The sequence below is a fragment of the Halichoeres trimaculatus genome, unplaced genomic scaffold (assembly GCF_033239565.1).
Source record: "Halichoeres trimaculatus isolate MK-OKI-2021-1 unplaced genomic scaffold, fHalTri1.1 fHalTri1_scaffold_17, whole genome shotgun sequence".
Classification (NCBI taxonomy): domain Eukaryota; kingdom Metazoa; phylum Chordata; class Actinopteri; order Labriformes; family Labridae; genus Halichoeres; species Halichoeres trimaculatus.
This window is the reverse complement of record NW_027437195.1, coordinates 20,825,271-21,330,231: the sequence shown is the minus strand read 5'-3', so window position 1 is coordinate 21,330,231 and position 504,961 is coordinate 20,825,271. Positions and strand designations below refer to the sequence as shown.

General features: G+C 40.0%; 38 protein-coding genes and 3 non-coding genes across 66 annotated transcripts in view; 23 read left to right on the top strand and 18 right to left on the bottom strand.

Annotated features, from left to right (window-relative positions):
- Positions 1–9,854: 9,854 nt before the first annotated feature.
- Positions 9,855–10,754, top strand: LOC141807020 (syntaxin-11-like). Its single transcript, XM_074692777.1, has one exon. It carries the CDS (start codon positions 9,855–9,857, stop codon positions 10,752–10,754), a length of 900 nt encoding a protein of 299 aa, XP_074548878.1.
- Positions 10,755–12,133: 1,379 nt separating this feature from the next.
- stx11a (syntaxin 11a) lies at positions 12,134–15,935 on the top strand. The gene is made up of 2 exons (XM_074692453.1): positions 12,134–12,275; positions 14,453–15,935. Exon 2 carries the CDS (start codon positions 14,458–14,460, stop codon positions 15,337–15,339), a length of 882 nt encoding a protein of 293 aa, XP_074548554.1. The 5' UTR covers positions 12,134–12,275; positions 14,453–14,457; the 3' UTR covers positions 15,340–15,935.
- Positions 15,936–16,961: 1,026 nt separating this feature from the next.
- Positions 16,962–17,044, top strand: trnal-uaa (transfer RNA leucine (anticodon UAA)). Its single transcript has one exon. It is a non-coding gene; the product is annotated as a tRNA-Leu (tRNA).
- A 155-nt stretch (positions 17,045–17,199) lies between these two features.
- fbxo30a (F-box protein 30a) lies at positions 17,200–26,360 on the bottom strand. 4 transcript variants are annotated; one of them, XM_074692563.1, is made up of 4 exons: positions 26,148–26,360; positions 25,765–25,846; positions 21,239–23,317; positions 17,200–21,149 (listed from the first exon to the last, which is right to left on the bottom strand). In XM_074692563.1, the coding sequence occupies exons 3-4, from the start codon at positions 23,249–23,251 to the stop codon at positions 20,946–20,948; spliced, it is 2,217 nt and encodes a 738-aa protein (XP_074548664.1). In that variant the 5' UTR covers positions 23,252–23,317; positions 25,765–25,846; positions 26,148–26,360; the 3' UTR covers positions 17,200–20,945. The 4 variants fall into 4 exon arrangements, with proteins under 4 accessions (XP_074548664.1, XP_074548665.1, XP_074548663.1 ...); XM_074692564.1 differs by lacking the exon at positions 25,765–25,846 and adding an exon at positions 25,530–25,730; XM_074692562.1 differs by lacking the exon at positions 25,765–25,846.
- Positions 26,361–27,771: 1,411 nt separating this feature from the next.
- Positions 27,772–35,332, bottom strand: LOC141807078 (pancreatic secretory granule membrane major glycoprotein GP2). Its single transcript, XM_074692855.1, has 9 exons — positions 35,121–35,332; positions 34,031–34,119; positions 33,786–33,890; positions 31,155–31,315; positions 30,928–31,063; positions 30,445–30,539; positions 28,441–28,609; positions 28,107–28,221; positions 27,772–27,964 (listed from the first exon to the last, which is right to left on the bottom strand). The coding sequence occupies exons 1-9, from the start codon at positions 35,206–35,208 to the stop codon at positions 27,789–27,791; spliced, it is 1,134 nt and encodes a 377-aa protein (XP_074548956.1). The 5' UTR covers positions 35,209–35,332; the 3' UTR covers positions 27,772–27,788.
- A 777-nt stretch (positions 35,333–36,109) lies between these two features.
- Positions 36,110–51,353, bottom strand: shprh (SNF2 histone linker PHD RING helicase). The gene is made up of 30 exons (XM_074692851.1): positions 51,219–51,353; positions 50,305–50,898; positions 49,941–50,070; positions 49,615–49,833; positions 49,386–49,464; positions 48,152–48,302; positions 47,892–47,994; positions 47,535–47,803; positions 46,782–47,429; positions 45,711–45,962; positions 45,546–45,624; positions 45,252–45,415; positions 43,707–43,963; positions 43,337–43,458; positions 42,989–43,077; positions 42,649–42,741; positions 42,416–42,523; positions 41,169–41,311; positions 40,911–41,084; positions 40,758–40,820; positions 40,432–40,657; positions 40,198–40,335; positions 39,626–39,727; positions 39,476–39,547; positions 39,097–39,285; positions 38,842–38,934; positions 38,665–38,751; positions 38,391–38,569; positions 38,048–38,128; positions 36,110–36,743 (listed from the first exon to the last, which is right to left on the bottom strand). The coding sequence occupies exons 2-30, from the start codon at positions 50,887–50,889 to the stop codon at positions 36,647–36,649; spliced, it is 4,992 nt and encodes a 1,663-aa protein (XP_074548952.1). The 5' UTR covers positions 50,890–50,898; positions 51,219–51,353; the 3' UTR covers positions 36,110–36,646.
- Positions 51,354–53,039: 1,686 nt separating this feature from the next.
- grm1b (glutamate receptor, metabotropic 1b) lies at positions 53,040–75,107 on the top strand. Of its 3 annotated transcripts, none has more exons than XM_074692854.1 (10): positions 53,040–53,202; positions 54,093–54,914; positions 56,629–56,878; positions 63,329–63,564; positions 63,832–63,846; positions 68,537–68,783; positions 68,950–69,118; positions 69,249–69,375; positions 71,535–72,462; positions 74,332–74,569. In XM_074692854.1, the coding sequence occupies exons 2-10, from the start codon at positions 54,200–54,202 to the stop codon at positions 74,438–74,440; spliced, it is 2,796 nt and encodes a 931-aa protein (XP_074548955.1). In that variant the 5' UTR covers positions 53,040–53,202; positions 54,093–54,199; the 3' UTR covers positions 74,441–74,569. The 3 variants fall into 3 exon arrangements, with proteins under 3 accessions (XP_074548955.1, XP_074548953.1, XP_074548954.1); XM_074692852.1 differs by having other exon boundaries at positions 53,045–53,202; positions 74,297–75,107; XM_074692853.1 differs by lacking the exon at positions 63,832–63,846 and having other exon boundaries at positions 53,049–53,202; positions 74,297–75,107.
- A 2,813-nt stretch (positions 75,108–77,920) lies between these two features.
- Positions 77,921–80,835, top strand: rab32b (RAB32b, member RAS oncogene family). Its single transcript, XM_074692856.1, has 3 exons — positions 77,921–78,137; positions 79,075–79,352; positions 80,339–80,835. Exons 1-3 carry the CDS (start codon positions 77,924–77,926, stop codon positions 80,498–80,500), a joined length of 654 nt encoding a protein of 217 aa, XP_074548957.1. The 5' UTR covers positions 77,921–77,923; the 3' UTR covers positions 80,501–80,835.
- A 4,974-nt stretch (positions 80,836–85,809) lies between these two features.
- On the top strand, positions 85,810–126,640 carry stxbp5b (syntaxin binding protein 5b (tomosyn)). 2 transcript variants are annotated; one of them, XM_074691628.1, is made up of 28 exons: positions 85,810–86,275; positions 88,244–88,341; positions 93,898–93,979; positions 95,990–96,090; positions 99,022–99,156; positions 105,280–105,343; positions 107,264–107,347; positions 107,940–108,063; positions 108,207–108,285; positions 108,857–109,011; positions 109,094–109,166; positions 110,824–110,971; positions 111,356–111,423; positions 111,525–111,565; positions 112,654–112,874; positions 113,018–113,202; positions 113,451–113,576; positions 113,827–113,978; positions 115,139–115,201; positions 115,294–115,350; positions 115,443–115,490; positions 119,402–119,452; positions 120,580–120,819; positions 121,312–121,669; positions 121,755–121,920; positions 122,228–122,339; positions 122,893–123,113; positions 123,203–126,640. In XM_074691628.1, exons 1-28 carry the CDS (start codon positions 86,132–86,134, stop codon positions 123,242–123,244), a joined length of 3,438 nt encoding a protein of 1,145 aa, XP_074547729.1. In that variant the 5' UTR covers positions 85,810–86,131; the 3' UTR covers positions 123,245–126,640. The 2 variants fall into 2 exon arrangements, with proteins under 2 accessions (XP_074547729.1, XP_074547730.1); XM_074691629.1 differs by lacking the exons at positions 115,294–115,350; positions 115,443–115,490; positions 119,402–119,452.
- A 966-nt stretch (positions 126,641–127,606) lies between these two features.
- sash1b (SAM and SH3 domain containing 1b) lies at positions 127,607–179,932 on the top strand. 4 transcript variants are annotated; one of them, XM_074692442.1, is made up of 17 exons: positions 127,607–128,897; positions 169,192–169,320; positions 169,755–169,805; positions 170,310–170,359; positions 172,322–172,362; positions 172,697–172,783; positions 172,931–173,043; positions 173,333–173,434; positions 174,520–174,652; positions 176,055–176,455; positions 176,577–176,651; positions 176,750–176,890; positions 176,976–177,108; positions 177,407–177,576; positions 177,662–177,868; positions 178,466–178,616; positions 178,775–179,932. In XM_074692442.1, exons 1-17 carry the CDS (start codon positions 128,415–128,417, stop codon positions 178,930–178,932), a joined length of 2,625 nt encoding a protein of 874 aa, XP_074548543.1. In that variant the 5' UTR covers positions 127,607–128,414; the 3' UTR covers positions 178,933–179,932. The 4 variants fall into 4 exon arrangements, with proteins under 4 accessions (XP_074548543.1, XP_074548544.1, XP_074548546.1 ...); XM_074692443.1 differs by having other exon boundaries at positions 127,607–127,942; positions 178,775–179,880; XM_074692445.1 differs by having other exon boundaries at positions 127,635–127,698; positions 178,775–179,880.
- A 1,503-nt stretch (positions 179,933–181,435) lies between these two features.
- ddo (D-aspartate oxidase) lies at positions 181,436–184,548 on the bottom strand. 2 transcript variants are annotated; one of them, XM_074691766.1, is made up of 5 exons: positions 184,260–184,548; positions 183,067–183,251; positions 182,849–182,957; positions 182,571–182,747; positions 181,436–182,454 (listed from the first exon to the last, which is right to left on the bottom strand). In XM_074691766.1, exons 2-5 carry the CDS (start codon positions 183,236–183,238, stop codon positions 181,896–181,898), a joined length of 1,017 nt encoding a protein of 338 aa, XP_074547867.1. In that variant the 5' UTR covers positions 183,239–183,251; positions 184,260–184,548; the 3' UTR covers positions 181,436–181,895. The 2 variants fall into 2 exon arrangements, with proteins under 2 accessions (XP_074547867.1, XP_074547866.1); XM_074691765.1 differs by having other exon boundaries at positions 183,067–183,239; positions 184,260–184,546.
- Positions 184,549–184,598: 50 nt separating this feature from the next.
- Positions 184,599–189,790, top strand: zbtb24 (zinc finger and BTB domain containing 24). Its single transcript, XM_074691764.1, has 7 exons — positions 184,599–184,652; positions 185,798–186,606; positions 186,691–186,858; positions 186,951–187,034; positions 187,115–187,198; positions 187,294–187,375; positions 187,448–189,790. The coding sequence occupies exons 2-7, from the start codon at positions 185,841–185,843 to the stop codon at positions 188,331–188,333; spliced, it is 2,070 nt and encodes a 689-aa protein (XP_074547865.1). The 5' UTR covers positions 184,599–184,652; positions 185,798–185,840; the 3' UTR covers positions 188,334–189,790.
- A 52-nt stretch (positions 189,791–189,842) lies between these two features.
- LOC141806315 (uncharacterized) lies at positions 189,843–210,268 on the bottom strand. Of its 4 annotated transcripts, none has more exons than XM_074691760.1 (46): positions 210,039–210,268; positions 209,148–209,220; positions 208,897–209,007; positions 208,672–208,785; positions 208,183–208,377; positions 207,997–208,090; positions 207,713–207,858; positions 207,443–207,595; positions 206,786–206,887; positions 204,993–205,157; positions 204,796–204,881; positions 204,520–204,649; positions 204,226–204,429; positions 203,829–204,146; positions 203,302–203,502; positions 203,102–203,223; positions 202,781–203,009; positions 202,507–202,709; positions 202,254–202,406; positions 200,800–200,893; positions 200,574–200,711; positions 200,162–200,277; positions 199,952–200,063; positions 199,826–199,875; positions 199,561–199,737; positions 199,371–199,482; positions 199,154–199,286; positions 198,868–199,006; positions 197,873–198,026; positions 197,687–197,782; positions 197,161–197,325; positions 196,848–197,065; positions 195,472–195,610; positions 195,259–195,379; positions 195,070–195,179; positions 194,820–194,969; positions 194,644–194,691; positions 194,360–194,527; positions 193,300–193,458; positions 193,068–193,202; positions 192,599–192,751; positions 192,064–192,273; positions 191,812–191,932; positions 190,835–190,897; positions 190,437–190,585; positions 189,843–190,021 (listed from the first exon to the last, which is right to left on the bottom strand). In XM_074691760.1, exons 1-46 carry the CDS (start codon positions 210,188–210,190, stop codon positions 189,968–189,970), a joined length of 6,435 nt encoding a protein of 2,144 aa, XP_074547861.1. In that variant the 5' UTR covers positions 210,191–210,268; the 3' UTR covers positions 189,843–189,967. The 4 variants fall into 4 exon arrangements, with proteins under 4 accessions (XP_074547861.1, XP_074547863.1, XP_074547862.1 ...); XM_074691761.1 differs by having other exon boundaries at positions 189,844–190,021; positions 193,306–193,458; XM_074691762.1 differs by lacking the exon at positions 190,835–190,897.
- A 480-nt stretch (positions 210,269–210,748) lies between these two features.
- foxo3a (forkhead box O3A) lies at positions 210,749–220,781 on the bottom strand. Its single transcript, XM_074691748.1, has 2 exons — positions 219,395–220,781; positions 210,749–214,097 (listed from the first exon to the last, which is right to left on the bottom strand). The coding sequence occupies exons 1-2, from the start codon at positions 219,956–219,958 to the stop codon at positions 212,784–212,786; spliced, it is 1,878 nt and encodes a 625-aa protein (XP_074547849.1). The 5' UTR covers positions 219,959–220,781; the 3' UTR covers positions 210,749–212,783.
- A 3,553-nt stretch (positions 220,782–224,334) lies between these two features.
- On the bottom strand, positions 224,335–254,349 carry afg1la (AFG1 like ATPase a). 3 transcript variants are annotated; one of them, XM_074692194.1, is made up of 21 exons: positions 254,100–254,349; positions 253,615–253,751; positions 252,673–252,716; positions 252,285–252,366; positions 251,672–251,833; positions 251,407–251,487; positions 251,185–251,227; positions 250,785–250,923; positions 248,266–248,419; positions 230,432–230,637; positions 229,103–229,154; positions 228,910–229,011; positions 228,510–228,640; positions 228,301–228,400; positions 228,150–228,208; positions 227,971–228,053; positions 227,819–227,889; positions 227,634–227,734; positions 226,316–226,456; positions 226,095–226,205; positions 224,335–224,921 (listed from the first exon to the last, which is right to left on the bottom strand). In XM_074692194.1, the coding sequence occupies exons 10-21, from the start codon at positions 230,441–230,443 to the stop codon at positions 224,790–224,792; spliced, it is 1,095 nt and encodes a 364-aa protein (XP_074548295.1). In that variant the 5' UTR covers positions 230,444–230,637; positions 248,266–248,419; positions 250,785–250,923; positions 251,185–251,227; positions 251,407–251,487; positions 251,672–251,833; positions 252,285–252,366; positions 252,673–252,716; positions 253,615–253,751; positions 254,100–254,349; the 3' UTR covers positions 224,335–224,789. The 3 variants fall into 3 exon arrangements, with proteins under 3 accessions (XP_074548295.1, XP_074548296.1, XP_074548297.1); XM_074692195.1 differs by lacking the exon at positions 252,673–252,716; XM_074692196.1 differs by lacking the exons at positions 248,266–248,419; positions 250,785–250,923; positions 251,185–251,227; ... (4 more) ...; positions 253,615–253,751; positions 254,100–254,349 and adding an exon at positions 230,993–231,128.
- On the top strand, positions 233,022–238,520 carry LOC141806592 (sex comb on midleg-like protein 4). Of its 2 annotated transcripts, none has more exons than XM_074692191.1 (8): positions 233,022–233,232; positions 234,080–234,325; positions 234,663–234,792; positions 234,909–235,133; positions 235,273–235,434; positions 235,521–235,736; positions 235,824–235,972; positions 236,063–238,520. In XM_074692191.1, exons 1-8 carry the CDS (start codon positions 233,230–233,232, stop codon positions 236,186–236,188), a joined length of 1,257 nt encoding a protein of 418 aa, XP_074548292.1. In that variant the 5' UTR covers positions 233,022–233,229; the 3' UTR covers positions 236,189–238,520. The 2 variants fall into 2 exon arrangements, with proteins under 2 accessions (XP_074548292.1, XP_074548293.1); XM_074692192.1 differs by having other exon boundaries at positions 233,024–233,232; positions 234,909–235,109.
- On the top strand, positions 240,742–246,511 carry vsnl1b (visinin-like 1b). Its single transcript, XM_074692542.1, has 4 exons — positions 240,742–241,041; positions 242,773–242,939; positions 243,085–243,300; positions 244,607–246,511. Exons 2-4 carry the CDS (start codon positions 242,778–242,780, stop codon positions 244,802–244,804), a joined length of 576 nt encoding a protein of 191 aa, XP_074548643.1. The 5' UTR covers positions 240,742–241,041; positions 242,773–242,777; the 3' UTR covers positions 244,805–246,511.
- A 645-nt stretch (positions 254,350–254,994) lies between the features above and the next one.
- tdrd6b (tudor domain containing 6b) lies at positions 254,995–260,442 on the top strand. The gene is made up of 4 exons (XM_074692465.1): positions 254,995–255,099; positions 256,394–259,995; positions 260,108–260,164; positions 260,326–260,442. The coding sequence occupies exons 2-3, from the start codon at positions 256,419–256,421 to the stop codon at positions 260,122–260,124; spliced, it is 3,594 nt and encodes a 1,197-aa protein (XP_074548566.1). The 5' UTR covers positions 254,995–255,099; positions 256,394–256,418; the 3' UTR covers positions 260,125–260,164; positions 260,326–260,442.
- Positions 260,443–261,187: 745 nt separating this feature from the next.
- ankrd66 (ankyrin repeat domain 66) lies at positions 261,188–263,803 on the top strand. The gene is made up of 3 exons (XM_074692293.1): positions 261,188–261,339; positions 263,194–263,422; positions 263,540–263,803. Exons 1-3 carry the CDS (start codon positions 261,201–261,203, stop codon positions 263,670–263,672), a joined length of 501 nt encoding a protein of 166 aa, XP_074548394.1. The 5' UTR covers positions 261,188–261,200; the 3' UTR covers positions 263,673–263,803.
- adgrf3a (adhesion G protein-coupled receptor F3a) lies at positions 263,802–269,351 on the bottom strand. The gene is made up of 10 exons (XM_074692464.1): positions 269,153–269,351; positions 267,996–268,229; positions 267,763–267,903; positions 266,546–266,651; positions 266,170–266,248; positions 265,730–265,906; positions 264,314–265,639; positions 264,198–264,239; positions 264,066–264,101; positions 263,802–263,977 (listed from the first exon to the last, which is right to left on the bottom strand). The coding sequence occupies exons 1-10, from the start codon at positions 269,349–269,351 to the stop codon at positions 263,927–263,929; spliced, it is 2,391 nt and encodes a 796-aa protein (XP_074548565.1). The 3' UTR covers positions 263,802–263,926.
- A 2,932-nt stretch (positions 269,352–272,283) lies between these two features.
- LOC141806662 (sodium-dependent multivitamin transporter-like) lies at positions 272,284–282,331 on the bottom strand. Of its 3 annotated transcripts, none has more exons than XM_074692291.1 (17): positions 282,303–282,331; positions 282,084–282,146; positions 279,526–279,985; positions 279,356–279,421; positions 278,137–278,188; positions 277,986–278,053; positions 277,616–277,770; positions 277,325–277,465; positions 277,039–277,168; positions 276,669–276,757; positions 276,265–276,377; positions 276,111–276,181; positions 275,948–276,034; positions 275,149–275,315; positions 274,959–275,065; positions 274,317–274,438; positions 272,284–273,313 (listed from the first exon to the last, which is right to left on the bottom strand). In XM_074692291.1, the coding sequence occupies exons 3-17, from the start codon at positions 279,871–279,873 to the stop codon at positions 273,167–273,169; spliced, it is 1,863 nt and encodes a 620-aa protein (XP_074548392.1). In that variant the 5' UTR covers positions 279,874–279,985; positions 282,084–282,146; positions 282,303–282,331; the 3' UTR covers positions 272,284–273,166. The 3 variants fall into 3 exon arrangements, with proteins under 3 accessions (XP_074548392.1, XP_074548390.1, XP_074548391.1); XM_074692289.1 differs by having other exon boundaries at positions 282,291–282,328; XM_074692290.1 differs by having other exon boundaries at positions 282,250–282,313.
- A 15-nt stretch (positions 282,332–282,346) lies between these two features.
- On the top strand, positions 282,347–284,719 carry cenpo (centromere protein O). Its single transcript, XM_074692292.1, has 6 exons — positions 282,347–282,510; positions 282,695–282,846; positions 283,425–283,593; positions 283,693–283,964; positions 284,062–284,221; positions 284,519–284,719. The coding sequence occupies exons 1-6, from the start codon at positions 282,489–282,491 to the stop codon at positions 284,629–284,631; spliced, it is 888 nt and encodes a 295-aa protein (XP_074548393.1). The 5' UTR covers positions 282,347–282,488; the 3' UTR covers positions 284,632–284,719.
- A 1,443-nt stretch (positions 284,720–286,162) lies between these two features.
- tp53i3 (tumor protein p53 inducible protein 3) lies at positions 286,163–289,538 on the top strand. Of its 2 annotated transcripts, none has more exons than XM_074692393.1 (7): positions 286,163–286,290; positions 287,706–287,786; positions 287,913–288,074; positions 288,181–288,448; positions 288,590–288,802; positions 288,952–289,148; positions 289,263–289,538. In XM_074692393.1, exons 2-7 carry the CDS (start codon positions 287,733–287,735, stop codon positions 289,461–289,463), a joined length of 1,095 nt encoding a protein of 364 aa, XP_074548494.1. In that variant the 5' UTR covers positions 286,163–286,290; positions 287,706–287,732; the 3' UTR covers positions 289,464–289,538. The 2 variants fall into 2 exon arrangements, with proteins under 2 accessions (XP_074548494.1, XP_074548493.1); XM_074692392.1 differs by having other exon boundaries at positions 287,706–287,787; positions 287,902–288,074.
- A 339-nt stretch (positions 289,539–289,877) lies between these two features.
- Positions 289,878–296,746, top strand: LOC141806595 (dnaJ homolog subfamily C member 5-like). Of its 3 annotated transcripts, none has more exons than XM_074692198.1 (6): positions 289,878–289,968; positions 290,420–290,549; positions 291,967–292,180; positions 292,305–292,458; positions 293,872–293,949; positions 295,816–296,746. In XM_074692198.1, the coding sequence occupies exons 2-6, from the start codon at positions 290,437–290,439 to the stop codon at positions 295,872–295,874; spliced, it is 618 nt and encodes a 205-aa protein (XP_074548299.1). In that variant the 5' UTR covers positions 289,878–289,968; positions 290,420–290,436; the 3' UTR covers positions 295,875–296,746. The 3 variants fall into 3 exon arrangements, with proteins under 3 accessions (XP_074548299.1, XP_074548298.1, XP_074548300.1); XM_074692197.1 differs by having other exon boundaries at positions 289,878–290,079; XM_074692199.1 differs by lacking the exon at positions 293,872–293,949 and having other exon boundaries at positions 289,878–290,079; positions 295,816–296,745.
- Positions 296,747–297,996: 1,250 nt separating this feature from the next.
- On the top strand, positions 297,997–303,305 carry LOC141806593 (proton-coupled zinc antiporter SLC30A2-like). Its single transcript, XM_074692193.1, has 8 exons — positions 297,997–298,091; positions 298,169–298,374; positions 299,956–300,102; positions 301,199–301,352; positions 301,442–301,646; positions 301,745–301,850; positions 301,940–302,074; positions 302,291–303,305. The coding sequence occupies exons 1-8, from the start codon at positions 298,027–298,029 to the stop codon at positions 302,386–302,388; spliced, it is 1,116 nt and encodes a 371-aa protein (XP_074548294.1). The 5' UTR covers positions 297,997–298,026; the 3' UTR covers positions 302,389–303,305.
- A 25-nt stretch (positions 303,306–303,330) lies between these two features.
- coq8ab (coenzyme Q8A, genome duplicate b) lies at positions 303,331–316,099 on the bottom strand. Its single transcript, XM_074692189.1, has 15 exons — positions 315,838–316,099; positions 315,354–315,508; positions 313,634–313,936; positions 313,440–313,506; positions 311,964–312,035; positions 310,146–310,271; positions 307,426–307,511; positions 307,201–307,341; positions 307,038–307,119; positions 306,828–306,921; positions 305,783–305,924; positions 305,474–305,581; positions 305,297–305,362; positions 305,048–305,134; positions 303,331–304,284 (listed from the first exon to the last, which is right to left on the bottom strand). The coding sequence occupies exons 2-15, from the start codon at positions 315,486–315,488 to the stop codon at positions 303,991–303,993; spliced, it is 1,803 nt and encodes a 600-aa protein (XP_074548290.1). The 5' UTR covers positions 315,489–315,508; positions 315,838–316,099; the 3' UTR covers positions 303,331–303,990.
- A 530-nt stretch (positions 316,100–316,629) lies between these two features.
- On the bottom strand, positions 316,630–319,781 carry LOC141806654 (putative deoxyribonuclease TATDN3). Of its 2 annotated transcripts, none has more exons than XM_074692278.1 (10): positions 319,670–319,781; positions 319,546–319,578; positions 319,397–319,470; positions 319,238–319,322; positions 318,213–318,275; positions 317,998–318,107; positions 317,741–317,796; positions 317,551–317,663; positions 317,243–317,323; positions 316,630–316,948 (listed from the first exon to the last, which is right to left on the bottom strand). In XM_074692278.1, exons 1-10 carry the CDS (start codon positions 319,778–319,780, stop codon positions 316,805–316,807), a joined length of 870 nt encoding a protein of 289 aa, XP_074548379.1. In that variant the 5' UTR covers position 319,781; the 3' UTR covers positions 316,630–316,804. The 2 variants fall into 2 exon arrangements, with proteins under 2 accessions (XP_074548379.1, XP_074548380.1); XM_074692279.1 differs by having other exon boundaries at positions 317,243–317,320.
- On the bottom strand, positions 318,583–318,655 carry trnat-ugu (transfer RNA threonine (anticodon UGU)). The gene has a single exon. It is a non-coding gene; the product is annotated as a tRNA-Thr (tRNA).
- A 793-nt stretch (positions 319,782–320,574) lies between the features above and the next one.
- trnak-uuu (transfer RNA lysine (anticodon UUU)) lies at positions 320,575–320,647 on the bottom strand. The gene has a single exon. It is a non-coding gene; the product is annotated as a tRNA-Lys (tRNA).
- A 201-nt stretch (positions 320,648–320,848) lies between these two features.
- atg9a (ATG9 autophagy related 9 homolog A (S. cerevisiae)) lies at positions 320,849–329,259 on the bottom strand. Its single transcript, XM_074692718.1, has 20 exons — positions 329,104–329,259; positions 328,743–328,795; positions 327,826–327,977; positions 327,697–327,740; positions 327,528–327,592; positions 327,279–327,428; positions 327,048–327,189; positions 326,824–326,964; positions 326,579–326,699; positions 326,312–326,487; positions 326,103–326,225; positions 325,824–326,011; positions 324,824–324,977; positions 324,193–324,372; positions 323,901–324,113; positions 323,575–323,807; positions 323,280–323,397; positions 322,927–323,197; positions 322,429–322,574; positions 320,849–322,332 (listed from the first exon to the last, which is right to left on the bottom strand). Exons 3-20 carry the CDS (start codon positions 327,926–327,928, stop codon positions 322,324–322,326), a joined length of 2,577 nt encoding a protein of 858 aa, XP_074548819.1. The 5' UTR covers positions 327,929–327,977; positions 328,743–328,795; positions 329,104–329,259; the 3' UTR covers positions 320,849–322,323.
- An 8,928-nt stretch (positions 329,260–338,187) lies between these two features.
- On the top strand, positions 338,188–394,644 carry myo10l1 (myosin X, like 1). Its single transcript, XM_074691577.1, has 43 exons — positions 338,188–338,519; positions 352,104–352,202; positions 366,214–366,372; positions 368,812–368,999; positions 369,836–369,970; positions 371,689–371,813; positions 371,911–371,924; positions 372,042–372,126; positions 372,248–372,354; positions 373,780–373,909; positions 373,994–374,112; positions 374,256–374,402; positions 374,483–374,583; positions 375,807–375,873; positions 376,212–376,304; positions 376,394–376,462; positions 376,548–376,630; positions 376,810–376,912; positions 378,368–378,448; positions 378,568–378,692; positions 378,794–378,911; positions 379,040–379,146; positions 379,254–379,539; positions 379,626–380,486; positions 380,652–380,775; positions 380,886–381,024; positions 381,681–381,785; positions 382,445–382,540; positions 382,625–382,718; positions 382,811–382,866; positions 383,577–383,719; positions 384,626–384,820; positions 384,953–385,110; positions 385,193–385,313; positions 386,782–386,930; positions 387,183–387,331; positions 387,426–387,633; positions 387,763–387,899; positions 387,987–388,110; positions 388,297–388,650; positions 389,430–389,606; positions 389,706–389,897; positions 390,749–394,644. The coding sequence occupies exons 1-43, from the start codon at positions 338,499–338,501 to the stop codon at positions 390,851–390,853; spliced, it is 6,249 nt and encodes a 2,082-aa protein (XP_074547678.1). The 5' UTR covers positions 338,188–338,498; the 3' UTR covers positions 390,854–394,644.
- A 1,316-nt stretch (positions 394,645–395,960) lies between these two features.
- LOC141806614 (pituitary tumor-transforming gene 1 protein-interacting protein-like) lies at positions 395,961–402,454 on the top strand. The gene is made up of 7 exons (XM_074692222.1): positions 395,961–396,209; positions 397,074–397,126; positions 397,455–397,563; positions 398,876–398,978; positions 399,723–399,788; positions 400,724–400,770; positions 402,154–402,454. Exons 1-7 carry the CDS (start codon positions 396,125–396,127, stop codon positions 402,189–402,191), a joined length of 501 nt encoding a protein of 166 aa, XP_074548323.1. The 5' UTR covers positions 395,961–396,124; the 3' UTR covers positions 402,192–402,454.
- Positions 402,455–404,293: 1,839 nt separating this feature from the next.
- LOC141806539 (small ubiquitin-related modifier 3-like) lies at positions 404,294–408,118 on the top strand. The gene is made up of 4 exons (XM_074692121.1): positions 404,294–404,446; positions 405,279–405,407; positions 405,561–405,632; positions 405,765–408,118. Exons 1-4 carry the CDS (start codon positions 404,426–404,428, stop codon positions 405,825–405,827), a joined length of 285 nt encoding a protein of 94 aa, XP_074548222.1. The 5' UTR covers positions 404,294–404,425; the 3' UTR covers positions 405,828–408,118.
- A 2,603-nt stretch (positions 408,119–410,721) lies between these two features.
- LOC141806540 (thrombospondin-type laminin G domain and EAR repeat-containing protein-like) lies at positions 410,722–418,528 on the top strand. The gene is made up of 13 exons (XM_074692122.1): positions 410,722–410,864; positions 412,662–412,885; positions 412,995–413,329; positions 413,701–413,791; positions 413,893–414,049; positions 414,132–414,263; positions 414,355–414,425; positions 416,047–416,208; positions 416,285–416,492; positions 416,610–416,842; positions 417,744–417,922; positions 418,027–418,128; positions 418,371–418,528. The coding sequence occupies exons 1-13, from the start codon at positions 410,783–410,785 to the stop codon at positions 418,522–418,524; spliced, it is 2,130 nt and encodes a 709-aa protein (XP_074548223.1). The 5' UTR covers positions 410,722–410,782; the 3' UTR covers positions 418,525–418,528.
- Positions 418,529–419,533: 1,005 nt separating this feature from the next.
- Positions 419,534–433,497, top strand: usp40 (ubiquitin specific peptidase 40). 2 transcript variants are annotated; one of them, XM_074692071.1, is made up of 31 exons: positions 419,534–420,242; positions 420,367–420,434; positions 420,514–420,627; positions 421,257–421,421; positions 421,525–421,671; positions 421,758–421,901; positions 422,007–422,135; positions 422,222–422,338; positions 422,422–422,529; positions 422,635–422,832; positions 422,954–423,092; positions 423,259–423,340; positions 423,486–423,657; positions 423,749–423,833; positions 423,919–423,989; positions 426,419–426,828; positions 426,902–427,058; positions 427,144–427,195; positions 427,332–427,385; positions 427,597–427,685; positions 427,845–427,931; positions 428,036–428,072; positions 428,220–428,284; positions 428,612–428,686; positions 430,027–430,224; positions 430,339–430,457; positions 430,592–430,657; positions 430,747–430,957; positions 431,045–431,140; positions 431,229–431,323; positions 432,204–433,497. In XM_074692071.1, exons 1-31 carry the CDS (start codon positions 420,047–420,049, stop codon positions 432,310–432,312), a joined length of 3,855 nt encoding a protein of 1,284 aa, XP_074548172.1. In that variant the 5' UTR covers positions 419,534–420,046; the 3' UTR covers positions 432,313–433,497. The 2 variants fall into 2 exon arrangements, with proteins under 2 accessions (XP_074548172.1, XP_074548173.1); XM_074692072.1 differs by having other exon boundaries at positions 422,957–423,092; positions 432,204–433,496.
- A 1,917-nt stretch (positions 433,498–435,414) lies between these two features.
- Positions 435,415–436,544, top strand: fabp7a (fatty acid binding protein 7, brain, a). The gene is made up of 4 exons (XM_074691828.1): positions 435,415–435,574; positions 435,685–435,857; positions 435,945–436,046; positions 436,302–436,544. The coding sequence occupies exons 1-4, from the start codon at positions 435,502–435,504 to the stop codon at positions 436,350–436,352; spliced, it is 399 nt and encodes a 132-aa protein (XP_074547929.1). The 5' UTR covers positions 435,415–435,501; the 3' UTR covers positions 436,353–436,544.
- Positions 436,545–437,752: 1,208 nt separating this feature from the next.
- On the bottom strand, positions 437,753–463,634 carry LOC141806787 (uncharacterized). The gene is made up of 54 exons (XM_074692463.1): positions 463,625–463,634; positions 461,622–461,813; positions 461,444–461,527; positions 461,241–461,345; positions 460,935–461,090; positions 460,585–460,728; positions 459,241–459,384; positions 458,818–458,961; positions 458,578–458,697; positions 458,289–458,417; positions 458,137–458,181; positions 458,001–458,048; positions 457,887–457,913; positions 455,503–455,628; positions 454,103–455,416; positions 453,494–453,547; positions 449,980–453,312; positions 449,626–449,721; positions 449,421–449,516; positions 449,217–449,270; positions 448,887–448,952; positions 448,501–448,542; positions 448,369–448,416; positions 448,203–448,271; positions 448,064–448,111; positions 447,938–447,982; positions 447,814–447,855; positions 447,661–447,729; positions 447,500–447,544; positions 447,310–447,357; positions 446,083–446,130; positions 445,836–445,904; positions 445,681–445,725; positions 445,478–445,525; positions 445,322–445,351; positions 444,895–444,942; positions 444,039–444,107; positions 443,849–443,893; positions 443,711–443,758; positions 443,586–443,615; positions 442,871–442,918; positions 442,738–442,767; positions 442,389–442,421; positions 442,183–442,251; positions 442,050–442,097; positions 441,897–441,947; positions 441,493–441,528; positions 441,326–441,358; positions 441,185–441,232; positions 441,033–441,089; positions 440,635–440,676; positions 440,494–440,538; positions 439,956–439,991; positions 437,753–439,832 (listed from the first exon to the last, which is right to left on the bottom strand). The coding sequence occupies exons 1-54, from the start codon at positions 463,632–463,634 to the stop codon at positions 439,747–439,749; spliced, it is 8,085 nt and encodes a 2,694-aa protein (XP_074548564.1). The 3' UTR covers positions 437,753–439,746.
- A 2,093-nt stretch (positions 463,635–465,727) lies between these two features.
- LOC141806786 (E3 ubiquitin ligase TRAF3IP2-like) lies at positions 465,728–468,286 on the bottom strand. Its single transcript, XM_074692462.1, has 8 exons — positions 468,194–468,286; positions 467,825–467,969; positions 467,520–467,716; positions 466,938–467,026; positions 466,472–466,540; positions 466,201–466,305; positions 466,052–466,126; positions 465,728–465,895 (listed from the first exon to the last, which is right to left on the bottom strand). Exons 1-8 carry the CDS (start codon positions 468,204–468,206, stop codon positions 465,728–465,730), a joined length of 861 nt encoding a protein of 286 aa, XP_074548563.1. The 5' UTR covers positions 468,207–468,286.
- Positions 468,287–469,575: 1,289 nt separating this feature from the next.
- On the bottom strand, positions 469,576–495,057 carry fyna (FYN proto-oncogene, Src family tyrosine kinase a). Of its 3 annotated transcripts, XM_074691298.1 has the most exons (13): positions 494,917–495,020; positions 494,044–494,265; positions 482,879–483,138; positions 479,511–479,607; positions 477,709–477,807; positions 477,392–477,495; positions 476,877–477,026; positions 476,580–476,744; positions 475,819–475,998; positions 475,399–475,475; positions 474,856–475,009; positions 472,794–472,925; positions 469,576–471,120 (listed from the first exon to the last, which is right to left on the bottom strand). In XM_074691298.1, the coding sequence occupies exons 3-13, from the start codon at positions 483,126–483,128 to the stop codon at positions 470,912–470,914; spliced, it is 1,617 nt and encodes a 538-aa protein (XP_074547399.1). In that variant the 5' UTR covers positions 483,129–483,138; positions 494,044–494,265; positions 494,917–495,020; the 3' UTR covers positions 469,576–470,911. The 3 variants fall into 3 exon arrangements, with proteins under 3 accessions (XP_074547399.1, XP_074547400.1, XP_074547398.1); XM_074691299.1 differs by lacking the exon at positions 494,044–494,265 and having other exon boundaries at positions 494,917–495,057; XM_074691297.1 differs by lacking the exons at positions 494,044–494,265; positions 494,917–495,020 and adding an exon at positions 491,418–491,594.
- A 62-nt stretch (positions 495,058–495,119) lies between these two features.
- Positions 495,120–497,999, top strand: marcksb (myristoylated alanine-rich protein kinase C substrate b). The gene is made up of 2 exons (XM_074691300.1): positions 495,120–495,458; positions 496,483–497,999. The coding sequence occupies exons 1-2, from the start codon at positions 495,363–495,365 to the stop codon at positions 497,065–497,067; spliced, it is 681 nt and encodes a 226-aa protein (XP_074547401.1). The 5' UTR covers positions 495,120–495,362; the 3' UTR covers positions 497,068–497,999.
- A 4,195-nt stretch (positions 498,000–502,194) lies between these two features.
- col10a1a (collagen, type X, alpha 1a) overlaps positions 502,195–504,961 on the bottom strand; it is a 4,921-nt gene continuing 2,154 nt past the window's right edge. The window contains exon 3 of the mRNA XM_074692167.1: positions 502,195–504,615. Coding sequence (XP_074548268.1) covers positions 502,775–504,615 — 1,841 coding nt within the window. The 3' untranslated portion in view covers positions 502,195–502,774. The remainder of the gene's footprint in view (positions 504,616–504,961) is intronic.

The following is a 504,961-nucleotide window of genomic DNA, read 5'->3' as shown; positions in this document are numbered from 1 at the left end:
ACTTTTAGAAAATTGGCATTAAACTGATTAACCACACTTCACATCTGTTTTTATCAAAATTAACCACAGCAACCTAATTGTTAAGACATGTGGTTTTGTTTCACAACTCAAAATCTGTCCAAAAACTAGATTTTGCAGATTTCTGAGCAGCAATTTTATAAAGATCTTTTTCTGGGCACAGTGACCTTTTCTCGTGAGACTTACTGTCAGCACTCAGTTTCTACTGGCATAGACAACATGCAATGCTCATCTGTTTGATCAAACATCTCAAACTTTCCCCCTGATCATGTTAAACAACATATGAATGACTGGATATGTGGAAGCACTGTAAGAGTTCAAAATACTTATTCACATAAGAAAAGGTTTAATTACAGAGAGCAGAACGTGTGTCACATTTTACCTCTGCTTTGTTAGCAAGCACTGTTTGGAAACTGGTAAAACAGATGAAAGAATTCATGTCTGTGTGCCATCAATAAATAATTTATTACCAATTTCAGGCTTGTTAATAAAAAATACTCTATCAATAAGCGCTACCAGTCATAAACATATTGTGAAGAAATTAGCTGCTCTCTTTTTATTGTGTCGTATAATATCTGCTTTTTTTTTTCTTTTTCCTTTTTTTTTTCAGAACAAATCTTTGGGTGGTTTGTGGTTATTTTTAAGGTTATTTAAGGACCCACGTTCTAATCAGCTTGATTTGATTTCACCCAGTATCAGAGAGCATGCTCTATGCATCAGGAGATATCATGTTTCCAATAATTCAGCTGAAATGATCACTAAATACTGCAGTAATTTCTGATTCTGGCTATCTATCCGTAATCTTACTAAGATTTGGAACAACCAGACAGTATAACAGAGTAATTTCAGTAAAACTATTTAATTACTGTTTGAAAGTCCAAAAGTTAACAAAGATTTAAACATCAAGACACTCCTTAGGAAATGAAAATCAACTGACTGGTCCACTTTAACTGCAGGAAAACAAACTTAATGTAATCAAAGATTAAACCAAGACATGTGGGCAGAATTTTAAACACAGGCAGGAGGACACACTCACAGGTTGTCTTTGCTCCAAGAAATCCAACAGGAGGAAGGTAAAGTTCCTGGAAAAGCCTGACCTTTAAAAAAAACTGGACTGAAAGCAACCAGTCGAGGAATAAACTTAAAGGCTTATTCCAAACTTTATTTACTTAATGAACATCTTTCAGGGAGCACACTACTGTTTTTGTTGAACTGATGTTTATTTCAGGAGTCATGTGTTGGTTCAGCAGTTCTCCTTATTTGACTGATACCAGTGCTGAATATGAATAATTGACCCTTTTAATATTTATTGCTGAATTTAAATGTGAAAATTGAGGCTGGTTTAGGAAAATTGTTTTTTTTTTATTATTACTGCTTGAAAGGGATTGAATTCAGACACAATTGATGATGACCATTTAATGGAACTCTTTAAAAGTTTACATGTAAATAATAATGAGATGACTGTTTGATCTTTTGTACCCTGAAAGTAGATAAAACCCAACGGCCTGAAATATTAGCCTAACAAGCTAAGGGCAGCTAGCTTAGCTTTGCCCATGAGTAACCGAAAAAATCAAGAGGCAACATTTGGTTTGAAAAATGATGTCTATGCGGAAGTGCTGAAAGTTGCTCTTCATCAAGGATCCACTTGAGGCTGACTGCAGAAAGACCACAAGTCACGTACACACTCAGTCAAAAAACAAGACTTTTACGGCATTAAAAAAACATATTTACAGTCTGATCCAAAAGAAACAGCTAGGGTATGAAACATTAATTTCACTATCGGCACACAGTACAGGGGGTGAATTTTTTTCTAACTTAGCGGCTTAGAAGTTATGAGGATTGTTTGATTGTCCAATCAGAGACACTGCTCAGCTCAGGTGACTGACAGGTGCCATGTAGAATAGAATAGAATAGAATAGAATAGAATAGAATAGAATAGAATAGAATAGAACTTTGTCATTGTGACAAGCACAACGAAATTGAAGTCACAGCAGCAATCAAGTAAACAAAAGTAAGAAAGTGTATAGAAAGTCCAAAAAGGTCCATAAGACAACAGATGCTGACAGCTTGTCCATCAATGTCCAGTCAGCCAGCCTCCACCTCCACAGGGTCCAGGACTGAGCTTCTTCAGCAGTCTGTTCAGTCTCTGTCTCCTGGATCCTGTCTGCTCACAGCAGGTGAAGCTCTTCAAATGTGGCGTTGGTGTCTGATGTTAGCTCCGTTAGCCATGTCTGTGAATAGCATGATGCTACTCTGCCCTCTGGTATTCCCTCTGTTGCTAGGTTAGCACAGCTAGCTCGTCAATCGTATTGGAGATAGATCTAATGTTCCCAATCGATGGATGGAAGGACAGGTCCATGTCGCCACTTCTTAGCTCACACCTGAGAACCAGTACGTTGTCCTCACCTCCTTCTCCTCACCTTGTGCGGAAACATCAGGCCTTACACCAGTTAGCATTGACATGCTACAGATTGCTAACAGCTGAATCACATGTAAACAATGCAGCCATGGTTACATGTAGGATCTCCAGACAAACACAAGACAAAAAGTAGTAAAAATATCACTGAAGCCTCAAACAAGTTTGGTGTCCATGACCAACAAATGAGCCATACAAAGTAATGATCCACTCCAAATACAAAGATGCCGAAAAAGAGACGAAAACATTACAAGAAACAGACAAAGAAGAGAGAGCTGCTGCAAAAGACAGCCATAACCAACAGGGCGGCGCCAAGCAACTAAGAGGAAAGCTCAAGTCTGCGTTATATCCAATATGGCAACGTCTGCGGATTGCTTTTATTTCAAACTATCAGGAACAGACAGGTGACTTCGCAGAGATTATGTCCATGTTTTATACAGTTTATGAAAAAAGAACCTACCAATCTATCAAAAGCCCCCCATTGTTCCTGAAGCCAGCCTCGAAAGGCCACTTGGGGAACTGCAGTTTTAAACACTTCCGCATCAGCTTCATTTCTCAAGACCAGAAGTTTAGTAGTTACATTGTTGTTTACAAATCAAGGTGAATAAATGACTTTGGTTTACATGTTGAACGATTACTTGGATGTGAAGTGAAAACACCTGTGAAGCTCTTAATTCTAGTAAAAACTGAGAAGTGGGATAATTTTTCAACAGCTATTTCCAATAAATCCAGTCTTTAAGACATGAAAAACATTGTTAGAAAAGTCTGTACAAACAGGGCGCAATATACCATAATAAAAGAACCGATTCTTTGGTATGGCCTTTTAATAGGAATGGAGCATTTGCACTGACGTCTCGATTTGTTTTGTTTTTTTTTGTGTTCCTTTTTTTAGCCTTTTATCTGTTAATGTGACTGGACTGTCCTATCCTCTGTAAATTATGACTGATAAAGAAAAACATAACTTAAAAAAAAGAGGTTTCCCTTTAAAAAAGCATTTAGCAGATGTCGAGTAAAGAGAGCCCCCTGCTTTCTGGTTCCACATAATCTAAAGCTAAACACAAGTTGACCTTTAACACATGTATGTCTAATGTGTCATTTGAGTTGAACAAAGTGAAACCTTGGGAAATCTTAGGACAGAGAAGCCTCTCCAAACTCATGACAAACATTCATGTTAATTTGATCAGATGATCTGAGACACTGCTGCTGTTTTGTGAACCTAAGTCTGAAGGAAAGGAGTTAGGATAATTGGAGTCACAACTTTGTGTAACAGGAAACAGCTGATGTTTTCTCCACTGATTACAGGCCCTGAACTCCTGAGGCCTTATGTAATACACACTGCTTTAACATGCAGGGGTCCGCATCAGACTGCATGTAAGTGTAAGGGGATTATTCTTTCAGGTATGGTTTATCTAAAGGTGCAGGTTTAAAACTAAGAGTTGGTGAGAAGAGTCTTTATTTTTTCACTCTGGACTTGGACTAAAATGTAAAATACAAATGAGAGTTTTGAAATTAGTCACACACCAGTGGAACAAATTTGATTTGACACACCATGTTTTACAGATGATGAGCTGAAAATCAGAGGTGTTTTTTGTGGAAACATTTAATTATATTGTTTTTCAAAAGAAAACCCATGAGATACATCAGACAAGTGATGTTTTATTCTAAGAAGCTTATTGATTTCTTTTCTAGTTAGTATAGAAATATCCAAAGTATCAACCAGTCTGACATTATGGAAGCATCGTCCTCCTTTGACCCACTTCAGTGTAACAATCATGTAAAAAAAAAAAAGCAGGTTAAACTCTTATTTCGCTTTAAGGTGAATTCTGACATAGTGGAGGATTTTGGAGGCAAACTGGGTTACCATAAAGTTTCCAAGCGCACAATAAAAAACCTTTGTCTTTAGGCATTAAGAGATTTCAAATCCAAGATTAATAAACATTCCTGGCACCCTCACAATAAAATGTTTTCCAGCGTTCTTGTGCTCCAGTCTGGTGGTTTTGACCCCTTAAACAAAGCCAAGTTAGATTTCACCTGATCACATGCTCAGTTCAGGTCAACAGGCAGTTCCACTGACCACACTCACGCACCTCATTTCATGATGAAAAACAGGCTGCGCAAATCACTCTCAGCTGACTGAATATAAAAATAACTACATATGAAGATGAATTTTCAAAATGCAACAGTTTTCAGGGTTGGTTGTGGAAATGGAGAGCTCTGGGAGAAAACCAGAGTTTTAAACAGAAAAACTTTCCAAACTTATTTTCAAACACATTTATTGATGTGAGAGAAAAGTCATTTCCAAAAGAACATAAAAAGGTATGAATTTAGGAGACCTGACATGAAACTAATAAGCGGCCTTTTAAGTTTAACCCCTTTTATTCAATCAATTTAAAAAGAACTGCGAGCACAACTGAAAGATTGTTCCTCAGTCAACCTCCTGAGAGGACTCCTAACTTTGTTACGCAGCCTTTGGTAAAATAAGATAATACACAAAGAATGTTTGTGGGTTTTTTTAACAGAAGATGGTCTGCCTTTGAAAAACGCATAATACAGACACTTCTGTCAACTGCTGACCTCTGCTGGAGAAAATGCATTTCCAACTAATTCATGTATTCTGATTTAAAGAAGATATTTCAGTCATCAGATCAGAGACACGAGACCGAGCAAATCCTTTGATGTTATGATTTAAGAGAGAAGATCAAAGAGAGGAGTTCAGTCAGTGAGTCAGAGCGGGAGGTCAAAAAGCTCCAAAGAGCATCTGACAGTTAAACAATGTTTGGTAGAAAATAGTATTAGGGACCACTTAACAGACAAAGAGAAGATTTTTAAGGCAAAGTCATGAATCTACAAGGATGATGTTTCAAATCATGAGGGAAAAGCCATGATTTAGACAGATTTTATGAAGGGAAATGGGGAATAGAAAAAAAGGCACAAACAACATTTTTTTTAACCTCCCAAGAGGGCAGTTTGGTGTGCTCTGCCAACCAGGGGCACTTTCCTACAAGAGCACTTAGCGCACATTTTTTAACATTTACCCCCATGCTCACCACTGTTCTCGACTATGTGTCATTTAAAAAGAAAAAGCCAGAAGAATGCACTAAAATGAGGATCATGTGACTTGCAAAGCCATCCACTATCTATCCGTTAAGCTAGCTAGTTAGCTAGTTAGTCAGCTAGCTTTCCAACCATTTGCCCATCTTCTAGAAAGTCATATAATGTGCAGTCAACCTCTGGGGCACCTGTGAAAGATAGTTCTTGTTTTGTGTTTGTTAAGTTGTTTGTTTGCTCTTGGATGATTTTATTTTCATAGATTTACAACACTAGGGCCTCAGTTATTTCATCCTTAACCCGTTTTGCCCCACCAGCAACAATAGTTGCTGAAGTGTATCGCCGTCATTTTCTACTCACAATAAAAAATTGTAACATTACTAATGCAACTTTTTCCACTTATATGCTAGTAGATAACTTAGACAAAGATTTTGTTTAATAAACCGCTTGGTTTAGTTTACAAGTGGTTCCTGTCACATGACATCATCTGCTTCCTGCTCCTTCCTGTGGAAGACTTGGCGAATGCAAATCATTCTGGGAAGAGCCAATTTGCATAAATTTATTGTGATTTTCCCTCCAAACATATTGATTATTATTTAATCATTCAAGTCTCTAGAGTAACCCTTCACCAAAAAATTGTACCTGGGATAAATATTTTGGTAACACTTTACTTAAGAGGTCTGCAAATTTCATAGCACTTAGGTAATAATTAGACAAAGTTTTTTCTTATTTCTCTGAAATTACCCCCAAAATTTATTGAGAATTTGGTAAAATTAGCACATAACTTCTGTCCAGATTGTGTTTTGCAGTGTGCCTGTACTCGCAGTGTCTACCACAATCAGGTAAGGCTAATTTAAAACCCCACTCTTGGTGAATATCACATCTGAAGCCTTCAGTTGTGTCATGTAAAGCATTATAGGCCTAATCATAAAGGGTTATCATTTTACATGTGATCTCACTATGCATATCAACAAACTGGCTATTAAAGAACTTGGTGAAATTAAATAACAAATTTCTAACTTTCAACTGCTTATAAGGAAATTGAATTATTCACTTAACATTTCAAAGTTAAATATCAGAGGAAACAATGAACATAACTTTTGTATTAAAGAATGAAGCAGCTATTTATCACCTGCTTCTCTGGAAATAGCAGAAACGGGATACTTCTAAAAAACGTTTTGTGGTGGGTTGTGATTTAAATTCAAATAAAGTATTTGCTAATCGTCACCTTCTTACCTTGCCAATGACCTCCCCCAAATACACACACACCACCTTATTTGAAAATGTATTATGACTATATTATTTTTTTCATAACTTAATTAGTATTATAATTATGATTATCTCTATATAATTATAAGGTGACCTAGTGACAAGCTGTGTGGCAACAATTGTTGTCAGTCATGAAAATCCTATTTTCCTCAAAACAAAGTACAAAATGGACAAAATAGATACATAACATGATTCAGAGGGGCTCAACCAATAATAAATTATATGCCTTGCAACTCTGAAAATTTGGGAACAAACAGGTCAATGTGGCCTTAATCCTCCATCATCTAAAAGAAAACTTTGAATAGAAAAACATTTCATGCTATAAAGCAAAAGTTTTGCGCCCTCTAGTGGTAGAGTTGTTGATTATGTGAAAGTTTGTTGAAGTTTATGTTTTAAGTTTCAAGTTGTTTACAGCATTATTTATGAATTTGCACTTTTGCAAGTAAATATCCAAGTGTCCAAGTCAATCTCGAGATCAGTTCAGGTTATTTCAGGACTTGAATGAAAACAGAAACGAACAAATAAAACAGTTTGTGTATCTTTTGGGAAATTTTCACATCTCAAGCTGTTTTTTTAATTTGCATTTACAGCTCAGTGACACATTTATGTAGTCTAAAAATCCCCTTTGTGAAATGAAATGTGACTCAAACTCATGGAGGCTGCTGGAAACTACTTCTCACACCAACAAACCATGGCTCACTGTGGAAATGATTACTGCAGAGCTTCCTACGCATCAACTGAACCATCCGTTTTCCTGCCTCAAAGATACCTCAGCTGCTTTTTCTGGCCCCATGACTGATAACCACCTGACAGTTGGTGGTTTTGCTTCATGACAGGGACAGGACGAGCCAAAGCGCAGGTCATGAGAGATTGTGTCTGTAACACTGGCAGAGCAGACTTGCCTCTTGTTATGATGATGTGTTATGATTTGTTATCTCATTTGAAAGTCCCGCCCCTTCAGATAAGATAAGATTTCTGAAATACTTCCTCTTTAGTTTTTACAGACTTTGGCGTCACTGTCAGGTGCTGCTGTGATGTTATCCCACATTTTTTCTTGTTGTAGGTCACAGCTGCTTTTTCCACATCCTTTCATTGGCTTATGTGTTGTAAGACACGAATACAACATAAGGTTTTAACATAAATAAGACAAACCTGAGTATCAGCTGCTTTGAAACACACAGAAATATGTACACAGATATGCGACGTGCCATCTTCATGAAGTATCTTCTGGTTTCACCGCTCTGTTCATGACCTCATGCGTCCATGTGACGCAGCAGGAATGTAGAAAGTTTTGTTTTTGAAAAGCTTTCCTCTTAAACAGATGTAAAAGGATGATGGTTTGCATTTTTAAAACACATACACTCTTGACAGTCGACACAATGCCTCTCTGAGTGAACTACCAATCTTGTAAGTTTATTCTAGACAAGAAGACACTGCAAACCTTTTTTTAAAGGAGGTTCTCTACTTTTCCGGTAAGTCATATTGTTTCTCTCACAATGAGTCCAAAAATATTCCTAGATAACTAAATTTGCCTATAGACACCAGAAATACTGATAAGTGAATAATTCTGAAACTAAAGCCTTTAACAGGCACTTAACTCAATGTATAAATCTGCACTTAAACTTTTGTTTGAAAAACAAAAAACTCATATACCCATTGTCTCTTTAAACAAACTTTAACCAGTTTCCATTAAGTTTCCATTAAGTTACATAAATTCAAATTTTCTCTGTTTTCTTTGGACTACATTGTGAGAATGTACAGACTTTGATTCTGTACTTTTCAAGCTGAAAACTTGTTTGGTAAATCGTGAGTGAAGATTAAATGTTTGAGCATTCATCTCAGATTACCTGATACTGAACAGGTAGAAACAAAAAGTATCAATGACAAAAGTTTTACAGCTGTAAATACATCTATATATGCCTCACTGAGGTCTGCTCGCCATACTTTTAGTCTTTTTTTATTTAACCTGAGATTAAAGTTCTTCACTAGACTTGTTTGTCCCTCATGCTTTTTCAGATTTCCTTTTATTCTTTTTCTTTTCTGAGTTTCTTTGTATCATCGAGTGGAAGATGATGTCTAGATTTAGGCAGCCGATTTGTTATGGTGCTTAAAATCCTCTGTCATGGAAGCCAAGGAAGTTGTATTCACCGTTGCTTATTGAAACTGAAAATACACCTCTTAAAAGGAAGTGCTGTACCTAATCATTCTTGGGGGTTTTGCCTCCCGCTAACAGTTGTTTTCCATCAGAGAGAGCTGTGTGGACTGACAACTTCACGAGAAATATTTGTCTGTACTTCAGATTTCCTGAGGCAGCTGACTGTCTTCTTCTCTTCTGCTCTTTCTTATCTGATCTAAAAAAAAAAGTGGCTGCTTCCAGAGTTTATTTCTTGGCCTTTTTATTCCTATTGAGAGACTGGGGCAGTAGATAGAGGAGACTGGCACACCCTCATTGGACATATCTATAAGTTAGGTTGTTGTGGTTTTTTAGAGTTGTTAGGGCTTAATCCAGAAAGGGAAGGACAGTGAATTGTGGCTTTGAAGGCTTTGGGTTGGATTCAAACAATGGAGCATGTGACCTAACCACGAGACGATAATGGTGCCTAAAGTAATGAGGTTTTGAAAAATGATAGTAATTACTCTAAGCTTTAAATATGTTTGATTATTATTGTTGTTTGTAAAAGACAGCCTAAAGACAGAAGAAGTGACTACCTGGTGGACAATGTTGAGTAATACAGAATTCATTCAGGAGGTGATGGAGACCAAAATCAGAGATGAAAGAAGATTCGTAAACTCACACTCTGATTTTGCTGGATATTTCTACAAAAAAAACTGTTTGTTAACTGTGTTCAGGTTAAAGATGTAATAAACAGGTGTTTGAAAGGTGAAGTGCATTGTGGGGAATGTAGGATATGATGCTTCTAGAGATCACCGGTGATGCTTTCAATTAGTTGTGTTGTGTTTACAGAACGTTTTCCTTGCTCTTCATAGGATTGATTGTATACTTTGATTCCTAGAAATTACTCATGGATATAGTGAAAATTCTCCCTTACCAAACTCAAAATTTTCCCTTGTGGTCTCATTCTATTTTTTTTTTCTTTCAGACATGAAGGACAGGCTGCAGAATCTTCATCAGGTGCAGCCTGACACAGAGGGTTTCACCACAGTAGAGCTGGACAGCTTTTCAGAGCGTAGTGTGGAAGAAGCTGCAACAGCATCAGCATCAGCCTCAGCATCATCATCATCATCACATCAGGACCAGGATCTGGACGGTGTCCTGCAGGAGGCAAACCAGATTCGTCTGGAAATCCAGCAGATCCAGAATGACATCAGTGAGCTGAGAGACGTGAACTACCAGACCTTAAACCAGACCTCATACACAAACACCACGAAGAGGGACTCCAATGCAATCGGGGCGGATATCAAACGCAGAGGTGAAGCTGTGCTGAGGCGACTTCACATGATGAATGACCTCAGAGAGGAATTGGAGGAACAGCGCAGCACCTCTGACCCCACAGCACGCATCGCTCGGACACAATACCAGTGTCTCAGCAACGCTCTGCGAGAGGTGATGTTCAGCTACAACGACACAGAGATGAACCACAGGGAGGCCTGCAAACGGCAGATCCAGAGGCAGATGGATGTGGTGGGCAGGGTGGTCAGTGAGAGGGAGCTGGATGAGATGATGGAGAGCGGGGAGCTGAATGTGTTCAGCGTCCAGGTGGAGGGGAAAACAGCTCACTCTGCTTTCCTGCAGATCGAGAGCAGACACAAAGAGCTGCAGGAGCTGGAGAAGAGGATCCAGGGGATTCAGGAGCTGTTTCTGGATGTGGCTGTGCTGGTGGAGGAGCAAGGGGCTGGTATTGAGAACATCCAGAAAAATGTTCAGAACACTGAGGTGATTGTTCAGGACGCTGTGGGTCGACTGGACAGAGCCAACCAATCTGATAAAAACAATCCACTGAAGAAGCTTTTCTGTGGCTGCTTTCCATGTTATTACAAGTAACTAAAGCTCTATTGATACATATTTATCATACCTTAAATTAAGAAAAAACAAACAGATTGGACTCTGATAGTGATCTGTTGACATGGGACTGCATTCTTGGTGTGAGTTACTATCTAAAAAAACTATTACCTTTACACTGACACACAAATTGTTCATGGTTTTGGTGCCCCCTATAGGGATAGTGGTGTATCTAATGATTTTACCAATCCTGTCTTGTACATATTTAAGCAGTATTTACCTAAAAAAAATAATCCTCTTTTTTATTCTTTTAAATGTACCTCTCACCGTGGACCTTTTTTGCATGAAAAATGTAAACAGTCCTGGTGCTGTTTTTGATGCTGTCCCTTTGGCAGTGTTACACAGGTAACAAAATAACTACAAACAAATAATGTATCTTTATTGTCTTTTTCCCATCATAGGCCAAATGTACGACTGTGAAAACACTTAATAAGTATTTTTACCTGCTTCTAAATTATTCATTAGTGCTAAAGTTGATTAGTTGCCTCAGGTACTACCCAAGATCGTAAACCATGATTGATTTTTTTTGCATGGTCAGAGTCAGAACTTGTGTCATAATTTAACATTTGTGCTGAAAGTAGCTTTTTGTTTGTTTTTGTTACTTTTGTAAGCCAAAAAATATGCACAAGAATATAAAAAATGTATGATTCTTAAAGCAGAAAGTAAAGACAGATGGGATAACTGCTATCAACTTCTGTGCATATGTGCAAACATATCCTACTTCCCTTGCTAATAGTGTTTTATTTTATAGAAAAGCATTGGTTTAATAAATGTTTGACAAGTACATTAAAGGATTAGTTTAATTCTTATTATTTTGGCATTTCTAGCATTATTTAATAATTAGGAATTTAATGTGTGAAAATAACTGCAGTGAATCTACAACTGCATCTTTCCGAATTGTGATGGAAATAAAATGTGATATCAGTGAGCTTTACTAGGAGTCCAAGTAATGTATACTACAAAATAAAGGTTTTAAACCCCTGATCTAACTTTGATCACAGTCTAAATTGAGGGAAATACTTACAGGTCTATCTCCAGTACAATGGACCTTTTGTGTGATCAGTTTTGTCGACTGTTTTGTCAAGTCAATATTGAACTTGGAAATGTTTTCTTAATGTCAGGACGGTAAAATACATGAGTGTGTTGTTTTAGTCTGGATCCCTTAGATAGATGGCGTATGAATGCTTCCCAATGTGAAATCTGAAAAGAAGTCTACATTAAATCGATAAGCTTTGATATTCAGTAAACCAACATGAGATGTGGGCTGAAGTCTGTGAAGTGTGAGTGGGGAAGAAGGCGTTATCTTCCGCATTAGTACCTGCTTTAGGCTGCATCTCTGTGTCAGTGTGATACAGAGCGAGACTGTGAGATATCCTGTGAGATGACTCCTGTACATGTTGAAATTTGGTGATACAAAAAGAGGAAATGAATGTACCCGGGGTCGCTACTTCTCCTTCTTCTCTTTCTTTCACACAGTAATACACCGGGGGAGGACACATTAAGGTACGTTACTCGTTTATTTTTCTATCCAAAGCGTTGAGATTAAACTAACCGACGAAGTGATTAATTAAATCATGTTTGTACAACACTATCGACTGGTCTACAGCGCCTTAGTGTGGTGAAGTTTTAATTTCCTCTTTTCTTTGCGTCTTTGGAAAGTTATGATTAAAGTTAAAGTTGTTGGGTTTTCTCAGTTATCACACACATAACACCAAATCTCACCAGTTAAGAGTAGAAAGTAGTCTAACTGAATCTGGAGAGGACTCTGAGTGAAGAAAACCGTAAGCGCTTCTCTTCAGGGGATGTAGTAACCATCTTCCCCACGATGAGGCTTTCATTAAGCAAACTGTAATCAAAATACGACACCTGAACAGGGCAACCAAGTTGGGCTAACTATGTGCTATCGATCATATTTGTCACAAGTATTTTTAAGCTATGTAAAACAAAAATCAGTGCCACAGTATGAGAAATACCAAATCCACCAGAACGCTACTTTCGAAATGTGGAAATTAAACCAGCCGAAGTCATGTACCTTTATGTATTCTCTAAAAATGTAAAGTTGACGCTTTTTGTTCATTTTTTGGCAGATGAACTGAAACATATTCTGCCATATGTGCCATAAAGATGTTTTTTTTAAATGCCAAGCCCATCACCGTTTTCTTCGGTTGAGGAGGTGTAACATAATTTAGCAGTTAGCACAAAAAGGAGCTAGTGAAATTTCCTGTTGGTTAAAAATAGTGAAGAGACGTTTACTTCTCACTTGAATAAAAAATAAATAAATAAAATTAACTTTACGACCCCTCCAACTTGCCTTTGAAAGGTAAACTTAAGTGGAGAAAGTGTTATGGGTAAAACGTTTTTATATAGACAGGTAGCAGTTAGCATGAAACAGGCTGTGCATTAGCTAATTCAACTTTGGAAGCTGAATGAAACTAAGTGCAGCCATTCAGAGACAGAAGTCCTTTAAAAGTTCTGCAAAGTAATTGAGAGAGTCTTTAAAAATCATTTATTAAATTATTCATTTATTGATTTATTTATTGAAGTTTTAGGTGAAGTTTTAGGTGAAGTTCTATGTTTTCTTGTTGTACAAACTGCACCTTACATTTTGTAAAATGATAACTTGCTATTAATACTATGGCTGCAGCTATCGAATATTTTAGTATTCGAGTATTCTACTGAAAATCCCATCGATTAATCGAGTAATCGGATAAAATATATTTTTGTTTAGTTAAAGAGCAGGTATTTTTCAAATGGAATTTTTTCTCTTTAAGAAATAGAATTTTCTGATACAGCATGTCAATAAGAGCACTTGCTTTGGTCGCTCCAAAATTTGTAAACACACTTTGACACATTTTTTGTGCCTTGTACATCTCATCAAATGTTGCAGACCCAAATGGCACCCGTTTCGTAGAATGACCCATTAGTCTCCAAACTCCAGAAAAGAAGCTAGATTTGTTGCTAGTTGCTATTTTGTATAAGAGGTAGCTTGAGGGGTCTGAAAACTCTCTTAATATGGCCTCAGCAATATTTGAAATACCACTCTTTGATCTTTTTAAAATCAAACGATTCCTCAAGGCGGAGAAACTTACTTGAGTATTTTTTTGTAATGGAGTACCTCGAATCATTCGAGGCATCGTTTCAGCTCTAATTAATACTTTTTAAACTCATAAAGTAAATAATGTGTCCCTTTTCATTCTAAAGGAGACACCAACTTAACATGGCTATCTGCCCCATGTCTCAAATTTTTCTTTGCACTACACTAAATTAAGCTAAGCTACGCTAAATTAGTTGTACTTGTACTGAATTAGGTACTTCTATATTTATAGGTACCGACCAAATTCTCTCAAAAGTACTGGGTACCGATTCACGTAAAACCAAAAGGTACCATGTTTAGGTACCTAAATGGATCCTTGTGACTGTGAGGGAGTGGGAGAGTAGGGGATTTTCCATGGTGGACACAAACACATCATTACAAGGTTATGTCTTAAAGAATAAGTATGCTAAGTTGAATTTTTAAAAATATTTTATTATAAAACAAATTGATATTTTTAACCACATAAACACAAAAAAGGTACCAAAAATTGGTACCGTTGACTACTGGTATCGTTTCAAATGTGAAAGGTACCCATCCCTACTTGTGCCCAAAAGAGGTGTGTTCATTCCCCTGCCCTTTCTTTCAGGTGAAATGAGGGACCGACTGGGGGAGCTGCTGTCCTCGAAGCCTGCAGCAGAGATCTGTCTTGAAGAGAACCACAACCACACCACAGATGACAATGAGGAGCATCTTGAGCAACAAGCCATCGTGTTTGAAGGCGAGGATGAGATGGACAGAACCTTCAAAGAGGCCCAGGCACTCAGGAAGGAGATGCAGCTGCTCAAATTGGACGTGAAGCGTCTTGGGAAGCAGAACACCAGGTTCCTCACATCAGTCAGGAGGATCAGCAGCATCAAACGGGACTCCAATGCACTGGGACGAGACATCAAGGCCAGGGGGGAGGGAATTTACAACCGGCTCAAGAAGATAGAGCAGCGGAGTAAAGACCTAGAGGAGCAGCATGGGCCTACATCAGCTGTGGCCCGCATGGTGCGTTCACAGTATGTCTCCTTAACAGCTGCCTTCCACAACGCCATGTCTGAGTACAATGACGCTGAGATGCTCCAGAGGGAAAACTGCAAGACTCGCATCCAGAGGCAGGCAGAGATCATGGGTAAAGAAGTGAGCAGGGAGCAGATTGATGAGATGATAGAGACGGGAAAGTGGAACGTCTTCTCGGATAACCTGCTCCTGGAGGGAAGGACTGCCAAATCGGCATTGAATGAGATCGAGAACCGGCACAAGGAGCTGCTTGAGCTGGAGGGCCGCATCAGGGACATTCATGAGCTCTTCTCCCAGATGGCCCTGCTGGTGGAGGAGCAGGGCTGCATGCTGGACAACATAGAGGCGAATGTTTGTGCGACTCAGGACTATGTTGCCAAGGCCTCAGATCAGATCAAGAGGGCTGTGAAATACAAGAAAAGCAATCCATGCAAGAAACTGTTCTGTTGCTGCTTCCCCTGCTGTAGATAAGATAGCATGAGGGTTATTCTTATGTCAGTGACATGTGATTTAAACATGCCTTCAATGTCTCTGCTTTCAGCTTGTACAAGCCAGATTATTTCTGACTAATACTCATTTTAGAGAGAAAGCTGCTGACTTCAGATACTGCAGCAGATTTTTATTTTCAGATTTGCAGCATTCAGTTGTGCTTGGTGATCTTTTCATTATTTGATTACAAAATCAACCTTAGCATTGTATTTATTCTATAAAAGAAGTTACATAAATACAAATTAGATAACATGACAAAATACAGACATGTGTTTGATAGTTCATTATCAACCACTAATAGGAGACAGTATTGGCTTTAACACAACAGTCAGACTTAAAGTTTTGTTTTTATTTAGCTCAAGTGTATTATCAATTGAAAGTTTAAGCACAGGCTTAAATATAACCCTCCAGCAAGAGTATATTCTCATAGCTGGTCTTTGCTTCAAACCAAAAGTCCAGATGCAAATATGATAGAGAGATAGGGGTGTTACACTTCCTGATGCATAACTGTAAATACATCTTGGTTGAAATGAAAAGCACACAGTGTCAGAGTGTTTCCCTTAAACTTTGTAGTGCCATTTAACCTATTTAAGATATGTAAATAAACTAAGAGTAAACGTCTGTGTCTTTTTAGAAACTTAAACTGTAAAAAGATGAAGTTGTTCACCTGTTGCCTAACAACAGTTGCCTAACACCACCTCCAGTTGTGGTTAGCAGGGGAAGCAAGATAGATTTGAGAGGATTGTGCAACTACAAAGTCAGCCAGCTCCGTGCAAAGTTATCACCAGCCACAGGCCCAGGCTTAATGTTTCTTAAGGTTTGTTGCTTCACGCCACAGATGACTCTACTATTGGGTCAACTTACGGAGGTGAAATGGCACCTTGAATCAGCTATTGATGGCACAAAGCTAAAGTAATTACATTTTCATTCAGGTGGGGGTTCTCCAAACATCTGGGAATAACAAACAGAACATTTATCTTCTATCTATTCATATATGTTCACTCAGACTGACAACAAAAGAAACAAGGCATCAGATGATGTCAGAGGACTTTTTGTTTGCACAGCAGGCCTATCTCTTTGTCCTTTCAGAGTAATTATACTGAAATATAAAAGACCTTTATTTCCTGTGCAAAACAATCCATGGCCTACTCGGGGGAATTACCAGTTTCTACTTGTGATAATTGCAAGCTATGAAGTTGACATCACTTCTCTTACTGTACATGAGAAACACCTGTGGGCGTTTGCAGAGCGCCTGCATCTCCTTTATGTTGAAATGAGTTTCAGCACTGTAATGATTGCACCTCCCTCTCAAGTCTGTGTGGTTTTTGGTGGGCAGCTTACTGGCAGGATGACTTTGCAATATGGCGTCGGAAAGTTTACTCAGGCAAATCATCAGAGTGCTCTCAAACAGGTTATTGACTCCCAGGCTGACGTATACACTTTCACACAACAGGTTTTTTTGTCCCATTGTAATCAGTGATTGGTGTTAACATTACAAAGTGACCCCTGGTACTTTGGGCCCTGGAGCCAACTCTTTGTTAATCAATAGCTGATCAAACTTGTCTTATCTTGGAGTCACATGAGCAGGTGAGTTTTGCGTGCTCACCAGGATGGCCGAGTGGTTAAGGCGTTGGACTTAAGATCCAATGGACAATAGTCCTCGTGGGTTCGAACCCCACTCCTGGTAAACATAGAAAGTTTTAGTATAAAGGTAACAATATATCCCTGTTGCCATGTGTACGTAGAACAAGGTGGAAATGTCCACTATGATGGGTAGTTCTGCTGAGTTTGTGCCAACATATATGAATTCACAATGAGCCTATAAAAACACTCAAGTGATTCTTAGTGACAACATAAATTTTAGCAATTTTACGACTCCATAAAAGTTCAGAGTGTTTGCTGATGACACTAAGGTGATCCTCTTAGCCTAACAAACACAAACAAGCAGCACAGGCAATCGTGTCCATTGGATTTATGGGTAAATATATGCTACATAAATAGGAAATAAAATTGCATTAGGCAGCCTCTGATGTGGAAAACTCACAAATAGTTTGATTGCAAATACTTTGGAGGCAAGATTGGCAAATGCCACGCCCCCCTTTTTAATCAGTATAAGACGGAAATGTTTTGATAATTATTATTTTTTTTAATCCTGGAAAAATGTTTTCAGTCTCAACGAGATCAACAATGACCTTTTATTTCATACAATGAAATACATAACTCAAATCTTCTCTTTTGTTATGAGCTCATTATAACATGTAACTAGTGTAGCTTGATAAAAACATAGGCTTTCTACATCTTCACCCAATGTACCTTAAACTGTAAACACACTGTTTCAACACTAGTCCAATTATTAATTAAACTGATTCATCCCAGTGACAGATTGCACAAAAACTTCTTCTTAAGAATAGGGAGGGATGAAATTGTGTGACTGCAGTGCCATCTAGTGGTTGGTTGACATTTAACTCCTCCATGTGTGAACCCTTCATGCCTGTAATTCAAGAGGAGTCTTTCAAAACCTAGTGTTTGTTTATTACAGAAATAAAGTCACATTTTTTTTTCAATTTAAGCTACTTGCTTATTTTAAGGTTGATGACTTCACACTGCAAACAGGCATTGTAAGTTTGTTAACAGCACTGACTGGCAGACTGAAGAACACTTCGGTTTTTGGCTCAAATTGCGTACATCTGTACTGACTATTATTTGTGCATAAGTTTGTTTACGCGGAAAGTACGGAAAAACGTGGTGCACTTTGATTTTTAAGGTGACACACTCAAAACAGTCAAAAAGTTGTGTGTGGATGCTGGATGTCTCTCACCCTATTGGCTGAGATTTGTGCCAATAGGAAATCACTTCACCTAAAAATTCACCTATCTATATTCCTCTTTGATTAAAAAACATAAAGTTAAATTTCAAGTTCCACAATTCAGTTTCACTTTTGGGGCGAGGACAGATCAAATGATGGATAATAGTCGCAATATATGAAAAGCAGGAGAACACCTGCGAACATTTGTGAAAACAATTGTCGTTTCCAAGAAGTCTGAAACAGTAGTGTTTGAAGTGAAACAACACTGAAAGCATTTGCACACTGCTCATGTGAGTATTTAGTGTGACTAATGAATTTCATGTAAGTGTACTTACGTAAGTATCCAATTTGAGCCAGCATTTGTGTGTCCAAATGTTGTCCTGTAACTGCATTAAAAGGTCAAAACTAAAACAAAAATGACACCAGTATTTACAAATAGAGCCTCTTTATTAAAATGCTTCAAAAGTCAAACAGATGAAGCCAAATTAATTTTGTGAAAATACACTTGAGCAGGTGTGAAACACTTAAAATGCTGATGAAAATCCAATTGTCAATAGAGACTGCGTTATTAAAAAACGGTGTGCTGCAGATATACTCAGTCCATTACGCCTGAATAACAAGTGTGTGTGCTCACATCTCACAGCTGAATTCAAATACATTTATATAAGAGTAAATATGAAAATGCACAGTGCCTGAGGAATACATCTGACAAACCTGCAAAAGGACTGACTGATACTCATCAAAATCACATGCAAAACAAGAGACAGCTCATTCCTGATGCTTGATCAAAGGAAAAACCCTCAGTATCACAATTTATAATTTTACAGTAACATGCTCTCTTGTGCAAATCAATATTTCAGACAAATCCAAACAAAACAGAGGCTGATTCTTTTTCTTTCCAAATAAAAGTACCAGTAAAAAAATAAGAAAAAAAAAACAGACTGGGGACTTTTTCAAAGTAAAAACACAGCTTGGTTTCAACATTGCTTGGGATTTACATCAAACTTTAAAAGTATAAAAACATTGAAAATCAGAATTTGTCAGAGGGACATCATTTCTTCTTAGATGCTGTTATCTTTCTGACATTTTAGATCAATTTCCTTTAAACAACGCAAAACATATGAAGCTCTATTTTCCAAACAAGGGATCAAAACATGTCACAATCATGACATTATTTCGTAATCCAAAACCTCACTCCACGGAACAATCGAACAGCATTTCAGCTGAAAGCGTGTTTTTCTTTACCCTGATGCTTGACGAAGGTGAAAACCTGTTATTAGTTAGTCCAGCACTGCAACACACACTGTTACATCATTATAATACTCGACGGTACAGCAGCCACGTCTAAGACCCCACAATTATCAAGGAGCAGACAAGTTGTGTTTTTGTCAGCGTTTCAAACTACACACACGTACATCTACTGCGAGACACAGATTCATGCTACAACCCTGAGATGCCAACACAGTTTGAACACAGTAGATGTGTACTACCAACACCACACATCATGGATAAATAATGAATTCAAACATTACTTATGTTCATTTTTGGAGGGAAAGTTCGCCTGTTATGCATTTTCTGTGCACCTGGCCTGCAGGGTTTCATGAGGTCTGAGGGAGAGAAACTAGACAACTGGTTCCTCCTTGATTCTGATATCAAGACGGTAACATTGATAGTTGTATGGTAAATGTGTAATATCTGTGCAATAAAATGACAGATCATTTTATTCTTTCAAACGTATTTACTACTAACCGTTTAAAGAGGAGGATTCTGCTGGTAGCAGCTCTAGTCAAGCTGACATTAGCAAATCAACTGTTAAGGAAACCAAACTTTCTGTGCACAAACCGCAATCGGAGATACTTGAGAACATTCATTAAATTCCTTGCTACATTTTGTCTAAAACAGCCTACAAACTGCTGGTTATTTGTAAAAGTAGCTGGTAGATCAGACAAACCACAGTTTGAAATATTTGCCCCTTGGCTGGTGATTAGTGTTACTCGCCTGTCACTTGACAGACACTATTGTGTGATTTTTTCCCAAACCACAAAACACTTTACATCTGAACACCAAACATAATGATGGTGACGCGCTATCGCTGGTGAACACAAATCATCACCCACAGTGAATACAGTTTGACCATCATGATAAATGGCATACATTGTGCACAGCTACCATGGATGTTTGGTCAGTCTTAAAATGTAGCATCAAAGCAGAGCACGTGTGGTCACTCGTGGTATCAGGACGAGATAAAACCCAAGATACCAGTAAACTGTTCCAGTCTGAAGCAGTACAGAAATCTCACTGTGATGCTCTGAACAACCTCATGACTAGAAAATCAAGTGTTTCATAAGTTAAGGCTCCACTCTTACCTCCTCGTTTGCACAGTACTGTCTTTTTGATATAAAAATAAAAAAATTCTACATCAAAACATCTGATTATTTACACAAAGTCAGAGTAGAATGGTACAACATCAGTACGGTATCACCAAGTCCATCAGAGTGGAAGATACAAGGCTAGTTATCCAGATCAGTCCTGATCTGTGACCAAAGCAAATCAGTCTCCTTTGGAGAATAGATTGTCCAACTACAGGCTGTTTTTCAAAGGAGTGCAGAATATTTTAAAGGTGAGAGAAAGTATAATCAATGGTGGAACCTTGTCAGGAGTTCTCGGTCTCTTAGAGGATGGCAGAGACTAAAGTCTGTAAACACTGGAGAGGAAAATACACATATATGAGTTCTAGTGGTCTTACAGCTGTCCACAGGATGATCTGGACTTCGAATGTCTCTTATGCTACTGGTTTGAGGACTGAGCGTAAACACCTTCCCTCTTTTGTGAGCTCCCTGGTGAAACACATGCACGGCAGCGGGATCGCTTCTTCCCGACGGGCAATCGTGTTGAACTTGCACTTCTTTAGGTGGTCGGCCATGCTAGCAATGTTGGCAAACTTCCATTCATTTACTGTACCGAACGCTGTGCTGAACCGCCACACCTGAAAGAGAACAAATGTATTACTTTCTCACAGATTTCAAAGTAATAACTGTAATGTGCATTAAATTTTTTTATAAAAAAACAACCAACCTTGTCTGTAATCTGCCAGGATGTAGACCCATCAGCTCGCCGTTTCTTATCCCAAAGCAGGACGACCATGCCGCGCATCTGAAGCAGGCTAGCACACACATCCCTCATGGTGCGGGACACTCTTGACAATTGGCACAAGCTAAAGCTGTCCAGGAAGCTTGCTACATGTTGCAGGACCTCAAATGGAAGACTGCTGAATTGGTCACACTGAGACCTGAAGTGGCGGGCGTTTCTTTGGTGGCTGTCCCCGGTTTTTAAGGGCAAACCGGGCTGAACCCCGAAGGAGCCAAGGTGCCTGTCGTGGATGATCCTGAAGCCCTGCACTGACGGGCAGAATCGTCTTTGGGAGTAGGTGCAGCCGTAGTAGGCCAAAGGGCAGCGTTGCTCCATCCAGCCGTTCAGTCCAGCATGGATATCCCCGTGAACATTTTTGAAATGTGACGAGAACTCGTCACGCCGGAACAGCTGCCCACACACAAACGTGAACATGGAGCGCTGCTTGGTTTGGTATCTTGCCACACATTCGAGCACCAGGTCCAGCCTGAGGGTGTGGAAGGGGCTTGGGTTGGAAAGCTGTGGGCTGGCGTGATCGCATGCTGAAGCCGAGGCGATATCTCCCACCATGGTGTTGGTTGCGAGAATGGCTGAAGGGAAGGAGAACGTCTGTGTACCAAAATCAATGTGGTAACCGTCAACAAACCTGCTGTCTGAGATTCCTCTGCCTCCTGGAGAGTCCCCAAGGCAAAAGAGCAGAGCTGCAGTGATGAGATCAATGCCGTGGAGGCCCATGGGGTCATCTGCTACTTCCAGGTCAGATGTGTCAACCGCCTTGTCCTCCATCTTTGCTCGAAACAGGTAAGGGTCTGACAGCAGAGCCCGGCGTCCATTGAAAGTAAACATGCTTATTCCTCTGAGCACTTCTACATTCTGTAGTTTACGCTCCAAACATCTGTACCTGAGTTCAGAAGGTAAGTGTTGCAAGAAGTTGTTTCTCACGTGATCAGACAGCAGGAATGGCATCGGAGGTGAAAGCGGTGCTTGATGAGGCACAGGAGGTTCCAGTGCTATGACAGGCATGTAATCCTGAGGCATCTCTGGCCAGGCGAGGTTGGAATCATTTATCGGCTCCTCGATACTCTCTTCTTTCTCTTCAAAAAACAACTCCACAATATCATTTTCTTCGACCCATCCAATTCCGTCTTCTTCTCTATTTGTCCCCACTGCACAATCCACTCCGCCAACTGCTCCGAGCTCACACTCTGAATCAGAGTCGCTCTCCTGCATATCCACATTCTTGCCACCTTCTGCAACAAAAATATTATGACTATCACCATTTTCCCCATTGTGGAGGGCTCCATTCTTATCAGTCTTTTCCCCATTTAAGTTCCCAACTATCACACCAATATCCTTTGAATTAGTGAGGATGTCCAACGCTGCTGCTAAACTTCTGCTTGTCTCAACTGAGGCTCTATACAACTCATTATACGGCTCATCTTCCATTTCCACAGTCCCGTTTCCTAACACTGTCTCTGGAAGGCTTGATGCTGTTGTCATCTTGTCGTTTTCATCTGCTACTTTATCACCATTCTTTGACACTGTAGTTGTAACTTTGAGAGACTCTAGCAGCATCCTCTGATCCTGCAGGGCCAACGCCATGTCAAGCTGCTCCACTTCATCAAAGTCTTTGCTCAAGTTTTCATAGGACTTGCGGTCAGAATAGCTCACAGGCCAACGGTTCCACTCCATAGTGCAACACACTATACTGGCAGGGCAAGTCTCGAGGTGTTGTGCCATCTTGATCCTTGTGATGGTGAAAGGGCAGCCAAACCCGCTGTTAAGGCATGGCAGGCGTTCATATGGACACAGCAGACGATGTTCTTCTAGTTTACAAGAGTGGAAAACTGCACCGCAGACGAGGGGACACCCGATGAGGTCACAGCAGACCCCCGCCTCTGTTCTTGCCATGCATCTTCTGTTGATGCATTTAAGGCAATGGGAGTGCAGATTCTCCATCTTTCTACAAAATTCCTTTCTCCCCACGTTTGGTTCTGTTAGGGAACTTGAGTGAAGAGTTCAACCCTGAAAGGACAAAACAGTAGAAATACACTTATTTCACAATATGTGGGAAACCAAATAAATGTAATAAAAACAACAATATTTCTAGAGGGAAGCACGTGGAGCTGTCAGCTGATACAGAGCATGCTGGTGTAACATAATACCAGCAAACCCCGGTCTATGGCTCTAGAGCTGCATGCAGCTTTTTAATGAGTAATTGCAGCTCTTTTAAAGTGATACTCTGGGATGGAACAAGTTGGGTCCTATCACAAGGTTTAGGGCAGAAATTACCCCTACAGCAGTGTTTTTGTGCAGCAGAATCCCAGAGCGCTCGCACCAAAGACCCCCTCCCTGCTCCTCTGCCGGTTTCCTCTGCACTCAGACGGGGCCATTTTTTACTTGACCAAAAACAGAAATAAACGGACTCCCACTGAAAAAATCTGATATCGGTCTGCATTCACGCTTTATTTAGAGAATTTTCAGCGCGTTACTTTCACACAAAAACACCGCTAAACAAGGCTCTAGTTCTCATCGTGTCTCTTCGTCCTGGCAGACTACCTGCATTTGTTTATATCTGGCACTCGCGACGCGCAGGGACTGATACACTAAGCGGCGAGTGCCTCATAGCCAGCTGTGGCTCTGCAGCGGAGGTAGCGCCGTTTTATGACACGATGAGAACTAGAGCCTTATTTAGTGGTGTTTTTGTGTGAAAGTAACGCGCTGAAAATTCTCTGAATGAAGCATGAATGCAGACTGATATCAGATTTTTTAGGTGGGAGTCCGTTTATTTGTGTTTTTGGTCAAGTAAAATATGACCCCGTCTGAGTGAAGAGGAAACCGGCTGACGAGCAGGGAGGGGGTGTTTGGTGCGAGCGCCCTGGGCTTCTGCTGCACAAAAACACTGCTGTAGGGGTAATTTCTGCCCTAAACCTTGTGATAGGACCCAACTTGTTCCATCCCTGAGTATCACTTTAAGTCCTACCTGACGAAAGGCGAATCCCCAAAAAATATGTCAAAAATGGGAAACATTGTCAGCAGAACTGATACACGGCAAGTTGCATAAAATTATTACACCTCAGCTTACTGAAATAATATCAACCAACCACGCCCAGGTCTTATGCTTGGTCAGCCGAGCTAGAGACAAACACAAACTAACCGCGGTGACTGAGATAGCATTGCATTAACAGGCGAAATACACCAGATGCGTCTCCAGTCCAGGTCCACTCCATCATGGCACCAAATCAGATTGGTTTCTATTCAGGTCAATGTGTCACATGGCTGAAACATGCTTTGTTGCAGTCTGGCTACACCCCTGCTCTGGCAGGTTGCAGCATATACGGCAAAGCTTCCTTAATTTGCTGGATGCCGGAGCAGTGATGTACCAATTTACGAAAATTAGATTGAGCAGAACAGGAAGTCATGCACAGAAACTACCTAAAAAACACCCAGTGACTTAAAAAAAATAAAACAAACAATTATTAGGCATCAAACAGACAGCAGCCAGGCCAGAAGTTACAGGAGTCTTTACAGCCCAACATAAACAAAGAGAGGATCATCAATGGAGTGGAAGGTGTGGGAGCTCTTCGATCTGTATCTATCTGAGGGTCCTGCAAGGTGTCAGACTAAACACACAGCCAGTGTGAGGTGAAGGATTACAGAGCATGCAGTTAACACCCAATGGAGCAGAGATGTACCTGAGGCACATTTGGTCTATCAGCTGTTCAGGGAAATGTCCCTTTCTGCATTTTGATAACGCCAATTCACAGTTTAAAAGGTATAATTTACAGCACCATAAAAAAAGAAACATCCAAGGCTGAGTACTGCACAGAGAAATGTCTTCCACACTAATACAAGTTAAAGAGCAACAGAGGCATCAGACTTTCACTATCGCTTTGATAATATATGTGCATGAAGATAATAAATGGTGGTTATTGCACAATACAGTATGATTTTCATTCTGTATAAAGTATTATACCGAATTGTTTCAGAACTTAATGTTTTTTTGGATATAGGCTTCTGCAAAAAAATCTTTCTCAATGTGGCTCATGAATAGCGCAAGGCTGAGTGCCACTACACTGAGCACCAGACCTTTAAATCATTCTGTTACTTGGTCTTACACATGTTTTCTCTCCGTGCATGCTTACTAAATCCAAAGCTGTTCAGTTACATTTCACAACCCCACTCTGAGGTTACATGGTGGCTCTTTAAAGACTCCGGGGCACACTTGAACCCTCACCTTTGGGCTCAGAAATGCTCCTCATGCACGGTGATTGCCGACAGGTCGGAGGGAAATATCCATCATCCTATGCAAGTTGTTTGCACACCAGGCGCAGGAGACGCACGAGGTGAGTACGTTACCCCTGAGCTGAATTATTAGCCTTAGGCTTAATTGGTAGTGTTGCCACTCTGCAGGGATTTGCTGGATAATGAACACTTGCTAAAACGACAATAGACAATTATTAAAGACTCACAACAATGCTGCAAGTCCAGACCACAAAGCCGCACAGGAGACCCATTGTTCAAGTCTTTGCAGCAACGGTCAGCAACAGCTAGCTAAGTGACGCAAGCAAAGGTGGCAGGTTAGCAAACAGCTAAAAACACAAACAACACAGCTGCAGCCGGTGTTTATTGTTAAAGACAATTATAATCACAGTGCATATAACGCAGCTATAGAATCCCAGAGTTACTTTAAAATGACTGTGATGTGAAAATTAGACAGCACAGAGGGTAACCGTATCAAGTCAAAAACTTTGTTAAGCGCATCAACAACATGGCCAAGCAATTAGCATTAGCAAGCTACACTTTGTTAGCCAACTGTTAGCGCGCTAGCGGGTACCTTCAAGAAACTGCTTACCCGAGTAACGGGGTTCTCCTCCTGCTGTGTTTTTATCAGAATGTCTTCTCCTGTATCAGCTCCGTTGAGATCATACGCACAGTTACAGTGACATACGCATTTCACAGTATATGTCTGAATCTTCTCCTGATACGTACTGGCTTTAGCTGGTTTCTCAGTCCTTCTCCACACCGAGACGGTCGGCGTTTGTGTTGATCCTGTAGCGGCACGCCGCAGTACTACGTCATCGCGTAAGTGTTCGAGTCATATTTAGGTTTATGGACGCAGACCTATTAGACAGCACTGAAATAGACAGAGTGGGAAATACCCGGAGGGCAGTTTTACATGTAATCACAATCACCCACGAAATGACTGTGCTCTTGGTTTAAATTTTAATAGACACAGACCCATTCACGCACTCAAAATGACTTACGGACCTGTTCATGGTTAAATAATAATAATAATAATAATAATAATAATAATAATAATAATAATAATAATAATAATAATAATTATTATTATTATTATTATTATAATTATAATTATAATAATAATTATTATTATTATTATTATTTCTATTTTCGTTGTTATACACTTTATTTATTTATGTTTTTTTAATCCCATTGTTTCACTTCTCTTAACCCTTCTATTTTTTAATTGATGGGATGTCACCATCTCTCCCTTTACTCTTATTTCTTTCTTTCCTTTTTGTGCTTTTGTCTTCGTGTCTTTACAATACTACAGTCATGCCATTTCCACTTGTCTCCTTCTGTTGAATATTTTTTGTCTTCCCCCTGATTCTCTGCCATTTTATTAACGGTCAAGGCACCTTGGAAAAAAAAAATTTTCAATGTGCTACATTATTATGATGTATTGATATATTAATTATGTATAAATGTACTCAATGCAAATCCTGAGTATGCTTCAAAAGACTACAATAAAATCTTAGAATTAAATTTTAAATTTACTGGGGGCCAGTCAAGGGAAGCTAAAATAGGAGTTACATGGTAATCTTTTTGGTGAAGTGAGGAGTTGTGCTGCTGCATTTTGGACCAGCTGTATTTCCTATTAACTATGTTGGTTAAAAACAGTAATGACTATTCAAAGACTACGTTAAACTTATAACCAGAAGTTCATGACCTGTTTTGGGGATTAACATCTCAAGAAGAAATTAATGAGTTTAAGGTTGAGGTCTACATAACAGCACAAGATTGAAATGAGGAAGCCAAAACAGTACTATCAGGCTAAATTCTCCTAAAGATTAAAATCATGCGCTCAATCAAGCACCTAAATTTCCTCAGTCTTTCACAACAAAAGCTTACAGTATTTAACCATAAGCAGAAAACAGGGTTTTAAGAGCCGGGAGAGTGCAAATTGGAAGTACTTCTGTATTTCTTTGATGCAAATACATTAAAAAAGTGCCTTCAATCTGTTGCTCAAGTAAACAAATATTTCAGTGGTGAAAAAGACTGAGAAAACACCCAAAGGAGACCTTTATTTCTGATTTCTGAAAACAAAAGGAATTGTTTTATGAAGAAAAAAATAGGCACCACTTTCAATGTTATATTAAACCACACTTGTACATGTGTGTTTCTATTTGTACATATATGTTGGTGTGTCCCTTATTTGTCCACAAAAGGTCCCTTAATCTCTGTTTCAAGCTCAGGAGGCAACCTCTGAGATGTGATGAATGTTAGAAAGAGTGAGCTGTGCTTCCTGTGCCGGGTAAAAACGTCTGGATCGAAGCCACAGTCTCCCAAAAACTCCTGTGATCAACAGCAAAACGAGCAGCAGCGCTCCCAGCACAAAGGTCTCCACAGGTGGTACTCCGCCTGAAGCTAGAGGGAAAGTGACAGACAGAAAGTCACTTTACACACGAATCACAAACAATTTAAAAGAGCCCCCAAGCATTAATGAAGATAGAGCTCAAGCCCTAAGAACACTGTGAGCTACAGGTGTTTGGTAAAAGTGAAAACATACTCAGATTGGGCTTTTCCTTATCATTTAGTACTCGTCTGATTGGTCCATAAGAGACTGTGTGTGAAAGGGGGACATCTCTCCGTGTTCTCATTTGTCCATCATCACTGGAACAGTTCTGCATGACAAATAAAGATGACACATGAATTAATGATCCAATGAATTTTGATGTTAAGCCCCCCTCGTTCAAAATCAGATCAAGCCTGCAAAGCTGAAAAGTAATTTTAGGCTCTATCAGTCTATGTTAAGAATGCAAGATGCACATAAACCAGGCTACTTGTCTGAACTGGCCTCTGACTACAAGTATGAGGAATGGGTGTTGCATGAGTTCACTCACAGGCTGGCACAGCCCAGCAGTGTTGTGGCAGATCTGGACGTTGCAGTGAAGGAAGACGTTGGTGTACGAGCTGCCAACAAACTTGAACATTTGTATCCTGAACATGGCCTCTGGACCCTGACCATTCTTTAACACACTTAGGGTCTGTTCATTTGACAACACCGGGCAGCTACAGGAGAAAGACAAAGAAGTTAGAAAAGTCTGAAGGCAAAGAAATAAAACCCTTGAAGGAAATAACGTTCTTAAAATAGAGACAAGGAACACATTTCAGCATGTGATGAATTGCAGAGCTAAATAAACAACGTAAACACTTAAGGTAATATGACTCAGCGAGAGACAGATTTGTGAGTGTTTTCTTTCCCCCACTGGCACTGTGAAACCATGGCACATTTCACTGCTCGGCTGTTGCTAACAGTACCAAATACTGCCTGGTTGTCAAGGACATGCACAGCTGTTGAACTGACAAACGCACATGGCCCCACAGACAGGAGTCACATGACCAGGCTGTGAGAGTTGTTGTCTTGCCAGCTCTTTCAGCAACAAACTCTCTTATTTCAGATTTCAACAGCTCTTGTAAGAGGACTTGGAGCTGTTTGTAACAAGTGTGGTGAAATAACAAGGCCAATTTCCATAACAAGGTTTCGAAATGCGATCTATAAAAATCTTAACCTACTTATTTTTTATACGCTAGATGTCAAGAGGACAGAAATGCCTGTCTAAACCTTCACAATAAATGTCTTTTTAAATCAATATTACATAATAAACCTATTTAGTTTATACCTGAGATTAACCATTCATTGCTATAACATAGAGCTTAATTTGGAGGTGTTAAAACTCTCCTGTTTTTATTTACATCTTCAACAACAGAGGATGTATTTATTTCCTTAATGCTCTTAAACTGTCAATTTGAAGGGTTGTTTAGTTCAGGGGAGCCGAACATGATGCAAAATAAAAACATACAAGGGAGGAAAGTTGAGACAATGTAGTGAGTCTGTAACTGGAAAAGAACCCCAAAATCATCAATAAATAAATAGATAAGTAAAAAAAAATAAATACAAAAATAAATAAAAACAATTCTAATAATACATTAAAAAGTAAACCAAAGTAATAGACAAAAAAAGTGTAATAAATTGGTGAAGCCAATTTGGATATTTTTCCATGGGGCCCAGAATCTGTGTTGGCATTTTGTTGTACTGAATATGTATAAGCTCTTGCAATAAAGCTTTTACATTATTTGATTTTTTTTTCTATTTTTAAATTTTAGGAATTTTTTCAATTTCTTTTCTTTTTTTCTTTTTTTTTTTTACTTTTTTTTTTCAAATTTAGAAAAAGGGGGGATTTTGCAAATTTTTGAAGTTTTTATTCAAATCATTATTTTTAACTTGTTTTGCAATTTTTAGATTTTTTTTTTGCATTTTTTTAATCAAGCAAAATTTTGAAATTGCATAATATAGGTTCAGCAAATTTTTGGAAATTTCAAAAAAATTTGCAAGTTTTTTTGCACATTTTTGAATTTCATTAAAAAAATCTAAATCTTGTTTTGATAATTATTCCCCAAAATTTTACTTTGTCTATAATTTTATACACTTTTTTTGTCTTTATTGTGAAGATGAAGTATATTTCGCGGCTCTCGAATGACTTTCATCTACGTCAGCTGAGGCAAAACAGCTCCTTTGAAAGTAAAGGTTGAAGACCCCTGAGCTATCACTACGACTCTACTTTCACAGTGAAGTCCACTATGGTTTACAATGATATCCTGTGGGTTGGACGTGTGTGACAATGTTTACCTGGGCCATAAATATTCTGACTTGAACCAGCAATAACTATGAGCTATTAAAACTACTGATTGCAAATGCTAAAGCGTTAGCCTGCTTATGGCTAAATTTTCCAAACTATTTAAACAATGATACCTGCTAACTTGTTGAACTACATTTTAAGTAAGAACTATTTAGTGTAAAGGTGTTAAAATTTATTTAATATTTCCTTTTTTATTTGAAGACAAACCTGTCTCTGATGAAGGTGTACTGGATATTGCTGTATGGATCACTGGTCGGAGTAGCCCAGCATCGCTCCATGCGCAGCATCAGGTCAGCCGGTATCTGTGAGACAAACAGGGTTGGGTAACAGTCTAGTATTTTTTTCACACAAGGTTAATCCACACTGGGTCACAAAATGATGATTCATAGTTGGTAAACAACAGCTGGACCAAGAGGGTTACAACAACATGGAGGAGTCGAGGAGCTGCACTCAAATTACCGTCTGGTCATGGGAGGAGAGTTAGATTTTCAGCATTGCTTAGAAGAAAGCCTGACACAACATATTGCCACACTACATGCTAATCCAAAAACAGCTGGCAATTGCTAGAACACTCTTTTTGAAGTGTTGCCAAAGCTCAGTTTACACAATCACGTGCAGGAGTAAATAGAGCCCATTCTCAGTGTAAGAAAAACATAAACAAAGTGACGTCATCCTGTCCAGGTGATTTACCATGAAAACTTTTACAAAGATGTCATCATCCAGTGTCAGTGACGGCACAGTGGTCCATTTATCCTCAAAAGCTTCATCTTTGTACAGCAGCATGGAGACTGAAAAGTTCCCATCCTCTGTGTTCAGAGTGATGGTTCTGTAGACAGAAGAAGAGGAGTCATGTAAAAAAAAAAAAAGAAGACAATTTAAATGTAAAAATTCAGAGTAAAAATGAAATAACCAATTACCTGACATCAACTCTTATCATGTTTTCACCGTTGGGTTGCTGGACGAGGTAGTTGATGGGGTAGCGGCACACAAATGTGATGTTGATGTAGTTTCTTGTGATGATTTCTGTGTCGTTGTTGTGTATTGTGTTTATAAACATAATGTGGGTGTCATCTGAGGCCTAAGGAGAGCACAGAGAGGGTGAATATAAAAGATCCAAGATGGGAACATTTACAGAAGAACATCAACAGATTTATAAAGTATAAGAAGTATAAGAACAAGTTAATGTTTCGTTTCATTTGCTCAATAAAGCCTTAGCCAGCTCAATGGTTCTCACAACCTACTGACCCTGAATGTTATTATCTTCCCTTTGGCCATCTGAGAATCCTCATCATAGCTATAAACTGCAATCTCTTTAAACAACTTTAACTTCACTCTTTATAAGGATCACTATTAGCTTCTACAATGTGGTTGCTAATCCTTCTGGGGTCCCCTTAGAAAAACAAAATTTTAATAAAATCCACAAGGTGGTAGGAAAAAAATGCAATTAAATACAAATATAAACACAAAAAGTGAACATATGTACATAAAATGAAGTATCTCTCCAAACTTAAACGTTAATGGAAACAAAAATGTAACCAGCCAAAACACAAGGTACAAAACAACTCAGCGTTTTCAAGCAGTCACATACATGAGAGATTTATTGTATTAGTATTTGTTTTGACTCAGATAGTTCTATATTAAAATCTACTATAATGTAAACTCTCAACTAACTGGTGTTGAAAATTTAATTTTAACCCAAGAATGTTGCTCAGTATATCAGTGAATCTCTAAAATATCAAAACAGGTGATGAATCACAACATCCTCAACTCTTACCACAGATTCGACTTGAAAAACCACTGCTCTGTGACGCAAATGTATTTGCAATGACATGAAATAGCATATACTCATATTAACTAACAAGTATTTTCATCACTTAATACCCTCCCTTTACTTTTGCAGTTCATCAGATCTGTTTTAAAATCTAGAAACCTTAAAGACCATGAAAGGTTGAGACACAGTTAAGAAAACATATTTAAGTGTCTACATTTCCATCCACCAGTTTAAAACACCAAAACAGTAAATTCCAAACAAAGAAAAGCAGCAGGATACCCAAGTAATAGTAATTTATTTCTAATTTATTGGTCTATGTAACTATGGAAAAATGCACCATGGGAAACCCTTTCAAATGTGTGAATGTTTTCATACTAAAAAAAATCAGTGGGTAAGATCAATGAAGCATTTTTCACATAAAATAATCCAGTTAAAAAGTCACGAGTCCTCATGTAACCCAGCTGTGGCTTCTACAGTTAACGTCCTTCGACATATTGTTCAATATTCAGCCGTCTGGAGCTGACGTAGGGGAAACCATAAAAGGTGGATGCGTGAAAAGGTTGCGTTCCGAGGTTTGTCTGAACTCCTGCTGAGAGCAGACGGGGAGAGGACTTTAACTCCAACACTTGAGACATCTTTTACTGCCTCTTGGTAAACACTCCCCGGCTGCCCCTCACTACAAGCAGGCAGCCCTGTCAGGTCTGGTAAGGGGTGCAGGAGGTCTTTATTATCCCATATCTGAACAACTTACACCTGCACTTAACCTGTGGTACATTAAGGTACCTCCAATTTTGGTAATATTTTTCCTTAAATGTGATGTTTCACAAAAAAAAAACCCTGACCTTTAGACCATTCAGTTCAGTCTCTTTTTCTCTGATGGCAGGTTTAAGGTCAAGGTGAAAACAAAGATCGCAGGCTTTGGCATTCTCCTCCTTTAGCAACAGACGTCTTATCCAGTGCAGACCTACTTTCCTCAGCCACTGTGCTTGTAAAATTGCTGAGGTGGAGCACAGGGAGATTTCCTCCCTACTGAAAGCAGTGTTAACCTTTTAATGATCTTTACGAGAAAAACCTGCACCATTCCAAGAAAGCAATTAAATGACACTTGTGGGCTTAAGGAGGGATTTAAACTTCACCAAAGTTTGAATTCCCAAGAGAGGCTGGATTGAAAAAATCAGGGTGCTAACCAGTAAGTGATTTATGGCCTTCCTATTCACTAAACTTCAACAAATAATCATCATTTCAATGTAAATCCTGATAATTTAGAACTACAATAGCATTCAGGATCTCTTTGCTGCTTTGAATAAAGATCCTGCTCTGTTTAAGGGAAGGAACAACGCAGCCCTTCTTTCTTGACATACACGCAACCCCCTCCTCTTTTCTTTTCTCTTCGCCCCTTTCTGTCCGCGCCCAGAGTTTGTGCCTTTCTCTGTCCATCTTATTATACTTGCTATGAGCTGATTCAATGGTGTCGATGTGCACACAGAGCCTCACAGTCTGCATTTGCGTCACAGGGGGAAAAGTTTCCCAAAGAAGCTTTTAAAGTTATTTTATGTAAAGAGAAAGTAGCTCTCACACAGGGGTCCTGATTGGGGATCCAGTTCCCACAACAACCACAGACATCGTAAAATAAGTAATTTATTTTGATAGGGACGTTAAGTGCTACTCTGCTTTTGTTGAAGTTGTTCTAAATGTCTCAGTTCACGCGCAACATTTGATTCATGCCCCAAATTAAAAGTAATCACAGAGAAACAGTAGAGCCATGAGAAGTTTTTACCATTATTGTTCCACAATCAGAGAGATTTGTCTTTATGCTGAAAACATAGTCGTCCCCAACCTCCACGCCACGGCAATCTGGATCATTTAGATGCAAATCCCAAACCTAAACATTAAGAACAAACACATACAATATAAAAAAAAACTATAGTGGGAGGACAGCACAAACATTAGGTTAAGATATCAGTGCTGAGAAATGTCAACCTCTAAGAATAAGCTTTTGGGTTTTTGTAAGTGCTCACTAACTTGAACTGGAGGCTCTTTGTTGAGGAAAAACGCGCTGGGGATGACGACCTCCATGTGGTCATTGGTACAGATGACAGTTTCATTGAGCTCTAATGGAAAGAAGAGGAAAACAGATTCAGCTCAACACAGACGGTTCCTGTTTGAAAAAGGATGAAGAGAAAAAATTACTTGTTTTTATTTTTGCTGTTGTTGTTCAAGGACTCATGTGTTAAATTGCAATACTCAGCCTTGAAGAAATCAGGGTGCTGTAATATAAGATTCTGAAGTAATAAGTGCTTGTTCCTTTGACACTTCTACTCTACTAAATTGAAAATTGAAATATCAGATGCAACTTTTCACTTCTCTATGTAACAGGTACTACTACTATTTTTTTTACCACTGTTTTATTATAGAATTTTTAATCTTATTCTTATTCTACTAATTCAATTGGAATTATTTATTTCATTCTCATGTTATTCTCTTGTAGTAGCATCCTTTATCTTGTTTGAGTCTTATCATTTTATCTATTTATAATACTGGCAAATATAAAAGATGCCATATAAATAGAGATCAGTTGGACTATAAAACCTGTACAAAATAGGGGTTAATAATTCAATAAACACATTTATTTCAAAACGATACTTTTTAATTATTCAGCTTCATTTAATAAGTATATAAAGCTGTAAGTGAAAGCTTTGCATGGACCAGCTTTAATATTTTGTTTTTCTTTTTTTTCCTGATAATTCCTTTGATCATAACTGTAGAATATTTGATTTTAAGACTGCTTTAATTCTTCATTTAATCCAACTTAAATTTAGTAAGAAATTAAATATCTGACAAACTATCTGCATTGTGGTGCTATCTAAAGGTAATTCAAATAAATCTTGTTTTTTCCCCAAAACTCTTAATACCAAACTGATCTACCTTAATTCCTCTTAAAGCATGAACTTGACTCCTTTTACATTTCAAAGCCTTTCAAGGCAATCAAGCCAAATCTGTGATTGCCAGTATGATAAATTACTTACTAAAGACTTCTTGAGGGGAAAAAAAAGTTTGTTTGACCCTTGACCCTCAATTCCCAGTTTCAATATGTGATGTGTTATGAGCTCACCCTCCTCCTCTGGCTCCAGGTACACCGTGGAGGTGACCATCCTCGTAGTGAACAGTAACCAGGTAAAAACCAAACTGGCAGGTCCCATCTTCAAAGTCTCTCCCTCTAGTTTCCCAAATCTCAGCCTCTCCGCCGTCTTCAGGCCTTTACCCTGAAACTCTGTGAATCTTCTGGGTGCTCAGTGCTGTCACCACAAGACGTAGTACCCCTCTCTTGCTCCGACCCTTGAAACAGAGCTGTAATGAACTAGGAGCCTCCCTCTGGCCTTAAAACACCAGCTTGAATGATGTCCCCACCAACAATGAGATTCCGCACATGAATAGAGGGAACTGAGGGGAGTCCAAGGTAACACGTATGTTACCGCCTACTGCGCCCATGTCCTCTTAGTAAACATCTTACAACTGTTTCTTACTACAGGGAGTGGCAAGAAGGCCGGTAACCACGTAAAGAGGGACAGCAACGTGAGGATGGAGCTCTTTGTCGTCTACGGCCTTTGTCTGGACATTTTAAAATCTTTACTGGTGCGGGAATCCCGGTCAGTCAGGCAAAAAGAAAGTCATTACAAGTCAAGGGCAATTTAGTTATGTTGCTGAAAGCCTGTGAGTGCATGTGTGTGGTGGAAGTGACCATAAAATACTCAAACACAAGAAAAGAAAAGTTTAAAAACTTCGGAGACAAACTCCAACATGAAGACCATACACTGTTACAAAACACACTCCAACAAAATTTGGTGTTTTTTAAGTACAAAGACCAAATAAATGGTGCTATGCGGCAGAAAACAATCCACATTTTCTGACCTTTATGAGTTTAATTTACGAGATAAGTTTCTTAGACACTAAATCTCATGCTTCTTTGTGTTGCAAATAGGACAGGCGCAAGTGCTTGGACAAATTGTTTGGCATTGTTTTGGGAGACAAATAGCTTAAAGAAGATTGTCTGGCAGGAGAAAATCTCCTATTTCTGCTCCTGTAAAATGCTCAATGGCTTCCTTCCTGCTTCTGTTTTTACTAGTTAGACATAAAAAACACAAGACACAAAGCTGGACATAACAGGTCCACAACCTGCAATCAACAGACTTTTATTTCCTGAAGGTAGTGAGAGCACCTTGACTACTGTTGTGGTTTTAGCTGTGATCTGCGTTCCTCTGTTTGTAGTTGCATTAACTTACACTGAAGTTGTGTATAAATGTATATAATTATTATCATTAGATTAAGACAGGCAACGATAATGTACAATCTAGTCAAACATGATTATCAAACATACGTGAAGAGCAGAAGTTACTGAGTCTGTTACATCTATGACAAGTGAGCCAAATACACAAATACTCCAAAGAGATCAGACATCCGAAACGAATTACAGTTAAAATACACATTTTAGTCCGCCCAACTGCTAAAATGGCTTTTTGGAAAAGTCTTTTAGAATGTTGATATAAAAAAGTTAAAAGTGCAAAATCAGAGTAAAGAGTAAACCCTCTGCCTGTGAATCTTCATTAGAGAAACCTCCCGCGTGTATCCAGGTGTTTGGTTTCACTCCAGATGTTCTGTGTCTTCTGTAAACAGATCAGCCAGATCGGCTACCGTCAGCACGGCGGCCTCCGAGTGCTTCATGGCTGTGCTGGTGTGACTAGAATCAAAAAGCAGAATAATTTCAGTCACTTTTTGAACTAAAGTTTAGAGTTTAAAGCTACTGATGATCCCAGGAAGATTTGGGGAAATATACAGTTTCTTGAAAAGTTCTGAGAATAACTGCAAACTTTCTGAACTTTCTTGGGATTTTCAGAAATGTTTCTTCATATATTTTGGAATCATTCCTGAAAATCTGGAGGAATATCTTGGAAAATCATGCCCCTTGAAAAATTATGATTTTTTTTCTGTAAGCTTTCAAGAATTTTTGTCAAAACAACTATCACCAAATAAAATAAGGACTCGAACTCAAACGTGAAAATTGTGGCACGGAGTCTCCGCACACTGTTGTAAATTACTTTTATCGAGGTGTGTGTTTGTTTTGGAATTAAATGGAGATCCGATCGAAACAAATTTTCTTTGTTCAAGGCAACCTTTACAGGATACAACACACTGAGGTAAGGGACTTAGTGCAGTAATGTAGCACTAGGGTTTGAAGCATGATATCAAGCAAACGTGGCAGCTGGCTATATTTTAGCGACATGGTGCTCCGACATATCTGTATGCTAACATAACGATAAGTAAACACTGTCAGTTTGTATGTAGTTTAGTAGCCATTTATTTTTAGTGCAGCAGACAGCCTAGTGCTCTAAGACATGTCTGTAATGTGTAATGTCAGTCAATCCTGGTTAGCTATGTCTTGTCAGTCATCTACCAACCAGAGCTAACGTAACCTCACTCTTCATTTTATTGATAGACTCTCAAGTTTGAACAGATCACTGCAGAATAACTGCTGCATGTGGGTTGGAATGAACATTATCACAAACAGTTTAGCCCCTGTGTTATATACAACCCGAGTTAAGGCAAATTAGCCTTTAGCTTGGGCTGTATCACCCTCCCATTTAGCTTTCTTCTGCTTTTCTGTCCTTTTTCTGTCCGACAGTTAGGCTCCTGTCTCCACCATCGCTACAAAATTAATCACAGAAACTGTTTTCAGCAGAGAAAAAATAGTTCTCTGTGTTTTATCTCTTCTCACTACAAAACTTCGTCAGCTGGCGTGGTGTTGTCATAGAAACCTAGATGTGCTGAAAATTAATCCGGTCCTGGTCAACCCAAACTAGAAGCTTAGAAGTAGCAATTTAAAATAACCTGTAACCAGAAATATTGGGTGCTGATAATCTCATTTTAAAGTGTGGATTATGATTAGGCATATATCTAGAAGGGAGACTTTTTCAAGATCACTCTAAAACTCGTCACAGCCCCTTTAAGGCGCTAAAAGACAATTTCTTATTTCCTGTATCTCACCTTTTCTCTGCTGTCTTAAGCATTGCCTGCATTCTCTCTTCAATCGTGGATTTAATAAAGAACCTGTGAACAAATGTTGGCCTGAAAAACAAAAAGAACAATGGAAACAACAAGAGATCAGCAAAATATGAGACATAACTTCCATAGGTATAGTTATAAAGGTAATACAGGTATAGGTATGGATAAAGCTATAAACAGGACACAGTAAATGCAAAAGCCATTGCTGGAGATGGACACAGTTTTGTGGCTTATTACTTCTTTTGATTAAAACACAAACAATTCTCTATAATCCTGTCTTGGTCTAAAAACACTGTCCTCTAATAGACTCGATTTCGTTTCTTACTTGGTCTGGCCAATCCGGTGCACTCGGCCAATGGCCTGGAGCTCATGAGCAGGATTGAGGATGGGCTCGACCAGCAACACGTGAGTGGCTTCGATGATGTTCAGACCGTTGGAGCCGGTGTGAAGAGGGAGGAGGAGGATGTTTATCTTTTCTTCATATTTGAAGGAGCACAGATTCTCCTACAGAGGCAAATATGTCACCAGAGTTAAGTGAGAGAAGGTCAGTGAAAAATACCACAATAAACAACTGTGACATTTAGATTTCGAATCCAAACCTGAAATTTGTGAATCCCATTGATCTGAGAGAACTCCATGTTGTTGTCAAACAAAGCTTTCGCAATGATGTCAAGGACACTCAGCCACTGTACAGAGGAGAAAGGAAATGGGTGAGTCAGACCCAAACTGGGTAACATCAAAATAAATCTCACAGAGGAGGGAGAGTTTGCAGTTACCGTGGAGAAGACAAGACACTTGGCCCCGGGGTCGGTCACTTGAATCTTCTTCAGTGTTCTGACTACTGCCTCCACTTTGGTAGAATGACTCCCCTGATAAACACAGGAGGAGCAAAATGAGGCTCTAATGTTGGTCAATAAGAAAGAAACAATATGCAAACATTGACAGCTTTGAGGCCTAATGAAATCCAGATCCAAGAAATTCTGTCGACTTATTTGAGCCTGCTTCACATGAGGATGGTACAGCTGACTCACCTTGACTGGTATATCTTGGTCCTGACTGGATGACTGTGTGGTGAACACGTAGGAGATCTCTGTATGTGAGGTTGTCTGCCTACAGATAGCACATTTGATAGCACGCCGTCTCGATCCTACGCTGTACTGCTCCACGATGATGGCGATGCACTCGTTACAGAAGCAGTGGCCGCAAGTCAGCACTGCCCACTGAACAGACAGACAGAGTGAGATATGAAAAAATTATGTTAAAAGTAGATGTTACTAAAAGTGGAGACAATGGATTCCCATCAGATTAAAATGTAGGTCTGGATGGACATCAGGTGTATTGGATTGATGTGATAACTGTCTTCTGCAACTATCTGACACACGCTTTTAATGTAAGGTAAACATTGCTCACCTCCTGCCCCAGAGGCCGCGCACAGATTGGACAAGGTTCTGGGTTCAGCCCTCCTGTAGATTTGTCCTGGGACTGGAATAGTTATGAGTTATTGTGAGGGACAAATCAATAAAATGATGCACCCAGTCTTCACTTTGCAACATAACTGACCTTTTCTAAGTTTGTGAGATACAAATACTGGCCAAGCTTCTTTTGGAGTTGAGACTTAGCCACTGCCTGGTCATTGAGGAGCTTCACTCTATTCTGCTCCACCTGCAAGCAAAACAAGGAGCAGGTCAGAGGTCAGGAATGCAATAAAAATAGTTAAAGCAGAATATTAAAGCCCTGGAAACTGGTGGAGTTTTCAGTCCACTTTTAACATGGTATTTATTATGCAACAAAACCTGCAAAACTTGACTTGACTCCAAAGTGATTTATCAGCTCAGTTCTCCTATTTTAGTCTGCTCATTGACAAACCAACCTACCAGGCAGCTCATGAGACATTCATCAGTAAAAAGAAAATAGAGTAATTTCTTAAGCAAATAAGCAGGTTTCTCTGATTTTATATGAATCAATACACTATTTTTCAACTTTAAAAGAGAGATCACTTTTGTTGGGGCTTTATTTTCCATCTATATGTCAATCAAGTTCTTTTGGAGCAAGTTTTCCTTATTGGATAAGTGGTATCACACGATATTGATTGAACTAACTTGGAGTGTTTGGTGATCTTGTCTTTGACTCACCTCATGTGGCTCGATGATATGCAACAGTTTAGGCTTCGGCTCATCAGGCAGACGCACACGGAGCCTCTCTGTAGCCATACCCAACTCATCGATAGCCGACACGTGATTCCTCAGCACCATCCAGTACTCATGCAGCACCTTAACAGGTGCAACAAACGCTCTAAGTTCAGTAAAACTGTCATTTATCTTTGTAAAAACGTCTTGATCTCTGTGGTTTTGAGTGTGTGCACAAACCTTGTACTCTTTCTTCCAGTTCTCAAACAGCTCCATGAAAGTGTTGCCCTCCTCCACCAGCTCTGGGTCCATGCGTTTAACTTTGGCAAAAGACAGGATGGCCTTGAGTGTGCGCTCAGTCTCGCTGGCCGCCCACAATCCTCTGCTGGTGGTGGGGAGACGATCGTCCACCAGACCCTCCTCATCTTCAATCATTTCTTCAAAGATGGCCGTCTGACCCTTCACCCTGTCAGGGAAATATCCTCTTTAATAAGCTGTTAACTTTATATTATCAAACCTGTTGAACTCTGCTTCACTGACAGATGTAACAATGTTGATCTACTCACGTGTGAGAAAACAACTTGGACTCATAGTCCGTGAAAAGCTCATCAGCCTTGCAGAAAACACAGCTGGAAAAGGACAAAAGAGGATTTATATTTACAAAATAAAGAAGTGTCTTTTGTAATATCTCAGGTAAAACCTGCCGGTGTATTTCTCACTTGTTAAGTGGCAGTCTCATTGGCCTGAGGTGACAGATTGTGGCCTCATCAATCACTTTCTGGGAAGCCGGGCCTTCCAGGCTCTTCACTGCATCCCGTACGGTCTTCTGGGACTTCATCAGATCCTGCATTTGTGATGTGAGCAGGAACTGCAGACCACAGGCATCCCGAAACCTGTATTATGCAGTTTTTGTTTCTGTAATCAGTTCTCTGCATAAATGAACTTCTATCCTATTTGTTAGTGAAGGAAAAGATTACTTGTCTGCCATGGAGAGCTTGTGAGCTTGTTGTTTGTAGCTGGATGTCAGCTCGTTCTTGACGCGAGATACCAGGTCGTCCCCGGTGGAGCTTCTGATTGTCTTCTGGATAGCATCGAGCCACCACGGAGAACTCAGATTAACCTGGAAAAGAATGTGTAGCATGTTGGAGTCTTTTTCAATTTATCAGTTTTTAAATCTGAGTTATGAATAAAAAAATAACTGTTTAAAACTTTGAAGGAGAACCATTAAAGCTGTATAAATCTTCTTATACTGTTGATAAATAACTAAGAAGGTTTTCTTAATGTACCTATAGCCTCTGAGATCTGTTGGTATGATAGTATGGCAACAGAAAAAGTATTACACAAGAGAGAAAATAGTGAATGGGGTAACTTTAGTTCTCATTTAATGTAGCTAGCAAACCTGGTAGCCTAAAATTCTGTCCATACAGGAGGTACTTTTGAATATTTTTGTCCTTATGACGATGCAAAAAACGGTTGAAAGTGCATACGCATGCCTGGCCAGTAGGTGGCAATAATGTGAATTTACATCGTTATGTTAAATAACCAAAATACTATCGACCTCAAACCTTTACGTGTGTTATATGGTTATATTTAGTGTAATGATTGAGACAAGCAAGGAAGAGACAACGAGCGGACGTTAACAAACTGGATACGTCCGCTCGTCAGGCCTCTTTGTAGCTAGCTCGGACGTTAACAAACCTGTTTCCTGCTATCATCGCACATGCGCAGATCACACAGAACAGATATCGCTAGGAAGTTCCGACACTGTTTTCAAAAGTGTTTTGCTCTCAAATAACAAAACAGTTTCCCAAAGGCCAAATATGGCAGATATACAGTCTATATGCGATATCCAAGGGACAAGACCGTGTTCGCGATAGTCTCTTTGCAAACAGCCAAATTGTAGCCGCTAGTCAGTCATGTCAGAGGTGCCCCATATTGGAAAACTCAAACCATGTCGGTATAGTAAGATAGTAGGAGACGTGAAATGAATAATGAATAATAACTCAAACCACAATTCAGTTTAGGAAAAATAAAATAACACAATGGCATTTATGTTATTATACAGTACTTAATTATTGCAATTATCCACTACTTTACAGTATGTATTTATAGCTTTTAGGTGAAAACTGTTATGCCCTAACTTCAATCTTGACTTCAGTCTATGACTCTAACAAGGATAAACAGTGTATCATAAAATAAATATCAGACATTGTAAACTTCTTACTTTACGTTTCAGCTCCTTAATGTTCTGCAGCACCGGCTGCAGTGCCTGATGGGCGTCTGCTACCTCAGAGTCATATTTGGTCATGTAGTGCTGGCGCAGCTGCTCTGCCTGCAGAGACATCAAGCACCAGAAATGAAACTCGAACAAACAGACCTGATACAGCAAATACACAAGTTTACTCTGCTGATGCACTGAGAGCCCAAAATCTGACTGTGGAAACTTAAATGACTTACCTCCTCACTAAGTCGGTCGTCTCGTAGCGTGGGAGGTATCCCAGAATGCTTTGCACTTAGCAGTTCCATCAAATTGTGAGTTGCATGGAGCCTCTGTTAACCACAAATGTGATAAAGTAAGATTATCTACATGTTAAAATGACTTTCAGAATAAAAACTGTCTGATACATGAGAAAGGTTGAAATTTAATGTTTTAACTCTCAGACACATTGAGACTTGTTTTTGCTTTAATCCCATCTGTTACTCTGTAACATGTCACTTGTTCGATACCTGAAATGAAACCTTTGAGATGTAAATTGCTTCCACATGGCGAGTCCATGAATAGCATGAAGCTGTATACCTGTAAGGAATCTGTTTTCAGTCTGCCTTTGTGCTCCTCTGATGAACGGAGCACTTCTCTGTACATCTCTGCCGCCTCCACAAACTCATCTGCAGGTGATGAGGGACAAAGTGGTCATCAGAGACACTCAGCACACACAGCTATCACAGAGACATCAATGAGGCATGCTATAGAAACCACCACAGCTCATTCATCCACCTTATACATATAGATGCAGCAAAAAGCATGATGGTTTTGAACCATGTTTGGAAACACAAAGCAGAGATCTCAGCTTGTGTCTTGTTTGAACTGATTCCCATGGGAAACTGGAAGCAGAGAGAGCACAAGCACAGAGGTAAGGATTTATACCTCTGATGATGTGAATTCCTGCCAGACCGTTGAGTGCGCACACCAATTGTCTGTGAGCTTCTTCACACTCCACTCGACATTTCTTCTGCAGGGACTTCAGAAGCTCCTCCATAGTCATGGTGCTGGGGAGACACGGCATGAACAAACCTACTCAACAAATGCTAATTACATGCAATGTGTCAACTTTAAATAAACACAAATACCCACCATAGAATTAACAACAAGCTATTTGCAGTCTATTACTGCTCCTAACGCTGTGATACTCTCTTCAGTCTCACAAGATTTTTAATTAACTCATGCAGTTGTCTTCATATACAGACACCTCTTCTGTTACAAGTGCTGTGCAAACACAAAGACGAGTGTCATTTACCTTTTCTGCAGAGGCAGGAACTCCCCCCTCACAGCCTGGGGATGGCAGCACGCCTGGCGGAGCCTCAGCAGCGGGTAGAGGATGGTGTTGACGGTGCGGCGGTCGAGACTGCCAAGCTTCAGGCTCCAGTCGGAGATCTTCCTGAGTTTGACCAGAGCGTCCTGAGAGCAGACCTCGTGCTGACGGTGGTAGAAGTGACCCTCAACAGGGGAGAAGTGCAGCCAGTGCACCTCATCTGTCTGCGGGGGAATCTGGATCTGGGAAAAAAGAAAACGGCACCCTGATTGCACATTCTGTAGAGTCACATGGCGTTATGTCATTTCCTTCAAAACACGCCACAAAAATGAAAGATGTTTTTTGTTTTGTTTTTTTTTTAGCAAAATTAAAACATGTTTTGCAGCTAGACAAAGTTACATTCATTTCTAAGAAAAAAGAGATACAGCAAGACAAGTATAACATGCTGTTGTCTGATTATTATTATAAAATGAGGTATTCATAAACTTTTGAAAGAAAATTAAAAGAAAAAAAGCTGTTGTATCAAAAATAAGTACGACAGGGATAGTAACCAAATTATAGCCTTGTTATTTACATTTATATGCATTTCCATACCCTTTCTTGCATGAAGTGAAAAATACATGTACAAACATGTACAAACCCTCAATCTTAATCAGGAAAACTGGTTAACAGTAAAAGAGTGCAAATAAGTTTGAATCAAATATATTTTTGTGTAGACATACATCCAAGTTTGCAGTTTTAGATCATCTCATCAAGTGTACAGAAAACTGTTTATTTAAAGTATAGTCTTAGTGGGAAGAAATAAATTAATTTAAAAATGTAGAAAAAAATAAAAAAATTAATAAAGCGGTTTAATTAAAGTTTAGTCTTAGTGGGAAAAAATAAATGAATCAAAACATGTAGAATAAAATAGTAAAATTAATACAACGGTTTTTAATTAAAGTTTACTCTTAGAGGGAAAAAATAAATTAATTGAAAAATATAGAATAAAATAATAAAATTAATAAAACGGTTTAATTAAAGTTCAGTCTGAGTGGGAAAAAATAAAAAAATAAAAAAATAATTAAAATAAAATAAATAAAATAACCGCAACAAAAAACCTCATTGAACCATAGACCATAACCAAATTAGAGGGTTTTAAAACAGAAATGAAAACCAGGAGGGTTGGGTGTCAAAGCCTAGCTGTTAGCATGTGTTCCTAGACCAGATAAACTTAAACCGGCAACAATAAACTATGTACAAATGAGTAGCTCAAAAATTAAACAACAAAACAAAAACTATTAAACTCTCAAGGGGAAGAGGAGTATTATGTCCACATCTTGAGGTTGGGTGTGGTATAGTTTAATGAAGATTTCTGTTGTTTTTCCATCATGTAAATATTGCGAATTACATCAATCCAGTTTTCTGCTGTGGGGGCATGTGTTGACAACCATTTTTGAGTGAGTGCTTTTTTGCTTGATATCAGCAGAATATTTATTATGTATCTTTTGGAAAAGCCCTCGATGTTAGAAGTGAAGGATGTTTGGTTACCTGATCAATGACATCTTTCTTAGCTGACCTCCACAGGATCTGAGCGATCACATTATACAGAGGCTCTGTGTTTCCACGGCGGTAAGGACGATATAGCAGCTGGTCCCACCAGTGTTTCACCCAGTATGGGTCAAGTCCCAGGAAAAGCACAAGGCCGTACAGATCTGCACAGGACACATTATGCCATCATTGCAAGGAGATTCAATGACATTCACATCAGTGAGAGTCATAAACAGTCATGGGCTTGTTTTTCAAAGCTTTCTTTGGGATCAGGGATATAAACTACTGTGTTACCTTCTAAGCCTCTCTGCACAGGAGTACCACTGACACACCAACGGTTCACAGATGTGAGACGCAGAGCCATCTCTGCTGCCTGAAATCAAATCACAAAAAGATGTACATGGACAACCTGAAACAGCCCTGTGGGATACACTTTCAAAGATGTTTCCGTTTCCTCACCTTGGCAGTGGGACACTCAACCATCTGGGCCTCGTCCAGACAGATTCTCCACCACTCCACAGCCACCAGAGGACTGGGTATGGCCATGTAGCGCTTCTGGTTGCGAAATCGGCGCCCGTCCTTGCTGTTACTGTGAGGAATGTCCACATAGTTGAGCTCTGAACGCAGCACGTCATAGGTGGTGATGACCACATCCTGCTCAGCCAGCATGTGGGGCTGGATGAAACCGTGCTTCTTTACGCCCTGATAAACCTGGGATGGAGAAAAGGAAACAAGCAGTATGGGCATTTTAGACACGCTAGACAAAGAGAGGAACAGCAACTATAAGATGGTAGATGACACATGATTGAAATAATAAGCTGTTCATAGCTGTTGCAACTACACAGAAAGTTATTTCAAACACAGTTAAGTAAAAATACTGGATGTTCAATCCAAACTTGTGTAGATTTGTTAAACTTCTACATGTTCATATGTTTATTGTAGAAATCTCTGAATCTGTTCATAAACTGCTCAAAATGGCCCACTTTAAAAATAGTGCGAGGTCTTCAAGATTTGAAGACCACAAGATTTGCTGAAATGATGAGGACATCGCATGAGGATCTCCTGACTGGTTCATGTCACATTGAAGGGGTAGGGCCTCAAACACCAAGATCTGCACATAGCCCCTTACAGGCCTCTGGAGTGCCAGCCAATCAGAGAGAAGGGGGTTTGTGGAGTGGGAAGCCTTAAAGAGACAGCAGCTAAAACACACAAAGGCTAAAGAAGCTGTTTTTAAAACATAATTGGGATTTTTTTGGAGCTGTAAGTCACATAAACAGTATAGTCTCACAAAAACTACAATACCCCCTCTTTAAAATATGTAAACATTTCTTGTAATTGTTTATTCTTTGGTCTTTATCTGCATTTGTAGCTGTGCATACTTTTGTTTTAAACCAGCTGCTGCATAAAAACACTAACACTCAGAAACCCTGAGATAAAAAAGCATCCTACTTTCCATGGTAGTTATTTGTAAAAGTTTTGCTCCTGTGGGTAAAAAACACAGAACAAAAGGCTCTTTCAATTGCTGCTCACCAGCACTCGCAGCGAGGAGGACCTGATGTGTCTGTTGATCTCCTCCACCCACTGATGACAGATGGAGCTCGGGGAGATGATGAGGGTGGCCCCGGTGGAGACGGGCTTCATGGCGACGAGGCAGTGAGGGCAGTAGAAAGGTGTGGTTTTCAGACTTTCTTCTTTGTAGTTGACACACTCTGCGTGCTGCCACAGCTGGCAGTTCAAACACTGAACGCGGGCCTTGTAGTCAATAATACCCAGCTCACCACAGATGCACTCAAAGCGATAGTCTGGAGTGTTGAAGGGGAAAAGAGACGCTCTGGTCGGGGTTTCACAGGCTTCCTCCAGCAGAGGAGTATCTCTGCTTTCTTCAGGTACATCACCCAGTCTAGGTACGTCCTGTGTCTCTGTCTCACTTTTATCCTGAGGCGTCTGAGAGGCTATAGTGGACGTTTCCAACATGACATCCGCCTGATCTATTTTCTCACTCCGACTTTCATCCCATTCCTTCTTTGTTTCTGTTTCCCCTGATGCCAGACACTCAGATGCAGGGGAGAACGGATCTGTTTGATCCTCTGTGAGGGAGTTTTGCAGCGCTGCTTCTGCCTTTTCTTTTGCTCGTCTCTGAAATGTTTTCCTGGGTGAGCCTTCTGTGGTTTTGGAACTCTAACAACAAAGAAATCAGAAAAACGTCAACCAAAACAACCCAGCAGCAAAGCAAAAGCAGCATTCATATCTTTAACATATATACATATATATATATATATATACTTGGAGCTCTTTATTCTTGGATACTGCAGACGTCTTCTTTGTCTCTTTGTACTTCTTCCCCAGTTTGAAGGACCCCGCCAATCCTCGGCCCTTCACCCTGTCAACAAGACCTTCGTCTATCAGCTTCATCAGCGTCTTCCTGATGTGGTTGCGGTTTTTCAAGAGGTCGTAACCGTATGTGGCGCGGATGTAGGTGAAGATGGCATTGACAGAGGCTCCTTTGCCTGATCTCATCTCCTTGATGGCAGTGAGGAGCATCACACGCACAGCTGCGCAAACAAGACGTCACAAAATTAAAATCAGTCTGCAGACTTAAAAGACAAGCTGTAATTTCAGGGAGGATTGTGAGTCACGTACTTGGGTAGGAGATTTTTATTTTGGGCTGAGGATCAGACTTGCGCCGATTTATTTGCGTCTCTTCACAGGGAGGAGGAGGTACAAAGTAATTGACAGATTTACCCTGAAAGAACACAAGAAAGAAAATTCATCATATAAGAACAGAACTGGCAGGGAACAGGGAACAAGGCAAAACAAAAACAGAGGGAAGGTTAGGAGGGACAGACAGACAAAGGGAGGTTCTGTTTTTGTGAAGGTGTCTTTATTGGTTTGATGCTTACCACAGGTAAGGTGAGGGCCTCCTGCTCCACGTTCTGACGGGTATGAAACAAGATGAGAGCAAGAACCTCTACCGTCTTTCCCAGCCCCATTTCATCAGCCAAAATCCCACCCGGCCACTCCACACCCGCCAGCGGGAATTCTCGGATTAAGCTGCAAAAAAGTGTCATTAAAGAAAAGCATTAATAACTAGAAAAGCACAGAGCTCAGACCTCCAGCAAGCATATTGTGATTCTCATACAACACTTAAGTGCTACTTTTATGTTATACTCCCTTTCAGCAGACTGTCTGCTACAATTTGGTGTTAGTTGCAGGTTTGTACGATAATGCGTTACCTGACAGTGTTGAAAATTATGATGACCCAGTACATATTTCATATTCCAGATCTTAGTATCCAGAATATTACCAGGATCTGGATCGTACTTTTACATCTGTCAGAAATTATGGTGACATTGTCTTGTATTGTTTTGCAAAGGAATTCGACCATTTATGGTGGAGTTATGTACACATATGGTGAAAACGGCCCTATCTCACAATGATAAAGAATCCTCTAAAAAAAATCCTGGATCCAGACAGTGATTCAGATCACCTCCAAAATTTAATCACTTCTTCCTTATCGCATTTTGAACATTTCCTGAAAATTTCATCAAGATCTGTTTGTTACTTTCTGAATTATGTTGTTCACAGACAAACAGACTAACTCCCAAAGACATAACCTGCTTGGCGGAGGTAACAAATGTCACTAAAAATCTCTCTTTATAGAGTTCAGTTAAAATTAGACAACTCAACCTGCACAATAAACACAGATGGGGCTATAGTCTTCTCTCAACCTGTCCAATCAAATGAAAAGCAAAAAGCTCAAATGAGAAAATCAAAAAAACAGCATGAGCTTAAGACTAAAAACTTCTGTCCTACCTCTACCAGTATCTACTAAAAATAGTTAACATCCTGAAGTTTAGAGGGAACAGCTTCTGATATCTTAAGTTAAGGACTTTCATCTGCTCCATCTTCTCAGTCTGTTTGTTGATTTTTCACACTAAGATTTTAAAATTATGCAAAAAAGGAGGCTACACAGTATTGCATCATGTTGCTTCTGTTTTGGGTAGCTGTAAAATTACATACAACATCAGTTTGGGAATGGTTTATAGAAAAACACTAAACATCAACTGGTATTTTTTTCTTTTAATCTAAAACGTTGGACTCTTCACATTAGAAAAGGAGAAAATGAGATCTCACCAGCCAGTGAAAGGGTTGTAGAACAACTTCTTTCCACACAGAGTGATCAGATCCCGCCAGAGGAAATGCATTGTTTGTTCTGCAAAGAAAAGATAAATATTGCAAAATTTAATAACAATAACTTCAAACTCCAACTTTTGCTAATGTGACAGTACTTTTGATTCCAAAAGAAAATGTGCTGTACTGAACATTTAAACTTGACTTGGAGTATGCCTCCTCCTCTTGTTACCTTTAGGTGTAGAGTTCCTGAACTTCTCTCTCTGCAGCATCCAGTTGACGGCCTGGCTCTGATAGCGTCTGAGAACAGGAATAAGAGCTTTGTGCTGGACATCGTAGGTCACCTCGCTGCTTTCCCTCTGGTGCAGGTGTCTGACATAGTCGTAGAGCTCCTCCACATTTTGCCTCTCCAGATCAGTGTCACACTCCTCCTCGTCATTCTCTACAACTTCTGAACGGAAAACACAGCACAGAATAGTAGCTTCATCTTGTTCTTGCTGTCATTCAGTGGCAACACTGTCATGGTAGCTGGGAACTTGCCAAGTACCAGAAACTTACCAGGAATGATAAAATCATAGAAATATTCCATTAACTTCTGCATGAGCTGATTTGCTTTCTTCATTCGAGCATTTCCCTCACTGAGGAACTCTGGCTTCCCGAGCCCAGTCTCTAGCAGGTAAATCCCAATCTGTAACAAGCAAACAGACACAACTTGTGAACAATGTACACCATATGTGTATTTCAGAAAAAGGATGGAAATTTGACTAAAACTAAAAACTAACTAAGCTAAAACTGCAGGTTAACTATCAGTAATAATTGAGTTATACACTTCAAACATGGTACAAAAAAATATGCAACCTCACTTTTTTAAACTTAGCATCTTTCACATCTGTTTACTAATGAAAAAAAAAAACCTTCCTACCTTGACAAACCCCTCCTTCCTCTGGTGGCAGAGCTGCACCACCCTCCTCTTCTGCATCCAGTCGAGGTCCTCGAGAGGGATCACACTGAGGCTGCACTCTGCTGTACATGTGTCCTCATCAGGTCTCCACTGCAGTCCTGAGCCCTCATCACTGCTGCTGTAACTCAAACACAGCTGATCACCCATCCTGTGCAGAATGAACGCTCTCTGCTCATAGTCAGGGGGGGTCCAAGCAGGGTTGATGCTGAACTCCCCAATGAGAGCTTTCCAAATGTGGCCAAACGACGATGCTGGTTCTACAGTGAGGGACAGGGAGACTGAGGTGGAGGTGCTGTCTGAAGAAGGACCTGGTAGTTCATCTGTAACCCTCACAGAGCTGGTGGGGGCAGCCTCAGGGACGTCTTCTGTGGCAAAGGTACAGGAGCTGCTGGGGGTCGGTTCAGCAGGAATAACAGAGCAGCCTGGTGTCTGGTCTTCTTCTGGCATCACTTCATTCTTACGGTCGTCCAGCATGTTCCAGTTCAACCTCTTTTTGTCACCTTCGTCGATCCTCACAGGAGGAGCTCGCTTTCTTCTGCTACTCATGGTTAGAGTCTAGACGGGAAGAAGCGAAAGAGCTCATTTATGTCCTAACACAGTATCTGTGGTAGATCAGAAGTAACAATATAAAGCCTAATTTCTGTTAAAACTAGATTAGACCATAAAACTAAAAAAGAATAACACAGTTGTATCTTTATGTGAGTTAAACATACTGAGAACAGAGCATCACATCTTATGAGATAAGAGACAGAACTACAATGTTATGAACACTGTTGCACAATGAAAACACTTCCAGGCTTTGCGTGCAGCTACGTAACACATCCTTTCCCAACAAGACACAAGCATATTAGAAACCAAGCATATTGTGCACATACCGATCTGTTTATTATCGCTGCATCAGAAGTCGTTTTATACCCCAGCAGGAACAGATAGTTAGGCTAATAAAGCACCAAACACGCTTCATTTACCGACTCTTATGTTGATGATCGCCATCTTTAAATACCGGAAGTGACGTCAAATGGGAGGGTGTCTGAAAACGGCTGAAAAGAGTTTTTAAAGCTATATGAGTAGTATAAAATTAAATAAACGTTTTTTTGTTGCACTTGCTTATGTGAAAAAATAAAGCTTATACATTTTTTTAACTGTTGTATTACCACAATTGGTTCTGAGGCACGGTGTTCATTAAAGACAGACGGAAATGTTCTCTATTAGTAAACCTGTAATAGAAACGTTGTGAATATCACCACATTCTACCACAGCTTTTAAGATATGAGCAGTTTTGTTTTCTTTGCCTAATTTTTAAGATAATTTCTCACCAACTTAGATATTAATTGATATATTACAGCGTTTTTTTTCAATATACTAGATTATCAATACGTCTCAAACAACTAGAAGAAAAATGTATTTATTTGCAACAAATGTATTGAAATGCTCAAGTCAAAAGCAAAATTAAAAAAAAAAATGTAGGGGAAAAAAAACTGAGAAAGCTACTGAAAAAAAGCTACCAAAAAGGGGTGATGTTGGTGTTCTTAAAGCAGGCTCAAGAGCTGTCTTTTGTCTTCATCCTGCACCACACCCCTCAGGGGGCACCCAGCAGCAGCCTGCAGAGATACCACAAGGTACATTTCTATAGTGCATCCTGCACCTCACCTCTCATGAGGTACACAGGAGTGGCCGCAGAGCTTGCTCAAGGGCCATCTTATGTGTGCACCAAGCAGAAAGAGGCAAGAATTACAATTTGAACCCGAATTTATTTGTACAAAGATCTATGAACATTTTGAACCCCAAATTAAGTCCATAAGTGGAAGTATGCGGCCAGAATCTCAAACTTGAAGCAGCTTTTGGCAGAAGTGCACAAAAAAGATGAATATATGGAAAAAATACTAGGGTTAGAAGTGGGGAAAAAAAATACAAGCACACATCCTATGAGTATGTTTAACAAGATAAAAGTTGAATGGTGAAATCAGACAAAAATTTGAAGGCTGTGAAAAGTAAAAAAAAAAATGTTGAAAAAATAAAAATAAGAAGAATGGAGTAGAAGAGCAATATGCTGAGATGCTGAGTCAACGTTAAAGTAAAAACTGACATTAAAAGGGAGAACATATAAAGACTGCTAAATGATAGTTTTTAAGTTCTGACTTTGTTACTTAAATTAAGGCTCAAATCAAACTTTGAATATTGAATTTTTATTATTATTTATTTATTTATTTTTAAATATTTTCGGTTATTTTTTTTAAGGCGAACATAATAAATTTTGGGGGTCATTTGGTGTTGATATTGTTGGAGGAAAAACTGGATTTATTAGTTATGATGCATACGCAGTGTCTATTACTGGCCACAAGATGGCGCCACAGAGCTCATTCCTTCACAGGCTGCAGCGGCGATTTTCAAGTGCATCACATCTGTCACAGGTACGACGAAGCAGAACCGTTTCCATGAAGTTTGACCAGTTCCCCTGTAGTTTACATGAGGGAAACTAACAGACTTCAACTTGTCACAGATACGCTGAAGTAATGTTCGCTTTTTCAGGTCACCATCTCTGCTCAGTTGTCTGCATTAAGCCCCATTTTCACATGTCTGTTCCCCGTAAACGACGTCTTTAATCAATAGTTTATTGCATGAAGCGTGCTCCTGACGTGAGGGACTTGTGTCTTCAAAATCAGGGACACTGCAGTGATTGTGACCCGCTTTTGGGATGCAGTGAGGAAGAGGAGAAGAAGGGGGCACCTCATGATCATTGCAGAGAGAGACAGAGAGAGAGAGAGAGTCAGTCCCACAGTGTTTCCTCGGCTGAAGACAGTCCAGTCTAGTCTGGTTGCTTCAGAGGAGACTCGACATGTCCCGAACTGCGTGCTGCAGGTAGGTGAGGCAAAACCAGTTATTAGACTTTGCAGACACAGACTCCAGTATTAACATGGGAACGTTTTCCCAACCTGCTCGAATGTTCCGTCTGCCCTGTTAATTAATTAAGCTTCACCCTTTAATTGATCTGCATGCGCATGTAGGTGACGATGTTGGATCTGTCCTGTGAATGACACCGGTGACTGTAGTGCTTTAGAGACAGCTGCTATGGAAAAGATGGAAGAGGATTTAACCTGGGCACGTCCCATTTATGTGATGCCTTCAGGGGTAAAAGTTGAAGAAACAGTCGCAGGTTGAAATAGATCAGCAGCCTGATAGGAATAAATCACCTGAGAGAAGAAGCAGAGGCAGCTGTCCATGGTGCTGAAACTAAAAGATTTTAGTTAAAAAAACAACAACAAATATTCTCTTGGATTTACATATTTGGGGAATTCTGGAAGACTTTTACCATTTTCCCCACATTCCTTTGCATAATTCCTAAAAGAAGATGAGAGTATTTACGTGTCTTTGATTCTAGCCGAACAAGTGATATGGTTTTTATATAAAAACCTACAACTATTCATTTTAAATGTCTGATTTGACTGAAACATTCTGTTAATGTCAGTGATCTGTAACAGAAAAGTTACATCACTAATTTCTAAAATTAAACATAATACCTTACCTCCCATCACACCATTAGAATAGAGCTGAAAGGTATTCTGTTTTTGTAATCAGAAAGTAAAAAGAAAAAACACATCAAATCCTCAGGTGAATAAAGTAAGAGCCACAAAAAAATTGATATTCGTGCTTAAAAGTGTTGGAAATTGTTATTTTTCTTGTGTCAAAGACTTCAGCTCAAGTTCCATGTGTAAAAAAGCAAAATCTAATGCCCCGTGTTCCTCTCTCAGGGTGACAGCACTGAACAAGAAGCAGCCGAGTTAGTTACCCAAAGTGGATTGATGGACCTCTGTTATAGCCAAGAAGACATGATTCTACATTCAGCATCTGTGGCACAATGTCCAATATGATCACCCTGACTGCCGTCAGCATCTTGTACCTGCCTGTTTTGCTGTTTGAGGCATTTGTTTTGTCTAAAGGCAAATATGAGAGGTCAGTGGTGCCCAGTTCTGCATCCCGCCTGGTGGCCAGGATGGACGGGGATATCATAATAGGAGCGCTCTTCTCTGTCCACCACCAACCATCAGCTGAGAAGGTAGCAGAGAGGAAATGTGGAGAAGTCCGAGAGCAGTATGGCATCCAGCGAGTGGAGGCCATGTTCCACACCTTAGACCGGATTAATTCAGACCCAAACCTGTTACCCAACATTACTCTGGGTTGTGAGATCAGGGACTCCTGCTGGCACTCGTCTGTGGCTCTGGAGCAGAGCATCGAGTTCATACGAGACTCTCTCATCTCCATACGGGACGACAGGGACGGAGCAAGGTGGTGCATTGAGGGAGTCCCTTCCAGTCAGCCGCCACCAACAAAGAAGCCCATCGCAGGGGTCATCGGACCTGGCTCCAGCTCAGTTGCGATCCAAGTTCAAAACCTTCTGCAGCTGTTTAACATCCCGCAGATCGCCTACTCCGCCACCAGCATTGACCTCAGTGATAAGACGCTGTTTAAGTACTTCCTTCGGGTGGTGCCGTCGGACACTCTTCAGGCTCGGGCTCTGCTTGACATCGTCAAACGGTACAACTGGACATACGTGTCTGCAGTGCACACAGAGGGTAAGACACATTTACTGACAGTTTGGAAAATTAAAGGTATGATTGGACAGCTTTTGACAATTAGCATCTGTATAAAGAGAGGTAGCGCCCTCTGGTGGCACTAGTTGTTTCAATGAAAGCCAGCAAGTCCAAGAGGTGGAGGTCTTGAATGAGTTGACAGTGTAAACTCATAGACTGTGTAAAACATGGACGTAGTCTCCCCGACGTCACCAGCCCTTGCCACTACCATATTGGTAGTGTCAAGGGCTAATGTCCTCTGAACTGCCGAGTTAGAAAAAAAAAATTCACACCCTCACAGTGTGTGTCGATAGTAAAGTTAACGATTCAGACAGGAGACAATTTTTGAACCAGGCTGTAAATCGGTTAATTCCTGCTTTGAAAACAGCTTTTTTTGGCTTGGTGTGTATGTGACTTCCAGTACTTCCGGAGCCAGCCTCAAGTGGACACTCGAGAAACAGCATATTTTAGCACGTCCACATTGTCTCATATTCTTAGACTGGGGGTTGCTGCTTGTGTAAACTGTATAAAACATGGACGTAGTCTTTGTGACATCTCTCATTGGTTCTGGATAGACGTTTTGAAGCTCACTCATCAAATTGAAAATACAGCATTAATCTAACTTTTGAGTCAGCCACACCCCTAATAATGAAACTCTTAGTCTGGATTAAATCAAAAGGTTTGGATTATAGAAGTACACACCCGTCTCAGTGAATAAAGATGAACTGATGAGCCACAGACTGTAAATGCAAACAGCTGCTCTTGTTTGTGAGGTTTCTCTCCATGATATTTCAGTAAAAAGAGGACAAAGCAAAAGAGGAAACACTGTTTACTGTGATCACCTGGAAGGTCTTATTTTAAAAAGGTTGTAACTATCTGTTTCATTTTTTTTCTTTTCGTTTTGCTCTGTTGTATCTTTGTTTTTGTTTCTGTTTTTTGTTTTGTTTTGTTTTTTTGTGGTTGTTGTTTTATCATTTTTGATTTTTCCTTTGTATATCTTTACTTTTCTTTTTTGTCTTATTTCTTGTCTTAGTTTTCTGTTTCTTTTTTTATATTTGTGTTTTCTTTGTATTTTCTTTTTTTCTTTTTTCCCTTTTTTTGTTTAGTCTTATTTTTGCAGATTTTCCCTTTCTTAATTTTTTTTCTTTTCATTTTGCGCTTAAATTTGTTTTTCCTGATGTTCCTTTAAATTCTGTGTTCTTTAAGAGTATTTAAAGAATAACATTTTGATTGGCTGTTTCTGCCAGAAAAATTATGACAACTCAGAAACACATTTATTTAGCACGTCAAAGCGTATTGTTTATAATAAAGCTCAAAATAAACAAGTTCTGAGCATATTGTTTTCACATCTCGGTTTTCAGACTGAACTGTGAATCTTTTAATTAGTTTTTTGATTGTCACTGATGTTGTAACAACCAAATGCTCTGTTTGTCCTCAGAAACAGCAGCTGAGGTCACTCTAACCCCGTTTGCTCTGCTTGTTCTGCTCCTGATTCTAAAAAAAGAAATCTGGAGACATTAAGGCCCTCTTAAATGCTAAAGGGAGAGCGCTGTGTTCTCACCAAACCCTCAGTGAAATCATTTTAGTGAGATAGAAGTTTAATGAATCTCAAGCGCCGACTACAGAGTGAGGCTGGAGTCAATCCAAACTCATTGATTCTCTCCTTTCCTCTTGTGAATGACCCTCCCTCAACAGCTGCTCGCCTTTCTTTCCTCAGGTAACTACGGAGAGAGCGGGATGGAGGTGTTCAAAGAGCTGGCCTCACAGGACGGCCTGTGTATCGCCCACTCTGACAAGATCTACAGCAACGCAGGCGAGAAGCACTTTGACAGGCTGCTGAGAAAACTGCGCGAGCGTCTGCCTAAAGCTCGAGTCGTTGTGTGTTTCTGTGAGGGGATGACGGTACGAGGGCTGCTCATGGCCATGAGGCGGCTCGGAGTAGCTGAAGAGTTTCTGCTAATTGGCAGGTTTGTAACAGATCGTTTTTCCCTGGAGAGCTTTTGTTTGGTCTGTCAGAGCTTTTTCTCTCTTTGTAGGATGAAAAGCAGAGAAGTTTCCCAACAACAGTAAAAAGAAGAATCTCTTCTTTTATTATTCACTGCTGCTTTTTACAAGACACCAATCTCTGTCACCCATAAGAAATCAGACCCTCTAGAATCAAAACAAGAACAAACAAACTTTTTTTCTAAAAGAGTTGACTCATTTTCAAACTAATTCCTCATGAATAGCCGCAGTTTTGTAAATCATGTCAGGTACCCTTCTCTTAAATTCTTCTGGCATAGATCTTTTTGCTTTTTATTTTGGCCTCAGAGTCAGACTTAAGGAGTTTACTCTTTCATAATTAAGACAACCAACCAGTGCCTTCCATAGGCAGATGATATAAAACATGCAAAATCAGTTGAAATGCTGAGAAGGATCTACTGGGGGGAGGAAACCAACAGCCAAGAAGTCAGCAAAGCTAGGGCAATAAAAATTTGTCTTTTTCTTTCAAAACAAACAAAATTCATCGACAATTCTTAAAAATGGAAAACCCCTACTTTAAAAACATTTTGGCTTTGATGGTGATTCCTTCATGGTAACTCCTTCCTTACCAATGAGACTTGATTGATCACCGACTCAGACAGTTTTGACACATAAATCAATTATCATCATTTTGCCAAATATCATATACACCGGTCACTTCATTAGGTACACCTTGCTAGTACTGGGCTGGACCCCCTTTGCCTTCAGAACTGCCTTAATCCTTCGTGGCATAGATTCATCAAGGTACTGGAAACATTCCTCAGAGAGTTTGGTCCATATTTGGTCCATGATAGCATCACACAGTTGCTGCAGATTTGTCGGCTGAACATCCATGATGAGAATCTCCCGTTCCACCACATCCCAAAGGTGCTCTATTGGATTGAGATCTGGGGACTGTGGAGGCCATTTGAGTACAGGGAACTCATTGTCATGTTGAAGAAACCAGTCTGAGATGATTCCAGCTTTATGACATGGAGCGTTATCCTGCTGGAAGTAGCCATCAGAAGATGGGTACACTGTGCTCATAAAGGGATGGACATGGTCAGCAACAATACTCAGGTAGGCTGTGGACTTTAAACCATGTTCAGTTGGTACTAAGGGGCCCAAAGTGAGCCAAGAAAATATCCCCCACACCATTACACCAGCAGCAGCAGCCTGAACCGTTGATACAAGGCAGGATGGATCCGTGCTTTCATGTTGTTGACGCCAAATTCTGACACTACCATCCGAATGTGGAGCAGAAATCCAGACTCATCAGACCATTCAACGTTTTTCCAATTTTCTATTGTCCAGTTTTGGTGTTGCTGTGTGAATTGTAGCCTCAGTTTCCTGTTCTTAGCTGACAGGAGGGTCACCCGGTGTGGTCTTCTGCTGCTGTAGCCCATCTGCCTCAAGGTTGGACGTGTTGTGTGTTCAGAGATGCTCTTCTGCAGACCTTGGTTGAAACGAGTGGTTATTTCAGTTACTGTTGTCTTTCTATCAGCTCCAACCAGTCTGGGCTCTAGTTGTGTGTGAAAATTCCAGTAGATCAGCAGTTTCTGAAATACTCAGACCAGCCCATCTGGCACCAACAATCATGCCACTTTCAAAGTCACTTAAATCACCTTTCTTCCCCATTCTGATGCTCGGTTTGAACTGCAGCAGATCGTCTTGACCATGTCTACATGTCTAAATGCAGTGAGTTGCTGCCATGTGATTGGCTGATTAGAAATTTGCGTCAACGAGCAGCTTGACAGGTGTGCCTAACCAAGTGGCCGGTGAGTGTTCTCCTCCAAAATCCTCCAAATCCAAGCTGATGAGGTTGTGCCTCTTGTAAGCACACGCTTCATGGTGATGTTGGTGGGATATGTGTGTGACTTAACTGATTCACATTGGAGTAGTATGGGACGTACTAGTCAGCTGGGGAACAGTGCTTGGGGGGGATTATGCATGAATGCTGCACAGTATGGATGGCCGGTGTGACCGCACTCTAACTTTCACTTTTTGTGTTTCTCCATCTCCTTTTAGCCAACAGCTTTAACTAAATTAGAAACTATTGACAAAACAAACTTTATGACTGTATCTGGAATTGGAAATCTCTAATGAAATGTTATTACAAGCTTTGACATCAGACTTTTGAGGCAGATAGAACGCACCATCTGACCTATGCTGCAGGTAGTCACCAGGGGGAGCTCTAAATCTTGTGGCTTCACTTCAGGGAGCAGCTGTGCCATCCATCTTCTAATCTACTGGATACAATATGAAGAAAAACGTGGATGAAATGAAAACGAGAATCATAAATTGTACAGAAATTCTATAAAGAAATTTGTGGTATAATACGGCGTAACATTTCTCTACAACCAGGATATGTGCTTCGTGTAAAAAGTTCATATGGAACCAAAATTTTTTTTCCTTGTGAGAGGAAAAGAAGCTCTGAAAGCCGAAGCGGCTTTGAGTCAGGCTCAGTAATGAATAATGCATCCTCGCAGCGAGCTCTCCCTCTCTCACTGTCAGATCACAGGCAGGACGAGCTAATATGGGACAGCACCTCCAGCATAAGCTGAGGAGCGTGGAGTAGCTCAACATCAAAGCTCGTATCAGCACTTAGACTCTCCAGTCTCAGCTCACCTCGAGTCCTGTTAGCTCCACCTGGAACCAGGCTACGATAAAAGCTGGCTATGGTTCATTTACACCGAGCGGTTGATTAATGTGAGGCTGCTTTATTCACAAAGGATGATGAGAAGGAGTCAGAGCCTTTTTTTCTTTTCACATGATGAAAAGCATGTATGAAAAAAGCCTAAACTTCTGCTCACCCCTTCAGCTTCAGTTTGCTCTGATGCTGAAGTCTCCACGAAAGATAAAGAGGGCAAGTTTGGAAGAGTGTGTGTTTTCTTTCTGGGTCAAGGAGAACACTGGAACAGGAAATTGTTTTAGAGTAATGCAGTAAGTGAACACATTCAGCACTGAGTAACACCCAGGGTACTGGAGGATGTAGAAAAAAGGCCATTCTCATATTTTTTTGTGCTCTAGATCTCTCCAGCATCTTTAGCGGTGTTTTTTTTTTTTAACAGTACATCTCTTCCCTTAGTTGAGTGCTTCCTGGTTTTGTGGTGTCAGAGTCATCTCCCGTGCAGTGTGTGTGTGTGTGTGTGTGTGTGTGTGTGTGTGTGTGTGTGTGTGTGTGTGTGTGTGTGTGTGTTGTCGTCAGAGCTGTAGGTTTCTGGCGCTCACAGTGTTGGACTGAGCAGAGTGTGATGCTGAGAAGCAGATGGCCAGGTACTGTTGATACTGTCACACTGGACATTCATTGTCAGCTCATTCTTGGAAGTGCCAGCCAAGCCAAACATGCTATTATTGGCTCCCGTTTCACCAAATGTGGGCTTTTTGAGGGCCAGTTGGTGATATTTTTGTACTGCAGATAAGAAGTAATTTAGTATCTAGTCCTGTGTATCTAAAAAATTGACTGAGATCTGGCTGCCTCTGACTCAAAGATTCATTTTTTGCCCCAGTTTTTGGTTTGTTTCTGTAGGGCTGAAAGCTTGTGAAGAAGCATGTGAACCACACCAACATGACACTAAAACAACTGTTTTCAAAAATCTGAGAAGTCTTTAATGTTAAACCAAAAAACAAGAAGAAAACTCTGCATTGTTCATCCAGAGAAGATGTACTTGGTCGTAAAAAAGATATAAACTGATACTGATGTTTCTAAATGTTATAAAAGTGTAAGTCAGAGCACCAGCAAAAAGGGTTGGCTATGTCTTTATAGTCATTTTCAATGCTGCTGCTATTAGAAAGGTGTCACGATTCTATACATCAAGTTGTTTGACCAGCCCTTGTTATATTTTCCACAGCAAAGATTGTATGTTATCTTCAAAACAAATCAAACATTACAAGGAAACAGCCCTAGAAATGTACAGGATAAGATTAGCAAAAAGATTAGTAACTAAACTTCCTCCCAGGAGTTTCCAGAAACAACACTGAGACTCTAAATGTATCCTCATAGCTCTATATAGCTTCAATTCCTGGCGGTGTGACCACAGACAGTAGGAACATGAGGCCAGTGTTGACTGCAATCTCTCCAATGATCACCAGGGGGAGACTGCTCAGGTTAAAAAAAAGAAAAAGTCAGTGAGAAACTGCCAATACATCTTTAAAAAAAAACCTTTGCTTCCTGGCTATTTTTGGATGTTCTATTAACAAAGTCAAAACTACCAAATGAAGCAACAACAACAACAAAATAAATCATAATTAGAGAAAATCAAATGTGGCTAAGCTAATGCTAACGGTAGCACGGTAAGTCTTCTGAGATATAAAACCAACAGAAAGGTCTTCCATGCTGAATTTTTCATGCACCATCATTCATTGTAGATATGATACAAAATTGAAAAAAATGCAACAAAAGATACTATCAGCATGGATTCTCCATAAATCCTAAGAAAAGCCAATAATAGTGTAAAGTGGGGGTGTTTTGCTTCCCTTTATTGTAAACATGAGTATAATCTAACAATGCCTGGTGTCCCTGCTAAATGTGAGCATGTTTTCAAACATCATATGTTGTTGCAATCCCTGAATCTGAAATTGTTGGTAAACTGTTGAAGACTATCAATTCTAAAAAAAAAAAAACTCGGAATCTTCACGAGATCCTCTCATGACTTCATGAAATTATGTGGTCATGGCATAAGGATCACCCACCTGGCTCAGCTCAATTGGATTGTTGAAGGGATGGGCCTTCAACATCAAAGTCTGTCCATAGCTCTGCCCCTGACAGGCCTCAAGAGAGCTGGCCAATCAGAGGGAAGGGGTTTGCGGACCGAAAGCCTTAAAGAGACAGCGACTGAAACAAAGGATTTCATACAAAGGCTGGAATATGGGTTTTTTTAAAAAGCACTGTAAGAAAAAAAGGTTTTGTTTTCTTTTAGCCATAAATAATGTAAAGCTACTATGGATATACCAGAGAAACAGTATAATCCCTAAAAAAAGGACAACACCCCCTCTTTAAGAATGTGGAATAATGCTGCCGCAGGAAACCTCCTGGACACAACCCTGGCTATAACTACAACTTCTTTTTTTTATCATTTTGATGCTGAGATGAAAAGTCAAGGCCAAAACCATTATTTTGAGATTCTATGTCACATAAGTCTTTGTTTAGATTCTCTGGTATAAGCTAAACACACTTAAAGACCGGCGCTGACATCATCTGTTGGTAGCTTAATTTAGAACAATGCAGATGCTTTCTTGGCACAAAAAAAAAATGTTTTAAAAACTTTACATTTTGTCTTATGTAATGTTATACCATGTTGTTCCATAATAAGGCTATGCTTGTTTTTCTCATCCATGTTTTACTCATACAGCATCACATACTTTACAATATATGCATCACAGGATTGAGCCCACACTGCTTAATGCTGCAGCGCTGCATTTTCAACACCACTGAACCCTTTTATTGAGTATGACTCACATGTGAGATGTCAAACAAAATAGTTTCTTAGGCTTCTTTGTGAGACACAGAAAGTGGTATAGTTCAGCATTTAAACTATAAGTACAATCAATAACTGAAGAAACAGAATCACACATACAGAGCCTGTGAGGAGGCTGGGAGATGTACTGTAACAGAACTAATCTGTGAAGTCTCACCACACTTGTGATTGTGTCTGTGGGGACTATTTTTTTCTTATTTCGGCAAGTACAGTGTGTATCCACACTCCTCAGTGGGAAGACCAAAAGGGAAACAAAGTCAGGGCAACAAAGGGAGACAATTTCAGCAGGATTCAGTCTGACACTGGTCTGGGAAGTGGCAGGAAGCTTGAAATGTGATAGACTTGGACAGAACTGTAAAAGAACAAATCTTCTTCAGCAACATTCAGACAATAATCAGAAAATCCTTGAGCAAGAATGTCGTTTTCTTGACTATGAATAGCAATTTCTAGTTGAGTTTTAAATGCTGAGGTTTAAAAAATGAGGACACATCAGCCTGTTCCAGCTGCTGTTAATTGACACATTTTTCATCTATCAGAGCTCTTTTAACAAAGCAAGGTAAAGACATCGCTGTTAAAGCAAGCAGCTGAGCAAAAACACAACATAATGATGCATTAAGAGCATATAGTTAACATACCATCATTGACCCAAGCTGTGCCACTCCAACTGCCAAAGAAATTTATTCTCAAGCTGGATTATAGCTTAGAAAATGAAGCTGTGATTTAAGTGACACTTTGTTCTGACAGCTCAGAGAAATGCTGGGTAAAACTTACGTAAAACCTTCATTTCACCTATCTCTGTTTCTTGAAAAGTCTAAAAATATGCTTACTCATAGAGCAGACACAACTCATACAGATTTAAAAACACGTCTGAGGATTATAGAGGAGAGAGTTTTCATAAAACTGAACCTGGATCTTCTTATTCCTTCTCCCTGTGTGTAGTGATGGCTGGGCAGACCGGGTGGAGGTGGTGGAGGGGTACGAGCAGGAGGCAGTGGGCGGCATCACGGTGAAGCTGCAGTCCGATGAGGTCTCCTCTTTTGACGACTACTTCCTGAAACTACGACTCAGCACCAACACCCGCAACCCCTGGTTCCCCGAGTTCTGGCAGTACCGCTTCCAGTGCCGCCTTCCCGGACACCCACTAGAGAACATGAATTATGCACGAAATTGCTCAGGTAGCTAAACTATCCGTCAAACAGTTGTGATGTAATGTTTCATGCATTTCTTTCTTTTTTTAAGTTTACAGTGTCATGCTGGGGTGCACAGCAGTGTATTTGAAGCGTTGTACTGTTGTCAATGCCCAGAGGACGGAGCCAAAAGGCCCCATAAACTGGAATATGTCCTTTAAATATGAAACAGACGACCAGAGGGAAGACTTCTTTTTCAGTCCGTGGAATAACCATTTGTCATATTGTTTATTTTTATGACATTCGGCTTTACAGAGGATGATGATCTAGGTAAATGACATCCTTTTCTTTTGTAAAGGAACAAACTGAATGCGTTGGCTTAGATTCTTGGTTCCTTGAAACAGTGCTCAATAAGCATGTTTCCCAAACATACCTTTAAGTTCTGCTTACACTGATCCCATTGAAAAAATAACTGTACACCAACAGATTATATATTTACGTTTTCAACCAACTTTCCTGACTTTGATCATATTCTGTGTTTAAAATCATAGACAAATGATTGAATTAATCTTATAATAAACGTAAATATAAAATAATGCATGCAGCAAAAGACATTTTCATACTTTTGAGTTTAACCCTCAGAAAGGTCTTTAATTGATTTTGTTTTACCCTCCCAATTCACCTCACTTCCTGAAGATTTCTAAGAAATATTAAATAACCCACTTTGCATGTAGCCCCTTTCTTTAGTTTCTAAAATTGTTTTATTTGCAAGTTTTCACATCACTCAAAAAATAGAGCTTCCCCTCTTATTTTATGCACATGACTCAAGCTTTTATTCATGTTTACAAAGCTTGTATTTTAATAATAGCTCTTTAAATTTTTATTTTGCCTCCTATTGTAACTGGAGATAGAGTTATGTTTGCTGTTCTGTCACTTCTGTTGTTTTTATATTATTATTCATATTCACTTTTTGGTGTAGAACTCCAAGATGGTGAGTGAATCCCTCTGAATGAAAACATAGTCTCCTCACTTAACAGTGTAATATACATAGAGATTAACTGATATTAAAATTTGATCCCGAAATTATTGAAAAGCTGTTTTTTCTTACCTAAATGTGCTTTAATATCAGTTAACCTCTACTATATAAAGCTATTGGGATGTTTTTAGTTGTTTTTTGTTTTGTTTTTTTCTTCACTATCTTGAGAGCCCAACATTTGTCTTACTGCTCTCACTTTGTGTCTTCCACCCTTTCTGACAATAAGACAGTCGTACAAAACAACCCAATAACACTGAGTATGTTGGTAACTGGCTGGTCCAGCTTAAAGTGCATGTAGCCACAGTTAGAGGGAAGCCTTACCGCAGCTCTGCAGATTAACATGGCGGCCATAATTCTCTGATATCTCACTTAAATAAAGGGCGGGAAGCTCATATGCTGTTCTAACAGCATGCGCTGCTGTTTCTAAGGTTGTAAGTCATCTATTCCCATGTTTCTTGGGACTATAAATTTCTCATAGAGAAAGTGAGTGACCATATTTGACAATAAAGCAACATCTTTTAGCCAAATTAGCTTAAATTAGTGCGGCTAATGCTAATAATCATTTACCTCCTAGCTACAAATGTTAGGGGGCTAGGAGGGGTGAGGATACTGATATTGCTCAAGGTAGAAGTTTACACCTTCCTCAGTTTTTATTCTTTTAGTACCAAAATGTGATATCAGCTCTCTTAGCTAACTGGGATATTAGCCAGAACGTGGCTGAATGCTAATGTTGCCTGAAAGTAGCAAAGTGGTTAAATGCTAATGATCTGTTTTAGCCTCAATTAGCTGGTGAACTGATAATAATATGTCAAATATAAATCCAAAATTTACAACCAAAGATGTGGTGTGACATTACTACAGCAGTTGAGCTTCCCAGCCCAAGCATGATGCAATATGAAAAGTAGCCGATGTCTCAATATTAAAAAACGTATATTTCTGTAGACAGCTAGCTAGCCGTCCTATCCCCAAAGGGAAAGTTGCTCCTCCTGCCTGCATGCTGTCATCCTGACATCATTTCATCGAGTCTAAACCTCACACAGCCCATTGAGCGAGGCCAGCATCAAAGCCAAGAAGCTGTTAAACTAGGTCATCACCAGCAGTTCCCATCGGACGTTTGCCCAGCTGCTACTTGACGGAAATCAGTGTTGTTTGAATAGACACTCGGTTTTCCAGCAGTCTTTTTTAACGCTTGATCTCACACAATTACGGGGACAACACAAGCCAGGGATGGTGGTTCTTGTACAGCCTGTCAGCCTCACATAAAATGAAGAGTTTAGTGTAGTCAGGTGCTGATGATGAATCATGCGGCACACAGAGTTAACACCCTTAAATTCTACACCTTTCAATTCTTACATTAATAAAAAAAACTGTTACAAAAAGTTCTCTTTTGACCAATTAACCACTTACTTTTAAGTCAAACAAAAAACAGAATTAGAATTTTAAAATATATTGGATTGAACACACTTGCATTGGAAAATATTTTGCTCTAAACAAAAATATTTGAACACTTTGCAGCAGAGTTTATATGTGTGATCAACCTAATGTAATTTGTCTCTATGCATCATCAATACTCTGCAAATAATAATTAGTAACACCGAAGAGTTTTGTGCTACACATTTTCTGCGGAAGGTGACACCACTGTCTCCATAATAATGATTTTGCAAGTGTTTATCTTAATAATGGCAGCTCAGTCCCTATAAATTAATTCAAAGTCAAATTCTAGTGTCACAGCAACAGAGATTGAGTCTACAGAAGTACCACTGAAAAATATAATACTTTAATGGGTGAAATCCGGTTATAGTTTGGCAAGCTGTATCACTCCCCATCAGGCAGTACATTATCAGCTGCTCTGTCACTCTACACTTGCTTTCCATAAAATATGAAACAGTCTCTTTGGCACCAATTCAAGGAAGACAGAAGGGTGAAGCAATGAGTTCATCACTTTTTTAAAGCCCCAGTAGCACACACTGACCACTTTTCATGTACTTAGAATAAATGTGTGAGTGGATTGAGTATCCTCACCAACACTGTCATTTCCACCAGTCCAAGTTCTTTTGGAAAAAAAAATATATATTGGGGTTTTGTTATAATTTCTCAAATGTGATATCATCAATGGTAAGTCATCTCTATCGACTTTATCAACCTCTTTTCATAACTGCTTCTTTCCAGAGTTGAATTCTTCCCACCTCCTCCAAAAACAGTAGCCTGAAATGAAAGTGTGCTGTGTGCAATGGCTGTCACCTGTGTACTAATCAAAGGATAGCAAACACACAGTGTGGTGCCAGCAGAGAGTGAAGCTTGAAGGAAACTAAAGGCATTTTTCACCAAGTGTATTTTTGCTGCAATGTTTCAAGTAATTAAAAAAAAGCATTTCTTAATGTTTCTCCTTTGGGATAAAGATGTCAACAGGGAGCGCAAGCCTAAAACCAAGCTAAAGCCAACGTGTGCTGTGGCTAACATGAGTTGAGGATAGTTTAAGTAAAGGATAACCTGACTTTAGGCTAACCCGAGTTGAGGCTAACTTGACTTAAGGCTAACCTTGGTTGAGGCTAACCTGAGTTGAGGCTAACTTGAGTTAAGGCCAACCTGAGTAGAGGATAACCTGAGTTAAGGCTAAATTGAATTGAGGCTAACTTGAGTGAAGGCTAATCTGAGTTGGGGCTAACTTGAGTTAAGACTAACTTGAGAAGAAGATAACCTGAATTTAGACTAACTTGAGCTGAGGCTAACTTGAGTAAAGACTTACTTGAGTTGAGGCTAACTTAAGTTGAGGCTAACCTGAGTTGAGGCAAACCTGAGTTTAGACTTACTTGAGTTGAAGCCAACCTGAATTGAGGCTAACCTGAGTAGAGGATAACCTGAGTTAAGGCTAACTTGAATTGAGGCTAACCTAAATTGAGGCTAACCTGAGTTGAGGCTAACCCAAATTGAGGCTAACTTGAGTAAAGACTAGCTGGAGAAGAGGATATCCTGAGTTAAGACTTACCTGAGTTGAGGCTAACTTGAATTAAGACTAACCTGAGTTGAGGCTAACTTGAGTCAAGGCTAATTTTAGTTGAGGCTAACTTGAACTGAGGCTAACTTGAACTGAGGCTTACCTGAGTTGAGGCCAACTTGAATTTAGGCTGTTAAGGGTAATGGTAGCTCTGGTGTTGCTTGTCTTTTGACTTGTGCTTTGGGACAATTTTTCATTCAAGTAGCACACAAATGTTAGATTTTACTTTCTGTAGCCTATTGATGTCAAATGGTGTCTGGTTTTAAAATAAGTATTTAAAAAGGAAAGAGCTTCCAACACACATATCTGGTTCACTTATTTTACACTCACGGAATGAAAGCATGGCCTTTGAAATGACATTAAGCTGACATCTTACCTCAACATAGAGCAACTAAAAACTGCTTAGTCTGCTTCTTGCTTGCATTACACTGAACTGATAGGGTGTGTCTGAACGTCGCACGCCGTTTGTGTTCAAATCTGAGTCATTTCTCTGTCATTCACTCATCGTGTCTGTCTGTAATGAAACAAAACAAAGACAATATATTTAAATGTATCAGAGAAGTTTGTTCATTTTTCTCTTGCTTGAGGACACAGTTTCACTGATATTGCCTTTTTAGACCGACTCTAATTGACTCATAAATGGAGAAACAGATAGTCTTGCCATGGTAACAAGCTCTCTTTGAAGCCATTTTCTGAGGCTCCCTGTTCTTCTAAAGTCGTCTCCCACTGAGGCAAAGAGGCATGTAGCTGGCGGCCTGTTTTCAGAGAACAATTACAAGAATGTTTCAGCGAGCACCCTATCATTCCTTTGTAATATGTTAAATCATGCTAGATACACCTGTAAGGGACGACTGAAATGTAAACAACTTTTTTATGCATTAATAAGCTACTGCTTGCAGCAATAAAACACCCCCTGTGAGGCTTCTCTTCTTGGAAACAACAAAAACGTCCTGAAGGTGAATCCCAACAGTTTTCTCATGTGTGGGCAGGTTATGAAAGTCTTGAAGACAACTACGTTCAGGACAGTAAGATGGGCTTCGTCATCAATGCGATCTACGCCATGGCCCACGGGCTGCATGACATGCACACTCACCTCTGCCCGGGACACGTTGGTCTCTGTGACAACATGAAACCTGTGGACGGAAGCCACCTGCTGGACTTCCTTCTTAAGACGACCTTCACGGGGGTTTCAGGGGAGGACATTTGGTTTGATGAGAACGGGGACTCACCAGGGAGGTAAAAATTCAGTTCCCTTGCATTTCTGAAAATTCTAAGCAACTCAAAGACGTTACTCATATTTGTACAACTTTCTTAATCTGGATCATCTTTAAATCTTTTTGACGCTCGATTCAAAACTGTAAACTGATGTTTTTCTCTGTTTGCTGTATCTCTGCACTATTAGGTATGAGATAATGAACTTTCAGCGTGTGGAGCCTGGTGTTTACGACTACATCAACATCGGCTCCTGGCATGAAGGCATCCTCAGTCTAGATGATGAAATGATGCAGATGAACCGCAGTGACATGGTCCGCTCAGTCTGCAGTGAGCCCTGCTCTATAGGAGAGATCAAGGTGAGGAGGGAGAACTTCATATATTCTAAGATGATGCTTATTGCCCTTAAACCTCCATGTTTTAACTTTAAGGTCCTGTTTTGGATGACTGAATTGGATGACATTTCTCTTTCCATGTTTTCATGGTCAGGTGATAAGAAAGGGAGAAGTGAGCTGCTGCTGGATCTGCACTGCCTGTAAGGACAATGAGTTTGTCCAGGATGAGTTCACATGCAAGGCCTGTGAGCTGGGCTGGTGGCCAGACAAAGAACTGGAAGGTAACACATGCTTAGGCTTTAGCTATATTTGTACTTAAAACACTGATCAAGAGACGAGACCTAAGCCAATGAAGCTTTTCAAGGGGTCATGTATTTATGAGTATTGGCTATATCCAATTCTATATTCAATTAGTGACATGACACCTTGGCCCGGTACAGAGAACAGACAAAACATTGTCAAAAAAATAAAAAATGTCTTACCAACAAAACCATGGTCGAGATAACAGCTACACTAAAGTGAAGCCAAAACTTAAAGGGGCACTAGCTTTGACTTGTAAAAGTATTTTCAATGATCCAATCATTAGACATTACACCAAATCATGTCAATATTAGGGTGAGGTCATACTGGCCATTTGTAGCAAGCTGTACTCAGGCCCGATTGGCCCCCCATTCCTCTGTTGGCTGGTATAGTCTGCGGTCACACCAGGGGCGGTGTCATGGGTGGGCCCAACGGTCCCAGGCCCACCTCAAACTTTTCTTTGAAAAAAACTGTTTTCTTTATTTGTTTTTCTAAAAAGCAGTTTTAAAGAAGAATGTTATAAAATTTTGTCACTTTATGCTAAGTTTGTTATTGTTAGATGCCCTGTCTTTATAAGATGAGCCAAGTTTGGCAATCTTCTAACCTGTTGGTAGAAAAAGTTATGACTCATTCAGCCTCCTGTTATACCGCTAGGACTAGAGAATGATTTCGGGAAAGTCTGTAAATTTTTGTCTTTTATCTAACTGTGGTTAATGTTGCTGCTCTTACAGCCTATAATACACGGAAAGTTGAGGTGACACAGCCCATTGGTGCGTTAGTTGACTGCTCTTTGGCTGAGAGCCATTGAGAGCCATTGCTGTCTGGTGCACTAAAATTTTTTGAAATATTAAAGGATCAAAAGCAACCAAATCTGCTTTAAAACATACATAGTAACAGTATTATATCTATATAGTTATAGTTATTTACTAACTTTTGTGATTTATAGCCCACCCAAAATCAAAATCCTGGCTCCGTCCCTGGGTCACACTACTCCAATAAGAACCAGACTAGACTTTCTTTACTTTTTGGCTAATCTTAAGTTGTTTTGGTCTGACACTGCCTTCTAACACTCCTCAATTGTTTCAAATGACTGTCAAGAGGAGCAGTAGGAGTGTTTGTACGAAGTGTATTTATGAAGTGTATCACGCTGAAGCACACCTTTCCAAAGTGGAATCAAGGAAGTGAATCATGCCCGAGCACAGTATGGAGCAGTCACACTGGCCAAATTAAGCAGACTTCAGGGTTGAAGCGTGCTTGGGCATGGTACAAATGGCCAGTGGACCAGTACTCCCACTTTAAGTTACTTAAGTGCCCATAGGCTGCGATCCTGTTGCAAACAAGTGTTTTCAAAGATAAACTTTCAACAATCTGTTGAAAGTTAAGTTCTTCAGAGCCTTTCTGCTCCTCATCCCCTCAAACTCTTCTCTGCACAGTTTGTGCCGCTAAGATTTTTCGCAGCACTATTTCATAAAACCTGTTCTGTCCTATTTTCATCGCTTTCCCATGACACCTGAGAGCCATTCATCATCCTCACCGTTTTATCCGACAGCAGCCCTACTTTGCTTACCACTCTTCTGGCCCACTTTCAAAGGCCTGTTCAAAGACAAGACACTGTCTTAACAGGATCATCCTGACTTTCTACATGCTGTTTCACTTTTTTTTTTACCTTAAGCTGCATGAAGAGAGGAGAAAGTGAAGCCCGGGAATGACGTAAAAAAATTATTCTGGTGCAATTTTCTAACCCCAGCCGTCCTTCTGTTGCACAATGAATAAATAAAGCAGGTTAGATTAGATATTTAAAGTGTGGTCACAACATGAGGCAGGAAGGAGATCTAATTTAGATCCATGAAAAATGGAGTGATTTACTTTGTCCTGCTGCATTGCCCCCCTCTGCTGCTGGCCACAACCCAGCCTGGTCAGGGCTCAGAAAAAGGGGGTTATTTATAGATGAGCTAGAAACCTACTTTGAGACTTACTGTATTTTCTTTGACTTACAGGATTAATTTGGATGTTTGAAAGTTCCTCTTTTCAAAATGTACTTTAATTTACCGAACAGCTGCTGAAATGATAGAAAATGTATGAGCTGCTTTTTGTGTATGTGGCTGTGTTTTAATCCTGGTGTGTTTTTCACTCTTTTCAGGATGTGAACCAATACCACTGCGCTACCTGGAGTGGAGCAACCCAGAGTCCATCATCCAGGTGGTCTTCTCCTGCCTGGGTATCCTGGTCACCTCATTTGTCACATTTGTCTTTGTCTTGTACCGTGACACGCCCGTGGTGAAGTCCTCCAGCCGAGAGCTCTGCTACATCATCCTGGCTGGGATCTTCCTGGGCTATCTGTGCCCCTTCACCCTCATTGCCCGTCCAACAGTGGCCTCCTGCTACCTCCAGAGGCTGCTGGTTGGACTCTCGGCTGCCATGTGCTACTCTGCCCTGGTCACCAAAACCAACCGCATCGCCCGTATCCTCGCAGGCAGCAAGAAGAAGATTTGCACCAGAAAACCAAGGTTCATGAGTGCTTGGGCGCAGGTGGTCATTGCCTTCATCCTGATCAGTGTCCAGCTCACGTTGGAAATTACCCTCATCATCATGGAGCCTCCCGAGCCAATCAAATCCTACCCCAGCATCAGGGAAGTCTTCCTCATCTGCAACACAAGCAATGTAGGTGTTGTGGCTCCTCTGGGTTACAACGGGTTGCTTATCATGAGCTGCACGTACTACGCCTTCAAGACGCGCAATGTCCCTGCAAATTTCAACGAAGCCAAATACATCGCCTTCACCATGTACACCACCTGTATCATCTGGCTGGCGTTTGTGCCAATCTATTTCGGTAGCAACTATAAGATCATCACCACATCCTTCTCTGTTAGCCTCAGTGTGACTGTCGCTTTGGGCTGTATGTTCACACCAAAGATGTACATCATCATTTGTAAACCGGAGCGGAACGTTCGCAGCGCCTTCACCACATCCGATGCCGTGCGCATGCACGTCGGTGACGGCAAGATCGCCTGCAGGAGCAACAGCCTGCTCAACATGTTCAAGAGGAAGAAGAACACTGGAAACGGCAGGTATGTTCTTTAATTGAGTCTGTGAGTCCTGCTCCTGAGGCACCTCAGGGATGCTGGTTTTACTGTCATTCCATCTCAAAGGGAACCTGATGTCTTACTGTATTCACTTCCAAAGAGCCACTTGTTGTAAAGTGTGACGGATATAGGTCAGGGCTCAATTCACACAGCCGTTCTGACTTTTGAACCTATGGTACAATTAAAACAAGCATCTCTGTGTGCTGAGGGACGGCTAGTGGAAGATCAGATAGAGGATGCAGGGTTTCTGCAGAGTTTACAAGATGGGTTTTAGAGTTTTTGAAACAGCTTTGATACCATTGATACAACCTTTTCTAATGAATGATAATTACGTGATGGATTCTTTCTCTAGTTAATGTGACGGTGCTTGCAATAGGTTTGCAGGTACCTGTAAGCTTTGCTCCTTTGCATTTTTGCCAACATTTTAGTACGAAAATGACAATCTTGGCAGGCAAAAAGCAAAATCTAAAGGTCCTATATAATGTTTTTAAACTATTTGCCACTTTGCCTTGTAGTTGTTTAAGCAAAATTTTGATTTCAATTGCACAAAACATAGGGAGTGGGAAGGGATGGTATGATCAGTGTTGGGGAAGTTACTTTTAAAAAGTAGTGTTTGTTACACGTTACTTCTCGAAAAAGTAGTCTCTTACTTTACTTAGTTACCCTCTATGGAAAGAAACTTTTTACCGTACTTTTACGTTACTTTTGGTGCTTAACTTTGGGCAGAACCCCATCTCATTTCCTAAATGTGTATAGGCCTACATAAAGTTCTACTAAGGAAGACACAACAGGTAATTCTCTTGTGCTATTTATTTTGAAAAATGCCACAGAGCACTTGACAAGAAAAATAATAATGCCATGATGACTGACTGCTCTCTGCATGCTATGCAGAATACCATCCTCAGTGTGAAATGAGAGCCCGTGGCTATTGCACATTTTCATATCTGAGGCAGTGTTGCTGTCAAACTGGTCCCTGGGAAAAGTAATGTTGTTCCCGATTGAGGCCACATTTCGTTACCATATTTTCAGTAGTAACACGTTACACTACTTTTTACCACAAAAAAGTAGTTACGTTACTGTAAAGTGTTACTGTAATGCGTTACTTTGTGACTCTTTACACCCAACACTGGATATGATATAGACGTTCTTCACAGAATGGTGGCCTAAGTATCCCAAAGAAGGGAGGACACACGCTGGTGTAGAGGTGGAAAATCACCATTCCCCCAAAAATTGGCAAGCGCTCGAGAAGAACCAGAGCCAGTGCACTACACATATGATCAAGAATATGGCCTAACCTCTGAAGTGTTGCACAGGTGGTTACAACAGCACTTTAAGTGGGATGTTAAAATTTTAGTGTTAATTTCTCTTTTCTTTCCTTCTCTAACTTCATGTCATCTGCCTGTTTGCCATGGTTTGCCAGTGCAGAGCAGAGCAAATAGTGAACCTCTGTTTCCTTTGGTCCTCTGGTAAACACACTGGTGTTTTGCAGCCAACAACAGAGCAGTTGGTGTGTCTGACCCTGGCCTCTGAAATTCTGGCTCTGACCTGTTTAGTTGGAGGATAATGAGGCAATGGAGACCATATAATTCATTGTATGGGACCTTTAAATTGAAACCCTTGACACATCTTCTTAAGCCTTTTTCTCTCAGTTAAACTAACTTTGATTTACATTTCAGAGACCTGCAGATACCCTAATTATGCACAACATGATAAATATATTCTTGAATATATTTTCTTTCCTAAATGAACCACAGATGCTGTCTTGTCTCTACTTTGCTGGGTTTCTGTGCAGTAACAGTCGTCTTTATTTTGTTCATAGTTCTAATGGAAAGTCTGTGTCATGGTCTGAACCAGGTGCAAGACATCCTCCAAAAGGGGATCACATGTGGCACAGATTGTCAGTACATGTGAAGAGACAGGAAGCAGGTTCCAATCAGATGGCTGTCATCAAACCCTTAACTAATACTTACCAAAACAGAGGCCTGGAGTTCTCAGACCTCAGCACTAAGACTTTGTATAATGTGGCGGAGGAGGACGAGGGTGACCCAGTCAGGTACAATCCCCCTGTCACTCCCCCCATGGTGGCCCATGGGCAGATTCCTGCCTGTGGGTCGATAAAGGACACAGAGGTGGGGATGGAGCTGTACACACCTGATCACCTGCAGGAGAAGAGCTTGGCTTGTAAATTCAACAGTGACATCCCTCAGCTTAATGATATGGTTAGCATGCCTGAGGCTGTCAGCGGCGGCATGCCCATGTACCATCAGGCCCATCTCATCCAGCACGAACCCATCCTGCCTGTGCACCTCGACCCATTTGATGAGGAGCCCGCCTCTCCTCCAGAGGAGGACGAGGAGGAGATAGAGAACGAGCAGTTTGGCCTTCTCCACGGCTACATGTACAACAACTCCCAGATTCATGAGGAGGAGGAGGACTTGGTGGAAGTAAAACTCGCCATGGAGGACTCCTTGGCCCTGATGCCTCCCTCTCCTTTTCGAGATTGTGCTGCTCCTCCTGTAAGCCCTTTTCCCAACTCACCTGTGTCTGAGTCAATTCTGTGCAGCCCTCCAAATGTGACATATGCTTCAGTCATCCTCAGAGACTTGAAGCAAAGCTCCTCAACTCTGTGAAGGTGCTTATTTACATTACCTGTTGTAATATATTTTCAAGTTCATGATGAATTGTGTTGTACATGTTGGATTAGAAGGAACCATGCGGATTGACAAGTCATTTTTCACTCTGTATCTGATAGCTTTTACATGATAAAGACAAACAATGTGGTTTAAAACTTCTTTAGATGTTGTCTACAGTAGAGAAGGAACTGAGTGTTACAAACATATGCTAACAGAAGCTTTTAAGATAAAATAGAATGTGTCCTTTCAGACAAACAACTAAGATTGTTTCTGTATGTACATTTATTCATATGAATAGATTTAGTAAAAGAATAGGCAACTTATCAAGAAGATGAGTGAACAATTTTAAACATTAAGGGTTAGTATAATTTGTATGTGATGTAAATTGTTCAGATTTGTCTACAGTATATTACACATTGTGTGTTTTGTGCTTTATAAAGAATAATGCAAGAGCAAAGTGAAAACATGATACTGTTTGTTAGAGTTTAAAGGAAAGTTTGATACTCTGATAACATTAATGTGATCGAATATGAAGAGAAATCAAAAGTGTCACAATCACAATCCTAAATATGACATGTTTTTCTTTCATTGAGTTATATAGATCCCTTTACTGTTTGTAAACAGTTACAGCTGTGCGCACATTTTGGCAACAGAAGTACAGTGGAGTACATTAGTTTGTCGAGCTGCGTGAGGGGGTTAACTACCAAGAAGTCTGGGCTTTTTCTTTTCTTTTGATTGTTTGACACAGACCGCTGAGTGTGAGACCTGGGTCATGTTAAATAAGCCTAAAAAATACATCCAGATAGAAAACTGCACCCCAAGCAAGTTTGTTATAACTGTCCCTAAACACATTAGCAATGAGCTAGCTTGGCTTACAGCTAATGGCTAAAACGTTACCATAAACAATCTGAAAGAAAGATAGCTGCATAGACACAGAATCAACATGATATACGCTTGATAAGTTAAATTAAAAGGCAAGGGATGTCATCAGAAAAATAATTTTGAGCAATAAGAATAAATTTATTACTTCAAAATATTTTTCCCTCACAAATTTAGCTGTGTCTGCTTCAGGGTACTACTTTTTCACATGTGGACTAAGGACTAAACTGTGCATGTTCAGAGTGAATCCAGTGATTCTTAACTTGATCCTGAATGGAGCATTTGCAAGTGTTACAACTGTCCCTAGTCTCCCCTAACTAGTTGTTTGATAATTACCATACTTTTACTCTGAACACAAAATCTGTTTCTGTTAATTGTAGTTAAACTTCCTCTTATCATTTACTTTCCATATTGAATCCCAAGTTACAAATTTCTTCATAACCTGGGCTCCAAACCAACCTTTGTATTAACTCTGAAAAGTAAAAAAAATGGATTTAGAGTATCCGCAATTAATATTACTGATTTGCTGGCAAATCTGGTCAACTGAGGTTTAATAAAGAAATCATATTTAGTGACTTGCAGCCACAAAAGTTGCTATTGTTTTAGTTTAAAGTATGACCCTGGAAGTTTGCCTAAAGTCACTGGTTAGCACGGTCACTTTTTGCTCCATAACACCAGTTACACTGAAATGGTCGTCATCCCACCAGAACTGGATAGAAGTTGCATCAGTTCTGAAAAATGACCATGAAACAACCACAAATTTTGTGCTGCCTATAGTTTGAATTTAGAGTTCAAAGAAAAGCTACTTCTGTTGTCAAAATGTGCACACATCTTTATGATGAACTAGCTTGTAAGGGGGTCTTATGTCAAGATATAAAGAGTAAAATAGGGAGATTTGATATTGGTACATTTTGAGACTTTTCAGAGAGCAGCTGTTATACCAGTATTCAGTCTATATGCTAAGCTATGCTAACTACCTTTTAGCATAACCATGTAGGGTCATGAGAGGAGTGTTGTGTTTTTATTTTCACTTATATATTTATTTATCTTCTACCAATGTGGTAAATTATCATTCTCTAACCTTTGGGAGCAGAGTTTAATTGTCATCTTTTTAGGTGATAAAAAAAATCCTGTTGGGAATAAACTGAATTAATCATCTGTGAATTTTTGATCGATACAGTACTGCCAGGCAAAGCACTGACTGTATCACGAATGTAGCAGCAGACAAGTGCCACATTTTCATCATTGTTTTGTATGTTTATCTAATTTCTATGGTCTTGAAATGCAAGTTCAATTAGTTTCAAGTTTGTATCTTTTATATATAAATATCCAATTTCATATTTGTATAGTTTGACGTATAAGATAAATGGCATACATATGTTTTGTGAATGTATAAACTCTGTGTCATATTTTGATATTAAGATATCTGTATGCATTACAGTGTTAACTTATTTGCTGTGTATGCTTCTATTATGTGAATCAGTTTCTTAATATTAAGACTTTTAGAGCCTATGGAAACCTTATAATGTGAAGTGCTAATGTCGCTGTCTTAAGTACTACTTGAATAAGGTATTTGCAGCCTGAGATATACACAGTATTGATTCATTCTGCCATTTCAACAGAAATCTGCTGTAGAACATTTAAAAAACACTTGTTTGATTGGAGTAAAGTAGGTTTTATATGCTCTTGTCTCTTGTTTTTCCTGCTAGCTCTCCTGCTTCAGCTTTGTCTGCTCCAACAACTGTTTGAAATCAAAGGTCAAAGATTTATGGCTTTGCTTTGAAGGAAAAGGGAACAAGTACGGAAAGAGATCTGTTAATGTAGTTACAGTTTTTTAAAGCCTTTGCAACATGTGCATGTACTTTCATTTTGACTGGACATGAAGACAACCTAGGAACTTGTTGCTTGGGACAAAGATTAAACCTAAGCCTAACATGGCAGGGAGCACTGTGGTGTTATTCTCAGACAGGCTCTTCAAAGTTTTAGTCATTGGGGATTTAGGTGTCGGAAAGAGCAGTATTATCTTGCGTTATGTCAATAAGCGCTTTGATGGAGGATACAAATCATCTATTGGGGTGGACTTTGCTCTGAAAACAATTGAATGGGATCCCAGTACAGTGGTGAGACTGCAGCTCTGGGATATTGCAGGTTAGTAAAAAGACTATGTTTCTGTTGCAGTTAAATAATACAGACAGGGAGATGACCCTGAGACGAAACTATAGTGATGATGCATGTAACACAAAATTACATAAAACAAAAGCAACATTAGCTTAAATTATTATGGCATTAGTTTCATGTACTACCTGAGTTTTTTTTTTCCTATATGCTTAATTTACAAATAATCTCAAAGGTTTTGCCAGTATTCTCATTTTTTTTACTTTATTAGGTAATTTTAGAAGTCGTTCTGAGTCTTAGTGTGATTTGACAATTTATTTTTTTATTATTTTTATTATTATATTTCCCTTAGCTATTGTATAGTTATATAGTGAGTCACAGGATTACTTAAGCATATCCATTACTGTGGTAGTTAACAAATGTAGTGTAGGGTTGCAGTGTAGATGACTTTCCTTATCCTATTTTTAACAAGGCTAATAATTTAGCCAGCTAGCAAGAGGGTTAACATATGTTTATGAGTCATGCTACAAACTTCAGAAGAAAAAACTGACACAAATAAAACTCTTCACAGGTAAAATCTTTTCTTCTTATCTGTTGTTAAATATCTGTACAATGATGTACGTTTTTTAATTACAACTCAGAGGCTAAACTCAAGTTCAGTGGAGAATCAAAAAGCGGGAAATTATGAACTAGCTTATCAGGTTAGCTTAAAACGTATTAGCTGTACTATCTGTATTTTGTTTATTTTTATGATCCCAAATCCAGTTTTCAATTAATTAATTAATTAATTCAGCCTGATAATATGCTCTGTCGTTTAACTACAATAAATAGTATGTGTAGTGTTTTGTGTATGTTTGAGCTACTACAAACATTTCTATAAAAAGTATTATTGGTTCCATCTTAAAAATAATGATTTTTTTTTCGCTTTGATTTAAGTTACGGCATTGTTGACTTATTTTTCTTCTCTCAGGCCAGGAAAGGTTTAAGAAGATGTCCAGAGTCTACTACAAAGGTGCAATGGGAGCCCTGGTGGTCTTTGACATCACAGACAGCTCCACTTTGGAGGCAGCCGCTGAGTGGAAAAAGGACCTTGATAGCAAACTGTGTCTGGACAGTGGAACCCCAATCCCTGCCGTCCTGCTGGCCAACAAATGTGACATGACAGGGAGAGATATGGACGGGGTGTCTTCTTTAGATGACTTCTGTGCAGAAAACAGCTTCGTGGGCTGGTTTGAGACTTCAGCAAAGGTGTGTGTTACACTTCTATCTTCATAAGAGTGAAGAAGCGGTCTACAGCAGCTAAATTCTTCTTTTGTCAAATTCACTACTCCTGGCAGTGTTATTGTCCTCGACTGTCATTTGACAAGTGACTTATAACGTCTTATTGTTTTCACGTGCAAAGATATTACTTTATAACATTCACTGAGTAAGTTACTGAGTTACTTTTCCTTGTTTATGACTCCCACTCTTTACTACTGTTGTACCATGTTTACACAGATAAGCCTTGGTGGACAGACGGCTGATGATTGAGATTCTGTCAGAAATCACTTCTTTCTCATCCGCAGGGCAAAATTGGTGTTGATGTACAAAGACCCACTTTGTCCAGAGGTGGCGCCAGAATCAATACAGACCAAAAGTTCCTTACAGCATTTTTAAGAGAAGCTGAGCAACTTTACCTTTAAATATCAGCTTCCTAAGCCACTGATAATGAACCCTGTTATTATCTTAGAATTCTTTATGATCTTTTTAGCCCTAGTAGGTTACTGGAATACGTTTAATTGTTCTGTTTGTCAGGAAAAATCAGTCCAGGAGATGGATAGTTTCAGTTGATAGAGACAGATTCAGATTTTTTGGTCCAAATTATCAGCAGAACTGACACATGATCTTTAAAGCATGTGTAAATAATTTAATGACACTATGTTTGACCTAAACAGGTCATTTTAACTGACCAACTTTCTTGTTAAATTATCATGAGCTGCTGTTTTACATTATTCAATCCCAGGTCTTCCTCAGTAAAGTCACCAGTTGGTAGGTGTAGCCCAGTATACGATTGCATATACCGGGCTTTAATTGTGAATTATAACACTGCAGCCGTACAACCTGCTCATAAAACATGTTCAAATATTAACAAGCAGGAAAAATCTCACAGCCAAGCTTGAACACAGCGCTAAAGATGTAGCTCAACTGATGCATACAGAATGTACTAAATCATATACCCCCTTTACCGTTTATAGGAAAACATAAATATTGATGAGGCAGGTGCCTTCCTTGTCAAACAAATGATGCTCTGCGATGCTGGACTAGCCAATGAAAAGGACAACAGGGACGGGATCAAAGTGAGTCAACCTACAGGGGAGAGTCCGAGCCAGACGTGCTGCTGGAGACCACATTTCTGAGAGAATGAGACAACATCAGAAAAACAACAGCAGATAAACAACAGCAGATACACAACAGCAGATAAACGCCTCAATGTTTTCATATTCCTGCCCCGCCTTATTACCCAACAGTGTGTGGACTGTGTGGGCTGCCTCATAAACACCTCTGCCGAGAAGATTGGGCTCTCTGATAATCCACTGACACTGTCAGGCTAATAAAGAGATCAGCATGACACACATCCTGCCGTGAAGTCTCTGATGCTCCCCCTGACACTTAGACTTGCTTGTGATTGACCTACTATAATGAGACCAGAACTGTGAAACCCTCAGCCTGTCTCCAAAAACTGAAACAAAACAAGAAGAGAAATTTTGTGCTCAAAGGCTTCTGTGCATAATCTGTGTTTAATCTGTGATTACTCTCCATTAAATGACAACACAACTAACCCCAGCTCTGAGTGTAACTGGTCTGTTACGCAACCCATGCATAAAATAATGTCTGTTAATCACTTCACAGAGAGAGGAGCTAAGACTCACGCACGAGCACCGCCGCCCGCCTTGATATGGCCAACAGCAGAAAAGCTATTAGCATGACCTGATTTTGGTGGAGGGAGGAAATATGTGGGAATACACTGCACTGCTACAGACACACACAGCCCAAAGAGGACAGAGTTACTCAGCGTGTTAAATCAGCGGGAGCAGATCAGAAAGGCTGTTTCCTTTTAGTAGTAGATCTTCAGATCTGAAGAGCTGATCCCATTAATTTTTGGAGTCCTGATTGTGAAATGAAGCGACATCTTCATGATAGTATTTAGCTTGATTTCTGTAAATTGGTAAAGTTTCAAACACAAATTCAATTTGATTTATATTTTTTTACAAAAAAGGAAACAAAGGGAAAAAAGTAATACATTAAGAACTTCACAGAAGGGAGGAAAGATGGAATACTGTGCATTCCACTCAAAGAACTAAATATTATATGCAATAAGTCATATCTGGCTGTATGGCCCCTTTCTGGGAGCTCCCTGGTCCTGTATGTGTGTACAAGGAATGCAAATGTCTGAGGTGGGGAGCATGGTTATTATGGTAAAACAAAAATTAGAAAAGCACTCAGAGAGCGCAGACCTCCACCAAGCATATTGTGATTGTCACCAACACTTTAGTCCTACTTTAATGTTATACTCCCTTTCAGCAGACTGTCTGATACAATTTGGTTTAAGTTGCAGGTTTGTACAATAATTTGTTACCTGACAGTGTTGAAAAATATGGTGACCTTGTCTTGTATTGTGTTGCAAAGCAATCCGACCATTTATCATGGAGTTATATACACATATGGTGAAAACAGCCCTATCTCACAATGATGAAGGATCCTTTTAAAAAGTTCTGGATCCAGACGGTGATCAAGATCACCTCCAAAATTTAATCACTTCTTTCTTATCCCATTTTGAACATTTCCTGAAAATTTCATCAAGATCTGTTGGTTGCTTTTTGAGTTATGATGTTCACAGACAGACAAACTTTCCCAAAAACATAACCTCCTTGGCAGAGATAAATAATGAAATGACCAAACCAGACCTGAAACTGAAACTCTTCTAAAACTTAATATAAAACCAAGCATTACAGAAAAACTCAACTAAAACAGAAAACATGTTTTAAAAGCTAATTTAAATTAAACTGAAATTGAAAACAAAATGTCAAAACGAAATACAATATCACAAATTCATTATTATCTTGGTGGGGAGAGCACACCTTGTAACTCTTTTGAGGCAGGAAGAGCAGCAGCAAAGACCCCTCAGGGATAAATTTCCCATTTTTAAATGCAGATACTGTGCTCACTAAATCAGTTTGAATCTGGTCAGCAAGATTATTGTTTGTCTTATATGGAGCATCTCTGGCCCCACATAAGACATTTCCGGATGGTGTCAACACACTGATCAGTATTTTTCTAGTCAAAAAGAAAAAAGGAATTGTTTTAGGCTGTATTACTCATGGATCATTCATCACACAGTAATTTACGTGCTTGTATTGTCTTGTTTGGATGAAGTGAAACCTTGTTCCTTCAAACTCACTGACATGTTGTGATTGAAACTGGTTATTTCTGCACACCTATCCGTCCTCTGCTGTCCTGTAGTTTTACTTCTCAGTGTCCTTGCTGTGCATCTGGGGAACTGCTCTACATCCTGCTGCCTGATCCCTACACACAGAAGCTTTGTCCAAATGAGGGCCCATTCGTTTACATTTGCTCCTCATTTAAAGTTGGTCCAGTCCACATGTCACACCTCATACAGCTTTTTAACAGACGCATTCATACACTTTGCTGATCAAGTCAGTTGCAAAATGAAAGTCAGGAAGATAGTTTACCTCCACTGTGCCTGAGGGAAAGAGAAGAAAGAAGTAAAACACAACTTCTAATTATGGATTTATGTCCCAGATACTGGAGACCTAAATTCAGGAGTCAAACAGGGAAGCATGGCCCCGATACTTTTCACATCAGACACAAAAGCTCAGCCTTTTAACTTGTTGTTTCGGAATATGACTGTCTGAATGGAAGCACCACTCTCCAACAGATCCCATCACTTGTGCATTATTGATATTGCCCTATTTTATCTGCCCTCCAGTGTGCATTTTCACTGGCAGCTTCCTTCATATATTCATGATAGCATGAAAATTTCACTGTCCTCAAACTTGTGAATCGGTTGAAGAGGAGCCAAGCAGTAAATGTATCTCTGCTTTTCTTGTTGTCACACTCTTACAGTGTCTCCAGTGACCCATTTACGGTGGCAGATGTTAATAAAGTATTAACTGTGTGCTGAAAGCTGACAGAGATACCAGGCCAGTGATTCAGTCTACGTGATCCCTCAAAGATTTGCCATGCAGAGCAAGAAAATGGCAGACACTGGGTGTTTGAAAAACATGCCACAGGCTGAATGGACCTGACTGTTAAATACAGGTCATATCCTGCATTATCAAGGCAACCAATCCGGAGCAAGGGATCCATTTGTTTCTGTCCATGGTGCTGAATTTTGGCTGACAGAATAGTTCAGAACAAAACGCTGCCAGATTTCAGGAGGGGAGAGTGTTAGCAGAGTATGCCATCTAGTGTGCAAGACATGCATGTGCAAAATAAGGCAGTTTTAACTGCAACTGTGTGGGATGATATGACGCAGATGGGATTTTATGACTTCATCTAGTAAAGGGAAGGTTGAATGGGTAAAAAGTGAACTCAGTCAGAAAATTAATACTGTAACTATTTATGGAAGGGTAATCTTGTGGGGTCTGCTTTTTATTTATTTTCTTTCTTCTTTTTTTTTTTTAAATTATTATCATTTTTGACAATGTATTGAGACACAGGTTAATAATGCATAACAGTCAAAATGGCTTGTTCCTAATTTCATTATAAATCTGAGCTGTAACACACCACAAAGCAGTTTCCCTTTATGTTTCTGTCAGCTGCATTGTTTAAGTGGAACTTATCGTTCCTGAAAGTCTTATTTATTTAAATTTGCACCAAGTAAGTACAGAAATGTATGCTAATAGAAAAAAATATAAGAATCCAAAACGACAGTCAACTAAGCTCATCTTACAAGGTTTTTCTGCTTTTCATCTAACCAGAATTTCTAGTTACTGAATTCTCTGTGGAGGTCAAATAACCTCGTTCTTCCTCCTTAGGGAACAGGAAGGAGGAAATACGGCCTATTTTCTGTGAACACACAATGGCTGAGATCTTGAAATAAGAACTAAACCATATACCCAAGAACAAGCCTATTAGATTACTGTGGGAAAGATCTTCACAAGAGAAGATGATGCATTGAAAGCCATAAAAGCATAGTTTCATTTTGTTCCCAGCAACACAATGAGTGTGTGTTCCTGACTGCTCATGTATTTTGGATTGAAGTCAATAAAAATTCAGGTTTTGGTAGCTGCCACGAAAGGAACTTTCTCTCCCAGCCTTAATGACAGGCTGCTTTTCAGCCACCAGGGGGCCTCCAACACATGTGAACTCTGGGCTCAACAGTTTATCTTAAACATCATGTTAGTATTTTTGCATAGAGTGCATCTGAGTATTTTAGGGAATGCTCTTTGGTATATTAAAGCTATAAAAAAAACTGTAAAATGCTCTGGTAATCAAGTATGTTTTTCACTGTGCACTTTTCAAAAGTTTGCCATAACAACTTGAAGAAAATTTAAAATCCGTTTTTATTTTTATTTTCATTTAGTTATTCTTTTTTTTGCCTTGATATTTTCTGCATCTGAGTGCATTCTAAAAATGAAAAAAAGTAACTGAATGCCTTTTATAATAATAATAATAATAATAATAATAATAATTATTATTATTATTATTATTATTATTATTATTATTATCATTATTATTATTATTATTATTATTATTAACCACTGAGATGAAAACGTTTTGTTGCCAATACTCCTGTCAAGGGCATGAAATCCAATAGGCCACACTAGTCACCATAACACCAGTGTTGTGCCAAGAACCGCATACTTGCTGGGAATTTCTTGCACCTCGTGAGAACGCGCATGTTAACAGTTTAGAACTAAAATAAAATTACAAACTGGTGAAGGATATTTGTAGATTATATTAAAATCCGGGATATCAAAAAATGAATACATAATGAATGAAATATATATGTATAAAAAACTGAGCTATCTGTGTTGCCAATAATAATAATAATGATGATGATGATTATGATGATGATGATGATAATAATAATAATAACAATAATAATAATAATAACAATAATAATAATTATAATAATAATAATAATAATAATAATAATTATTATTATTATTATTATTATTATTATTATTGTTATCATTATTATTATTACAATTATAATAATAATTATTATCATTAAAATACCTTCTTTTTATAGCACGTTTCAGTACAGTTAACGAATTGCTTAACAAAAAGGTAAAAATTAAAAGAAGCTGCAATAAAAAAAATTAAACAATAAAATAAATCTTAAAGTACACATAAAAACAAACTGGTAAAATCAAAGTTAAAATTTATTCCAACGCCTGTCTGTATAAATAATAATTATACAAAAGAAAAAAAAAAGATCTTCAGTAGTGAAATAAAATATAAACTTAGGCCAATAAAATGTTTTTTCTAAGGTCAGTTTATCATAACTGACACAAAGCGATACATGCACTTTAGATAAGAAATGTATCTTTTTCAAACGTAGACCGCTATTCTTCAATCAGTGCGCGTTGCCGTGAGGTTCATGCAATCAAGGCATGCGTTTCTTGTCACAACACCGGCACAGTATCCGGTGAGCGCAGTGCGCAGACTCAATCTCCGCTGCAGTTCACTGCGTTTCCGTAGCCAGTTTGCTACCCGCTGAGCCCTGGCCGGGGAAGCAGCTCACGGAAACGACTGATCCCAATCGAATAACGTTAAAGCTGGCCACGTAAATGGCGGATTAACGCAGATATCGGCAAGGACTCGCTAAATCAATGTTCGACACTCGGGTGCTTTTGGAGAGTGCGCTGGCAACACCCTCCGTAACATGTGAGATGTATACAGAAAGATATTAACTGTGCGTTATTACGGCTAACTAGCTAGCAGCTACCCCCCTCTATCCAATTTATGGTAGCTGGCTTGATCTGTTTTTTCAACCGAAGCGTCTGTACTGGAGGAAAATGAAGAAGTTTAACATTAGGAAGGTGCTGGACGGTTTGACAGCAGCTTCCTCCTCCTCCTCCGCAAGTGCCCAGCCGGGTACTCCCAGGGAAAACGATGTCGTCCAGGAGATTCTCCAGTCGGAGCATTTTCAGCTCTGCAAGGTGGGTATCCGTCAGTAGCAGCTAATATTAACGGACTGTTTCTGCACACTGACAGTCAGATGACAGCGGCGTGACCAAACACTGGCGTTGTTTTCATCCATTTCAGCACTGCTCACTGGCATGGAAACTAAACGAATACATCACAGAGCATGGAGCAGGATTAGAAATAGTACAAGTTATATCTGTGGGGACATCAACAGGGAATGATTTTTAATTACTGCCTGCTGAGCTTGGCTGTGTCCCATGGTTGTGTCCGGTCTGCCAGAGCACCGTGGCTGTTTGCATTGCACTGAATCGTTGCCTCAAGTCACTGTTTTAAACCGTACTGCAAGTTAGCTCACTGACTTCCAGGGTCAAAACGCCTCAATACACCTCAATAAAACATGTCGAATATGGTGAATAAGATATCCAAACGCCCCCTGGTTAAGAAGAGATTTTTCCACTAGAGGATTCAGACAAAATCCACAAACCGTTTTATGTTTTAAAATGCATCCAGTTCACCTCAAACTTATATGAGTTCACACACAAATTACAAATATGTTTTATTAAGTGTTGATTTTTTTCCTGTGCACTGTGGGAGAATTCTGGACAGATATGACCAGGGCTTAAAGACACATTTCTTTTTTTAGATATAAGTAATTACTAATGTTACAAAGTTTGCAATCCTTATTTTGAAAAGGGAGAAAATTTGTGACTACATAGATGACGCAACTCCTAGAAAATAATGGTAAAATGTACATGTTCCCCAAATCTATTGTTAATTCAACCAATTCTGGTGCAGATCGCAGTCTGCCGAGCTGTAATGATCGTCTGTATGAGCGTCATACATGCCTGGAGAAAAATTACTGTAGCAACATTATTTCCAAATCATTGTAAGATTTTTTGGACCTAAATGCTCAAAAAAGAAGACGCTGACTTCAGCACAGTTTGGAAAACTGATACTAGTGATGAGTCATGATTTTATAAAGAATCGACTAGTTCATGTGACCACATTTCCACCTGAGACCTAAAACTAAGGTCCAATGCAAACTTTGCAAAGCCAAACTATCACAACACAAGTTCCCAGCAACTCTGCAAAGAAAAGAAAGTGAGGCTTTTGAATGTCTGTGGTGAGATACTGGAGATACTGGAGATGTATTAGTCAAACTTGTTGTTATTGTTGACGAGGAAGAACAGGGATTTCAGTATATGAAATCTGTGATGGGCAGACGTGTAAAATAAAGTATTTTAAATGCCACCATCTCAGGAGGGATTCTAATGGTGTCAGACTCTTGCAGTCTGAGTATGTGACCATTGTTTTTAATAAGACTTCTAAGTGGCCTCATTGTTCAGCACACATGATTCCCCCCAGTATATTTTTTTAGTCATGCATATTAGATTAATAATCCAGCCCGTAAGGTCTGCCTGCCTGGAGATTTTTTCCGCCTGTGTGAAATGTTTGAACATCACACAGAGCCGGCCCACCAGCTCCTGCTGCCCCAGCAGGGAGCAGAGCAGAGCAGGTCAGGTCCCCAGGTTACAGGGCTGAGGCTCTACCTGTTACATAATGCTGCTGTGAGCTACACACAGCTCACACATGGCTGGGTAGGGTTTCCAACCTGAAACAATTGAGATGGATGATGATAATGTTTTGGTGGCGGCGATCGGGAGGAGGTGGGTGGGGATCTGGGCTTTGAAGTGCACTCTAATGTGAGCTTATGGATGGATATGAAATGAATTGATTGTAGATGTTTTAAAGGATTCAGCCAGCACACGTAAGATGGATTTCACCCAAGTCCCCAGTTGCTCTCATGTTTATGCTTCATCTCATTATTTTTGATAATAAGACAAATTTTCCACCTTAATGGATTACATTTCTGGGAGCTTATGAAAATGTTTTTTTTTCCTCTGGTAAAGCCGGCGTGACTGTGTAGCAGATGATTGATTATCTGACTGGAGCACTAATATAAATTCTGCTCTTTCCTGCAGACTGTGCGTCATGGCTTCCCATATCAACCATCCTCCATGGCTTTTGACCCCGTGCAGAAAATCTTGGCCATCGGGACTCAGACTGGAGCTTTGAGGCTGTATCCTTTTTACTCTCTGCAAGGCTAAAGGAGGAAGAGCGTTATACCAGCTAAGTAGAGCTTGGATCATTCCAGTGATTTTACAACATCCTGCTTTCCCTCATGCACACAAACACACACAAACGACACCCGCTCCCTGACATCCTTTTTGAAAATGTGATGTCATCAAGGCATCTGTCAGTGTCCACAAAGTCTGGTGCAAGACAGTAAACCGCCGTTTCCTCCTGTCATCTCCATACGATAAATCTGAATACCCAAACCTCACAGCAGGAGCAGCGGGGGCAGCGCAGGGCTCGGAGGTAGACGCTATCTGGGGTGTGTGTCTGTGCAGCCAGCAGCTTCCTTCTCCTGGAGCAACCAGGCTCATTAGCGCTTTCTCTGCAGTAGCATGAACAGCTCCTCCGCCATATGCCGAGGAGCCAACCTCATCAACTGCACTGCCCAGTCCGTGCCAGGATGCCACTTCATATGTGCTGTAAACACCACCGGACCTGCACAACACACACACAATCAAGCTGCTACGGTGCTGCGAGGCCCCTCGGGCAGCTGGGAGTCGGTTATGTTTGTATACGAGGATGAGAATTTGTTTTTACAGCTAACCAAGCTACTTCCATGAGTCACAGCAACAGCCTTCACATTCCAGGCTATTTAACACTGCATGTGATAGTGTCGTCATGTCCAGGTTATTCTGTTTACAGCATGTCCTCCCGGTTAGCCTGTTAGCGTGTAAACACAGGGTTTCCCCGTTTTGTGATGATATCCTGCACGGGAGGCTCGTCGTCTTTATTTAGCAGCTCATTACAAGTGGCTCTGTCCTCGTCTTTATCTACTCTTTAGATTAAGAGAGCATTGTGTTTACGAGACGACACCCAGATAGCACACACACACAAACACACACACTCTGCTCCCATGTTGTCCTAATGTGCGAGGTGGAGCTGATGGGATTACTGTCATTCAGGCAATAGGTCCATTTATCAAAAGACAGGCTGCATCGATCCACCTCATTGCCCCCGGAGTTTGGAAACGTTGCCACAGCTCAGTAGACATAAGCTCAATGAGGTGTCTACAAGCAATAAATGTCTGCTTTTACAAGATCTGTCTCTACTACAGTGTTTTAATCAGTGTAACTGTAGATACCAACCCCCTCTCCTCTCCCCTGTCTCCTTCTGATACAACCGCCCTTAAGATTTGGCCTTTTTTTGTGTTGTTGGAGCAAAACGACACAGCAATTAAAAATAATTTGACCCTCAAAGAATTGGAGGCCAGTAGTGACAGTTGAAGTTCAGAACTTTTTAAAAAGGAAAAGTTGCAGCTGACTGATCATGCTCAAGTTTGTTTTGATGAGCTCCCGTCACAGACGTTCTGTCAAACTGAGGAGCTAACTAGCCTGTAGCTTCCTTCTCTTTCAAACAAGGGTTCAAGAGAAGACGGCAGAGCATAGTTGCAAGTTTTCTTTTCTTTTTCCCATCTCAGCGAGAATGATAAAGATGATTTCCTGTCACGATGGTTATCAGCTGGCTTCACAAGAAAACCTGCTGATGTTGAAACCCTGTGGTGAACCAAGCTGGTTTAAGGAGGAAGTGTTGATGTTTCACTGAGGATGATTCAGTGTTTACGTGATGTCTTTGTTCAGGTTGAGAGCATAACGTTGAGTTTGTATTTCAATTTTAAGAATCGTTTTTGGGTTTGTCTGGAACATGTGGGAAGATGAGAGATGGGAGGGTTTCCTCTGAAAAGAAGCAGAGAGGTATCCTGAATGTTGGGCTGAGTCTGGTGCTGCTGTTGATTTATGATTAATCTGCTAATCACTTAAATTAAGTGTTTGATCTGAAGGAGAATAAGTTTCTATATTACTTGTTTCTTGCCAGCGACCAAAACTCTGGATATACGTCCATATATTGGTCCATAATGACATGATAGCATCACGCAGCTGCAGCAGATTTGTTGTCTGAACATCCATGATGTAAATCTCCAGTTCATCCCAAAGGTGCTCTATTGGATTGAGATCTGGGGACTGCGGAGGACATTTGAGTACAGTGAACTCATTGTCATGTTGAAGAAACCAGTTTTAGTTGGTTTGAACTTTGTGACATGAAGCATTATCCTGCTGGAAGTCTCATCAGAAGATGGGTAAACTGTGCTCATAAAGGGATGGACACAGTCAGCAGCAATAAGTCAAGTAGGCTGTGTGTTAAGACTCATATGACCTGGTGACATATTTACAATCTTCGTGGTCCAGTTTTGGTGAGCCTGTGTGAATGTGTAGCCTCAGTTTCCTGTTCTTAGCTGACAGGAGAGTTAGACGATGTGGTCTTCTGCTGCCGTCTGCTTCCAAGTTAGTCAGAAGAAATGGTCATTTACATACATGAACGAGTTATTGTTGCTTTTCCAACCAGTCCAACCATCCTCCTCTGACCTCTGGCATCAATGAGGCACTTTGGTCCAGAAAACTGGATATTTTCTCTTGGGACCATTCTCTGTAGACACTGGTGGGAAAATCCCAGTAGATCAGCAGTTTCTGAGACACCCTGGCACCAAAGACCAAACCATGTTCAGTCTCGCCTGAATCAACTTTCTTTCCTCCTCTGATGCTCGGTTTAAATTCATCTGATGGTTTTGACCATGTCTATATGCTGAAATTCACTGAGTTTCTGGGATGGGATGTTGTTAGTGTTAACAAGTAATAGTTTGGTAGTCATCCGTTGTCATAGTCTTTGATTACTGGTTGGCAGGGCTGGAAGGAGAAGAATATTCGCTTGATTAGCATGGGAGCTTTCAGTCTTAAAAAGTCAAATTCATGAATCTTTTGAGTGGGAACTAGTTCGCTTTTCTTACATATGACTAGGGCGAACCAGGTGTCCTACTTTGAGCGGGACTGCACAGCATTTTAATCACTTTTCCCATGTCCCATAAATCGAGATGATGTTCCACATTTGATTGGCTCTTGAGATCCAAAGTGCAGCAGTCTCCTTTCTGAAGCATGATTTTCATCCAGTAGCTGAAAGAGGGCTATTACCATTAAATTTGTCCGTCCTCAATTAAAATCAACGTACATGTGGCGTCAGGTGTTCATTGACCTGTCAACTGCGTCCTTCTTACCTCTGCCCAATGACACGATAAAGAAAGGTAAAAGCATTAGACACCAAATTGCAGATTTTGATGGAAAAACATGAAGTTTGTCAGAGAAAAATGAGCTGGCAACATGTTTATTTAAGGTCGAAACCAGTACAGGGCGATTTACAGCGAGTGTTTTGGTACCTTGATCCTGTACTTCACTGCGCATGGAGGTGCGTGTGATGTAAAACCTACAAGAAACATTTCGCACAGAAAGTTAAGACGTTGTCACTCATGCCTTTTTGTTTAATTGCGCACAGAGTTGACCTTTAGGAGCTGAGAACATAAACTGAACATAAAAAAAGCAGACTCTAAATGTATACAATCACAATATTTAACAAGCTCTGAGAAACTTCAGGTTTATTTTTCAAATTTTTACAAGTCGACTTTTTGATAGATTTTATAAGTATCACTTCCTGTGACGAATGCATTTCCTTGTCTTTTGAAACAAGAAAAACAAAATACAAATGTAAATACTGTGTACAACCAAATCAAGTTCATGTTATCCATATAGTTACAAGCTTGGTCCCATCAGAAATATTAATGTGTCAGGGTTAGATGGATATTATTTAAAAATTTAGCCATTGTAATAACATGTCTCATATTGTCCCATATTGTCCCACACAAACACACTCCATGTCCCTCATGTGGCTTGTAAGCACCTGGTCACCCTTCATATGACAGGTGAAGAGAGACAGGAAACACAGGAAACACAGGGCGTAGAGAGCAGGGTGAAATCTGCAGTAAAGGGACAAGGCTGGGAGTCAAGGATTAGGACCTTGCTTCACTTTTTGAACTGCTGAGCCATACCTCTTCCCCTGAAACCATTATTTTCAACTCCAGAATCACATGACTGAAAGCTTAAGACAGAAACTGTTCCCTGAACTTTGTCTCCTCGGGAGAGAAAGAGAGAGTGAGTCGTGTTTTTGCACCCAAAGTAACAGCTGACTTGTGTGACTTGGCTTCCTGAGCTGCAGACAAAACAAGCAAAGTAATAAACAGTGTGTCCTGTTAATGGAACAGAATTCGAGCCTCAAACATTGGTTCCATTTTGCTTTTCGTCGGCGGTAAAGTAGCGGCTGAATGCCCTACTTATGATGAAATCTTGTTTTGTGGTTTGTCATTGTAATTTCCTGCTAGCGTTGAAAGTAGCGCGGCTCAGCAGCACTATTAACCTACATTGCATCAGAACACAGACTCCAGACACCTGTATACACACACACACACTGATGACACACAGAAAAATACACAGGCAGTAGCAGCACGTTGTATGGACAGTTATTAGCCTGTAATAAGGAATATGAGTACACCACATTGTTACTCATTAACATGTTCTGCTCTTTAAACTGCTGCTCTGCGCTTCTGTATTCACAACCAGCGGCTAAGAAACAGACTTAATGACTCTTCCTCCTCTATTCTGGACCTGTGCAGACATGATTAATAATTCTGACAAATGTTTTACAGAACTTGTAGAGCCAGGAGCTAAAACTGGACATTAAAGGTCAGGAGTTCAGTTTCTAACAGCTCTCCACTGGCGCCGACTGCAAGTCTGAGAGTCTGCCTTAGCCTCCATCCTCCCCCTGTGCAGAAACGATGCCCACTGTTGAGTCCTGAAACTCCTCCGCAAACCCCACCTTAGTTTGTTTAAGGCGCCGAGGGATTGTTTGATCACAGCTGGGTTGATCCTGTTCAGATGCTTTCTGCTGTGTCAGCACAAGACGCAGTCAGACAGTGAAAGCAGCTGAAGCTTTTTTCATCAGCTCCTGAAAACAATGAAAAGCAGATCACCTTCTCTGGTTTCTCCACAGTTTGATCTCACACTGCTTCTTTCGTCCTCAGTTGGTGTGCTTGATTGGTGCTCGGGTGCTCCATCTGTGGAAGTGATTAAAGGCTGTTTGAAGGAGCTTTCCCCTCATTATGCTCCTCGTATATGTGCTGTCTGTGGAGGTTTTTCACGGGATTCACTTCAGGCCTGGTGCCACTGTGGAGCTCTGTGGTGTTCTTTGGCTCCCCTTTTTGATCACACGAAGGTCAAAACTGAGTCCCCGTGTTGAGATTTTGCTGAATGAATGTTTTCTTAAATACACAGATTTAGCAGACGGGGGATTCTCTGACCTGAACTTACACTGGGATATACAGAACGAGAGGAAAGTGGAGTTAATCATGCTGCCGTCATACTTGCTGACGCATGTGAATAAATAAGTCAGACAGAGCCCACTGATTTTATTTATAACCCACTACTTCGACTTGCTTTACGCCTCTGCCAGATTCTGTTTAAGAATGCAAACAGAAAACGCCAACCGATGTTCATGTGCAGCAACAAAGAGCTCGAGTAGCTTCGATAAACAGCATAATCTACACACTGTGACATGTTTTCTCCCAGGATTCTGCAGGAACTTTAAGTTTTATGTATGCACTCTTCCTTGACTGAGCAACTTTCAGCTTCGGCCGTGCAGGTGTGGAGTGCTACTGCCAGCACGAGAGCGGCGCCGCTGTCATCCAGCTTCAGTTCCTGATCAACGAGGTTTGTGTTCATATGGGTTCCCCTGTTTTCTGGTTTGGGTTTCTGCCTCCTTCACCTTCTTTTCTTCACCCTTTCACTATAAGTCTGTCATCAGTCTCCTGCATCTGCCTGCCCTGTTGTTACCCTTAAACACACTAAAACTAAAAAGTGAAGCAAGGATCCCTCAAGATGGTACAAATGACAGCAAATTAGCTCCTTGTCTCAGTTTTGAATCACCTTTTTCTGATTTGGACTCTTGTGTAGGTGGTTTCTTCAGCAAATCTGCATCAGCAGAGCTGCCAATCCTGAAATTACACTCTATTTTAATCATTAAATAACTAATTAACAACAAACTTCTCAGAAAAATAAATCAGCACGATATGAGTGAACCATGTTTGTGGAAAATTTCCTTCACATTTTTTGTTTTAAAAGTTACATCCATATCCCATCTGTTGACATAGAGGGGGTAAGGTTAGTATTTTAAAGAGGGGGAAGTCCAGGTGTTCTGGCCTCACTTTTGGGAAGCTTTAATGTTAACCGTCTTTTTTATGTTGCCTACTGTTGTTTTTATCGAAACAACTTGACACAATCTAGCTTTGTGCTGATGAGGATTAAAGAAAGAGGCAGGACTTCAGGCTCTTTGTAGACAGTAACAGGGCACCCACCCGTCAGTCAAGTCAACCCTTTAAGTTTAACAACTTTAGAAATCTGTTTTTTTTCTTTTTATAAATCAGTGTGTTCATGGTTTCCAGTGTTTCTGCAACAAGCCTGAAGACCTCTTGAAGAACTACAGTTTTAAACAATGAAGTATAAGCTTCATATCTTTAGATCCACGGTTGCCACTTGGTAGCAACAGACAAAGTAGCGGGGTCAAGGTGGTCCTTAAAGGCCGATTTATGCTTAACGGTATCTGTGCAGCTTCGTGCAGTTGAATGATGTCATTTTCACACCTACGTCCCTTTGCCTGGTCCCTTTCACGGGGTAAATTTCCGCGCTGCGCACACTCAAAAACTTCTAACCTGCGGGATGGAGATGCGCGGACAAGATAGCGGGATCTCTCCTAGTGGTTGAAGTGTGGAAATACAGGCATCTGTATGACTCTTCACACAGAGATCACCATGATAACAGAGTGGTAAATAATTCATGGTGTAAAAGTGTGGCCACTCTTGCAGAGAAAAGAAAATGTGTTTTTTTTTTTTTGTTTACATCACATATCTGCAGGACAGATATGTGATGTAAACAAAGAAAAACTTCTTCGACCCTCTTGTTTAGTACTCTGGACTCTAAACATACATTTGTGATACACTGCCCCCTGCAGTTTAGGAATGGACACCAACAGACACTGCGCAGGGTTTAAAAGCATAAAAGCCTCATGAGTTTTGTAGAGCGGATCTTATGCGTCTCATTTCTGTGCTTCACATTCATGCAGAAACCATAACACAGCCTTAACCCTCTTTGCAACGTGGTGCATTGTGCTGACATAGTAATCAACTCAGCTGCACCCATAATTATGACTCCTAGTCTAAATATCTTCAAGTGGATGAGTTGTAAAAACAAACTCACCTGTGTAAAATTTGTTTACATAAAGAAATTTGCTGCTCAGACCATAGACTGTATACAGAATGGAGAGTGTGGCTCCGCCTTTGACCATTACCCATACTGCAGTCAGTCACCAGGGGGAGCAGTTTTTGTGGCAACCTCACTTTGAACCGAGCAAGATGATGCCCATTTTTTTCACAATCTATGTTCAGGATAAAGCAACTTCTTGTCTAAAGGAATTTCTTGGCTTTTGGATCCAGCCTCTAGTGGCCACACAAGGAACTGCAGTTTTTTGCATCCAGGCACTGACTCCATTCCTCAGTGTCAAAGGTTGCCAGTGCAGTTTCCACACACACTGCTACTGATTCTCTGTTTGTTCTCTCTGTGACACACTTCTGTGTCGCCTCTATTGTTGCGTCCTCATGAGAAAACCATATAAACAATTTTATTCAGAGTCATGTATTTCTCCTGTGTTTCTGATCCCGGCCACAGGGGGCGCTGGTGAGTGCCTTAGCTGATGACAGCATCCACCTGTGGAACCTGAGGCAAAAAATCCCCGCAATCCTGCATTCTCTCAAGTTCAACAGGGAGAGGTATGGTCACATTTCTGCTTTTTCTGCTTCTCTTTTCACAGTGATGCTGCAGATTTCTCTCACGCTGTTTGAAGTAAAGAAATGTGGAAGGAGCTCTCACAGCCGGACACATGCTTATCAGTTTAAAAACAGCAGGCTTGTTGACAGTATAATGCGTTAGTGTTCTGTTACGGTGCTGTCAAAACTTCAGGCTGCTCTGGAGCCAGATTCAACACTGAGAGAGAATTCAACCCTTTTTCCTTCGAAATTCAGACGAGAGATGTAATCTGTAAAACAGGTAGAACAGGCAGCTAAAAAAGACTTCTAAAATGAAATCCAAAACTGGAAAGTTCTAATTTCTAGTCATTTCTGTATGTGAGCTCCAAAGTGGATGAATGCCTGAGTATTTGAAGTGAAAAATAAAAAAAAAAATAGTTTGAGAACTTGTCACTAAAATAGTCAGAAAGCTGCTGTTTGTCTTTTTACACCCAGCCTGAGCCTCTTCTATGAGGGATCATCAACCGCTGTCTATTTTTGCTGAGGGTCCATTGACAAAATGATGATTAAAGTCACTACAAAGACCTCATTTAAAGCTGGATATTTATAGCTTAACGCAGTGGTTCCCAAAGTGGGGGCTGGGACTCCCTGATGTGTTACCAAACCCTAAGAAGGGGTTGCAAAATTCCTTCCAAAATGAGGACCCCCTGTTTCGTAAAAAAGGGGAATTAAATTGAGTATAAAACCATGCAAACAGAGACACGTAAACCAGGATAGCAACAGTATCAGTTTTCTTCCGATCAGCTAAATTAAGTGACTTTTTGGTCTGTTCTTTTTTGAGTGGTTGCAATCTGTTGCAATATTTACACAGCAGGGGTTGCTGGGTACTGGCCTTGCCTCTTTGAGGTCTGAAAAGTAGGGGTGCACTGATCACAATTTTCTGGCCCATCAGGGATCTTTAAAAAGCCTGACCTGCTGATACCGGTTTGGGCTGATACCGATTTTAATTTTTATTTTTTATAACTGAAAGCATATACCTTAAATTTTCCAATCTTATTCTATTGCAAATCATTGAACTATACCCGTAAAACAATAAAATCTTGACCAAAAACACAAATAAACAGACTCCCACCGAAAAAATCTGATATCGGTCTGCATTCACGTCAAGTAAAATATGGCCCCGTTTGAGTGCAGAGGAAACCAGCAGAGGAGCAGGGAGGGGGTGTTTGGTGCGTGCTTCGTGGGCTTCTGCTGCACAAAATCACTGCTGTAGGGGTAATTTCTGCCCTAAACCTTGTGATAGGACCCAACTTGTTCCATCCCGGAGTATCACTTTAAGGTTTTGACTTAAACAACCAATAAAGTGTCCTGAGTTTTAGGTCTCAGAGCAATAAGCAACAATGGCTGTGAGACCTTTCTGAAAGTATATAAGATCAGTTTCATATGTAAGGATGGGCTGATCACCGATCCTCTAGAATTAAGGAAATCGGCACTGATCAATGGGCAAGTGGATCAATCGGTGTGTGTTGACTGAAAAGTTAGGGAACCCGGGCTTAGACAGCCGCTAATCAGGGAGTGGGGCATCTGCTGTTATGATGTCATTGTAATTTGAAGAGAGTCGTCAATCAAAACCTGGGTGTAATTTAAATTGCATTCATAAAATATATGTAAGACTGGGCAGAAAAGAAGTGCGACTACAGGAAAATGTGCTCACTAGTGAGCAACCTCTGACCTGTGCAAATGCACATTTTGGTGGCTGGGGACATTAGTGACGCAGGTGGAGAGGGCTGACTGTGATTTTTATGCCTTTTGCACTTTCAATTCTACCAACATCAATACATTAAGGGGCCTATGTCATTGTACTAACATATTTTTTTTGCACATGGGAAGGAGAAAACTGGACAAGCTAATGTACTGGATGTTAAACTCCAAAGTGACATCAAAATGCATGAAACACTCTGAAAAGCTTATATCTAAATCTATGTTAATGTCTTTGTTTATGGAAAAACTAACTCTTTAAAATCAGAATCAAAAATACTTTATTGAGGGGAAATTACATTTCAGTTTCATCCCTTCCAAGAGACATAGAAAGACCGAGACAGTGACATGGGGAGCACAGGAATGGGAGAACTGTGGATTAGACTTAATATGTGTCACATTCCCACGATAAGTCCTGAAAAAAGTCTTATTTCAAGATATTAGAAGAAAAAAAAATCACAACTGAATAATCAAGCCTCTTGGAGCAAGAATGTCTTAATACAAGACACTCAAAAAGGAAAATTTTCTTGTTGCACTAGGTTTTAATTTCACTCTTCGGGCGTCTTACAAATAAGATGTTCTTCTGGACTTGTGGGGTGAATGTGGCTTAAATTAAGCCTTTAAAGACAATATTTACTAAAAATAAGACATGAAAACTTGCTTATTTCAAGAATAGATTGTTTTAACAAAGTTTAATCAGTGTTGTAAATGCATATTGATTCCCAATATTGGTTAATGTTCCCATGATAAACTAATAGCTGCTGTTAGACCAGCCCTGAATCACTACTACCAGTCAACTCTTACTCATAGATGCTCTGTTTCTTTAAATTTTGAGTCTGAATTTCCTCAGAAAATTCCTCAGGAGATTTGTGCCCAGACAAAGAGTCAAACAGAGTAATCAGTAAAGATCAGTCATGTTCTTTAACTTCATAAATGTGCCGTACGGCTGAATGAGCCCCACTAGTTGAGAGAAGACAGCAGTGTTTACTGTGCTATTCCTCCCTGCTGCTCTATATATAGTCAGGCTTCATTAGTGTGACACAGAGCAAGGCCTTTGTAATTAAATCTTAGTCACTCGCTACTCCTTCCAGTTGGAGCCGCATGATTAAGGGCTGGGGTGACTCTTTGATGGGACTGAGTCATGATGAGATAATGAAAAGCCAGGTTGTGATGGATCCTCTTGATCTCCCTTTGCAGAATCACGTACTGCCACCTGCCCTTCCAGAGCAAATGGCTTTACATCGGCACGGAAAGAGGAAACATCCACATCGTCAACGTGGAGTCCTTCACTCTCTCAGGCTACGTCATCATGTGGAACAAAGCCATCGAACTGTGAGTGTGTGCGCTTCCCAACTGTCTGTTTCTTTCTTTCCTCCTCGCTCCTTTGCTCACTGACTATTTGCATATCTTTTTTCGTGCACTTGTGCGAGTTGACACTGAACCAGGAAACTCTGAAACACACAGGAATGTGTTTGCAGATACAGTGTGTGTCCTGCGAGCTGAGAATACTGGAGCTCTTGATCAGTGTGAGGGCGGCACGGAGGTGGTGATTGTGTCTTGCCAGAACTTGCTGCTGAGACTTCTGGAGGTGTTTGCTGCCTGATTTAACAGAACATCTGTGATAGGAAATGCCCACTTGATAACCCCGGGTGGCTACCTCTGTGTCACCCACTCCCCCGTGTAAACACCCACTGCAGGGATCACAAGAAGCTCTACATCACATCCTGTGCTCTGGAAGATTTCCTGCCAGAGTCAGGTTTACCTTGGCAGTGGGTATGGAACGTTTATGAAAAAAAAAAGCGAAAGGTTCGAGGCGCGTGTGCTCCGTTCCTGTGTGTTTGGAGTCTGACGTTAAAGCGTGTTTTGATTGCCTGAAAGGGCAGCATGTGCTGTCATGAGCCTCTTCCTTAGCCAAAGCACAGACAGACAGTCCTCACCTGCAGCAGATAAAATCACGCAAGTGTGTCTCATTATGGTCACTTCTGCCAGTCCCCAGCCCAGGTAAAAGAGGAGGGTTGATAGACTTACCGAACACTTTATTGGCTACACTTTGCTAGTCCTAGGTTGGACCCCCTTTTGCCTTCAGAACTGCCTTAATCCTTCTAACATAGATTCAACAAGGTACTGGAAACATTCCTCAGAGAGTTTGCTCCATACTGACATGATAGCATCACACAGATTTGTCGGCTGAACATCCATGATGAGAATCTCCCGTTCCACCACATCCCAAAGGTGCTTCTATTGGATTGAGATCTGGGGACTGTGGAGGACATTTGAGTACAGGGAACTCATTGTCAAAAAACCAGTCTGAGATGATTCCGGTTTTATGACATGGAGCGTTATCTTGCTGGAAGTCTCCATCAGAAGATGGGTACACTGCTCATAAAGGGATGGACATGGTCAGCAACAATACTCAGGTAGGCTGTGGACTTTAAACCATGCTCAGTTGGTACTAAGGGGCCCAAAGTGAGCCAAGAAAATATCCCCCACACCATTACACCAGCAGCAGCCTGAACCGTTGATACAAGGCAGGATGGATCCATGCTTTCATGTTGTTGACGCCAAATTCTGACCCTACCATCCGAATGTGGAGCAGAAATCCAGACTCATCAGACCAGGCAACGTTTTTCCAATCTTCTATTGTCCAGTTTTGGTGAGCCTGTGCGAATTGTAGCCTCAGTTTCCTGTTCTTAGCTGACAGGAGGGTCACCCGGTGTGGTTTTCTGCTGCCGTGGCCCATCTGCCTCAAGGTTGGTCGTGTTGTGTGTTCAGAGATGCTCTTCTGCAGACCTCGGTTGTAACCAGTGGTTACTTGAGTTACAGTTCCCTTTTCTATCAGCTCCAAACAGTCTGTCTCCTCTGACCTCTGTCATCAACAAGACATTTTGTCTCACAGAACTGCTGCTCATTGGATATTTTCTCTTTTTGGGACCATTCTCTGTAAACCCTAGAGATGGTTGTGGGTTAAAATCCCAGTAGATCAGTAGTTTCTGAAATACTCAGACCAACAACCATGCCACGTTCAAAGTCTCTTAGATCTCCTTTCTTCTCCATTCTGATGCTCGGTTTGAACTGCAGCAGATCATCTTGACCTTGTCTGCATGCCTAAATGCATTGAGTTGCTACCATGTGATTGACTGATTAGAAATTTGTGTTAACAAGCAGTTTGACAGGTGTATCTAAGAAAGTGACAGGTGAGTGTAGACAGACATAAAAATATATTTCTCTCTCCTACAGAGTCCATGACAATTACATGCAAATGTATAATTGTGCAACTTAGACAGTAGCGTCATTTAGTGGCTTTTAGTAACTTCTGGGACAGCCAATAGTGACTTTCCTTACTGAAGAGTTGGCGTGTTGAAACTAGCAAAGTTTCACTCAGCCCTGGGAAACAGCCTCATTCTTTCAGGTTTTTCATGACCATTCACAAGATAATTGATTAAAAGTAATCAGGTTCCACACCCAGATAAAATAAGATGTCAGTGTGAAAATTCTGTCACCCCGCACACTGACTGATTACCTCTAACTGTGTTGGTCATAGTAGCGATGCATGGCCTGGAAATGGGAAGTGTGACCATCACTGTTTGGTCAAACTTCAGCCTGTAGAGTCTTTCTTTGTGTGTACCAAGAGAAATCATTTCAGGAAGACTGGCAGCTCAAATTGGAGGCAGAGTATAAAAAGGTGTGTGTGTGTTTGTGTGTGTGTGTGTGTGTGTGTGAGAGAGAGAGAGAGAGAGAGAGAGAGAGAGAGGCTGCTGGTGAATCTGATAAATCGCTGTTTTAGATCTGGGAGTTGAAAGTGTCAGAACACCAAAGTATGCAATCAGCTTGGATAAATGTCTCAGAAACAGACAGCAGAGACGGGAAATGATTTTTGGCTGTCTGGCTGTGCAGATGATTAAAGAAAAAGAGCTCTTGGCTTGGGGGTGAAATTTAAAAACAAAATATTCAGCCATTTCTTTGTGGAGGAGTTTGGAGATGTTTGATAGAGGAGTCTTCCAGCTCCCATTGGCTCCAGTGATGCACAATAATATCTGTGAGTTATTGGTGAAATTAAATATCCGCATCATTCCTGGGAGAAGAATTCTGATCCGAACGGCTGATAAAATGCTGCATTAATGACGTTTACATAACACAAGCTGCTGGAGTTTGACTTTTCAATTTTGCACAGTGAGGGCCTCATCCACAAACAGAGTGCGCCTGCAAGTTATCATTTGTAAATGTGTTGAAAAAAGACATCATCTGATTCGCAAAGGTTCAAATGCTCCGCAAACTGCGCCACAGAGCAAACTTTAATCTGTGTGCTTGTGTTGTTTGCACACCTTCAAATGAGCCATTACGCAAAACAGTCACAGCTCTAAGCAAATAAACCTCACTGCAAATAACACCAAATTCAGTCACAGCTAAGCAGAATCAGAGTCAAATATTTGACACTTTCTGAGAGCTGGTGGTGACTGTGCCGCAGAGTACAGGAGCGATGTTAGCTCCAGTATTTTAATGATTGAAACAATTCACCCAAAATTCGATGACCTAAAAACGTCATTCTACATTTCAACCACAATTTTTATCTCTTCGTAGAGTTGGATTTTAGCTTGTAACGGAAGCAGATGATGCTTGAGGTTATTGAAGGAACCAGGTACGGGTGGGTACTTTTCACATTTAAACAACACAGTACTGGTGGTGCCCAGTACCTGGCAATTGCTATCAGTAATCAACAGTACCAAGACAACGAACGGCTCTTGATGAACTTTTCAGGAAATGTTCAAAATGTGATAAGGAAGAAGTGATTAAATTTTGGAGGTGATCCAGATCACTGTCTGGATCCAGTATTTTTTAAAGGATTCTTTATCATTGTGAGATAGGGCTGTTTTCACCATATGTGTATATAACTCCACCATAAATGGTTGGATTGCTTTGCAAAACAATACAAGACAAGGTCACCATAATTTCTGACAGATGTAAAAGCACGATCCAGATCCTGGCAATACTCTGGATACTAAGATCTGGAATTGGAAATATGAACTAGGTCATCATCATTTTCAACTCTGTCAGGTAACAAATTATCATACAAACCTGCAACTAACACCAAATTGTAGCAAACAGTCTGCTGAAAGGGAGTATAACATTAAAGTAGGACCGAGTGTTGCATGACAATCACAATATGCTTGGTGGAGGTCTGTGCTCTCTGTGGGTTTTTTCTAGTTTAATAATAAAATCTCAAGGTTTTTCCCTTTAGCATAGCTATATCTAGCTTCCATAGCATGGAAAATTGCCTACTCTTCCACTCCCTCACGGTCACAAGGATGCAGTTGGGAATTAAAACATGTTACCTCTTGATTAAGAATGTTTGATACCACTTTTTTTCACACTGATACCAGTACAAGTTCTCTCTCTTGAGTACTCACCAATACCACTAGTATTGATACCACTAGTACTTGTGATCCGTAAAATTTCAATTAACAGTGACAGATCTTTTTTTGACAAGGAGATGGACAGGGCAGACCCAGATGCATGACTTCCAAAAAAGCTCTTTATTATAGAGTGAAAAGTAACCAACAAAATTCACAGCACAGCTGACAAACATGAAAAAAATAGAAAACACAAAATTACAGCTAGGCTGGCAAAACTAGAAAACAGAATAAAAATCTCAGCAAAGCTGGAAGCAGAAAAGTAAAAAAAATCAACTCTGGAGACTAAGATAACAAAGTACTTGGGAATGATAATTCTACAACAAGGTGACAAGACGATCTGGCACAGAACAGGGGGAAGACACAGACTTATACATGAGGTAAAGGTACATGACACAGGTGGAAACAGTGAGGAACAGGGATGACAGTTACAACAGTGGGAAACCACCACGGCTGGACGTGATGTGACGTGATCTGAAACAAGAGGAGAGAGGTGAATGAAAAAATCAAAACTTGATAAGACAAAGACAGACATGATGATTTTGAACAAAGACGGCACAGTCACTCTGTCATTAAGTCCAAAATAAAACAGAAACAACTCTTTCTTTGTTATCAATTTGTTTTTAGCAAACTAACAAAAGTACAAAATAAAACTCAGTCCAAAACATTGTGGGACTGCCCGACAGCTGGAGTCAGGAGACTGAGGATTTCAGAGTTTCCTCTCCACTGCTGAGCATGTCTTCATTCTTCATTCATATCTGTTGATTCTTTGCCTTACTTAGCTCAGTATGTTTGTTGTTCTAGTCGATCTAAATAAGATCTGGTTTGTTTCATCTTGAAAGTCACTGTTTTGTTGGTGGATTCCAAGCACAACTTCCTGTCCCGCTCAATCTGCTTTTTATAAAATTGATGCATCACAGCTCTGGCATCCAGCAAATTTAGCATTTATAGCTAGCTAGCTAACGTTCCAGAAGTCTTCAAATAAACCCAGAGGGCTTTCTTTGCCTGCATTTACTGAAGTTTTTGCAAAACTGAAAAACTTGTGATAAACAAAAGACATATCGAGCAAGAAAACGAAGAAACGTCAGAGATTGAAAAACGGAGCGTATAGTGGTGAGAGTGCTCACTCCATCACTACTTCTGAAAACCAAACAAAAATGCAGAGCACTCACTCTGATGTTTCTAAAAACTAACTTAGAAAAGCTTGTTTACTTTTTAAAAAAAATCCATTTTTAACTAGCTTATTTAACTTATCAACTTGCTAATTTATTCAAGTTTTATGCTCAACTTTGAAGACAGCAGAGTTATCATCTGCAGTCTGAAATAAATAAATTGAAAGATATGAAATCAGATTTTGATTTTAGTATGCAGAATGTTTGTTGGGGTGTTTTTTGGATGTCTGTCTGGACAGCAGAAGACCTTGTGAAAATGTTTTTTAAAAACCTGATTAGCATAACACTTCCAGCTCTGAGCCTAGAAATCACACTGTTAGGATACATACACTCTCGTCCCACATTAAAATCAGTCGTGTATACGAACGGCGTATCATGTGGTGATTACCGGTGCCTGGAGTTTCTATCTCTCATCCGTCCCTGCCTTTTTACTCACTGCTACATCTGCGACTGTATCGACTCATCAGCAGCAATGAGATCATTAGCCGATGGAGCCAGACCACACTCAGAGGCAGCAACACTTTCTTTAGGCCAGACCTTCACTTCCTCTGTGGCCCTTGCTCTGTTGCCACGGTGATGCTGTCTCCACATGCTATAATCTCTCACAGACCCTCAAGTGACCCTGCTCTCCTTCTCTCTCTGTCTCTATTTGTCTCTCTCATATGTCATCCTTCTCTCTGCTGCACTGATGCACATTTTCATCTTATATTCCTGCTTCTTCCCTCAAACTGTGGCTTTGTGTTTTGTCTTTCCTCTCTGATTATCTCCCCTGCTAACCTCCCTATCTTTTCCTCCTTTAGAAAAAACAACATAAGCAAATAAATCAGATGAGTTTAACTCTTAAATATATATTAACTCTTCTTCTTCTTGCACAGATCCACCAAGACACACCCTGGGCCTGTGGTGCACATCAGCGATAACCCCATGGATGAAGGAAAGGTAACTCACAGTTTAAGATTTCCATATTAAGAATCTTAGTCCATTCTTTTCTTGTCTGATAGCCAACCTATCTTTCATCCCCTCTGCCCACACAGACACAACAACGTCAATAAGTCCTGTTCAGACACAGAGAAACGGTTGCACACCATTTCCTACAAATTACAACGTCAATAGCAAACATCACGTTTTTTTTCTGTGTGTGTGTGTGTGTGTGTGTGTTATGAGAAGAGGCTTCGTTTCACGCTAATCGGTTACAGAAACAGCCCACAGTGTCACGAAGAATAAATGAAGATGGACCAGGTTGCACTGCACACTTTAACTGCCTAAGTGAAGGATGCAGTGGTGACCGTGTCCACACTCAATTAGTGTTCATAAAATATTCAGCTGATTTAACAAATTCAGTCGCCCAGGCATCCCGCAACAGGTTCATGCTGCTTTTTGAAGTTTTTTTTCTTTCTCAACTTTGTTCAAAATCATAGACTCATAAATGCTCATGACTTGCAGAGTCATCATGGATTTTAACCTTAGATTCAAAGTGCATGAAAAGTAGCCAGCTCAAGCAGTAAACTCTCTTTAGGTGCAAGTCATCTGTTCAGACCCCTACAGGGACTCTTTTTTTCAAAATCATAACGAGCGACAAACATAGAAACTTTTTCTGGAGTTTGGAAACTCGGACATGAAAGCTCAAATTGATTTTTCTCTTCTCAGTGAGCAGCGGGTGCTGCTGTCCTCCCTGCTCCAAACCACAGGTGGCGCCAGAGCAGGCGACTGATTCGTACATGCACTTGTCTCTTTTGGGTCACTTTAGCTGATCCCAAGCCCTGATAAAGGAGGAGGGTTGTTATTTTGACGTAAAAAAACGAATTGACAGAAGACAGTTTAGTTTGCTTGGGTTCTGATCATATTTACAGTGATTTTTTTTGCCATTTTTTTGTCAGTCCCATGACATTATTCCTCTGCCCATGACAATTATATGCAAATAGCCAATTATGCTCATAAAGTGAGGGTGTCATTCAGCAACTCCAGCAACTTCTAGGACAGCCAAAAGCTACTTTTCTTACTGAGGAGTTGGCAACACTGCCTCAAACATCCTTTGTTAACAGACACTTAAGCCCTGTTTCCACCAAGCAGTTCAGTTCGGTTTGTCTCGTCTCGTCTCGTCTCGTCTCGGGACGCATTTTACAGCGTTTCCACTGACTAATCCCGTGGTAGACTCCCAAATAACCGAGACGAGCTGGCCCACTTTTTGGCACCCTTCCGTAGAGGTGCCAGACCTGATCAGATCCCGAAAGGTGGAGCTACAACACTGCAGACTGTTGATTGGTTGCAGGAATCATCACTTACCGTGCAACGGCAGCTGCATTTCTCCTAGCGGAGAGGATGAAATGCCGGATGTCTTCCATCATTGCTCATTGTTTACTGTGTCACATTTTTATTCTTTGTTGGATTTATTAGCGGGGTACACTGTGTTGCGCTGCTGTAGCGTCACGCTGTTATGTTACTGATGCAGCTGTCAGCATCCAGCTTACACGCTGCCTACCATGAGGGGGCACGGTTGGCAGTGGAAACGCAAACAGGACCAGGCTTAACCGAGGCAGCCTGTACCAAACTGTACTGATATGAACCAGACTACTTTGTGGAAACAGGGCTTTAGTTGATTAAGACCTAAAACTGAACACAGCAAAAACTTAAGTCTTAGCAAATATCAATGTCTTGTTAGACTTGACAAAAATACTATGGTAACACAAACATACTCTAGGCAAAAACACAAAATACTACAAAGTCACTGCTAGCTATTCCCAGAGTCTTTGAGCCCTCCTCCGTTAATGCAGTTGTGTTAAGTCCAGTCTGAGTTATACGCACAGAAAGTGTTTTCACAGCAGTCATCTGAGCTCTGCTCTGCTCCTCTTGTTATTGCAGCTTCTGATTGGATTTGAGTGCGGGGTTGTGGTGTTGTGGGATTTGAAGTGCAAAAAAGCTGACTACCGCTACAATTATGATGAGGTAAGGCAATATTTCCTTTCTGCTCCGTCGTTGTGAGGTTTACTTTGTTCACTGTTTTTCTCACTTTTTTTTCCAAGCAACATGTGGCCAGAGAGGGCCTTTTACTCTGTGTCACTTTCAACACAATGGAGACTTGGAAATGTCTCCTCATGGGACCTGAAACTGTCACTTATTAAACCTTTTTACTTTGTGTCAGGAGCTACTACAGTGGAAGGCAGCAAATGTGTTAATCCACATAAAAAAGTAGATCCTAACAGACACACTTTTACATCTTCATCACTTTTTTTAATTTTTTAAGAACTAGTTCACCTGCTTTTTAAAGTGGAAGCATGTTAAAGATATCCTACTAAGCCCTGTGTTTTCAGTAGCAACAAAGAGCCTGAGAGCCACAGAGGCTGAAGGAACCAGCTGGGTCTAGAGGTCGACTCGTATTCCGGTTTGGCTCTCGTTGGTGGCATTTGTTGACAAAATAACAGATCTTTCAAGCCCAGAGAGCTTCCGCGGATCAGATTTGTTGTTGCACAGCTGTGAAATGTGCGTGCTTGTGCTTTCTTCACCACGCTCTAATGATGTGCTGCCGCGGGTCTTTCAGGCGATCCACTCGGTCGCCTGGCACCACGAGGGGAAACAGTTTGTCTGCAGTCACTCTGATGGCACGCTGACCACATGGAATGTACGAGCTCCAGCCAAGGCTGTGCAGATCATCACACCACATGGTAGACGCTTTTTATTGTTTACAGACATACACACATACACGTAGAAGCTAAGTGTGTCTTTAAAAAGCATGTATCATAGCTCAAAGCGTGTATATCTTGTGCTCCTTGGAATAACATCCATTCACTGCTGTCTTACCTCCTAGGAAAGCAACCTAAAGATGGAAAAAAGCCAGAGCCATGCAAGCCTATCCTGAAGGTGGAGTACAAAACAACAAGGGCGGGGTAAGTGATGGAAGAAAGTCCCCACCCATCCTGTGTCTGGCCTGACTCTGGTTTGAATCCATATCCTGTTCTCCAAGTGCCCCTTCCTGTTATTCTGCCACAACAACAAAAAATAAAAACAGGCTGATCCTGTAACTCTTGAGGAGGCTCTTCTGCCATGTCTCATTACTTCTCTCATTCGCTGCTCGTTTCGTTGCCATAATTACCTTTAATTGTTTTCGATTATGACAAATGGTTTGTGGTTGCATGTTAATTATGTTTTGATTAGCATCAACATAATTATCTTGATTTGAGGAGCTAGATTGTTGCTTCAATGTCACAGAGTAGAAGGAGAAAAGTTAACTGTTTCACTGAAGGTGATCTAATTATTTCCTTACAGTTATTCCTCAGGTATTACAGGATTAATATAGTCAGCTCCTCCTCCTTTGATGCTCTTAAAATGGGGCAAAGTGTCCTCAGAGGATTACAAATTTTGGTGTCCCTCTTCAACCATTCACTACTGATTGGACTTTTGAATTTATTGAATAAGCAATTAAACAGTGTGTTTTTTGTGTGTGTTTCCTGTTCTCAGGGATCCATTCATGGTCCTATCAGGAGGCCTGTCTTATGATACAGTGGGGAGGAGAGCCTGTCTGACTGTGATGCATGGAAAGAGCACTGCCGTCCTGGAGATGGACTACCCCATTGTGGATTTCCTAACGCTGTGTGAAACTCCGTATCCAAACGGTGAGCTGCCACACTCAGACGATTTGTCCCTGAGTTGACATCTTGGTTAACTTTGAACTGCTGTGTGTCTTTCTCTTGTCAGACTTCCAGGAGCCTTACGCCGTGGTCGTCCTCCTTGAGAAGGATTTGGTTGTAATAGACCTCGGGCAGATTGGGTATTTATATCGCTTTTCTTCTTCTAGCTCAGTGAAAATGTTTCTGTTTTCATCATAGAAAAAGTTCCAGAGGTAGCATAGGGTCCCCTGGAAACCACCATTAAATCCTGAACTGTGATTGGCTGTTCACTTTATCACAGGCGGAACTTGCGCTAAATCAACCAATCAGGCTCTTCGTAGCTTTCTTTGCATTTTAAAGTCACACGCTTTTTCTGTTGATGCTTTAAATGAACAAACATCATGTTTTGTCTCCAAATTAAACTCAGCAGGATACACAGTGCTCAACACATTTATTACACCACCTGTCATAAAACTGAGAAAGCCATTCAGCATCATAAAGTGCTTTGATTCACAGTCTTTTTTCTATGTGAGTTTTCTTCACTTTGAAACAGGAGAGAGGAATGTAAAACTGAATTCCATTTTTTTGATTCCCAATTTGAGCCAGCACACTGTAATTTTCTGAGGAGTCATAACTAAATCAAGAATAACATGAAACCACTAAAACACTGTTTTTCCTTTTCACAAATGAAAGAAAACTTGAAAGAGGTGAGATGTGGATCAGAGGCAACAGCTTGGCCATCTTTCTCCTGTCAGCCTCCACCTTAAGAGCTAAGTTAGGCTTTAAGTCAAGACAAAGGAAATGTTTGAGTGTTATTTTCAGTCAGAATCAGCTTATTAGACTTGACATGAGCTACATTCAACTGACAAGTCTGTCAAGTTTTTTTTTCAAGATATTAAAAAACAAAATGCCGCCTGAATTTCCTTTAAGAGTTAAAAAAAAATCTTCCAATGAGGTAACAAAAATATTTTTTAAGTTTGCTGTACAAAGTCTATTTCAAGAAAATCAACAAGCAAATCTTTAAGATATTTGATTAAAACCCTTCAGACTTTTGCAAGATGACGATTCACTTCCACATTTCTAGTTAAGTAAATGCAAAGTTTACAGAAAACACAAGAGCTGTAGCATTGTTTCACAAACTCTTGTTCTCAAAGGCCCTCTTAAAAATAAAAAAAAGAAGAAACTGTAATGAAATACAAGAGGGGATTGTTCTGCAGCCAAGCAAGCATTATGTTCCTTTTATTTTAATCTTATTGTCCATTACTTCACCTCCAGTGTATTGCAACTCTGTTTACCTTTTTACTCTAACCATACAGAAAAAAAACTTAAGTTTCAAATCCCAGGCTTCTTTCAAAAAGAAAAAACAGTTTTGTTGCTGTTGCTTCCTGCAGTGCTTGTGAGTGTGTACCACAACTTCATCCGGTCAATCTAACACCTAGAGGGCAAACCCACAGTATGTGGTTAAAGAAGATACAGTCCTTTCCTAAATTAAGAAACAGCTTCCTACACAGTTTGTCCAGCTGACTGTTGATGTTTAGAAACTTTATCTGTCAGTTTATGGAGAGCTGAGGTTTAAGGTCATCTTATATCTGGTTATGAAAGTGGAGTGGTTAAAGTCCAGCTGACTGCTGTTTATTGATAGAATGTGGTGATAACAAATTCATACTTATTTTAAAGGACATTAAAACAGGTCGGCTGGTCAGTCCAGTGTGCAGAAGTAATGATTATTAGTCAGGGTGTTGTCGTGGATAGACGTGTGGAGATAACATGTAGACACTGTTGTTTCAGAGTCTAACATATGGCACGTTGTCTTGGCAGGTATCCAATATTTGAGAATCCATATCCTCTGACTATCCATGAGTCACCAGTGACCTGCTGTGAGTACTTCGCTGACTGCCCTGCTGAACTTATCCCTGCACTTTACTCTGTCGGCAGCCGGCAAAAGAGACAAGGCTACAGCAAGAGGGTAAATCAATCCTGAGTGTTGTCTGGGTTTGAAATCAACTGGGACTCCAACAGAATTTCTTTTTGTAGACACCATGTATGGTACTGCAGTGAAAACATAGCTTAAAGCACCTGTTTCTGTTGAATTTTGCCGAACCCTTTGGACTATGCCAATCTTCCTCTGCATATTTTAAACAAAAAGATCTCATTCTGCTTCCTCTTTCAGTATGATGTAGCACTTACTGTGAATCTTTGCTGTTCAAAATGTAAACAAAGGTCTTTTTTTTTTGTCAGAATCGTACCCTCCTCACACTAAATACAGGCACTAAAGTAACATTATAGAAACTTATAATCATCTCAAGATTCTCAAAGATCATAAACTAAACGGGTTTTTTCCTTATCACAGGAATGGCCCATCAGTGGAGGAAACTGGGGCCAAGGCACTCAGAGCTATCCAGAGATCATAATCACTGGGTAAGTGACTTCTTCTTAACAAGTAATCAGTTTGCCATTGGAGTCGTATTCCATTCAATTAACATGTGACCTAACTCTTTGATTTCTGCTCCAACAAATAGACACGCTGATGGGTCAATCAAATTTTGGGATGCTTCTGCATGTGAGTATTATTGTTTATTTTAATCTGATTTATTTTAAGGAGCTTTGGGTCATTTTTTTGGCTCAGGTTTGTTGTCACATATAGCACATTTTACTTCAAAATGTGTGTAAAAACGGTTTATAACACTTGAAACAAATGTTTTTTTAATGAAATATTTGGTGCAGTGCAGCACAGATTTAGTTTCTCTTTCATTTGAATTTGTCCAAATAATCTTATCTTGAATTGACAGATTCATGCAGCAGAGAATAAAAATAATAGATCATGCAACAGTTAGAGGACAAGGTACATCTATTGCATTTATTAGAGTCATAACATCAGGTTCATACAGATTTTTAGTACTGCTTGATTTGCAGTCATAAATGCACCATCTCTCAAACTAAGGATAAGAAAGAATCTCGCACAAAATAAGAATCAATATTAAAATCTTTCAGTCAAGCAGGAAGTGCCAAACTGTAGTTTTTGAAGAGTCCACTAGAAACTGTCTGAAAGACCAAGAGCCATGAACATACCAGGTCAAAAAATGCAGATTTTTACAGCAAAAACAAACATGTTTACAGTCTAATAAAAAAAAACAGAATTGGTCCATACAGCTTATTTCTCTATTGAAACACACAGTATAGGGGTTAACATTTTTTGTACGACTTGACATTTTCAAAGCTACTGAAATTGCGAGTTTTGCCCATATAAGGACATGGTTGACTGACCTCTTTGCTTCATCTGAAACTGGGTTGAGTTCAGTAGTTTCAAAATGTTTAACAATAGGCTTCAAAACTCTCTGTTAGAAACAGATGGGTGATGTCACAAAGGCTACATCCATGGATTATACTGTCAATGGGTTTAATGTTTCCCTTAAATATTGATGCTACACACAATTGATTCTTAAAACACATGAAGTTGAGACAGCTATAAAGAGCTTTTATTAATTCCTTTTGCCATGTGAAGCTTTCAAGTACCTTTCTATGTTTTTTAAATATTCATATACACAACGGTGTCATCTGCGTAGAGCAGCATTGCTTCCCTAGCACTGTTTTGAAGAAATTGTTCATCCTAAAATCACATCAACATACTTGTTTTTGTTCCCCTTGAAGTAATGCTTCAAGTGCTGTACAAGCTAAAGACTGCCAAGGTGTTCGAGAGGGCTCGCAGTAAGGAGGAGAAGCCCAGCACAGATATCGTAGAGGAGGACCCGTTTGCGATCCAGACCCTGTCCTGGTGCCCTGAGAGCAGGATGCTGTGTGTGGCTGGGGTGTCTGCCCACGTTATTTTGTATAGATTCAGCAAACAAGAGATCACTACTGAAGTCGTAGAGGTGGGTACACACAGTCTAAAGCTGGACTCATAGGTAAACATAAATCAGCAGTGGTTAAATCTTAGTGCTGGGTGTTTTAGGTGATACATTTTCAGGGTATTTTGAGATGTGACAGTCCTCTGATATGAGCCTGTTTTGTTCAGCTCCTGGAAGTCCGGATGCAGGGTGAGTTCAGTGACGGCGATTCTCCCGACCCAGGAGGGGACCAGACTCCCACCCTGCCCACCCCAGCCGCTTCCACAAGCCCTCAGGAGGGAGAGCTCCCAGCTCAGCCTTCGACTGGCAGCAACTCTTCTGATGGACCACGGGACAATATACCATGCCTGCAGTATGGACTTTAATATTTCTTGTTTTCTATTTATTATTTTTTTTTTTTGAAGTCCACTTTTGCAAGTGATAGTCGTCCTTTCACTTCTTGAATCTTTAAAAAGATGTGTATGTTTGACAGTACAGGGTTGAGTGAGGGAATAAGAGTTATGATAATGATGATATTGTCAGTTTAGCTTACCACAAGGTGATGATTTTTCTCGCGTGATGTGCACCCTACTGTCTCACCCTGCTGTGTGTTTGATGCAGGGTGCGGAGCTCCCCGCTGAAGCAGTCTCCGGGCTACCAGGTGGAGCTGGTGATCCAGCTGGTGTGGGTTAGCGGGGAGCCGCCGCAGCCAATCACAAGCCTGGCTATCAACTCCTCCTACGGCCTGTAAGTCCACTGAACCAGCACGCTTGATATTTTGACATGAGCTCACATTGCTTTGTGCCAACTCTTGTCTTAATAATGGTAGTTCACCCTGTCCTGTAGCTATCATTGCACATCCAGAAGTTTTAATTGCATCCTGTCTCACACAAAACTGTAAATAAAGCCTGCCTGGATCATAGCTAGGAGCCAGAGCAGAAATAGCATCCTAATCTCCTGACCCTTTCAGTGTGTTATTTCTCCTTGTGTGTTCCAGTGTGGTGTTTGGAAACAGTAATGGTTTGGCTGTGGTGGACTACCTCCAGAAAACTCTTCTCCTCAACATGGGCACATCAGATCTGTACAGCCCGTCTGACCCCTATCAGAGGCAGCCTCGCTCCCCACGCAAACAACGGCAGCCCTCTGGAGGTGAGCCAGCGCTGGTTTCTTCCTTGCTTAAACGACATACCCTCAAGATTTGCTGCTTATATTTTAAGATGTAAACACTTCTCTGATGCCAACTGTCGGAGGTTAGTTCGGGATGCGGGGCTGACACTTGGCAGCGGCTTTGACTTTCGCACCATGAGCACCGCCCCCTGCAGTAGCTCTTGTCTCTCAACAGGGGGCATCACTGACAGATTCTCCATCTGTTCAGTTGGACAGACCAGATGATCTTTGCAGTCAGAGTGAATGCAGTATCAGTGCATGAATGTTTACTTTTCATCCTTTAATGCTACATAAACAACACATAGCTGTGATTTATTTGTTTGTTTGAGCTGTTTCTGTCTTTTACTATGTTTTTGTCTCTGCCTAATCATCCTGTTTGTACTCATTCTTTTCAGTCTCAGGGGTCTGCTGCTAGATTTAAGTCTCTTTATTTTGGTTCTCTGTCATGACAAGCAGAATTTAATTAATGCACACTTCAAAAATTCATTCTGGTGACTGTTTTCTTTTAATTAGAAATCCTGCAGCAAGCCCCCGGGACTTGAATCTGTCTTTTTCTTTTGCACTTCTGATCATTTTCCTGTCTCACTGTTTTTACTGTCGGCCTCTCTCTGTGGTAAAGACGTTCCACCTGTGACTTCTTGCATGTCCAGACTTTCTAACTTGTATTCTGACTCTGTGAAAAAGCTACGCTCATCTCACATCAGTAAGTCATGTTGTACCAGACTTTCTTCTCTCTGCAGTATCATGTCTCTTCTCTTGTTTTCTCATAAAGATACACTCCCTGATTTTGTTATAGCTGCCCCCCAAAATCCCCCAAATCCTCAGTATTGGCGTCTTTAAAACAACAGTGAGCTTAAGTGCACAGAAACAGGCGGTGTCTCTCTGATCCGAGCCACATATTTTACTAGATAAACAACTCTGGCACCTTGAGCCAACAGGCTTGTTCTAGATTTGTGGAGTGAAGTCAAGTGTGGCTTATTTATTACTCTGTGCAGGTAGCTGCCCCTGCCTTTGTTTAAATTAGTGAGCCCCTTTATTATTTGTGCTAAATGTTCTGTAGGAAGCAACTCATACTAGTAGAGATAAGACCAAGAGTAGGAGTAACTTCTGCTGTTTTAATATAACGTGTGCTCCTCCTGCAGCACTCTGTGATACCAACGATGGCACCAACCCTTCAGAGGACCGCTGCAAATCACCCACTTCAGGTAAGCTTCCCTGACCCGTTCCATCAAATAAAAGGTTGTTCTTGTCGTTTTGAAATACCTTTTTTCCCCAAATGATCCCATTTTTCACATAGGCTCTACCTCACCTTGCAATTCAGATGATGACCGAAAGACGAATTTCATAGAAAAGGGTACTGTATGTTAAATGTTGCATGCGTCCACTAATGTAGCTTTTAAAATCGACTGCAATTGTCTGATTTGTTCCTTTGAACCTTGTTTCCAGTGAAGGTCAAAAGCAGACGCTTTTCCAAGACGGTTGCCAATGACTTTGGTAGTGTATCATTCACATGTCTTTTCTCCACTGACTGTGTGTTAGAAGTGGACATGGCTGCTGTAGCATCACCACTGAGGTCGTGCAGCCTTTATATTTTAGCATTTCAGCTGTTTTCATGATTTAAATGAAGAATGGTGCTAATCTCTAAGCTAACACTAGCACTAGTTGAGTTAGAGAAGTGGATTCACTCAAACTGTGATCCTAAGTGGAAAGCTATTTCTGGTTTGTGGAGAAGGCTTTAAACAGATCAGTTGACTTCTCACTAAGTGCAAAATTTGCTGAGTGATTTCATAAAAACAAAGCACTTGTGCTCTAATGAAAAGGAGAAGTGCTAAATGGAGAAACCCATCCTGCAACATCCTCATCCCAGTGTTAACGCTTAAGTTGTATAACAAATGCTTGGCCCCTTTGTCCCCCAACTCCAAAGCATGGAGATGGCGACAGCCAGTGCATCACTCACACAGGCACCTGTCTTTGAATATATAACATCAAGTAAGGCCCACAACACCTCAGGGAGACTTATCAGTTTTTGCTCCAGCATCCCTGAACCAACCCTTTCCATAACAACACACTTCAATAAAAAAGGAAAGAGAGAATGTATGGAGAGAAATGTAAACAAGGAGACAGTGGAGCTGGGGTGGGGAGTCTTTTGGGCAAGAATTCAACCCTTCTGGTTTAGACTGTATGCTCTACCTCTCTTTAATTCCACACTTAGAAAAGATAATAGAAATAAAAAAAAGAGTAAGAGAAGAACTGGAAAGGCAGAACCAGAGCCAAAAATCCCTTTTTTTTCCAAATTCAAATTCTTCATTTTAGTCTTTGTTTATAAACTGGATTGGAAAAAAGTTACCACTTTTCTCCAGCAGAAGATGAAATCTTTCTCACTGACTCACGTGATGTGCATTTTATGGGAAAATATGGCTCTTGATATAGTCTATAGATGTCATCATCATTTAACTTTTTCACATGGCCTGGTGTAAAAAAGGCAAACTGAAAACCACAAAAATTGTAAATAGTGAAGAATCGCAATTTAATTTAAGTTGGCACCCCAAAAACCGTGATAGAATCAAATCTCAAGAATAGCATATCATCCCAGCCCTAGAGCTCACCTCAACTGGGTTAGGCTGTACACTCTGTCTATCTTTAGTCATCTACTGAAATTGGAAGTGTAAAGAGGAAAAGTTTAGTAAGCGTCAATTGCTAGCTGTCAAAAAAGGACGAGGAAAGCAGAGAAGGAACGAGAAGCCTGTATTGACTGTTGACTGTAGACTATTAAAAAAAAAATTTGAAGTCATACTACTCAGTTCGAAGAGAGGTCGCCACAAAAACTGCTCCCCCTGTTGGCTGGCTGCAGTGTAGGTCAAAAAATCTGGCTCTCCAGTCATTCCAGATGGGCTGTGGTCAAACTTTAAAAAAATAATACACCTTGTAGAAATGTTTCTCACGTCTGATTGTTGTGGTGATTTGAAGATATTTTTGGCTGCCTTGTATTCAAGTTCTCTTTTTTCTGAAGAGTTTTGTTTCTATTAGTTATAAGAGGTTAAAAACAAGGTTCTATGTTATGTTTAACGATTATCAACAGCTGCCGTTGTTGCGTTTTTTTTCGGGGACTGTAAAATCTGTCAGGAGGTAGAGTTAAGAAGTGATTAGACTTTCAAAAGAAAAAAAAGTATTTTTGTCACCCGGCTCCACTCACAGTCTCTGCTGCACAGACTCTGGCTGCCAAACTGCTGCCAATGGCTGCGCCTGTGACGGGGGTATTATGGCTTCAAAACCGTACAATGATAAATGGCGAAGCAATGCTGTCCACTCTATGTACAGTCTATGGTTCTGGAAGGGAAAGAGAAGAGAGCAAAGCAGGAAAAAAAAAGAGATAGATTTGTAGTGAGATGTTCCAAACATGGAAATGCAGATTCAGTGTAATAAGCACTTTTTGGCCAGAGCGCCCCTCCTAGGCTGTGTGCTCTAACTTCTAGAGATGCACGATATTGGATTTTTGCCGATATCCGATATGCCGATATATCGAAACCCGTTTTGGCCGATACCGATAATCACAAGTTTGTTTGTTTTTTTCACTGTAAAGAAAGCTGAGTCTATCCTGTACTGGAATTTATATGTTACTCTAATTGTGATGGTCTTATTTGTTTAAGAAACACACATAAAACAAGACAAAAAACATTTTATTTTACCATAAATAAGAAATTTATTATTTTTTCAAACTCAAGACATTTAGTATTGAAACACAGAAAAATAATTTCTTTAGATCACATGAACTTTAAATGTACAGTGCATTTTTAAACATAACCAAGTTACATTTGATTATTTTAGAGCTACTGTAACAACCTGGTGACAGACACAGAGCTCTGCAGTGAAAATAAATGAAGTGCTAAATTTTATTTAAGGAGCTTATTTTTCAGATTGAAAATAATAATAATCCTAACTGAATAGCACCTTATCGGCTGTGACTATCGTCAGAAATTTTCATATCTGCCGATACCGATAAACGTGTTTTTAAGCTTTTATCAGCCGATACCGATATTGTGCCGATAATATCGTGCATCCCTTCTAACTTCATATCATAAAGGAAGAGAGGAAGCAGACAAAACAGAGGTAGAGTCAACTAAAAGATTAAGGGTTACGTGTGTACCCTACCTCCCCCTGCTCATCCATTTCCATGAAGATGGAGATACTCTCTTTCACTTGAATATGAAAAGAGAGTGTAAGACACTTTTGTGGTTGCCGTGATATCAACTCTTCAATCATGAAGTAGCCACACCCTAAAGCATCTCCAAATGTTAGCATACCTTACGAAGTCTACATGAAGTCAAGTCAGATCACTTTGTTCTTCAAAATCTACATCACATGTTGTAAAACGAGCCTCTCCTGTGCACGCAGCACTCCTGCGTGGTCTTCTACCTCAGGCTACGTCCACTCCTCATACACAGTCTGTGATCCTCTCTAATCACTGGTTCTTTCTCTCTGAATGACAGCGGTGTAACCACACTGTGCCTTAATCCTGCGTCAGTCTGTGCATCTTGTGCCAATGAAAGAAAGACGTGCTTTAATGAAGTGTTTTACTAATCATGGTCTGGGGTTTACAATGCCAATTTGGGAAATGAATCAAGATTCTTTAACAAATGCATGACAGGAAATCTTTCTTACTCTAGGCATCACATTTTCTATGCATTTATTTATTTAAGCCTAAGTTGTTTACACAACTCTAGACTGAAAACAATTATACAAATCTGAAAAAATTGTATCAAAAAAGCATAGAAAATCTGCACCATGCCTTCCTTTCTTCAGTACTAATGTCTAACCATGTCTCTTGAATGTTTCGATAAATGATTCCTCTGTTTGTGTTTTGATTCCAGGATTCTCAGCTCAGTGTTTTTAACTGTTTGGCTATCCGCTGATTTCTCCTCCTCCTCCTACTCTCCGTGCATAACTATGTTCTCTGAATCGCAATTACTTTACTTCTTGTCCGCCTCTTGCTTTGTTTGATATTACAGGCCTTCTGCCGTCTGTGATGCCTCTCAGCCTCATTTGTATTCTCAGGGTTTTCTCTCAGGGTGGTTGTAGACTGCAACAGACAACTTTTGGGGGTTTATTCCAAAAATTGGCAACACTCCTGGCAGCAGGCACCAACCAAAATCAATTAAGATGTTTTTGAAATAGAATATTGCTCTCACAGCAGTACAGAGTAGCCCCCAGTAAGACAGAAAACACTGCATTAGGTCCTCAACAGTTGTCCTGAAGTGTGTATCACCACCCTTAATACTGAATGTTGTCTGATAACTCTTAACACAGTGAAACTAATCTCATATGTAGCTTAGAAACAATCGTAATTTCTAGAATCTTAAAGCCATCATTCTCATCTTATAAAGTAGGAATGTTTGTTTCTGTTACAGCCAAGATGTCGCGGAAAATTAGCTCGTCTGGCGAGCAAAGGCCAGACCAGGGTAAGCCAAATCCACCAGCTTCTAACAGCCCTCATCTTTTCCTACAGGTCTTTTTAAAATTCTGTTTTCTGAAACTGCTGCTGCTCACAGCTGTTCAGTAAGACTCAGAGAGTGCTGCTAAATGTTTAGTCCCAGGCTGCTACACACATATGAGACTGCTCCTGTTTTGGGATGTTTTCTTCTCTGAGTTCAGACAAATATTCTGTTTGAGCAGAAGAGAGGTCCCAGCGGTGGCGCTCGCTCACGTGTAAGAAGACCATTTGTAGGGTGAACCAGGTCAAAAAGGAGACGGTGATGAGAGAGAAGGCGGGCGTCAGTAGAACTTTGTCAGTTCCCAGCCCCTGTGAGTGGACCAGCCACGGTCTGATTTGGTCTGACGTGGAATAACTTGGTACTAACCCCCACTGCTGCTGGGGCTTTTATTCTGAAAGGGCTGATGTACGACACTAATCTTCTCACAGTGATTGTTTGATTCTTTTTGAGGAAGCTCGACTGTCTCGACTGTACAAAGTGTGAAAAAATCTGGCTTTTCTTGTTTACAGTTTTTCCCCCTGTGAAGCACGCTCATGACGGGCGGCGTGTTTGAGCTTCCCTCTGTGTCTGTGTTTCTGTTGGGATCCATCATTAGCTTGTTTTAAAGAGGGTAAAAGCTTGTGCTTCAGCTGCCTTCAGCTCAGTAATGAGCCATGAATAATTCTTGCTCTTTAAATACCAGTTCTTCCTTAGGAGTCCCTGTAGTACTACATGCATTTCTTCAGCACTTTTTCACATTGAGAATGTTGTTGATGTTGGATTTAATTGCAAAAAAGACACAGAAGAAACCATTGTCGGAAAATAACTTTCTGGGCTGTAAATTGTGCCAAGCATCTCAATGTCAAAAAGCTTTTGTGGTGAACAGTGGTTGTCAGCTGCAAAAGAAAAAGTTGGACAATAATCAGTGTGATGTAGAAGAACAGAGCTTCGACATATTAACCTTTTTAAGGCCTCATGGATTTCATGCTATTAACTTCTCTTATTCCCCTGTTTGTGCAGCCATTCCTCCTTTGACTTCAGTTTAATTAAAACATCATTTCCTCATTCTTCTATTTTTTGATTTTTGTTTTTTTTTGCTCCCTCTTGCCATCCAGATGCCAAGGACAACTCATTCACCCGCTCGCGCAGTTCTAGTGTAACCAGCATAGATAGAGAATCTCGAGAGGCCATCTCCGCCTTTCACTTCTGTGAGAGTTTCCCCAGGAAGAACGACAGCCTGGTCAGCCCCTGTCTGCTGGTGGGAACGACACAGGGCTCGGTGATGATGGTGGCCCTCAGCCTGCCACCCGGGGGGGACCAGAGGCTGCAGCAGCCTGTCGGCATCTCGTCCTGTGGTAAGAAAACTCTGCTCTGCTTGGTTTGATTCAGCAGACTGGAAACAAATTAAGTGCATTTTTGGTTCAAATGATGTGTAAAGTTATGTTGAAACAGCATTTTGAGTTTGAGTTTGGCCAAAAAAATGGGTTATAAAAAGTCTTTTTTTTTTTTCTTAATTCTTCAAAGTAAATCTTTTGGAGTTTTTGTATCATTTCATTGCACCGAGAGTCCCTCAACCCATCTTTTAAGCTTTGTAAACAAGCAAATCTTTTTAACAGGGATAACAAAGGTAACTAGGTCAGAAAGAAACAGTGAACTTTGCTTTAATTGGGGTTTGGGTCTCTTATTTGTTAAAAGTTATTACAGTTGCTCCAAATGTAGATACTCAGCTGCCCTCTCTCTTTGAAGTAAAAAATGTTTCACCTCATAAAAAAAACAGCCTGGCTTTTCTAGCTCAAAGGATTTCTTCTCTCTTCTTCAAACAAACACATTTTTTAACACTTATTTAGGCACCATAGCCAGCCTGAAAGGAGGCATCCTCACCATGGCCCTGTTGGACGCCGCTGGAGCTCTGCTGCCCCCTTCCTACGAGCCGTGGTATGACACCAACGCATCAGATGAGGACAAGGAGAAGAGCCGAAGACGCAGGCCAGCCTCCCCTCCCTCGTCTCAGGAGGGTCAGGATTCGCAGTTTGCAGTTCTGTGCTCGGAGAAACAAGCCAAAGTGCTGGCGATGCCTTCGCAGACCCGCATCTACAAACACAACATCACAGAGACCTCCTTCGTGCTGAGGGCAGATGTGGTTCAGATGGCTGGAGCATACTGCATCGCTTGTTTCTGTGCTAATGGACACATCATGACTCTAAGGTATCAGTTCTGATATCTCCTCTCAAAGGAAACATCATGTTATAGATAAATTCTGAAACTAGTTATTTTCCATGTTTCATGACAGTTTGCCGAGCTTAAGGCCTCTGCTGGACGTGAATTACCTGCCGCTGACGGATATGAGGATAGCCAGAACGTTCGGCTTCTCTAACCTGGGTCAGGCCCTGTATCTCACTTCCCCCACCGAGATCCAGAGGATCACCTACAGCCAGGAGACCTGTGATAACCTGCAGGTCAGACGCCACTAATAAGAGAATGAGATTTGCATCAAACACACTTAGACGGTTCATTGAGATTAAAACTAAATCCAATAACTCTGATTGTTCTGAAGAAATCTTTTGTCCGGCTTCTCAGATATAATATCAAAATATTTAGACATACAAAAAGACATGCTACTCATGTTATTAATTGCAGTAGTATCTGTTAAGATATACCATAGTATGTAAATTAAAAATAACACATCTTTTTCAGGTCAGTTTAATGCATCAAAATAAACAAGACAACTGAACTGACTTACTGTTTTCTTTGTGTCTTCCTCAGGAGATGCTCAGTGAGTTATTTACTCCTGTGGAGACACCAGAGGCTCCTAACAGAGGTTTTTTCAAAGGACTCTTTGGGGGCGGAGCTCAGTCTCTGGACAGGGAGGACTTATGTGAGTACAGACTGGCTTATTTTGTATTTTGACTCTTTTTTTTTGTTTTTGGTTTTATATTAGCTTATTTTGCAAATGTGATATTATCATCAGAGAGAAGAGAGATGGCAACAGCCACAATCTTGACTTTTTTTTCACTTAAAGTTATACATTTCAGCCTTGATCATGTCAGATACCACCACAACTGAGTGATTTTTCTTCTGAGAACTTTCAGATGTTTAAACCACACTGACACTGAGACACTTCTGAATATCTGATCACATCTACACTATGTATTTAGTGTTATATGGAAGAAATAGTGTATTATTATTACCAAAAACAAGCATGTTGACATGAATTAACTTTTTTAGCAGTTTTGCTTGTTTATGTGTCAGATTATAGCACAGTAGTACACACCATTTCAAAAACCTTCAACAGAAGAGAGAAAGAGAAAGTATTTGGGATTGCATTATAAGGAAGTTTTTTTCTAGATCTGAAAGCCTGAAATGTGGTTTTTAAAATGTGTGCAGCTACCCCGTAATATGTTAATTGAGTTCCTTTTTATTTTTGGTAGTCGGTGAAACTGCTTCTGGGAAGGCCTCCCGCAGCCTGGCACAGCACATCCCTGGCCCTGGCAGCATGGAGGGCATGAAGGGTGCAGCGTCTGGGGTCGTAGGGGACCTCGCCCGTGCCCGGATAGCTCTGGACGAGAGAGGTCAGAAGCTGGGAGAGCTAGAGGAAAGAACAGCAGCCATGATGGCCAGCGCAGAGTCCTTCTCCAAACATGCCCATGATGTACGCACCAGAGTATTCACTGAGCGCATCAGCTGTGATTTCACATCCACTTCTTTTGTTTCTGACTCGACCTCTTTTTCTTCTTTCAGATGATGCTGAAGTACAAAGATAAGAAGTGGTACCAGCTCTGATGGCAGTGTGTGTGTGGAGCATCGGACTCAGTAATCACGCACACCAGTGTCTCTGAGGAGCTGCAGGTCCCAATTCTTCTCTTCTCTATTTCTCTCCATGGGGTGGGGGGTTCTGCTTTACAGAGTCATGCTTCTGTTCTCAGCACAATATCATACACTCTGGCATCACCTCGGTCACCTGAGGAGCACCGCAGAGTATACACCGGCCGAACCAACAGAATGAGAACGGAAAGAAATGGGAGAAGAGAAGCCCTTCAGAATCTCTCTATTCTATTTCACCTGAGAGCGATGGCGTTCGATTAACATCAGTCTGAAAACAGGAGAGAGGGGACCTCTCATATCCATCCATCATGCACTCAAGTATATCTTACATATATATCCACACATCCTGCTGTTTTGTTCTGAAAGAGAAAAGACAATTCTGCAAATCCTGTACTTGTGGTGGCCTGATTGCGATTGCTCTCTTTTCCTTTCTCTGCCCTTTACGGTGTCTGCCAAACACAGTGGACTAAAACGAGGAGAAAAAGTCTGATGATGCGTCGTCCTTCCAATCGAATCAAGTCAACATAGATGTAAATATCTATAGGAGTGATTGAATCAATGAAGGACTTGTGTGTTTATTTTTCCAGTCTAAATTATTTTTTAAGTTTGAGCTTTGTGTTTTTCTTTAGTGTCTTTTTTTGTATCAGTTTGTCCAGAAAGGAGCTGCCTTTCAAGCACTTAGATCAGTAGAGAGTAGACAGAGCAATGATGAATCTAATGCCTCTCACCGAATAAGGGCTGGTAGTCTACTAGTTCATCTGCAACCATTCCTCTTGCAGCATTCGCCAACCAAGTTGTTTTAGGTGAAAGAGGAACAAATGGTAAAGCTTTCTGAGAGTCCCTTTGACTTTATTTTAGAAAAAAATAATTTATTGGAGCAGCGTGATTTATATAAGTCCTAGAATTTGTACTGTGGGCATTACATGTATTTGTTTGTCTTTTAGACGCACGAATATGAGCTCAAAATGTTTACCCCTGATGAAGAGTTTACATTAATCTATCATAGAAATGACGAGTTGAGACACTGGAAAAAAAACCATGCTGGTCTTCAAGTTTCTAATGGGGCTGTAGCGAAGTATACGAAGGACGGTGTGTTGAAGGGCAAGACAAAGATTGTCCTCAATATGTTTAGCATAAATGTATATTTTGGTTACAATTTTGAGTTTTTTGTGATAAAGATTCTATCTAAACATGATTATCAAATTTCTTTTCTGCTGAGGTTGGTTTTTTGTCTCGTTTCTCAATGTGTAGGGAAAAAAGCATGTGTCTCTTACAGCACAACGGTAAAGGTATGCTGTCTTTGTATTCGTAGCTGCCAGTAGAAATGACCAAGCAGCCCTGAGTGTTTCACACACTGTGCCATTGGTCATCTCTCTCTGAACCATTCACTTTAAAACTGTTTCTCTTCTGCCTTTGCCTCATGACGCATATATGCTAACCTCTACCTATGTGTATGTCTGTGTGTTTGTGAACATACATATATTCTGGAATATGTGTATGGGCGCTAATATTTATAATACTACATAGATACAGTGTATTACAATAGGTCTTTTGAGGTTTTTGTTTTTGCTTGACAGTGTTTTTCAATGTGATTAACTAGAGTTATATTGTAATTATTAGATTTCTTTTTCATGAGGTGCAAGGATATGCTGCTATTTGTGTCAGTGTAGGAGCATTATCTGTCGGTCTTTAATTTTGAAAAAGAGAGACAAGACTTTGTCGGTCCAGATTGCTGCCAAATGTTGTAAATAACACGACAGCTGGACACAAATCTGACAGTGCAGGTTCAGGCATCGTGACATACTGTTCGCTCGTGGCCATGTTCTTTTCCGACACCAAAGAGTTACTTGATTTCACAGAGTTGTCTTGATTTTGTCTTTTCCTTTCGTTTCCCAAACAGTTTGGAATTCGTTTGGAATTTTTCCCTCTTTGTTTAATAAGTCTGCTGTGTGTGAGAGGGAGAAAGTGGATTGGATTGAGCTCCTTTTTTTATGAGAACACCACTCTCATCACCCAAACTGCTGTGTTCGGAGGACAGGCAAGGTGACCCTGAAGAGTTTCATTCCAAAATGAGATATCCACCAAAGAAAACCATGTCAAAGTGACTCCAGGAAAATGGTTACAGGCATGAACAAAATGTTGAATCATGTTTTAGCCACTAAATTAGATTTAGAGTGTCAAATCATATATCAGTCCTACCACAAATGTTTCATCCAAGAGGCATGTGCTGCATTTTGGAATAAAACCCTTCACATTGAGCTGACTAATTTTATCTGTCTGCTGAAAACTACTGAGATAAACCTATTTGAAAGAGTAGTGATGTGGGTTTTGCACTATTTTATGTATTTAGATATATTTTGTTAGTTTGATTTTAATGTTTTATTTTTTTGTCCCATGTTCTTCTTTTTGAAAGGACCAAAATATGACAGAACCTATGCTTATCTGTGTCATTCGCCAATTATGCTGATTGCTTCACTCTCAGATTTGTTTTCATCGTCAGGTTAATGATTCTATGATATATTTATATATTTGAAAACAAATATATATATAATTTTGATTTCAATAATCTATTAAAGATACCTTTAATGTACTTTTGGGATAGAATCACTGTCCAAACAATGGTTGTGCATACTGATCCATCATCCAAACATGACAATAAACATTTTCTGGTTCTATATTGAACATGCTCATCTCAGATTCAAGCTTTGCTACTGCAGGAGGCTCTTCTCCTCTGGGTGGGCCGCTGAGTCTTTCTACAAAGTGTGGCCTCGACTTTAAAGTGCTTCAGTTTGCAACATATATGTCCTAAATGGTCCCTTATTGCACATTGAAGGATGCATGATATTAAGTGTTTACAAACTTGAAACAACCATGTATTATCCCTCTTAGAGATTGTCTGTTCTGGCATTTGTATTTAACACCATGTTGAACAAAAACTGAAGTTCTTTGTCACACATCCGGAAGTGTGTCCCACTTTTGTTTGATCATGCCAATTGTACAAGTGTGAGAGAATCTATTTATTTTATTGGTGCATCTGTTTCTATTACTGTTTGCTTCATGGAAAACTTCTTGCTTTCCCTGCGCTGTAGAAATGCATAGAAAGCAAAGTTTGTCTCAGAGCAGAGTGAAGGAGAGCTGGAGGGTTTCTCAGTCGCCATACTTCCATCCATCCGTCCGTCTGTCTTCTGGGATGAATATCTGTGGAGTTGCAGTATTTTCTCATAGTAGGCAATTTTTGTACAGTTTTATTAAAATAAATTTCACATGGATGTCTGACTTAATCTGCTGCCACAAACAATTTAGACTGTAGATACAGTATATATATATTATTGTGCAATGGAAAATAAATGTAAAACCAATCATTACTTCTTTGTCCTGTTCTCTCTGTCTCATGGTTTCTTGCTTCCTGATTTTGAGTACAAACTCTAGCTAAAATCAACACTAAGCTAAAGAGAGCAAAACTCTTTCACTTCAAACAGGAACGCCCTGGTTTAGTTTGGAACCCTCACCAATGTGAGCCTTGCCAAGTTTACTTGCATTTTAGGAGACAAAGTTGATACGAGGGGTGAATAAAAGCTATTTATTTGTCTGTATCTGTGTGTGTGTGCACAAGTGTTTCCATGCTTGCTTACAAAAGCCTGAGCCAACAAACTATCCCCAAATTTATTTTTCTCTCCTGCCCCTACCCCTCCAAACCACCACCTACTTTTTCCAAAACATGACGAATTTTAGTATTGCTGAACTATCTTCATGTATTTTATTTTCTCTGTTTAATTCATTACCATCTGTTTGTCAACACATATTTTCCATAGACATAAAAATCAATTAGAATGGTGAGTAGGTATGTCAATAAACAAAAAAGATATTATTCATTTTCTTGTGGTTCTGACTATAACTTTTGCATCACCATTTTTTAATGTTATAGGTGTAGGCCAGTCAGGCAAGAGTGCCCAATCCTATGGACCTATGGGAATCCCTTTAAGGTTATGAAGATCTAGTGTTGTGCTATGTGCACTGTTAATGTTTTTTTTTTATTATTTATTTTTTTATTGTATTTTATTTTATTTTTTTTTTCAGGCAGAGTCTCTACATGTTTTTATTCAGTTGAGGACGTTTGAACCACGAGCAAGGTTGTGGGGAATTAACCACTACATTTTAAATAAATTTACTTATCCAACTTCGTTAGACGAACAGAACTGCATTTTATTATGCGTTTTTATGTCATTCTAGCTTGTTTAACCAGTAATTCCTACATTTCCCAGAAGCCCCCTGCAGATGGCGCCAGTGTCCCGCGAAGTCCCGTCATCCATGGGGGTAGAAACTACCACAGCAGTTTGAGCAGCAGCATCCTCACTCAGACTAAACCGGTGGAAGAGACGGAGTGGCAGCAAAGTTAAATAAGGAGACACAAAGTAAGCTATGAGAAGTGTACTCTGAACATTTATGGGTATAATTTTTTATATTTTTGATAATACCCTCGAAGCGTTCAGTGTGGTCGTTACGTAACGTTTTGCCTGAAGCGTCAACGGTTTATTTTTTGTTCCGCGTGAATGTTTGATGGACCTGCGCGTGCTGCTGTATAACCGTTGGGATGAATGAAACAAAGACGACGGCTGTCTCCTGGAGGGACGCCAACTCTTCACTTCTTTGACAGAGGTAATTAAAAGATGTAAAAAAAGGCTTTTCTCAATCGCCAACTTTGAGGCTCCGTCGGCAGACATGAAACTGTGCCTGGTTGGTGGTTAAACTGACTGTTAATGAGCGACTTATGGTTAAAGTAGTTCACTTCTTAACTGGTCGGAAAACAACCGGAATTGTGCAGGTGACAGAATTGAGCCTGGCTTTTTCATTCCGTCTTCACCATTTTTTGCCGTTTTGCTCAAGCGAACTGAAGCAGGACACTATTTTGTTTCTGCTTGTGACCGAGTGAGTTGTCTCAGTAATGCAGCTCTCTTTTTACCTGCGTGTTTACACTGTGTTAAAAACCCATAGATGACTCTAGATAGGAGAATTACATTTGAGACTGTGTGTAAAGTGGACCTGTGCTGGATTGCCTGTGCACACACCACAGCAACAGTGAATATGACAATGTGCACTTAAGTTAGCCTCCTCTGCAACCTGTCTTAAGATGAGCCAAGGGCCAAACCTTGTCCTTGAGTGGCTTTCTAAGCTTCACCTGGCCCAGTATGTGGAGTCTTTCATTGACAATGGCTATGATGATTTGGAAGTGTGTAAACAGATAGGGGAGCCAGATCTGGATGCCATTGGTGTCCACATTGAGTACCACAGACACAGGTTGCTGGCAGCAGTGGAGAAACTCAAGGAAGAGGACAGAAGGAAAGCACCAAGCTACTATTTCACATTGGAGCCACTTGGAACTTCTACTTGCAACCACTGTCCAAACCCAACCAGAGAAGATGACTTCAGGACTTTGGGGTCACACTCACACATGCCAGGAAAACACCAGGCCTCCTGTCCTGGAAACCACAACCTGAGGTTTACAGACTGTAATGATTTTGTGACGTATCCCAAACTGAAGCTGAAAGTGCTGATTAGGGATAAATTAGCAAAGGATGGAATCAACCTGGGAGAGGCTCCTTACACCCATAAGGTAGGCCAGTTATTTCTTTTTTCATATGCTCTCACTCTTGAAATACTGTCTCGAGGAATTTGATACGCCTTCTTTGTTTGGTTTGTGATGAAGAGTGTGCCTAATTTATTTGATGCTGCTGAAGTTCACAGTGTATTCTTTAATGCTTCAAGGTTGGCTTTAGCTTCTCTTGCTAAAGACGACTTAAGTGTTGGGTTGTTGAATTTCATACAAATGCTCTTGTAACAACAGACATGCTACAAATAGTAAGTGAAAGACCCATATTCAACTCTGGGCTCTGCTTTTGGTGAGAGAAGTGGCACAAGTCAAAGTGTCAAAAACATAAATTGTTACTAGTGAAAAACAAAAATATGGTTGCATGAAAAATGTATACTATTTTGAATTTGAAGCAAGCAACAAGTTTTGAAATACTCTGAAGAGGGAGCGCAAAACCCTGAAAAAGTTGTGTGACAAGTAAAGAAATGCCCAGAGAAGAGAGAGAAGTGCTTTAGAAAATCTTAAACAAGTTATCAGTATAATAAGGTCTAAAAATGCTGGCTGAAATTAGTGCCACTAGAAACTGGATTTGAATCATTATATTAAATTTGAAAAGCATGGTCTGACATGAAATTTAATTTTTTGAATTGAATGTATTTACTTTGAAATTTCATTTACCCCACTAAAAATATAAACTCTTTACACAAAGTATATATACAAAGTCCAATTTCAGTTAAGCATGGAATGACCATTAAATCAATTAGGACAATGACATTCTTTTTGGAAATCATGGATGTGGCATACTCTGATCTGAGGAAGGATCTGTGAAGGCATATGCCACTCTCCAGTGCCTTTTTCAGAGGTGTTGCAGCTGACTGGCAATCTCACCAAAATAAAACCATCACGCAGCAGAAGGCTAAGCACGGGAGTATACCTGGGACTCACTATCCCACACAAACACACACCTCTAATGCCTGTTACTGACTTTATTTCTAAAGATGCGCAATTCAGTAGATGCTTCATACAATTTACAAGGTAAAGCACAGAAACAGCAAAACTAATATGGTGTAAAATGGCGTGATGTAACGTAGCAGTCAACAAAAAGTGTCGCTCCCGACTCACCCTCCCTCATTGACCAAACCAAAAGGCTACAGGTGAGTGGTATTACTTAAAACCACAGAGACACACCCACTGTGACATACCCACCACTCAAGTGCCAGCAGAATGCACACATCTCCATCGCATCAGTACAGCACTTTCCAACACATCACAAATAAACACACACATTTATGGCTCCTACAGGACGAGACCTTGCATATTTTTGAAAAGAAAAAAAAAGACTAACTGTTGTTCCAGTTTGTAACCCACTGAAAGCATTTGCCATCTCATGAACAAAACTACAACCAAAGGAGACACTGTTGTGGAAATTTTCCTGTTTCTGGTGAAGAATGAAATAGAGACTTCTGACGGCCAGCAAGGTTTTATTTTCCTTTGCAAAGAAAAAGGTCAGTCAACATGCGAGCGGTCAAAGTGAAGAAAGACCTCAAACATAATTAGGGCCAAACATTTATGCTAGAGAGAAACGCCCCAAAAGGTACTGTTCATGCCCCTCTGTCTGCTACAGGAATCCACATTGAGACAGAGGCATAGAAGTTGGGCAGAGGGTGTGATGACAAAAGGGTCTGGAAGCTTATTGAAGAATCAGGAGATGGGGTGTCTCAAGGAAGCAGGATATGGGGCATCTCAAGCAGTGAAAACAAAGAAAAAACACAGAATAAAACATAGAATAACATTACTATTACAACACTGAAGTGTTAAGTCGCTGAAGTCCTATATCAGGCAAGAATGGGACATTTTTCTTTCAAAACCACAGAGGCTGACCTCCTTAGTCCCACAATGTTTAAAGTGGTAAGAGAAGAATTGATTCATCACCATAGTAAAAAAAAAATCCAAGTCATTGCTGTTTTTAATCTGTTGACATCTAATTCAAAACGAGTCTATTTTTCCATAAAACTATTAACTTGAATATTCAATATTTTGTCTTGGCACTATTTCGATTGAAAACAGGTTTGAAATTATTCAAACTATGTTTCTATCATTACACACTGTGTCCAAACTATTCGGAGATTGGGGTTGTAGTTTTTGTCAATCATTTTTAAGTTTTGTTTGCCTTTCCTATAGTTTCTAGCCTAAAAACACTTGAAAGTAGCACCTCGTCAATAAATTACCAGAATACAGTTCAACATGAACAAGAAAATGCAATCATTTTTTGCATTTGACTGGGTACAATGCTTTCCATCCAAGCTGTTTCTCTTGTATGTTGCTGTGCCATCTTTCTGTACTACAGATCATTCACAGCTACAGACCAGGCTATTAAAGCTACACTGGCACACACTTAAAGCGTATGATGTGCATTTTTAAATTGTTTTTGTAGATCAGTAGCTCTTTCATTCCCAGGAATGTTAAAAGAACTTCACAGAAGAACGGATATTTTGGCATTATGTCATTCGGGGGAATTTGGATTCTGCAAATGTTTGTCTAGACTAAGGTCAAAGTAACAATCATTTTAAGATTGTTTACTCTGTTACAGATAAGTCTGTCTATAGTAACTCTGACACTTCACCAATAACATATAAACACAGCACAAGGGTTAGGAATCCTGTAACCTCTATGTGCAGATCAGTGGGACAACAGATCCGTCTGCCATGATGACAGATGTTTTCATAATGGATCAGATATTTACCGACAGCACGCCATTTGCTTTCTGAGACCATCTCTGTTCTGACAGCCGTCTGGTCTATGGTGACTGCAGAGACCCTCAGCCATAATGTAATTGTGGAGGATAGTTATCCTGCTAATGCTAAATCCATCCAGTCTTCCATACACTCAGTGAATCGTCTGAGGCCAGCTGGGAGGCGCATTGGCACGCCTTCAACAGTCTGTCACTGTCAGAGGAGAGCGTGATTGATGGATACTGGTTTTGATTGAATCACAGAAAACTGATGTCGACCATTAGACGGAACAGGGTACGCTGGTGATGTGTTTGGTGAGAGCTGCATCATCACAGACTGTCAGAACGAATCACTGCGAAGAAGCTTTATTGGACATGTCCCCAGAATATCTTTACACTTTCAGACTGGAGGCAGATTTCCAGAGTTCCCGCTCCCAGTGGTGGCACTTAGCCAGGAGAGAACTTAACTTAACTTGAGTGCATTTGTACACGCCTTCCTTTTTTACGGCCTTATAATAAAAACTGAACAATGTTTGTTTTTTTCTGATTTATTCTAACAAGGACAGTGTAATTGTAAACATTAATTTTACCCCTTTGTTATTCCACTGGCTTTAAAGAGTTGTATTTTTACAGCAGCACTGTGTGTTCCTGGGGTGTTTGCTGTTCATACACTGGTCATGAAAGATTCAAAGGCTATAAACTACTAAGTGCAAAGGCTCTTTGTGGTTCAAATCCAGCCTTATTTTTATAGGTAACCGCCAACTCTTACATAGTCTGTTTCATGCAGGAGAGTTTCTGTAATCACCAGCTGGAGTAAATAGTCCTGTAAGACTTTTAAGTTCATTCGCAGGACAAAAACTGCGACGTGAGTGAACCAGATTTCAGTGTGGTGAATAGGAAATCTGTTTTATTTATGCTGTACTAGTTACAAAGTGTAACTCATCTCCCCTGACAAATCATTTATCTTTAATTTTGCTTTTACAGCTCAACACTGTGATAACATTTGGCAAAGGCATGGTATGCTATCCTGTTCCATTTCAGTACAAAAAAAGCTAATCTTTTTTTGGCTAATTAAAGACTTCAGGCCTGACATTATGAGGACAGGCGCTCCATTTATTCTGTGAATGTAGAGCTTGTTGGCAAGTAGCTCATTAGTGAGAGGTTGATTTGAAACATTCAGGTGAAAAAACAATTTGGAGCAATTTGACCTTTTCAGTTAATCAAACAGTGCGGTCATGTCTCACCATAGATCAGCATCAGGTAAGTTCAGCAGCTCTGTCTGCTATTTTTCACCTCTTCTTTGAGGCACGTCTGCCAGCCGGCTCTGTTCTGTCTTCTCATCAGGTCCAACAGTTGTTAGGATCTGCTCTGCCTCTGGTTTGATAGTGCAATCAATTCCCAATGAGCAATGTGCTCCACTGACTCTTCTGCATGCATGACCAGTTCACTCAGGCCCAGCAATGTTTGAAAGGGAGGGAAAAAATGTAATGCGATGAAGGCTGGTTGAGCTGTAAGTGACCTAAACGCTGGCATATCATCAACACCAATGTGAATTAGGGGTTTCTACAAATATCGGTTGTTATGCAAGAGCATCATGGGGAAAAATATCCCACTTAGAAAGATTTTCAGGAATGTAACACAGACTAACACAAGGATAACCTGAGATCTTAATGTAAATTTTGGCAGATATAAAATGCTTTCACGCTCAGATTGGCAACATTGACTGACTGCTCAAACTTATTCCATGCCTCAGCATGATGCTTCACCTGTTTGCAGCTTTTAAAGGGTTAGCGCACACATAAATAATGTAATGCTGTAAACATACCAGATGTGCATGTTGTTTATGTACTGTGTGCTAACTCCATAAGGGCTCACTGACTCTAGAGCCAGATGATTTGAAGCTTCTCGTGCTGTCTGACGTATAGGTCAGAGTGGATAGATGAAACATGAATCAAACTTAAATAATATATTTTTAGACATTTTTTCTGTTATTAGAAAAAGTTATTTTCTTACTGATCTATGTCGAAAGTGTTAATTTTTGTAAAGTGTAGTTTTAATTTGCTCTCAAGAGAGAATTCAAAGCTTTTATTACCAAGGCTAGAGGGAACGTCCTGATGAGCAATTTCTGCCTCTGATACCAATCAGTTTTTTTTTTTTTTAAATATCCAAGTCCCATTCCTATATTTGGTTTTCAGAGATGAACTTTGATAGAGGCAAGAAAGGGAATCTACAGACTTTTTTTGTTGAATAGTAATGAATAGAAAAAATATATAAAGCCATATATAATGTCTTGAGCTTCTGAATTCTCCTTTTTTACATGACTTTACATGTTCTCTGTGTCAACAACATTTTATTGAGTGTATAAGTCAACAAATATGATGTGACACTCTTGGTATTTAATGCTGTGCATCTAGAAATGCTTTAACATGCTGATACTGTTGCCATCCTTGCATGATATTGTGTTTGTTTATATGCGTTTTAGTGTCCTGCTTGCTAAAGTGAAGCCAAGCTTTCAATCTCTTCCATCTCTATGCCATTTACTTGGAAACTCTGCTGCTGACTGACAAACTGGATTGACGCATTGCACGGCACATAACATCGAAGTAAGGGCCGGCAGTTTTGGTGCAACGTAAAGAATCAACAGGGGAATGGTCATGCACAAAGGCTAATGATGTCAATGGATCAAACCATTTCTTATTGATTCCTAAAAAGAACCAGTTAAATAAACCCATCCCTACTGGATTATGACTTTAACTGATCTGAATCATCCAAAACTGGAAAGTGAAGGAATCAATCCAGTATGTGAAGGAAATCTGTGTAGGAAATTTTTTAAGTTTGGTGGTTAACTCCTTTATATTAAGAATAAAAAGCTGTCCTGACGTGCATCAAATGATCGGCTTTGTCATCCAACAACAAAGCGTTCATCATGTTGATCACGTCCAGACCCCGATGGGAAGGATTCCCTTTAAAGCTGTCTTAACAAAAGGCTTCCATTCCCTAGAAGGCCTCATCACAGTGCCCGCTCTGAAAAAAAAAACATCCTCAGAATGGAGAACAAATGTTAGCTGCTCAGAAGATTCCCCTGTGTTGCTCTGCCAGAGGATCGGAGAACAAGAAAAAGCAGCAGGCCTCTTTTGTCAGAGGAAAAGCCAGTCTGAATGGAACCTGGCAAAATACGAGCTCTGCAGCAGCTGACAGCTGTCCCTGCTTTTGTCGCAATAAATAAGGGACTGAATGGAACTGTTTTCATTGGACTAAGTTGGGTTTGAAACACCAGTGATGGTTTTACCAAGAGGACTGGTGCTACATTCTATGAAGAGTGACCTGTAAATAAGAGAAGTGGTTTGTTTCACTGTTTCTTGCATCAGTTGTTTTTTCTTCTATTCACAGTCTACTTTTCAAATTCACTATAATAATTCCAATTTAGTTTCCAAATCTCAGCCAATTGAGGATAGTTGTCTCACAGTCACGAGGTCCTGAGTTTGAGGATGGTTGGAAATTTTCCATCCTGGGTCTGCCTCTTTTCCCTGTCTCCCATCAGTCTCTCAGTCAGTCTACATGCGTGACAGTCCATAATCCAATCCGTGTAATCTATAGATCCGCATTTGCTCCTGTTGCATTGTAATTTATGCTCTACAATCATCCTCCTTACCGTGCCATCGACCCTTGGGTGGTCCAACTTATGGCCTTCATTCATGTTCTGTCAGTATAGATTAAGTCACTGGGCCATTACAGGAATATTGCTGGATTATTGCACTGATGGTGCTGAGCACTCAAAAGCTTAACATGCCATTAACATGCTTCTCCCTCATAGTTTAGATTCCATACATTTGTGTCCGGCTTGTTTTCTCGCACAGTAGTCGGTTTCTCTCCTTCACTTTCAGGGCGGAACAAGAACGGCTGTGATTGTACCAGTACATTTTCAGCCACTCCACATCACGTCACGTGCTGAGTGGTATCAGAGCTGCATATGTTGTTCACACAGGGAATACTGGCCTATGTATAATGTAAACCTCTGTGTTAAGCAGGGCATAATCTCTGACCTATATTTGTGAATTTAAGATTAGACTTGTCCGGGGTCAGCGGACTTGAGGTTGGAGAACAGTGGAGCTTATCGGTCTTTGTATATCCCTCTACCCAGTTAATTTTCTCTCCAGACAGCTCTGCTGCTTTCATGTCGCGTTCACAGAGAAATTATTCAGTAGAGCATCTGGAAAGGCTGGAAACACCAAGACAAGCACATCATGCATGTAGCAAAGCATTTCCAACACGTTTATTCTGCACTGAATTTCAAAACAAAAGAAGGGAGGGTCCTGCTTCTGGAAAAGAAAAATAGTTTGCTTCTCAAACACTCCTTAGTCGTCCTTTGAGTTGCTTCAGCTATTGTGTAACAATGCAAAGTAGGTCTTTGAAACTAATGGGTGCTCTCTGAATTTAAATCACTGTGCACTGGAGAAAACCTCCTTCGCTTTGTAGCAGACACACGCGAGAGACAGCTGAATGGAGAGAGGAAGTTTTTAAGTCTCTATTTATCCAGCACGGAATGAAAGACTTACATTGACTCAGACTGTTCCTGATTTTAGATAATGATACATTGAAGGACACGCAACTGTACTCAGGTGTGGTCTGCTAACTCAATTTACCATGGTTACAAACAGGTTTTTTTTCTCTGTGGAAAATTTATTTCTGTAGCATAGCAGTGAAATGTTTATTCACATGACTTTCAGTTACCTTACTTTCATATGCATTCATGTCCAGTATTAGATAAATCACTTAATGTAACGAATGAGTAGCTATTCATTGGACCCAGTTAAATTGATTTTTTTAATGTATGCATGTTCATGACCATTCTCCACTCGCTCTGTCTCTGTCTCCGGGGTATTGCATCACCAGCAGGCTCCTGGACATCCATGAGCCATATTACATTGACCTTGATCACGTTCCATTACAAGGGTCAAACTCTGCTATGTGCTGGGCTATTTTTACTACTATGGGCAAAATGGGGCCATTTCAGCAGTATTTTCACTCAGTCAAGCAGAGGAGCCTCTGTAAGAGAGGGGCCATTCATCTAATGCACTTGAAAATTTTCTTGTCATCTATTATGCATTAGGTTCTGTATTTTTCATGATCGGATGCAATGTTTTGCTACATTGTAAAGGTTTGATGTAATTTAGATCTCTATAAGACCCGAGGGCCCTACTTACTTTACATAGCTTTTTTACTTTGTTCTTATCATTTTTCATCTTTCAAAATGAAAATTTCAACAGTGTTCTTAAGAAATATTTAGTATTTTGATGAATAAACATAAAGATAACGCTAAGCACAAATGTTAATGGCAAGAAATTGTAATTGAATTTTTTATTCACATCCATTAATGAAAAGTAAGTATTAAAACAAACACTTTCTTTTTTTAAGTGCAAAAACACACAAAAAATGAGACAGTAGTCAAATAAGACAAGACATTAATCCCCAACATTCTCCCCAACACCCCCCAACCCACCTGCAACTTCTAATATACGTTAAGAAAAATAACTTTAAAATTTTCTGTTCTATGTAGTATCTGGTAGAGTTACACGATCCCAAAAGTACATTAATATTTGATCCCAGAGGCTTTGAATTTGTTCTTTCTTTCCTCAGATGAGGAGTACAGCCACAGACCATAAAGGAGATTTCATGGGCACCACAAATTTTAATTCAACGAAGCCTCTACACTTTCAGCTCTTGTTGCTGCGTCAAAAAAAGCAAGTTTTACACTTAAATTACATAATCCAAATTTAATCCTCTGTCTAAAATTTGTGCAGGGGTTTTTCAAGAAAACGTTGACACTTTTTAAAGTTCCATTCCGATTTTACTTGTACATTATAGACATTCAGGTCATGGTGAAAGTCAGACAGTACAGTGCAAGCTCATGTACTGTTTTTAGGTGTGAGATTACTTTCTGCCAGGTTTATGAAATCACACATTGTAGATGAGGATTAAATAAGCCAAGCCAAACGGTTAAGACAACCTCTAGCTAACTGCAGTCAACCATGGCTTGTATGTCTGGGTCACTAACACATCATCGCGTGGCAATCAAAGAGACTTTCCTTTTTTCACAGCCATCATTAGTGATTACATGAGCTATTAGTGCTGTACGTCTTCTGAAATCAGGTCATATATGGATTGTAGCCTATAACTTGTGTGCATGCTCAGACTCTGTTGCTACATTAGTGCTAATCCCACTTGGTGCATATTAAATAATGTGACTCATTGTGATTCAGTAGAATTAGTCATGTTTATTGCAAGTGCACAGCTGCCTTCTGAGCAGGTTTTCAGCTATTGAATTTTGGACCTACTCCCTTTTTTGCCCCAGATTTTTCTCGGTGCATCCAGTTTGTGGGGCATTGCATTGATTTTGTCACATAATTAAGCCCCACAAAGTCAAACCCCAATTTAAAAAAAATCAAATTAGGCGTCGTTACGATGTAAGGCAGCTGCCCCTTTTGCCAGTTTCATTCACAAATCTGTTTGCACTTTCCATGACTTTGTACACAATGTATAGATGAAGATCAGAGATACATGCCACTGTCTTCTTATAGTCAGGCCTCTTCCAATCTCAACACACAGACACTAGGAGTTTCCTGTAGCTCATTCAAAATGTAAAAGGATTAAAGAAAACAAGACAGTCTGCACACAGACGTGACAAATCTCTGCTGATGTTTTGCATCCAGTTTCAGAATTTGGTTCAAGCTTTTTTTCCTGCTCAACTCAGCACTTATCTCAACATGAAAAAATATATTCAGAACAGTGCTTTAAAAGGGATGTTTCTGTGTTTAATTGGTGTTGTATGAGTCACATGTCACTAGTAAGTTATACTAGCAACAGTAAATTTTTGTCAGCTGGTCCTCTCCAGTGAGAAACTGACTTGAGGATCACAAGTGTGATGCATTCACTTAAGCTCTGTAAATAAACAACCCACCCACTCCGTCACAATAACCAGTTATTGCTTAGTCTTCATCAACACCGTTTTTGGCATCCACTTTCTTCACAAGGCTAAAATATTGCAGTGGCCCCCTAGGGGCTTGCTGTTACACAGGTAATACTACTTTTTAATACTGATAAATTGAAGAATAACATTTAAAAAAAATGAAAATTATCAAATAATATGTTGGTTAGTGTACAATATTGTTTTATTTATATCATGAGGGCATCTGGCCCTAACTGTGTCTGCAGTTTAGTTAGCTATTGTATCTTCGTATGGATTCAATGTGAGCAACCAGACAATAAATTTGAACTAGACAAGTTGCATTTCCTTGCAGCAAATGCGTTGAAATGCTGAAGTTGAATACAGGAAGTAGTGGTACAAAGCTGAAAATGTGCATCATGTTTGGAAAATATGCTAAGTAGTAAGTAGGCAATGAAAACTTTATTTAAAACATGAAATAATAAAGCAAAAAATGTAAAGATGGAGCAAATAGGTGAAAATGGAGTAAAGAAGCAGGTAAGGAGGAGGGAATCAGGAGTTAAGGAAAGAAGGAGCAAGTAAGGAGGAGGGGTTAAAGGATTGAGGAAGCAGGGGAAAAGCAAGTAGGAGGGAAGGGGAAAAAAGGAGTAAAAATCACAGAAGATGAAGTGAAAATGGGGGAATGGGCCAGGAAAGATAGAGGAAAGAAGGAGTGACAATAGAGTAATGAATCAGGAAAGAAGGAGGGAAGATTCAGGGAAGGAGTGAAATGAACTAAATATATCTGTAAAAAGCATTGAACAAACATTGAAAAGAAAGGGAAGAAGAAGGGGAGGGAGAAAAAAGAAGAGGGGTAAGGGAAGGAGAAGAAGGAAGAGATGAGGAAATAAAGTGTACAGACAGCCAGAAACGTATAGTACCTTATGACAGTTAAAAAGGAAACTGTGAAATCTCAAAAAATGTAGAGGAAAGCAAAATCTGTGATTAGTATGTGAATAGTATGAAGTCTTGTGACCATTTTAATGTGTGATGGAGTCTGTAAGACAAAGTATGCAGAAGGTAGAAGCTGCTAAAGTTGAATGGGTTTGGGTGAATGAGCAGATTTTTCCAGTTTCTGTTTACATTTGAAAATTGTTTTAAGTAAAGTTTAATCATTTGCAAGAACAGGGGGTAGAGATTTAATGACTTTAAGCACCCTTCAGCTGAAGGTAAAATGAGGAAAATAAAATTGAAGTAGAAGATGTGGTTGAAGGAGCTGTGGATTCATAAAGGGGGATAGAAAATAGATGGAGGACTTTAGAAATGGTATTGCCCGACAGTGTGAACATGTGTGTCCTGTGTGTGCGTGTTAGACTTTATTTGCATGTCATGTGACAGCCAGCTGAGATCAGCTGGTACCATTACCATAGTGATCATAACTTAAATCAGAACAGAGTAACTGCTGTTAGAATCCTGCTCCAACAGCTGAAGGCTTTGGGAGAAAAAGGAGAAGCAGAAAAAAAGTGAAAACTGTTGATATAGAAGTTAAATAGAAGAAGAAGTAGATGCAGTTTGAGTTGTATTAGTTGTGAAAGAAATTGAATAGTGGAGCAAGTAGTGTTAAAGAAGAAGTTTTGTTATACTAAGTAACTGAATTAGCTAGTGATGTGAATGACAGAAATCACACATATGTGTGTCTTTGTTTCTGAATGTTTTGATTAGTTTGGATAAACAGCTGTGTGACATGAAGAGTTTCCATGGCCAAAGCCAAAAAGTTTCCCATTCATCTTAAAGAGGGAAATTTAGTCAGAAAAGCTGAATAAATCAAAAAGTTTAAGCGTTAGAGATGAGAGGAGTCATTGCACCCATGTCCTGAAGAAGCTGAATAATTCAAGATTTGAACTGTGAAAATCGGACTAAATTTGAAGGAGAAGCTTTAAAGGAGAAAGATAAGAAGAAGAAAGTAGAATAAGAAAATGTTGAAATGCTGAGTTAGCATTTTAACAACATTAGAATAAAACAACATCAAACATAATATCTTGTGACTAGCTGTCTCTATTCTTTTCACCATGTTCTTGCTTTTCTGTGTTACAGTCTCCACTGTATCCCCCGTACAGTTGTAGTGAAATCCACACAGATGAAAAAAAACAATAATTTTAGTTGCAACCCTTTCATTTCCATTCATTTTTGTAAACAGTGTGTCTCATGGAGGCCTTTATGAATCAAACACGAGTTCAAACTGGACTTTATCCTGAATTTTAGAGTGGGATCACCCGCTGAAAACTGACGTCCTGACAATTCTCACAAACAAGAAAAGAATGAGAGTCAGTGTTGTTATCAGTTCACCAAAACCTGAGTCACAGTTCAGTCTGGAGTCAGTTGGTGCTTCATATGCTGTGTATGCAGACATGCAGCCAGTGCATCGTCTTATTAATGGCCTAAGTGGGATTTTATTGGCTGTTTGAAACCAACATAGTGCTCTACTTTAATACCCATATGTGGTTAATTCCACTGGTCCAGCATACTTTTTAGAGTCCTGCTCCCACATCCTGCTTCCTTAAAAGGTTTCAACAGGACTTTTCTTTGCTGCAAGAATTTAGAACCGTATTCGATGACTCCAAAAAACATATAACTACTGACTGGTAATTTGGAATGACAGATGAATGGGCATAATTTATACCACGCTTAGTAAAATGTTCGTCTGGTTTATGTGCTCAGACAATGGGCCACAAAGACTTTTCAAGTGTTTTCAATGTGTAGGCTGGTTTTGTGACTACGGTTGAATTGTTTGCAGCCCCTACTGTACATGCCCAGTGAAAAGGTCAGAAACACATCCGTGGTGTGACTTCATAGATTTCAGTCAATCTCATGCTTCCGATCCCACCATGTGACGTGTTGGTCCATTAGTTATATGGCACAGGGAGGCCAAGGGGATTAGCCTTATGCCACTGTTACAGCTGGTGCAATGTGCCATGACATGACAGTCATCCATCCATGTCAGGAAGACACTGTTGGCATTTTTTTTTCTGTGTGCTTACAATTGCCTTAGTGCTCCAAGTGTTAGATGGCTCCATACATGGTGGTTGTAGTCTACCCACTGAGAACACTCAGAGAATGTAATATGCCCTCACATTTTGCCCTTTCTTTGAATAAATCCCACTGTGAAGAGGAGGGTGAAACAACAGTCACACATCAGCTCTGGTTTGCCTGTTAGCCCAGTGACCGTTAGTCCCATGTAGAAGCTTCCCGACAGAGTGTGCTGCTCCCTCTGTCCACTGGTAGTCTGCAGTAGAAGAGGTCACTGCTTGGACTCCATCCAGCTGTGTGGTTTTGGTTGGATCAGAGCAACGTCCGCCCATTCGAGTGAGCTTTTATGCTGTAGAACCAGCATTGTACCTGACCTTTCCTTGGGGCTGTGGGCTCTTTTCTAGAGAAACAGCCAAGGTCACACTGACTCCTGTAGTGCAGTGAATACTGCATCTTCATACTATGACCCACATTCCTCTTTCTCTCCACATCAGCTAAGCTCCTCCTCCTTTTAAATTACATATGCCAAGTCAACTGACACTATTGCATTAAACCACAACAAACTGTTAGCTGAGCTGCTGTCCTGGTGATCAGTTTACATGAAGCATGGTCTTTTTTTATTCACTGTAATGTGTAATAAAGAGATTTTAATACTTAAATTCATCTGTTTGTTATGCATTTTTTATGTGCTTGATATCCTCTTGTTACAATGCATAATTTATTCACTCCATGAGAAAAAAACACACAATTCTATAGTTATATGGAGCAGCTGGCTCATTTGTTTGTTTCAGCCAGTAGCCTCTTTTTTCAGCTCAGTGGATTATTATGAGCTTATCTGAAGTGTTACTTATTTGGAGAGTAAACAGAAAATGTTATCCGTTGGGTAATTGTACCAAGAGAGAGCCAACAACCCACCCCGTAACTGAGTCAGTAGAATCAGCGGTACCAATTTTTGGTACTTTTGTGTGTTTATGTGGTAAAAAATATCAACTTTTTTAATGTTAAAATTGAAATTCTTTTCATTTTGACATATGTATTCTTCAATATATAACCTTGTAATGCTGTCTTCGTGTCCAGTATGAAAAATCACCTTCTCTTCCACTTACTCACAGTCACAAGGATACATTTTTGAATTTACATGAATCGGTACCCGGTACTTTTGACAGAATTCGGTCGGTACCTATAAAAGTACCGAATTCGGTACCCATCCCGAGTTCAGAGTGATTCGTTCACAGAATCGTTCAATATTTACATAACTTTGATAAGAACTTAGCGGACCATATTTGGAAATTAAGATGCCAACACACTTTTTACTTTAATTTGCATAATATCACATAAAGTGCAGCATTGAAGATTAAAGTGAAAATGATAATTGGATATTTGACATTTAATTTCAATTATGACTCAAATATTGCGCCTATATCCTTGAAAATGAAAATGTATTTCCTGTATTGTATTTTCATTTTCATGTTTGCATTTTCATTTGAAGTTTGTCCTTACTATGCTTCCATAATGTTCAGAATGCTATGATAATGGAATGTCTTAACAGTAGTCGAACTACAGGTAAAGTAGCAATGACTGTTATTGAAACTCATGTTTGTATCCACAACTTTTCAATGTTCTTAAAGTAATGTAAAAAATGTACCATATACTGGTTAACTAATAGAGATTTTTTTCAGAGAACATGAAAATCATAGCCTGACTCTAAGTTAACATCTGATCCACGGCTTCCAGGGTCGTCAGATCATGCAACCATTACCCAGATGACCAAATTGTTTGGGCTGGGATTTGTGCCACAGGAAATTGATTTTGAATTCATATTGAGACTGAATTTAGTGTTTTGAGCCTGATTTCATTTGCTTCAAATGGTATTTAACTTGCTTGAAAATTTAACTTTCATAGATGCAAAACTTGGTTTTACAGAATTCAGGTCCAGTTTTACAATTCAATTTCAGCTCAGCATGGCATGACCATTACATCATTTCGTCAATTATCAAGTTTGCCACAGACTTAAAATTATTCAATTTTAACTTCATATAAAGAGAGAGAAAAAGCAAATTCAAGTTTCAAGCAAACCAGATTATTTGGTCCTTGGTTTTCAGAGAATATAGAAATGGTGCTTTCTTACCTTGTTCTGCTCAGGTTCAAGGTGTTCCAATTTTTTTAATTTGGAATTCCCTCCCTTAAAGAAGGTAGAATTTTTAAGTAAGTTCAAAACATCAAAGCAAATACACTCATTTTCAAATACTTAGATATAATTTGGGATCTTCTCACAAAGCTTCTCAAATTCAGTATAAAAATTTAAATTCAGTCTCTAGTGGCACAAATCTCAGCCTATTAAATTTGACTGGAATATGAATAAATGAATCTCGACAACAATTCAAACTCATGGCAGATATAGCAGAAACTGCATGCTTCTCTGATTCATTTTAGATGAATTTGAGTGTGTATTTTAAACAGTGGCAGCTGTGTTTGGGAGCACCTGTCAGGGTCACATTAAGTTTACTGAGAAGTCAAATTGAGGTTATTGCTCGGGGGGGCGTTACAGAAAAGAGCTGCACTGTACTGTGCAAAATGAATTCATGCACGGCTCGTGTGCTATGTTGCACCTCTGCTGGCCCTCATGAAAAATGCATCAATTTTTCTGTGTCACAAATTTTTAAAAAGGGTAAACACTTGGATTCACTTGAGTTTAATAGACTCAAGTCACGCAATAAAGGAAAAAGCAGCACATTTCTCTTAATTCAGTCCCTCATACCAGCACTCAGCAGCCTGGTGTTGGGTTTAGTGTTGAGTTGTTGAAAGAAACATTGTTGAATCATAATTGTTGTTGTTTTGTGGAAGATAACTTGACAAAATGTTAAAAACTCACATTTGTTTTTAATACCAAAATAATTAGCATGTTTCTTTTTAGTATTTTGGTTGAAAAGTCCACCAGCTTGTTTGTTACCCTAAGACAAAACCTCAAACTGTCTACATCCTGCTCTTTACCAAGTTTTTTTTTCCAAGCTGCATATCTCTTACATCTTATCTGAATTCATGTGGCAACTCTTTGAATAATGGATATCACTGTTTTTCCTGCCTCAGTGACAGTGCAGATGCCCATTCCTCTTAAAAAGCTTCTGAGTAGCAGGCCGAGCCTCATGGGAAAGTAGAGTGGAGGAGTACAGTGAGTGGAGTTCTTCCTGTAATAGTTTTGTCCGACTGTCTATCCCTGGTGTGAACACTGGTGGGCAAAGAGAAAGTGATAGTTCTGTAAAAGTAAGGTAGGAGTACATTTTGAGATGGTATTGTGTTGTAAAATGCAGGAATTGGGGCAAAAATAATTCTAACCCTGGTACAGTTTCACCTTGATGGTTAAGGTCAGTTTTTCTCAATGTTTCCTTGAGAACCATCAAAGTTCTTGGTGGTAACGTTTCTTTGTGTAGTCGTGGCAGTGCTGTAGGGTTTTGCAGTGCTCCTCTTTTTTTTTTTTGCTTACATTCTAATGTCTCACTGTTTACAGTAGAGTCTTTGTTGGGGAGGAGGATTAGTGAAATGGTTGTTTCTCTTTGTATGCTTAGTCTCTAATCCAACAGTGGGGTGTTTCACTGTGTTGGGGGTTACCGAATGTCAGTGGAATAGGAAGATTAAAGACTGATGGTTAAAAAGGTCAACAAAACAATGAACATAAAAACAGGGTTCAGTTGACTTCATGAGAAAATATGGTGAATTGGATTAAAGTGCAATCCCAATTAACTTTTGTTTATTGTGTAAACACACAAATCTGTCTCCAGTTCATATAAGGTCTCCTAAATCTGAGAGAGGGTTGATCCTTTACTAGTTTTTTGTCTGTGCATGAGGAAGTGCAATCTGACTCATTTCAGGACTGTTAAGTCCCGTCTCCACCAAGCAGTCCGGTTTAGATCAGTATGGTTTGGTATGGGTTGGCTCGGTTAAGCTTGGTCCTGTTTGTGTTTCCTCAGCCAACCATGCCCCCTCTTGGTAGGTGGAGTGTAAGCTGGATGCCGACAGCTGCATCGGAAATGTAATAGCATAATGCCATAGCAGCGTGAAGCAGTATACCCCGCTAATATATAAAAAAACGTGACACAATGAACAAAGAGCAATGATGGAAGACAGCTAGAATTTCGTCCTCTTTGTGATCGGCATGTGGATCTTTGATACAAAGTGCAATCAATCTTTGTTTAAGAGAAGACTGTGTGCCGCCAGGAGAAATGTGGCTGATGTTGCACATTGAGTGACGATTCTTTCGACCAATCAACTGTCTGCAGTGTTGTAGCTCCACCTTCCAAGATCGGATCAGTTTAGTCTGGCACCCTTAAGGAAGGGTGCCAAAATGTGGGTTATTTGGGGATCTGTCCCGGGATTACTCAGTGGAAATGCTATAAAATGCGTGCTGTGCCAAGACAAACCAAACTGAAATGCTTGGTGGAAACGGCTTTAGATTACATCAGCTGTAGTCCAGCTAGGTGAATACAAAACACTTGGTTACTTCAGACATCTCTGATGGAAAGAGAGGGAGTAAAACAAAACGCTGTTCTTTGATTAGCAGTATTAAAACCCATTTGCCTGGAAAGATATCTTTTAAAAGTTCTCTACAGACGTAACAGAAGTCATGTTAGTAATGAAGGCGAATCCCATACGTAGAACTGCTCCCAGCCCTGGCTGTCTTTAGTCCTTTAGCTTCTTGCAACTTCATGTTGGCTGTTGTTGAGCCACAAGTGCTGTGAGTGGTATTGTCTTATAGAAGTTACTCCCTGGGTAAGACACTAAAACCCAGCTACTAATTAACTATCAGTGTCAACACAGGATCTATTCAAAACGCACAAGAATACACATTAGCTTTGGCATCCCATGTTTATTAACACTTTACCTCTTAAGGCACACAGTTATCTTTGTATTTAAATGACAGTATTTCATTGTTAAAGTTTGGTGACCTGGGTTACGCCTGAACACGTAGTAAATTTCCTGGGTACCACAGCATGTTGATAATGAAATACAGGGTGTTTTTTTGTTTGTTTGTTTTGGGATGAATTTGAATCTGTTTTAAGTTACATGTAGATTTGAATCTGATCCTACAGGAGACCAGGCTCTGGATGAAAATATCTCTGCTTATCATGTGATTTCAAGTTTGTAACTACTGCAGTGTATGAGCAGAGGCTGAATTAATGGGCCAATTTCTATCAATTACTACTTGATTGAAGAACTCCCTCTGGCTCAGTTATATTGATCCTACTCAGTCTGTCTAATTGAAATTTAGCTTTCTGGTTAAAGTCAGTGGAAGTCTTTGTTTCAATAGGCCTCTTCAAGGCGGGACAGAAATGAAATTAATCTTATGTTAACCTAAAGTGCATTGTTATATATGGTACAGTCCTGTAGCACATCCTAAAGTGCTGCAAATTCTGCATTTGAGCACTCACATACATTAAAATTGAATCATGGGTCTATTTTGGTCAGAAACACTCTACTTTAAGGCACTGCAGTGATTCTCTTTTGTGGTTCAATCTGATAGTGAGTCCATTAGGAAAGGTGTGTGTGGACATACAGTATGTCACTGAGAACAGGGGATTGTGGGACTGCGCTGTGATTGAAGCAACTGACCTTGATGTGATCTGATAATGTCACACAGAACCAGGGGAAGGGGCATTGCAGCAGTATTTTACCCTCTTTGCATTTTCATGAAACAGTGTGCTGAGATCAGCCGTATTCACTTTCAATCTCTCAGAATATAGGATCTTTACTGTGAATTTATGAGGCTATCCTCAGTACGATAAAACGCATACAGCTTTGTGATGTCTAAAGCACTGGAGAAAAAATGTTGCTGAATTTTTGAATGTGCAGGTTGAAAAGGATAATCATAGACCTCACTGTGAACAGTTTTCACAGAAAAAAAACACCTGCCTCTGAGATTAGTGGAAACTGGCATGATAACAAACCAATAATATAAAGCATTTTAAATCCATCCCTACCTCTGCCTAACCTCTTCTTTATGCAAAGGTGCAGAGGGATTTTTAAAAGCTCTGTCAGAAGTCATTTGGGATTATACAGCTATTTGGGTCACTGTTACTTTTTGTAGTCTGTACACATATCATACCAAAATAGAACAACAGCTTTCTCCCACTGGCACTTTCTGTTGAGCTGTGGAGTCTGGGTAATCATCAGCTCAATGACAACCTGTAAATGGAGTGCCTGAGTCCTGTTTTGTGCCTCATGTTGTCTGTTCTTGAAGACTGACAGAATGCCTGTGAGCTAATTGACTCAAGTCTAACCCTGACCTGTCGGGATGCCCACTCTGTTACAGGCACCCACAGCCACCCTCTAACACATGACAGCCGTGGTAGACACCGAAGCCCTCAATTCACCTTTGCACTAACAGGTTCAGATGTCGGCATGTCTGCTGGCGTTTACTTGACTTTTCACTGGAAAGAAAAACAATCCCACATGGCACAATGAGGCCACCAAACTAACACACTAACAACTCTGACCCCAAACTCTGGTGGGTTGTAGTCCGGGTGATTCACCGGTGAAAGTGGAGTGCCTCCAGTCCAACATCTGATGTTTCTAAAAGTGATTCTTTTGGAAACGGGGAAATCTGACTCGTGAAGGTCTTGATCCCAAGCCTTTATGCATCTCAAGTATAATCCAAGTGGACAGTTTACATCTTGCAGAGACTTTTCTAAATGTCACATGGTTATTATGTCACTGTTGAAAACTGTGCCAAGCTTTTATTGACATTTAAATATAGAATACTTAAGAAAAGGTTGCGTGCAGAAGACGGTTTAAAGGTGAAAATATTCGACTCTTCATGTTTTTGAAATGTCAGTTTGATCAAGTAAGGTATTTATTTAGCTAGCAAGGATTAATAACAGAAAGTCTCATCAAAATAGAAAAAAATAGCAATCTGGAACAGAAAATTTGCAGTTGAAACTAAAGCCAAATGATGAAGTTGGATAGTTTTAGGATTTGTTTTAATCCCTTTGATGCAGCAGATGGATCGGGGTAAAGCAAAGGTCAGAGTGGGGGTGTGCCCTTTAGGAAAGTGTTAACAGTGCTGGAGTATTTTTCTTTAGTACAACCCTATGACACCCCCTTTGATTTTCCAAACAGCTATTCAAAAAAGTCAGTTTTTCAAGCATTTAAAGGGATAGTTCAGATTTTTTTGAAGTGGGGTTGTATGAGCGCTATGTTACCACTAAGGACATTAGATACAGTAGAAAGGTGTCTCCTCTCCCTCAGTAAGACACAAACTATAATCGATGGTGACGAGAAAAAAGGCGCTGACGGGGAGAGACCATACCAAATTCAAAGGCTATTTTCTCTGCCTACAAGAACTAAAATCAAAAAGTAATACCTCAGTTTAAGAGTACGCTACATAAAATATTTTTTAAGTGCATTAAGTTTTCGGAAATATAAACATTTATCTGGACCTAACTAACTGGTCACGTATCCTTCCGCCCCTTGTAGTGCACTCCGTCCCCCCTCCTCCATTCAGCTGTAGGGAATGTAAACAAGCTATGCTTCGGGCACCGGTTGTAGCATCGTGTAAGTTTGATCAAGTATCGTAATTCTTTTGTTTGTACTCTAAGGATTGTGAGGCAGTGTGGGAAATTCAAAATGAGTGACTGTGACAGCGAGGATGAAGTTACATTCACTTTGGAACCAAAAGGATACCTGTATGAACCGGAGCACACAGAGCTGCTACAGATGGCGACTGAAAGGAATACAGAGGAAACATCTCCTTCACATCCTCTCCACCTCTTCACATCTCCTTCTAACATTTGTTAGAGTCTGTTTTCTTTTGAAATGAACATATTGTCTTTTTAAATGCATGACTGACTTGCTTGACAGGTGGGCGCCCTGTAGCTGTCTGCAAAGAAGCTAAAGGCCCGTCGCCTCTTTGCTTCTTTCAAAAAGCTTTGTTGAGTTTAGCATGGCACAGCTTTTCCATTTCCAAAGGAATATCTGACACCATATAATTTTCAGCCAACAAGTGGTCAACAAACTTGTCTTCCTATTCTTTTTAATTGTAGGTGTTCATTGCATTTTTTGATGACATGGCTGTCTATTTGAGGGGGAATTTAATCTGAAGTGAAACAAGTCACCCACAGTCAAGCTGATGAGAGCTCCAGTGGCCAAAAAGGGGTCATATCTTGTCGTACTTTGTATCATTTAGCCTAATGTTAAAAATTATCATCACACTTGATTAATCAGTTTAACATGCAGCTCTTTAATTATGTTGCATGGCATAAATTTGTGTGATTCCTGGAAGACGCCTTGTTTGCACACAACAAGCCAGTGTCTGCCTGCAGGGGAGATGGATCTATTTGTGGCTCATCCTGTGTGTCTTGTTTCATGCTTGAATGTTTAAATGTCCAAACATATTAATGATAATACTCATTTCCTTGACAGTGGATCTGTATCATGCAGCTTTATTAAAACTCTGACGGCTTGAACTTTCAAATATTAGCTGTCAGGGTTGTCCTTGCTGGAACAGGAAAGTAAACAAGTTAGAGGTCAGAGTCACTGACATTTAGCTTTCTGCTTTTTAGACTTCCCAGCTGAGGCTTCCTTCCAGAAAAATTGATTCGGAGTGTCACACATTCTACATGGGTGACAGATTTTATGGATGAAGGAAGCATCTTTTTGAGTATTTGCTGGTAGGGGTCAGGGGTTCATACAGTGTTTTTTAGAGATGCTGTTTTTATTGACCATGCTGGAAGGCAAACTTGAAGGCTCAGGCTTAACAAGAAATATAATTTGATCTGATCAAAGTTTAGGTTGTGCACTGAAATGTGTGCAGCTTTACTATGTTGAAATGCTTGTTCAGCTTATTGTTTGTTTACATCTTTTTTTTAGTTTGCTTGTCTTCTTTAAAAATTTCCCCAATTTTTCAAATTCGAAACTATTCATCTTCTTTAGGAGATGACTGCGGTGACTTTGCAGATTTGTAACCCTTAAATGCTTTGATTTAATACACTTTTTTTTTTTTTAAAACTTTTTTTCCCCTATTGAAATGAATGGAAGACTTAAGCATTTCTTTTTATTGTTCAAGCAACATGAAGTTTTGGTATTTTACACAAAAAGTTGGGTCTGAGAGTGAGGGACCTGCTGATGAGACAAAAGAAATTTCACAAAGAAACTGGCATAAAGTCCACAAACTGCTCTGCACATACATAACAAAAGTATTAAGACATTCCCTGGCCTTTCAGCTTCTAAGAAAAGAACATATATAACCAAAAGATTGTACCCTTTGGCCAGTAAATGGCAAAAGGTAAGACAAGATCTCTTTTTACTTGCATTTATTGTAATGTTTTCTCTGATCAGGAATCTTTTCATTCTTGACCACTTTTTTTTATCCCCTGCCCTGGTCGTATTTTAATACATGACATAAAAACATGATGCTCACAGTGTGATCCCTTTTTCTGATAGTTTTCTTTTTTTTGATTCTGACCCTTGGTTTTACCTTAAATCCAATTGTTCACCAACTGTCACAGTCACAAGTTAAACAGCTGCAGCACTTAAGCAGCCTATAAGCAGGTTACCATGGAAACCTATCATTTCACACAGCAAAGTAATCAAAACATTCAAAAGCAAAGACACATGAGTGTTTGTTTATCTGCTATCCTATCCTATCTGCCTTATCTGACTCACACAACTACCACTTAACTTCTTGTTATTATTTGACAACTCTTTAATTTCAGTTTTGTTTCACTAGTTTCCTCCCTCAGATTCAGCATTTCTGCACATTTGCTGCAAGGAAATGCAGTTTCTCCAGTTATGGATTGCCTTCCTTACCTTTAGTGTCACTGTCAAGGTTATGTCCATTTCTGTCAGCTGCACTCATTACTCTCACAGTTTCATCTGAAGCCTTTTAGAAAGTATCAGTAATTGCCTTCATGGTGGCCAATAAAGCCTGTGTGAGAAACGTGACTGTATTCATCTATTAGCTCATTAGCTCTTCCAAATGACATATTTATGGCTTTTCCTGTATGAGCTTTACACTAGATTGCATACCATGAGGGTTTTATTACCCAGTAAAACCAGTTTCTGTTCTTTTATCCACTTCTTTGTTCTTTGATGAAGAGATTCTTAGATATAATAGTTTATAGTATCTAAATCAGGACTACAGTTAGCTAATTTCTTGTGCAAATAGTTTTGAATCTAGATTTTCAGTCATGTCGTAGTTGAGTCGTGATATGTCATCACTCATCTGTTTGGAAGAGATACTGGTAAGTATGGGGCTGTAAGACACAACAGCATCACATACTGCAGCTTCCAAAACAAAAATAACCTTACAGTTTAGGTTTTAAACCAAACCCTGCACTTTGTGATCATTTAGAGAGAGAAGAAACTGTGCTCACTTTCATCAAACTACAATTAAAGACATGACATTGCTGTGTTCAGTGTTTTCAGTATCCTATGTCTTGTTTCGGATGTCTATTTTCCATTTAATCCTTTACTATGCTTTAAAACACTGGAGCGGCAATAATGTTGATATCCTAGCTGTGTTCCAAAAATGTTTCAGTTTTGTGATCATCAGACCGGATCCGTGTTCTTTTCCCAAAGGACCAGTGTCTGGACCATTGCCACTAATGAAACTGTTCCAGTGGCTGTCCTCAATTTTCATACAGCTCTCTGGCTGTGATTAGGTTGGACTTTCTTTGTTTATCAACATACAACTAACCACTAAAGGGACTTTTAGCCCTAATATGACAACAACAATACCATCCCCTGAAACCCTTTATTTCAAACCACTTGTGTCATCATGCAGAGCGTAAGCCGCTCAGTGCTATGAGACACAACACGACTTGTGCTCATTGATGGATTAGCTCACATCAAAAGGCTTGAAAATGGCAGCTTGGCCTTTTAATTCAAATCGCTCCGCACGGAGGACAGTGACTCAGTATCAGGGGTCCCTCTTAGATGGTCACTGTCAGTTCATCTGATTTAATCGGTTACACACTTTGTAAGCATGACGCTCACATCTCAGCAGCCACAAATAGTACTCACAATCATAAGCTCATTAATGGAGGAACTGATGGTCAGTGGACAGCATTTATTTAAGTCTTGTCAACAAATTCGACGTCATGGCCAGTTTTATTCTCATGGTCGACAGATTTAGATTAGGTGAAAAGGCATGGTTCATCTAGATGGTTTGAAGCAGCAGAGTGCATTAGTATGTGCACACGTGGATGAAACTGCTGGTACCCTTTGGTTAAAGAGCAAAAACCCAAAACGGTTGCCAAAAGAACTCGAAACTGTGCTACAGTAGAATTTTTTTTTTTTTTTTCAGAAAATGAATTAATGACAATCAGACAGGGCTGCACAGTGGCGCAACAGTTAGTGCTGTAGCCTCAGCAAGAAGGTCACCGGTTCGGTTACCAGCTTGGCTGGTGGGCCTTTCTGTGTGGAGTTTGCAAGTTCTCCCCGTGCATGCGTGGGTTCTGTTTGGGTCCTCCAACTTCCTCCCACAGTCCAAAAACATGCTCTTCAGGTTAATTGGTCACTCTAAATTGTCTCTAGGTGTGAGTGTGTGCGTGAAAGGTTGTCTGTCTCTGAGTCAGCCCTGTGATTGACTGGTGACCAGTCCAGGGTGTTACCCCCCTCTCGCCCAATGACAGTTGAGATGGGCTCCAGCCACCCGCGACCCGGCACAGGATAAGGGGTTCAGAAAATGAATGAATCAGACACTACTTTTGAGCTTTGGTTCAACAGAATTATTTAAAAAAATGAATACAACTGGTGTAAACAAAATGATGGTATCCCTCAACTTAATATTTTGTAACACAACCTTTTGAAGCAATCAAGTGATTTTCTCTTGATAATGTCCATGTGTCAACAGCTGTTTTAAGACTGCCTTCTTCAGACATGTTCCAACTCCATCCATATTAAATGGTATTTGGATCAGGGCTCATAGAAGGCTACCTTGGAACTGTTTTGTTTTTAGCCATTCCTGGGTTGCTGGGTGGCACTGGGTGGCAAATTTCACCCCAGGATGGCTTGCCAGTCTTGAGATTTCATTGTACCTTGTACAGATTCACAACACTAAGGACTAGGGCTGAACGATTTTGGAAAATAATCCAATTGAGATTTTTTAGACCAATACTGCAATTGCGATTTAGCATACGATTTTTTTTAAATGAATTAGTTTATTTATTTTATTTATTTATTTATTTATTTATTTATTTATTTATTTATTTATTTATTTTATTTTTTTTTTATTTTATTTTTTTTGGGGGGGGATCTTATAACTAACCAACAAAAGATACTGTTAGCATTCAAACAAGTCTTTTTTTGCATCTCTTGATTGAAGGAAATAATACTGACCTCCAGTTGTCAGTAAGAGTAACAAACCATACAGAAAAAAGTGGCCAAAGGGTATGGCTCTACGATCTACTGGATAGATCTTTGTAGCCCACAGGGGATTTTTTTGCCAGAAAAAAACAGCATTTCGACTTTTGCTGGTTTTAAGGGAGAACAAGTACAAGTTACTATATTCCCTCCAGGTCTGTGTACATGATACTTTTTTTTTTTTCTAATTGCAGCCTTTGCGATTTGAAAATTGTATTCTATTACATTGCGATGTCGGTTTAAAATCGATTAATCGTTCAGCCCTACTAAGTAGCACATGCACCAAAGCAGACCCAGGGCATAACCAAACTTCCTTCCTTTTTCTTAGAAGATACTCTGTTCTTTTCTTCAAATGCTTAATTTTCCCATCTGTGAACATAGAGCTGATGTGACTTACCAGAAAGATCCAGTTTCATCTTTTCTATCCAAGTAACATCCCTCCCAGAGGGAGTATAGCTTTTCAGTATGCATTGTGGCAAATGTCATGTAATTATATTAATTATAGGACACACTTGAGTTTAATACGTCCCAATGGTCAAACTCATTATCTTATCTAGGGGTACCATCACTTTTGTCCAGGCCAATACCATTTGTTTTTTTTATAATTCTGTCAAACCAGTATGTAATAGCAATGTTTGATTTTCATTTGTTACTTCTCAGAAAATTTGTATTTATTATTACTTCAGTCAGTTTCAAGTTTTTTCAGTGACCATTGTGGGTTTTTTATTCTTTTGCTGAAGGGTGCTTTCATTTTTTCCCCATGCAAATGTGTGAATCCTGTCAGTGCTCTCATATTGTTAAGAAACCCAACAGTACATTTAGAAAGAAGTTGAATGTGTTACGTGTCTTTCCAACGACCTCCGTTCTGAAAGAAAGCTCTTGCTACAAACATTCATCACTGACTTGTGTTGAGATCTGATCTCAAACATCTCATCCAAACTGGCACAGTGGTGTTTCATTTCGAGAAGTTTTTGAAGCTCAATCTGTTGTGGTGAAACTGCTCGTCCTTATTTGTTAAAATCTCAAATTGAAAAGCTGTATCAGTCCAAGTTCGAGCTTGTGTTTATTTTTGGCTTGTTTTTCTTATTAATGCGAGATGAATAATTAGCCAGCCTCTGCACTCAGCCTCGGCTGCTTCCCTAGAATTAAACAGCTGCTGTGGTGTTGAACAGAAACACTCACGAGAGGAAAATATGAAGATGATAAACTGTCAGTCACAGTTAGATACCGACACACAACCATCACAGTGGTGTTCTTTGTCGCGTTCCCCCAAAGTACAAAGTTCAGACAAACAAACTTTCCAACTTCTGTTTTGCACCGACTGTCTAGTGTCAGTACAAAGGGAGCGTTCAAAAGAGGATGTAAGTGTTGGGATGATAACCGTGATAGGGAAGCCACAAAAAAGTGCACCTTGTGCAGTTGTGTGAGGAATGACAGGAAGTTGTTTGACAGTTATTGTATCTGCTCGGCCTGCAGGATGAACAAAACAAATAAAGATGTCCCTAGTGAACCCTGGTGTGGGTAAAGTTGCAGGTGACCTCCTTTTCAACAAATAAACTCATGATATAAAAACATGTAATGTTTCTTACTTTTGAATTTGATCAACTTATTCAATATCATAAATATAGTGATGAAACAATTAATTTGGTTTACTTTACACATTTTTTAATCATGTTGATTCACGAACATGCTGATTTGCTGAGACATGACCTGACTTCTTTGTTACATGTTAAAGAACATATTTCTAAGAACAGAACAGTGCATTCATTGCACAGCTGAGTGAACATCTGACTGAAGCTCCAGGCTCATTTAGATCTCCCCACACTCATCACGTTTCAAATGCAGCTGAGACTAAGAGACGCCCAAAGCTACATTTGCATTTCAACAGAGGTGCTCGCAAACTGATGGTCAAATTGTATACAAAAATGTTTTTTCAGTCAATTTTCCTGTTTTTGATCTTTGAAAATACTTTGAGGTTATAACATGTTTAAAATTGTTGGTTTTATTTTTTGGTTTGGTTACATTATGGAACTGACTTTTTGTCTTTGTCTGTTCCTGGTATCACTTCTATAATCACTCATTCTTTTTAGCTACCTATGAATTTTTGTAGTTTCAAACTATTGCAGTTTGTCATGGACTCTAAAAGTTTTAATTTTTGGATGTGCAGTCATAATTTAGAGCCTCTAAGAATGGTATTCATGACACAATATGCCAGTATCAGGCCTCTTTTCATGCTTCATCAAGCAAAAGCAGGCATCAGGCTGTTGTCAGGAGTGGAAGACAGAATGGATGATGGTGCTAAGAAATGATAAGGAAACGCTTAAGGGAAAGAGATAAAGAAAAACAAAGATGAGAAGTCGTCATAGATTAGACAAAGATTAGGGTTATGATGAGGGGGATTGGGAGAGAAAGGCTGTGGTGAGTGTAAATTTAAAAGGAGCAGAAAAGGCTGGACTGAGGGGTCAAGATTTCAATTAAGAAAACCAAACACAGGCCAGTGAAGCTTGAAATCTGACAGAGAGGATGAGGGTCAGATTTGAATGTGTCTTGACCACAGCTTGTCTGAAAAGAGAATTAAAAAATCAGCATAATTTAAATGCAACTGAAGGTCTAATTCAATTTAAGAAAACCACAGTTTTTAATTGTATTAGTCATTTTAATCTTTAACTTTACTGTCTCCATGATATTGATGTGAAATCTTAAAATGAAGCACTTTCATTAGTTTGTATATGAGTCATGCTGGGGGGTGGTGCTCATTTATTATCACAATTAGATTAAATTGCACTTGGAGCCACAGTACACATTATATAAACTGTACAGCCCACTGCAGGGAGAAGCTTTATAATGCATGAATTTAATCACTGAATTTTTTATTCCTGAGTGCTTCTGCTCAACTTAATACGGTTTATGCATTTTGCATTATTGAAGTTTGTATGATATTTTTACAACATGGCCGTTCGAGTCCCTCTAAATGGGACCTGGGAAAATCCTTGTTCAGCTCACTCCATCAGAGCGCACATTCAGAGTATCTCACAAAAAAATAAAAACTGAAAAAAAGAAAAAACCTGAAAAAAAGCTCTGTGTGGTCAGACTTGAGTGCTGAAAAAATCAGTAAAGATCAACAAAAATGAATGCAGTTATGTTTTCATTTGATGTCAAAAGTTAACAAAAAAGGATTGGATGAAAGCTTGACGAAGATTAGTTTGCCATCCACGTAATAATCGACAAGATTGACACACAACACATCGATTGAGGAAGGTATCTGATGGTGTTCAAGCCCAGATGTCAGCCTCCACAGAGGGCCAAATATTGACATAGAAATCAATTCCAAGAAGTGATTCTTGGGGGGTCTGCTCTATCAGCATTTTGTGTCTTGAGTAATGGATGATCTTTTTGAAGTTTTAAAAATTCTGTTAAGAAAAAAATTTGAGGAGTCTAAAAAGCAGATCAAGAATCTCAGCCGTCAGATAAGATGTCAGATAAGATGTCAGTAAAAGGGAAACCTCTCCAGGATTCCAGCTTCATTATAGATCCTCATGCAATTCTTATGATATCAGCATATGCTCGGCTAACTGCTGTTAGCATCCATTAATGGATGTAGTGGCTGTTACATGGAAGCCCTTGGAACGGCAGGGGAGGAGGACATCTGCACATCTGAAAGCGAGGGGCAGGAAACAAATCCAGTCGGACAGGAGATGTTGTCATCAGGTCTGTTGGGGTGTGTGTGGTTGTCAGAAGAGGCGTGTGTGATCAGTAAGCACAATCTGAACATTTGAAGTACATCATCCAAGTGTTACTCTGCAGTTCTGTGAAACACAGATCTCCCAGAGGGGAGAGGGATACACGCGCTGACTCGATAACAGGGTGAAGTGGTGTCAGAAACATGGTGGGAGATCCTTAAAGGTTTTTTTGTGCTGTGATTCCTGAATATCTATCAGTAGCCACGGTTACATGAGGAGTTTTTCGTCTTTCTGAATGGAATCTTTCCGAATGACTTTTGCAATAAGAGGTTATGCATATTAACAAACATGAATTGTGCTGCATTTATAGTGAATGGCCCTTTGGAGGCCATGTTTTTATGTGTTTATAACTAATGTTTGAAATTATGTTCATTTCTTTCAAAGTTTGGATCAAAAACAAACTTTCCGCAGCAGTACAGTGCTGACGGCTCGCGGCCATTTTTAAAGTTGAGGAACGTCTCTAGTTGCACCTTACGTCATATCTGAGCATGCGCCGAAAGAATGTACCCTGACAGCTTTCCGTTTGAGTGGATACATGATACCTCAATCGGTTTGGGGAAAGGAATATTCCACCCCTGTGAAACAGATTAAATGTCAATTCAGGTTGGCACTTTTCTTTCGGAATGAGGTGTATACAAAGGTTAAATTCTTTCCGTTTGAGCAAATAAACCAAATGCAAGCAGAATATTTGGGTCCATGTATACGTGGCTAATGTCTGCAGAATAAAAGCAATCGGCACAACCATTTTCAATCCACCCTCTTCGTGTTTTCCCATGCTATCTTATAAAAGAGACATCTCCACAGGGTACTTTCTTCCCTGATTGCACCACTCCACTTGTTTTCACACCATGTGCAATGACCTCATTCTGGGGCCCAGTGATCTTACATTGCATGATTGACAGCTGCCCTCGACTCCTGCGTTGCGTCTCACAGGATCAGTGGACGCTGCGGTCATGTGAGGGCTGAGCTGCTGCTCTGATGGTATAGCTTGAGACGGTGTGAGCAGGCAGTCGTGTCTTATAGGATCACGACACACACACACAAGTGTAATTACCCCTGAAAGTGGGGTGAGGGGCAGATGAAATGATTTCAGCACCTCTGAATTAAACATGGTCCAGGGGATCCTCACAATCCACAGGCTGCTTCCCTCCCATGGCTGAACCATTCATGGAGTCTTTGACAACTGAAGAATACACACGGTCTGTTTAGGTGTGAGTTTTATTGAATTTAAAAGAGAGGTCTTTATTTGTTTTCAGTGTCGCTGAATTAAACATGCTCCATGGAATAGGAACAATCTACAGGCTGCCCCCTGTGCAAAAACACTCTGCCATCCAGAGGGGATTTAACACACACACACGCACACACACACACACACACACACACACACACACACACATGCACACAATTACCATGCATGTAATTTAACTGAAATTTAAAGGGGATGATGCTCTATTTGATCTGGGCTCTGCTGAATTAAACATGCTCCAAGGATCAGGGACAATTCAGAGGCTACACAGGGTGCTTTTGCAATAAGAGGTTATGCATATTAACAAACATGAATTGTGCTGCATTTATAGTGAATGGCCCTTTGGAGGCCATGTTTTTATGTGTTTATAACTAATGTTTGAAATCCCAGCTCACATTTTCATTCAGTTCCACAGACTAAAGGTTTGTTTTTGTGCCTCCTGTTTGCCCTCTGAATCTTTTTGGAGTTTTGTTACTGCATCCTTTTTTAAATCCCAACTTATGGCTGGTGTCATGAATTTTTATATCTACTTCTGCACATGAGAAAACAACTCATTCTTTTTTCAACTCTTCATGAAAACAGCCTTGGTCCCGTTTTTCCAATACTGTTTCACAGTCAGTGTTGTTTATCTTCTTCAATGTCTTCTTTCTTTTAAAAGCCTGAGAAAGCTCCTCGGCAGTGGAGCTGGTCTTTGCATTTATCAGCAGGGAGATATTTGCTCACTGAGTGACACAAAGGAATGTGGGGGTAGAGCTGTGTGCAGCAGGGTTATTAAAGTTAACAATAACTAACAAAATAAGGAAAAAGTGGGGGGTGGGGGGAATTTTAGTTAAAAAATAAAAATAAAAAATGTTCCCCTGAAAAATACCCATTTTCCATCAAACAAACCAGGTGCATGTTCCGTGCTAGTGCTAATGCTAGCACTTCATTTTGTTCTAACCACGTTCTTCACAAGAACCTCTGGTTTTCCATTGGCAAGGAACATTAATTCACCATAAAACCTCAGCAGGTCACTGCATCTGTAGCAGTTTATTCAAGAATGCTCGCACCACACAGAAACAAAAAAGCAACAATGGTGGAGCTCATTGTTTGTGCACTCTGCTGCTTCAATTTTACCTCTATTTCTAGTCGGATTTTCTAGTTTTGAATAAGAAACTCCAACAAAACAATAGACAACTCAATTGGCAGCTTGTTACCCCATCTCCGGCTCCTGGTGTAGTTGTGCTTCACCTTGACCCAGCAAAGAGTAGGGGCTTGCTAAGCCAGTTACCAGTTTTCAGCATCTATAGCCGGAGTTTAATGAGGAAGGTTGTTCATCTGTCCTCAGTGAATGCATTTTTGACTAGAAAAGCACTCAGAGAGCGCAGACCTATGCCAAGCATATTGAGAATGTCACGCAACACTTTAGTGCTACTTTAATGTTATACTCCCTGATATGAAAATGATGATGACCCAGTACATAGTTCATATTACAGATCTTAGCATCCAGAATATTGGCAGGATCTGGATCATACTTTTACATCAGTCAGAAATTATGGTGACCTAGTCTTGTATTGTTTTGCGAAGCAATCTAAACATTTATCATGGAGTTATATACACATATGGTGAAAACAGCCCTATCTCACAATGATGAATGATGAAAAATCCTCTAAAAAATAATCCTAGATGAACGTTTCCTGAAAATTTCATCAAGATCCATTCATTAGTTTTTGAGTTATGTTGTTCAGACAAATGGACAAACTCTCCCAAAAACATAACCTCCTTGGTGGAGATAAAAATGGTGTAATATTTGGAGTTTTTATTACAAAATGCTTTTGCTGACTCTTTTGAATCTTGCCTCTGACAACTATCCCATATTACAAAAAGGACTAGAAGTAATACCAAAACTGATAAAACTAAGATTTTTCAAAAAATAAAAACTAAATTAAACCAGAAACTTACTTTAAAAGCTATTTAAAGCCATACTGAAACTGAAAGCAAAAAGCCAGAACAAAATAGAAAATAAAAATAAAAACTGAAGAAATATTCAAAACTAGAATAACCTTCGTGTGCAGCTGACCTTGCCGAACAGTTCAAACATGCCCAGGTATTTCATATGCAGCGTGTGTCTCTGTGACTGACAGCATGCGCGTCACGGTGCGACCCTTCTCATCAGACCCTCGTTTGGGACTTGTCAAAACCCACTTACCACTCAGACATGAATGGTTAAGAGCTTCCACTGATCCTCTTGTTCTCCTCGGGGGAGCTCCAGGGCTGTCGATCTGGACTTGGCCCATGGGTGCTCTGCAACAGAAGCAATTCCTCCTCTGTTACACTTACGCTCACACACCCGATCACACACTTCTTTCTTAGGTCTATTAAATGTCACTCAGCGACTTGAAAAAGATTTTGTTAATCCCACCTATCCTTGCATTTTTGTTTATTTTTTTCTTGCCATTTTTGCACCAGGTGGTCACATGGAAACATTTCAAAACTCAATGCAGATTCAAAAATTCATCACAGTAAAGCTAAAGAGAAAACAGCTTCTTCCTTTTTTTTAGAAAATAAAATTTTGTAACAGATAAATGAGTTTTATCTTTAAAACCAGTCAACAAATACTTATAATATATAATAATACTGTATTTTTCTGATGATTACATTGCTTTCTATGCTTTGCCAAAGTGACCTTAAAATGCCCATCCAGAGCTTGTCTGTATGATCTGTATCTTCCGTGGCTGAACAAAGATTGGCACCATGACAGGTTAGTCTTAGAAGTGCAGTACAGAATTTTTGTGATTGATGGTGAGCCCAATCTCCCTCATCATATGCACCAGTCTTTCCACCTTCTTCCACTCCGCTGAGCTCAGAGTGATCTCCCCAGGGATCAAGGATCAGCCGAGTGCTCACGCGCTCCACGTTGGCACAGACAGAAATCAGGTGCCTTGATGCTGATAGAAAAGGAGCTGGCTGACAGGGCGGAGTGGCGTCTGTCTCCATCTCCGTCTCCTCTTGTGCTCCGATGTGATGGGCAGAGCGCCGCTGTGTAGCCAGGCGGAAAACTGCCCTTTCTGGCATGAGCTCTTTCAGCCCTTTGGCACCATAAGCAGCGCACAACACTTCACCGTCCATCTGCAGCTTGGTTTAATCTGCTGCCTCCTGCTGCAGATCTGACACTGCTATTGTTACCTCCTGCTGCTGCCGCTTCTCACTGCTCTGGAGTCAGGAGTCAGTTACTAAAGATGGAGATTAGAGGGAAGCGGGTCTTGATTGGACAAAGATGCTGAGGGTTATTTTTCCCTATTTAATCTCACAGACTACAAGCAAATAAGGTCACCACCCTGATACTCAATGCCTGGAGGATATACGAAGATGTCTTTGGTGATTTGTAGAAAGATATGAGTGAGCAGAGGAGGAAATCATGTCTCTGCTCCTGCTGGATTGGCCTTACAATTCTATTTCAAGGCTCAGTTACAAATTAACCCCAATATTTATTAGCTTATTTACACTTACATTGCATTTCATTAAAGTGATTAAGTTTCAGCTTTCAGCCAAATGAAAAAAAAACTAGCGTTTAAAATCAGTACACTTTGGATAGATAATGAGGAACTACTGCGATTACACTTTAAGGTGTTTTATTTTTTTCCATCTGTATTCATCACCCTGAGCTCTCTAGAGATGACACATCCACTTACTGAATGAAAGGAAGACATCGATTCAAGAGCGACTGTTTGCTGCCACCTGCTGGTGCACAAACTGTAAGTGATGGATTGGCTTTAAAGGCAACCAGGTGTCATAATGTTCATCTATTTGTCACAGTTATGGGATGCAGCACCCACAGTTTCCGTACTAACAAAGTCTATGCAATACATTTATCAGTTAAATCTTATTCCTGAATCAGTTTCTAAAAAGATTTGAAAATCTGGTCAGTTTTAAGACTATTGCACACCAGCTCCAGATTGTGTTTGCTCCATGTCTGTGGCCATATAGACTGAGAACACATAGCAGTAACGCGCAAGAAGGTGTTAAGACAAAGTCTGAAATGAGTCAGTGTGCACAGGACTTCCTTTTTTTCCTGTTAGTGTTTGCTGTCCTCGTCCTGTGGAGAATCAAATCTTGCTGAATGCTGCGTAAACAAATCAAAGATGTTCACCTGGTGGTGTCAACATATTCCTTTTCACTCAGTCTGTCCTGCTGCGAGAAAGACCTGTGGATTACTTAATGACAAACTTGTATTCATTTGTATTCCAAATTAATGATGTCCCTTAAAGCTCCTATAGGGATTTTATTTTTAGGTTAAGAAACTGCCTGAAATAAATTTAGTTGTCTCTTGAAGTCGATAATAGCAAGCAGCACCATCAGCGGCAGGACAAAATCAATGATGTTAATGTCTAAAGTATTGCAGGGTAGGTGTCAGTCAGGATAATTCACAGCATCCTCCATCTTCAGCTGAAATACTTTTAATATTTGATGAATTTTTCTAATAAAAGAAATTCGGAAACAAAATAATGCACATGTACAGGATTCAGTCATGGAAAAAAAAAGTTATATCTTTGTCCATGGGGGGCATTAACAACAAAGAAAAAAAAATCCTTAGAGGAGCTTTAAATCTTTTTTCAAGTTCCTTTTTATACTGAATAAGCCAGTTTTTAAATAGTCAACAGCAGGGAAATTTTGAGGTGGCCGACCATTTTCTATTAGTTGATTGTTAATGGCAGTAATGTGAGATAAATGTGCTGAAATGCCCCTAGAAAAGTACTTAAGAAGCTTTAAGTGGAAAAAAAAATGTAAAAAAAACAAAAAACAAGATCAGACATGCTTGTGAAATTTAAGGGTATTCTTAATTTTTTGTGATGAAACATGACTGTCAGTTACCTTCAGGAAAAGTGTACAGACAAATGGCAACGTGGTTCTTAATCAATTTATATCCCTAATTATTGATGTCCTTTAAAACTCATGTGAGGATTTTTTTTTTCAGGGTGAAAAAATGCCTGAAATTTATTTAGTTGTCTCTTTTAATCCTGTAAAAGTAAGCCGTGCCATCAGCTGCAAGACATCAACTTCCAAATTGATAATATTAGTGGTCAAATCCATTGATCCGGAGTAGTTGTCTGTTGTGATGAGTCACAGCATCCTTTATGGACAGCAGAAAGGTTCTACGTGTTTGATCAATTTGACTGTTAGAAGAAATTTGGATGAGTTTAAATGAATGAGTCAATGAAGGAAAAAAATAGGTACCACTTTGTCCACAGGGGGCACCATAATCAATACAAACCAAACAACCCTAAGAGGAGCTTTAAATTTTGTCATCAATTCCTTTGAGCTGAATGAATCTCTTTGTCTACAGTCAATGACAGGGAGATTTCAAAGGTGCCCATGATTGTTTTACTATGACTTGCTTTTGGATGGCGGTAATGTCAGGAAGCTGTGCCAAAATGACCCCAGAAAGGTATCCAAGATGAAGCAAATTTGAAAAAATCAAAAGGTACCATGTTAAGGTACCTAAATGCATCCTTGTGACTGTGAGGGAGTGGAAGAGTATGTGATTTCCATGCTGGACATGAACATAGCATTACAAGGGTATGTACTGAAGAATAAATATGTTAAATTGATAAGAATTTCCATTCCATTATTAATCAAATCGATATTTTTTACCACATTAACACACAAAAGTACCGAAAATTGGCACAGTTGAGTACTGATATCGACGGCGAGGTTGGTACGGTATTGTTTCAAATGTAAAAGGTACCCATCCCTACTTGTGAAACTCAAGGACACGCTTGATGTTTTGCGATAAAACATGATTGTCAGTTGCCTCCAAGAAAAGTCCACAGGGTATCTTTACGCCTCTCTAAACACGATTGACTCAATGTGCAATGACAATAAACAGTCATTAAAGTTTGACAGCCCTCTGAGAGGAATCTCCGTATCAGCAGAGGGAGACACATCTGACTGGTATTTAACATTTCTTCTCCAGCCTGACACATCACTCCTGCTCACTGCAGACATAAACACGCAGGCTCACTCTCGCACACTAAGAACTGCTGGTTTATTTGAACATGTGAGTCAGACGGTCCCCGTGGGCCGCAGCTGGAGAGAGTAGAGCGCCCCACCCAGCAGCGCCAGCGTCACATGTGGTTGCAACCTCCCCCCTCTCTCTTGATTTATGCGTGCCGGACACCCCTCCCCTTCACTTCAGGATGTATTGTCCTCCTCTCACTGAGCTGAGTAAAAGTTTCAGAACTAGAGCAGAGTGGAGGGGCTGAGGAGACGCTAGTGCTGGGTAGCTACTGCTTGCAGCCAGATGCTTGTTTGTGGTGAGTGTATTTTTATGTTTGTACCGGAATGCGCTCTTATGGTTAGGCTGGTAGTTCCCCTTTGGCTCAGAGGGAAAACTTTAAGTCATATAGCTTTGTTTTTATGGAAACTTTTAAGGCGTGCATGTGTTTTATTCAGCTAATGAAGGTCATCTCATTCATTTAATAGAAAAACTCTGACATGTCTGTGCTTGTCCTGGTGATCTTTTGAAGCACTGATGACACAAAAGTCTCTTTTAAAATCATTTGAATGACATTTTTAACATCCTTTGAAAATTAAAAATCTTGTAGAGAAGTTTATTCAAAGTGATATAGTTGTATTAATGAGGCTGTAGACAGGGTTTCTTATGAATTTAGAGTCAGTTTTAAAACATGAGAAGTATATTTTTTCAAAAAGGAAAAAAAAACATGGTACATTTGTTTTCAGCTTATTTTGTTTAACCTCAAGACTTATTTATCCAGCTCAGTCAGATGAGGTATGCTCCTGACAAAAATTAACTCCAGTTGTTCTCATGACATCTTTCAGAGTATATCATAAAAACTTATTGTTTTATTTGAATCCTCTAGCACTGACTTATCACTTCACCACCTCTGCTGAAGTGATACTTTTCACTGATACTTTGTGACCCAGGTCTGGTTTCTGAAAGAGGTGAGACAGGACAGAGGGACTGTAAAAACACTCATTAGACACTCAGGGCCCCGGGGGCACGTGGATCTTTTGTCTGCCTGTGAGATGCTGTGATCCTGAGAAATGCGACACCACACTCTCCTTTTCAAGCCTCAGTGGTTGATGTCTCATGCGGCAATTTTGGCTTTTGAGAGCATTAATTTGAAGACTGAAGAAAACTTAAGGGACAGCGGAGTGCTTTCTTGTTTTCAGAGTGTTTCAGGCTGGTGATTGGTACTCCATCATCAGTTTGTTTTCTTTGCTTAAGCTGTGTACATTCATCTTTCAGTACTGAGATGTACACATGCACCGTGTCTAATAAGCACTCAGGGCAAAGCAATATCATGTGGCTGTGTCACAATAGACTGTTTATGTGGATCAGCAGCAAGCGCGTCCACAGCCAGGCACAGTGCGGGGCTTCTCAGCCGGCCTCAGCCTCATTTCTTAACTGTATGAAAAGCAGCCAGATTTTCAGGCCTTTCCACCCCAGGGCATGTCATTCACTAAATGAATGGACCTCTTTTCTGGACAGTTGAGCCAGTCAGAGTCGATCATGCCACAAGACAAGTGAGCCCACAGTATTACTTTTCACTGTGGAGGGCTGTTTTCAGAGGGGACATTTGCATACTTACAGGAAACAGTATGAGGGAAGTTAAATAATAATAAAGTGTGAAACAGCTTCTGGACACACAGCATGAATCTGTACATCATCATAATTTCTGTATTATGTATAGATCTATAAAGGTGTTGAATCTGTTTACAAGGTCTAGATCAGGGGTGCCCGAATTCTTTTCAGTGAAGGGCCAATACTCATACAAGTAATTGTGAAAATTAAAACACTTTTCTTTGCTGTATTTCACAGCATAAAGTTACTGAGCATCTATATGGCACAAATACCAGAAATACCACAAATACCTATTTCTTTAAAGACATGTAGCGCAATATAACCTGAACAATATGGGACACAACACGCTCCTGTGAAACAAAATAGTGCATTTTCCATCCTTTTAAAATAATAGTAATGAAACACCTGCTTTAGAATTGTTTCCCTATTAATGACTACTATCTACATTAATTTACATTAATCTAAAACATATAAGAAATAAAATTTCAAACATGGGCAGCAGGCCGAAAAAAATCGCTCTTGGGCCAACTTAGGCCCGCGGACCCCAAATTGGACAGCCCCGGTCTTGATTTAGAATATATGAAAAGTTCTGTTTTTGCCTTGCAGCTCAGTGTAGTCTGAGTCGTATCAACCAATCACATTTCAACAGACATAGGAAGCATGAAAAACAGGCAGTGTGAAGAGCAAAAGCAGGCAGGACTCACCACCATCATGGGTTAGTGTGACAATAAAATGTCTTTCTCAACCAGCTAGTGTGTCCACGTCAGTGAAGCTAACATGGCCTGCCTGACACTGTTTTTATCAATGCCAATCAGTGTTTATTGGTAGAATGCACCGGAAATGATCAATCCAATCCTGAAAGTCGTCTACGTCTCCTCACAAAGACATACTTGACAAAGTTGATGTAACAGACAACCTATGTGGCTTTATTGTTTTATTTTGGCAAACTGAAGACCCAGTGATTTTCAGTATAATCAGAGAAGATTTGTTTCAGATTGTGAAAGGAATTCTGTTTTGTTGACTTTATACCTGACCAACACTAACTAAGAGGTTTATACGGGTCATAAACAATGCATCAATGTTGCAACTGATGATTGCTGACAAGTCCAGAAACTGAAACAGTATCAACTCATAACTGGGCTTAACAGTCAACTATCTACATACATGCTGGATAATGCTCACGTACATGTGATGATGTTGCTTTTGTGGCCTCTGGTGCATAGTGGTCACTCAGTGCAGTGGACAGCTGTTTAAAAGTCATTTTCTGACCAACAGACACACTTGTCGATCTCTTCTGTCATACACTGTCAATTTTTCTGATTCAAAACATTCCATGGGGTAACAAAGTACCTATATTATTCTGTTATTTTTAAACATTTTAATTTAAATGAGCAGTAAATTACAACTAACCATGTAACTACTGAAGTGGAAATCATGCAACACCATGTTTATTTCCAACACAAAATTAAAATGTTTGAAAATATGTCAAAAAGAAATTGCAAACTAAAGAAAGAAGAAAATATTTATAGAATTACCAAAAAAAAACACAATTCAAATCATTTTTTTTCATTAAGCACGTATGTTTTCAGTATTGAATGCTTAGGCACATGAAGTGCACCAGAGTGGACATGTCTGTAACTTCCTGAAAAATCAAATCTTTAAAAAAAAAAACATTTAAGCATTTTTGACGCCCTAGACAACATTGAGTGGAAAAAATCTTGTCACAGGCTTTCATAGTTTATACAAAGAAGGGTTAGAGATGATTAAACATACAACTAACCCAGACCTGTATATGTATATATAATTTACATATCAGAAAATCATTAAATATTCAACTCGTGTTTTGGTTTTTGTGGCTTGACACATTTGGTTAGGTTAAACTGTGAGTGTGAGTGACTGTGAGCTGATGGTCTTGTTTTCTTATTCTGCAGCTTCTGGCAGATCGCATCCAAAATATCACCTCACCTGTTTATGAAGTAATTTGTTGGAAAAAAAAAGATACAGAGTAAAATGGTGCTGTCTGAGGTGGACAGAAGAACAGAGTGGTTCAGACTGCGGTGATGTCAGTATTGTCAGAATTTTGAGTATCTGGTGAAATTTCCTCTGTATGAACTCATGTGGTATGTCCCCCTCGAAGGTCTCGCCCTCAAATGATCTGTCTGTTTCAGCACCTTCTTCCCCCGTGCAGGCACATAATTCAGAGGAGTACAATTGTAGGAAGCTCAAAGGGCTTACTTCTAGAAGAATCTGCAGTTTTTCAGGGAAAAGCTCATCTGCGTGATTACAACTTCTTGTGATTTACGGTAGACTGAACCCTGGCCTCTTGAATCGACTCTCGATGCCTGTAAGAGAGCGCAGTGAGAGTGGTAGCTGCGTCATGTGGGGCTTCCTCTTCCCTGGGGTCAGGTCTGAGGAGGTCTAAGGAGGTGAGAGGGGTCATCGAGCAGGAAGACAACAAACTGGCAAAGACAGAGGCAATATCACAGCTGGAAGTCTGATACTTTGACCCTCCCCACACTTTATCTCAGAGTTTCCTGTCTGTTTGTTTTGCCGGTGACCGTACTAAACCTTGAGACAATGCCTTCAGTTGTGACAGTGTTCAGAGTTTACAGTGTTTGCTGCTGTTTGGCTTCTTGCTCAAACACTCCTGGGTGTCGTTTTCCTCTTCTGGTCTCCGGTGATATCTCTCTGAATGTCTCTTTATCTCTTTTAGGATGGCTCTGTGGGGAACCTTGATGACCTGGTGCAGGAGTACTCACAGTATTACGGCACCTCCCTCAGCGACGTGTGCGAAAGGATGGAGGAGCTCCGGAAGCGCAAAGTAGTACAAGATGCAGAGATGGTAAAAAAGAAACACTTTTGTTTTGATCACTCATCAAAAAATAATCTTATCTTGGTTCTTAGATTCAAATATATTGCTGCTGTCATTTCTTTTGTTAACCCCACTGTTAGATATAACTTTGGTTTGAATCTTTTCCTCTCATGCTCAGCAAAGAATGAACACTTTAACCTATAATCCTTTTTTGGATACTTCACACTTTTACATTTTAAATGCTTTCTTTTCTACAATTTCCTAACTGTTTCTGAAACTAAAAGAAGTTCAAACACCTGTGGAAAACCAGTACAGCAACAACCAAACCAATGGCACATAACTGCAGACCAGTGTTAGTCCATATTGTGGGCTGGCAGATTCAGTAAACTGAATATTATTTCTATTTCTGTCCTCTGGTGACACTATAATTTACTCCTCCACTTCCCCCTGCCTGTGCGTTTCAGGGAAAGGTTGACTCAGTGGCCACATCACTCCAGCTCCGCTCTCAGATCCAGGTGAGTGTCCAGCTCCCAGTGTGTCAGACCCCAAGAGGAGGCCACTTCCTCCTGCGTGCGTCAGCAGGGAGGCTGATAAGAGGCTGAGAAACTGCCTGGTCATGATCAACAAAACCAGAGTAGAGGATTTAAAAAGTGGCTTTTAGAGGACTCTGATGCTGAGTTGTGGATATAAGACTTCCTTAAAATGCTTGGAAACACAGCCTTAAATAGAACTGGTTATTTGTGTGTTTTCCTCTTCCAAAGGATGCCAAAATTTGTTTGAAAAAGGAGAGCAAGTTACACGTGACATTGCCAAAACTTAATCTTATTACTGTACATGAAATTTTTCATAATTCCTTAGGTAAAAGGGCAACCTTATCATTTCAAAGTATGTTTCAAAAATCATGTAAAAAAATTGAAAAAAATGATTGCACAATTTGTTATAATTTCAAAAAAAGGTAGAAAATAATTGCCTTTGACACTCGTTGGATCTAAATTCCCTCTTCTGTTCATCCTCTAAAGGAATCCCTTGGACTCAGCAGCACCACTTCAACTCCAGAGACAGAGAGAAGGTAAAAAATAATGAAAAGTAAAGTGTGACTTAAACACTTTGGTAAACATGACAGTAATTAGAGTCCTGTCATCATCAGTTTGAGCGATAATGATTGTAAGGAAAAGCAGCAGTAAACACTAAACCATTTTTTAGAACGTAACAGAGAGCAGTTGTATTGTGTCCCTACACGCTACATTGATTTATTTTAATCCGCTGACCTGCTCCTCTTCTGTCCGTGTCACCTGGTCGACATCTGCCTCTCCTCTTCTTCCTGATGCCCTCTAATCTCATTTATGAAGCCTTTCTGTGTCACCTCCAAACTTCCTTCCTCCCACCATTGTTTTCTCTGTCTTTGAGGGATTTCAGAGATTAGTCATGTGTTGTCATTGGAAAGCTGAATCTGATGAAGGAACGGGGGTATGACTAATAATAATAAAGCAGCACATTGGTTTGATTAAGCTCATTAAAGAGTCAGGTCAGTAACATCCACAGCTCGGACGGAAACATATCAGACACATAATTTTTTTTTATGGCTTGTGGATTCAGACGGGGTTCTAACACTGCCCTCTAGAGGAGCGAGTGCAAAGCCTGTGCTGATGTTTTTACACTGGTGGTTTTTAACATTATTCCAATAGAAAGCTGAGTTCAGTAGTTTTTCCAGCGTCTCTGTGAATTTCCACAATAAAATCAAGATATATCAGTGCTTTAAATTTTATTGATTATACCAGTTTCACACTGTTAACCCCTGAGAGATCTTCAAATAGTAGATATATGATTTTTTGTCAGAATAATGTGAATGTTGGTCACCTGCATATTTTTCCTGCAGAATTTGAAAGAGTTCAATGATGTCAATGTCTTTGCTGTAGATTTAAATAGAATTTTATTATTAGAAAAACAATATTTATGACGTAGCTGTAGCTCTCAAATAAAAAATCAAAGCAATGGGATTTTGGGGGGGAGCAAACCAAACCTACTTAGAATTATATGGCAATATTGTGAATTATTTCAACAAATGATTTTGAGAAAAATGTTACAACGCCTCTGATAAAAATATGAGATGTCAGTTTTTCTTTTTTACTTTTATTCAAGCTTTCTTAAGCCAGGTCAGTTACTTTGAGTTCAGGGATCTCTTTTTCAAGGAAAACCTGGCCAAGTTTGGCAGCAACACAAAGTTTCAAAAACAAAACAATTCGAATCACACAGAATAAAAAAAAAACAATTCATTAAAACAACAAAAACAATTGCCTACCGGAAGCCTGGATTCAGAGTAAGTTAGGCTAACCAAAGTTTTGCAAGTCAGAGTTTCGATTGTTTTAGGCAAAAGGTGCAGAGTACCTAAAAGCCCTCTTTCCCAGTTGACCTCCAAGTTAAGGAACAAAAAGTACTTTTTAAGTACATTTATTCTGAGTTTTCTAATACACAGTATCTGAATGTGACTTATTCTGACTCAACAGCAACAAGTGTCAACAGACATATGAAGAGTGACAGACAGGGAGTGAGACAGACAGCTGTAACTCATAAACAGACCAGAGACGTGCAGAGTGAGACAGACAGACAGACAGACAGAGAGAGATAGAGGGTGAACGTGTGCAGAGAATGCAGAGGCCACGTTAGTGCTGCTGCGGCTGCAAAACCCTGACTGGACATGAAAAAAGGCTTCATTGTTCCTGCGATGGCCGGAGAGCACTGACCTCTGATCGTCAGCCAACAGCAGCCAGTCTTTTTCATCACTTTTTGACGACTTTGATTTCCCCTCACTGCCATGCCAGCGTCCTGAGAGACAGTACGCTTTTGTGATTTGTTACATTTTTTCATTTTTGATCTGACGCAAGTCGAAGGAATAAAGACATGATCTGGGAGATGGTGGGATAGGAGGGAAAAATGAAGAAAATAACTTGGGAGAACAGGTACTGAGCTGTTCTGAGCTTTGGTTTTACATCGAAACTGTTTAAATGGAGCTAATGGTTTGTTCAATTTTTAGATTTCCTGTGCACAAGTCCAGCTCTGATGATGGATCAGGAGGTAAATGTTTTTATGGATTTCCTTTGAATTTGTTTTAAACACAAAACCTAGAACTAAAATCAGAGTGATGTGAATTTTGCAGTTTTCTAATTCGTTCATTAGTTGTATTATTTGTTAGTTATTGTATGTGTCTATACTTCTATGCTTAGATGCACATAATTGTCTTTTTTTAATTGTTAGATGATTTGGTTTTGAATTGTAAGAACAGGATGATTTGAGGACAAAATTAATTAACAAACATTAACTTTCTCTAATGTTAGGAAATTTAAAATTGCTGCTGTTTTGGATACATTTTGATTTGCTTTGAGTTAAATGAGAGGGCTGTGTTTTACAGGAAAATGGGACGGGAAAAGAAAGAGCAAGTCATTTTGGAACAGTTTTCGGAAGTCACCGAAAGGGGTGACACGTCAGATTTCCAAAGGTAATTAAATTTTAAAGGCATAAAAGAAAAAAAAACAATTGAATATCATTAAAAATACGAATCAACAATTAAAATTTGCTTATTCATTTTACTTTACATTCAGTTTTAGTCCTGAATTGCTAAAAGTTTTCCTTTCTTCCTTCACAGGTGATGATGTTGGATTTGTGGCCAGTGAAATCACCATGAGTGATGAAGAGCGCATTCAGCTGATGATGATGGTGAAGGAGAACATGATCTCCATAGAGGAAGCTCTTGCACGGGTATAATTACGCATCCTGATATACTTTATAGACTCATGGGAAAGTCACAGCTGCTGGGTTTTTCTACAGAGTGAAAATGTTGCTACTAATCAGATGTTACTTTTAGATTTCTTCAAATTTCAATTTAACACTTGGGTGAATTTGAACAAATTAAGCATGATAGAAATGATCTCTTACTTTTTAATTTAGCATAGTTTTTACTTCTTATTCTAAGTAAAAGAATAACAGCTGTCAGACTCGTGTATTCAAGCTCTGCGTTGTGTACTATTAGCATCCTCTTCTGTTGCAGTTGAAGGAGTTTGAAGTACAAAACAAACACACGTGCAGGTCTGATCCCACAGAGTGGACCGATTCTTCCAGCCCCAACACAAATGAATCATTCACCTGCAACGTAAGTCTCTCATCCCCCTGTCTAAATGCATCTTGGCTGCATTTAACTCTGATTGAAAACATCACACAGTGTTTGGAGCATGAAGGTCTGAGAACCGTCAGTGCCAAGGCTGCTGATCTGTTGACAGCCCCTCTCTGTCTCTCCCTCTGCCCCTGTCCCAGCCATGAACCAGGGCCCCTCTAAAGCCCTGTAGCTCAGAGCCTTCTCCCAACTGCAGGGCACAGGGTGGACTCCTATTCATCGCAGTCAAAGCGCTAACCCCCTATTGTGCTGCAGTGAGCGGGTGGATTCAGCACTGGGCTGTGTTATGCAGGCCACAGCTCTTTTCTGCATGGGTGGGGTGATTAGGGGGCTCAGGTTCAGGGCACATTTTTCAGATTCGTCTGGATGGCCTGACCGTTTCTCTTTGCTGCGTGTGTGTTCTCTTGTCACTTTCTCTTTCTGTGTGTGGTAGACTGTCTACCTCTCCTGCTTTTATTTTTGTCCATCACAGACTGTTTACCGACACAATAGTTCTGTTGTACATCCAAAACTGCGAACAAGCTTTGTCTCTTGACGTGTATTCTGGGATGTTTTGGTCTGAAGATCAAACCTCAGTTTCTGACCCTGAGAATTGACAAATACCGCGACCTTACTGAGCAGCTGTCTTCTCACGTCATGGTCGAGGTGATTTCCAAGAAGCTGACTTTTGTCCCCCCACATATAGAGACTCTGATACACTTGATAGTGAAGCTGAGAGCATGACAGAGAGAGATGTTTGCATCAGCCTCAGAGTCAACAGTGGTTTCCTACCACATGTATAATTAACCTTCATGAAGTTTCTACAGCAGGTGTTACAGAAGCATCTGCAGCTTAAACACAAGTTTTAAGGAGGTGAAGACTTATATAACAACATACTTTATCTTTGACAGTGTGACCCCCTTTACTTCAGTCAACAACAACAACAGGAATGTTTCAAGTGTTTCTTCCCTCTCATATCCAAAACATTCTTATGTATAACTCTGAACTATCTACTATAAACACAACTGTTGTGTGTGGTGGGAAAAAAGTGTTTCAATAAGACTGCTTTCTGCTCTTTCCATCAGCCCTGTGAGCTGTCTGACAACGAGCAGGAGGAATCAGTGACGTTCAAGAGACTCCACAAACTGGTCAACTCGACCCGGAAGGTGAAGAAGAAGCTGATCAGGATTGACGAGACCAAGAGGCCGGGAGCTGACGGTACTAAAAACACAATCAGGGTCAAACTCATAAACCGCAAACTAGCTGTGGCAGCTGTTTTATGGTCTTTGTAGAAACTCCCCAGTTGTCCAACTAGTCATTTTCTGGTTTTGATGAGTTTTCAAAGAGGAGTTTTTTTATTTTAGAAAAAAATGTCATATTAGACTAAATTTGAGCCACATTCATCCAACAAGACCAGAAAATGGGGTAAAAAAATCTGCTTTGTCAGTTTCTTAAAATAATAATAATGTCTTACTTCAAGAAACTGAACTGAACTTAACATTTTTCTTTACCTAATTGCAGATTTTTTTACTCCCTACAAACAATTCAGGCATTATTTTTGTCTTTCAATAGTCTGAAAATGAGACATTTTTTTCCAAGTTGTCAGGTGAATGTAGCTCATTTCAAATCCAAATAGAAAAGCACTCAAAGAGCGCAGACCTCCACCAAGCAAATTGTGATTGTCATGCAACACTTTAGTCCTACTTTAATGTTATACTCCCTTTCAGCAGACTGTCTGTTACAATTTGGTGTTAGTTTCAGGTTTGTAGGATAATTTGTTACCTGACAGAGCTGAAAATTATGATGACCCAGTACATATTTCATATTCCAGATCTTAGTATCCAGAATATTGCCAGGATCTGGATTGTACTTTTACATCTGTCAGAAATTATGGTGACCTTGTCTTGTATCGTTTTGCAAAGCAATCCGACCATTTAACGGGCGTTATATACACAAATGGTGAAAACGGCCCTATCTCACAATGATAAAGAATCCTTTAAAAAAATCCTGGATCCAGACAGTGATCCGGATCACCTCCAAATTTTTATTATTTCTTCCTTATCCCATTTTGAACATTTCCTGAAAATTTCATCAACATCCGTATTTTAGTTTTTGAGTTATGTTGTTTATAGACAGAAAAACAAACTCTCCTTGGCGGTGGTAATTAACATTTTTTACACTTGCTTCAATTTCAGTTTTTGCAGTGCTTCCAGTAAGATGACACAACCTCTCTAAAAAAAGTCAGCCCATGCTGCGTGTGACGCAAAGTCTAGACAAAGTACTTGTAATTGCGTTGGGTCTAATTACACTTTGCAGTTGCACCAGAATAACAGTATTTAAACTGTGTTTATTCTTTGTTTTTTAAATTGTTGCTGCGTCTTTAAGAATGTGTTTCTTTAAGGAAAGCCTGACATATCTTTTATGTTTGCTCACCAAAATGTGAAATAATCCTGAAGTGGCAGCAAAAACCACTGAAAAAGGAAACTACTGGAAACTGCTACAGACCAAAAACCTAAGAACAGTGCGGTGTTTTAATAGAAACCTGAGGATCTACTGCACTTTTCCACTTTCTCCTTTAGTCTCACTAAATTGCATTCTCCTCTGTCTTTCCACCCTGCAGAGACTGTAAACACAGACAGTTTTCTCTGCGGAGATGCCGCCGCCTCCCTGTACTCAGGTGTGCAGAAGAGGCCGGCTGTTTGCCCCGTGGACTCCCTGGCCTCGGCTCTGCAGGAGCAGCTCGCCTATGACAGAGACTCGGACAGCCTGACCACCTCCCCCTCCTCCAGCAGCCTGGACACCTGCAGCAGCCAGAAGATCTTCCAGGCCTTCAGAGGGTCCGGCGGGAGCCCCGTTCATCAGGAGACAAATGTAGCAGGAGAGATGAGGGAGGCTGGGGAGGGCAGCGCATCCTCCTTTTCTGAAACAGACGCTTGTAATGATGAGGATCCCAAAATCGCTCGCTCAGTTACAGATGGAGAGCTGATTCACCGGATGCTCAATCCAATCAGTCACCACGGAGTGAGTACAGAGGAGATGATGTTAAGACATCTGTATTTGATGAAGATCAGTTTAATCCATACCAAGCTTCACCTTCATCTCTGTTTTTATTTATTAATACCTCTTTTTTATTTTTTTACAGAGAGCTTGCAGCTTTGGAGGATTTGACCTGACCAGCCGCTCAGCGCATGCCGTTAGCCCTGATCATGAAAACACTGTACGCATCTCTTTCCAAAGTTACAACACGCCAGATTCAGACTGGATTCACAATCAGGTGAACTGTTTGTCTAAAAATTCTTCTTTCTCTCTAAACAGAATAAAGATGGAGACTTGGGGAGGGATCCTGTTAAGTCTCCTGCGACGTCTCGTATTTCCCTCGGTAAAAAGGTCAAATCTGTGAGAGAAACTATGAGAAAACACATCTCTAAGAGATATCACACCTCACTCTCTGAGCAGGTATTCATCACTTTCACTCTTGTATACTGTCTGTTAAGGTGATGTAAAACCGCAGGTGGTAACATCTAAGTTCTGTGTGTTTTAGTCGAGCCCAGACCGCATGTCCAGCAGCCCCCTGTCCCCCCAGACAGACTCTGACTCTTTGGAGAAACCCAAACTGAAGCTTGGAGGATCCGTGGAGAGCCTGAGGAGTTCCCTCAGCGGACAGAGTTCCATGAGTAAGTCTGCGTGTTGACATGAGAACAATCTGGGTCTTCCTGTAAATAAATCTCAGTGTTTGTTTTACTTTGCCTCAGAGCACCAGATGTGTGGGGTTTTATCAGGAAAGTGTTTCAAGGTCATTAAATAATCTTTGTGCTAGTCTAAACTCTCTGGTTTGATTGTGTTTGTCTGTCTTAGAGTTTGTGTAATGTTTGGCACTTCAACTCTGCACGGCTCTGAGAATTTGGAAAATATTTTCGTCAGGTCTTTGACTCTGACTGAAGTTTCTCTTTCTTCTCTTGGTGGTTTGTGTAGGTGGGCAGACTGTTGGCACCACTGACTCTTCAAACAGCAACAGAGAGAGCGTGAAGTCAGAGGACGGGGAGGAGGACGAGCTGCCTTACCGAGGGCCATTCTGCGGACGAGCTCTGGTTCATACTGACTTCACACCCAGTCCGTATGACACTGATTCCCTCAAACTGAAGGTAAAAACATCCTTATCATCAGCTCGGCACACACAAAGGCATGAAACCCTGATTAAAGAAACTAAAGCTCCACTTTCCTCTGTAGAGTGGAGACGTCATAGATATTATCAGTAAGCCTCCGATGGGGACATGGATGGGGATGCTCAACGGGAAGGTTGGCACCTTTAAGTTTATTTACGTGGATGTCCTGAATGAAGAGGAGGTGAAGCCCAAGAAAACACGGAGGAGGAGGAAGGCCCGGCAACCCAAACCTACATCTGTGGAAGAGCTGCTGGATCGCATCAACCTAAAGGTAAAAATCAAATCAGAGATGTGGCAGAAGAAGCATATTGTGATTGTCACCAACACTTTAGTCCGACTGTCGGTTGCAATTTGCTGTTAGTTGCAGGTTTGTACGATAATTTGTTACCTGACAGTGTTGAAAAATATGATGACCCAGTACATATTTCATATTCCTGATCTTAGTGTCCAGAATATTGCCAGGATCTGGATCGTATTACATCTTTCAGAAATTATCATGACCTTGTCTTGTATTGTTTTGCAAAGCAATCTGACCAGTTATGGTGGAGTTACATACATATATGGTGAAAACAGCCCTATCTCACAATGATAAAGAATCCTTTTAAAAAGTCCTGGGTCCAGACGGTGATCCAGATCACCTCCAAAATTTAACCAGTTCTTCCTTTTCCCATTTTGAACATTTCCTGAAATTTTCATTATGATCTATATGCTACTTTTTGAGTCAATGTTGTTTACAGACAGACGGACAAACTCTCCTAAAACTAACCTCCTTGGCATAGGTTAATTTGAGGAAGTGCTTTAAAAAAGTTTTGACATCACGATAGACTTATTCATATCTGTTTGTGCATCAATCCTCTTCTCTCCACAGGATCATCTTCCCACTTTCCTTTTCAACGGTTACGAGGATCTGGACACATTCAAGCTGCTGGAGGAGGAGGATCTGGATGAGCTGAACATCAGAGACCCTCAACACAGAGCAGTGCTGCTGACCGCTGTGGAGCTGCTGCAGGAGTATGACGGTGGGTCAGGTGATCATCCTTCCTGAGTACAACACATCAGCACTGCTGTGTTTGCAAATGTAAAAATGTATTCACAGGGCTGAAATAATGCAGGTCCACAGCTTTGGATGTGACAGATGTAACATTCTGCCCTCTGTTGGTTAAATTTTGCATTGCAGGAAGCAGTGACCCTGAGCGTGGCAGCCAGTCTGGAGGCTCCCAGGAGAAGCTGCTCCTGGAGCGTCGCGGCCTCGTGGGAGACTCCCCACGCGACTCGGGCTGCTACGAGAGTAACGAAAACCTGGAGAACGGTAATGACAGCCTGAGTCGCCTGTGAACTCTCTGCTCTCCCTCTGGTCTTCAGCGTGTCTCAGCGCTCAAGCATTCCAAGCCTGCAAAAGCAGTTTTTTATCACTTCATCTTCTGGAAAGACTCTTATCTCTACACTTACTTCTGATGCTCTTCTTTTTTTTTTTTTATCTTGAAGCTTCACTCGCTTCTGCCTCTGCATCCTGGAAATCAAGCAGTGAGTTTTTGTCTCTTTGCTGCTTTTTGGGAATAGAAACTTCTTTCCTTTCATCACGAGGGTCAAACTCTCTGTACAGTACTCAGAAAACACATGGACTAGAGAGTTCTCTTACATCATGTGAAACTGAGCACTGGCCTCTTTAAACAAACTTCATGTGGAGCAGTTTGCCGGTCTTCTCACACACAGACTTGCAGCTGCGCGCTGTGTGGTGGTTTTTGCGTTTGCTAAAAATGTGGCTGTGGGACTGACAGTCAGAATAAAAACTTTCTCAGTCTTCGCAGTACACATTTACCTTGAATGCTTGCTTTATTCATAGCTATACCCGCTTCTTGTGTGAAGGTTTCCGTCTTAAACTTGTCGACGGTTCTTGTGAATTTTGGATACATCATGTGGTTTTAGCTCTATAGGCCAAACCTGTACAGATTTTGCTGTTTGTGTGTATATTTTTTTAGTCCAGTAAAATATCATGTTGCACAATATTTTATTATGTGCCTGAAAACTGCAGAATGCAGAGAATTAAAATATTTACTTCGACTCTAATTGTTAAAAAAGGCATTTTGTATTAATGTGAATGCACTAAATGAAGACTAAAGCGGCCTTCAAAGGTTTAACACACTTCCAGAGTTAAACTCTCCCTCGCAGATCTGAGGCAGCGTCTGAAGTCTGAGCATTTTCTGAAGTGTGCTTCTGTCACGGTTGAGCGTGAGGAATAAACTGCGCCATGCTTTACCTGACTCCACTGCTTCCTTCTTTTCCTTCCTGTGTCTTCAGCGCACATTGCTGCTTTGAACCACACGTCGTTCTGCTGTGAAAGTCAAATGCATCACCTGCACACGCTTGTTTATTTCAGGAAGAGACAAAAAGACGTCATCCATGAGCAGGTCATCCTCTGGTTATGAGTCAAGCAACCTCCAAACCCCAAGGAAACCCGCCCTCCCTCATCCTTTAACCTCTACCTGCTCCAGAAAGACGTCACTTCAAAGTAAAACATGCCTCTCCTTTAACTCGCCACCACTCAGACCTCCGGAGAAGAGCGTGAATCCTCCAATCCCACTGAAAGGTCAGCGCCACTGTAGAGCTGCTGGCAAGAGCCAGAGCTGCTCCGATCTGAGACGAATCTCCACACCAGGCCTTCTGAGGAGATACTTGTCTCTTACCATCCACCCCAGACTCTGGAATCTGCCCTCCTGCACCAACAAGGCTACACAGCCCACAACACGCCCTCACAAACAGAGTGAGGTCATGTCTTTCCCCCAATCAGCAACTGCTGAGTCCAGTATCTTCAGCACAGATCCTGTTGGAGTTTCAGCATCAAAACAATCTGAGACGCCGAGCACACACCCAGCTGAAAGGTCTGACCATGCTTTCCCGCCAAAGCCACACACACCCCTCCCATCACAGGCCGTCAGCGTGTACGACTGCATGAACCACATCTCTTCAGAAGACAAGAGGAGCTTCTCAATCTCTGCCAGTTCAGCAGCACGCAGACTAAAAACACAGAGGAATAAGAGGACGTCCTTAAGCTCAGTGAAACCGGCCGTCCAGGTGGAGGAGAGACTCGAACTGCAGAGTGTTGAACTCAAAACTGAAACCACTTCCTGAAGAAGCGGAAAACAACAAACTATCACTTTTTGATTTTAGATGTAGCTCTTGGGTAACAAATATTTTTTTGTTTGTATTTTTCTTGAATAATATATTTTTTATGCAATCATGAGTTTTATGGTGTACAGCATAAAAAGCTCATTTGAGATAAGAAGCTAAATATTTCTTTCTCTGCGACAACTGCAAACATGCAGCCCATTTGTATGGTGAAACAGATTTTCATGTACATTATCTTCTTCAAAAATTAAAAAAAAAGTGGAGTTAAACAATAAAATCAAACTTCAAAAAGTCAAGAAAGCAGGAATAAAACTCGAATTTCAATATTATTCTTAAAGAAATCTGCTGTTGCACTGTTTCTGAGAATGCTAAAGCTGCAACACTTTGGTGGCTGCCTTCTTCTTTCCAGGGTCGGATTCAGGATCAAATGCGCATCGTACCTGCACTGGTTCTTGGTTGATTTTGTTTTGGGGTTTTGTTTTGACGTTATTCTAAATTTATGATTTTTATGACATCTTAACTCAAAACCTTGCTTGAAAGACAGCAGATATGTTGTTACCCGAATTCACAGGGCCCAAACCTTCACAAGAACAGACAAACAGTTAAAAAAGCACTGGAAATTCTTACTGCAGTGATGCTGTGCCACCGAATACTTAAAGAAGTTCTCAGAAGTTCAATTTGCACATTTGAAAAACTATTTTTATTTTCAGTGTTCACTAAGATAATTCATTTAGCAACAGAACAAAAGCAGTAATTCCCCTAACATGTTAGCTTTATTTCAAAACAGCTTGAAACTGTTACATTTGTTCAGTATTTCCTGCATTTCAATAAAATAATAAAGTGTCTTTATGTTGTGCTTTTTATGCATGGCTGTTGATCACTGTTTTACCCTCACATAAAGCAAAACCTGCATCTTAGAATTAACTGAAATTGGCACCTAGAGTTAGAAATTAAGACATAAAATATTCTCTCAGAAGTATTTGTGTCTTATACTAGTGCTTCTACCCACAAACCTGTTCATTATATAAACAATCCAGTGTACAAAGTGCAAATTCATTAAGTCTTCTAAGATTTTAGCTGACGCTCAGGGTCCATTAGTGGTTTCAATCTTCAGGGTGATTTATAGAAGCTGTTATAGTTAAAGCGTGAACAGATTTAGTGATATCTGTGGTTCACAGTTTCGCCTGTAGCTGCATTTCCCTGACGCACTGCCTGACCAGCCCTAGTGCGTCCTGAGCCGTCCCCCATGCGAGTGTAACCCCCCACCCTCCATGACCGTAGTTGTGGACCACAGGCACCTTTTTCCCCAGCAGCTGCACCACCTCCCTCTCCACCCGTGGGTTCTTCCTGCCTGGTCTCAGCCCCACCCATGTGCTGAGGACTTTAGCTTTGCTGAGCGATGGCTCCAGCTTACTGCAGCGCTCCAGGATGCCTTTCGTGTCTCCTTGGTCTGCGATTAATCTCCAGTCGTCCTGCTGCCTGGTGCCGCCAATGGTGGCAGAGTGTATGCCGGGGTAGATGTAGGTCTTTCCATCCGCATCCCTGATGAAGTGCTTCAGCCAGGGGGCGTCCACCTTCAGGACCTGGCCTCGGACTGGGTACACGTGGCTGTCATGCACCAGAGCTTTGGAGCCCAGACCAGAACAGTTTACGATGAGGTCATAGCTGGGGCTCAGCTCATGAAGACTGTTAACCTTCCTCTTTTCCACCTGACCACCAGCTTTTCTTAATCTGTGTGAAATCATCACGTTTTGTGTTAACAATCCCACCTTGTCCAACATAAGTTCATAAAAGCATACAACACAAGCTTTTGGTATTGTAATGAAAGTTTAAAGTGGAGTTCTCACCTGTTCTCGAGCCATGGCAGGTAGCAGGAACATTCACACTTCACCGTAGTGAATGCCTGTCCAAACTTGTGATCTGGAAACCTTTTCATTTCCTCATCCGTCATGAATCGAAAACCAAACATACATTCTGAAAAATGGGGCTTTTTATCAGCTGGAACTTCCTTAAAAATCTGCCATCTGGAGGAAAAAATACAAAAAAATATCACTCTATGCAGAGATCTTTTACAACAGTGACTGAGTATTTCTCTCTTTATATTGCCCTGTATAAAAGTTCATACCCAGAGCTCAGCATAACTCCAGCCTCTGGTGCATGCTCAGATTGAGCAATGGCCAACAGGTGATCAAAGCTGTCCTTGAACCAGCGTCGTTGTCTTTCCAAGGGGATATCTGACAGAAAATGAGCCCAATCTAACGTTCAACATGCAAAACTAACTTGACTTAAAACTGATGCATTAGAAAGATTTCCAGCTTCTTGTACAGAACAGTTCTTGCATACCTGGAAACGTCCCAGGATACAGGATCCCAGCAGCTCCATCACTGGTGGTGTCTGGACTGAACTTGTCAGCTACAAGAGTGACAGAGCTGAAAGGAAGACCCTCAGCGATGCTGACAGCTGTGGAGAAGCCAACCACTCCTGCTCCCACCACCGCAACCCGGACTCTTTTCATCCTGAGGATCAGACTGGAGGTCAGCGAGTCAGAGAGATGTGTCAAATGCTGCCTGAATGCTGCAGGACAACCTTTGATAAGACTGGCTCTTCAGCTTTAATCCACTCACAACCATTAACCCTGACTGCACAGTCCAAGGATCAATAACACAGAGCAGAACTTCAGAGTAACCGCCTGCCATTGTAACCATGGGTTATATAACAGACATCATAAACTCTGTCAATGTTGTAAACAGTGCTTTTATTCTCTAACTCAAACTATTTCTATTTCTTGCTCACTCCTGACTGAAATATAGAATCAGATGGAGAGCATGAGTACACTCACTATACGCCTAAGTGATATTACAGTTATAATCAGCAAGCTGTAGTGGTGTTACACTTAGCATAACTCAGAAGATTGGCAATTCCTTTAATCAGCTAATAATAAATAAATAAATAATGTAGTCACTAAGATGGGGTTCATGCAACTTTCAGTATGAACAGTCCAAAAGGGTTCATTTGGTTTGACACTGTTAAGAAAATAGTCTGACAGTTAATGAAACTTGACCAGTGTATTTCCTTAATTATTTTACCAGGCAGACAACAGGGGGCGTGGTCGTCCTGTCATGACAGGTGGGATCGAACCTCCAGTACACGGACAAGTCACAACGTCACGTGACTCTTCCTATTAGGCCAGCATCAAGTTTTTAGTCAAATATGTTGAGGTATTAAAAAATCACTGGGAAAGTAAAAATACTCTCTAACTAAAGTAACCACAAGGATACTGCAGAGTGACGACATGAGTCAGTTAAAAACACTGCACAGTATAACCAAGGTGACCATTGTTAGTGTTGTGTTATTGTTATGACGTTAATCTGTCATGTCACGCATGTGCAGGTAGTTTGATAAATCTTGTTTAAGGTGCAGACAGCACAGTAGAAGGTTAAACATTTTCAAAGTGAAGCATTACCCGTCAAATTTGCACTGAAACAAGCCAGCTGACAAGTGTTCAAGTAAACAAACATGAAGTCTCCTGAACCTACCTGTCATATGAATCGACCCACTTCTGCTAGTCAGTGTTTGTCTTGTTATGTCATAACAAATGCCAGTGCCAGTCTTATTTATAGTCCGACAAAACGGTTATTAATGACCGCTGAATGCGGTTGGCTTGTGCAATGTAAAAGCTTCACCTTAAAAGCTGCCAACGAACAGGTTAAGAGCAAGATAAAAATGTGTTTTAATGTTAGTAACTCGGCTTCACGTAACCGTGGGAAACAGTTGAGCAACAAAACACGTGGGTGTATGCAGCTGCTTTGCAGTGACTACTCGTCTCATTCCCAGCGCATGTAGATCTGACAAATCCTGATCTCGTGAGGAGCAAAGCTCTCGCGAGAACTCTTTGGACATTCACGTCCCCCGTCCAACGGCAACAGAAGGTAAGGTCCTTAAAGCTCACTATTTTGAATTACGACGCGGTTTTCTGTGCGAGTTCAAACTCAGCGGCGTTTTGAAGAACAGAGAAATGAATTTAATTTTTCTTTTATCACATTACTTTAGTCCCAGGCTTACAACATGGTCCTGTTAGCCGTGGCCTGCTACAGGCTAGCAGCGTATGCATTGTTTGAGACGGTGCAAGTTAGCGTGTGTGCTAACCGTTAATGTGAACACATCACAACACAGGCTTCACCTGCACGAGACCGGGCTGTATCAGCAACTTTAGATACATCTCAGACCAAATAAAGTCAAGAAAGATAGAGGTTTTACAAGTTATTTCCATGTGGTTATCGGCGTGTGAAAATATTTGTCTTCCCGCAAGCGATAGCATCTTGTTTAACAAATAAATCTAATGTAGTTTTTCTAAATTGGACCCTTAACTTCTACTACATTTGTCTTTAGAAAGTTAGAGCAATTGATCAAGCTCTGTTTTTCATAGAAATAAAAATATCTCGAGTTAGAATACAGATTTCTTCCTTTCTTTCTTTTTTATAATAAATGGAAAGTTGAAAGGAAGTTCAAACATGGACACTACAGTTAAATAACAGTTTATCTTTAATAAACAGTCTTCAATGTATAAAAACAAAACATTAAAAAGCTTAGTGGAAAAATGAAATAAAATAGCTGAAAACGATTATTATAGAATTTTTGAAATCTTAATTTTGACGACCTGTTCTTTCTCTTCCTCTTTTTTAGTTTTATTTTTATTTTTTTTGTATTTGAAACCTTTATCATACCAGGAATATTCCCCGTGAGATGCAAATTCTCTATTCCTGGGGTGTCCTGGCCCAGACAACAGCATAAAATATTTTGAACAGATAGCAAGACAATATCATATATGATAAAAAGTTAAATATAAGCATGAGATTATCAGATGATCCTTGTTTGAAAATGATCCAAATTTTAGAAATTATCCAGGTTAAAATGACCTTGTAGCTCAGACCGGGATAAGGAGGAGGACCAAAATTAGATATTAAAGTCATAAACAACAAATAACCTTAGCTCTTGCCTGAGATTTTGTCTATTTTTCAGTAATACGTCTGAGTTAGAAGAACAGTAAGTAATGTTTTCTTTTTTATTTTTTCAGATTTGCCTTCTTTCTCATCAGACAGGATCGTCTTGGTAGGATAATGTCTCAGGAAACGACATCCAGGACTCTATCTGTCATGAGCCTTCAGTCATACTCTCATCAGCAGAGCATTCTGAGCAAATTCAGCAAGCTGAGGGAAAAAGACCTCCTGTGTGACATCACGCTAGTTGTAGAGGATAGGCCCTTCAAGGCTCACAAAGCCCTGCTGGCAGCGAGCAGCGACTTCTTCTCCCTCATGTTCACGACAGAAGAGCAGAGCTCAGGTCAGTCTACCTACAGGATGGAAGGTATGGCAGCTGAGATGTTCGCTGCAGTTCTGGATTTCATCTACAGCGCTGAGGTGTCTGTGGAGGAGGCTGCTGCAGAGCAGCTTCTGGCCACAGCTCGTCTTATGAAAGTCAGCGATCTCGTCATTGGACTCGATGATCTGTTACGCAAAGGACACAAATCTGAGGGGCCAGATCTGTTGAAACGCAAAAGAGGACGACCAAAGAAAACAGATCCTGTGGGGAGAAGAGAAGCACAGGTGGACACAGAGGAGGTGCAGGGTGGAGACACGGACTCTCAGGGGAAAGATGATGCAGATTATGACCCAGCGAGGCACAAGGGTCGGCAGAGCAAACGCAAGATCAAGCCACCTGTCAAATTTGAGAGTTACAAGGTGGGAGGTGACACGCAAGAGCACAAAGAGCCGGGGAAGAGAGGAAGGAAGAGGAAATACCCAAACGTTGAGGCTCCATGTGAGGAGTGTGGCAAAGTGTTCAAAAACCCACTCTTCTTACAGATCCACCAAAGGACTCACACAGGTAATCTGACGGGGGTGGGACTGAATACTTATTCTAAAGAAATCATTTCCATTCACTTCCCTTTGCTTCCATCTTCATTCCCAGGAGAGAAACCATTTCGATGCTCCGTTTGTGGGAAGTGTTTTACACAGAAGTTCACTCTGGTGGTTCACCAGCGCATGCACACCGGAGAGAAACCGTTTGTTTGCACCATCTGCTCCAAGGCTCTTTCAACCAAAAACTCTCTGCAAGAACACATGAACCTCCACAAAAGTAAAGTTTGATTTATTAGCATGGATTAAATAATAAAGACACCATGTTTTAATGTCTGCTGGGCTCATTAGTCTCTATCCTTTCCTCCTCAGGGGAGAAATCTTTTAGCTGTGAGAAATGTGGGAAGACCTTCACTCAGAAAAGGCAGCTGAGAAGTCATGACAAAGTTCATACAGGTGAGAGCTTTAAACTTTCAGAGCAGCTTCAATCCTGTTTTTATTTCACTGAATAATGTTTGTTTATTACTCCATCTCAGGGAAATCCATGCCTGAGTGTGACCTGTGTCATCATAGGTTTTTGGACACGGCTCAGCTAAAGAAGCACCTGAGAATCCACACAGGTAGAGAAGACGTCGAGGAGGCTACTAGACTCATTTTAATGTGTAATGTCACTAAAGCTCTGACGGCACTAACAGTGTAACTAATTCTGCTACAGGTGAGAAACCGTTCACTTGTGAGATTTGTGGGAAGTGTTTCACAACCAAGAGCACGCTGCAGACTCACATCAGGATACACAGGTGAGTTAACCCAGGAAACCTCCTCATTCAGCTGTTTAAAGTCTCAGGACTAATGTTGTTTTCTTCCCACAGAGGTGAGAAACCGTATCACTGCAACATCTGCAACAAATCCTTCTCCGACCCCAGCGCCAGACGCCGACATGTCGCCTCCCACTCGGGGAAGAAACCCTTCACCTGCTCCTTCTGCAGCCTCTCATTCACCCGCCTTGACAATCTGAAAACACACACCAAAACTCACAACAAGGAGCAGGCTGCAGTGACAGAGGCCCCGTCAGACGTGGCTTCAGTATCAGAGGCTGCAGCTCCACAGGAGGAGGTGAGGAACATCCTGCAGCTGCAGCCGTATCAGCTTCCCCCCTCCTCAGAGCAGGAAATCCAGCTGGTGGTGACAGCAGACGTGGATAACATCAACTTTGTGCCAGATCAGAATCAGGAGATAAGCATCATCACTACAGAGGGGGAGACGGCAGACTCGGCCCACTCCAGACTCACCCTCCTCACCCAGTCAACAGGAAACATCCAGAATGTTGCTCTGGTCACACAGGGCAGCGTGGTGGACCAGAACCCTCAGATCCAGACGATCAGCATGCTGGACGGTCAGGTGACACACCAGCCGGAGCAGATGCACGTCATCACGCTGAGTAAAGAAGCCATGGAGCACCTGCAGGCCCATCACGGCCCCCCGCAGCCCCTCCAGATCACACAGAGGCCGGTCCGGCAGCTGCAGGTGATGCAGCAGCCTGAGTCTTTGTCATCATCATCATCATCATCACTGCAGGGGCAGGCGGGGAGGGAACAACACAACCAGGCCATTCACATCAGCAGCCAGAGCAGCCAGCCCATCTCCATCAGTCAGACCAGCCAGCAGATCTCCAACCACCACATCCAGGGACAGACCTTCCAGATCCAGGCTGGGACCGTGAGCTACCTGTACACCACGGGGCTGCAGGAGAGCTGAGAGGGTCAGTGGGAAATCACAAACAATGAACAACGTTTCAAACCAGTGTTTGGTTTCATGTCACTCCTTTGTCAAACCACTCCACCCACAAACTACTGATATTCTCTAGATCACTTCATGACATCCAGGCCCTGATTTTTTTATACTCATGTTCCTCACAACACTTACCTCAAAACTTGAAATACCCATTCAGGACCAGGGGCAGCTTGGTAGTACATAAGTGAGGAGAAGGAGGAAGAGACTTTTTCACGCTCGTTTTACCAAAAACTTTGACAGCAACTTGAAAAATGTGCAAGTTTTTTTCCTCATTTATTCACTGCAGAGGTGTACTGTTAAACTGTGTCCACACATTTACACATTTATAACCCCATAAAACATGAATATAGTCACTTTGAATACTTTTAGTTTCATTTTGTTTTACAAAGTTAGAAAAGCCCAAAGCTGCCCACAGAAGCACAAACAAAATTCTCAGTTTCTGAAATTAATACGTCAGATCAGGATCAGTGTAAGCTGATCCTAAACTCACGTATTCGTTTTAGTAATTTAAAAATTAAATAAACGAAACACCGCCTACATGTTCTCAACTCACCTTGACTTGGTTTTGTCTCGGTGACGTGGTTGAGTCTGTATTTTTTTTTTTGTGTAACACTTCAAATTTTTAAAGACTCTCTGTCCTCAAAGCTAGCCAAATACTTCTGAACTTGCTTTCCTCTTATTTATGTCATTTTATCACTTTGACAGATGTGTGAGGCTGCAGCCAATTACAAGGCTTTGTTTTTGCCCTCAGTCTAAATTAAGATAAATATTTCAATACTTTTAAAGTTAGCGTGGACAAAATAAATCAAACACCTGTTAAGGGATGCATCGATCCGATCCTGGTATCGGTCATCAGCGATCTGATCCAGCCCCTCAAAGCTGGATCAGGTATCAGTGGAAAAGAATCAGTCCAAACTTGACACTGAGGCTAAACTATGATTAAGTCTACAGGGTATAAAATTTTACAATCAAATAGTCATTTCTGTAAATTCTGAAGCATTTTTTAACTAATCTGCTGTTAAACATTTAAACACTTATAGTTTGAATAAATATTAACTTCAGGAATTCCATATTTACTTATTTTTGTCTTATACTCAAAACATTACCAGCCTTATCCCACAGTAGAGCATGCAAGTTATTATTTAACACTGGTATCAGATCAGGATCAGAATGGGTTGATACCCAAAGCCCAGGTATCAGGATCAGTATCAAGACCAGAAAAGCTGGATCAGTGCATCCCTACACCGGTTAACTAAACTTAAGACTTGGTGGAGGAATAAGACAGTTTATCAATTATAATTCTCCATTCACAATCAGTGATCATGTGTGCAGAATAATGACTGTCATGGATGAATTTCCCAGATGTACTTGACGATAAAATGCCTTTTTGAATTAAAAAATGAGCCACACAAACACTAGAGTTAATATTTTAATGTCAACATGATTTTATCACAAACACTGTAAATCACTGGTTTCAGATTCAACCTTCATCCACATTCAGCTGTGAGCAAAGACAACACAGAGCGCTCTGCATGTCAAACAGCAGCTGACTTGTTAAACACGTCTGCGCTGCTTTGTAAAAGTCCCCGGGGTGAATTTCACAGGTCTGGTAGAGTCGTCTCAGCAGTCAGGACACGCAGGCGAGCTGGATCCTGAAGAACAGCAGAGAATGAGGAATGAGGGGAATGATGATTGTGTTATTGTTAGAGAGCAGGAGTTCAGTTCAAACACCTAAGGAAAGAGGTGTGATTCACTCTCATTTTGGATGGATAACCTGTCCACAGCCTGTGTAAACAAAATATTTTCACATAACCTTGTTTTGATATAAAAGCCCCAAAATAATCTTAAACATTCTTAGAACGTTCTCTCTTCACTGACAGATTTAATGTTTTCTTTTCATAGTGCTGTTTGTATTATCCCTCTGAGGAGGCGAGTCTATAAAAGCGACAACAGGCCAGTAAAACTGGCAGACCTCCATCAAAGAGCAAACAAACATTAGTCAGCACTTTTCAGAGTTTAAACTTGAGCTGAACTTTCAAACTACTCTTCTGTGCCTCTGTAACTCACCGCTTTCCGTCTGCCTATCCGTGCGTTTGAATGGCTCCCGGCTGTTTCTGCTCGCTGCTGTCGTCGCTCCGCAGCCAAGTCCTGAAGCGTGCCGTCGTTTGTGAGGCTGCCAAGCTGCGGGGCCGACTGCTGCGCGGCTCTGCGTGAGCCTGAGTCAGAAATAGAAAAATAGAAAGGAGATGGAGTTTTACCTCTCATCATGGTGAGGTGAAAGTATGACCTATAATAGAATTTAACGTGCAATCACAAAAAGTTATGAGGTTCTGGAGATCGTGATGGGTTTAATTTAACTTCTGAGCCGCATGAGCAGATCGGAGTAAAAGACAGGAGTTTGATTTGTGAGCAGATTATGACTCCAGCACTGTAAGATGGAGGTGAGACTGTGGTGGGTTCAGTACCTGCTGAGGGACTCCTCGCATTCAATCTGCGGACTGACAGCGTGTAATAAGCCCTGCTCTGCCCTGTGATGGAGCCAGGAGTGACACGTCAAGACAAATCAGACCAAGCAACACCTCAGAAACTGAGTTATCTGGAGAAACTGAGTCAATACAGTCAGGTTCCAACACACTGTGTAAGAAGTTTAAAGGGATACCTTTTACCTTACTTTTTTAAAGTGGGGTAAAATGTTTTTTTTTTTTTAAAAGTAGGGTATAAAGTGTTCCTTTAATTTTTTTTCGGATAGAGAAGGAAACGGGGTGAAAGTGGGAAGTGACTCAAAGCCTGCTCAAGGCCTTAAGATATGAGTGTTTTTTTTAAAGTGGGGTATGTGGTACATTTTTAAAGTGGGGTATAAGGTGCTCTTTTTTAAAGTTGCTTGTTGGGCTTTTTATACCTTTAATTGGAGAAGATAGGACAGTGGATAATGTACAAAACAGGGCGATAGTGGGGAATGACACATGGGAAACAGACCACAGACTGGATTCGAACACGGGCGAACTTCATTGGGCAACCTGTGGTGCTTTTTTTAAAGTGGGGTATCAGCTACGTGTTTATAATAGATGTATTACCCACAGGTATCCCTTCAGCTATGCTCTTTTGTTGCAAAACTGGCATTAGCAAAATCAAAAACTCAAAATAATTAGAGATGACGCGGACACAACACCACATGTGTTGTGTTCCCAAATAGTGTTAAAACAAAATTCCTGATGATAACATCTACCGACATCTGTGACTGCATCTTCTTTATTAATAACGGTTTGATAGAGTTGATTCTGTTCTGCAGCTGTGCCCAAGCTCAGCCTAGCTTTCCTGCTAACTTTGTCCACATTTTCTTGAAAAGAGGCGAGCTAACTGGGATCTCCATGGGGTACACAGTTTATAACGACAGGTGCCTCATACAACACTTGAAAAAACTGAACTATCCCTTTAGGTGTACCTGTGGTAAAGATGCTCCTGGAGAGACCTGCCTCCATGTCGTTCACCTGGTCTTGTAGTTTGATCACCTGCTGGAAGGCTTCTTGTTTGAAGCTGCGCTCCTGTTGTAGCTGCCCCCTCACCTGCACCAAAAAATTCAAACCTCATTTTTGCCGTGCTCAGTTTTCAGCCACAGATTCACACTTGTGTGAAAACTGTGGATATTTTCTGCATCATGTGATGCTCATGACTCAGATGGAGATCACAGACACACCTGTCGGATCTCTTTGGCGCTGCGCTGTCGGTGTATCAGGTTCATCCTGCTGCCTCGGTCCAGCTGCTCGCTGAGCTCTCTGAGCCGTCTCTCTCTGTCCTCCACGTCCACTCTCATTTGTTCCAGACTCTGCACGCGATAGCTGTCCAGCTCCTGCCGGCTCCGGGCCTCCTGAGCAGACTGATGGCGTGCGACACGCAGCTCCTCTGTCTGAGTGTCAGCAGGGATTTAGAGACAAACTCAACCTCAGTTTCTCAACCTCTCAGGGTTTGACATTAAGTGAGTTTTTTCCAAATGTCAACTATCAACACCAAACATGTTTTACATGAATCAAAGTTAGGGGGCCTAAGTTGTTTAAAAGTTTGTTACTAAAACATTTATCCCAAAAAAGCCTCCATAACATAAAAACTAACAAACACATCTCAACAGCTGTTCAGTTGGTATTATTCAGTTCAACAGTTTTCTCAAATTTACAGACTAAGATGGATAAATGGATTGTGAATACTCATGTCGATGCAGCAGAAACATCTCGTACCTTCCTGTCCAGCAGCATCCTGTTGCGATTGCTTTCCACCTGACTTTGGGTTAACTCTGTCCTCACTGCCTCCAGCTCCTCCTGCAGCAAAATCACCTCCTCCTCAGCTCTCATCTTCACTCTGAGGGCTTCAGAACGACAGCTGATTTCCCTCTGTGAAATGAAGAAGACTCACTTAGACTTAAACAGGACTTTAGGGAAACAGGAACAGTGCTGTTAAGCTAAAGCTGAAGAGCAGGAAAAGACAAATTTGGAAAAATTATGGATACATTTTTCAGGTTGGTGTAAAAAATATTCACAGCACAGCATTGCTCAGCACAAATAAGTTGAATGAATGAAGAAATCATTTAAAATCAGTTGTTTCAGACCAAGTCTCAATCTACAAGTGAAATAAAACATGTTTAGACAGAATGTGGTGTTTTAAATATTAGATCAGGATTGAATTGATTCTGCATGTTCTGAAGCTGACCTGCTGAGCTTGAAGCAGCTGTCGGTGAAGTTTCTCCTGCTCCACCAGCTGCCTCCAGCGCTGGAGAGTTTTCAGTCTACAGAGCAGAGCGCTCAGACGCCGGTTCTCCTGCTGCAGCTCATGGACTTCCTCTTTCTGACAGCACAGGTGAGACACACAAACAGGTTAGAGTGAGCTCCGAGAGGAAGGGTCAACATTATAAAACTGAAGCAGATGGTGAGTTTATATGAACCTGAACCTGTAACTTTGTGGTTATGAGCCCATCGTCATCTTTGGTGCAGCTGTATTTTTTCTTGAGCTTCATCATTCTTTCCACGCCCTCTCCTCGTATCCTGTTCACCATCTCACTCACGTCCTGCTCCATCTGCAGACGCTGCTCGTCAAGTCTGCCCTGTGATCAACAGAGTTCACAAGATACAAAAACAAAGAAGTGGAGGGTTGATGACGTTTCTGTTTGAACAGTTTTTATAAACAGCAAAGAGAAAAGAAAAGTCACACTTGTTACATACCCTGGCTTTAACATGATTATCATGGTTGTTGGTAGGCGCCGCATCTGCATGTGGCTGCATGCATCTTTGAATTTGGAGTGGATCATTACATTGTATGGATCATCTGTTGGTCATGGACACCAAACTGTTTTTTTTTCAGTGATATTTTTACTATTTTTGCTCCTGTGTTTGTCTGGAGATCCTGTATGTAACCATGGCTGCATTGTTTACATGTGAAATCAGCTGTTAGCAGCCTGTAGCATGTCAGTGCTAACTGGTGCAAGGCCTGATGTCTTCCCGGACGACGTGCTGGTTCCCAGGTGTGAGCTAAGAAGTGACGACATGGACCTGTCCTTCCATCCATCGTTATTTGTAACGTAAGATCTATCTCCAAGAAGATGGACGAGCTAGCTGTGCTAACCGAGAAACAGAGGGAATACCAGAAGGCAGAGTAGCATCATGCTATTCAAAGACATGGCTAACAGAGCTAACATCAGACACCAACGCCACATTGGAAGAGCTTCACCTGCTGTGAGCAGACAGGATCCAGGAGACTGAACAGACTGCTGAAGAAGCTCAGTCCTGGACCCTGTGGAGGTGGAGGCTGGCTGAACTGGAGAATGATGGACAAGCAGTCAGCATCTATTTTCTTATGGACCTTTTTGCACTTTCTATACACTTTCTTACTTTTGTTTTCTTGACTGCTGCAGTGACTCCATCTGAATTTCCCCTCGAGGATAATTAAAGTATTTTTTTTCTATTCTATTCTTTTCTATTCTATTCTATCAAAATCAAATTCCTCACCTTTAGCTGGATGCAAGTGGAGCAGAGATGTCGGATCAAAGGCTCATATTGTTCTCTAAATTTCAGACCCAGTCTCCTCTCTTGACTTCTCTCCTTCTCCTCCAGGTGAGCCACCTGAGCCTGCAGCGCTGAGATCTCCAACATCATGCCACGGCACACGGCAGACACCTGCAGTAGAAAACTAGTTTCTTAAGCACCAAGTAGCTTCAGATTGACCCACACAGAGAGAAAGAACATAAAATCCAGATTTATGACTCGTTTTCTCAAGTAGCTGCAGTGGTTACCTCTTTGTGTGAGCTCCAGGTCTGAGAGTCTCTTAACTGCTTTAAATCCTGAAGTTAAGGAAAATTTACACACTCTGGTTAAAAACTGCCCAGCCAATACTTCTAAAATTATGGCATGAGCTTCCAAAACCACTTTTTCTCATTCATTCAAGCATATTTAGTTGTGGCTGAGGTACCTGCTCCCTGTGATGCAGCAGGTGAGTCTCCTGCTGGAGGATCTGCTCATAAAACTGCGAGTGAAGCAGGAAGCTGCGGCGCTCTCGCTCTATCACAGAGCAGCTGAGCTGAGCCAGACTCTGCTGGAGGAGATCCTTTGAGACACACAGCTGAAAGAAAGGATCATCGTGCAGTAAATGCTACAATTAACACTGAAATATCCAGAAAGTGCAGATTTTTGGTGTCAGATGTTATATTTTAGTTCCTCACCTTTCCCTCTGTCTCCTCAGCTCCCTCCATCAGCTGCTGAACAAACACTTCCACAATCTGTGGGCGCTCAGAGGACACACTGTACTTCATTGTGGATTTTTTCCACAGCTCTAAACACAGACAGTAAAGTTAGGATTTGTGCCTGTAGTTGGTATTAATTCGCCATTTTCAGGTTGATTTTTCATGAACCTGTGGGGAGGCTTGTGCTGTGTCGAGTCCTCTCTGAAAGCACCAGCGCCGTCTCTCTGCTGATCCTCCTCTGCACCGCTCGGATCATGTCGCACTCTGTGCTCTCCAGAAGTTTGTGAAGCTGCAAGATAAAGAGAACATGTTCGTAATGATAAGAAGGTTTTTTACAAAAACATTTAAGGATATCTGAGTTGGTTTCTGGGTGGACTATACCTGCCAGGTTTTCACGTCCACTTCTGAGGCTCCAGGAGGAGGCAGGAGGGCCTGACTCCCTGAAACTAACACCTCATAGTCCCTCTCTTTGCCCATGTGTCGAGCCAGAGCTCTCATACTGGGGTAAAAGATTTCAGCTCTGTGGATAAAAGACAGATTTAATGAGTTCGTATCATAAAGCTTCTGGGGCTTTCTATATCACGCAGGCTTAACTTTATCTTCTTTCCATGTTATCTTTATTTCAAGAGGAGATAGTTCTCTGAAAATACAAAAACTTTTCAAAGAACTTTAAACTCATTTAACCAGGCATGAACAGCTTTAATTTTTCTGAAATAAAAGTTAAAAAAAGGAAACAAGAAATAGTTAATTGGTTGTTGATCAGATTTTGGTACAAGTGTTTTTTTTAAATAAATAAATTAATAAATGAATGAATAAAAGACACCAAAAAAAAAGAAAAATGGGAAAAAATATGATTGCACCTTTATAATCATAACTTCACTACAATCTATTTATAAGTCATCCAACGGCAAATCTAACCTTTGCACTTTAGAATCAGACACCAACGCTTGATGCAAGCTGGTCTTTTTACTGTTACTCTTGAATGATTTAGGCAAGAAAAAAATTCAAACAGTACCTGAAATAAGAGAAGATAGGCTTTATGGGTACAATGTCTGATTCTTTTAAGGCCAGAATAACAAAAAAAAAGTCATGGTGGGCTGTTTGACATTTGGGTGGTTGAATGTTGTACGTTCCATGATTCGCTGACAAATCATCCATTAACAAGGTACAAGTCACGTTTTTTTCCCCAGTTATCCGAAATGAAAATTGAAAGTTATGATGACCCTGTACATATTTCATATTCCGGATCTTAGTATCCAGAATATAACCAGGATCTGGATCGTACTTTCACATCTGTCAGAAATGATGGTGATCTTGTCTTGTATCGTTTTGCAAAGAACTCCAACCATTTATCATGGAGTTATATACACATATGGTGAAAACGGCCCTATCTCACAATGATAAAGAATCCTTAAAAAACATCCTGGATCCAGACGGTGATCCAGATCACCTCCAAAATGTAATCACTTCTTCCTTATCCTATTTTGAACATTTCCTGAAAATTTCATCAAGACCAGTTTGTTACTTTTTGAGTTAAGTTGTTCACAGACAAAGACATAGATTCATATTTTAATCAACTTACCAATACACCAACCAATTTTTGGTATTCTAATTTTACTCCAGTGTTAAACATTTTATCATTTTAAACATTTTTATCCATTTTAAATTCTTTAAGGAAATAAAAACCTGTTGTGAATAAAGATGGTGGATAGATTAAACTCATTTAACTCAGCAAAGCTGTCTAATTGACCTTGTACCTGTAAAGTTTAACAAACTCTTGATAAAGGCTGGGCTCCGTGAACACCTGAACACCCAGACGAGTCCGAGCCCAGCTCTCTTTGAACACTTGAAGCTGCTTCATCAGCAGGAGGAAACCTCTCAGCACGGACTGAACTCTGATTGGATCCCGGGGAAGATGAGCAGAGTTTGACACAGGCATCTCCTCTTCATCAGCCTCTATGCTGGGCTCATCCCCCTGAAACAAAAACAAAATGCATCAAAGATTTAATTCTACTTTCTTTGTCCTTGTTTTACCAAATATTGGAACAAAACCTTCATAAAAAGTCTTACATCATCAGGCTTTTCTTTGTGCACAAGGTCATCCTTGTTGCCAGGAAGACTAACAGGCCCCGCCTCTTGTCCGCTGTTCAGGACGTCCTCTATGAGCAGAGACACTCCCAGGGTTGCTGCGTTGGCCTGGAGTCTGCTGCGATCACTCAGACCGCTCAGACACAGCTACAGATTCACAAAGATCCTCTGTGTTATCTCTTCAGAATCATGTTCGTTCATTTATGCTTACATTTAATATGAATACTCAGTTAACCTGCTGCCATTGAGGTCAGATTTATGTGGTTTAAAGAGGGGGTATTCTGCCTTGTCTTACTTTAAACAATGTTGGATGTTCTTACTAAACGTGCAGATTTTAAGCTACATATCTATGTGTAGTAGAAATCACAGAAACTGACTGTAAAATGCTCCTGTCCATTGTAGAAATAACATGAGATTGCAAACAACCCTTGAAAAAAGAAGCACAATACCCCCTCTTTAAGGAAATTCAGTCCATAGCAGTAATCCGTAAAAGTAGTTATTGTGGAACCTGCATGCATAATTCGATGGGAGCAATGTCCCAAACGTGAAGAGGAAACAATTCATGACAGGCCAAGAAACTTCTCCACGGATACATCCTCTGAGCCTGCAGGGGAAGAAAGAATCCTGACATGAAATATGAAGTATTTATTTTCAAAAACCAAAGATTTGTTCACTTACATCATTTCAACCCCACCTGACAGCCTCGGGTCTGCAGAGGTCGGGGAACACTCAGTGTGAGACTCATCAGGTTGGAGCGGAGGCTGTCACTCAGCAGAGGGAGAGCGTTCATCATGTTGTCGTTGACACTTTGATAAGAGTTAACATCACCGGAGGAGAGAAACACCTCCCTGTACACAAAGGAAACAACACCAATCTTTACATATAAGTCACAATTAATAAATTAATGTAACTGTTGCTAGGCACCACCCCATTGTGGCTGCCTGTTGCAGCAGCTCTGTGATTTTTTCATCTCTTTTTCATCATTTTGCAAAGCACCAAACTGGTGGCTTTGTGGCTTCAGTGATATTTTTACTACTTTTGCTCCTGTGTTTGTTTGGAGATCCTACATGTAACCATGGCTGCATTGTTTTTATGTGCAATCAGCTGTTAGTAACCTGTAGCATGTCAATGCTAACTGGTGCAAGGCCTGATGTCTTCCCACAAGGTGAGGAGAAGGAGCTGAGGATGACGTGCTGGTTCTCAGGTGTGAGCTAAGAAGTGACAACATGGACCTGTCCTTCCATCCATCTTTATTGGGATCGTAAGATCTATCTCCAATAAGATGGACAAGCTAGCTGTGCTAACCCAGAAACAGAGGGAATACCAGAAGGCAGAGTAGCATCATGGCTAACAGAGCTAACACTGGACACCAGAACTTCACCTGCTGTGAGCAGACAGGATCCAGGAGACAGAGACTGAACAGACTGCTGAAGAAGCTCAGTCCTGGATCCCGTGGAGGTGGAGGCTGGCTGAACTGGAGAATGATGGACAAGCTGTCAGCATCTATTTTCCTATGGACCTTTTTGCACTTTCTATACACTTTCTTACTTTCGTTTTCTTGATTGCTGCTTTGACCCCTCCTAAATTTCCCCTCGGGGATAAATAAAGAATTTTCTATTCTATTCTATCAAGGTCGACCTCGACTCCTTAACATCCTTCCATTGAAATGACGTCTTCTTAAACACTGACCTGATGAGATGTCGCACAGCTGTATCAAACTGCAGCAGGAGGACACTCCTGCGTAGCTGCAGCAGACTGCAGACAGACTCTGGGTTGCTGGGATCAGACAAACAGTCGATCTGATGCTGGATCTCCTGCAGCTCTGCTCCTGAACACCACACAGTGGCCGACACACATAATAAAAACGTCAGGAAACTCTCATGACTCTTTCAATGTGTCTCTGAGTAATTTTTCAAAACTGTTTCTTGAGATAAACTTTTCTAAATAAGAAATTAAACCTTTAAATTTCCCTCACCAATGCCCTCACTTCCTCCCCAGCCAGCTGTGTCGTCTGTGTTTCCCAGCCTGGAGAAACAAACCAGGTAATGAACCACATCATGAAGAGCTGAAGCTATCTGCAGCGTGTGACGAAGCGCTGAGGCACAGGCCTGTTCGAAGCACATCATGAGGAGAAAGTTAGAAAAATGTGCAAGAGAAATGTTTCATGTGCTGCATGTGTTTGGAGCTCTTACTGAAGCAGGTTGTGTTTTGTACATGTGCAGGATTTCGGAGAAGTGAGGGATGAGCCACACGTTGAGGACAGTTTCTCCGTCTGCAGATAGAAGCTGCTGCTGCTGAGAGGTTCTGTTTGGGAGAAGGGGAACGTTCACTTGTTGCTATTTTTAGCATTTCACTACAAAATGAAGCTGAAGCTGGTGGTACCTGAGGTCAGAATTGACGTCACTTCCTGAATCCTGACTGGTTTTGTGGTTGTGTGCTGGGCCCATCGTGAAGTAGGACTTTTGGATGGAGGGGATTTCATCTAACAGTGAGGTCAAACTAAGGTAATACTGGACGATCTGTGCTCTCACACAGTGCTGTGATATCTGTGAGCTGAATCTGAAAAAAGAGGCAGAATTTACCTCCAATCTGCTCTTCTTTCTTTTGTCTCAGAGAAAAGAAATCCTGATGTTTTTAACTGACTTACTTCCTGAGAAAGTTGATTATGAGCCTCCGTTTGATCTTTGCTGCTTCCTCCTGCAAAGAGAGTGAAATTAATTTTACTTCATGGACAAACGATCACATTCATCATCCCCCTCTGTGCGCAACTCACTGGAGTTTTTATAAGACCCCCCACGGCCTGTTTCTTCTCCATAAATGAATTCAGCATCTCGTCACGCAGACCCACTTTTTCCAGCTGGATGGACACAAAAGCCTCCCTCAGCCTGCAGAAACAAACACGATTCTGTTTATTGAAGCGCAGAAATCACCCTGCTGTTTATCGTCGTCAGTGTAATCCTCTCTTCGTGTGGGGTAAAATCACCTCTCTCTGGATGTGACGGGAGTCCCTGTGGTGTCTTTGGAGGGGGGAGACTTTTTGGTGTTGGTTCCAGTTTCAGAGTCAACCTTTAGTTTTCTACCAGATAAAGCTGCTTCAACCTGAAAATCAAGAGGGTGAGGTAAAGAGGTGGACTTTTGTCGTCTTTCCAGACAGCCACAGGGTGCCGACCTGTCTGTTAAGTCAGCGATGCCCTGATACGGGTATAACTCGCATGTTAAATCATTTAAAAAACACAAGTTTAAAGAAATTCATCCTGTACCATGTGTGCCAATAGAAAGATCAGCTGTTTTGAACCAGGCTGTAAATATTTTTATGAAAGATGTAAAAACTGCCTTCTGATTTCTGGTGGTTTCTGGTGTTTCTGCCTCAAAATCAGTCACAAAGAGACACAAACCTCAGATGAAGATGCTGTGATCCCAGTTGCCCAGTGACACACACACACCAGCTTCACAGCGCTCATCAGAGCGTTTTTCTGTGTGACCTGGCAGGCTAGAGTCACCTGGAGGTTTTCTAAACTCTGTCTGTTCATAAGCTGGAAAACATAAAGGAGTCGGTTATATACAATTATCTGAATGATGATTCACAATTTCAGGTGTTAATTTGTTTGATTTTTTGCGTACATGTGTAACTGACTCCTTGGAGCTGAAGCTGAACTTGCCAATCTGGCTTTCGTCCAGTTCCTGGATGGTCAGAGGCAGGTGGGACGGGATGAACCTGCAGCAGAGAGAGCACTTTCAAAAACCTGAATTCTTTAAGCAGCACCGATCCAACTTTTCTGGTTCTGATACCTGGGCTTTGGTATCAACCGATACCAATGTGATACCATTGTAAGATAATAACCTGCATGCCCTACTTTGGGATAAGATCGATAATGTTTTGGGTAAAGGGCAAAAAATTAGTATATGGAATTACTGAAGTTAATATTTATTTAAACAATGAATAATTTAAATGTTTACCATCTTGTTTACCAAAAAATTCTTATGAATTTACACAAGTTCTTTTCAAATGTAAACTTTTACACCTTGTTGACTGGTGATGCCGCATAAAGCAAAGCAAGTGCATCAGAGGCAACATTTCAAATCCAGGTGCAGAGAGCGGTTTGCCTGGATTGGCACAATGGATCTCTTCCCCACAGATACCGATTGAGCCTTGAGGGGCACCGGTACACTGATAACACCTAGTGGTATCAGTGGATCGCTGCCTTTAAGCCTTAGCCTCTCTTTTGAGTCTCTGCAAGAAAAGTGACATTACCAAATTAAAAAGAGTACAGGAGGTCCTCGACTTCCGTGGTTCTCGACTTGCGTCGTTTTGACTTTACAATGCCAAAAATGTATGTATGTATGTAAGAAAATAAAGAAGGGTTCGAAGTTAGGCCGTTCTGTTCATATGCTCCTTTTTTGATGTGGAGTGCGTATGAATACACAGCTACACAGTGGGGTCATCAGCATCGTCCACTTTGTCTCCAGTCACGTCATAGTGTAGGTTGTCTGTGTTTATGCTGTGTAATTTTCTTGGAATCCTCACCTTTTCACATCATTCCTCATGAATATGAAGTATAATGCATGCATGTATTTGGATAGTTCTTTAGAGATTTAGGGTAAAAATCTGACATACCTGGAATTTTCAGGTTACAACACTTCCTAGGAACAGAACTTGTTTGTAACTCGAGGACCACCTGTATATCTCTGCATCCATAAGGTTCTAACTGAATTGTTCTGGTGTCATAATAAAGAAAATGCTTGAGAAATTTGCTCAGAGGTGTCAGTATTGGTATAAATATCACTGGCTCAGAGTAAAAACTCAAGTATCACTCAAAAAAAACAGAAAGTTTGATTGAAATATGACTTTGTAGCTGAGCTTCTCCTGTTTCATCTCATGTTGACGTGATGAGTGCTTCATTTTATGTCTTTTGTTGCAGAGTGACCTCAAAGTCCCCCAATGAGGGGACCTAAGAGTTTAAAGAGTTAAGAAGAAGTTTTTAAAGCACTTGGTGATCATCAGAAATAATACAGCTTGTGACTCCTGTGTTGTCCAAAAATCATATAAAAACAGTTCATGTAAAGAGGTTTTAAACCTGTCAACACAGCTGTCGTCCTCCAGTACGGCTGTGATAAAAACAGGACTCTGCTCTGTTTTGTATTTCTGGTCAGCAACTTCAAACTGTACCGGCCTCAGGTAAAGGTGGAAATCATCAAAGCCGAGCTCTGAGGCCACGTTTCTGTACAACCTGAGAAGAAATGAAACATTTTATTACAGTCTGACAGGAAGAAGGGCAGAGCTGGTCTACTGCTCTGGTTTATTTTAACCCTAATGAGTGTTATCTTAACTGTGCCAGATGAGCCGTCTCTGAAGCCGACTCCAGCAGACGATGACGGATGGTGACGAGCTCCAACAGCCTGGAAAAAGTGTCCACGGCATACACCTGTTTCTCTCGCCCCTGCATCATCTCCCTCTCCTCTGCAGATCTCACCAAAGACAGCCCAAAGTTCTGCACCAGAATGGGGCTCTCAAAAAACACACCTGAGAACAACTGACAGAGAAAAAAAGAGTTAAACTTCAGCGTAAATCATTCAACTTCACCCACAAGGGAGAAAAACTCACATCCTTCTGTATCCGAGTGCTGTACGAGTCTCCAGGAGGAGGCAGGTGACTCCAGCTCTGCAGGGCCCGCTGCAGAAGCTTCTGTTTGAGGCAGAGTTTGTCTGAGCTGCTGGTGGCTTGGTGCAGTTGACAGAGCTCAGAGTGAGCCTTAGATAAGACATCATAGATGGCAGAGACTAGGCAGAGCGAGGGATGGACCTCCAGGAGGAACACATTCATCACTGCAGGGCTGCAAACACAATATGGTCAGAAAAATGTAAAGAGTCCAGGCTAATAAAGAAGCTTTGGAAGACAATAAAAAAAACAGTGGTAAGAAAAAACCTGCTGGCGCTGAGAGAGACGAGCTGTTTGGGAGTGAAGTTTGGAGGAAGGCCGAAATCATACGTGGAGCCTTTGTGGTCGTCTCTCCAGATGTGTTGGAGGTACTGACGCTGTTTGTCAATCTAATAAGACGGACAAATCAATCTTTAACATTTAAACACATTGAGCAACACGAGAGTGCAATTTTAGCCGACTTTCACCTGATTGTCCAGGATGTTTCTGATCAGCTGCTGGTGGATCCGCAGGCAGTCTATCTCAGCTCTGTAGACCTCAACAAAGTAGATCTGATTCAGGTCTAGGTGAGGTCGACTGTGCATGACGTCAGTGATCACTCGTGCCAATGCAAACCTCTCCTCAGTCCCTGTCGTGTGCTGGTAGGCTTCGAAATAACAGTTCAAGAGCTGGAGAAACATAAGCTCACATTTAGACATCAGGCTGTGCGTTTACATGCAGTCAGTAACCCTTTCATATTCGGAATACCAGCAATAACACGGCTGCACAAAGGCCATGTTAACACCTGTTTCTATGGATACAGCAAGACGAAGTGGAGATGATGCACATTGCGTCATGATGTTGCCTGTGTGTCGCCATTTTGATCGGGATACCATGTAAACAGGTTATTCCGAACATTCCAGAAACCGGAATATTGACCTTAACCTGGATATTGACTGCATGTAAACGTAGCCAGGGTATCAAATAAAAACCTTTTTCAGGTGACAGTCTATACCTGCACTTTGCTCTCCAAAAACTCTGCCTCACACGTCCACAAGTCAAGAAGCACAGCGACACGATCGATGTCAGTCCCGGCCCAGGCGTGGACATCGCCTCTCTCTGCGTTTCCCACTTTCTGCTCCCGGTCTCTGTGGATGAAGTGTGAACCGACGAGGAGGAGCTCATTCTCCAGCTCCTGCAGGTCTTTCAGAGCCACATCGTACACAACATAGAGCCCTCTCTGATCTTGAGTGTGGATGATCTTCTCCTCCACGCTGTAAAAGTCATGAAGATTCTCCACCTCAGCAAACTCCATGAACTCTGAACAACGAACCTGGAACATGCAGAAATCGTTTGTTAAAATCCCGCCAAAAAGAGACACAAATGGAAAAAGATTATTTCTGTTGACTCACCCTGTGGTCAACAGGAGTGTTGTGGATGTACTGGTGAGAGCCGAGACCTCCTGCCTCCCCTCCTCCCCCTCTGACTGCGTTCATCCAGCCTGTTTCCTCCGCTGTGCAGCACAGTTCTCCCTCCTCCATCTGCAGGCCTGCCAGGTCAAAGGTCAAAGTCCTCTCCACAGAGCGAAGGTAGTTGAGCAACCCGAGGGAGACACGCTGTGGACAGATAGAAAAACTTTGACTCTATTCATCTTATTTATTAAACATTTACGTTCTTGTGCTGCTACATGTTCACGTGCTGATCACCTGAAGCTGTCGGAGTTTGAGATGTCGCAGGTAAACCAGGGACAGGTGAGCTCCACTGGTTGTGATTGGATCTGAGGCTCCCGAAGAATCCTCCAGACCCAGGATCTGCAGGTTGTCCTCTAAAGAGTAGCTGTGTTTACAAAGGACAAAATGATGAAACAAAAATATAAAATACTTCACAGACCAGAAAGTATTGTTTGAATCTTGTAATGTGTTTTCTCTTGACTGACAAAACTTAAAATGAGAATACTGTGATGCACCTGGAATCACACACACCTTTTATTTGATGCTTTTCGACTTTTCAGACTCTTGTGATCCTGACCTCCTCTGCCAGCAGATCTGCTTGACCAATCATCAGTTTCCTAACAACACAAACGTCACTTTTGATCAAATGTTTTCCAGAACAGGAAGCACTGGAGGAAGCTTTTTTTTTCTTTTCAGCCTCTCTGAGCAGAAAACTGGATGATACATGCCTGAGTGAGAGCGGCAGCGCTGTAAACACTGGTCCAGATCTCAGAGATCATGTGTCTCTTTGTGTTACCGCGGAGTGAGGGTGATGAGGTCGGTGCAGGTTGTGTATCGCCAACATTAGCAGTGCGTTCTTTTAAAGCTGCAGCCACATGGAGAATGTCGGGAACCTTGAGAGATAATGGACACAGATTACTTAGTGGCTTGTGACCCCCAAAACTGCAGTATCAGATAACAATGACCCCCTGTTGTTTACACTAATGGGCCACTAATCTAAAAACAGACAAAAAGGAACAAAATAACCCGAAGATGGTTAATTAAGCTAAATAACAAAAGATTAGACCAACTATGTGCACAATTCTAAATGTATCTACTGCCACAGATATCAGCATCATCCTGGTTGGGTCGCCTTGAGGATCTTGTGGCAACAAACAAAACAGATGAAACATTTTGAGTTGTATGATGTTTTATAAACTTTAATCCCTGTTTGTTTTAACCTTTTTAATATTGGACGAAATATGCATTTTTTAATATTTCTTTGATTTTAAAAGACCTTTTCAACCCCCTTTCCCTGTTTCATGCCTCCCACTTTGGGAACCACTGGTTGAAACCTTGGAATACCAGGATCTTTTATGGACATGCATGAGCAAGACATACTGTATATAGTGTGTTTCTTCTTTCCTTCTCTTTTTCAGAATTTTTCAAAAAGCAATGTAACAATTGATCTATAAGATGCTTTGAGGAGGATCTGTTTTAATTGCACTTTCTCGCCATGTTGTGGCGCGGGGTCTCCGCACACCGTTTTGGAACTAAAGGAAGATCTGATCCAACAAATTTCCTTTGTTCAAAACAACTTTTTACTGGATACAACATGCCAAGGTAAGGTATTTATTAGTACAGTTACATAGCGATATAGTTCGAAATGTGACATCAAGCAAACATTGTAGCAGCTGCCATATATTGTGCTCTGAAGTATCTGTAGGCTAATGTGACAACAAGTAAACACTGTCAGTTTGTAAGTAGTTTAGTAGCTGTTTATATTTAGTGCAGCTGGCAGCCCGGTGCTCTAAGACATGTCCGTAATGTGTAACGTTAGTAAATCCTGGTTAGCTATGTCCTGCCAGTTATCTACCAAGCAGAGCTAACGTAACCTCACTCTACATTTTATTGATAGATTCTCAAGTTTGAACAGACCACTGCAGAATAACTGCTGACTGTGGGTTGGAGTGAACATTAGCACAAACAGATTAACCCCTGTGTTATGGCTTAGCTTTCTTCTGCTCTTCTGTCCTTTTTCTGTTTGTCAGTTAGGCTCCTCTGTCCACCATCACTACAAAATTAATCACAGAAATTCAGTCAGCCAGCATTGTGTTGTCATAGAGACCTAGACGTGCCGTAAATTAATCCGGTCCTGGTCGGCCTGACCTGGAAGCTAAGACGCAGCAATTCAAAATAACCTGTAACCAGCAATAATGGTGCTGATAATCTCATTTTAAAGTGTGGATTATGATCAGGCATGTATCTAGAAGGGAGACGTTTTCTAGATCACTTTCATACTCCTCATCCTTTAACACAAACTATAAAAAGTGAAAAAGAACTTAGTTAGACACACTGAAAACACCTGATTCAAAAGTGGACCCTCATGACAGAATCCTTAAAAAACAGCAGACTCATGAATTGACTAATCAAAAAAAAACTAATAAACAGCAGTTAAAAGTATGTTTCAAAAATTAAATCGGTGTGCTCATGTTCTTATATCTTATTCAAAAACTTGATGACATTATTCTAACACTGTTACCTGCAGAAACCTGCTTTGCGTCTTCAGCAGCTCATCCACTGATTTCTTCTCCTTCAGCTTCATGATGAGCTTCTGCTGCCAAGGATCATGTTTGGGCTTCACCTGCAAAACAGACAAAGTCAATATCTGCTTTCCCACTGCCTTTTCAAGCAAAATGTAACGAGAAAAGATGGGAAAAGAAAATATTTGCAGGAAAAAGTGGTGCTAAATATCTTCAAAAATGCAAAGTATGAGTCACACAAAGGGCATCACTGGTATCTTACACAATACAACGCAAAAGGTAAAAGACATTTAAAGCACATACAAGTTGAATACAAGTAAAGTGTGTCTTAATAAGATGAAGGCAATATTGTGCAAAAGTAGACATCAAAGTGAGTTGTCATACTTTTAAAAAATGTAATAAATCCTTAAAATTTCACTAAAACACCAAACACAAAGAGAGACAAATCCAGTGTTTCAAGGACAAAAAAAGGTTACTGACAACTGATCAAGATGCTTCATGAACACAATGAAAAGGTGATTAATTGGCAGTTATTTCTGGAAGTTTCTGGAAGACCATGACGTCCTTCAAGCCTGAGGAAAAGCTTGGAACCATCTGTCAACCCAGAAAAAAAGTATTTAGAAAGACTGTTTGTTACTCAGTTGCTGCAGTCTCACCTGTATGAAGGGGATCCAGTTGGCCTCTTTCCTCACAGCCTGGCTGCCACTCTTCCTCCCCCACTGGCTCTCTTTGACCTCTGAACAATCATACTGAGGAAATGCTTTCATCTCCTCCTGTTGTCTGAAAATCTCTCTGAACTCTCTCCAGACCTGCTCAGGGAAAGAAAAAGATTCAGGGGAATTGATGCCGTTTAGATGCAAAAACTCAGACACTGCAGGGTTTCTGCTCCTGTGGTGCATTTAGGGTCAGTTCGACAACAACATTACCATGCAGAATAACTCCATCTCATCTGCAGTGGTCCTGAGCTTTTTAGTGTCGTAGGCCAGGTGGAAGTAATCCATCAAACACTGCAGCTCAGGTAGGAACTCCTCCAGGTGGGCAGTGTGTCGAGGAACGGCCAACCTTGAGATACCTGTGGATGAATGTATTCATGAAAAGCTGTTGCTGTCGCCTTATTGACTTAAAAAATAAGATTTTCCAGTTTTTGCCTGTGGTTTTCAACATTAAATTCACTGCCCTTGTCAGCAAATGTTCGTGTTATGACTCTCACTTTCAAAATATTGAGTTTCATGTGGAGATTCCTCTTGAGCTGTTTGTCCCTGTTCCTCATTTCTTCTTTCACATGCAGGTATGTAGTGCAGCACCTGAGGAGGCAGTTTTTTATTTACTTAGATGTTCACTTTAAATAAAAAGAGGCAGATAGAATTAGTGTCACTAAAAAGTTTTTCTTTTTAACCCTGAGAAAGTTGTGAGCAGTTTGAACAGAGTGGAGGTGGCAGATGAGCCATCGCAGGTAAATGAGCACATCATCCTGCGTGAGCAGTTCGGCAGTATTTCCATGGCCGGTCAGGATCTTCTCTCTACTGGTTGCCAGTCTGCGAGCTCTCTGAACTGCATCCTCATACTCATTTGTCAGATGCATCATCTGATCCTAAGGGAGGATGAGATGATGATGATGAAACCGGATGAAGATAATGTAACTACACAGTGTTGAGGAGGTGGCTGTAAAACTATTGAATTAATTGCATTATCACTGTTTCAGAAGCATTCTTGTATCCTAACTCACCAATCTTAGGGTGTATTTTCTCATTGCCTTAATCATATTTTCTCATTAACACCCTGTAGTTGTAGAAAATGAACTGTAAAGAGGATTTGACACCGGTAGAAAACTTCCTGTCATAATGAGTCCTCTGATGTTTTGCCAGATTGTGGCTCAGGATGTCACCTTGTAATGAGGATAAAGCTTCTCAATGACGCTGGTGTGGCGGCAGAATCTCCTCCATCTCAGCATGAGCAGATATTTGATCTGAGCCAAGTGATATGATCTGTCCGCGTAGAACTGTGAAGGAAGATACAAAAGAATAAAATAAGACAAATTGGACTCTTTCTTATTTCTTTCTGCTGGATTAAGATCCTTATAAAGAAAGGTTGTTTTCTTCACTGTTCTCACCTGGTGCAGTAATAGAGGCAGACTCTCAGGAGTGTACTCCAGGCTCAGGCAACTCTCCAGCTCTCTCTGCATTAGGTCGGCTGCGGACTGAACAGGTAAAGCTTCAGCCACCTGCAGCAAGAAAGAGTGGAGCTCAGGAAATGCTCATGACTTACAGTTGCCATTATGTTATCCAATGACTGTTTCTAAGGACTCAGAAACTGACTTTCTGTTAAATGTTTTTTAAGTTTTCTCATATTTTTAAGTCTCACCTGAAGCCCTTTCCTCAGCGTTTGTTCCCTCTCAGCACGAAAGAAAGAAATGTCCTTCGGAGGAAGAACAGAACTGAAACAAAACCAAGAATTTATTGTACATAATTAACTTATGCGTACACGTTAACAGTGTCTAATTTTACAAGTACGAAGGAACGACATTAACATTGAAATTTAGAACTTTTTTCTGTTAGGTATGACTACTGGAGCTAAAACGGCTAACGTTAGCTTATTCAAGCTACCGTTGGCAAGTAATAAAAAAGTCAAACTGATTTAAAAAGTCGTCCCTACACTTTTATTAAAGCTGCAGCATCTCGACTTTCTGTGCCTGTAACATTTTATATATAAGTTTTTTTAATTGGTTTTTGACACAGCTGTGTGTCAAAGCTAGTGTCAAGCTAAACGCTAACGACAGTGCTAACTTAATAAAGTATGGATATTATCATCGATATCACTGCCATTTTGTTAAGTTCTACATATTTTGGGTTTTTTTTTCTTTTTTTTTTCATTTTTAGTATTATGAAACCCCTTTTTTAATATGCTGTTGTAAATATTCATATCCACCAACATATTTAGCATGTTAGCATGCGAATAAGAACACCAAGTACAGCATTTGCAGATAAATTTAGCATAACATTTACATGTAAAATGAATTTGACCAAATGATATATAATTTGAGGAAATTAAAGAGGGTTTCCGTTTTTTTTAATAAATATATTTTAAAAACCCATATATTGTATTTGACACAGGCTCTGGTCAAAGGTTAACATAAGGACTATTTACAGGGAGAATGGGCATCTTAACTTCCGCCTCCGTTAATCCAATAAGTTATACCGAGATTCAGAAAGGACGGTCTTCCTAGTACCGAATGGGAAAAAAAAATAGTCACACCTGTAACATCTGGAGTGTGCTCCTCTGGGATATCCATTCTCTTCGATTTCTGTGTTGAGTGCTGAGATTTGATGAGACAGCTCTGCCTCCATCTGCTGCACTTTGACAGAGGAGGAAACTCTGTAGACATCCAACATGGCTGATATTCTCATGCGAGTTCAACATGTGTAGTAGTATTAAATCTAAACTTATGTTAAAAAATGTACTTTAAGATCTAACTAAATCTATTCCTGAGCTTACTGGCTTGTTGTACTGTAGCCATGGAGACAAGCAGCCTTCCTCCCCTACTTCTGCCCTTCTTCTAGATAAACAGTATCCACATTTCTCCTGTAGAGGGCTCTAAAGCTACACTGCAGTCTTTCTTTTGTAACAATAATGATGTCAGTGCTGTTGTGCTTTTAAAATACAGACCATTCCAACATTAAATATGTGCAGCAAACATTACAGAATATAGATTAAGGAGTATGCAAAGTGCATGTGTTATTGTCAGCTCCCACCTCAACAGTCATGTATGTAAAAACATGGACTCCATGCAAGTCGGTGCATTCCTCTTGGATACAGTGTGTGATTGGTTCTTGGCTCCAAGTGTGATTATCCAATAGGAAATCAGCTCCACAATGACTGCAGAGTCAGGTCTGCAGCTGTGTGCAATTCCTCTAGAGACAGAAATAAAACAAAGGTAAAATCAAAGAATCTCCAGATTTTCAGTGGTTCTTTAAGCTTTATTTACATGCACCGTCTCTGATACAACCAAGATAGGAATAGGAATTACAACTGGCAATGACAACTTTAAGTCTTTTTTATGTTTTGTAGGAGCAATAGGAATAAATGGAGTTGGAATATTGGCAGTGAACATTAATCAAAATTAATATGGGGGAAAGAAGTATCATGTCAGTATTTGATTTGTTTTTAGATTAAATCATCAACATAAAGGTTTAAGCAAAGATATTTGGAAGCACAGCTGTGCAGAATAATTTTGTTGAATAAGAATTCAGCAAAATAGTATCCAGATTCAAAAACAAAAAGTTTTCTTTAAATATATATTTTCATGTGTCCTCCTCTTAAACTGAATGGTATTTCAGCATTCATTCAGCACCATTTTTCAGTGTTGACCAAATCAATAACAAATGGGAAGGTCAAAATGTTTAACAGGCCATTACAACAGAAGTGCTTTTAAAAAGCTCTACCACAGGTCATATGGAAAAAAAACACAACATACTTACATGTGGAAAAGGAAATAAATACATTTTCAATTTAAAAATAAGACAAATTCAGTGAAAAATTATCCAGCTGAAAAAAAATGTAAACTTAAAAATAATTCATCCTGCTGTTCCTACAAAAACTGTGCTGATGTTTTTTTCTTTTTGCCCTTATAGCACTTGTTTCTTATATCTATACACTGTATATCCTCTTTTCCACCTTAAATGTGGAAATAGTTTGGCAATATTTAAAATACTGTTTTTTTCTGTCTTAAATGGCAAAAAATGGCTCTAAGATACTACACGACCTCTTCTCACAGGGTTGGAAACACATAATATTTTTTCCAGCACCTGCTATAGTGCTGATAACAAAGGGGAGGCTACTCATGCTGCTCCATCTGCAGCCACTCCCTGCTATCTTCATATTCATAGCACCAAGAACTCCTTCAAATTAACAAACACCAAAATATTGTAGTAGAGTGCTGTAGAGTCTCTGTGGGTGGTTATGTTAATCCAAATAGTCTTAAGTGTTTGCTAAATGGTGTCAACTACAGCTAAATGATGTAGCTTCCTGCTAAACATGGTTTTTAAACTCTGTATATCGAGCCATATTTCCAATATTGCAGCAAGTGGGAGAGAAAGAGGAGGAGGAGGAGGAGGAGGAGGAGGAGGAGGAGGGGGTAGGACGATGGTGAAAAGGGATCCGCAGCAAAAACACCATATTATCAAGACTTCAGTAATGCACCTCTTCAGAGGGAATATTCACAGTAATGTCACTAAAATCACAGGGTAAAATTTGCTAAATGAAAATAAAATGTTACATACAAAATAAAAAACACACATTGCAGATCAGTTCACATCTTGATAACATATTAACCTCTACAGATTGATATTTGGTGTGTGACTCTGTGCATCATGGGGGAAGAAAAAAAAGCTTTTCATCAACGCTTCTTTTTCAAAATCTTTTTAGTCCATTTAGGCTACGTCTCTCAAAGAAACTTTAAAAGAAATAAAATGCATGTCAAGTATCCTCCACTGGATCGTAAAATGTAACATTCTCTGCAGCTTTTTCTGTAAACAGGCTGTCAGCCACAGCAGGCTGACAGCTGGTTTGGCAAAAATGTTGATTTAGGTATGAAAGGGTGTGAAAAGGAGAGAAAGCAGGGTGAAAACATTATTCTTCAGTTTTTATGTATCACTTGGTGATACAGTGTGAGTGAATCCCTGAGACTAACACGAGTTGATGCTTTTTATATAGTTTAAACAAAATGTCCTGTATTTCCATTCCAGTCAATACTGTTGTTCACACCGCCCAGGCATCAACTGCTTTAAAGACTTTGTACTCCTCTGTGAAGACACTTGACTGTGTCTCAGACACTTAAATACAGTACCAAACTTAATGCCTCACATAAGAAATAAAAAAAGACTACATGGATACACTTTTACATACTTTCCCTCTAGTTGCACAATGCAGAACAATGAACCTAAATTTACACTTTCCCCCTTTTCATTTTTTTTTCTGTTACCCCAGCTCTGACAGAGCTTCTCAGCTTGGGACCCAGGTATGAGGGGAGGTCTGTTTTGAGCTGGAGAAGCTCCCTGAATTCCTGTTGCCCTTCTGGGCGGAGCTGAGGCGGGAGTCAAAGCTGAGGTCCAGGCAATCTGCATCCATCAATTCATTGCGAATGATGGAGTCCATGTCACACTCCAGGCTGCCATTGAACACGTCCAGGTCCAGATCAGCAGGGAAGCGGTCCTGGCCAGACAAACCAGAGCCGAGCTGCATAGTGGCGTTCTTGCTGGGAGACTTCAGGTGTGGTTGCTTAGTGCCGGGGTGTCCGGCGTCGTTGTCAGAGGTTGACAAGCCAGCTTGCCAACCAGGCACTGATGAGCTTTGGCCCTGACCAGCACCAGTGTGGTTCATCAACATGTGGTCTTTGCGGAGCAGCATGGCATTTCTGCGGGAATTCTGCAGGGCGATGGCGGTGCTGGCCTGTGACATCAGCGGGTCGGACTGGGTGAGCATGACGTTGCTGTGGTCATGGGAGTCTAGGCTGAGCAGATCCTGCAGGGTCTGGTGGTCACTGAAGTGTGAGATGCAGGAGAAGGTGGTCTGCTTGTTTTCCTGGATGGTCTGCATTGGTGACTGGCGCAGGCTAGTGATGGACGGCGGGCTAAAAAGAGGGTTGGGCCCGTAGCTGCCCGAGGGGCTACCCAGACTGCTTCCTGAGCAGCTGAAGGTAAACACTGAGCTCCCCTGACCATTGGCTCCGTTGTCTTCCTCTCCAGGAGGAGGCTGCTGGGACGCTGTCAGGCTGATATTGTCTAAAAGGTCATCCATCAGGTTGTCAGAGAGCCCATCGTTGAGGTTCATGGTACCTGCCAGGTCAGAGAGGCCTGTGGGACCTGTGGACGGGGACATGCTGCTGGGACTGGAGTACAGCATCGGGGAGAGGGGCGAGTCATCATCAGGCACCTCATCCAGTTCCAGGTTGGCCAGGATTGGAGACAGACGACCGCTGAGTGTGCTGGCGTTGGAATTGGTCCGGGAGCGGAAGTCTGTCCAGGCATCGAGCTCATCACTGCTGCGGGAGGTGGGACTTCCTGTCCATTTGGAGAGGCTGGACGAGCTCTCTGAGCTGCCATCTTGAGCTGCCTGCAGTGAGGCTTTCTTCTTGGTGGCACGTCCACGTGCTCCTTTGATGTACTTGCTGTTATCCATCGATACAGCTCGTCGTCTTGGGGCTTTGCCTCCTTTCCCACCCTCTGGGTTGACCATCCACCAGGAGCTTTTCCCTGTTCCTTCATTCTGAACTTTCACAAAGCGACTGTGGAGGGACAGATTGTGTCGAATAGAATTCTGCAACAAAACAAAAGAAAACAATCAACAAGATGATAAATGAAATACTTCTTTATTTTTTAGGAGGTTTCTGAATACTATTGATCAAAGTACAATGATAGTTTCCCTTTGTTTAACTGTCAGCTTCTGAATTGTGTCATATCAAGAGTCTGTGTGTTGGATGTGAGCTGTTTTAACTTGCTGCTAAGCTCAACAGCTACTTAATCTTAATTACGATGCATTGTTGCTTTTTTGGTAAAATATCTGAAAATTCCTGTAAAAGAAACAAAAATTACTCTTTGTTTAACTCCAAACTGTGTGTTCATTTCCTCAGTCAGTAAAGCCAGGCCGAGCAGAAAGGGGTCAGAGGAAGGCATTATTTTACTAAGGCAAAACAGGCTAGTAACTACTGCACTAAATTATGACTTCAAATAAGGATTTTCAAACACTACAGGCCCCCCATAAATAAAAGTCAGAGTTTAGTGCCTTAATCATCACGGCAATGAACAGTTCTGGCACTGCAGAGCCAGCTAAGATACAATTCTTCCTTGCACCTCACACTGTGACCTATTTCTGGCTGCTCAGAAAGGTCTACAGGATTTCCCTGGAGATGTTCCCAACCATGTACAAAATTAAACAGCTGGAGTCTGCGGGACCGGCCCTCACTAAGTCACACTGCAGTAACACAGGGAGAAAAGTCTGCAGTGGTGTCTGCAGCCCAGAAAGAAAGCTTCACTGGGAGAGGGTCCAGGGTAATTCTCTTAAGCTTGAATTAACTTGAGTGAACCAAGGTCCCATTTAAATCCATCTGTATGAAGATTAATCTAAACAAACACCAGACAAGCCCAATTCTTAAAAGCTACAGCTACATAAGTCTGTGCATGTCCCTGACAATATGGATCCCATAAAAGGCAGCTGTAAATAAAGGCTGCTTTGTGACAGCTAGGCGATCACAAGTGAGTGTTAGCCACTGTTCTTGTCTGAATGCAATGAGTCAATGGAATGACCCGCTGAGATCAAACTTCCAGCAAAGCTCTCGCTTCAAGCCAATTAAAGGATTAGGCCAAACACAAGCAAACACTTTCATCACTTACAACAACAAAGCACATGACTCTAAGAAATACAACTACAGGTACCTCATTACTCCTTTCCTTTCTTTGCCCACTGCAACTTGACATAAATTAGCTTGAATTGTTAGAAGCTTTAACTAATCAGATAGACAAGTGAAGCTCACACACTGCAGGGCACCAATATCCACTTATTTAATATAGCACCAGAGTGACATTTTGAGCACAACCGTCCTTCGTCAGGCTTTTGCTAATCACTCAGAATTAACCAATGATCTCCTAATTAGGTTAAAGTTCTGACTTTAAAGATAAAGGTTATGTGTTCCTCTATTTTTATTCTTGTCAGCAATATCTCACATAAAAAGCTGAAACTGACAGTGTGCTGGTTTAATCTTCTATACTTTTTCTCTCTGCTGCTATCTGCCCAAAGCCCAAGCTGTTTCTGCTTGATAAGAGTTTTTTTTTTTAAAGATAATTAATTCAAAACAAGTTTTTATTATTATATGTTGGACAGTTTAAGAAAAAAAGTCACGTTGTAAAGAGTAGGGAGAGAAAAGACTCCAGTATATGAAGCTACTGCTAGGAGCAGGTTAGCTGGTAACTAGTGGCTTGCTAACAGTCTGCCATGGTCCTGTTTAACCAAACAAATCTACACATCAAAACCTCCACAGTTCACACTTTAAAAAGCTGTATTTTGTTTTTTGTTTTTTTAAGCTGAACCATATGTTAACATAGCAAGATAGTTAAAAAAAATCTAGCTAGTGGGTTTCTGTGAGGAATCTTCAGCTAGCTAGCTACTTATAGCTTTATCCCAACAGGTTGTCAAGTCAGTTCGACAAAAATCTTAGTTATTTCTTACAACAGCAGTGTGAAGTAGTTTTTTTTCATATTCTTAAACCTTAAAATATTTAAACAAAATATGGCGTTTAGAAATTCAGCAGTGAACCCCTAGTTAGTGGCTTGTTAACTGTTAGCCTCAGCTACATCCAAAACTTGGTATCAGCATCCCTAAAGCTGACTGACATGAACATTTTTAATTTTTCAAGCATTAAAAGACGAATTAAAAAATGTGTAACTGCAATAGTAGGGAAAGAACCCCCATATTTAATTTTATTTCTGTTGTAGTTTTGTTTTGGTTTGGCTATCTGGATATGGATTAGCTGGGTCAAATAATTTCATAAAAATCACTTCCCAAATATACAGTTTTTTTGTGTGTAAAAGTAACTCCGGTAGCAGCCGGGCTAATAGTTTCAGTTGTTAACAAGACTAAAAGTTAATTTGTTGGAGACTGTTTAATACCCTGAAGTAATTAAGCTTTAAAAAGTATTTACTGCAGAGGGAGGGTGTAATTCGTATAAAGTGGAAATTAACTACAGTGAACATGCTTTTGTTATGAAGTCACGTGTAAGCCGACACAAAGAGTGGCTCATAACCAAACACAAAGGAGTTTTATTCACACAGAAATATTCACTGGTATCAGCTTTGGTTGTACAGGCAGTTCTTGTTACTGCGGTTGAGTTGTTTGTTTTGGTTTCTTTGTTGGCAATGAAGAAGAGGCCCCACTTTTTCTCATCAGTTGTAATATATCCTTGCTTGCTTCATTCAAACAGATAAATTGGTGATTGGGTATTCAGTCAAAGCTTGGAGCAGGAGTGAACAGCAGTAGTCTGTAAATGCTGAAATTAACAGACCTCGTTTGTAAAGACAGAGGGAGTGGACACAATACAAGCAACAGCTGTCCTGGTCAGTCTAGTGAAATCCAATACACCAGCTCTGCAATAAGTAAACCTTTGTGACACTTGAATTCTGGTTGTGCCTGTTGGAGAGGCTTCAGATCAATTGTGGTCAAAAAAAAGGCCAGTAATTGTGAAGTTGGTGTATTGGTTTGTGTAATATTACAGCTGGTGGGCAAAACACCAGTTTTACTTTGTTGATGGCACACAGCAGTACAACAAAACCTTCTCAACCATAATAAATATCTGAAGAACTTGATAGATTATGTTGTGTTGCTTTTCTTTTGTCTACTTGATGTATACAGCTATTTGAGGCTTGCTGTGGTACAACATAAACAGTAATGAGGCTAAACATAAAATCATACTGCATCCCTGTTAAAGTCAGGAAGGCATAACAAACGGTTAATCATCCAAAGCAGCCACGCATGCTCTTTGAGTGGACATTGTATGTATTTTTAAGCACCTCGGAGATACATAAGATTTCCTGGTGCTGCTCAGGTAGACACAGAAGGAGCCGTACAGCGTTTCAGAGATAAATCACAAAGAGCTTCTCCCACCTGCCCCTCCCCCATGTAGCCATAGCAGGGCTGCAGCAGCACCCTTCGAGCAAAGCCTCGTTCTGAGCGGGGACTGGAGCGGTGCCAGTTTAGCCAGAGCTGGATCCAAAGAGAAACACTGAGCTTCTCTCTAACACACACATACAAATGCTGCCACACATTGACCTACATAATTTATAGTCAGCTGATTGATTCTTGTGCCTGGGCTACATGAAAAAGACAGGGTGCCATGCAGCAGGGTTGAGATGTGTTGTTGGTCATCCCTCCAGGAGAAAACATCCACACTCATGATAAAGTAACACACAGAAGGTTCTCACTGAACCCGGTGTTATCCTAGTTAGCGATTGTGTTAGGAGGGGTGACAGGTCTGAATTTACATTGAATGGAGCAGAGGGATTGGAATAGTATTTGGCTTCATTATATGAGAAGTACAATTAATGGCTTTGGGTGCAGAAAGCAGGCTATAGAGATATAGTTTTTACCTGTTTTCAAGCCCAACTCTGACTGATAAATTCATTATTGTGCATGCAGGCCCTCCTGCATATGACCACCTTTGACTAATTGCTGAATGTGACACGGCTACGAAAGCATCTCCTCAGAAATGCTGATGTCAGCGCTTCCAATACCCTACGATTAACTCTTTTCTCTGCAAGCCAATATCTGCCTGCAGCCACTGACTGCATCTGGTGGCAAACAAGCAGCTAAACATGAATGAAACCCAACCGCCACTAATCTGAAGCATTAACTAACCAGCTGATGCTGTGCAGACTAATCAGCTATTAGCATCAGTTTGTTTCCTAACACACAGTTTATGTTCAGGTCAGAGATAAGGTTTGTAGTAGACACTTTACAGTAATGTCTTCAAGAAGAAACTCTCTAGAACCAGCCTGCATCACATCCACAGTTGTGCAGGATTACAAACCTATTTCCAGAGTTTTTCTACCCCCACCATCTAAATCCTGCAAAGCTCAAAGCTTTCATCAGACTTGATTCCATGACAGATGAATTGGTTTTCCAGGCCGGACTAATCCTTAAAATCAAACAGAAGCAGGGCCCCACTGAAGCTCGTAAGAAGCCCCTCTGCTGCAGCAGTGTGAGCAGTTTGTCTGAAAGTGAAATTCACTTTGCATTCTCTGTTTTTTGTCTTGACTCTCATTCCATTTAGTTACTGGGCTAGTGTTATTGAGCGCATGCTATTTAATGCAAATGGAACAAAAACCTTGACAACATGACAATAAACACTGACGTCCGATTATGCCTGGGATTGGAATTAACCTAAAATTGAACAAACACATCCAAAATGCCTTATAATACACCTTTCCATGAATACTCCAAAAATAAATGCCTCATAATAAACTCCATAAAAATTGATTCAAAAATACATCTAAACAAGCCATATAACAGAAATAAATGTAACAAGCAGCTAAAACGACTTGTCATAATCTTAAAAGTATGTACTGTATATACAAATAGGCCTTGTACTTCACCATAACATAAATAGCAAAATCCTGGTATATCAATTGTTATGTCCAAAGATGAGAAAGTGCCCCATTAATGCCTCAAAATGACCCAAAAATTAAATTATAATATTAATATGACTAAAAATGACCATTAATTTTAATGATAAGCTTTAAATGCTTAAAAATAAAACTAGAGGTTATGAATGGCACCCATGTGTTTCTTACACTATACATAAACAAACATGAGATCAGGGACTAACCCTTACCTAAACACCTCAATTCAAAGTAAATTGACCTAAATAAGATGAAATAAACCGCAGTAAAAGATGTTGGAGTCCATTTTTCTCTCAACCTGCATTTTACCCTCTTTTTCTCTCCAGAAAAAAAATGTTGTGTGTGTGTGTGTGTGTGTGTGTGTGTGTGTGTGTGTGTGTGTGTGTGTGTGTGTTACAGACCACAGTATGGTCTTTGTTGTGATAGCAGCAGCTTGTCACCGCTCACCTTCCAGCCAGCAGAGCTGTTGCTGTCGCCTTTGTCCTTGAAATATGGCACAGACCTCACCATCCAGTCATAGATTTGGGACAAGGTCAGCCTCTTCTCGGGGGAGCTCTCGATGGCTTGGGTAATGAGGTCTGCATAGGAGTAATTGCCCCAGGCGTTCCTACGGGCGGAGGACTTCCTCAGCTGCTGGGAGGCAGAGCCGCCCAGAGCCGCTGTGGGGGTCTGCGCCGAGGAAGGCGAGCCATCGGCGGCCTCCTCCTTGCTGGGGCCCCGCTGGACCTCCACGGGCTGGGAGATAGAGCTGCTGCTGCTCGCCTCCCGGGGTTTAACACCACCACCACTGCCGCCGCTGGATTTTTGCGCGTCCCCACTCTCAGTGCTGCCTCCCTCATCATCCTCTTCTTCAGGGATTACGTCAGTGTCATTTGTCCCGGGTTTGCCCGCACCAGACTCCGGACGGGGCAGCGGCCAAGTGCAGGACCTCGGCCGCTTTTGGGGCTCGAAATCCGGATCGATCTCAACGTTTAAGGGGGGCTCGTTACCGTCGCGCGGAGCCTCAGCCATGTTCCTTGCAATATCTCAGTCGCTACACAAAGGGTTATAAAATCACTCAAGTCGCATTCCATCAATGTTGTGTGCAGGCTTCAGAGGCAGTTTATGTATTTACTATGCACGGTATGCAAATGTCCAGCCTGCAGCCCAGTCCCAGCACGTGTCCGTCTTTCTATCCTCCTGCAAGGCGTCTATCCGCAGCACACAGATCCGATCGGTGCTGACCAGCATTAACAAAACATTGCGTTTTCTCCTGCACAGCCCACACCCTGGTCAACATGCATTGCAATTTCACGAAATGTAGAGTTAAAGAGAGGGAAAGCCAGTCTCAGAGGAATCCAACACGGCGTTCCTTCACAAGCGCCCGCGTCCTGCACAGCGATCCTGCGACGTGCATGCCAAAGAAAATGAGAATTACTACACCTAATGCCACCACATCAGCTTTATCTCTCCGTACACAGCTGCCATCTTGACCATTTCCTTTCCCAAGTTCTTTATCATCCGTGCAGAGAGCTGCCAGTCGCCTTCTGTCCAGATACCATCAAGGCGGAGATTGCTTTCTCAAGGCCCTGCAGCTCGTTTTTCTCTTCGTTAAAAATGAAGCTACAGGGCGAACGCAGCGACACTCAACTCCCCCATCCCAGAATGAACAAAATACTGATGCATTCTGGCTCTACGTCTCTGGCATCTTGAACAGGCCAGCACGGTGTCCTCCGTGTGGCCAGCTGCCTGCAAACACACTTCATTCAATCTGCTGCTGCTGCTGTGCTTCGCGCAAACGCTCCGGGTCCAAGAGGAGGAAAAAAATCCACACGATCCTGCCCCCTGGACTGCACTGAAATTAAAGTGACAGTATGTGGATGTCTGCAGGCTGGTGACATCACTGTTTACCCATGAACATAACAACAAAAGGGTTGTCTTGTACAAAAAATTCTTGCATGGCAAAACACTGTCACATATGAATAAAGCAATATTATCAGGATTTTACAACGTTTTTATGCAGCTTCATTCTAAGCCTGTTGTTGCAAGACCAAATTAAAAAAATAAAACTGGCAGAGAAAAAAACGTCTTTGAATAATACACCTGTAAGGATTTTTTTTGTGGTTATAAAACATTGTGGAATAAAAAGGGATTCCTCTTATGCCCAGGAGAGCAAACGAAGACCATCAGCAACAAGACACCGTTGTTATCATGATTTTTAATGCCTGAAATGATAATGACAGGGTATGTGTCAAGACAGAACACAGCTGACACCAAACTATATCACTGAATCTAGTAGGTCCATTTTCCAAAATTTGCATTACAGTTTCTTATAGAAAGTCAATCACTCAGCTTCTCAAAATCAAATACCTAATTAAAACCAAGTTTCTCAGGAGAATGAGCAATTTGAAATGAGTTAGATTTATTAAATCAAACTAAAAAGACAGAAACAATTTTTGTGAAACATTTCATTGACATGTATGTACGTTATAATTTGACTGATGTTATATCTGTTAAAATGAAAAAGGCAAAAGATATTTCTTTGTCCAAGGGGGCTTCCTTAAAGGAGTGTTATTAATATTTCTTTAAAATGTGTAAAAAAGGAGGTACTGTGCTTTTTTTGTATTGACCTGAAAATCTTCTTCTGGCATCCTCATTGTTTATTTACACAATTTGCAGCTTTAAAAACATCCCTAATTCAGCCCCTGTCTAAAACACTGCTGCCTCTTTAAGGGTCTGCGCCCCACAAACCCCCTTCTGTCTGATTGGCCAGTCCTCTGGAGGTTCCGTCAACAACTGATCCCGGCACTTGAGGCGGATCTACAGGCAGACCTTTGTGTTTAAGGCCCAGCTGTCATGCCATGTTTGGAATTGGACATCAATATGCGATGACCTCATCATTTCAGCAAGCTTTGTGAGGATTTCGTTAAAATTTCGTGAAAATCTCAGGCCAGTTTCAGAACTGTTTTGAGCAATTCACAGACCCATTCAGAGATATCTCTATCATATGAATGTGTATTGATTTGAAAACCTGCACACCTTTAGTATGAGCATCGTTGTTATTTTACGTCCATGTTTAAAATATGGGACGGCAGAGTACCCCCTCTTTAAAGAACTTTGATATGGTCTTGCTTCATGGTATAACTCCAAACCCTGTGATAAAAACAAAAGTTACAGAAAAAAAAACAAGAATGTTACATCCCATCAAACTGGGAGAATATTTTCTGAAATCCAAAAATGAAGGCTCTCTTGTTTTTTGCCTTGCATGTGAAAACTCTGACACCATGTACAGAGTTTTTTGTATTCCTTTGACCAGAAGTCTTCTCTTAAACTGGATTCTTTCTCTCTGACAGTAACAGAAGCAAGGATTCAGAGTTCATTAACACACTGAGACAACATGAGTGTGTTACATACCACTATGTAATTCCTTTAGACAGAGGACTTATCTCCTCATTCTTCCTGTTAGATCTAAGTGTGGAGTTTGGCACAACTGAGCATCACATCCTGTTACCAAGACCAGAACACTTAATTGGATTGTTTAATCAAAGGAACCACATTAAGTTGGTTTAAATCCTGTGTATCAGATCGATCTCAGGTTGAACATGGTAACAATAAGCCTCTGATGCATGGCCGAAGTAACTCATGGAGTCCTGCAAAGATCAATTGTATTCTACAGGTGAAAAAACGGTGAATTTGTATCCAGATCCCTGTCTATATGTATCCATGAAAACAAAATGTTAAGCGCTGTGTTAAAACACTGATAAAAATTATGATCAGCAGTTTTCTGCAGTTTGGCTCAGACAAAACTGAAGACATTGTGTCCTGGCCCAAACTCCAAAGAGACACATTACCAAATGATAATATAAATATTACAAAGATGAGACTGATTAGAGAGTATTGTAAGGATAAGGATGAAAAAGCTACTTGCTGCTTGTGAAAGGTTGATAAAATTCCAAACATAACTTAAAAGCTATTTGACAAAATATTTGGGAGTGTTGTTACAAATGGGGCATTTGGATGTCAAAGCAGCAGTCTGTGGCAGTTTCAACAGAAATAAGAGGGAAAAAAAACAGGCAAATGTTGAACATCAGGAGCTGGATGTTTGTTCATTTATGTAAGCAGATACACAAGAATATGGTAAACCTTGGAAGCCCTGTGATACATGGTTCCTCTTTTATCTGACAAATGAAAAAATGATAAATGGAGTCAAACATAACTGTTCAGTGGCATTTTTACCATATTCACAAAACATTAGAGAGGGGGTATTTTGCCTTTTTAGTCTTTAAACTGTCCCTCGTAGTAGCTTTATTAGTTGTTCTGCTGTATGCGTTGTTGTTGTTGTTGTCATTTATTGCATTTTTATCGTAAACTGTTTTTGTAGGGGATGCAAACTAAGCCAACTGTAAATGTACAGGATGTAATGAGTATACTGTGAATGTGCTGTATGTACAGGTCAATATTATAAAAGAGATTTTAATCTCAATGAGGCGTTTAAATATAATTAAATTATATTTTATAATTTAATTATATAAACCCCCAATCTGTCCAAGGGGCTGTTAACACGACAACGGTTTAGGATGAAACGCAACAATTTTGTTGCGTTTCAGCCTCGTGTTTACACAGTAACTCAAACTTTTGAAAACGGCCTCCAGAGTGGAGTGGAATTTTTCTGAAACACTGCCAACACCGTTGCTGTGTAAACAGTAAGCCAGCGTTTTCAGTGGAAACGCTAACGTCAAAGTCCGCTTTGCGCAAGCGCATACAACAGTCCATCAGTTACGATTGTCACTGACTAGCATGCTGTGTTTGTGCTGCTCAAGCTGCTGTATCTGCTGACTGTCTTTCAACAAAATGAGTATCCGTTGCTCCACTTTTGCACTTAGTGTTCCCCAAAACCCCAGATGATCGGCTCAACTCTACTTTGGTGGAGATCTCCCAAAAGCGGCTTCTGGACAAGACAGTTATAGCACCGACTATAGGCCTGGCATGCTTACTACAGCGTTTTCAGTTCCTCAGCGTTTCTGTGTAAATGCAATTTTTTTTCACTGCGTCTGAGTGTTTCCAGATGAAACGTTGTCATGTAAATTGGCGCTCCCTCTGGAGGCCTGCCTGAGGAAGAGCTGCGGGCAGACCTTGGTGTTTGAGGCCCACGTGTCCAATGTGGCAGGGACCACTTAGGAGATCCTTATGTGATAATTTCGTTGTTTGAACAAGACTCTTGAAAATCTTGTGAAGATCTTGCACTAATATAGAACAAGCTGTTTTAAACAGGTTACAGATTCTGGGATTTCATATGAGGGTGTTTTTTCATATGAAAACTTAGTTTGAAAATCAGCACGTTTAGTCTGAAGATCCAGCATCATTGAATTATATACATGTTTAAAATACTGGAAAGCATAAAACCCCCTCTTTAAGTAAAACACGCTGCTTTAACTCCTTGAACCAGTCTTTAACCTGTAAATTCAAGCTTCAGTCATAAATGACTCAATGACATAATCCTCACTTCATAAACATTAAATATGTCAAAAATCAAAATGACAAATCTTCATAAAAGTCCTTTGAGAATCCAAAAGTTGTGCACTCTTTTCCCACATGTTTATAAAAGTTAATACAGTTGGACCACTATATGATTAAAAGCAATATGACACTTTAAAAATGATCCGTAAAGTGCAATGTCACAATAAAATCATAAAAGGCTGAAAGCTCTTAATAAATACTCTCTGTACAGAATATGCACACCTACAGCTGAGCAGTCCATTAGGAGATGAGTAGGAGTAGTGTTCAGTCTGTGCGATTTTGGCAAAGAGGAGAACAGTTTAGGGAGGTTGTGCACAAACGGATGAGTTATTTCCAAAGGCTGCACCTATGATTTCAGACTCCTGTCTCCTTCGATCCAATACTCCTCTGACTGCATCTCTGTCAGTCGAGACACCGTCCTCTGGAAGGCAAATTGTTCCTCTTCTCCACTGAAGATTGACAGAGCGCTGGCTTCTTCCTGTTGAAAAGTAGAGATCAACAACAGAGGAGGTAAAATTACAAAGTTCAGTGGAACCATAACATAAGCAGCAAATCCTTAGCCTAAAATAATTTTGTATTAATTCAGACATTTTGAAAAGTAAAAATTTACATAATATTAAAAATTAGGAGTTAAATTTGAAATAAAACCATGAACCAAGCCAGGATATCAACTCTTTCAGTGGTGGGAGATTAAGTCACAGCATTATGTGCACATAGTCAGTCCAATTTCTTACTATTCAGGTAAACTAAGTATCTTCAGCCATATTTTTGTTGATTTTCTGCTTTTTGAAACGGGCTATCAGTGTACTCCCATAGACATGAGCTCTCACTGAAGCTTTACTTGTGCCGTCATGACGCCGTGCTAACCATACCCGTAGGTAATCAGTGTTGCTGGTTACGGATATATGGAATATGAAGAGTTAATGCTTGTCTTTTTTTTCAGTGTGACACCACGCATTCAAGGATCATCTGGGGCAAAAATGGAGCCCTAAATCTGGCTTGAAATTGTGTGCTGTGTTGCCAGCCAAAGCAGGGAAATCTCAACTATTGGGGAAGAGGTGGATATGTCACCGCAACTCTTATAATCTGATTAAAAATATTTTAAAATACCTATTCTAAATGGTTTCTGCTTTCAAAGGGTAGTGCTCACTGGGGTATAATGATTCCAAGCTGTTGTATTCTTACTTACATAACACAAGTTAGCAAGATGAACGAAAAACCTGACGTGCGATTTTGATGAAATTCTGTGGAAAGAAGAACTAAAACTTCTTGTCATTGATTTCTTAGAATTGAGAGAGGAAATGAAAAGTTTCTGACAATAGAGTATTTTAACGAAACACTTTGAATATCGTGAAATAGGAATTGCTATGAAAAATATGATAAATGTACCGACAAATAAACAGAGATCCCATTCATAGAATAAGAAGTGTCTTTTCTGTTATTGAGGAAAAATTGTAAAAGATTTGAAAAGTGAGACGTTGATATTCTTATTCCGAAATTTCACAATACAAAGACAGATGACCTACAGCTGTGAGGGAACAGCTCTTCTCACCAACAGCCTCAGCTGGTTTAATTATCTACATTTACGAGGAAAGGACACACCCGACATGAAAAACTGGTTCAACTGTGAAAACTTAGCGCAAGCTCTCACCCTTTTCAGCCCCAGATCGTCCATCAGGATGTGGCTTTCGTCATGACTGTGATCCCCGTCTTGTACAAAGATATCTTCTAAAGGATAATCGGCGAGGATGACAACCCGAACCTGAGATTAAATTAAAAATCATCCATTGATTATGATCATGAAGTGAAAAAGAGAAGCTTAAGATTTACACCTTCATGGAGGTGAAGCGTGTTCAGATACCAGCAGTGTACCTTGTGGTCGTAGAGAGCATCCACCAGCGTGATGAGCCGCCTAGCTTGGGTTTTCTTGTTCAGGGTCAGCAAAGGAATGTGGCGAATAAAGATGGTGTCAAAGAGACGGGACATCTCAAGGTAGTCACTGGCTCCTAAAGGCTGAAGCATTTACAAAGTCAAAATACTGAATATCTCATGTTTATGCAGGTCAAACTACGCTCATTGAAGTCACTGGTGCCCCTAACGCTGGTGCTTTGTCTGGACATGTCCAAGGTGTTCCAGCTGCTTGAGTGTCACTGATGAGTGAGTCATTGAAGACGTGTCAGACAACCAAAGAACATTTAAATTAGTTACATTTAGTTTGACACTCAGGTCAAATTCTTTGTTTAGGAAAATCACACCAAAATGACTTAAAAAAGAACAATATGCATAACGTTAAAAGGCTTATTTTTCAATTTGATGCCACAAGGACCTTAAATGGCAAGGATATCTACCTCTAAATTTTAAAGTTAATATCTGTTCAACTCTTTTTTTAAACTTATACCTCTTTAAGCCCAAAGTGACCCTTTACACTTGTGTCCTAACTCGACCCACCACTTTGAAGTCTGTATTTTCTCAATTCTCTAGCATAGATCACAGTAAAGAAAAGCTGGAAACCTTCATATTTGAATTGTCACGACTAGAAAATTCTCAAATCAAGTCAAATAAACAAAGAAAATAATTAATTAGCAAGATTATTTCTCAGTCATTTTCTCTCAGTTGAGAGAAAATATTAATTTTACTGGTAATAAAGACAGGCCAAGGGAAAATATATGAACTTGCCACTTTTTTCAATAAAGACTGCTCCAAGAATAAACTGATGCACAAAGTTATACCTTAATGACGTGACAAGTTATTGCTTTATTTCTATTTATTTGTGAATGTCACTTTCAATATTATTATCATAATATCCACTGATAATGTGCAACACCCTGTTGGTGAAAACTTGTTACTGTGTGCAATAATCTGACTGTGAAGTACATATCCCTCCCATAAGCGCAATACTCGCTATATCCTCTTTCTACTGTGTTTACAGTGTTTTTTTGATACTCTAGTGTTTTTTTGTATATTCTTTATTTAAACAGTTCCATATTCTTTCTCTTAAGTGTTTATATTCTCTATTTTTTTTAACTTATCATATTCCTTATTTAAATCTTTTATACGTATCTTTATATCTTTAGTTTTTGACTCTGAGAGAGCCCTGCACAAGATTTCCAATGTGTCTGGACTGTCGGTCCATCTACAAATGGCAAATAAAAAAAACCTTGAATCCTTGAATAGAAGTGTAAGAGCTTACTCTATCACACAGCTCCTCAAAGGTGCAGTCTGCGATGGTCCCACACGCTTTATTCAAACGCACTTTCCTGTTGTGAACATTCATGACTCTTGGTCTTGTTACTGCGGAAAAGAACCGTGCTGTAAGTTCATCATAAAAACATCAACACAGATAAACATTTAAAGTCTACATGAGAGTCCACTTACTGTCATTCTGCTTGAAAGCCAGCTCATCAAACATCTTGTCTAGTGTCACTTCCACATCAGGTTCACTGGAGCTGCAGAGTATGAACAGGGAATCATTACAGCTCACAGTGGATCAACATCTGACTGACTATTTTACTTTGTGGGTTTCTTACAGGAAGTAGAGTTTTCCTGCAGAGGGTCTGTTTCTTTTTCGGTAATCTATGCCAGAATCCAGGCGCAGAGTTTTACAGTGATTCTGCATCAGAGGGATGAGAAATTAACTAGTGACACAAAACAACAAAACAGAAAGACAAATTTTAGTTTCATTTTCTATTGATGAAGTTTTTCTTACCTGCAGGACAGCAATAAAAGGGACAAAGTTCACCCTCTGCAAACCGTTCTTGTACAAGTCTGGGAATAAAGAGTAACACAAATATTACCAGGTTAAAGGCCAGGATCAAACTGCAGACCTTCATTCATCTACAGCAACATTTGTTCCTCACCTTCTGGGTGGCGATTAGAAGTGGCCACAACAACGACACCGTTCAGAAACAGGTTCTCAAAAAGCTGCTTCAGAATCATGGCATCAGCGATGTCAGTGACCTGAAATATGTAAAACAAGCAAATCAACAGCTGATACAGCATTAATAAGAAAATTATAAACGTAGCACATACAGTGAAACACTGTGTCTAAATACTGAAAGATGATCACTTGAAACTCGTCAAAGCACAGCAGACACGCCTCCTCACTGATCTCCTCTGCTACTGGAGCGATAGGGTCATAGGACTTGGCCATTTTTCCCGCTTTCCTCTTAGGCATGCTCTGTTTGAGACGATGGATCCCTGAAGAAGACCAGAAAAAAAACAGAGAGAGAATAACAGGCCATGAATGTAACCAGTTAACTTCTGACAGGAAGAGACATGTACTAAACCTTGACATCGTCAGTGCTCTCAGGATCTCCCTCTGGGTCTGCCATACAAACATTTTTACCTTTACTCTGCATGTTAAGCTAACTTATGATTGTTGGAGGCAAACAAAGAACAAAAACAAAGAGAACAACTATGCATCTTGATTTCAATGCAGCTTTCATACTAACACGAGTTGTACTCACTTTTATGCACGTCCAACATAAAACCGTGAAAATGAACCCTCTTCTTTTTTTCAGTCTCAACGTACATGTAAAACATGTCCATCACCATGGTCTTTCCTGTGCCTGAAACAGGACAGAGGATGTGAGTCAAATTGCTGAGGTTAAAAATAAGACAGATTATCCTTGTAATTTATCTGCTGTCAATTTGTCTTACCCACATCACCAAAGATGTAGTAACCTTTTGGAGGCTTTGGTTTGGAGAAAAACTGAAAGAAAAATCATCCCACAATAAATAAGATCCTACATTACAACAAGAATTTCTGGAGACAGATTCAAAGGTGATAGACGGATAAGGAAAGGGATTCAGATTCAGAATATTTATTGTACCCTTGGGTAAATTCAGTTTACAGTGAGTGAGTACTCTTGTATTATAGACACACAAAACAACACGAGACGAGACAAAGTGACGACAGTGCCTAGGCTAAAAGAACAAGGAGGACAGCCCTGAGATAAAAAGCAAGATAAGTTAAAACATCAGTGGGTAAAAGAAGGCCTAGAATATGTCGAACCAGGCTGAAAGATAAATATGTGCCATTCATAAGAACAATATGAGAGAAACAGTACAAGGAATAAATAAATTAGTGAGGTAAAAGTGCAATTTCTCTCATTTGTCAATAGCACGGATGGCTGCTGGTACAAAGCTGTTTTTATATCGTCTGGTTTTATAAGCAGGAACCATGTACCTCCGCCCTGATGGAAGCTGCTGAAACTCTCCATTGAGAGGGTGAGAGTCATCTCTTACAATAGAGTTACCAATCCTCTGTAGCTGTTTGGCATACAGGGATTCTGGGTAAAGCTGAGACTCTCCTATCAGTTTACAGGACCATTTCACGATTTGGTTTAAACTGTTTTTGTTTTTCAATGACACGTTTCCAAACCATGAAACAAGACAGAAAGTCAAAACTGATTCAATAAAAGCACGATAAAACAAGGTCAGCATGGTCCAATCAATGTTAAAAGTGGGCAGTTTTCTCAGGCAGAAGAGGCGCTGGCGTCCTTTCTTACACACAACTTCACAGGGAAAACAGTTCAGGTGTCAGGCCACGACACTCCTCGAAAAGTAAGGCTCTTTGGAAATGGACTGTGGACATGGAAAGAATTCCATATGGGGGGGGGGGGGGGGGGGGGAATTCGAATAATTGTTGTTTTCTGCTGTCTAATATGTTGGAATGACATGAAGTCAGAAGTCATATTTCTACTTTAATACTAACTAAGGAGTAGCTGGGTGATGTTGCACCCCTGTTAATGTACCAAAACCTTTTTTAAAGTATAATCCCTTGGAATGGCAACATATAAATACTATGAGCTTAAGTCTTTTTAGACATATAAACACACATGTTGATTTTAAGAATCAATTCAAAACGGAAGACACCCCCCACTGCCATAATGTAACACAGATAGAAGATAGAGATAGAAAGGTAAAATAACTACCAACCCAAAAGTTTCCACTTTAATTTATGTCAGTATGCTGACACCTGTTTACCTTGGCGAACATAGACGTCGGCGTGTTGCTGTATCCTCTGAGTGTTTTGTGGAGCTGGTCCAGTTTCTCTAGCACCGCTTTCTGATGCGCATCCTCCCGTAGCGTTCCGTCCCTGATCAGCCCGTTGTAGTGGTCCAGAGGCCCGCTGAACCCGGCAGCGTTGACAGTGCTCTCCTCCGCCACCTCCTGAGCTTTCGCGGAGTAACCTTAAAGCGTGACAACAACACACAAAGTACGCCTCAGCAGACTTTACTGGTACGAGAGACCTTCAAAGTTGTGTACATTGATGCGGAATGTGACGTTACGACTGTGGACGAAGAGCAAAGGTTAGCGAGTGACAGCTGGGCGTTTGACAGCTGACACAGCAGAAAAATTTGAAAAAGAAAAATAACTGTAGGTTTATTCGTAAGCTCTAATAACTTGTTTCGCTGTTGGATGAACTATCCTACAGGAATAGAAACGGAAATAATGTTTCATTTAAGGTGGAGTTGAGTCAACTTTTGCTGTAAACCAGCGCAACACAACCGTTTCTCTTCTTCTTCAACATATAAAATGCCTCACCTCGTCTGCAGAGCTCTGTCAGAGGTTTAAACAGCTCCCTAGACGGATATTTCTCTCGTAAAAGGAGTCTACACCCCACAGAAACTGAGGGTGACATCTTTGAAAACAGCGGTATGCGCACCGCCATCTTGGCTTCAAACGTTGTCAACGTAACTTTATTGGCAAACACAAAACAAACAAGCCTTTCTTTTTCGCAGCCAGCAGGGGGCACAGTTTCACCCTGTTTATGAACATGGATTTTATTTTATGTTCAGGTGAAATTTAAACGGTTACAATCTCAAAAACAAGTGGTGTGGCAGGAAACACGAAAGTGAAAATTGAGAGAGATTCCAAGAAAGTGTTTAACTTCCTGTTTAATATGATGATGAGTCCAAACCAAGGGGCAACATCCAATTCAGAAAAATGTAGCCTATGTTACATTTGTGAAAAAACCCCTGTGAGTGACCTGAAATTTAGCAACAACCCAAACTATAATAGAAAAATAAAAAAAGAAAAGAAATATGTAATAAATCCCAAATTGTAATAACTAACCCAAGGTGTTATAGCTTTTTGCCTAAAATGTAAAAAAAATGTAAAAACTTGTTACCTTTTAGGTCAATCATCCAAATTTGGGATTTATGACATTTTTGTTATTACATTTCAGGCTCAGCACTTTTGAAGATGCTTTTAGGGGGGCTTTTTTATGCCTTTGATTCAATAATAGAGAGGACAGAGAACGAAATAGGGTGAGAGTGGAACATGACAGGCGGCAAACCCTGGATTCAAACCCAGGCCATCTGCACAAAGGCAGACCTCATAGAGCAATTGAGGCCTAAACTACTAGGCCATTTGTGTGGCTGGGGCTAAACACTTTTGTTACATTATGGACCAGTTATTACATTTCAGGCTTTATTACATTATTTTTTTCAATTTACATCAGGTCATTGTTACATTTCATTATGTTTAAATGGTTGGATCCGGACATACCAGAAACCATGTACACACCGAGCCAAAAAAAAGAGAGGCCATTTTTACAGCAGAAATAAACAAGTTTAGTCTAAAATGTATGCCACCTGAAAAGCTAATTTCTCTAAAGGCACACACAGGGAGTGATTTTCTTTGATCTAACTGGACGGTTTGGGAGATATCAAAATGACGAGTTAGTTTATTGTACAGTCTATGATCAAAACTTGTGCGAATTACCTTTTGTTACCATGCCAACAAGTAAAATGATGATTTCACAATGGCATATGCTGTTACACTCATGGTCTCTGTATAATTTTTATAGAGCCATAGCAAAGGCATTCTCATATTTTTACTACTTCTCTGCTATCTATATTACAATATTGCTTCAAAAGCAAAATCTTTAACTTTCTGCATCATTTCCACAACACAAAGGATTGAGACAACTGCCAGATTTATTTGCACTTCACTTGTAACAAAAAAACTAAAAAACTGTGATTTTTATCTAAAATAAGATTATGGTATCCTTTAGGCTTTTTAAAATTTGGATATGCCACATATAATTGTATTAGTGCCATACCTATCTACCGTACCACCCTATCTCCAAAACCTTAAAGGGGGGTATTGTGTGTTCCCATTTTTTAAAACATGGATAAAAAGTAACAAAGTTGGATGGTTGAAATAGCCTTTTAACATTTATGTTCAACACCAAACAGTATTTTTTTTATCTGTTGGATAAAAAGCAAACCATATATCAAAGTGCTTAGTGATTTTACAACCAAAAATATGAACTGCAAACCTAAAATCTGAATAAATCAGCCCTTAATTAATGTGACTGTAATATTTAAAACACACTACAGATAACAGAGGGAGAGGGGGAGGTAAAACAACTCTCAGACAGTTTCAAGTGAGTATTCTCATTATAATCTGAGAGCAGAAACTCGGTCTAATTATACCTCCACAGCACAGAGCAGCCCAAACATCATGGCAGACAACCGACAGGGTGTTACAGGGCTTACAGGCTTGTTGCCATGACAACAGAGCAGCCTCCCCCTCTCCCCCTCTCTTTTTCGCTCATGCTCCTCTGTCTCTTTAATGCACACACGCGCACGTACACACTGTCACTCTCTGTCTGCCTGTCTCTGGTGCACACACACACACACACACACACACACACACACATACACACACATGTACAGTATTACAGTGGAATCCGCTGTGCCGTGCTCTGCTGGTGGAAACAGGAAGAATAGGAAACACAGTGAGGAGCAAAGGGAGACTCCACATCTGTCTGGATGGTGAGTGCTTGCTTAGCTGTTATCGTTTGTTTACCTGCTATATCTGCATGTAATTCTGCTTTAAACAGCAATTTTAAGGCTATAATTTTGTATCTTCAGCCCGAGTAGCATGATTCGTGAGTCGCTTGTTTCCCATTTCTGGCACTGTATCTTCTTCTTTTCTTATTTTTAAAAAAAGATTAGGGTGGTAGCTGTCATCATAATGGTAATTCATTGCTGGGTAGCCATGGTGAAGTCAATTTCCCTCCTCCCTTTGCTGCTGCTGAATGCATTAGTCTAATGAGATGTCTGCAGCCTGTGTGCCGAGCAGCAGCAGCAGCAGCAGCAGCAGTGTGTTAACCAAAGGGGGACAAAGCCTCAAACAGCAAGAGCAAGATGGCTTTTCCTGCGTTGTTGGGGATTTAGCTTCATAGTCACCTTAAGGCTCGTGGGATTTAAGACAAAAGGGGCTCAGCTCTTGGTCTTTCACAATAGAAGACATCAGGTAATGGGCACCCCTCCTCCTCTTCCTCCTCCTCCTCCTCCTCCTCTGTCAGGTTTATTGGTGTGTTACCAGTGCAGGATGGAGGTGCTGATTCCACTCAGCTCATGCATGGCTGCCTTTTGTGTTCTGTGATTATTACGATGCTCTGCTTGATGCTGCCTTTCCGAACGGCACTGCTCAGATGAGTGTTCTGCAGTCAGTCACTCTTTGCATGCTGCTGTTTCACAACCTGAACCATAGCTGCTCTGCTAACGCCGCTCTGTGATATGTGACAAGGTGGGACTGACGTGCAACAAAAAAAAGTGCATGCTCCCTTGCTCCATTTCTGCAGTTTGAGCCAGAGTTCCTTCTCTTTGTCTGCAGCTCCAAATGAGTGTACCTGCAGCAACGGCACAGAAATCAGACGGCAACAACAACAACAACAGTGAGATGCAATCAGCTGCAGTGGCTCCCTCCTTCATCCCCAGCCAGGCGGGGAAGATACCAGGCAGGAAGAGAGGGAGACCCCCACTCCGCAGTGTCGCCAAGATGGATTTTCCAAACCGCTACCCTGAGTCGCTCCCACCACTCAAAGTGCCAAAGAAGAGGGGGAGAAAACCTGGCTTCAAGGTCAGCCAGATGCAGGGGAAACATGGGGATGTGTGTGTGTGGATGCAGTGTGTTTAAAAATGCATGTGTACACAGAAAGGCACAGACACACAGGCTCCATGCCCTTCAGGTTTTGTGGGACCCCAGTGTACCAGAGAGACTTAACATCTGCGTCCTGTAAGCATCAGGGAACATTTTTCAGTCAGAAGCAGAGCAAATCCATTTTTCTTCTCTAACTCACACGATGCATCATCTGCTGCGAAAAACTACAGATTAATACAAATTTTGTTATGTTTATTCTCTAATCCCTAATCCCCTCATGATTTAGCGGAAAAGTAATAAACTTCTTTCTCTGCAGCTCAAACCGAGAATGGTGATGACACCACTGGCTATTTCTCCACCCAGCAGCACCCCTGAGCCGGACATGAGCTCCATTCCTCAGGATGCAGCCACCATCCCCCACTCTGCCACGCCCCAGGTGCTCACAGGTAAATCATGACACACCATAAAAGATGCAGTGATGGCTTCAAGTCATGAGGAGATTATTAGAATAACACTGGTACCATATATTATCTTCTTTCTTCACCCATTTTCCCTCCATCAGTCTGTATCTACATAAACAAGCAGGCAAACACAGGCCCCAATCTGGACAGAAAGAAGATCCAGCAGCTCCCCGATCACTTCGGACCTGATAGGCCATCTGTGGTCCTCCAGCAGGCCGTCCAAGGCTGCATCGACAGCGCCTTCCAGCAGAAAACAGTCTTCACCCTCCTCACGCAAGGCTACGGGGGAGAAAAAATATCAGGTGTTGTACAGAGACCTCCCTCAGGTGTTGCTTTCTATTTGTTCAGCAGCTTCTTTTTCCTTCGCATTTCACTGCTCGTTAGTAGAAAACATTTATTAGCGAGAGTTCCCTTGGTGGGAAATTGCTGCTAAACTGTCGTGTTGTTTCTACTTTGCCCCTCCAGCCACGTTTGATGGGAAGCAGCACCTTCTCAGCCTCCCCGTGGTGAACAGCATCGACTATGTGCTTCGTTTTCTGAAGAAGCTCTGCCGCAGCTTGCACTGTGAAAACCTCTTCAGCGATCAGCCCATTACCCAGCACAGCGGTGGCTCCTACCAGTCAGATGGTACTTCTCAATTCTTTGTTGTAAAAGCCACTATCCAGAAACACACAAACCCTCTGAAGTTATTATTTCTGTAATCATGTTTTTAGCTGAAACAGAGGACTACCAATTGGATCAGTCAGACGGAAAACGGTATTCTGTGGATCCAGGTGATTCCGCTTTCAGCTCTATCGGCTCGTCGTACTCGCCAAAGTCCTCCTACGGGTTTCGCTCCCAGCAGCAGTTCTCAAACGGCTCAGCCTCCATGAGCATGTGTCGGCAGTCGTCCAACAGTCCAAACACGTTTCCAGAGAGCAACAGGACAGGTGAGAAATCAAACCAAGATCAAGACCAAGGGTTTTCATGGTTATGAAGTACAGAAATAACACCAAGTGTTTCTTTGTGTCTTTCAGGAGCTTATACAGCATCTTCAGAGTCCCAGGACTCCAAAGCTCCCCCCAACAAAGACCCCTCCACCTGGTCTGTAGAGGATGTTGTCTGGTTTATCAGGGATGCTGACCCACACGCTCTCGGCCCTCATGCAGACATCTTTAGAAAACACGTAAGCTTATCTTTATGTTCCACTCTTTCTTGTTTCTCTGCGTGTCTGAAATTATTTTGCCGACCACCTTTCTTTCTCCACTTCTCTTAGGAGATCGATGGAAATGCCTTGCTACTCCTAAAGAGTGACATGATCATGAAGTATCTTGGACTCAAGCTCGGGCCGGCGTTGAAGCTGTGCTACCACATCGACAAACTAAAGCAGACTAAGTTCTAAAAATCGACAAAATATTTTTTTTCCCTCTTCAATTTTAAATTAACGGTACGGTAAATTAACTTTTGGGAAGGGTCACATGTTAGACTCCATGTCTGTGAGCCAATGCAAGGGGGATGAGTCGGCAGTTATTGTAAGCTAAGAATCAAGATGTGACACTTTCTTTGAGCTGCTAAAGTATGACAGAAAATACTTTTACTGCTAATTTAACTCTATGACATCACTTTCGGTTCAAATCAAAAACAGATGTACACATTACCCAAAGGGGGCTACATCTAAAATGATGAAGTCCGACGGAAAAATAATAAAGGCTCCAGTTGAAGGGTGTATCAGAGGTAATTAAGCATTTCTTCAACAAAAACATACTCAAACAGTTTTAACTTTGTATTTATACCTTTTGTTGAACAGCCTTTGAAGTGGTTAACTTGTCTGTTAGCGTAGCCTCTTATTAAGTTGTTTATTACACAGTCAGTAGCCACCATGGGACATTACCGCTCACTGAGAGTCATGTTTGTCCTACTGATGAATGTAACTATGATATTTTCCCTCTTTGAGCTCTGTTTTTGGTCTCAACCAGCTGCCGAGGGCGATATCTAACTTTTGAGGTGCTAAACACTCCTCTGTTTTCACCAGCTAGATGCTTAGTGTTTCTGTCTCTTTCTGGCTTTTCTGTTTTAACTGAAAGCAGCTGTTGCTGTAAAGGAAAAATAGGATGGTGGAAACGAACCAAAACAGTAACATTGTGAGTCAGATAATTTAATTATTTGTAGGAATTTTACCTGCAACTTCCAGTGATGTAAAATTAAGCCAATGCTGAAGTGCCAAAGGGTTGCAGTTCTTCAAGCTTCCACTTGAGGCTGCCTCCAAAAGCACAGAAGACTTCATCAAAACCATTTTCTAGAACACATTAAAAGATAACATACATTTGTCCATATAGCCCATTTCTCTAAACATCCATGTTTTTTAACAGTCTACAGCTGAAACTAGCTTTAAAACTTAAAGGAGCTGCAGAGTTGTTGTAATTCAATGTAAGCCTATCAAAAGAAGAAGAACAGACTCTAGCCACTTTCAAATCTTGAGCACAGAAACTCTGAATGTTTAACTCTCAAGGGCTGGTTTAAAGGCAGTTAATGGAAGTGAGGATTCTTGTACATGGAATCTTACTTTCCAAAGTCTCTTCCTATTGGCTCACAGACCTGGGGTTGGTAGTTTAACCCTCTTGGTGCATTTTTTAAAGATTCCCATGATGTCATGTAGTGATAAGAAAAAAAAAATCATTCCTTTTCTTCTCTCCTCTCTTACTGAATCACTCTACTTTGGGCACAGATTTTAAGCTAAAAAAGCATCAGATTGTAGAAAACATCCTTCACACTCATCATGTAAAAAAAGTAAAGGCCAGTGTCTGGAGAAGTTTTGTCTCACAAATCGTTGTGAGCAGCACATTTTTTCTGCTGCATGCAGATCTCATTATATATACAGTATATTCATCATCTAAGAAGAAATGCATAACAGGAAACACTTTATACCTTAAAAAACTCTCACTTTGACAAAACTTAACATTAAAATCTTGTTTACTTGTGTAACTAAGCTGAAAACATATCTATCCTGTACTGGAATATGGTGCATTGACTCTTACAGTGTTGCTTTTTAATTGAGAGATTTAGGAAAATCATTTTGATAATATTTTTTTACATTACTGGGTAACAAAAAAGTAATGTTTTCATTGGATTTTTCATTTTTTTCTTATAATTTTCATATTAAAAAAACAATATAACCTTAACAAAACATAGACAGACAGTAGCTCTCTTCTTACTATATATGAAGAAAATGAGAGGATTGTGAACGTGAATAATATATTTATGTTTAGATATGCAAGATTGTTACATGCCAATTATCTCCAGAGGCTCTTCATGTATACGCTACAAACATGTTTTAATTTATACATTTCTATCAGTATTGATAAAGAGGTTGTCAAAACACGTCAATGTCACACTGGAAAAAAATGAACGGCTATGTAAATGGGTATATAATATAATATTGCTTTTGTATACCACTTTAGGTGTACAGTATGCATCCTTTTTTAATCAATTAACCTTTGTAAGTGAATGCTGCTGTAAAGATATTACATGTAAGCCATGCCTAGTGAGATCAAGCTAAGGTGTTTCAATTGGAAATTCACTATGAGAAAGAGTTTTAGAGAACGCTGAGCGAGTCAGCGCTCGATGCTGGTGCTAAAGTAAATGATGTATTTAACTGTTTGCCTTTGTGTTTGTGAGATGTAAAGGATATGTGTATACTGTACTGTATGTGAGCATTAAATTAAGAAATCAAGTAATCAGAGACTTTCTAATCTCACCTTTATTTGTGTCTACTGACTGAATTGAAGCAGCAATTATTTTCTCCTGATCCAACATTCATTCAAGTACATGTCTATTGTTGTGCCACCATATTTCAATTTGTTGGCCGTATTAAATGGAGTGAAATTCCTAATTGTCCAACACTTTCTGGGATCATGACAGGCTAAAAGATAAAACACTGCCATTTCAGGATGAGTGGTAAGCCATAGTTTAATAGTTAGCAACATTTAATTAACTATGAGCTTTTGTAAGCAATGTTAGCATCCAACAACTGTCTCACTTACAATATTGGCTGGTTTGAAAGTGTCTAAATGCTTTGTTGGAAAATATTCATATCTCACTCTTTAGTTAACACCAGATTTTGGTTAATGCTTAAATACAACTGTTTTTGTGCCAACATCACTGTAACTAAGCTAACTTACGCCATTCCTGCTGAGTCATTCCAGAGGTGATGCTAGCATACAGCAAGCTGTAGCTTATGTGACTTGACAGTATTTAAAGGCTTGGTTAAAAAATAAACAATATATTTATTATATAAATTTATTAATGTTAACATAAGCAGGTAAATCAAGCTTTTCCACCTGTAGAAGTCACTGTAGAGGTAAGCTAGCATTCAGCTACTCTTTACCATATTTTCATTTAAGATGATGGCAAAGAGCTATTATATCATGGTCTTAATAGTAGTTTTAACTAAAAAATTTAAATGTCTTGTATGATTTGAAATGGGTGATAACATCCCTCCCATTGTGTCCTATCAGCACGTGACACTAGTGAGCTTTAGGGATTGTAACATTTTTCCTTACTTTGCTGATCAGTAGTTAAGCAGTCGGGTGATAACTTGTATGATTCTCCTCTTTATTAGTCACATATCAATCTACAACATGGAACCGTGCCTTGATAAAATAATTGGAGCTTTCTGGAGTATTTTGTTTTTAGAAAATGGTCACTATGTATATATGTTGAGTTTTGACTTAGTAAACTGGTTGTTAACTTTATTCAAACACTGCTTGTCATCCTAAGAAATTTAACTGGTCTAGATTTGAATGTTGGTCCACACATCTGAGAGCTGGAAGCCTTATCTGTGCTTCACAACACATGATATAACAAAGGTGACCTAAATCTGTGGTTCCCAAACTGATGTCCTCCAGGGTTCCTTACTGGGGCTCTCCTGGGGTCTCAGCAGAAGGATGAGAGGTTCACTTACTTGCAAAACAGCATCTAAAGATTTTTATAGAGGCCATTGTCCTGAAACTATTCTTGCTTTTGTCTTCGGATGACCGGTTTAGCATATGAGTTTTATTAGCAGTGTACTTAAATGACTGATAAGCACAGAAGACACCAAGTTTAAGAAGTCAATATTGCAAACAGCATCATGGAAACTTTTAGAAATGGGTCACAGAGTGCCTCAAGAAAGAGAAGAAGAGATACGAAAAAAAATAAAAGAAAAAAATAAAGAAAAACTCTTGCCACAACCCCATTTGTACATACATGTTATAGAAACAAAGGCTAGTTTGGTTTGTTAGCTTTGAACAGCCCTAGGCTAATAGTTCCATTTTGTTAGCCTCTTATGCTAGGTTAAGCTAAGTGGGTGTGGCTCAGTTAGTTCAAATGTAAGAGTGATGCTGATCTTGTCACTCAACTCTCAGCAAAATATCACTATAAAATACTTTCATATATTACAATTTTAAATATGGAATAAATAAAAGTGACTAAAGCAAGATGTATTTTGATTTAAGGATAAATCTCAAAGTGTTGGATTGAATTGCTGAGAAATTAAATGTAACCACAGAGTATTTGACAGCAAAACAGGCTCAAATCAAAAAGGTGTTTTAAACTGTACTTTGAGTATAATCCAGAATCTTGATAAATATTGAGGTAGCTCTGCACATGTTGACATTTGGGGCTTTTTAGAGGCGCTGGTTAGTCATTATCTAGCCATGATTTATGTATGATGACAGCACATTATTCTTAATAAACTAATGGCTGTATGGCTGATATATTTCATTACGTTAATAATTAAATAACAGTTCCTTATTATGAGGTTGATTACAAGACTAATCAAAAACGCAGCTCACATATCTTATGCACTCTGTTCAGACCACAATCTAAAATAATTTCCTGTGAATAAAATTTCAGGCTGATCACCCTCATCATCACGATGAAGGATCCCGTTGTAACGTGACAGGATCCAGCTGAACCCAAAGCGAGCAGCAGAGCATCAGTGAACTTATGATCAGGCTGTGATGCACACGGGTGACGCTGCGCTCCTGTAGTCGCATAACCAAAGACTGGCGTGGGATCGGTCCCTGCTGCGCCTCATCTGGAATAACGTCGGGAAAATCCAGAAATTTCATTAGCGTGTGTTTTTCCAAAGGAGGCGATCAGTGTTGAAAACAATCCCTTTTGGGCAAGACGTTTCCATCGGAAGGCGGTTTTCTGTACTTTGCAGAAGCCTGTGCAGATTTATTCCGATAATCACCAAATATAGGCTGTAATAAGGTAAGAAGAAACTGCCTGCACATGTACATGTCATGTGTTTTGTGTCAGTATTAGGTAATAGATGCAGTGAATGCTTTATTTGAACGTGTCACGCATTATTTTCACATTTTCTTTCTGATTGAATGAATGGGATCGAGTAGAGGGGCTTGCACACAGACACCTGCGCATCCCTTAAAATAAGACCCCTGCATTTTGCCTGGAAACAACCAGAAAACAGGAAAAAAAGGCAGAATTTGATTGTTTGATGAAATGTCATCGAGTATAGCGCAGTTAATTGGCGTTATGCGCTTCGAGTGTGGCTCCATGGCACCGATGGGGGCTTGCTTGTGATTTAAAAATAGGTCTGGTTGGTTATGAAATTTGGACATGTTTTTTTGTCGCCCCAATGCGCATGCAAAGATGTCATTAGCAGCGGGATGGTGGGATCTGATCTGAGAATGCTCTCACTGCGTCGTTTCCATCGGAATGCAGCAGCGTCTCCCTCTCTGCTCTGCACAGGAGGTGGTTAGCTTTAATAGCATTAACTCAGATGTCATTGCCCAAAGCGTGAAATAAAACAGCATCTGGTTGCTTCTATTTGTCCAGAACGTGTCATTCATACCCGTGGCCTGTGTGATATGAGGCGCATTTTCCTCCAAAATAGAAACAAACAGTGCAGTTACACGATGTCGAGACGTTTTTTTTTTTTTTTTAGAGCTCACGGCTTCGTGAAACATTCTCGTTTTGTCATCTTCCTGCAAAATGCTTGTCCTCAAGGTCATTCACTGCCGCCTAGTTTAGAGATTAAACCCTCCATTAGATCGTACAATTAACAAGCAAGCTTAGCAGGACTGGTTATGTGACGAGCAGTGGGTGCATATTAAACACTGTGGTTTGCACCGATTTTGGCTGCGGCGCATATTTCTGCTGTTTGTTGTGTGAAGGCCTGAGCCAATGCAGTGTTGTGTGTGTGGTGGAGCTGCTCAGCCTGCTGTCATGCTGCTGCTGCTGCTGCTGCAGAGATGTTGACCATATGTTGGTCTCAAGTGGATCCCTTAGTGGGTCTTGTTTAGTCTGAATTATGCAAATATGAGCCTCCACCTCGCCTGTTTGATTGCATGTTGAGATTTGGTGCATTTTTTGTCATTTGCTACATCATGAGTCAATCATTTATGAATGTGGGACTTATGAGAGGTGGCTGTGGAGTGGATGCTCAAGCTGCCATGATGCCTACTAAGGCCCTTCTGTGTCACAATAATCTGCTTTGATTAGTCTGTGCATCACCCACAACTGGCTCAAAGATTGTAACATATATAGAGCAGACGGTTATAAGCTGTATTCCTCTCTGATCCAGATTACCGCAGGTGGACTCACTCAGGTCTGTGGAGTCACTGCAGCAGGGGCCTCTCTTACAACTAAGCACAGGCTTTGTTGTCATTGTCAGGTTATAGAACAGCGTTTGCAATGGAAACTTGATAGCTGTGATCGAACAGTTGATGAACTGGATCTGCTCTGACAGTGACGATCCAGGTCAGTGCCACCCGGGCCAGAGACTGGCACAAGCAGGATGTGGGGACAGAAATAGAATAGAAGCACCAGGGAAATTCTTGCAGCCTAACTTTCCTCTGTAAAAAACACTTGATTTCCATGCTCATGCTTGATGTTGGAATGAAAAAAGGGCAGGGAGGGATTTTTATCCTGCCATCGCTCAAGCATAGATAAATGCATTATTCACGTGTTCTTGCACCACAGGAACCATGGGAAAGCAGAACAGCAAGCTGACTCCTGAGGTGATGGAGGATCTGGTGAAGAACACAGAGTTTAATGAACACGAGCTGAAGCAGTGGTACAAAGGCTTCCTGAAAGACTGCCCCACTGGACGGCTGAATCTGGAGGAATTCCAGCAGCTTTATGTCAAGGTTTGTGTCAAAGCGTTGCCTCTTTATCACTTCCTCCTTTACATCTGCCAGAGCAGCCGTATGTCATGTGCTCTTTCGCATCATAAAGTGGTACTTCTGCTGCTTAAGTCTTGAATTATTGAGCACATTTCTCTCGCATTTGCAGTTCTTCCCTTACGGTGATGCATCCAAATTTGCACAACACGCCTTCAGAACCTTTGACAAAAACGGCGACGGCACCATTGATTTCCGAGAGTTCATTTGTGCTCTGTCCATCACATCCCGTGGCAGCTTTGAGCAGAAACTCAACTGGGCCTTCAACATGTACGACCTGGACGGTGACGGCAAAATCACCAGAGTGGAGATGCTGGAGATAATCGAGGTGAGGGGATTATCGAGTCATTAAGCAGCAGCTCATCAGGGGACCAGTTCTGTTATTTTTTGGTGTTATCAGTCCCCGTCAGCACACCGACAGTGCCCTGAGTTCAGATGCCCAGTGACATAACTGCAGTGGTATTGAATTGCATTGTGCAATTTCTGGAAATGCTATCAGCGTAGTACATCTGATATGTCACAGCGAGAACAGCTCATTGGAAATTCTACAGCAACAAATGTGATGTATACTTTATTCCATAGTATCTTTAGCTCCAATTTTTTACATTTTTTTTAATATTGTGAGGTTAATGTAAATCCCTATTCATTAGCGGTATAGGCCATTTTTTCCAAATAGGAAAGATGTTATTTAACACAAACATCAGTGAGCTAACTGCTTTCATTTGTCTGTTTATGCTGAACTTAGGTTGATTTAGTCAAAACTGCATCAATTACTTACTTGACTTTCCAACCACCTATTTTTTGCTTTTGGATAACAAATTGGTTGCTTTTAGCTTATTTTAGCACACATTTCTAGATTTTTACCAAAGGGCAACATCTGGTTTAGAAAACTGAAGCCTTTGCAGAAATACAACAAGCCGTAGTTCATCTAGTATCAGCTTTTACAGCATCAAAAAACATGTTTACAGTCTGGTTCAAGAACAGCTTGGGTCTGAAATGCTAATTATTTAACTATCCATACACTATCGATATACTCAGCAGTTAAGAAGATATTAGGACCTCGAGTTTATCCAATCAGAGACACAGCTCAGCTCATGTGACTGATCAGTGCCCTATAGCTGTTACTTAGAGAGCACAAGCTCCGCCTCTTGAGTCAGCACTTTCAATATGGCCCCGCCGCAGATGATTAGCTTCATTTACACTTGCATCCCTCTTAAAATGCTTCCAAAGGTAACAGCTTTAACTATTTATTCATTGCAAAAAATGAACAGTTTTGTCTTAACTTTTAGCAGACATTTTAAACTATAAGTTCAATGCTTTAGGCTAACAATTTCCAACCTTTTTATGCAAATATAAGCCACAATATTCCATTTTTTTAATGTATGATAAGTCTAAATCCTCCTTTAACTCCTATTTATTAAACACACATGTAAAGAAATGGATCCATTTCAAAGTTGAATCATAATGAATTCAACTGTGAAGCTCTCCATGCATCAAAAACACCCCCTGGGTTTTAAGTACCACTTATCGTGAATCACTGATCTACACCTTTATGAACAAATGAAAAATTGTAGCTATGCTTCAGAGTTACATAAGCAGTCCTGTGCTAATTTCTCACTGCAACTCACCCACAGGCAATCTACAAAATGGTGGGCACTGTGATCATGATGAAGATGAACGAGGACGGTTTGACACCAGAGCAGAGGGTGGACAAGATCTTCAGCAAAATGGATAAGAACAACGATGACCAGATCTCGTTGGAGGAGTTCAAAGAGGCGGCGAAGAGCGACCCGTCCATCGTGCTCCTGTTGCAGTGTGACATGCAGAAGTGAGCCCTCCCTGCTCGCTCCTCTTCCCCGTCTGTAATCCACACACTCTGGACAGCAGCACATGTTTAATGTCTCATTAGGTTCTCTGCCATTTCCACAGGAAAAAAACAATGCTTGGACTATTTTTCAATGGACTCGCTTCTTGTGGTTGTATGCATGAGAATGTCAAATGCTGAATAATTTTGAATATAGCTATAAGATATCATACATTTCTATTTCAAGACATGCCAACGTGATTTGTGCACAGTAACCCTATACATTCTCATTCAACCTTAGCTTGTATATCAGTGGAGCACTGCATTAAATTATGTTCCTGCAGTATTTAGGATCCCCAGTGTTCACTGCTGCAACTACTGTACGCTTTACATAATAGTAACAAAACAATAATTCCTATGATAATTGTAACTGTCTCTACTATCCAGACTTGTTGAGCTCTTGGAGAATAGAGAGGCTCCTGTCTGTTCCAGATGTTTTCACAGGATGGAACCAAGAAGAGTAGGTTCTTTGCATGCATATATTATGTGTCAAAAAATATAATCTCTTACCTTTTGCATCTTTAGGTGGTTATAAAAGAGAAACCCTCCGGAAAATTCATTTAGTATTGTTGCATGGGATGTACAGTATGTGACTCATCAGACTCTCATTGTTCACCTCCAGTAACGTGGGAGCATGCTTCCCTCCATTTGAAAACACGTGTATGTGTGACACTTGAGTTATTTTTTGGAGTATATTTGGGTTGCAGTTGTGGGCTAATCTCTGAGGGAGAGCTTTCACGTTGACGTTGTGTTCTGTTTTGCTTCAGTGACTACTAGGATAAGCAGAAATATATATAAATGGAGCAGCTTTTCTTTATGAATTTACAGTACTGCTGCCGCTTTAACTAGAGGAAATTACCGCCGTCATTTGGCACAGTACTCATTCATTATCCCCCACAAATGATCCAAATTGGCTTCTTATACCGGCTGCTTCTTTGACTTAGACTTTAACAACTTAACTCAGTACATATCAACATGTTTACAAGAAAGAAAGCACTGCAAAATGAGTACAGTCTCGGCTTTTGACCTTATTGCTGGGAGCTCACTCTCTTGGCTGGGGACCTCATGAGAGGAGCGCCACTTCCAATGCAGCAAAAAGAGGTCTGAAGAGCCTCCTATATGTTTACTGGACACACTGCATTCCTACTTAAGAAAAAACTTTTTTGTAAGGAGTAACTTTTTATTGAAAGGTCTCATCTTCGAATCTATTCCGTTTGCAACAATCATTAAAGATGCAGGACCCTCAAGAGAGGTGTTTGACAAAGCTTTTCAAAGAGCGTTTCAGAGCAAGATGAAATCTGAGTGTGGATGAAGGCGTAGGCATGTGGCAGGAAACACTCTTTCTACAGCTTTGCTTCCCGATTTTTAGGCTATGCAAGCACGGACTGAGAGTCTGCTTGTAGTCCACTTACAGTAGTGGAGGTTGCAGAAGCTTTTCACTGTTCTGTCTGACACATAAACTGAAACCAACCCTCACATTATTTATGTCTATATTTATTTATACATTTCAGTCCAGTCACTGAGTCAGATTCTTTGTCTAGTAAATGTTTATATCAAATATGAAAAATCATAATACAAGTGACTGTATTCTTTTATACATGTGGCATGTGTTGCACCCAAAAATAATTCTGTAGTGATTAAAATGAATAAACCATCACCAGGCTTTTTCAAAAGACACAGTGGAGCAGGTGTGATTAATGAGAGTGAGAGCAGCAGACTCAAAGAGTGTGGTGATGTGGATGAACGGGTGGAACGCCCGGATTAATAGCTGACTGTGTGTGCTCAAAAAGTATGACGGATAATAAAGTGTTTGGGTTTTCTAAGAGGTTTACAGGAACAATGATAAGGAGTTTTACAGTAATACTGCAGAAATATAGCTTAAAAGGTGGTTTCAACTAGGAGGGGCCAGAGATGCTAACTTTTACCAAGAAACTGTCTTGTGTGAGAGAATGAACAACTTGAGTCAATAGAGTAAATCTGCTGCAGTCTGGGGAAACATTAAGGATGCATGTCCGTTTTTAAAAATAGAGAATAAATTAGAAGAAAAATAATTTCAGTGAAAATCAGCATTTTATAACTACTGGCTATAGTACTTCCTTGAAGCATAACAAGCTTTGGTGTCACTTTTAAAGGGGCTGTGAGGAGTTTGAAAGTGATCTTCAAAAAGTTTCCCTCCCTCAGCACCAATATTGCTGATTACAGGTTATTTTAAATTGCTACTTCATAGCTTCCTGATTGGGTATTCCAGGACTGGATTGATTTATGGCACGTCTAGGTCTCTATGACAACACCACGCCAGCTGACAAGGTTTGGTAGTGAGAAGAAATAAAACACAGAGTTTTGTGTTTTTCTCTGCTGAAAACAATTTCTATGACTAATTTTGTAGTGATGGTGGACACATGAGCTGTCAGGAGAACTGTCAGACAGAAAAAGGACAGAAGACCAGTAGAAAGCTAAACGGGGGAGTAATACAGCCCGAGCTAAAGGCTAATTAGCCTTTAGCTCAGGCTGTATCACTCTATAACACAGGGGCTAAACTGTTTGTGATAATGTTCATTTCAACCCACAGTCAGCAGTTATTCTGCAGTGATCTGTTCAAACTTGTGAGTCTATCAATAAAATGAAGAGTGAGGTTACGTTAGCTCTGCTTGGTAGATGACTGGTAGAACATAGCTAACCATGATTTACTAACGTTACACATTACAGACATGTCTTAGAGCGCCAGGCTGTTATCTGTGCTGAATATGAACGGCTACTAAACTACTTACAAACTGACGGTGTTTACTTGTTGTCACGTTAGCCTACAGATACATCAGATTACAAGGCTGACAATGTTGCTACAACCTCTGCTTGATGACACGTTTCAAACTGTAGCGCTACATAACTTAACTTATAAGTACCTTATCTCGGCGCGTTGTATCCAGTAAAAAGTTGTCATGAACAAAGAAAATGTGTTACTCCGGGCCACAAGATGGCGAGGGAGTGCAATTAAAACAGATCCTCCTAATAGCATCTTTAAACACTACAATCTAGCAATAATTGTGAATGACTTGAATGCAGGACCACCAACACAACCAAACTCCTGTACTGTTTTTAACATCTGAACTACTCACAACATTTGTTCCAGCACTCAAAATAAATAATATGGAGATGTCTGTCAAAGTGTTGAGTAAAGAATTAGACCAGAGTTTGCCCAAAAAATCCCCTCTCTGACCAAGACTCCACTCTGCAGCAGGTTATCATGCTGGCAGAGGGCAAACATGAGACATCGGTTCATCTGCATTGGCTCAAGATATTTTAGATAATGAAAAAATGCTCAAAATGCTAAAATAAGGACTGATAGTCTAGCAAGAGACCCATAACAACACTACAACACTGAAAAATGTAATTCATATAAACAATCCTCATGTTTCTGTATCTACAGCTCACCTCAAACATCTTCATCCCCTGTTTTTGGCTCTGTACACCTTCTGGATCCTGAATCCACGGTTGATTTAATGAGGCCAGTTTTCAGTAGAGTGCTTAAAGAAGTCAAACAGCAGGTGGTGTCTGATCAGCCATTGAGGTCCAGGGAGTGAAGCACCTATAAATTCAAAAAGAGACCACAGAAATTTGCTGAGTGAAAGGATATGATGGCCGCCTGAGCGTGACAGCAAGCTGGGAAAAGCTGTTCTTTCTATGTTACTGAATTAAAAGAATCAGTTCAGTAAAGTGATTTGTTCAGTACTCCCTAAGCTCTGCCTGCGAATTAGAATTTAATAAGCTGAAACACGGCCAAATGTTGAGGCTTACGAAAGATCTTATTAGAGACAGCCCAAATAATCCCTGACTGGCTGCAGTGCAACTGAAGTTGAGAAATGAATGACTCTTTTCAGTGAGTGATTCAGTTCTTTTCATTCACCCAGATGATTCGTCCATTTTAAACAAATCGTTCACGAACAACACATCACTGTAAAACAATGCTGCTTACTATGAGACTGGCACGGAAGAGCTTTTTATTTGATATAAAAGCTGTCACAGTGATTCCAGATACAAAAAAATAAAATAAAATACACAATCTAAAGATGGTTAACATGCATACAAAAAAATATATTAATGACTGGTTTATTCATTATACTCTTTTTTTTTCTACACCATAAGAAAAAGTTAACTTATGGTCTTTTCTGGTGATCTTGTCTTAATTTCAGATGATTTGTGAGAGAACAACTGCTATCTACTATTTATCATGTTAGTAGCATAAGTACAGATGTTAGAGCTTTAGTAATTATTAAATAATTGAAGCAAAACAGGAAGTCTTTGTTCAGGAGAAATTTCAGTAATAAATTTCAACAACCAGTCTTGCAAAATCTACACAATAATCAATATAACAACAAACAGTCTTCAATCAAGAAACTAAAAAGTAGTTATTTGAAATTAAAAAACAACAGTGAGTAAAGCGCCCCCTTGTGATGAGCAGAGTGAACAACAGTCAAAGCTGAAGCTGGGAGAAGAAACAGAGAAGTTCTTTTACTGAAGACACTCGACAAAGAAGGTAAGTCATACCTTTTGCCTGCTTTGCTGACGTTAAACTTATTGTCCATGTGAGTTACCTGATGTTTCTGTGTGCTCACCACGAAGACGTCATCAGACTTCTGAAGGGGACTGTGTTCTCCTTGTGGAGAGGAGGTGCTCACTGCCTGACAGTGTTCTCATGTCACTCATATCATCATCCTTTCTGCCTGGAGGCCTAACCTTTCATCTGCTACATGAAAAGGTTTGATGATTACCCACATTAAGTATTTATCGCCTACATAGATTTTTATGAAAAGAAGAGGCAGCAGTTAGTGAATGTTTTAGCTAAGATGTTATCAGCCCTGCTGTTTTATGACATTATATGGAAATAGAGGGTAGGAAAGGTTTTTCCAGGTTGATTTGATTCTGATTATGAGATGGACTGTCTCATTGTAGTTGTTGTGAATCCACAGCAGTTCCTCTTTATCAGAAATTAAGATACAAAACTCGTATCTGCTGCAGAGGGACTTTCAGAAGGTAGAAAAAGAATCAGAACAGAGCAGCTGTTGTTGTGCATTTCTGATGGTTTTGAAGCTCAATTAATGTTATTTACCTCCACCTGACTTAAGTGTCTGTTACTCTTATCTTACACGATTGATGGATGGTATTATGTCCAGCTTACAAGTCAGCTTGGCTAAAACCATTGGATTTTTGCAGATATATTGGTGTTAAAGAGAGGGGTATTGTGGTTTAGGCTTTATACTGTCCCAGTGGCAACGTTGAATAAACTGCAGCTCCAAAAAACAACCATTTATCCTCTCACACAAGTGTTTCAGAAAACCCTGTGAAAACCTCTGTCTGAAATACTTCATTTTAGCTGCTGCCTCTTTAAGGGCTCTGTTCTACAAAGCCCCTTCCCCCTGATTGGCAAGCACTCAGGGGGCCTGCTGGGGGAGGAGCTAAGGGAGCACACCTTGGTGCTTGAGGCCTGTCCAACTTGCCGTGAACTTGTTTGGAGATCCTTATGCCATGATCTCGTAATTGTAGCAAGTCTTGTGAAGATATGTGCTATTTTTAAAATGGTCTGTTTTGAGCCACTTACAGATTCTCAGATTTCTACAACATATAAACAGATTGAATATTTGCACACCTCTATAATTAACATCCAGCGTTGTTACTTTATATTCATATGTGATAAATGGGAAAGCAGAATACCCCATCTTTAAGGTGTACCATCTACTAAACAAAAAAAAACAAAAAAAACAGTAAGGCACTGGAGGCTTGAAAAGTTTGTTAAAAAAAAAAACAAGCTAGTAGCCCGGGCAAACGTGTCATCAATATTTTGGTGCATTATTGGATAAACTTGAATTTTGAAGTTGATGTTTGACTGGGTTGAGCTGATTTATAGTTTTCTCCTTTGTGTCCCAGATATTTTTAGAAAGCCTCTGATTTCTCACCTGACCACCTGCTCCTGTCCTCAGCTGCTGGTCTCCAACTCTGATTTCCTTCTCCAGTAAAGTGATTTCTGTGCTGATGCTCTTGGTACTGCCGGTGACTCCTGTCATCACATGTGAGCTCTGATAACAGCCTGTTTTTCTGGACAAAGGAAAAACTCGCTCTCAGACAGTTAATCATTGCTTTTGTTGAGTTTACGAACTGTTGACTGATATGTTGAGCTTATTATAGCAAGAGTGCAAGAATAAACACTGTATAGCAGCCTGTATGAGATGAGCAAAAAAAGATAGATTGCGTTGTACAACTGTTGAAACTTTTCTCCTTTTTGGGTGAAGTTCCTCTTTATAAGTTGGATGTTAACTTCATGAGCCTTACGTCGGCTCTTTAAATACTCAAGCTTACAGCCATTACTTGGATGCTCAATCTCTGGATTCTCTTGCTCACCCTTTGTGGAAACAAACAAACAAACAAACAAACAAACAAACAAAACAGTCAATTTTACACTCAATTCTTGTAAAAAGCAACCACACAGATCTAATCAGATGACAGATGGCTTCGTTTGAAAACATTAAACTGACTGTATTTGATGGGACTTCTTAGTGTTTTAAAGAAAGACTCCATCACCTTGAAGCCAATGCCTTCAATTTGCCCATTCATGGCAGCCTCCACTTCTGTTATTGTTGTGTTGATTTGATTCACTGAGGCCTGCAAAAGGGAACAACTTTAAAGACCTGGACTGATCACACACTTTTCAGTAATGATCTTCCCTCCTCACAAAAAGCATGAAGAAAATAGCAAAAGCAACATGTAAACAAATGTAAATGCAGAGTAGAAAAGAAACAGTGCTGCTGAAACTGGTTCATATCCTGCATGAGTGCGGTTCATTGACCAGAGTGTTCTTCGGGGTCATGATGGAGCTGTTCAGTGTGTTCTCCATGCTTGACATGTCATCACACGCACAGGTTGCTTGGAGCTGAAACCTGGACAGCTGAGCCTGCTGAATCTCCAGCTCTGACTCCAACACACTCTGACAGCCAGGATACATTTTTATCTGGTTCACAAAGCACACACAGGAGACAGAAAACAGGATCACATGACAGCAGCTTTTGAAATAAATCCAACAAATCAAGTTTCCATTTGAGAAGTTGTATAAAGATACATCTACTAAAATTTCTTCTTTTTTTCATTTTTAACCGAATTAAACTTTCAGAAATATACATAATAAATATTCGTAACTAAGGTGCGGCTAAAGTAAGACATTTTAGGGTGCAAAGAAAAGCATTTCTTGAGTTGGAGGTTTTTCTCAGGACAACATCTTAAGGCTTAAGTTTCAAACTGGATGTTTTTTTCTCTATGAAGGACTTCTACTGTGAGTATCACAACACACTGCTCTTACATGATGCAATGACAGTCACTTTAGAAGCTGGTAAGAGTCTGAAGGGCTTCAACATTTATAAATAGACTTTTGTATATTTGAAAGAACAGGGACACTTATGACTCACCTGACAGAGCTGAGGGCCGCTCTGATCTTTGTAGTCCTTTTCTATATCTCCTCTTGCCGCCCGAAAAAAATGCTCCTCTTCTCTGACATGAGGAACGGTAGGCAAAAAAAAAAAATCACCTTTAACAGCTACATGCACAATATTGCAGACAGAAGTAAAAGAATTGTGATTCAAATTATTTCAGTTTTCCTTGGCTACATTTGTCCTTCTCTTTTTGTTTCTTATCACATCTTAGAATCTCTTCAGAAATAAATTACAAAACTATCAAAATTTCAGGGTTTTTTTTAGTCAAAGACTACAATTAACACTTATCAAACACTGCACCATTGCTTTCTTCCGATCCTTCAGGGCAACCTTCATTTCACTGAAGGATAAGAAGTTTTTATACCTTCCTTTCTCCTGCAGAAAGTCCTTCTTTAGGTCCTTGAGACACTTAATAAAAATGATTAGAAAAAGATTACTAGAGCATATTAGGCAACAGATTTAAACGTACATGTAAAAATATGAGCAACATGAAACAGTTAAAGTCATATCATGCAGTAAAGGAAACAAAGAACTAGATCTAAAAGCCAAAAATGACAGGCAAATTACTTCACAGGAGTAAAAAATGTCTGCTAATACAGTATGAAAAGTTTATTTCTTAGTTTAGTTTCTTGAATTAAAACATTATCATTTTAAGAAATTTGACAAGAAAATTGGTTTTTCCCCATTGGCAGATTTTTTTCCCTCTTCACAAGAAATTTGGACTCATTTTTGTCTTAATAACCTAAAAATACAACATTTTTCTATAAATGTTGTATTCATATTTATATGAATAATGCTCATATAGTCTAACAAGACCACTTTTACTAGGATTAAGACATAAAAACTTGATTTAATCTTTATGAAAAGAACCACTCAGAGAGTGAATGTCTTATATTTATACTAGCTCAGAGCAGCCACACAGTGTCATGTACATAAAATGGACTCGTTGCAAGTTTATAGAGGAACATTCCTGTCTGAGAGTAGAGTATTTACTCAGCTCAGATTGATGAGAGTCTCTCAGAGGAGCATTGTGTTTTCTCCTGAGTGTGTCTGACATTTAGAGAAGGTTTAATAAGAAATCTGTGACTGCAGAAAGTTAGCAGATTTGCTCTTCACTGTGCAAGTTTAAACTCAATTACACACAAAAAGAAATGTCTGATGGGGATGAAGTTGTCATATATGTTCTTTTAAAGCACCAGGTCCCAGAGAAGCAGACTATTGTAATCACACTGTTTTGTGTTTTCATTATCACAGCTGTTAAGATGCTCAATAATTCATCTTTCAGGAATGTTTACATGGTACCTACATAGTGTAATCAGATTCACTTTTCACCAGTCTTCACAAATTCCTTCATCCACTCTCCTCTCTTAGTGGTGATGGCCATTCCACTGAGGCCAACAATCAGAGCAATCTGGACCACACTTTTCCATCTGTCAGTAAAATCTGTAAACAACATGAGCAAGAGATTTAATCACAGTGCCACCAATATGCAACATGCCAGAGTGTCTTAAATGAATATGTCAACCATTGCATGAAGAGATGTCAGAAAATCACTAGACATATTCAGAAATACGACTCGTACTTCTATTGTTGCTGACAATGAAATTCACATTGGGCCCAAAATGGAATGGGATTAGAAAATGGTGACACATGAAATTCTTTGGAGGGATGCTTTCCATGCATCCAGTATCTCCATGGAAATACAGGAAGATCACAATATTCAGCCTGTAATGAGCTCAGGAGAGACAGAAAAAAACAAAGAACTGGTGCTTTTAGGGGGGGGTTACTCACTGTGGCAGAGAGGGATAAGCTGCTGGAAGACAGTCCCTGATGGTCCACATCATCTGGTGTTTCTTCAACACCCACAGCTGTCACTCTACGGTTTTTGGTGGCTGTCGCAGCACTGATCGCTTTAAACTTCCTTTTACTCACTTTGAAACAAGTCTCAGTACATACAAATAAATAAGACATAGGGGACTAATCTGACAACTATTTTACTACATTATAAGGCATAAAAAAGCAAAACATAATAGTGTTGCAATTTGTATGAATTGATATAAGATGAGGCAAGTATTAGCCTGTCTTTTTTAGTATTTAGCCTGCCTGTTTTAAGGTCAAACTATGATTTTTTTTTTTTTTTGTCAGTATCTGTAACAGATATAGGAAGCAATTTCTGAAAAACAAAGCACCAACAAAACAACAGTGAAAAGATGAAGGCCACTTGTGCTAAGTCTAGTCTGTGCAAGAAAAAAAAAACAAGTTTTTGCTGAAATTACTCAAGATTTCAAAGTGTTACGTTTGTCCGTCTTAGAAACTAGATTTGATATTTTGAGACACAAATGTGATACCAAACCGAAGCAGTTTTACTTAAAAAACAACATTCGGAAACAAAAACTGTGTTGAAGAGTGAGTAAAACAAGAGACTTGAGCCTCAAGCTAGAAAGCATAAGTAAACAGCTGTTACACAGAAAGCGATATTGTGTTCAAGAGCTTTTGAGAGATAAACCCAACGTATTCAACATTTTAAGTGTTCTTACCAAAACAAGCTCAAATCTAAAGTTTGGTATCCGCCTTTGACTGTTCTCAGAAAAACTCTCTAAAATCAGTGTATTTTCAGCTAGCAAGACCATTTACGGCACAACTGCCATTCGCTGTAAGCTGGACGCAGAGCGTGCTGCGTCATCGAGTACCTGCGTGCCTGCGTCCACGTCCGAAATTAGTTTTTTAAGCGCACGTGCGAGTGAATCGTCCCTGAATGTCAAACATGACGATTCGCTTCGTTGCAAACACGGTGAGAGACTTTATTTTGAATGTAATAGTCGATAGATTTGTGTCAGTGTCTGTTTAATCATCAGGGTAAAGATGCTGGAGGTAAAACTTTCGCCTAAAATTTTGAGACAACATTTGGTTGTAAGGCTAACTGTTCCTATCCTCCATTCATTAGCAGCTGCAGTTCACAGGGTGGTGACAGTCGTCAAGAGATCACACAATCAGACTCTCTAATCTAGGCTTTATGAAAGCTGGCTGTGGTGTACCTGTTAACTAACATATTTTTGCTATATTATTAATCTGTGATGCAGTTCACACAATTTTTTTGTATTTTTAAAACGTTGCATTCTTTAATTTAAAAGTGAAAGGTCACATTTAAAAACAGTAAAAGGTTGCAATGTAGAGTAACTTACATTCAATTAAACAACTGACACGTTTAATGGTTTTCTCTCTAAAGCTTAAAATAAATTAAAAAAAGGTGTTTGTCCTTTGACACCGCAGATGAATTCTGCCCCAGTTTTGTGCCTCTACTTAAAGAAATTTTATAAAATTCTCAGAAATTTGAATTATTATTTCTTCAAGGTACAATTCCTTTGATATAAAAAAGCGCTTTTTGAGGGATTTCTAAAGCTACTTTGAATGACTCAAATATAATCCTCTTCCCATGTTGATGGGAAAATGTATGCTGAACCATAAACTTGATTTTCTGCCTGCATCATTATATATATATATATATATATATATATATATATATATATATATATATATATATATATATATATATTTATTTTTCTCAAAGAAAACAAGCAATAATACAGCCATAAATAACCTTTTTTCCATCTTAAATTAATCCTGCTTGGATTTAAACTGATTTTAACTCAGCATATTTGAATATTTGACACTTGATTTTAATTTTGACTGAAATATTGCACCTATTCTCTTGAAATTAAAATTTAATGTATTGCATCTTATTTTCAAGTTTGCATTTTTATTTGAATTTTGTCCTAATTATGCTCCTACATAAATGACATCATGCCCATTAAATAACAAAAGGCTACTTAGTCTGTTGTAATTAAAAAAACAAGATATTGGCCTCATTTAGGAGAGAGGTAACTCTAAATTTCTTCTGTGAGCTGGCGCTGTATGGAAAATGAAACAAAACTGCTAGCCAAGCAAGAAAATTTTATTTTTAAATCACAGATTATTTTAGAGATTAGCCAGCTTGCAATACCCCAATAGTAAGAAAAATAATCTCGAAATGTAGTTTAATTTTTTGTGTATTTTACATTGTAATGTATGTATTTTTCATTTTCCAGGTATACTTGACCGATAAGCCTTAAAATGTGCTCAATTCCTGGACTCCCAACACCTGGATCAGAAGTGTCTGTTCTGATAACGAGGGTAAATCAGAACCACAGTTGTGGTCTAGTGGAATTATGGGTCAACATAGAACCTGAAAGGAAGCCAATTTATACTCAGATGAAAGAGGAAATCCAGATTCCTCTGAGGAAGTTTGGTAGAGGTGAAGGAAAACCGGCAGATCTCTGTCTCGTATGCATCAGTGACATCTGGCACAGGGCTCGAATAGTATCGAGTGAAGGTGGAACTTACAAGGTTTTTCTGATCGACCAGGGGCAGCCCCACATCACCACAAGTGACGCCTTAGCGTGGGGTCAGAGTGACAGTTTCCTCCTTCCTCCAGAAATTGAATCCTGCATACTTGCAAATGTCCACTTCCTCAAGGAGAACTGGCCTGATAGAGCTTCAAATTTCCTGAAGTCTTTGCATGGAAAGACTGTCAAGGGACTGGTCCAGCATGTGCTAATGCCAGACAGGGTCATTCTTCTCGATATACCAGTTGTTTCCAAACAAATATGCAAATCTGGGGCAGCAAAGAAGATACCAGCAGATGAGTTCAAATGTCTTGTTCAGGAGCACCTTATTTTACGAAAAGGAGTCACTCCTGAGGCTCACCTGAATGCTGGTCTCCAAATTGAGAAGAATTGCCCGTACTTTTACCCAGAACTGCTAACAGGAGCTTTTGAAACTGTTCACGTGACAGAGGTGAACAATCCACATAGCATATCTTGCCAAATCCAAATTTTTACTAAGGCAATAAAGACAGTTTCAGAGCATATCCAGTTGCACTGTGAAGGGGGCTCAGATATTCAAGAGGCACAACCACGGACCTGTGGGGATCCATGTGCTGCAAGAGGCAAAACCAGCAGGTGGCATCGCTCTTTACTGAAAGAAAACATGAAAAGCAGTGGCACTGTAGAAGTCTTTCAGGTGGATGAAGGTAAAACTGAGCTCATTCCAGTGGATGACATCAAACCCATGGGTAAAGAATTCCTGAGAATGCCTGTTTTCACGTATCAATTTTCCCTGGATGGTGTTGAAAATGAAGAGGCAGAATGGACCACTGAGCAGATAGAGTACTTGAAGTCACTGCTGCTAAACCAGACTGTTGTGGCAAAGTTGAACAGCCATGATACACCACAAGATGTATACAATGTCACCCTTTATGCATCTGATGGCGTCTGCATAAACAGTAATTTTAAGGAGAAAATGGGACTCCTTTCACCCTTTAAGAATAAACAAGAATCAAAAGCTCCCAATGCTTCATTGCCAGTTGATTCGCATGGAGATGAAGGAAGTGTGAATCTCAGCAAGGACAAGGATGTTGATGTTTTATCAAAGGAAACTGTGCCAAAAATCAAGAATCCCCAAATCAATGGCAGGACGGACAATCTTAATTCTCATGATGTTATTTATACCCAAGAGAGCTATAAGCAATTAGACCCTATAGTTCCAAGCAACGGTCATCATCAAGCAGATTTCCACTGTGTTAGGCAGAATGCTAATGACTCTGGTGTGTTTACCACAGGAAGAAGTATCAATGTCAAAGTGTCCTGTATCGAGAGTCTACAGAAGTTTTGGTGTCAAATGGCAGAAAATAATGACTCACTTCATCTCCTTATGAAAGACCTGCAGAACTACTACGCATCCACACACCCCGAGCCCCTTGTTGAGTCCATCTGTGTTGCTCGTAATCCTGATGACAACATGTGGTACAGAGCAAGGATCATCGCAAGTCATCACTCCCCTGTGGTAGATGTGAGGTTTATAGACTACGGACCAATACGGAGGATTCCACTCAGAGATGTGCGCCCCATTGACCCGGCTTTCTTGCGTCTGCATGCAAAAGCTTTCCAGTGTTGTTTACTCGATCCAAAAAATCCCTCTAATCCCACAGCCACCCCTGGGAATGGTAATGCTTTAGGAGAGCTTCTGAAGTTTGTAGATTCTGGTGTTTTGTCAGAAACTGGGTTGAAATGCACTTTTAAAGCCGTAACAACTGATGAAGAAGGTCTGCCTCTGTACGTGGTGGATATTGAATCATCGTCCGAGTGGGCATGCAAGCTTACCGCCGAGAAAGTTGCACAGCATGAATCTCAAATCCAATGCAATGAAACAACACAAAAACACTGGAAGACAGCTGCCACAGAACATGTTGAGACAGAAAACACTCAAATAGAGAACTTGAAGCAGGACGGTCAAACCAAGCTTGACTCAACACACCTCAGTGTGTCCAAAGGAAATGTGAACACTTTCCTGTTTAAGAAGCCGAACATCCCCAGAAATCAAAAAGTGGAGGTGTATGCTTCTTCTGTTGCTGAACCACATTACTTTTGGTGTCAGTATGCCAACACAGAGGAGCTCCACAAAATATCAAGGCTTGTCCTGGAAGCTGGTCAGGTGCAGCAGAAGGATATGTTCCCCCAGACTCTTGTTCCTGGCAGTCCTTGCCTTGCTCTGTTTCCCAGTGATGAACAGTGGTATCGAGCTCAAGTTATGAACAGAGCCGACGATGCAGTCAATGTTGTCTTTATTGACTACGGAAATGAGTCTGATATTAATATCAAAAATGTGAGACCAATCCCTCAGACGCTGCTGGATGCAGCTCCTCAGGCCTTTTTATGTTGCTTAGATGGATTTGATGTGTCAAAGGGCTCATGGGACGACAAAGCTTTTGATGACTTCTACAACCTTATGGTTGACAAACCACTCAAATTGAGGGTTACCAATATGGGGGACCATTCAGACATTCATGTTCCACACTATGCAGTTGAAATTGAGTGTGAAGGGTTGGTGGTAAATGCAGCTATGAAGAAATACTGGAAAAAATCTTCTGAAGAAAGTGTCACACAGAAACCCCTTCAAACGGAAACATTACTCTCTGAAAGCCAAATTGGGTCCAAAACAACCTATCCCAGTTTTTCAAAAGGAAATGTGAATACTCTAATGTACAAAGAGCCGGAAGTTTCAAAAAGCAAAGCAGAGACAATGTTTGCCTCTTGTATTGTGGAGCCCCATTACTTCTGGTGCCAGTTTGCCAACACAGAGAAACTCAACAAGGTAACACAGCTTGCTCAAGAAGCAGGGCAAACACAGCATGATGAAGAGTTCCTTAAGACCCTGGATCCTGGCAGTCCTTGTCTTGCTCTGTTTCCCAGTGATGAACAGTGGTATCGAGCTCAAGTTATAAACAGAGTCGATGATGCAGTCAATGTTGTCTTTATTGACTACGGAAATGAGTCAGACATTGGCTTCAAGAATGTGAGACCAATCCCTCAGGCGCTGCTGGATGCAGCTCCTCAAGCCTTGTTGTGTTCTTTAGAAGGATTTGATGTGTCAAAGGGCTCATGGGATGATCAAGTGTATGATGACTTCTACTCCATTTTGGTTGACAAACCTCTCAGAGTGACTGTGCTGAGCATGCACAACCATAAAGAGCTTGCCATACCTCAAGTTGAAGTTGAAGTTGAATGTGACGGAGTGGTTGTAAATGAAATGATGAAGAAATACTGGAAAGGACTGAAGAGAGACCATTTCTTGCCGGGGGGTTTCAGGTCAGGTGAGCAAACCACTTATGGTGTTTTTCTTTTGTTGCTTTCAATTTTGAGTCATGACATTTGAATGAATCTGAATGTTTACATATTTTTAAATTTAATTTTATATTTCAACAGGACAGGATGAAAAGTAGTTTTGAAGATTACAGTGATGAAACTACTGCCTCATGACTGGTAAGACTCATTGATTTTATTTTCATCTACCTCATCCTCTGCAAGGTTGGCAGCTTTATATTTTAAAAAAACTGATTTGTGATATGTGCATGACATTGAACTAAAATTCAGTTTGAAACGTACAATTTCATCTATTTGTGTGTGTGTGTGCTTCTTCTCAGCTCTGGACCCAGGTGAATGTCCTTGAAGGGATCCACCTCTCAACAAAGCTGTCCTGAGTTCTGTATTGTACAAAACTGAATGCTTTTCATGTGGTAAAACTGTTAATAAAAAATAATGTACTTCCATGTGTGAGTTAGTGTGTACTTCTATTAAGTGGATGGTACTCTTGGCATACACTGAGAATAGAATTGAATAGAATAGAATATTGATCCCCCATAAGGGAAATTTTGCTGTTTCAGCATCAGCAAGAAAAACAAAGCGTGAAATACAGTAATACAATAAAAACTATTATCTTTAAATGTGTGTACACTTTAAAACAAATGAAGTACTAAATAAACCATGACCATAAAGAGAGTACATGTGACTATATTATTTGAATAATGGATAATGATGTGAGTCACGTTGTGTTGTAGAGTCTTATTGCAGATGGGAAGAAAGAGTCATTGCTGCAGGCTGTGATAGCCAAACTACTTGTATTTTTTTCAGAGTGGGTGTATTTAAATGATTTATTGTGAATTGTCATATTTAAGCTTTTCTACCCATTGAACTAATCATTTGAGAGTCTGTTAGTGAGGGGTTTTTAATTGGAAATATAAGTCATGTTTCTGTTGAAATTAGCTCAACAGTAACTTAGCATGATTTTCTTACCAGCTAACGCACATGTAAAGCTAACGTTACATTTTTTCCTCTGTATTAACTATTGTGTAAGAATATTTTCTCAGGAAATCCAGTACCTCTGTTGTGCCACTTGCACAAAAGCCTGGCTCTATTCTCTCCCGACAACAGGTGGCAGTATTGCGTCTCACTTAGTGAGGTTACTTCTTGGCTCCTTCTTGTGTTGATGATCTGTTGCTAGGAGACCAAATGTGAAGAGATGTCCGAGTTGCACCAGGCAGCTGCAGCGGGGGACTTCAATCAAGTTGAGGAGCTTCTCAGGCAGAATAAATGCGATCCGAATCAGAGAGACGTCGACTGGAGCTCCAAGACACCTCTGCACTGGGCAGCTGCTAAAGGTAGTTTCAAATACGTCGAGAACTGACCTTTCTGTCTTCATGCACCAAAGACGTACAGGTTTTCCATTATTAGTTTCGTAGTCTGACGCCATTCAAATCGACTACTAGAAGTCCGAGAAGTGTCTTTGCTGCTCTGAGCTCTGCTTCTGTTTTAATACCGTTTTTAGAGGTTGTAACTTTTTTTTTTTGCTGCAATCGACAAAAAATTAAGAACATGGATTTAGTAGCTTTTCATCTAGTTAGTCTGGCTATGTGAGACCTTGATATCAATAATTAATGCATTAATAAATTTATCTGGGTTTTGATATAATACACTGAGTTGTTACCATTTAAGATTAACTTTCCCAATACTTGTAAATTTGCAAACCTTTATGATAAAATGTAGATTTGGTCAAAAACAAACAAACAAAAAAAACCCACTACTGATCCATAAAATAAATTTTATCAGATCCTGTTATCCTTTTGTTTACCAACTTTCTTTGGGGTAATAATAACAATAATAATAATAATAATAATAATAATAATAATAATAATAATAATAATAATAATAATGATAATAATTAGGGATGTCCCGATCACCTTTTTTTGCTCCCGATCCGATTCCGATTTTTTTGAGTATATGCCGATCCCGATGTTTCCCGATCCGATCTTTCAGCAATGCATTAGGAAAAAAGAAAAGAAAAAAACTCCTACAAGTTGTCCTTTGAGTTTTTTTTTATTTTATTCAAATGAAGGTATCATTCTAGCCAACATGTATATAGCTTTTTTTTCTCCACTTAGTGCAGCATTGGATCAACAAAATAAAAATAAAGCTTCTCAGTGGTGCACCACAAGATAACCTTGTATGTGTGTGACAATAAGGTTGCAATTTCTTGTTTGCAATATCTTTGTACTTGTTATAATGACAAAGTTATATTCTAAAATGAATGATGATCTATTATACACACTTTAATTAAAAACAAGAACTAAGGCCCCAGGCTTTTTCCGATTCTGTCTCCACCGATCTCCAATCGTTCAAAAATGCCCTGATCCCGATCACGTGATCGGATCGGGACATCCCTAATAATAATAATAATAATAATAATAATAATAATACATTTTATTTGTAGAGCACTTTTCTAGATGCTCAAAGACCCTTTACATATCTTAGTAAAACAGCAAAACCACATCATCCCTATCCTCCAGAGCCTCCACTGCGTGTTTACTTCAAAGTCCTCCCTCTGACCCACACCTCATCGCCAGGCACCTCCCTGTTAGTCTGATCTGCTCCAGTATTACACCCACTCCTGCAAACTCTGTTTCTCTTACTCCAACCTCCTTTCCCTACCACCACAAACCAAGCACTGGACACGGGGCATTTTCCATAGCTTCTTCCACCCTCTGGTACTCTCTGCCAAAACACATCGGTGACTGACCTGCCCACCTTTAAAAAAGCTCACATTATTTAGAATGGTCTTAACACATGACTGCTTTTAGTTATTTTGTGTGTTGTCCCTGTGCTCTTCTGTTGCTGCAACAGTAACAGGATCTATTTTCCCCTCTTTTGCCTATGTTTATGTGTATGTTAAAATGAATTTTATATCTAAAGACAGTATTTGTGGAATAATCTATGATTAATGTCACCATACCTCAGTTCAATTTAACATTAAACTTATGCTTCTGTTTCCTACTTATATTTGTATATTTTACACGTTCCTGTATCTTAGAATTGTATAGTTTGTTCTTTCTTTCGTCTTATATTTTATATTTTTTTCTTTTTGTTTTAACACTTGTTGAAGGGAGCAATTTCCTCTTGGGCATCAATGAAGTATTTCTGATTTCTGATGTCAGATTACTCTGTGATGCCTTTTCCAGGACATACAGAAACAGCAAGGATCCTGATAGAACACGGAGCCAGGCCGTGTCTGAGGACAGAGTATGGATGGACAGCTGCGCACTTTGCTGCAGAGTTCGGTCGGCTGGCTGTGCTGCGGCTGCTTCACTCACTTCATGCTCCTATTGACAAGAAAGACTTCTGTGGAGACAAACCAGTGCGAATAGCAGAAATATACGGACACATGGACTGCGTTGGATTCCTGAAAAAGTATGAAATGAAGCTCAGCTTTTCAGTCTAACACATATTTATTATCATCACACTTTTATTGTTTTTTTTTTTAAACGCACACTCTGATAAACTTACAACTTTTATTATGTGTTGCAGAGCAGAAGCTGAATGTCAGGCCTACCGCTTGACAGCGTCCCAGAAAGGCATTACATTGGATGACACAGATGAGGAGTGGGCAGAACAGGGGAAAGAAAACAAAGACAACAGGATCCCTCAAAACAACATGTAGACACAAACCTAACCTCTACACATCATTTGAGTCAGCAGTGTTACAGTGGCATTTCAATGCTTCTATAAGTATTTAAAACGTATTATCAACAGTATTACTTTAACATATTTAACTTATTGTGTAGTTTCATTTTGAAGTGTGAAATATTTTCAGTCAGAAACACAAAAAACTTCTGCCATAACACATTCTTTGAAATGATAAATGACAAATTTATGGTTTAACGTATTCCATGTAGATTTGTTTCCAGACATGTTTCACTTCTTGGTAGTCGAGTCAGTGCAGCTGTCATTGGGAGGTGCTGGACCCTGGCGTGCAGTAAAGAAGGGTTTTCAAAACTGATGAGTGAACATCGTGGTGTTTTACATTAAAGCAATGATAGTTTGTTTGACTTACTCTGATTTTTAGACGTCTTAGCAGCTCTTCCCGAGTCTGTCAGAATAAGAGTATTTTGAAGGTAAGAGTATTTTTGACTTAGCTAATGTGCAATGATCATTGAAATGTTTTGCATCCTGAATCACAACTTACCATTGTGTCTCCCAGGCATATGGTCAACAAAATGAAAAACCCCTGCAAATAAAAACAAGTTACTGGAGTATGTGTTCAATTCTTTAAAAACTTTTTGAGGATAACATTGATCGTACCTGGAATGCATTGAGCAGAACGAAGGCATAATTAGCAAAGTTGGCCATGATTCCATATGTGAGGTCAAGAAACATCACTGCAAATCCAAATACCCAGGTCACGCCAAAGATTGGCGTCAGAAGCACAACTGTCCTCATGACAGTCACAATGGCCTTCTTTTCCTTTTCAAAAGCCGGTGAGATGGTTTTGGGGTGATCCAACAGCTTCATAATAACCACCAACATGGCAAACACATTGAAGAAAGCAATGATACCAACTGGTATGACAAACGTGTGAATGGAGCCTTTAAAAGGTGCAGTGTAGACCAGCCAGCAAGTCTCTTTGGAGTAGTACTGGCCTTCAGCTCCTCCTTTGTTGGCAATAATTGTGACAGTAACGATCAGGAGGGGACACACATAGCCCATGAGAGCCGAGAGCCTCAGGTAGTTTTTCTTGCTCACATTATGGAAGAGGAAAACGGTCTGGTGAAGAAGTGTGCTGCTCAACCACAGCATCCAAAAAAACATGGCCAGGTAGCAAAAATGCTTCAGCACCACAGAGGTCTTGCACCAGACATAAGAGAGATCTTCTGGCTTGGAAGAGGCTAAGAAGCAGCAGTCTGCCACCAACAAACACAAGCAGATGTTGACATGGGCAGTGTGGCGTAAATATGAAGTACTGGTTTTGACAACAGCACTCCAAACGATGAGCTCTATTACAAGGCTGATGGTGAGTGAAATTATGGACACAGACAATCCAACGTAGGTCATTTCTGTTAAATATCTGACTTTTATAGGGAACTTCCCCATCAGAATGCAAAACGAGGACAAATGCTTGCACTCACAGGAACCTTCTGAACCTTTCCATTCGCATTTGTAATCTGACCAGCTGTGGGTCCTGTTGTCCCACGCGACACATTTTATCTGAACATGGGGAGGTCTGGGTTTGAGCAATGCAAAGTTAATTTCAACCTCAACTAGATCAAGGTTCTTCTCTGTAGTTGTGGATATTACAAAGCTGTTTGGCTCATAATCCTCATCGTCAATAGGCAAATAACTCTGCAGTTCTTTAAACCCAGCTGTGACTACACTGCCAGGGTTGTCTCCTTTGAGTTTAACTGTGGTATTGAGCACCTTATTGACACAGTCTTTCTCTTCTGAGCACTTCTGTGAGGCTACCTCCACGTTTTTTTTCTCATAGCCATGTGTTATGTTTGTCACATGGATTATCTTCTCAACAGACAGCAGATATCTCTCAGCCAGTGAAACATTGTTGTCAATTTTTTTGACTTCCCATGAGTCTTCAAGAGACTTTTCCAACAAATTGCTGGATGAGCCCAGGAAGTCCTGAAAAGAAGAGAGCTGGTGTTGGTTCTGTTTTACTTGACACAAGTATTAACTGCATTTCTTGAGATAATTACAGTTTTTCATACTTACATCCATCATTGTATCATTCTGATTTTGGAGTTTTTCACTCAGAGTGTGAAGTACGCTGACTGATGCATTTAAATTTGAGAAAGTGTTGATAGACTCCGTGTTTGTTGTGGCCCTCTCGAGCCTGGACATAACCTTTTCAGCATTTTTATCCAATAAGCCCTGTCCAATGTCCACAATCTGTAACATGTGATGGTTCAATGATTATAATTACTGGTCAGTTTGAATAAAAAGCAATGAATCAGGATTCCCCAAAATCTGAAATAGCATTAATAAAAAATATATTCCAGCAAAAAAAAAAAAAAAGGAAAAAGGAATTTCTTCTTTAAGTAAGTAACTAAGTCACTCAAAGCTTGCAGGGTTTTGCTTTTATATGAGATACTTCTATATCCAATGCTTAATATACATTGTTTTAAATATTTCACTGTGATGAAACAACCTACGCTTGCTTGCTGCAGCACATCATACAGGTCTGTGTTCACACACTCTGAATCCTCAGATTCCCACTTTCCGTCTGAAGAGCTGAAATATTTACCACATGTCAATCAACAGAATTAAAGAAATGACTGTAGCATTGATTTTAAAAAACAAACAAACAAACAAACAAATATGGTTTAAGCTGTTTCTGTTTGGCTTTTTTAAAAATGATTATGTTCAGGTTTCTTTTGTTCTTTGTGATTTTCTTCTTCAATCAAACTTCTGGACAAAAAGAAATGTTATCACATTTCTCACTATACACACAGAACATGTACAGGACTAATGGTAAATTATCAACAGATTGTTCACTATTTTACATAATAAATCATATAATAGCCATACCATTTCCTTTGTCTTATTCCAGGTTTGTCCTTACATCTTAAACTTGCAGTAAAGTTAGCTTTGGTTTTTTGCCAGTCACCTTCACTTTCGCAGAAACGATCACGTGCTGTGTTAAAGGAGCAAAGTGTTGATTTATCATTAGAACATGTTACCCAAAAGAATATCTGGACATTGCTAATTTAAGGGGAAGAAAATGTTAATCTGTCTGGGTATGGGGAACATTGCTGCACTATATATTTAATTTATCATCTAAATATTATCAATTTAAAATATCATCAGACATTTAAAAAAAAAAGAATGATTTGAACTTACCAATGTGTTATGAAGTGGTGCATACATTTCACATCACTTTAAATCACTGTTTTTTTATGTTAAGACTAAATAAATTGGGGTCCAAAAAAATTTTAAGATCCTGTTTGTTTTTAAAACAGCAACTAAAATTCAGGTTTTGAGCAGTGGGCCTTTTTAGTAAACACAGGCAATAAACACTGACATCTCCTAAATGAATTCAACATACTCTAAGATAGATTTTTAGGCAGATAATGGTAAAAGACAAAAAAAATTCAATTCAACAAACCCCTGGTCTTATCATAATTGCAGTTCAGTCCTGTTTACACGTGCCGGCTGTTAAGACTTGCTTGGCAACTCTCTTTTTACGTATATATATATATATATATATATATATATATATATATATATATATATATATATATATATATATATATATATATATATATATATATATATATATGAGAGATAAGAAGCAAAAACCCCAAAAAACCTCAAGAGAAAACAAACGAAAAAGAAAAAACAAAATAAAAAGCGAAAACAATCACTTAAAAAGGATAAAACAAGAAAATCAAAACAAAACAAAAACAAAAATGCTCTCACAAAAGAGAAAAATTAAAATTCCTTTTCTTTTTGTTGTTGCAATTTACTATTGACACTGTAAGGTACCACTTTGATCCCCCGTCTCCACACTTACGTTTCCAATAAAGAGTTGCAAATTGAGCAGTCTAGTACAAAGTTTACTGGTTTATGAGTGAGTCTGGTGAATCCATTTAGTATGCATTCATTCATTCACAAATAAAAATAATGATGCAGGACAAGGCCTAAATGAGACCTAAAGTGACAGTTTTTGCATTTTATACCAGTGCTATTTGTAAATGGGTGTACATGGCAACACTTGACAAAAAACAAAAACAACTTCAACAAACCTTGTATCATATGGATCTCTATGGACGCACTTGTGGATTGATTGCACCTGTTCTCAAATGTGCACGTCAGCTGAGGTTGAGGCGTGGTTGAGCTACAGCTGACTGCTGTGGTAGCTGTAAAAACACCTTCCTCACTGACACCTTGAAAAAATAAAAATAATGTTTCATACTTTTACAGGGGTTTGCTCAAGATTTAAATAAAAAACAAGGAGGTGACAAGAAGATTGTTTTACCATCAACTATGGCCGAGACACCAACGCCACTCCACGTCACAGTATAGTTTTCACTGCTATTTCCAATTTCACATCCAGCTTCTATAAGATGAACATCTGAACTATCTTTGCAGTGTGGGAAACTTGGATTAATGCTGATGTAAATGTTTGGCTTGAGGCACACATCCATGAAACCACTGGCTTTGTGAGTTATGACGCAGTCTGACTCCTGACGGTACATACACGTGTACTCTCCTGAGGACATAAAAAAATAAGTTAGTTGTTTCAAGGACAGAAAATACTTCAAATTGACAAGATTGTGTCTTTAATCAAAAATGGACATTCCCCGTGAAATTCTACTTAATCAGTTACTGCTGATGCAAGGGGAGCTGCATTCATATTCTGCTAATTCATATTCTGCTAATTCATCTGTAATGTAAAATTAAAATATTGCACAAATTTAGAATTGCTGTCAACGTATGGTGTTGAAATGATGTTAATACAAATATTTCGAACTCAAGTGTTGTCAAATTGTAATTCAAAAAGAGGTATTTGGTAGTGTGGGAATGGTATGCTAGTAGCGGCTAATGCAGCTCAATCTGCCAGCTTTGCACTGAATTAAACAGCATAACAAGAATTCCAAGTTGTCCGATGATGACATAAAAAACTTAATGGCACCAGCAACACAAATTCAACTGACTTATTAAGCTAAGTGATGTTTTCAGTTGCATTAAAATGGAAATACAATGAAGCGAATGGCTGGAAAGTGCTGAAAGACATTTACACCTCAAAAAATCTTGTAACAGAAACTACCATATTAACGCAGTTGAATTACTTTGTAGCATCAATTTTAAAGACATTTAAGTCAAAATTTTTGCATCATAAGGGGCATGGCTACATTGACTGACAGGCTAGTACACAGTTGCTGCTAGCAGGGCGGCTAAAGGTCATCCTCAACTCCACCTCTATGCCAGTTATGTTGACCACAAGCTAGGATGAATCAGCAATTCCAATACGGTGACCACCATTGTTGCACTTTGCTTCAGAAACCATGGGATGACGTCATTAAGCTTTTTTTTATGCTTTGTTTAGACATACTCAAGTAATTTTCGTTTGCTAACACTCTGCGTTAGCTGGCTAGCATGCTGCTGTAAGTACTTGAAATATGGAAAACGTACCAGCCCAGAGTTCTGATGTGTTTCTCAGTATGATGCTGGTGTTCAGATCTTCGTTTTTCTCTGCCAACTCTCTGCCGTTTGTAACTTCAACATCCCTACCATCTCTTTTCAGCTGCCAGTATACAGAAGCATCCAGTTTGTGCTGGACTGAACAGGTAAGGGTCTGTTGGCTGTTGTAGTCCACGGGTAGATGGGGCATTTTGAGTTGGACAACACCTGAAAAAAAAAAAAAAAATTAAATGCATTAAAATGAAAAGGCTGCTCAAGAAGTCCCCCCTCCCACTCCCACTTTTGCCATACAACAAAGTCATGTTTCCCTTTTATCCCGGCTATATGTTTTTGGCATTAGCTTTGACCTGGATATTTCAAGAATATTTTGGAAAGAAACAAAAAGATAACTGTTAAAAATGATATTTTGTTTTACGGAAGACTAGATTAAGAGAAAGAAACCTATAATTCCTCGCTAAAGATCCATCTGGCCTTCCTACCCTGTTAGAAATTTTTACCTGTTGTGTTTAGAGAACATGAGGAATTGAGTTCCTTGTTTAATTGTTTCGACCGCTCAATCAGCTCTTGTGGCTTGAGACCGTTGGCAAAGATGATTTCATAATCTGCCTTGACGCTTCCAACCCTTTGGTGCAAAGAAAAAATCATCCACATCTTGAACAATACAGCTGGAAAAATATAAAACATGTTCTTTTTGTTGTATTAAGTAAATACCTGTAATGGGTGATTGTTAAGCTGTCAAATCCTTGTATAGTGTTGTACACTGTTATCATCTGAAAAGCAACAACCCTATACATGTCATTGATGTGTATGCATAAAGTAGTGCCAAATCACATTTCTTTTAAAGAGGATAATTTTTTGTTATGATTTTCACCTTTTCATGCAGACTTTTATTGCAACTCTTAAATTCCTCTGAGTCTTTGTCTTTCAGACAACCAAAATACTTATCTCCTTTTAATGTTATGGATCCCTTGACAGAGACTGGGGAAAAAATTATCATATTTCAGGAGACATGCAGGTATGATAAAAAAAACTGATGTGTTTTGTGTAAATACATAAATACTTATTAAAAAGGGGTTAAATACCTCTGCTGTTTGAGACGCATGTGTAGCTGGACTGTTGGAGGAAGTTACATTTCGCATTGCCACAGCACTTCGGGTGAGTTTTACAGACATCTTCACTCCATTTGTAGCCACTCTCACAGATGCACGAAAATGAACTGCCTGAGTTGTTCTGGCAGGCTGGTTTGAAAAATGTAATAAGGTTTCACACAGGGACTCAGGTAAGTAGTTAAGACAAAATTAAATTTTGAATTTAAAAAAAAGAAATAGTTTACTTGTTGTCATCATCAAATTCTTAACAGTCAAGTCTGAGTTGATAACCAAAGGCTTCAGTATTTCTGTTAAATTTGCGATTGCACCAGACTCTATTTTCAGTTTGACATAGTACATTTGAGTTGAGATGTCTAAAGGATAGAAAACAAAAAGACATAAGTTTAATGCAGTTTTAAATAACACATACAACTTCTTTGGAGAAAATTTTTATGCTGAAGGTTCTGAACTCAGCCACAAAATAAAGACAATTTTACCGTGTCCATCGATCTGTAAAATCAAAAAGAAATGGTTTAGTGTCATGCAATTAAATGTTGCACATCAAATTTAAACACTGTATTTTAACTTTTTGATATACCTGACTGAGGGCATTTCCCAGGAGGCAGAGCAACAGAAAGGTCCACATCCTGATTCTGCAAATCGCCAATTACATTAAAACCCTTTATCTTTATGGCCTGGTGATATGGTTTAGTTTGTTTTTTTTGTTTTTTTAAAGAAAAAAAAAAAAATATATATATATATATATATATATATATATATATTTTCCACTTGCAAACCCAAGATAATTTTCTTATTGAATCAGAAAAACAGAACTTTTTTTTCAACATGAATGCAACAGTCTTCTGTAGAAATGGAACTAAACCTTGTACCATACCTTTTGCTATTATCCTCAATTCATCAGATATGTATTATTTTAGTGCAGACTTGCACTTGATCAATGCAGAATTTTTTAAGCCATATTTTTTTGGCCTCTGGCTGGAGACACACCCTGCCAGTCCATCTTAAAATTCAAGTAGCAACAATAGTTGGTTTCTTCTCTTTTTTTAACTTCTGGTATCTTGAGAAGTGTTGGTTTGACTTAGGGTAGCCAATTTAAGTTTTAAAATAAAGAATATTAAAATTATAATATCATATAATATCATATCATATATATATATTTTTTTTTTCATTTATCCTCACAGAATACCATCATCCTTTTAAAATGATACAACCAATCTAAATTAACATTTAATAAGTGAATACAAGCTGTTACCGTTACTGTTTGGAAATACGTACATCTACACAAAAACATCTATTATCCCAGTAGAAACCCTAACTTGTGCTGTCACTTTTAAAATCAACCTTGATGCCTTCATGTTTTCTCATTGTTTTAAAGGAAAATTAAACCAACATGTCTATTTTCAATGTAGAGTTCTTGGCTCACCTGTTTCCTTGGTTGGTATCAGTGAACCATCGCAGTCATGTCTCAGGATTTCAGAAGAGCCCGTCGGTGCTCTCAAACAGCTGCAGCTCTGATGAAGCTCTCACATACATAAGAGTCTCCACTGGGCACAAGGTTATCATCAGTTACTGGTTTTCATGACAGCTATATGCAAAGTAATGACGGGGGTGGTGATTTGACTTTTAAATTACAGACACAGAGCAGGTATACAAACATGTTCATGGAAAACAAACTTGATGACTTGGGCAGGTCAGGATCAGTTAATAAGTTACCCTAGGCCCCAAAAGTTTCCACTCCGATGCTCTTTGGTGGAAAAATATGATTAGACGTTGTCTGGGGTCTTCCTCTGATGGAAAAGGGAATAAAATACATTTTAGGTGCCCTCATTAAAAATAACATGACAGTGTCCCCTTTGGATGCCATGTCATCATATCACCGTGCGTTTGTGTACATGTACTGTAAATAAAAAAAGAAAACATGCGAGATTGAATAACACAACAGCATACAATAGCTACAAAAAGTTTAATCCTTTTTTAGAAAAAAAAAATCTTCAATACATGCAAATTTCAGTCGTACATTCTTAAAAAGAGAGCAACAACCATCTCCTCATGTGACAGGTCTGTTTCAACAGCTGCAGTAGCGGTACAGTCAAGTATACACTTTCATACACAGTATAAGGTGTAGGTGCCATAGACTGTAAACATGGACATAGGCTCTACAACATTACCCGTCTGTTCCTGATACCGTGAAATGAAGCCACATTGGTTATGACGCTGGTTTTGAGTTTCCTTTGGAATAGCTACATGGCGCCCGTCAGTCACGTGAGCTGAGCTGTATCTCTGATTGGAGAATTAACCACTGTACAGTGTGTGGCCGATAGAGAAATCAGCATTTCAGACCCCTGCCATTTTTTGAACCAAGCTGTTAATATGCTTTTTGATGCCATCAAAGTCTGTTCTTTTTTGGTTGAGTGTCTACGTGACTTCCAGTCTTTTTTCAGCCAGCCCCAAGCGGATCCTCAATGAACAGCAACTTTTAGCACTTCCACATAGGCTTCATTTTTCCAAACCGAATGTTGACCCTTAGTAGGTAAGTACAAGCAGAGCCACCGTCTATGTTTGGGTTGTTTTACAGTTCACATGACCTCCATTAGTTCCCATAGAACAGTTCAGTGCAGTAACATGAATCAGTCATCAAACACCTGAAGCTGACAAATATTGGAATTGATTCGACCGTGAAGCTAAAAAAAAAGATTCATCTGCAGAGATTTTTCAAAGACTTCAGCAGATTACAAAACAGTCTCTAGTGTCACTTGAGCATTACTTGGCTTTGACCTTGCAACTTACATACTCCTTTTGCCTTAAAGCAAAGGCAACAAAAAGAAGAAAAAACACATTCATGTTTTTTTTTTTGTTTGGTTCAAGTCTTTTTTTGTCAAAACTTGGATCTGTGATATCACATAGCTGTTTCATACTCCATAAAAAGTGCTTGTGCCTCTGGGAGAAAAGCGTCTGTCTCCTCTGGTGATTGTCTGTCCTCACAATGGGAGACTAACCCGTTGCTTTCTTTGTGATTAGGGGGCTGAATTTGTTGTGCTGGCACCTGTACAAGACAAATACATAAGACACCATTTTAAAAACTTCACATCTCTGCATATTTCAGGGAAGATTTGATGTTTTTTCAACTCAGGCTCAGCTCTTCCACTGCTGTACAAATATGTTCAAACAGGGTTTGCTTTTTAATTTCAATGTCGTGGCACTTGATGGTGTTTTTTGTTGGTTCTGTCCAGTATCATGAACAATTAAATTGGAAAACACTTGACTACATTACACAAGCACAGTGGTGCCTTGATTTTCGAGTTTGATTTTTCTGTGACGGAGCTTGTAAATCTAATTATTGATATGTCAAATTAATTTATCAAAATGAACAGATATGCCTTTGATCAGTTATGCTCAGTCATTAAATACTGTTGCACGCCCAGTGGTAACTTTGAATAAAGTTTGAAAGTTTTGCAAAATAACTGGAAGCATAAATGCAAGAACTCTGATACTTCCACTGCGAGCTAATTGCTTAAAATGCCAGCAATGGGGTGTCTAATGTTGGCTTGTAACCAAAATTTCAGCAGAACTCAGAGCAAAACACTGTCCGAGAGACGTCTCTTATCTCAAACTCGTGAGTTGGCACACTCATAAGTCAAGGTACTAATTTTCCTTCCCAGTTATAAATCTGATAGGTTGATAGGTGATAAGTTGTGTGTCGTCAAATGAAACTCATTTTACACTTATGGAACGGCCACACCAGACACGAATTTGCGTCGAGATTACATACAAAGTCAATGCAAAGACGTGTTTGGACGCCCCATTGGACACGTTTGGAGCATTGGCCTGTTTTGAGCGTCAGACGCCTCTACGCTCGAGTTGAAAATGTTGAACCTTCGACACGAATTCGCGTAAGGCTTTTGACATGGCAGCCAATCAGCGATGACATTCCCCCACGACGTCATTGATTTGATGATGTTGGGGGGGAACCGCCACCTGCTCCTACTCCAATCCTGCCAGAAGATGGAGATTTTAATTATCTAACACGTGTATTTAACTTTACTTACCGTCTGTTGCAGAGGAGTCACACAGCAGAGCTTTTTTTTAAGGTGCTCAGGTAGAAAACAAAACAGTTTCCCAAACAAGGGGTAGACTGTTCCTGGTGTCACCTCTTCTTCTTTCATAGCACCTTCATAAAAACACAAAGTTTACTTTTTTTAAGTGCGATTAGAGATGATTTGTGAGAGAGGTTTTGTATTTTTAGAAACAGTTGCGAATAGAATAGAATAGAATAGAATAGAATAGAATAGAATAGCTAGAATAGAATTACTTTATTAATCCGAAAATGGGAAATTGTGGTGTTGCAGCAGCAACTATCAGAGCCAGTAGGACAATAAAGTATATACATAAACACTCCAAATATAACAAGTAGTATTGTAAGAGAAATATACACCAAGATTTAAATTAACAGACCTACCTACTTGTTTTAAAATGAAAACTAAATACAACATTTACTTGACTTAAAAATCTTGGCTGAATGTAAGAAATGTGCAAATAGCTGTGTAATTTAAAAGGTGATGTTAGTAAAATAAAACACAGTGGTGACAGAGGGAAATGTGAAATAAAAGTAAAGAGGCAGAGCAGTTGGCCAGTGTTTCAAACTTAAATATTATGAGATGTATATACAGAGCATGTAAGAGCTGGTCTACCTGTGATAAAACTGATGATCAGTCCTGCTAGAACGACCGAGAAGCAGCTGAACGCGCTGTACCACATGTACGACAATGAATAAAACCGCTTCAGCCCAGACGGCCGACTGAAAGGCAAACAGAGGGGATTATCTGGTAAAATATGCAGTATAAGAATCAAGAGACACAGTGCTGCTTGTGTGTTTGCTACCTGTGATGAGTGACGTTTCTGAGCGCAGTCTGAATAGCAGCAGTGGTGTTGTCATATTGTAAGCATGTCGGTGGCAGTGGTCTTGCGCCGGAGCTTCTGGTCACGATACTTCCAATGCCGACCCAGAAAGACAGAGTCAGGCCGGTCCCCAGACCTGCAACCGCTCCCTGAAAAGAGGAGAAGAAAAAACTTATACCTTACAGAAGGGTTAAAGCTTGACTTTACTTCACATCCAGAAGGGAAGTTTATTTTACATATCTCAAGTATCACCTTCGTTTAGTTTTATGATACACCAACACTTTAGTCCTACTTTAATGTTATACTCCCTTTCAGCAGACAATCTGCTACAATTTGGTGTTTGGGTTTGTATGACAATTTGTTACCTGACAGAGTTGAAAATTATGATGACCCAGTACATATTTCATATTCCAGATCTTAGTATCCAGAATATTATCAGGATCTGGATTTTACTTTTACATATGTCAGAAATTATGGTGACATTGTCTTGTATGGTTTTGAAAAGTAATCCAACCATTTATTGTGGAGTTATATACACGTATGGTGAAAACAGCCCTATCTTATAATGATAAAGAATCCTTTAAAAAAAATCCTGGATCCAGACGGTGATCCAGATCACCTCCAAAATTTAATCACTTCTTCCTTATCTAATTTTGAACATTTACGTTTGTTTGTTGACAAACAAACAGACAAACTCTCCCAAAAACATAACCTCCTTGGCGAAGGTAATAACTAATGTCATTATAATCTGAACCTCAATAAATGAATCACTTTGACTTACACAAGAGTTGGCCCAGGGGAAAAACATCCCAAGACAAAACAGGCCAAGAATCGGACCACCAACCATCCCAAAGATTTTCAGAGCCACCTCAAACAAAAACACAGTGGGATTAATTATCATGAGAGATGCTGTTCCCAGTTTCATCACACCATCTGTTGCTCACCTGCAGTACAGAATCACCCATCAAGTGAGTGAGATAGGCCATGGCCAGACACAGCAGCCCGTAGGACATAGCTGATCGAAGAAATACGAGGTAAAACTTGAGAGCGATTTGACGTTGCATTTCTGTTCAGGTTTTAATCTGATTGAGAATTTACCCAAGGCTTTGGAGAGCAGGATGGCTTTTCCCTCTGACATGGTGGGGAAATGTGGTTTGATGAGATCCTCCATAGTCACAGTGGCCAAAGAGTTGAAAGCAGATGAGATGGTACTGTGAAAAAAGAAAAAAAACTGACTGTTGAATATTGTAGGCAATGAATACATATGGTAAAAACAAACCAGAGATGTGACAGCCTTTTTCAGGTAAACCAGTGTATGTGTATATCGCATTCTGACATACATCCGAATGCTGGTTTTCTGATTGTTTTTATCAATCTTTTTATGGTTAATCTTTTTTCATTATTTGACAGGAATTGACCCAATAACAAGTGCAATAAGGACTACAGACTAACTGAGCCGAACCAGTGCCCCAGTGTTGTTGAAATTAATCAAAAATTTATACCTGAGAGCTGCACTGAATAAACACGCAACAAACAGCCCAGGAAGTCCAGGTAGACCCTGCAACATGTCCATCACGAAGTATATCACCATCTGGAGAATGAACACATTGTTACTACTCCCTGGAACTCTTACATTCATTTGCATGCTTATCCATCACCAAAAACAACATACAAATCAGATGACACTAGCTATTGATGGAGGCTCATACATTTACATGAAGAGTCCAAAAAAGACATAAAATGTGCAAATTCTCGTGTGGACTCTCGTTATAATGTTTACGTGATAAAAAAAAGAGAGATAGTATCTCAGGAAAAGTTACACCTTCGTTCCCTCTTCAGTTGAAAGCAACCCTGAAAAAGACTGAAACCCACCGCGTCACGTGACGAGGAGCCCAGCTTGTCCGTGTGATCCTCTCCACAGTAACGCGCAAACATGACCAGACCCATCACACAGCTTAGAGCCAGAGCCAGTTGCAGGGAGGGGAACACCATGTAGCAGGACCTGCAGAGAGGAGGGGGACAAAGAACGATGTTCTGAAACCTGAATATATTAAGGGGTCAACGTTTTCCCCAAGATCATGTACAATCTGTCTTCTTCTGACTTTTATTAACATCAAAAGGCAATGATGCAGTGAAATAAGGTCAGCTATCACTGTACCTCACAGCATCCTTCTCTGTACGAGAGCTGAGATATCTCTGGACCTGAGCTTGGTTCACCCCATACAGAGACAACATGAGAAAAACCCCACCAACCCCCAGAGTCCAGAAGGTGTGTCTCTCTGTAGGATCTGGGTTTAGGCTGAAAGAGAAGACAATGTAGAAACTATCAGATTTAATGGTGCGAAAAGAAAAAATAAAATAACCATACAGAATGGAAGGTAAATGTAAACAGATTCACTCCTAAAAACAGTTAAACTTTCTATTTTGGAAAACTGCAGTACAGACTTACTCGAAGCCAGCGATGCGGTTTCCTTCCCAGACTTTCCTCCAGACTTCAGACACTCCTCCGGTCTGTAGCACCCCAACCACGATGACAGCCAGCTGCCCTGCAAACATCACCACAGTCTGGAAGACGTCTGTCCAGATGACGGCCTTTAACCCCCCCTGTGAGGAAAACAGAAGACATGTGGGAGTGATTCAGAATCACAAACAACTATTCTCCATCCAAGTACGAGATGCCTGTCAGCTTCTTCACATGTACCCCATTTTTCAATGCATATGGATATTTCAGGAATTAAACTAACTCCATGAGTATGAGTACTTTAGAAACCAACAATTAAACGAAAGCTTGAGGTGACGGTAAAAACTGAAGAACTCACTATTGTTGTGTACAATGTGCACACTAGTCCAGTGGCCAGCACTGCTCCCCATAGCTCAAATCCAGTAACTGAAAGAAAACACAATGTGAGCTGGAGACACAGCAAAGTTAAATTAACCGAGTTGGATTAAATTTAAAGGGATTTTCTGTACCTGCATTTAGTGCAAAGGCAGGAGTGTAGACACACACTCCCATGTAGATAACCTGTAACAGTACAAAGAGCAGTCAGGAACAACCTGCATGAATCGAAGTTCAACAAGAAACATTTTTCCTGAGGTCTAAGTGGGCTTTGATGACATTATAGAGATAAAATTAAGATGGAGTCAGAGCATTAAGGACTTTAGTTGCACTAGTTCTTTTTGACCCTAAAGAAAAATGCTAATATGAGGGATGGAGATAGATAGGCAGACCTTTAGCATGGTTTAGCCTAGAATCAATTGGGAAAACAGCTAGCTTAGCTTAATGTGAAATATACAATTCCTCAAATATCCTGCATTTATATAACATTTAGTTATTTCACTATTCACTCTTGGGATAAAAGACAGTGCAAATAAATGTGATATATTATGTTGGGTATTATGTTTTGTTTTTTCCACACGTTCCTGTCTGCTTCCAACTGTTTCCCAAGCAAAGCTAACTAGCTGCTGATGCTAACAAACACAGTAAAATCCGCAAAAACTCAAAAATTAGGGAGTTTTCCTTTTACTGTGAACTAAAATAAGTTCTTATTAGACTTAGTTAAAGGCACATTAACCTACCAACCACAGGCAGACGTCTTATTTCAAGGTACTACTACTACAAAAATATCCCAGAGATCAATTTTTTGTCATAAGACAAAAAACTAACAAAAAAAAACTTACAAAGTTACTTGAAAAAAGATCAATGTTGAGACTCACTTAAAGTCTAATTTACAGCCTGTAAGGTGAATACATCTCACATTGTGAGTCATATTTTGAGGTTTTGCAGTGAAAGTGGTTAAACTATTCTAAACTGACTGTTATGAATAAATGTTAAGAAACAGCAGTCTAATCTCTATGAATTTATGATAATAACACATCACATCAAAACAAATCATAGCAGTGACTGCTCTGACTCTGCTCTTACATTTAGTAAAAATACACTAAAAGTTTTTAAGGGATAAGTGCCTTTTTAAGTTAAATGTTTGATAGGTTTGACAAATACTGTGGATGTTGACGTAACATGCAACACCATGGCACATGTCTAGGAGGTTACCAGATTTCTAAGTTCTCCCTGGATCAATCAAGAATCTGTTTGTTCATATCCACTTAGTTAGGGTGTTTGAAAATACATTTAAATTAGTCTTTCAGAGGCAAAAAGTCAGACAGGTGTTTTACTTTGTGTTGCACCCACCGTCTGAAAGATGAAGGTCAAAGTCCCACAGATACGCACTGCTTTGCTGAAGCGCAACTCAAGATACTGTGAGACAGAACAAACGTCCCAGCTTTAGATTACAAAGGTAAAACACCATTAATATGAACTTGTTTCAAATCTTTAAAAAAACATTAACAGAGCTTCTTCACCTGGTAAGCACTGGAAAGTCGCAGTCTGTACATCAATGGAATAAAAACATGAGCAGGAATGAGCAGGCCCAGGATGTAGGCACAACCGATGAACCAATACTGAGTACCATGGGTGTAGATTTCTGCTGGCACGCCTATAATCGCCACGGCAGACTGGAATGAGGCGATGAGGGACAGAGACACAGGGAGACAGTGCATGCTTCGGTCGGCCATCAAAAACTCCTGCGTGGTGCGCTGACGTCCACCTGAGAGAGCATGGTACAGTCCGATGCCCATTGAGGCAGCTAGCAATACTCCGAATATGACATAATCGACAATGGTGAAGTGTTTCTGGTTGGATGGATCCATAGTGATTGTCTTTGAGACTCAGCAGTAGGTTGTGACGGTTTGACCCTCCAGCAGATACAGACAGAGTGAAGACGTCTCTGTGCACACCCATCAGGCAGGGAAGGCCTGCAGCCTTGAGTGAAGCAGAAAAACACTGATTAGAGTATATGTTTAGTTTTGACCAGTAATCTTTTGCCTACTGCATCCTATATCCAACACATGGTATTTTGTGTGAGTTTGTGTTTTCTTTTTTTTAAAGTAAAATAAAATAAAATAATAAAAAATCTACAATGTTAATCTGGATACTTTTTAATTGTCGCACTCCATACAACTTTTAAGCTTCTTTTTGCACTTTTATGAATATTTGTGTGCGTCACTTCATTTGACCTCTCTGCAGCATATGAGTTTTGTTACACAATACAACCTTCAGTTTGTGGAAACAAACAGAGAGCACACAACCTTTGTCAACTTTCCCCTGCTTCTGTCTGCTGATCCAAAAATACACCAACCGGTTTGATAGGACAATGCTCTGCTGCTCTGCCACCTGCTGCTCATTTTTTGTACTGCAGCGTAAACACAAAGCAGCAAGTGACAGGTTTTCATGGTTAAAAGCAGAAACTGCGGGTGAGTTCTTCGGTGCTTTGACATAGCTGTACAGGAAGCTAGCTATAAGTAAAAGCTATGACCAATAAAAGGTTTCCGGCATCAACTTTGATGTGATTTAAGATTTCAGTCCCCTTTGGCATAAAAACTATGAAATATTACTGGTTGCTTGTGAAATCTTATTTTTTCTGGGTTTTTTTTTCACGTGATCATATCTTTGAGATTTCCAAATTAAGCTACAAAAAAAAGGTGACTTGTCAACCTCTGAAAAGAACCTTAACTTTTCAAAACAAAAGACAATTCAAGACTGAAAACAGCAGTTTTATAATTTCCAAAATGTTAAATTGGTTGCAGCCTTGAACATGTTTATGGTTCATTATTACATTCCCTTACACTTGGATGGCAACTCAGGATTAAATTCACCCGTATTTAATCTGATGAATTTTTTCCTCCATGATCATTTTTTTCTCTAACAGTGTAATTGCATACCAAAAAAAACAGACTCTCTTGTCTTAACTGATCGAAACAGTGATATGATCTGTAAAACCAGCTCATCCTCATTTTTGAGAACCTGGAAGCAAAGCATGATTTGCATTTCTGGACTGAAAAAAAAGCATAATAAAAACAGCACAAAGTCCAACAGGGCCTCTATAAACAAACTGATAAGCAGGTAATTCAACCAGGAATATTACAGGAATCCTGAAGTGACATTTCCTGAAGTTGTAAACTGTAATTTAAACAATATTATTTGGCAGTAGACTCCTGAAGGCCTTTAATCAGTGTATGGTTGTTGGTACACTTAATTTTTTATTTTTTTTTTGCTGTGCTGTGCTGTGGGGGGTTCAAAACTGATGAGGCCAGCAGAATCACCAAGCTGCTAAAGAAGGCCTGCTCTGCGATTGGTCTGAAACAAGACAGTTTGGAGTCAGATGCTAGGAGGAGGATCAAGGACAACACTGAAGCCATCCTGAATAACCCCGCTCATCCCTCCTCATGACAGGCTGAGGCAGATGGCTGCACATTCAGTCAACGCATCATTAAACCGAGGTGCAAGACTGAATGCTTCGGGTGCTCCTGTGTGCCCTCTACTATTAATCTGTTCAAATGGCTCCAAACTGTCCGTACACTGAGCAACCCGATGCTTCTTTGTATCTCACACTGCACTGTAACTCACTCATTTTCACTTTTTATAGAACTATAACTCCTGCCTCAATTTGTAGATACGTCTTGAATTTGAATTGATATTTTATATTCTTGTATGTAGGTTTTAAGTTTAATTTGTAACTTTTTTTTATAAATAAGCACATTTTATTTTCGATCTATGACACTTTTTTACACAGTTTGATTTTAAAAACTTTGGTTTATTCTATTTTATTGCACTGTATTTTTTCACTTGCTCATATTGTATGCTTTTACAAACTAATTTCCCCTGTTGGGTGACTAGGCTTATTTCATCTTATCAGTAACTCATCTATGATCAAATGTGGGCTTCTGTAGAAAAATTAATTTACCAGGTGAAACCTCAAAGCTCTGTACCAAACGCTGCATAATAAATTTAGACTCAAATGAACGACAAATATTAACAAATTATCTCATACATCTGACTAAATATCAGAGCACTGACTCACCTTCACATGCTCACACACTTGGCATCCGGGTAAGGCTCAACTGTCAAAGGCACCGTTCGGCTTCTAGGAGTGATACGTGAGTTAAGAGACGAGTTTTTCGAATATCTTTTCGACAAACAAAGAACTCTATGGGAAAGCATGAGGCTTATTCTAGGTATATGTTCACCTTTTGTGTGTATTCTGTATGATAATGTAGTAGTCACGTACCATCTGGCTTACCTCTCGGTCCATCGCGCCATGTGATCACAATTTGTTTTGAATATACTTCCGGGGTGTTGTGGGTGGGCGGGACGAAGACTGATGACGCACGCGCCGCCAAAATCAAAACTCAGCGACTTCCAGCGAGGACAAATTTCTAATTAGGATCCATATTCGACCATAAATTATCGAAAAACACTCAAGAACATGGAGGTGTCATCCACGAAAGGTAAAGCTAACTTGCTGCTACCACCCTCTTCTAACCTCCCACTGCTTGGCGGCCAGATGAGGCTGTTTTTAGCTTTATTAGCTAATGCTAGCTCAGGCAAATGCGACCATAGCAGTTAATAGACATAACTTCGATTTGTCATTTGTTAGGCAATGTGCTGATAATGTTTTTCTTCTGTCCTCAGGTGTTTTGAGTCACTTGAGTCTGCTTGAGGTTAAAGCAAGAAGCCGTAAAACCCGACATCAGCAGCCGAGTCAAATAAAGGAGCTGAAAGCTAAAGTGGAGGCGTTAAGGATTCAGAGGAACCAACTGAGAGCACAGATAGAGACACACAAGGTGGAGTAGTTTACCTTTCGTATTCATACATGTGATGAAACATCGCGTTAACGTGAAATGATAACAAATAATTATATCTACTTTTGTATACAAATTGCATTGAACTTAAATGAGATGCAATATCTTTCACAGGAGTTCCCTGACCAAAAACAGCAGTAGCACATTCAAACAGTTACGACAAACTACATGAAATTATAACTTATTTTTAACTTAGAAGCCCAATAGCAACTTCTATTTCTTTACAAGTTGCTGAATGTGATGCAGAAAAGACAAGAGAATCATCAGTTAGAAATTCAAGATATTTGTAAGATACAGGCTCAATCACTTCACCAAGAGACAAGGGACTCTGTCTTTGAGTTTTCAAACATCATAAGTTTAATTAGATAACAAAAAGAAATGTGTCTTCACTGACATAGACTGCGTTGTCTGCTTTTCTGGTACAGATATTGAAGCACATACAGCAACTCTACATGCCATTGTTGTGGTTATTATGGAGACTGTGTTGCAGTAGGTAATGTTGCCACTTTTATTATGCAAAACTGAGAGGTATTGCTTTAATGTTATTATTTCTGTTACAGAATTTACAAAAACTGAGGATCTCTATGGACACACAATGTAGGAATGGAGAAGAAGAAGAAAAGGTTGAGGAGGAGGAAATGGATCAAGACTCTGAAAACTCACAGCTATTGCGGCTTATGGCTAGACACACACAGCTCAAAGACCTTCTAGCTGCTCATCACATCATAGGTATGATCTTAATGTGTTCTGTTGAAGCATTTTTTTATATTGCAAATGTCAATCGTGTAACACCCCAATCCATGTTGTTTTATTGGTTATTCTCACTAGGTGGGTACAACATCACAAAGGCGAGTCATGGTAAAGGAGTGTGTGTGTCACTGACCACTGCCTATGAAGGCATCTACTTAGAAACCTACAACATGGAGCTCAACCTGAGGCCTAAGATAAGGATCACTCGTCATAACATCCCCCCATTCATTCCCTTGAACAGTCTGGTTGAGCAAGGCAACATGCAGATGGATGTTGGAGACTTTTTGGACTCCCTCAGCAAACACCTCAACGGCTTTGCTGGTCGCAAGCAGCAACTGAAGCTTGTTAAGGTGACAGAGGTTGATTTTATTGCATACATAAAGATATGATGTCCTCTTATTTAAGGTTTCAGCAGAGTAACACACCGCTCCCCCTACTTCCTCACAGGAACTCCACAAATCCGTGGAGGTGCTGGAGAGTAATGTTTTGTGTTCAATACTGGTATTACTGCTAATCGTGCCAAAAAAGAAGACTGCTGTCCTCTGCACACTGACGTACACCGACCACACCAGATGTCTCCCAACACAAGTCAAATTTTTATGTGAAGGTAAGAAGAGACAGAGAGATTGATCTATGTAAGAGGAAATATAGTGAACAGGTGGTCATACAAAGAAAATTCCTTCAAGGGTGAGAAAGACCCCTTTACTTCCTGCCCACCCCACGAGGAACCATCTGTTCACTATATGATACCCTGCTTATTACCCAGCTATCAACTGGAGGCATAAACAAGCCGACAAAACATTGATTTAAACATGATTTAATAAAAAAATATATTATTATATTTATTATTTGCAATTAATATGTTAAAATCTTCATATTCTCTTGTATTCCTTCATTTTTTTAGCAGACACAGAGCTTCCTGATTCTCCAGCGTGGAAGAAAAACTGCAGCCTGCTCATGGAGACTCCTGTGCACCAAGCTCTGACAGCCATGAGAAAGACGGAGGCTATTGTATAGTTATAGCTCAATATTATGTACATCACTGTTGCATAAAACACTGCTCATTTTTCATGAATTATTAAACTGTCATTAAAGGTTCCTCGTGTATTTGCATGTTGCGTTTGTCCTTGATCTTGTCCATAAATGCTGCCACCCTCTGGCGTAAAGTCTCCATTTGAAATGCTCTTTGTTTCTCCACTTCCTCTCGGGCTCTTTGCTGTCTCCTGGCCAACTCTTTTTCTGATATAGAGTCAATAGATGCAATGTTTTTCATCTGCCTGAAGGAGAGGCTGCTCTGGATGTTGCCTCTGTGTCTGACTGCAGCGGCAGCTTTGACAGACGCTGGTGGTGCTGATATGGAGCGACTCTGCACCACCTGATGCTTCTCCCAAGTGGGAAACAATCTCCTGCCGTCAGAGGTTTGAAGACTCCTGAAGCACATCTCTGTGTTTTTGTATTCCCAGATGTCTTTCATAGCGATGTTGACGGTGGCTTTGGGCTCACACACTTTCACCATCACCACTCTTCTGTGTTCATTCATCAGGAAGTCTCTCCGTTGCTGGAGCATTTTGAGAGTGTACCTGTATTGTTTGTCCAGCATGTCCAATCTACGCTGAAGATCCCTCTCTTCCTTTTGGTTCAGCACTTTCAGATTTCTCTTCAGCATAATCGGTCCTCCAGAACTTTGATCCATTACATACAAGAGCTTGAACAAGAAATATGTCTGAAATTTTTCTAAATTAAAGCAAAGGCTGTTATTTTCCTTCCTGGTATGCATGCAGTGATCTGCCTGAGAGCCGTGTCATGTGAGTGTGTTTGCTGCTATGGCTGTCTTTCATGTAACATGATAACCTATTATATCGAAGGAACATGGAAGTGATTGTTGGTCTTTGTGTGCCATCACATACCAAAGAGATTGAATTTCAAGATGCTTTGGGTTTGTGGTCACACAGGTTACACATTTGATAAAAATCAATGGTTACCTTTATGTGTGGTACTTGGAGGACACATTTCCTCTGCTTTATGCAGCTCTGGTATTCTGTTACAGTTATATCATGTTAATTTACATTAACCCTGTTGGGATGCATACGGTTTTTATCCTTCTTGATATTTGAATTCATAAACAAATTACTTCTTTGCATGAAATCTCTGAGCACCTTTTCCCCTTTTTCTTCAGGGGCGGTTGTTCCTATGAAACAGAGTGCTATCAGAATAAGATTCAAAGTCTTGGGCATATGTTTATTCTTGATAGAGTTTGGAAACTCTTGGTGTGGTCCTCCTGGAAATGTCACCAAGGCCACAAATCTGTACACTTGCAAACGTTTTCTGGTTAAATTAATGAAATCAACTCATAACCCTACAAAGTAATATTGTCTGTCGTGATAGTTATGATAGTGTAATGTTTTTTTTATGAGTAGTCTGACGTATTGATAGATTGATTGAAAAAAAATCAACCTATTGGTTTTAACTGGAGGGGCTTTTAAACTAGACATGAACATAAATTTTGTAGGAGCCTTTCCCTTTAACGTGTCTTGTGATGTTGCCTGAGCCTGCCCCTTTCCCACTTTGATCACACCAGCGCCAAGCAGCAGCAGAGCTGGGAAGATGACCAAAGAGAACATCCTTCAAACATTTTCTGTCATTTCGAAACTGATACACTGTTGATATCTCTGGCAAGTAAGAAGAAAACTTAAATTCTATTGAGTGATATATTGTTAACAACTTCTGTTTACTGTCTTAGCAGCTATTTCGTGAGATAAAGTGATCGGATTAATGCTTTTACTTTAAAATTGTGAAAATATTTATTCTGCTTTTGTAACAATTTTAAAAGTAGAATTGAGATGCTTCAACAACTAAAATGTTGACAGACATAAGGACGTCGCTGAAGTTAGTGTCTTATTGGTTACTTCCGTTTGGGTCCAGGTTAAAAAAACGCCTGGATTTAATTATTCTGGAAGGGCTAATGACAGACTCTTTTGGACACAGTTTTAGATTTGCAGAACTATTGTTCTATTGAAAGAAAGCACGATTTCAGTACTGTTTCAACAATGTAACACATTGCAACACGTTTAGATAAAGCAGTGAAATCATTTTTTTTTTTTTTTTTTTTTACAAAAAGATTAAGGTTTCACATTTCTGAAACTATGTTTTAAAGAGTCTGTAGTCTCTCTACATTGATTTAGTCTTGGTAGTCCAGGTCTGAGCGGTCTAATTTGGGATTAGGACCTTGTGTCGTTGCCCTTCCTCGAATAAGACGCTAACTTCAGTAGAGTCAGTACAGTATAACGAAATTGGACTTTTCGACCGTTATGTCAGAACGGAACTTTTTGTAAATGGTGTACCAACTTCTTCTCTTCCAATTACACTTTCTTAACTATGCTTCACTGCTTTTGTTACCTCTGCTTCCTGTCCAAAGAAGTTTGTTTTTCTTCACAGCCATGTTGACCACAGAGCTGAGCATTCTCAGCTAGCTTCAGGTAGCCAGTTACTGATTTACTGCTGTTCATATATAGAAAGTCAAATGTGCCACAATTCAGTTTCATCTTCAGCCTTTTTTTTTTTTTTTAAGAATAGTGATGTTTTAAATAGTTGCCTTCTAATGGAAAATTTTATTTACCACTTTGATACTTAATGGTTAAATTAGTGATGCAACAGAAAAGTGTTAACAACTCCTTTTCCAGCCAAAATTGGCTTGTGCAATGTTTTTATGATGTAAAATGTATGATGGCTAGTATATTAACATGCAGTACTTTCTTTTGATACACTTGATTGTTGTCAGTCAATTATTTAACAGCACATTGTTCTCATATCAGAAGGCTGGTGAGCATTGAGATAGACCATACTTGACTACATAAATTGAAGCAAAGAGGCACAAAACCTGATTTCAAGAAAGAAAAAAAAACAAATGGTGGATATAAACAGATTAAATTAACAAATTTTCATCATCACCTAAAAGGATATATGACAAAGCCAACTGATAGTAGATAATAATGGACTTTGTAAATTATGATTCTCCTCCTCTGAAAAGGGATAAATGCATTTTAATGATAACTCATTCTGGTTGTTTTATTTTCTTTGAAAAAAAAAAATAGCCACAGTTGCCCGTGCAGGAACTGTATATGCATCACCTCTTGCACGCTGGAAGACTTCTACTGGGAAAGACCTACCAAACAGTAAGTGCTTGAAAATAACAGAAGTGGCAGCTTGTCAAAAAGGCTTTTGTTTAAGAAGTTGTGTTTTTCTAGACTAATTTGCTCATATTTACTGTCTTCTCTTGATCTTTACTGGCACGGCACAAGTATTTCTCTAGTTTCCCCAAGATGATGCGAGCAGTGTGTGTTGATGTACCAGGAGGACCAGAGAATCTGCTGCTCAGATCTGTCCCTCGACCCAAACCTAAAGATGGAGAAGTCCTGATCAAAGTTCATGCAACTGCCCTCAACAGGGCAGACTTACTTCAGGTGTATTCTTATAAACATTTCTGTCATCCTGTTGTTTTCCTTGAATTGTGAACCATTTTGCAAACAAAAACCCTTTGTGCTCATGCTCATTTTCTGTTTTGCACAGAGGCGAGGACTGTACCCGCCTCCCCCAGGTGAGAGTGACATCATAGGGCTAGAGGTGGCAGGCACAGTGGATACTCTGGGTCCAGGGCTTAAAAGAGGCTGGAGACCTGATGACAGGGTCATGGCCTTGCTCTGTGGAGGAGGATATGCAGAATATGTGTCAGTGCCAGAAGAGCTTCTCATGCCCGTGTCCTCCAATCTCACACTCTGCCAGGCTGCTGCCATCCCTGAGGCTTGGCTCACTGCTTTTCAGTTGCTGGTTTTCATTGGTACAAAAACCATGTTTACATTTGTAATTGAAATATCTACACAAGTAGTTGTTGGTAATTATTGTTAGTAAATGATTTATTTTCTTTGATAAATTAATACAATATGAAACTCTGAATTTGTGTCTGTCTTCTCTGCCTCAGCTCAGGTGAAGGAGGGTGAGGTGGTGCTGGTTCACGCCGGAGCCAGTGGAGTGGGAACAGCTGCTGTTCAGCTGGTTCGCCTGCTTGGTGCCGTGCCTGTCGTTACTGCAGGGAGCCCAGAAAAAATAAAGATGGCAGAGACTCTTGGAGCTGCAGCTGGATTTAATTATAAAGAGGGGAGATTTGCTCAAGGGGTGCAAGAATTTACAGGAGGTGAGTTTGATAAGTATATCAACAGGCCGTAGAGCAGAATGGTAAATCAGGTTAATCGTAGTAGATAATGATATATTATTTTAAAATTCCAAGGTATATCTACATTACAGCTAGTCACTGTAGTTGTTAACTGATAAAACTGTTTGCAGGCAAGGGAGCAAACATTATCTTGGACTGCATTGGTGGGGCCAACTGGGAGCAGAATGTGAGCTGCTTGGCCACAGACGGCAGGTGGGTGCTCTATGGCACCATGGGTGGCCGGACAGTAGAGGGAGATCTGCTGGGCAGACTGCTCTCCAAGCGGGGTCACTTACTCTGCAGCCTCCTCCGTTCTCGCAGCCTTCAGGTGACAACCTTACAGAGTTGATACACCTTAACATGTGTTTGATTGATATTAAGTGAAGATTTTTTGTTTGCATGATTGTAACTGAGCAGTTTGCTGTTCATGCTCTCTTCACAGTACAAAGCAGAGCTTGTCCAGGCCTTCTCCAGCAGAGTATTACCAGGTTTCTCTAAAAAGCCAGACTCTTTAAGGCCTGTGATTGACAGCACATTCAACCTGGAGGATATTGCAGAAGCACACAGGCACATGGAAGCCAACAAGAACATGGGAAAGATTGTTGTAACTGTGGTTCCACCGAGCCAGGAAACTCAGCCATAAACAGCTGCAATCACACTGCTGTAAAGAATTCTACATTTGATCAGAAATCATGTCCTTGTATAAATTGATTTTTCACAATTTTTTTCCATTGTCAAAAGGTGTCATTCAAATATATCGAATGCCGTTTTAAATGTGGAATACTACAATTGGGCATATGTCTAGAAAGGAGACTTTTTCAAGATCACTTTAAAACTGCTCACAACACTTGCTTTTGCGTGAATGTTTCAGTTGAAAATGTAACTAAAACAAATTTAGATAAACAAATAGATTCAAAAAGCAAAACATCACAGTGGAAAGTTTTTGGAAGTATTAAAAGTAAAGTGAAAATGTTTTTATTTTTTTATTACGGTGATCTTTGAAACGAACACACTGCGCCTTTAAGACGCACCCGGGAGCGCATCAATCAACGTCTGACGTCACATTATTCTTCCCGTCCCTCACTTCCTCCTTTCTGCTGCGGCTCCTTCGAAACTTCTCCGGGTCATCACAGGAAGAGGACCGGAGAGTAAGTTAAACAGCGGAAAAAAAAGCTCTTAATGTGTAAAACTTTGTGACGAACCTCTGGCAAATTTCGGACTCTATGAATCGGACAAAAACAACGATAATAATTTGTCCGGTATGTGACTTCCTCCGCTTTCTTCTCCTCCTAATGTAGCCCAAACTGCTAAAGACAGCTAAGTTTGTTAGCAGTTTGACGTGACTTTACCCTGCAGGGTTTAACACAAGAAAAGTAAACGAAGTCATATATTTGAGTTATAACACACCTTGTATACACCCTTTTCTCTCAGCTATCGTAATTAAATGCACACAACCTCCCTCCCCGTCTCCCTAGACTTTTAGCATGCTTTGGTCTAAGTTAACTGTAGTTTATTGACTTCCTTATTTAGCTCACGTGCCATTTAATTTCTGTCCTCGAGCAAGAAGAATAACAAGTATTTATGTTTTCAATGCCACAGCCGCTAAATCCTGAAACATGGAGGACCCAAACAGACCTCAGCGAAAAATGTCAACAGCAGGGGACAGTTTGTACAAAGTCCTGGGTTTGCAGAAAGGAGCGACGCCAGAAGAAATAAAAAAGGCTTACAGGTATGTTTTTGAAAACTTAATAATCTAGTCTTTCAAAGCGTTTGGTCGAGCGGCAGGGGTTAATTTACGTTTTGTTCACGTGTCTGCCTTATCAATCGAGCTTCAACGAACAATGTAAGTGCAGGGATGCAACTCTTTTAATTGAACCCAGGAAACTTACATTAAGAGGATAATTTCCCGACAACGTGAAGTTATCATTTATTATTTCCTGTAAAATGCGATCATGGAGCTTGTCAAATCATTATATAATAAATAGGAAAAAAGTTCATAAGATGATATATGGTGCCATCTTTTTTCCAAGGGTCAAAGGCAACTGTTATATCAGGAGGAGCATTGTTTTATGACTGAAAGCAATAACAAAACACAGATTGATGAACCAAAGGCTTGGCACCGACTAATAGATATCATAAATGCATATCACATCATAATAATTTGAGCATGTTTTTATGCAAATTAGAATCCATGTATGTCAGAGTCCTGCTTATCCTGTCAGGATTCTGATTTGCATTACCAGCAGCTTATCCCTCATTTCCCTTCACATTTCATGCTGGAGTGTTGTTGCTGTAATTATTTATTTATTTAGCTGTTTAAAGCAGAATCCTCTTTCATCCATATTGTATCGGTCTTGCTCATTATGTCGTATCAATGTGTTAAATCTGTCTAATTTCCTTGTGAATATTCTTCCAGAAATCCATAAACTGTTGTCTCTCCTAAAAACCCTGAAACAGTTGAAGCAACACTCTGTTTGCAAAGCCACAAACAGATACCAACGTGTGAATACTTGAAGATGAACACAAAACAAACAAACTTAGCAAATATTTAAAATACTGGAACTTTTTGGTTACAGGGTTTTAGTCCTAAAGAGCTCTACAAAGGTTTATGAATTGACCTGTTAGTAAATGTGGTTTTATAACCATGAGGCACGTTTATTTTATTTTTTTTAAGTTGCTGCTTACTCTAAGTAAAGGTAAGTTAAGATTTTACTTTGATACAACAGTTAAGTAACCTTTAAAACTGCTAAACTGACGTTTTTAATGACCCAAAAGGAAGATGTTTGTCCACAGTCACCATGTAACGCACCAAAAAAGGAAAATGTTCAACTTTAAAATGCACAAAATCTCCAAGCAGCTTGTTGAAACACAGTTCAAAATAAATAGTTACTTTTTATATCACTGTCGCCTCTGTTGAGTTAAATGGCCAATCAGGGGTTATGGTTTTAGAGTGACTAATCCATTTTCTTAGTTGGATCTGTAGTCATCACACCTTCCTTTACTCGATTTGTATCATGACTTTTGAGTTTTTAAACTTTGTTCAGTCGTGTGTCTGAATTATGTTATAGATTAGGATGATGTCAATCTAATAACATTTATTGGAACAGACATCCACATTCTCAACTGTCACCTATTTTTATTTGCAGGAAACTGGCATTAAGGCATCACCCTGACAAAAACCCAGATAATCCAGAAGCTGCTGAGAAATTCAAGGAGATCAACAACGCAAACTCAATCCTCAGCGATGAAAACAAACGTAACATCTATGACGAGTATGGCTCCATGGGTCTCTATGTGGCCGAACAGTTTGGGGAGGAGAGCGTCAAATACTACTTCCTCATGACAAAGTGCTGGTTTAAGGTGATGCTTCAGGAATCACTCTTTTCATGTTGTACTTGGATACATTTATCCAGGGTCACCCCTGAGTGCACCAAATACTGTCACTCAAACAAAACTTAAATAATGTTTGTTCCTTGTTTTTCAGGCCCTTTTTGTGTGCTGTAGTATTTTCACCTGCTGCTGCTGTTTCTGCTGCTGCTGTTTCTGCTGTGGGAAGTGCAAATCAGCAGAGGAGGAAGAAGATTTTGCCTACATGAACCCAGAGGACCTTGAAGCAGAGATTAGAGATCAGGATGCAGGTGAGTCTTTTTATCTTTAGAGTTTACTTCATCTTTTTTTGTTGGTCTAAATCTCCAGTGAAACTGTGCAGCTTCTGGGAAATCGCTTTGTTTTGCCTGAATGATGACCATACAGTGGGATTCAAAGGAGTGAGTTAAAGTGAAACTAAAAGTTGGTGTCGTATTTTGAAATCCTCACAGAGGAATCCAGGGTTGGCGAATCTTGTGACAAACAGAGAACAGTCTGATCCAAAACAGAGAAGATCACAATGACAGAGCAGACTCAATTCAACACGAGTTGTCATATGACATCAGAATACACTATTGTGAATCTGTCGGTCCATGTTTTTAAGGCACAGAAAATACAGGCAAAAATATGCGTCTAGACTAGAAACTGATAGAACTTTTGCTGCAATGCAAATGGAGCAAAATCAGAAATTAAGACACAAATTGAAGTAGCTTAATTTTTACATTCTGGCATATTTTCTCATTTTTCAAGGCGAGATAGTGATCTAATAGTGAAGGGTTAAGCAAGAAGTCAGTTAATGGAATAGTTGAACCCTGAAGTTTTTGTGTTGTGATACTTTTTTGATTAAAGATTCAAGTAAGTAAAGCTACTACTTCAGACTGAAACATCGCAGATCACTGATTGGACAGACAGAGGATCTTCACTAGAGCCAACAGAGACATATTTTAAAGGATAAGTTTGGTTAATACAGCTTTTACATTGCTTATAGAATGAAGTAGAACAAAATACTCACCCAGAAGATTTTCCTGATCCAAGCAGTGCTTCGGGAGATATTTAGATCCAATATCATGCAGCGGACGTCCGTCTAATGGGATCCATCAGGGCAGAGACAGCGCGCGCCTAAAACTGCATTAATCGTCCAAAACCTCGTGTTTTTCACCAATATTCCATCATGGTCTGCTCAGGGTTAGTCCTCTGTTGCAGTCTGTGTCACTCCAGACAGCGCTGTGTGGCTGTACTGACCCCTGAACTGACGAAGACCATTTTTGCCTATTGTTGCTCTCACGTTTCAACTTGTAAAGCCAGAGGAGGCTAATGAGGCTGAATGTCTGCAAAATTTCAGACTAAGACAAAAAAAGGTTTCTGACACAAAACTACTCAAGAATATACAAATTATTAATATTCACTTAAAGATTTTTGAGGATGAAGAACAGAAATTTGCGCAGGATTAACACAAACAGTCAGGCAGCTGCTACATTCCTGTGCCCTATGCTAAGCTAAGCTAAGCATATTACCTTAGTTTCTCTGCTAAAAGTGGTGTCCATGTTTTCTTTTAACTGTCAGAAGTAAAGGGTGTCCAAGCATGTTCTCAAAGTGTCAACCTGTAAATCTGGCAGCTGACATGAACATTTTAAGGAGGAATTGTGGGTAAATGGCTTCGCTCAGTGCTACATTCTGTTCCACAGCAGGAGACCCTGTTATAGTAATTCAGCCGAGCCCTAGTTCTGCCACTGACACTTCAGGTGAAGCTGTCGCCTCTTCAGGTAAAGTTCACCTCAGCTGACTGCTGCTCTGTGCTGCTTCATTTATCTGCAGGATTTAAAGAAGTCTTTAAACGTGCACTTGTTTGTGATTCACCAGCTTTTAACAGTGCTGTGCTTTTTTTTTTTTACTCATGTGCTAACACTTCACACAATGCTTCAGCAAAATCATTACAGCTGCTATTTAACAGATTATTGTGGGGTCAAACAGTGATTTTAAGCCTTTTTATTCATCTCTTTTTAACATGCAAACTCCGACTTACACTGATTTTCATTCTCAACCAATCGGTCTTTTCAGTTGTTTAAAAGGTGTGTATCTTGTTTTTTTTTCCAACATCCATAAAGCAGTGAACAAATGCCAAAGACTGTCTGGTGCCAATTGTTGGAAAACAAACATTTTCTGGTGTTTAAATCAATTGTTAAACTTCTTGGCTGGAGAACTTTTTGATTTCTCTCCTCTTTTTCTCCATTTTCATGTATCATTACTTCTCTGACATCAGTATAATATAAGATCATGAAACAGAAACATTAAATTAACAAAGAACATCAGAGAAAGTTACTGTTTCCTGAAATCCTTGATCTGGCAAAGAGCTATGACTGTCACAAAAAGATCTCAAATGACACTTAAAAATTTGAAACCAGCAGATATTTGATATTTTGCCTAATCTGTGCTTTGATTAATCACTCCTAAAAATGTCTCCTAAGTGATATCGTTTTGTGCCAATTTAATGTTTGTCATCAACACTAACAACTACCCTCTCTTTTCAGTACAGCTTTGAATTTCACATAGACCGTTTGTAAGAAGTGGACATGTTTTTTTTTTTTTGTTTGAGCACTTTTTTTTTCTTTCTTATTAGAAACCACTGTCTGGCTTTTTTGAACTGTAAAGTTTAGTTCAGTGTTCAAATCCATAAGTGTTTACTTTTGGAATAGAAGGCGCATAATCATCACCGAATTTTGTCAATATCCATTTCATCTCAGTATTTCTGTAGATATGGGACACAGTGTCTTTAAAGAGGCGGTATTGTGCTTTGTTAAAAGTTTTATACTGTCCCTCTGGTACCCCTGTAGTAGATATATATGATTTAATCAAAAAAGTCCCTTTTCCTCACAGTTGTGTTTTAGAAAACCCATATTTCAGCCTCTGACTGAAACGCTTCATTTTCGCTGCTGTCTCTTTAAGGCTTCCGACTTATCAAACCCCCTTCCCTCTGATTGGCCAGTCCTCTGGAGGCCTGTTAGGAGAGCAGAGCAGTGTGAAGTTATAATAAGTTATAATTGTGTGATGACCTCATTATTTTAACAAGTCCCATAAAAGATCTTGTAAAGATCTCATGCTATTTTATTTTAGAACAGACCACTTTGAACAGTTTACAGACAGATTCAGAGATTTCTACAACATATGAACACGTAGCAGATTGAAAGTCGGCAGAATACCCCCTCTTTAAACAAACCCAGATGCTGAGTGTTATTTTTCAGGCTGCATTGTGACTTGTTGCTACACTTCAAGGACAAATTATTTGTTTACTGGTCATTTAAAAAGAAACTTAACAGTCACATGCAACTAGTGGTAGATATGACATCTAATGAGAACAAAGCTTGGTCAACACATAAATTAAACTCAAAGGAAGCTAAGTCTTATGAAGACTTCATTGTAATTAGCAATTTTTGGGGCAATATGTGAAGTCACCCCCTGCTGGCGGTTAGGAATACTGCAGCTTTAGGAAACAGCACCAATGGCTTCACTTTCCTGACCTAGGAGGCTTAATCCTCTTTTTATAAACTGTCTCTTAGCAAACAGCTCTGTTTTTACTAAAATAAAAATAACTTTTGCCTCCTTAAAACGTTTGTTTTCTTTCACAACTCCAGGCGAGAATGCACCAATTGTGATCCAGCCCCACGCAGCCAACGGCACCTCAGAGCCCTGATCCTCCACCCCTGCTGTCCCCCCTCCAGCTGATAAATGAGTGGAGCCCTTCAGAGTTTGGACTGTCTGATTACACCACATCTGCACCAGCAGCTGTATGGTTGAGCGGCTGATGCTAAGGCGTTGAATGTGGCCAACATGCTGAAAAGCATTTTATCTCAGAGGTTTTTAAATGAATTGAGAAACATTTTTGATTGTGCCATAGTTTCTGTTCTTAAAGTGCCAATAGGTTCAACTTCACGGCAGTCTATTTATTTTCAGCATTTTATTGTTGAGTTTTGGGTAATCTCTGAACTGCAGTGATGTTTTAGGATCTAGCCATGCAGATCAAAGCTCTGAGATAATTGTATGTGCACTTTAATATGTCAAATCCAGGAAACTGCCACAATGGTCTGAGAACATACCTGCTACAAATCTACTGGAGTCAGGGTTTATTATGCAACAATAGAGGCCAACCACTTTAAGACATATCACTTGTCACTGTGCAGTATGACCATCTCCAAAGTCTTCAAGGGCTTATTAAATAATCTTTATTTCCACTGATATTCCTTATACGTACCAAACAGTAGGCTGTGATGTTTGGATGTCAAAAGCCTGGTGACAATTTTAAAAACTCAAAGTGCTATAAGAAGAATAACCCAACACGTTGGGGTTAAAGAAACACTTCTTTGCTTTTTTTTTGAGGTTTCCAACAAAGTTTTGACTTTTGACTTCATATCAAAACTTAAAGCAGTGGTATGATAGGAGGCTGCAGGCTGACCTTACAGTGTTGGTTTTTATACTAAGAATCAAGCATACCACTCTCTGTTTTATGATGCACGGCTGCAGTTAGCTTAGCTTAGCTTAGCTTAGCTTAGCTTAGCATAGAGACTGGAATCAAGGGGTGGAAGCTAGGTAAGAAAACATAAACACTTTCCTCAAATATTTAAGCTACCTTCACTGTTACAGTCAGAGTGGATCCATCAGATGTGATAGGTGGATGAATACCTTGACAAAATAGTTCCACTTCACTCTCCTGTAATACCAGTTAAGTGTTGGTTTACACAGGGAACAGTTTTTATATTTACTATTTTTACTGTAAACTCAAACTAGTTGTTCCCTTCTGTTTCCAGTCTTTTGCAAAACTATGCTAAGCTATGCTAACATCACATATACACACGTGTTGTCAATTTCCTTATCTGAATCTCGCAATGAAAGAAGAAGCATGCATCTCGCAGCACTATTGAGGACACCCTTGAAGTGAAACTCTTGCTCTTGCTGCACATAAAGTGACCTCAGGAGAGAAAATACATCAGTGTGATCTTTTTGACTAGCTGATAAAGTTCAGATATTTTTAACTCTTCCTACACCTGAGGTTAAAACCAGCTGATAAGATTATTTTCTTTAGAGTGCTGTTTCTGGAAAGCTTTATCCAGATGTGTCAAAGCATAATTCTCCAGGACGACAATCTCTTTGTACGATGGTGACATCATGCCTCCATACATCTTTATATTTTGCTTAATTCAGGAATGTTTTTAATGTAAATTCAGAAATATATTTTTTTGATTGAAAGTTTTATGAGGAATTAAGTGTATATTAAGATAATGTTAAATTATAACATCTGTATGTTTACAATGCTCTATTTTGGCTGGGTGCTGGAATGTGTGGGAAGTTTGTGCTTTTATGGGATTTTGTTCATATATTTTAGTACAATTTTAACCATTTTATCGACTTTATTTATGTATAGCTCAAACAATCCCTGGAATAGAAATCTATTCTGTAAACAAATCATACTTGACTCCAAAAAGTGCCTGGACACATATTAGTGGGACTTTTCTCTTTTTAATGTTTCTTTGAAAGAACATATTTATCATATCATCACATCAACATTCCCTTTTTTTTTCTTTCTTTTACTGTGTTTTAAAATGTGCGTCTCTGTATCATCAGTGTTCTGTTGGATCAATAAACTTGGGTGAAACTGAAGACACCATTAAGTCGTTTTGTTATTTCAACTGCTCTGCTGGTGACCAGCGCGCCTGAGATCAGTGACCTGTCATTGGTTCCTGTTGTGCTCCACCCCGTTCAGATAACACGTGTTACAGCAGGTGGCAAGATTCTCTTTAACTCTATTTCAACTAAAAAAAAGAGTCCTCTGGGAGCAGTCAGAGCAGAAAATGGAGCTTTCAGTGGAGACAGAGAAACAGCAGCTGATTGAAGCCCATCTGGAGCCTCTGGGATGGTATGTTTTCCTCTTTTCTTTAGTTCAGCTATTTCAGAATACTGGTTAAGAAACTATTCACAGCTCTCTTTTCTCAGGACAAGCTCCCCAGGTGAACATTACTCAGACTCTGCATCATCAGAGTTCAGCGACGATGTCTCCAGCTTGGACGGCCTGTGGCAGCCTGAGCGTCTGTGCCAGGAGACGACGCCAGGAGCTGAAGGCGATGTGAGACGCTTGGCCAGGAGGAAACTTTTGATCGCATGCTTCATCAGCCTTATCTTCATGATTGGAGAGGTGATTGGTGAGGAAACTGGGCCTTGTCACACCTGATTTTATCTAACAAATGTTCTAAAGCTGCACTGAATGAAAATAATCACTGGTCTCCTTATTGTAAAGCTCTGTATAGCTGTTAAATTTGACCCAATGTGTGCAGAGGGCTTTGTAAACTAGAGTCAGATTTCTTGCACATAATTCTGAATCTACAGATCTACAGTCCATTTAGCAGATGCTTTAAAAGGAGTGAAGACCTGGAAGAGGGACCACAGGTAGGCAGGGGCTGTTCTTGTCAATGTTTTGTAAGCCAGAAAAAGAGCTTTGAATGCCAGTGCAGAGAGATTAACATCTGGGTGACGTGCTGTTTTGAGCTGGTTAAAGACCAGACGCGCTGCTGCATTCTGCGTAGCCTGCAGAGGTTTAAATGTACACACAGGGAGGCCTGCTAGGAGAGAGTTGCAGTAGTTGATGTGTTCTACCAGAAGCTGTGTGGCCTGTTGTGTCAAGTAGAGTCTGATCCTCCTGATGTTATAGAGGGCATGTGAACTTTAAAGGCCAGCTGGTCATCAATCATGACACCCAGATTTCTGTCAGAGTTTGTCGGCACAAGTTGATTGCAATCAAGCAGGACACTGATCTGCGGTTGAACCGTGGGATGAGCTGAAAGGACAGGCTGAAACTAAGAAAATTTGAGTTTGTTAGATTATTACTTTGTAGGAACAACGCAATAAATCTTAGGTCCTTGAAAAGCCTAATTCTTTTTAAATGCTGCAACATTTGTCAATTTGCCAAACCTTCTCTGCCAAAGCCAAACTGGTTATTCTGCTGTTGCTGTTCACTCTATTTTTTAAGCTTCCGATGACCCCAGACCGCTGCAAATTTGATCTGGTGCTTGTGAACATGGACATTGCCGCATTATTTGGAGGGAGCCTGAGTGCAACCTCCAGAGTTAAGTCACCTTACAACGACGAAGACGACGCCTGTAGCAGACTGTTTCCTCACTCTGTCAGTACTGAGGAACTAAGGGCTAGTTTTTCATGGGCACAGTTCTCACACTCCGCTCTGTTGCACATCCTACAGATAAATGTTTCATATTCATATGGTACCTTTTTCAGCACCAAATAAAAACAGGCTTTCCAAGGATTAAAGATTTATTGCTAAGAAGCATTTTTACAACAAAACATAATCCACCAAAGAAAAATTCCCTCATTTTTGTGTCATGTCTTTTTTTGGTATAGTTTTAATATCTTCAACAGATGCAGTAAATTATGTGACTGTGCATATAAAAAAACGTTTTTCACAGAAAGATTTGCTCTTCTTTTTGACAGATGTTGCTGGAATCAAACAGTAAAACTCAAATTAATGTAATTTTTTTTTTTTTTTTAAAGCACAAAAAAAGTGACCATATTTTTAACTTGTAGCACATTATAATTGTGTCTGTATTCAAGTAAACTGACAAGTCATGAGAATTTCCGGTACAGGAATGCCAAAGGTGTTTTTTGGTTTTAAGGAAAGTGTCACATTTTATGGAACACCAACTGTCAGGGCTGACATCACTCAGGTCCCTTTTCACTAACTCACCTGCACTCATCTCCCTCCTACCGTGCAGGTGGATACGCCGCTCACAGTCTGGCCATCATGACAGATGCAGCTCACCTTCTGACAGACTTTGGCAGCATTGTGATCAGCCTCTTCTCTCTGTGGATCTCCTCCAGGCCACAAACACACAACATGACGTTTGGCTGGCATCGAGCAGGTGCTGGTGAAGTAAAGAAATAATGAACAGTGAGAGGTTAAGCCAAGAGTGAGAAGAGAAAATTGTTATCTGACATAAACAGGGTTTTGATGACAATTCAGGTCATGTTCTAATATTAGAGTTACATGACATGAACTAGATTGACAACATCTTATATAAAAGCGGGAGTTGAAAATTTCTGTCATTTGTATCGAGGCATAAAATTATTATTATTGTTTTATTTAAATTAGCAAATAAGACATAAAAAATTAGAAACATTTTTTGTTGGTTAGCAAACATTTTAAACACTTTAAAAATGACACTAATGTATAACCACAGACCTCAAAAGGACAGTGAAAACTAAATATCCTCAAAAAATACACCTCAGTGTCAGTTAAGTCGGAATTCTGACTTTATTACAAGAAATGTAAGAAATAATTTGTCCCAGATTTACATAGACATTTTATTAAAGACGGAGTATTGTGCCTTTTCAAGGCGTCAAAGCTTCCCTCTTGTTCTGTGTAGTAGCTTTTCATGATTTGCAGCTCAAACAGAATCCCTATTTTTTCTCACAGTGGTGTTTTCGAGAACACTATTTCATCCTCTTTCTGAAACTTTAAGTTTTAGCTGCTGTCTCTTTAAGGTTCCTGCTCCACAAACCTCCTTCCCTCTGACTGGCCAAACTTCTGAAGGGCTGTCGGGGTAGAGCTATGGGCAGACCTCGGTGTTTGAGGCCCGCTCGGCTCTGCCAATGTGTCATGAACCAGTTGGGAGATCCTTATGTGATGACCTCATCATTTCATGAAGTTTTGTGAAGGTCTCATGCTAAAAATAATGGAACGGACTATTTTGGGGACTAATTCAAGTATGAACATTCGCTGCTTTTTTTTTTTTTATCCATGTATATAACACAGAATATCCCCTCTTTAAATACTGCCCCTGCGTCTTCCTTTTGTTTATTTATTCATTATTATTATTTTTTAAAATGTTTGATATAGCATGCTCTTTAAAGTTTTGTGATTTTGAAGTTTTTTAATCAGGAGCCTATGTTTCCTGGTATGCATACTACTTGGTGAAATTTTCAGTGAATGAGCGTTGTATTTGCTCTGTGTCTCAGAGATTCTGGGCATGTTGCTGTCAGTCGTATCCATTTGGGTGGTGACAGCACTGCTGGTCATATCAGCCATACACAGGATCACTGATGGAGACTACGACATCGACAGTCACATCATGCTCATAACCTCAGGATGTGCTGTGGTGGTCAACATTTTGTAAGTGTGACTCGGTCAAAATTAAGATTGTTACTTTTAAGAAAAAACAGATGGCCTTTAAGAAATTGTTTTGCTTTGTTTTACCCAAGGATGGTCCTGATCCTCCATCAGTCTGGAACTCCACATGGACACAGCCACGGCCTTCCCACCGTCCAGCAGCAGAGGGACAAGCACAGTCAGAGCCACCATCACAGCCACAGCAACGCCAGCGTGAAGGCTGCTTTCATCCACGTTGTGGGGGATCTGCTGCAAAGTGTTGGTGTCCTGTTGGCTGCCAGTATCATCCACATCTGGGTCAGTGTTGCTGAAACTTATATTAAACATTTTCTCGTGGTCAGGTGATGTAAAGATTTAACTTTAGTGCTGATTGAATCATTCTGTTTTCCTTGCAGCCTGAATATAAAGTTGCAGATCCAATTTGTACATTCCTGTTCTCAGTTCTTGTCCTTGGAACGACACTTCCAGTCACGAAGGAAATTTTAAGGATACTGATGGAGGGTAACACACTGCATATATGCCTGTATTCATCATTATTTTAATAACTGATACACGTTTGATGGCACTGACGTGGTCTTCTTTGTCTGTAGGCGCTCCTCAGCTCGTTAACTTCAGTGCAGTCAGAGACCTGCTGCTGTCTGTCAGAGGAGTTAAGGATGTTCACAGTTTGCACATATGGAGCCTCAACACGAATAAATCTTTACTGTCTGTTCACGTGACCACAGGTACCAGCCAAAAACAACAAAAAAAAAAGAGTTACATACATAATACTGGTTTGTAAATTAAGTCTGATGCATGTCAAATGATTTTACTTTTACTGCTTTCATGTCAAGATGTCACCTTTAAAAACATTCCTTGACAGAGATAGCTTTATTAAATTAAATAAATAAATAGAAATGTCTTTTTTGCAGTCTTTTTCAATGTTGTATTTGTGTCCCCAGAGGAAAATGCTGATTCTCAGATGGTCCTCAGGAAGACAACAAAGCTCCTGCGCTCTGAGTATGGATTCTCCAGTATTACAATCCAAGTGGAATGTTAAAAAAGACTGACTACAGGACAGAAGCTTTATCAGACACTGATTAGTCCTGCAGAAAAAACACTTCTGGGGTTTGTGTTTACAACGGTTTTTATGTCTGTAAAATGTCTGTAGAATGTCCAGCTGTTTCTCTTATTATATTTAGACATTTTTGTGGTTAAATACTCATTAATGCTGTACTAGCAACAGTTTGTAACTGCCTTTGACTTTTCATTAAGCTAGAAGTTGTACTGTTTGGAAAATTGTGGCCAAGGTTTGAAACTTTTTGCAGCATATGTTTGTAACAGATGTTTCATTGGACCTTTCTGGTATTTATCATAGACTGTATAAAAATTGACGTCCGCTCCTTGACTCGAAGTGAGGTCTCTACAAAAACTGCTCCCCCTGGTGGCTGGCTGCAGTGTAGGTTAAAAAATCCAGCTTTCCAGCCATTTCAGGTGGGCTGTGGTCAAACTTTAAAAAATGAATACACCTCGTAGAAATGTTTCTCATATTCGATTGTTGTGGTGATTTGTATTCAAGTCCTCTTTTTTTTCTGAAAAGTTTCATTTTATATTAGTTAAACAAACAAAGCTTTACATAACGTTTAACGATGATTGACAGCTGCAGTTCTTGTGTATTTTTTTCGGGGATTGTAAAATATGTCGGGAGGTAGAGTCAAGAAGTGATTGGACTCTCGAAAGAAAAAAAAGTATTTTTGTCACCCGGCTCCACTCACAGTCTCTACTGTGCAGACTCTGGCTGCACAACTGCTACCAATGGCTGCGCCTGTGACGGGGGTATTTTGGCTTCAAAACTGTACAATGATAAATGGTGGAGCCACTCTGTCCACTCTATATACAGTCAATGGTATTTATCTGTAAGCTGAAGTTGGTATATAATGACTCTTTTACACCTTATTGAGAAGAATTTTTAATGTGGGTTTCTTCATCCAGTTTCAGTCCAAAAACTAAAAAAGAAAAAAAAAAAGACTAAAGGGTAAATGAGGGGTAGATTCTGAAGACCACAGCACAGAACTTGAAACAGCAATGTGAAAGAAAAGACAGAGGATGGGCAAAGATCATGTGTGTATAGTGAGGAGAGACACTGAGCCAAGAACTGGCATTTGATTTTTCTCATCCTGAATTATGTTGCATTACCACCTGTTTAAGTTTTCTGATTTCACATTTGAAGTGTTTTGATATTTTTTCCTGCTGCATAAAACCTTTTGTCATTCAGTTTACGTAGTCATATCTTCAGAATATAAATGCATATTTATAAAATAGTACACCCTCCTGCAACATTCAGAGTCAATTTATTTCAACTGACAGTCCAGGTCAGATGAAATACAACTCCTCAAAACATACAGACACACTGTTAAGCTGCAAAATAAGCATCATATATTCATTTAAACAAAAGTTACAAGTTATCTTCACACATTAGTTTGATTTAGTCTGGACTGAAGTCCTCTTCACAATGAGTAATGGAATAGAAAGCGCACAGGTATGTGAATGTTTCCGACCTTATCTGGCCCAGGTTTCAAGATAATATCTTCCCAGGTGAGAATGTTTGAGTTAAGAAGGCCAGATAAGTCTGAATGAACAGCTTTTATGAAAACATCTAGCTTCAGTTTGTGGTCTCTGGACGTTTGTCCTTCCAGTAATTTCCGTAGGCCTCCTGGAACATCTTCTTGCAGGGTATGTTAGCTTTGAGTTTGGAGCAGATGAGGAAAGAGCCGCCCATCTTTCTATGAAGGGAGTAGGTCTCCTCAGGAGGGGGCGTGAGTCGCTCCCTCAGCATCACAGGAATGAGGTTGTGGATACGCTCGGTGGTGCTTTGAGCGCCAAAGTCAAAGGGCTCCTCGGAGGAGAAGGCCTCACCGAGGATCATCACAGCATCCACGTGGGCGTTTTCCATCGCCTTGGGATAAGAAACAAAACTTTGTTATAAGGCTCCAAAGTAACTGTGCTGCATATAAGAAAATCAGACTTTTAAGTTTAGCTGAAATATACATGTTTCATATCATAAAAGTATTTATAAAGAAGACAAAGCTAGCATGGTTAACTCAACCTAACATACACAAAAATGTTGGATTGATGGTGTTGGCTTATCAACAGAAATGCTTCTGAATTTAAATCCAATTTTATATTCAGTGCTCTAAGTTTAATCATAATAAATGTTGAATTTCTTATTTTGTGTTGTTTTAGCTATAATTAGCATCTGTATAAAGTAGTCGAGGGAAGTTATCAAACAAATACTGCATTAAAAACTACAACTGAGCTATAGGACGTGTAAATTGTGACAGGTTTCCTTTCTCAGAACATTTCCAATGTGCTTTTTAATCGACCTTGTTATAGGTCACAACTCAAAAACACGTTTTGTCACTGTTGCTGCAGTTCCACTCTTTTACCAGTAGAGGCCAGTATAGATCATATAAAAACTGACTTCTGGTTTTAATGTTGAGGAAGCAGATGCGGTTCCTGTTTGGGGCCTACAGCGGGGAGTTAGCATGTTCTCTCCATTTATGTTTGTGTTTTGTCTGGGTAGTCCAGCTTCCTCTTACAGCTCAAGGACATGCTCCTTATGTGAACTGGTCACTCTGAGTTCCTCGTTAGTGTGAGTCTGATTGTCTGACTATATGTTAGTCCTGTGATTAACATAAAGTCTGCTGCTGGCTTCTTACCTTTGATTCGTATCCTGTGAGAAACTTCATCTCTCTGGATTTCTGCAGAACTCCTTCTCTGTTCTGATGTGCAGCTGCATTGATAATCTGTAGGGAAAATAAAAGTGGCCACATGAAAAAAATCAACCAGTTAATCCCTCTTATTGCTGCTACTATAAGAATACATTTCAAAGCAAACCCTGACACCCCCTTTGATAAAAACTGGATGAAAATGTAAAGTGGCTGAAATTAATTTCTTCATCCTCTCACCTCAATGTAGGTGTCAGTAAAGCTCTTATTAAATCCCCGCGTTGCCCCGAAATCCAACAGTGCCACCTGAAGATTCAAGAACAGATGTCAGTGAAAAAAAAGTGTTACAGTCAACGTACAGAGTAAGGATAATTAATGCTATTTACTACAAAACTATCAGCACATGTAGAGACAGACCTTGTGAACTTGTGGATCAAAGAAGAAGTTGGACCAATTTGGATCGGTCTGCATGAATCTGAACTCAAAAAGCTCTCTCAGGCACAAGAACAAAATCTGTTCACAAAGCTAGTAGAAAAAAAAACGAGAGGAAAGAGGGAACAGAAATAGTGGTTTCAAATCAAATAGAAAATAGGTCTTTGTTATTTTAAGATAAAATACAGTGTGAAGTGACGCTGTAGCTCTGTGATGTGCTGACATGACTCTGGAAGCAGCTCCTGTTGGCAGTATACAGGTGTAAACGGTCTCGCAGGTTCACGGCTGTCATACCTCATTCCTGAGCTCCTGGGAGAGGTTGGTGGCCTGGTCCAGGGGGAAACCAGGCACCAGCGCTGTGGTGAGAACGTGCTTGCTGCTCAGCTCGTCAATCACATCGGGCACATAGAAGAAGGGGTGACCCTTCAGGAGCTCTCTGATGCACAAACAACAAAGTTAAAAGACACCTGGACCTGACCCACATAGCTGTGATACGTGACAAGGTACTATTTTGGTAGACAGGAGAACAAAGCGTTAGTGCAACAGTGCCAAAAATGAAGCCTCTCTCATATCAAAGGGGTAAATACTAAACTTGATGTTCCAGCTGCTAAACCTAGCTTTGTTTAACAATTAGAAACAGGGGGATTCTTTAGAGGTAAACTTGCTTAAACTACAACACAGCCCACTCCAGCTAGCATGCTAGCTTTTGCCTGATGTGTACATAACTTGGATATAAAATTAAAACCTTTTTTCACTGATTTCAGTAAAGCTTATAAGCTTTAAAATTCTGCAAGACAGGTTTAGCAACAGAAAGCACAACATGCCTACAGCCTTTGTGCTGAACTAAGCCAGGCTACACTATGCTAACTAATTGGCACTAAGTTAGCAGTTTCTCTGTATCTAGTTTTTTTGGTGAGCTAGACTAAGCTAACAGGTTACTGACTCAACACTATGTCTCCTACAAACCAGAGTGCAGTATCAGTCATCTAGTCTATATTATCTAGTCTTTGATCTTTGATAGGCTAGGCTAACATGGCAGCTAGCTTAAGCTTAATAGTTGCTACAAAACAAAATGTAGCTTTCTAGAAAGAAGACAAAACATTTTCAAACACATACTTGTGTCTCTTTTTAATTTTCCAGCTATTTTTAAAAAACGCTGTATTTTTTCCATTCAAACCGCAGCACTCTATTTGTGCTGTGAGTAATAGTCACAGGAAACACTGCCTTCATTTTGAAAGCGTTCAGTCGAGGAACAAGTGAAAACAAGCAACAGTTAAGCAGCTACATTCAAACTTAATCCTTGTCGGGTGTGTCGTAAGGCTAAGAAAACACAACTCACTGGAATTTTTTGGCGCATTTGGCCTCTCTTACGTAATCACACTCCAGGGCCAGCTCACGGCTCATGACCTCAATAAGGTGCTCAGGAAACAGACCTGTGAAAGAAGGGCACATGTCAAACAGATCAAAATCACGCAGCCTGTGTGTGGAGGTCCATTGACACAAGCTGCTGTTACGGTAAAACTGATAAATCACATTCTGACAGTGTTACCTTCAGGTAGCGCCTTGCTCAAGCTCAGAACAGTCATGATATTATTCACATCACTGTCGATGCTCTTGGCGACTCCAGGGTACTGAAAGAACACAGTTGATTGCTCAGCTGTCTTTTCTGGTGTTTTGTCATGGTTGTGTGTTTGATTCATGCATCCTTTTACCTGGATCTTCATAGCCACCTCTCTGCCGTCCTTCAGTCTTGCGAGATGCACCTGACCGATGGACGCTGCAGCAAACGGCTTGTCCTCAAAGTACTCCAGCTTATCCCTCCAGTTCGGGCCGAGGTCGCTGTTGATTGCTTTCTACAAAGAGAGGAGAAACAAACTCGTAGCAGACACTTCCTGTTGTTGATTTGAGTAGTTAAACATTGGCTCTCTGTACTGTACCATCATCTGTTTAGCAGGCATGAAGTCTGCACTTTGTCGAACACGGTCAAAGATTTTGGCCAACTGCGGGTTAATGAAAGCATCATCTAAAGACAGAAAGTAAGAGGATTAACAAGTGGAAATACATTAGAGAAAACTGCTCAGGGTGAACGTTTTATAAACTTTTGAAAAAGTTGCTTGGATTGTGCCCTGTGTAAACATCACTTGAAATCGTTGGAAATAAAGCAAGACAAAAGAAATACAACAGCTATGTAAACAGAAGCTCAGCATGTGAAGCCTCTTTTTCAAGATTTTTTTATTATACAAAAACAAGACTGGTTAAAAATATGACTGAATAAAAGGGGTAAAAAAAATAGCACTGGTAGAGAGGAAAAGCATTGACAAATTTCTAAGGATAAGCCACAGGCTCGGAAAACAAAGATAGAAACCACTTCGCTTCACTTTGGAACATCCTGGTTATTACAAAGACGCAGCCAGAAACAGGATGCCACACCCACAGCAAATGAGGAGGTGTGGAAAACTCGGCTTCATCAGGTTTGCTCAAAGTGAAATCAATAAAAAAGCTTGTTTGTGATAAATTGACAACAGATGATCAAATGCATGTGCATAGAAGCACACTGCAGAAACTAAAATCTAAGCTTTCATATCTTATTTTTGTAGAAATTGTTTCCTAGACTTAATTTAAACTATATTCCCCTGACAAATATCCCCTGACACACGGTTGGAGTCAGGATTTCCGTTTTGGGTGGGCCTTAAACTACAACAGTCAGTAAATAACTATTTCTATATATATATATATATATATATATATATATATATATATATATATATATATATATATATATATATATATATATATATATATATATATATATATATCATTGTTTCTATGTATGTTTTAAAGCAGATTTTGTTGCTTTTTTGATTCTTTGATATTTGATCAAATTTTTTGCATCAGACAGTAATGGCTCTCAGTGGCATTGCTAATGCACCAATGGGCTGTAAGAGCAGCAACATTAATTACAGTAAAATAAAAGACAAAAATTTACAGTCTTTTCCAAAATTATTCTCTAGTCCTAATGGTATAACATGAGGCTAAATGAGTCATAACGTTTTACCAACAGGCTAAAAATTGCCAAACTTTGCTCGTTTTTTTAAAGACAGGGCACCTAACAATAGTAAAAAGAGCATAATGTGGCAATGTATGTGATAATATTCCTCCTTAAAAACTGATCTTCAATAAGAAAATAAGGAAAAAAAAAAAAGAAAAAAAAATATGAGGTGGGCCTGCCAGGATGTGGGCGGGCCTGGGACCCTTGGGCCCACCCATGACGCTGCCCCTGCCCTGAAAAATGTCAGATTTCAAGATATTTAAAGACAAAAGTGACACCTGTACTGCTTTTACAGAGTAAAGCAAATATGCAAATGGAGTACAACCAGTTTTCTACACTTAATATCATGAAAGCAGATTTTCTAGCCCTGTTGACGAATTTCTTTTTACTCATTACCAGAAATTAAAGCATCATTTTATCTTTTAATTTCTTAAAATGACACATTTTCCTGGAATTGTTTTGCTAAAGTGGCTAATATTGAGTCTGCTAATATGAATACTCCAAAATCAGACACCTGTTTTGATTCCAGATTTGGAAATGCAACATCTGGTGTGCAAAAATGAGAGGAGACAGAGTCTGACAAACTCAGTCATCTCACTTATTTGCAGTTTTTTCCCCACAACATATGCAGCTTTAGAATCTCATAAACTTTTGACTTCAATTTTGGAGTATAGCTCTTCTCCTCTGTTCCTGTTCTTCTCTTTCTACCATGGCTCTGATACACTGCTGCATTAAAAAATAAAAAATAAATGTGAGGAAACATATAACTTTAGAAATCTGTGACTGAGGGTCTCCTTGCTATTTTTGCTGAGTAAAGAAAGACTGATATGTCAAGCACTTATTCAAAAAGCCAAAAGTAAAAATGTCTCTTCGCTTTCTTTTCAAATTCCAAAAGACTTCCCAAGATGCAAGACCCTCAGGGCGTTGTTGGCCTCGTGGTTTGAGAGCACGCCACATAAACAGAGGCTTCAGTCCTCTCTGCAGCACGAGCTAGTTTTTCTCCAGGCCGTGACCCTCTCTGGCATTTCTTCTCTCACTATCTGCCCCTCACATTTCCTGTCTTCCTTTAGCTGAAAACATCAAAAAGTCCAGACTGTGCACTTTTTCATTTAGGAGGACTCTGCTGTTTAATCTGACACAGTGAAATCCAACCTTCCCACGTCGGTTTCATCAAAGCCTGTGACTGTAACGACAAAACAAAAAACACAACCTGTGCTGTGAGTGTCTCGGAGCATGACATGACAGTGCAGTACATGTGCTGTTAAAAGTGAACATACCGCACTGTCAGTTTAGCTGCCTACAATAGCTCAGCAGGAATGGCACTTATCGTGTGCAGCTGGCCCAGGGTTTATTTTAAGTGATGACATTTCCCTGATGGTGAAAGATTTCTGTCAGTCTGCCCAGAGAGTCTGACTCAGAAACATGATGAAGACTTTTTGGGAAGAGTGAGGGTCGGTTTACAGTTTGTGTTTGAGGAAAGCTGAACCTTTTTGTACGTGCCGACACACTGGCTGATTTACTGTCCAGAACGTGCATCAGTGGTGAGTGTGAAGCAGACTTCCAACATCCTGTGCCAGATAAATTAAAAAAAAACAGAGTACAACTCACCTTGAATACTGAGCATCTGTCCAATTTTCAGAGCAGCACCTCTGACTTTGCAAAGCGTCCGGACAATTCTTTCAGCGTTGGCCTCAGAGAGGAAGGCACTGGAGTCCAATATGGACTTTCTACCAACTGAAAAACACAAGATTAAACTTCATCACTTTCTGTCTTGTTTCAGTGACTCTTGATTCTTCTAACTCTTATTCTTGCAAGTTTTAAATGTTTCTTTTGGAAAACTGAACTTTTTATTATAGTTTTCAGTCTTTTACCGTCCGAGTTTTTCCCTTACTTCTCTCTACTTTTTAGATTTTTGTTGTTTTCATTTACTTTAAAGCACACTATCTTCTACATAGTTGTCAAAGCAGAATAAAAGTGATGTATTCTCTTTTGCCTTTCAAGTGCTTTTAAGTTGTTGGTAGTGTCAGGTGGTAAAAAGGTTAAGAATATTAAACAAGTAACATCTAGCTCTTGTTAAAACCTGTGCCACACAATTGTTTTTCCACTACTCTCCATACACCGCTTTATAGTCTTTATCTAAAAATCTGTCCACAGAGATTTTGCAGTAAGACTCACCTCAGCGTACTTTACCCTTTAACATCAAAGGCTGTGATATGAAACTGAAGTTAATGGTGTTGTTAATCAAAGAGTTCAACTGCTTTATGGAGACATTAGACTACTTCAATCAAAACGATACGATAACAACAATCAGCCTAAAACAAATAAATCCCACACTCCTATATTTTTCAGCAGAACAGCTGATTCATTTTAGTGAAAGACTTCACTTTAAATCTGATAGAGTTTCTTTTTGAAGTTCATAAGAATAAATTCCTGCCTGTGGTGATTTTGGTGCCCCCTGTGTTCAAAGTGAACCATTTATCTTGTCAATAATCTTACTGTGTACATCTATAAGCGGTGTGGTTTCTACAAAAAAAAAAAAACATTCTGCTTTTTTTTTAGAGTAAAATGTGCCACTTCCTCTTGTCCCACCCCCTCCCCCACAGTGGTTACAGGTTTCAAAATGTCAACATAAAGGCTGTCAGTCTTCATGCAGATGGTTGAGTTTGTTTTGTTAGCAATACGAAGGACTCATCATCAATTTCAGCCAGCTCATTCATCATCTAGAAACTCCTCACAGGACCTTTAATATAGATGTTTAAACTGTTATCATATAAAAATCATCACCATATACAAGTAGTTACAAATGTTAAAGAGGGGTATTATTCAAAACACAAATATAAAGTAGCAACATGCACAAATTTTTCTAACGGCTTCATATTCATTTGTCGTAGAAATCCCCGAATTTGTCTATAAACTACTCAAAACAGCCCGTTCTAAGGATAGTATGAGATATTCACGAGACTCGTTGAAAGGTCAAGGTCATTGCATAAGGATCTCATAATTGGATCAATGTTTTAATGTTTGAGGGCGGGCCTTAAACACCAAGGTCTGCCATTGCTTAGCCCTCATCAGGCCTCAAAAGGGCTGGCCAATCAGAAGGAAGGGGTTTGTGGCGCAGGGGATCTTAAAGAGACAGTAGCTAAAACAAATGTTTCAGACAGAGGCTTAAATAAGGGTTTTCTAAAACACCAGCTTGAGGAAAATAAAAAAATTTCAACAAATATCATGTAAAACCACTACAGGGGCATCAGGGGGACAGAATAAAGACTAAGAGAAAAGCACAATACCCACTCTTTAATGTACTGTATCATGGACAATTCATCTGTTCATTTTAAGTTGGTGGGAACGGTTGTAGCAACAACCCCAGTAAAATCACACACCAAACTTTGCAAATCACTTTTACAACAAAAATTATCTTCTGATCACCTTGTTTTTGAGGTTTTAAAGTCTTCTTGGCCACTTCAGCGATCGCCCCAAAGCCGAGTCCAACTGCCAGACCTACAGGCACAGAAACATCTGATACAATTAGAGAATAGTTGCACTTTTTGTGTATTGTGCTCATGCAGTTTTAAATGCAGGTGCTTGACTTTTTGCAAAGTATTTTTTTTTCGTTACAACAGGCAATATTAACTACAGCAATTCAGAAACCAGCAACAGATCTGATTATAGAGTCCAAGGAGAAAATCAAGCAATGAGAGAAAGCTACAGAAAAGAGCTACAGAGCTGCCCTTTGATGAAAAGAGGCTGCTACCTAACGACATGTTTTCTATTAACTGAAATCTCTGGCAGGACGCTCAGACATTTTCTCAGCTACTGATACTCTGTAACTTCAGTCCTGTGAAGGCGCACGTCACCATCTCTCCCACGTCTGACCGCAAATGAGCAAAAAGACTGACCGAGGTCATCAATGCAAAACCTTTATTGCTTAATCCAAAAATAAAACCTGACGCCCAAACCTACTGTGCAGACAGATAGATGGGATATAACATAAACCCTCTTCCTGTATGACTAGACAGCAAAATGAGCAAAGAATGAACAGGAAAGTGCTGACTTCAAAACCTCACATCTCATTACTTAAACTCTGCACAGCCGACAACGAGCAGAGCTGTTTGACAGTCCCCATGAGTCCTCATGAGTCCTCGCTGCTCTGGAGGAAGTACTGCTGCTGCCAATTTCATTTGCAAAACTTGTTTGCACAACTTCTCTAAAGACAGTTGGAAATTAGCCGCAAAAATACAGTGAGAAAATAATGTGTTTCATCTTATATATAAACAGAAGATAATAATACTTTGCAATTAGATATTCACATAGTTAAAGAAGTTGAAACAATGCTTAATGGCGTGACTGAACCAATTAACTATTTCTAAAGCTCCAACATGAGGCCCTTAGTCTGACCATCTTTTAGCATCCCTCTTCTTTAAAAAAAAAAGACCAAAGACAATGTTATTGTAAGCTTAACTTTACATGTTTTCAGAGTTTTAAGTGTGGATCTCCCTTTTGCTAGACAGCAACAAAGGAAAGAAGGAAAGAAGGAAAGGAAAGAAGAAGTGCACATGGATGTAAACACTGCTAGTCACAAACCCCTTAAAAAAAATCTGTATTCCAAATGTTCAATGAGGAAGGAAATTATTTCAACACTTTCACTCAAGCTTAAGAAAACACACACAGCGAGTTCTAGTTGCAGCTACTGACTGTAAACACAGATCTAAAAAGACACACTGGGAAACTGAAATCAAATTAAAAAGCACAAAAAAAACCTGAAAAAATTTACTCATGTGAGATCAGGAGGTCCTTAAAGCTGCTGCCTGTCAGTAGGGGGCTCTAAATCTTTTGGCTTCCCTTTCAGGGGAAACTGTCATGTCGCCCATCTTTTGTGCAGTCTATAGTTAATACACAACTCACCTCCAAAATTCATCAGCCGTCCTATCCTTGTGACGGGCACCTTCCTCTCTCTTGCTTTGTCACAGAGCTGAAAAACAAAAAGACTCAACTCAAAGGACAAAAGATGTAAAAAAAAAAAAAGTAGTAAACGGTAATAAAAAATGTGATTGGTAGTGTTCGATAATTGTTAGTAGAAGCAGATTATGATCGGTTACCACTTGCTTATGTTTGATTTCTGTCCTCCTGTTGTTTCCTTCTTTCTCAATGTCCTCTGAAGTGAGTCGTCCCACTGTGGAGTTGTCCTGGTTAAATAATCGAGTGTGTCCACAGAACAGCTGGCTCGACCAGCCTCTGTGGTACTTCAGACGTTTAGTGTTGGTTCCTACTTTGCAAGTGCTTTGTCCTCCATTTACACTTCCAGTCAAACAGGTACTGAAACAAGCTCCCAGAGTGGAATATCTGTGAATTTGTGCAGCTGTGGCTCCTACACAGATGCTCTGCTGTTTGTTGAATGTTTCCTGGTTGGAAAAGAAAACATGAATTGTGTGATAGACGCAGGAATAGTTTAACATTGTGTAAAATATGCTCTTGTCTGCAGTTAGATGAAAAAAATCAATATGACTTTCAAGTTTGCCGGTAACTTAAAGATACAAGAAGTAGCTGGTCAGCAAAAAGGTGAACCAGCTAAGCTGGCACTGTCCACAGGCAATGTTTTTTTCTTACAGGAAGCTCCCTGCCCTCCCACATGCTGTGGAATGCCAAAGCCAGAGGTGGGGAGAGCACACCTCCCTTTTCTTGCACATGTTAACATAAAAAGTCAAGGCAGGGAGCACAGCAGCAAAGACCTTTGGGGGTGTTGTAGTTCGTGCCAAACTTTTGCTACATAAATACCTGAGCTAGTCAATCTCCTTCTAAATATTTTTTTCATAAATATATCTGTTGGCCTAAATTAATCCTGGGAATATAAAGTCGTTGCATTGTACCATAGGCATTAACATGGGTCCTAATGTCAGATTTTCAAAAGGTGTTTTCACCCAGCACATACTCTGATGCCACAACCAGTTGGAGAAATGAACAGGATTCAATGGTAAGATGCTAGGCTAGGTGGGAAGTTCAAACATGCTATGATAACTTCTTCAGTAATCTGAATTAACCCTAACTCCATTTAGATACCCCGTGTTTCCGTGTTTGTATTTTGTGATCATAGGCTGTTCAAAAAAAAGATGTATGCTAAAATATGTCCGTTTTATGTCTTATACATGTTAGCTAAATTTTGGGGTTTTAATAATTAAGAGATCAGAAGATGAAAACAAAAGATGCAAGTGTGTGGTTGGAAGTTTACTGAAGTTTAAAGCTCCTGTGAGAAACTTTCAGTGTCTGTCCATTTTGGTGCCCCCTTGTGGACAAAGTGGTATCTTACTGATTTTGTCATGCTATATATCTTGTGCCACTATGACAGTGAAATCTAAAACTCATTAAGGACCTATGCAATAGGGAATGTAAATGAAAGGAATGTTTGGTGGTCTGCAGTTAACCTTGTGTGACACCTACTCTGCATCTGCTGTTTCAGACATCAAAAATAACAATAAAGACACCGTCAATCTTGTTTCTCATGGTCTTGTTTGTATTTACTGGTCACAAAGTGGCATTGATATTACTTCCAGTCTGTTTTACAACCAGTAGGAATCCCATCACAGGAGCTTTAAAATCCTGTTTAATAGGTATTTTTGACTTTTAGACTTTTCACATCAAAGATTAATATTAGAGTTTAAAACTCTGAATTAGTCTTTCCAGCATGACATGTCTCACTATTGTTGTAGCTTTGATGAGGTGATGGTGCAGAAACAGACTCTGGAGGTATCTGGGTTGCATGTTTGTGAAACTCTACCCACTCTGCAGCTGTTTAACTGCCAAATCACGATCTGACTCGCTCACCCTTGCAGGTCCAGTGGCATGATGTAAGTTTGCCACCCTCTGGTTCCCTGTACCGTTCAGGGCGCCTGGTGGGACTCTGCTGGCCGCCTGCCTCATCCACGTCAGACCCCTCCAGACCACCGCGTCCCCTGTCATGGTGGTGGCGTTTTTCAGACCTGCAGAGCCAGGAAGAAAGTGATGCATCAGACTGCTCAAAAGAAGATGGAGGAGTCTGACCATCAGTGTTTGTTCCCATACTTGAAGAAAAAAAAAACACGAAACTAAATCTACCGCATGCTTGGGAAATACAACCTAATCAAACACTGATAAAAGTGCAATATTGACATGGCTGCCTGAGTGATAAGAGGGTAAACAGGAGAAAAAGCCTGCACTAAAGTTTTCAAACCAACTCAAACCGTTCAGCTGTGACTCAAGAGCTTTCTGAGATGATGTGTCTCAAAGAGAGACAGGAAAAAAAGTTCAGAAAAGTTTTGATTCAACTCACCAATTTTCCAGCAGAAGTCCTTTCAGCTGTGTAAGAACACACTGAGCATCGTCCTACTGTTGTTAGCCTTTCACCTTGATTTGACTTGACACAATTCCATGTAAACACCTAAACTTCAGCGGGCGACACGCTGAAGGACATGCTAATTTTCTCCTGAGGCGACCCCAAAGGGAAGTTCACCAAAAACGGACCAATAAGGCTGAGTCCGACCTCTTGCTCCGTGTGTTAAACCTTCGCACTGGTTCGGGGGACTGTCAGTCGCTTTTCAGTCAGTTAGTGAAACTGACGTGTCTAAAAAGGGCGGTCCCAGAAGTGAACACATGATGCGTTCAGTTCGAATAAAAAAAATCCGTACTTTATGTACTATTTTGCAGTCATCTTGGGAGGAGTCCTGGAATAACCTATAGTCATAGTAACATTAAAATAAAGTTGTGAAGGGACCTCCTCTGTACAGTAACAGAAGTTAATCACAGTCTAAATGATAACTAAGTCCGTATAAAATAAACTTATTCAACCAAAACATATTTAAGTGTTCATAGTGTGTTAGCGTATGACAATGGTTTGAAAATCCCTGACCACATGCAAACAAAGGCCATGACATCTACCATTACCATAAACTGTGATCATTGACTCTAAAAGGGTAAAGAAAGAAAAAATGTGTAATGATTTTTATTTGAATGTAAGGTTTAAGTGAGGTCTGATGTGGTTGTTGTGCTACATGACAGTGTTTTTTTTAACACAGGATGTTTAAGATGTATCACCTACATGAGAAATATACAAGCTGTGTGACAAGTTGTCATCTCTTTTTCCTTTATTTCACAATGAATGAACATAAACATCTTTCAAGCACAGATAAAGTCAACACAATGCTTCTGATTGAATTCCAGACTCCTGTAATTAGTTATTTCCACTTCCTTTAATGGAAGATATTTCAGCCTGTACATGTACATGAATCTTGAAGCCTTTCTCAGGGTCTGATGGCAGACTTCAGCTTCGGAAAGAGTCGAAGAGCGTTCTGTGTCGTCACCTCCATCACTGTCTGGAGGGACACTCCTTTAATCTTGCTAATGTACTCAGCAGAGATGCAGATGTTTTTGGGCTCATTTCTCACCTGCATTCAGGACAACAAGCAAGAAGGATATGAGCACATGAAATGAGCTTCTAAGAATAGAAATATAACAAACTTAAGCTGTACAGGTATCATGGGGTCAGGTTTTGCATCTTTTAGGAACACAAATTATTTTTTAAAACGGAAGACAGAACTCAGCTTTATCGGGCAGATATGTGTACACAAACTAAGTATGTGACTCCTCTAACTTTCTTTCCATGCTCACACATTAAAAACTAACTAAATTGCACATGACAGCATATTAACATTAGATTCATGCTGGAGAAAGGAACTTACCTGCTTTTCTGGACCAAGAGCAGGTGAATCAGTTTCTAGACAGATGTTTTCTAATGGCAGCTGTTTCACAAGCCTCTGCTTCTTGGGGTAAAATACACACAACATCATCAATCATTAATACAGCACGTGTTAAAAATAAACCTATGAAAAGCAAATAAACATGCCTGTGCTGTCAGGAAAGAACTTTTGGTAAAACTTCTCAGGGCATGCAACCATTATCAATATACGTTTTTATACATATGAATGGCTGTATGACACTTCTGCAACTGTGTAGAGTATATTTACTATGATCTAGCTCTCTGCTGTACCTGTTCACTCCGTATTATGGACGGTGGGATAGAAAAAAAGTATCCAGCCTTTACTCCCTCCATGGCAACAGACGGTTTCCCGTCAAAAGCATGCAGCAGGGCTTTCTCGACACCTAGTGGCAGTTTGGAGGCATGTCAGATTCTCTTCTAACTGTTTTATCTCCAGGCAAATACAGAACCTGAACTGTACCTTGCTCTTTCAGGAGGTGGATTGTGGGTCTTCCTGCAGAGCGGGAGTGAACATTTCTAGGAAGAAACATCAGTTCAACATGAATATTAAAGCAGTATTAATTTTTAGTCGCCATGTAGTTTTGTTGTAGCCTGATTTCTAAAATTACAGAGCAGGCTTGTGTGTTAGTTGTGCATCAAAAAGTTATTGAAACCTTTATTTTTATAATATTAACTCTGACAGCCTGAACTGATATATAATCTTTCAGGATAACTCACAGAGGGAGATCCAGCTCTTTGGCTATCTGTGCCTGACGAATGAGCACCTGCCTTTGACTCTCTTTATCAGAGTCACTGTTGACATATCTGGGTGTAAAATCCAAACCAACCTGAAATGACACATTCAAAATTCACCAGTTACCATAAGAGCAAAATAAAGCAAGGATGTCAAGCTGCTAATTATTGGAGTCATACTGAAGAAAGTATTTCATTACCTCACCAATGGCAATAAGGTGGTCTTTGTATTTCTCTATAATGGGCAGAGCAGCATCCAGATCCTGCATGAAAGACAGAAAGTACTGCTTAGTTGCAAGAGACTTACACAACAATCATCTATTTTTAAACTCACATGATTTTAGTGTAAGTATGTAAAGCTGTTGAATACACTCTCAATGCTGGCTTTCACAGTCGATTTCCACAGTTAACTAACGTCACAGCTTGTGCCTGTAGCTCCTCCAAGAAGCCAAACATGATCGTGTATTTCAGGCTTATTAGGACTTCAGAAGATGGTCATAGTTCCACAAAGAGCCAACTCATGTATAAACAATCTGTAAACCTTCCGAACAACATTTTTAAAAGGAATCTAGGCCCCAGCGAGATTTGAACTCGCGACCCCTGGTTTACAAGACCAGTGCTCTAACCCCTGAGCTATGGAGCCCTGCTATGAACCACCTAGAGAGCCACACCTTTATGAGTGTAACTACCAGTTCTGCGTCACTAACTCAACTTTGTCACCATGTGAACTCAGGTGGCTTATAAGCACATGTGTAAAGGCAAAAGACAAATATCGACACAATGACATAAGCATCACCTTGATTGTAAGCTGAATGTTATGTGAACTTCCTTCTGGTTGGTCAGAGATCCAGTGCATGTGTGAGGATAAAATGCTCAATCTTAATCAAGCCATTTCTTGTCCCTACTGGAGGTATCCAGGATGTGATACTTTTTGATTTTTTTCTTGCCATTATTGTCACACTCTAGGCTTTTAGGCAGTGTTGGGATGAAAAAACCAATAATACTTGGGGAAAAAAAATCCAAAATGTACTTTCTTTCCTGGACTAATGCATTACTGCTTTTTGGAGTCTTTTGGTTACAACTGATTTGAAGTACTGTCTGTGTATTCAAGGTTTTTAATGAGAAAGGTTGCTATATTTATCAAAATATTCAAAGTAAGTTAAAGTGAGAAGGGAACCCAACACTCAGTTGATGTACTTTGGGTGACCTGACCCTTTAAGCTTACCTGCAGAGAAGCCCCCCTCTGTTGCTCAGGGGAAGCATCTTGAACAGGATGAACACCTAAGCAAGGGAAGATGAAACCTGGAAACCTACAAAAACATAAACATGTCATTACACAGCCACAAGCGACATCAGACATAGAACTTGTGTTACTTTAAGGTACCTTTGTGACAACTCAATAATCTTTTCAAATTCTCCAGCATGCTCAGCCACTGCTACAAGCGCCAACAACCCATTCTAGGAAACATCAAAAGAAAGAAATCAAAATCTTTTCTGTTCGAGTTTCGACAATTCCACGATAGGATTACTTACCTCCTTGGAATTCGTAACCACATCCTCTATGTCCTGCGAGCAAATATAAGGTTAAAACTAGAGCCCATTGTGTATTCTATTAAAATGATAGTTTCCACATTATCCCTAAGACGAATTACAATACCTTGTCAAAATCCCTCGAAGAGATATGACAGTGGCAGTCAACATAGCCATGCATGTGTTCAACGTTAATAACCAAAACAACCTTTTCCGGAAAGAGAGGCAGACTGCGCATGCGTACAAGTGTGGGAGCGCGAGATTTAGAAGGCAGCGTCGTCCAGCGGAGCGGTGGTTCATCAAATGTGATTGGCGGAGCGTCATAGCGCATCAACGGTCGATGCAAGAAACATCTCCGTTTAGGAACCAGTTCGTTCTGGTTGTGCGGCCCAATTACAGAATCATGAGTCGTGAGTTCGATTCCAATATGCGGTACATTTCTCGATCGAGTGATCTGTGATTCCAACTAGAGTCAAATCAAGCAAAGTTTAGGGGCTTCATTCCCTAAGGGCTCTTCCGGCTCTCATCGACAGAATGAAAATATTATTGGAAGCTTTTTCGTATCTCTAGCTATTTTTATCCATTACAACCCCGCGGCTTAAACTTAACATACAAGCTACTTTGCAATCTTGCATACATCATTAAATTGTTTCGTGCCACTGTGAAAAGTAGCCTTGTGGCGGTATTTCAAGACAGAGATATTATGTCCTTCGTGTTTCACAGTTCTCCTAGCCTCTAGAGTTGACGTTTTTATACCGCCCAAAAGATACTTTAAATCCTTTTATGGTTTTTTTTGGCATCTGTTTTTTGTTTTAACTAAAGAGCTAAGTCTGATAATCTGCCACCAAAGATCAAGTAATTATAACAATTCAACGCAGGTAAACATAGACTTAAGAGATGATTGTCATGACAATAATTTTGTGGTGTTTTTTTTTTTTAATTGGCTGTTCAGTAATGGAGTCGAACAGGCTCATGGGACAAAAACATGGCCGGATCATGAAGAAGCTTAAAAAAAACTACAGAAAAAGATGTCGCCCGAACAGGGACTTGAACCCTGGACCCTCAGATTAAAAGTCTGATGCTCTACCGACTGAGCTATCCGGGCCCTTGCAACCTGTCCATGCCGTAATCATAATCGTTTACAATACACAAAGATAGTTCAACGTTATTTTCAATTTGTCGCCCACATGGTTTCGATACCCAGTTGCTACCAGTTTGCTAGGTATCATTAGTGTTGTAAGCTAGTTGTATGCAGGTGGCAGCTAGCAGAAACAGCCATAAACTGCCAGTGCACAACTTCTATTTCCAAACACAAAATCATTTTATTGTCTTTAATGGATGAATTTACAGCTGTACAAACTGGCATTTTACAGTATTTATAAAACAAACAGCGGAATCTCCCTGAACAATCCCTTCAGACCAAACGTTTACCACACACAGCTTCCAAAGAGACAGTGCTAACTCCGGTTCACAACTGTCTAACATCATGGCACATCCCTTTGATAAATAAAATCATTGAAAAATATATATTTACACATGACAGCATACAAATACAAACAGGTGACACCCTCTGCATTTACAAACCATTAAAGTGCGTAATTCTCTGATAGAGTTCTTGCTAAATAACTGAAAAACAGGGAAAAGTCATGCTGTTTAGTCAACACCATGTGAGCATCTGTAATGTTGCAATAGCCAGTGTTAATGTGTTCCTACATTTGAGAGGGATGTATTAATAATAATCATGCACTTGTGCTTGAGGGCTTTTAGTATGGCACAGGAGTCAACATTGCGTGCGTAAAGTCTGTCAAAGGTGAATGAATGGTTTAAAAAATAATAAATTACATAACTATTTTCTTGCTTACTGCATCTCTGATGAAAATCTAAAGATGTTGGATTTAATAAGTGCGTAAATTTGAATACCATTCAATCATCTGATGGTAACTACAGGTTCACCTGTTTCTATGTATTTACAAAGTGCATGTGTGTACAAAAAAACGTGATTTGCACTTTCAAATCATCCCTTATGATTATTCCATCGGTGGGAATGAGGCTGGGCTCTGAGAAAATCGAACTGTCATAATACACATGAACTTTGTAATGCAATAAATACAGATGTTAATTAAACATCTCAAGGACTTAAATACCTCACTGCAAAACGTAGGATAAATTTTTGTATTTCGTGAGGCCTCCATATGTTTCGCAAGGAAGCAGACTGCAAACTGAAATGTAGAGCACTTGATGGAATCTACAGCCTGTTGTTATTGGTAAAAAGAACATCTATAATTACAGTCTGTTATCACACTTTTTCTGATTATAATTTGTTGAGTGCTATTTTTGACAGACATTTGCACTCTTTGAAATTTTCTTTACAAGCCATATGGCTTTCTGAAACAGGGACATATAATATTGCACAATTTGAATCATTGTCTTCACATTCTTGACACATTTTTCTACAGTGACAAAGTGCAAAGATCCCTCAAGCTAATGTGAATTCTTTTCCTTTTTACATGACAGCAACAAATGCACTTTAATTATGTGATCTGGTCACATCACAGTAAAAGTGATGGTGCAGATGGCTATAAGATTTGATCTTGTAAGTCATTGTCTGTACACAAATTCTGGAGAACATCCTGCTTGCCTATTTCGGCATTTAACGCAAAGTCTTTCAAAAGTTGCCCGTTAAGGTAGTCAATCCTGGATAAGATGTAGTCAGTGAGGGAATATGTCTTGGTTTCTTTCTGGAAGGTGATGATGAAGGTTAGAAGCTGTCACAGGACGTTGTTATGTAATCTAAAGAGAGAGAAGAGAACAGAAATTGTTATTCACTTGCAGTTTAAACAAAGAAATTACACATTTATGTTCAAATCAGACACAAACAGCATCCACCTTGTGTATGTGTGGAGGCATTTCATCTTCTGAGCTCTCCTCTGGGACTGATTCATGGTGTCGTGGTGCTGCCTGACCATCCTCTGCCCAGCCTCCCATAGGCACACGGGCAGACCTTACTGCTTTCCCTCCTGCACCAAGAGAGTCTGAAAACAGAGAGAAAGAAGGCTCACTTCACACAGTAGGCTGGACTTACATCGTCTCAGTATGGCATCTTTTTACAGCCTTTCATTAGCAAGTTGTACCAAATACCTGGAACCTGGTGGTGTAAAATAAAAGTAGTGATAATACATGTAATAATAATGTGAAATAAACTTTAGAGTGAAAACTTCTCACTGTAAAAAAAACTTAACGCTACCTGCAGCTAAAAAGAATCCTAGCCTTAGCTGTTCCAATGTCTCTATGATGACAATGAGTACAATTTTGGTCCAAGGATACTTCTCATACTTTATCATAACAGAGAGCCCCTTTCAGATGCTAAAATCATTCATTTTGTACCTGTACTGGGTCCACTGTGGCGCCTCTGGCTGCTGCTTTGTGATGACGCCCTCTCCTGGCCCATGCTTGTACTGCTATTTGCTGATGCTGATGTAGGAATGGCACTAGGACTGGGAACTACGGTGGGGAAAGTGTGTGAGCGAGGGAAATTTCTGGTTTGAGTGTTGGGTTCGCTCCTCACTTCATCAGGAACGCTGTCGCTGCTTTCATCGCTCTCCTGTCGGTGCCACGTGTGACGGGAGAGCTCACCGCGGGACTGCTGCTTGTGCAACTACAAGAGGGAAAGGAAAATGAAGGAGGATGGCTTGATTTGGTTACAAATGACTTCAAATTTTTCTCAAACGTGCAATTACCTCATGCATGTAAAGGGCATGGATGCTCATCTCAGTTGAGGCGTACTCTGACAGAATCAAACTGGTGAGTTGACCCTCCCATGCACTGCTGCCTGAGCTCACCGTCCGAGCATCCGTCCTATAGAAAGATGCAGAAGATAGCAGCATAAGAGGAGGTAACTCTGTGGTCAAGAAAGGGTCAAACTTTCTTCTTATGTGAGGGGCTATATTTTGGGCTCCACTGTCAGAATGAACACTGCAGGTCAGTTTAAATCTAAAGAAACAGGTCAGTTGAAGAAAAGTATACTTTTCTTACCCAGAACCAGCCATTGCTTTGCTCATAGTGGAAGTGTGGCCAGCTGCCCGGTGAGCTGCACTCAAACTGCCTCTCAGGTGAAGGCTGCTGCTGATAGGAGAAAGGGAGCGCAACGCAGAGGCCCCATCACTTAAGCCAGCCGCTGTATGATTTGTCAGAGAGCTGTCCCTGCCGAAATGGACTGAGGTCACTGTGGAAGGACCTGCCAGAAGGTTTGCGATGAGGCTCCTCGGCTGCAAGTCAAAGATAAGACAAGAGAGAACGTTAACCCCTACTGATATGATGAAACTTAACCTACAACCAGTGCAATGTCAGAGTAAATGTACCTCTGACTCAGACAGTGAGAGTGGATGTGTGTCAGAAGGACCCCCAGTGGCCTCTCTGTGGACTCGTTCTTTCAGCTGGCTGATGAAGTGTGTAGTCTCCTGAGGAGGCTGCCACTGAGGGTTAGTGATGGCAAAGTGCATCAGAGATAACTCAGTCTTCCCATCCTCTGCTTGTTGGTAGATTGAAGCCTCTGTTTTTCCCTCTGACATCCACTACAGAGTGTAAATAAAGGGTCAGTGACAAAAACAACTACAACACACATATGATCTATGATATAGGATGGTTCCTTACCGCAGGGTGTCCGTGCTGTCTTATGTCCATCTGAGCAAAAGAGCATGTGTCTCCTACTCCAACTACCTCCACAGTGAAGTTCCTGAAGAAATCAATGATCTCCAGAGACTTCCTCCTCAAACAGAAGATCAAGATGATTGGAGTGACCACCGGACTGAGCAGCTCCTCTAGAATGAATACCTGGAGGAAAACAGGGGGAAGGGGCTGACTGAATACTTAACAGTCATGCAACAGGCTTACTCCAGCACAGATGGAGAAGTCAAAATGAGTAAGACATTGAAGTCTTTGAGAAAATCTGAGACTCAAAGATAAAACGGTCAAATTGCCAGACGGGACAAGCTAGGAGACAAGGTACTCACAACATGTTATAAAAGGCTACTTTTCACACTGCAAAAACTGAAATCGAAGCAAATTTTCATGGTATATTTTCGTAAGGATTTTCTTATTAATCTTAATATGAGTCACATTCACCTGCCAAGTCCAGAAAAATGTCTTTTTTCAAGATATTTAAAGACAAATATTAAGCCTGAAGGCTGAATGTGACATATAAGATGGTCGAGGAACAATTGACCATTTAGACCCATTTTTATTTTAAGTCTTGACTCTCCCCAGTTTTGGAATCCATACTCACTGCTTTGTACTGGAAGAGCTGGGAGAACTGGTCACGAGTCTCGTATCTGTGTGCGTTGCCCTGCCAGTGGTCAGGCATGTAGTGAATATGAGCCAGGATAACCCGCAGCAGCTGCTCAGGACAAAACACCATGTGCTTATCCGGAATGAATGACCTGAAAAAGAGGAAGACGGCGAGAAAAGTTTAATGACTCTGGGAAAATGTCACTGACAATGTTCCTCTACAAGTCTGCTACAATGACATCTCTGAGAGGGGATTTCTAAGAACAAATCCCAAGTTAAGTCCTGTCAAATTTAACCTGTTACCAACTATCTCAAAATACTGAGGGTAGATTCCCAGTGACAGAATCTTTTTTTCCTACGGTTCAATTCATGGCAATTTCCCCAAACATCCATTTAATACTTAAATCTTGAGCTATTAGCCAGTTTAAAAATGGAGCTATTATAGGGAGGAAACCCTTTCATGGTTATCGGTTTTACAGCAGATTAAACTGCCTGAGATTATTAAAGGGATTATGATTCTGGGCAACTTTGACTCTGGTTATAAAGAAATGATTCATGGGTCAAAGCTTTTACTTCTGTGGCACATTTTTCTTTGAGTGTCATTTCCTTATGAAATACCTGTGATTAAAGAGGGGGTATTATGCTTTTTCAGATTTTTAACATGGATATGAAGTAACAAGGATGGGTGTTCTTAATTAACTGGGGCAGATTTTCAAACCTCATATGTTGTAGAGACCCCTGAATCTGCTCAAACAGTTTGTTTTAGAAATAGCTCAAGACCTTCACGAAACTTGCTGAAACAATGAGGCAAAGGCGTCAAAGGGGCTGGCCAATCAGAGGAAAAGGGGGTTTATGAAGCAGGAAGCCTCTAAGAAACAGTAGCTACATGAAGCTTTTCAGACAGTAGATAGATAGGCTTAAAGAAAAAGCGACCAATCACCGATTCAGTTACATAACTATAAACATATAGACAATATCATTTTGTTAGCTAACCCTACCTGCAGACTGTTATACACACTCCAAGGAGCGTGATTGATGAGAGCACATGCTCTACTGCAAGTACATCCTCGTCATAAATGGTCAGGGCGATGAGGACAGCCAGAAGGGACCCAGCAAAAAATGCTACATTTTTAGCAACCACGGTCAGCAGGGGTGACAGGAAACAGTTCATGTACTTGGATGCAGCCTGAATGAAACATAAACAGATGAACAACAACACCACAGGTTAGAGAGTCGTTCAAATTGAGAGAACAAACAGTAGCAGGAGATATTCTTACCTTGTAGCCTTTGCTGAGGCGTGACATGAGCTCATGATCCAACTCGTTGAAGTGACGCAGGTAACATCGTCCGTACAGAGACCAGCATCTTGCCCCCAGCGAGCCAGGCTCTCGTTTGATCACCTTGACACACATCAAACTTAAGTCTACAGGGCCTGGGACTACACCGATAATTGTTTAAAGATTGAACATACTAGTAAACCACTTACCTCTGTGTAGCTGAAGAAGGCGTAGAGAATCTGCCACACCAGAATGACCGGACACAGCAGCAGATTGGCAATCCCAATCCACAGAATACGGGATGCTAGCCTGTCTGCAAGCTCCAGCCTGTTACCTCCTCGCTTATACTCTGATTTCAGGCTCCACTCATTCTCAAACAGAGAACCTACAGAAGAGGAAACAACCATTGGAGGTTAAGTAAGGAAACGGTCTGTTTCACCCACAGAAATTCTGAGCATATAGAAATTTAGACACACCTGGACCCCAAAAGAAGATGAGCTCAAAGTTGTATTTCAACCCCCGTGTGAAGAAAATGTAGTCTCCAAGTATGGGAGGTCGAAATCGGACAGGTAGGAGTGACTTATTCACCATCGCAACCTGAAAGAGTACAGGAAGAAGATTTTTAAGTTTTAGGTCTCACAGCTGCTTCAGTTTGTAAAACCTCCGACATCATTATAAAAGAAAACGAGTGTTATAAATATTTCATTGCAAACAGACCCACCATGTAGTTTTTAAAGCGGAGGATGCGGTGATAAATGTCAAGCTCTGTCAGCTCTTTTTTATGGATGCAGATCTGGTGTTCCTTCTGGATCTCCACTATCCTGGCCTGCACCTCCTGCCATGTGGCATAGGGCAGTTCTGACTGAACAGGGGGAGCAAAGTGAAAGTGAGTAAAAGGGCAATTAATCATTCTTAATGATCCTGGTGTAATATTATCGGCCTCACCATGGTCATTTTGAGTGCGTTGATATAGAAGGATCTGATCTCCCAGTAGCAGCAGACATTGTAGATGAATTTGATCAGGCGATGAAGCCAAAAAACCCCAGAGATTACCAGCACAAACATGACGAATGCATTGTCTCGGATCCTAGAAGAGAAAACAACATACTCTTTGATCTAACTCAACACCGGACATATTTATTATGTACAAAGACACATATCATGTGTGACACTCACCGCGCACTGCACACATCCACTGGGAGGAAAGCATCAGGCAGGGTAACTTTAGAGGAATCGGTGTGATTTACAAACTTGTTGGCGAAGAGTATGTCATAATCCACACAGTTCGCTAAGAACACTGTGAAACCAACCACAAACAGCAACTGGCTGCATGGACAAAGACAAGGATGGAGAAACACATTGAGGAAACATGGGGCTTATAGAGCGTTCTTTATGAAGCACAGTTTTAACAGATGGCATACATACACAAGCTCAAAGATCTCCCCCAGCAGCATACAGGTGAATCCATTCTTCTGGTGCAGATTATATACGTAATTAATGTTAAGGAACAGAGAGGATGTAGCTGTGGCTTTTACTTAATGTGTCACAAACGTAATGGAAACTAAGTTCATGCTGAGATCATATCAAAGGATATTCTTTGGAAAAACAGGTCCAGATTTTCTATGTGGTGCCATTGGGCTGCAAAAGATGTTTAACAAATTAGCACAAGCAAACAACTTGTAAATTCATTATTTGTTTGAGATTTGTTTGTGCATGCTCATACACTTGGCTCCTTCAGGCACATGCATCAGCAGGTTCTCCTCTCCAGGGGGAGAGTCGCTGTATGACGCTTCCAGGCGTTGGTACTCTGTGTCAAAGTGAGCCATGGTGATAGATGCTTCAGTCTCACCAAGATATTGGACCCAGTGCTACAAACTGGAGTGCAGAGACGGGGAGAAAGCATGTTAGTACATAGAAGATAATAAAAAAACAAAGAATGACAGGAGAGGAAAATTGAAAAGCTTCAGACACCATATTAAAGTTAATAATCAACCCTTTATGAGCATATGAACACAACTTAAACATGAAGAGCCTGTTGTTTAAACAATTGTGATATCATATACATTTTGTGCTGCTTGGCAGACATTTTTAATAACAAAATACAGTTTTAGATAGTTGACATGAAAATGTATTGTTTTCATTTTTTCGGTGAATAAAGATCCAACAATGTTTACAGGTGGGCTGTAGTACAAGTTATAAAAGTGTCTAGTGTTGAGAAACTTTTGTGATGAAGCCTTTCAATGTTGCAACCTCTGATGTGTCTTTAGGGCCCAACTTAGTGACATTAGATTAAAACTGTATTGACTAGGTGGTATGACAATAAGCCACAGATTTAGAATAAAAATCGTTTGTTCGCAAAACAGTAGAACTAGCTGTTTCACTTTACTGATTCACAATTATATAATATTACATAACATGGATGTATGTATATTCATTCTATTCACTGTACATACCAGTTTAAAGCTTTGTAATAACATAATCTCGGTGCATTAAGCCAACATACACCTCAATCATTACACCACATATAGTACTAAGAGATACTTGGTTGAAATTTAGTTTATACTTAATGTGTGAGGACACACTTTTTAAAAGAACTGTTCAGATACAACCTGTAATACTGCCATATAACAAACTACCAACCTCCATTGAAGAACAGCACGTCCTATGAAGCTCTGTTGACTCAACATTCCCAGCTGAAAAAGAAGAAACATTTTTTCCTCAAAGCTGCCTTTCACATTGTTATTTTTGACCACAGCAGACTTTAAAACAGAGCTTGATGCTGTGTTCCTACCCGAAGGCAACATGCAGTACAGCACAAACCCTCACAAAATGACATTAATATCGGAGCGCTGATCAGAAGCTAACTAGCTGTTTGAAATTAATCAGCAGTAACATGAAGACGCAGCACATTAGGACTGATTCAGGTGTTGTTATTGTCGTGGTTTGACAGCACAGGCCTGCCTCCCTCCCTAAATAACGTCACTCTACGAGGAATCCTCACCGTTTGGTTGTTGTATTTCCACTGTTGCTGGTTGAACCTGCTCTCCCACCTGAATATTTCAGTCCGTAACCGCCTTGTTTTCGTTTTCTTCTGGGAGCCTTTTTCTTTAGTCACACACAAGCCAGTTTCATTTTCGACACAGCTAGCAGTGTGGAGTCTGTCATAACTGACAAGCAGGGATGATGTCCAATCAGTGACAGAGTTGCCAAACTGTAAGAAGAGCAGCCAATCAGATAAAGCCGGAGGCGGGCTCTATGAATTGCTAATAAAAAGGGCTGCTGGTGACACGCCCTGTATGAAACAGTGGTTTTTGTCTACCGACACCAGCTGGTAGTTTTTAGTAGCACAGTACTAGCAGTACTGTCATACTGAAAGTATACTCTTGGTGTTGCTGCTGCACCTGAATTGAAAGTGATGGAGTGAGAATCAAAAGATATGCTTTGACCTTTTTTCCATCACATATTAAAAAAGAGTGTCCCCAAAATTTAAAAGGAACTTAAATAATATCTTGAATATGTTTTTAACTTATTAAAATGCAATTAGTCTGACAATGGGCAAATATTAAAATCAACCTCACAAAACAAGAGAGATTTCAATCATTTAGTAATTTACTTAAGTTTTCTTGGGCTAAAAAAAGAGCAATTCATTGAATAAACCTGTATTTCTTTGACATTTAAATTGTTATAAAAGAAGTATTTAAGATAAGCTTTCCAGTAGCATGGGTCAAGTGTTGGAGATTTTGACACAATGCTGATAACATACACCTAAAGATGCCTTCTACTTTACTGAGGTGTCTTTTCCAGTTGAATGCTTATAAATCAAGAAACTACATTCTTGGTCTGTCTTTTTATTTTATTTTGTTTTAGGCTTTACCCTGACTGAGCTTCTGATGATGTGTCAATATCTGTTTTTCATGCCTCTTTAAACCAAGTTACTAATCAGCTTCATGAATTTGTCCTTGCAGGCAACAGGCATCATGTTTCGATACAATTACAACTGGTTCTGGAGCTGACTCCAAGCTCATCTTCTGTCACTCTCTGCTGCGATGAATATTCATATATGATAGTTTGGCCACTGGAGTGACAGCTGGGCTTTTGTCCACTGAGTCACTGCATTAGTTACACTGTTAACACAGAGTATGTGTGTGTGTGTGTGTGTGTGTGTGTGTGTGTGTGTGTGTGTGTGTGTGTGTGTGTGTGTGTGTGTGTGTGTGTGTGTGGCTAAATGTCAGTACTTTTAATTGTTGCACTTGCTAACAGCAATTCCATTAACCAACCTCCCAAGACAGACAGAAATTAATTGACAGAGTGTTTGTTTCCACACACTAACACACACACACACACACACACACACACACACACACACACACACACACACACACACACACACACACACACACACACACACACAGAGTTAATGTTACATTTTTTGAACCTCTTTTGTTGGTTCATTCGTCTCTTTCCTGTTTTCCATTTTCACATGATACACCGTGTTCTGAAAGTGTTACTGCTTTTTCTGTCTCTGTGTGTAAACATTGAATTTTTTTAAGGGCTGGGGTGTCCAGAGTCAGGGGGGAGTCTGTGTAATCCAGTTATTATAGTGAGCTGGGTAATTTAATCTGCTCTGATGAGGATTAAGTTTCATTCAACTTAATCCAGTAGAAAAAGTCTGTCACAGGGAAGCTCAGTAAAGCAGATAAACACAAAACTATAACTGTGGTTTTCCATGAATTAGAAAAAATAAACCACTGTGTCTGATACACTCACCTTAACCTGTGATCACAGATAACATTACTAGTCTGCTTTAGGCCCAAATTTTGCAATTGTAGACATTACAATAGGTGTTAAGTAAAAAGAGCTCTATATTTTCATGAAATATTTAAAATAAAGCTAAAAGCAATATAAAAAAAATCAAAACTGAGCTAAAGCAACCTCTTCTGCTTTTTTATTTCAATAACTACAGCGGATTATGTCAATCTGCTCTTGATTTGAATAACTGCTCCTTCTGTTTTTGTATGATATGATAATTCAGGACTGCTGTACATGTATGTGAGTATGTCTGGTCATGCTGCAGGCAATAACTGGAAGATTAAATTACCCCACTGTCTGTTGGGAATTAGGGGGTTGCACTGACGGCTAATTTGGTCCAAAGAGGTGCTGTCATGCTGCCATGAAACCCAGGGGTGGTGCTGGGATAACATGGGAGGGGGGCCGGGTGTGGTGACTGGGGGAAGGGAAAGGGGGGATCAGGATGAAGTCATCTCTCTGGAGAAACTTAATTAGTTAAAGCTCCTTCCTGTAGATGCAACCCCATGTCAACCCAACACAGCAGGTATGAAATCTACACTCACACAAACCAGTCACGCACAGTTGAAGCGGGGCATCGTTTCAATCGTGGGCTGCCTCTTTCCCTCTGCTGGTACCACTGGCGGCAGAAGCTGCAATTGAACCCACAACCTTCTAAATGAAAGAAAACAACTCTGCCACTGAGCCACAGTTACACAATTGAAAATAAGACTCCCTTTTGATGCGACTTCTGAAACTTAGTCATAACATTTTTTTAAGTCCAATAATACACCAGGAATGAAGAAATAATAAAAAAAGAAACAAAAAAAAAAAAAGAAAAAAGAAAACAGCACCAAGTTTTCCCAGATGGTCTCTTAGCCAGTTATAAACCAGGCTCAACCCTGCTTTCTGACAACCAATGACCCCCTTTTCTGCAAGTGAATGCAATTTTCTGGTCCTTTACATGGAATAAAAAAATATTAATTAAAGGGGCTTATCTGTCAAAATACACAAGTGAAAAAATAATGGGATTCATCTGTGATTTCGGTGTATGTGCCACAATAACACAACAAACCTGTGAGGAGAGAAGGGGACAAATGCAGAGAAGGTCAAATTTTCTTCCAAAATTTGCTGAGGTAGTGCTGTTGGACAAATGTGTTTTTAAAAATAGTCCTCAGACTCCAGATAAGAGATATAACACACTTCACGGTCTACTGATGGTAATTATAACTTCAACACTTTCAACATAACTCATATAAAAGAGGGTCAATGTGTTTCCACCAGAATGACCTTTTGCTTATTTTCTAAAGGTGATTTAATGATACAGATTAACAAACTGTGTGTGCTGCTGTTGCTGCATGAGTCACACAGATCAAGTGACATCATATATGACACTCACAAAGACGTGTGTGTGTGAGTGTGTGCAAGGAGGTGTACAGAATGCATGATGGATGTATGAATCGTTCATATGTTTGTCTCCAGGGAATGACACCAGACTGCGGGGATTGTCCTTGACATGCATCACAGTGGCTCAGTGCCTTTGTATTCACTTCGCCATGTGTCCCATAAGAGGAAAAAAATACATTTGTGTCAATAAATAGCATTTGTCTACCCATGTTTCCCTCTTTGTACTTGTCCCTGTTGTCTTTGTATTCTAATAAATGTTGCATCCAGACATGCAAATGTCCTCCAGACTGAAAGGCTAATTGTCTATATATCAGCTGTAGTGGATAATCAATATGTCAGGGTGGGATAGAAGAGTCTTGGAGGAAAAGACTGTCTAATGGTTATTGAAGCCAGTTTCTTCCTGATACAGTGAAATTAAGCCAATCAGTGGACACAGCCATATTGGATATGACGCGTGCTTTTAGCTTCCTTTCTAACTGTGATAGGGCACCCATGAGTCATGTGAGCTAAGCTGTGTCTCTGATTGGACAATCAAATGATCTTAATATCTTCTATGCCGCCAAGTCAGAGAAAACCCCCGTACAGTGTGTGCTAATAGTGAAATTAACGTTTCAGACCCAAGCTGTAAACAAGTTGCTGTAAAATGCATAAAATGCTGTAAAAGTCTGTTTTTTTGGCTTGGTGTGTAAGTGGTTTCCGGTCTTTCTGCAGATAGCCTCATGCAGATTCTTGATGAACAGCACCTTTTGCACCTCCACGTGACTTCATTTTTCTAAGCCATAAGTCGCCCCTTGATTGAAGCAGATAAAGCAAAAGAAATACTTTTCTACATGTCCCTCTTTAGCGTTTCTCATTTTGGGTAAGATTTTCCTCATCTGTCTTTCTGTGCTTTAGTTGGGACAATTAATTACACTCTTTTATTTTTATAGCAATAAAGAGCAGACACCAGTGATTGGTAAGATTATTTAGTGGTGGGTGTTTTGACTGTTTTACTTAGATTTTTGTGAGACAATTATAAACTAAAGCTGCCAGAGCTACTGCCACTCCTAATTTCATTGTGTGCAAGTCATGTTTTGACAATAAAGGTGTTCTATTTTTAATAGTAAAGGTAAAGTCTGCAGGATTTTCCTAATATAATAAAACGTCTACTTTTATTTAAAAAAAAAAAAAATCCAGCCCAATATCTCCTATGGGCCTCTGTACATGTATGTCTGTGTCTGCCTTAATCCCCTCTTTAGCCTGCATATTGATGTTTCGGTCGTTGGACGTTTCTGGGCGGAGAGTAAGCGTGGTTGCATCAGCCAATCACAGAGCGCCCAGTGCGCAAGTGACTTTGCATGTTGATAATCGCGAGTCGAAGCTAATCAGAGCAACTGGGATAACGGACGAAGCAACCGACAAAGCATTCTCCAAAACAAGGGTGAAGCTTGGCTGGGCTTGCGGGGACTTTGAGAGCAGCTCGGGACAAGGAGCGACTCAAGTTAGCTTCCTGAGTAGGTACGTGTCAAATACCCGTGATTAGCTTGTGCTAACATGCCAAATCAGGTGCACGGCTCTAGAGTCTCTCCGTGTAAAGACCAAAACGCGATGCTACAGGTGGTTGCTGGGCTACTGAGTGTGTTCATGTTGTCACGGTCTGAGGCTGTACAAAGGACAAAGTTCTGGTGAGACGCATGTGCCCATTGATTACCAGTGAGCTACAATTAGACAGCAACTCCAGTTAGCATTCAACAACTTACCAGCTAACAGAACTGACAGTTTGACACTCGTTCTTCACTTAGTGTTTGATGTGTAACCAGTTGTGCCTTTACTAAACCAACGAATTTTCTCCACCTTTGTACACATATACACAGTTGAATACTACCCCAGTAACACAGAACATAAAGAGAACGTTTGCTTTATGTTGTCTGAAGGTTAGTTAGAACCAACCCAAGATATAACGTTAAGAGAATGTTCCCCCTTGGTTACACTAAACCCTTACAAAGCCTAACGTTCCCTAAACATACAGAGAACCGAAACGTTCTCATGTGGTTGCAGTTTTACCTCCGCACAACATTGGATTGGTTGTTTTGTTGTTTTCTGGTTGATCTGAGAACGATGAGTAACTGTGCTGGAAATGCTCTTCATTGATATTTTACTTTTAGGCTCCTAATTTGCATGTAGCCTAAAAGTAAAGTACCTGTTTACGTGACAGTGATAGCCTGGGAGTGCTATTCAAGACTAGATGGGAAATTCCAGACATTTAAAGTGTTATAAGCCTAAAGTGTGACTGAGGAAACTAGAGAAAGGACAAACATGTTCTTTTTGCATCATTATCTATATGGAAATGATAATTTACACATTGCCATGAATGCTGTCAGAGTTTGGACCAATGTTTATTGCGTTTAGTTTTTAATTTCATTTGTTTTTAGCTTTAATGTGCTAGTAGGCAGTTTTCTAATGTAAGCTAACAGGCATTGTTACATAGTTTGCTTGATCTCACAGCTCTGTGTTGTGGTGGATTTTTTCCTTCTTTTACATTTTGTTAATCTATCTGACAGCACTCAGTGATAATAGTAGTTTTATTGTTAATAATAGTTACTGGAGTCAGCAGTGTGGTAAATGTCCATGTGTTTAATCTAAGAAGAGCGTTCTTGTTCTGTTACACATAAGAGGCAGGCGTATTGAAATTTTTTAAAGCTCTTGTGAGGAGTTTATACTAGAGCTGCACGATTTGGGGAAAAGGTGCGATTTGCGATTAGGTGGACAATATTGCGATTGCAATTGTGCTTGCGATTTAATAAAAAAAGTTGTGTCATGATGAGTCTACAGGCTTGCTTGGTTATCATGGAGAAAAAACTGAATTGCATGTGCTGACATTGCGATTGCGATTGCGATAATCGTGCAGCCCTAGTTTATACTGGTCGTACAAAAGACTGAAATTAACATTGATGCTTCTTTATGACCCCTGAAAATGGACAATATCATCCGCAACACACGGGGATGTTTCTATACTGTCATTTTTAATGGCGTTAACCATCTGAATGGGGTAGGTGTAAAACCATATCATTTAGTGCATGCTAAAGACGACTTTTTATACTACTATTTTTTCCATAGAAAATACTTACATTGAGTCAGCAGAGAGTTATGAGGTCTTACACAGTCCGCAGGGGGGGCCAAGTTACACAGGAGCTTTAACATTATGATTAGAGGGTATCCATAGGTGACTTTTTCATTATGTTAAATGTATAACAAGAGCGCACCTTTTAATGTGAGGCCACACAGTGCCCCCCCTTGTTTTACAGTTACCATTACAACAGTCAAAGGAGAGCTTGTTTAGGACCAAATAAGTCCTCAGGCCTTGTTTTGGATTGTCCCATTTCACCAGTTAACCAGCACACAGTGAGGCCAACAATCAATCAGCACATTTCACCCTGAGTGTCTGCACTTCTTTGACTCAGCGTGTCCTCTCAGACACACACTAAACAGATGAGTCTGCAGACAGAGAGAGCGTAATAGGGTCACAGGAGCGAGGCGACGAAAGACAAAGACAGCAATAAATGAAAGAAGATTTATGGACACTCCAGTCTTAAACCGACTGTGACATTGTGAGTGATTACTACCAGCATGTGCAACATATGACATGCGCACGCACCACTTACCAGTTACCTGTGTTATATTGCATGCTTGTGGTTACATCTATGTAAGTCTATAAATATTCTGCAACAGATTAGGAGTCAGCATCATGGATGGGTGGGCTTGGCTCTGAGATCTTCAGTAATCTGTCTGCGTTTTCACTCAGAACACCAGAGGATCTATTGATGATCTGTCCACAACACACACTCCTCTCTGATTTACACCACCACCAACACACACACTCACATATATTCATTGTAACAGTCGGAAGAGAAGGAGACATCAAGGAGAAAGACAGAGTGCTGAGGTCAGATGAGTAAGCAGAGTCCTGTTCCTGACTGGCTGGGGAATAAAACCCATCCCACAATTCACCACTGTGGGTCACTCAGTCCTAGTGTTGTCATGGTAATAGGAATTTAATAGCTTGGACTTTTATGTATCTCTGTGTTTAATGTGTGTTGCTGTTCATGTGTTTATGTCAGATGAGTTTACTTTAGGGTTGACAGCTTTGTGTCATGGTGACCTCCAAATTGATCAAAACATTTTTTGTTGTTTTTATTTCATAAACCCTGCCCCGGGGGTCACTGCTTGGTCCAAGCAGTTAAAAAGAAAGTACTTAATTTATTACATTAAATTAAGAAACACATGTAATGCATCTGGTTTGAAGTGTTCCTGTTTTATACTGTAGTAGTTTCAGGTTCACCACAAGTTTTTTCTCCCCTTGAGGCAACTTCATATTAAATATTACAGAGATCTCATTTCCTTTGTGTGTGTGTGTGTGTGTGTGTGTGTGTGTGTGTGTGTGTGTGTGTGTGTGTGTGTGTGTGTGCGCACTGTACCTGTGTGTGTGCCCCCCTTTAGAAACACCCACACTTTAAACCAAAAGGGGCCCTGTTACTGGGGCTGCCTTTTGATCTGTCCCTCTGATGAAGATGGAGGGTGCTGATAAATAATACCTCCAAACAGGCACACAGGAGGCCCCACTCTATACCTCCAGGGCTCCAGAGGGAACAGGCTGAGCCTCACAATACTTTACCCCACAGAGGCCTCAGCCTGCTGGGCTCCTGATGGCTGCATCTGGCCCCCGCAGATTGGCCTATGACCACACACACACACACACACACACACACACACACACACACACACACACACACACACACACACACACACACACACAAGCTGTCGATCCATTTCTTCCTCATTCATACAAACTAGTGAGGCATTATGTGTTATCATTGTTAATTTTGGGGTGTATTCCCCTGTGTTCTGGTAATGTGTGCGCTCGCATGTGTGTGTGTTGGGAGATATCGTTTTCACCCTACTGGGGTGCTGGCTTACCCTGTAACCAAGCCCCCTTGATGAGGGGTGACCTTTTTTTTTTTTTTTTTTTTAAAGAAAGGATCATTCATGTAAAGCTATAACTTGATTCTTTTCCCACTTTTTTGTAATCTTTGATGCAGCCGTGTGTCTAAGTTAGACATAATTTCACCTAGAAATGTAAGCCTATCCCTCTGTGGAATTATCAAATCCACTCAAAACAATTCAAGTGTAGAGATGGGTACGTTTCACATTTGGAGATACAGTACTTGGCAATCATTACCAGTATGAAATGGTACCAATTTTAAGTACTTTTGTGTTTCTTTGGTAATAAATTTTAATTTGTTTGATAATAAAATGTCATATCTTTTCAATTTAATATATTTATTCTTCAGCATATAACTTTGCAAGGCTGTGTTCATGCCCAACATGGGAAAACGCCCACTCTTCCACTCCCTGACAGTCACAACAACTAGTTACCTAAACATGGTACCATTTGATTTTACGTGTAGCAACTCTTGGGTCAAGACATGTAGCCACATCAAGTAGGACAAACGCCGTTGCATCTGTAGTGGATGTCACAATTAAAAAAGTGACTTGCACATGGTGATCTAGGCAAAATAGCACTTGATCATTTCCGACATAAAAGATCCAGATGTTTCTTTTTTTCTGGTGTGTATCATAGTAACGCGAACCGTCTTCGGGCTAACATCTCTTCTCCTTCCCCGCGGTGTGTGTAGGTGTGTGTGTCAGTGGTGAAATGTGCGTTTTACATCGGAGGAGGCTGTGACTGCACCGCCCCGTCGGTGTGCGCGGTGGGCATCGTCGAGCTCATTCTGCCCTCGTACTGGTCCTCTCTCTTAACCCAACGCACCACACTCGCACACACGCACATACACATACACACACTCACAAGCACACACAGATATCCACACATATACATTTGATACAAAGCAGGCCTGGTGCTCTTCAATTAACGCTGCTCTGACGGATCCTCATTGTGGACATTTTTCATTTTTTCACCTCTCTGCCTCCTTTCCCTTCGCATGTGGCTATTGGTGCAGAGAGAGCGCGGACACTGCTGAGGTGTGTTTGATCCATTTTGAGGATGAGGACAAACGCTCGGTGAATGGGAAACACCAGCACAGGGGGACTGTTACCTTTCTCCGGTCTTGACGAACACACTCGCGCTCCCGTCGGTGAGATTCACGCCGGAGCCGGTGTCTGCGCTCTGCGGGGCCGGGCGCGCGACGTCTGGGAGGAGTAGGCAGGATGGAGGGGTTTTTCACGGAGGTAAGCTGGCGAGAATATGTGTCACTGTGATCGAGCGATACATCAATGACAGATCAAGCCTTACTGGTGTGATAAAGCCTGCTTGACGCTTGATGCTTTTTTATGATTTACATCACGTTACGACAAGTGTTGATTTGCCTCCATCGAACTGGAACTGGCACCATCCTGCTCCCACTAGGAATAGGCCCGTGCCTTATAACGGCATGTCTGTATTGATCAGAAATAACACTAAACACGTCGTCAGTATTGTCATCACTGCAGAGCATCAGGGCCTGGCTGCCGGCTTGGTGTTGCATTAATTCAGAGCAGAGCTGCAGATAAATTGGCCAAACGAGAGCTGACACACATCCATAAGGCTGGCTCTCGGATTAAAGCCAATCTGTTAACGGAGGGTTGACCGTGCTGGCCTGCAGCAGCAACAGCCCTCCCACATCGTGCTGCTGTTAAAAGACCCTTTCTGTGCTTTTTAAGTGCGCTTTTTAGTGAGATGGAGACGGGATTCATGGGTGGGTATTGCTGTGGTATAGGGCTGCGGGAAATGAGGAGGGGGTGAAGGAGGGGGAGGGTGATGTGGTGGCTATCTGGAAAGTGAAGGAGGATGAGATGAGAGGGATGAGAAGTGTGTGTGTGTGGATAGAAATGGTTAACAATACATATCTAATTTTATACTAGTTAAATCACATGTTATTAATTTAACATACTTCTAATTCCTGCACTGCCTGATGGGATAACAGCTCATCACACCCCTTCTGTATGATAGGATGTGTTTGCCAAACCATCCCAGAGATTGCTTTCCCCCCGCAATCAGAGCTAAAACCACATATTCCCACATTCCCCTCCCTCATTTCTTCCATCCAGGCTACTCTTGTTGGACTGTCACCTCCTGCCTCCCCTTTTCCTCTATTCTGTTGTCCACACACATCATTCAATGGCACATCCACTCTCACACATATATATCTTCACAATCTTTCCCTCAGACTGTGATGCCAATATCCGCCCTCTCCAAGCTACTTATGCTCCCCCCTCTTAAGTTAATCTGATATGGGTTTAAATGCCTCTCACACTGGCAGTGATGTCATGCCATTTTCAACCATGTGTGTGTGGGTGTGAGTGGGTACTAAGGCCACGGTTAAGCCCAAGTATCTTCATATTCTGTAGGTTGCTAGGTGTGCTTTCAGTCAAAACCTTGTGCAACAAAACAATTAAAAAAGTGAATGATAGCATGACACAATATCATCCAGTGTTTGGATGAAGAGTAGCAACAGCTGAGTGAATCAACCTTGTCCCCCCGCTCCATTTCCCATCAGTCCGTCTGTAATATATTGATCACAGCATTGATTCACAGACCACCACAGCACCACCCAGCACAGCTCAGACTATGAAAGCCTATGTGAGACCTGAAAATGGAGTGACTTATTGAGTTATGATGGTCAGGCTTGCAGTCCTGCACAAGCAGTGTATCTGATACCCAGGAGCATGACTTCATGCAATGGGGCGCTGACTGATCAATCCTCCTGAGAGGTGTCTGTTCGACATCCACTTAGTTTCTGTCCTCTGCCATCTTTAATGCTCCATCCCTTGATTTAATATCACAGTTTATCTCCGCTTGCCTCTGTCCCTTAAACCAAAAAGAGTAAACAGCTGACCTCTCTCACTCAACTCAGGCAGAAAACATGATATCTGGCCGGCCAGTTGAGCATGAAATGTCAGGTGGCAGTAGAATACTGTAAAATCCTCCTCATATTCATATGCTATAGGTCAGTAGTGGAAAATGTCAGTCTCATTTTACATCACTAATGCTAATTTAATGTTTCCTTCATCACAGTTAAAGAACGAGACATCAATATTCAACATCCTAGATACATTAAGCGTCAAATTTAAATTATGGATTGAAACTTGAACGTGTCATTAAAACTTTAGGGCTGTGTTATCTTACTAGCTAACTATGTACCCTGAACATTAGGTGTGTTTCATCAAAACCTTGTACAACTTACAAAAAATAAACACAGTTTTAAAGTTAAATGTTAATTGAGAGCTGAAAAAAAGATTGCTACATAGAGGATAATAAATTTCTATGTCAATATCTGTGAATGAATTAAAGTTCAGCTAGCTTAGTTTAGCATCAGCATCATCATTTGGTTATGAATGTCAAATGTAGCTAGAAAAAATGTTTGGTAATTGGTAAACAGTCTACAACTTGTAGTTGCTTTTGTGAAATTTGAGTCAAAATCTACCAAGCATTTGCTGTACTTTTACCAAGCATGTCAAAGTTTGACAAGATTGGCAGGAAGGACCCACATGAAAGACTTCCAAAGTAATAACATCCTCTTTATGTTAATCCTCAAAAGGTTCAATATAAATACTTAGCAAGGCTATATTAATAAAACTTATAAAGAATTGAAAATCATGTATTTGTATGACGATTCCAGTACTTCGGGGGCCAGCATTAAGCGGACTGTCAACCCAGAACTGCAGATTTTAGCACTTCCACATTGCCTCATATTTATAGGTCAGAGGTTGCCACTTGGACCCAGCTACAGACAGGGTACAAATAGTCTACGGTCAAATATCAGAGTTTATAAGTACATAAATTTACATGTAAATGTATAAATTAAAGCTCTTTTTGCTTCTTCAATAAACATTCTTTTTAAAAAATTTGTTTTAACCTTTAAGTCATTTTAAAATCAAAACCAGAGTATAGAGAAGAACTTAAGAGTATGCTGCTTTAGATTAAGAGTGCTCAGAAACGAAATGTAAACATATAATTCAATGAGAACTTTGAAAACACAATTTTCCCATGTATTGTACTGGAGTTGAATGGATGACATGTGGTCCCAATGTGTGTGTTGAGATTTGTGTATTATAGATTTGTGCCAGATTACAGGTGCTATCAGCCACCATGACCCAATAACCCCAGAGACTGACAGGTGAGAATGTGGAAAGAACAGTTTACACAATGTCTCAAACTGCTGTCACTGTTCCTGCATCATATCTCTCTGTTTATAATCTCACCTTCAACAGCCCCCCCAACAAGTAGAACAGGCTGTAAATAATAATTTACTACTCTGCAATCTGTTGAGTAGGTACCATATGGAAATTACGGAGCAATGAAAGGTTGATTTTTCATGCTAAGAACTTTCTCTGTAGTAAAATATTAATCAACTGGATGCATTCTGTACGGCTGCTTTCATCTAAGCTTCCGTACATTTACAGCAATAAACTGTCAAAGTAGCTTTTCTTATTGAGCCGCGCGTACTGTAGGAAGCTGGTTCAGTGGAGGAGAAGGGAACAGTCACTGGAGATGTGTGACCTATATTCAGCAGCAACTCAATGCATTTGTTCTGCTCAGGAGCTGCATCAGCTCTGATTCTCTCCCTCTCTCCTCGCGGCCACTCGCTGCGAACGTCTCCATCTCAGTAAACCGACCACTTTTTGTGTTCCTCTGCCTGTCTCCCCTCCTCCTCTTCCGTCTGGCCCTACTCCAGCTCTTTCTTTCCTCTCCCTCTTCTATCCTCTGTTTCACTCTTCTCTTTATTCTTCATGTGTAGGCGTGAGTTAAACCACATTAGAGCTGTTCTACAGCGTTTGAAGAAAACAGCATCTCCCAGAGTCCTCTTCTCTTACTACTTACTGGTGTAATAACAAATTTGATGATACATTCTTCTTTGTTAAGGCACCCTTTACCAAATACAAGTGAGTATACATGATAACAATACAGGGTTAAAAAACTAGACTCAGCTTTTTGACAGAAATGCTGCAAATGATTTTTATCCTCACCAGTAAAGAAGTTTTGTGCTTTCTCTGTCTTTAATTGTTGTTTTGAAATTCAAAAATGACGGGAGAGACTCTTTAGTCAACCCAAATTAGATATCACTGTACCTTTTTTGTCCAAGCAACAATCTAAAAATGTGTAAATTTACAGTTCACTGAGTTGTCAGTCAATATGAAAAAGTTTACAGAAGTTTACAAAAAAGTAGTGAAAGGACAGTTGTAAGACCCTTGTAATGCTAAATGCTGAAAACTAAATATATTTTTCCGCAGTGCTCAAACGCTATTTATTTTTTTTATGCTGTTTATGTTCTGTAAATCAGGATTAGAATCAGAAATACTTTATTGATCCCCAGGAAAAATGACAAAATAGTAAAATTAAGGATATTATTTTACAAAACTGAAGTTTCACCCTAAGTATTGAAATTAAGAGCAAAATTTTGCACTCATCATCAAAGAAAAACTGATAAATATTGATACAGTAGCGATGAAATGAGCGCAAAACCCTACAGGACACCATATCCCACAATCCTCTCTGTGTGAACATCACTTCCCAGCATCCACAGATGCTAAAGGGAAAGAGAGGCTGTTTCCATGGTGCCCAGTTTCCACACTGTTGCCGTGGAATCTTGTTGCCAGGGTTGCGAATGGGGGTGGGGCTGTGTGACTGTAGTTTAATCCAAGATGAGAGAGAATGTGATAATTAGCAGACTGCTCAACACTGGCCTCTCAAAGAGGGTTATACACACACACACACACACACACACACACACACACACACACACACACACACACACACACACACACACACACACTAAAACATCAACAGCTGTTTCTCTTTGCTGCTTTCATCCCGTTTTTTTTTTTTTACATCTATAAGCGTAAACACTGTTGGGCTTTATTTTGGTTAAATCATCAAATCATCAGTGGGTTTGTTTTGGAATTAAGAGGTCCAAAGGTTATCTCTCCAAAGCTTCACATGTTCTACAGTCACAGACATAAAACTAACCCACTACCCTGTGTCCCTTTGTTCTGACCTATTACTAGATATGAAACATGCATGTTTCTCTTTACCCCAGATGTTTTTTTAATATCTGAAGCATTTAGTGTCAGCTTTAATCTCTTGGACAGATGTGACTCATACAGGACAGGTGACACCTACTCGCCTGCCCGCACACATAAACACATGTTGTTCCTCTTCCAGCCGCTTTAATCTGCTGAAAGCCTTGCTGTCCTGATTGTGTTATCACCTTTAATGGAATATTACTGACACAGTTTAGGTCAGTGACACAGGGCCGGGCTGCACTGGAGGAGGTGAATGACAGAGATTTGACACAGTAATGTTAAAAAACAAAAACAACAGATGCTGGGAGTCCCTTTAAAAGAAAATGATGGCCCCTGTGATAGCTGATGTTGTCAACTTGATATTTTCAGATCCAGTTATATCTGATGGCTGAAAAGTGAAACCAATATGAATGTGTAAAATAACTTAAATCCAATTCACCTTCATTTGTTAGGCACTTTAAAAGAACCACAATTGACCAAAGGTCTGTACAGGAGAACTCATATGTTTGATTGTTTTAGACAGAAAGTTATTCATGAACAGCCATAATTAGCCATGATTGTAGAAGTGTCAGATTGGACTGAGAGTTGCCACTGTTAAATCTTTATGTTTGGGCTTGATTGATTTTCTACAGAATCCAATTGATGGCATCACTAAGGCTTTGAAGTGAGTCTTATAAAACAAGCTGAATACCTACAAACAACTTTAACTATTGTTGGCAGAAGTTCTGCTTGCTGCAGACTAAAGGGGAATGAGGAAGAATAGGAAAACAGTGAAAAAAAAAAAGAAAATAAATTTTGGAGAAGAGACAAAAAGGCAATACATTTGGAAGCTAGAAATATTTTTCCTGATTGGTGCACTGACTGTGGCTGATCCCACATTTTGAGCCTGCTTTATAATTCTGCAAACTCATGGCTTACACTGCGCTTTACGTCTGTGTAGCCCATATCTGAACATAATTTAAGCTGGCCAGATGCTACATTATAAAGTATAACTAATGACATGAATGTATTGTCACTTAAAGAATTAACAGTATGGACAGAATAACAGAAAATACATTGTTATATCATCAGATTAAGAAATTGTTGCCAACCGCTAATTAATCCAACTAAAAGGAAGAAGACAAATAAACTGTTGACAAATAAATACAGTAGTGGTGCGACAGTGCGTTGATTATGGAAAAACGTCAACACTTTTACTAATCAATTTTTATCGGTTTATCGATTCGTCGTTGCAGCCCTACTGTATGATAGCAACATGAACCAGCTTCAATATAATATAACTTAGAGTTAGTGAAAAAAGCAAGCAAGAATGTAGAGATACTGTAAGCAGCTGATAGGATCACACTGCCCTCATGTTTTTCGGAGGAGAACTGCGGACGAATAGATTCAAAAGTATATCATGCTCACACACTTACTTCTACGAGGCCGTCGTATTGCAGGTCTAACCCCTCAATTTTTCTACTTTTCAACCACACCTGTCACTTCAGTGAAATCCTGGTAAGGCCTAACAAAGAAAATCTTAAGAATGTGTGAAATGTCAGGGAGAATGAGCCCACAAAGTTTTGTTTTATGTAGACAAACCGTATATTCTCGTCAGCATGAGGACACACAACTAAAACAACAGTATCCTCCAGTAGGTTTTTCTAGTGAACACAGCTGCACTCAAACGCCAAACAACATGAATCACAGCTCTTCATTCAGGACTGACGTGAACCATATTATCCGGAGGACCCTCCTCTTCCTGCACGATTAACTCTGATAAGCACTCACAGCCACACCCACCTCTGTTTCTTTAGACATCCATCACTGCAGGGCAATCAGAGGCTGAGGTTTGGTGCAGATGAGCTTATTTCAGCTCATTTCTGGATGTGGTTAGTTAATCTAAGCTTGTTTGTTTAGCCACATTATGTGCTGTTTTATCATTGATTTTGAACTAACAGTAGTTAATGAGCTTGCTAAAGCAGCTAGACAGACACACACAGTCACAGTCATCACCAAGTGCCCCCCTGACCTTTAGCCTCCAGAGAGATCCCGCTGTGTCCTCCCTCCTCCATGCTGATATTTGGTTTTCCTCCATTAGCTGCAGACTGGTCAGCTGTTTTCCTCATTATTTATTCATATGAGTCTTTCTTCTGTCTTCCTCAGCCGTTTCCACTTCTAACCTTTGGTCCCATTTTCAAAGTTTATAGTATTTTTATGATCAACAGAACCATTATCTTTGCGTTTCTGCTGTTTCTTACTTGTCTCACATCAGAGCAGGATGTTGGATAGTCTCTTTGGGGAATTTCTCTCTTCCTGTCAGTCATCCATGTCTGTACTCTGCTTTTACTGTCTTTACTTCTGCCTCTTCATTTTTATTTGACTTTAATTTCTTCCTTCCCTCTTTACTTACATGTCACTCTGCTGATGGCACCACCTGTTTTTCCACCATCAAGGATGTGACTGAGTTGCTTTGCCACTTTTAAGTTGCTGTTGAATGTGCAGTTTGATTCTGAAAATGTGGTCGGTGTTTGTTGGGGCGTGAGTGTCTCTCAGGGAGAAAGGAGGTCCGACATCAGAGACTGTCTTTGGGGCGATGCCTCAATCAAATGGCACAGCCATCCATGTGTTCACCCGAGCAGAAACAAGGCCTTTATCAGACACACACACGCTCACAGCTGCTCAGGCGTCTGGGCCGTATGCTCTGGGGATGCTCTCTTTTTTTATGCTCAGTGGTGACAGATTATTAGTTGGTCAGGTTGTTCTTAATGATTCTTCAGTTTGTCAACACTGCTAACCTTCACTCTGCATGAAGTCCTGGTCACACAGATCGACCTGATGTACACACTTTAACTCAATAGTGCAAATACAGATTAACTGTTCAAAATATTTTTTTCTTGTCCTTAATGACAGCAAATCAAATATAAAAAGGCTGCTTGCTGGTTTTAAATACACACTCTGTTATAATATAGGGAAAAATAACACCAGTCATGTAACAGTTTACATCTTAATCACCTGGAAATTGAACCACAGGGATCCATGCTGCTCCAGACGTTCCCTCATACTGAACGTGTCCTTGACTTTATAGCTTTTCAAATGTCTTGCCTTTGTCTGAAGGTAATGCAGATTCACATAGTCTGTCCTTGCTGGGGACCATCAAGGATGTCCTTACAAGCAAGAACAGAGACTAAACATACAGTGAAGTCATGATCTATTTCCAAAAACAACCAAGAACATAAAAAAAGAAAATATTCTTTTGTTGTTTGTTCCATTGAAAATTAAGCTGTAAGAAAATCATGCAAACTAGAGTAGCTCACTGTGAGCTCTTAGATTAAAGTATGATCATTGATTATCCCTCGAGTACCAAGATTCCAGTAAACTTATGATATCTTAATGAGAGGACGTTCTGCTTTCCTCTATTTTTAAAATAGATATAAAACAACAGCACTGGATATTCATACTAAAAAAGGTGGATGTTCCCCAAAGCTGTCTGTAAACGGCCCAAAATGCTCTGTTCCAAAAGTAGCTCACGATCTTCACTAGGGATGAGTACCTTTCACATTTGAAACTATAGGGTACCGATTCCCTGTACCTGACAATTGGTACCGGTACTCATCGGTACCAATTTTGGTACATTTTTTGTTTATGTGGTATAAAATATCTATTTGTTTAATAATAAAATATATATATTTAACGCATTTATTTTTCAATATATAACCTTGCAAACCTATGTTCATGTCCTGCATGGAAAATCGTCTACTCTTCCACTCCCTCACAGTCACAAGGATGCATTTAGGTACCTAAACATGGAACATTTTGATTTTACATGAATAGGTACCCGGTACTTTTGAAAGAATTCGGTCGGTACCTGTAAAAGTACCTAATTCGGTACCCATCTCTAATCTTCACAAAGTCTTCACAAGATCTTCACCAAAAATTCCAAAGTAATCTCCTTACTGATTCATGACATGCTATGAGGGTGGACCTCAATCACCAAGATCTGCCTCCGACAGGCCTACAGAGGGCTGGCCAATCAGAGGGAAGGGGGTTTGTGGAGCAGGGAGCCTTAAAGAGCCTGAAATAAAACAATAAGTAATAACAGAGGGACCGTGTGAAGCCTTAAAAGTACCAGATTGATGGCCTATTTCTTGTCTCTATCATTTTCAGAAACATTAATGCACTTGATGATTTTAGAGTGGCTGCCAGGTGAACAAGGTGAGAATGTATTCATGACTAAAGATAAAAAGCACAAATTCACTTCATGTGTAACCTGCTTTAAAATGATTCCTCTTCAACAGACACACCAGGTGTTTACACTTGTGTAAAAAAACTCAGGTAACATACCTGGTGAGGCTTGTTTTGCTGTTCAGAGAGCGTGATGTGATTTACGAGGTCAGAGGTCGTGTTTAAAGCTAAAGTGATGATCGAGGCCAGTTCATGTTTAACGGAGCTTGACGAAATGGTGATGGACGGAGCTGGAGGCCGAGGGTTTGAATTTCACCAACCACGACAATGGGAGAGACTCTGCGTCTTAAACATACATGCAGCTTTCAGCACTGGAGTTTGTTGTTATGCATGGCCATTCCTGTCTGTCTGGGCCCGTAATAGACAGGGGGAGGGGAGGGGAACACAAAGAGGAGGAGAATGAGGGTGTTGGTGGATGTAGGTTGTAATGCAGACAGGTCATTTATAACTCTCCATCTCCCCTTCGCTGCATTCACCCCAGAGATTGCACATTACTCAGGCAGAGTACATCGATCTGCAACTGGAGGCCTGTTTTCTTACAGAGGAGACGACTAGTGAAGGAGGGTGAATTCTGCTTCATGTAGAGAAGAAGAAGAAGAAGCTGTGATGATGAGGATGTGCTTCAGGGTGAGACCTAAAGGTCCAGTGTTTGAGGTTTAAGTGAGGTCAGAGGTCATTTTATCAGTTAAAGGGGGGTAGAGAAGAGCACCGGTGAGCTGTGGGATGAGCCTCAGGCCGGGCTGTGGTCATCAGGTCAAATCACAGCAACAACCATTAATACAATAGCGCTGTGTGCTGGAATCTGACAGGCAGACGAGACAGTCTGCAGAGAGAGGGGATCTAGAGGGGGACTAAATATAGAGAGTTGCTGAGGAGAGAGGAACAGAGAGAGCGGGGGGAGGCTCTTGAATATTTCAGTTCTCAGAGTGATTCTAGATGTATGAGGCTTGATCATGCAAAGGTTGGAGCACGAAAATGTAACTTGGAGTGACTTTAATGAAGTCTTGGTGGAGCTCATAACATGACTAATCAAAATATTCAACACTAAACTCTAAAGGAGGAGAAATGAGCTAGTTTGAGTATGTGAAGTAGAGTCTACAGGCTCTTCAAGGCTTTCTTTGGAGCATATTAGCATGCTAGCAATTTTTAATGAACAAAACAGAAAACTTGGACTTGTCAGTTGGAGTCAAGATTTCTGAAGCTAAATTGGAGAAATGATTATTGGCTGCACTTCTTGATGATGTCTGGTCAAAGAAACACATTATAAAGCTGAATTATTGGAATTTTCTCTCTTTTGTTGTTGGTATGAACTGTTTTCATGCATACGGCTCAAATGCCAGCAGAGAAACCAACTTGGTGGCAGTTAAGACTAGGATTGCATTATTCCAGGAATTTTCAAAGTGGAAATTTTCAGGAAAATTCAGGAATTTTTATATTAACTGCATTTATCTGGTTATATACTAGGGATAGACCGATATTGGGTAGGGCCGAATATCAAGGCCGATATTTGGCATTTTGAAGCATATCTGCATCAGCCTTTTTTTTAATCAGATGGACGATAAGAAACAAATTTAAAACTGCGTTGTTGCGGCTTTGATGCAGCCGCTCCACTGTCTGCAGTCACTACTCATTCCCCAGCACTGTCCCACCCACAGAACCATCTGATTGGTTACAAGCAGAGCCATGGCGTGGAAAACAGGTAATCAGCAGTGCAGTTATTACAGTAATTGCAGTTACATTAAAATTTTGGAAAACGTTATTTACTGGAGAAAACTTTAGCTTTTTATTTCTTTAAGTTTTCACTTAACTTTATAAAACATGCTGCTACGCCTGGGAGCTGTTTAACAAATTCATGCTCAAAGCTATTTGAATGAAGTTAAGTGTTGGAGTTCGTATTGGTCAAAATTTTGACACTAATATTTGTACTTTGACTGCAAATGAATATCTGCTTCAAATATTGTCTATCTGCCTCCTTGACTACAAACAATTGGTATCGGTATAGTCCCGGAAAAATCCATATCGGTCTATCTCTATTGTATACGTAAGTGTTTTTACGGCACACTAGTGCCCCATAAGATACTGTAAGGTGTGCCGTGGGAAATAATCCAGTTTCACTTATTTTTTCTAAAAATACTGATAACATGATGTTATCAAGTTGCTTTAAAAGAAATGTACTTTATTCTATGCCAGTAGGTGGCAGCAGGTAACTAACTGCCCTAATACTCAGCTTTAGTGAAGCATTAGACAGTTAGCCTTGACAGTAATGGAGAAATTATTTAAAAGAAATAGTCAGAACTCTGAACAAGGCCTAAGGTAGTCTCAGAAAGCAAAGATGGTGAACTCAAGGCTGTACAGTAAAAGCTGTCTTTCATTCAGATTTACTTTTACCAGGATGCAGTGACACCGGCTATAGTGTGCTTGGTGTTTGGCTAAAAGCTATCCAATGATGCCATAGTCTCAACTAAGTGTATACGCCATTTTCAAATGAACCACCCAATGCCTTAAAACAAGCAGGTGGATGATTTTGTTTGCCTGTGTGAAAACATGGTGAGACAGAGAACTTTTGTGGGAAAAACCACAAAGGAGGAGCCTTAAAGCTAGCTACCACGTTGCTGAATCAAAACTGTTGCACACTGTAACAGAGTCATAAATACCACCTGTCTGCAAAGCTCTTGCTAAGGGGTCGCTCAACTCTGACATGGTAAAAGAAGTCGGGATATCAGCTTTGTGTTCATCCAAACAGGCCCAGGTTTCACAGTATGTGAGTGTAAGAGACTATATTTTTGTTAGGCTACAGAGTGTTATTTATAATACTTTTGGTTGGTGGTGTGCCATGGGACTTTTTCAATGTTAAAAATGTGCTGTGGCTCAAAAAAGGTTGAAAAACACTGATATACATGTATAAATATTTAAGGTTTCAGTTTTTTATAAGCTGACATGCATACAAACATGTCTTATGAGATATCTTTAAATCAAGTCGATAGCAAATTTAAAAAAAAAAAAAATCCAAAATTTTTAATACAATTATTTAAGTTGTTGGGAACAAAACCCTGAAAATTTCCAGTATTCTTGAATCAAAGTTGTCACAGAAATTTTCAGGAAACGTCAAGAAATTTTCACAAAATTTTCTCCCTTTTGCAACCTTGTTTAGGACACATAAAGATTGTATGAAGTCAACCAGATGTCCTCAGAATGATTAAAAAGGGTGTTTTGTTCTTTAATCCTTTGACACTGACAACAAAGTTAATGTTTTCTAAACACCAGAAGTGTTAAACTGTTCATCCTAAAGCGTTCAGACAATTTCTGCCCTCAGGCTTACCTTGAGCTACCCAGCAGTGTGTATATATAGCATACTGTGTATCTGTGTGTGTGTGTGAATGATTTCTGCCTGGTTAGCTCTACAGCCTGAGGCACGACTGGTTTTCTATTATCATTAGTGTGTGTGTTTGTGTGTGTGTGTCAGATAGCTACAGACTGCAAGGAAGAGTTAAAGATGAGAGGAGGGGATGAAAGAGGTTGTCAGGCTGTGCTCAAGGCGAGGGGCCATCTGTCTCTAAAACAATTTAACAGTGCCGTTCATTTGGATGAAAACATCTGGTGTCACAGCGAGTCTTTAGGCTTTAGATTTAAATAACCATCCCTGTAAGTTTTTTTTGTGGTCAAAAATATCACTGCATCTTCTCCTTATTCTTCTTGGTTGTTTTTATGTTTGTGATGGTCTTGGTCTTTGTCGTCTTCTCTGTTGTCTTCTTAGTCATCATCTTTCTCCAGCTGTGTCCTCTTGGTTGGTTTTTTCTTCATCTTCTTTTTTGTCCTCCTTTTAGGTTCTTTCTTATTGTTTTTTGCCCATCTGTGCCTCCTTCTACTTTTTCCTCCTTTTCTGTCTCCTCCTCCCTTCCAGTTATGCTGTCCCCTTTTTAAGACCTGGAAGTCAGAGGTCATTGACTGTGTGAAAGAGGACTTTGTCTGTGTCTTGAAGGTCTGGGAAGAGCACACTTCCTCTGACCTTAAACCCTCCCCCGTACACAGCATTACACACAGATGTCAAGCCTTGTTCTTCCTGGTTGACAGTCCAGATGTTCTAGTCTTCATGTGTACATTCATGCACAGTCATCATACAGAGTGTTTTGGGAGAGTCATTCCCAGAAGACACTGACTGGACCTTCACAAACCACAGGATGACTCATTAATTTGTTTTTAGTTAACCTGACAGCATCATGCTGAGTTATTACCATGAGTGGTAAAATATCAATCTACACATTGAAAATTATGGATAAAAATGGTCCCAAAGCAAAAACGACAATAGTACATTTTTTTCATTTAGCCTTGTGTTTGATTATGTGATTTAACTTCTTTGTGATATTATTAATAAATCCCCCTTTTTATGGTTTAAACTGTTGTTTTTGGTTATTTTGTCTTCTCCAAAGACTGCTTTTACTCTTACAATCAGTCATAACTGAAAAGGCTTGTAACTGTTGAAGCGACTTCAAGTGAATCTATGTTTTTGTTCTGTTTCTGTGAATGCAGGGGGCCCGCGTTTGGGTCAGAGAGAAGGAGCAGCTGGTTCCCGCCACAGTCAACTCATGTGGGGATGGGACTCTGGTCGTCACAACCGACTATGGAGAGGTAAGTGATGTCACAGTTGTTGGGAGTGGATTACTGTTTTCCAGATTGCCTAAAACATACTACCTATGACTCTGTGTGGTATAACTAGGGATTGGTAACGAGATAGGTACTTTTATAGGTACCGACTGAATTCTGTCAAAAGTACCAGGTACCAGTTCACATAAAATCAAAAGGTACCATGTTTAGGTACCTGAACGCATTCTTGTGACTGTGAGAGTGTGGAAGAGTAAGTGATTTTCCATACTGGACATGAACACAGCATTGCAAGGTTATATACTGAAGAATAGATATGTTTAATTGAAAAAAAAGAAGTTTTATTATGAAACAAATTTATATTTTTTTACCACATAAATGCAAAAAAGTATTGAAAATTGGTACCGTTGAGTACTGATACCGGTTGCCAGGTACCAGGCATCTGTATCGTATCGTTTCAAATGTGAAAGGTACCCATCCCTAGGTATGACTGCTCTCTGCTTGTTCTGTTTTGTTGTATGCTTCACTGGTTTTCAATTTCGGGTAGCACAAGTAAAGCTGTTGGGAAAACTGCTTCTGTATAATCCCCATAAGGTTTGAAAAAAGTCAACAAGTTGTTTAAATGGACTTAAATGAATTTTATAGCAGTAAACACTTACCTGTGAGAGAGTTATCACCTCTTTAATTTCTACAAATGACAAGATTTGACTGTTTCTTTCACATCTCTTCACATCTATCTCATGGGCCAAAAATATTAGTGTTGTGGTATTGTTGTTGTAATGCCAACTCGTCCCTGTAGGTGGCAGTAGTACACCTTAAACTGAGTGCCACCTTCAAAAATCACAAAAAGAAGACGAACAGCATTAGCTTCCTGCATTGTAAACCAGGTAGACTGGCCCGTTGCATGCTGAGATATTTTTCCAGATCAGTTGGACATCCAGGAATTTGTGGCATACTGTTTGGAAAAAAAGCCAATATTTTGCCCTAGGACCTAAAAGTTGAAGCTCATGAATGGCTCAATGAGTTTGAATATATGTTTTACACTGTTGTATACTTAATTCTGATTGGTCAAATCCAATTTCTTCAGGGATTAAATTAAACGACAACACTGGTTGCACAAGTCAGTACATTTCATCTCTTCCTGTTGACAATGTGGCAAAAGCTTAAGTCCACATTTACATTTTTAATATGCTCACCATCGATTTCATGTTGCACCTGTTTTTTTTATGAGTAAACTGTTTAAAAACTATCAACTGTTCCACTGAAACCTATTTAATTAGTCTAAAATCTGAGAGAAGAGGTGAACAGTGGCATTGTTGGAATTTGCACTGTGAAACCTGCTGTATTTGCGTAATGTGTCATCTGGTCTGTGAATTAGTGCCCAGATAAAGGTCAGAGTGAAGGTGAAACAGCTGTGCAGGTCCGTCTTCTGCTGCGAGAATCAATAAAAAAACCTGGTCATGATGCTCCACTTTACTGCCCCACTTCTTACCTCTTCATCCTCCCATCCTCCTCTTCCACACTCTCCTCATACATATGCAAAATTCATCTCTGACACACATTCAGCCTCCAGAGGAGAGCTAGAATAGACAGAGAGCATTATGGGAGCACAAATGCTCATTTCGGGATGTCAGATGTCGGACGGTGTTGCCTGAAGCTCTGAGGAGCCAGGCGGGCGGCTGCTCCCACTCCAGTAGCCGTTTAACACCAAAACTCTGCCAAAATAGTGGTATTAAATGTTTAAATCCCATTGTATGTGTGTGAGGGTGTGTGTGTGTTTGTGTGTGTGTGTGTGTGTGTGTGTGTGTGTGTGTGTGTGTGTGTGTGTATGTGTGCGCTCTCAATCTCTACCAGTGGTATGTGCACACATTGCTCTTTGGATTTATTTGACGGCTGATGTGTTTGGCATCCACCACAAACACACATGCGCTCCAGTTGGCAGAGTTAACATGCAGCTAATAATAGACCTGGTCTTTCAGCCCGAATTCAAGGGTCTCAGTCTTTCCTTTATACCTCCAGAGAACATCCCCATACCATTTACCATGAATCCATGCCTGTGGCCTTTCAGAAATCAAAGGGCCAAACGTGGCTCTAAAAGCCTCGTCTTTTCATGTCGCTGCTTTACTAATCCTGTTCTGCAGGAACACACGGGCATTTCCCAAACTGGAGTGTTGGTGATAGGAGCAAGCATTCTCTTTGCTCTGGATTATAAACGTCCTTAACCTTCCCTACCCCCATCCAGCTCTCCTTTTGCCCTCCCTTGCTGCTAGCGGTTGGCGTTTAAATGTTAGCTCTGCAGGAGGTAGTGAATATTTGATTGAGAATCAGCGGGATGAGGGGTTTTCGAATGGTTGGGACAGGATCTGACCCATGCAGACTCTCAGGCTCCCCATCGCTCCCTGCTGCCCGGCCACTGGGCCTCCTGATCTTGGTCATAAATGATTCCAGTGTCCCAAGAGCTTTAGTTAAGCTATTGATAGCCTGAAGCTGAAACAGAGAGGCAGTTTACAGCCAGAACTAGCATTTCACTTATCTGTTTTTTTTTTTTTTTGCTTCGATTTTTTTATTCGCGCTCTCATCTTCCATGTCCCCCTGGTTCAGTAAGCTAAAGTCCCTGACCCAGATCACTGCATCACCGATTCTGGGTTACAAACGCTGCGGCAGCAAAACTACTCGCCTGCACGTCAAATCAGCACATCTCACAACCACAGAGGGTTCATGCAAGTCACTGCATCATTCATAGTCATTTGTACTCTGCTGCTCCACAAGTGACTTCATATGAACAAGGCAATACCCACCTCTGCTATAGGAAAGGGAACATCTTGTTCTTAAGCTGCGTTCCATTTGTACTCAGACTCCGAATTTCAGAGTTCCGAATGGGAACGCCCCCCAAGGTCGGAATTTCTGACTTGTAAGTCGGAGCACCCACACCACCCCCGAGTTCCCAGTAGGAAATTATGAGTTCAGGGGTAAACAGTAATTAAGCTCCTTTTATATCCTCTTTATTTTAGAATTTCTGACTAGTGTTTGTTGCAATAAATCAGCTTTGTATATAGTATTATTCTGTGTTTATATACAGAAATATTACTATTATAGCAAGTTTTTCCAACTTAACAACTGGAATGCCCAACTCGGAGATGACGTTTCCCACTCTCGACTTCCCAGTTCTGGGTACAAATGAAACGCAGCATTAGAGTTGAGATGTTGTAAGCAGGAAAAATAAGAAAGTGTGTCCATGTGGGTGTTTTAAACATAGGCCACAATGTGATCACTAGATGACTGGATCAGAGGACAAACAAAACTCCAGCTCTTGTAGGGTGCTCTCAGAGGGATAGGGGAACTGGAATGGTAAAGGTGTCCAATACAAAGGACGTACAGATCAGTCGGGCCACCTAATGCTCTTCCCTGTTATAAGGACCAGTACTGGACCACAGAGGAATGGAAGGAGGTGGCCTGCAGCAACACAACAAAAAGTTTAAGCTGTTGACTTCACAAAATTCTTACAATGTCAGTCAAACCTTGACAATCAAGTCTCAAGTGCTCAATGGAGGCTTAACCTCGTCACTCGTTTTGGCTCTTCTACTGATACCTTGAGCTGCATTTCAACCATATTAACTATCCCCCTGAACTGCTGGCATTTCAATCGCTGGAACTATAGTAGAAATCTAGTTCAGTGGGATAAGTCCAACCCTGAAAACAGTCCTACCTTGGGAGTAGTACTTTTCTGATGTCTGGATGGACTTTGGGAGGTGTTTTTATTTAACCCTCAATCTACAACTACATCACAAACAGATGTGATTGACTTGGTTTAACAACTCCTAAACAATCATCTTCTTTGAGCCTGATAATGTGAATGTTTCTGTCAGCTCCTGACAGAAACAGAAAAGGGTGTCCCTGTAAACTGGAGACCTTCAGCTAAACGTGTCAGCGCATATCCAGTTTATAACAGCTGTTGAAACACAAAATAAGTACTTGTGAATGAATACAAGGTCAGTGTTCTGCTGGTTAAAGCTGTTTGGGGCTTTTAGAAATGGCTTCAGCAAACTGGTCAACTGCAGTGCTTCATGCCTTGTCTGTCTCATGTCATTTTTGCTTAAAGGCCTTCGTTGTTGTCTTACTGCCCTCAACTGGTCTGGTGGTGTTTTGCAGTTACCTGTGTTTTGTTCTCCCTATGCCAGTGTCCTGTTCGTATGAGCCACTTAAGACCTGGGGAATGAAACAGCTTTAGCATGAGCCCACCTTCAGATGTCTTGTAGTTTTGGTCTTGGGGTCCATGTTTTTTCCAGTTTGTAAGTTAAAATAAGACTATGAAGCTCAGAAATTTAGGAATTAACTCCAGCCCAAGTTGGTTAGCCTGTCTGTAATGCACCAACCCTCTCAGCTTTCATAGCTTAGGTTGGGATCAGTGGCAGCAAGTCGCCCACATGCCCTCTGATTGCAGCTGGAGATTAATCTGAAATCAGCTTTTATCAGTATGAATATTGGCTGATTTAATGATCAGGCTGAAGAAGACGGGTAAGTAATCCTTTCTCTGGTTCTGCTCCACCCAAAGGATTTTAAAGGTAGCCTTCACAGATTTCTTCTTCTCAAAACCAAAATACAAACGTGCAGGGGATCCTTCCTGTTCGCTTGTTGGTGCACGTTTTTTCAGTCACTACCTAAATATATCTTCAAAGGTGATTTAAGAAACAGGGGCCCAGCAGGTATTCTAGCAGCATTTGCAAACCCTCATTCATAAATATTTCATCAATGATCCTAGGTTTTACCTTTCCCTTTTAAATCTGCACAGATTAGTGTATAGAGAGCACAGTTAGATGAGATCAGATTATGCGTAACTTTGATGGATCTGCAGTAAGAACTGGGTCAGCAAGTGGAGTGGATAAAAATAGGACAAATGTATGGTAAAAGAAAAAGAGACGTATAAGCTAAGCTAATTGCATTTGTCATTTATGAAAAGTAAAGTATCCGCCATGGTCTTCATATACATATATTGTAGCTTTATATTTATAGACAAGACACGGATAAAACAGCTTGACAGATACAACAGTTAGCTAAATTTAATAATAATAATTAAAAAACTAGGTTAATCAACATCAATTAGATTTTACCTTCTCTTTGGATGTAGATATAACAGAGTGATCATCGTACCCCATAGACGATGTCTCGGTCTATATCTGCAGTGAACATATGTCCAGCCAAACAGGAATGTGTTACACTTGGATAAGCAGAGGATGTAGACACAGACAGAAGGCCAAACAAGGTTGAAAAAGACACACCTGTATCCCCACTCTACACACAAACAGATATTCAAGCAGACAAACACACACACACTCACAGGTTACGTTAGCGATGAGCTGTCTGTTACGTGACCTGGATTTCAGAAGCTAGTGTGAAAGCTGTGGCGAGAGCTCACGCGAGCACAGAACATGCTGCAGGCATGTCTTCCTCCATACACACACACACATACATAAACAGACCCACACACAGACAAATGTGCCTAATGAAAAGTGCAGAAATGACTAGTTAAGTCTGAGTTGGCACAGAAACAGGCGGATGCTTCTGTGTGATCTTCTGACCCACATTCATTCCCCCTTTCACTGTTTGGTATTTGTTCCCTTTGAGGACCCGTAGTTACTCATTTGTCCTGTATCACATAATGGGATTAACTTAGCTTTATCAAAGTGGCATGCAAATAAACACTGATATGCAAACACACACAAACATCTTCCTGTGTCTGTCTCTGCACTGTCCCATATCTGTGCATACCAAGCGGAGATCACCTTCAGGCTGGGATGAGTCTGAGCTGCCAAATCCTAAAGGATGATGACATATGAAAGGTGTTGTTCGCTTCAGTGCTGGGGGCCAGAGGAGGCAGAAACAGAGTCAAAGCTTGATATTAACCTCCCCCGGTGGTAAAAGACACGTCATAGAAGGTGCACTTCTAGTCCTGTAAGAGGATTGGATTCAATTTTTGTTATGTGTGAAACTTGGGGCCGCAATTTATCATTTGACACGGGATGGGATGACTAATGTTTCTAATACTATATACAAGTTTGTCCTTTTAATTTTGCACCAACCAGTTCTGTGTTAGGCTGCATTTGATGGCTGAGTGTGTTAGTGCAGTTCATAGAAGGCTGTCCCATTTTGAAGGCTCCTCCAAATGTGGCCAACAAATGACAAATGAGCCCTACTTTCTCTGGCTGCAAAGGCCCAATGTATCAGAATTCTTTGTGGCTAATTTTCATACACAGGTAAACAATCATAGTCATTTGTTCAACAAGAGAGCAAGTTTTAAAAATGTTATTGAGGACAAATGAATCAAAATTTAAAACATTTTTGAAATGTTGGTAATAATTATGTAAAGCTGCATCTCAACCATAGGAACTATCCCCAGAACTATGTGCTATGGTATCCAGCTGAAAGTCGTCAATCAACGAGCTGGCATTTCAAGCCCCATCACTGGTTTAGACAGGAGCTTTAGACAGTGGAGCACTCTGCTGTTTTGCCAGTTGAAGGACTTTGAATCAGCTTTGACTGATGATGGCTCTGTCACTAAGCACTTGTCTCTTTTAACAAATTCTTCTTCTGTGCAATAAAACACAACCAAAACCAGCACAGGCTGAATATCACCCATGCTAACAGGCTAACTGTAGTACTTATGGACTGTATTATAAAAGAAGTAGTCCCAGTGACATCACCTGTCTGTTTCTGAAACAGAGTTTTGAAGCAATTGTTGGCGGGAGCCATATTAGAAATGTGGCTCTGCACTTACAGCGTTAGGGCCCCAACCTCCCCATCAGCTGAGCTGTACCAGCTGATGGGGAGTACCAGGCTGTAATCATGTTTATTTCTGCTGTAAAAATGCCTTTTTTTGCTTGGTGTGTATGTAGTTTACGGTACTTCTGGGGCCAGCCCCAAGTGGACAACCAATAAACTGCAATTTTTAGAATTTCTGCATGGACTCGTGTTTTTAGACCAGTTGCAGCTTGGCTACACAGCTCATCTGTCTTGTGTCGTTTTCACTAAAAGATCTTCGTCTAGGGCAGGGACGATATGGTTTTGTCACGATTCAATTCTAGCCTCATTTCAGACTGAATTTTGGGGTGCCGATTCCATTTAAATTGCGATTCTTTGATATTTACAATATTTTACATTTTTTTAAATGATGATGGTATCAGACTATCTCAGAAGCCATACTTTCCCATAATATACACATCACATGAGTCAGAGACAAACATTTCACCCTCTGCTGGAGAAAAGTGGAAACTTTTTCCTATCCAGTTTATAAACAAAGGCTGAAATGAAGAATTTGAATTTGAATTTGAAAAAAAAAAATTGGGGGGGGACAAAAAAAATCCAGATTTAGATATTGTCAAACAAAAAATCCGGACTTTCGAATTTTTCCCCCACCACTACCTTTGTCGTTGTCTTACTGCCCTCTACTGGTGGTGTTTTGCAGTTACCTGGCTAATGTGGTGCTAACACTGTTAAGCAGTTAGCCACATTAGCCATTCTATGACAATCTCTTGGTTCAGTAAAAGTATTCACTCTGTTTAAAAAACATCCCTTTTACCTTTCGTATCCTCCTGCTCCTGTGCTCTGACAGATCAATCACCCAGCTCCTGCGGTCCAGAGCCCAAAGAGCTTTATTTAACCCTTTGGTTTCATGATAATTTGACTCTATGTGAACATCTGGCTGCAGCTGCTCCTCTGACTTTTAATCTAAAGATGTTCAAGGTCAGATTATAGAAAATACCCCCTCAATTTCTCTTAATCCTAATCTGACCAGTAATGTCCACCCAACTTGATCCAAAGCCAGGGCAGGTGCATACAGTAGTGTGTGATACTGTAACGCACAGAAAAAAAGAGAGCTGTGCAGAATATATAGGTCACTGTGCCCACAGTGCTTTCCCTCTCTCTCTCCCTACTCTATCTACTCTGTCTTTACCTCTCTCGCCCCCTCTCCTCACTCTGGCGGCTGCTAATAAGTGAAGTCAGATGAAGAAGCTCGTTTCCCCCCGGCTCTGCTCCTGAATCATGCAAAGCAGCTTCAGACTTCAGAGAGCTTTACAGGAGGCTGCCGCTTCCACTGCGCGTGTGTGTGTGTAGAGAGTGTGTTCACATGAGAAAAACATGTTAAAAATGCAGCGATATTTCAGGAAAGAGAGAAGAATCTGAATATGATGAAAGAGGAGAAGCAGAATTTGAGTCTGTCAACATGTCTCATGAAAAGAAAGAGCATTGTTTACATATTCTTTTGTGACTCCAGAGCCGTCCCAGCTTTCATATCCTGGTGCGGGAAATATTCTCCTGAAGAAAAAACAACTTTCTCTCCTCTCTCTGTTTTTCTTTCACTATTTCTGGGTCTTACCTCCATCCTTTACTCCGACAATGAATTATTGAGTGTGAGGTTTCCCCTTTTAGACCTTTCTGTGTAGCCAAACTTACTGTGTGTGCTGAAAATACTCAACAGTTTCTGTGTGTATGTGTGTTACAAATCCACCAGAGGGGAATAGAAGAAGAAGTGGGAGACTTTCTGGAAAAAAAAATACTTCCACTTGAGCAACACTTTATTTTAGTCACTGACACACTTTCTCAGTTCAGAGCATCCCTTCTCCTTGAATCATCTGCGCTGGTTGTCCCGAGTGGTTTTCCTAAAACATCTCAGCTTTGTCTGCTCTGTAATGCTACTAAATTTGACAGATTTGGTTTAAGGAGCAGTTGTAAAATCCAAAGCTGCAGTCTAGACACTGATTTGTGTTTCCTTACTCTTAATAGTGAAACTTTCAAGTTTATTTTTTTTAATCCACCCTTCAAGAAAGTGATTTCCTAAAAGTGCTGCAAGGTTTCCTGTAGAGGGTAACAGCTGAAGAAAAAATAACTTGAAGGTCTCATAAATATATCCTGGTTAAAAATAAAAAACTGTGTATTAGGGCTGCAGCTATCGAATATTTTAGCATTCGAGTATTCTACTGAAAATCCCATTGATTAATCGAGTAATCGGATAAAATACATTTTTGTTTAGTTAAAGAGCAGTTATTTTTCAAATGAAAGTTTTTCTCTTTAAGAAATAGAATTATCTGATACAGCACGTCAATAACAGCACTTGCTTTGGTAGCTCTAAAATTTGTAAACACACTTTGACACATTTTTTGTGCCTTGTACATCTCATCAAATGTTGCGGACCCAAATGGCACCCGTTTCGTAGAATGACCCATTAGTCTCCAAACTCCAGGAAAGAAGCTAGATTTGTTGCTAGTTGCTATTTTGTATAAGAGGTAGCTTGAGGGGTCTGAAAACTCTCCTAATATGGCCTCAGCTCTATTTGAAATACCACTCCTTGATCTTTTTTAAAATTAAACGATTCCTCGAGACGGAGAAAATTACTTGAGTAATTTTTGTAATCGAGTACCTCGAATCATTCGAGGAATCGTTTCAGCTCTAGTGTGTATCACACACTTCAGATTAGAAACTGGGAGTTTGACAGGCATTGACAAGTTCCAATAATTTATGAATATGTGATTCACATTGCCCTAACTTTAAAGCTCCTATCAGTAATGTTCAGATTGAGTTGTTTTGGTGCCCCCTCTAATTTCTTTGCCAATCTGTATTGTTTGTTGGATGTGGTAGCCGTAACATCATTTAAAATGAGGGTCACCCTCAATATTTTTTCTGAGTATTCTAAGACAACTTGATGATGATTTGGTGATGATTTGTTTCTCAGCTTCTGTCTTTTAACGGTCAGATTTGTCACTTGTTGTAATTATCAGCTGTTGAAAAAGCAAAGGACAACTACTCCTCACAGCAGTTACAGACACTTCGATTTATTGAATAGAAAAAATAATTGTTTTATACCCTGTCAAAAACTCTAAACAGGAGCTTTAATGTCTGGTATGTTTTTGTGTGGCTAAATTTTAGCTAAGCTAGATGTTTCCTACCTAAAATTTGAACATAATTGACTGATTCCATCTGTTTACATGTCAGATTATAATAATAATAATAATAATAATAATAATAATAATAATAATAATAATAATAATAATAATAATAATAATAATTATTATTATTATTATTATTATTGTTAACAATAATAATACTAATTTATTTTATTATTTATTTATTTATTTATTTTTAAAGAACTGATTTTATCTGAATCTTTTATCTTGACATTAAGAATAACTTTCTTTCCAAGTCATCAAGTGTAAAAAAAAAAATAGAAAAAATCAATCCCCGTAATTCATATTTAAGGTAACACTGAACCTACCAGAGGATGTGCACTAAAACAGGTGTTTGGAATTGGTAACAATAGTTTGGATAACACAGTTTTGTTGTTTCCAATACCATCAAAATAAAATTCCTTAAAGAGAGGGTGTTATGATTTCCTGTTTATTAGACAAGGAAACAAAGTAATAATGCTGGTTGTTCATACGTCATACTTATAAATCCCTGAATCTGTCTGTAAACAGCTTAAAGCGCTTTGTTCCATAAATAACATGAGATCTTAACAAGACTTGCTGAAATCATGATGATGTTGTCATAAAGTCTGTCCTCTACAGGCCTCCAGAGGGCTGGCCAATCAGAGGAAAGGGGGTTTATATCAAGCAGCCTTGAAGAGATATCAGCTAAAAAGAAGAGGCTGAATTAAGGGTTTTCTTAAATACCAGAGTGAGGGAAAAGAGTTTCTTAACTGCAAATTCTGTAAAGCTACGACAGAGGTAAATAAAAAGCCTCCAAATAAAGAAAAATTAAAAAAAATGAATACCCCCTCTTTAAGCTTCATTTAAAGAGGGGGTATTGTGCCATGGCAGGATCCCTTTTGATACAAGTCAAACAAACTTTGAAATGAGAAGATAACAAGCTTACTTTTTTCCCTCCCAAACATTAATACAACTGTAAAAGGTATGAGAGAGATGATTGGAGGTAAAGCTCAACAACCAACCCCTCGAATATTTATCAAACCAAGCGTTCCTTTTCTGTCAGTGTTGTGCTTGTTTGTTGTCCTTTTGGTGTATGTGTGTGTGTGTGAGAGAGATGGTGAGTGTGAAGCCTTATCTTCTGTGAGCTGTAATTTTCCCCTGATTGCAAAGGCAGGCTTGACTCTGTGATTGAAACGGCTTTCAGTAAGCCTTCAATTACAGGCAGGGGTCTCAGATTGAGCCATTTAGGTATTGAGTGAGTGCATGAGCAAACACCCAGGGATCCATGTGCTTAAGACAGACAGAAAGGAGAGAAAGAAGGAGAGAGTCAAGAAAGGAGAGAAAGAAGACCTGCTTATATAAAATATAAAACAGAAAATAAGACAGAGAAGCTGAGCAGGGTGGTCAGAGAAGTGAGGTAAATTAATGAAGAGTGGGACGATGTGAAGGAGTGGAAATCAAGAGAAGAGAAAGCGAAACGACAGAGCGGGGGAAGGGATGAAAGAAGAGTGATTTACAAAGAGAAAGACAGATGAGAGGGACAGATGTGACATGATGACATATAGAGAAGTAGAGAGTGAGAGCCAGATTTAATTAGGTGGGAAAATACAGAAATCAGCCAAGTCATTGACAAGAACTGTGACTAACCTAAATTACTGAACACAAACGCAAAAATGCATAACTGACTCTTTTAAATTTTCAGGCTGTTTTGTATTTATAGATATGTTTAGTGTATAATCCTAAACCTCTTAATGAAGGCACACAGAGGGGCTGACGGAAGATCTCAAACAATGAGACTAAAAAGCTTCTGACTGCCGAGATGAGCTGAAGTAGTAATCACAGTTAGAAGCTCTTCTCTCAGCAGTCAGTCGTTTATATCAAAGTGTTTCTTTGTCACAGACTAATGTTTAGCGGAGGCCTTAAAAAGTCTGTAATGCCAGATAAAACGGTACCTAAAGTAACAATAACAAAGAAAATCTTTTTTTCCTTTTTCTTTTCATTTGCTTGTCTTTTCCAGTTTCCTTTTTTTCTCTCAGTTTAGATTTCTATCTTTTTATTTTTCTTTGTCTATTTTATTCTTTGGCCACTTATCTGAAACGTTAGAATTTTTTTACTGTCCAAACACTTTCTTTCCTTTTTCTCTTTTTTTCCTTCTGTCCGCCTTGCTTTTCTTTGTTTTCTTTTGTATTTTCATGTCTTTTTTCCCTTCCTTTTGTCCCTCCTTCTTACTATTTTTCTTTTTAACCTCTTTATTCTTCCTCCCTCACCTTTACTTCTTTCTCACCTTTTTTCCTTTTTTCTTCCTTTGTTTTCCACCTCCCCTTTCCCTCTCTTTTCTCTTTCTTTCTTCCCTTTTCCTTCCTCATTTCTTTTTTATCCTTCCCTTTTCCTTCTTTCCTTTTTCTTTCTTCCCTTTTTCTTGCCTTTTTCTTTTTTCGTCCCTTTTCCTCACTTCTTTTTCTTCTCCTTCTTGTCTTTTTCTTGATTTCTTCCATTCTTTCCTGATTTCTTCTGTTCTTTCTTTCCTGATTTCTTCTGTTCTTTCTTTCCTGATTTCTTCTGTTCTATCTTTTTTCTTTCTTTCTTTCTTTCTTTCTTTCTTTCTTTCTTTCTTTCTTTCTTTCTTTCTTTCTTTCTTTCTTTCTTTCTTTCTTTCCTCCCTCAACTTTTCTCATCCTCTCTTTAACTCTTTTCTTTTTCTCCCCTTTCTTTCCCCCTTTTCCTTTCTTTTTTCTTTTATCTTTTTTAATTTAATTCTCTTTTTCCTACGTTTTCTTTTTGCCCCCCCCTTTTTTTCTTTTAAATCAATGTCAATTCATTTGAAGATGTTTCACTAATTTGATTGAACAGGTTTTATTAGGAGGTCAGAGCAAATAGTTTTATTGTTTTGTTCTTGATTTTGTGTACTACTGTTTTTTTATGCTCAGTTATTTTTGATCAGACTCTGACCGTTGATTAACAGCTGGTCGGAGACTTTATGGCACTCTGTGATTCAGGGTGAAGACATGGAGTCAAGTGGTCAGGGTCATCGTGAGGCTGGTGAGCAGTTCTGCGGTGAACATGAGTTATGTTTTCTCTAATGGAGGACGAAGGGGTAATTGGGTCATTTCATCACAGCTGAGTGGGCGGGTAAAGGTTAGCGACTTAGACCTCATCATCAGTTAACGGCTCAAACACACATGACTGAGAGGAGAGATAAAAAAAACAACAGCTCATGTCAGCTTTCTGTTTGTTTCCACACAGAAACGACAGCATGTAACGTTTACTGTTCATCTGAACGCAACAGCTCTCCACAGTGTTTGAGCGGTTAAACAGATTTGAAGAATGAGACGCATGAATGCCTACAGCGAGCCCGTTTACCACTCTCAGCAGACTTCTATCACATCTGTTACAGCACATGCACACACACACACACACACACTCTCATACTCACATGGAGGGTGGAGGCTGGCTATGAGTTTTTCTGACATATTAACAGCCTGGTTTCATAAAGGTTGAGGCTTCTATTCTTAGAGTTGATTCTGATGGAGTGAATAAATGACCTTTAATGGAACAGATACAGAACTACCTTAGTGTGTGCCTGTAAGGGTGTGTGTGTGTGAGTTGTCTGCAGGAGCAGGTCTGTAGGTCATTGAAGTAGTGCACATGTGAGTGCGACATGGATGCAAGCTGAGCTGATTTCACCTGTCAGGTCCTGCCACATCTACTCTTTTTCTCCTCCTTCCCACTGACAGCTGGCTTCCTCACCCCCGGTGTCCCCTATTTTCTAGTTTCCATGGTGGTAGATTATATGGATGAAGCTGGGGTCCATTTACCAAAAGATCTGTATTTATATCATGTGGATTTCCACACTGTTGCATCACAGTTAACCATAATTACATGGCTAATAATGAAAGGCCTCATGTTTTAGCATCTTTTTAGAAAATCTGTTCCTCCTTAGAGGGATGTTAAGCTGGAGAACTGTTGTGCCTGGGTCTCATTATATACCACACTACTTTAAACTGAATTTCCTTTTACTTTTAAATCATTACTTAATTAATGCAGCTTGAGAAACAAGTACAGAAAATGTACTTCTTTTGGAGGCTGATTAATGACACTCTGCATTTCTCATCGTCCTCTAGGTGCTCTACCTGCAGCAGGCAGAGATCACCAGGGAGAAGGTGTACGCCATGCACCAGTCGAGCATCGATGGAGTGGAGGACATGTCCGCTCTGGCTGAACTGCATGAAGCCGCCATCATGCACAACTTGTACCAGCGCTACCAGAAGGATAACATCTACGTAAGTGCTCCCTGACAGGCTCAGATATGTTGTGTGAGAGTGTGTAAGTGGCGTACATGTGTGTACATAATGTTCATGACATGATGTATCCTCCTTTTTTTCCAATAACCTTTGCATGCATGAAGCTTTTAGTGGGAAGCACAAATCATCTTAACAGACTGGTCAGCTCTAAGTAGAAGGAAGTGAAAGGAGAGAGAAGCAAGTCAGAACATTATGGTCCACTTCTTTTCTAGTTTGATACAACAGCAGTGACTCCCTCTACAGATGTTTGTTTTGTCTTTATGAAAATAAGATTTTGTGGCTTTGTTTTTAGCTGTGGTTTCTCAAGTTCGTTAATCATAAAGACTTGACATAGCCTCTCAAGTAACATTCACTACACTCTTAGCCTGAAAAAGTGAAGTCTACCCCAAAAAATCTGGTAAAACCATTGCCTTAAAAATAGTGAGCAATGAAATTTTGACAACTTATGTTGACTTCACTAAAATCTGTTGTGCAAAAAAAAAAACTGACCCTGTAAACCACTCAAAGGCCATGTCCACACGTAACCAGGTATTTTCAAAAACGAGTATCCTCCCCTCGTTTGCTTTTAACAATACTTTCGTCCACACGCAGCAGGTAAATCCGCTGGTGAGTGTGGCTCGAAGCATGCCAAATCCATAATGGGCAGTGTTTTCCAGTCATAAAACCCGTGCCAGCCAATCAGAATGAGCCCCCATCATTCAGCTGTGACGTTTGACAACTGAAAACTCAGTATACCGGCGTCCACATGAAACCATGAAACTGGAATTTTCCAAAATCTTCACTTTGGCCAGAGTTTTCAGAAAACATTGTTTTTAGTGACGTAAAGCTGAGGGTCCTATCACAAGGTTTAGGGCAGAAATTACCCCTACAGCAGTGTTTTTGTGCAGCAGAAGCCCAGGGCGCTCGCACGAAACACCCCCTCCCTGCTCCTCTGCCGGTTTCCTCTGCACTCAGACGGGGCCATATTTTACTGGACCAAAAACACAAATAAATGGACTCCCACAGAAAAAATCTGATATCGGTCTGCATTCACGCTTTATTTAGAGAATTTTCAGCGCGTTACTTTCACACAAAAACAGCGTTTTACGTTGTTATTGCATATTTCGTCCTGGCAGACTACCTGCGTTTGTTTAAATCTGGCATGCCGCGTGCGCGGACTGATACACTAAGCGGCAAGCGCCTCATAGCCAGCTGTGGCTCTGCAACGGAGGTAGCGCCGTTTTACGCCACGATGAGAACTAGAGCCTTATTTAGCGGTGTTTTTGTGTGAAAGTAACATGCTGAAAATTCTCTAAATAAAGCGTGAATGCAGACCATTATCAGATTTTTCCGGTGGGAGTCCGTTTATTTGTGTTTTTGGCCCCATCTGAGTGCAGAGGAAACCGGCAGACGAGCAGGGAGGGGGTGTTTGGTGCATGCACCCTGGGCTTCTGCTGCACAAAAACACTGCTGTAGGAGTAATTTCTGCCCTAAACCTTGTGATAGGACCCAACTTGTTCCATCCCAGAGTATCACTTTAAAGGCTGTGGCCAAGACTAAAGCTGAACAGTTTGGATAAGACAATGACAACTGTAATCAAATATGCAATAAAAAGTGAAGTATATTTTCTTTTTATAAGTGATGTTTAAAAAACTTATTTTTCTGTAGCTTTGTTTCGACACTTTTTCATTGAATTTCCTCAACAGCCACACCTACAGACAACATAAAAACATGATTATCTCTTTTGGTGATTATTAAAATAGATACTTAGATCAATGAATTCAGGCCGTGAACTTGCACATTTTAATCATGTGAGTCAAAAGTCTGTCATTTGGAAAGCCTGGAAACCTGAAAGATTATCAGACAACAGACCAATGAGTCCTCTTGGGTGTGACCTCATCTAGATGATGAAATATTGTTGATACGCAGATTTTGTTTAAGCTGATCATCAGTATTAACCCTGTGTGGGGTCAGATTACGGTCCCACTGTGTGTGACTGCTTCTATGTGTATTTACGTCATGCTGCCCGGTGTAATATGTGTAGTCGAAAAAAAAGCACAGACAGAGTAATATGACACGATGGTGGGTCTGCAGGGGAGAAGTTTCCAGGGAAAAGCTGGGAAATCAAGGTGTTGGTTACAGCACTAAGAGCTAGAATAAAAACTTGCATCCTTGCTGTACTTTAGCTTTCTGGTACCTGAGTTCCTTTTATTTTGATTTACTTGCAAAATAGTCAAAATTATTTTCTTTGGATATTTTTCTAAATTTTTCAGGTGGATGCAGTTCATATTAAGTCTAATACAGCAATTTTATAAATAAATAAACACACCAGATTTTAGTTTTAGGACTAATATTTTTTGTATTTGAAGCAGACAGGTGAGAAAAAAGGACACAAAGACCTCCTGTTCAAAACTGATATCAGGTCTTAACCTCTTTCAGACTAATATCGGCAGCATCCTGGCAGCTGTCAACCCCTACAAGCAGATCGCGGGCATGTACGACCCAGAGAGGGTGGAGCTCTACTCCAAGCACCACATCGGGGAGCTGCCTCCACACATCTTTGCTGTGGCTAACGAATGCTACCGCTGCATCTGGAAACGCCATGACAGTCAGTGTGTCCTCATCAGGTAAGCTGTGAAGAATGTGACCATCTATTCTTTTTAACTTACCACCTTGAGTTGAGACGCCAGTTTGGAGATTAGTGTGTCAAAGCAAACAAACCTGAGAATTACTCCTTTTTCCTCCCAAAAACCAAAGCATTTGCATATACAGCCAAGGACATCTTACAATGGACGAAAGTGTTGGTCAAGAGGAAAGATTTTCCTGATTGTCACACCAGATGGAGGCTCAGCATCCCTGGGCGACAGCAATACCCTCAGCAATTTTCAAAGCAATCTGGCCCTCGTTAGACTTTATCTTCAGTGAACCAAGCGTTCCCTGTCTCCTTTACACCATTAATGACAGATTTCTCAAAATGTTAATTGCTTTTTTTGCACACAGAGAATGTTAAAAAAATCCACATTTCCAGACATATTGGACAATTGCCTTCCTGTAACACTGCAGGCAAAGGTAACATGAACACATGAATGAATCCTGGGTTAAGAGTGACCGTGGCTGGCTAGATTTCTGTGATTAGGAAAAATAAGAAACAGCTTCTCAAAACCAATGAAATCAAAAACCTCACTGATGGAGAGCAATCTGATTTTCTTTCTGGTTTTCTTTCAATTACACTCACTTGGTTTGTTAATTATCAAAGACAGAGGGCTAATGCTATATGTCTGAAGGTATCAAACCTCACTATCAGGGACCAGTTAGAGATACGTGAATGTCAGAGAAGGTCACAGTGTGCTTAATTAGATTGGGTTGTCTTTGTGTGTGTGTGTGTGTGTGTGTGTGTGTGTATGTGTGTGTGTGTGTGTGTGTGTGTGTGTGTGTGTGTGTGTGTGTGTGTGTGTGTCCTCAGTGGTGAATCAGGGGCAGGGAAGACGGAGAGCACTAAACTGTTGCTTCAGTTCCTGTCGGTGATGAGCCAGAACTCTTCTGGGACTCCTTCGTCGGAGAAAACAACGAGGGTGGAGCAGGCCATTGTGCAGAGCAGGTACACATGGAGAGCTGCCGTTGTTTTAGTGTTACTGTTTAAAAGTCTGTCGTAACAAAATATGAGTCAATTCAAAGAGGAGCACATAAAGGCAGATTTGGAGAAAAGTTGAGTCATCAAATAGAAATCCGTGCGGCCTGAATGGTAGTGAGGCTACAATTGGTGGACAGTTTGTTTTAAATTCACCTCCTGTTGCAGTCAAAACATCATCTGCTCTGTTATGTTGTACTCAAATATCCCATCAGTTTCCAAGGAGGTTTGTCGCGCACATATAGAAAACAAGTATTAACAACCTATATACACTCACCGGCCACTTTATTAGGTACACCTTGCTAGTCCCAGGTTGGACCCCCTTTTGCCTTCAGAATTGTCTTGATCCTTCGTGGCATAGATTCAACAAGGTAGTGGAAACATTCCTCAGAGAATTTGGTCCATATTGACATGATAGCATCACACAGTTGCTGCAGATTTGTCGGCTGAACATCCACGATGGGAAACTCCCATTCCACCACATCCCAAAGGTGCTCTATTGGATTGAGATCTGGGGACTGTGGAGGCCATTTGAGTACAGGGAACTCATTGTCATGTTGAAGAAACCAGTCTGAGATGATTCCAGCTTTATGACATGGAGCGTTATCCTGCTGGAAGTAGCCATCAGAAGATGGGTACACTGTGCTCATAAAGGGATGGACATAGTCAGCAACAATACTCATGTAGGCTGTGGACTTTAAACCATGCTCAGCTGGTACTAAGGGGCCCAAAGTGAGCCAAGAAAATATCCCCCACACCATTACACCAGCAGCAGCAGCCTGAACCGTTGATACATGGCAGGATGGATCCATGCTTTCATGTTGTTGACGCCAAATTCTGACCCTACCATCTGAATGTGGAGCAGAAATCCAGACTCATCAGACCAGGCAACGTTTTTCCAATCTTCTATTGTCCAGTTTTGGTGAGCCTGTGTGAATTGTAGCCTCAGTTTTCTATTCCGAGCTGTCAACTGACAGTTGAGTTACTGTTGCCTTTCTATCACCTCCAACCAGTCTGTCCATTCTCCTCTGACCTCTGGCATCAACAAGGCATTTTTGCCCACTGAACTGCTGCTCACTGGATATTTTCTCTTTTTGAGACCATTCTCTGTAAACCCTAGAGATGGTTGTGGGTTAAAATGCCTGTAGATCAACAGTTTCTGAAATATTCAGACCAGACCGTCTGGCTCCAACAACCACCTTCAAAGTCCCTTAAATCACTTTTCTTCTTGACCATGTCTACATGCCTAAATGGACTGAGTTGCTGCCATGTGATTGGCTGATTAGAAATTTGCGATGACAAGCAGTTGGACAGGTGTGCCTAATAAAGTGGCCCGTGAGTGCAAGTTTATAACATAAAACCTTTCATTACCTTTCAAACCTTTATTGCTGCTTTCTGAGCAGATAAAAACACAAGACTGAGGGTTTTTTTTATTTGCTAGTCAACTTGAGTTTAAGCTTTTAAGCTCAAGTCTTCAGCGTTGCTTTTCAGTATCCGTGCTCTCTTGTATTACTGAAAAAGAACAAGCTGCCTCTGTCAGCTCACCACAGATAAGTAAAGGTCAGCTGTATAGTGTTGCTGCTGCTCTAATATGTACTGAATGACCTTTGCTGCACATTGTAGTTGCACAGTAATTCTTTGCTTCCTGTAAAATCCAACTCACACCACATTTTTTTCCTTCTCCGCAGTCCTATCATGGAAGCTTTTGGAAATGCAAAGACTGTTTACAACAACAACTCCAGCCGCTTTGGGAAATTCATCCAGCTTCATTTCTCTGAGTGTGGAAACATCCAGGGGGGCTGCGTCATCGACTGTATCCTTCTGTTTTATGCACCAAATGATCTTATTTCATATGCACAGTTACTTCTAATCTTATTTCTGTTTTGTTTCCTTGACTCATTTCTTTTCAGATTTGCTGGAAAAGGTAAATCCACATGAGCAGCTCAGTCATTTCAATTCCCAAGCAGTGATTTAAAAGCTTGACACTGTGAATCATAATGACATGTTAATTGAGGCTTTGCTGCATTGATTTTTGCCGTAGAATCGGGTGGTTCGACAAAACCCTGGAGAACGAAACTACCACATCTTCTACGCTCTGTTGGCGGGAGCTAACAAGGAGCATAAAAGTGAGGGAAGCATGAAAGCTGTCAAATCATCAGAAACACCTTATTGTGAAGCATCCAAGTATCAAAATGTGCCTCCATCCATCCATCTATCACCCTAACTTTCATTCTCCTTCTCTCTCAGGTCAGTACTTTTTGGAGGATCCTGCTGAATCTTTCCACTACCTCAGCCAATCAGGGTGTCTGAAAGACAAGAGCCTGAATGACAAAGAGCTGTATACCAGCGTTATGGTCAGTGGCACCGTGTTTTTCCTGTTGACTATACATTTTATGACAGAAAACTGCCTGTTGAAAAAGCTGCTCAAACATCTGTGACATATGATGGTCCTGAGGGGACAGCTAGCTGCAACTTAAAACATACAAAATAATGCAAAACAAACAAGCGCTAATTGGCTAATTTCTGGTTGTAAACATTGCGGATTTAATGGATTCCCTCAGGCCACACTAGACATGTTTTCTCTACTTAATATGTACACATTCGTTAGAGTCCAACCTTTGAGTCTAAAAGCTCACAGAGACATTGAACAGTTTCTGTGAATGTTTATCAGGGCCATGTTCAGCCGGTGGAAAAACTAGGGCACCAATTTTTTTTCATGTAATATTTGAGCATATAAATTATGAAATAACTGAATTTGATTTAACTAAACACATTTTTATTCCTGGAAACAGTATCTGTCATATGAAAATTTAAGCAGCCAAAAAATGTCGAGTTTTTGTGTGTTGAAAAAGAATAGTACAAGACCTTCGCAACACTGATTTTATGACACGTTTGACGGGCAGGCTTCAGACGCCAAGGTCCGCCAAAAGCTCTGTCTCCTTTAGGTCTACAGAAAGCTGACCAATCAGAGTGCTGGGGGGTTGTGGAGCAAGGAGCCTTAAAGAGACAGCAGTTAAAAAAATGTTGTTGTTTTTTTCTGAGCTGTAAAATATGTTAAACTTCTACTGGGTACCAGAGTGATAATTTAGAGTGAAGAAAAAAACAAAAAAAAACAACACAATACTGTGGGACTTTCACTTACGAGTTCCACGACAGATTCGTTTTTCAATATACAAGCTATCATTCAGCCAAATTTTTGCTTAAGTTAGAGCTAAAGTTTGGGTTTCAAGACACTTTAACCCTGATGGCTGTTGTCGTGTATTTTCTACATACCCTGTCAGGTATTGATGCAGCTGAAAAGACCTTTTATCCCACTAATGCCTTTTGATTTATATTCTGCACGTACCCAGGCAAATATCAAATGCACTGTCCCAATAAATTGGTCAGAGGGTGAACTTTTTGTATCTATACATACCTTATAACTTATTTATAACTATTGTTTGCGCTATATTAAACTTTACAATCTCCACTCAATTTAGAATCTGTAAAAATGCAAAAACACACAAAAATATTTTTTTAGTATAATTGTAATTTAATTCAGGCATTAAGGGGTTAAGATACCCCTCCACTAGCACAACGAATGCCACAGTGAACACTGCAACATCCACCCTGCATCCCTTGTCTCACTCATTCACTGTATGTGATTAGCTCGTAGTGGAAGCATCAGTGTCAAAGCATCATTTTAGTTGTACTGTGATTCAAGATTAGAGCGGAACATTATCCTTTAAAAATGTTTTTAAGAAGAGCTTCAAGCACTGCGCCTCTCTTGGTTATTGTAGGAGGCTCTGAAGGTGTTACAGTTCACAGAAGAGGAGATCAGGGACATGTTTAAGCTGCTGTCAGGAGTCTTACAGCTGGGAAACATCGAGTTCATGCTGGCAGGAGGAGCCCAGATCACCACCAAGCAAGGTCAGAGCAGAGCAGAGTGAAGTGAGTTGGTAAAAGTTTGGATAAAACGCAGAACTTCTAACACGTCTCTGCTTTGTCTCTCAGTGGTCAGTAATGCCAGTGAGCTGCTTGGCCTGGACGCCTTCCAGCTGTCTGAAGTCCTGACTCAGCGCTCCATAATCCTCAGAGGAGAGGAAATCTGCTCCCCGCTCACTATCGAGCAGGTTAACACACACACACACACACAGACACACACACACACACACACACACACACACACACACACACACACACACACACACACATATTAATTCTGGGCTTCTTGATTGATCACACGCCCACCCTAACACATTCCCTCTCCTTACAGGCCGTGGATTCCCGGGACTCAGTGGCTATGGCGCTGTATTCCCAGTGCTTCTCCTGGATCATCCTGAAGATCAACCAAAAGATCAAAGGGAAGGAAAACTTTAAATCCATCGGCATCCTGGACATCTTCGGCTTTGAGAACTTTGAGGTCTGAACTATCAGCTGTGTTTTTCTTGAATATTATTTAGACATAAGACAGATCTAAACAATGTGTCTGTTTGCCTCCAGGTGAATCGCTTCGAACAGTTTAACATCAACTACGCCAACGAAAAACTTCAGGAGTACTTCAACAAACACATCTTCTCCTTGGAGCAGCTGGAGTACAACAGGTACGTCACTACAGACGGTTAAACTCTGCAAACATGTCTCCAGTCTACAATCTACAGTTTCATTTAGCAGACACTTTGTCCAAAGTGACGTACAACACAAGCAAGAATTTAGTTTGACAAAAGATCACATTTAAACCTTTTGACTTAGAACAGAGCTAGGATAAGGAACGTTAGGATTAGCCTAATTTTGGTTACGCTGTAAATAAAGTGGAAAAGAAAAATCATGACTTAGAAAAAATGTTTCTACAGTTTTCACTTCCCGGAAAACTAAATCTAATGAAGCATTTTCAGACGTTATGTTTTTGCAGGTTTTCATCAGGCTTTCTTTTTTCTTCCTTTTTTGTTTTCTTCCTTTGTCTATGTTTACTTTTCTTTTTTTTCTCTTACTCCTTTGTCTTTCTTTTGATTTGTTCGTCTCTTTTTCTCTTTTACCTTTTTCTTTTTTTTATCCCTGTAAATTTCTTTATCTCATTTTTCTTCTATTTCTTTTCTTTTTCTGCTTTATTTTATTTATTCTTTCTTTTTTCTTTTTTTTTCTAGTTATGTTATACCTTAAGCAATTATTTCTCCCCTTTTTGTTTTTTCTTGTTTGCCTTAATTTTTTCTTTCTTTTTGGTTCATTTTTGTATCTCCCATTTCTTTTGTTCTCTTTTTCTTTCTTTGTGTCTTCCTTTTTTTCAGTTATTTATTCTCGTCTTTGTCACTTATTTCTTTCCTTTATTTATTCTTTCTTTTTTAGCTTCACTTAGACTTTAATTACAGTATTTTTTGTCCCTTTTTTCTTCTTTTTTCCCTTTTTCCTTTAATTTTTCTCTCTTTTTTATTTTCCTTTATTCTTTTTTCTATTTCCTCCTCTCCTTTTTTCTTTAATTCTCCCCTTTTTCTACCTTGCTTCCACCTTTTCTTACTGTTTTCTTTTTTCTATATATTTTTTCCTTTTGTTTTCCCTTCTGTCATTTATTCTTTTCTTTTCACTCATCTTTCCTGCATTTTCTTTTCATTTCGCAGCGCTCTGGTGTTTTGTTGAGTGAAAGCACTTAGCTGACTGTGTTCAAAGGTTAAGTGGAAAGCTTTTATAAATGAAGTTGTGAGCTTGTTTTTTCGGGATTGAACTTTGAAACACTTAAGAGGAATGAAGAATCATTCTCAAACCAAATAAGCCAAATAAGTCTTATGACTGTTTACTTATCTTAATGTTTATTGTCTGGCTCTTTTCTCCACAGGGAGGGTGTCCAGTGGGACGCCATCGACTGGATGGACAATGCAGAGTGTCTGGACCTCATAGAGAAGGTCAGGAAGAAGTTTGTTGAGGGATGAAATAATGTCAATGCAGCTTTTTTAAGAAAATCTTATGCCTTAATGTATTCAGTATTTCTGGCTTGGACTTTAGAAACAAACATATTTATTCTGCAAAAGTTCCTGTTAGACTTTCTGTCAGCCGGGCGTCGGGGTGCAGTGAGTTGAATAAGATCTCAGTCTCTCAGTTGGTTAAAAGCTGCGCTGGGTGCCGGCCTCAGACTCTCTCTGGAAACTGATCTAATAACATTGAACTGATGTCTGGAAAAGTGCTGCTGATTTCATAAAGCTGATGCAATAACATGAGTTTTTTTTTTATCTCTGTCATTTAGAAACTGGGCTTGTTGGCGCTGGTGAATGAAGAGAGTCGTTTTCCCAAAGGAACAGACTTCACTTTGCTGGAGAAGCTGCACAGCAGACACTCGGTGAGTTATTCTTATCTGTGAGTTAAAAAAAAAAAACAGACGATGCTACTTTAAGACGTCACAGCATGTCTGACTGTTGTTTCCTGCAGACAAACCCATACTATGTGAAGCCCAGACTGGCTGACCATCAGTTTGGTATCAAACATTATGCCGGCGAGGTAACAGAGCCAACTTACAACACACTGATTTATGCTGCTGTGTGAAGTCTGGGAGATGTTTGTTAACTGTGTTTGTCTCCATCAGGTCCTGTACGACGTTAAAGGTATTCTAGAGAAGAACCGAGACACTTTCAGAGATGACATCCTGAACATGCTCAAAGACAGCCGGTACGTGCAGATACTAATCAACAGTTTGTTGGGGGTTGACTTCACTAACTCAAAGAAAATAAATCCAAAACTTTCTAAAAACTGAAACTGAAGGTTTTAGAGACATTTCATTCTATAAATCACAATAACCAGTGTTAGATTTTCATCGTTTGATCCTGTGTGGGTCTGTGTCCTCTCAGGCTGGACTTCATCTACGACTTGTTCGAGAAGGTCGGCAGCAGAAACAACGAGGAGAAGATGGGAACAGCGAGACGCAAACCAACCGTGAGCTCTCAGTTCAGGGTGAGTGAGTGATTTAAGCAGTTTGCCTCGTTCACTTTGCTCTGATAAAGTACGCTACGTACCGTGTCTGACTGGAAAAGGGACAGAGCTCTAACACACCCACAAATTTGCAAATTGCTCTGATTCCCAGACTAATCCCACAACACAAACAAATCATAAGACAAGGTCCTGAGGTCAGCAGCACAGAGAGCTGAGAGTTCAGTTTTCAAGAGTCTTATGTTGGTTGGGTTACGAAACTAAGATGAATAGATGAATACCTTTGACTTCTTTATAAAAACAAAAGCAATGAAAAGTGCATGTCAATGTTTTTCTGGTGAAGAGGATTAGGGACACAGAAAAAAGTCCATGTAAGACTCAAAAAACAACAATATTAAGACATTTAGTTTTATAATCTAAATTAGGGTTGCAATATTCATGGGAATTTACATGTTTTTAATTTTTGTAAATTAATGGGAACTAGAAAAGCACTCAGAGAGAACAGACCTCCACCAAACATATTGTGATTGTCACAAACACTTTAGTCCTACTTTAATGTTATACTCCCTTTCAGCAGACTGTCTGCTACAGTTTGGTGTTAGTTGCAGGTTTGTACAATAATTTGTTACCTGACAGTTTTGAAAACGATGATGACCCAGTACATGTTTTATATTCCAGATCTTAGTATCCAAAATATTGCCAGGATCTGGGTCGTACTTTTACATCTGTCAGAAATTATGGTGACCTTGTCTTGTATTGATTTGCAAAGCAATCCGACCATTTATGGTGGAGTTATTTACACATATGGTGAAAACGGCTCTATATCACAATGATGAAGAGCCCCTTAAGAAAGACCAGAATTGAGACGGTGATCCAGATCACCTCCAAAATTTAATCACTACTTCCTTTTCTCATTTTGAACATTTCCTGAAAAATTCATCAAGATCTGTTTGTTAGTTTTTGAGTTATGTTGTTAACAAACAAACAAACTCTCCCAAGAACATAATCTCCTTGGTGGAGGTAGTTAACAGTACTTTGGGGAATTTGTATTAACTACATTTACCTGGTCATGAATATTTATAAACATTGTACATTTTGGTTTATTTTAAGCAGAAATCTTTGAATGACTTCATACAGGGCTGTACACTAACTTTTCCACTGGTAACTACAAGTGAAAAAGTTAGTGTACAGCCAAGTATACAAGTATACTACTTGAAAGGCAAAATTTGGACTTGCTTGGAATTAAAAACAGAAGTAACAAAAGAGTCCTAATTCTTTTGTTTGTTTCACTAAAGATTGTAGATTGTAGGTACATTTTCTCATTGTTAAGTATCATAAAGATCAAAAACTGACCTCTTCTCAAGTGCCTGTCTTAGTGATTATCAAATGGAACGATGGTGAAAGAAGTTAAAATGAGAGTTAAATAACAGCTAGACACTCATACTGACGTTCTCACCTTCCATCTCTGCCTCTCCTCAGGACTCCCTGCACGCTCTCATGGCCACTCTGAGCGTCTCAAACCCTTTCTTTATCCGCTGCATCAAACCCAACATGGATAAGGTCAGACTCTCCCTAAGTCTCACACCTTGATCATCTCTCAAATTAATTCAATCTCCCTCACAGCTTCAGTAGCATTTTCCTGATGATGTATGAGCCAAAACCTCTTGTCTGACTTTTAGAATCCAAACAAGTTTGACCCAGAGGTGGTCCTGAACCAGTTGAGGTATTCTGGGATGCTGGAGACTGTGAAGATCAGACGGGCCGGCTTCCCTGTCCGCAGGACGTTCAAAGACTTCTTCACTCGGTGAATACCTCTCAGTCTGTTTTTTAACTTGACTCTCTGATGTTTCTTTCTTTGAAGCATCACGTTTTGTTGTCTCTAACTCACCATCCTCTGCCTGCCAGATATAAGATCATCTCAAAAGACAAAGACGCAGCAACGGGAGACGATAAGAAGAAAAGTACAGATCTTTTGTTTAGATATGACAAGACGAAAAAGGAGTGGCAGCTGGGAAAGACGAAGGTAAGTTTTGATCTCTAGAAAACTTTCAGAGCAGGTATTTATTCGTTTTGGACCCAGTGAGGAGCAAACAGATTTCTAAAGGATGATTTCAGTGTATTCAAAGTATGGCTTCTCTTTTTGTTCTGTAGGTTTTTATGAAGGAGTCTCTGGAGCAGCGTTTGGAGAAAGACAGGGACGAAATTCGACGCAAAGCAGCCATGATCATTCGAGCCCATTTGCTCACTTTCTCTGCAAAGTAAGCTCATAAGGCATTCATATACTGTGCTTCTGTTAATGGAAAAAAAAGGGTATGTGTGCTCATTTTTGATAACGTCAATTCTTGTTTGTCTGTTTTACTCACAGGAAGTACTTCAAGCGTGCCCGTGCGGGAGTCATCACTCTCCAGAAACACTTGAGGAGGCACATCCAGCGCAAGAAGTTTGTAAAGCAACGTAAGGCAACACTGGTGCTGCAGAGATGCAGGCGAGGTCAGGTGGCACGTGCTCGTGTCCGCAAGCTTAGAGAGGAGAAGAAGAAGAGGGAGGAGGAGCAGAGGAAAAAGGAGGAGGCTGAGAAGAAGGCGCTTGGCGAGGGGGAGCAGCAGGAGGTGGATGGAAAGGCATCAAAAGATGAAAAGGCTGGTGCCTCGGTGTGTTTTTTAAAAAAACAAAATAAAGAAAGAAGTTTTTAATTTGTTTGATGCTATAATGTCTGCTCTCTCCTTTTCTCCTCCAGGATGACACTAAGCAAATGGAGGAGATCCTGCAACTGGAGCGAGAGATTGAGCGCCTACAGAAGAAGAGGGAGGATGAGGTGTCCCAGCTGTGCGAGTCCTCCAAACAGGAGCTGCAGCTGCGGCGCGACGCTGAGCTAAAGCGAATGAAGAAGGAAGCATCGCGTAAAGCCACACAGCTCATTGACCTCCTGGATTTCGGAGGAGTGGACCCGGCGCTGGCTGCTGTTGCTGCCAAACCTGCTGCGGAGGCCAAACCTCAGAAAGCTGCAGGCGCCAGCCGAGGAGCATCCAAAGACGAGGAGGTGGATGAAGGTTTTCACGCTGAGGATGAGTGCATCCCCCTCCCTGATTTCCCTCCTCCAGCTGAGACGGACGCCCCTCTGGATCAAGAGATATTTGCCCACCTTCCTCCTCCACCGCCTGCTTTTGCAGAAGGAACAGTCCCTCCTGCACCGCCTCCTCCACCTCCTCTGCCTGCAGATGGCATCCCCAGTGCTGGAATTCCTCCACCTCCTCCTCTTCCTCCCCCTGGAGATGGTTCACCTGCCCCTCCTCCTCCTCCTCCTCCTCCAGCACTCCCAGGAGAAGAAGAGAAGAAAGAGGGAGCTAAGCCCGAGCCCGAGAGGAAAGTGAGCATGGTGGACAGCCTGGTGGACGGGGACGAGCCGATCTACAGCATGCCTGCTGACACAGAGTCCGACTACGACCAGGAGGAGGAAGACGGGTCTGTGACCGCCGGAGACGACAGCTCCGTGTCTGGAAGCAACAGAGGAAGCGCGGCGGTGGCTGATGAGGAGCACCCGAGGAAGTCGACCTGCACCAACGCCAGCATTGAGTCCTACAGAGGCAGCTCTGACTCTGTGAGGACACACACTTACACGCATCCTTTCACGCGTGCACGCAGATATGTATGAGCAGCTACACACTGACGAGTGTATTTTTAAAATTTAAAAAGTGACTCATCCTTCAGTTGTTGTGTACGTATCTCATCATGAAGGATTAACTTGTTTTTTGTGATGTTGCAGTACGCTGACAGCGATGACGAGCATGACGGTATGATGGACACTGATGAGGAGGTCACTAACGGCAGGGTGACGTTGCTCAATGGAAACGGGCCGCCATATTTCCACGGTTACCTCTACATGAAGGGTCGGTGATGAACATAAATGATCAACTTTAAAGATGGTTTTCTGAATTTCTGAACCATCTCTGCTTTTCTTAGTTGTACCTGTCAGTGATTTGATTCTCTGCTCCCTCAGCTGGTCTGATGATTCCCTGGAGGAGGCGTTGGTGTGTGTTGAAGGATGAAACCTTCATGTGGTTCCGGTCCAAACAGGAGTCTCTGAAGTCCGGCTGGCTCTACAAGAAAGGAGGAGGCCTGTCCACTCTCTCCCGGAGGTTGTTGTAGTTTTTACTGAGCGCAGCCTGCATGCTACACAAAATAAATAAATGATCTGGAAAAACAATCTAAAAATTGCTAAAAAGAATGAGGTCGTACAGAAATTCAGTCTTCATTCAACTGAAATACTTTCTACAGATCTCTTTTGAAACTGTGATGTATTTATAAACAGAAGAGGAATCTGTTTGGATGTTAATGTTAATCTCTGTTAATCTCTAACCCTGACCTTAACTTCTGCAGGGTCGAATGACCTCGAATCAAGGTGGTGCTCTTTAAACTTCAAAAGATCTTACTCTTTGTATATGGAAACTCTTGACAGACAATTTTAGGCACCACTGAAACTCAGAGGTCCGAAAGTTTTTTGTGTGGAGCAAGATGCCAAAAAAAGTTCAGTGATATTGATTTAATTTCCAGAAAAAAGTTTTAAAGCTGTCAGCACAGCCAGTGACCAAAAGGCATTATGCATAGATAGATAGATAGATAGATAGATAGATAGATAGATAGATAGATAGATAGATGATAGATAGATAGATAGATAGATAGATAGATAGATAGATAGATAGATAGATAGATAGATAGATAGATAGATAGATAGATAGATAGATGGTGTTAGTCTGCGTCTGCCTTTGTTTCATTGTGTCTCTTTCTGCCTCAGAAATTGGAAGATGCGCTGGTTTGTCCTGAGAGACAGCAAGCTGATGTACTACGACAACGACAGCGAGGAGAAGCTGAAGGGAACCATCGACATCCGAGCCGCCAAGTAAGAGTCCTGGAAAATGCCTCAATGCAGTACTCTTACACCAATACGAGAGTTGAGATCTGTGTTTTTCTGAAAGCTTACATTATGTGGTTCAGTTGGTCTCATGTAGCGCTTGTTAGCCTAGCTTTCTTGTAGCTTGCGTTCCTTTTTTTGTTATTCTCGCATAGACTGTGTAAAACATAGATGTAGTCTCTCTGACGTCACCCGTCTGTTCCTGAAACGGAAAATGAAGCAGATCGGCTATCGCAGCCATATTGGTAGTGGTAAGGGCTTCACGTGTAGCCATAGGGCCCCTGTCGGTCACGTGACCCTGAGTTGTGCCTCTGATTGGTCAAGCTTGTGATCTTCATATCCTCGAAGCAGCTGAGTTTGAAAAAGATTCACCCCCGTACAGTGTGTGCTAATAGTAAAATTAGCGACTCAGACAGGAGACGTCTTTTGAACCAGGCTGTAAATAGGTTAGTAGTTTTGCTTTGAAAACGTCTTTTTTGGCTTGGTGTGTATGTGACTTCCTGTACTTCCAGAGCCAGCCTCAAGTGGACACTTGAGAAACAGCAGGTTTTAGCAGGTCCACATTGTCTCATATTCTTAGACTGGAGGTTGTAGCTTTGTTATTCTGCATCTCTCACACCTGTCTACACCTGTGTTTATCCCCACAGGGAGATTGTCGATAACCACGAGAAGGAGAACGCTCTGAACATCGTGACAGATGAGAGGACGTATCAGGTGTTTGCTGAGTCACCAGAAGATGCAAGGTGTGTTGGATTAAACTGTAACATGACGTTATGGGAATAGAAGTGGAGTCACAGTCTCTAACTTGTGTCTGTGTTTTTGTGCAGTGGGTGGTTTAATGTGCTCAGCAAGGTGCGTGTGTGCACACCTGAGCAGCTGCTGGAGATGTCTCATGAACAGGCCAACCCAAAGAACGCTGTGGTCAGTAAATCACTTTGTAATCACTGACATGTCTCGTTAGAAGCAACAGAGCACCAGGATTTCATTTTGAATTATTCTCTTTGATTCATCAGGGAACTCTGGATGTGGGCCTGATCGACTCCGTTTGTGCTTCAGACAACCCTGACAGGTAAGTATGACAAGCCATCCAGGCCTTAAATACTCTGATTTATCTCAAAGCTTGTTACAGAAGAAAAAAAGAAGTACGCAGAGTTTTTTTTGTTCATTTGTTTTGTTTGTTTGGGGGTTTATTTTGATTTGTTAATCTGTCAAAAAGGGTTAAAATCATGACTTTTGCCTGTACAATGCTGACTTCAATCTCTAAGTGTTGAGAAAAGACATCTCAAATTTGACTTAAAGTTTAGTGTCCTGACCTGAAAGCTTGAATTTTTTAAAGAAGAAGTCCAAATTTTCTACACTTTCTTATTTCGGGGTCTAAGAGCCTGAAGGAATATACTTTTAGTAGCCCTCATCCTTTTTTGTAAGTTAAAAACAAAAAAATTACGAAATAGATTACAGATGAGAAGAGTTGGTGTTAGCATTAGTTCCTCTGAATGACTTAAAAGCTCTTAAAACAAATCACACTTTCATTTCTGAAATTCTTTCAGTGTGCATGAAGAAAAACATTTTTTTTTATTAGTATATGCAAGAAACGTGGTGGGGTTGCATGTCTAGAGGAAAATGCACTAAATTTACTTGCTAAAGTTTGAACATGATTGACAGCAGATCTATTTTATCTCGGGTTTTCTAAAACTTTAAAACTAAATAATCTCTTGTTTTTGAGACTTGTATTTCTAGTGATTTCTTTATTGATGAATGTATGACCTTTGAACCTTTCAGACCAAACTCCTTCGTGATCATCACGGCAAACCGTGTGATCCACTGTAACAGTGACACACCAGAGGAGATGCATCACTGGATCAGTCTGCTGCAGAAACCCAAAGGAGACGCTAGGATAGACGGACAGGAGTTCCTCGTCAGAGGTTGGGATGGATTTTCTGCTCATGCATTTGAATTAGATACTCTAAAGAGGGATTATTTTTTTATCAACAACCCTGGATGCGTGCGCAACTTGGGTGCAGAAGCACTGTGGTGTCTAATGGTTTGTCAACTGATGTGGAGGAGTTAACCACCAAAAGACGTATTTAAACTAAATCACTTTTACGGATGGTAAACGGCTCCCATGTTTGTGAAATAGCAGTGAGTGGACAGAAGAGATCAGAAAGTGGACCGATATTTGGTGGATGTTTTTAGTGGAGAAATTTAAACACACAGCTGTCACTCGACGCGATGCTCATGACTGTATTATCTGTGTACACTTACCACACTGTGACATACCAGGATGTAAACGTGTGTCAATAAATCAGAAACCCTCCCTGACCAAAAAAAGGGCACAGACTGCTGAGTCTTAGACCTGATTCATAATAAAAGAACCAGAAAACTAAATCCAGAGTTAATTATTCACTCGCAGACGTCGCTGGTGTTTCAGTGTAAAGTGCGACCCTGTTAACTGGTGACTCTTGGCCGTTAATCACCGATACTGTAGGCTGAGAGTCACCAGTTAGCATGGTTGCTACAATCACCAAAACATTGGTTGTTCTGTGACGGCTAAATCTTGATAGACGTTGCCTCTGTTGTAAAGTATTGTTTCTAAAAGCTACCACAGAAAAACCGTACATGTTTATGCTGATAACAAATTGAATTTAGTGTTTAAATAAAGCGTACTCGTCTGAAAGAATGGAGCTAAATCCTGCTTCTGCAGTAAAGATGTGTGCACATCTTTATGACGTAGACTGATAATCCCTCTGTAGGATTTTACTTTAAAGGATATTACTTGTGTCATTTTTTTGTAAACCTTTTTCCTGTCTTTCTGCCTCGTCATCCTCCAGGCTGGCTCCACAAGGAGATGAAAACGAACACCAAGAGCACCTCCCTGAAACTGAAGAAGCGCTGGTTTGTTTTGACCCACAACTCTCTGGATTACTACAAGAGCTCAGAGAAAAACTCCTCCAAGATGGGAACTCTGGTGCTGAACTCGCTCTGCTCCGTCATTCAGCCGGATGAGCGGGTGCACCGAGAGACGGGTGAGGAGACAAAGGAAATTTAATGAAGGATTAGACGTTACAGGATAGGGACTAGATGCCAAGAGAAGAGCTTCTGTGTGATATATGTGTTTTCGTAATGTCATTTTTTTGTTTCATTCATCATTTTCACAGGTTACTGGAACATCATCGTGTATGGTAGGAAGCACAATTACCGGCTCTACACCAAGATGCTGAACGAGGCGATGAGGTGGACTGCTGCCATTCAGGGAGTCGTAGACAGCAAGACTCCCATCGAGACTCCAACTCTGCAGCTCATCAGAGACATCAAGGTTAGACACACAAAAGACAAATCTTTATCTTTAAATTCAAAAGCTCAGTTCTTCATCTATAAACTCTTTGTGTCCCCTTTAGGAGAACAGCGTGAACCAAGAAATCGTGGAGCAGATGTACAGGAGGAACCCTATCCTCAGGTACACCCAGCATCCGCTGCACTCCCCTCTGCTGCCCCTGCCCTACGGAGAGGTCACCAGCTGTGAGTAGATCCCAGTCACACAGACACTGAAAGAAAAGACATCCTGACATCCACACTTGCAGACTTAGATTTAGGAAATATATATTGGGGCTGCATGACTGAGTGTACGAGATCCCACAGAGGCCAAAGCATCAAACTATTATTGTAGCAAAACTATTTGTAACAGTTTAAGATATGTAAAAAATTCACAAATGCATTTAAAGACTGTGAACAGAAGTCCACAATATATGTTAAGACCACTTTGCGAATGCATACAGTGCTCTTGTTACAAGACCTAAAAAAATACACAAGCAAATCATTGCTTACAACTGTGAGCCTCTCGATATGCCGTCTGTGTGAGCCTTACATGTGTTTTTAAACAAACAAAAAACTTGTATAAGGTTTTAATGACCAGAATTCAGACTCACAGGCGTGGTCTGCCAGGCCACGTTTAGAATAACAAACTTGGAAAGTGTTAATTTTGGCAACTGTTTTAGTTTTGGTCTTCGTATTAAAATGAAAATACCTGTTAGTTTTAGTCTCATTTAGTCTTTTTTGACCTTTATAGTTTTTGGCTAGTTTTAATCAAACATTTAATCTTTACTTTTAGTCACAAATGTTTTCTCTTAAATTCACTCACCTCCCAACATTTAGTTGCTGTGTTGTCCCTTCTAAACTGCTAGAGTAAGATAGGGTCATTACATACATTAAAGTGGTGTTACAGAAGAACAATCCTTATTAAGTTAAAAAAGAAAACCATTTCTGTGGCCGCTGTGGCTTTCTTTTTAACATCTGGCTATGGACAAAATGTGGTGACTGTATTGAACTTTTACTACCGTCCTTGAATGCACCATTAGTGACTTGCTTCCATTGGTTTCCTGTTATGGAATGCATTGCTTGTATTTTGACCATAGACTATATTATCTGAAGAGTTTGACAAGTTGGACACACTGTATAAAAGATATTATGGATTTTACACGTCTGACATGTTCTGAGTGATCTTGCAAAAATCCTCCTTCTAGATATTTGTCTCTAACAAAGAAAAATCTGTTTCAATCCAGTCACCATTTAGTACCAAAACAAACACAAATCTTGCTAAAAGCCATTTACGACAGTGTGCGAAGACTCTGGGCCAGAAGGTGGCAAGGCAGTCCAAATAAAACAGATCCTTCTCATAGCATCTTTCAGTTTGACAGTTTTCATCATCTGTGAATTTTTTTTAATATCTTCATTCACCTGTGCCACAAAAAAAAACCTTGCTAACAAATATTTGTTGTCATAGTTTTCATTCATGGAATTATCATTGCCTGGTTAGATATAGTAACAGATTGACGGTTTTCACTGATATGATGAATAAACACTTCTTTGTATTCCTCTGAATCTCATGTTAGTGTAAGACCAACTGTGTCATAGCTATCCTCCCTCAGTGTTTTTGTACTAAACATCACCCTGCCCTTCTTTGTGTGTTTTTATCTTTGTCTGTTTTCAGTACATCGGCACCAGGGCTATGCAAGCCTGCAGGATGAGGCAGTGCGAGTTTTCAACTCACTGCAGGAGATGGAGACTTTGGCAGACACAGTCCCCATCATTCAAGGGATCCTCCAGACCTGCCAGGACCTGCGCCCTCTCAGGGATGAGGTACCACTGGTTACAAATTTTAATACTGGGATTTGTCCTTGTTATAGTTGAGTTGAAAGAAAAAACAATAATATTCCCACCACAAATTTATTGTTTGCAAAAATGCATCACTGGTGATAGAAAGTGTTTTCAGTATCCCTTAAATTTCTTGGTTTTTACACTTTCCACCATTAAGAACAAATAATTCTGTTTCCTGCTGTAGAATAGTGAATAAAATTATCAACAAATTCTCTTCTTGTTTGTGTTTCTCAGGTTTACTGTCAGGTGATCAAGCAGACCAATCATGTGCCTCAACCTAACAGCCCGGCCAATCGAGCACACTGGCATCTGCTCACCTGCATGAGCTGCACTTTCCTGCCCAGTCGGGCCATTCTCAGATACCTCCGCTTCCACCTCAAGAGGTGTGTGTGTGTGTATGTGTGTCTATCTTTTTTGGGGTCATGTATCATGTTTCTTTGATGTATAATTAACAACATTTCACGTGCCTCAATTCAGGATACGCGAGCGCTTCCCCGGCACAGAAATCGAGCGTTACGCCAGTTTCATCGGAGAATCCCTGAAGAAGACCAAGAGTCGTGAGTTTGTTCCCTCTCAGGAGGAGATCGCCGCCCTGCTGGTGAGACAAGAGATGAGCACCACTGTCTACTGCCATGGAGGAGGCTCCTGCAAGATCTCCATCAATTCACACACCACAGCTGGAGAGGTGAACATCAAAACACAACCAAAAAATTACAACACAGGACTCTTAACTCTTAGCATCAGATGAGCAGACGTTAAGACTTAAAGCTGAGCTGTGATTGGTTGATCACTTTTTTACATGTTGCTGCTGCAGGTGGTGGAGAAGCTGATCAGAGGTTTGGCCATGGAGGAGAGCAAGAACCTATTTTCTCTGTTTGAGCACAACGCTTTCACAGATCGAGCCTTGGAGAGCAGAGTGATTGTGGCCGATGTTCTGGCCAAGTTTGAAAGGTATCACTTTCTCTGAATTGTCTCTAAAGACTCTACAAAACGCTACTCTGCAACTGTTCTGATCCTTATGCTCTGTTTTTCTTCTAGACTGGCAGGCAGTGAAGAAGAGGATGAAGAAGGAGAATGGAAACTCTACTTCAAGCTCTACTGTTTCTTGGATGTGGAGAGCATGCCAAAAGAAGGAGTGGAGTTTGCATTCATGTTTGAGCAGGTGAGCTCTGCAGGTGTTAGAGAAGCTCATAGGCATCATCCTGTTGAAATAAGACACATTTTGTTTCCTGATTCCAGAAATTAAATTTACATTCCTTCATTACCTAGATTTTAGGAATATAGATTATTTTAATGTTTATATCATAGTTTCCAGTTTCAAGTTCCTCTTCCCTTCTGGTTTCCTCAGGCCCATGAGTCTCTGATCAGCGGTCACTTCCCAGCTTCAGAGGAAACTCTACAGCACCTGGCCGCTCTACGCCTCCAGTACCTACACGGTGACGGAGCAGGCCGGGCTGGGTGGAGCCTGGGTAGCGTGTATCCAATCGGCCGCCTCCGCAACCGCATCCTCCACTCCACCAAACCTGGGGTGGGGACAGCAGGTGGAGCAGGAGGAGGTGGAGCAAGTGGAGCAGGGGAAGGAAAGGGCACAGTTGGAGGACAGGGAGGCATCCCAGTGGGGGTGGAGAAGAGGAAGACCCCGAGCTTCCTGGATGGCACCCTGAGGAGGAGCTTCAAGACTGGATCTCTGAAGAAGCAGAAGGTTTGGGGGCTCTTAGTTTATAAATCCCAAATATTATACATTTTAAAATTACACCATTAGGACATTGTTAAGTTAAGATAAGAGGTTTTGTTTGACTGTTTTAAAAAAGCAGACTAATGCTCAGTCAGTCAGTTCAGCTGACTCTGATAATTGCTGTTGTAACATCACAATTTCCCAGTTTGGGATCAATTAAGTTATTCTATTCTATTCTATTCTATTCTATTCTATTCTATTCTATTCTATTATTTTATATTATATTATATTATACTATATTATACTATATTTTATTCTCATATAAGAAAACATTGGAAACAAAAAGCTGCTTGGAAATAGTCATCATTAACTTTAATTGCTACACATGTATTTTAAAATGTATGGGAAAGTTGTAAACACAAAAAACGTAAGTTAAAAGAATTAAGCAAACAAATATGGCACGTTAAAGTCTTCATGTGCTAAAATACTGATGCACCAACAAGAGTTTAAATATATTTTTGGATTTAGCTATATGTAATGAGTTAAAAATGATCAGTTGAAATACTTACTCTTTTGAAACTTAGTCTGTGAATTGCTCCTTTAATTTGCCATCATAAATTTCTGTCCATTCTAATTGCACTCTCATTCCTGATCATTTTCTCAGCTGCAGTTTCAGATCATTGCCATCAGGGGGCAGTCTATGTCTGCTGTGTCAGATCTCTGAATTTGGCTGAATTCTCCGAAACCTTTGTTGACTTTTCTACTAATAGTATCACCATCTGATTGGCCTGTCTGTGTTGTTACAGGTGGAGGAGGAGCAGATGCTGGAGATGTGGGTAAAGGAGGAGACATCGGCCACACGGACCAGCGTTCTGGAGAAGTGGACCAGACTGCAGGGCATGCCTCAGCACCAGGCCATGCTGAAATACATGAGCATCATCAAAGAGTGGCCGGGATACGGATCCACTCTGTTTGACGTGGAGGTAAGAAAAGGATTGGTGCATCAAAACAAAACACAAGCTTCTTCATGTGAAGCCTCTGCTTTGTTCTCTGGTTTATTTTCGTCTCCTCTGTCTCTGCAGTGTAAAGAAGGAGGTTTCCCTCACGATCTGTGGCTGAGTGTGAGCGCAGACAATTTGTCGGTGTACAAACGAGGTGAACCGAAGCCTTTGGAAACCTTCCAGTACGAACACATCACTTTCTTTGGGGCATCACAGCCGTGCACCTACAAGATCATCGTGGATGAGAGGGAGATGTACTTTGAGACACCACTGGTGAGGGCTCCTGATTCGTTATTTACCTTTCATCCTATAGTGACTTCATTTGGCCTGAAAAAACTATCCTTTGAGCCATGAAGTGCTTCACAGCCAGAAACAGCTGATACCTCCTCCTCATCTTGGTTCCAGTGTAAATAAAAACATTTCACCAAGTCACATTTTTCTTTTTACCATATCCAAAAGTAAACAAACAGCAACAATTACTCCTTTAACATGAGTCCGACGCATGTAAAACATAGGGACAACTGACTTTTCCGGTCAACATTGGCTTACTGACACAAAAACAAGAAAGAACCAGAAAAGCACTCAGAGAGCGCAGACCTCCACCCAGCATATTGTGATTGTCACCAACACTTTAGTCCTACTTTAATGTTATACTCCCTTTCAGCAGACTGTCTGCTACAATTTGGTGTTAGTTGCAGGTTTGTACCATAATTTTTTACCTGACAGTGTTGAAAATGATGATGACCCAGTACATATTTCATATTCCAGATCTTAGTAACCAGAATATTGGCAGGATCTGGATCGTACTTTTACATCTGTCAGAAATTATGGTGATCTTGTCTTGTATTGTTTTGCAAATCAATATACACACATGGTGAAAACAGCCCTATCTCACAATGATAAAGAATCCTTTAAAAAAATCCTGGATCCAGACGGTGATTCAGATCACCTCCAAAATTGAATCACTTCTTCCTTATCCCATTTTGAGCATTTCCTGAAAATTTCATCAAGATCCCTTGTTGTTAGTTTTTGAGTTATGTTGTTTCCTGAAAACAAACAAACTCTCCCAAAAACCTAACCTCCTTGGTGGGGGTAACTAATCATATCTTCTTCTCTGTCTTTAGGTCGGGGAGATCACAAAGATCATGAGGGCCTACATCAACATGATGGTGAAAAAGCGCTGCAGCATCATGTCCGTGACCAGCGTCGCCAGCTCCTGGGTCAGGTGATCACCACCAACCAATCAGAGCCCTCAGCTAACCCAGTGGTAACAGACACCTCAGCCCTCCTGCATTGATTGGTTGGTTGGTTGGTTCTGATGGAGGAAGTCGCACCAACCAGCTAACCCTCAAGGCTAAATCGAAAGGTGTTGGATGAGCAGAGTGGAGACAGAAATGAAAACAGAAGCCAACTGCACACTCTTCAGGCCCGGGTTTCACTTTGGATTAGGGATCTATTTAAAAACAAGCATGAGAAAGAAAAACCTGTATCTCCGGACGGTTCCTTCAAATCCACACATAACCAGCCCTCCAGTTGTAGTCCTGCATGCAGATGTTCAAGCACACTCCAAACTTCTCTCTGCTTTCCTTTTCCGGACAGAACAGAAAAAAACAAGCACAAACCGCCGTCCAAACTGTCCCCTCTTTATAACCCAACGCACTGCCAGACAGAAGAAAGCCACACTCTCTCAGTTCAACCTGTTTCTTTCTCACTCGTCTGATCTCAGACTCTCTCTCTTTCTCTTCACGTGTCTTCACTCTTAGTTCGACGTTCTTATGCTGAATTCTTGTTCTTTGCTTGCTTTCTCTCTCTGTCGTCGTTTATCTGTGACATCAGCTGTTTGTGACTGAGAAAAAGGACTCGGAGTGAGGATTCTTCTTCAGGGCTTACAGACTGAAAAAAAAGCGCACTTGTCAGTGCCACCGTGTGGCCACAGGAAAGCAAATGCAGCCAAAGGAAGTGGCTTTAAATATTTCTGAACATTATCAATTAGAAGTTTTGAAGTAGGGACTGAGCTTCGGAGACTCTCTCGTCACGTGGGGAGTCTGTGCATGGCCTCAAAGGAGAACTTTATCAACCAGAATAGTATGAAAAGAAACGTTTATCTATGTCTACATGTAACACGCTGCATATATAGCCACTGTATATTCACCTACATGTACACTCTAACATGTATCGTTTTGTACTGTAAATCACACATTATGAGAGTTATTATTGAACTTTTGGTGGCCACTGCACTGTACAGAATATAGATGCCAATGTGAGCCCTCTTGTGTAAATGACATGCAGGTGAATGGTGTTAAAAATGTCTGAATATGATGCCAACACTGCACATTGTCCACTGGCTGTGCCATCAGTAGAAACACACCTGAAAAGACAGGGATTCAGCTTGATTTGAAGGATTTATCATTACATGTGTGATTAACTGGAGCCTGGGAATACTCTCCATCTTTGTTTTAATACTATTCTTACTTTTTTATTTATCTACTTGAACAATAACTCTCAAGAACTCATTTCGTCTGTGTTTCAATCCTGTTTAAGAACTTTTAATACTGATACTATTATAATAACTGTACGCCCCCTGCTATCTTAAACACCTTAAGGTGCTGTGTTGGGAATGCTGCTGTGTGTGTCTGTGTGTGTGTGTGTGTGTGTGTGTGTGTGTATGCGTATTAATGGTGTAACCTGCTGTTGGAAAAAGAAAAAGGTGATGAGAAAAAGAGGGGTGATTTAACTGAGTGTATTTCTTGAAGTTAAGACATATTTACATGACTAACCTTTGCAAAGAATGGTGTTGTGATCGTGTGTTAAAGGGAAACGCATGGGATTGGAAGGGCGGGTTGTGGGTAATTTATTTCTCATTGTACTGTATGTATTTAAAGGCGGGTTCAGGAGAGAAATGTGTTAAAGAAATATACTGGATATTTTCAGTTTCAGTGTAAGAGGAGCGTATAAGACACTGTGAGGATTTTGGACTCAGCAATGGTTAAATCGTGCACTGGGAATGCTGACGGCTGTCTCTGCTTTGTGTGTATGTTTGTGGAGCTGAAAGTGAAGTCACGGTAACGCCGATATCACCAGAGTCTGTAGCACTACAAGTAGATGGCAGCATCCCTCATGTATTAAACCTCAAGAGAGTCAAGACAAACAAAATGTTTCCCTGCAACCAATAGCCAGGAGGGGACTATTATGACACTAAAAAACAGTCAAAAATAGCCACATGATCTGAATGGTTTTACTTTATCATACTCTGCTTTAGGCTTCTGTACATTTATTTAGAAGAAATTCACTAGGCAGGAAATGGTTGGAATCAAACCAGCAGCCCTTTTTGAGGACAATAATCTTTGTACTTGGGGTCAGATTTTAACTATCGAGATACTTAAAATGAAAAGTATGCACATTAATCCACAACTACAGCAACATGTGTGCCCACGTGTTAGAGCCTGGTTTGCAACAACAACCCAAAATGTAATTAAAAAAATGTTATGAAACCCAAAATTAAATAACTGGTCAATAATGTAACAAAAGTGCTGATCCCGAAATGTAATTTTTAAAAGATGTAACAAGTTGTTATATTTTGGGCAAATGTTATTATGTTTTGGTTTAAGCTTCTTGTTAACATTTTTTTTTTCCTTTTTTAAATTACATTTCAGGTTGCTGTTACATATTGGGCCCTAACACATCTGTAGATCATAGATATCTATGGAAACTGAAACATTTGTATTGTAAATGCAATTTAGGATGCTGACAGGGTGAGTGGAGGTGTCTTGTCTCACTCCAAAGCAGGTTTCATGCACTGCATAAAAAAACCCCAAATCTTATCAAGTGTTTTTGTCCTATTTTCAGTAAAAAATGTCTTTGAGTCGCATTCACCTGTCCAGTCCAGAAAAAATGTCTGTTTTCTAGTTATTTAAAGACAAAAATTAGGTCTACATTGCTTGTAACAAGTTTAAAAAAATCTGCCAATGGAATAAGAGAAAAGTTAATTGTATTAGGACATTATTCTAGTTTAAGCAAATTTTTAAGCAATTTTTTCTTATTCCACTGGCAGATTTGTTTTTACTTGTTACAAGCAATTCAGACCTCATTTTTGTCTCTAAATAACTTAAAACAAAACATTTTTCTGGATTGATCAGTAGAATTTGGCTCATATCGTATATAAAAAGACAACTTTCACTTAAAATAAGACAAAAACACTTGATAAGATTTCAGTTTTTTTGCATTGCATGCAAACTGATGTTTTGCCACAGTGTCAACAGGCAACCCAAGTATATATACCCAAGTATAAAGTATTTCCATTCAATTTGCTTTTTGCCCCAAAGCCATTGTGGTTTGCTGCCTTTCACATAAAGTTATCAAGTGAAAACGTTCTTCTTGAGGTGAAACTGTCTGTTGTCTGACTGGAGTGCCACACATGGGGCACACTGATTAAGTAACCAGAATTCACAGAGCATGACCTTGGTGTCTTCAGCGGTAGTGTCGGCCCTGTCTGCGTTCACACAGCCCTCTGGGATCCTGCCCATAGAGTTAGAATAAGCAGAACTCACTCAGGTTCCAGTTTGAACTTTGTGTTGTTTTATTTTGGCCAAAATGAGTAGAGAACGAAGAAAGTAACCCATAAGCCATAATTACCAAGGAACCCTGAGCTGTCTGTTCTAGTTATTCTACATCTACGGTTCTGTCTGTCACTGATACTACACTGAGTAGGAAGAAGAAGAAGCTGCCTCACAGGAGCTGAAGTGTGATCAGTTTGTGTTTGCCAAACGAGGCTGAAACTTTTTGCAGAATCTGATCACAAATCTGTTTCTCAGGGCAGCTTCATCACAAGGGGTCCTGTAATCAGCCGCAGGCGGCCAGAGTGGGGCCCGTTCTTATCTTCTGTTATACTTATTATTATCATCATTACACAGTAAACATAGTGCTTGTTTAAAAAAAGAGAAAGAGAGAGATATGTGTGTTGTTGATTTTTATTTGTAACTGGCTTTACAAAATTATGCTTTAATAAATTATTGGAATTATTGTCCTCTATTTGATATTGTTTTTATTTTGACCGCAGGCATTTCTTGATTTTGAGCTAGCCATTTATTTCTGGTTCATGTTGCCATGACAATATAACAAGCATAGACAACTTTTAATAATGTCATTTTGGAAGATAAACCAGCTCATTTTAAAATTAAATGTTTTACCCCTTAATTTGGCATTGCAGTGATTTGTCCTGCTTCCATGAAATGCTGTTAATGTTTAAATCCTGTTCTTTTTTTTGGCTAAGCACTGCTGGAAGAGCTTTTCTTTTTTGGAGGTTTGGCCGGTAATAAAATTAAATAGACTGTTTTCTGAAATTGAAGTCAGAATTTTAAGGGGAAAAAAAGTCACAATTGTTGTTTCATTGCAGAATTCATACTTTAAATACATAAGACACACTGATGAGTGGGTTGCAGATGTCTTTGAAAATCAAAAATTATTTACGTCTGCATAGTTCATCCATTGTTCTAAAACTATGAACAACAACAGGAGTTAAATTTTATTAAAAAAAAAAAAAAAACATGCAAACTGAGAATGATAGATCTGTTCTTCATATTTCTTTGTTGCCACAAAACCCCTAACATGTCTTGACCAGAATGGCAGTTTGTTTTTATTTTTATTTATTTATTTATTTATTTATTTATTTATTTATTTATGTATTTATTTTATTTGGGGGGGGGGGGGCACAATATGTGCACATAGGTTGTCTAATTTTCTTCCAATCAGACAACTTAATTATATTTTTTGTTCAGTGATGCTATTTTTAGGCCTCTGTATACCCATGAAGAGGGTTACTGGTCTTTGGCACCTTTTGTTTTTTGGTGCTGAAAATTTTGGGAACCCAAACATGATATCATAGGTATGTCCTAGTAAAAAGGCTACCTGAAATGTTTTATCCTGAACAGAATTAAGTAAATTAAATACTGCACTATACCTATGATGGATACCCAGTACGGCTTCCTTTCATTGACACAACTATTTTAAAGTTTTAATAATCTGAAGATATGAAGTGTGTTGTCAGGTAAGAACAGACAGTGTGAAAACAGCTGAGTTGAGGTAAATTATTCGTCATGTGTTAAAATAGCTCCAGCTAAATTGTGAACAGAGGAACAAACTAATGATTTAAAAGTAATTTAAAGTATTTCAATCCCAGTCCAGCTGTGTACTTTTAACAGCTGTTGCCTTTGTGCCAAATAATCAATTCAGATTTAAAAATTTTAAATAAATAACTTCGCATTGCTGTGTTGTTATTGTTTGCAGTGAGGTATTGGAGAAATTGAACCAACGCCTGACAGAGAACAATGCGCACTCAGACGCACAAACACGCCTTCCTCTCCTTTGTGTCTTTGGTGCGTAATGAGCGTGCGTCAGAACTCAGAGTCTGGTTCCTTCTGAGCAGGTTCACTTTCCGACCACTGTGAAACCCTCTTTTCCCCCTACACAGAGATTTCTGGAAATCCATTCTGAAAGGTTGGACGATGGATTCTCGGATTTTACTCCCTGCTCTTCTGCTCGTCTTCGGCTTGGCGACAGTTTTCGGTCAGACTTCCGCACCTCCACCAGGTAGGAGCTGAGGCCGGCGGTGATGAGGAGTTAATGGCAGCTAAAACAAGTTTTACCTTTTTGTTTACCGCGTTTAGCTGCGTCATACGCATCTTCAGAAGGTCTTTTTTTGAAAAACTGAAGATGTCAATTGCTCAAAGCTGACTTGTTGATACTTTTTGTCGACTTGTTTTGTTATTTAATGAAACTTAAGTGTTTAGGCTATTCAAGACAGTTCAATTTTAACCTCGTGTGACGTATTTCTGTTGATTACTTCGACGACAGCAACTTCAAAACTGAACTCAAGCCCTGATTTACACCCTGAATGTTTGAACTTTGTGGTTCAGGATTGGTTATCATTGCTAAAACAACAACATATTTGGCTCTAGCTAAGTGTTAGCTAAAAGAACTTCACTTTTTTTTTCAATAAAACTGTATTTTCTTTTAAAAAAAACTTGCATGACAGTTATCCTTCTTGATCTATTGTTGAAAGTTTTCATCTAGAACAATGAGTCTCCTCTCAGATCCCCTCCTGAGGTCCCTGATTGTTCCTCAGAAACCAGGAGGAGTATAGCTACAAACAAACCTTATTTGTGTACACCTTACTTTCACAGATACGTGTCTACAGTTGCACTAACCCATCTGTTGTTTTGTGCTGATTATAATATGTCTGCTCCTGTTCATGTGTGTTTGCTGTGCTGTGTCTCCATGGAAAAATAAGACCCAGGAGGATTAGGAGTAGTTACAAAAACCACACTGTGCACAAACCTGCAGGCCTCAATAATCTGGCTCCTATGTGGCTAATCTTTCAAAGTTAACCAAGTTTTTCTTCCTCTTTTCGTGCTGTTTCAGTGTAAACTAACTGATGTTTTTATTCCCCCCTAGCGTGTGAGACTAAGAACGGGACGAGCTGTGAGGAGTGTTTGAAAAATGTAAAGGTGAGTCCTGAGAATCATTTTATTCTGCGTTTGTAGAACATATGTGTAAGGACATGGAGGAAGAAAAAGTGTCATACTTGGAGAAACAGTCACTTGCTCCTCCTCCTCCTCCTTCATCTCCCACACCTGTTAAACTGGTTCAGGGAGTAACTGATCCGTCACCCTTTCTCCCCCTCCTCCTCCTCCTCCTCCTCCTCATTCCCCTCCTTTTCCTCCTTTTCCTTTTGTGAGCTTGTGTGTATCAAGCAGTGTATCCTACATTTGCCCTGAATACCTTGTTTGTTCAAATATCAAAGAGGTCATTGTGTGTTTTTGTTTTTTCCTGCAGTGCTTGTGGTGTATCGCAAAAAAGACCTGTATAACGTATCCAGTGAGGACAATCCTTCCTCCTCACGCCGTCTGTCCGCTGAATGATGCACGCTGGGGGCTCTGCTGGAGTAAGAGAGGCCATACACATCCACCTCACACCGTCACTCTTACACTCTCATTTGATTTATTCTATTTGAAGAAGCACTAAAGGATTGACGCACAAATTACAATTACCTAACCCTCTTTATTATTCAAATAAAGAGTAATGTAAAGTCAACTAAGGCTGTAAACTTTAAGTGTTTTTAAAGCTGTTGTGAGGAGCTTTCAAGTTGTGTTTATTTTGCTACACCCTGAGGTCAACGCAAATTGATCAGTAGTTTCTTTACTTGTTTCGTGAGCAGTGTCAGTAATACAAATCAGAGCACTGGTTAGGTTACAGGTTCAAATCCAAACTTTAGCCTCTTTCCTGAATGTCACTCCCCATTCTGGCCCTATTTCCTACTTTTGTTGCACCTTTAGATTTATGTACAATTACTCATGACTCATTTAAGCATTCAAATTTATAATAGTATACGTGCCTGAGCACAGTTTTGAGGAAATCCTTTTATATTCTTTAAAGCAGGGGTGGCCAACCAGTCAGAGACCTAGAGCCACAAAAGTTACTGTGGTACTACAAAGAGCCGCATCACACACGTGGTCTTAAAAACGCACTTCCTCTCACACAGAAACAGATTGACATAAAATGAATATCTATCTATCTATCTATCTATCTATCTATCTATCTATCTATCTATCTATCTATCTATCTATCTATCTATCTATCTATCTATCTATCTATCTATATAGGGGGCACGTGTAGAGAAGAGAAACTGAAACTTAAGTGTCAATCTCATCACCCAAGTATTGATCATTACTGGTCCCAACGTTGGCATCAATAATTGTCCTTCCATTACTTATAACAATATATAAATACCCACATTTCTTTAATGAATTCATCAAAGAGCCGCACCCCAAAAGGCAAAGAGCCACATGCGGCTCGCAAGCCACAGGTTGGCCACCCCCTGCTTTAAAGGATGCCAGAACAGATGATTTTCAGTATCCATTCATGAATTAGTTGTTTGGTCTTATTTAAGTCAGATTTGAGCAGAAATTTCTGTCACAGCTGCTCTCTTCCTTTAAATTTCTTGTGATGGATTGTTCTGAGACTAAATATTATAGATTAAAACGAAAAGAGGAAAAAACCCAAAGTACCAAAGGTTTTGGTGCATCGCCTTGATAAATGACTTAAAATAAATGGATTTAAAAACAATTATTGCTTTTTTTGTAGTTGCCAAACAAATTATCTACATGTAAATAATTAAATAGTTAGGAATAGCTTGGACAATAGTCATAAAAAAAACATTTTAATTAAGAAAAACCCACTTTGTCTTTTATTTGTAGTGAACTTCCAGACGTTGATAATCACCTTAGCGGTGTTAGGTGGAGTCATCATCATCGCCTTCTTCATCTGCCTGTTCTGCTGCTGCAAGTGTGAGAACTTTGGGTGAGTGTTTTTACCAAATACTTTAGTTGTGCTGTTTTTTCTGTCTTTGTGTTTGGACAGTTCGTTTTTCCTCTCAGAAGTGAAGCTTCAAAAAATAACATTGTATAAGGCCACTTCTTATTTGAATGGACTGGACTTTCTTTTTGTATATTAGCATGTTCCTTCCTCTTAGCTGGGGTTCAAACGGCAGGAATAGAGTGATAGGTCAATCCAAGTCCAAACAAAATTTAAAAGAAACAAACAAACATTGGGATTTGGCCACAAGGAAATGTGAAAAACAGATCAGACTTTTTCTGTTTGCATGGTACTTGCATTAGAATTTACTCCTACTTTGATTCCTATTTTTACAATAATGCAGAAAATAATGTTAGACAGTAAAACAGAGGACATGATGTTGAGATCAGGTCTTACAGGTAGTTTTGTTCAAACTAAGTATAAAAATGTCTGCAGTTTGGTTTTTGATTGAAATAGTTTGCCACAGTCTGTGATTTTCCTTAATCTTTTGTTTTCAAATATTTGCCTGCAGCTAAATACTCTTGACTTCATATCATGTGTTTGAGTTCAGAGTGAACCATGTCGGAAAATTTCCGTCTGATCATGTGAAGATACTTGCCCCACATACTGCACATTTCTTTCAGCCTGTGTGTGGTTACTTGAACTCAGAGAACAAAATGTTCTTTCTTATGAGTTTTTATGGCTGTGATTTAAAGTTTGGTACTTTGCTTTTTTTGACCTTTTTGACAGATCAAAAAGGTTTGAAGCCAAGATGCAGAGACAGGCAAACAAGACGAAAACCAAGCAGGAGGAAAGGTAAAGAGCTAATGTTGTGTGAGTGTGACAAATTGATGTGATGGTGTGTCTAAGACTATCTTTATCCATGGTTTATTTTGAGACTTTAGTGAAAACTCGCTCTCAAGGCTATCCAGAATAATTTATGCCCTTAAATTACTGCTTGCAACTCTAAAGTTTACAATAAAAATGTGAAATAAAACACTTTATATCATGAGGCTTTGACTGAACTCAAACCAGATAGCCTCTCTTATACTGCAACGTGTTGCTATGCTCCCACTGTGAAAGACTTACAGGTTTATCAACTCTCAGGCTAAATGTACCGTGTAACTATCCCTTCTACTACAAAAAAATCACACACTTCCTCTTCTATTTTGTTCTGGATCTGTAATTCCTGCTCAAACATTGCAGTTTTCTTCATAATTATAAGGTCTCATATGAACGCATATGAATTGTGACCTATGCCTCCACATGAGACTGACAAATCTGAATTAGTTTTGAATCTGACTATTCTTACTTAAAAACTTTGTTTTGTGCACAATATTTTAAAAAATCAGTAAAACCTACTGTATTCATGACATAGATGCTGTTTTCACCTTTCTAATAAGCGCAATAGACAGTAAAGATACTTGTACAGTATCTTGATGAAAACTCCGATTTTTTTTCTATCTCTGTAGTTTGTTTTTATCTCGGTCTGTTGGTTAGGCCATGAAGATGGCAGATATGTCCAGGTATTATAATCTACAGGACAGAGTATGTTCTTGGTCTCCCATTGCTCTGTTGTTGACGATAAATATCGCTTCACGTCTTTACAAATCGTGTCAGCATATCAATAGGGGAAATATGTACACGTCAAACTGTTATCAGCTCAAACAGGTTTGTGGGAATGTTTTGAACATGTGGAAATATTACCTGTGACTGTGTATCTCAGAGCAGAATGTTCCTTGTCCCTACAGGAAGGCAGAAATGAGGCAGAGACATGATGAAATCAGGAAAAAATATGGTGAGCGCACACAAAATGTTTACATTTCTCTGAAAGAAGGTTTCTGATTGGAGATGAAAATTGGAACGAGACTTCAGGCTTTCTCATTTTACTGGCTTGAACTTTGCAGAGATGATTCAAGAAGTACAGTAGATACCACTTTTGGAAATGTGATTTTTTTTTCTGCAAAAGTTTGTGTAGAGGATTCTTCAGGTTTGTAAAATAAAATGCTACTGGCCTTAGCCGGTTAGCTAAACTTAGCAGCAAGACTCAAAACAAGAGGAAACAGTTAATAACAAACTGAATTACCCAACTCCATACGATCCAAAGAGTCCCTTTCTACTTTTAGGAGATGTCTGAAGACTCAACTGTTCAGGGAACACCTTGGCACTTAATCTGACCCTCCTCCTCTTTGTCCTCAGTGCTAGAATTAATCAGAAAGTCTAAGACCCAGCTCTTAGTGAATATCTGGCACTTATTGTGTAATGCTGTTAAATGCCGAATGTCATATTAACATTGAATTATTAGTTGCGCTAAGTTATGGCTGTATTATTTTACGTCATTGACTGTATGTAGAGTGGACAGCGTGGCTCTGCCATAGGTAGCAATTGTGCAGCCAGAGTCTGCGCAGTAAGAGACTGTGAGGGATTCTGGGAGAATCGGAGTGGAGCCAGGTGACAAAATAACAATCTTTTTTTTTCTTTCGATAGTCTAGTCACTTCTTGGCTCTACCTCCTGACATATTTTACAGTCCCCCCAAAAAACACACAAGAACAGGAGCTGTTAATCATCATTAAATGTGACATAAAACCTTGTTTTTAACCTCTTATAACTAATGAAATGAAACTTTTCAGATAAAAAATGACTTCATAGCAACTCAACAATCAGACTTGAGAAACATTTCTTCAAGGTGTAGTAATTTTTTAAAGTTTGACCACAGCCCATCTGGAATGACTGGATAGCCAGATTTTTTGACCTATACTGCAGCCAGCCACCAGGGGGAGCAGTTTTTGTGGCGACCTCACTTCCAGCCAAGCAAGATGACCTCCATTTTTTTACAGTCTATGTTTTAGATCAAAACAAAATAAAACAAAACAAAAAAATGGCTCTAGATGGCAGCACTTTCAATTTCTTCAGCGCACTGACTAAGGTTTTCCCTCCAAGAATTTTCAACACAACTTCTTGCTTGTGTTGTACATTGCTTTGGACAAAAGTATCTGCTTAATGAAACCGTAGAATTGAGGAATTGATACCAGCTAACCCTGCTCTGGAATAAGTAGATTTATTGTGTAATTAGCTTTCATATCTACATTTAATTGACAATGCTATATATTCACAAGACACAAATTAAGCTTAGACTTTATCAGATTTGGTGTATTTACTGATTGCTTTTTGTTTCTCCAGGTCTAAGTGGAAACAATCCCTACTCCAAATTTGCCTGAGAGGATCTGTGATCTGTGATTTCACCTTGGCATTAATGTTTTCTGTTTTACCTGGAGGTTGAAATTGTGGACGAAACTTAAGGATTTCATGTGAACTATATGAACAATAGATGATAGTTTTGCACAGCCAGTTGCTGGTCTCATCGAGCCTATGAAAAGGAATGTTATTTTCAGTGTGATCATCCTGGAGGCTGTAGTTAAAGGCTAGAATAGAAACATGCAGCAGCAGTGATCCAGAATCAAATACTCTCCGATGGCATCAAACTATTAAACTATTTATTGTATTAAGTCAATGTTTTATTTTGAAAAACAGAAAGAATCCATGTGACTACCTTTGCTCCAGAATCTGGATTCCTTTCCATCAATGTTATCTGTTTTCTTCCTGTGTCACTGCTGATTCAGAATTTTATCTACAAATCTTCAACCTATTTTTGTACTTGATTTACTTTTCTTCAAATAGACTTAATTCTACCTTACTTGGTGGAGGCTTTTATATTATTAGTGCTCCACTCAGGTTTTGTTTTTGTGGGCTATCAGGTTTGGAAAATCTGTAAGGTTATCTTCTGCACAATTTGTTACTTTGAAGTCTGTCTTCTCTACGTTCGCCTGTATATCCTGTACATACATGTAAACCTGATTAAAGCTGATGAACTCATACTTAATTCCCTGTTTGTGGTCTATAGCTCTTGTTTTCTCCGTCAGCTGGCATAGACATGACACACAGAAAGAGATAACTTGTCTTAAGATGCTGAATACTGCCCCCTGCTGTTAAAGAATAATTGTAAGCTATAGATCTTTTATAAATTTAGGTAGGTAAGTTGTATTTTTCCAGTCATAATATATGTTAAATCACCAGGCATTGATGGTTCATCTAGTTGTGTGAAACGCTGATTATTACAGGAATTCATAAGAATGTTTTAAAGATCAAATTATATTTCCAAAAGAAATAAACAGGTGCCTGATGCAGGACTATTAGTATTGGGTTACTGTAAACATTTCTCAAAGCAATAACGCACCTTATTATTGTTGAGCACAAATGATAGTCATTATGGGCTCATAAGGTGTCAAAGAAGAATTAAAGAAGAATTAATTCTTCTCAGTTTTGAAACTATAAGACCACATCTATTATTATGACACTGCTTTATAATAATATATAATATAAAGATTATCCCAAACTAATAGGCTAGTCCTGTGGGTTAAAAAGCTTTCATACACAACTGCTTTAATAGCCCATAAATTTAAAGAGGGGGTATCATGCTGTCCCACATTTTAAACATGCACATTAAATAAGAATACTGGATGTTCATACTAAATGTGTGCATATTTTCAAACTGGTACTTCATCATATGATGTAGAAAAACACAATCTCTGTGAACTGCTTAAAACGTTTTGTTCTGAGAAAAGTACAAGCTTAATGAGAGCTTTGCAAAACTTCCTGAAATGATGAGGTCATTGCATAACTGTCTCTGGTTCATGACACACTGGCAGGGACGGGCCTTAAACACCAAGGTTTGCTAATTGCTTCCCGCTGGCCTCTTTAGGGTTGGCCAATCAGAGGGAGGGGGTTTATGGAGTGGGGAGCCTTAAAGAGACATCATCTAAAACACAAAGCGTTTTAGACAGAGGCTGAAACAACAGATTTCCAAAACACCTGAGTGAGAGAAAGGGACGTTTTTTTGAAGTTGTCAATTATATAAAACTACTACTTTAACTTAAAAATGTAGGTTTGGCAAGAATAAACAATTTTTTTGTGTTATGGGCTGTTGCTTTTATGGGCTTATTGAGTTTGTGGAAGCCTCTAAGTAGAAGAAAAAAAAATGAAAATTTCATATCCATTGTACCAAAAGGTTTTGGTTACATGCTACCCTAAACATGCTTAGTAAAATACTATTCCCATGTGAAAATCTCTACTGAAAAATAATAAGATGCCAGAATATGGTTTGTAGCTGGAAAAATAGATGATTTGTTGCAGCAAGCACTTAGAGGTTTTGCTTGTTTAACTCTTTCAACCTCAACCTCGCGTGATCGAGTATTTTGCACTGGTGCGCGCCCCCGTGTCCGCGCTCCCGCGATTTAGTGGTCATGTGGTTTTGGGACATCCAATCGTGTGTTTGTAACAGCGACCCAACGCGCGCACCCGACAGCGGCGAAGAGGAGAGGACAGAAGGCGGTAGAAAGACAAATAAAGCCCAATTAACCGTTTTCTCCTAAACTGCTCACAAAACACAGCCAAGATGTCAGAGGAGAAGCCAAAGGTAAGAGATTACGCTTTTGTTATCTGTGTTTATGAATTTATGGCTTAGACAAGCTCTTGCCGAGCCATTTCTCAGATGTGCAATCTAAAATGGCCTGGTTTGCACGTTTCTTCGAATCGGCGCAGTGTTTGTTTCGCAAATGAATGGGCGCCCGCACGTCAGTTTTGGATATGTAAAGCACATATTCAACAGCCTTTGTACGGAAATGGTTGATTTCACATCCAGTTGAGTAGAATTTCACAGATGGGAGCACAAATACCGAAAAACCACGGTTCTCATTTGCGGATTTTTTGTCTTTGTCGAAACTGGACCACGCTATGTCCGCAACGCATAAAAAAGCCGCAACTGCTGCAGCGTCTTGAAGGCGCAAATGGAAGTGACGCGGTTGATAACAGGCGATTTATTACCGTTTAACTCTCAGTATTTTCATTGTGTCACTGTATTTTTGTGCACGGGGCAACATAACAGAACGGTTAGCAGCGTTAGCCGGGAGCTAAACTCAGCATTGGTCTGAGGGGGATGGCGTGCTACAAGCTAGCCCGAAGCTAACCATGCTAACGTTAGCATATCAGAATGCTCTGTGTAATAAGATGATGATAAAATCACACTGGCGTGAAAAATCCACCGTACTCGCTGGTCATCCTCTAAAATTTGCTGCTGTAACGTAGTTGGCATTCCTGTAACTTGCTTATTTCACTTCTGACAGCAGTGCTCTTGTCTGTGGTGCAGTGTGAACTTTGTGTGGTAATAGACGCCTGATCCTGAACGTAATGTTATTAATACCAATGCCTATGTTAAACTGCTGGAATATGGGATGCCTCTATCTCTACAGGAGGGAGTAAAGACAGAGAACGACCACATCAACCTCAAGGTTGCAGGGCAGGACGGATCAGTGGTCCAGTTCAAAATCAAAAGACACACACCCCTCAGCAAATTAATGAAGGCATACTGTGAACGACAGGTGAGCTGAAATGAATCTGTTTCATTGACTCCCTTTCAACAATATGCAGTTACTTCAAATATCTCATTCAACCTTCCCAGTAATTAATCACTTCTGCTATTCATTTTGCAGTTTGGACATTAATTAATCTCAAATCTCTTGTGACTTTTGCAGGGTCTTGCAATAAGGCAGATCAGGTTCAGGTTTGATGGCCAGCCTATCAATGAGACGGACACACCTGCACAGGTAAGATCTTCTACATTCTACATAAACAATCTTTATAAATGACAAAAACACACCACATTTAACTAATGGATTTTGGTCCAAGTTTTCTGCACCTCTTCCACTAAACGAGACCTCTTTTCCTGCTTTTGTCAGCTGGAGATGGAGGATGAAGACACCATAGATGTATTCCAGCAGCAGACAGGCGGGCACTGCTAGGCCCTCCCCACCTCATTGACGGCCACCCTCAGACCACGCTCACTACCACCTTCACTGTCCCTTCCCTCCTCTTCAGCGTATTATTATTATTATTATTGTAATTATTATTGTTATTATTATTATTTTCCCCTTAAAGATGTCTGTCATGGTTTCCGTCAGGTGTGTGTGGGGTGGGAAGGGAGGGGCTTCCCAGCTGTTTATATACTGTCTCAGCAAGGACTGAACTTTTGCAAGCTTATACAGTCTGTCTGCTGGCCGATCAGGACATCGCTTTGTCCTTCTTGCCATTGCAGGGCTCTGGTTGAACCACCATTGCATCTTTGCTGTTCCTGGTTTGTCAGTGCTTCTCTTTTGCTCTCCAGTGAAAGCATAGCATCCAGTAGTTTGTCAAGGGTTTCCATCCATCAGTGTCAAATGCTGGGCCCTGTAAGATTTTGCCCAGGGCGTCACAATTGGCAAGAAAGGTTTTTGGAGTGGAAGCACTTTTTTGAACTTAAACACACCCGCCTTCCATTTCACCTTGTTTTCTTGTGTGTGTTTTTTTTTTTTTTTTTTTTTCTTTTTGTTTGTCTGAGCGGTGTGCCCTGCTCCTCTTGTCAAAATGTATTTTAATTCTCTCTGCATTTTAGGTGCTTTTGCTGAAGAGTTCTGCAATGTTTTTGTATTTTTTTTGATTCTTTAAAGAATTAACATCCAGGGGGCTTTGTTGCCTTTTGTTTTCCTGTACAGAAGTTTCAAGAGTGGATGTTGGATAAATGTTGTGGGACTTGGACCAATACTCCAAAGACAGAACTTCTGTTTCATATTTCATGATGGATCACTTTAAAAACAAACTGGTCAGGTCACATTTTAAGGGAGTTTGTATTTCATTAATGTTTTTGCTTCCTTTTTTGACTTTATAATGATAAAATTTCTTTGTGGGTATCTGGTACAAACTATTCACTCATTCAGACAGCCTTTTTTTAGGAAGGGGAAATGTAATTACACCATTCAGCTGCATCCTTTTCTCTGGAGTTGGTTTGAATTTTGCGCTGGAAGTGTCTCTTGACACTTTCCCCCCCTGTGCTCTTTGGTCCCTTTGCTCTTCTAACGAGCTGCTCTGCTTGTGGGTTTTCATCTGAGCAACAAGGCACTGGGGGGCTTGTGGGTGGGGGTAACGGAAGTTTGTGTCCTGAACCTGATTTTGGGTCAGGAGTCTCATTTTTGTATTGTCCTTGCAAATGTAGGCTAACAGGACAACTGACTCTTGATGTGTTTTTGAAGAGAGAACTGCTTCCAGTGTGAGCAAGGAGATCCAACAAAAGTCAGTATGTTTTTAAGACACTTCTCACTGCTGTAGATCAACTGTCCAGCTTTTGTGTGTAAAAAGTTGCAGGCCATATGTTTTAGAACAGTCAGGATATCCAAAGTGGTAATGAGTGTCTCCAATATTTTACAATTTCAGAGAAGGATGCATGCAGTTTGTTGCATATCGGGAGGGCAGGGAGGCAAACCAATGGAGTTTGGGAGCTAAGTGTTCTGTACCCACATGGCCCTGTTCTTTGTATGTTCACAACTGAGTTGGCTTGATTTGATTCTTCTCCACCTGATTGTTCACTTCCATCAGGATTTACGAGTATCTGTTGTTGAAGCAAGTCGTGCTTCCATTTAAACCCCTCAGATGTGTGAACTCACCAAGCATGTTTGAGAAGCTGTTTTAATTTGTTTTCATAAAACACATTTCTAGAAGCTTTGTCTTAACAGAACAGGTTTTAAGCTAATCAATCATCCACATTTAGGAGGTGAACTAAAAGAACAATATCAAATCAGAAGACTTTGTGTAGTTAGACCACCATTGTTACAGCATTTTCAATTCAGACTCAGTCCCAACATTTTGAGGTTTTAAAATAAATGCAATATTGACTGTATATTAAATACGCCTCCACTACTTTACCACAACACATCCTGCAGATTACTCCATCCCATTAAAAAAGTTGCTCTCCTTACTAAATTATGATTATACTCCATATTAAATAATGCTTAAGTTGTAGTCTTTAGCTGTATTTTAAATGCATTCATTGTTCAAACATCTCTGTGAGCCTCCCTGAGTCCTCATTCCTGGTTACAAAATAAGAGCACAGTTATCAAGACAGCCTTCCACTTTCATTCAAAGAACTGAGTCAGTAAAGATAAAAGCTTAACTTCTGAACGTATGAAGAACTGGGTCCAGGTCTTGTCATGTTATTTGTTTCTCTACTGATTTGTACATTATTTGTTGTCTTTTACTACTGTATACAATAAATATAGTTTGGTACTCAGATTTGCTGACACGTGCATCATTATGTTGACTTTATTTCATTACAAGCTTCGGTGGAATGCTGATTTTAGTATTAAACATCATATTCTCAAAATAATTCTTGCTAATTTTTTAATACAATTATATGACCCCCAACCAGTGCCACAGAGTCTTTTTTTAGACGCTGGCATCTCTGTGGCCTGCCACACTTCATCCTCTGTTAGCTGTTAAATCAGTTTGGGTGTGATTTATTATGAAACCCAAGGGTTAAGTTCTCATCGGGGCCCTCCTGTTTGTGTTCGCAAGCACTGAATTAGAGGAAGTGTATTCTGCATGAACAAAGCAGACAGCTGGGTGGTGCTAGTGGGCTATGTTCCTGCATGCCTATGTTTGGTCTGATTTTATTATGTTCGATAAGACGGTCCTTAAAATATTCACACAAAAATCCTAACACAAGAAAAGTTCAGGGGGAACCAACTCTGGAATAATAATAACAATAAGGATGATAATAGTAATAATAATAATGATCCAAATTATTATTATTATTATTGTTATTATTGTTATTTTAGAGTTGGGTCCCACTGAATTTTTTAATATAATAATGTTATACAAAAAGATATAATACAAAATATGTAATATACAAAATAAAAATACACTGATAATAATAATTATTATTATTGTTATTATTATTATTATTATCTTTAGCTTTGACCTGTTTTTCTGTGAAATCTTTCAACAGGTGCCCAAAATATTAATTGTTAGACTCATTTTGCACAGCATTAAGATTTATCCAAATCTTTTTTTTTTAATTATGAATATCTTTAATGATACCATTATTGCTCAACTGAATACTCATTAGCACATTCTTATAAACTTATTTTCATAAATTTTGTTATTTTATTTACTCGTAGTTACTGTATCCATAATATTATCATTATTATTATTATTTATTTTATTTTATTCGCGGGTCTTAATGTGTTAATTTTATTATTGTTCTTATTTGTGTCATTTACATATTCTTTGGATGGAGGTTTGAAATAACCTCTTAAAATTTTTTTTTGCACAGCATTTCATCTTTTTTTTCTGTCCTCTCTTTTATATTTTTTAATTGTGACAAAAAGCTATTATGAAAAAATCCTGAACTTAATCCAGCATGTGGCATTAAAAACAAAACATGTAATGAAGCAAATTTTTGCTTTGTAAAGCAAGTCAGTAGATTAACCCCAGAAGGTAAAGTAAATGAGACACCTGGGGCATAAGTAGAACTCAGTGTCAGAAATAATACAATATCTTGATATATAAAATCACTTCGTATGATATATTTATGTCTACATTGTCTTTTGTCATATGAGGGCACATTTTGAGTCTCAGATCTCATCTGACACACGGGTTGCATGGCTACAGTCTGCACCACTGTACTGTTGATAAGACTAAAAACAGCATCTGATGAATCAATCCGGGAATAAGGAAGACTGTGCATGAGTGCGCAATCTGCCTTTCTGCATCCACCTCAGAAAGTAGAGCGTAACATCCACTCCACCATGCCTGGAAGGGAGACAGTCAGATAAGTGAAAGGAAGAGATCCATATCTGGCACCCTGATCTCTGGGCAGTCTATGATCTCAGTTTGAACAAGGAGAAGACAGACAAAGCACATTTGCCTTGTAAATGTACCAGTCAGTGGATGAAGGGATTCAGAGAGATCAGACACAGGCGGAGATAGCGGCATCTCACAACACGGACTGTTTATCTAATGTGTACTTGGTAACCAACACATTGGGGCTGATCAGGCTGTTGCATCAAATCTGTTCTGTGGTGTTGTTACATTTTGGATGACCACAGATAATCAAAAACTATTATAGAGACTGCAACAAAAGTCAACAAGAGTATCACTTCAAATTTCCACTTGAATGCTTGATTAATACTTAACCATTTTAGTGACAGAGACGCATTTCTGCTCTTTCAGACTTCACAAGTAATAATCCAGGTTTGAGACTTTAATGCCATGGCTGGGTTCATGCACATACCTGTGTTTGTCAGGTAATAAACTTCAGGATATACTGTGAGATAATAGCTCAGCTCATATCCATCCATTCACTATTGGGTGAAAGGTCACAGATGTCTGTTGTTCTTCTTAAATAACTTTTTATTTTTCAAAAAAAAATCACTCTATCTGCTTTTAACTTCTGGAAGATTCTGACAGAAGTTGTATCCATCTGCACATGACAGCATTCTGTGTGTCTGCTCCTCTGTCAGTGAGTCATAAACACACACAGGTTGGAGTAGCAGCTAACCCCTCCGGCAGCTCTGAGCGATCAGAGGCGGTGGAGGGAGGATGACTGACAGGCTGGTTGGTGATTTGCATGGCTGTGGTGTTTAAAAGGAGCTGCAGGTGCAGGATTCTCCACACTGATGAATGGACTCTCCTCTAAACACAGATGCTCAGGGACTGTCTCCTGCTTCTGTCCCACAACAAGTGACTTTTAGGTAGTCAGGGTGCTGCTTTGACATTTTTCTTGCAGCTGGGATTTTTTTTTTTTTTAAGTTGCTTGTTTTAGAAATCAAAATGCAGAGTTGTGTTACGTGTATTATCACTTAAAGTGAGCAGCTAACAGAGGTTTACGTTCAACATGGAAACATTTTTACCACCTGGAAACTGATCAAAACAGGATTTTTTTGTGATGTCATCGCTCATTTTGGCCCTGTTCTTCCTCCTGGGGTTAAAGGTCATTGCTACCACAGACACATGGAGACACTGCACAGGTATTGTGTTGTTCTATGTATTAATCTAAACATCCCAACGTTAGCGTTGACTGTTTATTATCTCAGCTCCTAGCAGCACATGTGATGTTCAGTTAATGATTATTCTGTGAATAGTTTACGGTGTCATCTGGAAACCTGGGAAACCCCTCCAGCTGAAATTCTTTTGGATAATTCCAACTGTCTGCGTCTGCATACAGTGCACTGGGAGTGTTTATGCGGGCAGTATTGCGTGCAGCATTAACTTAAATTGACTTCCACAAACAAGTACAGACATTAGATGTGGTTTGGGCTCCATAACAATTCTATACACATCAGGATATCAGGGTGCATATCAGTTTAATGTACCATCATTTATTTTCCTATTGGATAACTTTTTCAAAAGAGCATCTAACTCGTTTTATCACCCCCTCCTTAAAACTCCTACAGCTCAGACTCCACCCAGGGCCTCTTTCTCACACAGCAGGGGGGTCAGAGCGATGGGGTTTATTGGTTTATTTGTTTATAGCTGCTGTTGCCGACCTCTCAAAACAAAATCTATCCCTACTTGTGGCCTCTTTTTGTTTTAGATGATGTAATCTGTTACAGTAGAGGACATTAAAACTACACATCTGTGAACAAAAGTCCGATGTTGCTTTATTGCAAAAAGTATGTTTTTGGGAGAGTTTATATTCACCATATGTGTATATAACTTCACCATAAGTGGTCGGATTGCTTTGCAAAAACCCCAAAAGACACGGTCACTATAATTTCTGACAGATGTAAAAGAACGACCCAGATCCTGGCAAAATGCTGGGTACTCAGATCCAGAATATGAAATATGTACTGGGTCATCATCATTTTTAACACTGTCAGGTAACAAATTATCGTACAAACCTGCAACTAACACCAAATTGTAGCAGACAGTCTGCTGAAAGGGAGTATAACATTAAAGTCGGACCAAAGTGTTGGTGACAATCACAATATGCTTGGCAGAGGTCTGCACTCTCTGAATGCTTTTCTAGTTGTTACTGCATCTTGATGTATGGTGGAGTAATTTCACAGACTTTTAATCGTCATACTAAAACCACACCAAAAGGTATCACCAGAAATTGGAAGGAAATTTCCAATGAATTGCTGGATTTGTCCAAAATCAGGCTCATAAAATATAAAAAGTTGCAATATTTGACAATCAAAAAAGTATAGACTCCGGACTTTTACACTTTAATAGCTGGAACCAAAGCCCAGCAACCTTATTCCAGGTCATTTCCCCTGTATTGACCTGTGACTAAAATCAGTTTGTTCTTACTGATGAGCTGTAATGTACAAAAAGCATCATACTGATTCATTTTCTATAGCAAAAATGTGGTAGTTAACCATCTACTTGTGCACTGAATGGTTACTAAACTTGTCACATAGCGCTGCTGGAGTGAAAAACACAATTAATGTCAGTGAAAAAGTAAAAAACAGTAAATTAAACCCCAAAATGTGCTGAGCCACTAGACTTTGTACCTGCACCTGATGCTCAGTCAACAGGGATTAAACTTGGGAACTAGAAGATTGGTGTTTCAGTCTGGATGCAGAAGAAAATGGTCCAGTTACTGGAGATCATACACAGACCCATGACTCTGACATTTCTCCACCAGAGCATCTTAACAGGATCCCGTTTGTTCATGTGTGTTTTAAAAACTACAGAACTGCCTCCTCAGATTTGTGACATACCCCTTCTTTGGGTCTGTACCTTTCAGCTGGGAGTCACTGGTTCCCGGTGTAGGAACCTCTCAATTAAAAGAACAGCTGTCCTGTCATTGTTCTCTGTAGATTTGCTCCCCCTTGATCTTCTGTCTTTTGTCCTGGAGAGAGACCCCTCCAGACTGGTCCCCGGGGTGCACCTGAAGCAGGCTGGAGGGGTGAGGGGAGTGCACCTCTCAAGCCCTCACCCCTCCATGAGCTTCCCCTCTTCTCAGCTGCTGGTAGACTGTGACCTCTTCCCCAAAGAGTTCTCTTTTGTGGTGACACTGAAAGTCTCCCACGCTGCAACCAAGGTGAGGCACCTGTGAACCCTGATGGTAGAGGAAACACTCAGGAATCATCATTTCTTTCATTCTTTGTCAGTCACAAAGTATCTGAAGGGATTTCCTGTTTGCATTTCAGAGGAATGAATACATCTTTTCCCTGATGGAGTCAAAAAGCGTCAAGAAACAGGAGGCAGGGGATGACAAACTGAATGTTTCAGAAAGGAGTGGAAACACCCAACAAAATAAAGAGAAGGAGAACAAGAAGAGTAAAGAGGAAAGTGGTCGGATCCTCCTTGGACTGAGGTTCTCAGGAAAACGTTTGCACCTCATTTACAAAGGTCACAGAGGAGTCACAGAGCACTGGGTGTTAGGAGGAGCTCGTCTGGTTGATAACCAGTGGCACACTTTGGTTTTAGTCGTCAGTAGCCACCATGTGAGGCTCACCGTGGACTGTAACTCACCGTTAGAGATGTAAGTGCATACTTTTCTTTTTTGTTTGGCTGGGTGGGAACACCGTCTGCCTCCTCAATCCTCTCTTCCTGTTCACTCTGTGTCCCCTTGAGGGGTAGTAGATCCGTCAGCACAATACAATGGCACTGCTCCAAATCTTTGTGCACCCTGCAGCCATATTAGAGTGTCCTGACAGTGTGTGATAGATGGTTTTTAGTGGAAACTCCCTCTGGCAAACATAAAGGAGAAATATCAGCTCTTCTTTAATACAACTCATACCTGAGTCCTAGTAGAGGAGACTACTTTAATTACAGATACTTTAAGTTCATTTATAGATGGAAAATAACCCATCTCTGCTATTAGAAATAATTATATCTTTTTATTGCAAACAGTGTTCCCTCCAGGCCTTTCCCCTCAGACCTCAACATTCAGGGAGCCAGATTCCACATTGGCAGTCGAGGAAGATGGAAAGGCTTGTACTCAGTATGATTTTCAATTCCTTATCTCCAACTTTCATTAAAATGATGGGCCTCCTCATCAGAGATCTCTCTTTAACAGTCAGTCTTATTTTTCCCTGAGTGCAGGGTCTTTTGCGACAGTTGGTTTTGGTGCCAGGCTCAGACGCCACACATTACGTCTGCCCCTCTTCTGATCCTCGACTAGCAGCTCTGTCTGTGCCCCCGCTTCTCTCAGACCTTCAGCTAACAGGGAGGAGGGATGACAACCACGTGACTTCCTACGGTAACTTGAACACCAGGACTTTGATTTAATACAATATAATGCAAAAACTTGTTTACATGCTTCATTTTTGTGTTGTGATCAGAAACAGAGGAGCAAGTGTCTGTGGGGCTGCAGCGGTCGTGCTCAGAGGAGCTTCAAGGTCAGCTATGGTTCAACCCACTCAAGAAAGGCCTCTACCTCTGTGATGGAGCAGTGTGGATTGCAGTGCTAGAAGGTGAGAACCAAACGTTTCTGTCATCTCTTCTGTCACAAGCTGATCCCATCTTCAGGTTTGACTTTGACAGAATCCTCATTTTTCTTCTCAGATCATAAGCGCCTGGACTATGTGTTGGAACACCAGGTCCTCACCACCAGCTCAGAGACACACGACATCGAGGTACCTCCACACAGTGTTTTAAAAATACATATTTATTGTTTATTTTATGTTTTACAAGTTTTTCAAGACCAGGGATCTCAAACTGGGAAATTAATTTGGACATTTGTTTGTTTTGGAAATTTGTTAGTCATTATGGTCTTTTATAGCCAGTAGGGGTCATATATCATGACAACAGTGCGAGTATACACTCCTATATCCGGATCCTGAGAGACTGCCATGGCAGTAGCTCAAGAATAACTACGCTAACATACCATAAAACCATATTTTACAGAATCGACTTCTTTACTATTGTATATATTTTGGCAATTCTGGACAAAGTTACAGCTCATCTGAAGTGAAGCCAAAACGTTCAAAGCTCCCGCTGGTGACTGACTGCAGTGCAAGTTATTAAGCCCATCTTCTCTTTTTTAACAGATGGAAAATAGGGCAGACTAGAAAACGAAAATACACCATAAGAAAAAATTCCTTCAAACATGTTTTCTGTGAGAAGAATTTCAATTTGATTTAAAAATGAGGGGTTGAGACGTCATGATTGCGAGTTCTGTTGAGAAATTGATATTTTGACTTCACTTTATTTATTTATTCAGACAATGGGAGTTACACATATTATCAATATGAACATACAGTCAATGTTTGCAGCAAGTGGAGTCATTCAACCATCAGTCAAACTTAAGTTATTTAGCACATTTTAACAACTTATTTGATAACGAGTCAGTTTATGAAGAGGTCAAGTCTTTTAGGATTTAGAAGCTCTTTAAGAAAAACTTGTGTTGCCCCTTACTGGTCATAAAAGAGAGAATGCAGTTTTAAGGGATTTCCAACTGACTATCTTTAGATACAAAGTAGTTTATTGCTTATTTATGGAAAACACTCTTCAGATAAAGGGTCTTGCAAAATCTGATCATGCCTGTCTCTGGTTTCCTCTTATTACCTCTGACAAGGAGGTTATGTTTTTGGGAGAGCTTGTCTGTTTGCTTGTCTGTGAACAACATAACTCAAAAAGTAACCAACAGATCGTGATAAAATTTTCAGAAAATGTTCAAAATGGGATAAGAAAGGAGTGATTAAATTTTGGAGGTGATCTGGATCACCGTCTGGATCTAGGATTCTTTTTTTAAAAGATTCTTTATCACTGTGAGATAGGGCTGTTCTCACCATATGTGTATATAACTCCACAATAAATGGTCTGATTGCTTTGCAAAACACTACAAGACAAGGTCACCATAATTTCTGACAGATGTAAAAGTACATTCCAGATCCTGGCAATATTCTGGAAACGAAGATCTGGAATATGAAATATGTACTGGGTCATCATAATTTTCAACACTGTCAGGTAACAACTTATCGTACAAACCTGCAACTAACACCAAAGTGTAGCACACAGTCTGCTGAAAGGGAGTATAACATTAAAGTAGGACTAAAGTGTTGGTGACAATCACAATATGCTTGGTGAAGGTCTGTGCTCTCTGAGAGTTTTTCTAGTTTATTTCTGCCTTCTTACAATGCCACATTAAATCTTACATGGCCTTAATTTTCTCTATCTTGTTTATTTATTTAATCAATATGGCAGTCTGTATAGGAGCACTTTTTAAATAGTTCATTGTCCTCTGTCCTGCTCCAGGTGTTCCAGCTACCTGGGATCGGCCTGATGGCTGCTATGGCTCATCGGTCACCAGCCTCTGGCTCTGCTGTGTATCTGTGGAGCCAAACAGGTTTCCAGCTCTACCAGAACATCAGCACACATGAAGCTTTGGCGTGGCGACAATTCAGCATTGGAAAAAAGGTAGAGAGAATACACGACAACATCACCTGACCTTAACAGTTTGAAGTGCTGAAGTTTTCTCTGTTTTGGAACGCAGATATACCTGGTGGTGTCGAACTCTGGAGGAGGACCAGACAAGCATTCAAACAAAGTCCCAGAGACGGACTTCTCCGTGATTTACAAGTGGAGCAAAAGAAGGAAGAAGTTTGTGCAGTTTCAGACTCTGCAGACATACTGTGCACGGGACTGGGAGGCCTTTAACATCAACCAGCAAACTTATCTTGCTGTAGCCAATCATAGAAAAGGTAATAACTCAACATCAGTGAAATTACTTCTGATCTACATCATAATATTCTTGGCGCGAAATTTTCAAAATATCAAACGGCTCTGTTGATTCTTGCTCCGTCTGTTTTGTCTCCAAGGTGATAACAATCACACTATAGACAGTGTGGTTTACAAATGGAACAAGCTGACAAAGTCTTTTGGGGTTCACCAGACGCTGCCAACTTCAGGGGCATACGATTGGGAGTTTTTCACAGTGGGACCGTACCACTTCCTGGTGGTAGCTAACGCCTTTGACGGAGTGACCACATCCGTTGACTCTGTCATTTATCTCTGGGTCAATGGCAGCTTTCAGGTGTTCCAGACAGTTAAGGTACACAAACAGAGCATTAAATTATGAAGAGCGTGTCATGTCAGTCATGTAAAATAACATACTTACCTCGACATAGGGTTAATCTGAGAGATGTCTGAGCATGTGGCCTCGAGCGCTTACATGTTGCATTTTCTGCATGACTTCCCCGCTAGTCCTCAACCGCCTGAAGGGTTTGGATCTCTTCTGATGGGATTTATATCTGAGTATGAAAAACAATTTAGTCAGCACACAGAAGGAAGAGGATACAAACCGGAGAGATACAAAGTGCTAATGAAAGAGAGAAGCGAGGAACTGTGAAGATAAGGCCAAAAATAGAGCTTGTGGTTTGCCATGATTTACTCAAGCGATAGCAACGCTCTGGCACGTAACTGATAGTCAACCGTATATTTGAATGTAGACACATTTGTGGCAGGAGTGTTGACACATTGATAGTTATATGAGAAACCATAAGGAGATGATTTAGGGGAACTCCACAGCTGGATGTTAGGGTCTTTCTTTTTTTTACAACACCTTGGGGCAGTTGGGAATTAATCATGTAAAATCAGTCAGGATGGTGACTGAACACAAGCTAGATTTTTTTTCTCCTCATAAAACCTCTTTGCTTATCATTTTCAGCTTTATGGGAGAGAAGGAGGTAAAAAAATACATTTGATTTTTTTTTTTTTTAAATCTATAATTTTAAGTCCATCCATCTGTGATGTATACTAATTATACTAAAAAGGATTGTGGGAGACTGGTACCAATCCCTGCCATTGCTTAGGGGGAGGCAGGGTACACCTTTGAGTCACTCACAGGGCAGGATTAACACCTTCACCTGAGAGCAGTTTAAAGTGACCAACCTAATAAATGTAACAAATTGTATTATACCATAAACAAGGTCCCTCTTTTGTTATTGTTCCAGACGTTCTGTGCCACAGACTGGGAAATGTTTCAGATTGGCAGTCGAGTCTTCTTGGTTGTAGCAAATGGACACCGACTCAATGCAAAGGGCCCAAGTCAGTACGCCATCAACTCCACCATCTATGAACTGGACATGAATGGACAAGTGTTTGTCAAGTTCCAGGACATTTTCACCTATAGGTATAGATGTGCAGATTACACTTCAAAATATGCTAGGTGCACTTTAACACACTCAAATACGAGTGCTTCCTGTGTAATCACGTCATGTTTTTTTCTCTATGCAGTGCAGTGGACTGGGAGTTCTTTAGCCTTGGGGAAGAATACTTTCTTGTTGTCGCTAACTCCTTCAACGGAGAATCCTATTCTCTCAACAGCATTCTGTACAGGTATGCATACCTCCCAGCTTCAAATTACTCATGTGTTCTGATTGAAAACTTAAAGCTCACATCATGTCTAAGACATTCATGAACACTGATGTAACACAGATTCATTTTCCTGAGTGATACCAAACCAGGACCGACAACATGTAGATAAACTATGAAACAGGAAGAAGCTTACTGCTAAATTTGGAGCCTGTGTTGAGCGGATGCAAATAACTCAGATTTGATTTCTCTTTGATGGTTTTCAGGTGGCAGGGATATGAAGGCTTTGTTCCTGTTCATTGGCTCCCAACAATCGGGTGCAGTGACTGGGAGTTTTTCAGTTCAAGAGGAGAATCATATCTAATCTACTCCAGTGCCAAAGCTCCTCTCTCCAAAGTGTTCAAGCTGAAAACCTACTAGGCAACAAAAGAAAAGTGAGCTTTTGGCTTTGGGTACTGTATTTATGTGTGCATAAATGCTTTTATTTGTGTAACGTGTCTTTGTTTTCTTCCTCTTGTGTAAGAAAATATTTGCAATAAAAGACTTGGAAATGTGAACTGTATTTGTGCGTGCTTTCGTTAACTCTTAATGTTTGTGAATACAGTCACATAAGTTATTTCAACTTGGTGTTTTCCAAGGTCCACACGGACAAACCTGAAATATTAAAACAGGAATTAACTGTGAAATAGAGAAAAACAAAATTCACTTTCCAAAGTTATTGCCTGAATGTTGTAGTAATTGAGACTGAAAAAATTCACAGTATCAACCAAAAGTGCATAATTTTAGAATATATCTTCATCTATTTATATGCACTGTGCGACAGAAATGAAGACTATGGGATTTCGTTTTTTTATTGTTATTTGCAACGAAATACAATTATTTTATTCTCTCTTATGTCTTATCAAAGTTCGCTCATTTTTTTTCTCTGACCGCATTTTTAGGTTACTAAGTGATAATTGTTGAATTTACATGAACCAGACTTACATTTGTGTATTAATTGGTGAACTATCAACTTGCTATATTTAGAGCTTGTTATGTTACTACAACAGCAGCAGATATACCCATTAGGACAGAAAGATACATGCGTTCGCATTAGAAATCTTTCTGGCTGGACAAAATACACACAACACACAGTTCAACGTGTTTGTACTAGAAGACTACAGGTCCCATGACTTCTAGCCCAGACTTGTCGGAAATGTAGTTTTGTATCTAAAGTAGTTAAAACCGTTTGCTAGTATTCTTGTAGGAATGCATTGTGCACCTGTTTCATAATGTGGCAAATTGATTTTTCAAGAAAAATAAGCTACTCGCACGAAATATCGTCTAAATTGTGCCAAAATGTTCAGTAATTTCAGTTTCAAGCGTGTACGTCAGTCGAACATGACACTACAAGTACCACAATGCACCACGCGAATTTCTGTGCCAGGAAGAAACATGGCTGCCCACTGTTCACTGACGGTATTTTTATTTACGTTCCGTTTTTTAACCGTTTTGAGACAGTCAGAGGACGAACGAGCTGGTTCCTGGGGCTACACAAAGGAACAGATGAATTAAAACATTACTCGGTTGGCGCCATTTTCTCTAATCACTGTGTCACGAGCGTTAACGTTAACAATTGCCTGATTTCTTTCTCTCTCATTTTCGCTGAGCTGTCAAGCTGCTTATTGGTGTCGGGCTGCCTTTGGTTTCTTTGTATTAGCGTGCTAAGCGAACTACACAGCATTAGTGCGAGTTATTCGCTTAAATTTCTGGTACCTGTCGCTATGTTTAGCCCCGTGAAGTCGTCTTATTTCAGAGTTAGCCCAACCATTGTCAACAGAGAACTAGGGAAGACCAAGATGAGATAGCAAGAGGGCACGTCGGTAGTGCTAACCCCCGCTTATTTACCGTGAGAAAGACTCCTAGCCAAACTGAGAAAAACGGAGTAAGTTACTTGAACGATATGTTTGGGAATCTTTTCGAGGAAGAGGAGGAGGAAGACTTCTCAGCGAATCCTTCAAGGGGGAGAGTCACAAAGGTGGGAGATGAGCCACCCCCGCCCAGAGGTAGAAGCAATCTGTGCGGTATCAAGAACCAAGGAGGCACCTGTTACCTCAACTCTCTGCTTCAGACCCTGCTCTTTACCCCAGAGTTCAGAGGTGAGCTCAGCTGCCTTTGCTTTGCTTTAGCAATGCATGATAATGCTGTTTCAAAATAGTGTGAGAGTTAAGCACTAAACAGTTTTCAGTGATGTTTATTTTTGTGCTTGTTGTGTCTTTTCAGAGGAGCTGTTCAGTTTGGGGTCAGAAGAATTAGGATGCCTGGAAGACAAAGAGAAACCAGATGCCAAAGTAAGTGCAGAGGTAATCTGAATAAAGTCACATTTTCAATGTTTTTATTAAGTGTAATGACTATCTTTCTTCTCTTTAGGTCAGAGTGATCCCATTGGAGCTGCAGAGACTGTTTGCAAGTCTGCTCCTGGTGGACCAGCAGAGTGCCTCCACAGCCAACCTTACAGACAGCTTTGGATGGAACAGCAGTGAGGTCTGTGTCTGTCGTTTCTTTGAAGGCAGGGCAAAGGCTCAGGTTACACGCTTCATTCCAGTGATTGATTTACCTTCCAGCCATATCAGGGAAAAAAGAGCACGCTAAAATTTTCAAACAGGATTTCCAGTGTTGGTTGCATCAGGCCCTGAGCAGCCTCAACTGGAATTGCGTTTTGTCTGGAGGCATGCCAGCTGCTGTCATGCAAAATAAACAAAAGAGGAGGGAGAGCGGGAGGAAACATTCATAGAATGGCCCTGAGGGAATGCATAATAACCACCTTTCCAGGTCAAGCCCACATGTAGAGTGAAGTGATTAAAACTTGAACCAGGATTCCAAAAGAATCATAATGGGAAGAGTAACTTCAGTCCAAACGGGGTGAGATAAAATCAACAATTCTCAGAAAGGACACAAGTGATAACAATATGTGGCATGTTACTGAGAGGTTTAAAGTAAATGGAATTGTGGGACACTTTTTCTCTCCACAAAACATTTCTGGGGAGAAGTTTGAATGTTGCACAAGCTGGAAAAATTAGAATAGGCTGGTGGTGTAAAATTTGACATTGTATCTGCACGTTCAACAGGAGGCAAGCTGTGTGTCTAATTTGATGTCCACTGTTGTATTTCAGGGAACAAATCAGCATGATGTGCAGGAGCTGAACAGGATTCTGTTCAGCGCGTTGGAGCACTCTCTTGTGGGCACATCAGGAAGTACACTCATTCACCGGCTGTACCACGGGACGATTGTCAACAGCATTGTCTGCAAAGAGTGTGGTAACGTCAGCCAGAGACAGGTGTGTCCATGTGTACTTGAACTTACTGTCTTTTCTCTCATTGACCCTCTAAGAGTTTTTTCAGTGTGTCAAGTAAAATCTGTATTTCCTGTGTCTCTTTCAGGAGGATTTCCTGGACCTGACAGTGTGTGTTTGTGGTGTGTCCAGCCTGGAGGAGGCTCTGTGGAACATGTTTGTTGAGGAGGAGCTGTTCGAAGGCAACAACCTGTACCGCTGTGCAGGGTGTGACAGGCTGGTCACTGCTGCCAAGGTTAGTGTCAAATCTCAGTCGCAGACGGGTAGGAAACATTCTCAATGTGGGCCCTGTGCTAACTCTACTCATCTTGCTTCATCCAGTCTGCCAAGCTGAAGAAACTCCCTCCATTCATGACCATGTCTTTGCTGAGATTCAGCTTTGACTTTAACAAATGTGAGCGGTACAAGGAGACTGGGCGCTACGGTTTCCCTCTTACCATAAACCTAAGGCCATTTTGTGAACAGGTACCTGACTTTTCTAAATTTTTGCTTAATCTTTCTCGTTTTTTTAAGGCTCAATGTTTGGTTTATCAGAGCAGTGTTTCACTTATTTGTGCCCCTCTCTTACAGATCGATGGTGACGACTCTGATTTCACGTACGAGCTGTTCTCTGTTATTATCCATAAAGGTGGCTGTTATGGAGGACACTATCATGCTTATATCAGAGACATTGACCATCTGGGCCAATGGGAGCCACCGGTGAGAAAAAGAGGCAGTTGATGGCTGTGGCTGAGTATTTGCAAACTTTTAAACTTTTATACATCATCACTGTGTGTCCTGATCAGGAGGAGGAAAGCAAACCCAAAACTCAGAAGAAGGCCAAGGACAATGTGAAGGAAACGTGTGAGCCGAGACTACAAGAGGATGACCCGTTATCCGTCCTCACTGCTATTATCGCCCAGGTATTTGAAGCATGAGCCAGTTTCTCACCTGTTTTTTTATTGCAGCAGTGGTCTTAAAGTGCTGTTCCTTTTCTGTCCACTAGGAGCCATCAAAGAGTGTCCTGATGGATCACCTGGGGCAGAAACTCATGGATAAGATCAATTCGTCCTGGAACAAGAAGTTCAGAAAACACTACGGTCCCATAGGAAAGGTATTTCTGGAATCCTTTGTTTTTTCAGGCTCTCCAAAAATGTTGTTTTGGCATGTTTCCTCATCTGTTACATAAATACTTTTATACATTTCTCTCTTGTTTTAGTTCCTTCAGTCGCACAATGATGTTTTCATGTTGGTATCTGGGGGTACTCGAGTGGCACTGAAAACTAACCCACCAAGTCCTGTGACTGAGCCCCCAAGCCCCGCAGATCAAACCATGACCTCAGACCCTCCACTGGCTTCAGACTCTGATCTTGCTGAAAAGCCAGGACAAGATGAGAAGCCTGAACCTGAACAAGGGGTAAAGAAGTAACTTTCATCGATCATATTTAAGCACAAGTTTTAGATTCTGGTTCCTGGTGCACACTTTGAAATTACTTCGCTGCCTTTCTTTCTCACGGTGTGTACTTCCTGTCTGTCAGCAGGGTAGCCACTGGTTTGACCTAAACGACTCGTCGGTCACCTCCATCAGGGAGTCTGAGATAGAGAAGCAGTTTCAGGGCAAAGAGAGCGCATACATGCTGTTCTACAGGAAAACACAGCTGCACAGACCCTCTGAAGGTAACAGGCGCTGTGTTTTGGATTTATAATGAAAAAGAAGAAGAAGGGGGAAAAAAGTTTGTCCTTGATGTGATTTGGTCTTTTAGGAATTATTTTGTCGTCAGCAACCTGCAAAGTTTTGCACTTTGTCAACTTTTGTATCAGTTAAAATGTGTTTCATTTCCAGCCCTGAATAACCCTCAGTATAAAGTTCCTCTTCACCTCATTCAAATGGCTCAAGAGGAAAACAGAAAACTGCAGCAAGCACGGTACTGGAATAACATTTTGGGTGTAAAACATGATCTGAGTCATACATGTTGTTATAATGAACAAAATCTACCTGCATCAGTAAGGACATCACATACAGTGGTTTAGATGAAGAATTAACATCAATCAACTTCTCTTCTGTTGCAGGGAGGAGTTTGAAGCCACCAATAACACCATAGAGCTCCGTCTCCATTTGGCACCAAGCTACAGACTGGAAAACGGAGCCCTGCAGCCAATCAGAGCTGAGCAGAATGGAGGCACAACCATGAGTTTTGATCGGAGGAAGACGGTGGGAGATCTTCGATTGGCTATTTATCAGGTGACTCAGTGTTCTAAGACACAACAGCTTTTGTTTTTTGTTAATTTGAACTGTTGAGACAAGCTGTGTGTGTGCGTTTTTGTTTTTACAGATGCAGGAACTCTGGGAAGGAGATATGGCTCTGACTGTGGCCAAGAGTCTCCCTGCTGGGCTGCACCTTTATAACACCATTACAGGTGAGACATAGAAATGTGAAATAAGCCAAGCGGATAGAAGTCCTCCAGCTGGGTAACTCCATTCTTGTTGTGATTCTCTTTGCAGATGACAGTGTCTCGTTGTACAGTGCTGGCATTTCTACAAACTCTGATCTGTTTGTGTGGAATGGCAGAGAGGTGAGAACACATGTTTGCTTTAATACAAGTATTATCTTATCTTAAATTCTTTTTTGCTATTTTTACCAGAAGAGCTTTCTGAAAGAGTTTCAAATCCTATAATCTTAACTGTTTTAACTGCACAAACTTTTCGCATTTAGTGGTAGAAGTGTTTTCATTCAGACACCATACTAAATACACCATATGTCACATTACAGACACTCTTTACAAGTCCACAGCCATATACTAAGTGATGACTGAACAGGCAAAGTGTAGAGGCAAACTTATTTAAGCTTGGACTACTTAAGATAATCTGATCTAGCTACCTGCTCTGAAAGTGTAAAGATAAAAGAAAGTGAACATCTACAAGCCTCAAAACAGTTTTGAGAAACAAATTTTTGAAAACTAAAAGCGAATCACAAGTTTTTAAATGTAAAGTGGCATCATGCCACAATTTAACCCCAACATAAGAAACTCTCTCAGAAACATCTCTCGAATCCTTTTGGGGCTCCCAAATTGAAGAGAACTTAATCTGTTAAATTTCTCTTTTAAAATTCAAACTTGGCATCATATAAGAAAGAAAAATCAGAATCTACCACCACAGGGCTTCCAGTCACTAACTGCTCAGTCAGCAGCAACACAATGAAAATCACATGACTGCATTTGATGGGGGAAAATCATCAGGCATTAGTGTGCGAGAGTTAGGTATGTAAAGCAATTCCTTCAACTTCAACTTCAACTTTATTTTATTTGTATGGCACTTTTCATGCTTGTGCAACACAAAGTGCCTCACAGAGGATAAAAACAAAAGGGAAGACCAAACAAACAAACAAACAAAACAAAAAAAAAAAAAAAAAAGACAAAGGAATACCATTAAAACCCCAAACCTCCCACCCCCACAAATATACCCATTGCAACACGGTTACACCCACGCACATACATAGACATGCATACCGGCACACACAAACATACACGCACGCACACACACACGCACACACACACACACACACACATAGACAGGCTGTTGATGAGGAGACATGGCTGGGCACCAAGATCTGAGGTGAGGAAAAAGCTACCTTTGGGGGCTGCGCACACCGGGAGGAGCCATGGCCCATGGCTGAAAGGGGCGCCACCACAGGGACCACCCCAGCCCAGGCAGACAGGAGGCTCCACACCAAGGTGTAGAGCTCACTAGCCACCAGGGCCGGAGCCATCCATGGGACAGCGCCCCAATCAGTGGGCCAAAAACAGCTCCCGGTGTGGCAGGCCCCCAGGAGGAAACACTGGAAAACCGAGGGACTGAAATAGTAGAATGAGATAAAAGGTCTAGAAGCTAAAACTGAAGGAATAAAACAGTACAGATTAAATAAATCTTTATCCTAACATAAACATCAAACAACATTGAAATGAAACAACATAATAGAACAGGATAAACTAATCTAATAAATAGATAAATAAATAAATAAATAAATAAACAAAACAGAATTAATAATAATAGTATAAAGTAGAGTAATAATAAAAAAGTGTAAAAATAGGGGTAAGCATAAAAAGAGGTTAATCTAGTTAGTTAAAAGCCTGATTAAAAAGATGGGTCTTGATCCTCTTTTTAAAAATATCAACATTCTCTGCGCCCCTGAGGCTCTCCGGGAGGCTATTCCACAATCGGGGACCATAATAATGGAATGCCGCCTCCCCGTGAGTTTTAGTTCTTACTTGTGGTATTGTTAAAAGGCCAGCACCGGAGGACCTCAGGGTCCGCGAGGGTTGATAGGGTAAAAGTATTTCAGATAGATAAGATGGCCCAAGACCGTTAAGACACTTAAAAACTAATAATTTTTTCCTAGCAAATGTCATGATTTGGGAATACATTAATGCAATCATATGTAATTGATGATCCTTACTTTTAGATTTATGGCTGCATTTCTAACCGTTGTGGTCTGAAACTATGACATAGAGTTAGGAAACTGCTTCAAAGTATTTGATCCCCTGGCTTTTGTGATGCGGCTGCATGCTGACATCATCCTGGTTAGCTGCACCTGTGCACTTCGCTCATAGGTCTTAGCTCAGAATCAAAGAAGAATAATAACGATTACTTTTGATGCATCAACTCAGCCCTAAAAAGCCAACTAGCCATTTAAAAGTGCCAGGATGTTGTTATGAAGACTGTGGTGGCTTACCTATGGTGTGCTGAAAGGGACAAAATAGTACATTATTAATTCTGCGTCATATTAACTTCTGACCTTCATCATATCGCATTAACATGTTAATGCTGGCAGTCTTTTTAAAATGATCATTTAATACATTTACTAAAGTAAGCATTTAGTTCTTCAAAGTGTTTCTAGCTTGTAAACAGAACATTTTTTGTTTGTAAGTATCCTTTAAAATCAGCAAATGTGAGTGTTGGATCTGTGTTGGCATTTTACATGAAGGCTGACCTGTGTACTCCTCAGGTGTGTGGTGCGACTGTCCTCACAGGAGCAGAGTGGGAGCCAGTGCTGCTGACGGTCGTCCGTCCCTTCCTGGGGGAGGATGAGGATCTACAGGTGGAGGACGGGGTCGAGTGTGAGGAGCAGACAGGCGGCTTCGAAAACGGAGGGCCGGGGCTGAAAAAGGAGGCGAGGGGTTTTGCCGGTGCTGTGACGCTCGGGGAGGTGAAGGAGGCTCTTGGGGAGCCAAAGGAGAGTGTTCTGTGTCAGGAGCATAAGGGAGCAAAGAAAGGAGAACAGGGGTCAGGAGAAGGAGGAGGGGCGAGCGGTTGGAGGGTGTTCCCCCCTGATGACATGCAGCGGACGCTAAAGGAGCTGTCGCTGAAGGATGGAGACGCGTTGTTAGTGCTGGAGCCACAGTCCTTTGACTGCAGGTAGAAGTCGTCTTCAGTGTGTGTTCATGTTGTTTTCTTCAGGCGTGTGCGTCACTCATGTCTTCTTGTTCAGCATGTTCACTCTGAACGGAGACGTCGTCACTGTGACAACACCGTCTGACTGCCGCTGGCTCCAGGTGGAACTTCGCCCACATGAAGGAAGAGGAGATGGAGAAGGAGAGAAAGAAGAGGAGAAGCGGAGGATCAGGGTTCCTGCTACAGGAAATATGGTCAGTAGTTAGATTCCCTCATGCTTGTTTGTCTGTTAGTGTTTTGCTCCTTTGCACTTCTGTAACTCTAATGTTTATCATTCAGCTGCTGTCAGAGGTGAAACAGCGAGCAGTAGAGGAGCTGCAGCTTCCGCCAGGCAAGCTCCTCAGTGTTTAACATCTGTGTGCATTTTTTTTTTGATTTTGGCAGTCATCTGTTCACTAAAAATATCAAGCAGATTTAAGAATTAAGTACAGGTGATTAAATCTGATGTTTTTTTTCTGGCTGACCAGGTGCAGAGTTCTGTCTGAGGCAGGTGGACTGCGCAGGGAAACTCCTCCCTCCAGGTAATCTGTCATTTTCTCTCTGCAGCTGATTTTAATGGAGCTGGAATTCCCCTTCATTTAGACAAAATATTAAACATTCCTCTGAGCTGCCTCCTCGTAAATGTTTAAAAGGTAATCCCCTGGCTGTGATGTGTCTTCTCATCTGACTTTGAAGTAAGAGCGCACGTTTACGAAATCTATTTTTGTTGTTTCACCTTGCTTCACCTGACAGTGTGTGAGGAAGTGAGTGTTCGAGATGCAGGAGTGCGACTCATGACCACACTGACTCTGTGTCCGGGAAAAGCCCCCAAGGCATCACAGGTGTGTCTTTTTTTACGAGAACCCTTCAACAAATCCTTTGTAGTCACACCTGCACAGGTGAACGGTGCAGAGCCTTTCCTGTACCGCACTTAAAAACAAGTCGATGTATGAGAGTTGGGAATTCTTGATGGATGTTGTGGTTTTGTCTTTGCTTCACAGATTTTCTTGCACTTCTCTGTGGGTGCAGCGCCCTCTGCAGGCATGGAGATGGACATCATCGTAGAGAATAGCTGTACTGTCAAAGAGGTGAGTACGCCAGTTTTCATGCTCTTGTTTTATAAACCACTAAAAATTAGAAAATATAATACATGTGTGTTTACTTTTTAAATGGTTAATTGTTTTATTTTCAGTGTCTAAAGGCAATGCTGGACGCTGTTGGACTGGATGGTAACCCTGATTTTAACATGATTTATTATGGAAACTTGTATTACTTTACTCAAAATATTTTTGACTCTCAAAATCTGAGATCAAACAGATTTTTTTTATTACCTTAATAAAATATTGTGTAATTTCTGTTAAAATGTGCATCTTCAGGCACCTCCTGGCACTTGCGGAGGCTGGATTGGTGTGAGGAGGTCGGGGAGCCACTGATGGATGAGGTAAACAACCGACTGTTTTGTGCCTGACTGACTGTTTTTACTGAATCAAATTGATGTGTTTTCTTGTCAGCGTCTCAGAAATGGTTGTTCTTAATTTCTACTCTATTTTTCAAATAAAGTGATATACATTTATTTAAAAATTCCAATATCAGTAAACCTGTGCAGGGCTTTGCAACCATTTAAGAATTTGATCAGATATGTTGGACCCGGAGTAGAGAGCAGTTTGTGTGTTTATGTTAGAATCATAACTCTAAATGGCAATTCCATTTATATTTTTTGTTGTTGACTTTTTCAATTTACATGCTGACAATAACCTTTTACTCCCAGGATGCCCCTCTTTCGGAAATGAAGATCAGTAATGGAGACACATTAGTTGTCACAGAAGGACAGCTGCCTCCAAAGGTTGGTGGTGTTTTGGTTTTCCTGGAAATAGATCAGGGGTGGCCAACCTGTGGCTCTTTGACTTTCAGAGTGCGGCTCTTCGATCCATTCATAAAAATATATATATAATAGTTAGGAGTAGTGGTGTGCCGGTCGATCTAAAATACTGATATACTGATGCCAACGTTGGGATCAGTTTTGATCAATGTTTGGGTGTACATATTGATACTTTAGTTTCAGTTTCTCTTCTCTAGTACGAATTTAAACACACTTACAAACACAATAAATCTTGCTTTGAAAGTTGGAAATGTATTGATTTTCATTTTATGTCATTTTGTTTATGCGTGAGAGGAAGTGTGTTTGTAAGACCCCGTGCGTGACGTAACTCTCTGTAGTACTACGGTCATTTTTGTGGCTCTTGGTCTCTGACTGGTTGGCCACCCCTGAAATTGATCATATTCAAACTTCAAACCTTAACTTTATTGTCCCCTGAGGAAATTTACTTTGCAGAAAAACACAAAAACATAGAAAACACAGTCACATCCAGATGCCAAACTGAACTGGACAGGTACACAGATACTCTGAAGGACAAACAGCACCATCATTACAAGAAAAAAAAACATAAATACATATTGGTCACATATATGTGTCTTTCAGCTGAGGAGTGCCAAACTTTGACGAACCTTAAAACACTAGAAAACAAAACAAATGAGAGCACCTGCATCAGGAGGATAAGGAACATGACCTTAAAATTATCACAATGTCGCCTCTTAAGACACTTCTTGAGCAAGCCCCTTAACTTTTTTAAGTATAACAAAGTGTACTCTGACTCAAATGAACACTTTTTCTGTAAGCAGGTGCTGGAGTTTATCTTCATCACACATTAAAAAAAAATCAGAATAATTTTCAGGTATTTTGCAGAAAAGCTGGTTCCCAAGAACACGATTCAATGGGCAGATCACACACAAAACACTTCCCCTCTGATGGTACAGCTCCTCAACTATGCACTTTGCACTCTTGTTTGGTTTAGGGTGTTTTCTCTGGGTTCTCATTTAAAGAACTGTGTAAAAAATATTCTAAATGTTTGTTTACACCAGATCCCAGAGATTACGTGAACTAAAATTGATCCAGATTTTGCATCCAGGTCAATGCAAAACACTATCAGTGCATACAAATAAACCTGCAGGTTGAAGGTGTGATTGACACTTTATTGTTAATAGGAGCACACACCACTTTCAGGCTCTGTTTGTGTGCGTAACGTTTGTGATGAGACCCCTGAGCTGCATGTTCCTCTAACAGACTGTATGTTGTTAGTTTTGGCTTACACAGTTCATTTGCGTCGTTACCTTTTTCACTCTCAGGGCTTCCTCAAGCTGAATGTGTGGCTGTACCCAAATCCCGGGAACAACTTGGCAGATTCGAAACTCACCAACGAAGGCCACGCTGAGGAGCAAATCCTGGAGGTTGTGACTCCAGGTGATTGGCTCTCTTCTCCACTGAGGAGTGTTGGAGAGGTGGAGATATCAGATGAGGCCACTCTGGAGGATCTCAAGACTCAGGTAGTGGGTGGAGGATATCTGTAAATAAACCGTCATGTGACTTTATTGACTGCAGTTGGTGTTGAGTTTAGTTTACTCATAAACCAAACTGCGTCTCTTTGTTTCCTTCATCAGGTCTCGACGCTGTCTGCACTTCAGGACGTGTGTGTACCAATGATTGGGTTTATGCGTGTGTGGCAGCTTGAAGGACAGAGGCTGGCACGTATCCTCAGAGGACAACAACAAACACTCAGGTACAGACACTTTCATTTCCACCAATAAGGTGTAGCACAAAGCGAGATCAGGAAATAATCGTCATCATACCTGAAATCTCACACAAAGACTACAGAAAGAGTCCCGACTCATTTACGTTGTTCCTTCCCATCAGGAAATTAAAGCTGGTCAGTGGCGCAGACCTTTGTATTCAACAGCTTCTAAAGGAAGAAGAGCTTGGGTGAAGTTTTTCTTTTATGGATTCATAATCTCCAACATGCTTCTCTCTTTCTTTTCCAGTAAAGTTAATCCTGTCTATTTCCTCCACAGCCCAAAAGAAGTGCTGCTGACCATAAAAATGGGAGTACCAGGGGAGAGGTGTTACTACCCTGCAGAGGAGCTCGTTTGGGATGCCTCTCGGGACTCTTCCCCGCGCTCTTTACGCACATGTTTGGCTGCACGCTATGGTCTGTCCCCAGACTCTCTGCTGCTGGCTAAATACCAGCCGGACAAACACACCTGGGAAGAGATCTCTAACTGGGTAAAAGGAGAAGAAATGGCTGTTTAACTTTTTATTTATCACAGATTTACCTGTTGATAATTCATTGTATGCCTGTTTAAATTGTAGAGCCAGCAGGTTTCAAAAAAAAAGAAGAAAAAGAAAACTGAGTCACTACTCGGGGCACCATTTCATCTCAAAGATGGCGACACAATCGGCGTTAAGGTAGCTATCATTTGAGGTGGTTTATTTGAGACCGAGTCAGATTTGTTTTGTTTTCATGTGTTGAATCTTTTATTCCTGTTTCCACCAGAATCTACTGATTGACACCAACAGAGACTTTGTCACTCTGGAGGACGAGCAGGGCCAGCAGCTGCTCAGACAGCAGGCGGAGGAACGCAGGAAAGGGTGGGGTTTCTTTGCTTCGCCACACAGCTGCAGGGGAAACATGTTAGCCAGTCAGCCCCTAACTCCACTGAGTAGGGGAGGCTGGGTATGGTTGTAACACTTTTTGCTTCAGCACCTTTAACTCACTGAACTTTTGAGTCAGAGTTCTCAAACTTTAATGCAAACTACCCACATTTGTTTTCTACAAATGGCACCAATTCAGACCTCTGCAAGAATATAACAGAGCGGTGGCTAATTTTTTTCTTTTATGAGGAGCAACATTTCCTCTGGTACCTCAGAGAAAACCTTGCTGCTGCTTCCACACTGGGATATCACTGGACCCTCAGCTTCTACAGTGATTTGTAGTAACATGGCAGATCCCTGATCTGACTGACTTACTGTTCTTTGTGACCTCATCAAATGCTTGTTTTTAAAACATCTGCAAACCTCTGTCAGTCTTTCTTTTCCACTACCCAGGCATTATGCAACATTATTATTATTTATAAAGATGTGTTACAACCATCCCCTACCCTGTCAGCCAGTGTTTAGCTAGCTTTATTAGCATAGTGGATTAAAATTAGCGTGGGAAAATGCATCACATTTAGCCTGAGAAACTACAATTTATTCTGACATAAGTCAAATTGTTTTATCTGGAACCGTGTAAGTACTAAACAAAAAGTAGTTTTAGTCAAAAAAATGATGCCCTGACAATCACCATGTTTGATCAGGGTGGAAGTGGGTAAATGCTGAAATGATCATATGACTCTTATCTTATCCCTGATTGGTGGAATTGGTGGTGTTACAACTATCCCTGGTCTCCCCCATTCCTGCTCTCACTGTACTGTACTGCGTCACACTGTCAGAGCTGGAGAGCGGAGTAAAAGTGTTTCTTTCTTTTCAGAGTGGAGGCTGCAGGCTCGGACGGTGCTGGATCACAGAAGAAATCTGGGGCGACCAAATCCAGGAAACCAGAGGTGGCACTGTCGATCAACGTTGGGGTCTTCAGATAACATCATATTCTTATACACACACACGCACACATATACACACGCCATGTTGCAATAAGGACAATCCACTCTAATCTCATGCTTTTTAAAGTTTCTGTCTTTCTCCTTTTCTCTGTACATGTTGCAGATTGCTTTCGAGTCTCATCAAAAGAAGCAACTTTTATTTCTCTTGCACCAAATTTGCATCTCCCATATGCAATATTACTAAAAGTATTACTGCTTTCTTCTTCTAGAAGCTTCTAAAGTTTTCTATTCTTAGAGATTATCATGAGACGGTTTGACCCTCTGACTGGTAGCTAGTTTATAACCTTGTACCGAAAGTGTCCGCCCAGAGAACACAAATTCTACTCTGAGGGCTTTTTAATTTACATTTATAGACTGATCACTTTTTAATAGGAGCCACTCTTTCTCTCTTTCACATCCATTCTGTAGCATCAACCTGTAGCCACCAGCGGCTTTAGATTCTGACTTCATCACCAAACACAACAATCCCACATCATGACTGGAGCTTGTAGTTTCTCATCTCCAGTGATGTTCATTGAAAGATGATCTAGTCCCAGGTTATCTTGATCTCAGCTGGGTTAAAGGGGTTGATTACAGGGAGGAGAGTTTGGCCTTAATGTGGAGAAGCTTCAGTGCTGCTCTGTCCTCTCTACCTCACTCTCTACCTCTCTGATTCTACCTCTGCTGCCTGATCACTTTCAACCCCCCAGAGAAGCTCCTTCTGTGCTTGAGTTTGAAGCCCTGCTCTGTTTGTGTCAGCGACAGTTCAAAAGTTTTTAAGTGCCAGTGCGTGATTACTTAGTCCAAACCTGCCTTTACTTCCAGTCACATTCTACCGACGGTTAAACAACTCACTGATCCTTTATCACTTTAGGAGACGGAAACAAAGCAGACGGTTCTCAGTCTTCTCCTCCTTCATTACGGTATGATCCCTGAGTTGCTACATGAGTTTTCATTAAACATTTCACATGCATGCACTAAATGTGAACTTCAGGGAAGTAAAAGTCATTCTTGTGGATAAAATATTCAAAGCAAAGTGGAAAATGAAATATCTTTTTTTTTCTTACATTGCTCTGAGTTTATGTTCTGATTTGGCCTTGATCAGTGCCAAGAATTTACAAGTTGTATTTGTGTTTTTTTTTAACCTGAAACAGATTTTTTGACTCAGCAATAGTGAACTTTAATTTTGTATTTTATTGTATTATTTGCTGGTGTTATTGATTAAAAACTTTGTGCTCTTGATAAGAAGCTGATTTACTGTATTTTGACAGAGGATATCTGTTTGTATCCATGTCAGATTGTATCTGCAAGAAGAATTTTATCAATATTAAAGGAATCAAGTGTAACAGTTGAAATTCTGTCACTTTTTTTCTTAATATTTTTTCCTAAGAGAAAATATACAGTGGCAATAAAATTAGAGAAACATTTATAAACACTATGTAGATTTTTGTTGTGGCTACTAGAAAATGTTTCAGAAAATAACACAAGACACAAAACAAGAACAATTTTGCAGAAAACATGATGATCACAATTTGAAAACAGCTATGAGTGTAGCATGGGGAAAGTTTCTTCCATAGTCCCACTGATTCACTTTGCCATGTATCTGTATCAGAGGCCCAGCTCCCACTGCAGAAAATCATCCCCAAAACAATGACACTTTCCACCTTCACCCGCTTCTTTGCACACTTTTGGTCGTTTTTTTTACCCAGTTTGATAATGAAAACAATGATGAACTTTGGACCCAAATAAATGAAACTTGCTTTCATCACCAAAGCGAGTTTTGAACTAGTTCTTCTCTGTCCACACTCAGCTCCTCAGCAAAGGTTGTTTTAGCCCTTTGACCCAGGGTGTGGTTGCTACAGAGCCAGCTTTCAGTCCCAACACCATAAAAAATTGGGACACTGGCTGACAAGACAGATCCTTACGGTGTCCAGCACTGAACTGACGAGCAATTCCAGCTGCAGTGTTGAAATGCTTTCCCTTGAGACTCATGCATTATCCTGTCCTCTCTTGCATGTGTTTTCTTGTGAATGGCAAGCCTTCTCTGGGGAATTGAACGAGTGTGTGTTGTTGTAAAGAAGCAGTGTTACAGAAATCTTGAATCACAAATGACCAGCTTTTCTTTACATGGCTAAAAGGATCATCATCCCTTCGGCCTTTATATGGACAACCTGCAAAGTGGACATTTAGGCTGCCAGTTAAAGTAGGTGTTTCAGATAAGTAAGGGAATTAACACCAGGTGCAAGATTAACACCAATAACTGGAAGGTGTGAAATATGCTTATGAAAATGCTCTTTAATAAACTCCTGTTTGAATAATTTTAAAGAGGAGCAAACAGTGATCTTGAAATTTAGGAAATTGTAGGTTGTTCTGTAATTCTAGTCACCACTGTATAAACAGTCCAAACTCAAACTTATGTTAATTTATACAGCCCCTTTCATACATTTTACAATAATATGGACCTATAATAGGTGAACTGTTCAAAATTAATTGAGATTAAAAAATAGAATCAGATCAATGAAATCATGATCATAAACTGATGAATGCCATAAAATCAGCCAAAAAATAGATACGTTAATGAATATAGTTTCATTTATTATTTTTAAAAAGTAAAAACAAAAAGAGTGATGTTTAAAAAAAAATCTAAATATATTTAAAATAAATACATCAATTTTATCTGTTACCAGTTAAAATCTGTCTCAAATGCAAAATTGTATTTTTATGGATTAAAGAGAGATTATACCCTGTGTTCGTTAACACAGTGACACTGTTCATTACCTACACGTTAGCATGCTATGCTATCTTTAACTCAAATGGTTTTAAAAACATTAGCCGCGTTGGAAACAGACGACAATGTGGGGGAAAAAGGTTCCATCTAATTATTTAAAAGTACAAACTAACCATGATTTCAGTGCCTTTTGTCTCCTTAGGAGTATTTTAGACGCTCATCATTCAAACTCCAGTTTGCTTCAGCTCTCTCCGGCTCCACTATCCGAGCTGACCAATCAGGGCGAACGACGGGTCTTGAACAACCAATCAGATTCGACGCTTCCACATCGCGTCCCCGCCCTCTTGCACAGTATTAATTTGGCAGGCAGGCCAGTCTCACACACGCTGTAAGATTCAGTGCTGGGGAGCAGAAGCTGTGAGACACTGTTATACTGAACCGGACCTTTTCAAACCGCAAAAATGGTTGATGCTTTCTGCGCTACATGGAAACTGATCGACAGCCAAAACTTCGATGAATACATGAAAGCATTAGGTAAGATTATTATCTACTTGATTGCAGTGTATAATAATAGTTGCATACTTTTTGCATAAATAAATAATTACAACTATTTTTTTCTTTGGGTTTGTTTTGTTTTTTAAAAGGTGTTGGGTTTGCCACAAGACAGGTGGGCAATGTCACCAAACCAACAGTAGTGATCAGCCAGGATGGAGACAAAGTGGTGGTGAAAACCCTGAGCACCTTTAGGAACACTGAGATCTCCTCCAAACTGGGTGAGGAGTTTGATGAGACCACGCCTGATGATCGACATGTCAAAGTGAGTAAACCAAGCCTGAGCCATGAGGCTTTGAATGTGACAGCTCAGTGATAAAATGCATCATGTGATTGTGCTTTGTGCTTGCAGTCCACCTTCACCATGGAGGGAGACAAATTTGTGCACGTCCAGAAGTGGGATGACAAGGAGACAAAATTTGTCAGAGAGATCAAGGATGGCAAGATGGTGATGGTGAGTTGGATTCACACATTAGAAATCTTTCAGCATAAGTTGTTCTGGTTTCATTTATCATTTCCTGTATAAACAGAAGCTTAAGAAAAGCACTTTGAAATACCTGGTTGCTGAAACACGACTATGCAAATACACTTGTCTAAACTTGCCTTAGATATGAAGAAACCAGGAGTCAGATGAGCAGAAGGAAACTTTCTTTTATAGAGACTGCTAACTTTATGTTTTACTTCTCTTTCTTTCATTTCTTCACTGCAGACTTTGACTTATGAGGGAGTCCAGGCAGTGCGAACATACGAGAAAGCCTAACTTACCCACGACTGAGCAAACACACTGCACTACAATCAACAAATTCATCCCTCCCTTTTTTTAACGACTGAAAAATCTTTTTGCAGTGATTTGCACTCTGTTGTTGTGACATGAATGCTTTGGGAATTCTTTTGTAAGAAACTCAGAATGTGAAAGGCCAAATTATGCACAACATTGAAGAAAAAAAATAAAAGAAACTGCTTGACTAAACTTTCCCAGTGTCACACTTTTCAGTTTCCATCAGCACCACTCTGGCGCCCTCAAGGAGGTTTTTTTTCCCATGCGACTTTGAATGCATTTCTTTTCAAACATGTCGCCCTGAATTGTGGGAACAGGGCTCTCCCTGTGATGGGTCTGCTCCAGGTGACAGCTGCAGGGTGACTGTGCAGCGGCAGCAGCAACAGCAGCCAGTGTGACCATTGAACTCATGGGAGTGAATGCCCTCTAGTAACCCCCCAGATGGTCAGAGGCGGCTTGGAGCTGGAGGGAGGGAGGGGGTGGTTGGGGTAATGATGTCACTGGCTTCAGGGTAATCCGGTTTTAGTTGTGGTGTCATTACGTAGAGGCATCATTCGATGGCGTGTGGACCAACCGTGATTGAATGCTGCCACTCGCATGACAGATGACAGACAGGGGGATAAGAGAAGGCCTTGCAGGGTGTGACAGTTTGTATCAATCCAATCAGTGAGGCTGCTTGGTCAAGGTGAACAGATAAAGTCTCATTGTTTGATACGACTGTGATCATCTTAAACCTCCCTCCATCTTTACCCACATTTAATGAAACTAACTGAATCCTCTCTGTCCCGCTTTGAGAGCTGTGTCCAGCCTACTGAACACTGCGACTAACAAATGGCCATTCTTCTCATCTCGTCACACACTCTGCCAAGTTTCTGCTCACCTCTGAATAGCATGGGACACAAAGAAACCATGGTTACTGGAGTGGAACTCATTTGACCGTTGTCTACTGAATTAATTTCAATTAAAAAATTATAAAGGAAAAAAAGCTGCAGCCTGATTAATTTGCATAAATATTTGGGGTAAAAAACAGACAAGCTCAAGCGAGTTAATGTCACGATATTCTCAGCAGCAGCAGCAGCACAGACACATTGAACAGGGAGCTTATCACATTCCCATGTTGCAGACTCAGCAGGAGACGGTGCTCTTGGTTAGTGTAGCTTTCTCCTGTCCCAAAAGAGCAAAGGGAGTCTCCTCTTTGTGTGAAATCTGTGTCAGAGGTGTGGCGTTGACCTGTAGTAACCCCTTACTGGCCACTGCAGCCCCATATAGATGGATCACACACTGCTTCCTCCTCATGAATTAAAAGCCTTACATGTAGAGTTCACTGGAGGACATTTGTTATCGATGTCTTCAGAGAGAAAACAAACATTTGCTTGCCTTGCCATGTTTTATTTTCAAATTGCCTCTATTCACAAGCATAAAGATGTAAATGATTGTCAGATTTCAGTCTGAGGGTTCAGAGGTTAAACTCATTTTCTTACTCGCCTATGTACAAAATAATATTTGAAATGTGACTTATAAGGTGTCGTATTAGAAACAGCATTTACAGAAAAATGCTACAAGTGTTGCGAATCACATCTTGTTGCTGCCATTTTTTAAAAATTGGGAAACAATATCAGAAGGGAGTGTTTATCGAAAGCACACACACACACACTAACACACACATATCATGCACATTTTGATCAATATTTAACAAACATACAGTGCCTTTGACCACTGGTATTACATCACAAAAGATTGCACTTTAACGTTGTAAATGTGAGAAGATACAACTCAGGAAATAAATAAATAAATAGTGTATCTTTTGTCAAAATGGAACAAATAATAATAAAAAAAAACAATTGTTTGTAGTTCCTTTTTCATTTTGGAAACATTCGACCTACTTCAGCAGCAACAGTGTAGATTCATCCCCGTAACTCTGCAGGGGCTCACTGTGAGCTGCAGAGGGTCTTACGCTCCAATCATGTTTCTAATAAAGAGTGTTTTCTTTACAGACATAGAAAAGACATGTAGGGATTAGAGCCACTAACTGTAATAACTGTTGCATGTACTACATTTCAAAGAGCCTCATGAAACAACAGCGTCTACAAGCTAAAAGTCACAATCAAAACGTTTGACTCCAACGTTAGCTCGGTAACATTCAGGTCGTTGAATAACAGGAGCTGAGGCTTGCAGCTCTTTTGTCTTCAGAAATTTCAAATTCTCTGTCTGATTTCAGTCCTCAAAATCAATCTGAGATTATATCACCCAGGCTAAACATCCTGTATACAGAATAAACTGTGAAAGGCTGGTGTCTTTCATGTTAGCACCATGAATGAGATGCAACCATATGAGAACATGTCAGAAATAATAATGCCCATCATTTGGTGCATTTTTCCAACAACTTGTTCAGAAAGTTGTAATATCTATATTTAGTGTATATACAAGGCTTGTCTATGTAGAGCACACAAGCTAACGTTAGCTTTTATCTATCGGGATCTCCTCTTCGCCCTGACAGAAGTGTGCCCCACTTTTAGAGTTTAATGCTTGGAAATTCTCTTTGTGCAAGAAAAGTAATTGTAAAATACAACAAGCATGGCATGGTGCTGTTTCATAAGACTTCAAAGGTAGTGTTAGGTCTGCATGATCGGGAGCTCTCATATACAGTGCACGGTCATTCCTTCTGACACATAACAAACAAAAATCTTTTACCTTGTGTTTTTCCCAGTAGGGGAGGAAATAAAAGTCGATGTCAACAAAAATAAAAGTGTCTGATTTACATAAAGACTGATGGAATTATGCTAACTCTGCGTTAGCTTGCTAAATCAAGGGCCTGAGAAGCAGTAGACATGTTGCACTGAAATGTGCTTTCTACGATGCTCTGAAGATAGAGGTAAATGAAACCTAAAAATGTGTGTATCGACACTGTACACACATCTTTTCAAGTACTTGTGGGTGTTTAACCCATATCCACCATTTAATAGCACAGGTGGCCATTTTTGTACCCTGTTTACAGCACAGTTGAACCTTTTCTACGTCATATGTTTCTATAAATGTGCACATTTTATTCATCTGCTTCATTTTGCAGTCAGGATCTAAATGAGTGATCCATAAAAGTTAATATTATACATTGATCCTTTTAAAAATCATGAAACCACATCTCAAATAAAGTCAAAACAAAAGTAAGAAAAAAGAAAACAAAACAGAAAGGAATGACACCAGCTGCATGTATTTGGTATGAGAGCTCAACCAAATCTGGAAATATTCAAAAAATCGGTCCACCGCATGAAAATCTCCCATCATCCTCTGCTGTCCATGATGAATAGCAGGCTGCATTTCAGCAGAGCAGTGAAGGGTGGCACGCGTGTCAAAAAGTCGTCAACTTCAGACTGAAGCTTCATATCTGCAGAGGGGAGAAGGCGTAGAACGGAAACTGGGCCTCGTCCTCGTCCACGAAGAAACACTGGAAGTATGGCATCTCGTCTGTGGAGGGGGGACACGCGGCAGAGCGGTCTTAAGTGGATCTCAGCTCGTTCCAGCTCAAGACTGAGTGCGCTAAATGTAAACTTGAATTATGATTCAACTGTGAGGAGAATTTCTACTCACCTTCCATGAGGATGCTGTCCGATACAGATGGCTCAGCTGTCAAAAGGAGAACACCAACATGTTAAATATCAGTGGGGCGCACAGACTTTTTGACTTTTTGGGCAAAAAGAAAAAAAAGCACAAACAGCACTTTCTTGTCACTGAAGGAGGCACTAAGTATTTCGTGTTTTTGAGAGGAATGTAGCACACGTTCGGCCTCAAAAGGGGCCAGTTTTTCATGTTTTAACCAGCTAGATAAATTTTTTTATGCTTTTCAAAACACACTTTAACTGTGCAGATTTTACAGTTGATGAGCCTTTTCTAACCATTTGATGCATGTCCATGAATTACTGGAAAAAAACAAACACTGAAAAAGAAAAAAAAACATATTTTTTTCATACCCTGAGAAGAATAATAACAAAGTTAAAGAAAAAAATCTGACACAGGCTGACACGCAGTGCCACAACATCTAGGAGAAGCTGACTATAAATTAGTGGTTCACTACGGTGGCCTCTATTGGCCAGGGGGTTAAATTACATCTCCACCCAACAGCCAGTACCTTTTATTTTCTCCTCCTTGGTAACTTTCTTCTCCACAGGTTTTTCTACAAGTAAGGAAACAATTATAAACATATATTTATCACTGCTACAGAAATGTAATAATTATATTCCAAATATTGTAGCTAAAAGGAGAACTGTACCTTTTATTGTAGATTCCTGTATCTCTTTAAGGACTCTTTCCTCTGAAAAGAAGAAAAAAATACTGTTACTGAAATAAAAAATGGACATCAGCTTAGATTGTATTTGATTTTGATTAAACTTATCTTTAAATTATATGATGAAACTGTAGATTTATCTGATATGAGGTAGCTACTAAAAATAAGAAAAAGTTTAGTTGCAAGTAGATTACAATTCGAAGACTGTGGTGATGACAAACCTTATTTAAAAACCAACGATAAACTAATATGAGTCTAGGTAGTGTCAAAAACATAAAAAAAGTATTTGTTTACAATTAATCTGATTAACTTTGATTATAATTTAAAAAGTAATCTGATTACAGCTAATCTGATTACTTTTTAAAACTGCAGTAGAAGGCTACCTTTCTTCTTTAGGAGGGATTTGACCTTCTTTGTTTCAGCCTCTTTTTTAGGAGGAGCTAATTTGAACGAAAAACAATTTTTAATATATCAACTAAAAATTCAAACACAAAATAAACTCAAGAGAAAAACTGAGCCTTCACTGAATATTCACCTTTCTTTTCAGGGGCTGGTTTAGGCTTCTCCTTTGGAACCTCAGGTGCTGAGAGTGACAGAATGACGATCAGTTAATGTTGTTTCAGACTTCTCAGAAAAAAAAAAAAACACCTTCAGAGTTACTCATTGTTTCTGTTACCTTTTTTAGCCACTGGTGGCTTTACCTCAGGTTCTGAACAGAAAGACAAAAAACACACTGAGTGATGTTTGTTCGGGTTTTACATCCTCTCCATGTGATGAAACAGAAACTACACAAACGCTTTGGTCCAAAGACTATGAGAGACAGAAAGCACAACTTATCCTCACCTTTCTTAGAGGGTTTTGCCTTTTCTTTGACCGCCTCTGAGTTAAAGGAAACAAAAATATGTCAGTCGAGACAATTAATGAAACATTACAAGCTGAGAGCATCACTCCTAGAGCGTTCTATGTGAAAGCATGTCCAACGTTTCATCAGCAGCCATGTTCAGAGCGACTACAGGAACACACTCCTACTTCATACCTTTCTTCTTTTCAACAGCTTTAGGTTTTGCTTTCGTAACAGATGCAAGAACAACACACGGTCCCATTAATACACTTCATTTTAAAGATTGTGTGAAAAATCATGAAGTGAAAAACTATGGAATTGAATCATTATTTCTAAGAGAATCTATAAAAATCAAATAAAAGGAAATAAAATGTGAAATGAGTGAAAGCAGTGGAGAAAATCAAACCTTTTACAGGCGTCACTGGCTCGGCCTTCTTCTCTTTGAGGAGCTCGGCCACTGCAGCAAATAAAAACAAAACAAAATCCAATTAAGATGGAAACTTTCAGCCCTTAACGTTCATGTTTCTTCATTTAAACATGGAAGCATGTAAATAAATACCTTTTAATGGTGCCACTGGTTTGACTTTCTCTTTTGGAGTCACAGTAACTGTTAACAAAAAATAAAACATTTAACACCACAGTGGTTACAATGTTAATATTTTCTGAAACGTGCTGTGTACAAAAAAATGCACCTTTCTTCAGCGGCACAACCTTGACCTTCTCTTTTGTGAGTGAGACATTTTTTTGTGAAACTTCAGCCTCTGAAAGAAGATGACACATCATCACATCATCTAAGCAGGAAAAGTCTTCAAGGTTTTACTTTTGAAACACTGTCTTGAAAAGGATCATCTATATGATATCAAGTTCATTAACTTGTTAAGACAGAATAAAAACAAACCTTTTTTCAGAGTTACCGGCTCGGGCTTTTTCTCTGAAAATAAGAGAGACAAAAAAAAGGTTATTCGCTCAATACCAACAGCTGGTGTCCATGTTATTTTGCAGCGTTCATGCTTTTCTTTGCTTTAAATTGATTTAAATTTAGCTATTTTTCAGTTCACAGTCAAGCGCCCAGTTGCTTAAAGTTTCAACTGCAGGAGACTAAAAAATAAAAGCAAAACGGATTAATCCAAAATAAAAAATGAAGTTTTGAAGCCAAGTTATCATGTGCGCATCAGGATGTGAGGAACGTTTCATCAGCAGTGACTGCCACTAGCTTCTAAATCACTACAGTAACACACGATGCATACCTTTCCTTTTTTCGGCAGGTTTAGCTTTTGCTTTGAGGACAGATGTAAAACAAAAATCCACAGATTTATTAAACCTAATCTATAATTAATGATTATGGGAATGAAACATTGAGCTCGATGTGTAAAAACAAACCTTTTGTGGGTGCCACTGGCTCGGCCTTCTTCTCTTTAGGGGCTTCAGCTACAGCACAGAGAGAATAACAGCACAGTTAGTGATTTGCAGAGCGCGTAATGTGAAAAACAGATAAAACTTTTTTCTAAGGCTATAAATAAAATGTAACCTTATTTTACTTTATTTAACAAAAATGGATGAAATGTGCACTTGTAATCTCTGTCATCTTATCAAATTTTCAGTTTTTCTGTTTATTATTCAGATTCCTGGCACATTACTCAAGCTTCCTGATTGAACAGTTTTCAAACAGTGAATGACTGTTGCATGTTTTTTTCATTGTGTACATTGTGTCACTCTCATAATGTTGTAAGTATTTTATGCATTAAAAATATACACTTTTATTAAAAAAATTACTAAAAAGTTGCCAATATGTCACATGTGGTAAAAAAAAATCATCATTCATAAAATGATGAAGCAATTTTTTTTTCAGTGGGTTAGTCCTCACTGGGTTAAGGGATATCGTGTTTTTTTTCTAGACTTGTTTTGTAGTGCATCATAATTTATTAGGTTAATTTGTCAAATTACAGTTAAGTATGTTAGTTAAGTTAAAGGATAAATTTAGAAACGTTAAGGTTTAGGCCTGAATTTTCATGTTAGCGACATGTTAAAAGAATTTCTTTAGCAGTGACAGTAACCAGCTTCTAAATCACTACAGAAACACACGCCTGATGCATACCTTTCTTCTTTTCAGCTGGTTTAGCTTTTGCTTTGGGAACAGATGCAAAAACATAGATTTATAAACTCTGTTTTAAGAGAATGACTTGGGGAAAGAGAGACTGTGAAAGATGTGTGGAGACAAACCTTTTTTGGGTGCCGCTGGCTCGGCCTTCTTCTCTTTAGGAGCCTCGGCTGTGAGGGAGGATGTAAGGGAGGATACACAGGTTTTAACATGCAAGAAAAGGTGCTGACTTCTAAAAACAGTTTAATGAAAGTTTCTACCTTTCTTTGCTGCTGGTTTGACCTTCTCTTTTGGAGGTACAGGTACTAAAAATAAATGGTTTGCATTTTCAAAAACAAGAAGTTCTACAAATGATGAAATTTTAAGTTCAAACATGTTTCTTTTTTTTCTGAATCTAAAACACACTGTAGTGTTGAGCTCAAAGTATATTCCAGTTAAACAAAGATGTACCTTTCTTCAGCGGCACAACCTTGACCTTTTCTTTAGTCAGAGAAACATTCTTGGGTGGAGCTTCAGCCTCTGAAAGAAGACAGGGAACGAGTAAAACTGAATGAGTTAGAAACTGTAGCCACACTTTATTTGTCTGATCGTTAGCCTTACTGAATCATATTTTTAGCATAGGCTATAAACTTTAACATGCATGCATGTATCTGTGTGTGAAAACCTGCATCTCAAAGTTCAACCCAGTGTCTGTTTCATGTCATATTTACAAAGAAGGTCCATGGAAATCTTATAAACTTGTCGACTTCATATAATTGCAGCAGCACTTATACCAGCCTCTGCAGATCACACTGTCCCTTTTTGATAAATCTCACCTTTCATGATTACATGCTATAAATATACACTCCATTTATTCCAGTGTGAAAAAAACAGAAATTTACTATTGTTGGATGATAGACGTGTAACAGCTAAATGTCAATTGATGTAACCAGTACAACAAAATGCATGTTTTGAAAAATTCTAATACATTTTGAGATGATATTTCATAACTTTTCTCACCAGTACACTTGCATAACTTCTAGGAAGGTGAATTACTTAATACTTGTCTTACTTTTGTGGTTATACCATTTGATAATCTAATGAGACTGATTCTTTAATTGGTTAAAAATGGTAAAAATGTCACATAAAATACAATGACATTAACAGAAGCGCGAATTACACATTTAAATAAACATCTAACAAGTTGTATATTTTTGATACCAACCCTTTTTTTGTCACTGTCCCTGTTGCAAATCTTTAATCTCTTCAGAAACAAAGAAAGAGACAAATACACTGTATAAGAGTTAAAGACAGAATAAAAACAAACCTTTTTTCAGAGTCACTGGCACTGCCTTTTTCTCCTTGAGGACCTCAGCTAGCGAGACAAAAATAATAAAAAATGTTTGTTAATGTGTTCAGTTCCAACAGCTGGTGTCCATGTGATCACTGAACATCTAATTTACAATCAGTACAGCCACAACATACATGTTGTCTTTGTGACTAACATGTTTCTCTAAATTGATGTCTTCACAGATTTTTTTTGTAGTTGATTAAAATTCATTAATATGTTTTTTCAGCTAACAGTGCAGCATATTAATGTTCTACAAAACAAGTAAAGCGTACATTTAAAAATCAAATAAACAAATTAAGGTTTGGAGCTGAGTTATCAAGTGGACAGGATGATGTTAGCATTTCATCAGCAGTGACTATCACTATCTTCTACATCACTACATAAACACACGTCTAATGCATACCTTTCCTCTTTTCAGCTGGTTTAGCTTTTGCTTTGATAACAGATGCACAAAAAACATAGATTTATAAACTTTCATGTAAGGAGTATGATCAATTGTGAAAGAATGCAAGGTGGTAAAAACAAGCAGATAAACTATTTGAGAAGTGTGAAGACAAACCTTTTTTAGGTGCCACTGGCTCTGCCTTTTTCTCCTTAGGAACCTCAGCTATAAAAATAAAACAATGTAAATACAAAAAAGGTAGTAATTTATGTCACCCAAAGTTAGCTTATCAAAGCTCAGAATATTTCCACAGTAAAATTTCAGTGCATAATTCAATGCTCTGATCTGAAAGTTTCTTAAAGTCAAGAGAAAGTATCTACCTTTCTTTGCAGCTGGTTTGACTTTCTCTTTTGGAGGTACAGGCACTACAAAATAAAAGTTTTTCATTTTCAAAAACAAAAAGTTCAACAAATAATACAATGTAAAGTTAAAACTTGTGTCTTTTTTATGAATCTTCATTCAAACAGAGATGTACCTTTCTTCAGTGGCACAACCTTGACTTTCTCTTTTGTCAGTGAGACATTCTTGGGTGGAGCTTCAGCCTCTGAAAGCAGACAGTAAATGAATTGAAAACCACAGAACACCTCTGCACAACAATTTCCTCCCCTTCGTAGGTCTAGATGCTTTTTGAGGTAAAAGGTAACAAAAAATATATCTTCCATTCATTCCAGGGCCAGAAATTACAAAAACATTATAGTTGGACATGGAATAGAAAAACAAACCTTTTTTCAAAGTCACTGGCTGAACTTTTTTCTCCTTTAGCACCTCACCTAATAAGACAAAGATAATAAAAAATGTTTGTTAGCATGTCTAATTCCAACAGCTGGTGTCCATGTTCACAAATCCAGCTCATTTACACACAGTGCAGCCACATTATAAAGCCAAACGCATCATATTTGATAGATGAGTTTCAAAGACCTCTATCTCATCAACATGATACGTAGTTTCCTTAAAAGCCTGCTAAATATGTTAAAAAAACAAACTTTTTTTGAAAAAAATCGAGTAAAAAGAACATCTACATCAGGGGTTGCCAACCTGTGGCTCGCAACCACATGCAGCTCTTTGATCCATTCATAAAAAAAAAAAATTATATTATTGTTATGAGTAGTCGTGTGCCAATCAATCTAAAATATTGGTATACTGATGCCAATGTTGTGATCAGTATTGATCAATACTTGGGTGATGAGATTGATACCAAAGTTTCAGTTTCTTTTCTCTACATTGCACATGTGCTCATAGCTATCTAAATAAATAGATGGATGGAACTTTGTCTTTGACTTGGCTCCAGGTACGAATTTAAACATGTTTACAAACGCAATAAATGTCACTTCAAAATTTGGAAGTGTATTGATTTTTATCTTATGTCCTTTCTTTTATGTGTGAGAGGAAGTGCAATTTTGATGTGGCTCTTTGTAGTACCACAGTAATTTTGTGGCTCTTGGTCTCTGACTGGTTGGCCACCCCTGATCTACATTGTTACTTGTTTTTTACTGTTGAAAGAATGTAAGTTAAGTGAAAAACTTTGCTAAAAAAGTTGTCAAAATAAGCCAATGTGTCAAATGTTACACAAAAAATATATCATACAAAAAGGTGAAGCAATAATTCTAAGGGGGAATTTTGTTGAAATGTTAACAAAAATCTTAAATTTAAATTTCTCAGTTAACAGTAAAGAATGAAAATGTTGAAAGGAAAGTTAAAGGATAAATTTAGAAACATAAAGGTTTAGGCTTGAATTGTCATGTTAATGGCATGTTAGGAGCGTTTCATCAGTAGGTACAGTCACCAGCTCCTTAATTACTACAGAAACACACGCCTGATGCATACCTTTCCTCTTTTTGGCAGGTTTAGCTTTTGCTTTGAGGACAGATGCAAAAACATAGATTTATAAACTCTGTTGTAAGAGAAAGACTTGGGGAAAGATAAACTGTAAGGATGTGTGAAGGACAAACCTTTTTTGGGTGCCGCTGGCTCGGCCTTCTTCTCTTTAGGAGCTTCAGCTGTAAGGATAGATGTCAGTTTATCATCAGGATATCAGAGCTCAGTTACGTTTTTTGCTTGGTGATAATTTTTTTTATATTTTTGGTATTAAAATGCAAGAAACAGTGTCTTTTTTTAAAACAGTTAAATGAAAGTATCTACCTTTCTTTGCAGCTGGTTTGACCTTCTCTTTTTGAGGTACAGGCACTAAAAAACAAACGATTTGCAATTTGAATAACCCCAAAGGTTGAAAAATTATTAACAGTTATGTTTTAACTCATTTATTATCAACATTTTATTATTCCAGTTAAACAGAGATGTACCTTTCTTCAGCGGCACAACCTTGACCTTCTCTTTAGTCAGTGAGACATTCTTGGGTGGAGCTTCAGCCTCTGAAAGCAGACAGTGAAAAGAGTGAGAAAACCACCGCTACCCTGTTAAAAATTAATTAAATTGAGGTCTTTTTGGTCCTTTACCTTTCATAACTTTGGCTGGTTTAGCCTTGGGTGGAGCAGGCTCTGCGTAAATATATTTAAGTTTCATTATCACAGAAAATATATTTTATTCCAATAACACACCTACGTATAACTTATGTCTTACCTTTTTTGGCCGCAGCTGCTTTTGGCTTCTTTTTTGGAGCCTCAGCTGCCGAAGAAAACACGCTCATGTGACTTTCAAAAGGCAAACTGAACATTTTCATTTTCAAACACTTGGAATGTGGTGTACCTGTCTTTGCAGGGACTGCTTTGACTTTCTCTTTTGGAGGCTTGACTTCTAAAAAAAACCACAAATAAGTGTCTGCTCAGCATCACTCACTCAACTGAATGAGACTTTAGAGAAACTGAAACCAAACTGAGGAAATTACCGATTTTCATAGGCACTATTTTGACTCTCTGTTTCAGCACAGAGGCATTTTTGGGAGCACCTTCTTGTTCTGTGAGCAGAAATGTAGACTTTAATTACAACCATAATATACACTAATATGCCCATTTAGATGTATTTAAGTGTGTTACAACACCTAGCATGGTTACCTTTTTTCAAGACGACTGGTTTCGCCTTTATTTTTGGAGCAGCAGGCTCTGTGAATCAAAGGGACAAAATTTCACTCTCTCTAAAATGTCATCCAGGCTTTGTGGTCTTAAAACTTATGAAGTTTTTGTTACCTTTCTTAGCAGGAGCTGCTTTGGCTTTTTCCTTAGGAAGTTCTGTTTTTGAATAAAAAGACACAAAGTTAGAGAAGCTTCGCTTTTGGATGACCTACTTATGAATAAATACATTCGTGCTGTTTGCATCCCTGCAACATGTTAGCAAAAGAAAACAATGGAGTAACTTTTGTTTCCTGAGTGCAGCTGAAGGACTGGAAATATGTGAAATGGGAACAATTTTGCAGTTTTCCACCATTGCATTATTTGAGGTTAACCACCTTGCACACAGAGAGATAATTCTGTTTGTTCCAATTCTCTGGTCATAAATCAATTCATTGGTTTAACTTCCTAAAAATCATTTTTTTTCTCTTAATAAAAAAAACATGATTAAATCTTTGAAATACCTGCTTTAACAGGCACTTTGATTTTTTCTTTTGGTTCCTTTTCCGGCTCTTTTGCAGCAGCCACTGCTGAAAAATTAGAACAACAAAAAGTTGTTTCACATATATATTTTCAGAGATATCTAAAATATAGTATTTTAAAATAGTTATATGAACAAAAGTTTTGTTTTAGAAACCTAGAACTTCTAAGATATCCTTGAGTTATATTAAACAATTGATAAAGACTGCAGAGGTCTAAAGTGTTAAAATATACGAACAGTATTAGATTAAATTTACTTTTACATATGAATAATAAATTAATACAACAGCTAAATAAAGGGAAAAAAAACAAACCTTTCTTTTCTGGTTCTTTGGCTTTGGCTTTAGGACCTTCAGGAACCTTCACAGCTAAGCAAGATTTATAATGTAAAATATAATTCTTTAACCTATAGTAGCTTGACATTAACAACCATTCATAAAAGTATAATTTTAGCACACTGAATGAGACAATACTAAGTTTTTGGATAAAAATCGTTTTTTTTTTTTGGTGTTATTTACCTGCTTTTGTTACATTAATGTGTTCCTTTTTCAGGACAGGAGCTGTCTTCTTGTCCGCAGCTGTCTTCACCTTCGCTGCCCTCTTGTGTTCATCAGCTGAAATGCACATCAGTGGATATGACAGTGTTCCTGCAGCTATGTTCTGCAGGTGAAGTTTGACCACATAGTTGAAATGTCATTGCTATGATAAATGTTTTGGTCTCACCTGCTTTTGTTACATTAAGATGTTCCTTCTTCAGAACAGACACGACATCCTTCTTGACAACTTTGATTCCTCTCATCGTCTTTTTGGCCTTTGTGTCTGAAACATGAAGATAAAACAGTTTGACAAACAGTTTCAAATACAACAAACAATAGAAAAAGAAAGAGACATAAAAAAAATAACAACAGTTTTAGCCTGTTAGCATGACGCTGTAAGCACACAGACTGTATGTTCTATGGATGTAGTCTTTATGATGTCATCTTTTGGTTTCTAATTAGGCTTTTTGAAGCCCAATGATGGTGGTCACCATATTGGAAATGCTAACTGTAGCTTGTGTAATACTAAAAACATATGTACCTGTTTTAGCATCTTTTTCTGGCTTCTTGACTTCTTCCTTCTTTTCTTTGGAGATCTTTGGTTCTTTTTCCTTTTTCATTGGTTTCTCTGGTTCTTTTTCTTTGGAGGGTTTTTCTTTCTTTGTCTCCTCCTTTACCTCTTTTTCTTCTTTTAGAGGCTTTTTAACTTCTTTGGCCTCTTTAAGTGCTTTTTCTGTCTCTTTAGCTTCTTTTGAGGGCTTTGGTAGTTCTCTTGTTTCTTTCACAGGAACTATGTTTTCCTTGTCTTCTTGAAGGTGCTTTTGGTCCTCCTTTACCTTCTTTGAAGGTGCCACAGTCTTCTTGACCGCAGCAGGCTTTCCTTCTTTCTTCTTGGAGACCGTCAACACCTCTTCTTTCTTTATCTCCTCAGAGGGCTCTGTTTTTACCTTTGTCTCCTCTGAGGGTTTCTTCACTTCTTTTCTTTCCTTTGAAGGCTTCTTCATGTCCTTCACTTCTATAGCTTTCACCTCTTCCTCAACCTTTTCTTGCTGAGTCTTTTTCACTTTTTTCTCTAGCTTAGGTAGTTTAAGGTCTATCTTTTCTACTGGTGTTTTCTTTTCTTCCTTCTGATCAGTTGGTGTTTTCTTTTCTTCTTTCCCTTCCTTTACCTCTTTTGATGGTTTCTTTACTTCCTTTTCCACTTTGGAAGGTTTGAAATCTTTCTTTTCTTGAGGAGGCTCTTTAGAAGGTTCCTTCACTTCTTTTTCTTCTTTTAGTGGTTTCTTGACCTCTTTCTTTACTGCTGATGGCTTCTTGACTTCCTTTCCTTCTTTTGGAAGTTTTGAGACCTCCTTCTCTGCTTTTGGAGGTTCCTCGGGTGTTTTCTGCACAACTTTGTCTACATCTGCTGCTTTTTTAACCACCCTTTTTACTTCAAGTGGTTTCTTAACTTCCTTCTCCTCTTTAGAAGATATCTTGACATCTTTGTGCTCTTCAAGAGTTTTATTGACTTCTGTCTTTTCTATAGTAGGTTTCTCTTTTAGTGGTTTCTTTGCTTCTACTTTAAGCTCTTTTGGGGGTTTCTTTGCCTCCTTGTCTTCTTTTGGTGGTTTCTTTGCCTCTTTCTCTCCTCTTGAGGGTTTCTTGGCTTTTACTTCAACCTCTTTGGGGAGTTTTTCGACCTCTTTTTCTTCTTTTGGTGGTTTCTTTGCTTCTTTTTCTTCCTTTGGAGGTTTCTTCACTTCTACTTTAACCTCCTTTGGTGATTTCTTTGCCTCTTTGTCTTCCTTTGGAGGTTTCTTGACTTCTATTTTCTCTTCTTTTGGTTGTTTCTTGACTTCTATTTTCTCTTCTTTTGGTTGTGTCTTGGCTGCGATTTTCTCTTCCTTTAGAGGTTTTGTGGCTTCTTTCCCTTCTTTTGGCGGTTTCTTGGCTTCTATTTTCTCTTCCTTTGGTTGTTTCTTGGCTTCGATTTTCTCTTCTTTTGGCAGTTTCTTGGCTTTGATTTTCTCTTCCTTTAGAGGTTTTGTGGCTTCTTTCTCTTCTTTTGGTGGTTTCTTGGCCTCTATTTTTTCCTCTTTTGGTTGTTTCTTGGCTTTGATTGTCTCTTCCTTTGGTGGTTGCTTGGCTACAACTTTCACCTTCTTTGGTAATTTCTCTGCCTCCTTTTCTTCTTTAGGTGGTTTCTTGGCTTCTATTTCTACTTTTGGTGGTTTTATTGGCCCTTTTACATCCTTTGTCATTTTTTCAAATATCTTATCTTTTTTATATATCTTGATGTCTTTGTGTTTTCCAAGAGTTTCATTGATAATCTTTTCCTTTCTAATTGGTTTAATGACCTCTTTTTCTTCCTCTTTTAATGGTTTCTTGGCTTCAACTTTAACCTCTTTTGGAGGTTTCTTGACTTCTTTCCGTTCTTTCAAAGGTATCTTGTCCTCTATTTTCTCTGCTTTTGGTGGTTTTCTAGGTTCTTTCTCTTCCTTTGATGGTTTCTTGGCTTCTACTTTAACCTCTTTTGGAGGTTTCTTGGCCTCTTTTTCTTCTTTTGGAGGTTTCACTTCTACCTTTTTCTCTTCTTTCAGTGATATCTTAGCATCTACTTTAACCTCTTTTGGTAGTTTTTTGGCTTCTTTCTCTTCCTTTGGTGGTTTTTTGGCTTCTACTTTAACCTGTTTTGGAAGTTTCTCGGCTTCTATTTTCTCTTCCTTTGGAGGTTTCTTTGCTTCCACCTTAACCTCCTCTGGAGGTTTCTTGGCTTCCTTCTCTTCTTTGAGTGGTTTCTTTGCTTCTTCTTTGACATCCTTTAGTGTTTTTTTGGCTTCCTTCTCTTCCTTTGATGGTTTCTTTGCTTCTACTTTAACCTCCTTTGATGGTTTCTTAGCTTCTACTTTAACCTCCTTTGGTGGTTTCTTTGCTTCTACCTTAACCTCCTTTGGTGGTTTCTTTGCTTCTACTTTAACCTCCTTTGGTGGTTTCTTTGCTTCTACTTTAACCTCCTTTGGTGGTTTCTTTGCTTCTACTTTAACCTCCTTTGGTGGTTTCTTTGCTTCTACTTTAACCTCCTTTGGTGGTTTCTTTGCTTCTACTTTAACCTCCTTTGGTAGTTTCTTTGCTTCTAGTTTAATCTCCTTTGGTGGTTTCTTTGCCTCTACCTTAACCTCTTTTGAAGGTTTTTTGGCTTCTTTTTCTTCTTTTGGGGGTTTCTTGGCTTCTTTCTCTTCCCTTGGAGGTTTCTTGTCTTCTAATTTAACTTCTTTTATCGGTTTCTTTGCCTCTTTCTTTTCTTTTGGTGGTTTTCTTGCCTCTTTTTCTCCTTTGGGGGGTTTCTTTTCTTCAACTTTGACTGCCTTTGCTGGCTTCTCTGCTTTTTTCTTTTCTTTTAGGGGTTTCTTAGATTCTTTTTTCTCCTCCTTAGGTGGTTTCTTTGCCTCTTTCTCTTCTTTTGTTGGTTTCTTGACTTCAACTTTAAGATCTTTAGGTGGTTTCTTTACCTCTCTTTCCTCCTTTGGTGGTTTCTTGGCCTCTATTTTCTCTTCTTTTAGTAGTTTTGTAACCTCTTTGTCTTCTTTTGGTGGTTTCTTTTCTTCTTTTTCTGGTTTCTTGACTTTTATTTTCTCTATCTTTTCTGGTTTCTTTGCTTCTATTTTTTTCTCTTTTGGTAGCTTTTTGTCTTCCTTCTTTTTCTCTGGTAGTTTCTTTGTTTCTTTTTCCTCTTTCAGAGGTTTCTTGGCTTCTATCTTTTTCTCTTTTGGTGGTTTCTTGGCCTCCTTCTCTTCTTTAGCTGGTTTTATTATCTCTTTCTCTTTCTTTGGTGGTTTCTTGATTTCTTTTGGCTTCTTTTGTGGTGGTTCCACCTTCTCCTTTAGCATCTCTTCTAAAAAAAAAAAAAGTATGAGAATTTATCTGATCGAACACAGACCTTTTTATCATAGACTCAAATTTGGAGTGGTGTTAGAGCTGTAAAAAGCAGTTTGTTTGATTTGATGACTTTAAATCATTCCATTTATTACCATTTGCTGGAAATATAGAGTGAACAGGAGAGTGAAGAATGTTACCTTTAATAATGGCATCTTCTTTGATTGGTTGTGTCTCCTTTGCCTCTTCCAGAACTAAAGTTCATCAGACAGATGTTACAAATATAACAGGAACTTTTGTTTGTATCATCACCATCAAAATTAAAACTCATGCTTGCAAAAGCTGCACAAGCTCTATGGCGCTAAAACACACCTAAAATGTTTTTATTGTTACTGTTATATTTATTTATTTCAGAATAGTTGTAGAGTAATCCTTTGACATTTATTTTTATCAAGTGCATCCTCTTACCAAAATAGCTCCGTTGGTTACAAAAACTTTGACAGATTATTAAATCATTCAAAAACCAAAGACAGAAAATAAATATTAACATGAGCACTCAGATGAAACCATAAAACCTGTTACAGCATCCACAAAAAAGATCTGTTAGGTCTCAATCCCTTTTTATTGTTAACCAAATGTTTGTCAGAATGTTCTCCTAAAACGTGTTATGGAAGTGTGAAAAGGATAAAGATCCACACAACAATTCCTCATCAGATGTATCATTACTCACACACAGCACTGCAGACATTTCATTATGAGGTAATGAAAGGAATGATTACAATCTGAGATGAGTTTTGGAAGTTTTGTACCTTCGTCTTGTTTGTGGAGACGCTCAGCTCTGGATCCAAGTTTTTTGAGTTTCTGAAAGGGAATATGAACCTTCCTTTTTCGTTTTGGTTCAGTTTTCCCACTTTCACTGTTGTTGTTGTTTTCATCCTGATCCTCAATGATGTCAGAATATTCGTCCAGGTCGTAAAGAAGGGATTCTTCCTCTTCCTCATCATCAGATTCAGATGTTACACTGCCATTGATGGCTATCTCAGCAGACAGGCTTTCATGATCAAGAGGTTGGAGGAATAAGTCTTCTTCCTTCTCTTCATCTTCTTCATCATCCCCCACCTTGGCCCCCTCTTCCTCCTGTGTTTCTCCTTCCAGCTCTTTTATTAAAGCGTAATAATAATCTAGGTCTAAATCTTCATCTACATCAGTTTCTAAAATCTCATCTTTGAAATCAGAGTCAGTTATTATGTTTTCTTCATCATGAAGATGATGTTTATCTTCATAGTCTTCTTCATCAGACTCCTCCTCTTTGGCTGCATCTCCTCCCAGCTTTGTTTCCTCCTCCATCATGTCCTCGTCAAGCAAAACTTCTGCCTCGGTTTCCTCCACCTCCTGCTCCTCTGATAGAAGTTCAGTTTTGGACTCCTCCAACTCTTCATCGTCTACCGTAAAGTCTGCTTTGATCTCCTCCTCCTCCTCTGCCAAAACCTCTGCTTTAGTCTCCTCTTCCTCTTCCTCTACCAAAACATCAATTTTGGTCTCCTCTCCCTCTTCCTTCTCCTCCTCCTCTTCCTCTACCAAAATATCGGCTTTGGTCTCCTCCTCTTCTTCTACCAAAATATCGGCTTTGGTCTCCTCTTCCTCCTCCTCCTCTACCAAAACTTCAGCTTTAGTCTCCTCCTTCTCTTCTTCTACCAAAAGTTCTTCCTTGGTCTCCTCTTCTTCCTCTACCAAAACTTCTGCTTTGATCTCCTCCTCCTCCTCTTCATCTTCCAAAACATCAGCTTTAGTCTCCTCCTCCTCCTCTTCTGTTGCAATTTTTGCTTCTTCTGTTTCCTTCTCTTTATCCTCTTCTACTATAACTTCAGCTTTGGTCTCCTCCTCTTCTTCCTCATCCAGGACCTCTACCACCTCCTCCTTGGCCTCATCTGTTGTTACTTCCTCCTTTTCTTGGTCTGTGTCCTCCTCTGATGTTAATTCTTCCTCCGTGTGTGCAGCACGCTCCCTTAGCTCCTCCTCCTCCTCCTCCTTCTCCTCCTTCTCCTCTGTGCTGACATCTTCAAGGACTCCATCTTCTGGTGTTGGTTCCTTTTCTGTTTCTTCAAACTCGACGTGTTTCTCGGCTACAACGTTAAGTTAAGTTTTTGTTAATGGATTTAAATCTGACTAATGATTGTGACTGTCAAAGAACAAAAAGATGTGTAGCTACCAGCATCTTCCTCTGCCTGTGTTACAGCTGCTTCAATGGGAGCTTCAGCTTCCTCCTCCTCCTCCTCCTCCTCCACCTTTGAGGGTGACTCTGAGGCCACCTTTAGCTCAGCAGTGATCTCTGAAACTGTATCATCAATGCATGTCACGGATTACGTGTCCACATCTTCCAAGTGGTTTTTTAGACGTGGAGAAACTCGACGATGTGAAACTGTATCAATATTCATTCTTAACATTTCAAAGCCCACACCACATGTTGCAGCTGAAGTCTTTATCTGTTCATTTGAGAGACAACCTGTTACCAACAAATCTTAGAGGAGTGTCGCTCTCATTTAAGACAAAAACCCTCACCATTGAATTTCTGATTTTGCCTGTGTAAAAACAGGATATGTGAGGAGTAGATACACTGTAGAAATAAAAACTTAAAATTGTTGGCCTGTATTTTTATTTTTTATTTTTGTTAGATAGACAAAAAGTGTTGCTATCTATTTCAAAGTAGTTAGCTTAAGCCTGTATTATGTTTGTTGTGTGAAGTTGGATTCAAGTCATAAATTAGGTCAAATTAAAATTATAGGTTTGAAAAATTCTTTCTGTGTTCTTGTTTTTAATATGGCACAGTCATTAACTGCTAGGCTACACTAGCAGCCTTGGGCACCAGCTAGCTTCCTTGCAAGTGTATTTGAATTTTTTATAAATATGAAAGGTAATTTTATGAAGAAAAACAATCAGTTGGCAAAACTTTTACATCCCCAAGTTCTTACTCTCCGTGACATCACTCATTTGTTTCTGATACAGACTTTCGAAGCCTCTCATCAACAGCACCATGTTGAAATGCTGACTCAACCTAACTCTGTTCTAGTTAGGATTAGATATAAAGGTGGGTCTTAAGGGCCCTTATAGAGTCTTTGCAGGTAGTTACAGGAGTCTCACAGCAGCCATGGCCTTTTTGGGCAAAACTTGTCAGTTTAATAACTTTGACTACAATGAGATTTTAAAAAATTTACCACCCTGTACAGTTTGGGCTGATATGAAAATAAGTTAGTCAAACCCAAGCCATATTTCAAACATGGCTGCAAGCATGTTAATTTTTGCTTTACAAATCTGTTTTCTTGAATTGGTGTGTATGTGGTTTTTGGTGTTTCTGTAGCCAGCTTCAAGTGGACACTGAGAAAACTGCAGTTTTTAGCACTTTTGCATGGTCTTTATATTTTTAAACCCGAGGTTGATGCTCAACTTGGCCTTGACGTGGACTAAAAAGTGAGGTCTTACATCACATCTAAATTTACAAACATCGTAAAATATTTCTAAATGTTGTAAGATAATCCCATTACAGCGTAGATTGTTTGTAGGATTTTTGTTAGGCTGGCAAGTTTTATTGAATCTTTTTAATGCAGTGTATTGAGACCAAAAATAAATTAAAAAAAAAAACAAATATTGTAATAAATTGGTAGCAAATATCTATTTATATAAATATTGTATAGCAGGTACTATGAGGGTAGCACTCATGCGGTTGACCTAGCCTCTTTGTTTCCTGCTCTATCTACTGTCCTCTCTTCTCCAAATAAGGGGGAAAAAAAACTCTGTTAAATAAATAAATAAACAAGTTTTATATAGACAGGGTTATAAAGGTCATTAATAATATTTGCATTTTGTTGTTGGATTTCAGGTGTTCATGGGATTTGTTGACAAAAAGGCAGGCAAAATTTTTTGCCTGAAGGTATTTCAACATTCCTTGAATTACCACTTTGCTAGAAAATGACCAATATCAATAATATTCTCAAGGCTTGCTTCTGAAACATGTGGTGTTAACATGAACAATTTCATACAAACAATTACTTCATACAAAATCACACATCATCCAGTAGAAACAATCCATATACATATGTTCATACAGAATATCCCAGGTGGTTCAGTTTGAATGAGGTTGCAGATGTAAGGTCAGATGTTAAAAAGATGCTTGGATAATGCAGACACTTATTACAGACATCAGTCCCTGCTTCACAAGGTTGTGATTTCTCAAAAACAAGTTACACAAAACGTGTTAACTGCAACAAAACTGAATTCATATCATGACACATGAATGCAAAGTCTGATAAAAAAGTTACATTCAAACAACAGTCAGTGTGACGATCAGAGGGAGAGATGCAGACCCAAAACTCAACAAAACAACAGACCCTGTTGATGATGCACATTTATTCGTGCTAAAGTTGTAAACGTTCAGTGTTTTCAGACTTGCTTTGTTACAATGAACATGATTCCAACAAAGTTCATACAAAGTGGTTAAAACCCAACAAAACATGCTTTAAAGAGCAGTATTCACTGGCAACGCACATCACAGCCGTCTGAAATGAATGTTGTACTGTATAAAAAAGATGTTTTTCTTACCTTCTTCTGGCGAGGGGAAAAATTCACCTGCATTAAGAAGAAAAGAGGAAAATTTATCTCTATGACTTTTTGGCAACAGCAAGAAATGAAAGTAAATGTTTTCCTATAACTCACCTTTTCTTTGTACCAAGTTTATATCAGATGGAGAAGCTTTGGGTTCATCTAGTAAAAAAAGCATAAAACACAAAAGTTAGTCATCAGTTAGTAAGATGTTGACAGGTGTATTAAATGTTTAACAAAAATGTAAAACCTTTTTCTGTGACAATATTCACAACAGGTGTGGCAACTGGTTCTCCTAAAACAAACGAAAATAAGTTTAAGAATGTTTAAATTTTCTTTTCATGGGTCAACTTTACACATCAAGAACATTTAATTCTTTTATTACAGTGATGCAAATCACACCTTGATCACCACCAAACATGCTCAACATGTAAGACAGGAACAAATCTTTCTTGTCTGTGAAATCCAACACAGCTTCTTCAACAACTTTCATGGGATCAACGGACACTTCAGGCAAGATTTCTGAAACATCTGCACACCACATAAAGCAGGTAAAGATGCAGTACCTCCATGATGAAAAACAAGTTCAAATTGCAATCAAGATACAGACAAATATTTGTGGCGGCAAATGCAAAAAACAAGAAAAGTAATGCAATGTATGAAATATGCATTGTTATAGAACAGGACAAACCTTGTTCACCAAACAGCATCGTGGAGAAATAGCCGACAAGCATGTTAATCTGCTCTGTGGTAATTTCTGCTGTCGTCTTTAGAGCTGACAGCGGGCTGAATCCCACAGCCTCCTGGATGTCTGATCAGCAAAGAAGAAAAAAACACCTGTCAGCATCCAACATCTGTGACTACATCATCAAGACACGCAACTAAAGATTAGGTAAAGAGATTAGGTCAGAATCCACAAGGAATACAGTACCTGTCACTGTGTCCAGTATTACATCCAGGATTGCACAGAGCACACCCTGGATGTATCCTGCTACCCCACTCACAAAGTCATTAATAACACTGAAGACATTTCGGCCAATAACCACAGGGTCAATGAAGCTAACGTCAGTGGTTCCTGAGGAGGACAACATTCATTCATGCCAACAGTGAGTTATTTGGTCCAACAGATTAAATTACTGTTAAATAAAACAGGGAAGATCAGATCAGGAAAACAAGATTACACAGCTATGGGATGTTTATAGGGAAAATAAGCATCAAAGTGTTAAAGGTTACTGATAAAAAAAAATTCTCAAATTTCAAACTTAAGCCACAAATAATGTCACAGACACTATAAGTTCGTTAATATAAATACAAATATCATCCATGTCGTACGTATTAATTGTGAAGCAGGTACCTTTTGTTATGTCCAGCGCACTGTCTATAACACTGCAGAGCACATCCTGGATGTATCCCACGACTCCCCCCACGCTGTCATTAGTAACAGTGAAAATGCTTCTGCCGATCAACACAGGGTCCATGAAGCTAATATCAGTGGTTCCTGTGGAAACAAACGCAATACAACAAATGTTAGGAACAAATGTGTGAAACTGAAAAAAACTACAAAAACTGAAATCCAAGCAAATCCGTCTGAAATGTGCAAATGTTCTGCCTTTGTTTCTTGATTTAAAACATTGTTCTTGTTTCAAGAAACTTTACAAGAACAATTTTCTTCTTTGGTAGTTTTTCAAGCATTGCAGAAGACATTTTTGTCTTTCGAAGACACTGTGAGGACTGTTTGAGCCATTTGTTGTATTTTGTTTGGGTGTATGTGTTTGCAAAGTGGTAAAACTTGTAATTGTCCTAGTACCACAGCAGGTGGCGTTAGCAGCAGGTGTTTCTGAGGCCAGAGAAGCACACAGTTTTTGACAGTTGTTATTTTTGCAGTTTAGTTGCTCTTAGTTACACTCAAAAGGGACAAATAAACAAAGAAAATGTGACTTTGATGAAATGTTTTGTTTTATGTCAGGAACAAGAGGAGGGTGTGTCAGCTGTATTTATCTGGCTTTGAAGCACCACAGTGGCTTTCAGGATGAATTCATCAGGCAAAATCAAGGCACTATCAGGACTTTATAAGTGATCTAGAAGTAGTTTTAGATTTCATATAGGAATGTAGTACCAAAATGTATTGATTTTTGAAAATATTATTTCTCAGAACCTGTGGTTGGGTCTAATTTTCCCAGGAGAACACAGTCTAATCAGTTTACCAAAAGTCTTTTGATGACTCTACGCCAGCGGCAAAGCTTAGCAGTGAGAAGCAGAAAATCAGTCTCTTATGTTTCAAACAACAGCTACATACTACAAATAAATACATTACCTCATCGCTTTGCACCCTGCCAAAACTTGTTTTGAATAAAGAAATTAAGTTTCAAAATGAAGATCTAATCCCCATTAATTTGTTTCCAGAACAAATGCACATCTCAGCAAGAATCATGTCTCTAGGATGATAGTGCTTTATCTCAGAAAAACACTACCGTTACCGGCCACAGGTGTCACTGCAACCAAATAGTCCTCAGCGCCGTTAATATCTTGAGGTAAGACTTGATTTTCAGACTTTTCTGGTGACTGTGGTTCATATGAAGTTTAATAAGATATAAACAACTGTTTGGATTTTCGTTTTTGCAGTTTATAATCTGTGTTTCAAAGATCAAACTGTAGATTATAAGAGATTAAAGGGATGTTAAACAAGGAGAGTAAATACCTTTCACTACATCCAGAATAGTGTCCAGAATGCCACAGAGCACATCCTGGATGTAGCCCCCCACTCCGCTTACAAACTTGTTAGTTTCACTGAAGGCACTTCTGCCTATGACCACGGGGTCAATGTAGCTAAGGTCAGTTTTTCCTGAGGAAGACAAGCACATTAGTGAGGGAACATTTAATTAATAATCAAAGTTACAGCAGATACTTAAATAATAATTTTAATGTGAATCTCACCAATACTAGTATTTGTCACTCAACTCATCAATGTGGATATCAGGTTATTTTCTTAGTAGTAAAAGAAAAAGCACAAAAACAGCAGGTGTAAGTCTTAGACTGTGGAATAAGTACCTTTGGTTATATCTTGTATGGTATCCAATATTTCATCCACAACCCCACACACCATGTCCCTGCAGGATCCCACGACTCCACACATGAAGTCATTAGTCGAATGGAAAGCTCGTCGTCCAATAACGACAGGGTCCACATAGCTGAGGTAGAAGTTCCCTGTGGAAAGTAACAGCCACAGGTTTTAAATAAAATGATAAAGGAGAGTTTTTTTCTCATGGTCATTGAAAATTTTGAAAAAAAAAGGCATGATAAATGGCTGTTTAGACCCTCCTACTATGTTTTTCTCTGTTTTTCCTGGTTTCATACCTTCTTCATCAGAAAAGTAGCGTACAATTCCATCCTTTGCTTCCGATATTTCTTCAGCAGCGTATGTTGCAGCGGACATGGGGTCACTTAAATCTGGTGCACATTCTAAGGACCCAGAAAACAGTCGTATGTTGAGATATCCTCTTAATCATTACCAAAAAGAGCTAACACTCAGCAGACATGCGTAGCTGTTTTTTGTTCACCTTGAAACTTGTTTAATAGACTGGAAACTTCATCTACAGCATCGTTTACAGCTTGCACAGGGTCCGTCATGATTTGCTGGATGTCTGAGGACAGAAAGATTTTTTTTTCTTTTGATAAATCCACTAATTTAAAGGAAAAGGTTTAATCAAGAGACCTTTCAAGAAGTTTGTGACCTACCAGGGACTGCCTTGTACTCCACAAAGTCAAACATCACCACTCCAACCACCAGCCAGGACAACAGAGCAGCCAGAGCGATCAACAGCTCTGCAGACATTTTCAGCTTCCCGAGGATCCCCAGACCTGGGGACCTGGGTGGGCTCCTCTGTGCTGCTCCATTGGTCCCACTGGCTGCAGGGGCCGATCGGGCTCCTTCAGTCGGACAAAAAAATCCACTGGATTAGTTTAGATGGTCATTTTGCTGTCAGTGAAGTATAAAGCTGGCACAGACACACAGAATGGGGTGTTTTAAGCAAGATACTGTAAGTTTCAGACAGTGGGTGTGATGCACTGAAGCCCATTTTGTCCAACACAAAGAAAAATATCGTATCCTTGCTCAAAACACTTAAGTGACAGCATTTTCAGACTTCTAAACACTAGATCTCTAAATTTGAGGAAATTGGCTGATTGAAAATGTCAAACACCAATAATGTTGTTGATTTGTGTCTTTTTTTCCCCTTTACACTCCTTTAAAACACATACGGTATGTGTATGTGCTTGCAATGCCCTTGTACTCCAGAATTTACAGAGGACTCAACAATCAATGTCTGCATATGTGATGGCACAGATTTCTGATTCTTAGCGCTTAAAACTTGTTGGGTGCCTAAAAGTTAGACATTTTTAGGAATTCATATGAAAGATCATTTCTCAAAGCAAATATGATGAAATAAAAATGTTTATAAAGATTTTGGCAGAAACATTTATGTAACTGCTCATTTGGTAATGTTGGGAATAGTTAAATCAAATCTGATCTGTGCTCTTCAAGTATCAACATTCCAGGTCTCTTACTGATGCAAGTAATTATATAAGCTCACCTTTTAAACTGAGCTTGAAACACTTAGACACACATCTTGTGTGACGGACAAAAATGGTTTAAAAGAGCATTTTGTGTCATTCTAAAGAAAGATGACTGCAGTTTGGGGCGTTTGTTTGGTGATCTGATATCAGGTATGGTGATAACTATCTTTTAATGAACACTTTGTCTTCAGTATAAGCCAACTTGGCTGACATTTTGCAAACAAACAACAAACACTCACTGGTCTCAAAATTGTTTTTTTTGGTCACTGATTCGATGCATAAAACTTACAAGTTTACAAAAGAAGCCCATTTCTAAAAGAAATGTAATAATCCACAGGTACAAAAGTCGAACTTTACTCAGTAGACACTCTGTCACTGACCTTTTCTTCTTTCTAACACAACTGGAAAATTTAATGTGTATTGAAACTGTTTCTTGTATCCTGTCTGAAGATTCAGTTGCTGAAATTTTGGGCGGCTAAAATATCAGAGACACAGGAATCATCTGCTACGATCATTTCTCATCAAAACACAAATTCCCCTAACTCAGTGGAAAATTCTTTAATGGTATCCTCACCAACATCAGGTGACAGAGTGAAATCTTCACTGCTGAAGTTTCCATCCTTGGCCTGTTGCCAAAGTGTTAGATACACCTTCTAACTGTGAACAAGCTGCGAGCATACCTGATTCATGATTCACTTCCTCAAATACAAATGCTTGCTTATAAAAAAAATTCAGTGTTATGTGCAGAGTCAACAAGTGGTATCAGTGTTTCACTTTAAATTTAGATGGGTTCCCTTAAAAAAGATCTGCCTGGTTTTCAGTCTTTAAGGTATGACGTTTCATATAACAAAATATCTGACATTGAAATACAGCTTTTCTGACCAGGTCTTATGGAAATAAGGATTTTCTAAATGGAAGCATAAGAAGCTAATGGAAAAAACAGGGGTCATCTGCAGCAGCAGTCATGGCTGTCACAGGAGAGCAACACTAATGCTGTGGCTACATGATATCCTGTATTTATAGCAACCAACTTTCAACACATTTTCCCATGAGGATCCAAGTCCCTATCAAAACACTGTTAGCTGAATCTCTTTGCCTTACTCAACAGTAAATGTGAAATTATTGTCAGTGCTGATGATTTGTGCTGATGCAGGTGACACTCCTACCTTCAGCCATGGTTGTATGGAGGCAGATTCAGATACTATCTTTTGAGTTGGGGGCAAAGCCTCCTCATGCAGACGTGATTATAAAAACCACAGCTTCAGAACAAATCCAATCAGAATCCACTGTTAGTTAAAAAAAAATCCAGAAACTTAAAATTATTCCATTTCCGCTTGAGTTTCACTGTCTTGTGTCCTGGACCGGCTAATCCACAGGTAGAACTTTTGTAAGATAAAAAAGGATGGAAGAAAGTTTAAAAAATCAAAACAAACTGTGGATTTACAGGTGCTGGTGAATTTGGAGCTGCCAGTGCGGCAGCGTAGCAGAGGGGGGTCTGGGGGCAGAAGAAAGCAGCGCAAGGGGGGGAAGGAAAGAGCCAAGCTAAGCAAAACCCTAAGCAGAGAGGAGAGGGCACAGAAAATCCCACCCTGTGTTATTGGTGCCTCACATGGGTATAGGTCAGAGCCCAGCACAGGGAGGCCTCTAGGTAACTTTATCCCCCCCAGAAGGTCTGGGTTATTCTTAGCCAGGGCCCTTCACACCAGTCACTCTGCAGGCCTTTTTTGGCATTTGAAGGGGTGTGTGTAAATCAGTTGACTGAACTGAGCAGCTCTACTGAAGGCTCTTGAGTCAGCCCACTAAACTGAGACGTATCAGGTGCCCAAAGTGAGACCTGGACACCGTGAGAAACCTTTAAATCTTTTTTAAAAACGACAGATAATCAACTAATAACGACGGGTTTTCTTTCTTTTGCTTGTCATCCTCTTAAATGCTCTTAAATTTAGGTTATGCTGCAGCTCCATGGCTCCAATGAACAAAAAGAAATACGCAGTATTTCTTTAACAATGGCGCCATCGTGCGTTAATAACATGAACTGCATCATTGCTGAGTACATTGTGTCTGAAAACGGTTCACAAAGTAATTAAGTTAATACAAAAAAAATAATAAAATAAAAATAAATACAAAAAAAGAGAAAAAAAACAGGTTGAAAGGAACTGCGTCATCAAAAAACTGTACAGCCAAAACGTCAACGAAGCACTTAGCAAGTTTTATGCTAGCAGCTACAGTTGTTGCTAATCAGCACTTAACCCCAAGTACTTCAGCATGCTAATTATCTGTCATCGTTAGTCTCGCAGCAATTACATGTCAGAACTCAGAGTTTGTGAATTATGGAAATTAAACCTTGAGTGTGTGTTTCTCTACATTTTTTTGCTGAAATGAATGAATACAATCATATGAATGTTGAGTCATGGCAGCTAAAGATGACAACTTCATACAACACCCACAGAAAAATGAATAAAGCAGTTAGTACTCACAGAAACTTGAATGTAGGACACACTCCAGTTAATTTTTAAGATTACTGATGCAACAGTTGGCTAAAATAGTTGTTTTAAAGTGGTTCACAGCATCACTTTCAATCCTTTGTTGTATGCTATAGTTTCAAAGTGAAAAACTTTATTGAAACATCGTCAACAAATATATGGAGACCCAATTTCCACCTGTAGGCTATATGAATAAATAAAAAAGAAGAAGTAAAAGTTAAAAGAAAAGAAGGTAAGTAATAATGAGAAACTATCTGAAAATTACGACTTAGTATCTTATAATTATCACCTAGTAGTTTTTAGAAACGTTAAAGTATGTCATCATTACAGGAAACCATGATAATAAGATATGACTTCTTTATCATGACTTAGTTTCTTATGATTGTGACATAGGTCAGAGTTATAGGAAACTGTCTGATAGTTATTAATGAATATGTCAAAATTATGAAACAGTATTTCACAATTTGGACTTATATTCTCCGTATTTTGACTAAGTATACCAAAAATATGGCTCAGTCTGTCATTATTATGACCTAGTATCTCAAAATTATGAGATTGTATTTATTATTATGTCAAACATTTTCCTTTTATTACTGGCAGAAATTAGCTCCCATACAAAACGGTTGTTAGCCTTCAAAGACAAACTTCAGTTTGTTACAAGATCTGTTTTTTTTTTATTATTATTATTCACACTGGTTATTTCAAAGTACACAAACTGAATATTTTCCAAATAAAAACTATTGTAATCAACTAACACTACACATATGCATCAGCTGATCAAAGTTTTCACAGAGCTGTAGAGCTGGGGGTCACAGGCCTGATGAGCAGGGTCAGCTCCATTGCAACAGGAGGAGGAACATATCTCTCCTCCCTAAGCAACCGCAGCAACAAATCCTCTGTGTCCTGAGGCCAGCGGTACACGCGCGTGTTTAAGAGCCAAGATGGGACGTGCTTCTGCAGGTACACGTTGTGGTGTAGTCGATGAGAGTTATGTAAGAAAGACAAATGTGAGATGAGAAATACATGGAAAATGTAATAAATATTTACAAAGTATGAAACTTCAGATTAAAACAAAAGCTTTAGTTTATTATTCTTGAAAAGAAATCTCACCTGGGATGCGTTGGGGAAGAGAACTGGTATGAATCTGAAGTTCAAGCTGCCTTGTTGAATGAATTCACTTTGCATCTAGAAGAAGCCAACATATAATTAGTTGATCTGTGAGGAAAATAATCTCTAATAAAAAACAAATATGTTCTCACCATGGAGTGGATGTATTTAGTGTGCAGACCATGACTATCAACAACAGAGCCTTCAATGTCCTCCTTGTATTTTGGACTGATGGCGATGATAATCAGGGTGGAGGGCTGGAAGAAAATACCCAAAGCTCAGACACATTTATAACTTAAAAATGTGAAAATAATTTGATTTTCTCCTCTATTTATTTATCTAAAGTAGTCTGGTAATATTACTTGTAGAGAATCCATGAAAAAAAAATTCACAAATCAGGTTTTAATCTTGGTCTCCACTTACATCTTTTAGGTAACTGTCCTTCCACTTGTTGATATCCATGCGTCTGATGGGGCTGTCGAATAAGTCAATCTGACAAACGAAATTAACAGATGTCAGTAAATGCTTTATGTTTTAACCCTTTAACCTGCTGCTTAATTGTTTGGTAGAGTATTTTTGAGTCGCTATATCTCACTAAAAATATGTTGAGCTGAGTAAAACCTGATTGGGTTGTCTCTGCAGCTTGAAATAATTTTTCTGATTTTTTTGTTTCTGATCTTAGTATTCCAACAACAGAAAAAAAGAAAATAAATAAATAGATAAATAACAATTCACTTTTTTTCTTGGATGGAATGTAGAAGGGTTAAAAGTTATACAGACTTCATATGTCCTGCATTTAGAAAGTAACAATCAAAGGGTTAAAAGGAGTGAAAGTTAAAGGGTTTGGAGGATTTCTCAGTCTCAATTGAGGAAGGAGGAAGTAGCTTACTGCTGGTTGAAAGCCTTGCTTTGTCAGGAAGTCCACAAAGGGGACCATCTCTGAAGAAGTATCCAAAGAATAAGTTATGAAAACATTTCCTGAGAAGACAAAAGATAAAAAAAACACTTACTTGTGACTTCATTTGACCAACAACATTTAACATTTTGTGACTTTATACCAATTAAATTAGTGAGAAATGTCATGAATTAGATCATTCACTGATAATCCACACATTTTAAACCACCAGACCAACAATGTAAAACTGGATTGAAACATATATGAATGATTATCTTCTTAGAATATAAGTTTCACTCCATATCTCTTTGTACTCTGAAAATTATGTTTGCATAAAACTAACACAACTGAGTGTTTCATTATTCAAAATATAAAGATATTAACCGACATCCTAAACAGGCCTGGCAGGTTTATAAAGACAACATTTATCACACCCTGTTTCCTGATGTTGCCACTTGGTAAAGATGAAGCAAATTGCTTGCATTGTCATGCGGCTCCTCACACAATAACTTCCTGAGCTGCTCAAACAGAGCACACCTTCAAGCATGAGCACCTTGCTTTACTGAAATGACTCACGGCAATCATCTGGAAGACTAATGGTTCTTTTTTTCTTGTGTTGATGTGAAACGGAGGCCTCTGCAGAGTTTGGGTTCATCACGCTGACCTGTGACACACCCTCCACAGGTGGGATGGAGAACTGGGGCATGTTAACTGAGACGCTTCCCTGAGAGATGCTGTCATTCATGCTGTTATCATGACTCTCAGGCCTGAAGCTGCAACAGAAAGATAGAGATAGGTGCTACTTCCGAGTTGTGCTGACATGTTATTGTTTCTTTCCCTTGTTTAATAAACATTATCCATGAAGGTGTTTTTGTTTTTACCATTGGTGTGGATCATCTGAGGGTCTTCTTGGTTGCCAAGGTGCAGAGTAGTGATCTGGCTGAGGAGGGAATCTGCTGAGTGGGTTAAAATTGCACCTCCTTTCTCCAGCAGATTGATGATACCTGATATCAATATGATGAGGCTCTGTGGAAGTAGTTAAAATTATTAGGATTAGAAAAAAACAAAAAACAAAACAAAACAGAGACTCAAATTAAAGAAAGCACCTTTGGCTTAACAGTTAAGTGCTTTTGTCGTAAAAGAAAATCAGTAAAACTTGTCTCTGTGCAATTTTGCGAAAATAATTCATGGATAGTTCAAGAGGTTTGTTACTCATATTTTTTTATGTTTGCCCTTTTTACCATTCTTACCATAGTATTGCATGTTGTAGTGAGGAGCTAGAGAGGGGCTGCAGCGCTGCCAATCGTCATCATCTCTTAGTGGCAAAGGAGGTTCAAGATCCTCCTCATCACTTTGGACCTGAGAGCTGTAATCATCACTGAACACACATAAAAAGACTGGGTTTTATCCCACACTAAGCTTTCGACTAAAGCAAAATGAATTCATCCTTTAACACCACCTTAAAGCTTTTCCTCGGTCACCTTGTGTTTGTGTTTTCAGGCTCTGGTCTTCTATGGCGGCAGCAGCACTCCCTGTTCAGGGTTTTCTCCCTGGTTCCTGCAGGAAACCAGCAGCCATCAGGTTGTCGATGATGGAGTTTGATTTCTGGAGGAGTTTCTCCTCCGGTGTCTGTCCACTTGACACCCTGCACTGCCCAATCAGGATGACTGTGACAAATCTGGTAACCTTGTCTGACTTGGTGAAGGCTCTCTGGACTAAAATACTCTGCCCACATGTTACAGGCTGGTGCTGCCCTGTCAGGATGAGGACTAGCATGGAGTATTTGGTTTATCGTGACATCTGGAGTGAAGAGTTCAGACGTATTAGAAGTGGGACATACATCCAGTTCTGGAGCTTGTTGAGATTTCTTCATCTTGGTGAGGGAGCTTTCTGCAAGGGGTAAACAAACACAAAAAATGTTTGTATGTTTCTTAAAAAGAGGGGAAAATTTGTTCTATTCTCATAGTTTTACAATAAAAAATTCACACATGCTTCTTTAACAATCGCCTCTGTATACATTTCAAATAGTAAGAATGCATTTTATCTATTTAATTTAGCCTTTTTTAATCAGACATGGAAAAAAACAACTGGAAAGAGGAAAAAAAGACCTACCTGTTCTCTCCTGGATTCTTTAAACACCTGTGGGTGCAGAGGCTTGTGTGTGTTACCGGCTGCTATATGCAAATTCTTCACACTTCAGCTGCATCCAATCAGAGCCAAGAATGAAGAGTTTGTGTTGCTCAGCCTGATCGTTCAGGAAAGGTTAGCTGAGGAGGACGGGGCTAAAAATTGGTGCATAATATAAAAAAGAAAACTAAAAAAAATGCTCAGTTCATGATAATAAGAAAACAATGACAGCGACAGAAATAAAAGGTACGTTCGCTGTCACGCGAGCAAATTGGCATGTCGACACAGTAATTTGCATACAATGAGTTCAGTAATGTTGTGAAAGTGTCAAGTTCAGCCTGAGGCTTAAATGCACTTAATGCCTCTCGCAAACACAACACTTATTTTACACACTAATGACTGCTGTCAGGCAGATGTCAAAAGTTAAAGCCTGAGGTGCTCAAGAAAGTCCCTAACAGGCTAAGTGTGAATTATTTCAAACTGCTCCATCAAGAGAATTATGATGGCAAGGTTGTTTATTTAAAAACCAAATGTGTACAAGTAACAGACAGAGACAATAAATAATGCAGAGACCATAAACATTTTCTGTATATCCACAGAATCGGGGTAAAAACAACGTGATGCAGGACCAACATTTTGCACACTTTTTGCAACTTAAACACACAGAAATGGAGAATTGTCTTGGAACGCACCTTCTCACCGGCAGAGAGAAGTTTGACACTTGAGGAAGATAAAATTTCATCCAGAGACGAACAAGACGGACCAAACAGAAGCAGAAATGATACAAAAATAAAAACGTTTGGTCTCTTCGACGACATGTTCTTTCCATATACACATTATGGAGGGACAAACACAGGTACGCATCCTTCATTCCCGTCATGTGAGTGGCAGTTTGTTTGAAGCGAAAAGACAATGCAGAATTCTTACACAGCCTGCTGCCATACAATAATGCAACATACATTTTAAAATATTGCCAGTATAATAAGCCGTCAGCCAAACAATGGTTGTAGTCAGGGAGGAAGTCTGCCTCCCTCCCAGCTACAGAAAGCAGAAGTAAAAGTTACTTTAAGCCGATCTAAAACTCATTGGCTGAAGCTGAAATGCAATGAAAGCACTTAATATTAGTGCAGATGGCGCATACGTTTGGCTGGAAGAGTCCATGATTCACTAAGTTAGTGTGTAGAAAGCATGAAGGCATTCCTTTACATTATAAGAATATTACTAAACATGAAAAGGCAAGAACAGGTGTTATAGTACATCTAAGATCCTTGAGAAGAGGAGAGCAGTATTGTTATATTAACCTCGTAAAAAAGGTCTGTGGACGTCCAGAAAAACTTCTGAGATACTTTGGTCCACGATGTCTAACTATTATCATTCCTACAATTATTAAGTCACGATCTGTTACCAACTGTGAGCCGCACACGTTTTTCTAAGAGCCGTAAATCTGAAAGAACTTCGACACTGGATTAAAAAAAAAATCCACACATTTCCAAAATATCAAAAGTAATAGAAAGGAAACAAAAAAGATAAGTAAACAAGCAATTTATATGTACACTAAATACAAGTTAAACAACACGACTTGTCTGGTTCACCCATGGCAGTCATTTTGAAGTCTTCAGTCATCTCAGCGCCCCCTCCCTCCTCAAAAACATCCTTTCATTTGATAGTCAGTCTCCTGTTGGAGAGGCAGCTGTCTCTTTTTGAATGAAGCTTGGAAATCAAGAAGTCAGTCCATGAGTGTTTACGATCTTTACGGCCACAGGATGGGGGAGAGAAGGGGTGGAGTCTGGCTCCCTCTGGTGGAGAGCTGGTGAAATGACATGAGATGAAGGCAGCGGTGCTCAGAGGTTGTCCCCTGGCTGGTACTGAGGCTCTGTGGCAGTGAAGTAGTCCTCCAAAAAGGCCTGCAGATACTCGAAGGTGGGCCTCTCCTCGGGGTCTTTCTTCCAGCACTGCACCATGAGCTCGTGCAGGGACGAGGGGCAGTCCTGTGGGCACGGCATCCTGTAGCCTCGCTCCACCTGCTCCAGCACCTCACGGTTGTTCATGCCTGGAAAGAAAAAGAAAAAAAAATAAGAAATTAAGAATTTTTTTTTCACACCCAAGTTCAGTGATGCTGAAAGAGTCAAATGCTTCTGCTGGCATAAAAAGTAGTTATTAAATAGGACGTCTGAGCGGAAGTTAGATTGGTAGGAAACTAAAAAATGCAAAACAGGAAGTGATTTCTCAGTTTTTTAGTTTGATGTTCAAAAATAAATTCAATTTTCTCACAATTTGTCCCTTTTTGCACACTGTAGTTAAGCCATGGCAGTCTTCCTGCTTCTTGCATGATGACAATAGTGTCACCACTTCTCTTTAAAATGGCACATTTCCCTTTGAAAAGCTCACACATGGCTCAGTCAACAAGTCAAAAGCAATATGCACTTTGTGTTAATGCAGGTGAAAATATAAATGTCGCATTCTGTGATTGAGCTCCACCTAGGGGCAAGGAATATAGGTGCAACTAAGCAGACTGTCATCAGCAACTGCAGAAGAAAAGCCAGCAGGGCATAATTTCACAGTGTGCAAATCACATCCAACCTGTGGGTGACACTAAATACTTTTTAAATGGATGACAAACAGATTATATATTTATTTTTTTTATAAATTTAAAGGGACAGTGTGTATTGATGAACATGTAAGCACGCTATCCATGTAAATTTCCCAGAGTTAGCCATGGGGCTTATTTTCATCTGCTGATCCAGACAGGTCATAGCAGAGTCCAAGCTTACATATTGTCCTGGTTGACACTTTTGGACAAGAAGGTGGGGCTAAAGCGCGCCCACACATCCTTGCTCCATGAGACCGTAATTTAAAAAACAATGCTTATACTGAATTAGGAAAAGAAAGTTTCAAAGTCTTCAAATAAACACACAGGGTTCTTCCTGTATTTTACATGGGGCTTGTAGTTGAACACCGTAGAAGTGAAGATTACAGAGATAATGTAAAAAAAAATCATCAGTTTATTACACTGACAGATCTCATTCTTCAAAAAATGCACGTTTTGGGGTTTAATACACACATTTCACTTATGGGCAAAAGATCTTGGCAAAAACTTCAAGTGACCCCATGGTTGTGTGATTATACACCAGCCGAGCTCCCACTGTGGATCATTTTCAGTGTGGTAATGTGGTTACAACACACTCAGTTTCTTGGAACTATGTGTAAAGTGTTTGATTGTCACCTCAGTGACTCTTAAATTGTTTCTGTTTCAGCTCTACATCCTGATTTTTTTTGTTTCAGGACTTTAGTGAATTCTCACTTTTGCTCATAGCTGTGGCAAACTTCCACTTAATTTGAGGTTTAATCAGCTGGAGTAATTAAAACACTTGTGTTCATGAATAAAAAGCTGAATAACTCATATTAGAAGAGTGTGAATTAACTGCTCTACTCTGAGAGAACTAATAGGTATTTTTCAGTCATGTGTTTGGTCTTCAGATGTAAATGTGCTGCGTTGATGAGGAGGAATTCTGTCTTTTCACATGTTCACACAACCGTCCGGGACATTGCTCTGCATAATGTACAGAGCATTATGCAACATGCTGCTCTTTTCATAACAAACACAACCACAGAGAGTGTCTCAGTAGACTTAAACGCCCTAACACACATTCTGCATTAATGAAATCTGAGCGATCATCCAGAATTGATCAAGGTTACATAATCTGCATCTCTCTGCACTCTCACCTGGATATGGCACTCTGCCCTTTGTCACCAGCTCCGTCAGCAGGATGCCAAACGACCACACGTCAGACTTGATGGTGAATTTCCCATAGAGAGCAGCCTCCGGAGCGGTCCACTTTATGGGAAACTTTGCACCTTAAAAAAAAAAGAATGAGACGTACAATTTGAGCTCCAAAACTTTCTCAATCAGCTCTGTTGTTTTGCTGATGCAAGAAAGTCTAAGTAGGTCAGTCCCCTCTGTGTTTTCTCCCCATCATCAGTGATTTCATTAGTGCAGAAACATGAGGTCTTGATAACATCCCACCAGGGAAAAAACGGAACAATTCCATTATCTCCCTCGTTCTCAGTTTGCTCTTGGCCCAAGCTGAACAAGTAAACATTTAAATCGCTCACAAGTGAGGTAGTGATCATGTTGACACAGTGACTAACTGAGTCTGAGAGCCTTTCTGGTGTACTTCACATCTGCCAACAGAGTCAGGGAGGAACTTTCAACCAGAGTCTGAGTTTTGTGTTCGATGTGTGCTCCGTTAAGTGTAAGACTTGCAGTTCAGTCATGATACTCTGCTGTCTCTGTGCCATGCTGTAACCACACGTGCTCCTGTTTTTCCACCGCTGTCACAAAAACAAGTCTCTGCTCATTTACTGCACTTAAATTTGAAAAGTAGAGTGTTTTTGCAAAAGTGTTTCTTGGAATCGGTAGAATGGAACTAGACATCTGCCAGGTCACCAACTTTTTCCTCTGACACTGAGGTTTCCACTGAGATCCTGTGGTTGGAGATGTGGAGGACACAATGAAAACACTTTACACCAGATATGTACAGAAGCTTCAACTTGATGTCTTTTGCAGCAAAGTGCTTAAAGAAACATATTTCCATACTCAGTGTGTGCACACTTTATATTTAGGCTGCTGGTTGCAGCAGCTGTTGGTCACTTAGCTCAAGCCAAGTTATAATGAGCCATGTGAACACAAGGCAGAAATTTAGATGTGGCTAAATTTAATTTTAAAGGTCCCATATTATGCAAAAAATAACTTTATTAAGTCTTTTAGTGAAATTTGTGGGTCTTTGGCTTTTCCTCCGCCCACAAAATGTGATTAAATGACAAAACCTGTACTTAGTAGTGCTTGTGAATGTAAAATCCTGACCTAAAACGAGCTGTTTGGATTTGGGGGATTTGCTGATGTCAGCAATTTCCTTTTCTGACCAATCAGGAGCAAGTCTGACCTGATTGGTCCACAGGAGCAGATACCCCCCAAACCTCCTCTCCAGCAGTGGGGAGGAGAATGCCAAAGTTGAAGAGCCATCACTGCTCTGTTTTTGGCTGCAAACAGCCACATAGTTCCATGCACAAGCTCCCCATCTCAGAAGAAGACAAGACTAAGTGGCTAGAGTTCATTTATCAAGGTAATGTGCCAGCTACACTCAGCCGACTGCTTTTCCAACTTTGGACAGCACAACAGAGGGCTAGCGAATAGACTGGTCCTGAATCCAGGCGCATTACCAACCATCCGCCAACAAACCTCAGACCCTGGAAATGTGAGTATTTTAAATGCTGTGTGCTGTGGAGCAGATGTAAGAGCTTTTCCTCAGTGTCCCCTGTCTCTGTGTTAGCTTCAGGATGCTAACTTTGGCTGCAGTTAGCCTGTTGTTTTAGCCTGTCATGTTATGATAAACGAGCTTCGCTGTTTTCTAAACATTGTGCACTCAGAGCTCGTGGCGCCGCTCTCAGTGATTAGGAAGAGCGGGGCAGCATCAGCAGAGGCTCATTTACATATGAAGGTCATGCCCACTAAATCAGAGCGTTCTGAACAGAGGGGCTATGAGAGCCTGGAAACAATGCTGCTGTGCTTGATTTATTGGCTTTTTGGACCAAAACATGTTACTACCATTTCATGAAGACATTAATGATCCATATTTAACAGCAGAAAATGAGCATAATATGGGACCTTTAAAGGGGGTTGCTCAAAAACATCTTATATACACAGCCGATTGCTATTAATTTGACTCCACATTGTCTTAGTTTTTTTTTTGAGTTTAGGTGACGCAACCTAACCCAGCAGACTCACCTTGTCTTGCTGTGTATTCATTGTCCTCAATGAGCCTGGCCAGACCAAAGTCAGCGATCTTACACACCAGACTGTCTCCAACGAGGATGTTTGCAGAGCGCAGGTCTCTGTGGATGTAGTTCATCCTCTCAATGTACGCCATGCCTGCTGCCACCTGGAAAAGTGAGTTTTTTTCATAGAACATCATATTACTGAGAAGTTTTGATTCAATCTGTGCTCTGAGGTAAAGATTTTTTTAAAGCAGATCTAGAGACAGAGCAGAAGATAAACACTTGTTGAAATCTTTTTTATAGGTCATTAAGCTTAGAAGTGTTTTCAGGTCGGCTTCTGTAAGTGCTAAACCAGATTTACTTTGCACCAAAGTTCAAGCCTCTCAAATATTTCCATTTAGCCGAATGAAAATGTTAACACTGGGATAATGCCGAGATGGAAAATGGATAACTGTGCAACTGTGAGCCGAAATTATTGGAAACAGCTGGATATGATTTAAAGGATCTACACTGTGCAGCATCAGCAAGATTTAGATTGTTTTCAGAGGCTTACCTGAGCTGCCATGTCTACTAGATTCGGCAGTTTGAGGCCTCGTCCTTCTCCGTCTTTCAGGAAGTCGAGCAAACTCCCTGAAAAGAACCAGATGACAAACAAGTCAGGAGCGGTTGTGTGGTGTTTTTTCCAGAAGCCATTTTAGATTTACATCAAAACAGAAGCATCAAGATGAGGATTTTGGTGATTACACTTGACTCAGATTCTTATTTGTTAAGTCACTGCAGGGTGTGCAACCACAAGCTTCATTTATGTGATAATTAACAAGATGTTGTAATGTGGACATGTGATGCCACACTCTAAGTAGGACACATTCTGCACTGTCCATGCAGCAGATGCATAAATTATGTAACCACAGAGTAGATGTGTGCATGTATGCAATGATGCAATATTTATAGTGTAGCTCAAAACAGCCCCTACCTTTGCTCATGTACTCAGTGACGATATAAATGGGCTCTTCAGACACCACAGCATACAGCTGCACCAGCTTGTCATGTCGGAGCTTCTTCATGATTTGAGCCTCCTCCAGGAACGACTCGGGCGACATGGTGCCTGGCTTGAGAGTCTTCACTGCCACCTTGGTGGTGCCGTTCCACGTGCCTGATCAGAAGAAGAGAGCTTGGTTAAGGTTGAGTTACCAGGATTTTTATCTTGAAAGGAAAACAGGTGTGTCGCCAGGTCTGAAAAGGGAATGTGCAAAAAAAACAGTGTTAAAGGCTAAATCCAACACTAAGTGAAAAACTTCTGGACAAGTTTGTGTTCCACCAACAAAATGTCTGTTTCTTAGCAAATGAGACAGACGTGTAGCATTTCACTGCCCGGTGTGGAACATATTAGACTGAACTGAAGTCGACCAAACTAAAACAGTATGTTTCCTCTCTGAGTTAAACTCTCCTTGGAAGTGGAACAACATGGCAGAAAAATGACCATATACACCAAGTTTTAACTTGTATTAAAGCTGGAAATCTCTTAGTCCAGTGAAAATGAAAATGAGGATAATGCACAGATGTATCATGCAAAAATCTAAATTCCTGAATGAAATCACTAAAAGCAGACACTCCACCCTGAACATTAGCTCAGTGTTATTTTAAAAGAATCCAGCACATGCAGTTTTGCAACACCACTCATAAATGTTCAAATCTGTGCCAAAAGTTACCAAAAAAAACAGAAAAGCTACGCACCCATCCAGACCTCTCCAAACTGGCCATTGCCGAGACGTTTGATGAGCTGCAGCGACTCTCGAGGGATCTCCCACACGTCTTTGGTTTTGACGGACAGGTCGGTCAGACGGGGCATGCCTTTGTGGCATGGCACGATCAGGCGGCAGCACAGCCCTGCAGCCCTGGCTGGAATAAACGAAAATACAGCTTGTGTTTTAAATAAAAGAAACCAAAAGAAAATTCATTTTTAGAGGAGGGATAGTTGAAGGAGATTGATCATGACAGGAATTTGTTGTACATCCTCTTGTTCATGCTCACCAGAGTAGTGCTGCACCAGCTGCTGGAGCGTCTCAAACTGGGCCCTGGTGGTGATGTAGTAGCCTCCGCTGTCCAGCTTGCGAATTTTATAGTGTTTGACGTGGTCTCCCTTGATGTCATCCCAGTCCTGGATGGAGAGGGAGTAGGCCCCTGGAACAGATTCAGCATGATCACAACGAACCGAAGAGAAAAATTAAAGTGGACAAGAGCATGATCTCTGGTTAGCTGGGTTTGCTTTTCTAAGAGCACATTTGGAGCTGCATGATTTCACACTACGAAAAAAGCTGAAGGGCAATGAATGCAGAGCTACTACATGCTAAATAAGTTTCACACTGTCGTAGTCAGAAGACCTTATTTTAAATTTTTCTATAAATAACTTGTGACAGCATCCGCATTAAATATTTAAGTCTGAAGTCTCACTACATTTTTATTTATTAAGAAACACTTCTGCTTGTGTCCTCAACTTTAAAAGCATTCAGCGTGTCATCATGTGAGGCGCTGCTCAGGCAGAGTACCTTTGGTTGTTTCACTCTCACGGATGAGGAAAGTGCCTCTGGCGTTGCCGTTGGAAAGAAGTTGCCTTTCTGCGTCCTTTCGGCCTAATTTACCAAAATACCAGCTGCAGGAAAAACAGGAGAAATCAAACTACTGCATGATGAGAAGCCTGTTTTTCAAATGCTCTCTTATTTTTTGTGTAAGTCACGATGCCACGTTTAGCAAAAAAAGCACAAGATAATCCTTGAAATATTTATGATACACCCTCTGCTGATGTAGCTGCCGTGCCTCAGAGTCAGAAACCTCCGTGTCAGTGTGTGAGTGAAGTTTTACTTACTCCTCAGCTTGGATGGAGTCCACCGGAGCGACGTAATTGCTGGGAATGTAACCAGTTCCACCTGTAGTTAGGGATCGAGCCTCCCACCAGTCGCCCTCTCTGTAGAGCACAGGACAGAGAGAGGAATGGACGCATGAGATAGAGAACAGATCAACAGTTACACATTATGCAGGCACAGACCGGCAGAAATAAACACTCAGATGTGGATGATCAGATTCACTGGCTGTCTTCTCTCTAGATTGCACACAAAAACAAACCGGTGCTTTCTCGTGTGTGGGCTGCAGCTTCAGTGAATCATCTCATTATCGTCCAACCGAAATCACAGTTTGTTATCATCTTTTATTCAGAAATAATTCCATAGTTATTTTTTAATTTATTGTTGATAGTTTTCTGTTAAAAAAAAAAAGACAAAGAAGGTCTTGAGGGAATGATCAGAAACGTTACTTGAGACCAGCTGCCTCTCTGGGTGTGTTATTGTTTGATTGACGGCAGCAGGCAGACACAGCTTTTGCGGTACACTGGAAGATAAAGTAAATAAACTTCTGCCACAAATGGGCAAGCCAGTTGTTGTTAGAGGAGAGTAAAAACCACATCGCCATCTGACCCCTGAAGACATTTAAAGGTATTTGTAGCTAAATCGCTATTTAGCTTAAAAAAACTACCCCACAGTGAGTGTTTTCTGGGCACTCAGCTAAGGTAGTGATAACGAGATAAGATGTGTGATAATGTTTGGGAGTTGGACAAAGCTTGTGGCTTTGTACCAAAATGTCCCCCTTTGTATAGTTTAATGAACCGTTCCTCAGTATTAAGGATGTTATCTGTGGTGGAAATTTCTCAAACCATCCTCTTATTTATCTTTTTTATCACTGTTTATTTCTGTTTCCCTCATTGTGTTAGCATCTTTTACAAACTTTGAAGACATAGGTATGAATTTAACGTCCTTTAAATAAAACATTGTGCAAACAGTAAGTGAGTTGGCTTAACATGCATAGCAAATTAAACTAACTTACAGTACAGCACATTAAGCTAACGCATGTGCTGTGTTCTCATTTTATCTGTGTTGAGGACTTCATCAGTTCTGGTTATGTTAAATGTATATTTAAGTATATTTACACAGGTTTTTTAAATAACTTTTGTTATTACGTTCTTTCTTTTTCATTTAGCAAGTGGAAGCTAGATTAGCCCAATGCTAGGCTTAAGCAGGAAGTGTGAAATAGATCACCTTCACCTCTTCTTGTTAAAGTAACTCTCCTCTTCTCTATTTTAGGGGTTACAACACCAGTTATATCAAAAATATTTCTAATTTATCCTTGTTTTACAGACATTTTTGTAAGAACACTAAGCTAGCTCAAGCTAGCTTCTAGAATGCAGTCAATCACTGCTCATCTGGAGCGCTAATTTTATAAACTGTGATATAAGTATGTCTACGTGTCTAAAACATTCTGTAGTAAACCAAATATCTATTAAGTTTTATAGGCACTATTTTGTCAGAGGGCATTAATTTTTTGTATATTTTATATCAAAAGTCCTTTAGGCTTCTATGTCAGTTTTTAAGCTATTAGCCTGGTGAGAACTAACACTTTATTTACTCACACATTCAAATGTTAGGCTTGGTAACCATTAAAACTTAAGATGAATCAAACCCTCCTAAACCGGGTTGGCTCTTCGGAAATCAAGACCAGTTGCCTTTGTTTGCATCTTATTTCAAAGACTATGTTCAAACATTCACGACTGATGTAAAACAGAGAGGGAAAACACGACCGCCACCCTTCATTCTGTCATGCAGATGTTTTCACACTTACGTGCTGTTGAGGATCTGGAACCTCTCCCCTTTTCTAAAGCTGAGGTCATCCTCAGTCCGAGCTTCGTAGTCGTACAAAGCAACAAACAGAGTCACTCCTGGAGGGAAACAGTGAAGTGGTTAGAATTAGAGCTATGTTGTGTTCTGGTGGTTAGATTTCATCCAACACATTAGCCACATTAATGACATGATAGTAGCCTTTATTAACCTCTTACTTAATTTCCTCAAATACAATCCAAATATTTTATGGTGACAATGATTTCCATGAATAGAATTTTAGATACTAAATACAAATGAGACTTATTCCAAATAAATTCAGATTATACAAATTTCATCCCATCTTGGCGGTTAAAGGAGGTCTGGAGCCACTCAATTATTTAAAATGTTTTTTTAATCATTTACTCAGAAATCTGCTTTAAAGAATTCATAATGAGAAGTTATTAATCTATCAGATGTCTGTGTTTTCTTTGAAGGAAGCACAAGCAATGTAAAACTCCATTCCCCTAATTCTGCAAAGCATTTCACTGTTTTGTTTTAACAGTTTGGTTCCCATTTGCCAGATTTGCAAGTGTTGTTTTTAGCCTCAGCAGGGAGATTAACTCATTTAACAACTAATCATTATCTGGGCGTCTAAGATTGAAATGTTTGCAGAGAAGTTAACAAAAACTAACAACATTTTGGTGTTGTGCCCTGAGCTTTTTGTGCTGTCCTAGAAAAACAAAAATCAGGTTTGACATGTAAATAAATGAGGCCATTTGTTTTGCATACAAAAACTGAATTGCATTTATCAGAGAAAGCATCCTCCAGGAATGATGAGTCCAATCCAATTTATCTGATGAGATTTGGAGCGGCCCTGGAGTCCCTGTATCTCCTAATAAGCCTCAAACTGTAAAATTATTTCATTTTCTGATTTGATCTGAATCGTCCCAGCAGTGCAGGATTTATGCTCTGTGCTTTTCCTGTCAGTGGGGTGACCTCGGAAACAGAAGAGACGAAAAAACAGCTCTCTGCCTCAGTGGCAAACATTTTGACTTTTTCTTTCCTTCTTTTTTTTCTACATGGAGTTCAAATAAGGTTTCTGCTCTCATAATTGACTGTTGTTTGACTTTCTGTCCTCAGGCTCTCTCTTTATAATCTCAGAAACTAATGTTGCTTAGTGCTACCCCACTGAAGTAATGTCTTATTCACACAAGCTGGTGGTGTTGACTTCACAAACGGCTGTTTGTCTGTTCTGGGGAAAGTTAAACTATGTAGTTGACATCAAAGTGAGAAGATTCTGCTAATGTATGCACCATCACACTGTATATATCTTTAAAATACCAAGTGAAAGACTTTAAAGTCAGCTTCTCCACAACAGGAAAAAAAAAAACTTTTTACACTATTCAGCAAGATGTTTGATGTTTATGGTCATCAGATGTGACTCAGAGAGGGCTGCTTTCATTTAGGTCACTCTGTTTTTCATTAACTCTCTTCTGGGAATTCATCCTCTGTAGGGGCATAAAATCAGCGCAGCAACACTAAATCAACACACAGCATTACTTGAAAAACAATTTAACATTTAAGGCTTCAAATTTGGTAAGGATCTAAGAAAGAAAGAGGTTGATTCCAGCAGAATGCAGCATTTCTAATTAATGGTGGAGGAAGACCAAGCACTTCATATTAAATGTGTATTAAGAAGCTTTTTTGGACAACAGCAACAGTTAATATTTTTCTCCTTATAATTTCCTCTTTTCCTAAAAGAATAGTTTAACCATTAGTGTCTGAAAGCTAAGGCTCCCTGCCCAAAATATTCTGATTAATAAACAGATTCTTTTCCACTTCTGTTGTTTACCAGAAGAAAAAAAGTAGAATATATTAAGTGTTAGCCAGGGAACAAGAAAAATCTGTCAGCTCATACTTAATTAGCTGTGGCAGATGTGCTGGGGCTTCTGTTGATGTTGGCGCTCCCGTTTCCATTGATTACAATCAGATTAATTCAGAGTTAAATGTGGGCTTTTCTTTTGTAAGGTAGGATACTCAAAAATTTAGGATAGCTGCTGGTATGTGGCATCAGTTGCACAGTGAGAAAAGGCCCCGTTTACACGACAACGTTTCTTCTGAAAATGCTGAAACACAGTGAAAAAAATCTGCGTTTACACAGAAACGCGGCTGGGCTGAAAACGCTGTAGTAAGCATGCCAGGCCTGTAGGTGGTGCTATAACTGTCTTGTTAAGAAGCCGCTTTTGGGAGATCTCCACCGAAGTAGAGTTGAGTCGGTGAATGCTAAGTTAAAAAGTGGAGCAACAGATGCACATTTTGTTGAAAGACAGTCAGCAGATAGAGCAGACTGAGCAGCACAAGCACAACACGGTAGTTTGCGACGATAGTAACAACGGTACTGTTGTCTTGTTGTATGCGCTCGTGAGGAGTGGAGTGTGACGTCCGCGTTTACCGTTTACACGGCAACGGTGACAGCAGCGTTTCAGAAAAATCCCACTGCAAGACGTTTCAAAAGTTTGTGTTTAGGGTCGGCTGAAACGCCGTTTCCGTGTAAATGTGAGGCTGAAACGCAACAAAACGTTTGTGTTTCACCCCAAAACCGTTGTAATGCATCAGAAACATCAGCAAAGGCGTCCCAGACGACTCTGTTCAAGATCCCCTGTTGTTTGCTGTTCACATTAAATGCAATGAGGAGATTATTGTATGTTTCGGGTCAACACAAATTCAATCCTTTACACCTCCTCTGCTAAAGCTTTTGCTGAATACATTTTTTGTGAAAAAAACAGCTTTGTCATCTGGAATTTGCCAAGTCAGACAAATAAAAACATAGTTTCTTCACCACGGTGACTAAATTCAAATCAGAATTGTCTGAGAACTTTGTTTTTAGCCAGCTTGGGCAAATTTTCTTGCCACTAATCCTCCCTCTTAATCACCAAAGAAGGAAATCACAGACTATGATCAGTGGATATTGTGCAAGTTGTTGTTTACAAACTCCAAACTGTGCTGGGAAAGTAGCTTTTATGTTTGTGGCACATATTTGAGAAAAAACTCCAGATTAATCTGAAACTGTAAACTCTGAAAGACATCACTTGCAGGTTTAAATTCTGAGTCTGGGACCTTTTAACATGCACAGTACACATTTTTATGGGCATTTTTATCTTCTACTAACCTTTACCTGGGTATTACATGTTTATTTCCTCTGGTTTTATTTATCACATCTTGTCATTTGATGATTTTTTTTTACTGGACTGTTTTTACATCACTGCTGGAATCTCTGGTGAATCGATTGTTGTTGAATGCTTTACATAAAGTTTAATAAAAATGATGTATGATAAACAAGCTGACTATATATATTCAAACAAGTATTTAAAAGATCCTTTTCTCCCTCACCTGTTCCACCTCGAGACCGCAGTGTCCCCGACTGCGAGGACGTATGGACTCCTCCAAACACAGTCACCCCCTGTGTGGCGGCAGACGTGTGGAAGTTGTTGTAGTTCGGTATGGTAGTGACCCCAAAGCTGGGGTAGTGCTGCGGTGTCGGGTCGGACCCATAGCGGTACCCCGAGTTGTGCGAGAGGCTGGTTTCCCTGTCATCAGTGAGTTTTGCTGCTTCTTTATCCTTACATTGGACACAGCCCATCCTCTACTCTCTGTGGGGGAAAGAGAAGGAGACAGAGTGAAATTAGCACAGAGGTAAAATAATAGCTCAACAGCTGGCTCCGTGGGGGAAATTATGGTTCAATATTCCATTATTTCTGCGTTTCCTCTGAGAGTTACACAGAGCTGTGTGAAATATCTTTCAATTAGGCTGAAATTAAACACGATACTTAAAACTCTATCACTAATTATGCATAGCATAATGTGTCAGAGCAGCAGTGTCTAGCAAAGTGATCATCATGTTGCTGTTGATGGTTTTTTATGCTGAGAAAATCCAGCTCAGAGGAATAACAGCACTACTTTCCCTCCTCACTCTCCCATCTTATTACACGACCACACTTGTGAGAAGAATTTACACCCTGCCATTGCATTTACAAGCTGGCATGCCTTTTATTTTTGTTTTCTTTACAAGGAGTCGCACACCCATCAATAGGTTTACAGCTCAGAGAGAGAACCTTTACAGCAAACCTCTCCCTGACTCTACTCTGAGCCTCATGAGGGGGGCTCGGAGAGCATTTGGCCTCTCTGAAGCAAAGCTAAACCAATTTCTGGAATGACTGAGGCAATCTGCTTTGCCAATTAAAAAGAGCCTAACCATCTCAGAAGTTGTAGTTATTCTAACACACATTTGGGCCCACTGTGCACCCCTTTGAGGCTGTGCAGCGACCGCTGTCAGCACTGTTGTCTTTTATCAGCATTAGCAGCCTGCTGACTTCAGAGACGGCTAATTGGAAACACACTTGTTTTCGGACGCTGTGGACAGAGAGAGGTGGTGCCAGGGGCCAAACGCCTGAGCTACAGCAGATGGAAGAAGAGGTGAACCATCGCATCACTTTTAACCTGAGCTTAATCCACATTCAGGGAAGACCTGGTTACAGGGGGTGCTTCTTTTCTATCGTACCTAATTTGATGTTCCACTAGGAATCGCTGTCATGTGAATTATAAGATACGGAAAGGATAACAGGCCAGGAAGTGGGAAAATCTAACCGACAAATTAGTGGTCACATAGGAGACAAAGGCGGTATGATCTTTGGGATTTGTTACATCTGGTCATCAACTGAAAATATAAATCTGGAGGCATTTCAGTCACATATAAATCATTCTGGATTTTCTGCCTCTTCAATACTAAACATTTTTGTTGTTATCCGTCTGTTGATGTCACTGACGGGTCAAACATTTATCATTCCCTGTAGCTTAACTATGTATTGCTTAAAACTAAAGAGCCTGTGTGCTCTTAAGTTAGTTCCCATCTATCAAAAAGTGTTGCAATCAGGTGAAGTAATCTTTAACTTCACAGCTTAAACTGAGCTGGTTTCACAGCTGTGTTCAGGGGGACAGTGGAGCTTAATGGCTACAAGGAAAGCTACAGAGTATATGACCAAATTCTTTCAGGCCCTGTTTTACATTTACTAGCCAGAAACCTCAGTGCCTATGCTAGAAAAAAGTGCAAACAGATGTGTCACTAGCTGCTGCACACTGGGAGTTCTGCAAGAGGCTAGAGGAAAAATGAAGGAGTGTGTGAAGCTGTGTCAGTATTGAAGTCCAATATAGTGATTTATTTTTCTTCATGGGGTGAAGAAACAATTCATCTTGTTCACATAAGATGACTATCTTGTCTTGTTCTTGTTTTTTATTTTTGACTTTCGGGACTTTTTTAACCTATTTCAAAATTGCGGGAGACCACACATGAAAACAGCTCAGACTGATTTTTATCATGATAATCCTTTGATGATCACACACACAATATGACTCCATAAGATGCTAGACCACATACTGAACTTTAAGAGTAACGATTCAATTGACATGAGACCTCACAGAGGCTCACACACTGCAAAAAACGGAAATCGTATCAAATGTTTTGTCTTATTTTAAAATTGTCTTGTTATACTTGACATGAGCCACATTCAACCTAACAGTCCAGAAAATTGTCTTGTTAAAAAACAAAAATGAGGTCTAAATTGCTTGTAACAAGCAAAAAAAAAACCGCAATTGAATAAAAAAATGCTCAAAACTTTGCTTGAAAATAAAATAATGTCTTAATACAAGTAAATTTTCCCTTCCCTCTTTAAAAGCAATTCAGACATCATTTTTGTCTTTAGATAACATGAAATAAGACATTTCTCTAGACTGGAAAGGTAAGTGTGGTTCATATTAAGCCTAAAAAGACATTTTCTAGTGAAAATGAGACAAAAACACAAGATAAGATTTTAGTTTTTTGCAGTGCATGAACAAACGTGACTTCAGAAGATAAATAAATGCAGAAGATGATTGGGGTCAGCAATTGATTGTCCTAGAGTGTGACCTGTCATGCACAAACACAAAACAAGGAAAAGTATACGAGGTCATAGTGCAACAAGCTTGGCTTTGTTTTTGATTTTCCTCTTGGCTCTGGATACTGTTTTGTTTATGTTTGTTACCATGCTCATAAGCTGTAGGCTAACATGGCTAATAGCAACTATTAGTCTACTTCTCTCATTAGTTATTTGGGGTATTCTGTCTGAGGCAGGAATCCTCAATATGAAACCTTTACATGCCACACTGCATCGCTGACACTACACTCTTGAGGATTATTGGGACAAATCATTGGTTTTGATGAGCCCCAAATCAGGTCAAACGTGCCCCCTGCTCATTGGAAGAGGCAAACCAGGCCCCAAATCTGGCTTAAAATCATTTAGTGTGTGCACAAAATAATGATCAACTTTGCAGGGCTCATTTGTCCATGATTTTGATTTTCATCATAAATAAAAAAGTTGACTTGGGCTGGAAATTTTTCCTCATTATCACTCACACTGTGGTAGCAAAAAAAGGAAATGTCACAGAGAGAACAGACCAAATATCAATGATTAGCATCATCCTTTCATATCACATTTTTTTATACATTACATAGCTGGCAGGCTTCATTATGATCAGGCTTTAATGACACGAGAGAAACTAGGGCAAGGGGCCATTTCTACAACCTGCAGCCAACAGGTACAGAACATGAAGTGAAGATCACATGGTAAATTCACCTCCTCTCCATCTCTTTTCTGGTTCACATTGGACTAAAGACACAGCAGAGGGGAGAAAAATCATTTTGATTTAATACTGCCAATAAAATCCAATTAAATACCCTGAAAGGAAGAAGCCCAGTGGTAACATCACAATATAAGTCTGGACCAAAGCTAAAACCACAGACTGAAACACAAGAAGGAGAAGAAGAGCTGCAGCTTCTCTGGATATCCCCAGAATAAAAACATAATCCTCCTTGACATTAATATCCACATCTCCTGTCTCTTGGTATTTACAACACTCCTTTTACAGAGTATGAGTATTCTGAAGGGAAAATACTCCTTAAAACACAAGCCCGTAGGGTCCATTTAAGGCAAAATGATAAGATCTGGCATTTAAAATGTCAGTTTGTAAAAAAAGAAAAAGAAAAAAAGAGGTGTTTGGACAAAAACAAGCAATTAAAGGGAATTTCTATGCGTTGTTGGATTCTGTTAAAGGGCTTTATTGAGTTTTCTGACTGTTTATGGGCTGAGCAATTATTTCTCAAAAAGCTACAATGACCAGAGTGAACGCAACACTTCGACCATCGACTAAGGCAAACAAAATAACACTATACCAGAGCAGAGCAGCGTCTAGATTAATGAAGACAACACTCTTGACAACTTTAGAGAGAAATATTAAGTGAAGCGACGCAGGTGAAATGTGTTTTCTGCTGGATTTGCTCTTGAACTGCAGTGATTGAAATAGCTTCCTCTCCTGGAGGGATCACAGTAAATGAGAGGAGATCTCATGTCACCGTCGCCGTACTGCCTGCCTGTGAGGAATTATAAAAAAATGTCCTTCCCTTGAAGTAAAAAAAGCCAGGGACTACCACAGCTTTAACACGTCTGTATAGCAAGCATCCCGCTGCACAGAAACTAGGCCATCTTGTTTTGTTTATATACATGTGTTCCTATTGTGGTTTGGCTTTTTTTGGCAGTGTTCGCTGGGTAAACATTTGCATATGACTTGTGTTCATGTGGACTTTGAATCATAGCTAAATTTGCTGAATGAGACGGTTATTTTGATTTATTAAGTTTGGTTATAGTGCATTCCTCAGCAACAGGCAGATTTATCACATTTCCAGACACAAAAATATAATAAGAGTGTTCATCACGTGCTTTCAGATCCACGAGGTGACTCCTCATGTTATTCAATTACACGCATGAATCAACACTATGGATCACATCAAAATGTCAAGACAGTAATGATTTCTGCTTGTGATTCTGGGACACAGATAATAAATAGACCGCTCTACTCCCGACCTGAAGCTCAACTCGCCTCCCAAAAAAACAGATGATGACTTGGTAGCTGCTGGGCTTTCTCTTTTCGTGGCACCGCCTGGGTATCGCATGACCACCTCAGCCTGGGAGACAATCATCACGCTATTTTCAGGCCCAGATGAACAGCTTGCCTCCAAGAAGACCTTGCTGCTGTGATAATAGAAGTCCAGTGGGGAAGGAATTGTTGCTATGTGTTGTGTTGTAACACTTCATGAGAAAAAAAAAGACTTGAACACAAAACCACAGACAGACAGGGTTTCACATTAAAGCTCCTCATCCTGGCTGGCTTGAAACATAGACTGACTTTAAAGTCTCTGCACATCTGTTCAACTGTATTAATTAACCCTGCTGAGAGATTCCTTCACATCAGGAAATGAAGAAAAGCAACGATGACGATATTATCTGAACACACAAGTAACGGGACGGGGTCAGTGCCGGGCTCAACTGGAAATTAATTTCCTGAAACGATGGCTTTTATTTTGAAGCTAAACAGGCGCAAGTGCCACATCTACAGTAGAGCAGAGAGCCAGGAGCCATGATCAGCCGTTTAAAGTAAAGCTGCAGGATCAATAGGGTGAATTAAAAAGACAGACATGTCAGGGTCACACAGCGTGACTGATAGATTAGACAGGCGACAGTTGGTCCAGCCTGAGAAACACACATATGTTCCCCAAAAGGCTTGTGTAGACAAAACAGTCAAGAGCACTAGTGAGAACTCACTAGATTCTAATCTAGTGTTCACAAATTGCTGTTTTTTCACGCTTTAGATTGATGTACAAAAAAATCTTTGGCTTTTGGACTATAAAAAAACATTTCAATTAAAGCTCCAGTGACTAGTTTTTAACTGTTTAAGAAACAAACTGAAACTTACAGCAATCCCTGTTTGTTACCTAAAACAAGATCATCGCCAAAAAGATTGACAATTTATATGTTGTGATTTTTAATCCCTGCAACAGCTATGAGGGGGTAAGTGTCAGATGAGGCCATTTCAAGGAACTGTCAAAGAACCTTCCTGACCCCTTTATCCTTTCATTTTTTTTTACCACAAATATTTGACAGTTCAAAGAAAGCTGGGTGAGATTTTTGTCAGAAAATGACTGAAAGGTGTCACTTTGTCTGGAGGGGGCAAAATGTATTTGAGCAGAAAGTTTGTCACAGGAGCCCTGAGTCAATGAATGTTAAAGATTTCGACAGGCTTTTTAAAAAAATAAAAATAAAACAGCAACAAAAAACACAATCTACTAACATAAGATAATTACTTCAGGATTTTTTCCTGAAATTTAAAGGGTTAGAAATGCTGAAGCTACAGAACTGTCAAGTGTGTGTAAAACAACAACCCAGTGGTTTCAACTCCTGAGTGAACAAACCCTTGTATTTTTAACAAGCTCACATATGTATTGCATAGGTATCCTACACCAACCTTTGTGCTTTAAAGCCTTAAAATGGGATACAAATAGAGAACAAAGTACTTTTATAGAATTCTGTCAAAAGTACCAGGTACCGACTCACTTAAATTAAAAGGTACCATGTTTACGTACCTAAATGCATCCCTGTGACTGTAAGGGAGAGAAGAGTAGCCAATTTTACATGCTGGACATGAACACTGCATTGCAAGTTTATATATTAAAGAATATATGTAAAATTGCAAAAAAAAAACATTTTACTATTAAACAGATTGATATTTTTTTACCACATAAACAAAAAAAAGTACTGACAGTTGGTACTGTTGAGTACCAATACCAGTTATCAGGTACTGGGCATCAGTACCGTACCGTTTCAAATGGGAAAGGTACCCATCCCTAGGTAATTATATTGCTTTTGGTTTTGAGAAGAAAATCCTCAAAACGAAAAAACTGAAGCCATTAAGAAGTTGGTTCTGTCTGAGTTAAGTGTGGCGTCTCTACACTCACATTATTGATGAGGCATAAAACAAGGTCAAACCTCCCACACCCCTCCTACTGAAGTCATACTCGCACTGACCTTATTAAACTACAAAATGAAACGTTCTGTTCATTCATACACATGATGACATAAAAGAGGATCATTTGTGGTTGTGTGCAGATTTCAATACATATGAATCTTACTCCTGTGAATACTGGATTTGGTACAACTTTGACAATCTCCTCCTTATGGCTGCCATTCTCTAGATAGTTACAATATTTGCTTGTGTCGGACAACTGAGTTCATTCAGTGTATCAACAACAACACAATGGGCACATTTCACTCTGCTACAAGATTATCAGCACAATGAAACGCAGTGTTAGGTCTTTCAAAGCATTCTTCACTTTCTGAATGAGCTCGTTATTTCAAACCTACAGCTGAGCTTCATGCAGTACTTACGTGTGGGTTAAAGCCTAACTGTGCTTTGGTGTCACAACGTTCACAGCGGAGTGTGTTGAGTCATGTTGTTAAATCACTCACCCTATTGTGAAAATGACCATTCAGTGTATGAGATCTGGACCATGTAGATGAGTATTTTCCAAACTGGAGAACATGGGAAATAACAAAAACATTAGCTTTCTTCTTGCTTCTTCTGTCTGCGAGCCAGTCAGGGTTTAAGAGGCTCTTTCCAAATGTGGTGCCAGTGGAGGGTAATGTTCAATGTAAGAATGCACTGGAAATAATGATGTGGTGGGTCTGCAGTGATGGAAGATGGAGGCTTTCTGGTAGTTCTGAGTAACCAACCACAACGTGTAGGAGTTATGTACATATAGAAGTCACTTTAAAGCAGCATAGCCCAAAAAATCTCCAGTGCAGACTGCAGACATCCTATATTTGAAGATTTACAACATCATTGTGTTTTTGGACCACACAAAACATTTGAATAGCATCAACTAGGAGTCCTCTATGTTCTGTCCTCAAGTTGTAAACAATCAGCTAGTTAGTCAGACCCAATGACATTTTGTCTTATAACACAACATGTTGTATAAGATTTTACATGAGCATTGGAATCTGAAAAGTTCACTCAAATGGTTATTCACTTTACAAAACAGCTTTTGATTAGTTCTCTGTTCATGACCTTATCGATAAATCAACTAATCTTGAAATATCTGCACAAAAATAATCATGTAGGTGATTGCAACCACTGGCTAACAGACATCAGTAAGAATGATAAATATCCTGCAAATGAGCACTTTCTGTGTTAACTAAGGACAAAATCAACCCCATACTGAGCTCTACATTTCTTTTAGACACATTTAATCTACTTTAGGTGGAGGCTCATGAGCCAATTTGTCACATCAGCTGTATGGACATGGAGGCCTGAGGGGAAAATAACCATTATTTACGTTGATACACATCACGCATGCTAACTGTGTAGTCATAACAAGAGCTTCATGGCTCTGGGTGCATGTTTGCAAACCTGACTGACTTCCTGCAAAATGAACACAACTGATGCTTCAGCTCCCACACTTCATATCACTACCGGTGTTTGCCAACAAGATGGATGGCTGCAGCTCCGGACTCATCAGATAACCCGATTAGGACAGCTTTAATGGGATATTAAACGAGGTGGCAATGCAATTAGCCTTTAGCATATGACAATTATTTCGGGATGAATCAATAGGAGACTGTCTGCAGGCCGTTGTGGCGTTTATCGTGTGTGTGCATGGCCTTGGTGGTCAGCTCAGCTCAGCTCTGCAGCGCATCCATCCCTGCTCCTGCTGCAACACAAGAGAAGCCCCCTCTCCACAATCACAGCTCTGCACAACATCATGCACAAAACGAGACCACCACGAACACTTCTATATGATTTCATTCCGGCTAAAGCTAACGGTTCAATATGCCTCTCAATTTGCAGAAAGCCCGGGGTGAGTCCTGGCTTGACACAATGTGTTATTTATCTCCTCTGCTCCTTCTCTCTCCGGAGATGAATTCATCTCGCAGCCCACAGCGCAGAATAGGGGACAAGGCGGGTGCACCAATTGAAATTCAACACAGGGGGAAAAAATAAGCGTGCTTACCGGAGAAATATCAGACTAATCCATCAGAGTTTCTAGGGGAGCTTTCGTGCGGAAAAGTCGCGTGAATTTTTCTACTCTCTGTGACTGTTTTTTCTTCGCATAGAAGGAGTAGCGGTGGGATACCCGTCCCTGCCGATCCAGGAGCTCCTGTCGCCGCCGTGCGTACAGATGATGACGACGGCGACGAGCGTCAACGGCCAGCAACGACAAATACTGCTTCCGGTAAATTCTTTCACAATAAAGAAATCACGTTCGCCAAAAAAGAACGTCATCACTTGTTATAATTAAACACGTCGACAGAATAATAGGAATCACTTTTGTACAAAAACTTTCAAAGTTGTCATAGACTGATGAAAATAATTATTTAATCTATTATATGTCAGTAACTTGTTATTTAAAGCGCCCGATAGAGGATTCGTCAGCGTCTGAGGCTTTTATTTTTTCCTCCACACGCTGTTTGATTTTCCGGTTAACTCCGTACGTCTTGACGTCGCCGTGATTGCGTACGCCTGATGCGCATTCTCGCCGACCCGGAGCTGTGATTGACACCTCTTTCCTCCAATCAGAGACTACAATGTGTACTGGGTCACCTCCTAGTCTGTGGAGTGACTGAAAAACAGGGTAAGGTTGGCAGATTGTCTGTGTTTGTTCAAGTGATCAGAGCTCTCTGTCTCGATCTGCTGCCTCTGCCTTTAAAATGTGAATTTGAAACAAAGGATGCAAAACACTTAACCTCATGCAGAACAAAGACAAAATCAATCAGTCTCAAAAAATTTTGGTGCTTTCAGAATTTCTAATGGTAGTCAAATTGGATTTGTTTTTGGTCCAGCTAATGTCATGCAGAGATCCTAAGGAATTTAAACGGCTCAGTGATGAACAGATAGAGAAATGTTCCACTGTGGATCAAGCAATGAAGATAAGAGAGCGCCCTGGTTTCTAATGTTGAAATCCATGTGATAAATTACCCTTACTGTGGGCTCTTAAACAGCTGAACCTGAAACAGTCTCCTTTAGTTTTTAAGGAAAACATTACTTTTAGTTGCAAATTGCAACATGGATTATAAGATATGGGAGAAACAATTGCAAGCTTGATAGATTCTTTACGATACTCTACAAGGATCTAAAGAAGTCTAAACCTTCTCAGGAATGTATTTATAATTCACAATGCTGACCTTTGACCCTTATTCTTTTAAGAATGTTCAGCCGTTTTACCGCACATGAACTTATTGCATGCTTGGCTGAATTGGTTACTCAGTGGCAAGAAGCACATCCATCCAGTATGAATGTACAAATGTACAAATGGTCATTGAGTTTGACATGTTGGCAGCAGGAATTACAAATGGAAAACCAACCTTTTAAAAAAATAAAGCTACTAACAACCTCAAAGGTGGTGGGGTCAGAGTCTGACCCTATAAGCTGCTGCTCATAAGACTTTAACAAATGTCTTGTTTACTATTATTCATAAAACTGCTGAAATTTGTCTGGAATTCTTCGTTAGTAAAATATCAGAAAATGACCATCAACGTTTACAAAGTCCAAAGTTTTAAATCATATCTTTTCATTTAATAAGATGCAGTTCCTCACATGTCCCTGTTTACATTTTGAATTACTTATGAATGACTCCACACTTAATTCACTGTCACACAAATTGGTTATGGATTATCTATCAAAGAAAAAATCTTTAGTTTCAGCTCAGATTTTACAGAGTTTGATCTTTCTTGTATCCGAAAGAAGTATTTAATTTCTCCCATTATGAGCTTTTTCCTAAACTGATTTCCTAGTTTGATTTTTCCATGCATTGATAATAAAGTCAAAGTAAGGCTGATAAAAAAAAAGTCTTATAAATGAGGATTAGATAGATTTGATTGTAGTTTTTTTTCTTCCTTTTTGAGACAAGTGAGACATTTAAAAGCAAAAACCTAGTACAATGTGCATCGTGTATATAAAACTTATAAATACTTTTGATGCACTTTTGACATTTCCTTTTAAGTACAACTTATTAAAAGAGTAAATAAGGGTCTTCTTATCTGGAAAAAAAGATCAGTGCAGACTGTTAAATAATACAAAAATATATGGATTTCAAATTTACCCTAGATTTAAATCTGTCACATGGGAATAGATAAACTGTTATAGCAGTGTCCTTATTTGAAGAAAAGTATTGATAAAAAAGATTGTGTATGAGGCAAAATAAAACTCTATGCTTGATCTTGATCGCACAAACATATCTAAAATTAAATTTCAAATAACGTGAGCCGCTTTCGGCAGATTAAAAGAGGAATCAAGGTGGATTTGTGCCACTTTCCTGTAAATTTACCTTCCTGAGGCACAAACATGCTCTACCTGGAATTCTGTCAAGTGAAACAGCATCTTTCTTTCAGCTGAAGTCTTTCTGCCTTTCTGTCTGGGTTGCAGGGTGTATTCTGAAAACACTTCATGCCCTCCAGGCTTTGTCCCCTGGCTTACATATTCATGGCAGCCCTCCACAATAATCACAGCTTTGCATGTAATCAGAATATCACAACAATGAGCGTGGCCTAGTTAGCCTGATGAAGGGAGGACGGCTGAAAGACGTCTAATTTAATCCCCAAACTGTCGTCTGCACTGCTTAGTTCTGAACTCACTCTCACCCTTATTCTCCTTCTTCATCACCAGGAGTCATGATCACTAGCGTGTGTAGCCTTTCTTCCTGGGAGCCATTTTGGACTGGTAACCATGGAGATGTGGGTCATGCAGTGATGGCAGGGAGAGGAGACTTGTGGCTGGTGGTGGTGGTGGAGTCAGAGCACTGCAGGCTGTCGAAGCAGAGGGCCATAAACTCTCATTATATCTGGGTCACCAGGATGCTCCAGCTGCAACAGGCAGACAAGAAGCTATTATGCAAGAAGAGGGATGAGGAAAGTTGTGGGCACGGGGGCTTATAGATGTAAAGGGGACGTCTGTTTACTAAGGGACATATGTCAGGAGGGTGCCTGGTAATATAACACAGGACCAGCTGACTGGAGCTGTCTCAGTCAGCTATCAAAAACATGCTGTTGTTTTGCAATCCAACAACCAATGTGACCCATTTTTGTTGCTCTGTACTGTCTGCTGTTGCATTTAACTCTGATCTGGGTTAAAAGCTGCCACATGTAAAAACAATCTTGCGAAGAAAGAAGTAATGTTGCAGCATACAGCCCATTTTTTTGAATTTTATCCAAATAAATTATCAAGAACATGTCTGCTCCTGTAGATGGGCCTGGTTAATAGGGCAATAACAGACAAATATGACAATAGATTGTAGAGAGTTAAATATGTTTAGTTGAAATAGGTTGCATCTGCATTTTAAAGCCAAATGTCTGCCATTTTGTACCCTTTAAGAGCACGTTTTTGAAGGGCTGATGTCAACGCATTTTTCTTGTTTTTAAAGATCCCCTCATCCCCTCAAATTAATACCCAACCATTTCTACAGCTGTGGGAAAGCTTAGACATTTCCTGGGTTTGAAACAAAGTCAAGTTCTTACCACGGTGGTGATTTTAAAAACAAGTTGTTGGCCATGTTGTTGTGGCTCTCCCATTGTCCATAGCCCCCCGACTCCATGACCCCCCTCCTGGCTGGATCGCGGACTTGTGATTGGTGGAGACGGACTGGCTCTGTCGTCATAGCCTCGGCACCCATTCATCAGTGGACTTGGGCGTTGTACTCCGCATCTCATTTGCGGCGGGGCCAATTTCTCCATTTACAAACTCAGCTCGAGAAAAAATTGAAAGAATTCGCGTTTCTTTTACACCTTTGCCACATTTTTGCAAGCTCTCACACGTCCCTTTGCGGTCATTTCGGTTTCGGGCTGATTCCTCGGCTTCGGTTGGAGGAGGAGGTGTCTGCGTTTGAGTAGAGATTTTGGGAGGAAGCTTGCGGTCTTTGTTCATTCATTTTGATCGGTTGGGTTCCTTTGTTGTACCAAAAAGCATGGGAGCACAAATCTCCAAAACCGCTGGAAAAGAGGAGGCTGCGGTGGAAAAGCCAGCAGAAGGCGCAGCTGTTGCAGCAAAGTCAAACGGACAGGTAAATGAAGTTTTTAATATCTCAACCGTTACGCCCGTGCTGGGTTTTGTCTCATTTTTGCAATGTGTTGCGTCAATGGCGTGCTCCTTGTTCCCTGTAGCGCATCCCCACGCTCACCGGCATTTCAGGGAAAGTGGCCACATGTTAAATTTCACCGGCGAGTGAATTTTCTTTCAGTTTTCTCCACTTTGCATCTCAAACTAAATGAAAAAAGAGACATTTCTTCAAGAAACGTTCGAATTCATGCGTATATATATTCTTAATCCATCTTTTGAATATGAATGAGACAAGGCAGCACAACTAATCCCATTTATGTGTTAAATGACATAATTTTGGTCTTATTTTCGATTTAATTTAAGTAAAACTCATTGCAGTGAGGTTTTTCTGTCACAAAATGGTGAATTATTTGGTATTTTTGGTGGAAATGTGTGCTTACGGATTTGTGGCCGCTCTCACTGATGATGGTGGCATGGCCATTTTAAAAAACCACCACGCCTTTGTTGCCAGGTTCAAGAAAGAGACCATCTTCCTGCATGCATACCACCAATGAAATGAAAATTTGCAAATGTGTTTGAAGCAAATTGAAGGGATTATTTGGAAATTTGAAAAACAAACCATTTTTTATTGCTTTGGTTGTCAAAAGACGATGAAAAATACACCAAATTTCATCTGGTAACCAAAATCCTCACTGAACTCCCCCCTGCGGATCATGGTGGTACTGCAGTCTCACCAGCTAGCCTACTGCTGAGGGCCACAGATCTGTCGTCACTCTCTTAGTAACAGATGTTGCTGCAGTTTTAGGTCTTTTTTCCTATTGGTTGGTACTACAGGCTGAAATTGATTAAATACCAAAGCACGCCAGATTTTTTATGGGTTAGTCTTGCAGCCGCACATGCATATGTAGGCCAATGCTGACCTCAAATGCATGATTACAGACAGCAAAGGGTTCAAAATTCATTTCAAATGAAAAAGCATGGTGATATGAATAACCTAACATGAAAATTCTATTCTGCTTTTCTTCTAGGAGAACGGCCATGCCAAGACCAATGGGGATGCCTCCCCAGCTGCAGAGGAGGCCAACAAAGCTGATGTCCAGGCCAATGGCAGCACCCCTACTGAGGAAGCGCCAAAAGAAGATGGTGAGAAAGTAGAGGCTGCTGAGGCCAATGGTGAGAAGGAGCCTGCTGCCACAAACGGAGAAGCTTCTGCCAAGGCGGAGGAAGGCACTCCATCCACCAGTGAGGATGGAAAGCAGAAGAAAAAGCGTTTCTCCTTCAAGAAACCCTCCTTCAAGCTCAGTGGCTTCTCCTTTAAGAAGACCAAGAAGGAGTCTGAGGAGGCAGCAGAGGAGGGAGCAGCAGCAGCAGCAGAAGGAGGAGAGGAGAAACCAGCTGAAGGAGAGAAGGCCACATCCGAGGAAGCTGCTGCTGAGGAGGCCAAGCCCGCTGAAGCTGCTGAAGGAGCCAAGGAAGCTGCAGCTGAGGAGCCCAAAGCCGAGGAGGAGGTGAAGGCAGAGGAGCCGGCAGCAGCGGGAGGAGAGGAAAAACCAGCTGAAGCTTCACCTACTGAGCCAGAGACGGCAGCCAGCCCAGAGGCCGCTGCTGAGTAAATCCTAGGAATGAGGAATGAAGGAGGCGATGGAGCCCGTGTGAAGGAAATGCGAGGACTTGTCTAAAACCAGGGATTTTTTTTGTTCATTATTTTTGTTGGTGTTTGTTTACTATTCTGCAACCATCTCATCCATAATGACTGCAACGTCCTTGGCAGTGATGGACAGGAGGTGTACTGAAGAGTGTGCTGCTTCCTCACTGCTCATTGGTGCTTGCATTTGTGACGTGGGTGAGTGTGAAGGTGTGAATGTGAGTGTGAATGCTTTTCTACATGAAACCATGACTGTGTTGACACATACCTGAATTCGACATATTTTATCCAAGTATTTGGTGCTGGGCAATTGGATGTAGCAGCTCAAGCTGTGTCTGCAAGAATTGACACATTGTGATATTTAAAGGGAAAGTCCTAAACCAAGTCTTAAATGTTGTCTTTGCAGTGCACAGTTGTTTACAACTCTTAAACTCAATGCTCCTGTGGACACAAACCATTCCTGAATGATCTAGATTTAGTGAACTGTCTAAAACAATAGGTGCTCATCACTTCCCATTATTAGATCCCACCATTTCAAAACTCTGTAGTAATGCACGTTGTATAGACTTTGATATTACTGGTTTTATGACTGAGATGTACCTAAATGACTGAAGTTTTTAACAGATTACCCATTGTAAATGAAGTTTTCTTGTTTTTCACCATTTGTAAGATTGAATAAAATTGGGAGATGTTTTAAGCAAATTTTGGATCGCACTGTGATGACTGCAACACCACTTGACACCAGAAAAGAGACACAAATTTAGGGTCAGGGGTGCAATATTTGAACAGCATCTTTCTGTAAATAACGAGGCTCCACCGTATTAAACCTCAAATGTACCACAGACGTGTTATAGGTGTTACATTTATGTTGTGTGAGCACTACAGAATAAAGGATTTAAGTTTGAATTGGCACTCTGCTCTCATTTACTGTCCCTCTTGTTGATATCTGAAATGTGATTTCATTTGTTTTTGTGACTTAAAGCACTCATTCACTACTCTACAGCACCCTCATGTGTCACATTCAAGAAAAACAATCAGGATTTTCCAGCAGCTAAGAGCATATAGATACATAACACTGAACTGTAAAACTATGTATTTGTAGTTAAAATCTCACAATTTGAGAATATTTATTCAGATTACAAAGATGATTGAAACATTTACATCCACACCTTTCCCACTAGCTGTCCACATCAGGCAGAAGTAATGAACACATAACTGATCCACACTTAACACCCTCTACCAAAACAATCTGATTTCTAGAAGCATCTGTCTTTCTGTAACAGCCTTATTTGCTAAGAGACAAAAATTAGATGTTTAGCTGCCCCTCTGTATTTTTAGGAAATAACCGACTTACTCGTGGAGCAGCCACAATGTAATTATGTGACAAGGTTCGAGGTAAGTTGTTTGATTCAATGACAGAGCTCAGGGTTTTTGCAACCTAAATGATAGTGTTTGAAACAAACATTTTTACAACGTCTAGAGTTTTAGTATCTGAAGCAAACAACGGCAGTGTAGATCTGACTGATGCCTGACTTCACTGGGATTCCTTAGACTAAACCCCAAACCCCATAAAAACACCAGTGTCTTTTTAAGAGTAGAGAGGATTGCTGCAAAAACTCCCAGGGGCGTTTTTTAGCCACCCACAGCTGTACCCAGGCAAACCATCTATTTCCTTTAACCCAGTTTAACCCTCTGTGCTGCTGCTTTGGCCACCGCAGAAAGGGTGTGTTTAACACATAATATTTCTATTCCTGCTTTCTGGTCTGCATGTCCGTTTTGGTCATTTTGGGCCTTTCTGTGCATCACGTGCAGCTCTCAGCCATGAAGAATCACATCATGCCACTTTTCTCAATTCTTCTGAAAGTGCTAGACTTGGTGAAGTATCTATGGAGACCAATTGCAACAAAAACATTCATAAGAATAAAAACGCATGCTGAAAACAAAAATATATGAAGGGGAAAATATTCCTTTAAGTGCTTCAGATATTTTGGTGTGTGGCTTGTGGAGGGCAGTGCTGCGTTTGTGTTCCTTTCTGTCCCACCTCATGCACCAACCGCAGACCGTCTCAGAGCGGCTGTCCCCTCTGATGGCAGTCCAGTGATTTCCTGCAACCAGCTTCCTCCCTCTCTCCTGTCCCTCGGGCCTCTCACCTAACCACCACCCTGCTTTCTCTCCACCAGGGCAGATCAAACAGCTGCCGCCCTGCCAGAGGACCATCCCTGTCCCCTATCCCACATGCTGACTATTTTCAGTGCACCCACATTCAGACTTGAATGCTTGAAGGGTGCTTGTAAACTCAGGCTGCCCAAGCAGGCAAGCAGTAGCCATCATGTAGTGAGAAATTCAACATTTATCCTCCTTGTCGTCTGTTCTTGGACCTGTGAAGTGGACTTACTTCAGTACATTTAATCATACAATTCTAATTTTACTGAATACTTCAACACCACCACATTTATTTGATGAGCAAAGATGCTTTACCACATAAGGTTCCACTAAGTAAACAAGGATCAGTCAATAAAATACTATTTTCAGGGGACTACAGTGCTTGTTTCTTGTTGCAGAACATAAACATGAGGATGGTAGCAAAAAGCTTGAAGGAATAAAATATAAAATGGATAGAATTGTGAAAAATACGTCAACTATATGAACAATTTACAACAAAGTTTGCAGAAGAATAAGAGGTAGAGAAAAAAAAATAAAAAGAATGTAACAGTCTTATATGTGTGTTATACGGAAGCCCAAAAAGTCATGATTAAATATATTTTATTTCCTCTGTTTTCTGGAGTTACTAAGATAATTTCTGGATATCTAAAAACCAATACTGATAGGTTGATCACTCTCTATAGCCAGAAGATGGCTTGCCAAGCTGCCTTTCTGCCACTGCCCACTTGATTGAACTAAGTGAAGCGCATCTGAAGGTAACCTTGGTTAAAAAAAAAAAAAAAGAACAACCAAACAAACAAACAAATGGCCCAGCGTTCTGGGTCAAGCTCCATGAGGTTTGTCCTTGTGCAGACGGTCTAGGTCTAAATCCAGCCTGTGGTCTTTTTCCTGCATGTTACTCCCCACTCTTGCCCTGTTTCCTGCTCCATCCACTGTTGTCCCCTCTTTGATTAAAGGCATGAAAGCCAAAAAATAATAATGAATAAAATAGATTAAAAAAAATCTTTGTTTAATCAAGACAATGATAATAAATGAGCTTGTGTATCAAGAAAACAACTAATAGCACAATATCTCAAGAAAACTGAAGAAATAAAATGTGTGTAATCATGACCTTTCAGGGCTTCCGTAGTATCCATTAAGACCTAATTCTAATAAAAGGGTTGTTTTAGGATTTTTTTTTATCTGGTCTGCTCATGCTGCAAAGAAGCATATACCTGTGACAGACTGCATGCTTAATCTGTGCATTCAGTGATTACAACATTTGTGTATTTTGTCCTATGGTTTTATCAAATTAGGCATAAGGCATAAAAACAGGCTTTTGTGGATGTATGGTTCACCCACAAGCTTCCAGGGATCCCAGTTTGCCAAATGAATAAATCATTTGCAAATATGTCTTGTTCCTTCAGACTTATATCACCCCATCTACCAACAAGAGTCAATGGCAGAGAAGATCTGACTTATTTTTTTGAGGGCACCACCTACATCCTAAGCTCTGCTGCTCATCCCACAAGTGCGTTTTTTTGACAAATGTAGCACCATTTAGGATGGAAATAAACAGACTCTCCAACGATACAAGAATCATTGCTAAGAAGCATTGTTACAACAAAGACAAAATCTAGCAAACACAAACAGCATTAGTTTTTGTGCTAAGCTTATATCATATTGCTAGCTTTCACAATGAGGAAGAACAGGAAAAAGGTACCATCATAATTTCAGTTCAACATTTCATTGCATGAATTTCACCTTGAATGTGCCCTCTCATTTTGCATTTTAACAAGCAATAAACAAGGATAGAACAAAGTCAATATAACACAAGAATAAAGTTAAAAAGATACCAAAATGTTTGTGGTGACCGTGTTTTTTTTTCTGATTTAGAAAGGACCTAAATTCTGCTGATTACAGTGACACATGTCTGCAGCTTGTTAGTGTATCTTTCATTATTCTGTGCAAGCTCGATGTGACTATTTTTAGTCAACATACTGGGATCTCTAAGTCTTTTATCCATTATTAAAAATTCATTTAGAGAGCCTTCTATTTGTGATGATTTCTGGCACCCCCTTTCGACCAAGTTGATAATATCCTTTCCCAGCTGATATCATTCAGTCCATGTCAACCTCTTCTTTTTTTTCTTTTTTCTTACCAGTCAAGTGCATTGCTGTCTGGTCAGCATAACTCTTGTTATGCATGCAAGGAACCCTTCCTGTCTTTGCACTGGAGAAAAAAATAGATAATCACTACACAGAAACATCTTTTGTAAATCATGAAAAGACATTGCTATTATTTTTGGACAGTTTATCACCCAGAAATGCTTTGTAGAGGGTTTGAACAGGGTCATCTGATAGAGGTTTTCACTGCTGATTTCAGTGTAACAGCACAACCTTTTAACTGGCAGCCAACAGAAATAGATAAAATGTTAAATTAATCAATCATAACTGAAATAACCAGTTTTGCACTTGCAACCCACACGCTTGCTGCTTTACTTATGTCTACCTACACCAAAGACTAGCTCTGTCGTGTAGTATACATTAAGCATGAATGTAGCTTACATTTATTTGTATTTCTTTATCACACAATTAAAAAACAAGTGTTTATTGAGGAATGCTTTAGTGAGGTGTTAAAGCCTGCTCATTCAGGCTCTTCAAAGGCTGCTAGTTATAGTTTTGATAAATGTGACTAGTAATCAGTTGCTGACCTCTGACTCTGATGGATAAAGACATTTTGGATGGTTTTAACCAAGGATGACAACATGTCATGGGCAATTCTTTCACTTATTGAAAGACAGGCAAATAGTGTTATTGCAATTCAAAGTAATATAGAACATTTAGAGAATCATGTTCTCCCGATCAAAAATGATTGAAGATCCTGAGACAAACATTTGTTTAGACACCTTTATTTTGGTCATTATGCTTTACACGACATAATGCATGTTCGGGTATATTACCATGTTGCTGGTAGTTTGCGGTTGCTTGACAGTTTTCTGGTGACTTATTTAATCATAACAGTCAATTTGACCATTACCATTTCACAATTTTCAAGTCACATACAAGGATAGCAGTTAGAACATGTTGTACAGAAAGTATTTGTGTACTCTTAATAATATTACTGGTCACCCAAACAAAACGAGCAGGTACAAAAACAAACAAAAACAGACAAACACTTAATTAAGAATCACCAGTTGAAGTCAGTATAAAAGGAACAGAGTGGAAAAGAATAAGTCAGGACACAACTCAGTTATAACACCTGCGTTTCACATGCTGTCTCCCTTACAAAAGCTGACTGGTAACTTTGTGGATTGCTTCCCCCATCCCTGATCACCTGTTTTCATAAATTAGTTTTCCTTCTTCTAAGCACCTATTTCTTGTAGTTTTCAAGTCGCGATGCTACTATTCCTCAAAGAAGGGTGAACTGCCTGTCTGTCTGGTTGAGGAAAAATGAACAGGGAGTTTACTTTAGTTTGAGAAATAGATTGCAAATTTAGTTGGTTGGCTTTCGGTAACTACTGAATCAACGTATCACGTTGAAGCAATGAGGAACCCAGAGAAAGAGCAGTGGACATTCTCAGCAGCAAAGACACCATTGGCCTCATCGTCAGGGATCTGGACGTAGACAGTATCCTGTTCATCGAGCAAAAGGACGGCACTACCGGACATTTGGTCCAAGAAGCCCTTGTTGTACTCATCATAAGTAAACATAACAGGCTGGCCATTCTTGTACAGAGCCACCAGGGCATGAGCTCCATTAACATGGATGCTGTAGGAGAAGTAGTAAACTCCAGGAACCTGGCAAGTGAAGATGCCGGTCTCAGGGTCATAGTGATTCTCAGCATTGTACACTATCTGGTCAAACTTAATGGGGCTGCCAGCAGCAGGATAGGGGGTGGCCAGGGCAGCAGTGAAAGCAGACATGGGAGACTTGACCATAACCTCAGCCATTCCCATTCCCTTGCCTTTCTCAAACACAACCTCACCAGGAGGACCTGGGGGACCAGGAGGACCAGCTGGGCCAGCCTCTCCATCAGCACCAGGCTCACCAGGCAGACCAGGGGGACCCTGAGGCCCAGGGACACCCTTAGCAGCCAAACCAGCTGGACCAGCTGGGCCGGGAAGACCTGGGTGTCCCTTCAGACCAGGAGCACCAGCAGGACCTTGAGGTCCAGCAGGTCCTCTGGAACCTGGAGCTCCATCAGAACCAGAAGCACCAGGCTCACCAGCACGGCCAGGATGACCCTTTGGTCCAGCAGGGCCTGGAATACCTGGGGCACCTGGGGTACCGGGTGCACCTACATTACCCTTGTCACCTGCAGGCCCAGTAGCTCCTCTGGGTCCAGGGGGACCAGCTGCTCCTGGATATCCCTGCTTGCCTGCAAAACCCTGTGCTCCCTGATCCCCTTTGTGTCCCTTAGGTCCCTGAGCTCCAGTTGCACCTGTGTCACCTTTGGAGCCAGCAGGGCCAGATTCACCTTGGAAACCTCTTGGACCCTGAGGTCCGGCAGGACCAACGGGGCCAGTTGCACCTGTAGCACCAGTATATCCTGTTGGACCTTGCTCACCCTTTGCACCTGTGGCACCTGTGGCACCTGTAGCTCCCCTCTCTCCCTTCTCTCCATTAGCACCTGGCTTTCCATATCCAGGGACTCCAGGGGCACCAGTGGCTCCAGCTGGTCCCATATGACCTTTGGGGCCAACTGGGCCGGGCATACCTGGGGCGCCATTGTCACCTGGTTTACCAGGAATACCTACACCTGGGGCACCAGCGTGTCCCTTTGGTCCCATTGGTCCCATGGGACCTGTGGCACCATCTCTACCTGGGCTACCTGACTTTCCTGGCTCACCTGGCATACCATTTTCACCTGGCTTTCCAACACCACCCTTACCCGGAGCACCAACTGGGCCCATAGGTCCCATAGGTCCGGTCTCACCCTGAGGTCCAGGTGCTCCTATCCCTCTGTCACCCTTGGGACCAGGCAGTCCAGGGATACCTGGATGTCCTTTCAGACCTGGCTCTCCTCTAGGTCCCATTGCGCCAGGCAAACCAGAGGGTCCGGGCTTGCCAGTGGCAGAGAGGCCAGCAGGTCCGGGGCTTCCAGGAGATCCAGGGGCTCCCCTAGGTCCCTGAGGGCCAGGGGCTCCAGTGTCTCCCCTCCCACCAGGGGCTCCATTGCTACCAGGTTTTCCAGGTCCACCAGGAGATCCGGGTTTGCCAGCGATGGAGCGACCAGGAGCTCCAGGAGGTCCAGGGGGTCCTTGAGGTCCAGGCTCACCTTCAGCGCTGTCACCTGCAGGGCCAGGAGGGCCAGGAGGTCCCTCAGGGCCGGGCTCACCTGGAGGACCAGGCTCACCTGCCACAGACACAACTGTAAAAAAAAAACAAAACACAACAAAAAATCAACATCAGTTCCACAAAAAAACAAACAAGGCACCACAAAAAAACTCCAGAAATGTGGTAGTCATGGAAACAAAGAGACACCAAGGAACTGCTCCACTCTCAAACTGTGTTAAATACTTCATATAGTCTATAAGTAAAGGTAACTGTGTTATTTTTATGATAAACCAAATATGATGAACTTCCTGTGCTTGTGCACACAGTTTGTCTGGCACCTCTAGGTAAGGCTCCTTGGAGTGACATGCAGTAAAAATTGATGGGTGAACTAGCTGCCACTTAGAATTAATATGTAACTCTGATGACTACATTTATACCAT

Coding starts and splice junctions, on each gene's coding strand:
- LOC141807020 (XM_074692777.1), top strand. CDS start 9,855: ATGAAGGACAGGCTGCAGAATCTTCATCAGGTGCAGCCTGACACAGAG.
- stx11a (XM_074692453.1), top strand. CDS start 14,458: ATGAGGGACCGACTGGGGGAGCTGCTGTCCTCGAAGCCTGCAGCAGAG.
- fbxo30a (XM_074692563.1), bottom strand. CDS start 23,251: ATGGAGAATCTGCACTCCCATTGCCTTAAATGCATCAACAGAAGATGC. Junction 21,150..21,238: donor CCTGGCAGATTACAGACAAG/GTTGGTTGTTTT, acceptor GTTCTCTTTCAG/GTGTGGCGGTTCAGCACAGC.
- LOC141807078 (XM_074692855.1), bottom strand. CDS start 35,208: ATGGGACCTGCCAGTTTGGTTTTTACCTGGTTACTGTTCACTACGAGG. Junction 34,120..35,120: donor CCTGGAGCCAGAGGAGGAGG/GTGAGCTCATAA, acceptor TCTTTCCATTAG/AGCTCAATGAAACTGTCATC. Junction 31,316..33,785: donor CTGATTGTGGAACAATAATG/GTAAAAACTTCT, acceptor TGCTCTCCTTAG/GCCTCAGATGACACCCACAT.
- shprh (XM_074692851.1), bottom strand. CDS start 50,889: ATGAGTAGCAGAAGAAAGCGAGCTCCTCCTGTGAGGATCGACGAAGGT. Junction 40,658..40,757: donor TCCAAGTTGTTTTCTCACAC/GTGAGTAGATCA, acceptor TTTCCCTGACAG/GGTGAAGGGTCAGACGGCCA. Junction 39,548..39,625: donor ATCTCACAAACTTAGAAAAG/GTCAGTTATGTT, acceptor TAACTATTCCAG/TCCCAGGACAAATCTACAGG.
- grm1b (XM_074692852.1), top strand. CDS start 54,200: ATGTCCAATATGATCACCCTGACTGCCGTCAGCATCTTGTACCTGCCT. Junction 54,915..56,628: donor GTCTGCAGTGCACACAGAGG/GTAAGACACATT, acceptor TTCTTTCCTCAG/GTAACTACGGAGAGAGCGGG. Junction 56,879..63,328: donor GAGTTTCTGCTAATTGGCAG/GTTTGTAACAGA, acceptor CCCTGTGTGTAG/TGATGGCTGGGCAGACCGGG.
- rab32b (XM_074692856.1), top strand. CDS start 77,924: ATGGCAGGGAGCACTGTGGTGTTATTCTCAGACAGGCTCTTCAAAGTT. Junction 78,138..79,074: donor GCAGCTCTGGGATATTGCAG/GTTAGTAAAAAG, acceptor TTCTTCTCTCAG/GCCAGGAAAGGTTTAAGAAG. Junction 79,353..80,338: donor GGTTTGAGACTTCAGCAAAG/GTGTGTGTTACA, acceptor TACCGTTTATAG/GAAAACATAAATATTGATGA.
- stxbp5b (XM_074691628.1), top strand. CDS start 86,132: ATGAAGAAGTTTAACATTAGGAAGGTGCTGGACGGTTTGACAGCAGCT. Junction 105,344..107,263: donor ACCCCATGGATGAAGGAAAG/GTAACTCACAGT, acceptor TTGTTATTGCAG/CTTCTGATTGGATTTGAGTG. Junction 112,875..113,017: donor TCACTACTGAAGTCGTAGAG/GTGGGTACACAC, acceptor TGTTTTGTTCAG/CTCCTGGAAGTCCGGATGCA.
- sash1b (XM_074692442.1), top strand. CDS start 128,415: ATGAGCCAAGGGCCAAACCTTGTCCTTGAGTGGCTTTCTAAGCTTCAC. Junction 176,891..176,975: donor ACACCTCACTCTCTGAGCAG/GTATTCATCACT, acceptor TGTGTGTTTTAG/TCGAGCCCAGACCGCATGTC. Junction 177,577..177,661: donor CTGATTCCCTCAAACTGAAG/GTAAAAACATCC, acceptor TTTCCTCTGTAG/AGTGGAGACGTCATAGATAT.
- ddo (XM_074691766.1), bottom strand. CDS start 183,238: ATGAAAAGAGTCCGGGTTGCGGTGGTGGGAGCAGGAGTGGTTGGCTTC. Junction 182,958..183,066: donor GTATCCTGGGACGTTTCCAG/GTATGCAAGAAC, acceptor ATTTTCTGTCAG/ATATCCCCTTGGAAAGACAA. Junction 182,455..182,570: donor CTGCCATGGCTCGAGAACAG/GTGAGAACTCCA, acceptor GATTTCACACAG/ATTAAGAAAAGCTGGTGGTC.
- zbtb24 (XM_074691764.1), top strand. CDS start 185,841: ATGTCTCAGGAAACGACATCCAGGACTCTATCTGTCATGAGCCTTCAG. Junction 186,607..186,690: donor CCACCAAAGGACTCACACAG/GTAATCTGACGG, acceptor CTTCATTCCCAG/GAGAGAAACCATTTCGATGC. Junction 186,859..186,950: donor ACACATGAACCTCCACAAAA/GTAAAGTTTGAT, acceptor TTTCCTCCTCAG/GGGAGAAATCTTTTAGCTGT.
- LOC141806315 (XM_074691760.1), bottom strand. CDS start 210,190: ATGAGAATATCAGCCATGTTGGATGTCTACAGAGTTTCCTCCTCTGTC. Junction 194,970..195,069: donor CTGAGGAGACAGAGGGAAAG/GTGAGGAACTAA, acceptor CCTTTCTTTCAG/CTGTGTGTCTCAAAGGATCT. Junction 190,022..190,436: donor GGATAGGCAGACGGAAAGCG/GTGAGTTACAGA, acceptor GCTGTTCTTCAG/GATCCAGCTCGCCTGCGTGT.
- foxo3a (XM_074691748.1), bottom strand. CDS start 219,958: ATGGCTGAGGCTCCGCGCGACGGTAACGAGCCCCCCTTAAACGTTGAG. Junction 214,098..219,394: donor ACAGCTCTGCTGGCTGGAAG/GTGAGCGGTGAC, acceptor GTTTTGTTGCAG/AATTCTATTCGACACAATCT.
- afg1la (XM_074692196.1), bottom strand. CDS start 231,119: ATGGCGGTGCGCATACCGCTGTTTTCAAAGATGTCACCCTCAGTTTCT. Junction 228,641..228,909: donor TATGTTGGACGTGCATAAAA/GTGAGTACAACT, acceptor GGTCTTCTTCAG/GGATCCATCGTCTCAAACAG. Junction 228,209..228,300: donor TTCTAATCGCCACCCAGAAG/GTGAGGAACAAA, acceptor CTTTATTCCCAG/ACTTGTACAAGAACGGTTTG.
- LOC141806592 (XM_074692191.1), top strand. Junction 234,326..234,662: donor GGAGAAAACCTGGCTTCAAG/GTCAGCCAGATG, acceptor CTTTCTCTGCAG/CTCAAACCGAGAATGGTGAT. Junction 235,134..235,272: donor TGTACAGAGACCTCCCTCAG/GTGTTGCTTTCT, acceptor TTGCCCCTCCAG/CCACGTTTGATGGGAAGCAG.
- vsnl1b (XM_074692542.1), top strand. CDS start 242,778: ATGGGAAAGCAGAACAGCAAGCTGACTCCTGAGGTGATGGAGGATCTG. Junction 242,940..243,084: donor TCCAGCAGCTTTATGTCAAG/GTTTGTGTCAAA, acceptor TCGCATTTGCAG/TTCTTCCCTTACGGTGATGC. Junction 243,301..244,606: donor AGATGCTGGAGATAATCGAG/GTGAGGGGATTA, acceptor ACTCACCCACAG/GCAATCTACAAAATGGTGGG.
- tdrd6b (XM_074692465.1), top strand. CDS start 256,419: ATGTGCTCAATTCCTGGACTCCCAACACCTGGATCAGAAGTGTCTGTT.
- ankrd66 (XM_074692293.1), top strand. CDS start 261,201: ATGTCCGAGTTGCACCAGGCAGCTGCAGCGGGGGACTTCAATCAAGTT. Junction 261,340..263,193: donor GCACTGGGCAGCTGCTAAAG/GTAGTTTCAAAT, acceptor TGCCTTTTCCAG/GACATACAGAAACAGCAAGG. Junction 263,423..263,539: donor TGCGTTGGATTCCTGAAAAA/GTATGAAATGAA, acceptor TATGTGTTGCAG/AGCAGAAGCTGAATGTCAGG.
- adgrf3a (XM_074692464.1), bottom strand. CDS start 269,351: ATGCCCCATCTACCCGTGGACTACAACAGCCAACAGACCCTTACCTGT. Junction 267,904..267,995: donor TGTCTCGGCCATAGTTGATG/GTAAAACAATCT, acceptor TATTTTTTCAAG/GTGTCAGTGAGGAAGGTGTT. Junction 265,640..265,729: donor AGAATGATACAATGATGGAT/GTAAGTATGAAA, acceptor TCTTCTTTTCAG/GACTTCCTGGGCTCATCCAG.
- LOC141806662 (XM_074692291.1), bottom strand. CDS start 279,873: ATGGATCCATCCAACCAGAAACACTTCACCATTGTCGATTATGTCATA. Junction 276,378..276,668: donor TTATTCAGTGCAGCTCTCAG/GTATAAATTTTT, acceptor CTTTTTTCACAG/TACCATCTCATCTGCTTTCA. Junction 273,314..274,316: donor TGACTCCTCTGCAACAGACG/GTAAGTAAAGTT, acceptor TGTCTTGTACAG/GTGCCAGCACAACAAATTCA.
- cenpo (XM_074692292.1), top strand. CDS start 282,489: ATGGAGGTGTCATCCACGAAAG. Junction 283,965..284,061: donor AGCAACTGAAGCTTGTTAAG/GTGACAGAGGTT, acceptor ACTTCCTCACAG/GAACTCCACAAATCCGTGGA. Junction 284,222..284,518: donor AGTCAAATTTTTATGTGAAG/GTAAGAAGAGAC, acceptor TCATTTTTTTAG/CAGACACAGAGCTTCCTGAT.
- tp53i3 (XM_074692392.1), top strand. CDS start 287,733: ATGCATCACCTCTTGCACGCTGGAAGACTTCTACTGGGAAAGACCTAC. Junction 287,788..287,901: donor GGGAAAGACCTACCAAACAG/TAAGTGCTTGAA, acceptor GATCTTTACTGG/CACGGCACAAGTATTTCTCT. Junction 288,449..288,589: donor TCAGTTGCTGGTTTTCATTG/GTACAAAAACCA, acceptor TCTCTGCCTCAG/CTCAGGTGAAGGAGGGTGAG.
- LOC141806595 (XM_074692198.1), top strand. CDS start 290,437: ATGGAGGACCCAAACAGACCTCAGCGAAAAATGTCAACAGCAGGGGAC. Junction 290,550..291,966: donor GAAATAAAAAAGGCTTACAG/GTATGTTTTTGA, acceptor TTTTATTTGCAG/GAAACTGGCATTAAGGCATC. Junction 292,459..293,871: donor GATTAGAGATCAGGATGCAG/GTGAGTCTTTTT, acceptor TCTGTTCCACAG/CAGGAGACCCTGTTATAGTA.
- LOC141806593 (XM_074692193.1), top strand. CDS start 298,027: ATGGAGCTTTCAGTGGAGACAGAGAAACAGCAGCTGATTGAAGCCCAT. Junction 298,375..299,955: donor CATGATTGGAGAGGTGATTG/GTGAGGAAACTG, acceptor CCTACCGTGCAG/GTGGATACGCCGCTCACAGT. Junction 301,353..301,441: donor GCTGTGGTGGTCAACATTTT/GTAAGTGTGACT, acceptor GTTTTACCCAAG/GATGGTCCTGATCCTCCATC.
- coq8ab (XM_074692189.1), bottom strand. CDS start 315,488: ATGACAGGGGACGCGGTGGTCTGGAGGGGTCTGACGTGGATGAGGCAG. Junction 307,342..307,425: donor TGCCTGCTAAACAGATGATG/GTACAGTACAGA, acceptor CTCTCTTTGTAG/AAAGCAATCAACAGCGACCT. Junction 305,925..306,827: donor AAATGCGCCAAAAAATTCCA/GTGAGTTGTGTT, acceptor TTTGTGCATCAG/AGAGCTCCTGAAGGGTCACC.
- LOC141806654 (XM_074692278.1), bottom strand. CDS start 319,780: ATGCGCAGTCTGCCTCTCTTTCCGGAAAAGGTTGTTTTGGTTATTAAC. Junction 319,471..319,545: donor TGGTTACGAATTCCAAGGAG/GTAAGTAATCCT, acceptor GATGTTTCCTAG/AATGGGTTGTTGGCGCTTGT. Junction 317,664..317,740: donor CCACCTCCTGAAAGAGCAAG/GTACAGTTCAGG, acceptor AACTGCCACTAG/GTGTCGAGAAAGCCCTGCTG.
- atg9a (XM_074692718.1), bottom strand. CDS start 327,928: ATGGCTCACTTTGACACAGAGTACCAACGCCTGGAAGCGTCATACAGC. Junction 327,190..327,278: donor GTGGATGTGTGCAGTGCGCG/GTGAGTGTCACA, acceptor TTTCTCTTCTAG/GATCCGAGACAATGCATTCG. Junction 323,398..323,574: donor AAAGCAATGGCTGGTTCTGG/GTAAGAAAAGTA, acceptor ATCTTTCTATAG/GACGGATGCTCGGACGGTGA.
- myo10l1 (XM_074691577.1), top strand. CDS start 338,499: ATGGAGGGGTTTTTCACGGAG. Junction 366,373..368,811: donor ACCAGAAGGATAACATCTAC/GTAAGTGCTCCC, acceptor AACCTCTTTCAG/ACTAATATCGGCAGCATCCT. Junction 376,913..378,367: donor CCGTGAGCTCTCAGTTCAGG/GTGAGTGAGTGA, acceptor GCCTCTCCTCAG/GACTCCCTGCACGCTCTCAT.
- LOC141806614 (XM_074692222.1), top strand. CDS start 396,125: ATGGATTCTCGGATTTTACTCCCTGCTCTTCTGCTCGTCTTCGGCTTG. Junction 397,127..397,454: donor AGTGTTTGAAAAATGTAAAG/GTGAGTCCTGAG, acceptor TTTTTCCTGCAG/TGCTTGTGGTGTATCGCAAA. Junction 400,771..402,153: donor TGAAATCAGGAAAAAATATG/GTGAGCGCACAC, acceptor TTGTTTCTCCAG/GTCTAAGTGGAAACAATCCC.
- LOC141806539 (XM_074692121.1), top strand. CDS start 404,426: ATGTCAGAGGAGAAGCCAAAG. Junction 405,408..405,560: donor AGGCATACTGTGAACGACAG/GTGAGCTGAAAT, acceptor TGACTTTTGCAG/GGTCTTGCAATAAGGCAGAT. Junction 405,633..405,764: donor AGACGGACACACCTGCACAG/GTAAGATCTTCT, acceptor TGCTTTTGTCAG/CTGGAGATGGAGGATGAAGA.
- LOC141806540 (XM_074692122.1), top strand. CDS start 410,783: ATGTCATCGCTCATTTTGGCCCTGTTCTTCCTCCTGGGGTTAAAGGTC. Junction 413,792..413,892: donor GATGGAAAGGCTTGTACTCA/GTATGATTTTCA, acceptor CCCTGAGTGCAG/GGTCTTTTGCGACAGTTGGT. Junction 414,050..414,131: donor CAACCACGTGACTTCCTACG/GTAACTTGAACA, acceptor TGTTGTGATCAG/AAACAGAGGAGCAAGTGTCT.
- usp40 (XM_074692071.1), top strand. CDS start 420,047: ATGTTTGGGAATCTTTTCGAGGAAGAGGAGGAGGAAGACTTCTCAGCG. Junction 430,958..431,044: donor GGGAAGAGATCTCTAACTGG/GTAAAAGGAGAA, acceptor TTTAAATTGTAG/AGCCAGCAGGTTTCAAAAAA. Junction 431,141..431,228: donor GCGACACAATCGGCGTTAAG/GTAGCTATCATT, acceptor TGTTTCCACCAG/AATCTACTGATTGACACCAA.
- fabp7a (XM_074691828.1), top strand. CDS start 435,502: ATGGTTGATGCTTTCTGCGCTACATGGAAACTGATCGACAGCCAAAAC. Junction 435,575..435,684: donor TGAATACATGAAAGCATTAG/GTAAGATTATTA, acceptor GTTTTTTAAAAG/GTGTTGGGTTTGCCACAAGA. Junction 436,047..436,301: donor AGGATGGCAAGATGGTGATG/GTGAGTTGGATT, acceptor TCTTCACTGCAG/ACTTTGACTTATGAGGGAGT.
- LOC141806787 (XM_074692463.1), bottom strand. Junction 441,233..441,325: donor GCCACCAGTGGCTAAAAAAG/GTAACAGAAACA, acceptor TGTCACTCTCAG/CACCTGAGGTTCCAAAGGAG. Junction 439,833..439,955: donor GGACAGCATCCTCATGGAAG/GTGAGTAGAAAT, acceptor CCCCCTCCACAG/ACGAGATGCCATACTTCCAG.
- LOC141806786 (XM_074692462.1), bottom strand. Junction 467,717..467,824: donor TCAGATGATCCACACCAATG/GTAAAAACAAAA, acceptor TTTCTGTTGCAG/CTTCAGGCCTGAGAGTCATG. Junction 466,306..466,471: donor AGGACAGTTACCTAAAAGAT/GTAAGTGGAGAC, acceptor ATTTTCTTCCAG/CCCTCCACCCTGATTATCAT.
- fyna (XM_074691299.1), bottom strand. CDS start 483,128: ATGGGCTGTGTCCAATGTAAGGATAAAGAAGCAGCAAAACTCACTGAT. Junction 475,476..475,818: donor CACTGAGTACATGAGCAAAG/GTAGGGGCTGTT, acceptor GGTTCTTTTCAG/GGAGTTTGCTCGACTTCCTG. Junction 472,926..474,855: donor TGAATACACAGCAAGACAAG/GTGAGTCTGCTG, acceptor TTTTTTTTTAAG/GTGCAAAGTTTCCCATAAAG.
- marcksb (XM_074691300.1), top strand. CDS start 495,363: ATGGGAGCACAAATCTCCAAAACCGCTGGAAAAGAGGAGGCTGCGGTG. Junction 495,459..496,482: donor CAGCAAAGTCAAACGGACAG/GTAAATGAAGTT, acceptor CTTTTCTTCTAG/GAGAACGGCCATGCCAAGAC.